The sequence below is a fragment of the Drosophila bipectinata genome, chromosome 2R (genome assembly GCF_030179905.1).
Source record: "Drosophila bipectinata strain 14024-0381.07 chromosome 2R, DbipHiC1v2, whole genome shotgun sequence".
Classification (NCBI taxonomy): Eukaryota; Metazoa; Arthropoda; class Insecta; order Diptera; family Drosophilidae; genus Drosophila; species Drosophila bipectinata.
Genome location: NC_091737.1, coordinates 2,730,015 through 3,306,730, shown reverse-complemented (window position 1 = coordinate 3,306,730; position 576,716 = coordinate 2,730,015). Strand labels below are relative to the sequence as shown.

The following is a 576,716-nucleotide window of genomic DNA, read 5'->3' as shown; positions in this document are numbered from 1 at the left end:
TTTGCCGTATGGCTGCCTCCGCAGTTTCCACATTTCTTCACGGTACTGTCCTTGTTTGTAGTGCAGCAAGCGGACTTGTGGGCGTCCCCGCAGACTACACAGACAGCCCGAAGTGTGCAGTAAGACCTTGTGTGTCCATACTCTTGACAATTAGTGCATTGCACCGTTACGTTTATGTGGCTCTTCAACAGTGATTTTCCGATGCAAAAGATATTGCAGGTTGTAGATTGGGTGGACTTCGTTCTTCTTCAGCGACCTGCTTTCAGGCTCGAGCTCGACCTTGAAGAGGGGTTGTGGCTTTTTACCTTTATTTAGAATGTTAATAACATTCTTGGCGGCAAAGCCCTTTTCTTTATGGGCGGTTTTTATTTCCTCGGCGGTAACATCAGGTTCTATTCCCTTTACTACCACTTGTAGGCCCTTACTGCTTTTCAGCTGGTACGTGTAAAAGTTTTTCTGTACAGTGTCCAGATATTTTGACACTATTCGGAAGTGCTCTTCAGTCTTGGTTTGCACCTTTGTTTCATGGATGTTCCCTTTGATAAGCGGAACAACATGAAAGTTTTCACCGTTCTCGATCAACGACGCAATTTTGTTGACCAGGGCACTCGAGCTTTTTTCCCTAATATAGATTGGAGGGGGCTTGGGTTTTTTTGCGGTGTCTTGGTGTGAATCTGTTAGTAGTGGATCTGTCTGGTTCATTATCGTTATTCAGGACACGGTTAATTTTTGTTTTGTTGCCTGCCGGATTACTCTGCGGGCTAAGCTTGCGCTTAATTTGGATGTAGCGATCCATTCCAGTCTGTGTGGCCGTTACCGCTTTGGCACTTTCCGAGGTTGTTGTTTTTGTACTCGCTGTAGTCGTTGACGTCGTGGTACTTTGAGTTGCAGGGGTTTTCGCTGTTGTTGCAGAAGTTGTAGAGCTGCTTGTTGTTGGTGCGAAATTTGTTTCCGATATTGGAGGGGGGGGTTTTACACTGCGAACTCCATGACGCGGGAGTCGGAGTGAGCAGAGCGGGTGAGCAAGACCGTGCCCTTTGGGTTTCAGCGGTCAGTAAAGCCGGGTTGCTTTTAAGCGCCGATTTTTCCACTTCGGTATCGCGGGTTGAAAAGTAAGAGTAGAAGCCGTTTCTTTGGTTCACTGAACTTCTACGCTCGTTCTTTTGGTCGTTGCTCAATGAGCTCATTGCGTGGTACGTATTTTTTTTTTCAACAATGCACTAGTTTTGGTTTAGCACATTACAACTGTTATAAAAAAAAAGCTTGTCTGTCGCTTTTAATAAATTGTATTTCAGTGTCTTTTCGCTTATATTGGCGAAAATATAAGCGAAGTGAAGTTTTCCCGGAGCTCGGACAAAGCACGTCCGCTCAGTTCGGTAGTTCGATTACCGGGTACGATTTGAATTTGTAAAAAATTATGAAAATAATGTATATTAGTTTATTATATATTGTATAGTCGATAACAAACCCATTTAGAGCTGTTAAGAGCAAACTATCTGGCATCTCAGTCGCTTTTAAAATTAAGTATGACCTTATTCACTGTCAATTTAAGATGCGTTCGATCTAAATGTTATTTTGCTATAAAAGCAGCAAAATTTACTATGGCGCTGGAATAGGGCCCTGCCGACCACCGCTCTATTACAATCATCTATACATAAATAACGGATAAAAAATGGAGGGGAAGGCGGGAGCGAGCCTCTATTGCACCAGAAAAAAAAAGAGGAAGAAGACGAGTCGAGCTATGCTTGGATTCAAATGAAACAAATTATTAATTCGCCCCCAAATGTATCTCAGCACACGGGAAGCAATACGATACAAATTGAAATGCGTATTAAAATTTTTTGAAATTGAGTAATGTTTTTGGCATTGTTAATAGCGGCAACCACATGAGTTCACCTATGACCGTTTATATGTCTGTTCGTTGACTATTTCGCATCCCTCTTTTTCGCATGTGATTGGGAATCCTGGGTCCAGTGGAATCGCAGGCGCTCTAGAATCCTTAATGCCGTGCCGCTGAAGCAGATTCTCAATATATACAGTTAGACTTAAGATTATCTCACCCAATTCGACTTCTCGCTGTGCCGATTCGACACATTCGAAAGACTGAGATATATCTTGTTATGCTTATGAGATTATTTTTATCTTGACAAACTAGGATCAGATCGTCCACGCATACAAGAGTAAGTGTAAGATGCGGTCCACTTTAATTCATGTATAGACATGGCTCGTTCTTATATGGGCTAAAACCAATGCTACGGAGAACTTCATCCGGTTTAGAGTTTCACCCTCTGCCGTACTGTTCAAGGCCCTAAATTTCCTTCTTTAGCAAGGTTGTTTCATGTAAGCAGTGCCTATTAAATTGCTATTTACATAAGCCGTACATGCATCCATATGTTCCAAATATAAAGTGCAAGCAGGGCAAGTACGTAACGAAAACCACAGTATTCACAGTAAAATCCATTGGTAGCCTATATCGATTTCCGCCTTGGAAAGATTTACTGTCTGCCATGTACAAGTATGGTTGTTCATGAGACCCTCGCACTCTCGATTCATCGCATTGAATCTAAGACATTGAATTGCTTTTGCGGGCATGCTGGCTTTTTTTTTTTTTTAATCAGAATTTGGATCAGTAAGAGCATCAGCTAGCATTACTGTATTCATCATAAAGCTTAGAGGCCCAGACGACCGAGGGGCGCTCGAAAAACGATTTGTTAGTATAAATTAAAAGTTTTTGTAATTTGTTAAGCTAGGAGGAGTTAGTAAGGAAAATTAAAATTCTATATTTTAAAATTAAGGGTAGTTCGAACATAAGACCCTAAAAGGGTCATGCAGTGCATATGTTTAACTACAATGGCTAAGGAACAGAGAACTAAAGTTTCGAGTCCTTCTATTAGGAATGTTAAATTTTAAGCGTGTTAGTAAATGCTGGCTATCTACATCCCCGTAAATAAGATTATGCAGAAAGACTACACCGAGCATTGTCCTACGATTTGTTAAGCTACGTAAGTTTATAAGCAAAAGTCTGCTACTGTAGGTTGGAAGCTGAAGACTTGCATCCCAGTATAGATCTCGAAGCGCGAATATTAAAAAATTCTTATGTATGGATTCAATGCGGTCCTTATGTACTCCATATTGGGGACTCCAGACACATGAACCGTACTCTAGTATCGGACGGACCAAAGAAATAAATAGTGTTTTGGTTATGTATGGGTTATTTAATTCTTTTCACCACCTTTTAATAAAACCAAAATAAAAACTCCTTTAGCCTTATTAACCAATGGTTAATAACCATTATTTATTTATTTATTTATTATTGAAAATGATCTGTTATTCTAGAATCTAGATTATTATAACTAAAAGTAGGGATAAATTAAGTTAAAAGATATTCCATATTTTTTGGATTTAATTACATCTAGGGATAGTTCAGGGGATAATAAATGGGACAATGAGTTATAATTTTTACAAATAACGCAAAATGGATCGTGTTCAGCAAAATTAGACCTAGAAATCGGTAAACAAAGGGGTCGGAAGGATCTAGTTACGCTATTAGGAACAGAGAACATTAATTTTTCAAGAAGTACTTGTGAGTCAACCTGTCCAAGGTAGGTTTAGTAGTTTTAACCGGTAATTATACGACGGAAGGGAAGTGGCAGTATCCCAGTTTAAGCTTTTTAACGCAAATAGCAGAAACTGCTTTTGGACAGATTCAATCCTCCTTTGGTGAACAAAGTATTGCGGACTCCAAACGATACGTATAGAGTTTTAGATGTGAAAGGATCATCAAATTCTTTAGACCAACGTGTGATAAAAGATAAAAGCACACCTCTGGCTTTATTAACTGTTAGTGATATATGTTCGTTGAAGGACAACTTATTGTCAAAAATGACTGGGAAATGGGAAACACGATCTAAGACGTTATTCCCAAGAGAAAACGGAACGATGTGAGGCACACTGCGATTGAACGTCATAACCTTACACTTAGAGCAGTTAAGCAAAAGGAGATTGCTTGAGCACCACAAGAAGACTTCGTTAAGGTCTAGTTGCAGGTGTCTATGAAGGAAATGGTCTGAGAAAGAAATACATAACTTGACATCATCAGCATACATAAATGAAGTAGCATAGTTTACAACACTAGGTAAATCGTTGACAAAAAGAACAAACAGGGGAGGTCCTAAGTGACTACCTTGTGGGACACCAGATGAAACGTTTATAATCTATGAACTGTTTTTAAAAAAAAACACGCTGCATGTGGTTCGATAGATAAGAGGTCAACCACTGTACTATATGTGGAGAAAACCCCATAAGACACAGCTTACTAAGGAGGAGATGGTGGTTCACAGAATCAAACGCTTTGCTCAGTGTATACCACATAAGTTTGCATGCGGCTCAGAAAACCTCTGTGGATAAACGAAGTGAATTCAAAAAGGTTAGTTGTGGTCGAGCGATGCTTGACAAAACCATTCTGCGAAGTGGAAATAATGCTTTTACAAAAATGTTGCAGTTGGAAAGTAACCAGTTTCTCAAGCAGTTTGGGAATCGCAGATAGCTTAGCAATCCCCCGGTAGTTCTTAATAAATGCTTTAGATCCTTTCTTATGAAGCGGAATAATAAATGATTCATTCCAGCTCTTGGGAAGACATCCAAGGATAGGTTGAATAAGATAGTGAAAGGATAGCAAAAGATATCAGAACAGTACCTTAGAACACATCTACGTACATTGTCAGGACCAGCAGAGAATGTGATATCTACTGTTGAAAGAGCTTCGAATACATCCTGAATTCGAAATTTTGAAAAGTAATTGTTGTTTATATATTATAACCCCTCCACTTAAGGGTTTTGACCCTTAGAATATCAGATAATAAGTTGTTCTCAGAGAAAGAAGGACAGAAAATTAGATTTGCTCCTTGAATGTTATATGCATTAAGGAAATATGGTCGGAAAATTCAAGTTTAATGTCTAATAGGACGCCGAGATCATTAACCTTAATTTCTCTAAGGCAATCCCATTAATAGAATACGTAGCTTGCAGAGGGCAAGAACGACAAAAAAAAAATATGCTTGCATTTTGATCCATTAAGTATTAGATTATTAGTTAAACACCATTTTTGAAAGTTTACTCAACAAGAGTGAGTGATTTACTGAATCAAATGCTTTGCTGAAGTCTGTGTAAATTACATCGGCTTGATATCCCTTACAAAAGCCATCTATGACAAAGGATGTCAACTCCAATAAGTTTGTGGTGGTGGAGTGACGCTTAATAAAGCCATGCTGACAGGGAGAGATAATCGAAGAGCAAGAAGGTGTTGCAAATGAGGGGTAATTAATTTTTCAAATAACTTTGGAATTGCCGAGAACTTACAGATGCCTCTGTAGTTGGCAGCATCGGACTTTTTCCCTTTTTTATGTAGGGGAATTATGAATGATTCCTTTCACTTAAGGGGAAAAATCGAGGTTTCCAAAGATAAGTTGAAAAGTCTTAGAAGAGGTTTGCACAAAGCCCTGGCGCAGTATTTTAGCACACAGCCTGGTACTCCGTCGGGGCCTGGCGAATAAATGGGTTTCGACCTTAAAAGACCAGATAATAAGTTTTTCCCAGAAAAAAACGGACAGAAAATAAGATTTGCTGCTTGAATGTTATATGCGTAAGGCTCAAATTAGGCGGAGAATAAGTTGTTTGAAAAAATTCTGCGAGTAGATAGGCAATGGCCTGATCCGAAGTCGCAGAGGAATTTTCAAACGTAAGCAGGGGTGAAAAAGATACGTGTTTACGCTTAGTGTTTACAAAATTATAAAACTGCTTTGGATCTTGAGTAAATTGTATCCGGCAGCGGTCAATATAATTCCTATAATATTCAGCGTTATGCACGGTAAAATTCGACCGAGCTAGTAGGTATCTTGAGAAATCAACACTACTGCAAGTTTTTTTGTATTTAAGTAAAAGCTTATTTTTTTTATTTTTTAGGTTAGTGAGGCACCTTGTAAACCAAGGAGGATTTGTTAAAGCAGACGGATATTTCCAAGGCACACATGAGTCAAAAAATGTATTTAAACATTACATTAAATTTACATTAAGATCAGTGCACGCCAGAATATGAGACCAGTCAAATGTATCGATAAGGCTATTAAGTTTCTGAAAATCAGCTTTACGGAAACAGCGGAATATTTACCACCCGTGGAGAGATCAGATCGATACCAGGAATGGTTTCGATTGAGACCTCCAGCGTGGGGTGATATGGATCCTCTGGGGCTGAAAGGGGAAAAGCTCTGGAGAGATCGGTACCATCAGGGTAAGATACAATACATAAGTCCAAAAGCCGACCTAGCAAATTTCTAACATGGTTAATCTGACCTAGGGACATGTCAAACATGCCAGCGGTGAAGGCATGGTGAGTGATAAGTGACGAAGATGGTGAGTTATCGACGTTGGACCAATTTAATTCTGGTATATAATATTAAAGTCTCCACAGCGACGAGCTTGTCACGACCAGTTATAAGATTAAAAACGGATTGAATAGCGGTCAAACGCAGCCATTATGTGGGCGGTTCAGACGAAGGCGGTATATACGAACATCTAATTTATAAAGCAGTGGTGGGCAAACTCTCATTTTACATAGCACGCGAGTATAGGGTAGGAAATTCTACCGCAGCGCTGCCGGCACACTGACAGTGTAAGCACTCTCAATTTTTTTTAGAAGCTCTCTCATTTGCTCTCATTTTAATTCATTTGACAGCCCAAACTAAAATTCAAAATTTTTCCACTTAGAAAAATTTTCTCAGAAATTGGGTTGGAAAAAGTTTTCTCCATGGGGAATGTAGATAGGGAAGCGTAGTTTTTCATTTCTTTAAGAAATATTGCTAGCAAAGCTTTTTTTTAAATAAAATACTCAAGGCTGAGGCGGATCAGAAACAGCGGATTTCTTACGCTTAGGGGACTCATTTAGCAACTGAAGGCTACTAAACTGAGTGTCAAGCGCACAGAGCCGTCATTAATTTTACGAAAACCAGTGATCAGCTTTTTAAATCCACTCTTGGTCTGTCTCATGAACGATCTCATTTCGCTTTGGACAGCACGAGAATTTTCACAACAATAATGTATACCAGACCTACGGTAAATGGCATCCGAAACTGAGGCAGTAAACCTGCGACACTTGGTGCGTACGACGTTTTCACATAGCCAGCAATGGATGATAGGCTGGGATGAGGATATTGTCATGTTACAAGACTTCATAGGACAGACCAGTTTAAATTCCATAGAGAAAGAGTGATATTTAGAGCATCCATCGGCAACGCAGCAAAAGAAACAGCAGCGGCGACGGAGCAACAGGAACGGCCAACAGGAAGCGTCGACGTCGGAGTCGAGCGAAAACCAGAAGGAGCTGCAAGGATCCGGAGCGGAACCCATTTTGGAAACAAGAATAATTTTTTATTGTGCTTGTAAAGTCCTCTGAATAAAGGGTTTATAAAGCTTTATGCTATCTGTATTATTTTTAGCTCGGGCAATCACGTTGAACTAGTATAAATTCTTCGGAACAGACACACAAACTTTGTGAGCTAGCCGCGACAAATTGTTGCGGGCGGGAAGCAGAAAAACAGTTCGATACAATATATACGAACATTATGGGGTTGGCGATTCCTTCTGATTCCGGATGATTCCTTCTCTATGTTACATACATTAACACAAGTACCGGGTATAAAAATAGAATCGATAAATAGAAGTAGAAATAGTATTCTTGTGAATTCCTCCCACACCAACAAGCTCGATGAATTAAGTTGAGCGTTTAGGGCCTTGAAGTCTCATCTATTAACACAGGAGAATTGGAGAAATTTTTAAGAAACCTCGTAGAAATTTTTTGTTTGGTCAAATATAGTACAAGCCCGTGTTTGAAATTTTTGTAACACCCTAAAAATCTTGAATTATTTAGAAAAAACCGTTTTTTGGGACTTTTTTGCGCTTAAAAATTCTAAAACCCGTAATTTAAACCCGATTTTAAAATCTCCGACGTATTTAAATTGTTGAATGTTGTTGCTTTTGAAAAAAAAATCGATCTTAAATTTTAATTTAAAAAGTGTTTTTCGGACTTTGACGACATTTTTTTGGAACAACTTTCTAGGAATGTCAATATTGTCTCAATAAACCTTAATAAAACGAGACCAATTTCATTACAAAATTATGAATATTGTTGAAGTTATAACGCTTTTCCCAAAACAAGTCAGTGTAATTTAAAAAAAAAACAAAAAAGGAAAGCTAACTTCGGGCGGAACCGAAGTTGATATACCCTTGCAGTTAAAACCGGATACATATCGCAAACATCCGATATAGTTGGCCGATCCTTATGAGAATATGATAATAAAAACCAATTTATTATAATACAAAATCTAAAAAAAGTCCTAAACTTCTTTCTTCAAAAATACCAAAGTTAATATTTCTACCAAAAACCCCATTTATAGGGTCGGAGATGTCTCCTTCACTGCGTTGCACACTTTTGGACAAAATTATAATACCCTCTGCAAGGCTATAATTAGTAAAAGTGTGTAAAAGAAAGGAATAAGCAAAATGGAAGGGCACACTATTATGCTTGGTATGCTTGTCTCAAAGATTAAGCCATGCATTTACTAACACTAACATGTACTAACGCAGCCATGCTAAGTACACACGCATTAAAAATGAAACCGCAGAAAGCTCATTTTGTCAGTTATGGTTCCTTAGATCGTTAAACGTTACTTGGATAACTGAGGTGATTCTAGAGCTAATACAGGCAATTAAAACATGAACCTAATGGGACATGTGCTTTTATTAGGCTAAAACCAAGCGATCGCAAGACTGTTATATTGGTTGAACTTTAGATACTCTATTGGTTGAACTCTAGATCGTATGGTCTTGTACCGACGACAGATCTTTCATAAGTCTGCCCTATCAACTTTAGATGGTAGTATCTAGGACTACCACGGTTGCAACGGGTAAAGGGGAATCAAGGTTCGATTCCGGAGAGGGCAGCAGGTGCAAATTACCCACTCCCAGCTCGGGGAGGTAGTGGCGAAAAATAACAATACATGACTCATATCCGAGGCCCTGCTCCCACCCAACATTTTTATTAAGGGGGGACATCTGAGTAACAGGCCAAAAAAAAACGGATTTTTTCGAATTTTTTTTGGCCAAATCAAAACATCTAATCGAAAATTTGTAAATGAGGTTTTATTATATTATATTTAAAGTACAAAATAAAATTTTTTTTTAATAAATCGAAAACAAAATGGCGGCCCTGCAGCCCTTATTCGTAGGCCCTATTTTTTTAAAGGGGGTCCATGGCCGAACACCTAACGTCCTTAATTTTTGATCTAGAACAAAAAATCAAGTTTGGTTAGTTTTTGTATCTCAACGGCTATCGACACACACAATAGTGAGTGATTGAACAAAATTTTCAATTTTCACGAACAAAAAACGTCACAAAATTGTTGATAAAAAAAAGTAAGCAAAATAAAAAAAAAATCATACGTGTGTCGATAGACATAGGTATTTTGAATATACTGTCAAAATTTTAGATCGATAGGTTAAGAGTTGTTCGAGTTATGTGTTCGGCCAACTCGAAAAAAGTGGTTTCGAGAAAAACGCGTTTAAAGTTTTAAGTACTGTGGGATATACCTGTGAAGCATCGCCGCAGAATGGAAAATTTCGACACTTAGACACTTTTGCCGGACTCTATCTTTTGATATGTCATTTTTAAGACCCTAAAGAATTTTTGAAGCAAACAAAAAAAATTTAGATTTTTTCAAAATTCTACTCAGATGTCCCCTCTTAAATACAAAAAATTGATCCCACAAAAAGATAATGAAATTGAAGTATTGCCACCCCGGTGAATTTGATAGCTACATACATATGTAATGGTAAAGACGCGCTCTTAAAAAGACTTTGGGAAAAAAAATGGAAAAGGCACCAAGTTCTTCGCCAAGGGACAAGAGGATACAAGATCGCCAAGATCCTGTCGGAGGATGCGACAGCAATATGGAAGAAACAATAAAGAATCGGAAAAGCCTGCCGCAGAATTGCACCTATTTATTGATAAAACATGAAAGGAAAGCTAACTTCGGGCGGAAACCCCCTCCCTCTCCAACATCGGAAACAAACTTTGCACCAACAACTAGCAGTCCTACAATTTCTGCAATCACAGTGACAACCACTGCAATTGAAAGTACCGCGACGTCAACGACTACACCGAATAAAAAAACAAACTTCGGAAGTGCCAAAGTGGCCCCGGCCACACAGACTGAAATGGATCGCTACATCTTAATTAAGCGCAAGCTTAGCCCACTGAGTAAACCGGCGGGAAATAAAACTAACTAAGGAAAGCTAACTTCGGACGGTGCCGAAGTTGATATACCCTTTAAGTTAAAACGGGATATATATCGCTAAGATCGGATATAGTTGGCCGTTCCTTATAAGAATATCATAATAAACTCACTCACAAACAAATATTATAATATAATAAAATTATAATACCCTCTGCAAGGGTATAATTAAAGCACAAAAGAAATCTCTCTCATAGAAAATCATGCAAAAAATGACTGGAATGGCATATAGTTTGATAAGGATTTTGATAAGTATAAGCAAAAGGCAGATTCCTTGAATTCGGTTTCTAAAAAGACTAATATCCACAGAAAAGAAAATTCAAGTGTCTAATAAATCAACAGAATATGAACAGGCTATAACAAACCTATTTATTAAAGGATATGCAGTTAAGCTACTGGAAGAGGAAGCAAAGAAAGGCTCGAACCGAACTTGGTATCTTCCTTATTTTGGAGTTTACAACACAACGCCGCAGCAAAGTTTTATGGAGTTTTTCTTAATAGTTTCTTATTGAAAGGCCCACACGAGAATCCGCCACTTCTTCAAGTATTTCAGTTTCGTCTAGGTCCAGTATCAGTGTGTTAGTTAGTTAATAAATCTGACCAAGACGCTTTCAGATTCCTATGGAGAGATTCACATGGATAAATCCAAGTCTATAAAATGCAGGTATTGATCTTTGGGGAGCAAATCCAGAGCATGTCAAACGAGGTTCAGGGATTAGACACTGACCAAACGATTTGCTTTAGTTGCGGTTTAAGCGAAAATATATTGGGCATGTTTTGGAATAACCCTAAGGATATGTATTTATTTGAATTAAAAACTAACAGGGTTGATAAAGATATACTATCAGAACAAAAAGTTTCGACGAATAGGCAGTTGTTGAGCATCACAATGTCTATCTAATGATAATTCTAATGATAATTGGAAAGCTCCTAATGCAAGACATATGACGTTCCGGATTAAATTGGAATGATCTAATTGAAGAATCTTCCACTATACATTTTAGAGAATGGCCTAAGCAACTAGAGAAAGTAATACTTTTCAGATCGATCGCTGCTTACTTAACTTTTGTATCGAAAAATGTTAGACGAAAATTGCATGTATTTTTCGATGCCAGTGAAGAAGTCTTTGAGGCTGTGGCTTATTGGCGAATTATATCTCCTTACAACATAAGAGAAGCATTTTTAGTAGGCAAGACGAAATGCACCCCTCTGCAACTTCTTTCGATTCTAAGGTTCCTAAGCGAGTACGGCTACTTAAGCGAGGCTACTACTAACGCTCAAGCGAGGTTGCTTGGATGGGTTGGCAGCTTTGTGTAGTATTTTTCCATGCGCTATTACATCTTAGCTCTCTCTGCATATTTACACTCCGAACGTACCACAGAGCCTCGGTGATAGTTCTCGGGATAGCCATAAGTCCAGATTGGTTTTAAAACGGAGTTGTAGAGACCTTGTAGTCCAGACTGAGAGGAGAGCGGGAGTTTATAAGCCAATGCAGACTGTTTGTTTTCAGGCTTAGGTGAGTTCGTTTAGCTTCAATATGCGTGTGCCAGGTAAGTGGTCTGTCGAGATGTACGCCAAGATTTGTCACTTCACCTGACTGTGCAAATTAGGTGTTATTTAGAGTAAGGTTTTGGGCAATTTCGTATATTTAAGGTGAAGGTTACTTGTTAACATTTTTTATACCCTTGCAGAGGGTATTATAATTTTGTCCAAAAGTGTGCAACGCAGTGAAGGAGACATCTCCGACCCTATAAAGTATTTATATTCTTGATCAGAATAACCTCCTGAGTTGATATGAGCATGTCCGTCTGTCCGTCTGTCTGTTTCTACGCAAACTAGTCTCTCAGTTTTAAAGCTATCGACTTGGAACTTTGCACATACCCTTCTTTCCTTTGCACGCAGTATATAAGTCGGAACCGCCGGGATCGGCCGACTATATTCTATAGCTGCCATATAACTGATTGATCGGAAATGGTATAACTTTAGTGCTTTTAAAGTTAGTGTTGCGGGAATTCGAAGTTGTTTAGCGCCGCCCGAGTAAAGACGCCCGTGTAGATGCTGATGATTGTTTATTGTTTTCATTTATAACAGGGCAGCAAGGGCTAACAGTGGTACAGTCGGTAACCACTCTGCGATAGCAGCACTTTAAATTCCTAGTAAATTAGTAGTGTTACAATTCATAATCAAAACTTAAATATTAATATTTCCTCACTTTTCGTCCGCTTCCCTCGAGTGTTAAATAGAAAAGAAAGCTTAGGCACATGGTTACCGGCTGAGTTAACAGAGATTCAACACCCGCTTAAACTATCGATTCTGCAACTTCGGCGTTGCCGGATGCCGCGGGAGCAGTTTTGCTATCTATCGTAACACTCCCCACTTGTATATTCCGCCAGGGATCTACCAAACTTCTCTCGATAGATAGAACTGCCAGCTTTGTCGCGGGTCTTGTATAAACGCCAGATTGGGTCCTCACCGCGGCGCTCCTCACTTGACCGTCCGAGCTAAGGTTCACCTTCAGGATTCTTCCTTTCGGCCACTGGCTACGCGGCTGTCCGGGATCGCACACATACACGAAATCTCCTTCTACAAGAGGCTTAGCCTTTTCGCACCACTTGGTCCGCCTAGTGATCACTGGCAGGTATTCTTGAAGCCATCGCCTCCAGAATGAGTCCGCCAGTTGTTGTGATTCCCTCCAGCTTTTCTTGAGCTGCACTCCTTCGGGTATGGTCTCCATCGTCGGTCCTCTTCCAGTTGAGCTTCCAAGCAGGAAATGATTCGGCGTCAGTGATTCTTCGTTCTCATCTTCCAATGGGATGTATGTTAAGGGTCGCGAGTTGACGATCGCCTCCGCCTCCATTAGAGCGGCTCTCAGCAACTCATCCGATGGTCGTTTGTCAAGGAGGATTGATTCCAACGCCGTCTTCACGGAACGCACCAAGCGCTCCCATGCCCCACCCATGTGGGGAGATGCGGGTGGAATGAACTTCCATGGCATCTGTGGTCCACTGAACTCGCGAGAGAGTAGATCCTGGTCCACATCTTCAAACGCCCTACGCAACTCCGTGCAGGCTCCTTGAAAATTGGTGCCGTTGTCGCTCCAGAGTTCCACTGGGCACCCTCGTCGGGCCATAAAACTGCGCACCGCTAGAATACAAGAGTCAGTTGTTAATGAATACGCTACCTCTAGATGTATTGCCCTTGTAGAGAGGCAGGTGAAGAGCACGCCGTATCTTTTCTCCGAACTGCGTCTGACCTGAACCATCAAAGGCCCAAAGTAATCCACACCCGTGTAGCTGAAAGGTCTATGAAAGGCTGCTACTCTTGGATAGGGAAGTTCCGCCATGCGCGGTGGTTTGGGGCCGCCTGCCGGTTCTTGCATTGCTGGCAGGAGCGTCGTATCCGAGCAAGGGTGGATCTCAGCTTTGGTATCCAAAATCTTTGTCGTAGTTCGTTGACCACCGTCTCGTGGTTAGCGTGCCGAAATCTTCGGTGAAATTCCTTTATGATGAGCTGCGTAATGTGGCTGCTGCAGGGGAGTACGACGCGGTCGCTTCCCTTGATCATCTTGGCACGTTCATCCAGCTTTAATACGCCATCGGAATCCATATACGGTCCCAGCTTGTATAGTAGGTTATTCTTCTTCAATGGTTTTCCTTGTAAGATTAACCGTATCTCCGTCTGGTAGTACTCCGCCTGAGCGTACGACCACAGAAGACTCTCCGCGACCCTGGTATCTTCTTGTGATGGCTGATTTTCGATGTCCGATCGTTGTAGAGCCTTGGCCTTCCATCGCCTCATACACCATACCGTTCTTGCGGTACTCCATAGCAGACGGGTCCAGATTGAGAACCGCTCAGAGTCTATGAGGGTCGCGCGGCCTACGTCTGTGAATCCGTCACATACGCCGATGAATTGCGCCTTCAGTTCCATTCCTGACTCGTCTCCTTCTTCCGCCTCTGTCAGCGGCCAAAATTGCCTCTCTTGCCAAAGAAATCTCGGCCCGTTTAACCATCGACTTTCTCGGTTGAAATCCGGTCCTTTGTTCCACTTAGTGGCGTCGTCCGCCACGTTCTCGGAGGAAGGTACCCAGCGCCAGTCCTTGACGCTAGTACCGTCTAGAATCTCGATCACACGGAATGCTACAAATTGTTTGTACTTCCTCTGGTCCGATCGCAGCCAACTCAGCACGGTCCTCGAGTCGGTCCAGAAAGTCCGTGTGCTCAGCTTCGTGCCAAGTGAAAGCTCAAGAGTTTGAGCCAACCTCGCTCCAAGCACTGCTCCCATGAGTTCAAGCCTTGGTATGGATGTCGGTCTTAGAGGGGCTACCTTGGTTTTGCTGCCCAGTAGACTGCAGTGGATTCCTGCCTTATTTTGAAATCGTATATAACTCACGGCGGCAAATCCATTCTCGCTTGCGTCCACGAAGGTGTGCATATCCACTTCTGAATCCATCAGCGACTCCTTCATGTGGCATCTTGGGATGGTCATTTTCTCAACGTCCGGGATATACCGAAGCCATCGCTTCCATTTAATCCATTCTGCCTCAGGTATGGGGTCATCCCAGGTACATCCACTTCGCCATATTTCCTGAAATATTATTTTTGCATACATCACGTAGAAGGATATGAGCCCTAAAGGATGATATATATACATCAACACACTGAGAAACTCTCGTTTGGTGGGTAGTTGCCTTCCTTGGAGAAGTTCTTTATGGCGATATCGTGGGGATACACGGTAGCGGATGAGATCTTCTTTCGTGTCCCACCACATTCCCAGCACCTTTTCGGTCTGTCCATCCGTTGCTTCGTCTAGTCTCACTAGCGTGGGTGCTCCTTCGCCGAGTGCGCTTAATACTTCTCTGGAATTCGATACCCAGTTTCGAATGAGGAATCCGCCCTGAAGATGAATGTAGTGGACCTGACGCGCGAGGCTTATAGCTTCTTCCTCCGTGTCGACGCTGTCCAGCATGTCGTCTACATAGTAATTCTCCAATAAGCACTTCACCGCTCGTGGGTATTCCTTCTTGAACGACTCTGCATTTCTGTTCTTCACGTACTGGGCACAGCTGGGGGAGCAACTAGCCCCAAACGTCATTACCTGCATGGCGTAGTTCTCTCTCCGTTGTGTGTATGGGTCTATAATAACAAAGCGTTGGTATCTCTGATCTTCTGTGTGTATTCTGACCTGATGAAACATCTCGGCGATATCGCCGCCGATAGCAATACGTTTCTCTCTAAATCTGTGAAGTATTGGTACCAACTGCGCTAGTTGGTCAGGTCCCTTCAGCAGCATTGTGTTCAGCGAGATCCCTTCCGTCTTCGCAGCCGCATCCCAGACTATGCGAAGCTTTCCTGGCTTGTTGACGTTTAGCACGGGAAAGATAGGTAGATACCAATATGGCTTTTCCTCAGCTTCTTCCGACGTAATGGGCCGTGCATATCCTTTCTTTACGTACTCATCTAGCTGTCGGCGAATTCCCTTCGCAAGCTCCGGCTCGCGAGTCAGTTTCTGGTACAGGCATCGTGCACGCTTTAGGGCTGTAGGTAAACTATCCGGCAGCTTGTCATCTTTATACCTCCAAAGCAGACCTGTTTCAAATCGGCCATTTATACGCCTCGTGTTCTTCTCCAGCTGCTGTATAGCCAACTGGTCATCATTGGATACGCTCTTGCTATTCATCTCTGGTCTAGGGCCGCCGTCCGACCACATGCACTGCTCAAGCAGGCGCAAGATCTCCTTGTTCTCGTCAGCTTCACATGCACATATGTGAAACACGTGGTAGTTTGGGGTTATGTCATCACCCACACTGTTGGAGCTTCTTCCTTTAATCGTCCACCCCAGGCGGGTCTTCTCAGCGATCGGTTCTTCTGTTGTGCCTTCCTTGGTGCGAAGCACGCGCCCTAGTTTGCAATTATTGAGACCTATCAAGAGCCTGGGCTGTGCTGAGTCGTATCCGGACAGTGGTAGATGTCGAAGGTGTGTGTGTTGTGCTTTCAGGTGGGTTATATCCAACGACTGTGACGGGAGATCAAGAGACTGGAACGAGTGAACGTCGCGAAGATCATATTGCTTCGTTTGGCCAATGCCGGAGATCCTTAAGTCGAGTCTGACCGAGCTGTCCTCATACCGGTGCATGCCGGCAGTCCACTGCATACATAGAGGCTGCGGTTGTCCCTTCACTCCAAGGTCTTCTAGCAATGGGGCGTCGATCAAGGTTAGAGATGACCCATCGTCGATGAAGGCATACGTGTTGACTTGCCTACCATTTCCATACAAAGTCACTGGCAATACCCTGAATAGCATTTCCACACCTTCTTGTCGGTGTGCATGGCACCTGGCTTGGACGGGAGCCGTGCTGCCGCGATGCAACAGGGGATGTGGCGTTCTAGGCATCCATCTATTCCGCAAGGATTGGGGACGCCGCATCTTTCCACCTTGTGACTCTGGAAACATCTCCAGCACAAGCCACACCGTCGAGTAGCATTCCAGCGATCGCGGGTCGTCATTTCCAGGAATGCTGGACACTCCTGCAGGGTTCTGCAATTGCGGGTGCACAGCCGACAGCCTTGGCGCACAGTGTGTGTATGTACCGTGCCCCTTCTCTCCGTTCTTGACGACGAGCTTGGGACTATCACATGGCTCGCTCCTTCTGCCATCTGCGATAGTCACGTACTAAACTCTGCCAACGTACACACTGTTAGAGAGGCTTTGTGCATTTCCCAAAACGTCTGCAACATCGATGGCAACTTGCTCACTAGCTCCTGCGTGAGCGCTGGGTTGTTTAAGTACTGGTCCAACTTGGAGGATTTCATCGTAGCACAAACATTTTGCACCTCCACCGAGAAGTCAACCAGCATTTCAAGCTTATTCTCCCTCACTTGAGGAAATTGTCTAATCCTTGTCACTAACAAGTCAATGATAATTTCGGGTCGCCCAAATCGCATTCTTAGCGTGGCGATTATCTGCGGAACACAGTCCGCATGCAGCATTAGACTTTGTACTGCGTTCTTGGCTGGTCCTTCCAACGCATGCCGAAGCCGCATTAGGTTCTCGGCATCCGTGAATCCGCATAGCTCCGTCGTCTGTTCATACGTTGCGATGAATAAGGGCCAGTCCTCCGGCCTTCCGGAAAACTTCACCAACTCAGCCACGCTAGTCTTCCTCGCTGTCAATTGTTCGTACGATGGTCTGCCCACAGGTTTAGTGACCCTAGCAGCTGAGTTGTCCTCCCCACTGGTAGAAAAGAGCCATGGGGGCCCAGCGTGGGCTCTCTGCGTACTGCCGTTTCCTTCCACAACGGCAACTTCACCAATTGTGTCCGTACCAGCATTCTGGTACCGTGTACTAGATGCTCCAGGCATCTTTTCTGCGTGGCCAGTCTCCGATAGCCTCTCCCTTGGGAGCTTGCCCATGAGCGCCTTTCGCCTATGTAGAAGTTGTTGTCGCAACTGCAGCAACTGATCTTCTTCCTCCAACAACCTTAGCTCCGTCTGCAGGTCTTGCGCTTCCTTCGAGGCCTCGTCGACGTCATTAGTTCCGATCCTCATCTGGTCGCCACCTGAGTAACTTTGGTAGTTGTCCCCAGCCGTCAGGCTGGTCAGCTTTTCTGTCCTGATCAACGTCGAGTTCTGTGCATGGACGTCTACGTCACACTCTGCACAGATCCATCCTACGCCGCCATCCTCTAGAGCAGCACACTTAGGATGGCACATGCTCACGCAGCCGGCGCCAATGCAGCCAACTGTCACGTGCTCGTCCTCCACTTCACAGAGGAAGCATGTCGCCACCAATCTTGCTTCTCCACCGGATCCAGTAGGCATCTCCATGTTGATTTCGCTCTCTGACTCAAGTATTCTCCAAGAATACACCGGAAAAGAATTTAAAGAAATGTTGCGGGAATTCGAAGTTGTTTAGCGCCGCCCGAGTAAAGACGCGCGTGTAGATGCTGATGATTGTTTATTGTTTTCATTTATAACAGGGCAGCAAGGGCTAACAGTGATACAGTCGGTAACCACTCTGCGATAGCAGCACTTTAAATTCCTAGTAAATTAGTAGTGTTACAATTCATAATCAAAACTTAAATATTAATATGTCCTCACTTTTCGTCCGCTTCCCTCGAGTGTCAAATAGAAAAGAAAGCTTAGGCACATGGTTACCGGCTGAGTTAACAGAGATTCAACACCCGCTTAAACTATCGATTCTGCAACTTCGGCGTTGCCGGATGCCGCGGGAGCAGTTTTGCTATCTATCGTAACAGTTAGAGTTCAAGTTTTTAAAGTTCAAATTTGACATGAGAGCTATTTTTGGCAAAATAATACGACATGCCAAATTTCATAAGGATCGGCCGACTATATCTTATAGCTGCCATATAACTGAACGATCGGAAATGACCCAACTTTTGTGTTTTTGATGATAGAAAGCTGGCACTTGGTACACATTCTTTTTTGGTCAGTTAATCCGATCTACCAAATTTCATAATGATCGGTTGACTATATCTTATAGCTGACATATAACTGAATGATCGGAAATGGTTTTTGGTAGAAATATAAACTTTCGTATTTTTGAAGATAGAAGCTTGGGACTTTTTTTAGATTTTTTTATTGTAATTAATTGGTTTTATCGGCCAACTATATCCGATGTTTGCGATATATATCCGGTTTTAACTGCAAGGGTATATCAACTTCGGCTCCGCCCGAAGTTAGCTTTGCTTTCTTGTTTTCATTTACTTTTATACGCCAGTTCGAGACCCATTTTTCTACTACATCTAGATGGGTCGATAGCGCAAGTTGCGCTTAAGCTTGTTGTGGATCGGCTGAGGATCGCGGTGTGGTCGGCGAACGAAGTAAGTTGTCTACTCGTGGAGATATCAGAAGTATACAGTAGCTATAAAGTTGACCTGATAACGCTACCTTGAGGAACTCCGGCTTCAATGTTATGTTCAGCTGACATGGAAGTATTGCAATTCACAACAAAGATCCTTTTGTAAAAATATGTCTTCAAGAGTTTATGCGTGCTATTAGGGAGCACTATTTGTATTTTATGCATAGGGCCGTAGGCCATACCGCACTGCAGTATTCTTTAGTTTATAATGTACTTAGAATTTCCAAAGTTGTGCCCGTCACCTGTTCGATAGTTTCATGTTTTTCGCGAAAGCTGAAATTGATGTGCTGGGATACTGTTATGTCTTCTGAAGTATGGTATGATACGTGATAGAAGGCATTTTGATAGACACGAACTTATCGGTCTGCATGAGGAGGTGAGCGTGTGGTTTTGGTATCATTATGTTGCTTAACTTTTTCTATCTCTTTGGGAAGCTGCTCAGTCTTGTCATCGCGTTGAACAGCTGGCATAAGCATTTTTGGAGATCACAGCCTGGAGATTTTCTCGGTTGTAGCTGTCTTTTATTATTTTTATGACTTTGCATGGTCGAAATACAATTGATTATAGGAAATAGGAATAGTCGTCTTCTGTTTGTGATATTATATTACTCACTTTTGTGGCTGGAACACATTTTTAAGGTGGGCAGCGAATGTGTCGGCTCAGTCTTTGTCGCTTCGGGCCCAGCAGCCTGCAGGGGTTCTTATTGGCGTAACCGTTACTGTTGCAGCACTCAGTGTTGACTGGGCGTTTCATATTGGAAATTTTGAGCTTGATGAAGATAGTTGTTCTATATAGCGTTGTTGGGATCTGTCTTCTTCTTGTAGTAACGCCTTGGTGAGTTGACGTGAAGCTTCTTTTAACTTTTCCTTTGCAGATGGCGATCGAAGTAATTTCCAATCGCGCCGGGAACGACGCTTTGTCAGGACTTGCTGGTCTTTTTCTGCAATTTTGTTCTTTGTGTTATGTGTTATGTTTTGTCTTCTTCGTGTTGCAAACGAGCCGCTAAAGCGAAAACTGACGAGAGCCGAGAGAGAACTGCCGCTAATCAGATTTCGTGGGATGCTATTTTTAACTGCGAAGTCAATCAAGTCTGGTAGTTATCTAGGGTCACTAGGCCAGGGTGTACGTGAACCAGGGAAAACGCAGTCAAGTTTATTGGTAGGTTTTGTAATTGCGTAATACATTTGTCTATCTGTCGGCGTCACGAAACGAGGTCCCCTGCGCATATGCATGGCGTTAAGTCTCCTGCTGCTGCTAAAGTATTTGCCTAGTGAGTTGAAGTAGTCGATAAATTAGGCTTCGGATATCGGAACTAGGGGACGACAATTGTGTATTGATAGATGTGGCTTGCAGGTAGTTAACAGCAAACGAGTTGTGGAAGTGGTGCCAGTGCGTCCATGGGGCTGTCATTCAGGATAATTGGTATTGTAAAAAATATATCCTCGGATTTGGAAATTGTATTTGTTGGTAAGGTGGGTTTCTGGAAGTAACATTACGTCGATTTCATTGTCATTCATAAATTTTGCTAGCTCAAGTTTGTGCCGCAAAACGTTGGCAGTCCACAGTGCAAAGCGCAGGAAGCTATGATAATTTTGATAAGGTGTTTGAAGCATCTGAATCGATATACTTTGATTTGTCAATATACTCGTTCGCATAAAAGAAATGAATTCATCTACACTTTGTTGCAATCTGAGTATCATCAGATTTTATAACGCTTGCAAAGCTTACGTTTTTAGTTATAGTGGAACTGCCGAGTGAAGATCGGTGTGGATTTCAGAAAACTTCAGGTGTGGATTTGGAGGGTGCCAATGGTGTGTGGGGAGAACATGCTGTTGACATTCTTTGATTAATGTGGGGAGATCGTGCTGTTGACATTCTTTGATTAATCCGACGTTTTAACTTCTTGTATACTGGAAAGCCTTTGTAGTTTGCTGTGTAGTGTCCTTCGCAGTTACTAAACTTTTTGCTATTGGGCTCATTTTATAATTTAAACTTTGCATGAAACCCTCCGCAAGCGATGCGGACAGAGCGGAGTGTGCAGTAAGATTTTGGGTATCCTTATTCCTGGCAATTTAGGCACTGGACTGGAGTTCAGCAGATACTGGCGATTGTAGGTGGGATGGACTTCGTTTTTCTTGAGCGCCTTAGAGTCAGTTAGGTTAGGTTAGGTTGAGCCGGCGATGCGGGGCCAGTGACTGACACTCCCATCCACTTGAGCCACTGGGGCTCCTTGTTATACCGCACAGGCAGAGGTTCTACAAAAGGACCTCTCCCTTCCTATCTACTGATGTGCCCAAGAGTGTGCTATCATGCGGCGGCTCGCGGTCCCATCCAGATTTACGGATGAAAGCTACGAGTCTTCATGGAGCGATCTCCGCGAGGTCTGTTAGGTCCGTGAGTGTTGCTGCGCCCCAGCGCAGGGCATTGACACAGGAGGTGTGTGACTGTCTCTTCCTCTTCTACATCCCCACAGCTCCTGCAGTAGACATAAAGTGTCACCGCTAGTCTAGCCGCGTGTGCTCCTATTAAGCATCATTATTGTGCTCGTCGGCGGCGCAATTACCCTCGTGGTCCCGGGCACCCATATGAGGTGGATGTCATACTGCTCTGCCATCTCGTTAAGAGATCTGCGACAGTCATTTACTGTCCTGGAGTTGGATGAGAATCCGTCAAGGGCTTTGAGTGCCGCTTCTATTATTACTATTACTTCTGCTTGGGACACACTACAGTGGTCGGTGAGTCTGAAGGACTCATTTAGACACAGCCGTTCGCAATGGAAACCGCCTCCCACCTGGCCATTCAATTTTGAACCGTCTGTGTAAATATGGAGGGAACTGGCTGGTCCCGGAATTTGTGTGGCCCATTCCTCCTCCCTTGTTGAAATGGAAACCTAGTATTTTAAGGTGGGATTATCAACAGGTACGCAGTAGTCTGTAGCCAACAGTGTAGGTCCAACTGGGTATGTCTATAGTCGGTCCTTTTCCATATGCCCGTCTCGCGTAGCCTAATTGCCGATAGCGTGACTATTAGAGGTGAGCGCGGGCCTGTATTTTGATGCCCGGGCCCGCACGAAAACAAAATCTTTTTTGAGAGGCCCGGCCCGGCCGAACACGAAACTTTTTCATCAAGGCCCGGGCCCGGCCCTTCCCGTCACGAAACTTATTTAAACATATTTCAAAATTTAAAAGACATGTTATTTATGTATACATATATATAAGTTCATATTTATTAATCCTAATTCATGTTTTTATTTTTATTTTATTTTTCAAAGTTTATGAATTTCACAATAGGACGCCAAATTTTTAATAGTGGTGTGCAAACAAGTAAAATATTGTTTAAGCAAATCGATAGTAACATCGATAAGCAATTAAAATACGATAAATGGCGGTTGTAATTCGAAAATAAAAAAAAAATAGCGCGGTCAAATCAAAATTGTTTTAAGGCGTATTTCGGGTTTTCACGGGCCGGGCCGTTTTGCAAAGGCCCGGGCCCGCACGAAGCCCGCACGAATCTTAATTTTTGGGCCCGGGCTCACTCCGGGCCTGTGTAAGCCCGCGGGCCACGAAAAAAAAGCCCGGCCCGTGCCCACCTCTAGTGGCTATCTTGGCCCCCATTATCTCTACAGGTAATAGGTCGAGTATGAAGTCTAGGGCATCAGTCGGTGTAGTACGTAGGCTGCCTGTGATACAGACCTCCGCCATCCTTTGCGTTTTCCTAAGATTCTCTCTAATTGTGGAGTTTGTGAGAGCAGGCCACCAGAACACCACCCCGTAGAAAAGGATGGGTCTTATGACCGCTGTGTAAAGCCATCTTACTATTTTTGGGGACATTCCCCATTTAAGGCCAATGGCTTTTCGGCATGTATAAAGCGCGATTGTTGCCTTGTTAGCTCGATCTATAGTGTTTGACTTCCAGTCCAGTTTCCTGTCTAGCGTAATCCCTAGGTACTTGGCGCTACCGCTAAGGGAGAGTGTTTCTCCTGATAGTTTTGGAAGCCTTAAGTTTGGTATTTTGTAGTTCCTGATGAAGAGGACAAGCTCTGTTTTGGACGGGATTACACCTAGTCCATTCCTAACTGCCCATGTTGAGAGGACCCTAAGTTTGTCCATCATGCGGTCCCATAGAGTCTGGGGAAATTTCCCAGAGAAGGCAATTGCGACATCATCCGCGTAAGCGATAACTTTGCAACCACCACCTTCTAGGGATCGCAGTAGGCTATTAACCGCCACGTTCCACAGTAGGGGTGAGAGTATACCTCCTTGAGGAGTGCCTCTTCTGACGTATTTATGAATACATTCTCCTTCTAGTGACGCCTCAACAGTCCTGTATGCGTATTCCTCAACAGAGTGCGTATTCCTTGTCACTTAGTGCCTTTTCGACGAAAGTAGTGATCTCGTGGAGTCCCGTCTCCGTGGATCGGCTCTTCCTATACGCATGCTGTGATCCCGAGATATCATCTGGGTTGATAGTAAGATTAATATGGAGGCTTTTTAATCTCTCCATTGTCTTAAGAAGGAAGGACGACAGGCTTATTGGTCTGAAGTCCTCAGGGGATGGTTTTCCCGCCTTGGGTATAAATACGACTTTCGTCCGCAGCCACATTGCGGGTACGATGCCTATTCTGAAAATTGCTGAGAAAGCTTTCTTGACCCAAGACCTCAGATTGGGTCCGGCTTTAATTAGTTGATCCGGGACAATGCCAATGGAGGCCTCTGATGTTTACTGAATGTTCGTGCAGAACTTGGTCCAGGCATTCCTTTTTGCCTTACGAAGTTTACGTCTCCCAGGCTGTCTCCGAGTTTGTCTTGCTGGCAAAATTAAAGGCCTTGCGGGCCTTGGTCTTAAAGGGCGCAAGTGTTTGCGACCACCATGGTGGTTTCTTTTGACTGGCTATTGCCCGATCTGCTTTTGGGACAAGCTTTATTGAATGCCCTGGCGCACTTAAAGTCAGAATGCCCTTAGAGTCAGTTACAAGTTGCACTTGAAAGAGAGGTTGCGGTTGTTTGTCTCGGTTACGTATATTTGAAAAGGTTTTTAGGTTAAAACCTCTATCTTTCAGTACCTGTTCGACTTCAGCAATGCTTACTTGTTGACCTTTGCTACTTTTTATCTGGTAGGCATAGTAGTTATTTTTCTCGGCGTCTGGGAGCTCCTTCAATTTTCTAAAGCTTTTTTCGAATTTGACTTGGATCTTTGTTTCATGTGTTGTGAAAAGATTTAGTCACCCCAAGACAGGTGGCATGGTGACAGCGAAAGCGGTCAAGCGCTGGGACTATTTTACACATGCAGTACGGGGAATGGGAAGAATGTAAAGATTCCACGACGTGGAACGTAACGGTTCTCGGGGCGGCCGGGCAGCAGTGTTTAGAAAGTGCGGCGGGGTTCGCGTCAGCAAAGGAGCAACGAGTGGATTGGGCAACGTAAATTGAAGCGGTCTTTCGAAGTCCGCATAGGAACAGCAGAGGTCCGTGGCTGGGAGAGGCGAGAGAGCACGGACGGCGACCCGCCAACGGGAAAGTGGCGTGACCTTGGAAGCAGGATGAAAGGGCCCTAGCGAAAGGGCCGAGTTGCCCGGGTGTAGCGGAGCGGAAGCGCTTCTTTGACCAGTCGCAGTCGACCCAAGGGGGTGTTCTGAAAGGTAGGAAGGCCTGCTTGTGGCCAACGAAAGGGCGAGTGTTAGGGGAACCTACGGCAACCCAAGGGAATAGACATCCGAAAATATGTCAGGTGGTGCGAGACGTGCCAGTTGCAAGCGGCAGGATGCTGACACAGGTCTCGGAAGAGCCTTAGGCAACGGTATGCGCGGACTTTGTAGGCCGGAAACGGTGCCACTTCGAAATGCAACGACCGAAGCGCTACAGAGAGCGATTCGGGAAAGAGCCAAGGATGCCGCGAGGCCTGTTCGACGAAAACGCCTTAGGCACTGGAGCTGGATAAGGCACGCCATCTAAGAACGCAACGAAGCTGAAGGAAGTCTTTGAGATAGGACCAGGCGCGGCACTATAATTTATGAAGGGGAAAATGGTCGGTGAAGCAGTGTGGGCGAAGAAGTACCACTTATCAAAGGCGGCCGAAGTCTCACTCGCACAACATTTGGGGGATAAAAACCAAATTGAATGAACTAGAGCTATAGATCGCATTCGAATTGTTTCATAAGCATTTTTTCCTGTATTTTTAGACGCTGATAATAAAATAATTCAAAAGTAGATGCAAGTCATTGTTTTTTAGAAATATTCATTATTATTTTGTATAATTTATTTTACGTATTTTACTTATAAGAATAAACAAATATTTTCAATATTTATTCATTAAAAATCCGTTAAAAAAATGTTGTGAAATAATTTAATTTGAAAAAACTCACAAAAAAACAAAACAAAAAACACTAAAAAAAATAATAATAACGGTTAAAACCATAAGTATAGAAGAATTATTCATACATTCGCGAAAAAAAAACACTTTCATTATAAATTACTTTTTCGTCAACTCCCTCACCATTAAAGAAATATTTAAAGAAGCGTTTTCGCCATTCGAGCCATTCGGGTGCATTCCTCATTCCTTCTTATTTCCCACCCTAACACACTCGGTTTCAAAGCTCATGCCCATGAGTTAGAATGCTCTCTTAGTCTATCACACCCTCTCATTTAATTCTTTGTGTCTCTTGCACTCATTCATTCTATTTCATTCGGATGTATTCTATGGCTGAGGCAATAAGAATGCATTCCTGCAGACTCTAGTCCGTACACAGTCGTGGATTTCGTGCCGTAAAATTGCAATTCGCCGGTGATTGCCATTTTACGGCTATAATAGCTGCCTATTACGGCAGCTATAAGATATAGTCGGCCGATTCCGGTCGTTCCGACTTATAAACTACGTGCAAAAAAAAGAAGGGTGTGTTCAAAGTTTTAGGTCGATAGCTTTAAAACTAAGAGACTAGTTTGCGTAGAAACAGACAGACGGACAGACGGACATGCTCATATCAACTCAGGAGGTGATCCTGATCAAGAATATACATACTTTATAGGGTCGGTAATGTCTCCTTCACTGCGTTGCACACTTATGACCAAAATTATAATACCCTCTGCAAGGGTATAACAAACAAATGAAAATGAAAAATTTTGTATGGGGCCAAGGGGAACGCTCAGTCGTTTTTTCGAAGGAGGGGGGAAGTGGAAAGGGCTATCCACGCCACAACAAAGTAGGTAAACATGAGATCATCAAAAAGGAGTCATAACAGCGAGCATCCAAATTTTTTAGAGACGCATCTACAATGCGGTTACGGTGAGTGCTATGGAACATTACCCAACAACCATTTCTGTCGTATGGCTCGCAAGCGCGTATGAGCGGTGCTCCCAGGTTTAGTGGGGGCGAAAACCACAGGCATGTCCTGTTCCTGGTTCGCTAGTTCGTATGCGCGTGGTTTCCAGGTGTAACGGAGGGGCATTCAAAAGCTTACCAAGCTCCAATCCAGACTCGCTAGCGCGTATGCGCGAAGTTTTCCTGGAGTAGCGGAGAGGAAGAGCTTATTTGACCAGTCGCAGACGACCCAAGGGGGTGTTCTGAAAGGTAGGAAGGTTAGGGGAACCTACGCAACGCAGAGGCAGCGACCGTAACAACTGAAACGGCCAAGAGGAAGCTTTGACAACAGGTGTTCGCATTTACAGTTGTTAATGTCGTCACTGAGGTTACCTTTTTTTAATGACGATACCAATTTTCTTGTCCTGCGGACTTAGTTTTCTTTTAATGTTTGTGTAGGCATCTATGGCAGTCTGTATGGTCGAACCTTGTTTTTTTTTTTGAAGCTACTGTCGGTTCTGGCACAGTAGGCAAAACGATCAACGACAAAACGGGCTTACAGACGAAACCATTGTTGTTGTTGTTGGCATTGCATTTGAAGTTGTTAATGACGTCAGGGGTCTGGTAAACATGGCCAGGCATGGGTAGTTGGGGTGAGGCAAGGCCAGGAAGAGGGGAAATGCATTTATCGCTCACCCCGCTTTGCACAGTCGCTGAAATAAACGGAAAGAGAGTGCGCACCCTTTCTTTGTGAACAGGATTGAATTCGTTGGAAGGTGTTGGGGCTAACGATCGCGGTAGATCGACTACTTAAGAAGCTTTTGTTGTTGTTGCATCAGCTGTTAATACGAAAAAGAATTATGCATTGCGCTTTTGCTGCGAGAGCCGAAGCACGTCTTGCTTACGTTGGCGCTACACCCGAACTTCGTTTGGGTTCACCTTATTTTTTCGTTTTTTTTTTGGTTTTATTTGTATTTTATCTACAAGGATCTTTTCGGCGTTTATTTTTATTTTATATGGAGTTTTTTTCAACGATTGTCTTCCGGGGCACAAGATAATCTGAGATAAGGGACAAAGGGACAAGTCAATCAAAGCTCTAAGACAAAAAGGAGAGTTATCCCTTTAGGAGCTAAAAAGGGCGGAACTAGTACGACACTGTGTAAAATAAAGCAATCGGTAATATTAGCTGACGAGATCAAATCATTGAAAATGAACACTTAAATATACAAAAATATTTCGATTTAGTCTTTGACACCTGCTTTAAACGAAAATGGCCTCAATCCCGTACAGAGTTTACGTAGCCTGCAGAGAGCAAGAACGATAAAAAGCCGTAAGCTTGCATTTTGAACCATTAAGTATTAAATCTCCAGCTTATTATTACAGGATCTCCAGCTACTTAGATGGAAGAAAACAAATAGTCTACATTCGCGTTTGGTCCGTGCTAAATCTGGCGTCCCTCAAGGAAGTCATCTTGGCCCGTTACTATTTACTCTTTTGATTAATGACTTGTCCCCTGCTTTAACGAACTCTCTAGTTCTTATGTATGCGGATGATGTTAAGCTTTGTCATCATTAAAAATCCATCTCTGCCCAATGCAGTCTTCAGTCTGACCTTGATAACTTTCAAAAATGGTGTTAAGCTAATGATTTAATACTTAATGGATTAAAATGCAAGCTTACGTCTGTTTAGCATCTTACCCTCTGCAGGCTACGTATAAGATAAGGTTTGCTTTAGTTGTGGCAGCGTGTTTGCCTGCAACATTCTCCACCTGCACAGCTCTTGCCGGAGGGTTCCACCGTGGCACGTGCTGCTCACGGAATTGTGGGTTCTGACGAAACCTATGTGGCAAGTTGCTGCCCACAACGGTCGGTCACTTTGTAGATGTCTCTCCACTCCTGTAATGATGCAGGGCATCGATCAAGACTAGGTGGTGGCCACGAATGTCTCCCAATCCAAAAAATCAATTTGATGGCGAGTCTTAGTACCAAACAGAATAAATAGTCGCTTATTTGCGTGGACGCCACCTCCAATATGATTTGGTTTTGAAAACAGTTAACTGGCTTTTCCGTGGCCTCAATAACAAGTGTTGATGACTCTTCATTGTGAATAGTGGCTCGATCCGACTCCGCTAAACTTTGCAAAATGCGAGCACGTTGTCGCCAGCGTTTGCATTTGCTGCTACATAGCAGCAATTTAAGTAAAAATATTGCTCTGCTCCAGCTACTGCTCTGTTTTCCATCGGCTCTGTGCATAGCAGAGAGCACAAAATCAAAACGGCTGCTCTTTGCTCTGCTCTGTAGCACTGAACGTCGGAGCACGGAGCAATAGCAATAGCAAGAAAATGCGCGACACGCTATTTGTAGTTGTAGCAATAGCACAAGCATCGACAGTGAGATGAGAGCAGAGCCAAAGAAAATAATATTGTGCTCTCGTAGCAACTGCATAGTCGCTCTCGTAGCAACTACGTAGTCACTCTGGTAGCATTTTTGTAGTTGCTCTCGATTCGCCAAATTTTGCCGCATATCATTCTTTATGCCGCATACCAGATACTGCATTAAAAGACGTTAATTTCAAATTAGAGGAATATTTTTTTTTTCATATAACAAAAATAAAAAATTAAATTTCCATACAATAACAATAATTTCAATTAATATTTTCTTCCTCTTCAAATAAAGGGAAATTGTCAATGGCACTGTCCAAATGGAATGAGTATAGTTTGACCAGTAAAATATTTTCTAATGTGTTATGGTTTAACCTATTCCGATTGTCGGCCAATATAAGTTTTAACGATAAAAATGCGCGTTCTATTGTGACCTAAATAAAATTAAAAGGTTTTAGCATATATCTTGCAGCATAAACAATAATGCTTACTTTTGTTGGCGGAATGGCAAAGAAAACTTTGCTTAGTACATTTAGTTCAGGATCAATCGCCTTTCTTTCTCTCCAAAAGTTCAACACATTACCATTTGCTTTCATATAAGGGAGTTTTAGTGTTTCGATTTTTGCAAAAACATCCATGCATTCATCTGATGGCGATACCGTAGCTCCCAAATAGCTGTCTAACAAGTCGAACTAATTATTTTCAAACCCTTCTTCAATACTCATAGAATTAGCTGAAGTCGTTGATGTATTAAGTTTTGGGTTAATTGCTTTAATTTTTTCCGACAAAACTTTTAAAAATTGTATAGCATTTTTCTTCTGAGTCGAGGAGAGAATTTGTTGAAATCTCGGGTCTAGGTATAAGCATGCATCAAAACCCACATTCGATACAAGTTTTTCCGTTCGCGTTTCTATGATTTTGATGAGAGTTTGGCCAATTTCAAAACTAATCGAACCATCGCTATCTGACCGGGATTATAAAATTTGGTTTATAGTCAATTTACATGTGAGCCATAAAGCATAGAAATTTCCGTAGTGCAACTGCTCTTCTTGAAACTTTACAATGGTTTTTTGCAGTGAATTCATAATGCAAGTGTAGCTTTCTACAAACTCCCACAACTCGAAATTTTCATCATCCGTTTTATTTTCGATTGCTTCAATGTCACTCAATACGTCCTTTGATTTGTTCAATCGGTCGATCATTTCATATGTTGATCCCCACCTTGTGGGACAATCCAATTGAGGCAATTTCAGTTTACGAAACTCAAATGCCTCACGATAACCATTTGATGGCTTACGAATGTTGCGACATTGAAGTAAATAGCTTTTAATGTATGCCTTTTTAGAAACATTAAGTGCGCAAAGTTGTGCAGTATGTGCTGCACACCGGCATATTTGTATAATACCCACATGCAATTCATCTGAGGCCTCAAAATTCTCAATTTTTGTAGTGTAGTCAATGTTTTTATCTACTTCCTCTGTGCCTTCAAAATCAATATCAGAAATATAACTTTGTGATAATATTTTTGTCGTTTTAATCATGTTAGCTCCATTGTCTGATGTAATTTAAATAATTTGATTCAATCGGATGTTGTACTTCTCCAAAATAGGTATAATTTCCTTGGCCAGATTTTTAGATGTGCTTCCACCTGCGCCTTTAAGTTCCGACATGCCCAAAATCCGGGATATAATTTTATCTTCATTAATAAATTTCGCACTAATTCCAAAAATGTTGCGGTTAAGCCGAGTTGCGCTATCTATTTTCAAAGACAGTAATGTTGTAGTAGATGTTGACAGACGCCACATGTTGTAGCATGTGTTTGCATTTACTGCTATTTAGCTTAAAGCTTTTTCCGCTCTTTTCTGCAAGACCGTGACAAATCGGATCTATTATATTTCGCATGTTTTCCGAATTCAAAACATTGAAAGGTACGCTTTCTTCTGTTACCAGTCCTATGTACGAACGAATTAATTGTATTTTGTTAATTTTAACTTTAATTATTTATTTTCTGGATTGTGATATGTTTTCTGAACACATGGACTCCTCGTCTTGATCATCGATTTTTATTTTGTGCACTCCCACAATATGTTTCTTTAAATTAAATGTGCGATCTTTCTTTAAAGACCGATTGCATGATTTGCACTGCGTTGTTGACCCATTGTCTTCAAAATATTTTAAAATATTAATTGTGTTCTTTCGGCAAGCCATGTTTACTTTACTGCGCTCTTAATACAATTAAATCAGTACATGACCATGCCTACGAAAACAAAGTGTAGCGGTAACATTGATATGCGGCAAAATTCGGCGAAATAAGAGCAACTACAAAAATTCTACCAGAGCGACTACGTAATTGCTACGAGAGCGACTATGCAGTTGCTACGAGATCACAATATTATTTTCTTTGGCTCTGCTCTCATTTCACTATCGATGCTTGTGCTATTGCTACAACTACAGCGTGTCGCGCATTTTCTTGCTATTGCTATTGCTCCGTGCTCCGACGTTCAGTGCTACAGAGCAGAGCAGAGAGCAGCCGTTTTGATTTTGTGCTCTCTGCTATGCTACATAGCCGATCGAAAACAGAGCAATAGCGGGAGCAAAAAAAAAAATACTCTGATGTAGCATAGCATTTTCAATCACTGGTTGTCGTGACAAAGCGTCCGCCACACAGTTTTCCTTTCCTGGCTTATACATGAGCTTTGCACCGCTTTCTTCAATGCGGGCCTTCCAGCGCTTGAGTTTTGAATTAGTATTCTTATCAGAAACCGCAAATATAAGGGGCTGATGGTCCGTAAATATGTTTATGTCACTTTTTCCATAGAGATAGTGACGAAGACTTTCCGAAGACTATTGTTAGTAATTCCCTTTCATTCGTGGCATAATTTAATTCCCTATCCTTCAACGTTTTGGATATCATCGTTATAGGCCTATTGCCCTGAGGCAACACTGCACCTATGCCAAAGAATGAAGCATCAGTTTTCAGATCAAATGATCGCGTAAAAGCCGGGTAATGGAGGATAACGTCCTCTGAAGCAAGAATATTTCTAAGCTTGTCAAAAGCGCTTAACTGGGACTCATCAAAGCTCATAGAAATGCCTTTAGAGCGGTATGCCACCTTCACCCTTCAGTAACTCTGTCAAAGGTCTCGCTATTGATGCGAAATCTTTGATGAAGCATCGATAGTAACTCGCTAAGCCCAATAACGATATCAGCTCGAACAAATTACATGGCTGTTTAAAATCCTTGATGGCGTTTACCTTGTTCTGGCTTGTCCTAGTACCCTCCTTTGTCACAACAAAACCGAGGAAGTCAACACTTTCTTTAAAAAAGTGTGACTTTTGCCTGGACACTCGCTTGTTGGCGTCCTGCAGGCACTTTAAAACATCCGCAATATGGTCAATATGAGATTCTTCAGTTTCTGAAAAGACAATAACGTCATCCACCTAGACGTAACAGATCCTTCCTATTTCCTCCCGGAGGACATCGTCTATTGCCCTTTAAAAAATGCTTGAGGCATTCTTTAGTCCGAAGGGTAGCCGGCAGAACTCGTACTTGCCTCCATTGACCGAAAAATAAGTTTTCTCTCTGTCCAATTCCGCAAGCTCTATCTGGTGGTATCCAGACTTAAGGTCGAAAAGGGTAGGGTAGTGAAGGGGTCGTGAAAAATTTGACCCTTCCCAGATTCGACAGTATCATATTTATACTCGGCATGGGGTATCTATCGGCCATAGTTTTCAAATTTAATTTTCTAAAATCGACTTCTAAGCGTTTTTCAGACGATTCCGAAGCGTCGGAGCCCTTTTTATCTACAACCCATATGGGGTTATTGTAGAGAGACCGAAATGGTCGAATAATGTCATATTTTAGTAAGTCCTTGATCTCCTGATTGACAAAATCGGCAGCACCCATCGGAAACGGATACAGTTTTGAATAAACTGGCTCATTATCCTCTGTCCGAATAGTCGCTACAACATTTGTGTTGAACGGCAATTTCTTATTTGGGTCAGTATTTAGACATCATCTGCTGAAAACTTCCTTGCACTGTTGGGGGCACGACAATATACTCAATATTCGTAAAGTTAACCTGAGCGCATTTTTGAAAGTGCAGATCCTCACGTCCCCCATTAAATCTAATAGAATTGCTTTTAAGATCAATGGTCCCACCTACTTGCGCTAACAGGTCAAGGCCAATTATGCCGTCAAAAGTTGTAAGTCCTGGTAATAAGAAGAAAGGGCTTTCCACATCAAAAAGATAAAACTGGCATTTGTGTTCTATTTTTTCGACCCCATGAAGCGATTTGACAGTAAATGGAGAATCAACGGGAATTGAAGTCGGCCACCCAATCTCTTTCTTAATGTAGCTTTTAGAGGCCCCCGTGTCAACTAGAAACTTTCGTGGTTCCCCCGCTACTGTTCGTTGGACGAACGGAAGCAGGGACGATCCCCCTAAAAAATGTACGGCATCACTTTCATAGCCCGTTTTTCCTTCATCGTCTTTGTCATCTACCGCATCACTGGCAATCTGATTATAATAATCCTCGGTTTGACCACCCTTATCTTCTTCAAACAGATTATTAACCCTTTGACGCCTAAAGTCAGACAATCTTTGACAGTTCATCGGGCTCTTTTGTAAATTCTGTGGCTGTGCATTCAGTGCCTGCATTGCGGAAGAACCCTGAGAGCGCTGAAAGTTTGTCGCTTGACGGAATTTAGACGATGTTGGATCTACGTCCATCTTCTCTAATGGTGTATTATCAACAACGGTTCGTTGACCTTGATCCCTGGTAAAATATGGATTTTTCCACGTTTTTCTATGGGTGCGGTTCGTAACCTACATATATGGTCGGCCATCTACAGGTTAATTGCACTAAACTCTTCTGACAATTCTGCTAATTTTCAGCCATTTTTTAAGCCAATTAGAAGATTTATTAAGTTAAATACTAAGTTGTTGGTATTTATGAAAAATAGGATATTATATGTATGTAACAGCAGAAGAGAAAAATTAATTTTTTATACCGGGTACTCGTACAGTCTTTATGGCTCTACGATCCCATAAAGTATATATATTTTTGAAGTATATACGTATGCATATATTAACAACCTAATTAATATAGCCATTTCAGTCTGTCCGTATGAACGCGTCGATCTCAGAGACTGTTAAATGCAGAGCTTTAATAATTAGAATGAAGTCTCCTATGATTGCAGCACATGTCAAGTTTATTTCCAATTTTTGACACGCTCCCTCCTGCGTATTCTAAAAAAGTTTTGAATCCAAACTATTTCTATAGTAATGAATACAATAAAACAAATACTGAAAAACAATATTCAGCCAAATCAGCAAAACAGATTTTTGGAGGAGGTATCCACGTAGATCAAACATGTGTTCAAATTTTGCAACGCTTATTTCCTCCCTTATAACTGAAATCCTCAAAATTGAATCCTGAAAACTCAAGCCCCCAAAACGGCAGTTCAAAAAAGTGTTTTAAAAAATGTTTTCATGTCAAACTATTTATATGGCAAATATATACATGCATACCTACAAATCTAAACTCAGCCGAATCGGACGAGTTTTACAGAGTTACAGACTTTTTACTCTGCTTCCCTCCTTTTAGTTATTATTACCCCAAGCGAAAGAAATGTTGTAAAAAGCCTTTCTTTTGTAACCCTTTCTAAAAGCGTATATTCTTTTTTATTTTTTTTTTTTTAAGTTAAACAAGAATCCTGAATATCAAGATTACATAATTAAAATATTAAGGGTATTTAAATGTCATTATTTTTTATGAAACTGAAAACTAATGCGCCTTTTTTCAGAATATGTTGGTCGTGATGCTTCTGCGTATTTAGTTTCAGTAGAGTGTCAAGCTTCGCATGAACGTTTTGCAAACTTCACAAATGTTTAAGATACCCTACTCTATGGGTTTAACCTACGGTGCCTTTATATTCAAAAAACTTTAATTTTATTAAAATATTTTTCTTTTCTTTTCTTTGAAAAAAAAAGTTCAAAAAAAATTGAATAAAAACTGGTACGTTTAAAGGTTTAAGAATATGATTTATTTTTTTTTAATGTGTGATGTTTATAATTTCTGATAAACTTGTGTTTTAGATTTTCATTGTTACTCATGTACATAAGTACATATGTATATTTAAACAAAAAAATCTTATTTTGCACATTAAATACATATGTGTGTATGTTAACATACTTATATCTACTTATATGTATGTATATAAATACAAAATATGGAAAGTGGTTCTTTATAATTAGCACTATTCTACATGCATACATACATACGTATGTATTTATGTAAATATGTATGCTTGATGCCGTTCAAATAAATTCAAAACATTACAAAGGTCCGTTTCAAATTGTCTAATTTTATTATTATTTTATTTTTTAAATCCGATTTTTAAATTTCAAACTGACATTTTTTGTGCTACATATAATTTTTAAATGTATGTATATGTTACAAATAATTTATTCTCAAAAATTTAAAAAATTTTTTGTCTTAGGAAGATAAGTAGAGCACACTTTGTTGGATTTTGGAACTAAGGTAAAGCTCGCACCAGTTTTCATTTGTTTTTCCAGTTTAGAAGCCCAAGCCTCTAAGCTTTTGGGATTCTGTATACAGATTCTTTGTAAACAACTTGGGCTGTTCCAGTACTAACGTTTTAATACTGGCTACTGATCTATATCTGATCTATATATCAAATAAAAAAAATTCCATGCCAATTTTTGAGGAAAAAAATGCAATATAGGTACATACATATATAAAACTATACAACAAAAAGAAAGGAAAGCTAACCTTGGGCGGATCCGAATTTGATTAACCCCTGCTGATAAAACCGGATATATGTACATCGCAAACCTCGGATATAGTTGGTCGACTGTCATGAGAATAGCGTTATGAGAATATCATACCAAAGTTGGTATTTTTACCAAATATCATTTCCGCGGAACATGCTTCGTTCACTTCCAATAAGACGAGGTTTGTTCCACGCCTGGAATTGCCTTATCCCAATCTAGCTTAATACGATCCAGTGTTCTACCAAAAAGCAGGAACCGAAATTTTAAATGGCAGTCTGACTTCAAATCGACCTGAACGCAGTACAACAGTATTCTTCTGATAATATTCCTCACATATCTCTTGTTCAGGCAGCAACAGCTTTTCTTCTTCCAACGTCTAGAATTTTTTTTTAACTGATATCTATCGAGAGTAATTTTTCTTAGCAATTCAGGCTAGGGACAAGCTGTTGAGAAGTTAAGGAATATTCCATATATTTTCCGGAAACTATCCATCCAGGGAAAGTGTTTTGCAACAGTTTGATAAATGACAATTTATACACAGTGAGGCTGACTTTACAAGTTCAAGTCGTTGCAAGCTTGTTTGTTGTTGGCAGCGGAGCAAGCCAACGAACTTCAATTAGGTTGCTTGCTCACCCCAATTTTATCCTGTTTTGGTTTTACAGTTTCTTCAGCGGACAGGTGCTACGATTGAATATTTTTTCGAAATCGGTTCACAGCGGCAATTCCACATAATCCAGTGATTCTTCCCATTTTTGTCTGGATTGTCTAGATTGTCTTTTGTCTAGTCACTGAATCCACTCTACTCGAAATTGAATAAATAATCAGCGAGCTCGCAATTTTAGTGTCCTTCCTATGGATAACAATGATCATAAATCAATGACACCGTGTTGATGAGACCTCTCAGCGACGACGCATAGGGCTTTCGGAAAGCTAAAAAAATTTGATAATGTGGTTCACAAAGATAAGAAATTCGTTATAATAAATTTTTATAGACTAGCGACAGCTTTGTCATAATTACTCTCGGTGACTTGGAATGCTTTGATGGTTCCTAAGGATTCATCAGAACTCGGAATGGAGATGTTCTCTAATTGCGACAAGCTATTCTGTATTTTATTCCACGTTGTTTCCAAGTGTAGTGGTATTGACTCCAATCTAGCTTAATTAACCAAAGTTCCTGTAATAGGATCTTTCCTTAGATGAGTATGGGGCTCAATAACCCGTTGCATTACAGCACGACGAGCGAACGGACTACACTGCGCTACAATAATTGCAAGGTTGTTTATTGTTGGCAGCGGAGCAAGCCAACGAACTTCTATTATGTTGCTTGCTAAGCCCAGTTTTATCCTATTTTGGCTTAACAGTTTCAATCAGCGAACAGATCGATACACAATTGTACTAAACGATGTACTATTTGGTCCTATGATAAAGGGAAACTTCTAGTCCGAAAGCAAAAAGGCAATTTTTTTAAAGGCAATTTTGGTGCACTTTGTGTGAGTTTATTCCATTCCCTTCCATTGAGTTTATTTTTTTCTTTTGCACACTGTTTTGTAAGTTGTGCTGAAAAAAATGTTAAAATCCACAAAAACACGAATAAAAGGCGAAAATTTCAGCTTATGTAAGTTTTTTATATTTTGTCCAAAAATGTGCAATTTTTGATCAGGATCACCTCCTGAGTTGATATGAGCATGTTCGTCTGTCTGTCCGTCTGTCTGTTTCTACGCAAACTAGTATCTAAGTTTTAAAGCTTTCGACTATGAGCTATGAAAGTTTGCACACACCCTTCTTTCCTTTGCACGCAGTATATAAGTCGGAACGGCCAGGATCGACCGACTATATCCTATAGCTGCCATATAACTGATTGATCGAAAATGGTATTCCTTTGGTGTTTTTTTAGTTAGAGAGTTCAAATTTTACATGATAGCTATTTTTGGCAAAATAATGCGACGCACCATAACTAAACGATGGGAATGGTATTTGGTAGAAATACCAACTCTCGTATTTTTGCAGACAGAAGTTTGAGACTTTGTTTTAGATTTTTTATTTTAATTAATTGGTTTTATTATGATATTCTTATATGGATCGACCAACTACATCCGTTGTTTTCGATATATATCCGGTTTTATCTACGAGGGTATATCATCTTCGGCTCCGCCCGAAGTTAGCTTTCCTTTCTTGTTTATTCTCAAGTTCTCGCGAGGAATATAGTTCGTGGAATTTAAAGAGCTCGCACAGTTCGTGGAATAAGAGAGCTCGCAGGGGCAAACTTGAAGCTTCTGAAGTGTACATTTTGCGGTCTTTCAGAATTTTAGAAATGGCTTGTGCATCAAATAGTGGATCATATAGCATTCCTGCATTCATCATTAAGCTTAGAGGCCCAGACCGAAGGGCGCTCGATAAACGATTTATTAATATTTATTAAGCTATTTGTTATTTATAAAGCTAAGAGGAGTTAATTAGAAAATTTAAAATACTTGAGTCCATTGTAGTTCGAACAAAAGACCTTAAGAGGGTCGTGCTGTGCATATGTCAAACTACAATGGCTAAGGAATAGAGGACTAAAATTTCTAGTCCTTCTAGAAATTTAAGCGTGTTAGTAAATGCTGGCTATCTACATACCCATTGATGAGGTTATGTAGAAAAAAAAACACCCAGCATTGTCCTACGATTAGTAAAGGTTGGTAAGCTTATTAGAAGGAGTCTACTACTATAAGATGCTAGGTTCATGTCGTTTCACCTATTACAAGGCTGTGATGTTTCAAACGACAAACTGGAGAATGAGCGGATAACAACTGCAGCAACGGGTAACCGTGCTTTGTATTTGCTGCACTTGCCCGTTGAAATCCCCGATTCGCACAGATACTACAGTTTGGACGACGAAAGATTATAAAAAAGATTATTATTGTAAAACTTTTTTTGAGGTTAGGAAGAAACGTACACGTGCAGGACCAAAAGGGACTTCAGATTCGTGTTCAGCGGTCCAAAATACATGGGGATAGGGTACTCTGATTTCCCAACCCGGACACTTTTTTTTTTTGTGTGGCTGTGCTATTGATGATAAGTTTCTCATTCAGAATATGGATCAAATATTAGACGAACTAGGGAAATGTCAACCTTCTACAACTTTAGATCTGGAAAAAGGCTTTCATCAAATTCAGATGGACCCAGATCATTATAAAAAAACTACTTTTCTACAAAGGAAGGTCATCATGAGTATACTAGAATGCCTTTTGAGCTAACAAATTCAACCGCTACATTTTAGCGGCTTATAAGTAACATTCTTCATGATATAATAGGAACTTATTGCTTAGTGTATATACATAGATGATACATATTATAATTTTTTTAAACTCCTTAAAAGAACACATTCAATGCCTTAAAAAAGGTATTTGTCCGTTTAAGAAAATCAAATCAAATCAAATTAGATAAATTCGAGTTCACAAAAAAAGAGAAAAATAATATGTAGGCCATATAATAACTACTAAAGGAATAAAAGCAGACCAAAATAAAATTTAAGCTATTCATGACTTCCAAATTCCAAGTACTCCTAAACAAGTAAAATTATTTAGAGGTCTTTGCGTATTTTACTGCAAGTTTATTAGAGAATTTGCAAAAATTGCTAAGACAATGACCCAGTGCCTTAAAAAGGGTGCTAAAATAAATACTAAAGATGCCAGTTATGTTGAAACATTTAAAAAATTAAAAACTTTAATAACTAATGATGCAATATTAAGATATTCAGACTTCGAAAAAAAGTTTTAGTTATCAGATAATGCTAGTAATTATGCTTAAGAACCGTTTGTTAAATAAATTACTCAACTATCAAAAAAGAATTATTAGCTAAAGTATTTCCGTCCTATTCGAAAGAAAATTTAAAATAGCGTTCGATCATTAACCACTAATTTGGTTACAAAATATCGAAGAACCTAATATTAAATTGATTAGGGTGTAAATTTCTTTAAAGAAAAAGAAAATAATGTAGCAGACGCCCTATCAAGGTTAACTTAAAATAAAGCACAACGAACAAACAATTAGAAAAAACATATTAAAATATGGGTCATTTCCGATCGTTCAGTTATATGGCAGCTATAGGATATAGTTGGACGATCCTTATGAAATTTGGCCTCTTTAACTCTAAAAACACCAATGTTATACCATTTCCGATCAATCAATTATATGGCAGCTATAGGATATAGTCGGCCGATCTCGGTTGTTCCGACTTATATACTGGGTACAAAGGAAAGAAGGGTGTGTGAAAAGTTTCAAGTCGATAGCTTCAAAACTGAGAGACTAGTCTCAGTCTAGTCTAGACAGCAAAAGCCATTATTCTTAAATTTGTATGCGGATACAATTTTGTAATGTACATAAATGGGTTTTACAGAATAATTAAACCAAATTAATTAAAACTTTAGTTATACTTCCTAATTTACATAACTTCGCAGATGACAGTTTATTTTTTTTATAAAAATAAAAAAAAATACAATGTATTAAAAATATTATAGGAAAATCCAAAATAATAAAAAGGATCAAGATCCTGGAATAAAATGCAAAGCATTGCAAAATTGTTTAGAAAAAAAATTAATTTAGATAAAAACAACTACCAGAAGAACGGCATAGTTGATGTAGAAAGAGTCCATTAAACAATTCATAAAAAATTACGTGTCTTTTTTACGCTTAATGATGCCGAAAAAAAACTAATGAACATTGAGAAAGCCACTTATGTATGTTTACAATCACAAATTAACACATGATACTACAGCAGAGGTCGGCACGGCCCTATCTCGGGGGCATAGGAAATTTCTCTGCCCGAGCTCTGCCACACACACACAGTATACGTGTGTGAAACGTCATGCTCACAGCCTACTTTCTGCTATTCGTTACTAACACTAATGCGGTAAAATCATATCAATGTGTTGGGGTGCCGACCACTGTACTACAGGTATAATTCCTGCTGAAAGATTTATTTTTGGTTTGGATCCTATTAAAAATGTACCTGTTTTAATATTTACATTTTTAAAATACCCAGTAATTATGAACACTATTTGGTAGAAATAAAACAACCTAAAATATTAAATACATATGTACCATTTATAAAATACTTGCTGTCCATCCCGGCTTCGCGCTGGTACTGTTTCGTTTTAGGGTCGGTAATATGTATATAGGATATAGGATATAGTATAGGATATTGTAAGGCAGAGATGGGCACGCCGTGGCTCAATTTACTCACACTGCTTAAACCGTTATCTTTTTTCGGAGGCGCCAGCAAGTCGTGCCAGATGTTCGGTGAAGATTTACAAAAACAACGACACTGACTTTTGGCGCAGGTAGCAAGCACATCGCCGCGATCTCGAATTTGCAACAACACAATCCAAGGTACCAAACTCGCAAATCGTACCAAAAACAACAACAATTTTAAAGGGAACTGCGCGGCTGGCGTAGACTTCTGCACTAAAGAAAAAACGTTTGGGTTTCTTTTGCAGTCGTATTTCTTAGGCGGACAAAAATGGATGAACATATTGAAAGCTCCCAACTTCAGATGAGATATTTCTTTACGAAAATTACTAATTACAATCGATTTTGACGAATTAATAAAGAAATATATATTTTTGACCAATTAATTAACAAATAAATTTATTCTACTCAAAAAGTTTTTGTCAGTGTTTTTTCTCTGCTCTGATGGCATGCGGTCTAATGCAGTTGTGAATAATGCAACTAACTTATTGTGTTGATGGAAAAATGTTTGAAGTTGTTCCACAATGGATCTTTTCACTGAGTTGTTGAGTGCACAACGCTGATCGACTTCTCTTTTTGAATTGCCCATAAAATATTGTACACCCAGTCGTTTTTTTACACAATCTTTTTTTACGCGGATTTTTCACTTTAACGCGATTGCGATTGCGATTACTCTATGTGTATCAATTATTGCAAATCTAGTCATTAGTCATTTAGTTAGCGGTTACCATTTTTACGCGATATTTTTTTACGCGATTAGTTTTTTTTTTACGCAGAACCAACAATCGCGTTAAAAAAGGACTGGGTGTACATATTTGCAAAAATGTATAGTCTTCATCAGGCACTGGCAATAAGGAACCTGTTCTATGATATATTTGACCCGGAATCTGCAAGAATATTAATTTGTATTTAGGTAATTATGGAGCAAATTGTTTACCATTATACTTACTTACCTTGAAAGTAGGTAAACAATTTTCTCGAATAACTTTAGTTGCGCCAAATGACGTCATTTTAAAGCAATTATTGTGTTGCTGGATATGAGTCAAAAAATGATTAGAATCTGGCCCATTTCCTGAAACCAATGAATGTAGTGGCTCTGGTGGTGGTACCAATGCAACATAATCCAGGGGCTTCTTTTTTGAATTTCAATTCATTGCAATGTGGACACACAATAATCATTAGTCCAATAGCAACAATTTGCTCTGAACTATAATCAATTGCCACATTATAACTGAATGCAGCTCTATGGGGATTAAACATAACATTTCTATGTAGATTTCGATTCCTTTGAAGTTAATTTCGCGGTTCGAATTGCTCATAAGTTAGATTTGCTCTTATATATCTTTAACATGCCATATTTCGAGTTCTGCGGTTTATGTTTGTATGTACGTCTGGTTTTTGGCATTGTTGGTTTCTTGTATTGGTTTCTGTGAAGTCACCAAAAGTTACCAAAAAATGATATGAAGTGAAGTGAACTTACCGTAACTAACAAACACTTATTAGCAAACAAAAAACTTCTTAGTCTTTAAAACAAACGAATTTAATGTGTTGTCTAAATATCAACCAATTTCTAAACGCAACTATAATATTTGACAACCAACCCCCAGACCACTTTGATTTGTTTGTGTATAGGAAATAGAAAAGGGCTGTTTTTATTGTTTTCGCGGCAACTTGAGAACGCTTTGCTTAATATTTTTTTCCGTAAGTACCTTGTACAGAGTATTAGAAAACTAGAAGCCAATTCGGTCAAGCCGTTTAGATGTTAAGTTCTGACAACGGAAAACGGGTTTAATTTTTAAATATGTACATAAAAGTATTTTATGTTTGGCTGCATGTCAAAGCTGAAGTCTTTATTGATAGAAGTTTCTCTTAGTTTATTTCATTAAATTATTTATTGTCTATTATGTTTTCTTTCGGGTATCTAAATCTTTTTTGGCTTTTTCTATATTTGTGAGCTCATCTCGTTTTTATCTATTTAACGGAATACTTCCTTTTATATATTTTTTTTATTTCATGTTTTAATTGTTTAAGTGTCAATGCTATATCTGGTTCAGACCTATAAAAATGTTCATCTATATATGTTAGTCCATAACCAACATCATTCAAAGAAGTTTAAAAATACAGAATAATTAAATAACCTGATAACGCCAAATTGACATAAACGACAAATTCGAATATTTTATGAATAATAATAATTATTATATTGTCAATAGCTCAATGAATTTTAAAGATTTAAACAAACAACAGCTATTTTCCAACACACCTTTATATCAAAAAAAGAATTTACACATTAATTTTATTTAACCAAATTTTGTAACAAAAATTAATAAAAATTGTGAATTATTAATAAAACGATTGAAGGAAAAAATATTATACAATTAAGCAAATGTACACTCAAAATAAAAAGCATAAAATTCACTACTTCAAAAGCTATAAATGAATAAAAATTTATTTTATAAAGCTCCTATCACGCATATTATCAAGAATCTATAGTTAGTCAACAAAAATAAGATATAGTCTATAAATGTATTGTATTATTATAGTTATAAGCATAACAATTTTTGTAATATTCATCTATAGCCGCCTAGCCAACCACAAGGAAGTTGTAGTTAAATTCAACAAGGATGATAAAAATTCTAAAGGAGGGGCGGGTGGGACATCTGCCAATAAGCAAGATAACGAAACCCCAATACAACCGGTATACCCTTTCATACCCATAACGAAACCACTTTACAACAGGTATACCCAAAGATTTATAAACAACATTTCAGAGCCTACTGTGGGAATAATATAAATCAGTTAGACACAAATCCATTATTGTCATTATTATCGGCATCCAGACATAAACCATTCACACGCCTCTATCGACGATAGTACACATAAACATCGAACTCCTTTTCAAATTCATAAACAAGTTTCCATCTTGGGATAAATCGGCTCATTTAAAAGATAATTGGCCATACTTGATGCGAAAGGGGGCAAATATACGAAGATCCCTTTAAGGAACATTAAATTTAATGAGTAACAGATAGCAATTGATGCGACTATACTATTGGCAAAAGTCAAAGCTGTCATTATACGTCGATCCTCCAACGTGCAAACATTGTGGAGAAGGTAGCGGGATAGAGGGTCACAAAATCCAATTTTAAGAACTTGGCCGGGTCAGGCAGCAGCACGGCGTTTAAATGATGTTAAATAATGTTTATGTAATGTTTAGTGTAATTTTTATTTATTAGGCTTAAGTTTGTACAAAAGCGTAGTTGATCGCAAGCCGACTCTCTCTCGGCCGCTCGATTCAACGGGCTTTCTATAGAAAGTTTCAGCTCGGCAATGTCTTTTCGGGCCGCCTTCTTTGTGAATTTACTTGAGTCCCTGCATGCACCATAAGCTGGTTTATCGTTTGATCATCCGGCTTCATCTGCATGCAGGAATAAACATTTATAACGTTTTAAATTATTTAAATTTTGCGCTTTATTTTACTGGCATTGAAAACCCTCAATGACCAAACAAACTTTTTCTGGAGCCGCTCTATTCTGTTGGAGAAAACTTATAAAGGCAGTATAAAGTCTAAGTGACCAGAACCAGAAATTTGTATTTGGTGTCGAGTAAGACAGCTCTTTAGCTGCAACACTATAATTTTCGATGGAATAAGCCGCAGACATCAAGAGTCCGCTTACTGTAGCGTGAAAACAGAAATTTAGAAAAACCTAAATGTAAAAATCTTTAATTTAATTTATTAGGAGAAGATTAGGGGTGCACCATTAAAAAAACTCATTCTCCTGTAAAAAGTAACTGTCACTAATACAACTAATGGCCTTATAATGGATTCTAAGCTGATCCGCGTACATCAGGAAGAATGAATGCACTTAACGAAACCAGGAAGAGATGTCATTAATGAAGATAATAAATAGGAGCGGCCCAAAGGAGAGTCCTTCCATCAATGATATCACACAATTTCCTGTGCCTTCAATTAGGCCACAGTCCAATATATCCACATTAATCACATTGAGAAAAGGCTCAATATTAAGAAGAGTTTCATGATGATTCCAAGAACCTTCGGCTCCATGTTAGAGGCATAGTATTTTGTAAAAAGTTCAGAAACGACCTGATTCGTATCGGCTACTAAATAAGCATAACAATTAGCCATCCGATGTTGAATTTTACTATTAACAAACCGCCAAAAAGTTTTAGAATTGGATCGGAGGCTAGCTTAGACATCGGATATATTCTGGGTGTTAAGAAACTTATTAAGGAATATAAAGTCCCGTTTAAATTGCTGGTACTGGTCTCATGCTCAAAGCTCCCATTCTTCTTTGCAGGCTTTCTATGCAGAAACCAACTGACTTTTACCAACATAGGCCAAAAGCCATTGTTGAAGACTCAAGGAAAAAGTTGCTCCGGAACTCCCAGCTTAAAGTTAACGAAATTTAGGGCGTTGATGTCCGCATCTTTTTTAACCATCATAGCACAGGCTAAATCACTCGGCTCCATGCCGAGTAGAAAAAACTTGAAGCTGGTCGCAGCTCAATGTTTATCCCACAATGTGCCTATTAGTGTTGATCCGCTTCTTCTTTCTGATGAGAAATGTAATGCGTAGTTTATTTTCCCAAAATAGTTTATTAAAGTGGACTGTATAGAAGCTGCGTGTTCTCGAATTCACTGCTAAAGAATAACTGACTTAAAAACTAAATGCGACGCAGCGCCGTAATGCGTATAAAGAAAAGAAAGAAAAAAACGAAGACTAAGAAATGACGACGCGTCGATCTGCATTGCCATGGTAACTTGGTATTCATATGTTAAGTGGAAGATGCATGTTGCTCAGCTTTTCAGCAACATGAATATAAGTCACCTTGAATATTGGCAACGTCGCCAGAAAAGATTCCGTTTCTCAACATCCCGGCCCGCCCTAAAATATCGTTTCTGAACGAGGTAGTATAGCAATCTTGGTTATGGGTCGAGTTGCTTCTGCTTCAATTTGACAGCCCGAACCATTCCGTCAGCTCCAGGGTACGTTGCGATTACCTTTGCAAGTGGCCAGGAAGCTAGTGGAGTATTCGAATCCTTGATGAGGACGACGGTTCCCAATTCCACATTCGGCTGCGGTGCTTTCCATTTGGGACGTTGTTGTAGCGTAGTGAGGTATTCCTGGTGCCAGCGCTTCCAGAATCCTTGGGAGAGTGCTTGAACGCCTTGGCCGTAGTCCAGTCGATTTTCAGGATGTGGCTCAGGTCCCCTTCAGGAATGGTTGTAAATGATCTGCCTATCAACAGGTGTGCTGGAGATAGATATGTGACATCGGTGTCCGGTGTATGGTACAATGGTCTCGAGTTTACCACTGCACTAATTTGAGCTAGTAAGGTGTGCATCTGCTCGAACGTCAGGATAGTGTTGCCAATGATGCGGCGCAGGTGAAGCTTGACTGATCGAACGGAGGATTTTTTCCTCCCCAGTGAGGTACATATGGTGAAATGAAAACCCAGTTAATGCCTTCGTCTGCCAGAGTCTGTGAGACCAGGTCTCTGTGCGTTGTAGATGCCAGAAGTTGTTGCATCTCATCCATTGCTCGCTTTGCTCCGACAAAGTTTCTACCGTTGCCACTGTAGATCTGTGCGCATTTCCTCGTAGTGACATGAATCTTCTGAGGGCTGCTAGAAATGCCTCTGTGCTAAGCTCAGTAGCGAGTTCCAAATGTAGTGCCGAAGTGACGAGGCACACAAAAAGGCATATGTATCAAAAAGCATCTGATACAGTTGTGAGTGACCTTCCTTATCAGATTTCGTGCACCAATAATCCAATAACGTTGACGAGTTATTACAAATAGTGCCGATGTACCTGGGTGCATGTTTACCCAGTGCTCGTGTTCCAGGAGCAGCTTCGTAATGCGCTGAGCCTTTAGCAGCAGTATCGGGTGTTTGACTTCTTCCGGTAGTTTAGATTGTCTCAAGCGCGCGCCAACTCGTAGTAGGTCATCCGAACCAATAAACGGTGCAAGCTTTGATAACTGCGACCTGTTTCGCAGTGGTTTATTCGTCTGGAGAAGCATTCGGTCTTCTCCAAAGCACGCCTGTGCGTTTAGCAGGCATACAAGTCGTGCTGCCTTGATCCTCAAAAGACAGTGTGGTTCATTCTGCTCGGTTTCGTGTCTTCTTTAGTCGTCGGATAAAGCGTAGAACATAGCCCACGGTATGTACCAGCTTCTGCCAGGATTCTGCCTTAACAAGGTCGTCAAACGTTGATAATGAATTGTCCATCTTCTCGCGAGTGAACATGGCTGTGGTCCTCAATTCGCCTTGTGCATGATGGTCTGAAAAATTGAAACAAGTTTCAGAGTTTTGTATCTATGCGGTGTACAGCCATGGTGGCCCGTTCCACCACAGGTGAAATTCTAGTAGTTGGGAAGTCGTCATTCCCCTTGATGCGCAGTCGGCGGGGTTCTCCTTTGAGCTTACGCGATGCCAAGTATGTCGTGGCAACGTTTCCAGAATTTCCGAAGTGCGATTTGCGACGAAGGTTTTCATCTTCGATGGTGGATATGATAGCCAGGATAAAACAATAGTTGAATCGCACCATGCAATAACCTAAAATTCCTTGTGTCGTAGTCCTTCCTTGAGTGATCGTACCAGGCGACTTAACAGCAGCGCTCCACACAGCTCTAGTCGAGGTAAAGATTGTTGTTTCAGTGGTGCTACCCTGGTTTTGGCAGCCATCAACGAAACCGAATATGTTTCGTCCTTGTTTCGACACCTGCAGTAAACAGCAGCAGCATATGCCTTGGTCGATGCATCGAAGAAGGCGTGTAATTCAATCGTGTCCTCCTTGCTAAGGACAAATCGTGGTATTTGCAACTTTCGAGATCTGCTCTGCACTTGACCCAAGGCTCGGCAATGTTCGGTGGAAGCTCCGAATCCCAATCGAGACCCAATAACCATAGCCTTTGGAACATGATTTTGAATTGTACCACAATTGGCGATAGTAGTCCAAGTGGGTCAAAGATACGTGCAACATCTGAGAGGATTTGCCTTTTAGTGCAGTTCGGATTTGATGTCAAGCCGGTTTGGTACATCAGCGTGTCGTCAACTGGATTCCAGTAAATTCCAAGAACCTTTATTGAATCTTGTACTCGTTCGTTTCCCGTGCTGATACTGTCTCTGGAACCGGGCTCACATATTAGTGATGAAATGGATACCCACTTGTCAAGGTCCAATTTGGCGTGTGACATCAGTTGTAATAGCTCATTCTTATTTGCTAGAAGCTTATTTGATGAGCTACTACATCTTAGCGGTTCGCTCCAGTGAGTACATCGTCGACGTAGAAGTGCTCTAGAAGAATTCTCGATGCAGTTGGATATTCGTCTCTGTGATCCTGTGCCAGTTGCTCCAATACTCTTACAGCCAGATAGGGTGCACAGGCCGTTCCATAAGTTACAGTGCGTAGCTGGTAGTGATTCAAAGGTGCAGTTGGATGCTCTCTCCATAGGATTTTGTGGTAGTTTTGGTGATCGGTACTTACCCAAACTTGGCGAAACATTTTGACAATGTCTGCGGAGAATACACATCTATACATTCTGAAGCGGAGACAAACAGCAAAAAGGTTGCGCTGAATGCTCGTCCCAACGTGTAGTGTGTCATTCAGAGAATGCGTCCTTGAATGACCCGTCGAATACGTATAAGTTTTCGTTCAACTATAGGGTGATAGGGCACATAGAAGAGGTTACCTGAATCGTTGCTCAATGCCTTAACTTCGGTCATATGACCAGAACTTAGGTATTCCTGCATGAATTTAACGTACTTCTCTCGTAGATCCGGATTGCGATGTAGCCGTTTTTCTACAGCCATGAAGCGAGAATGTGCTCCTTGGAGTGTGTCTGCAAACTTCGGATTTGCCGTCTTGAATGGTAGCTCGACGATATACTTTCCATCGTTGTCCCTTTTGTGCGTCTCGAGAAAATGTTTCTCGAACGTGCCTTCGTGTGGATCCTTGTGAGCGTAGCTGCCGATCTCTTCTATCTCCCAAAATCGTTGTAGTGTACTATCAATGTTGCATGTGGAGAATAGCGTTGTAGTTGTTGGAGACGGATTAACTCCAACCGATGTGATGACCCATCCAAATATAGAGGATATGGCAATAAGATTGCCCATGTTGTCATGCATCTTTTTGCCCGTTAGCGTGGTCCAAACGTAGTCGCTCCCCAATAGAATGTCTATCGGAGCCACCGAAACGAAGTCGGTATCCGTCATCAGGAATCCATCGAACACCTTGAGTGATGATGGTTCGATGTTGTTTCTCTGCAAAGACGATGTGATCTTACTGAGAACGTGTGCAGTAATCTTCAGTGAGCTGTCTGTGAATCGTGATTTGAGATTCAGCTGTGTGGACCCTTTGGTTGCCTCAGCCTTGATGGAAGAAATTCCCGATACCAATATCCGAGATGATGAACGTGCAAGTCCAAGTGCGTTAATGCAACGTTCCGAAATTCTGACAACTCAGAACCACTGTCACATAGTAGCCGGCAGCTTGGATATGTTCCATTTGCGTTCTGAACAAATACCAATGCAGTCGGTAGCGTGCTTTGGCGACGCCCATGTTCATGTGTAATTTATGCAAGGCCTTGTGCGTATGCAGCCGATTGTGACCCATGTGCTCGTGCTATGTGACTCACTGTCACCGATGGAGTTTGAGATGCGTCCTGATTACGCTGATCCTCCCTTCCAGTTGGTACGTCCTGTACCGTAGCCTGCGAAGTGTTCGTAGTTGCTGCAAAGCCTTGCGCGGATGCAGCTGGTTGTACATGTAGTAGTGTATGATGTCGTCCGTGGCATGTTCTACAGTTGAATTTGGATTCACACTGCCTTGTAAAATGTCACGATCGCAAACAGTTGAAACATACCGATTTTTCCTTTGCCATTGATTGCCATTGCAAACGTAAGTGCCCCTCTCGACAGCCAACATGGCATGCATAGGTCTTTTTGCCTTTTCCTGCTGCTTAGTTTTGCCATCCCAATTGCTTTGGCGTTGACTGAGTTAAAATTCCTCACAGCGAGTATCCAGGAACTTGAACAAATCGTTGGTTGTTGGTGACTTCAGATCGCGGCTGTCCTCGATCCATTTACGGCGTATTTCGGCATCCATTTTTTGCAAAATCAATAGGATGATCCAGCAATCTCGTGTGTTTTCTCCGATCACGTCCAACGCTCGAACTATCTCGTTTGCTCCATCAGTTACTTTACGTAGGACTGATACATCAATCTTTGTAGTCTCCGGTAGCTTCGGAAATTTCTCCAAAAGGGAATAAACAATGTGGCGTGGAATTTTCGGTAATTCATTGTGCATTGGTTCTGCGTCCATGACGCCATTGCTTGAAATAGGTTTACTTGCTGTATCGGAAACAGCCATATGTTCCAGCATCTGTTGTTGTTGTTGTAGCAACTGGAGAAGTGCGCCTCCATTGCCCATTGAGTCATTGCATTGACTTGTGGATGGTGTTTGTGGCTCCAATGAGCGCTTTGCTGAGACAAGGAACTCTCTTGCCCTCAGGTACCTTCCTTTGTATTCTGCGTTGTCCTCGTCTGGATCTACATACCCATCGACCTGATCATGAACGGATAATGCATCTATAAGCTTTTCGAATTCGCTCCATGCAAAATCTAATCGTTCCAGCAAAACTTCGATTTCATCCTTTGATTGTGTTGCAGGTAAACGCTCAGCTAAGGACACGATCCTCGTGATCATACCCTTGAGTCTGCGGCGGCCCGCCCAGTAACTTGTATTCCTCCATTTAAGGCAATACCTAGCGAATTATTCTTCCAGTCAATCCGGGTCTGAAGGACCAAACTTTTCTATGATGAGAAATGTAATGCGTAGTTTATTTTCCCAAAATAGTTTATTAAAGTGGACTGTATAGAAGCTGCGTGTTCTCGGATTCACTGCTAAAGAATAACTGACTTAAAAACTAAATGCGACGCACTGCCGTAAAGCGTATAAAGAAAAGAAAGAAAAAAACTAATACTAAGAAATGACGACGCGTTGATCTGCATTGTCATGGTAACTTGGTATTCATATGTTAAGTCGAAGATGCATGTTGCTCAGCTTTTCAGCAACATGAATATAAGTCACCTTGAATATTGGCAACGTCGCCAGAATAGATTCCGTTTCTCAACACTTCCAATATCGACTTTTTGCTCCCAGTCCTGGTAGGAATAAAAGGGGGAACTAAAATTTGCGCCTCAACCGAAGAGACCTTGGGGCCCCATGGGTTCAGACGAATTTACCAGGGCATGATCTACTTTCGCTTTAAATTTCTGTAAAAAGGATTTTAGATCCTGAATCTTGTGATTTAGATTATCTATTTTGGAATGCAAATAATTTCCAATGACGCAGCTATCACATTGACGCTTTTAGTTCCAAATGTTTATGTGCAATTTAATAACCTCAGAGGCAAATCCACACAGGAGTTGTGGTAGCGCACCGAATATCCCCACACACACAAATTTGGATAGAAGTAACTTCTACACTCTGCACTCTGAGCAAATGAGAGGCGACATGATCGACATAGTAAAACATCTTAACGCAAAGAAAGCTAGATGCAGAATAGATGCAAAATGGCCGTATTCTCTTTCTTCAGAAACAAAAATCTAAATAGAAAGGAAAAAAGTATACTGAAAGGAAAATTTTTTTTTATACTTTAGCAAATAATTTTTTTTTTCATTGGGTTTTATATAAATAATTTTACTTTTCGAGATTTTTGATAAATGCTATTTTTGGCAACTGCCATGTTTTTAAAGAGCAAGCTCCAATTTTATTTCGTGGTATGTATAGAAAATGCTAACGGTTTCTCTCTCTTAAAACAGAAGTATGCGCATTATTTGCAAAATGCTTTCCATAATATTTGTATGCCCCTCTCATCCGACGGCGAGCAAATTTTTACCAAACTAAAACTAATTAAGAACTTTTTGCGATCTTCTATGAGCGAGGAACGCTTATTCAGTCTAGCATTTTTAACGATGGAAAATCGAATTGCACAGGAGATAAATTATGACCAAGCCATCGATGTTTTGAGTGAACAAAAAGACTGAGCGAAAAGCTTGAGAAGTAAAATTATGATTTCCATTCAAATTAAAACATATTAAATGAAATATTGCATTTTTGAACCCGGTTCTCGTAAAGTACAAGAGTATATTGTAGTCGTGTGAATGTATGTAACATAGAGAAAACCATATATTATTGATTAGCATCAACAGCCGAGTCGATATAGCCGTATCCGTCATTCCGCCCGTCCGTCTGTCCGTATGAACAGATCTCAGAGACTGACAGAGATAGAGCTATAGGATTTGGTAGAGAGGGTCTTTAATGCCCACGTAGTTAAAGCTTGTTCCAAATTGTTGCTTAGCCCCCATCAATTGCAAATCTTTGTAGCGACAATTTCTGCCAAACTATTTCTAAAGTTTATTGTAATCTAAAAAACAAATTTCATCCAAATGTCCTTTTTTTTTAACAAGTATATCGAGCTCTATTTGCAAAAATAACGTAAGCGCCAAAAATCAATTTTACGGGAGAGGGCTTTTTCGCATTATTTTCCCGGCCACTAAGATAGACGTTTGTTGCTTGTTAGGCCGATGTCTTAGTAAATAGATGCAATAAATTTTAAATATTTTGGGAGCAAATGCTGTTGGTAATTATGTACCTATTTGCATAAAAAAAATTTGGCCATAAGTGTCCAAGGCCGTGAAGGAGATATCTCCGACCCCATAAAGTATATATATTCTTGACTAGGACTACCTCCTAAGTTGATATAAGCACGTGCGTCTGTCTGTTTCAACGCTAACTACTCTCAGTTTTGAAGCTCTCGACTTGAAACTTTGCCCACACCCTTCTTTCCTTTGAAAGCACTACGATCGATCGATATTTGGTAAAAATATCAAAATTGGTATTTTTGATGATAGGAGCTTGAGACTTTTTTTTAAAATTATTTATTTTAATTAATTGGTTTTGTTATGACATTCTTTTAAGGATCGGCCAACTATATGCGATGTTTGCGATATATATTCGGTTTTAACTGCAAGGGTATATCAACTTCGGCTACGCCCGAAGTTAGTTTTCCCTTCTTGTTTTTTATTAAAACAAAAAATGTAATTTCAGACGAATGTTTTTGACCACCATGCCTAAATTTCTAAGGATAAGTTTGCTTTTGCAAATTTTTTTCTCCATTTTGTTATTTTGTTACTTTGTATATGGATTTGAATCAGTTTGTACGCAAAATAGAGGTAAGTTCTATCTTTGTCTTTAAAAAAAATTAAATTTTTTTAGATGTGATATAAACAAATTATCGTGGTTACTAATCCTGTTTTTATTCGAAATCCATTTATTCCTAAATGGGACTAGAGAATTTTTAATTTCATTTAATTTGTTACTTTCTAGTAACAACTTATGGCTGGTCTTATAACAAGAATATCCTCTAAAACAGTGGTCGGCACGGCCCTATACCGAGGGCATAGGAAATTTCTCTGCCCGAGCTCTGCCACACACACACAGTATAAATGTGTAAAGCGTCATGCTCACAGCCTACTTTCTGCTATTCGTTACTAATACTGATGCTTTAAAATCATATCAATGTATTGGGGTGCCTACCACTGATCTAAAATATAAACCTATTACACACAGTAATATCAAAAACTGTCTTGTTTTTCAATCGTCTTAAATTTTTTTCTAAACAGGCAAGTTAAATCTAACATCTGAAGCCAAGGAGCAGTAGTCCAAGCAAACTAAACAAGTGCTGCCACTCGCACTGCCCTGCACTGACTTTCTTAAACCGCACAGCTGGACTTATTTCATTGTTGCAAATTAGTTTTTCCGCCACTTCGCCGTTCTGTCATTTTTCTTGTCCTGCTGGCACTTGCACAACCCTTAAGCCGGTGTCTCACATCAATTTACAACCTTTTTATACCCTTGCTAAGGTTTTATAATTTTGGTCAAAAGTGTGCAACGCAGTGACCCCATACATCTCCGACCCCTCAAAGTAGTATATAAGTCCGAACGGCCGGGATCGTCCGACTGTATACTTGCCATCTAACTGATTGATTGGAAATGCCGTAACTTAGGTGTTCTGATAATTTTTTTTTTTTTAAGAGACATTTCTAAATTGTCAGCCATTCCAAGTCTTTTTGAAAAATTAATTACTCTACATTTTCAACACCTTTGTAGTTAAATAATTTCTTTTTGCCACAATGGTTTCATGAAGCGTTGCTTTCCTACCTTGTTGAAGCTAACTTTTTTTTGTCATGATCGGATTCCGAAGGATTACAAACACTGACTTTAGTAACGCAGTTGACTCTGTTAACCACTTCCTCCTTTTAGGTAAACTCAGTCGTTTGGGTTTCCCCACTGATCTCCTCAATTGGATGATGAGCTACTTAGCTGGAAGAACCCAAAGTGCTTTTTGAAACACGTTTATTTGAGCATAGTTGTTGTTACATCTGTTGTTCCTCAAGTAAGCCATCTTGGACCCTTGCTTTTCGCACTGTTCATCAACGACTTACCCCTAAATTAACTAACATACTGGTTCTTATGTATATGTATAGGTCTTTCCAAGATAGCTGGTTTTCTAAATTATGGATATTATATATTATATGAAATTGTATATATTTAGTTGAGTTAAACAAAAATGTAATTCTTGGGAGCGAAGCCAAACTTTATTGATTTAAATTCGATTAGGAACTTATTTAAGTTTAGGTACAATTTATACTGAAAAGACCTTGGCTTGTGGCTCTACAAGCAGCGCTGCTCCGTCGTTCCCATCGCTACTTTTGTTGTTGTTTCCGTTTCCGTTGCACTTGGTGTGTTGTGCAAGTGGCGTTGTTGATTTATTATTAATGTCGTTGTTTTACCTTTGCCTTTACCTTTACCTTTGATGGGTATGTAATTGGTTATTTTGCTGATTTTGTTGTTATAATCATTTTTGTCATATTTTCCGGGATCGTGTTACCGTATGTGTAATGTTATCTGTTTTAAAAATCTGACAAGTTTTATTTTTTTTTTTTTAAATTGGTTTTTCAGATATAAATAGAAATAGTGTGGCATCAAAAAAAAAGTTTTTAAAAAATCCTATACTTCTATCAAAGATTATAAAGTACATAGATGGGACATCAGGGCCAAAAACGGTCAACTTTTTGCGTCGAGCTTGTTGGTGAGGGGGGAACACACATGCATACGATTCTATTTTTAGAACTCTTTCATGTATCCGTCAACAAAAATGTGAACCTATGTGTGTATGTGTGACTGCTCGCACGACGAAGTAAAAATGTTTTGGCTTCCAAATTTCAATTTCAATTTCTCGTTTCTGTTTTCGATGCGCCGATGTGGTAGTTGGTAGAAAAAATAGTATTTTTGAACGCCGCAGATTGAGACAGAATGGTAGCGTAATGCATAGAGTAGTTACTCTATGTGAAATTTTTCTGTGTTCAAATCCTCGTAAGGACTTTGAACTTTTTCGTTCTTTTATATTTATTTTTTTTTATTTTTCCCTTATTATAATATTTTTTTTTAATTTTACAATTGTAAAAATGTTTTAATCTTCATTATGACCCGCTAATAACATGCTAATAAAATTTCAAGGGAGTCCTTCCGGCATTTTGTTATCCCACACGTCCGTCACTTATTTTTACAACAATTGTAATAGAATGCAATTAAAAATAATAAAAATAACGTAAAAATTAAAAGTAAAAAAAAAATAAATAAAAAAATAAAAGTAAATATAAAAAGAATCATAAAACTATATCAAAATCGAAACAACCGCCCGCTAATGAAGTCGAACCCAGTACCCCATGAATAAGGACCACGCACTATCCATCTAGGCTACCCCCGAAGTAGATTTTATGATACTTAAAATTGGTGTTAAAGGAGGCGCTAGAATCTATACCAAAAACAGAGTTGACGAGTAAGGATAGTAAAAGATATTTCTGATCTCTTTACTCTTACATTGGTTCGATTACAACGTTTCAAACTTTCATCGTTCCAAAGATGTTACGATCTAAAAATAGAATTCTCTCTTTCCCTCTCTCATCTGCCAGCCGTTTGTCGTGGAACCCTCTCTCAAATGTTTTCATTATTACAGCGGGTTCCACGACGGAAAAAATGAAAACCCGCACTTATAGACATTTTTACAGCGGGTTCCACTACGAACTGAGACGATGTTAAGGTGATTTTACAATTTTGTATTTTTTTTTATTGGATTATAAATTTAGGAAAAAACATTAAAAGAATAAAAATATAATATAAATAGATTTAAAATTAAAAAAAACGGATGTCCCGAGAATGGTTTGAACTCATTTTACTTTGCACACCAGCCAAGCACTCTACCACTCGGCTATTCCTTATTCGTTGTCTCGCGAAAAATTTCTCAAATTTAACTTGTCGAGCAATGGAACCCGCCATAGAAAATTTTTCTTTGTATGAGATGTCCCATCTATGTACTTTATAATCTTTGCTTCTATACTGGCACTATAGAATTTGGCAATTTATGGGACGGAAGGGGGCGTGGCAAAAATTTGAATCGAACTTAAACTGCATGGGCATTATAGAGTCTTCATGCCAAATCCTATAGCTCTATCTTATAAAGACTCCCAGATCCACGCGTGCATACGGACAGACGGGAATAGCTATATCGAATTGGCTGTTGATGCTGATCAAGAATATAACGTAAAAATTAAAAGTAAAAAAAAAATAAATAAAAAAATAAAAGTAAATATAAAAAGAATCATAAAACTATATCAAAATCGAAACAACCGCCCGCTAATGAAGTCGAACCCAGTACCCCATGAATAAGGACCACGCACTATCCATCTAGGCTACCCCCGAAGTAGATTTTATAGTATATATACTATATATACATATAGTATATATATACTATATGGAATTTGTCAGGGTCTGGGGTCTGCCGTGAAACTTAGACCAAGCTTGGCAAGCTTGCCCTTTCAATCGATCGGCCACCTACACTTGCCGTCTTTTTCGACTCCAACTCTCCTTCCTTCAATATTTTCCTTCAATATTTTGGTTCTTTAAGGGGTTATATACAGTTGTGATATATGAAATCGATTTTTTTTATTGTATATTCTTTAAGTATTGTGAGGGTGATTTTCACGAGCAAATTTTAAGACAAACAATTTCAGATGTGTCCCATTGTGCAGATTGCAGTAGTCTCCAAAAGTGCACACTTGCCGTCCCCTTCTTTCCTATGCTTTTTTTTTTAGAACCGTTAAAGCTCCCTGGCATGTGCAAGTAGGTTCGTTTTCGTTGCAAAGATAAGCCCAGTTTCACTTTCAAATCGTTCTTTGACTCAAGCGGATTGACCTAAGATTTCACCTTTTTAAGAGTAAAACACGTGGAAATATCTAATTACACGTGTTCCGCAATCTTTATATTTGAATTAAAGTGAATTTATGAAACTAGTTGCAACCAAACAAGTGCGAGTTTCAAGTGCAACTGAGAGTTTCTGTTTAATTTTCCCTGTGGGTCGGCCAATATCAGGTGAGAAAAAGGAACTGCAATAGAAATAATATTTTTTGTAGACGCTTTTCAAAAATAAAAAAAGGCTAAGCCGATCTGGGTTATCCTATATATTTTTCGTGTTAACACATTAGAGGCAGCTGAAAAGACTCGTTTAGAGGGGACCGTTGATCCCACTACTGGTAGGAATTGTAAAGCAACAGTATGCAAATTCGAATATGTATTTTTCATACCCTCCCATACTTCCAATGGATTGCTATGAAATGGTGCCAATGGCATTCGCACATAGGACATTATTTTAATTTCAATATCGCCATTGCGGCTGTGCGACTCTGCTAAATGGTGTTCAAAACGAACTAGGATTGTTGTTTGGTCATTGAGAGTTTTCAATGACAGAAAAATAAAACGAATTTATATTTAATTTAAAATGTTAAAAATCTTCATTCCTGCATGCAGATAAAGCCGGATGATCAGACGATAGACCAGCTTGTGGTGCATGCAGGGACGACTAGTCACTGCTAAGCTGAAGCTCTCGATAATGGAGAGGGCGGCCCGACCCAGACATTGCGGAGCTAAAACTCTCAAAAGAAAGCTAGTAAATCGAGCGGCCGAGAGAGAGTCGGCTTGCGATCAACTAAGCTACTTGTACATACTTAAGCCTAATAAATAAACATTACATTAACATTATTTAAACATCAACATTACACGCCGTGCTGCCGCCTGACCCGACAATTGTTATTTCAGGTTTTCCTTGACGTTTTCGTTGGCCATTGGTTTGGCGATTGATTTTATTTTTTGAATTGAGGTTGCGCATGCCTGCGCGTCCTTGAAGTGGAATTAAGAACGCGGATTAAGAACCGTTGCTATTGATAGAATTGAGACCTAAAAAAAACATTGAAAATATATATTAACACTAAAATGTATAAGATTTCAATCATTCCTGCTCGATTGCGCCCATACGCTTATTAATTTCATGTAGCAGGAAGTCCTTTACAACGATTTCATCTGCCATGTTCCACATTAGCCAATTTTTCTTTCAACATGTTTACCATTGGAATCATTGTGCTAGCTGTGCAATTCCGCTAAATATTTTTGTTGCTTCTTCAATCGGGCTAAGCAGTGGGAAGATTTCATTGAGTAATAGCAACTCATTGCCGTTCATCATAGTTAATTCGTTGCACACATTCAAAAGAATATTGTTAACATCGTTTTTGAGCTCTAAATAACGTTCGATCATACGTTCGTATAAAACGTGCTGTTCCATCTCGTACCAACGTCTTGTATTAACATTTTCTCTTTATGTTTTTTTTAGTTTTTCGATTGCCACGCTGCTTTTCTTGAAAAAAGTGACGATTTCTTTCGTGGCAGCTCGTGCAATAAGACTAAGAGTACGGGCAAAACATGGTATGTGCTTTTTTGCCCAAAAGCTAGGTCCACAGCTTTAATCTCATTGGCTCCGTTGTCGGTTACAACGGCCGTCACTTAATGTTTCTGGATGTTTCAATCTGTGCAGCAACACATCACAGAGGTACACTGAAGTGTGCTTCTCTGTTAGTTCTTTCCTGGGTGGAGTGAGCGGCCCGCCGTCGTGCACTACCTGCGATCTCCCGCACTCCGGGCACCCTCCTCCGCGTGGACAAAACGCTTCAGGTATTGTCGGAAGCAGCCATGACCACTCAAGACCTGCGTCAGGTAAACATCAACCTGCCCGTGGCTTTGGAGCACCCACCTTCAAAGGTTGGGGATGAGAGTGTGCGTCCATCGCGATGCATCGTCCCTTCGTCGATGAGTCCCAGCAAACCTGCCAGGCTGTGAGCGACCTCTCCTTGGCCTCCTCTCTTGTAATTATATCGAGGGCGCCGCCAGCACCCTCATATCGAGCGCAAGCTTCCATTAGCTCCTTGAGCTCTCGAGCGCGCTCTTTCAGCGGGACCATCCCCGCAATGACCAGGATGGCGATGACCCTTATGGCTCCCAGCCTGAACGCTGCGTCTACTCCTCTCTCTGTTAGTTCTTAAACACAATTGTTTGTCAATGACATCATTTCATTTTGCAGTTAAAAATGCACAGTAATGCCTAGATAACTTCGCATGGACTTGCAGCAATGTCTTGCTGCTTTGCTTTAACTCGACGATAAGCACGTCCAACCCTTTGCTTATAGTAGCACGCAAAGGTATTTTGTACCTTGGTGCAATCGTTTTTATTAAATGGATGAATCCCTCGTTGTCTACCATGGAAAACGGTTGCATGCCTTTTGCAATCATATAACCAACGGCATCGTTAATTTGTTTAGTTTTTGGCCATCACTGCCGAATTCTGATGCATTTTCGAAACATTTCGTTATTGACATTTGGAATGCCATCCGTTTTGTTTCATTCTGGTCGATTTCCACGTCATCTTTACTTACTTTGTGATCTTTCATGTTAATTGTATTTCCGGAAGTTTTTAACTCCTTTGCACATATGTTACATTTAACATTAGTTGTGTTAATTTTTTTTAAATACCTCCTACAAAAGCTGGTCTTTGACTTTACTCTGGAATTTGTAATTGTTATATATATCCATTTCAAACTAATGACTATACTTACTTTGGCATTTCTAATATATTTTTTAAGTTTTTAACCAAACATCAAGCCAAATCGACACAATATACGCAATGTTGTGTGTCGGGTCAAGCAGCTAGTTGTTAGTTTAAATAATTAATTAATAAGTTAGGCATTGTTGGTCGAAAGCCGACTCCCGTTCGGCCGCTCCGTCTCAACTGATTCGGCATCTAAACCAGGAATCATCCGCTCAGCCTAGTATTGAAGGTTGGCGCCACTCTCGCTTTTGATCTTATTGCGCTCGCATCCTAAATTGGTCTATCATATACATAAATAAGAACCCAATTACATTAAATTCAATTTGGCATTAAGAGCTCCCAATGACCAAACATTGTGAAATGAAAGACCGATGTTTCGAGAAACATCACAGTAGCGTGTTGAATTTCCAGTTCTTTTAAATATAATGAAAATTAAAGGAAAATGTTAATTTGGTATCAATAAACTGGCCTACTTTTTTATATAAAAGTTCCGTCATAAGATACAATTTTGGAAAAAAGAGCTGTAGTCTTGAATAATGTAGTCTTTGAAAGACCAAATTGAATTGAAAACAAAATAAAAGTTTTTGCTTTGAGCTATTATTCTTTTTTTTGTTCCAAATGTTGGAATTAATTTTCCGTTGCAGCCGGATTAAAAGCAATTTTTCCAGCATTGCCATTTAAGAAGGTTACTTTTTGTAATCTCAGATTACACAAAGCTAGTTTTTTTTACCCTGGTGACAGCTTCTTTGCTTTAGCTCGAGCCAATTATAGAGATTCTTCTCTACTTAATGCTAGCCCTCTATTCACAAGGCTTCAAGTAATGTAAACAATGCAAACGTACCACCTGATGTTACCATATGCTGACCAAACACAAATAATAGGGTCTTGAAAAACAATGAGAGCAGGGCATTTAATATAATGGGTTGTATAATGGTTTAAATGTTATTTGATCATTTTTTGTAATAACAACTTAAGTAGGCGGACCTTCCGCTCAACCAATCGAAGGAATGATGCCGCGTAACATTTGGCTCGAATCAAGATAGGAGCTAATAAATGGATCAATTAATCAATTGATTGATATTAGAAAAATTACGAGTAAGAATTGCCGTGAGAATTTTATTTTCTTTTGTATATGTTTTTTTATTATGTACCAAACATAAAATACTAAGAGGATCATGCTGTCCTTAATTCGAACTTCAATGGCTTAGGATTTAAGATTTTAGTCCTTCTTTTTGGAACATCACCATTGATAAGGTTGTATAGGAGACCGGCACCTAGCAGCAATCTACGTACAGGAGGAGGAGCAATTTTTAAAGGACGGTAAGTAAGAGTCTGGTAGGTGTAGGTGAAAATTACATGCCAGTTAACCGCATATGTGGGACTTGAAATCCTTACTGCAGTATCGGACGAACGACTCTTTTGACTAATATAATATTTTTCCACTTGCGGTATCTAAAAGACATTAGTTGATAGGAGGCCACCTCCCCATAATAAAGGGCCCAGCACACTGCCTTGGGGAACTTCGGCGCGGACCTCCCTGAGTCCGAAAGTGGCCTCTCCTCGTCTGACCGCAAATTTGCGGTTCTTCGGAAACGACTCCAGGGAGAGGTAATAAGGTCTGGGCGGGTTAGTCTTCAATTTAAGCAGGAGACCGGAGTGCCAGTTTTGCTTCCTTCCTTAAGTTCGCCAAAAGTTCAGAGAGCCACTTGGAGACTCTATTCAGGTTGGTCTTGTCGCTCGGGTTTTTGGACAGCATCCAGACCCGCCTGAGTCGCCGCTTTTGTAGCTTGAATCCAAAAATGGATATCCCTGTCAGTGGTTCTTGGGCGTTTGGAATGTGTGGTCAGTTCCTCGACGGCCGCCTCAATCTGGTCGGGGGATTCCAGACTTCCAGAAGATCCACGGCAGAGCACATACAGGACTGGAATTTCCCGATGTCCGTCAACTTACAAATAAGCTTCTTCCGGGCCGACCTTAGGATGGCTGGCGTGTATAGAGAGACGGCAAGAGCGCTGTGCTCAGAAATAAGGTCGGCGACTTTTCATACCTGGATTCCGGGCGAGTTCAGTTCTCCTGTGATGGCGAAGTCCATGACATCTGGGATCCTCGATGGATCTGTTGGCCAGTAGGTCGGAGCGCCTGTAGCATGGCAGCCGAGATTACGAGCCCAGATTTGCCTAAGTAGAGCCATGCCTTTTGGGTTATTGACTCTGGAGCCCCACAAAGGGTGTTTGGCATTAAAGTCCCCGTCAATGAGGAACTTGGCCCCGAGGGAGTCCCAAAGCATCCCGAAGGCAACGTTGCTGACATTGTGTCTGGGGGGGCAGTAGGCAGCAGCAATGGTAATGTCTCCATTGGTGGTAACGACTTGAATTTGAGCGCATTGCACCCAGTCCTCTCTAATGGCTTGCAGTCCTCTCTTCCGTTTTGGTGGTTGACAGCAATTAGGTCGTATCCTCTGAGGGTTAGGTAGGATCTGTTTGTAAAATGGGTCTCCGATATGAGGAGAATATCGAATTTTTCACTTTTGCAGTAGAGCCCCACTGCTGGCCTGCTTTTCTCCAGGCAGTTGGCGTTCCAAATTGTGACGTCTAGTCCCGTTTGCATAAGGACTTGCAGTCAGTGGCGATCATTTGGGTAATTTGACCCATAACTTTTTCCATCATTCTCTCGAACATGGCCTCCATTCTGGACATAACTGCGTCCAGTGGATTGCCTGGCGGGTTGGCGTTGGAGCTGGTCTCCGGTTGTGGGGCAGCATTCTTTGCTGCGTCAGCGTAGCTGACATTAGGGTCAACCCTGCTAGCGATCCTGTTGAAGTGCTGGTACCGTGGGGCAGCTGCCTGCTTGGGGCCAAAAACGCTCCCTTATAGGCTGCGCAGCCTTTGTAAGAGGCCGTATGAAGGCCATTGCAATGGAGACAGAGGGTCGGTTCGCTAGCGTTCTTTTTACATTCGGTCGTTAGGTGCTCACCTGCACACTTTACACAACGATGTTCACGCTGGCAGTATCTTTGGGTGTGCCCATAGGCCTGGCAGCGGTAGCATTGCGGGATATCGTTAAATTAAATTGGCGGCTGGACCGTCACTACTGAGCTGCATATCCGCTTGAATTGGAACGCCTCCTAATTGTTTTTGGCTGGCTTCAGGTTAACAAAAAAGATGTTTACACCTTTGTGTAGGGTTATGTACGCTCCTGACATTGTGCCTGAGCCGGCCGAGTCCCTCCTTGATATCATCCAGATAAGTCGAGTAATGGAGGCCCATGATGACCACCCGGTAGGCGCGTTAAATTTTCACTAAGGAACGTCTTAAGTTTGGTAAAGACGTCCTTTTTCGGGGTCTCCATGACTCGAATGGAGTTGTTCTGGTCGGCCTTATAAATGATCTAAACCTTGTCGCCTAGGACGCCAGAGATGGCTTTGGAGAGGGTCTTCATATTTGTAAAGTCCGGGATAAAAATCGGTGGTGGCTACATATTACCTTTTCATATTACTTCAATACATATTACTAAAGGCTGGTGGGGCGGTACACCACTGGTACTGGTAGGGCGATGAAACTGTCAACAGGTGCCCGGGAATATGCGCCTTACCTCTCTTTCCTCTCTACTTCCTCTCTTTCTCTTAAGCGAACGGTCGTGTTTTTTTTTGTGCGCACTTCGTTTTATTATAAATATTGGTAAACCGGTGTTTACTTACTTAATCAATTGCATATACTGTGAATCTTAAGCTTAAACCATATCGCTTCGCGAGTGCTGTGGTATATTCGAAGTCGAATTAATAAATTGAATAATTTCAATTCCAAGCATAGCTCAGCTCTGCTTCTTCCCCGGCTTATCTTTATTTCTGCATTTCTCTTTTGCACTCTCCAAAGCTCCCACTTCGGCTCCCTATTTGGCACAGAGGTTCAAGGTATTGTGTTCTTTAACTTTTTATATATTAATTTTTGTTTTATTAATTAAAACAAATGGAATTTAAACTTGTCTACGCTATGAAGTCTTGTAACAAGACAATTTCCACATCCCAGCCTGCCATCCATTGCTGGCTATGTGAAAACGTCGTGCACGCCAAGTGTGCCGGATACACTGCCTCAGTTTCGGATGCCATTTCCCGTAGGTCGGGTATACACTATTGTTGTGAAAATTGTCGTGCTGTCCAAGGCGAAATGAGGTCGTTCATGAGACAGACCAAAAATGGATTTAAAGAGTTGATCACTGGTTTTCGTAAAGTCAATGACCAACTCTGTGCGCTTGACACTCAGTTTAGAGGCCTTCAGCTACTAACGGAGTCTAATAAGCGTAAGAAATCCGCTGTTTGTGATCCGCCTCAGTCTACTCAGCCGTCAATAACGCAGCCGCTCATATCTCTGGCCACCACAAGGGCTAAAACTGAGAATAATTCGCCGTCCGAGTTTCTCAAGGAAAATGAGCAATTGTCTGAGCAAATGTCCTCTGTGGTATCCCTTCAAGTGATACCACAGGTCCTAGTAAATGAAACCCCCGTCAGAGTCACCCAAATGGGTATTCCAAAGTCCGGACCACCGGCACCGACTGATGCTGCAGTTCTCGTACCTGCGATACCAAAACCCTTAAAGGTGATTCCTCCATCGAAATACCAAAGCCAAAAACAAAAGCCGATATAAAGGTGGAGGACATAACTAAATTTTAATATAATTATACACGGCGCACGTCTTCTTTCAAGATTCGTGTGCCCGCACTGATGTTCAAGACGATTTGATCTTCCAGTTTTTGGCCAGAGAATCTTTTCGTCCAAGAACATCAGCCTGGTTCCGTAAAGAAAAAAGTTAAAAAAACAGTGGGAGTGAGACTTCCCAATATCGGAACCACTGACAAAGCCTCCACCTCTCCTTTGGCCACTAACCCAAAAAACTAGTTTCGTCACTAAAGGGGCCCATCCACAGGCGAGCAGGTTCGTCAACATGCTCGCCTACTTGAATTTCATTTTCCCCACTAACTAGAGCCAACATTCGTGCGAACATCATTTTTCGATAAATTTTCAAACTATCAATATGTCAACGGACAACTATAGCGGCACTCTAATTGCACTTATGGCAATAAGTATTTGCCATAAATAATATTGCAAAATAATATTGCACTTTTTATTCATTTTTCTCTACCAAAACGTTTTTTCAAACTGACGTTCGAGCCAACATTGCCATCCATTGGCGAGCATGTTGTTGCAAACGTTGTCAAAATAGAAATATTTCAATTCCATTCGAACATTTTGACGAACACAAAATTTGACAACGAACACTACCATCCACAGGAAAAATTTCGTCGAGCACAACATGTTCGTCGAACATGCTCGCCTGTGGATAGGCCCCTTAACTCTTACCTATCAGAACACTAGGGGGCTCCGTAGCAAACTTCCTAAACTATATTCTGATAATTCTTCCTTTGCATCCCATATAATAGCATTTACTGAAACTTGGTTAAACCCGGAGATCTTTAGCTCCGAAGTTTTTCCAAGTAAGTACACCACTTTTAGACGGGATCGATCTCAGCGAAGAGGAGGTGGAGTCCTCATTTCGGTAGACTCTACTCTTGCTTCTAAAGAGGTGAAATCCCATGAGTTTGGTGACATAGAATTTATTTGTGTTAAAATCACTATGTCCGTGAAATCTTTATACATTACATGTTCAAATATACCGCCTATGTCTGAACCGCCTACATATTGGTAGCATTTGTCCGCTATTCGACACGTCTTTAATCTTATGACGGATCGTGACCAACTTGTAGCGGTGGGCGACTTTAATATCCCAAAATTAAAGTGGTCCAATGTCGATAACTAACCATCTTTGTCACTTATCACTCACCATGACTTCACCGCGGGCATGTTTGACATGTCCCTAGGTCAGATTAACCATGTTAGAAATTCGCTAGGTCGGCTTTTAGACTTATGCTTTGTATCTGATCCTGATGGTACTGCTCTCTCCAGAGCTTTCTCCTTTCAACCCCAGAGGATCCATATCACCGCACGCTGGAGGTCTCTATCGAAACTTTTCCTGGTATCGATCAGATGTCTCTATGCGTATCAAATAAGATTCGCTGCTTCCGTAAAGCTGATTTTCAGAAACTTAATAGCCTTATTGATACATACGATTGGTCCGATATTCTGGCATGCACTGATCTTAACGTCACTTTAGAAAAATTTTACTTTACTTTACTCTTACTAAAATACAAAAAACCCTGTAGTAGTGTTGCTTTTTCAAAATACCTACTAGCTCGGTCGAATTTTACCGTGCATAACGCGGAATAGAATAGGAATTATATTGACCGCTGCCGGATACAACTTACTCAGGATCCAAAGCAGTTTTATAATTTTGTAAACACTAAGCGTAAACACGTATCTTTTTCACCCTGCTTACGTTTGAAAATTTCTCTGTGACCTCTGATCAGGCCATTGCCGATCTATTCGCAGAATTTTTTCAAACAACTTATTCTCCGCCTAATTTGACAGATCAGTCTTACGCATATAACATTCAAGCAGCAAATCTTATTTTCTGTCCGTTTTTTTCTAAGAACAACTTATTATCTGGTCTTTTAAGGGTAAAACCCATTTATTCGCCAGGCCCCGACGGAGTACCAGGCTGTGTGCTGAAATACTGCGCCAGGGCTCTGTGCAAACCTCTTCTAAGACTTTTCAACTTATCTTTAGAAACCTCGATTTTTCCCCTTAAGTGGAAGGAATCATTTATAATTCCCCTACATAAAAAGGGGAAAAAGTCCGAGGCTGCCAACTACAGAGGCATCTCTAAGTTGTCGGCAATTCCAAAGTTATTTGAAAAATTAATTACCCCTCATTTGCAACACCTTTGCTCTTCGATCATCACTCCTTGTCAGCATGGCTTTATTAAGCGTCGCTCCACCACCACAAACTTATTGGAGTTGACATCCTTTGTCATAGACGGCTTTTGTAAGGGATATCAAACCGATGTAATTTACACAGACTTCAGCAAAGCATTTGATTCAGTTAATCACTCACTCTTGTTGAGTAAGCTGAATATGCTGGGTTTTCCTAAAGACCTCTTAACGTGGATCTCCAGCTATCTAGATGGAAGGACACAAAGAGTCTTATTTAAAAACATACGGTCCCGTCTGGTCCGTGCTACATCTGGCGTCCCTCAAGGAAGTCATCTTGGCCCGCTATTATTTACGCTTTTTATAAATGACTTGCCCCCTGCTTTAACGAACTCTCTAGTTCTTATGTATGCAGATGATGTTAAGCTTTGTCTTCAGTACAAATCCATCTCTGCCCAATGCAGTCTTCAGTCTGACCTTGATAACTTTCAAAAATGGTGTTTAGCTAATGATCTAATACTTAATGGATCTAAATGCAAACATATGTCTTTTTATCGTTCTTGCCCTCTGCAAGCTACTTATTCTATTAATGGGATTGCCTTAGAAAAATTAACCCAGGTTAATGATATCGGCATCCTATTAGACATCAAACTTAAATTTAATAATTTAATGGTTAATAAGGCTAAAGGAGTCCTTGGTTTTATCAAAAGGTGGTCAAAAGAATTTAATGACCCCTATATAACCAAAAAATTGTTTATTTCTTTGATCCGTCCTATACTAGAGTACGGTTCATGTGTCTGGAGTCCCCAATATGGAGTACATAAGGACCGCATAGAATCCGTAAAAAAGAATTTTTTAATATTCGCACTTAGAGGTCTATACTGGGATGCAAATCTTCAGCTTCCATCCTAAGTAGCAGACTTTTACTTATAAACTTACTTAGCTTAACAAATTGTAGGACAATGCTCGGTGTAGTTTTTCTGCATAACCTTATTAACGGGGATGTAGATACCCAGCATTTACTAACATGCTTAAAATTTAACATTCCTAATAGAAGGACTCTAAACTTTAGTCCTCTGTTCCTTAGCCATTGTAGTTCGACATATGCACTGCATGACCCTTTTAGGGTATTATGTTCGAACTACAATGGTCTTTACTCTATTACATCTCTTTCCTGCCCCTCTAATTTAAAATATAGAATTTTAAATTTCCTTACTAACTCCGCTTAGCTTAACAAATTTCAAATAGCTTAATATGTACTAACAAATCGTTTCTCGAGCGCCCCTCGGTCGTCTGGGCCTCTAAGCTTTATGATGAATACAGGAATGCTAGCTGATGCTTTTATTGATGCACAAGCCCTTTCCAAATTCTGAAAGACCGCCGAAAAATACCGTCACTTGGATCCTGACTCAGAGCGCCCAGTGGTCGTGAGTTCAGGACGGTCTCGACTTCAACGAGTACGGTCTGCAGCTCCTCCAATTTTAGCTTCGCGTTGCCTACCAATAATAAAAGAAGGTGCTTGGCAGGATTTGCAACTGCCTCCCGAAATCCGCCCATGTGCGGAGACCGCGGCGGTAGGAATGCAAATATGCATCCTATTTTTGATGGGTATTGTGTTACCACGTCGACCTCGTCCTCTATTTTTCGACGGAGCTCCGACTAAGTTTATCGCGTTGTCGCAGTGTACCGTCTGCGGACATCCTCGGTGCCCAACAAACATTTAAAAAATCAATAAATGATTCTTTTGCAAATGCGCTTTTGCAAAAGAATCATGGAAATGAAAATTCAACTCGTGCAAAGAACGAGTTCGGCCGTTGCTCTAAAAAAATTGAACAAATTAACAATACTGGAAACTCGGCATCACACGATATAGGAGCATTAGCCAGTCGCCCCCCGAAACGCAACAATAAAAAGGTAAGCCCAGCCTCAGAGGATTCATGTAAAAACGGACATAGCTTTTGTCGACTAGGGCAAAAAACGTTTTCGGATATTTTAAATTTCTTCTTGATAGTCGTGCAATTCGACTATCTCGATGATTTTCTTAAAGGCATCATTGTATTCGACAGGCGAAGAAACCATAGCAGAATTCACTTCTAATTACTTAGATTTCCTTTTAAAGTGGAACATACAAACGAACACTCGCAGCAGTTTTATGTGATAGGAATATCACTTCTCGTAAATATGAGGTAGAGACTATTTCGTTCAATCTGACTGCATTCATTTTGCTTCCATTTATAGAAGTTCTGGTGGTAGATTGAGCCGGGGGCTTAGATCAATTCCACAATTCCTTTACGTCTCCCTAAAAGTAATTTATGAATCCGACCGAAATACACGTCGTTCGATCGGAAAACTGATTAAAAGCTTTATCTTGCGGCAGAAATCTGCGAGAAGGTGAGCGGCATATAACTCAAGATAAGGGAGCTTCTTTGACTTGAGCGGCGCTGCTTTAGACTTTTCAGTCAACAACGAAACTTTAAAACCTTCGGCAGATTCGATACAAATATAAACGCAGGCTTCATAGGCTCTCATCGATGCGTCAGAAAAGGCAAGAATTTTAATGGGTGACAATGGAATGGGCTCGGTTAACACAAATCTCGGAATTGAGATGTTCTCTAATTGCGACAAGGCAATTTCTATTTTGTTCCACGCTGTTTCTAAATGCAGTGGAATTGACTCATCCCAATGTAGCTTATTTAGTCAAAGTTCCTGCAATAGGATCTTTCCTTTTATAAATAAAGCCATATACTAGGGCCAAAGGGGTCAAAAAACTCCGATGTCACCGAAAGAATGTTCCGTTTAGTCGCCGCTTGACCATGACTGAATTATCAATTTAAAATTTAAATATATGATCTTTAGGAAGCGAAGAAATTTCTAATGCAATAGGCCATGCTTAAATCAGTTCTAGGTACGAAAGTTTTATTGGCTTAACCAATCTCTCGGATTCAGTTACTGCAGGCGAGTTTCAAAACCACTTGCTCGATTTAAACTCAGCGTTTTGAAGAACCTGGATTACTTCAGACATTATTATCTCTAGCTCCTCAATGCATCCAGCACCCGTTAACATGTCGTTGTCGTAAAGGGACGCAATAACTCCGGCAGCTCGAGGGAATGTATTTTTCAAGGATTTACTCAACCTCTTTAAACACCTTATGCCCAGGAATAGGGCTGGCGAAGTGCCATCTGTAAAGGTGTTGAGCTACCAATCATCAATAAGTCGTTTACGCACTTCTGTGTTGGTGCCTTACAAGTCATATCAAAACGACTCGTAGTTTGGTCGATGTGCTTTGAGGCCGTTAGACACACTGATGGGGTATGACTTAGTGTGGAGTAGCAAGAACATAATTTCTTGTGTATACATTTTTTTTTGTAAATTATGATCTCCAGATAATTTTTCCTTAGGCGACAAAAATGTTGTTTAGCTACCTCCGACGAGTTCCCACAAAGTTTAGATCCGATTTAAATGGAAGTTTGACTTCAAATCGACCTTAAGGCAGTACTAAAGTATTCTTCTTAAAATATTCCTCACATAACTCTTGTTCAGGTGGATAAAGCTTTTTGCTTCTTCCATTTTTTCAAATTGATATCCATCGATTCTTCTTAGTAATTCAGGCTAGAGACAATATTTTTAATATTGTTGAAAAAAAATATCGATTCAATATAGATAATATAAATATCGATTTAATATTTTTTCGAAATCGGATCACAGCGGTAACTCCACAAAATCCAGAGATTCTTCCCATTTTTATCTAGTCACTGGATCCACTCTACTCGAAATTGAATAAATAATCATCGAGCTTTCAATTTTAATGTCTCTCCAGATAACAATGAGCCATAAATCAACGACACTGTGTTGATGAGACCTCTCAGGGGGTCGACGCAGGGGGCGACGACGCAGGGGGCTTTCAGAAAGCTAAAAAATTGGATTATTTGGTTCACAAAAATAATAAATTTGTCATAATTACTCTTGGTGACTTGGAATGCCTTGATAGTTCCTAAGGCTTCACCAGAGAGGCAAGATATTAAATGATTAAATTTCTCGATTACAGGAATATTTGCATCGTTATACACTATTGTCTTGAGAGACTTATAAATTATTTAAACTCCAAATAGTTTCCACTGAATTTTGGCAATGCCAAACTGGGAAGTCGAGCTCGACTTGGGGCTGCAGACATTGGAGAGTACCTGAGAGTACCTGCAGTACCTGGAGAGGGAATCTTCAGCTACAGTAAAGGCATTTTATAATGACATCACCCTTGCCCTAGTCGTTATTTGTTATTCTCCTAACTCGGCTCCAAGCTTATACATATTTCTCATTTAATTGCTCAATCTGGTCTTGCAACTTATTTTCCTTAAAATGAAGGTCTCATTTAAGGGGTTATATACAGTTGCGATATATGAAAAAATCGATTTTTTTTTATTGCATATTCTTTAAGTATATTCTATTGGAAATACTCTCACAAAAATTCATAACGATCGGAGCATTAGAACCGAAGCTGTAGCTATTTATAGCGCACTATCTGCATATAAAACTTGAACAAACTTGAAACTTTAAACGCGATTATCTCAGAATCTTTTTTTTGGGAAATTACCTTTGCGGTCGACACGATTACTAAAGAATTACTCCGATCAACACCAAATTTTGACCACTTATTTATTATGATATTAGCTAGTCCGTGAACGAGGGATTTTTTTTTAAAACTCCTTTTTTAAATCACAAAAAACGAAAATCTTATACCTTGAAAATAGTACATTTTTGTTGAATTTTGGATTTCGGATGAACCGTTTTCGAGAAATCATGTCCACCGCAAGACACCATCGAAAAGAGACGATCCGGGAATTCGATTATAACATTTTTGTTATGTAATATTTTTTTATGAAAAAATTTAATTAAGTACCCAGAAACATGTACTAAACAACATCGGTAAAACTTTATATGTATTATAAAGTCATCTGGAGCACTGTGAACCATGAGGGAATATAAAAATAACAGAAGGCAAACGTTATTTTTAAGTTATTATTTGATCGTAATTCAGCAAGTCATTCTCTTAGTGCTATAGCGTGAAAAATATTTTTTGTTAGCCAGGCCACCTCTAATTATTAATCGGTACGCATAATAATCCTTTGAGCTTTAATTCTTGTTGGTTTCAGCTCCTGTATTATTTTTTCTTAAAAATTAATTTAAATTTATTACGTTAAATTTATTTATTAATTGTACGGGTGCAACAACGGGTGCATTGAATCTACGAATATGCTCTCCAGCTGGTGTTTTATCAGGATTAATGACCATAGCGTGATTATCGCTTTGTAATTAATGCATATGTGATTTGAATATTTTCAACAATTCATTGTGCTCCTTCAATAGAGATTCTAGCTCGCTGACGATACGTCTGGCATTAAATGAATCAAGGTTATTATAATCACAACGTGCATTCCCGCGATTAGAAAGTGCGCTTTCGGTATTCTCGCCTCCCATAAAGTAGATTTGTAAGAATTTTTGTGGTTCGTTGGGCATTGGAACCAGTGAGCCCATTTTATGATAAACTTGGCCTCTGATTTTAAATGTAAAATTGTAATGTTGACCATTTGCATTGAACGATGTCATTTGAAAGCATGAATAGAATGTTGGAATTGACTTCAGAATCACGTTAGAATCTGGATCCGTATCGATAAATAAGCCGTTCAATGGTTCAGGTGGTGTTTCAATTTCTGGTAGTTGCAATTTTCCTAACCCGGAACACATCCCAGCTGGCTCATTTTTGAATTTCAGAGCACGACAATGCGGACATTCTTTGTCCATAGCACCAATTACCACTTTTGAGTGAGCATAATACTCAATATCAGGCTCATACTGGAATGCTAGACGTAGAAATAAATAATAAATAATAAATAAACGCAGGATATATATGCTAGATGTACCTGTTGTCGTTGTTGGTCATTTGTTCTGCGTCTATGGACTGTGAAGCGGCGTGATTGTCGTTGTTCTAATATTCTGACTTCATTGCGTTCAGCTCGTGTATCTTCAGGCTCTTCTTGATGCAATTGCGCTATTCTAACACGTACATCAGTATTTTATTGCTGGATTTGTTCTTCGGTTCTTTCGGTTCACCCCCTTTGGGTTTTCTTGTCATTGCTCATTATACAAAACACTTATATATAGAATTAATGTATTTACTTAATTATGAAGGATTTTTGACCCAGTTTAAATTGTTTAAACTGAATCTCATTCATTTTGTCTGCTTACCATGGCATGCCCCATGCCATATTTCATCATCCAATTGACCATTCTCTTAAAAAAAACCAACACCCGACCGCGCCACACTCGGCTGAGACGACATCTATGTTGTTCTTAATCCTCGCTCTCTTCAATTGTGACAGTAAAAGGAACCACCAATAACTCTTTTCTTAGTTTCTTTTGTTCCATATTGTTTCTCTTTTTTAAAGATTTACAGCTTAATTTACATTTTGCTTAATCATATACTTCTACATCTCCGACATATACGTACATACATATATCTATATATAAATAAATGTTTGGCGGTACAAAATTTAACTATTTTACTTGCTTTGTAGGACTCTTTTTGCTTCTGGGTTTCGTCTTTTACTGAGAGGATGCCCAATACCAAGGTGCCCTAGTGATAGTTCTCTCAATTTTTGATTGTGCGCGCTGTATGATGTCTATGTTGCTGGTGCTTGCGTTCCCCAACAGCTGGGACCCATACGACCAGATTGGCTTTAGGACGTAATTGTAGAGTAGTAACTTGTAGTCCAGGCACAGTGGCGATCGTGAGTTTATGATCCAGTGGAGGCTGCTTTTAGTTTTTGGTGCATATTATTGCATTCCATGTGCTTACGCCAGGTTAGTCGTCTATCAAGGTCGACCCCAGAGTACGTTACTTTGTTAGCTTGAGGGATCTGCATACCGTCTAGTGAAAGCGGAGGGCATGTTTGTTTATTAAGAGTAAACGTTATATGTTTACACTTTTGTTTGTTTATTTTAATGCGCAAGTCGGACAGTCGGACCTTTCCTCAACTATTAGATTAGCCAGTTGAGTTGTGGCTTGTGTTGGGCACCTGGAGCGACTAAAGATAGCGGTATCGTCGACGAACGTTTTCGTTGTTAGTTGTGCGTTCGTAGGAATATCCGCAGTATACAAAACATATAGACACGGGCCGAGTGCGCTTCCTTGTGGAACTCCAGCTTCGATGATATAGTCGCCCGAAGTGGCTGCGTTGTTTTTATTTGCTGCAGTATTCTTGCTGTTCGAAGGCTGAGCGTATTTCGGATGTTAATCTTTTCACTTCCTCGATGGTTCCGTGGTTTCTTCGGAAGCCAGGCTCCGGTATCATTATGATGATGGATTTCTTCCACTTTTTTAGGAAATAGCCAAGATTAATGATCCCATTAAATAGTTTGCAGACGACCTCTATAGCGCATTTTGGAAGTTCGATCAGCATCTTTAGCGTCAGTAGATCACCACCGGGACCCTTTTTTGGTTTAAGCCCTTTTATGACTTTTTGCAGCTGGCTGAGGGGTAGCCTCTGGCTGAATTACTGGCCGGAGGGATGAACTGTAGGCAGGTTGGAAGACACTTTGGAGATGTGTAGTGAATGTTTCAGCTCTGTCTTCATCGCTGCAAGCCCAGCATCCCGAAGAGTTATCGGGGTGGTCGTTTCAATTGGGGCGCTATGATATGGGTGTGCCCTCCACAGAGGATACTTTGTGCTTGTTGGCGAAAGATTCTGGATGGATCTCACCTGTGTATTTTCTTCCTGTTAGTGAGACCCTGGTCGAGTGTTCCGGTTGCTTTCTTAAGGCGCTTCTTTGAAGCTGGTGATATGCTGTTTTAGGGCCGAGTACATATAGTATATGGTATGTATTACGCGGTAACCATACCAATAATAGAAACAATTGTTAATTATATTCAAATATATATGTACATATTTATGCGCGGTGGTCTGTTCACTCCGGCTGTAAGAATAAGATTAGATTACAAGAATTGACAAGAGTCAAAGTATGGCCTTATTGAGAGTCATAATGGGTCGCTCTCTCGCTCTCAGAGATCACCGGAGGTACAGACTCCCACATCCCTCCCTTATTGATGAGCTTCAGCTTCAATCCTTCTCCGGGTTCCGATGTCGTCTCAGACGTCGATTCCATCTGTTTTGATTCATCCAGTGTCCTGAAATTTAAAGGCTGCAGAACGTCACCTGTGCTTCGGGAGGGTGGAGAGTGATCTTCGGTCTCAGCTGGAGGTTGTGTTTGTGGAATCTTTTTCACATGGCTCACATTCCTTGTTAAAGTTTTTCCCCCGCCTGTTATTCTTATAATGTCTCCCTCTCTTCCTTTTACGACGTATTTGGTGGTGTCAAAATTTGGTGTAAGCTTGTGGGGAAAGATTACGTTTTTAAGAAAAACCTTGTTTCCCACTTCAACATTAATTTCTTTGGCTCCTCTCCTCTTGTCGGCATATTCTTTGCCTTTCTGTTTGTTTACTAAATCACGGTCTCTTTCTACTGAGTCACTGTATTCTCCCATTAAATCCTGCACCCCCGGAATCTTGTTCCTTATTACTCGATTGAACATTAATTCCGTTGGTGCAGACCCTGTGGTTCCATGGGGAGTCACATTATACATCATAACAAATGATTGTATTTCTTCCTTGAAATTTTTCTTGTTGGTGTATGCAATTTTTAGCCTTTTTACTAACGATCGATTCATATTCTCAACTTCCCCATTGGCTTGAGGCCAATAAGGTGGCGATGTTACTTGCTCGATTCCGCATTGCTTACAATATTCCTTAAATTCTGCACTCACATATTGTCTTCCGTTGTCAGTTTTCAGCTTTTTAGGGTAGCCTTATCTGGTGAAAATTTCTTTCATGGTACTGATCAATGACGTTGATGAGATCGATTTTAGAAATTTATATTCCATGTATCTTGAATAGTAGTCGATAAAAACTAGGATGTGCTCGTTGTTAGGTAACGGTCCCAAAAGGTCTGTAGTCACAAAAATCCACGGTCCTTCTGGAAATGTGGTTCGTTTCATAGCAGTGGGGTTTAATGATTGCGATACCATTATACAATCTCTGCATGATTTGACGAATTTCTCCGCGTCTCGATCTATTTGCGGCCACCATACCTTGGACCTTAATCGTCGCTTCATCGCTGACTCTCCCGGATGACCTTCGTGTGCCAACGTTAGAATCGCCTGTCTTAACGCTTTTGGAATAACTATGCGGGTTCCTCGCATCATAATGGATCCAATAAGTGAGAGTTCATGTCTGAACGGAAACAGACTGTTTGACGATGAAGCGTTCCACGATTCGTCCTGCAGGCACGACATTTCATCTAGAATCTCCTCGTCGTTAATCCTTTTCTCTGCAATTTCAGTGATCGTCATGGACGACGGAGCCGCGTTTTCGATTACGTGGAGAATGCTATGTTCGCCTTTCATGTCGTAACAATATCCTGGGTTTAATTTGCATAGACGAGAAAAAGTATCCGCAATATTCTCCTTTCCGGTTTTATATTTAACAATGAATTTGAAAGCTTGGAGGTGGAGGAGCCATCTTTCGATTCTCGCTGGAGGCTTCGAAGATGGTTTAAAAATGGTTTCTAGTGGTTTATGATCGGTTATTAGTTCGAACTCTAATCCAGCTAGATAATAGAAGAATTTTTCCACTGCCCAAACTAATGATAAGCTCTCCTTCTCGGTCTGCGAATAGCGCTTTTCGACATCTGTCAGGCTTCGACTAGCAAAAGATATTATTTTCGGTTCATCGTCTCCATGGAATTGCAGCAATACAGCTCCCAATGCAACCGGACTGGCGTCTGCAATTAACTGTTTTGTGCTTTGGATTGACATACTGCAAGTTAGGAATTTTCGCCAGACACGATTTCAGTTTATCAAACGCATCCTGTTCCGGAGCACCCCAGGTGAACTTCTCGTCCTTTTTGAGCAGTCGTCGCAATGGGTCAGTTTTATTTGCTAACTCTGGAATGAATTTTCCTACATATGTTACAAGGCCCAAAAAACTGCGAGTCTCCTCCTTGTTCTTTGGAGGTCGAAAAGATGTGATGGTGTTAATTTTTTCCGGATCGGCCTCGATGCCATGATTCGATAAAATGTGACCCAAAAAATGTAATTTAGAAGCTTTGTAGACACATTTCTTTTCATTTAATACTGCGTTGTTTTCTTTTAGAATGCCCCGAACTCTTTTCAATGCTTTATCGTGCTCGTCCTCAGTTTTTCCAAAAACAATGATGTCATCTATGTAATTTAGGACATTTGAGGAACCCGACAATAATTGCTCAAGCCTCCTTTGGAAAATCTCTGGTGCCGAGTTGACTCCAAACATTAATCGCTTGTAACGAAATAATCCTAACGGAGTTATAAACGTTGTTATTGCTCGGCTTTGTTCATGTAGCTCGAGTTGGTGGTATGCATCCTTGAGATCTAACCTGGAGAAGTATCTAGCATCCCTGAGTTGAGTCATGAACGCTTCAAACGTCGGTAAAGGATAGTTTTCCCTTAAAATGGCTTGATTTGCTCGCCGCATATCGAATCCAGGCATAGTCGAATGTCTCCATTTTCTTTGAAAACTAAAACCATTGGTGAGATCCAGGCACTTGGGCCATTTACAGGTTCAATAATATCACGCTTTAGAGCATCCTGAATCTTTTCGCGCACCTTTCCTTCTAATGCAGTTGGTATCCTTCGCATGGGCTGTTATACTGGTTTTATGTCCTGATTTATTGCCAACTTGACACTGTCGCCCTTCCACTTCGGAAAAACCGATACCTCCTCAATATGGTTTATCTGCAGACCCAGCCGTAGCACATCCAACTTAATTGCAGTTTCTCGTCCCAGCAATGACTGTTGTCCTTTTTCAATGACGAAAAAGGAGGCAATCATTTCAGCCTGTTTACCGACAGAAATTGGTGCCTCAAATACGCAAATTACATTTAAAATTTGGTCCGAAGCATATCCTTTGAACTGGTTCTGTGAGTTAGGACGAACATTGAACACTGTGGCTTTATTCCTTTTTAGAGTGGACCAGTCGTCTTGGCAGATGAGATTATAGCGAGACCCCGAATCAATGATCAGAGATATGTCTGCCCCCCCGACTTTGCATTTGAGGCATTCTTCTTGCTCATCACAATTTATTTTGAAACAATCCTCCGTTTTCGGCTTTTTAGTGTAGGAGCCCGTTTCACCTGGGTTAGTAGATCTCCATTGGGAGTTCTGTCTTTTTAAATTCGTCCTGCACTTCCGTCCAAAATGGCCCAGCCGACCGCACCGATTACATTTCGACTGTCGAGCTGGACAAGTAGGACAGTCATCTTTGTGGCCAGTACGGCCACATCTCTCGCATTCGAAGTTCCGTCTATTTCCTTTCGGTTTACTTGTCACGACTCTGTTTACCGGCTCCTCTGTACCCTTTGTCATCATTGCTGATTCTTTTCTTATTTCTTCGTCAACTTGGCATGCCTCGAGTATTTCATCCAGTGAATGTTCTTTTTCTAATAATTTCCTTTTTAAATCTCCTGATGCCCAAGCGTCGATTACCTTATCTTTAAGACAAATCTCTTCGATGTCAGCTTTCGTTGATCCAAAATCGCACCTCTTAATTTGTTGTCTTAGGCGCAAAACAAATTTGGCAAAACTTTCGTCGCCAGATGGAATCAAACTCCTGAACATGTGTCTTTCGAACGACGAGTTTTGTTTGGGTGAGAAGAACGCTGTCAATTTGTCCACCAACACCTGAAATACATCATTTTGTTCCTCTTCGTCGAAATCGATTACAGCATCTGGTAACGAAGCAGTGCTTTGTCAATGCTTTCGCACAAGAATGGTTTAATGGGTAATTCCGCGTTCATCTGTAAAAATTTGGATATCTCTATACACATACATATGTATATATATATATATAATTTATTTAATTTATTTAATGAAACTGAGTTTCGCTTCATTCTGTCACTGACTCCAGTTAGTTCGTATATAACTGCACCTACTTTACTAAACATATGTGTTTTTTTTTCCTTTTTTTTTTCTCTGACTTTTGTCAGTCTTACTGTCCCTGACCTTTGTCAGCTTAGTTCGGGCCTAACTGTCCCTGATCTTTGTCAGATAATCTCTCGCTTTCGCACATTTTCTTGTTTTATTTATTTCAATTTGCATGCACATGTACATACATGTATCGTGTGCAACATGCATACACGTATACAACAACATGTATGTATGTATGCCGGTGTGTCAACGCCAGTTCTATGTCTACATGACGAACGGCGTGCCAAAAGGATAGTGCAATTGAAAATTGCGAATCTTTTTTTTTCTGCGTTTATTTTTTTTTTCTATTTATATTTTATTTCTTTTTAGTTTCATTATTAAGTATTATTTACCTCGTCGCCAATGTATTACCCGGTAACCATACCAATAATAGAAACAATTGTTAATTATATTCAAATATATATGTACATATTTATGCGCGGTGGTCTGTTCACTCCGGCTGTAAGAATAAGATTAGATTACAAGAATTGACAAGAGTCAAAGTATGGCCTTATTGAGAGTCATAATGGGTCGCTCTCTCGCTCTCAGAGATCACCGGAGGTACAGACTCCCACATGGTACATATATTTTTATAATCTTAAGCCCAACTTATCTATTGCGGTGAAGAGGGGCGAATTCGCACAAAAGCGAATATAAGCTATCGCTCCCACTCCGCCCTAAGCTATCTTTTATTAAATTTTAATGTAACAATTCAAAATAAAAACAAATACAAAAACTTATTAATACAACGTATCCGTTGACATTGAGAATGATCAACTGGCTGCGAATATATTCAAAGTTTGACTGAGCTTAACTATAACAATGATACTGACTTAAAAAACTATTTGAGACTATTTGAGAATGAGACTTAAGAAAAAAAAACAAATCCAGAGCAGCTTCGATCTGCAAGATGAATATATCCATCCCATATAATATATAATATATAATATATAATATATAATATATAATATATAATATATAATATATAATATATAATATATAATATATAATATATAATATATAATATATAATATATAATATATATTATATGGGGTGGATATATTCATCTTGCAGACTTTTACCATACAAAGAACAAGAACAATACAAATACAAACGTTTTTTTTTTATTACTAATGGGACACCAAGATCATTTATCTGAATTAATTGTTCTAAGGCAATCCCATAGTGAAAATACGTAGCATTAAGAGGACAAGAACAATACAAATACAAACGTTTTTTTTATTAATTTATTCATTCGCCAAATACCTTTTTTGAAAATTTTTGAGATCGGACTAAAGTTTGAATTGGGGAGTAGTTGATTTGTATGAGGACAAGTTGAAGACAAAGCTTAACATCATTTGCATACATGAGTACTACAGAGTTTATTTATTTATTTATTTCCGCCAACGGACAAATCCTTACATGGCTACATAATAACAACTTACACCTAATAAATAAAACTACAAAATTAGCAAAAACTTAATAAATGCCGTATTACCTTGCGTTTTAACACACCCTTATCAGAGCCCCACTCAATTCGGAGGCTAGGCGGCAAAGAATTAAAATAAGAAAGAGCCCGCTCTATCGGCTCATTTAAAAGATAATTGGCCCTATGACACTTCACCCGAAAGGGGGCAAAGGTACGAAGTTCCCTTTGAGGAACATTAAATTTAACGAGTCCCAACAAAAAAGGACAATCAATGTTATCAACAATTAAATTATTTAAAAAAGTTAACGCTGCCAGTTTACGCCGATCCTCCAACGTGCAAACGTTCAAAAGAAGGCAACGGCTATGGTATGAAGGAACAGGATCCTGAAACCTTAGAGGCAGAAGTGCAAATTTTAAAAATTTTTTCTGGAGTCGCTCAATTCGGTTGGAACGAACTTTACACTCCGGATTCCAAATGATTGAGGCGTATTCCAGCCTCGACCGAATGAATGCAGCATAGACGCTGAGGCTCGAGTATGGACTTTTAAACTGGTTCACGTGCCTCTTAACAAAGCCCAGCATAGCATACGCTTTAGGTAAAATATAGTCTAAGTGACCAGAAAATTTAAATTTGCTGTCGAATAAGACACCAAGGTCTAACACCTCTTCTTTAGCTGCCAAATTATAATTATTGATGGAATAACCCGTACAGATTTCAAGAGACCGCCTACTGTAACGGGTAAACATACACTTAGATAAGTTTAATGGAAGAAGATTGCGGGAGCACCATGAGTAGACTCTGGATATATCCTCCTGTAACAAGAAACTGTCACTAATGCAGCTAATCTCTTTATAGATTTTAAGGTCATCCGCATACATTAAAAAGTGCGAATGACGAAAGCATGACGAGATGTCATTAATGAAAATGATAAATAGAAGAGGTCCAAGAGAGCTGCCTTGTGGAAGACCAGAGGAGGTGACAAATGAACTTGAGATAGCATCTCCAACAGTAACGTGGCAAGGTCGGTCAGCCAGATAAGACTCGAACCAACTTAATAGGCAGGAATGAATACCTAATTTATATAATTTGGCCAGAAGGGCAGCATGACACACTTTGTCGAAGGCTTTGGAGAAGTCGGTGTAAATGGCATCAAACTGAAATCGGTTTTCAAAAGCTTCAAAGCAGTGCTTAGAAAAGACAGCTAAATTAGTGGTAGTGGACCTCCCAGGCAGAAAACCATGCTGATTGGGGGATATGAAATTGCGAGCCAGAAAAGTCAATTTTTTAGTTACTATCCGCTCCAGTATCTTAGCGACATTGCAAATTTTGGCAATAGGTCGATAATTGGTAACATCACACCTACTGCCACCTTTGTGAATAGGCGTTATAGAAGTCATCTTCCACCGGTGGGGGAATCTACCAGATGCGAGCGAAAAGGAGAACAGCAGCTGAAGGGGAGTAGAAAGAGAAGCGATACTCCTCTTAAGAAAGAATGGGGAGATACCGTCCACGTCAGGTGTGAGCGACTCGGTCAAATGTCCAGTGGCTTCAACTAGGTCACCGTCCAAAATGTCCATGTTACTCACATTAAGAAAAGGCTCAATGCTAAGAAGAGTTTCATGATCACTCCAAGGAACCTTCGGCTCCAAGTTAGAGGCAAAGTATTTTGCAAAAAGATCAGAAACGCCCTGATTCGAGTCGGCTGCTAAATTACCATAACATATGGATGAAGGTATGTCCGATTTTGACTTTTTGCTGTTAACAAACCGCCAAAAAGCTTTAGGATTGGATCGAAGGCTAGCTTCGACATCGGAAATATACTGATTGTAGAGGAACTTATTAAGGAAATCAAATTCCCGCTTAAATTGCCGGTACAGCTCTCCTGCTCGAGTCTCACCTGTCATTATAAATCGTTTATAGTGCTTATCCCTTCTATTCTTTAAATTTTTTAAGTCTTTTGTATACCAGGGAAGCCTATAGGATCTTCGTACCCTCACAGGGGCATAAGTATCAATAATATTAAAAAGGGCAACCAAGAACTTAGTATAACAATCATCGGCTGAAATAGAGGCGTTAATAAGTGACAAGTTAGTATCATTCAGATGATAATATGGAATTGGAGAAGCAGAAGGCAGAAAACTATAAAACTCAATATTAATTACCAACGGCTTGTGGTGCATATCACAAGGACTTAATGGTACATTGCATAATTCTACTTTACTATTAACCAAATTAATTAAAAATATAAGATCAAGAATTTTGGATAAATCATTAAAAATATTATTTACTTGGGAGAGGCCCAGACTAAAAATATCATCTAAAACTACAATTTCATGACTCTGGTGAACGTTGCTAGGTAGCATGCAAGGAGAATCCGGGTCCCAAGACCAGACAATGGAGCTCAGGTTGAAATCGCCAGCTACCATCAAAGCGGTAGGGTCATAAGTTCTAGCACAGACACTACTGATGTTTTCCATATGCGCATGATAGATACTAAATGCGCAGTTCGGAGGGATGTATGATGCAATGATGACGAACGGGCCATGGACGCCCTGGATTGAAACCGCAAGCTGATCCAGTAAAGGGTCGGCCACCGGAAGACGCAGTGGTGTAGCCTGAAGAGATCGACGGATAGCGATGATCACACCTCCACCTCGCTCACACTGGGTACTGAATGCATCTCGGTCCTTTCGAAATACATGGTACAAATTAGGCTCGAAGAACTCAGAAGAGCTGAATTTGTCATTGAGCCACGTTTCCACAAGGATGATTACATCAAAACCGCAGGCAGAAGAATTGAGGAATACCATCCGGGTCTTGGTTCTCATTCCCGATATATTTTGGAATAGAACTTTTAGGCTTTTATTAGGGTCCGAGGACGACGAGTAGCTACAGTCCAAACTGGGAATTGGACGGCAAGGCGGTGATGGTGAAAGTGCACTCCTGGTTCTGGTGCATGTGGAGGCATATCCAATACGCATAGCTTGCAAAATAGCCGACAAGGACACATAGACATTTCCATTAGACTCATCAGTAGACCTGCGAGAGTCCAGTAGCAAGGCAGATTCCGTGCCAGGTGAAAACATTAAGCCTTCATAGTCGGGCACATCCAAACGCAGCAAAGATCCACCCACACGTCCAAAACGTAAATAAACATCTTCCATCGGCGAAAAGAAAGCACCAGCGAGTGGCCCAGCGAAAAGAGATAAGATAAGCGATGCGCTGCCAACGTCTCGATTACCATCGTCTTGTTGTTGTTGGGCATCCACAAGTGAAGATAAGAAATAAACAACTCGCCTTGAAAAAAGTTGTTGTTGTTGAAGAATATCGATCAGCAAACGAAGCCAATTATTGGAGGAATTGAAGACAGCGTCAGCCATTACCATGAACGCCCACGCCGATTGTTGTTGGTAGCGCAGCAGAGAGCAATCGGGGTGACGAACTGCAGCTTGAGAAGAAAACGATGTAACGGCGCCAGCGGCGCCGCTTACTGGAGGTTTTTTGAAGATTGCGAATGCGGTAAAGGTAGAATCGCCGGGAGGTCAATAACCTTAGCCGGCTCTCTATGAACAAACCGGCTGACTTTTACCGACATAGGCCAAAAATCGTCATTGAAGACTGTTGGGAAATTTTGCTCCGGAACTCCCAATTTAAAATTGACGAACTTGAGGGCGTTGATGTCAGCATCCTTTTTGATCAGCCTAGCACAGACTAAATCATTGGGCTCCACGTTTAGCTTATTTGCACAGTGCATCCGGTTGAGTAGAAGTCGCGAATTTACCCACATGAAGGTATTTCAAGGTGGGAAGCACTTGAAGTTGAGCGCAACTGGGTGCTTGTCCCACAATGCGCCTATTAGGGTTGATCCGCTTCTTCTTCGGGACAGCCCCCTTAGATGCCGTTGTGGCCTGCCCCAGAGTAGCCTTTATGCTCCCAGTGCTGGTGGGCATTGCAGGGGGAGCAACAACATGCACCCCAGCCGAGGAGGCGCGTCCAGCGGGCACAGCCGCTCCATTTACCAGGGCTAGGTCAACTTTGGCATTAAGGCTTTCGAAGCGGGACTCCAGATCTAGAACTTTATGATTTAGCTCATCAATTTTGGAGTGCGAATCATTTCCAATGACGCAGCTATCACATTGCCACATTAAGTTCGGAATGTTAATAAGTAATTTTATAGCCTCCGAGGGCAAATCAACACAAGCGGTGTGATAGGCACGCCGGCAGATCGACGCGCACCGAACGGCCTCACACCCACGAAGTTGGGTAGCAGTAACTTCTGCACTGCACTCGGTGCAAACGAGAGGCGACATGAGCGAAAAAGTAGACGTCCGAACTCAAAGAAAGCTAGATGAAGACTGAAGGTCTTTTAGTTCGTAAAAGAAGGGGGCAAATAATGAATAAAAAGAGCAATAAAACAGTAACGGGCCAAGATGAGGGACTTCCTTGAGGGACCCCAGCTGTAGCACGGACCAGCAGGAATGTACATTTATTTAAATAAAACTCTTTGTGTTTTTTCTTCTAAGTAGCTGGAAATCCACAATAGGAGGTCTGTAGGAAATTCCAGAAGATTTAGTTTATCTAACACACAGTAGTTTAGCACACAGACACAGAATTTTAGCACACAGCCTGGTACTCCATCGGGGCCTGGCGAATAACGGGTTTGACCCTTGGAAGATCAGATAATAAGCTATTCTCGGTGAAAGACGGACTGAAAACAAGATTTTATTGAATTTTGTATGCGTAAGGCTGATTTGTCATTTTAGCTGGGCAATAATTCATCAGAGGTTGCAGATGAATTTTCAAACGTGAGCAGAGGTGGAAAAGATACATGTCAAACATGCTCGTGGTGAATTCATGGTGCGTGACAAGTGATAAGGCTGGTGAGTTATTGACAATAGACCATTTTAATTCTGGGTTATAAAAGTCGCGCTAGGCTATTAGCGAAGGAGTTATGTATAAAAAGACAATATACACAAAGATTTATCGGTCAAAATGATTCAAATTTAAATCAAAATTTTATACCACAAAACTCTTTATATTTTACATCTTCAGAAGCGAGATTGGAGTCCACGGAAACGAGGACTCCTCTCTCCTGTCGCATATGTCGATCATTTCTAAAAATACTGTAGTGAAGTTTGTAAAAACTTTGGAGCTTTAGATCTTCGGCATAACCAAGTTTACATAAACAATATTATGTTTACATAAACATAACATTTACATAATTTTAGGCAATAATGTGGGATACATAGAAAGAACTATCAGAATATAGTTAGGGTAGTTTTCTACTAATTATATATCGAATCACCAAATGAGCTAGATCTGTATTTGTAGAATATAATATGGATTCACCGAATCCTTAATAATTTATTTATTTAGCTTAGCTTGCGTTGGTAGCAAAAATGGGACTGCCATTAATTGCTTAGATTACATAATAACAGCTTAGAAAAACTAAACTTAGATTAAGCTAAAAAGCTAAACTTAGATTAAGTGGAGGGATTATGAACACAGTAACATTACTACGGAAACCCCAAATTTCATGCGGTTTTATGCAAGGTGTACGCAGATCTGCACATTGATAAGAGATGCGCTATGTATATGCCTAAGAAAGAGAATCCAAACAACCTGAGACTCAAAACAAACTGAGAATCAAAACAAAAAATATAATGGGAGTAGTTTTGGCTGAGTACGACGAGAGTGTCCACCTTCATGTTGCGGTACTGCAGTGATGATAAATACTCTATGTGCCATCTTTTCCAGAAGCTATGTACCGTGGATTGTAGTTGGTTCCGTCGTTCCAAACGATTTAATGAAACATCGAGCATACTCGGTTCAGGAAATGCAGTGTAGTGGATCCAAAGACTGATCCCCGGAGGATTTGTGAAATCGATTTCAATTTGCCTCAATTTTTAAAAGCAGATTTGTCAGCTCCTCGAATTCTAATGCTTTTCTCCCTATGATGGGGCGCATGTGGAGTTTAATCGATCGAACTCCAGTTTCCTATATTCCTTCAAAGTGCGGCACAGATGGAGGGATGTAATGCCAATGAATGGTTTCGGTGCTAAAGAAATTGAGCAAGTCCCGATCGTTGGCTTGGTCTCGCATTAGGCGTTGCATGTCATCCAGAATGCGTTTGCCTCCTTGAAATGTTCCATTGTCCGAACAAAAGTGGGTCGTCTTCGATCGTCTTAATATCAAACGTTTAAAGCAGTGGGAGAAAAAACGCACACATTTTAAAAATTTGAGTAAATGCGTAGCAGAGAAAACCAATGAGAGCAGAGCATTCACTGAACGAAAAAAACTTTTTACTTTATTTTAAACTTTTTATTTTATTTTTCGTTAATTCAAAAGTTGGAATGGGCTTTTTGCTTTGGTTTTAACAACATTTTGATTTTTAAGTTTGGCACTCTTCTTAGTTGATACTCCTTTGGGAATCCCTTTTGTTGGAAGTGTCGAATAAGGCGAAATCGTAAGGCGAATAAGGCGAATTAATGTAAAAAATGGTGTGGGTTGTTTTCGGCCCTGGATGCAATTAATAAATTGATTGCAGTAACTTGCTACTCGGATGAGGCGGGTTCATGATGAAATCTTCTTGATCAGCAACTCCCCTAAGCTTTCATTCGTAAAACTATTAGAGTATGTAGAGTCTATGTAACCTATTACTGTGTTAACCTATTAATGTGTGCATGAACGGCATTTCACGAATTCGGCAACAGACGAAAGTTGTATGAGTTAAGCCTCAAAGTAAGAATTGGTGGTACAAATAAGGTGGCAACGACGTGCATAAAAGACGTTGAAAAAAATTTCCACCTAGCGATCGTCCACAGCTCTTCTGAAATAGTTGCTTCAGCAAGAAAGCTGCTGGATCTTTTAGGCCGAGTGGATCGTAAATCCGTGATAAGTTTGACAGCCGTTCTTGTTTGACCACTTGTCAAACGGTTCATCGATGAAGGGGTTTTAATAAATCCCAAGTATTTTTCGGCCGATCGGCCGAGTTGTTGTTGAGTTGGCTCGGATCATAACATCGGTCGACTTCTGGCATGGCTTCTAAAAAGGACTTACAGTTTGAGCTCCACTTTCGTGGTTTAAAATGAGCCTTGTCTCTCAGTTGAATCAACCCTTCTTTAATGTCACCAACTTTTCAAAAAGTTTGGCTCCAGTCGGGATGACATATACAAAGGCATCGTTGCTGAGAGCGCGTGCTGCTGATGGATGCTCTTTGAAATAACCATCGGCCAATTGTTTTAAAACACGCACGGCGAGGAATGGCAAGTGTGCCAGACCATAAGTAACCGTTAGCAGTCTAAAGTGAAGGATCGGCTGCGTTTCGTCAGTTTGCCAAATGATGCGTGTAAAATTCTTCTGTTTCTTTGCAACTTCTTTCCATGGAATATTTTTTCAATATCCGCGCAAAAAACATATCAAAGCTGCCTCAATCGCAGAGAAACTCCAAAAAGCTTGCGCTAAATTGGTGGTCCAATGTGTAGACGATTGTTGAGTGAAGTTCCGAAGCTGTCCTTTCTAGAACCATCGAGCACAACTCAAATTTTGGTAGTAAGATTATCGAGTTTCAGGACCGCGTTTATCGAGTTTATATTATTCAAAATAAAATTAACCTTAAGATTTAGAAATTCGTCCTATTTTTGTGTTCAATGGCACCGCACCATAAAATTTATTGTACATTTTTTAAAATTAATGGCGTTCCCTTTTTTAAATCTAGGGCAAACTGCGCTAAAAATAAGAAAAAAATTTCTAAAAAATAGAAAAATATTTCTTAAATTTAGGGCAGTGGTCGGCACGGCCCTATCCTGCGGGCATAGGAAATTTCTCTGCCCGTGCTCTGCCACACACACAGTATAAATGTGTAAAACGTCATGCTCACAGCCTACATTCTGCTTTCTGCTCACAGCCATCAGTACTAATACTGATGTGTTAATATGGTTTTAACACATCAGTATCAGGTGCCGAACACTGATATAGATATAGAATATAAAAAAATTGTAGAAAGGAATTTCTATATTGTAGAAATTGTTTTCTATTTTTTAGGGCTAGTTTCTTTTTATGGTGATCCTTTCTATTATTAAGAAAGTAGTTCCTGAGAATAAGTCATAATTTTCCTTAATTATAGAAAAATGTTCTTGTTTTTAGGGCGATTTCAGTTTATGGCAACTAATTCTATATTTGAGAAAAACTTCTTTGATTTAAGAAAATTTTTCTTGTTTTCAGAAAATTTGTTCCAGAAACTAGAAATCTTTTCTTGTATTTAGAAAAAATAAAGTTTTATGGCAAATTTTTAATTTTAGGGTAAATTTTATTTTGACTGTATATACTGCTTCTTGAGGTTTGGAAGGTGACGAAATTTCCTTTATAAAAAGGCCAAACGGTTAAAAGCCTGGGGTTCCCCGATGGAGAGGGCAGAATCCTTAAATGGTTTTTCCACTATGTGTTTTCCCTCCTGGGAACGTGAGTGCGTAGCTCTGAAGTGAGCCTCTGTTGGCTTACTGGCGTCTATAAATTCCTGATTAGGGTTACCTATAGGCCATAAGTACCCTCGCAATTCCTCGACGTGGTCATTTTAAAACAATTGGCCGATGATTATATCGGATGATTATAATTATATGATTATATGATTATTATTATATCAGCAGCGCGAGTTCTCAGCCAAAACTATTAAGGAGTTTCTGACATTAAAGGAGGACTTGATTCAACTGTTAGACAAGGCTCACTTTTTCCTCACTTTTCCCTACTAGGAACGTGTGTGCGTAACTCTGAAGTGAGCCTATGTTGGCTTACTGGCATCTATAATTTCCTGATTAGGGTGAACCTGATCCATGAATGATTGAACCAGGTTGTCCAGGTCCGCGTGGTGCGTTCCGGCAATGGGGTTGTCATTGCAGGTATTGTTAGAACCTTTAATTATCCCACCAAAGATTGGTCGGCTCTATTAAGAACGTCGATTGGACTGGGCGTGCTTAACGAAGGATCGACCAACGGGAGTGCACAAATTTTTGTTCTATTGTAGAGAAGATTTCTCGATAGAGTGAGCCGGCACCGAGGTCGTCAATATTGATAATATATACGAATCAAAGTTTATGGTGTGTTTGGAATGCAGGGATTGAAGTTTAAGCTGAGCGCGAACACCAGCGCTGTTGGAGACAAGACCCAGGATAAATATTCAAGCATACATGCCGCGCACGCCGATTCGTTGAATGAATGCTTTCGATGCCAAAGTAAGTTCGGCATGGTCCTGCTCCCTAAGTCGACGACATTTGCTAAAATGGTGGGCTGAAGGGCCTTGAACCCTGGTGATAGATTATGGTCCAGAGTATGATGGGTGACGAGTGAGTCTCTGGCTGGCTGCGCCTGGCGCTGTGAGTGAGCGTTGTTGCGATGATTCAGAACCATTGTGTAGAGCCTTGGGTACATCGACAGAGGTACTGTCTGTTATTTAAATTGATCCATGAAGTAGCGAGTGATAAGGGATTCGAAACCATCGAAGTCCACAAATCACCTAGTCGGCCCTATCAGCTAGCTTGCGTAGAGTACTGCTGTACTAGAGTACCCTGTGGCGCTGGGAAGTGTCACGAAGTTGCTGATGAACGACCGCAGAGTGAGTGATGAGGGACCGACTTTCCAACCGGTTCCAGGCTTGACTGTAGTTTTCGTTAGTCACGGGAATATGTATTACTAAGGAAAGATAATCTTCACTCAAATATGATTTTGGATAATGAAATCGTTGACAGTCAGTAAGTTCATATTACTGCCGATAGATCCGATGAACATGTAAAAAAATTTTGCGGTTGCTCCAAGCGTTGCTTATGATAGGCGGGAGAAAAATGGTTGGCAGCCACCAATTTCAACTCCGTGATCAACTGAGCAACTTGAGCAACTTAATACAGCGTCGGGTGCTATAATGCTTCTCCTAATAGATGTTAAGGTCATAGCGTAGGTTATTGTCCTAAAATTGGGCTAGGCGTGTCTTTAGCATATCAATATATTCCATATCTTCCGCAAACTGGGTTACCCAGTTCAATGCTCGGGTAATAGATTTTATAGGCGATCAGGTTTTTATTGTTTCTTTTTTTATGAACTTTGCTTTTATTTATTGAATCTTCTTTAAATTTTGAGAACTGCAATTAGTTTACAAATCTTAACATTAAAATTCAACTAAAAGTATATTAAGACTGCATTCTCGGTGCGCTTCGAGAATGTATACCTAGATATGCGCACCGAGAATGTATTCCGTGATATGTCACTTCGTTTTCTTGCAGGCGTAGTCAAAAATTATAAAGTACATAGATAGGACATCTCATACAAATAAAAATTTTCAGCGCTGGAACGAGCGAGTTCCACAGCGCGACAAGTTAAGTTTAAGAAATTTTTCGTGCTACAACAAGTGAGGTATAGCCGTGTGGTAGAGTGCTTGACTGATGTCGCAACACATAGTGGAAAAACCAGTGAAACGAGTTCAAATCAGGCTCGAGACATCCACTTTTTGTTTATTTTAAATCTATTTATATTATGTTTTAATTATTTTTAGGTGTTTTAAAAAAGTTGTAATCAAATCAAGAAACATACAACATTTTAAGTTCGTAGTGATCCCGGTGTAAAAATCTCTATTAGTGCGAGTTCTAAGGCATTTTGGCATGCCGCGTCGTGGAACCCTCTGTAAAAACGAGAACACTTGGGAGCGAGATCCACGACAAACGGATGGCAGATGAGAAAGGGAAAGAGAGAACTCAATTTTTAGAACGTAACATCTTTGGAACGATGAAATTTTGAAACGTTCACTTCAAACCAGGGTGAGAGCAAAGAGATTAGAAATATCTTTTACTATCTTTACTCTTCATCTCTGTTTTTTCTGTGGATTCTAGCGCTTACTTCAATACCAATTTTATGTAACATTAGATCAACATTGAGGGTAGCCTAGATGGAAAGTGAGCGCTCCTAATCCTTGGGGTCCTGGTTTCGATTTTATGAGATTATTTTTATAATATTATTTTATTATTACTTTTTAATATACCACTTTTAAACGACTTCCTTTTGTGTCGTGCGAGCAGCATTTCGCACGTCACCTTTCGTCGCTCTCGCTGCGCCTCGGTCAATTCATGCGGCACCCATTTACCCGACTTCTGGATCTTTCCCATCGCACGCATGCTGATGCTTTGTTAGGATGAATTAAGTTGCTCTGCCATCATTTTTTGTGTTTGCGTATCATCCTCGTCCAAAAGCGCTTGCAAGTCGGTGTCTTCAAACGTCTGCGGCCGCCCAGAGCGTTTTGCATCGTCAGTAGAGAAATCACCATTTTTGAAGCGACGATACCACGTTTCCACAGTGCGGATAGCTAGACCACAGTCACCGTATATCTCGTGAAGAATTCTGTGACATTCAGCCGCTTTTTTCTTTTGATGGAACATGAAAATCATCACTTCCCGTAAATGGCCATTTCCAGGCACGAAATTACTCATTTTCAAAGGCAAAAATTGGCAAGACCACGATACATTTTCGATTGTTGTTATGCACTGTTTTGACACTTATATCAGTGGCAAACAAAACGTCATAGAGGTTATAAGCAAAAACAACGCGTGTGGGCTAGCGACATCTATTGGGAAAACCGGCAAGGACTTTCCGGTACACCTGGTATTTTTTATATTTACTTTATTATTATTATTTTGAATTGCATTCTACTACAATTCTTGTAAAAATAAGTAAACACGATTTTAAATACAAATTCCAAAGATTGAGTTTCAAGGAATCGGGATAAGTTTATCCTTTCTGTTTATCTCAAAGGATAAACAGCATGGGTTAAAACCGATAAACCTGCAATCTCACACAAATACATAAGTGGTGCGATTATCGCACTTAAGAAAGGCTCGCATAGCAGATCAGCGTGCAGTGCGTTGTAAGAGAATTGTACAAAATAAAAACAGTTTCCAAAAGGAACTCATTGGAGTAAGACCTATTAGTATACTATTTGTTCTACTAGCACATCGGTGCATTGAAAACAGAAACAAGAAATTGAAATTGAAGTTTGGAAGCCAAAACATTTTTACACGTTCGTGTGAGCAGTGATACATACATAAAAGGGCACACTTTTTTGACGCTGAAAGAGGTGAAAAAGCCAACACCGTTTATTTTACCGTTTTGGGCTCTGATGTCCCATCTAGGTCCTTTTTTTCTTTGGTAGAGTGTTATAAAGGGCGGGCAGTTTTGCATGTTCAATGAGAATGTAACATGCTTGCATTTTTTTCCGTTCAATCTGATAGCCATTTTTCAACATCGACCAGATAAAGAGATAGCAGCGTAGTTGCTTGCGTCGGGCATTTTGAGGCTAAAAAAAACTGTATCATCAGCATACGTAGATGATGTTAGTTGTTTGCTTGTCGGGATGTTCGCTGTGTAGAGGACATATAATGTTGGCCCTTGCACGCTACCTTGCGGAACTCCAGCTCTAATAGTGTAATCATCGGTTTTATGCAGAGTTGGACCTCACAGAAAATTTTCTGTCGTAAAGGTAAGACACTAAGAAGCTTGTGGGTGCACATTGTACATGAGAATTCTAGCCAGACTATATCAAATGCTTGAGAGATATCTAAAAATACTGCAGTGCAGTACTTGTACATTAGAATTCTAGCCAGACTATATCAAATGCTTGAGAGATATCTAAAAATACTGCAGTGCAGTACTCTCGTTTTTCGAACGCGTTCCTAATTTCTGATGTTATCCGGTTGACATGCTTAATTGATCCGTGCTTTGCTGGATTCTTAGGTATGAGTTTTGCCGAGTCAATACGTATTTTTCAAAGAGTTTAAATAAGCATTAAAAAAAGGCTTATAGGTCTATATGACGTAGGGAGTGTGTGGACTTTTCCAGGTTTTGCTCTTAATATTATAATTGACCCTTTCCATCTCATTGGAAATACACTTTCCAACTTGGAATTGAAATTGGAAATTCCAATTGGATTGGCTGACTATATCCTATAGCTGCCATATAACTGAAACAATCAGAAATGACCAAAGTTTCGACCAACTATATCCGATTTTTGCGATGTATATCCGGTTTCAACTGTAACTGAGACGAATCTCGTTCAATAGCTTATTATTATTTCAAATTATTTCAAAAGCTTTATTTCAAAAGCTTTTGTTCGCAAACTAGTCTCTAAGTTTTAATGCTATCGTTTTTAAATGCTATTTTCTAAGCTCAGTTTTAAATGCTATTTTGTGCAAGATATTACGACACAACAAGTTTCGTAAAGATCGGCCGACTATAGCTGCCTTATAACTGAACAATCGGAATTTACCCAAGCTTCGTGTTTTTAAAGACAGTCTGTTGGAACTTCGTACAGATTATATTTTTGGTCAGTTGATCCGAACTACCAAGTTTTATAACGATCGGCCGAATATATCTTATAGCGGCCATATAACTGAACGATTGGAAATGGTATATTTCCAAACATTTGGTATTTGGTGAAAATACCAACCTTGGTATTTTTGAAGATTAAATCCAATGTTTGCGATTTATGGTTGCGATGTTTGCCGATGTTAGCTGCAAGGGCATATGAACTTCGGCTTTTCCCGAAGTTAGTTTTCCTTTCTTGTTTCAAATCCAGTTGTCTCTTAATGATTTTAACGGTTTCGATTGGGCGAAACTCAATTAGCTCATGTTAAAGCTGAGGCTCATATGGTAAAGTCGGCAAAGTAAACGCACTAGTGGCATGAGGAAGACTGTTTTAAGGTGGTCGGCAAACGTAATGGGTCTGTTTGCATCGCTGAGCGCGAGTTAAGTAGTAGGGCTGGAGTTCCCGTTTATAGAATTAAAATACGACTTGTGGTTTGTTTTACGATTATTCTTGAACTAATTCTTTATTTCTAACTTTCGTCTTTGAATACCCAAATGTCTACATGCACTTATGCTGAACTAGCGTAATAAATTTGAAATTGGAGTGGATGTATAAGGGGACTTAAATCTGGAGTGGTTCTGATGTTTATGTTTGGTTGGCAACTTTATTGCCAACAAAGTATTTAGTTACTAATCATTTGGTTATCGTGGTTTTGGTGGGGTGCCGCCAAGAGTATATATTACATATATACATATATTTCTTCGACGAAATCGTTCGATTTGTAGGTTTGTCTTCTTTTGGTTGCATAGTTTATTATTTATAGTCTGAGATGTTGAAGCTCGATCTGCAGAAACGCTGCAGAAAGCTCGATCTTGACTTCATTGTTAAAAAGGGGACTTTTTTCAATGTATGAGCTAATATACTTTCTGTACATAACTCAATTGGTTTTCTGTGAGGTCAATCTTGATGATTGTTCCAATGTTCCTGGATGTCGGCGCAGATTTAACAGGACTGGTGAGGGATCAGGTGAAAGATCGGAAAGATCGGAAAGGAGCTTATTAGATTTTTGGGAAAGTTTTTGGTAATCTGAAAGTCCTAAATCGGTTAGTTTCTTTGGGTCGGCCGACCAATATGGTGGTGTGCTAAAAGAAACATAGTCGGGCTTTTTCTTGGCTTTGATAATTGCATTATAGAGCTTCTTTCCCCTTAAAATCAGGAGACGAGATCCCCAGTGTGTTTGGTCTCTTAGTGAGTTTAAAAACAGCATACACTCATCTCCAGTTATAATGAAGCAAGGGGGCAGTATACGGCGGCCAGTCTAAGTTGGTTGCTAGTGTTTACTTGTATATTTATAGATGTGGCCTGAAGGTAGTTTTTAGCAAATTTGTTGTTCCGGTGATGTTTAATACGGCTTCTGATTGGAATTCGAGTCCCACCATGTGCTTTACCGTCTGCATAATTTGTTCCGTAGAATGAATATCTTCTTAGTTGAAAATTGGATTTGTTTGTAAGGTGTGTTTCTGAAAGTAGCAATACGTCGAGATAGGTCAAGTTCAAGTTACGTCAAGTTTATGCTGTAAAACGCCGTTAGCGTTGCACGTAAATATCCAAAGGGAAGCCATAATTTGCATTGTTGTAAAACCAGCATTTGAAAAAATAGATTTTGGTTTCGTATTAAATCTTGCAATCTTAAAGTCCCGATGCAGTCATATTTGCTCCCCGTTTGATATCGACACCACTGTAGAAGAGTTAACCGCCCATATCCAGGCGGCAGCTTCTGAAGGCCCTCCAACCGCATAAGAGACACTGACAGGGACATCCACTTTTGGAGCCCAGAAGTCGAAGAACTCAAACTTGAAAAGCGACGACTCCGAAGAGTGTGGATGCTCTCGTGGAATCCTTTGGAAAAATCCGCCTTCAATAGAGCGACCAAATGTCTGACAGGAACGCTGGCAAGACTAAGAAAGCAGGCCTTTGACGGGTTCGTCGAACAACTTGAGCCTGGCGACCCTCAACATAACTTATGGCGAGTCACCAAATCTATTAGACAGCCGCTGAAAAGGATCCCACCTGTACGAAGGTGGGCAGCTGGTGCAGATCGAAGATGGACAGGTCCAACGCTTTCGCCGAACACCTCGAAGAAGTCTTTACGCCTTTCGATCGCTGCTCACTGGAGGATGCTGCTGAAACCCGACTGCTAGCCGAGCCTTCCAAGGACGCCGATCCAATACGACCAGTGACTGAGGAGGAAACAGCTGAGCTCATAACTATCATGAGCAACAACAAGGCCCCGGGCGATGATGGTATAAATGTGTTTTTAAGCAGAGCACTGCCAGTATTTGACGAGGCTGGACCCACCCCTGACCACCAGTTTGGCTTCAGGCGGCGACACGGTACCCCAGAACAGTGCCATCGGGTGGTGCAGTGCATCCTGGACGCATTTGAAACCAAGAAGAACTTTATGGCCGTCATGCTGGACGTGAAGCAGGCGTTCGACCGAGTCTGGCATCCCGGTCTACTATATAAATTAAAGACGGGCCTGCCCCGACCATACTTCCAGTTCCTAAAGTCGTTCTTGAAAGACCGTAATTTTGCGGTAAGATGAGGCGAGGCCATCTCCGATCTAAGAGAAGCTCACGCTGGTGTACCCCAAGGCAGCGTTCTTGGCCCGTTGATGTACAACGCTTACACGGCCGACCTCCCTGTTCTTCAGAGGAATGACCTGCTTGTCAAAAATACCAAAGTTGGTATTTCTACCAAAAACCATTTCCGATCGTTCGGTTATATGGCAGCTATAAGATATAGTTGGCCGATCGTTATGAAATCTGGTAGGTAGGATTAACTGACCAAAAATATAATCTGTACCAAGTTCCAGCTTCTATCTTCAAAAACACGAAAGTTGGGTCATTTCCGATCCATCAGTTATATGGCAGCTATAGGATATAGTCGGCCGATCCCTGTCGTTCCGACTTATATACTGCGTACAAAGAAAAGAAAGGTGTGTGCAAAGTTTCAAGTCGATGGCTTTAAAACTGAGAGACTAGTTTGCGTAGAAACAGACAGACGGACAGACAGACAGACGGACATGCTTATATTAGCTCAGGAGGTAGTCCTAGTCAAAAATGTATATACTTTATGGGGTCGGAGATATCTCCTTCACTGCGTTGCACACTTTTGAACAAAATTATAATACCCTCTGCAAGGGTATAATTATCTATAAGTGAAGTTCATGTGATCACATTTAATGGTTGTCCCTAAAGGACAGATTTAAATGAACGTTATCCTGCTATTACAAAAAAAAAAAAAAAAATATTTGCTCACTGGGGAGTTTGCGGAGTCATAAAGCTCTTCACAAACTACACGCACTGGGCGCAGTTTACAGTGTGACCTTGTTTGGCAATATTCTTGGAGGTTTTCACTTTGTTCCGAACCATTGCGTTTGTCCGATTAATCGCAAATGTAAATCTGCGATGCAGCAATAACTGAAGATTGTGAGCTTCGTATTTCTTTAGGGGCTTATTTTCTGGTTCTAGCACAACCTTAAAGAGTGGCTGCAACCTTCTATGCCTGTTAAGGATATTGAAGACTATCTTAGTTCAGGCGTTACCTCTGACTATATGCCCTAGAGTACGACTTGCAGTCTCTTGCTGATTTTTAGCTGGTACGTGTAAAAGTTATTTTTATTCTCGGTAAAATATTTCGATAATAATCTGTAGTTATCTTCTGACTACATTTAAGGGGGTATTATTATAGGGTATTAAAAGGGGTATTATGTGCAACCTTTCGTTGCCCAATAAGCTCAATAATTTTGTTGACAAGAAAATTGGAACTTTTTTCTTGTTTATAAATAGGCGGAGGCTTTAGATTCATTGTCCACACGTCTGCCAAGATTTTAAATCGGTTTGAGTTCATGGGGTTAGGCTAGCAGCAGCTTCCTTTTGATTTGGATGTAACGATCCATAACGGTCTGTACATCCGGCTTAATATAATATATTCATTGTTTTTGTTATGCTTTTCGGGAAGCGCAGCGGCGCTGATGATGTTGTTAAACGCGCTTTCGATACCGTTATTTTTGTTGTTGTTATGGTTGACGTCATTAAAGAAATGGCAGTGATAGTTACTGCGCTCTTTTGCTGACATCGATTAATTTTTTGACTTTGGTCAGTGGTTCAGACATGTCGAGTTTTGAAAATATTTTCCTATACGTTAGTGGATAGTTTGTTCCTTAGAATAAATATCTTCTTAGTTGAAAATTGTATTTGTTGGTAATGTGTGTATCTGAAAGCAGCATTACGTTGGGTTAAGTCAAGTTGAAGTTACGTCAAGTTTGGTTCTTGGACGATGTTCTTAGGTGAAAATATACTCTCACTGTTTACCCAAGCATTGGAAAAACAAATCGTTTTGAACATCATAGTGCGCCACAAATCATGAAAAAAGACTTGAAGTACAGTCACGGACGACATACCGCACAACTGTTCATTTGTACTGTGAAATTCCACGGCGAATTTTGGCCCGGTATCCGGGGTCTGGACGGTGTTTTACCCTGTTCGGTGACTCAAACGGATGTTTTGTTAAATTGGATCCGTGTTAAACGCACAGAGCTGGTCATAGAATGTGCGAAAATCAGTGATCAACTCTTTGAATCCGCTCTTAAGCTGTCTCATGAACAATCTTATTACATCCTCGACGGAACGAGAATTACCGCAACAATAATGAAGGGACCTTCGAAACGCAGACAGTGAGCCCAGCACACGAAGAAGGGATGAAGAAGTTGGCATATTAAAATCCCATCTGTCATCCTAGTAATGTAATTATGCAATGTGGAATTTCATGACTAATGCTGCTGGTGTTTTTTCAGACTGTTGCTCTAATCCAGGGTCATTTATATGCATCAATCGGGATCACATCTACTCTTGTAAAGTACACGTCGTTCATTTGGTAGTGTAGTGCCCGCTACGTTTCCAAAGCAGAAGCTACTTCTTCTGACCAGTAGGGGTCCACTACACCGTCTATACGTTATAGTCTTGGTCCTGTGAATTCCATGGAAGCATGGAAGATACAGTCAAAGAATCGACAAAGTGAAAAACAGATCATGTCTCCATATTTATTTGACCATGTAGGTCAAATGTTTCAACTGGGCGTAAACAATTTAATTTTTTAATGGTCGAAGATAACTTTAACCACGAAAGTGCCTACAGCAATGTTTATGAGCCCGTTGGCAGCAGAATGCGCTCATACGTCACTTAAGCCTACCCAGCGAATACCTCCAGATCTTCCACTCAAGCCAGTCAATCTTCTTAAATACAATAAATTATTGCACTTTTTTGGTGAACCTGACAATTGCTCAATCTGCAGATTGAGTGCGGCCAACAAAGTCCACATCGCCTACGTCAAAAAAAAAAACAACAGACCTCCCGGAAAAAACTAATGCATAAATTTAGCCGATAGTCATTTACAAAAGACTGACGAAATTAGACAGATTTTTGGCGTCGTACCAAAGTTACCCAATGTGGCGGCTTTTATTGTGCCAAAGCAAAAAATTTCCAATTATCTGATGATGAACACCAATTAAGCACTATTCTTTAAAATGCCTTCCCAGATATTAGAAGCGTCCCAGCCGATTAAGCAATTCAAATGAGAGCTTTTACCCAACATCATTTCCGAAATTAATAAGCGCTTAAATAAGACAAATTGCCCACGTACACTTACTCCAGAAATTTCTCGTATCCGTGTATTGATGTCGACGCCTTCAAAGATTTAAATTTTCAACCGGAGCTTGACTGGCTTAACCTAGACGTCGAGATCGTGTGCACTTAAGCCAAATAAGAGTTCAATGGTTAAAGACGTATTAAAGAATGAACAAAACCATTTCTCGAAGAATCCTGCCGACGAGTAAAACTTTGACAAATAGTTTCAATATGAGGATATGAGGCTAAAGGTTTCACCATCTCAATCACCGTCAAATTAAACTATTCGGATTGAACAGACTTTAATGCATTCAATGCATGCATTGTTTGTATAGGAGACAAATGTTTTTAACAACAAAAAATATTGTAGAACAAATTTACTTACATATATTTAAGTTACATATTTTATAAGTGGACCTAAAAAATTGTTCATAACTTTTCGCTGAAATCAGTCTTTAAACTGGTTTTAAGGTTAGGTTAGGTTGAGGCGGCGATGCGAGGCCAGTCACTGACATCCCCATCCACTTGAGCCGCTGGGGCTCCTTGTAATACCGCACAGGCAAGAGGTTCCACAAAGGGACCTCCCCCTTTTTAACTACTAATGTGCCCTAACTACTAAGTCTGCGTAGGGCGATCTCCGCGAGGTCTTTTAGGTCCGACACAGCGCAGCGCAATAACACAGGAGAAGCGCAACTGTCTCTTTCTCTTTTACATCCCCGCAGCTCCTGCAGTAATTATATTGTGGCACCGCTAATATATTGAGCGCCAGACTGCAGTCCTGCCTATTGAGGGTAATAAGCATCATTGATCTTATCCTAGTGGGGATTGGCCATATCATGCGTGAGTTTCTGCAGTTTTGGCTATTCCTCCATTTCCTCAGTGCTACGCGGTCAAAGTGATCCCTTCGTTTTAGCTAACTGTTTAGAACATGCTATTCCGCCATCTCGTTAAGAGATCTGTGACAGTCATTCACTGTGTTGGAGTTGAATGAGAATCCGTCAAGGGCTTTAAGTGCCGCTTGACTGTCTGAGAAGATAAAAATGGTTTCTTGATTTCCACTAAGTGCTGGAGATCTAAGTGGTTCCCCGATAGCTACTACTTCTGCTTGGAACACACTACAGTGGTTGGGGAGTCATTTAGGACTGAAGGACTCATTTAGACACACCAGCACGCAGTGAAAACCGACTCCCAACTGGCCATTCGTCTTTGAACCGTCTGTGTAGATATGAAGGGACCCGGCAGGTCCCGGGATTTGTGTGGCCCATTCCTCCCTCCTTAGATACCTTATATTTTAAGGTGGGATGATTGACAGGTATACATTATTCTGTAGCCCCCGTAGGCATGAAGTGGTGTAGGTGCAACTTGGTATGTCCATAATTGGTCCTTTTCCATAGACCCGTCTCGCGTAGCCTAATTGCCGATAGCATGGCTATCTTGACCCCCACTATCTCTGTAGGTAAAAGTTCGAGTTTAAAGTCTTGGGCATCTGTTGGTGTGGTACGTAGGCTGCCTGTAATGTAGAACTCCGCCATCCTTTGCGTTTTCCTAAGTTTCTCTCTACATGTGGAGTTCGTTAGAGCAGGCCACCAGACCACCACCCCGTAGAATAGGACGAGTCTTATGACCGCTGTGTAAAGCCATCTGACTATCTTTGGTGACATTCCCCAGCTGAGTCCAATGGCCTTGCGGCATGTATAGAGCGCGGTTGTTGCCTTGCTTGTTCTATCCGTGGTTTTTAATTTCCAGTCCAGTTTCTTGTCTAGCGTAATCACTTGGTACTTGGCGTTACCACTGAGGGAGAGTGTTTCCCCTGTGAGTTTTGGAAGCCTTAAATTCGGTATTTTGTACTTCCTAGTGAAGAGGACAAGCTCCGTCTTAGATGGGTTTACTCCTAGTCCATTCGTAAATGCCCATGTTGAGAAACCTTCAGTTTGTCTGTCATGCGGTCGCATGACCGCAATTTCTGGGGAAATTTTCCAGAGAAGGCTATTGCAACATCATCCGCATAAGCGATAACTTTGCAACCCCCACATTCTAGGGATCGTAGTAGGCTATTAACCGCCATGTTCACAGTAGAGGGAGAGTACACCTCCTCGCCGAGTGCCTCTTCTGACGTATCTTTGAATAGATCCTCCTAACGTTGCCTCAACAGTCCTGTTTACTAAGATCTGCTTTATAACGCGTACTGATTAATCGTCTATTCCTAGTCTCGTCAGCGCATTGATTATCAAACAGTATCGTGGCAGGATACTATTGAACTCACCTTCTATGTCAAGAAAAGCAATGAGTGCGTATTCCTTGTGACTAAGTGCCTTTCCGACGAAGCTAGGGATCTCGTGGATTGCAGTGTCCGTGGATCGGCCCTTTCTATACGCATGCTGTGATGCCGAGATATCGTCTGGGTTAATGATAAGATTAATGTGGAGGCTGATTAGTCTCTCCATTGTCTTGAGGAGGAAGGACGACATGCTTATAGCTTTGAAGTCCTTAGGGGTGCAGTGTGATGGTTTTCCCGCTTTGGGTATGAATACGATCTTCGTCCGCAACTACGTCCCGGGTACAAAGCCTATTCTGAAAATTGCTGAGAAAGCTTTTCGACCCAAAACCTCAGATTGGATCCAGCTTTGATTAGTTATACCGGGAAAATGCCATCTGGGCCTGGGGATTTGAAGGGCTTGAAGCTGTTTATCGCCCAGCTGATACCTATATAATAGATAATAATATTAAATAAAAATAGATATAATAAGATAATATTATATATAATATATAGATAATACATATTATATACTGAAATAGTTGAGTCAAATAAATGTCCCGTCGAAAGACTAAGGACAACGCTAAGATCCGTTTTTTAATAAATTCAAAACAAATGTTTAAAATGTTTTATTATTTATTATTTATTAAAATTGTACGCGACGAAAGAAAGGTTTCGTGTGTGTCAATTGGATTTCAGCTTAAGACTAATTTACAAAGAGAATGAAAATCTTGGTTTTGGCTATTGGCTATTGCTTACATTAAAATGAGTGCTTGATTCATTGGATGAGAGAGACTATTTGGTTTGTATAAGCGAAGACGCTTAAGGCGCGATCGCCGCTGAATATCGGTCATTTGTTTACATTAAATTCTCTGCACAGCAAAAATGATGCGCAGCTCTTGTTATTTGTTTACTTGACTTTAATGGATGGGTGTGAGAATGAATGTGTCACCAAAATATTGATGCTGCAGTAATTGGATATTAGTAGATGGATGTGAGATTGAATATGTCACTCCTCCCCCCTTTAAAAGGCAGCCTATACTTGGGCTGGCATTGATGGGTACAGTGTGGGTAATGAGTTTTTCAGATTTTTTTCAGTTTGTTTTCTTAATTTTGTATACAAAAATATAAATGGATTAAAGTTGATGTACTTAAGAATAAAAATCATTGCGACCAAAGCCAGAATAGCCAGTATAATAATTTTATAAAGTGTGGTTCACAAAACAATAGTGAAATCATTTTTATAATGTCATTGTGCTTTAAGATTTTGATTTTAGTTATGTTTAGCGGTGGATACAAAGGTGTTTGGTCAATTTCTGGGTGTAAATAATTTTCTTAAAATAATATTTTCAATTTTTACTTTACATTGTGTTATTCTTATAATTTTTTTTTCCCTTTATTTGTATGTTGCTGTTTGACAGTTTTGTGTAAGAGTTGTTTGGGTCAGATTCCATGATATTATTACACTTGGTTCAATATATCTAATTATTTCTTTTGTAAGGACTGGTAAAAAATTACATGTTGGGTTATGTTGTTGGGGTATGTTGGGTTTATTATGTTATTATATGCAATACATTCACTATTTACTTCTTTGTTGCCTTGATTGTTAATTTTATTATCGTTTTCAAAGTAAGAATCACTGCCTGAGTACTCCAATTGGTACCCATTTCTATCGGGTTAAGGGATTATTTTAATGGTGTTAATTAGTTTATGATTAATAAGAATATGTGAGATTATTAGAATTTCATTATTCTTATAGTTAATTCAAGTGGATGTTTTTGTTAATAATATGTTTTCGCTGTTAACGTTTTGGAGCTTGTCGTAATTAAGCAGTTTTGGGTTGAACAGTCCCAGTCGTGAGAGCTGAATTCCCATTTCAAGATCCTCAATGTACTCAATGAACTGCATTAGTTCATAAACCAAGGTGTCAATGCTATTTCTATTGTTTTCATACTGTTTGATTCTCTGCAATCCGTCAGTAACGAACTGCATTACTTCGTTAAATTCGTGCATTTTTATTAAATTTTTCTCCTCCGAATTCAGTTTCTCTTCGAATTGTATTTTGTCATTGTCGTCGAGTGTGCCGAAAAGGAATTTAAAAGCTGAGCCTACGAAATTGAAAAGACCGCGTTTTTGTCTACGTTCTTTGTGTAGAGTGATCCCGCTTAGTTCTTTAATCAGTTTGTTAAAAATTTGATCCGGGGTGTGTACTGTTTTGTATTTTGTTTCCAAAATATGTGGTGATAGTGTTTATTTCTGTGAGGTTGACTGTTAGGCAATGATGTTCGAATGCTGATGGTCTTTGAATTGGTTTACTTGAGAAAAGAAGATATCCATGGTTTGTATCGTAACCGCCTATCTAAATTTGTTGGGCATGGCTCATGGTAAGCAACAGGGACAGTATCATCACTGTGCGCCAGATACCTGTGGAATGGGGACCTCATTAATTTTCCTTCGTTTTTAAAACTGCGTTTTATAATAGTTAGTAGCTCTGTTCCGATTAGTGATTTTGTAATGGTCCGGGTCGGTTGGTTCGACATTTTTGTTTTCTTTAAATGGGTTTTCTAATTTTCCCTTCTGAAGGGGGCCCTTTCTGTATTTGGTGTCTATGTCGTATTCCTGACGATCATCGATCATTTAATTTAATTTGTTTATTTTTGTTCTTAATTTTTTGTTCGTCCAGGGTTGGTTGTCCGGCGTAAAGACATATTTATGCGGGTTTTAGTCCAGTGGTGTCATGCCTGGTTTTTTGATTGTAAATATAAAGAATCTTTTCCATTTTGCCCAGTTTGATTTCATCGTTTTTGGATGAATTGATTATGCGAATTTATGCATTTATTGTTTTATGTAATCTCTCAACATCCGCCACGCCCGTTTTAGCTGTGTTCAATAGTAATTCAACACCCTAACTCTCAAGCCATTGCTTAAGAGCTAGGCTGGAAAATGCACCGTCCCTGTCTGCCTTTAACATTGAAGGTTTTCCGAGTTGGTTAAAGATACGCATCAGGGCGTTTTTCCATTCTATCCAATCTTTTGTTTTTCTTTGTTCTAGAGTGGTGAACTTTGAGTAAATGTCAATGCAACTAAGATAATGCTTACCCTCTGATGAATAGATGTCTATTACAAATTTATCGCGGCAATGCCCAGGGCTAGGTGTGACTTTAAAAGGCATTTTTGTGTTTCTGTGTTCTGTCTTGGCTAGGTTACACACACGGCACTCATTTATGATGTTTTGAATCAGTAGTTGGCTATTTGGGAAATAATGATTTTCTTTGAATAATTTAGTCATTTTTTGGATACCTGGATGCAACAGTTTTTCATGGGCTTGAAGTATGATTTCTTTAAACTCAGCATATGAGCTCACGTTGTTCAATAGAATGAGGCTACGAGTCACTTTAGTACAGTGGGGGGCAAAACTAACACAAGTTTAAAATTTGAGTGGGTGCGTAGCAGAGAACGGATTCGGGTGAATGAAAAAAATTCATACGCGCTCAACAGCAGAATAATCGCACTGTTCGGATCAGCCAATCAATCTTGCATGCACTCACCTTTTGGTTATAGATTTTAAATCCACTCAGGTGCGAGCGATTTTTTGTGTCACTCCAAATTGTTCGGCTCGTGTTCAGCATAATGATTTCGGGCGCTACTCATTCGGTTCAACAATCATTTTTTTGAACAAGAATAGCACTCAACTCACAAAAATCAACTCGAATGATTTTACTCATGGAAATATGATTTTACTTATTCACGCAAACTGAACTTTTTTTGCACTGATGAAATGTGTGAAGAAGAAGGTGAAATGCAACTCAATGAAAATGATTTTACAACAAAGCGTTTATTTTCATGTTTTAATTTTGATTTTAAATTTATTATGAAATTATATTAAAAGATCAAAAAACAGAATCAATGGTCAAATGCCTTATAATACGAGTTTAAAAATATTATGCTGTCGACAGATTTTGGGCAAAGACGGTTTTTCTTTTCAGTAATGACATTTCCAGCCAAAGAAATTCTGCGCTCTGCAGCAGCACTACTTGCCGGCATTGAGTGGACTTTAAGTGCGAATTTCGAGAGTCTGGGATATGTCTGATCTTTATCCTTCCACCATTTTAAAACATCAAAGTCATCTCCTATATCAACTATTTCTTCACAATAGGTTTCCAGCTCATCTTCATCTTTTAATTAGGTTGGGGAAAAAAAAAGAAACATTCTGATCCTTGTCTGCTTGGGTACTTGTTGAAAAAGTTGAGCTTTCAAATGAAAATTCTGAGAAATCGCCGTTTGGTGTGCTTGGGCTAATTTGAGCAGAACTAGTTGATGAAACGTCCAAGTTCTTAATTTGTGAAATGCAAAATTTTCGTATAGCGTCTTGATCGTTAGGCTGCATTCGTAACGCAGGTGGAAACAAAAAACAAGCAGCTTTATGCCACACACAAATATTTGGAATCCAAATTTCATTAACGTTATTACATATCTTTTCTTTTAATGTTACCAGTGCCGGTACATCTTCCTCTTGTGGTGCGCAAATATGCCTCATATTTTCAATTGAAGGTATCACAAAACACAGGGATGGAGAACTGCAGAATTGAAGCTTCTTAAAAATTATTTCCAAATCGCTACATAAGTCTACCAATTGTTTTAGGGTTGATATGTTTATAAGCAACAATCGCTGACTTTCTTGTTTTTCTATTAGAATTTCATTAATGTTGAACCAATTGTCCACAATAGACTTAAACATTGTGAAATTCGAATTCCATCTTGTTGGGCATTGATTTTTTACAGATGTTTGTAGATGATGTTGTAAATTAGCTTTCTTAAAATAATTGACAATTTTTTTGCACATTCCTACTAATTCATCAACTTCTTTAGATTCCTTAAACGAATTCTCCAAAACGTTGGCAAGCAAATGGCTGCTGCAGTTTAACCTAATATTATTCTGCAAAGCTTTGACGATATTTGAGCCTCGATCGGTAACGAACTTCATTTGGTCCAAATTATATATGCCGAATTCAGCAAACAAAGTGTTCAACTTGTTTAAAACATTTGTGCTAGTTGAACGCTCGAAGTCCATTGACTTAACACCTAAGATGAGATCTACCAATTTTAAATCTTTTTGGTAGTGCAAGGTGACACCAAGAAAGTTGCGCTGAACGTAACTGTCCGTCCACAAGTCAACTGTGGCAGTTGCTCCACCACTATTAGCAACTTCGGATATCTCATCTTTAATCATTTTTTTTTTCTCATCGGCCAACTTTTGCGTAGCTCGAGACACCGTCGTTGCATCAGGCAGCAGGTCATCAAGATCAACTCCTTCCTTATACCTTCCACCAATATTGACTAGAAACTTTGCCATGTTCCTAAATCTATTGCCATTAATTGATGAAAAGGGTCGGCAGCCCTGTGTCACCCATTCCACACATGCGTCAATAGTATCTTTTTTGTCCTCTGGTTTCGCTGTAGTCAACGATTTTGACTCTTTAAGCAACTTGCAGCATTTGTGTCGGTAATGGGTAATTTGGTAATGGAGTGGGTAATTTGCACCTGCTGCCCTCTCCGGAATCGAACCTTGATTCCCCTTTACCCGTTGCCGCCGTGGTAGTCTTAGATACTACCATCTAAAGTTGATAGGGCAGACTTATGAAAGATCTGTCGTCGGTACAAGACCATACGATCTAGAGTTCAACCAATAGAGTATCTAGAGTTCAACCAATATAACAGTCTTGCGATCGCTTGGTTTTAGCCTAATAAAAGCACATGTCCCATTAGGTTCATGTTTTAATTGCCTGTATTAGCTCTAGAATCACCTCAGTTATCCAAGTAACGTTTAACGATCTAAGGAACCATAACTGACAAAATGAGCTTTCTGCGGTTTCATTTTTAATGCGTGTGTACTTAGCATGGCTGCGTTAGTACATGTTAGTGTTAGTAAATGCATGGCTTAATCTTTGAGACAAGCATACCAAGCATAATAGTGTGCCCTTCCATTTTGCTTATTCCTTTCTTTTACACACTTTTACTAATTATAGCCTTGCAGAGGGTATTATAATTTTGTCCAAAAGTGTGCAACGCAGTGAAGGAGACATCTCCGACCCTATAAATAGGGTTTTTCCTATATTTTCCTATACGTTAGTGGATAGTTTGTTCCTTAGAATAAATATCTTCTTAGTTGAAAATTGTATTTGTTGGTAATGTGTGTATCTGAAAGCAGCATTACGTTGGGTTAAGTCAAGTTGAAGTTACGTCAAGTTTGGTTCTTGGACGATGTTCTTAGGTGAAAATATACTCTCACTGTTTACCCAAGCATTGGAAAAACAAATCGTTTTGAACATCATAGTGCGCCACAAATCATGAAAAAAGACTTGAAGTACAGTCACGGACGACATACCGCACAACTGTTCATTTGTACTGTGAAATTCCACGGCGAATTTTGGCCCGGTATCCGGGGTCTGGACGGTGGTTTACCCTGTTCGGTGACTCAAACGGATGTTTTGTTAAATTGGATCCGTGTTAAACGCACAGAGCTGGTCATAGAATGTGCGAAAATCAGTGATCAACTCTTTGAATCCGCTCTTAAGCTGTCTCATGAACAATCTTATTACATCCTCGACGGAACGAGAATTACCGCAACAATAATGAAGGGACCTTCGAAACGCAGACAGTGAGCCCAGCACACGAAGAAGGGATGAAGAAGTTGGCATATTAAAATCCCATCTGTCATCCTAGTAATGTAATTATGCAATGTGGAATTTCATGACTAATGCTGCTGGTGTTTTTTCAGACTGTTGCTCTAATCCAGGGTCATTTATATGCATCAATCGGGATCACATCTACTCTTGTAAAGTACACGTCGTTCATTTGGTAGTGTAGTGCCCGCTACGTTTCCAAAGCAGAAGCTACTTCTTCTGACCAGTAGGGGTCCACTACACCGTCTATACGTTATAGTCTTGGTCCTGTGAATTCCATGGAAGCATGGAAGATACAGTCAAAGAATCGACAAAGTGAAAAACAGATCATGTCTCCATATTTATTTGACCATGTAGGTCAAATGTTTCAACTGGGCGTAAACAATTTAATTTTTTAATGGTCGAAGATAACTTTAACCACGAAAGTGCCTACAGCAATGTTTATGAGCCCGTTGGCAGCAGAATGCGCTCATACGTCACTTAAGCCTACCCAGCGAATACCTCCAGATCTTCCACTCAAGCCAGTCAATCTTCTTAAATACAATAAATTATTGCACTTTTTTGGTGAACCTGACAATTGCTCAATCTGCAGATTGAGTGCGGCCAACAAAGTCCACATCGCCTACGTCAAAAAAAAAAACAACAGACCTCCCGGAAAAAACTAATGCATAAATTTAGCCGATAGTCATTTACAAAAGACTGACGAAATTAGACAGATTTTTGGCGTCGTACCAAAGTTACCCAATGTGGCGGCTTTTATTGTGCCAAAGCAAAAAATTTCCAATTATCTGATGATGAACACCAATTAAGCACTATTCTTTAAAATGCCTTCCCAGATATTAGAAGCGTCCCAGCCGATTAAGCAATTCAAATGAGAGCTTTTACCCAACATCATTTCCGAAATTAATAAGCGCTTAAATAAGACAAATTGCCCACGTACACTTACTCCAGAAATTTCTCGTATCCGTGTATTGATGTCGACGCCTTCAAAGATTTAAATTTTCAACCGGAGCTTGACTGGCTTAACCTAGACGTCGAGATCGTGTGCACTTAAGCCAAATAAGAGTTCAATGGTTAAAGACGTATTAAAGAATGAACAAAACCATTTCTCGAAGAATCCTGCCGACGAGTAAAACTTTGACAAATAGTTTCAATATGAGGATATGAGGCTAAAGGTTTCACCATCTCAATCACCGTCAAATTAAACTATTCGGATTGAACAGACTTTAATGCATTCAATGCATGCATTGTTTGTATAGGAGACAAATGTTTTTAACAACAAAAAATATTGTAGAACAAATTTACTTACATATATTTAAGTTACATATTTTATAAGTGGACCTAAAAAATTGTTCATAACTTTTCGCTGAAATCAGTCTTTAAACTGGTTTTAAGGTTAGGTTAGGTTGAGGCGGCGATGCGAGGCCAGTCACTGACATCCCCATCCACTTGAGCCGCTGGGGCTCCTTGTAATACCGCACAGGCAAGAGGTTCCACAAAGGGACCTCCCCCTTTTTAACTACTAATGTGCCCTAACTACTAAGTCTGCGTAGGGCGATCTCCGCGAGGTCTTTTAGGTCCGACACAGCGCAGCGCAATAACACAGGAGAAGCGCAACTGTCTCTTTCTCTTTTACATCCCCGCAGCTCCTGCAGTAATTATATTGTGGCACCGCTAATATATTGAGCGCCAGACTGCAGTCCTGCCTATTGAGGGTAATAAGCATCATTGATCTTATCCTAGTGGGGATTGGCCATATCATGCGTGAGTTTCTGCAGTTTTGGCTATTCCTCCATTTCCTCAGTGCTACGCGGTCAAAGTGATCCCTTCGTTTTAGCTAACTGTTTAGAACATGCTATTCCGCCATCTCGTTAAGAGATCTGTGACAGTCATTCACTGTGTTGGAGTTGAATGAGAATCCGTCAAGGGCTTTAAGTGCCGCTTGACTGTCTGAGAAGATAAAAATGGTTTCTTGATTTCCACTAAGTGCTGGAGATCTAAGTGGTTCCCCGATAGCTACTACTTCTGCTTGGAACACACTACAGTGGTTGGGGAGTCATTTAGGACTGAAGGACTCATTTAGACACACCAGCACGCAGTGAAAACCGACTCCCAACTGGCCATTCGTCTTTGAACCGTCTGTGTAGATATGAAGGGACCCGGCAGGTCCCGGGATTTGTGTGGCCCATTCCTCCCTCCTTAGATACCTTATATTTTAAGGTGGGATGATTGACAGGTATACATTATTCTGTAGCCCCCGTAGGCATGAAGTGGTGTAGGTGCAACTTGGTATGTCCATAATTGGTCCTTTTCCATAGACCCGTCTCGCGTAGCCTAATTGCCGATAGCATGGCTATCTTGACCCCCAATATCTCTGTAGGTAAAAGTTCGAGTTTAAAGTCTTGGGCATCTGTTGGTGTGGTACGTAGGCTGCCTGTAATGTAGAACTCCGCCATCCTTTGCGTTTTCCTAAGTTTCTCTCTACATGTGGAGTTCGTTAGAGCAGGCCACCAGACCACCACCCCGTAGAATAGGACGAGTCTTATGACCGCTGTGTAAAGCCATCTGACTATCTTTGGTGACATTCCCCAGCTGAGTCCAATGGCCTTGCGGCATGTATAGAGCGCGGTTGTTGCCTTGCTTGTTCTATCCGTGGTTTTTAATTTCCAGTCCAGTTTCTTGTCTAGCGTAATCACTTGGTACTTGGCGTTACCACTGAGGGAGAGTGTTTCCCCTGTGAGTTTTGGAAGCCTTAAATTCGGTATTTTGTACTTCCTAGTGAAGAGGACAAGCTCCGTCTTAGATGGGTTTACTCCTAGTCCATTCGTAAATGCCCATGTTGAGAAACCTTCAGTTTGTCTGTCATGCGGTCGCATGACCGCAATTTCTGGGGAAATTTTCCAGAGAAGGCTATTGCAACATCATCCGCATAAGCGATAACTTTGCAACCCCCACATTCTAGGGATCGTAGTAGGCTATTAACCGCCATGTTCACAGTAGAGGGAGAGTACACCTCCTCGCCGAGTGCCTCTTCTGACGTATCTTTGAATAGATCCTCCTAACGTTGCCTCAACAGTCCTGTTTACTAAGATCTGCTTTATAACGCGTACTGATTAATCGTCTATTCCTAGTCTCGTCAGCGCATTGATTATCAAACAGTATCGTGGCAGGATACTATTGAACTCACCTTCTATGTCAAGAAAAGCAATGAGTGCGTATTCCTTGTGACTAAGTGCCTTTCCGACGAAGCTAGGGATCTCGTGGATTGCAGTGTCCGTGGATCGGCCCTTTCTATACGCATGCTGTGATGCCGAGATATCGTCTGGGTTAATGATAAGATTAATGTGGAGGCTGATTAGTCTCTCCATTGTCTTGAGGAGGAAGGACGACATGCTTATAGCTTTGAAGTCCTTAGGGGTGCAGTGTGATGGTTTTCCCGCTTTGGGTATGAATACGATCTTCGTCCGCAACTACGTCCCGGGTACAAAGCCTATTCTGAAAATTGCTGAGAAAGCTTTTCGACCCAAAACCTCAGATTGGATCCAGCTTTGATTAGTTATACCGGGAAAATGCCATCTGGGCCTGGGGATTTGAAGGGCTTGAAGCTGTTTATCGCCCAGCTGATACCTATATAATAGATAATAATATTAAATAAAAATAGATATAATAAGATAATATTATATATAATATATAGATAATACATATTATATACTGAAATAGTTGAGTCAAATAAATGTCCCGTCGAAAGACTAAGGACAACGCTAAGATCCGTTTTTTAATAAATTCAAAACAAATGTTTAAAATGTTTTATTATTTATTATTTATTAAAATTGTACGCGACGAAAGAAAGGTTTCGTGTGTGTCAATTGGATTTCAGCTTAAGACTAATTTACAAAGAGAATGAAAATCTTGGTTTTGGCTATTGGCTATTGCTTACATTAAAATGAGTGCTTGATTCATTGGATGAGAGAGACTATTTGGTTTGTATAAGCGAAGACGCTTAAGGCGCGATCGCCGCTGAATATCGGTCATTTGTTTACATTAAATTCTCTGCACAGCAAAAATGATGCGCAGCTCTTGTTATTTGTTTACTTGACTTTAATGGATGGGTGTGAGAATGAATGTGTCACCAAAATATTGATGCTGCAGTAATTGGATATTAGTAGATGGATGTGAGATTGAATATGTCACTCCTCCCCCCTTTAAAAGGCAGCCTATACTTGGGCTGGCATTGATGGGTACAGTGTGGGTAATGAGTTTTTCAGATTTTTTTCAGTTTGTTTTCTTAATTTTGTATACAAAAATATAAATGGATTAAAGTTGATGTACTTAAGAATAAAAATCATTGCGACCAAAGCCAGAATAGCCAGTATAATAATTTTATAAAGTGTGGTTCACAAAACAATAGTGAAATCATTTTTATAATGTCATTGTGCTTTAAGATTTTGATTTTAGTTATGTTTAGCGGTGGATACAAAGGTGTTTGGTCAATTTCTGGGTGTAAATAATTTTCTTAAAATAATATTTTCAATTTTTACTTTACATTGTGTTATTCTTATAATTTTTTTTTCCCTTTATTTGTATGTCGCTGTTTGACAGTTTTGTGTAAGAGTTGTTTGGGTCAGATTCCATGATATTATTACACTTGGTTCAATATATCTAATTATTTCTTTTGTAAGGACTGGTAAAAAATTACATGTTGGGTTATGTTGTTGGGGTATGTTGGGTTTATTATGTTATTATATGCAATACATTCACTATTTACTTCTTTGTTGCCTTGATTGTTAATTTTATTATCGTTTTCAAAGTAAGAATCACTGCCTGAGTACTCCAATTGGTACCCATTTCTATCGGGTTAAGGGATTATTTTAATGGTGTTAATTAGTTTATGATTAATAAGAATATGTGAGATTATTAGAATTTCATTATTCTTATAGTTAATTCAAGTGGATGTTTTTGTTAATAATATGTTTTCGCTGTTAACGTTTTGGAGCTTGTCGTAATTAAGCAGTTTTGGGTTGAACAGTCCCAGTCGTGAGAGCTGAATTCCCATTTCAAGATCCTCAATGTACTCAATGAACTGCATTAGTTCATAAACCAAGGTGTCAATGCTATTTCTATTGTTTTCATACTGTTTGATTCTCTGCAATCCGTCAGTAACGAACTGCATTACTTCGTTAAATTCGTGCATTTTTATTAAATTTTTCTCCTCCGAATTCAGTTTCTCTTCGAATTGTATTTTGTCATTGTCGTCGAGTGTGCCGAAAAGGAATTTAAAAGCTGAGCCTACGAAATTGAAAAGACCGCGTTTTTGTCTACGTTCTTTGTGTAGAGTGATCCCGCTTAGTTCTTTAATCAGTTTGTTAAAAATTTGATCCGGGGTGTGTACTGTTTTGTATTTTGTTTCCAAAATATGTGGTGATAGTGTTTATTTCTGTGAGGTTGACTGTTAGGCAATGATGTTCGAATGCTGATGGTCTTTGAATTGGTTTACTTGAGAAAAGAAGATATCCATGGTTTGTATCGTAACCGCCTATCTAAATTTGTTGGGCATGGCTCATGGTAAGCAACAGGGACAGTATCATCACTGTGCGCCAGATACCTGTGGAATGGGGACCTCATTAATTTTCCTTCGTTTTTAAAACTGCGTTTTATAATAGTTAGTAGCTCTGTTCCGATTAGTGATTTTGTAATGGTCCGGGTCGGTTGGTTCGACATTTTTGTTTTCTTTAAATGGGTTTTCTAATTTTCCCTTCTGAAGGGGGCCCTTTCTGTATTTGGTGTCTATGTCGTATTCCTGACGATCATCGATCATTTAATTTAATTTGTTTATTTTTGTTCTTAATTTTTTGTTCGTCCAGGGTTGGTTGTCCGGCGTAAAGACATATTTATGCGGGTTTTAGTCCAGTGGTGTCATGCCTGGTTTTTTGATTGTAAATATAAAGAATCTTTTCCATTTTGCCCAGTTTGATTTCATCGTTTTTGGATGAATTGATTATGCGAATTTATGCATTTATTGTTTTATGTAATCTCTCAACATCCGCCACGCCCGTTTTAGCTGTGTTCAATAGTAATTCAACACCCTAACTCTCAAGCCATTGCTTAAGAGCTAGGCTGGAAAATGCACCGTCCCTGTCTGCCTTTAACATTGAAGGTTTTCCGAGTTGGTTAAAGATACGCATCAGGGCGTTTTTCCATTCTATCCAATCTTTTGTTTTTCTTTGTTCTAGAGTGGTGAACTTTGAGTAAATGTCAATGCAACTAAGATAATGCTTACCCTCTGATGAATAGATGTCTATTACAAATTTATCGCGGCAATGCCCAGGGCTAGGTGTGACTTTAAAAGGCATTTTTGTGTTTCTGTGTTCTGTCTTGGCTAGGTTACACACACGGCACTCATTTATGATGTTTTGAATCAGTAGTTGGCTATTTGGGAAATAATGATTTTCTTTGAATAATTTAGTCATTTTTTGGATACCTGGATGCAACAGTTTTTCATGGGCTTGAAGTATGATTTCTTTAAACTCAGCATATGAGCTCACGTTGTTCAATAGAATGAGGCTACGAGTCACTTTAGTACAGTGGGGGGCAAAACTAACACAAGTTTAAAATTTGAGTGGGTGCGTAGCAGAGAACGGATTCGGGTGAATGAAAAAAATTCATACGCGCTCAACAGCAGAATAATCGCACTGTTCGGATCAGCCAATCAATCTTGCATGCACTCACCTTTTGGTTATAGATTTTAAATCCACTCAGGTGCGAGCGATTTTTTGTGTCACTCCAAATTGTTCGGCTCGTGTTCAGCATAATGATTTCGGGCGCTACTCATTCGGTTCAACAATCATTTTTTTGAACAAGAATAGCACTCAACTCACAAAAATCAACTCGAATGATTTTACTCATGGAAATATGATTTTACTTATTCACGCAAACTGAACTTTTTTTGCACTGATGAAATGTGTGAAGAAGAAGGTGAAATGCAACTCAATGAAAATGATTTTACAACAAAGCGTTTATTTTCATGTTTTAATTTTGATTTTAAATTTATTATGAAATTATATTAAAAGATCAAAAAACAGAATCAATGGTCAAATGCCTTATAATACGAGTTTAAAAATATTATGCTGTCGACAGATTTTGGGCAAAGACGGTTTTTCTTTTCAGTAATGACATTTCCAGCCAAAGAAATTCTGCGCTCTGCAGCAGCACTACTTGCCGGCATTGAGTGGACTTTAAGTGCGAATTTCGAGAGTCTGGGATATGTCTGATCTTTATCCTTCCACCATTTTAAAACATCAAAGTCATCTCCTATATCAACTATTTCTTCACAATAGGTTTCCAGCTCATCTTCATCTTTTAATTAGGTTGGGGAAAAAAAAAGAAACATTCTGATCCTTGTCTGCTTGGGTACTTGTTGAAAAAGTTGAGCTTTCAAATGAAAATTCTGAGAAATCGCCGTTTGGTGTGCTTGGGCTAATTTGAGCAGAACTAGTTGATGAAACGTCCAAGTTCTTAATTTGTGAAATGCAAAATTTTCGTATAGCGTCTTGATCGTTAGGCTGCATTCGTAACGCAGGTGGAAACAAAAAACAAGCAGCTTTATGCCACACACAAATATTTGGAATCCAAATTTCATTAACGTTATTACATATCTTTTCTTTTAATGTTACCAGTGCCGGTACATCTTCCTCTTGTGGTGCGCAAATATGCCTCATATTTTCAATTGAAGGTATCACAAAACACAGGGATGGAGAACTGCAGAATTGAAGCTTCTTAAAAATTATTTCCAAATCGCTACATAAGTCTACCAATTGTTTTAGGGTTGATATGTTTATAAGCAACAATCGCTGACTTTCTTGTTTTTCTATTAGAATTTCATTAATGTTGAACCAATTGTCCACAATATACTTAAACATTGTGAAATTCGAATTCCATCTTGTTGGGCATTGATTTTTTACAGATGTTTGTAGATGATGTTGTAAATTAGCTTTCTTAAAATATTTGACAATTTTTTTGCACATTCCTACTAATTCATCAACTTCTTTAGATTCCTTAAACGAATTCTCCAAAACGTTGGCAAGCAAATGGCTGCTGCAGTTTAACCTAATATTATTCTGCAAAGCTTTGACGATATTTGAGCCTCGATCGGTAACGAACTTCATTTGGTCCAAATTATATATGCCGAATTCAGCAAACAAAGTGTTCAACTTGTTTAAAACATTTGTGCTAGTTGAACGCTCGAAGTCCATTGACTTAACACCTAAGATGAGATCTACCAATTTTAAATCTTTTTGGTAGTGCAAGGTGACACCAAGAAAGTTGCGCTGAACGTAACTGTCCGTCCACAAGTCAACTGTGGCAGTTGCTCCACCACTATTAGCAACTTCGGATATCTCATCTTTAATCATTTTTTTTTTCTCATCGGCCAACTTTTGCGTAGCTCGAGACACCGTCGTTGCATCAGGCAGCAGGTCATCAAGATCAACTCCTTCCTTATACCTTCCACCAATATTGACTAGAAACTTTGCCATGTTCCTAAATCTATTGCCATTAATTGATGAAAAGGGTCGGCAGCCCTGTGTCACCCATTCCACACATGCGTCAATAGTATCTTTTTTGTCCTCTGGTTTCGCTGTAGTCAACGATTTTGACTCTTTAAGCAACTTGCAGCATTTGTGTCGGTAATGGGTAATTTGGTAATGGAGTGGGTAATTTGCACCTGCTGCCCTCTCCGGAATCGAACCTTGATTCCCCTTTACCCGTTGCCGCCGTGGTAGTCTTAGATACTACCATCTAAAGTTGATAGGGCAGACTTATGAAAGATCTGTCGTCGGTACAAGACCATACGATCTAGAGTTCAACCAATAGAGTATCTAGAGTTCAACCAATATAACAGTCTTGCGATCGCTTGGTTTTAGCCTAATAAAAGCACATGTCCCATTAGGTTCATGTTTTAATTGCCTGTATTAGCTCTAGAATCACCTCAGTTATCCAAGTAACGTTTAACGATCTAAGGAACCATAACTGACAAAATGAGCTTTCTGCGGTTTCATTTTTAATGCGTGTGTACTTAGCATGGCTGCGTTAGTACATGTTAGTGTTAGTAAATGCATGGCTTAATCTTTGAGACAAGCATACCAAGCATAATAGTGTGCCCTTCCATTTTGCTTATTCCTTTCTTTTACACACTTTTACTAATTATAGCCTTGCAGAGGGTATTATAATTTTGTCCAAAAGTGTGCAACGCAGTGAAGGAGACATCTCCGACCCTATAAATAGGGTTTTTGGTAGAAATATTAACTTTGGTATTTTTGAAGAAAGAAGTTTAGCACTTTTTTTAGATTTTGTATTATAATAAATTGGTTTTTATTATCATATTCTCATAAGGATCGGCCAACTATATCGGATGTTTGCGATATATATCCGGTTTTAACTGCAAGGGTATATCAACTTCGGCTCCGCCCGAAGTTAGCTTTCCTTTTTTGTTTCTTTTTTAAAATTACACTACTTGTTTTGGGAAAAGCGTTATAACTTCAACAATACTCATAATTTTGTAATGAAATTGGTCTCGTTTTATTAAGGTTTAATGAGACAATATTGACATTCCTAGAAAGTTGTACCAAAAAAATGTCGTCAAAGTCCGAAAAACACGACAAAAATTAAGAAAATGTCAGTTTCTTGTGTAAAAAATTTATCCTTTTTGTTTAAATTTAAAATCTATTTTTTTTCAAAAGCAACAACATTCAACAATTTAAAAACGTCCGAAATTTTAAAATCGGGTTTAAATTACGGGTTTTAGAATTTTTAAGCGCAAAAAAGTCCCAAAAAACGGTTTTTTCTAAATAAATCAAGATTTTTAGGGTGTTACAAATATTTCAAACACGGGCTTGTACTATATTTGACCAAACAAAAAATTTCTACGAGGTTTCTTAAAAATTTCTCCAATTCTCCTGTGTTAATAGATGAGACTTCAAGGCCCTAAACGGTCAACTTAATTCGTCGAACTTCTATTTATCGATTCTATTTTTATACCCGGTACTTGTGTTAATGTATGTAACATAGAGAAGGAATCATCCGGAATCAGAAGGAATCGCCAACCCCATAATGTTCGTATATATTGTAACGAACTGTTTTTCTGCTTCCCGCCCGCAACAATTTGTCGCGGCTAGCTCACAAAGTTTGTGGGTCTGTTCCGAAGAATTTATACTAGTTCAACGTGATTGCCCGAGCTAGAAATAATACAGATAGCATAAAGCTTTATAAACCCTTTATTCAGAGGACTTTACAAGCACAATACAAAATTATTCTTGTTTCCAAAATGGGTTCCGCTCCGGATCCTTGCTGCTCCTTCTGGTTTTCGCTCGACTCCGACGTCGACGCTTCCTGTTGGCCGTTCCTGTTGCTCCGTCGCCGCTGCTGTTTCTTTTGCTGCGTTGCCGATGGATGCTCTAAATATCACTCTTTCTCTGACCGCAGGTAGTCCCTCCTACCTTTCGGAACACACCCTTGGGTCGCCTGCGACTGGTCTTCACCCACCTGATCGCATATATACGGGCGTCGCACCTCCGCTACACCAAGAAAAAACCGCGCATACGCGCTGGTGATTCCGGAACGGGAGTTTCTTGACTGGTGACCAGGGTGTTTCCAATCGGTTTCTTAACTAGGCGTGACTTCACGCGCCGGCCTAGCCTTGTCTCGCAGGATGCGTCTGTTCTGATCGCAGGATCAGAAGGCATACGCCAGACTTTTCTCTTACTCGCTCTTTAGCAAGGTTACCTGCCGTGGTAGGGAATGGTCCGGACAGAAAATGAGTAGTCTAGCTAAAGACAGATCGATACACAATTGTACTAAACGATGTACTATTTGGTCCTACGATGAAGGGAAACGAAAGCAAACCGTTTCTAAAGGCAAATTTGATGCACTTTGTGTGAGTTTTTTCCATTCCCTTCCATTGAGTTTATTCCTTTCGTTTGCAAACTGTTACTGTTTTGTAAGTTGTGCTGAAAAAAAATGGCGTTAAAATCCGAAAAAGACGAATAAAAGGCGAAAATTTCAGTTTGTGTAAATTTTTATATACGTAAAAATGTTGTTCTTTTTCTTTAAAAAAAATTGAAGATCTATTTTTATTCCCTTGCAGAGGGTATTATAATTTTGTCCAAATGTGTGCAATTCTTGATCAGGATCACCTCCGTCTGTCTGTTTCTACGCAATCTAGTCTCTCAGTTGTAACTTCACCAACATGAAACTTTGCACACACTTTTCTTTTCTTTGCACGCAGTATATAAGTCGGAACGGGATCGGGATCGACCGACTATATCCTATAGCTGCCATATAATTGATTGATTGATAATGCTATAGCTTCGGTGTTTTTAAATTTAGAGTTCGGATTTTGCATGAGTTCTACTTTTATCGACTATCGACTTGAAACTTTGCACGCTCCTTTCCTATACTTTTCTTTATGAAAAGTATATAAGTCGGAATGGCCGGGATCGGCCGACTATATCCTATAGCTGCCATTGATCTGATTGATCTGAAATGGTATAACTTTGCTGTCATCCATATCCTCATCCCAGCCTATCATCCATTGCTGGCTTTGTGAAAACGTCGTACGCACCAAGTGTCGCAGGTTTACTGCCTCAGTTTCGGATGCCATTTACCGTAGGTCTGGTATACATTATTGTTGTGAAAATTCTCGTGCTGTCCAAAGCGAAATGAGGTCGTTCATGAGACAGACCAAGAGTGGATTTAAAAAGCTGATCACTGGTTTTCGTAAAATTAATGACGGCTCTGTGCGCTTGACACTCAGTTTAGTAGCCTTCAGCTGCTAAATGAGTCCCCTAAGCGTAAGAAATCCGCTGTTTCTGATCCGCCTCAGCCTGCGCAGCCGTTCATATCTCTGGCCACCCCAAGGGCTAGAACTGAGAACAATTCGTCCGAATTTCTCAGGGAAAATGAGCAATTGTCCGACATGACATATCTTGTCCTGTGGCATCCCTTCAAGTGAAAATTTGAGTGTGTGCGTAGCAGAGAAAAACAATAAGAGCAGAAAATTCACTGAGCGAAAAAAACGTATTTTTTTATTTCATTTTTCTTTATTCAATAGTTTGAATGGGAACTAAAATAGTGTATTTTATTTAAAAGACATATTTTCTAGCAACATTTCTTAGACAAATGAAAAACTACGCTTCCCTATCTATATTCTCCATGAAGAAAACTTTATCCAACCCAATTTCTGAACGGTTTTTCTTTTTCCAACACAATTGTTCTCAGTGGAAACATTTTGATTTTTAAGTTTGGGCTGTCAAATGAGTCGAAATGTGACCAAATGAGAGAGCTTCTAAAAAAATTAAGAATGCTCGTACTGTCAGTGTGCCGGCAGCGCTGCGGCAGAATTTCCTACTCTATACTCGCGTGCTATGTAAAATGAGAGTTTGCCCACCACTGCTTTAGTATAAGAGGGGTTAATAATTTCCCTATCCTCCGGTGATCTCTGAGAGCGAGAGAGCGACCCATTATGACTCTCAATAAGCCATACTTTGACTCTTTTCAATTCTTGTAATCTAATCTTATTCTTACAGCCGGAGTGAACAGACCACCGCGCATAAATATTATATACATATGAATATAATTAAAAATTGTTTCTATTATTGGTATGGTTACCGGGTAATACAATCTCGAAATCGGCATCGCATGTCGGCATGTCGGCATGTACATGGCAATGCTTTTGGAAATGAAGCGGTCAAGTAAGAATTGTTTGGCGTTCTCAACAGTCATGTTGTTATAGTGAATTGTGGTTATTGAATTTCCCAAAACGGTTGTCTGCTTTACACTATTCTGATCTGATTTAATGAATATTATCTGTTTTTTGAATACATTTATTGGTTTTTCTGTTAACTGGATAAGATCATTACTGTCTTCTACTGCACTATGTTGGGTGGCTTCACTGAAATGATTCTCCTCAACCTTGATTCTGGACAGTGCGTCAGCAATTGAATTCTGTTTCCCTTTTATATCAAAGTCAAACTCAGCCAATCTAATTCTCCATCTCTGCAGTTTGACATTTGGCTCCTTTAAATTATGTAACCATCTGAGAGGCTGATGATCACTCGCTATTGGGAAATGTCTTCCCAACAAGTAGTAACGGAACGTTTTTGTGGCCCAAACTATGGCAAGTAATTCTTTTTCGATGGTGCTGTAATTTAATTCATGGTCATTCAATGTTCTGCTTATGAAAGACATGGGGTGATTGTTTTGAGAAAGGACGGCTCGAAGAGCCAGGTTACTAGCGTCTGTAGTCAATACAAATTTCTTTTCAAAATTGGGAAATTGTAGAATTGGTTCGCTTATTATTAGGGTTTTAAGTTTCTCGAATGCTTCCACATATTCGTGGTTGTTTATGTCTATTTTTGCTCCTTTTTTTTAAGTAGCGGGTCATGGGTTTTGCTATGTCAGCGTAGCTTGGGATAAACTTTCGGTAATAACCGGTCACTCCGAGGAATGTTCTGATTTCTTTTACTTTTGTTGGGATTGGGTATGATGCTATGGCTTCTACTTTAAGAGGGTTTGGTTTTATACCATCGGGTGTTACGATGTGTCCTTGGAAGGTTGCTTCCTTTTTCAGAAATTCGCATTTATCTAGTTGCAACTTTAGATATGCTTCGGACAGTTTCTCAAAAACCAATTGCAATGAGTTTAAGTGTTCGTCGAGAGATGTGGAAAAAATAATGATGTCATCCAAATAAACCAAACAGTGGTTTATTAATTAATTAATGGTCGGAGTATGTTATTCATGCACCTCTGGAATGTGGCGGGTGCATTGCTTAGGCCAAATGGTATGCGAACGTATTCATAATGACTGCGTTTGGTTGAAAATGCAGTTTTCTGTATGGATTTTGAATCCATTTCTATCTGATGAAAACCCCTAGCCAAATCAATTGTTGTGAAGTACTGGCATTTTCCCAGTTTTCCAAGTATTTCGTCCATGTTGGGAATAGGAAATCTATCGGGAATCTATCATTCAGTTTTCTGTAATCAATGACTACTCTGTATTTTGCTTTTCCCGAAGCGTCGGGTTTCTTTGGTACAACCCAAGTGGGACTATTGTAGGGTGAATTACTTTCTCAGATCAATCCCTGCTCAAGCATCTCTTGCACCTGGTTCTCGACCTCATTTTCGTGTGTTTGAGCAAGTGGGTATTGTTTTGAATAAATGGGAGAATTGTGTGTTGTGTTTAATACATGTTCCATTGTGTTTGTGAATGTCAAACGTTCTCCTTCAGAATATTGGAAATCTTTAAATTTGTTTAATAAATGTTTTAATTTAGAGGTTTCCTCCGGATTAAGGTAATCCAGACGGAATGGTGAAAAGTATATTTTTTTTATCTGATTTTGGGATTGGTTTCTCATATGAATCTTGTGTGTAGAAAAATTGACCTTTGTTTGAATCTGTGTCTATCAATGGGTAGGTTTTATCGAAAAGTGTAATAGTATGAGTTTTGTAATTTATTATACCATGTGCTTTATTGAGCAGTTTTCTGCCAATTAGCACATCGTAGTCGCCAGAAAAGTCGTGTAAGTAAAATTGTTCAGGTCTCCTAATTATGTTGTTGCTTGGCAGAGTTACTGATTCTTTTAATGTCATCGGGCCATTTGATGTAAAAACTTCACATTCAGTATTGTGTATTGGTAGAGAAAAAAAATTCTTTCGCATCATGTTGATTGCGGATCCTGTGTCAATCAAACATTTGTGAGCGTGGCCCTTGTGGGTAATTATTATGTATTGGTATTTTCCGTGGCTGGTGATTGAAAATATTTGTCAACATTGATTTCGGCTTGATCTTGATTGAATGGTGCCTGACACCGTAGTATTCTAGTCGTAGTATTCTTGTTCGTATGGTTGTTGATAATTTTGTGCTTCTTGTATTCTAAGTTCGTCAATGGACATTTTGGTTTGTTCGCTGTCCGATGGTCTTGGTCGTTTGGTTGTTTGTTGTAGTGGGAAGTTTGGGTAAGATGGCATGCGTGGTTGTTGTGTTTGGGGGGTTTGGTTAAAATTAGATTTGGGAAATTCTGTTTAAAATTGGTTGAGGATTCATGTACCTGTTGGGTCCGGGATAAGTTTGTAACATGGGTAACATGGGTTGGGTGTTATATAATTGTTGTGTATAAATGGGTCTGGGTGCATGCATGTATGGGTTGAAGCTGGGTTGTAATGGTTGAGGATATTAGGGATAACCGAGATACCGGTTGGTATTGGGATTGATTGATTGGATAATTTTTAAATGCTTTCGGATTTTGGTAAAAATTTTGAGTTTTATTTTTAATTTCAAAGTTTTTATTTGTTTCAAAATTAATATGTTCTTCATAAATGCCCTCATTTTGTGCAATGTTAATTAGACTTCTCAAGTCTGGAATGTCGTGATGGGCCAAAATTGTAAACAATTGAATTGGTAATTTTCGAATTAGTGTTTTCATGGAATGGGTCATGGGTCAAAGGACCGCTTGCAAATGAATAATAAGGTTTGATTGATTACCTTCAAGATGTAATTTGGAGATGAGTATTTGGCGTCGTCGCTCGGCCTCCTCGCAGAATGCTCGCAGATTTCGCCTGTAGGGAGTCTCGCGGAAGTTCTCCAGCAGCTTGTAGTTCGGCGCCTGTGGTTTATACTCGCTGATCATTCTGGACCTCAAGGTCGGCCAGTCTTCTATGGTTGGCAGACCCAATGTTCTAGTCACATAACCCTCTATGTTCCGCTCAATGGCTCCAAGCAGGATGCGTTGTTGTCGCACATCATTGGTATGGTAGAGGGGCAGTATGTAGTCCACTCTGCTCCCCTAAATGAAGGGACATCCTTAAGTTGTCCACGGGCCTCAGCAAGGTTGCTCTCGTTTGAGAGCATTCTCTGGTATTCTCTGGTTGCGCTGGTTGTGCCTTTTTTTTGTTTTTGTAGTTGTTTTTTTTTTTTTTTTTTTTTTTTTTTTTTGATGTTTTTACCTTGCCTTTGGACTTACAGGTTTTTGTGTTTTTGAATTTTTGTTTTGCTTCCACTTGTTTGGGATGACCGAATTGGATTTATTTTCCCAGTTGAAGCGCGTATTTTTGCGAATTGCGGATTATAAAATTTAACTTATTTTCCATTCGCGGTTCTTTTTTTGTTATACTTGTAGTATCCTACCGACTGCGCCACTGAAATAATTGAGTCAAAAAAATGTCCCGTCGAAAGACTAAGGACAACGCTAAGATCCGTTTTTTAATAAATTCAAAACAAATGTTTAAAATGTTTTATTATTTATTAAAATTGTACGCGACGAAAGAAAGGTTTCGTGTGTGTCAATTGGATTTCAGCTTAAGACTAATTTACAAAGAGAATGAAAATCTTGGTTTTGGCTATTGGCTATTGTTTACATTAAAATGAGTGTGCAGTTGGTCGCTTGATTCATTGGATGAAAGAGCTTGGTTGTATACTTGGAGAATGAAAATCTTGGTTTTGGCTATTGGCTATTATTTACATTAAAATGAGTGTGCAGTTGGTCGCTTGATTCATTGGATGAAAGATACTTGGTTTGTATAAGCGAAGACGCTTAGGGCGCGATCGCCGCTGAATATCGGTCATTTGTTTACATTAAATTCTCTGCACAGCAAAAATGATGCGTTATTTGATCTTGTTGATTCATTTCTTGTTGAAAGACCCGCCGTTAGCGGGTTCACCATGGCTTCCAGGTCTTCCCTACTGTCAACGTTCCTTGTTGGAGGTTTCCCCAAGGATCTTTCTAATTTTTTCTTGTTGAAATGATCTTGTTATTTGTTTACTTGACTTTAATGGATGGGTGTGAGAATGAATGTGTCACCAAAATATTGATGCTGCAGTAATTGGATATTAGTAGATGGATGTGAGAGTGAATATGTCATTATATATAATATATTTTATAATATATTATAGATAATATAATATATAATAATAGATATAAAATAATAGATACCTATTACTCAATAAGTGTTCGAGTTGGTTTAGAATGGATGGACTGTCACCGTATCTCTGCGTTTCCGGGGATGTTTCTTTTTGAGAGCACCCTGGAATATGTGCACTTGTAAGAGCTTTTAGGGTTTCTTTACTGGACGTGGTTCAGCTACCATCAGAGGCTCATCAGAGTTCATCCCCATTGCCCTATGCAGTTGTTTGTTGTACTGCTTGAGGTCCGCTTTGAACGCCTCCCAGGCTGCCTCTGTGTTTGCCTTACTGGCGAAATTAAAGGGCCTAGTGTTTGCGACCACCATGGTGGTTTCTCTGACTTGCTACTGCCCGTTCTATTTTTGGGGCAGGCTTTATTGAAAGTCCTGGCGCATGCCGCCGTTAGCGGGTTCACCATGGCTTCCAGGTCTTCCCTACTATCAATGTTCCTTGTTGGAGGTTTCCCCAAAGATCTTTCTAATTTTTTCTTGTATAGTTTCCAATTTAATTTTCTCGGATCGCGTACTGTGAGTCGATTGAAGTTCTCAAAACTGACCACTAATTCTTTGTATCGATGGTCCGAGAAAGAGTGTTTCTCAAGGACTCCTCCTCTAACAATCCTATCAGCTAGGGAGTCTGAGTAGAGAGTAATGTCATGTACTTCCCTTCTGTTCTTGACAATGAAGGTGGGTTCTATCCCCCTATTCCCCTAGCCTAGGATAAAATCGGAAATTGACTCACCCCTCTTGTTTGTGTCACAAGAACCTTAAAAAGAGGTTAAGGATCTTTTTGGGAGGATACAAGCTCGCCTTTTACCTGTTCTATCGGCTTTACGGAGCCTGTAATCCAACGCCCCTAACCCAAGAATCCTATCTCCAAGGATCCAGGATTCCTGGATAAGGGGAGGGCCACATCAGCACCACTCTCGTCGAGGTGGAGTAGGAGGGCAGCTGACGCCGCCTTACCTTGGACTGTGGTGGAGGTTTATCAGTAAGATTTTCAGAGACATTCTTAAGATTCTTCACCACAGTAACCGCTGCCTCTGTCTCGGAGCTCAACAGAGTCCTCCGCCATCCCGACGCCTCTAAGTGCCCTTGCCAAGTCCCTCTCCTCTGAGGTGTACCGTTCTAGAATGTCCTCCTCCCATCTGACATTCCTTCCAGGTGCCCCTCTTCGGTCGGCTCCTCCAAGTCTTGGCTTACTTAGGATCTCTTCCCAGTCAACCGCCACCAGCTTTGCCCCAGGGTAGATCTCTCCAAGCGATGCTACCATTCGCTGGTAGGTTTCTACAGATCGCGCGTTTTGCCTGGCAATTACCTTGACGCTACCTTGATACCATCTTGCGTCTTCGCATTCTGGTGGGGGTCCTCCGCTCCGTAGCATCTCCTCCACGAAGCTCCAATGCAACTCGTTTACCACTCGTCGCCAAAGGTCCTTGGGGATGAGCCCATCCTTGGATCCCTTGTCCATGACTCCAATAAAAGTTCTTCCCTTTGCAACTTCGGCGAACGAGCGGTTGGACGGCTGCGGCTGGGCCTTCCTCTTCTTGGCTTGGGGGGCTCCTCCCTCCGTTGAGATCTGCCGTTCCGCACTTTGCGCAATCAGGATCAGACCCAGCGAGTTTTTTCGGCTCTAGCCTCACACCCACCTTTTCCGGTTTGAAGTCGGGGAGTATCTCTTTTGCCCACTTTATAATGGCCTGCTTTGGGTTTGCTTCTGCCGATGGGTCCTCCCTTATTAGGATAAAGGCTGTTCTCCTCCTGTCCTTAAAGGACCCTTTCCGCTGCGCCGAGTGTGACGCTACCGGACCTGAGTTCACCTTAGGGGCCCCGCCGGTTGGTTTAGAGGTTAACCTTGGGGTTTTTCTCCCCACGGCGTTCGGTGGCCCCATGGCTAGCCCCGCTTTGGAAGAAGCTGCCTTGGCATCCTCCTGCGTATCGGCGCGTCGCATCAGATGTTGCCCCTCTGTAGGGAGCTTCTCCATCGCAGCAACTCCGTGGCTTTTAAGGGCCTTGGAGTTTGACGGGCCAGGACTTTTTTAGGGAGTTCCGTTCTCCACTTTGGTTTTTGTTAGGTAAGAATTCATGTTTGGACCCACGAGTAGCCGGAAAGGAGTTCGTTCATCATGACATAGGCCGCTTGTCATAGTAAACCTGGTTAAAACTGGGAGGTCGGCCGGTCCACCAGAGTCCTGAGCCTCTGCATTATCGCTGTAGCAAAAGATGCTACTGCGTACCAGAGCATCTGATTCTCCAGCATTACCTTAACGAGGTTTCCTGGATGGATTGAGCCGCCCGTTGTCGTCTCCAGTTGGTGGCGCTCACATGCAAGTGAGTGACTACGTGCTTGACGACCTCGACGACAGATCTTCCGCACTCCGGCCACCAGTCCTCCGTGTGGCCGAAACCGTTCAGGTATTGCGGGAAGCACCCATGTCCACTCAAGATCTGGGTCAGGTTAAAGTCAATCTGCCAAGGGATGGAAATGAGGGTGTACGTCCAGTGTGTACGCCCTTCGTCAATTTGTCCCAGCACCCCTGCCAGGCTGTGAGCGACCTCTCCTTGGCCTCTTCCCTTGTAGTTGTATCGAGGGCACCTGCCCGTCAAAAGTCAACCTGCCCGTGGCTTCGAAGCACCCACCTCCAAAGGTTGGGAATGAGGGTGTACGTCCAGCGTCCCTTCGTCAATTTGTCCCAGCACCCCTGCCAGGCTATGAGCGACCTCTCCTTGGCCTCTTCCCTTATAGTTGTATCGAGGGCACCGTATGTATGTAGTTGCACCCTCATAACGAGAGCGAGTTTTATTTAGCTCCTTGAGCTCTAGAGCGCGCTCTTTCAGTGGGTCCATCCTTGCCCGTTGTGTCTAGGGACAGCAAGAAAGTCGCTTTTGGCTTCGCTCATTACTAAACGATACTTTATTTCCTGATCTGATACAAATTGGCAGAGCTGTAGCCATTGGAAGGAGCAAAAGTGGTGAAATTGCGAAAACCCACAATTTTGTAGGGGTACCACTAGGAAAAAAATTTAAAAATTAAAAAACGATATTTAAGCAATGTTTTAGATGAGGAAAGTGGCTTTTAGGTTCGCTGGTTACAAAACCGTACTTTATTTCCTGATCTGAATTGGAAGAGCTGTGGCTCTGTGGTATTCTTCTCTACCGCTTCTGGGCCGCCTGTGTCTGCTGAGCTGCTGGCCTGGGGCGTAAATAGCGGCGAGCGTCTCATTTTATTGCTCTTTCTGAACGGGTCTCCCGTTTTGGCACTCTTTGCATCTTTTGGATAGAGTATGGATAGTGCATGCTGCGGATGGGGGTTTCTGCACTGCATTACATCGGTGCGCCTAGAATTTCCTCTTGGCGGGAGCGATAGGAGTTATATCGCTCCTGATCGGTCACTAGAGCCCTTTTGTGGGTGAACCGCAGTAGCGGAGGGGTTGGCAGTTGGTCAGCTCCATGAGCTTCATCACCACGTTTTTCAGCCCCTTCCGCACTAGGTTGGTCAAAGGACCTGGGGCAGCAGTCCTGAAAAGTATGAAGTCGCTCAAGCTTCACGTTGAAGTCGCTAGCTCCCCCTAGCTGCGTCCTGCAATCGCGTCATTGCGACGTTCCGCAGCCCTGGTGGCCTGTTAGGGCGTTCCCCAACACTGGTCGCCAGCTGATTGACGATCAGCTGCCGTGACCTGCGCAATTCTGGTGAAGGCAGCCACGTTTGTTTGGCTCATTCGAAACAGGAGGAAGATGTCGCAAAGAGAGTCTCTGGAAGAGAAAGCTCTCTTCGCGCCTCGTACCTCGGCGGTTTGCGACTCATCCGAATCTTCGCGGAGGCCTCCTAGTTTCCTATCCAGGTGGCATTATAGTTCGCTCGGCAGGTGAGTCCGTCCCCAGCTGGGTGGTCACCTTTTAACCACTCCTTTTCTAAATTTTGCATTATTTGGAAGCGGTACTCGAGAGCGCCCACGCGGCACGACCCATTTCTTTGACCCGCACTTCCAACTTCGGGCCCTGAATGAGAACCAGGCTGCCAGTGCTCTGTTAAAACCTACATAATCTTTTCAACCAATCTTTGGAAACCTCGAAAATTCTGCCAACAACAGAGGCATCTTTAAATTGTCGTCAATTAAAGAGGTGTTTGAAAAATAAATTATAAAATAAATTAATTATACTTATAAATAAGTTACTTTTTCAACACGTGTGCTCTTTAATTATTTCTTCATGTCAGCATGGCTGCAATAAGCCACGCTCTACCATCATTGGAGTTGACATCCTTTGGCATAGATGACTTCCGAAAGGGATTTTAAGCTGATGTTATTTATACAAACTTCAGCAAAGCATTTTATTCACACAATCACTTACTCCTATTGAGTAAACTGAATATGGATTTCCTACAGGCCACCTAACGTGGATCTTTAGCTACTTAAAAGAAAGAACACAAACAGTCTTATTCAAAAATGCACATTCCCGCTTGGTCGGTGAAATGTTTCGTCGTGCCAAAATTTCTTCTGCTGACAGCTGCCTCTAATGTATTCTCTTGCTAAAATCAACCTATGATGTGATTGCAGGTGAATGCAAGTCTACGGAAGAAGTTATTAACATGATTGAGCAAATTTATAAAATGCTATCTGTCGAGTCAGGCAGCAGCACAGCGGTTTAAAGTTTATGTTTAAATAATGTTAATGTAATGTAATGTATGTACAAAAAGCTTGATCGCAAGCCGACTCTTTCTCGGCCGCTCGACTCAACGGGCTCTCTTTAGAGAGTTTTAGCTCCGCAATGCCTAGGTCGGGCCGCCCTCTCTATTATCGAGAACTTAAGCTTTGCAGGGACTGGCTTCGGGCCACCCTCTCTTTATATTATTTGAGTTCCTGCATGCGCCATAAGCTGGTCTATCTGCTGATCATCCGGCTCCATCTGCATGCAGGAATAAACATTTATATCTTTTAAGTTACATGAATTCGTCTTTTTATTTTATTGGCATTGAAAACTTTCAATGACCAAACACTATCCAAGGGAAAGTTTAATTTGAGAAAGTGGTGCTGGCGGGAGTGCCTGCTCACGAGACCTTTTTGACCTTTGACCATGGCAGCAATTTCACCAAAACCGTAGGACTCGCGTGGGACCCTTCCACGGATAAGCTTCATTTTTCAGTCTCAGCACTCCAATCTCCATCAATAATTTTTGATATTTAAAAACAAAACAAAATTGAGTCAATCGATTAAATCGAAAAAAAAATTTGTTTAATATGTATTGAGACCAATCAATCTCATTTATTTAGAAAACAAAACAAAAATACTTTTCAGTTATATGGAAGCTATAGGATATAGTCAGCCGATCCTTATGATATTTGGTTACTTGGACTAATTGACCAAAAATAGAATCTGTAAAGTTCCAGCTTTCTAACTTCAAAAACACAAACTTTGGGTAATTTCCGATCGTTGAGTTATATAACAGCTATAGGATATCGTCGGCCGATCCTTATTAAATTTTGTACGTCGTAATATCCGAAAATCCGATTTCTAACTCTAAAAACACCAAGTTGGAAATATTAGAGTGTGCCGAGTAGCACTTCTAAGAGCTGTTGCAAGAGCTATAAGGCGCACTCTAAACAAAATTTGCCTTCTGTCCCTTGAGGATGCTTTTGAAAACTCAACTTTCAACGGGGGATTATTTCACGTCATGCAACTACCGGAAAATCTTGCTGCAAATAATTTGTAATTTGTAATTTGTAAATCTTGCTGTATTCCCTGTGACGTCGCAGCACTTACTACAACCATTTAAGGTTTTGTTTTCTCAGTTGCTCCGCTTTGTCAGCGTTGAGCCACGTTTTTATCTTCACTCTGGATAATCATCCCGCTCTAACGCATCATTATTATCATAAATATTATATGAACACAAAAATAAACTCCATTATTTTATTAATTGAATTTTAGTTGTAATAATTTATAATTGGACAAACTCTTTTGTATACCCTTGCAGAGGGTTTTATAATTTTGGTCAAAAGTATGCAACCCTATAAAGAATATACAAATTTTCATAACATTAAAATAATACTTTTAAATAAGCCAACTCTAGCAACCCTTTGCTCCTTTTAAGTAAACATAGTGTTTTGGGTTTCCGAACTAATCTTCTTAATTGGATTTTGAGCTACTAAACTCAAAGAACCCAACGTGTCTTAGACGTGTTTACAGACGTATAATCGCGTCATGATGTTATGTCACTTCTCTGGGTGTCCTGTTAGATTTAAAACTTACATTTTGCGACGATCTTTCTACCATGGTCAATAAAGCAAAGGGTGCGCTTGGTGTTACTAAACGGTAGTCTGAAGTATTCTAAAGGATGACTCATTAAACTGAAACTTTATACGTACCTTTGGTCCGTCCGATACTGTGGGTGAGTATATTTTTTGGGTCTGGAACCCTCAATATAGACTTCACCAAGATCACATCGAATCTACACAACAAATTTTTTTGATGCAAAAAATGCAAATTTTCACCTGCTTCTCTACCAATGTAGACTTTTTTTGTTTCTGGTTTCTCCTTTAATTTGAGGCTTAGTAATTGGGCAAATAATTAATCGAAAAGATCGACTTAAAATAAAATTAAATTTAAAATGTAAAAAAAATAAAAAGAAACCGACAACAATAAAAAAGAATGGGGTTTGGCAGAGGAGCATATCTGGTATAACGACATAACTAACGGAACTATCGAAAACTTGGTAGTTTATATGACACCAAGAATAAAGGCTCTACCCGAGGAGGGCCAACTAAAAACTGAAAAACAATAACAAAAATATTTTTTAAAAAATTTTACAACAATAAAAAAGAATGGGGTTTGGCAGAGGAGCATATCTGGTATAACGACATAACTAACGGAACTATCGAAAACTTGGTAGTTTATATGACACCAAGAATAAAGGCTCTACCCGAGGAGGGCCAACTAAAAACTGAAAAACAATAACAAAAATATTTTTTAATATTATGTGAATAGAAATAATTTGTTTGAAAAAACAAAAAAAAAATCTTGAACCCTTTATGTATACAAAAAAGTGGTTTTGGTTTTCTTAAAAAAAATAAAAATCTTTTTTGTTAACTTTTATATTAATTTCATCTATTTAAAAAAATGGAATCTATAAAATTAACGTTGGCTTAAAAAATAAACCAAAAACTATTAATTTATTGGAAATAAACATATAACATATAAAATAAAATATTTTAAATGTATATAAGTTATAACTATGTGTAACGCAATTAATAGTTTTAAATTGCGGCCAAATAAATAAAAAAAACGTTGCAGCTCAATTTTAAATATTTATTTGGTTCAAAAGTAGCCGAAAATTTGCAACCGCTCAGAACAATGCCGATTATTCGATTAGGTTTATTCGATTATTCGAATGCCGATTAGGTTTCTAGGCATTGCTACGTGGCGAGAGGCAAGGCGAGGAAGACACACACAAATACATGACAAAACACGTCAGCAGTTCGGCTGGTGGCAATAGTTCTATTTGGGTATGGATTCGGGTACTCTTTTGTGGGTACCCATATCGCTTACTGTTGGTATAGCGGCTTGGGTATTCTCTGCTTCATTTTTTTTTTCTATAACGCTACGAATATATACTTTGGTACTCCCTTTGGATACGACGGTCGGACCACCACAAAGCGCAAATGAAAATTTTCGCTGTTTTTTGGGGCTAGAAGCAGTTAAACAGTACCATGCAGATTGGGAAAAACTATTTTCGGTTATTTCGTTTCTTATTCTTCTCTTTTTTTGATTTTTGCTTCAGTATAACTTGAGCATATTTGGTGACGCGACGTGTAAGTGTGGTAAATAATAAATAAATAATAAAAACACTAAATAAATATTAACAAGAAAGGAATGCTAACTTCGGGCGGAGCCGAAGTTTATATACCCTTGCAGTTAAAACCGGATATATATCGCAAACATCGGATATAGTTGGCCGATCCTTATGGGAATAGGAATATATAATCCAATTTATTACAATACAAAATCTAAAAAAAGTCCCAAACTTCTATCTTCAAAAATACGAAAGTTGATATTTCTACCAAATACCATTTCCGATCGTTCAGTTATATGGCAGCTATAGGATATAGTCGACCGATCCTAATGAAATTTGGTAGGTCGGATCAACTGACCAAATTTATAATCTGTACCAAGTTCCAGCTTTCTATCTTCAAAAACACGAAAGTTGGGTCATTTCCGATCGTTCAGTTATATGGCAGCTATAGGATATAGTCGGCCGATCCTTACGAAATTTGGCATGTCGTATTATTTTGCCAAAAATAGCTCTCATGTCAAATTTGAACTCTCTAACTCTAAAAACACCAAAGTCATACCATTTCCGATCAATCAGTTATATGGCAGCTATATGATATAGTCGGCCGATCCGGGCCGTTCCGACTTATATACTGCGTGCAAAGGAAAGAAGGGTGTGTGCAAAGTTTCAAGTCGATAGCTTTAAAACTGAGAGACTAGTTTGCGTAGAAACAGACAGACGGACAGACAGACAGACGATCCTGATCAAGAATATATATACTTTATAGGGTCGGAGATGTCTCCTTCACTGCGTTGCACACTTTTGACCAAAATTATAATACCCTCTGCAAGGGTATAAAAACAGTGACAGTGAAACAGTGATAAAAAAAGTAATAATTATAATTATGGTTGGCAAAAGAGAAAATAATTTATTTTCAGGCGTCAATTATAAGGCATGTGTTGCATCCTGGTGAAGTTGCCAGAAATTTAAAAAATATACTAAGCGATTCCTTAAGGATGTAGTCTCATGTTCCGCCTACTTTTAGAGATTATTTAAAAAAAAAATGTTGTAATAAAAAATAATGCGATCGTTTAAATTTTCAATTATGTTTTTATAGGCATCATAAACTATTTGAAAATATTTTGTTTAATTTATTCTTGTGTAGTTTAATACACTTTATAGCATGCCAAAGTATGCATCTAAAAAAGTGGTAGGTTCCTGGCGCAGGGGATTTCGACTGCTAGAGTCATCCGAAACAAAAAATTAGAATAGATTATTGTTTTGTAAGCTTATGGCTCTGTCCCGTACTAAAATGAAATATTTTCATCTATAAACAACAAAATGGCAGATCACACAAAAAAAATTTTTTTTTAATTTATTTTAAATTAATGGTAAATAAAAAACTAATCATTTATAATAAATGATTCTAGTACGGGACAGAGGTGTTATTTTTTAGAATATCATATCCAAATTTCAGCTAGATCGGTACCATAGAATTTTGTGAATCACCTGCGCCGCACTCAAAATGACTACTTGGTAAGAATTAACATTAAATGACTAACACTAATTGGTAAGAATTTAAAAAAAAATATTGGTTTTAATTTTAAAATTGATTTTTGTATAATATTGATGCAATTACTGCTGATGGCGGCAATGGAACCGCAGACAGCCAACTCAATTACAGAAAAAAAGGCCATTCAAAGAAAAAATATGTCTCAAACAAGAACAACACATCATTTTTGCACACGTAACACATAAGTATTTGTAAGCCAAATGAAATGGTCTCATTTATTGAATTTATGTTATATTAAATAATTTTATAAATATTAAAAATGAATTAAATGTATTTCTATTATATTAAATATTTTATATGTATTAAAAACAAAAATTTATAAGAAAAAAAATCTTTTTCTGGGTATGTAAATCAATGTCCCTTGGTAGATACCCAAGTGGCCTGTATAGAGTACTGTATAGAGTACCCAATCCCGTACCTAAATCGATCTCCCTTAATACATACTAATTTGGGTACTCTTCTTGAGTACCCCAATCCGATACTCATTGGTATACGAAGAGGTGACGATTGTACACTGCCTATGACATACCTTAGTTAAATTCGCCTCTGAAATACATGTCTTAGGTATTGACTGGGGAGTACTCATCTAGCCTAGAGGCATAGTGAATTCGACACCCATGCACTAGTCCGGCGAACTGCTGGGTATGGCCATACGTGATATATTTATGAAATTAAAATTGATTAAGAAATAAAAAGTTTTAATCTATCTTTATGTACTAGTGGTTTTTTATTCTTTTTATTTGATATTGTTATGTTATCTCTATCTCCTATTTGTTCTACCTTATAAGGACCTGTATATTTAAAATCTAGTTTATTTCCTGTTTCATTTTTCAATAAAACCTGATCTCCTTTTTTTATACCCTTGCAGAGGGTATTATAATTTTGTCTAAATGTGTGCAACGCAGTGAAGGAGACATCTCAGAGCCTATAAAGTATATATATACTTGATCAGGATCACCTCCTGAGTTTATATGAGCATGTCCGTCTGTCCGTCTATCTGTCTGTCCGTTTCTACGCGAACTAGTCTCTCAGTTTTAAAGCTATCGTCTTGAAACTTTGCACACACAGTTATAGCTGCCATATATAGTATAACTTCGGAAATGGTATAACTTCGGTGTTTTTAGAGTTAGAGAGTTCAAATTGACATAATATGACATGCCAAATTTCATAATGTTCGGTCTACTATATCCCATAGCTGCCATATAACTGAACGATCGGAAATGACCCAACTTTCGTGTTTTCGTGAAAAAGCTGGAACTTGGTACAGATTATATTTTTGGTCAGTTAATCCGACCTTCCAAATTTTATAACGACCGCGGTCGACCGGCTGCCTATGTCTTATAGCTGCCATATAACTGAACGATCGGAAATGGTTTTTGGTAGATTTATTAACTTTGGTATTTTTGAAGAAAGAAGCTTAGGACTTTTTTTTAGATTTTTTATTATAATAAATTGGATTATAATATCATATTCTCATAAAGATCGGCCAACTATATCCGATGTTTGCGATATATATCCGGTTTTAACTGCAAGGGTATATCAACTTCGGCTCAGCCCGAAGTTAGCTTTCCTTTCTTGTCAAATCAAAATCTAAACTAGTTTTGTCGTAAATATTTTTTTGTTTTAGCTTATGAGCTTCTAGCATTATTCTAGCTCTCTTAAATGCTTGTTCTAATCTAAATTTTGATTCCTTACCATAATCTTCTATATTATAAAGAGGTTTTATTATATCTACGCTTTATATCTACGCTTGCAATATTATCCCGGCACACCAATTTGGCTTTCGAAGAAACCATGGAACCATCGAACAAGTGAACAGATTAACATCCGAAATACGCTCAGCCTTCGAACAGCGAGAATACTGCAGCGCTATTTTCCTCGACGTATCTCAAGCTTTCGACCGAGTTTGGCTCATCGGACTCATGCACAAAATTAAAACGTATTTGCCAACATACACCCACAAGCTACTGGAATCATACCTCTACAATAGGGTATTCTCAGTGAGATGCAACGCAGCTACTTCGGGCGACTACACCATCGAAGCTGGAGTTCCACAAGGAAGCGCACTCGGCCCGTGTCTATATATTTTGTATACTGCGGATATTCCTACGAGCGCACAACTAACAACCTCAACGTTCGCCGACGATACCGCTATCCTTAGTCGCTCCAGATGCCCAACGCAGGCAACAACCCAACTGGCTAATCATCTCACAATAGTGGAAAGGTGGCTGTCCGACTGGCGCATTAAAATAAACGAACAAAAGTGTAAACATATAACGTTTACTCTTAATAAACAAACATGCCATCCGCTTTTACTAAACGGTATGCAGATCCCTCAAGCTAACGACGTAACGTACCTTGGAGTTCACCTTGATAGACGACTTACCTGGCGCAAGCACATCGAATGCAAAAAGATGCACCTAAAACTGAAAGCCAGCAGCCTCCACTGGATCATAAACTCACGATCGCCACTGTGCCTGGAATACAAGTTACTACTGTACAATTCAGTCCTAAAGCCAATCTGGACGTATGGCTCCCAGCTGTGGGGGAACGCGAGCAGCAGCAACATAGACATCATACAGCGCGCACAATCAAAAATCTTGAGAACTATCACAGGGGCACCTTGGTATGTTCGCAACGAAAACATCCACCGGGATCTGGGCATCCTCGCAGTGAAAGACGAAATCCAGAAGCAAAAAGAGTCATACAAAGAAAAACTGTCTTCACACCCAAATTTATCCGCTCGGGGATAGACTCGGGTTTCTAGCGTATCCCGCCTTAGACGCAACGACCTCCCAACCCAGCAATCGATTTTTAGGGCCGTCTAACTCCGTGACTGTAACTCATCTAACAATATGACTGTTAGTTAAGTTAAAAATATAAGATTTGATACACCTCTTGTTAGTCTCGCAAAGAGAAGATTCAAGAAAAAAAAGCAACGTTAAAAAAAAAAAAAAAAAAAAAATATATCTACGCTATTAAAATGTTTTGGTAGATTTGACGTTTTACCAAAAACTAACTCATATGGAAAATAGTCATGTGCCATAGAGGGTGTTGTATTGAAACAATAGGCGAAGCCATACATCCCAATCCGTTTTGTCAACTGAGATGTATGAACGAATAAACTCATTGAGTGTTCTGTGGCTTCGCTCAACGGTACCTACAGTCTGGTGATGATGTGCAGTCGAAGTTACGTTTTCAATATTTAAATTTTTACATAAATTCTCAATAATTAAATTTTTGTATTGCGTACCTATGTCCGTAATGAACGTCTTCATTGGACCGTACTTTAAAATAAAATTTTCAAATATAGCTTTTGCTACTGTATTTGCACTTTTATCTGGTATTGGTATTGCTACTAAGTATTTAGTTAAATCGCAGATGAGTGTTACTGCGTATTCGTTTTCATTATCAGATTTGGGTAGTGGACCAATCGTATCCACAATTTTTCTATCGAAAGCCCTTTGCGGAGTTTCGCTTATGGTTAATGGGGTCTTAGTGTGTTTAGTCGTTTTAGACTTTTGGCATTTAGGACGTTTCTTTATGTACTCTTTTATGTCTTTTATGACATATTTTTCCAGTAATAGTGTCTCTGGACCTTGGCCAAGATTTTTGTAATGCCTGTATGACCACCTTGTATTGGAACATCATGGAATGTAGACAATATAGTTTCTTTATCTTTATTATTTTTTATTACGGTCATCGGGTTGAGTAGCGCTACTCCTAATGATTTCAATATATAAATGCCCATATTTTTAAAATTATCAATTGAAACATATTCAAAGATATTTTCCCACGGTGCCCACGGATTTTTGTCTACTTTGTTTTCTGGTAGTGACTTTCAGAATATTTAATTGTATGTTTTTTAAGTCTGTGATTGTTGTTCTAGAGAGCGCAACGGCTACATAATTATCTTTACCCTTTAGGGTAAAGATTACCTTTAATTATATTCCTCTAATTCAAGTCTCATTCTTGTTAGTTTGGAACTGGGATTTTCCATTGAAAATAAGTAAATAAGTGCTCTGTGGTCTGTGGTCTGTTTTGACAGTGAAATGTCTACCATAAATATATGGTCCGAAGTGTGTTATTGCCCAATGAATAGCTGCGAGTTCTTGTTCTGTAGTGCTCTTGTTGCGTTCACCTTTCGTAAAGGATCTTGATGCGTATGCCACCGGAAGCTGAAGTCCATTTTTGTTTTGAGTTAGGACTGCTCCAAAAGCGTATTTGCGAGCATCTGTGATTATACAAATTTCTTTGCTAAAATCTGGGTATTGCAACAGAGTTGGATTTATTAATGCCGATTTAAAATGTTCAAAGGCGTTTTGACATTCTGTTGTCCATTCGAATTTTACATTTTTCCTACATAATCTTGTTATGTGACGGGAGTATTCTGCAAAATTCTTTATGAAACGTCTGTAATAATTGCAAAGTGCAATGAATCTTCTAGCGCTGTCCGCATCATGTGGGACTGGGTAATTTAGAATGAACAACCTATGACTATTAAGTATAATATAAAGGAATGCTTGCGAAGGTTCTAATCCAGAGAAAGCTATAGTCATCATTCTCTGAAAGAAAACTCTGAAATCTAAAAACTCTTTCTCTGAAATCATTTCCGAGAAAGAAAAAAAAACCCAAAAACCTATGGTAAACATGATTTGAGCCTAGAACTCGGAAAAGAAAAATGTTATCAAGTTTTTGAGGTTATGTCGTAACCCTGACATTCTGGAGTTTTTTAGACTTCGGATTCGGATTCAGCGACGAGTGGCTGCGTTATTAGTCATATGTTTGTAAATTTACGTAACTTGATTCAACTTTATTTATAACGTTAGCAGTGAAATCCACTGACTTAAAGTCTACTAATCCCATTTTGGAATTCTGATTTGTTTCAATTAGAAAATCTTTCAAAGATTTACTTATTGCATTACTATTCATAAATTGAACAGTTTCCTTGACTGTTTAGGTGAGGGGCCTTTGTGTCGCTGTTCAGATGAACTTAAGAGCGCATCCGCGCTCGCCCCTCTATGCCCTCTCTCTCTCTCGTCGGCCGTCGTCGATCGTCCGCTCTGGCTGTAGCGTTTATTTTTTCTAAGTTAAGTTTTAGTCCCATGTAAGCAGCGAATAAAGCTGCATGCGAATATAACCTTACGACGCCACCGACTTCTTTCTTTTCGAGCCACTGGGATCTTTTTGCGGCAGCATCGCACCCCTACAACATTTTGGTCCTTCGAGCCGGATAATCTTGGATTTTTCTTTTCTACCAGCAGTTCCCGGCATTGTTCCGCCAAAAAATAAGTACGACATTTTTCCGTCTCCGTCTCTCTGCCGGTCTTCAGCAGTGGTCCGAACATTAAATTTCGTTCAAACTGCTGCAAGATTTTTTTTTCCTTCCGTGTCAACTCCAAGTCCGAGTTTTCCGACACAACGGCAGTTTGAGATTTTCTACTTTTCTTCGTCTTCAAATTCTGCAAATTTTTCCATCCGTCTCCGTTTTTGTGTGTTTTAGCATATTCCCCATCGATTTCAGGCCCATGACTTAATAATTGATTTCGGCCTCTCCATTATCCATTCGCTTGCCAACGGTCGAGGCATATGTGCATCCATAGACATACATACGCACATAAATTTTTTTTTTGATGCAATTAATCCGGGAAAATTCGCAAGTGAACAGTGAAATTGTGTGGTGACAAAAAAAAGGCATAATTAATATTGGCCAGCCGGTGTGAATTAGTTCCGGAAATTTCCAAATTCACCGAACAGTCCCCCGCTGTCGTAATATTTGTTTTTTTTTTCTTCCCCAATCAGTTTTCTTTTTATTACACCACATAACTTTCCTGTTCCCCCAGTTATACAGTCCACTTATCAACGCTCCACTGTGCCAACATATGCCCCACATGCCCTTACTTATATCCGTACTTGCATGCATGTCCATATATTTTCTGCCTCCAATTTCAGGAAATATATAACTGATAAAGTTTAAAAAAAAAAATTTTAAGTAGCCGTATTGTTCTTTTTTGGGCCTGTTTTTTTTTCCTTTGGGGTGAACTACGTACAGGGTGCCGACGGCATACCCGGCTGCGAAACAAATAAATTCAAAAAAAATCAATTAATTATAAATTTATATATTTATAATTATAGCTACTAAAATTTATTTAATTCTTATTTTCCGTTCAAGCGAAGGGCCAGTTTTTTTAATTCACTTTTCCGGCCACTCATTAATTAAAGTCGAAAATGATTAATATTTAAATTATAAACCTTCTGTCCGAATAGAGCCGCGGCCACCGCTTCGCGTTGACCAGCGAATTGGAATCTGGGAATGCCCACGGGAGACGAAAAAAAACCGCGTTCGATCCCAGCCATCCGTTTGGACAAATCTCAATCCGCATCTCCGCGGACGCCACTTTTGAAGTCTAAGGCGACGAGTGCCAGTCCAAGGGCAAAAAGTGAGGAATGCGTCAATACAATCTCCGGTTCTTCACCGAGGCAGACTCACTACGTTACGAAAATGGCTCGACCCTAAAGGGTCGTCATGTAATCACCCAGATCGCCCAGAAATGAGCCAATTATATTCGCACGTCTGTGCTCTTTGATTACTGTTTTATTTCTGACTTTAATTCAAAAGATAAAGAATTCTCTAAGTCTAAATACATAATTTTGGCGCGCGCTGCGCTGCCAGTTCAGCCGGTAGCGGAGCGGCTACATTACATATTTCTTATGGTATATACATATACTTATGTGGTATGTTGTTGGGCGAGCATGTCACATGAACATGCACGCTTAGTTTATGTTAATGTAAAGAAAGAGAGTCTTATGCACACATGTCTTTGGCACATGCGGTCAGCGTGGGAACGCTGACTTAGCCTAACTCATAAGTGGGCGGTCATATTTCGCGCACTTGAATTGGTTTTATTTGTTTGTTATATGCATGCAGGATACAGTGTTACCTCGCTACATGTTTCTACATATCTGCATATTACACTCAAAGTGCGGTCGAAGTGGCGCTGAAAAAATTCATCGCTACAACAGATCGAATTAGCCAATTTGAGGCTAACATAAATACTCCGGGCGCCCCAGAAACGGAAATAGGATCCCAATACATGTGCGAAGTCCATCGGGACCAAATTCGGGCACTGTGGGAGAAGGTGGAGAAGAGCTATGAGAGCAGGGTTTGCATTTACTACTCCGTAGCAGCGTGATGCATAGAAATATTGCTCTGCTATTGCTACCGCTGTCATTTTTTTCGAGAGTGGGAGCGGAGCCGTAGCAGAAAAAAGAAAAGTGTCTGCTCTGCTCTGCTCCGAGCTACGTAAAGTTCAAAGCTATAGCTATAGTAAAAGCAGAAACAAATATTCTGTGCTGCATGTGCTACTGCTCTAGCTTAGTTTTTTTTTTGTTTTTTTCTCCCCTGATTTTTATACACCGTCACTGTGTGACCACTTTCTTAACCTCCTTTTTTCCTTTACTCCCTCTACACACTTAGATAATGCGATCGACAACTTGAGTTTATTTGAAGACGGCGATTAATTATTTACTAAATAAATTTTTTACAAAAAACTAATAAAGTGGCAAATCTGTTTTCTTCTCAGCATTCTTACAGGGGTAAAGAAAGTGGGTAAGAAAAAAATGAGGTAAAGAAAGTGGTCACACAGCAGAAAAATCAGGGAAGAAAAAAACAAAAAAAAAACTAAGCTAGAGCAGTAGCACATGCCAAAATGTTTTTGGCTCTTCGCGGGTGATTATCTTCGGTGGCCCACCTTCAGAGACTTGTTTACGGCCATTTACATCCAAAACTCGTGGCTCACCCCTGTAGAGAAGTTGTTCCACTTACTGTCCAAAACAAGTGGTGACGCCCACGCCATTGTTTCTAAGGCTCCGCTTACCCATGAGGGGTTTGTCGCCGCGTGGCAAAGCCTCACAGACCGCTCACTTTGAGAACCGGCGGCTATTGGTCAACAGCCAGTTGAAGATCATTTTCAACATCCAGGATATTTCTCAAGAGTCCGGGGTCGCGCTAAAGGAGCTGCAAGCCACCATTCAGAGTTGTCTGACAGCCCAAGAAATGTCCTCCTATAATGTTGAGGCTTGGGACTGTCTCGTGGTATTTATGATTTCGTCAAAGCTCCCCAGAGTCACACTTTCTATGTGGGAGCAATCCGTACATAATAAGGCCGAGATTCCAACATGGAAGGAATTAGATAACTTCCTGACAAAGCGCCATCGCACTCTGGAGGCCATCGACGACGTCAGGCCTAGTGGCTCCGGGCAATTTCCGCCAGGGACGGGACTTCCTACTGCTCCTGCTCTGAGGCTCCATTCATACGAGACTCGAGTGGTTCCGGGCCAAAGGGGTTGCGATCTCTGTTTAAGGGAGAATCACCCCATTCGCTTATGTCCGCGTTTCCTAGTGTAAATGGGCGCCTTGACTACATTAAGAGGAAGCAGTTATGTTTTAACTGTTTTGCCCGAGGGCACCAGCAGCGAGACTGCACGAGCGCCCATACCTGCTTCACATGTCACAGCCGACACCACACCCTCCTGCACCACGGCAATCCGTTCGCCACCGCTCCAAGTCCGCCTACGCCAGCAAGGGCTCGACATGCACAGACTGCCAGAAGCACAAACAGCTCAGAGGATCAGTCGGATGTGAAGGTGTGTTTCGCTTCCGGGTCAGAAGCCGTCCTACTGGGCACGGCCCTTATCAACGTGTGCCATTTGGGGTGCAGCTTCCAGGCACGAGCACTGATAGACTCAGGGTCCGAAGCGACTTTCATAACGGAACGACTGTTCAACATTGTTCAACCTTCAAGACGATTCAAGCCCAAGCTTCCGGCCTTAATCAGACCATTTCCGCGCAGTCTACTAAATTTTGCCATTTCTCCATTCGGTCGCCGTCTAGACCCGGGCTACAATTGCGGCTTACGTTCTTCCGCGAGATCGTCTCAAGGGGCTGCCCGACATTCCCCTGGCGGGCCCCAACTTCTTTGAGAGCTTCCAAGTAGATGTGTTAATAGAAGCTGACATTCTTCCGTCCATTCTTCTCGGTAATTCCAAGGCTAACATCTGCGGGTCGCTTCACGGTCAGGAGATCATTTTCGGATGGGTGCTGACAGGCCCATTATCTCCAGCCAACCCCCGCAGCGTGTCCGTTTTTTTCACACGAGTTGCCCGCAGCCTCGGTGACTCACTGGATCAGCTTCTCACCAAATTCTGAGGTGGAAGATGTGCCCACACAGATTAATTTGGAATCGGATTCAATTTGCGAGCACAATTTTGTCCAGACGACGAGAAGAGACGCGTGTGGCAAGTACGTTGTGACGCTTACTTACGTGACCCCGAACAGAAGGGTTCCGAGCTAGCGGCTTCACGGTCCTTTGCTCTGACTCAGTTCCTGCGTAATGAGCAGCGCCTGAAGATGGATCCACCCCTTAAGGCCCGCTATGACTCGGTAATCCAGGAATACATCGACTTAGGCCACATGACCGAGGTCTCTCCCGTGAGCAGTTCCGCTAGCTACTATCTTCCACATCATGCCGTCTTCAAGCCCGAAAGCACGACCACCAAGGTGCGAGTGGTCTTTAATGCTTCGAGGCCGTCCGCAAACGGGACCAGTCTGAATGACATTCTTAACGCGGGGCCGGTCTTACAATCCGACCTGACGATTCAAATCCTAAAGTGGCGATACTTTAGGTTTGTCTTCAACGCCGACATCGAGAAGATGTATCGGCAAATTTGGGTAGATGCCAAGCATACTCCGCTCCAACATATTTTATATCCGCGACTACGAGTAAAAAACGGTCACTTTCGGTGTCAATTGTGCCCCGTTCCTAGCCATCTGTGTCCTGCAACATCTCGCTGATGACGAAGAGTCGACGTATCCGCAGGAAAGCCAAATTATCCGGCATTTTATGTACGTCGATGACGTTCTCGCGGGGGCAGACTCCAAATCCGAAGCCCAAGCTGCGATTCGGGAGCTGAAGGGGCCCAAGAGTCGGCAGGGTTCCCACTTAGGAAATGGACGTCGAATTGCAAGGCGGTCCTGGCCGACACTCCGAGCGATCACCTCCTTTGTGCTGATTTCCTCGACATCGATTCAGAGAGCACGGCCAAGACACTCGGCGTGCGGTGAAAACCGACGACTGATGAGTTATTTTTTGTTCCGCCAGAAATGCACGGTGGCAATCAGCTGATGATCCGTCTGATCCGGGCCAAATTCTGGATTCCAAGCCGGCCCTTTCGAGATAAAAAACTATACGGGGCGGGCCTGTCTCATCACAAAGGGTTATGTGTTGGTGTTTGTGTGCTTCTCCACTTAAAGGCCAGGCCATCCATTTAAAGCCTACGTCGGACCTTACGACCGCAAAATTTCTGGCGGCTTTCGCTCCGTTCGTGTCCCGGAGCGGATGCCGTGGACAACGGGAAGACCTTTGTAGGGGCAGATGCCCTACTATCTCGCGATTTTCTCCAGAGCCTAAACGCGTTGCTGTGACCGGTGCCTATAGACACCAGCAGCTTCTCTGGCATTTCATTCCTCCAAGAGCTCCCCACATGGGGGGCCTGTGGGAGGCGGGCTGGCTACTCTCCTGGCGAGGATCGAGGCGTGCCTGAATTCGCGGCCGCTGATCTGTTGGCTCTTACACCCGGGCATTTTCTTGTGGGTGGCCCACTTCTCGCCACGGTTGAACCCGAGATAAAAGGGAATACCACGTCCATTATTAACCCAATGGCAAAACCTGACGGCTCTTCAGCAGCAATTTCGACTGCGACGAAAGGAAGAGTACCTCAAGGAGCTCCATAAGAGGAATAAATGGCGAGCCCCTACGAGGGATCTCCGCGTTGGGGATATGGTGGTCATTTTGCTGTCTCGTAACTCTGCCCGTAGTTCCAAATCGTAATTCACACCAATTCTGATAACGTTGTTTTGTTCCTTCATCATATTTCTGCCAGTCATATTCAGCACGATGTCGCCATGTCCACGCAGCGCCCAGTCACTGGAGACACGGAGTGTCTCAGCTGGCGCTCGGCCGTCGTCCGCCAACTCCCGGCGCGGTTCGACGTCTTCGACACGGGGGCCCTCATCGACCCGTGTACGCCCTCGAGCTCCATTGACGCATCGCTAGCGGCGTGTTTCCGTCTGCCCACTACCAGCGTGGGGGACGACCAAGTTTGTTCGGCCACCGTGGGATCCAAAACCGATGATAGCGTTCGGCTGGAGGTCATCTTCAAGATCGAGCCTCACGTGCGCGTTCGTACGCCGATCCGAGAGCTGAGCGAGGCGGTGCGTGCCCACTTCCGAGGCGTGACATTGGCGGAGAGCGGTTCTATCTGCCAACGACGATCTCCGTTGTCCTGGGCGCGGATATGTACCCGCGTATCATGCAGTCATGCTTCTTAAAGATCCAGGACGGGCTTCCAGTGGTCCAGAGCACCGTTTTTGGATGGGTCGTGTCCGGAGCCTGTTACTAGCGCTAAGGACGAGGGATCTGTTGCAACCCGAGTAATTGCAAGGGGGGCGGGATGAGGTGAGGGGCCGTTGTGCCGCTGCTCAGCTAAACTTACGAGCGTATCCGCGCTGAAGAGCGCACCCGCGCTGAAAAGGTCATCCGCGCTGAAGGGCCCATCCACGCTCGCCTCTTTATGCACTCTCTCTCTCTCGTCGGCCGTCGTCGATCGTCCGCTCTGGCTGTAGCGTTTTTTTAGGTTAGGTTTAGTCCCATTTAAGCAGCGAATAAAGCTGCATGCAAATATAACCTCACGACGCCCCAACTTCTTTCTTTTCGAGCCACTGGAATCTTTTTGCGGCAGCATCGCCTCCTACAACATTGCCTTTGGGCTTTAATTTATTTAAATTTGTTGACTGAACTGAAAACTTTTTTTTTTTTTTCATATTAAAAATTAAGATTTCATTTTTTTTTTTTAATTTTCTACTGGGTGAATAAAAAAAAAATTTTTTAACAAGCAACCTGGGCAAAATGATTTTGCTCAATTTAAAAAAAAAGCAACAATGCAACGTAGTGCATTAAAAATGAAACGCAGTGCATCAAGTAAAATAATAAAAAAAAGTATTTATTGTTGTTGTGCGCTCTTTGTAGCTCTGATATTGTATATTGTATTGTCTAGTCCGTGAACGAGGGATTTTTAAAAATTTTGATTACAAAAAAAATGGCGACGTTTTTAACATAAAATGTACTTTTTCAAGGTATAAGATTTTCGTTTTTTGTGCTTTAAAAAAGGAGTTTTCAAAAAAATTGAAAATCCCTCGTTCACGGACTAGCTAATATCATAATAAATAAGTGGTCAAAATTTGGTGTTGATCGGATTAGTAGTTTCTTAGTAATCGTGTCCACCGCAAAGGTAATTTCCCAAAAAAAAGATTCTGAGATAATCGCGTTTAAAGTTTCAAGTTTGTTCAAGTTTTATATGCAGATAGAGCGCTATAAATAGCTACAGCTTCGGTTCCAATGCTCCGATCGTTGAATTTTTGTGAGAGTATTCCCAATAGAATATACTTAAAGAATATGCAATGAAAAAAAATCGATTTTTTCATATATCACAACTGTATATAACCCCTTAAAATAACCAACATCTTTAAAGTAATATAGCTTTTCTATTTGGGACCAAAACTCACAGAAATCTGCTGGACATTTAGTTAACATTTAGTTAACGTAACATTTACGTTAGATTAGGTTGCGACGGCTGTCGGTTTTCATAAGCATAAACAGACGCATTTAGACCTAGTCATTATGAGGTGAATTCATTCGCCAAGTATGTGTTCCCGCTCGCCAGTGCCCCGCGATGACTCTAATAGCCATTCTGATTCGGTTCCCATTTATCCTTAAATGGGATTAACAGATTTGCAGTGGAGTTAAATTTGTCTCTTATTGATTTCCCTAAGCTGGAGTTTGTAAAAGGCTATTGGTATGCCAGTACTCTCCATTTCAGACTGCAGTGGAACCTATGCAAGCCATTTCTTCCACTGTGCAGTTGCCTGTAACGTCCCTGTGGCCAGGGACTCAGATGAGGCTGATGTCATACTGAATACTGAATACTCGTGAAGAGATGATCTACAGCCTGAGACTATTTTTGAGTTGCTGCTGATGGAGTTGATCGATTTCGCTTAGCTGTTGTTGTATATGTTGACTTCGCTACGTGCGGGGTTGAAAGAATTTAGATCTTTATCTTATTGCTATCACTTCAGCCTCGAAGACGCTGCAGTGATTGGGTAGTCTAAAGAAGGCTCTGATGCCCAAATGTTCCGAGTCCTACCTCTTCCTACTTTTCTTTTCTAGTTTTAAGCCAACTGTGTAGAAGCATGTTGCATTCTTGGGACGGGGTTTCAGCACCCCATTCCTCCCTTTTGGAAATGACGATGCTTAAGGGAGTTTTTGTTTGATCCACAATAGTAGAAGGAGGAAAGGAGTTTTTTAAACTTTTTTAAGGTGGTTTTCTTTTTGACTATGGCCGTGAGGGGGACAATTTAGGGGGACATGTCCCATTTTAGGCCTTTTGCTTTTTTGCAGATAAAGAGAGCTATGGGGGTTTTTTTTACCTTTCTTTTATTTTAAGATTCCAGTTTAGCTTCCTATCTAGTACCCCCTAGGTACTTCGCGCTGCCGCCGAAGGTGAGGCTCTGGTTGTTTGATGTGGTTGGGATGAGTGGTGGGATTTTATGTATTCTACTGAAGAGGGCTAGCGCTGTTTTTGCACGTTTACTCCCGTTTCTGCGTGTTCAGTTGGCCAGGGTTTGTAGCTTTGCTTAGGCCGCAAAGGGAGTGAGGGTATTTTCGGGTGAAAATAATGGCAATTTTGTCTGCATACGCCACTACCCTGCATCCATGTTATCAATTGATTAATGAGTCTCACCAAGTGGTCATCTACGGCAAGAGACGTCAGGGCGTCAGTTATGACGCTTGGGAGAACGTTGTTGAAAGCCCCCTCTATGTCCAGGAAGGCCACTAGGGCAAATTCGTGGTAAAATATGGCACTCTATCCTAGAGATGACCGCGTGGAACACAGTTTCTGTGGAACTACCCTTTCTGTGTAGGTGTCCATGTGTTATCTTCTTTTTTGAGATAGCTTAGGGTTGTTACTTGGAATTGGATTCACCTAAGCCTCGCAGCTTCAGCAGATGCTTTCCTCGTTTTCGGCTTTCGCCCTGAACAAGGTTCCGCTTTTACGGTTTGTATAAGTCTGGTGGCTGAGGTGTGATTTTGCTTGAAAGGATTTGAGAATATTAAATATTCAATATTTAAACCAGTTAGTTTTCCTGGGGTTTTGGAAAATTTTTGATTTTAGTAGAGATGCCAAAGTGTAGTCTCAACTTCTATGCACATTGTGTCCACCTGATTTGCATAGCGTAAAGTTTTTTGCGGCTTTGAGGCTGAAATCATAATCAACTTTCGTGTGTTGCCGAATTCTCAAAATGGCGTTTATGCACATATGAATCGGTTAAATTTACGAAATGAAAGAGTGAATTTGGCAGCGCATAAACACAGTATATGTATCTGTGTTAAGAGAATGAGTGCTTATCTAACACTCTTCAATGAAATACGGGGCTGAGTATATTTTTGGATTCTAATGTATCGATTTACAGTTTTTAATAATAAAAGTAGTTTCATTTCCCCTATAACAGAAGAACCTGAGCGTAGAGTTTACAATAGACTCACCTCGGTCGTTTGTGTTTGTGCTCGTCCCCTGAGTGTGGTGAGAATTGGAGTCACACCCTAATAGGAGGCCAATATTCTGCCTTTCGCTATCTTACGCTAGCTTTGCCACTAGATCGTCTGAGGGTTCCGGCCTTGGCCGTAGGCCATGTACGACGACAGCACCCGGACTAGCAAGAGGACAGCCGACGCTGCCTCTGGGATCTTTCCTGTTTTTGCGTCGCCTCCTGAGTCGGACCTGTACACCCTTACGGTGGAAGAACTAAATCCAAAGTTTTCTCCTCGTGAGCGACCTCTATAGAAGCTAAGGATTCTTTTTTCTTATGAGGACCGCCTGGTTCGTCGGTCCCTTCAGTCCTTCGTAGGAAGGTGAGGGTTACATCGCTGAAGCATCGAAAGGATTTGACTTGGCTCCGTAATGGACGTCACGCCTGCTTAGCGCAACGAGCTTAGTGCCCTCATAGACCCCTCCGAGCATTGGTACCGCCGAATAGCTTCACCGACCGCTCATCGTCACAAGCCACAACCCTGACACTCCCTTGGAACCACCCCACGGTTCCCTGGCCAGGATTTCGAAATTTCGACTGCGTGGCTATTTCGGCGAAGTTCCTTTTTTTGCTGCGTTCTTTTTATTTGGAGATCTTGGTCTTCTTATCACGCTCGTGGCTTCGAAGGAATTGCCTCCTCTCTTAATTAAACCTAAATTTTCTAGCGGCGTTGTAGCTAGTTACTAGAGGATTGCCTTTCTTAGTCGTACCCGAAGGTGCCATCATGACGGTTGCGCCAGGAGATGATACCATGGTGGCGGCTTTAAGAAGCTTTCCACCAGCCACCCCCGATTTGCAAGCCGGGCATTGCCGGACCCAGCATACCGATTTGCCATGTTGCCTGTTCTTTGACCGAACTCACTCGTCGATTTCGATTTTAGTTTCAGTTCCAGCTGGACCTCCAGCCCCCGCTGCTTAGCCCTCGGATCAGAGTGATTCAATATTTTAATTGATTTTTATTTTAATTGCTTTGCAATTATCCAGTATATACCCAACGACTGGGAGTGAACTGGAAGGTCGAACGAGAGAGACGTGTATCATGCCGCGCCCGTTTCCACGCTGTTCCACGGTCCCGTGGTGGAACAAAACGTTGTTGGATACTTCCGAACATGAACTATGGCCTATGGAATATTAGCCTGGGATGTTATTTTAGCCCACCTGGGATATTAGCTGAAATACTCGGAAACATTTCGGACTGAAATATTTCGGTCAGGAGCAGCATTGATCGTTTCAGGCGAAACGGCGAAGGCGGAAGATAAAACGAACTTCAATGGATGAATTTAATTTGTTTCCTTTTTTTTCTATGCTTCGAAATTAGTATGTTTTTTTCTCGTGTTTTTTTTAAGAACTCTCCTTCCACGTTGTGTTAGTTTGTAACTTACCTCGTCTAGGGGTTTACTAGGTCGGAAGGTTTAGGTTTAATTTCTAGGTTTAATTTCGGAAAAAAAGCAATATGCAACACATAGCAATTTAATAAATATGATACTGTTTCTTCATTTTAATTTAAAAAATAACAAGCTGCAATATATTTAAAAATTTGATAAGATAATTCCTTTAAAAAGAACTTATGTGGCTTTTTTCTTGAGGCGAATTGGGCCTTTTAGTACTATGACTTAGTATATTCTGTACTATGATTTTGGATGAGCAAGTACTTGTGTGACAGGATAAGGTAACACAAGGTAACTTGTAAACATGTAAAATAGTTGAAGGTTGAGGTTGAGGCTCGTGCTTGCCCATCTGTGGTCCTTTTATGTGGAACTTTAATGGATTCCTTAGGGAGTTAGTTCTGTGCGTATGCTGAGGTCTTGCTCATCATATTTTAGGTCCAGTTGCTATTTGAGGAGATTAGGAAATTTCACCGACTTTTAGGAAGTGAGTGATAAGAGGAGCCTACACACTATATAAGGTGGTCTTTTTGTGTATTCTTCAGCAAGCAGGTTCCAGTGCGTGTATGAAAGTGTGCGCAATGCAGGTTTAGTTGCAACAGTTCAACTTGACTGGAGTTACGGTTTAGAGCCTTAAGCTACAAGCACATGTATGTCATTGCTGCAAATTGTATGATAGTTGTATGATCGAATGTATGGAGTGGGGGAATGTGTAGAGTTTAAGATATAATTTTAGGACTAGTTGTGTCCGGCCGAACTAGTTAATTTGGTAGGAAAGCAGTGTGCATGAGCCAGTCACTTTCCAAAAGTCGAATTTGTTGTCGACCGACCGGATTTTGGGTTGAACCTTAGTATGGCAATAGTGCCGAACGCATCAAAATCCAAATCACAAAGGGAGTCGTTAGATTAGGCCAACATAAGTTGGCCACAATATGGTCGAGTTTTACGGAAAACCATTATGACTATCACCCTTGTTCTCAACCAGAACTAGATATAAAAAATTTAATTGAATTCTGCAGGCTTATTATGAAATACAAAAAAGTTTAAATGGCATTAATGTTTTTTTTCAGATTCGACTTTACAAGATAACAATATAAATCAACTTCGAATTGGACTACAAGTGACTAATAATCCCATTCACCAAGTGATGACAAGGATATTATATTTTTTTTTGATTAATAATCTTAACTATAAAAATGTTTATATAATTCCAATAAAAAGTACGTTTAATGAATGGAAAATATTAGAAAGCATAAGGTATGTCAACAATACTTTGATTATATTTTTATAGTTCTTTTCAATTAATTATTCAAGTCAACATGCTACAAAACCAACAGTCAGTATAATTAATATGTATGTAAAGATGAATTATTCTGACAAATTACCCGAGAATGTATCCTATGCTGGACACTCAATTAGGCCTGGGCACTATGGCTGGATCGTTCCATTTCCGGATATACGGCTCTTCCATCAAACACAACAAAGCTTACGTTTTAATATTTTTAACAATATAAGTAATACCTATTATGATCAATACGTAATTGATGAACAACATATTAGAGAACTGACCAATATTACAAGGTAAATATTTATATAATTGTAAAATACCTTTTGAAAAATATTTTTATTTTTAATTTAGTGTTGTGCAATTTAAAAATCCGAAATGCGTCGAAAGCAAGTGTGTCACAATTTTAGCAGAATTTGAAAATGACACAAGCTTTATAAAAAATGAATTAATAGAAATGGGACTTTATGTAAATGTTATATGGTTAGGAAATAACTTTAAAAAAAAAGTAAGAAGTTTGATCAAAGAGTACGCAAAAAAATACCCACTTGGCCACAAAAGAATTATTATTTTACACTGGCTCCCATCCGAAATGTTCCATGACGCAACAAATTTCGCAGAAATAATAATACCCAAATGCAAATTTATACAGTCATTAAATAAATCAGGTTGTAAATATGAGTATACTTCTTTTTTAAAATATTATTCAAAGAATTTGGAATCAGACCTTCAAATAAAACACGCACTAAATCATTTTTATTTGCGCGATGAAGACATCGAAAACATCTGGAAAGACCTTGAAAGCCATAAACAGAACTTAACTTATGATTTGTTCAACATTGTGGCTTGCCATTGGCTTTTAAATAATACTTATTATTTAAAAAAATGGGAAAAGAGTGAACCGCCTATTAAAAATATTTTTATTGGTGGTATATTTCCATTAAATGTATCAAAAAGTGGATACGAAAACCTTTTTAACGTTTCAAGACTTGCAGCAATGGCTATTAATAACAATCAATCAATACTACCAGGATACAATTTGAAAATCTTAGCTAGCAATGGTCAATGCCAAGCGAATATGGTTCTTAAGTCATTCATTCACTATTATACAAGACCAAATTTGTTGGGTATTTTAGGGCCAGCGTGTAGTGAAACAGTAGAACCCATAGTTGGCATTGGAAAGCATATGAACATGATTGTTATGTCCTATTCCGCTGAAAGTGTGGATTTGGTTAATAGTAAAACTTATCCATACTTCTTTCGTACAATAGGATCCCATTTGATTTTCATAGGTGCATATCTTGATATCATGAAAGTCTTGGATTGGAGTAAAGTAAGTTTTTTATATGAAACAGAATCAGTTGAATATATATCGACATTAGAAGAAAATTTAAAGCAACGAAATTTTACTTTGACTATAAATATTAAAATTGACACCAATTGCAACCCCACCCATATTAAAGAGGTATGAGTCACTTTTTAAAACCGGAATGCGCTAAGAATTAATCATTAAAATTTTTTTAGAACCTTCAAAGATTAAATCAAGCTCGATCTAAGATTATAATTGCAAACTTATATTATCCAACTGCTGCCAAAACAATATGTGAAGCATTAAAATTAAAAGCAAGTATTATATCAAAAAAGTGTTCTTATATATATATACATTTATATATTAAAATCATAACATATTTTAGATGACTCAACAGTACGGTTATATTTGGTTTCTTCCCCATGAACTCTTAAAAGACTTTTATGGTTGGCAAATAACTGTTAACGATAGCTGTAGTGCGCAAGATTTCCACGAGGTACGTCTTTTAAGTTTATCTTTGCTGCTTAAGCGTAACCCTTTGTTTTCTTTTTTAGGCAGTAAATGGTCATTTTAGTATAATGCACACACCATTTTTTAATTATTCGGCACGTATGCAAGAAGGCCGGACAATAAAAGATTGGAAAGAATCATATAGAACTCAATATGGATCCGAACCGTCTTCTTATTCTGGCTTTACATATGATGCAGTTTGGACATACGCCTTAGCCGCTCATAAGTTACTGCTTGAAGACAAAAATGCTTTTAACAATTTAAGAACAGCAAAAGTTATAAATAAGTTTAGTGAAATTATTTGGGAAACAAGATTTAATGGCTTATCTGGGAACGTATATTTTACACGGGGGGTACCTGGTGGGTCACGTGCTCTTAGCTTGGATTTATTGCAGTGGCGAAATACTAGTTTCCACCGAATTGGAACATATGAGTCTCCTACGAAACTTGTTAAGCCTGGGATTCGTATTAGTGAAGGAAATTTATTCTTGAATATGACATCTATATATTGGCCAACAGGTCGAGTTCCCGAAGATGGTAGATTTGACTGCCGATTTTCAATACTGGCTAGATTATTTAATTCTAGTTGTGATACGTCCCTAATAATTGTCACAATTTCATTTTGTATATTTTCTGTATCATCTATATCGTTTATTTTTTTTTTCTTTTTTAAACACTTTTATAAACGTAAACTAAAGCGTTCGGCTCAGATAATGAAATTGTTTGGTATCGACATTCTTTCTCCGACATTGAGTGAAAAAAATACCTTAGATAAATGGGAAATAGCCAAAGAGAATGTGGTAATAAACCGACGATTAGGAGAAGGAGCATTTGGTATGGTGTACGGAGGGGAAGCAAAATTTTCTGAAAATAAGTGGATCGCTGTGGCAGTAAAGACATTAAAATCTGGGCAATCTACCGAAGATCGCATCGACTTTTTGACAGAAGCGGAAGCTATGAAAAAATTTGATCATAATAATATAATAAAATTATTAGGGGTTTGTTTGCAAAGTGAACCAATATATACAGTGATGGAGTTTATGTTACATGGTGATTTAAAAACATTTCTTTTGGCTCGAAGAAACTTGGTTAGAGAAAATATTTCTGATGAAAGTGATATTTCACCCAAGCGCCTTACACTTTACGCAATTGATATTGCCAACGGTTTGGCATATTTAGCTAAGAGAAAGTACGTTCATAGAGACATCGCATGTCGAAACTGTTTGGTAAATTTTGATAGGGTCGTAAAAATTTCAGATTTTGGCATGGCTCGACCAACTTTTGAAAGTGATTATTATAGATATAACCGCAAGGGTATGAGAAAACTTTTCCCAGTTCGCTGGATGCCACCAGAAACATTATCTTTGGGTTTATTCACTACAGCTTCGGATATTTGGTCGTACGGAGTAGTTCTATATGAATTAATATCTTTTGGGGCTTACCCCTACCAAGGACTGACAAATAATCAGGTTCTTGATTATGTTAAAAGTGGAAATACAATAAATATACCTTCTAAAGCTAAGCCCCAGCTGGAAAGACTTATTCAGGCATGTTGGAGTCAAGATGCGGCTTATCGACCTTCTGCTTTAGAAATCATTGAATATATTTCAAAGTATCCTCGACTTTTAAATGCTTGCCTTGATATTCCACCAAAGTCAATTAATATGAAAGGCAACAAGACGTACGATTTAAAAGTCTTAGATAAAATTATCCAGTCTTCGGAAGATATGGAGGTTCTTTCGAATAGTTCTTTACCATTTAGATCCATACAAACTACTCTAGATGGTTATAGTATAATGACTCCACTCCTAACACATCAATAAATGAACAAAATAACTGTAGGGTCATAATTAAATTTTAAAACATTTAAAAAACATAAAAATTTTATACTCTTGTACTTGTGTAAGTATAATATACATTGTTGTAAAATCACTCATTATTAAAAGAAAATTGTATTCATTCATAATTTTTTCCTTCCAAATTTATTAATTTTCAATAATTTTTATGTTTAAAGTTTAAGATTATATTTTAAATATACAGGTCAAAAGGCCGCTCGAATCTTTGACTCTTCCATTTATTTTAATCTTTTTTTAATATCGTTATATCTATATAACTCAATCCAGAGTTAGATGTGAGTTGACTTCGAGTCAGCTCAGAATACGGAGTGAACACTTCTAGTTGCCGATTTTTAATATTGGCGAGATTATTTAATTCTAGTTGTGATACGTCGATAATAATTACTTACTTATACTTTTTGCATCATCTATATCGTTTATTTTTTTTTTTTAATTTTATAAAAACTCTTTTTCAAACGTAAATTAAAGCGTACGGCTCAGATAATGAAAATGTTTGGTATCGACATTCTTTCTCCGACATTGAGTGAAAAAAATACCTTAGATAAATGGGAAATAGCCAAAGAGAATGTGGTAATAAACCGACGATTAGGAGAAGGAGCATTTGGTATAGTGTACGGAGGCAATCTACCGAAGATCGTATCGACTTTTTGACAGAAGCGGAAGCTATAAAAAAATTGGTTCATAATAATATAATAAAATTTTTAGGGGTTTGTTTGCAACGTGAACTTATATATACAGTGTTGGAGTTTATGTTACATGGTGATTTAAAAACATTTCTTTTGGCTCGAAGAAACTTGGTTAGAGAATATATTTCTGATGAAAGTGATATTTCATCCAAGCGCCTTACACTTTACGCAATTGATATTGCCAACGGTTTGGCATATTTAGCTAAGAGAAAGTACGTTCATAGAGACATCGCATGTCGAAACTGTTTGGTAAATTTTGATAGGGTCGTAAAAATTTCAGATTTTAACATGGCTCTACCAACTTTTGAAAGTGATTATTATAGATATAACCGCAAGGGTATGAGAAAACTTTTCCCAGTTCGCTGGATGCCACCAGAAACATTATCTTTGGGCTTATTCACTACAGCTTCGGATATTTGGTCGAACGGAGTAGCTTTTCGCCCGTCTGCTATAGAAATCATTGAATATATTTCAAAGTATCCTCGACTTTTAAATGCTTGCCTTGATATTCTACCAAAGTCAATTGATATGAAAGGCAACAAGACATACGATTTAAAAGTCTTAGATAAAATTATCCAATCTTTAGAAGATACGGAAGCTTTTTCGAATAGTTCTTTACTATTTAGATCCATAAAAACTACCCTAGATGGTTATAGTAAAATAACTCCACACCCAACACATCAATAAATGTACAAAATAATTGTAAGGTTATAATTAAATTTTAAACCATTTTAAAAACATTAAATTATTATAATCTTGTATTTGTGTAAGTTTAATATACATTTTTGTGAAATCACTCATTATTAAAAGAAAATTGTATTCATTCACAATGTTTTCCTTTCAGTTTTAATCATTTTTAATCATTTTTATGTTCAACGTTTAAGATTATATTATATTTTACAGGTCAACAGGTCGCTCGAATCTTTGACTCTTCCGTTTATTTTAATTTTTTTTTTTAATATCAATATCTATATTCTGGATTGAGTAAGATGTGGGTTGACCTCGAGTCAGCGTAGAATCAGAGTGAACACTTCGTGGAAATCATGACAATATTATCGTATCAAATAAATACGGACTTAAATATTCATCCGAATTCTGTAAAGTAGCATGTAGAATATGGCAGCTGAGTTTGTTCGTTATACTGGGGCTGTAGTTGAAATATATAAGAATAAGAATTATTACAGGCTCTAAAATAGTAGAAATGAATGCGCAATCAACCGGACCAGAGAAAATAAAATAATACTAGTCAAGTTTCTAGATAATAAGAACGAACGAATAAGAATTTGAAAAGAACGAGTATCGTTAATTTCTGGAATGAAGAACCATTTGCATTGAAAGTATAAAGAGTTTACTCGCGATCAACTGACGATTCAAAAATTTTTCCGCATGTAAGTACCGGTATTCATCTATCCCCCACAGTTTAATTTACCTTTCACCACTAAACATCTATACATATAGATTCTGTGAGGAGATCAAAAAAATTCGTCTCTTCCTCTAAAGCGAACGGTCGTGTTTTTTTTGTGCGCACTGCGTTAATGATAAATATTGGTAAACCGGTGTTTACTCACTTATGAATCCTTTTACTTATAAAGGTATAAAAGGAGGCCCATTGGAGCGAGTCGAGACAGTCTTTTTAGGAGCTTCCTAAACACAGCTTCCTACAAGCTGTAGCATTGAGTTGGACGACCGCTTTTGGAGAGTCCGACATTCTAGTGTTAGAGCGTTTCTAAAAAGGACTCGGAGGGTATCGGAGTTGAGTTGGGCCATTCCCGACCACGGCAGGTTGCCTTGCAAGTAAGTGAGGAAAGGACAAGTCTGGTGTACGCCTTATCGACTCCTGATCGCAACAAAAAGACGTTGGACGACCTGAAAATAAAAACAAGGAGAGACTTACTCGCACGACAACCACTGGCTACTCCCAATCCTGGTTCGCTAGCGCGTATGCACGGTGATCCAAGGTGTAGTGGGGGCGACAACTACAGGCAACTGCCAATCCTGGCGCTAGCGCGTATGCGCGGTGTCCAGATGTAGCGGAGGTGGAAGTCAGCATGGAACTCCCAATTCTGGCGCTAGCGCGTATGCGCGGTGTCCGGTGTAGCGGGGGCGACGACGGACCCGGGCGGAACCAGGAGGAGCAGCCAGAATACGGAGCGGAACCCAGTATTCAGATCAAGATATTGTATTTTGGGAAAAGCCTCTTAATAAAGAGGTGGCAAAGTTTTATGCTATTTGTATTATTTCTGGGCTCGGGCAATCACGTCGAACTATAAATTCGGTCGAACAGGCCCACAAACTCTGTGAGCTAGCCGCGGTTAATTGTTGCGAGCGAGGTTGCTTGTCGAGGTGCAGCGTCAGCCACTGCGGAATAGATACCCGAAACGGAATTATCCACTGGTACATCGTGGCACCACGGAACCCTTCCAAACCCTGGCAATGGGTACTGGGTACTGCCAGTGACTTTGTATGGGAAAAGTAGACAAGTCAACACGTATGCATTCATCGACGACGGAATCTCTTTAAAAAAAATCGATGGCTCATTGTTATGGATTCTCCGAGTATGAATAATGCTCTTGAAATCTTATTTGTAGAAAACGGAAAAATATGGCATATAAATATTTAATAAGATGTGACTGCACTCTCGAGTACTTGCCGATCGATTATTCCCCACTTTTTCTGCCGATGTTGCGTCGCTGGCTTGATCCGGTTTGTTGCCTTCCCACTTCTCTCCTTTATTAACGACTTTTCACATCAACGGTGGTTTCTGGCTTCGCAGGTTACGAGATTGCCTGGGAAGCCGAATCTGCTGGAAATGGTATTGGACGGGTGCCTTCTTCAGGCTTAGCTTTCTACAATCACACTCATTTTCATCTATGTTTCTTAGCCTCCTCATTACGGCGACTTCAGTATTATCGAAGATCAACTTGTTTGGGAACGCCACGTTCTTCTGGGACAGTGTTACCCACCTTGTGTAATGTTTCTCGTCGTCCAAGGATCCCATCCAGTTGGTTATAAGTCGATTTGTTTTAATATTTCTTTGGGTTCTTTATTTTTTTGTCTTGATTTTCTGGAGCAGCCGTTGTTGCCGCCCCGAGCTCCCAAAATGTTCTTCTTCTTTACAATATTTTCTAGGAGTTGGGAAGTCTAGGTTTTGAAGCTGCGCCGCCAACAGCGGCAGCAGAGAGATGGTTATATATTCTTAAATATATAGCTAATCGCTTAAACGGAGGTTTTTTATGCACATATAAGTGGTTTGCTCATATTACATTTATGCTGCATATGCAGTTTCGGCGTGCGGCTAAGGCACAGCGAGCATTTGGAAATTCGGCCACTTAAGGTTTATGACCCAGGTTTCAAATAACATAAACAAACATAAATACTACAGTGTGCGCCCTTGAAGTACTCTTGGTACAGTGGGTGGTCAACATATGTGTTCCTATGTATGTGCATATTACACCTCCTTTTGAAAATAACGTAAAATTTTTTTTGGTTTTTTTTTTTTTTAACGTTGCTTTTATTTCTTGAATCTTTTCTTTGCGAGACTAACAAGAGGTGCATCAAATCTTATATTTTTAACTTAACAGTCATATTGACTGATACGGAGTTAGACGGCCCTAAAAATCGATTGCTGGGTTGGGAGGTCGTTGCGTCTAAGGCGGGATACGCTAGAAACCCGAGTCAATCCCCGAGCGAGAAAATTTGGGTGCGAAGACAGTTTTTCTTTGTATGACTTGTAACGAACTGTTATTCTGCTTCCGCTCGCCACAATTTGCCGCGGCTAGCTCACAGAGTTTCGCGGATCCGTTCCACCGAATTTATAGATTCGACGTGATTGCCCAAGCCCAGAAAATAATACAAGTAGCTTTACGTTGCGTAGTCTCTTTATTTTCTGCTCTCTCTGTTTACAACTGTGATTCATGCGGGTTCCCGGGAATGACCCTTGGTGTGTCCTTGGTGACCCTTGGTGTGTCCTTGGTGACCCTTGGTGTGTCCGTCCTGGATATCTCCTCCGTTGCTGGTGTTTCCGCTGCTGCTCTTGTTGCCGGGGCTCCTCCTCGTTGATCCGTCGTCACCTTCCACCTCTTCGGTTCGGTCTGGCCTTCGGCTATGAACTGAAAAGCCTCCACTACGCCGTCGGGGATACGCGCATACGCGCCGTACCGCCGGGGCTCGGGAGTTGGCGGGCTGTAGCCTCCGCTACACCAGGATGAAACGCCGTGCTCTGCGCACCGGCGACGCTGGTTCGGGAGATAGCTACTGGCTGTCGCCTCTGCACCACCAGGGAGATGCGCCGTGCATGCGCACCGGCGGACCTGGTTCGGGGTGTGCGGCCTGTAGGCTCCGCTACGCCAGGAGCACGCCGTGCTTTTCGCACCGGCGAGTCTGGTTTGGGAGATGGCTACTGGTGGTCGTCCCCGCAACCCGCTGTGCATGCGCACCAGCGGCCCTGGTTCAGAGATTGCTGTCTACAGCCGGCTCCGCTACGCCAGGAGACGCCGTGCCTTTCCGCACCGGCGGGCCTGGATGGGGAGTTGCCGAAGTCTTGTCAGTCGCCTGTCCAGGACCGTACGTCACTCTTTCGGCCGGGTGACCACCGCGCGTACGCGCCAATGGGCCCGGGTCAAGAGCTGCTTGGTGGGTGATCGGGGCCTCCCCGATCGCGTTCCAAAGCGGGCGTGAGTTCCCGAGTTGGCTTATCCGCGTCCTGCAGGACCACGCCTGTTGGTTGCGAGTCAAGAACCCGCGTGGCGTACGCCAGACTTGTTCTTTCCTCACTTCCTTGCAAGGCTACCTGCTTTGACTTGGAATAGCCCACGCTCGACTCTGTTGCCCTGTAGCTTTCGAGGAAACCAACCGACGCCGATCCTCTCTCGTCTTGTCCTTCTCGTCCTCCGGAGCGAAACCGGGCTCGGGATCTTGAGTCGGCCTGTCCTTTCCGGTGCAGGACCACGCCTGTTGGTTGTGAGTCAGGAGTCCGAATGGCGTACGCCAGACTTATCCTTTCTGCACTTCCTAGCAAGGCTACCTGCCGTGGCCAGGAACTGGTCCAACTCGTCTCCTGTCGCCTAGGTCGTTCCCCGTAAATGTCCTCGTACCGTTCTTTCCTTGTCTCGTTCGTTCTCCTTACGTTTGGCTGTCGGACTCTCCAAAGGCGGTCTTTCAACTCAAACAACCGAATCCTTTTTAGCAACGCTCTAACACTTGATTGGCGGACTCTCCAAAGGCGGTCCCCAACTCAACGCTACAAGCTTCCTAAAAAGACTCGTCCCGAGCCGCTCCAGTGGGCCTCCTTTTATACTGACTGGAGCGCCCGTTAATCCTCCTGGACTCTGCTCCTGCCGTTAATCCTGCTTCCAGAATCACGCCACTTTCCCGTTGGCGGGGTGCCGTTACTCCTGTTTCCAAGATCACGCCACTTTCCCGTTGGCGGGCTGCCGTTACTCCTTTTTCCTGCTGGCAGGTGGCCATCCGTGCGGCCGTTGCCCTTTTCCGTTCGGCCACTGACCCCTGCTGTTGCTATGCGACGTGACGCTGGCCTCCTCCGCCTCCCCTGTTGCTCCTTGCTCCTTTGCTGCTCCCAGTCATGTCGCCCATCCTGAACTCCGCTGCGCGGCGGGCTCATGTGCCCGCCGTCGCCTCGGGAGCCGTTACGTTCCACGTTGACCCGTCTTCCACTCGATGATGGAGCTCTGCCTCTCACTGCCCTCACTGCCTTCCCATTCGTCCACTGGTGCTCCGGGGACCGTTACGTTCCACGTTGATTCCGTCTTCCCACTGGGCGATGTAACCTTGCATTTCCATTTGTCTGCTGGGGCTCCGGGAACCGTTACGTTCCACGTTGATTCCGTCTTCCCACTGGACGATGTAACCTTGCATTTCCACTTGTCTGCTGGTGCTCCGGGAACCGTTACGTTCCACGTTGATTCCGTCTTCCCACTGGACGATGTAACCTTGCATTTCCATTTGTCTGCTGGTGCTCCGGGAACCGTTACGTTCCACGTTGATTCCGTCTTCCCACTGGGCGCTGTAACCCTGTCCTTCCATTCGTCTACTGCTGCTCCAGGAACCGTTACGTTCCACCTCGATTCTGTCTTCGCCCTTGATGGTGAACCCTACCCCTCCCCGTTCGTATTGGTCATCAGCCTATCTCCCGCGGCCCCCTAAACTGATTGGCTATTGCTGTCTTAGCGTGTGAGGAGGCGAATTCTCCTCACACTTCCCCCCTTCTTCGGGAACGACAGAGACACTTGCCAATGTAACGAAAACTTCGCCACTCTCAGCTCACCGAAAAAAACTGTGCCTGATCGCTCTTCTCTTTGGTGCGGATGCCCATCCACTTGTGTGGTGTGGATGCCCATCCACTTCCCCCTTCCTTCGGAAGACGGCCGATGGCTTCCCCCTCTCGCTGGCGTTGTTCGGTCGTTCTTGGTTTTTTTTTTTCCCTTTTTCCCCCTTTTTTTCCCTCTCTTTGTTTTTGTTTAGATTTTTACAACTAACCCTATATTTATATATACTTTAATTAATTTTTTTTTTTTTTTTTTTTTTTTTTTTTTTTTTAATAATTATGCTAAACCTATTATTCATTTTTTTTTCCAAATACTAACTATGCTAACCCTATTATTACTCTTTTTTTTTCTTAAAACCCTTTATTCCTCCCCTATATTTTTTTTTTACTTTTTTTTTTTTTTTTTTTTTTTTTTTGAATTTTTTTTTTTTTTCCTATTTTTGTTTAATTAATTTTTTTTTTTTTTTTTTTTTTTTTTTTTATTTCTATTATTTTATTTTTTTTCCTTTTAAAACCCTTTATTCCTACCCTATATTTATTATTATAATTATTATTATTTTTTTTTTTTTTTTTTTTTTTTTTTAATACTAACTTTTGTCCCCCCCCCCCCTTTTTTTTTAAATCCGATTTATTTCATGCCTTTTTTCCTTTTTTTTTTTTTTATATATTTTTTTTTTTTTATTTGTTTATTATTTAATTATTTTTCCTTTCATCATTTTTTTTTGTTTGTTTTTTTTTTTTTTCCATTCAACTTCTCCTCACCACCCTTACTCCTCTACCGCCTCCTCGCACCCGGAAGCACGTGGCACCAACTTGTACCAAGATGCACCATCTTCCTGGTTTTCCTCTCCGCTTGGTCATCTCCGCCTTCACCCTTGCGGCAAGCTCCGGCGGCCAATTGTCTTCCGGCACATCTCGCCCGCCTCCGACCGATGCCTGCCGCTCCAGCACCGGTCTTGCCGGCCGCTTCTCTGGGCAAGACGTCTGCCGGCCCAGCGCAGGCCTCCGCGGCTCCGGCCACACCCACGGCCCCTTCTCCAACGGCTGCTCCTCCTTTTTCTCCCGTGGACACGGTGTCGGGGGCACCGCGGGCCACGGCGTCGGCGCCCGGGCCCTCCTCCAGCTCGAGGTCGCCCTGCACGGCTTCTCCTCCGGCCTCTCCGGTCTGGGGCGTGGCGTCGGCGGTATCTTCCTCTTCCACTTTCTGGCCTGTCGCACCCTTCCGGCGGCGGCCCTTCTCTTCGCCGTCTCCACTATCTTCCGGATCCGCCGCTGCCGTGCCGTCTTCGCCCTCGCCCTGACCATGGCCCTCTGGCGTCCGTCGATGCGCCGCTGCCTGGCCTCCTTCGCGTTCCTCCTCCGCATTTGGGCAATCCTTGACGCGGGCTCTCGCCATGTTCTCCGTCACCTTCATCAGGGCCAGCCGCCGACTGTCCCACTCCGCTCGCAGGCGCAGGACCAGCTCCTCGCTCCTGCGCCGCCGCTCCACCTCGAAAGACCCGACCGGGATGCATCCTCCTCTTCCTGCTGCCCGCCGGACCATCCACTCCGATCTAGCCTTCTTGGCGTTCCACGAAGGATCGCCGACTATTTCAATATCGCTGTCGTCGGACGAAACAACTATTGATGCGCTGGATGACATGCTTGATGATGCTTTCGGCTGCGTGTTGATTTTGAATAGGCCGACCATCTCCCACGTCTCCACTTATATAGCGCATTCATTTCCCGTTGCTGGAAATGTCCCGCTAATGCTCCCGTTGCTTGCTCTCCTCCTCTTTGCGGGGTTTTTGTTGTTGTTGTTTTCCTTTCTTTTTTGGTGTGCCCGTTATGCGGACACAATGTATTTGTCCGCTTTCGTTATCCCTTTGCTGTTTCTTCCGTGTCTTGAGCCTTTAGCTCGCTCACATGAGCTCTCTTCTCCCTCCTTGTTCTGCCGTGTCGTAACGTGACAATTACTGGAGAAACGAAATCCACCACCGTATATGGCCCGTCGTACCGAGGGGCCAGTTTCGCCGCGAATCCTTCAGCCCCCTTTGATAGGTGGTGCTCCTTTGCCCACACTGTTTCACCGACCTTTGGGCTCCACTTCCGCCTTCTCAAGTTGTAATGTCGCGCCTGGTCCTGGGCAGCTCGCTCCATATTCCTTCTTACTATCTCGAATGTCTCCTTGAGTCTCGCCGCGTTTTCCATGGGTGTTCCTTGCTCGGCTCCCGTGCCCAACACATTCTCGTCGAACAGGGCTCGCGGCATCCTTGGCTCCCTGCCCTGCGTTATAAAACACGGCGAGTACCCCGTGGACTCCGAGATTGCGGAATTTACCGCCAACATTAGCTCTGGCCAGTGTTCGTCCCACTTCCTTTGCTCTTTCCCAGCGAACTGGGCGATCATTGTTTTTACCGTCCTGTTCGCTCTTTCCGTGGGGTTCTCCTGCGGCGTATATGGCGCGGTGAACTGATGGCGTACGCCGAGTTCTCCGAGGAATTTCTTGAAGCTGCGACTGGTGAACTGCACCCCGTTGTCCGTTATTATTATTTTTGGCACTCCATATCGAGCGATGATTCTCTCCCTGAATGCCTTCTGCAGCGCCTCTGTTGTTGCTTTCCGAAGAGGCACTATCTCCGTCCATTTTGAAAACCGATCGATTATCACCAGGATCATCGTATTGCCGTGTTTCGACCTGGGCAGTGGGCCTACGAAATCTGCACATACCGTCGCCCATGGCTCCTCCGGAACCTGTGTCAGCATTTGCCCGGCCATCTGCATCTGATTCGGCTTGTACTTCAGGCACGTCTCGCACTTCCTGACGTATTTCCGGATGTCCCTCTGCATCCCTGGCCAGAAATACCGGGCGGCCACTCTGGCTATGGTTTTCCTTACGCCCAAATGTCCCGCCGTTGGTGCGTCATGATTTTCATTGAGGACCTGCTGCCTCATCTCCAGCGGCACGCACAGCTTCCATGACGCCACTTCCTCGCTTCCGGCTCTATGCGGGACGTGGCGGTAGATCAACCCGCCCTCTTCCACGTAATCCGGGAATTTTTGTGGGCTTGTTGTCATCTTTTTCCTCAATGCGCTTATCCACCCGCCTTGTTCGGCGACCACCTCCATGGCTTTCCTAAATTTTTCCATTACCGGCTGGCGGGACAGAGCGTCGGCCACCACATTGAGCTTTCCTTTCCGGTAACTGATGACGTAGTCATACTGCTGTAGTTCGAATACCCACCTCGCTATTCTGCCGAGTGGGCTCTCGATGTTATTCAGCCACTTCAACGCCATGTGGTCCGTGATCACGTCGAACTGGTACCCCTCCAGGTAGGGCCTCATTTGCCTTATCGCCCATACTATGGCCAGGCACTCCTTTTCCGTTGCGGAGTAATTTTTCTCGGCCCCAATCAACGTTCGACTGGCGTACGCGATCACGCGTTCGCCCTCCTCGGTGTCCTGGGTCAGGACCGCCCCGACGCCGTAGTCGCTGGCGTCCGTTTGCAGCACGAATTTTTTTTCGAAGTCTGGGCATGCTAGCACTGGATCCTCTGCCAGCCGTGACTTTAAAGTCTCAAAGGCCTCTTGGTGTTTGGTTGTCCACTCCCATTTTGTTCCTTTCCGCAGAAGATCGTTCAAAGGCTTCGCTATCCCCGCGAAGTCTGGGACGAAACGCCGATACCACGATGCCATCCCTATGAACTGGCGCACTCCCTTGACGTTCGTCGGGGGTTGTAGCTCTGTAATCGCGGCCACCTTTCCCGGATCCATTCCGATCCCTTGGCTTGTTATCCGGTGGCCCAGGTAGAGCAGCTCCTGCCTGAAGAAATGGCACTTTTCCGTATTTATCCGCAGGTTTGCCGCTCTCAACCTTCTGAACACCTCTTGTAGATTCCGCATATGCTCCTCCTTGGTGCGTCCGATTACTATAATGTCATCCTGATACGCGAATGCGTGTGGAGCCATATCCGGGCCTATGACCTGGTCCAGGGCCCTTTGAAACGTTGCCGAGGCTGAGTGCAGCCCAAAAGGCATGACTTTCCATTGGTATAGACCCTTCCCTGGAACGGTGAAAGCGGTGAATTTCCTGCTGCTTTCCTCTAGGGGGATCTGCCAGTACCCATCCTTCAAATCGAGACTGCTGAAGAACCTTGCTTCTCTCAGCTGCTCCAAAATGAAATTTATGCGAGGCATCGGGTACGCATCTTTTATTGATTTCGCATTAATTTGTCGGAAATCCACGCACATCCTCCATTGCCCCGTTTTCTTCTTCACCATTACGATGGGTGAACTGTACGCGCTATTTGAGGGCTCGATGCATCCCTTCTCCAGCAATTCCTCCACCTTAGAGTTTATCTCCCCCTGAATTTTTGGATTTTTGGGGTAATACCGTTGTTTTATGGGAATGTCGTCCTTCATCGTGATCCTGTGCTGTGTTATGTTCGAACAACCCTTCTGGCCTGCGAACGCCTCCAGTTCTCTATCGATGAATCTTCTGACCCGTTCCTCTTCCCACTTTTCCGGGCATCCGGCTACCGCTACGGACAGTCTATCCTCCAGGCAGCCGGCCCATCTTTTCCTTTTGGGTATTGAAATTCGGTGGCCTGCGCACGTCAAGGTTGTGCCGAACTCGCTGAGGAAATCCCATCCTAGCACCAGATCGTCCTCCATGCCTGGCATCACCAGCAAGTTTAGTGTTTTTGTGCGATCGCCGAAACTTATCCTGGCTTGGAGCACGACGCGTGTCTCCGTATGGCTTCCGTTAGCCAGCTTCACCAGTTTCCTTGTTGCGATTCGTTGCCCGGTGACCTCCGGCCTTTCCGCTAGCTCTTCGGAGATGAAACTCGCCGTTGCTCCTGTGTCCAGCATGGCCTTTATTTCTGTGCCCTCGACCTCGATGGTTGCCGTCAGCTGCTGCTCCTCCTCGGATAATCCTCCTATTAATTTTGAGAGGCAGCACCGTGCGATCCCGGCTCTCCTCCCTGTTGCTGAGACCGCTGCGCGTTTCCCGCCCTCTGGCAGCATTCCGTGCTCCTTACCCCTATTGCGCCGCACATCTTGCAAAACAAAATTCGTGGGTTCCTGCACCCGCTGGCCCAATGGCCCATGCCACCGCACCTGTTGCATGCTTGAGCCGGGTTCTCCACAGAACCCTGCCTTGGCCCTGCTGCCCACTGCTGACTAGGCTGTTGCGGAGCCGGCCTATGCTGGGTCTCAGGCTGCCATCTTGGCATCCAACTCTGGTTCATGCTGTTCTGTCGCTCCGGTGGGCCTTGGCGTGGTTCCTCTCTTTGCCACCTTGGTGCCCATTGTGTGTTTTGGACGGCCTGGTGGTGGAACTCGTCCCGTTGTCCTTTCTGGGTCCATTGGTCCCTCTGGTACCTTGCCGCTTCACTATGCTGCGGTTCTTCTCTCTGCCACCTCTCGTTTACGGCCGGCTGACTGTGGCTCCACCTTTGTTCTGTGGCCACTTGCCTGTTAAAGGCCTCTTCCTCCTGCGCTAATTCTTCAAACTCCTCTGCTAGGCCCATCACCTCCTCTAAAGACGCGCAGGCGTATGGCCTTATGAATATCTTCATCCTTGGCATGCAGCTTTCGACGAGCCTCTCTATCACTTCTTTCGTTGTTTTGCCCAATGGTTTCATTAGTGACTGGAGGTCCACCATGTATTCTTTGAACGGCTCTCCACGACGCTGCTTCCGGTGGCGAACTTGGTCCGCCAACTTCTCGAAGTATCCTTTCGGCAGGAAGAAATTCTCAAAGCTTGCCTTGAACCTCGCCCATGTTGGCCATTCTTCGTCGTTCATGATGAACCATCTTTGGGCCCTGCCCTGCAGTAGTTCTGGCATGGCTCTGGGGATCGTGTTTATGTCCAATCCGTATGTCTTTGCGGACCACGTTACTCGGTCCAGGAACTCCAACGGGTCCCCTGTACCGTCGAAACGAAACGACCAGTCCCGCACTTGTCTGGCTACTTTGGCGTAATCCACCGGGGCCGGAACATACTTCCTTGACTGCGGCTCCATGCTCCTTCCCATTCTTGGGTCTGGTACCGCCAGGCTCTCTATGAACTTCTCGGTTTCGCTGGCTGCTCTCTGCCTGGGGGTTGATCTCTGTCCAAATCTTTCCTCTAGGCCGTGTGTTAGCGCCAGTACCTCCTCTTCCTTGGACTCGTCGACCCACCTTGCCACTGAGGATCTCATTGCTTCCACAGTCCCGTCTGCTGGTAGACCGAGCTCTCTACACACCTCGCTCAGCTCCTCCTTTCTTAATGTGTATATCCAGTTCTTTCTTCCCATCTTTCTGCTACGTTATTTTCTAGGCTAAATGCAATCACGAAGTTTGGGCGCCAGGTGTAACGAACTGTTATTCTGCTTCCGCTCGCCACAATTTGCCGCGGCTAGCTCACAGAGTTTCGCGGATCCGTTCCACCGAATTTATAGATTCGACGTGATTGCCCAAGCCCAGAAAATAATACAAGTAGCTTTACGTTGCGTAGTCTCTTTATTTTCTGCTCTCTCTGTTTACAACTGTGATTCATGCGGGTTCCCGGGAATGACCCTTGGTGTGTCCTTGGTGACCCTTGGTGTGTCCTTGGTGACCCTTGGTGTGTCCGTCCTGGATATCTCCTCCGTTGCTGGTGTTTCCGCTGCTGCTCTTGTTGCCGGGGCTCCTCCTCGTTGATCCGTCGTCACCTTCCACCTCTTCGGTTCGGTCTGGCCTTCGGCTATGAACTGAAAAGCCTCCACTACGCCGTCGGGGATACGCGCATACGCGCCGTACCGCCGGGGCTCGGGAGTTGGCGGGCTGTAGCCTCCGCTACACCAGGATGAAACGCCGTGCTCTGCGCACCGGCGACGCTGGTTCGGGAGATAGCTACTGGCTGTCGCCTCTGCACCACCAGGGAGATGCGCCGTGCATGCGCACCGGCGGACCTGGTTCGGGGTGTGCGGCCTGTAGGCTCCGCTACGCCAGGAGCACGCCGTGCTTTTCGCACCGGCGAGTCTGGTTTGGGAGATGGCTACTGGTGGTCGTCCCCGCAACCCGCTGTGCATGCGCACCAGCGGCCCTGGTTCAGAGATTGCTGTCTACAGCCGGCTCCGCTACGCCAGGAGACGCCGTGCCTTTCCGCACCGGCGGGCCTGGATGGGGAGTTGCCGAAGTCTTGTCAGTCGCCTGTCCAGGACCGTACGTCACTCTTTCGGCCGGGTGACCACCGCGCGTACGCGCCAATGGGCCCGGGTCAAGAGCTGCTTGGTGGGTGATCGGGGCCTCCCCGATCGCGTTCCAAAGCGGGCGTGAGTTCCCGAGTTGGCTTATCCGCGTCCTGCAGGACCACGCCTGTTGGTTGCGAGTCAAGAACCCGCGTGGCGTACGCCAGACTTGTTCTTTCCTCACTTCCTTGCAAGGCTACCTGCTTTGACTTGGAATAGCCCACGCTCGACTCTGTTGCCCTGTAGCTTTCGAGGAAACCAACCGACGCCGATCCTCTCTCGTCTTGTCCTTCTCGTCCTCCGGAGCGAAACCGGGCTCGGGATCTTGAGTCGGCCTGTCCTTTCCGGTGCAGGACCACGCCTGTTGGTTGTGAGTCAGGAGTCCGAATGGCGTACGCCAGACTTATCCTTTCTGCACTTCCTAGCAAGGCTACCTGCCGTGGCCAGGAACTGGTCCAACTCGTCTCCTGTCGCCTAGGTCGTTCCCCGTAAATGTCCTCGTACCGTTCTTTCCTTGTCTCGTTCGTTCTCCTTACGTTTGGCTGTCGGACTCTCCAAAGGCGGTCTTTCAACTCAAACAACCGAATCCTTTTTAGCAACGCTCTAACACTTGATTGGCGGACTCTCCAAAGGCGGTCCCCAACTCAACGCTACAAGCTTCCTAAAAAGACTCGTCCCGAGCCGCTCCAGTGGGCCTCCTTTTATACTGACTGGAGCGCCCGTTAATCCTCCTGGACTCTGCTCCTGCCGTTAATCCTGCTTCCAGAATCACGCCACTTTCCCGTTGGCGGGGTGCCGTTACTCCTGTTTCCAAGATCACGCCACTTTCCCGTTGGCGGGCTGCCGTTACTCCTTTTTCCTGCTGGCAGGTGGCCATCCGTGCGGCCGTTGCCCTTTTCCGTTCGGCCACTGACCCCTGCTGTTGCTATGCGACGTGACGCTGGCCTCCTCCGCCTCCCCTGTTGCTCCTTGCTCCTTTGCTGCTCCCAGTCATGTCGCCCATCCTGAACTCCGCTGCGCGGCGGGCTCATGTGCCCGCCGTCGCCTCGGGAGCCGTTACGTTCCACGTTGACCCGTCTTCCACTCGATGATGGAGCTCTGCCTCTCACTGCCCTCACTGCCTTCCCATTCGTCCACTGGTGCTCCGGGGACCGTTACGTTCCACGTTGATTCCGTCTTCCCACTGGGCGATGTAACCTTGCATTTCCATTTGTCTGCTGGGGCTCCGGGAACCGTTACGTTCCACGTTGATTCCGTCTTCCCACTGGACGATGTAACCTTGCATTTCCACTTGTCTGCTGGTGCTCCGGGAACCGTTACGTTCCACGTTGATTCCGTCTTCCCACTGGACGATGTAACCTTGCATTTCCATTTGTCTGCTGGTGCTCCGGGAACCGTTACGTTCCACGTTGATTCCGTCTTCCCACTGGGCGCTGTAACCCTGTCCTTCCATTCGTCTACTGCTGCTCCAGGAACCGTTACGTTCCACCTCGATTCTGTCTTCGCCCTTGATGGTGAACCCTACCCCTCCCCGTTCGTATTGGTCATCAGCCTATCTCCCGCGGCCCCCTAAACTGATTGGCTATTGCTGTCTTAGCGTGTGAGGAGGCGAATTCTCCTCACAGACTCTTTTTGCTTCTGGATTTCGTCTTTCACTGCGAGGATGCACAGATCCCGGTGGATGTTTTCGTTGTGAACATACCAAGGTGCCCCTGTGATAGTTCTCAAGATTTTTGATTGTGCGCGCTGTATGATGTCTATGTTGCTGCTGCTCGCGTTCCCCCACAGCTGGGAGCCATACGTCCAGATTGGCTTTAGGACTGAATTGTACAGTAGTAACTTGTAGTCCAGGCACAGTGGCGATCGTGAGTTTATGATCCAGTGGTGGCGGCTGGCTTTCAGTTTTAGGTGCATATTTTTGCATTCGATGTGCTTACGCCAGGTAAGTCGTCTAACAAGGTGGACGCCAAGGTACGTTACTTCGTTAGCTTGAGGGATCTGCATACCGTCTAGTGAAAGCGGAGGGCATGTTTGTTTATTAAGAGTAAACGTTATATTTTTACACTTTTGTTCGTTTATTTTAATGCGCAAGTCGGACAGTCGGACCATTCCTAAACTATTAGATTAGCCAGTTGAGTTGTGGCTTGTGTTGGGCATCTGGAGCGACTAAAGATAGCGGTATCGTCGACGAACGTTGACGTTGTTAGTTGTGCGTTCGTAGGAATATCCGCAGTATACAAAACATATAGACACGGGCCAAGAGCCCTTGTGGAACTCCAGCTTCGATGGTGTAGTTGCCCGAAGTAGCTGCATTGTATCTCACTGAGAATACCCAATTGTAGAGGTATGCTGGTGTATGTTGGCAAATACGTTTTAATTTTGTGCATGAGTCAAACTCGGTCGAAAGCTTGAGATACGTCGAGGAAAATAGCGCTGCAGTATTCTCGCTGTTCGAAGGCTGAGCGTATTTTGGATGTTAATCTGTTCACTTGCTCGATGTTTCCGTGGTTTCTTCGTAAGCCAAATTGGTGTGCCGGGACAATATTGCAAGCTTCCAGATGTGGTATTATGCGAGTTAGCAAGCATTTTTCAAACAATTTAGACAAACAAGATAGAAGGCTTATTGGTCTGAATGATGACGGAATTGTGTGGTCTTTTCCAGGCTTCGGTATCATTATAATGATGGATTTCTTCAACTTTTTTGGGAAGAAGCCAAAATTAATGATTCCATTAAATATTTTGCAGATGACCTCTATAGCATATTTTGGAAGTTTCATCAGCACCTTTGGCATCAAAAGGTCACTACCGGTGACGGAATGAAGGTGCAGCTAGCTGAGGGGAGGACTCTGGCTGAATTACTGGCACGAGAAATGAATTTGAGGCTGGGTTTGGCTGGAAGACACTTTGAAGATGTGTGGCGAATGTAGTATGTTGAAAGTTGTATTTGCTTGTAAGATGTGTTTCCACGAGTAGCATAACGTCAATATAGTTTTCGGTCAAGAATTGTGACAATTCTAGTTTATGCCGTGAGACACCATTGTCGTTCCACATTGATATACGTTGAGCCTGCATAGATTATTTAGACTGTTGTGCTACGAGCAGCTTTATCACCATGTTCTGGTTTTGAACAAGCGTTTGCATGGTCGTTTTCATGAATGACATAAGCTCCATTAAACTTTGTTGGATGGTAAGCATCATATTTTCCATTTTGCTGTGTGGCTGTTCTGGGGCGTGTTGAGCGCTTTGAGAGTTCGGCTGAATTGGAATTTCCCTTCCAGATCGTAGACCGTCAGCATAAGAGAAGCCGTTGTTGGTGTTTAGTGGACTCGCAGCTTTGGCAAAGAAGACGTCTGGCGTAGTTTTTGACGCAATGTACGCATTTTGTGGATTTTGGTTGCGCGCTGCGGTCGCTTGACGCATGCGACTCTTTAACTCCTTGTACACCATGCACCCTCTATAGTTTGCCGTATGGTTGCCTCCGCAGTTTCCACATTTCTTCACGGAACTGTCCTTGTTTGTAGTGCAGTAAGCGGAGTTGTGGGTGTCCCCGCAGACTACACAGATAGCCCGAAGTGTGCAGTATGACCTGGTGTCTCCATACTCTTGACAATTGGTGCATTGCACTGGACCGTTGCGTTTATGAGGCTCCTCAACAGTGATTTTCAGATGCAAAACATATTGCAGCTTGTAGATTGGGTGGACTTCGTTCTTCTTCAACTACCTGCTTTCTGGCTCGAGCTCGACCTTGAAGAGGGGTTGTGGCTTTTTATCTTTATTTAGAATGTTAATAACATTCTTGGCGGCGAAGCCCTTTTCTTTAAGGGCGGTTTTTATTTCCGCGGCGATAATAAGGTTCTCATCAGGTTCTATTCCCTTTACTACCTTTTGTAGGCTCTTACTGCTTTTCAGCGGGTACGTGTAATAGTTTTTCTGTACAGTGTCCAGATATTTGGACACGAGTCGGAAGTGCTCTTCAGTCTTGGTTTGCACCTCTGTTTCATGGATGCTCCCTTTGATAAGCGGTACAACATGAAAGTTGTCACCGTTCCCGATCAACGATATTGGAGGGGGGGTTTTACACTGAAAACTCCATGACGCGGGAGACTCCATGGGTTAGTCAGTAAAGCGGTCAGAAAAGCCGGGTTGCTCTTAATCGCCGATTTTTCCACTTCGGTATCGCGGGTTTAAAAGTAAGAGTGGAAGCCGTTTGCACTAGTTTGGTTTAGCACATCACAACTGTTATAAAAAGCTTGTCTATTGCTTTAAATAAATTGTAGTTCAGCGTCTTTTCGCTTATATTGGGTTACCCCAGTTTTTTGATAAGCTGTATTATGGTGCAGTTTTCCCGGAGCTCGGACAAAGCACGTCCGCTCAGTTCGGAAGTTCGCTGATTACCCGCTGTATACATTAGTAGTTTTTAGTATACATTTTACAACTTTAAGACATGATATTATTTATAGCAATAAGATTACATTTTTTTTGTGTATTTTTTTGTTTTAGTTTTACTATTTTTTTTGTGTTGTCTTAGATATGTATGTTTATTTTTGTATCATTATTTTTTATTTGTTTCCTTATTTTTATATGTATAGCTATTTTTATATCTTTATATGTATGTATGTATCTTTATGTACCAGCAGTTCGGCTGGTGGCAATAGTTCTAATTGGGTATGGATTCGGGTACTCTTTTGTGGGTACCCATATCGCTTACTGTTGGTATAGCGGCTTGGGTATTCTCTGCTTCATTTTTTTTTTCTATAACGCTACGAATATATACTTTGGTACTCCCTTTGGATACGACGGTCGGACCACCACAAAGCGCAAATGAAAATTTTCGCTGTTTTTTGGGGCTAGAAGCAGTTAAACAGTACCATGCAGATTGGGAAAAACTATTTTTGGGTTATTTCGTTTCTTATTCTTCTCTTTTTTTGATTTTTGCTTCAGTATAACTTGAGCATATTTGGTGACGCGACGTGTAAGTGTGGTAAATAATAAATAAATAATAAAAACACTAAATAAATATTAAAAACAGTGACAGTGAAACAGTGATAAAAAAAGTAATAATTATAATTATGGTTGGCAAAAGAGAAAATAATTTATTTTCAGGCGTCAATTATAAGGCATTTGTTGCATCCTGGTGAAGTTGCCAGAAATTTAAAAAATATACTAAGCGATTCCTTAAGGATGTAGTCTCATGTTCCGCCTACTTTTAGAGATTATTTAAAAAAAAAATGTTGTAATAAAAAATAATGCGATCGTTTAAATTTTCAATTATGTTTTTATAGGCATCATAAACTATTTGAAAATATTTTGTTTAATTTATTCTTGTGTAGTTTAATACACTTTATAGCATGCCAAAGTATGCATCTAAAAAAGTGGTAGGTTCCTGGCGCAGGGGATTTCGACTGCTAGAGTCATCCGAAACAAAAAATTAGAATAGATTATTGTTTTGTAAGCTTATGGCTCTGTCCCGTACTAAAATGAAATATTTTCATCTATAAACAACAAAATGGCAAACTCACACAAAAAAAAATTTTATTTAATTTATTTTAAATTAATGGTAAATAAAAAACTAATCATTTATAATAAATGATTCTAGTACGGGACAGAGGTGTTATTTTTTAGAAAATCATATCCAAATTTCAGCTAGATCGGTACCATAGAATTTTGTGAATCACCTGCGCCGCACACAAAATGACTACTTGGTAAGAATTAACATTAAATGACTAACACTACTTGGTAAGAATTTAAAAAAAAATATTGGTTTTAATTTTAAAATTGATTTTTTTTATAATATTGATGCAATTACTGCTGATGGCGGCAATGAAACCGCAGTATTTGTAAGCCAAATAAAATGGTCTCATTTATTGAATTTATATTATATTAAATAATTTTATAAATATTAAAAATGTATTAAATGTATTTCTTTTATATTAAATATTTTTATATGTATTAAAAAACAAAAATTTATAAGAAAAAAAATCTTTTTCTGGGTATGTAAATAAATGTCCCTTGGTAGATACCCAAGTGGCCTGTATAGAGTACTGTATAGAGTACCCAATTCCGTACCTAAATCGATCTCCCTTAATACATACTAATTTGGGTACTCTTCTTGAGTACCCCAATCCGATACTCATTGGTATACGAAGAGGTGACGATTGTACACTGCCTATGACATACCTTAGTTAAATTCGCCTCTGAAATACATGTCTTAGGTATTGACTGGGGAGTACTCATCTAGCCTAGAGGCATAGTGAATTCGACACCCATGCACTAGTCCGGCGAACTGCTGGGTATGGCCATACGTGATATATTTATGAAATTAAAATTGATTACGAAATAAAAAGTTTTAATCTATCTTTATGTACTAGTGGTTTTTTATTCTTTTTATTTGATATTGTTATGTTATCTCTATATCCTATTTGTTCTACCTTATAAGAACCTGTATATTTAAAATCTAGTTTATTTCCTGTTTCATTTTTCAATAAAACTTGATATATTTTTAAATCAAAATCTAAACTAGTTTTGTCGTAAATAATTTTTTGTTTTAGCTTATGAGCTTCTAGCATTAGTCTAGCTCTCTAAAATCCAGTGGCGGATTTAACAGGTGGGCAAAGGCGCGCTTGCCCACTGGGCCCCCCCGACGAAAGGCTTTCAGGGCCCCTCTTGCTGAAAGTTGTGGGGGTCGCTCGTTGGACCGAGGAATTGCATTAAATTAAATAAAAGATCATTTAAAATTTTTTTTAAATAGTAAACAAAAACAAAAACATATGGTCTTGTTTACCTATTAGACCCCAATGCAGCTGATAATAGATATCGATAGGCTCAGCTGACCCCAACTGACATTCCCCCCCCCCCCCCCCCCTCAGCTGCTCCCCTTCTTGGAATTCACCCACCCGCGTATGCACCTGTCAAAAGGTGACAACCATAAAGTGGCATTTCCTGTCTGACACCTGAGTTCACTTTTCCTCTAAATCTCGCTGCGGGCAGATCACTAAATTCGTGAAGAAAAATAATAAGACCAGTGACCCAACCTCGTGGAAAAAAAAATATTTATTAGTGTGTGTTTTTTTTTAAATAGAGGTGAGAAAATATTAAGCTCCACGCCATTCCCTGCATTGGCTTAGTGTTTATTTTCCCGTTTAGCGGATTTTTTGCTGTTGGATGACCATCGATGCCAGTGGATTTGGAGGTACCACCTGACCTAACCCCGGCATCCATCCAACGTGAGCACCACAGTGCCACGGTAGGCTTTTCTACAGGAGATCTCCCCAAGCATCAGGGATCATATTTTTACGACCCGTCGCTAAAATCCCGCCGGTAGCATCAACCCCCTCCCCCCTGCTTGTGGAGTCTTGGATTTTTTTATCCTTCTCCCAGTCCCTTTTGCTTCGATTCGATCTACGACGAATCGCGTGACGACCATGTCCCTACTGAAGGTACAAGAACCACTCCACAAAACCACGTAAATACATTCTTAACTATTCCCAGCGAAGGGACAAAAAACCATGAAATTCAAATACCCTAACGTAAAGTTTACCAAATGAAAAAGAAAAAAAAAAAAACCTAAAAATCCATAATTATCAATTTTTAAACCGTTTTTGAATACGCCATGAATTATTATTTCTAAGCCATTCAATTAAAATTATAATTATTACTTTTTGAATCATTTAATACTGTCATTTAATATCATTTAATTATTTAATTTTAATACTTCCTTAATTATTATTCTTAAGCGATTATTATTCTTATTCTTAAGCACCAAATTTGAATTATTATCTTTAAGCATCATCCTTGAATTATTATAATTTCGATATCTTTTTCTTATTCTTATGGTTAATGAAAACCACCTTCTTGTAAAATATGAATACTTAATTATGTTAATTATTTTTATAAGAAATTTTCCTGAATTATAACGTTAACTAAAATGAATTTGTAATAGATCTTTTGTTTGGGCACCGGAAGAATCTCGCCACCTATGTAGCCACAACATTTAGCCACCTCGAACAAATCTTTCAGCCAAGGAACCTTTTTTTTGTTATCCCCCCCCTCACAATGCTATTTGGGTATCCTTCTCCCAGTCCCTTTTGCTTCGATTCGATCTACGACGAATCGCGTGACAACCATGTCCCTACTGAAGGTACAAGAACCACTCCCACTTTCCCTGAGCACGGCTGGAGCCTGTTAGTAGATCGAAGTACCTTCAGGACATGTGCCAAACCGTTACAGAACTATGGCGCCCAACGTGGGGCTTGACGCGGCTTTAATTATCCTTTAAGGATATTCGAAAAAAAATATAAAGTTGCAATGCACAATTTCCTTTAACCTTTTCTTACCCCAAATAGTATTTTCTTTTCTTTCATTCAAAGTCAATTTTTTATAATTTTTTTTGATTAGTTTTTTTTGAATTGAGATTGTTCATGCTCCTAAGCTGGGAGTGTGTCCCTCTTCAAGGAAGGTCATTAAAAAAACTTCTATAGTATTTGTTTTTTTGGTATTTTGTTTTTTTTTGAATTGAGATTGCCCAGGCTTCGCAAGTATGGAGTCTGTTCCTCTTCAAAAACAAGCGAAACTCCATAAGTAGTTTTTCATTCCGGTTTTAAATTTATAATTCTACTTGAATTGAGATTTGTTTTTGTTTTCGTAAGTTGGAAGCGGAGAACTCTTCAAGGAAGAACTTTATTTAAATTTTATTAGAATCTTTTGGTCATTTTTGGATTGAGATGGTACAGTTTTGGGCGAACGGAGCTTTGCCCTCTCCAAATAAGACATTTGAAATTAAATAAATAATTTTAGTTCCTTGGCTAGGAAAAATAAAATATTATAAATAGGCTTTTAACTAATGGCGAGAGTTCTGAAGGATAAGTCCCAATAAAAATTTATAAATAATAATTTGATAACGAAAATTGATAATTGACCTTTACCGATCAACAATACCGATACATATATATAATTTAATTACGTAACAAAACATCCATTACCCCACTAAAATTATCAGGCAAACTTAAAGTAACAATTATAATATTCATTCATTATAATGGCGGTTAGACGAAGTCTTGAAAATATCCCTGCATTGTCACAGCCCAGGGAATCTCTTACTTGCACCATTTGCAATGAAGCTAATGAGGAAGCAGAATGGACTATAACCACATGTAGGCATCAATTCCATTTGAGGTGTCTCACAACTTGGCTTGAAACTAACGCCACTTGTCCACTCTGCAGAAGAGCATGTAGTAGAAGCGAATTAGGGAATGAGGTGAGGCCCGACAGTTGATCGATGTAGTGCCATCGACTGGCAATAGTCCGCGTACGGGCACCGTTCCGCGTACACGTCCTCAGACCAGGCAGGGCACTCGTAATAATCGAGTTGCCACCACTATTCCCAGGGTAAATCGGAATACCATGCAGAATCCCGAAAGGGCTAACCATACGCGAAGTTCTTCGGCTGGCAACGGCGTCTCAGAAGAGCAGGTACACCAAATAATAGCAGGGGCCTTAGAAAATCAGATGTCGAGCTTGGCAGCGTCGATATCTAATCAAATTAGTGCCACAATGGCAAATTTAAATTTGGGTCCAAGTCGTAGAGGATCACGGGGTGAAATTCCACTCGAATGGGATAATGAAGTACCCAGTTTTGTGTCTAGGAGTAACCCACCTCGCGATAATTTCCGAGAAAACGTTCCGTCAAGAAATCGTTTAAGCAATCACTCAGCTGACAGACCAGATAGGGTATCTAGCGTAATTTCAAACTGGAACCTCAAATTTAGCGGTTCAAATGGGGAAATCCCTATCGAGGATTTTATATATCGAGTGAATATTTTAACCAATCAGTGTCTAGATGGAAATTATGATTTGTTGTTTCAATTTGCAAACTTATTATTTACGGGTCCGGCATTGAAGTTTTATTGGCGAGTACATCGGTCTCCCGATCTCACCAACTGGTTTTGTTTGTGTGACCGACTAAAGGAAAGATATCAAGATCAACGATCAGACCGCGATATCAAAGAATCTCTACGACGTCGGAAGCAGGGAAATACAGAAACCTTTGTTGACTTCCTAGATTCGATGTTAGGGATTGCGGACGCGTTAAGGGATCCGTTGTCTGACTCCGAAATAACGGAAGAGGTCCGACATAATCTTAGGGCGGAATTAAAACACGAGTTGTTGCATGTTCCAACACCAACCTTGGCTGCGTTACGCACTGAATGCCGCAGGCATGAAGAGTTTTTCAAAGGATTTCGTAATAGAGCCGTCCCACGAACAAATACTCGACCTTCTCTTAACGAAATTCAATTCATTAACCAGACGGAGGAGGATTTTGAAGGCGACCCGGAATCAAATGAAGTTTGTGCCATTCGTTCGATGGACAAAATCAAATGTTGGAACTGTGACGAATTAGGACATCGCTATCAAGATTGTCTTAAAACACGTCGCATATTTTGTTATGGGTGTGGGTCGATTAACACTTATAAGCCCAATTGTTCGAAATGCCATCCCGAGTCGGAAAACCGATCTCGGGATATTCGCCAAAACAGTTAAGCGAATATCCTCTTCAAGTCTCGGAACCAATCAAATCAGAACTTGATGAAGACGAACTTAGCGTAAACCCTATCATATTTACTCCCTATCATACGTTTAGACAAGCTGCTAACTGACGGCGAAAGTAAGGACAGTTTAACAGCCTCAAGAGTTAAAAGTCGTAGCGCTGAGCGCATTCAAAATTATTTTGGAAGCATTCGGGAGCTAAAGAAAGTCGTAATTTCATCACTCTTACACAAGCATAACGACATTCTTCCCTTTTCACAAATACAGATATTAGGTCAACCATATTTAGCTCTGCTGGATAGCGGAGCCAACAAAAGTGTAATAGGTGGTGCTTTAGCAAAACGCATACTGGCGGAGAAAAATAATTTTAAGTCCCGAAAGGGGATGGTTAAAACCGCCGATGGGCAAATGCAGAATATCGCTGGAGTGATCACCGTATCATTGACGTTTAACACCAGGCATGACAACATAGAGTTTCTAATAGTACCGTCAATAAATCAGGATGTTATTTGCGGAATGGATTTCTGAAAGAAATTCGGAATTTCATTATCTTTAGTGGGAAATATAAGTGAGATAAACCAAACGGAAGGGGAAACAGAAAAAGACAAAATTCACCTCTCTCTTTCGGAGAAACGTCGTTTAGAATCGGTAATAAACGGATGACGGATTTCTATAAACGGTAGACGGATTAGGGAAAACTTCTCTAGTAGAACATTCTATCGATATAGGGGAGGCCAAACCTATTAAACAGAGATTTTATCCGTTATCTCCTGCCAGGGAAAAACTTTTATGTGAAGAAATTGGTAGAATGATCGCACAAGATGTAATTGAAGAAGCACCTTCATCAGCGTGGTCATCACCAGTAACGCTGCTAGTAAAACCAAACAAGGTTCGATTCTGTCTAGACGCAAGGAAACTAAATTCAGTCACCATTAAAGATGCATATCCGATGCCTATATTAGAAGGTTTGTTGAGTCGATTGCCACCCGTGCACTGTATTTCGAAAATTGATCTCAAAGATGCCTTTTGGCAAATCGAGTTAGATCCTCAGTCAAGGGCGAAAACAGCGTTCACAGTCCCCAATCGACCGTTGTATCAATTCAAACGTATGCCATTTGGATTGTCCAATGCACCACAGACTCTTTGTCGACTAATGGATATGGTGATTCCATATACTATGAAATCTCATGTTCTAGTTTACCTTGATGACTTGTTAGTTCTATCTTCAACATTTGAGGATCATCTGAAACACTTGGCCGAAGTAGCTGTCCAACTTCGAAAGGCGGGTTTGACTATAAATGTCACGAAAAGTCAATTTGGCTTGAAACAAGTACAGTACTTGGGTTTTATAGTAGGAGAAGGAACGTTGCAAACCAACTCTGAGAACGTTAGAGCAGTAGCCGAATTTCCCGTTCCCAGTACTCAGAAACAGCTAAGGCGGTTTTTGGGAATGACTGGTTGGTACCAGCGGTTCTTATCCCAATACTCCACCGTAATATTTCCACTAACGGAGCTCTTAGGAAAGAAGGCTTTCAAATGGAATGAGCAAGCTCAAACCGCATTTGAAGAAATAAAAAAGAGACTATGTTCAGCACCTCTATTAATGCACCCCAATTATGAAAAGCCTTTCATTGTCCAATGTGACGCATCTTTTCATGGAGTGGGAGCTGTACTCGCTCAGACAGATGAGAATAACATAGAAAGACCAATTGCCTATATGTCGAAGAAATTAAACAAGGCTCAGCGTAATTATACCGTAACCGAAATAGAGTGTTTGGCTGTTGTTTTGGCAGTGTTGAAGTTTCGAATGTACATCGAAGGGCATCCTTTCAAAATTGTTACGGATCATGCCAGTTTACGGTGGTTAATGAACCAGACCGATCTTAGTGGTAGATTGGCCCGATGGGCAATCAAATTACAACGATACACCTTTCAAATTGAACATCGAAAGGGATCGCAGAATATAGTTCCCGATGCACTTTCTCGTTCTTTCGAAGAAGAGGATGTGGTAAATGCAATTGAGTTAGAGCTTTCACCAACAATTGATTTAACGTCAAGTGCCTTTCAATCCGAAGAATACACGGCACTAAAAGAAAAGTTTATCGAAGCCGGATTACCCGATTTCCAGGTTATCTACAATTTCCTTTACCATCGAAATTGCTTTTCCACAACTGGAAATAAAGATGAGGTTTGGAAATTGTACGTTCCAACCGCCCTGCGAGAGGATGTTATCCGCTCTAGTCATGATCAGCCTTCTTCGGCACATGGGGGCGTAGCCAAATGTTTGGAACGTATCCGACGAAATTTCTTTTGGCCAGGAATGGCTTCAGACGTTAGGCAATATATTGCAAAATGTGAATTGTGTAGGACGTCAAAGTATCCAAATCATAGCCAAAGACCACCTTTTTATCCAAATCAAGACAGGAAGTCAAATCATTAGTGAAAGACCCTTTTCAAAGATTGTATATAGATTTTATAGGGCCTTTTCCACGATCGAAAAAAGGCAATATAGGTATTTTCATCATTCTTGATCACTTCTCCAAGTTTACTTTTCTCAAGCCAGTTAGGAAGTTTTCGTCCCAGATTATTATCGACTTCTTAAGGGATGACATCTTTGCGTGTTTTGGAGTTCCCGAATCCATTGTAAGTGATAATGGATCGCAATTTAAAAGTCATGAGTTCGCAGCATTTCGTACTAAGTATGGTATTAAGCATATCTGCCCTGCGGCGTACGCCCCTCAAGCTAATGCCGCCGAACGGGTTAATCGCTCCATTAACGCAGCGCTCCGAACCTATGTACGTCATAATCAAAGAGAGTGGGATATCATCCTGCCCAGTATAAACTGCGCGTTGAGAAACTCCATACATCAATCAGTCGGAGCTGATCCTTATCGTATTGTATTTGGTCAGTTCATGATAACGCATGGAAAGGATTACATGTTGCTTAGGAAGTTAGATTTATTAAATAGTGGAGCAGAACATATAGATAGAGAAGACGAGTTTACAAACATTCGTGCTGATATCGGGAAATACTTAGAAAGGGCATTCTCGAAAAATAGAAGGACTTACGATCTGAGAGCAAGACCAAAATCGTTTGAAATAGGGGAAGAGGTTATTAAACGAAATTTTCAGCTTAGTAATTTGGCATCGAATTTTAATGCTAAATTAGGGCCAATCGGCATCAAAGCTAGGATAAAACAAAAAGTTGGCTCTGCCATTTATAGATTGGAAGATCTTAAAGGGAAGGATCTAGGCAATTTCCATAATTATCAATTTTTAAACCGTTTTTGAATACGCCATGAATTATTATTTCTAAGCCATTCAATTAAAATTATAATTATTACTTTTTGAATCATTTAATACTGTCATTTAATATCATTTAATTATTTAATTTTAATACTTCCTTAATTATTATTCATAAGCGATTATTATTCTTATTCTTAAGCACCAAATTTGAATTATTATCTTTAAGCATCATCCTTGAATTATTATAATTTCGATATCTTTTTCTTATTCTTATGGTTAATGAAAACCACCTTCTTGTAAAATATGAATACTTAATTATGTTAATTATTTTTATAAGAAATTTTCCTGAATTATAACGTTAACTAAAATGAATTTGTAATAGATCTTTTGTTTGGGCACCGGAAGAATCTCGCCACCTATGTAGCCTCAACATTTAGCCACCTCGAACAAATCTTTCAGCCAAGGAACCCTTTTTTTTGTTATCCCCCCCTCACAATGCTATTTGGGTATCCTTCTCCCAGTCCCTTTTGCTTCGATTCGATCTACGACGATTCGCGTGACGACCATGTCCCTACTGAAGGTACAAGGACCACTCCCACTTTCCCTGAGCACGGCTGGAGCCTGTTAGTAGATCGAAGTTCCTTCAGGACATGTGCCAAACCGTTACAAAGTTACACCTTCGATTTCTTTCTTGTATGGGGTGACAGGGGGGCCCTGGAAAAATTTTGCCCACTGGGCCTTTTTCCTTAAATCCGCCACTGCTAAAATCTAATCTGAATTTTGATTCCTTACCATAATCTTCTATATTACAAAGAGGTTTTATTATATCTACTCTATTAAAATGTTTTGGTAGATTTGACGTTTTACCAAAAACTAACTCATATGGAAAATAGTCATGTGCCATAGAGGGTGTTGTATTGAAACAATAGGCGAAGCCAAACATCCCAATCCGTTTTGTCAACTGAGATGTATGAACGAATAAACTCATTGAGTGTTCTGTGGCTTCGCTCAACGGTACCTACAGTCTGGTGATAATGTGCAGTCGAAGTTACGTTTTCAATGTTTAAATTTTTACATAAATTCTCAATAATTAAATTTTTGTATTGCGTACCTATGTCCGTAATGAACGTCTTCATTGGACCGTACTTTAAAATAAAATTTTCAAATATAGCTTTTGCTACTGTATTTGCACTTTTATCTGGTATTGGTATTGCTACTAAGTATTTAGTTAAATCGCAGATGAGTGTTACTGCGTATTCGTTTCCATTATCAGATTTGGATAGTCAGATTACGCTTTAGGGTAAAGATTTCCCTTTATTATATTTCTCTAATTCAAGTCTCATTCTTGTTAGTTTGGAACTGGGATTTACCATTGAAAATAAGTAAATAAGTGCTCTGTGGTCTGTTTTGACAGTGAAATGTCTACCATAAATATATGGTCTGAAGTGTGTTATTGCCCAATGAATAGCTGCGAGTTCTTGTTCTGTAGTGCTCTTGTTGCGTTCACCTTTCGTAAAGGATCTTGATGCGTATGCCACCGGAAGCTGAATTCCATTTTTTTTTTGAGTTAGGACTGCTTCTCAAGCGTATTTGCTAGCATCTGTGATTATACAAAATTCTTTGTTAAAATCTGGGTATTGCAACAGAGTTGGATTTATTAATGCCGATTTAAAATGTTCAAAGGCGTTTTGACATTCTGTTTTCCATTCGAATTTTACATTTTTCCTACATAATCTTGTTATGTGACGGGAGTATTCTGCAAAATTCTTTATGAAACGTCTGTCATAATTGCAAAATGCAATGAATCTTCTAGCGCTGTCCGCATCATGTGGGACTGGGTAATTTAGAATGACGTCGTATTTTTTGTCGTCGGGCAAAATTCTTTTTTCTGTGCATTTATTCCTAGGAAAGAGACTTCATGCATGAAAAATGAACATTTTTCTGGATGTATCTTTAGGTTGTGCTGCCTACATTTCTCGAAAACATCAGTTAAGTTTTTTTTTTCGTCAGCAGTTTTGATTTTGGAGGTCATTAACTTGTATTTAAGGTTTTCCTGAAGTAGATCGTTTGCAAGTCTACCACCTATGCAACTTACAGAAGCATCAGTGTCCATTAACCCATTACAGACTTTCCACAAAGCATCACTTGAGCGTGAGGACGTAAGTCAAGAAGATTATCTAATTTTGATGAAAGGATTAATTTCTTTTCTATTTAACATTGTTTTTTTAAAAGCTTCTCGACGACCAGTAGACCGTTTTCTCTTAACGTCCATCTTATCTATAGGAATGGTATACATTTAGGTTGCGGTAGTGAGCCTTCGGACGTGAAGTCGTCGGAAAGTGTTATTCTGTATTGGTCGCTATTCTGATTAACTGTTTGCGTGCACTTTTCTGTGGTGCACGCCCTTGGTAGTTTTTTCAGCGTTTGGGTTACAAGTCCGACATGTAGGTTTACATGTATACGTATCGGCCTTCCCACAACCATAGCAACATTTTTTCGATCGGCCATACATTCTTGATATCTGTGACCTTTAGCGGCACAGTTCCAGCAAGAAAGATCAAGCGCACACAGCTCATATTCATCCTGACCTGAGTCCTCATCTGTGCCACCTCTGGGTTTTGAAGAGAATTGAATTGTCGCCTAAGATTGGGTCGAGAAGTCGATAGTGAATTCCGTTTTGAGAAATATTTACGCACAATATTTCATGTTGAATTTCCGGAAATAAATTATATCTTAATGTGTCCACTAAGGAAGCTTCAGATCGTGGGATTGAAAGTTTATCGGCTAGGGCCGCTATGACAACATAGATTTTCAATTGCTTGCGGTGTTTAATTTCCGACTTAATAATCCTATCGGTCCTACCATTGTCCACGAAGGGCCTGACATGTACCTGGTCACTGGCCAGTTTTTTTGATATCGCCAGAGCCATTCGATAGCACTGCTCTCTAACAAATTACTGGCATATATGGTGGTTACATTAAAATCTCCTTCTAAAGTTTGAATAGTTTGAATTATTTGGCTTACCAGATCGGGTAGTACTTCATAAGGATTTTGATGAGGCAACTGAGTTGGTAATCCTATGAAAGGTTCTGGTCTTGTTCCCTGTGGATTCTGTAATGGCAAACCCGATTGTGCCACCGTTGGCCAACTAGATGGAGATTCAAAAAAAAAAACTACTATCACGAAAGCAACCTGAGAGTTCTTGGATTATGTTGTTAGTCAGATCGGTCTAGATCTAGAAGCTATCATCTGACTTTGTTCTATCACGTCTGCTTTTATTTCTTCGGCAAGAGTTTAAGGTACGGTTGAGGTTATTGCGGTTGGTGGTGATGGTCTGAGCCATATTGTTCGAGTCTAAATTAGGAACCTCTGACTGTTGTACGGCAGCCACACTTTTTGTTTGGAGTCGAGTCTGTAGGGAATTGAGATGTTGAAGCCAGGTTTTCAACAGACGCTGAGTTAGATTGGGTTAGTTCCTGTTTACAGACGGGACACTTTTTTGACTTTTCTACTTTGGAATAGTAACACGCACGGTGAAAGATATTTCCACAATATGTAGTTAATAATTGCGGTTGGTAAACTATTATTTCGGAGCAAATAAAACAATGTTTTCCTGTATCAGTCGTATGAGATAAATTCCCAAATACAATATGGGATAACACCATTTCGGGGTTTCCTAAATGTAATTTGGTTACCTAATAATTTTAGAATTTAAGTTTACTTCTAGCCTCCTATGTGGAATATACTGTCATCAACATCGCAAGAAAATATTTATAAAAACAAGAAAGCAAAACTAACTTCGGGCGGAGCCGAAGTTGATATACCCTTGCAGTTAAAACCGGATATATATCGCAAACATCGGATATAGTTGGCCGATCCTTATGAAATTTGGTAGGTTGGATGAACTGACCAAAAATCTGTATATAGAATAGAATCTGTACCAAGTTCCAGCTTTCTATCTTCAAAAACACGAAAGTTGGGTCATTTCCGATCGTTCAGTTATATGGCAGCTATAGGATATAGTCGGCCGATCCCAGTCGTTCCGACTTATATACTGCGTGCAAGAGAAAGAATAGTGTGTGCAAAGTTTCAAGTCGATAGCTTTAAAACTGAGAGACTAGTTCGCGTAGAAACAGACAGACAGACAGACGGACAGACGGACATGCTCATATCAACTCAGGAGGTGATCCTGATCAAGAATATATCTACTTTATAGGGTCGGAGATGTCTCCTTCACTGCGTTGCACACTTTTGGACAAAATTATAATACCCTCTGCAAGGGTATAAAAATATATATAAGAATATATAAATTAAAGAGATAAAATTTTCAAAAAATATCTGGGAGTCATACGTTCTGTTTCTGGCTGGTAGGAAGTAATTTGTATTTTTTTCTTTATATGAACAATTGTTGCAAGATCTTAATTATTTTTATAATCGTTAACCTCGTAAAACTTTGGCGGTCCATCTTTCGAATTATTGGACATCTTCCAGAAGAATTTTCAAGGCTTTGAATATAAGGATTTGGCCATGGCCATGAAGTATTCAGTTGGAAAAGTGTCCGCATCAGACAATAGGTATATTTCAAGTCCGTATACTCTTCGAGCCACAACAGGGAGCCACAAAAGGGAGAATAAGTTAGAGAGTAGACTTCTGCATGAATGTACTCATTTGTGACATAACAGATCTGTACAGTAGTGTAGTGTTTTTAAAAACACTGCACTCATTCTATACTGTACAGCAGTGGTCGGCACCCCAATACATTGATATGATTTTAACTCATTAGTGTTAGTAACGAATAGCAGAACGTAGGCTGTGAGCATGACGTTTCACACATTTATACTGTATGTGTGTGGCAGAGCTCGGGCAGAGAAATTTCCAATGCCCTCGGGACAGGGCCGTGCCGACCACTGCTGTACAGTAACTCTATAGGTCGAAACAAAGTAGCACTACATTTTCAGTGTACTCACTTCGAGTGAGTACAGTATATCGTTGTACTTTTTGTTAGTGAGTACTAGATTTATGCGTTTTTAAACACGCTGTACAGTTTGTGTGTTGACGTGTACAACTATTTGACGTGTACAAGTTAAATTTTAGGTAACACATTTTGTTATCTGTCTAGGGTTTTTAAAAATTAAAAATAAAAAGCAGCGTTTTCCGCTGCTTTATCAAATTAAATGCAAGATAGTAGTAGCTCCCGCGAGCAGTGCAGCATTGGAAAGGGAATTTTCTGTTGACAAAAATTTAATTTGCGAATAACGGTCGAAGATTGCCTTATTAGACTTATTATTAATAATTTAAATATAGATTCTTTAAAAACAGAAATATTATTATTATTAGTTTTAATTTTAATATAATTCATGTATAAATTCTTTATTTTATAATAAATACATTTGAAACGAAAATACAAATCAATTTATTAATCGGACATACATACATACACACGAAAACTATACATGTGTGTGAAGGTAGAACGAGACAGACGTGGTTGTGCCGCGTCCTGTTGATGGGCCTGTTTCACGGCCTCGTGGGGCGTAAAAAATAAGTCGGTGAACTACTAAGCACGTTGCACGGCTCACCTGGGATGCGGGAACGAAGGGCTCTCCGTAGCTCCGGTTTTCTCGGCTTGCTGGCTCCGGAACCCCCATCGGACGTCGCTGGACAGGGGGCGCAGGGGTAAGCTTTCTCCCTCTCTCTCGGCGGCAACGCTTTCCCGCATTGCAAATTCGCCCAATTTGGGGTTGTGCTGGTCAGTGATGCAGGTCGCAGAACCAGCTGATCGCAGCTGAGCGGCAGTGGGACCAGCCCCGCCAAAATTGGTATTACCCGAATAGGGCGCCACTTGGCGCCCGATCGTTGCTGCTAACGCCACCTGCAGAGGGCGGCACTAGGGGAAATTTCCATAGCGCTCTTATGGGAGCGGGCGGAATCCTAGGAGCACTGCACAAGGTCATGGATCCGACCATTGTCCAACCCCTCCGCCGCGGCGGTGCACCATGGTAACGGGGCTCTGGCGACCGAGAAGGGCGGTATATCCCCCATCGTAGCCCCGATGGACGACGCCCACCCTCCCCTCCTTCCTACCCCAAATCCTCGTAGCGTCTGTCCCATAATGGGCGGCTACGGGGTCTGCGTCTGAGCCACAGTGGCCGTCAGCAAACCCCTACCTGGCAGAAGGTATAAAATGCAAACCTGGCAGTAGGTATAAAAAGCACAACCTGAAGGATGATGTTTAACAACGTAAATACTCCAGGTGGCAACCACTCAGGTGGAAATCCACCCGTGGGTGGAAACAACATTCAACCCACGACTGACCAGGCGGTGGCTAGCTTGGCCACCCGGCAGTAAAAGCGGCAAGACAACAAAATGCGGAGCAATCCTCAGCTTTCCTGAGCAGCTCCAAGATTCTGCGGTCACCCAATCTGCAGGCAACACGCCAACACCCATGCCAACAGGCGGTTTTCCCTCGGGTGAAGATAAGGAAACCCCAAACAGGACGAGGGAACAAACCAGTCCATCGGAACCCCAGAGATCCACTCCAGCCAAGAGGACGAGAGCGACAACAGAGCAGCCTTGCTCCAGCATGCTGGCGGAGTTAGAGGCGATACTGGAGGACATTATCCAGCAAACTCACGAAAAACAAGTGAGGAGCATAAATCTCAAAATGAAGAGAATGTTCTGCAGGATGAAGGAACTGCAGGAAGGCCTTAGCGGGATCCTTTCCAGCCCCAGCGATGCAGGGACGACGGCGGCAGCGGCGGAGGTCGTCTGTTCGAGGTGCGGTCAGGCAGATACTGCGAAGACGGACCAAAGAACACACATAAGATCGCCAATTGCCCCAACGAGAGCACCTGCTACGTTTGCGCATCAAAAGGCGAGAAGGAGGTGTCCGCATTCCAATGGAGCAGTAAAAGATAGAGCAGGATGCAAGTGATCCAGCTCAATCTGAATCACTGCAGAGCGACGCAGGACCTTCTGCGACACACCGTAGGCGAGGTGAATGCTGAAATAGCTTTCCTCAGCGAGCCGTACAGCGTCGGTCCAGGCGAGAAGTGGGCGACCAACAACCAGGGAAAGGCGGCCATCTGGATCTGCAAAAGTATAAGTTCCGTGTATAGCTGCTACCTAGCCCCAAGCCTCTCCCTGGATGCTTACTGCAAGGCTCTAGAGGAGCTAGCGGTAGATGCCAGAGGCAAACACCCAGTCCTTATAGCGGGTGATTTTAACGCGTGGGCACAGGAGTGGTGGAGTACCACCACGAATGCTAGAGGCAGAGCCTTGCTGGAGATTCCAGCACTCCTGGACCTGGCCCTTCTCAACGAGAGCAACCAGGAAACCTACAATAGAGCAGACACCGGTTCCATTATTGACCTGACCTTCGTCAGCAGTAGTTTGGCACGGACCTCAAAGTGGAGATTCGCCGACATCTACACGGTCAGTGACCACGAGGTCATACTCTGCTCGCTCGGAACCAGCCGGGCGACCTCGAGAACTCCTCCCTGCGGCAAGGCGTATCGTTAAGACACGCTAGACGTCCAACAACTGGCAAACCACGTGCGGAGGGAGCAGCTCGATCTCCACACCAGTGACCTGCATTGAGTATGATAGAGTCGGGTTCGATCAGCCTCGCTCAAACCCGTCACAACTCAAAAAAATGTTCGCTACAAACTTGTTCGATCGATCTTCGTGCACAAAAAAAACAGTTCATACAATTGGTATGATTGCCTCTGCTTACTGATTCAAGCTGATTGTAGCATTCCGGTTTGATGATCGGAAATGATTGTACAGAAAAAGACGATCAAGTCCAACGATGCAAACGAAAGCTCAGACATCGATCAAGTTGCGTTTGATTTGATTGTGAGTGTAGCAATCAGATCGAGAATTTCACAAAAAATCCGAGTCAATGATCGGGTATGATTAAAAAAATTGTGATCGTGCAGCTCTCTGCTCCACACTATAGCAAACCACTCGGCCTGTGAGTCAGGCATGAAGGCGCGCACGACCTTTACTCGGCATCACAAACCAGCTCAAACCAATTCAAGGCAGCGAGGAAAACGCTGAAAACGGCCTAAGCGCGAGCTGTTCCTCAAGCTATGCGACGAAGCGGAACACGACCCATGGGGACAGGCGTATAAAATCGTATAAAAAAGGTCAGGGCGGGGAGCCAGCCCCCGTCCTGCGCCTTTAGGACGGTGTCGGACGACGCGGCTCTCGTGATCACAGGGCTGATACCCATCCAAGAGCTGGTCCGAGAAAGGAAGGAGCTGGCCAACATGGCTCAGGACAGCCTTTCTACGGTGTCGGTCAGGAAGAGGGAAGTGAGAGCCACAAGTTTGACAAACTGGCAACGGCGATGGGAGGAATCATCCAAGGGACGCTGGACGTTTCGGCTAATTTCAGTCGTGGGGGAGTGGACCGGAAGGAAGCATTGTCAGGTAGACTTCTACCTCACGCAGGCCCTTAGCGGCCATGGGTGCTTCCGAAGCTACCTAAAGCGCTTTGGTCACGAAAGCGAGGACTGCTGCCCGTCGTGTGGCAGTGGATTCACAGAGGACCCTCTCCACGTCCTGTTCGAATGCAGGAGATTTGTGGAGGATCGCCTAACCCTGGAGGAGATTCTGAAAGCCCTTCACACCCAGCAGTATGGTGCCTCAAATGCTCCAGACGCCGGGGAAATGGGAAGAAATAGCAGTATTTGTGGCCAAGACTATGATGGAGCTGAGAGCTCTGGAGAGGGCACGTAACGGGCGGGAGGGAGTAGGGCGCCAGAGTTGTGCAAAGCATTGCTTCACCGCCGTACCGCACAACTGAGGTCCAAGCTCTTGCAGACCGGTCAGGGCTGAAATATAAAAATGTAAATACATGTCCGTCTGTCCGTCTGTCTGTCTGTCTGTTTCTACGCGAACTAGTCTCTCAGTTTTAAAGCTATCGACTTGAAACTTTGCACACACTATTCTTTCTCTTGCACGCAGTATATAAGTCGGAACGACCGGGATCGGTCGACTTTAAAACTGAGAGACTAGTTCGCGTAGAAACGGACAGACAGACAGACGGACAGACAGATGGACAGACGGACATGCTCATATCAACTCAGGAGGTGATCCTGATCAAGAATATATATACTTTACAGGGTCGGAGATGTCTCCTTCACTGCGTTGCACACTTTTGGACAAAATTATAATACCCTCTGCAAGGGTATAAAAAAAAATACTAGAAATTAAAAAATCTAATTATCGTTTAAACAAACCCTTAAACCTTAAAAAAAAAAAAATAAATATCCCTTTTTTTGTACGATGGCAAGGACCCGAGTCGTTCTGAGAGATTATGTTTGGGGCATGAGAAAGATGCTCCTCCATTGAGGGTAGAAGGTGACGATTCAGAATAACTTGGTACTTTTTGACATTTACAATTCCATCAATTAATACCAGATCACCAACGCCATAGCATAAAAAGCATTCCCAGACCATTCGTCATACTCCTTGCCTGACCGTTCGCCGTAAGCAATAATTTTTGAAACGTTTGTCGCATTTGGAGCGCACGTAGCTCATAGTGTTGTAAGAAAAAAGGTTTATTTTGATGTCGTTAGAAAAAATGACATTCCGCCAATCATGTACATTCCAGTCTGTGCATTTTGGCCCACCTTAGCCTTTTCTGGAGCATTTTTACTGCCAAGACTGGATTTTTCGCTGTTCGCCGGCCATGAAGTCCTGCCTTCTCAATATTCCTTCGAACGGTTCGAGTGCTTATTTCGACTTCTTTCGACTTTTAAAACTCCCTTCTTACATCTGCCGCAGATTTGATAACACTCCATTTAATAACACGCGCTCCTACCACACTAATGCAAAGTTCACACTTAGTGAAAGTACCTAGGTGTCCGGATTTCATTGTCTGCTACTGTATATTGTTCGAAGAAAGGGGCCGAACTAATTATGTTATAAAAAATTTATTTTTGATAGGTAGAAAAAGAAACATAAAAAAATATAAGAAAAAACACCATTTGCAAAATGAAAAGGCATAGATGTTGAGTGACACGAAAAAGATTGTGAACCTGCTTGTTTTACCAGGCGTGGAAGACAGATTGGTGCTAGCTTGCCAAAAAAACAATTTTTCAGGACTTTTTTGTGCTAAAGAATTCCTAAACGGTTATTTTTTTTTAAATGAAGATTTTTTGGGTGTTACAAGTATTTCAAACACAGTTTTTGTGTTAAATTCGACCTAATACACGATTAAAACTATGTCGTTTTTTTCTTTCACTTCACTTTCAAAGTTCTTTCACTTTTTTTGTAGCACTGGGTATGGAGCTAGAGGAGTTTGTCGGCCAAAAAGGCTGCTGAAATATAACACAGCACAATTGCCTTCATTACATCCCATTAAAGTAAAGGTATTATCGTGACGTACCTTTATATTATTATAAAGGTATTTTCGTGAAGTCCACGACTGAAAAGACGGGTATTGGCAGATTCCACTAGAGGAGGGAAGTACACCGGCTTCACTGTAGCAGTGGAAAGTGATGGCGTTCGGGTTGCACCCAGCCTCGGAAACTTTCCAGAGGTCACTGAAACAAGTCATAGGCCCCGAATGACTTGTTTCGCATACCCAGACGGTATCATCGTGATCAGGCGCACAATGAAGGAACACTTAAAAAAAAATTTAAAGGAGTTCAAGAGACTTTAAGTTTCTTCCCTAAGAATAAATGCGCACAAGTGCCATTTCTTCAGGCAGGAGCCGCTGTACATGGGGCATCGAATAACGAGCCAGAGATCGGTATGGATCCAGGGAATGTCACCGCGATTACGCAGCTTTAATCCCAAACCAACGTAAAGTGAGTGGGCCAGTTAATCGGGATGGCGTCATGGTATTGGCGTTTAGCACCTAACTTCGCAGAAATTGCGAAGCTACTCAACGAAATTGCGAAGCTACTGAACGAGATTGCGAAGCTACTCAACGATCTACTACAGAAAAGAACGAAATGAGAATGGATAACAAGACTCCTGAAGCCACAGGATGACATGACCAGATTTTGAAAAAAGATTGGTGTTGCAAACGGCCGCCAGCGACTACCTAATTACCTAATCACCTAATCACCTAAGCCAGTAGAATTTGGCTAGCGGCGAAAAAGAACTAATGTGCGCACTAGGTTTTTATAAAAATGTTGCTGAAAATCAACCAACTTAACATTTTAATTTAAGGAAACTTCTCACAACTACAACAAACCGCGCTTTTGTAATATACAGTGATATATTTGGAGGCGAATTGATAAATTGTTTAATTTTAATCCATGCATACCTCGCCTCTGGTTCTTCCTCTTTTTTGAGTTGCAATTCTTCTTTCTTGTGCAATAAAGGTTATTATGTATATTCCTAACCATACTTCCTTACTACGTAAGCCGCACTTCTTTTTTCAAGATTCGTGTGCCCGTGGTGATGTTCAAGACCTTTTGTTTATCCAGTTTTGGCCAGAGAACATTTCGTCCACCAACATCAACCTAGTATGCAAGGAAAAAAATTATGGGAGTGGAAGTAAACTTAAAAATGTTAGAACCAACTTATTCACCTCTTATTTGCCCACAACTTCAAAAAACTAATCTCGTTACTAACATTTACCTATAAGAATACTAGGGGCTACGTAAAAAACTCCCTAATCTATATTCTGATAGTTCTATCATTAGCTTTTACAGAAATTTGGTTAGAGCCGGAGATCTTTAGCTCCGAAGTTTTTCCAATTAAGTACACCACTTTTTGACGTGATCGACCTCTACAAAGGGGGGGCTTAAACTTCTTTTCGGTAGACCCCCAGCTTGCTTCTAAAGAGGTACAATCACAAGAATTGTGACTTTGAATTTATTTTCGTAAAAATCATTTTGTCCGCTAAATCTTTATACAATAGCTGTTCATATCTCGTTCCTTCTGCTGAACCGCCCACATACTAACATCATCTGTCCGCTATTTAATCCGTTTTTAATCTTTTGTCCGATCGTGACCAGCTTGTCACGGTAAGTTGGTAAATTATCGGAAGATGGTAAGTTATCGACATAAGACCACTTATGTCGATAACTTACCATCTTTATCACTTATCACGCTCTTTGACTTTACCGCGGGCATGTTTGACATGTCCCTAGATCAATTTAACCATATTAGAAATTCGGTAATTAGGTCGGCTTTAAGACTTATGTTTTGTATCTGATCCTGATGGTACCGCTCTCTCCAGAGCTTTCCTCCACACCACCCTGAAAGTCACAATCGAAGCCATTCCTGGTATCGATCAAATGTGTTTATGCGTGGCAAATAAGATTCGCTGATTTCGTTAAGCTGATTTTCACAAACTTAATAGCCCTATCAACACATTTGATTGGTACGATATTCCGGCATGCACCGATATAAATGTTACCTTAGGAAAATTTTACCATTTTTATAAATTTGTAAGCACTAAGAGTAAACATGAAAATTATATTTGTTAACATGTGAAAAAAAATTTAATTTTTTTTTATATTGTATAACTTTTGTGTTAAACCTTTATTCATTAAAAACTGTTAACGGATTCGTCGTTTGTATTAGAGTGTTATTCATTTGAAATTGTTGTTAAATTGAATTGTATTTTTAAGTTGAATTGTTAGTTATATAAATCTGATATTAGATAGCTTAGGACGAAGTGGGAGCGAAAGATCATATTCGCTCTTGTGCGAATTCGCCCCGCTTCGCCGCAACAGTTAAGTTAGGCTTAAGTCTATAGAGAAATATAGACCGAATTATAACGTTGAAGAGGCCACGTCTTAGCTTTCGTTTTCGTCATTTGTATACACTTGCAGAGGGTATTATAATTTTGTCAAAAAGTATGCAACGCAGTGAAGGAGACATCTCCGACCCTATAAAGTATATATATTCTTGATCAGGATCACCTCCTGAGTTGATATGAGCATGTCCGTCTGTCTGTCTGTTTCTACGCGAACTAGTCTCTCAGTTTTTGAGCTATCGACTTAAAACTTTGCACACCCTTCTTTTCTTTGCACGCAGTATATAAGTCGGATCGACCGGGATCGGTCGACTATATCCTATAGCTTCCATATAACTGATTGATCGGAAATGACCCAACTTTCGTGTTTTTGAAGATAAAAAGCTGGAACTTAGTACAGATTCTATTTTTGGTTAGTTAACCCGACCTACTAAATTTCATAACGAGCGGCCGGCTATATCTTATATCTGCCATATAACTGAATGATCGGAAATGGTTTTTGGTAAAAATACCAACTTTGGTATTTTCGAAGATAGAAGTTTGGGACTTTTTTTTAGATTTTATATCATATTAAATTGGGTTATATTATATATAAACTATATCCGATGTTTGCGATATATATCCTCTTTTAACTGCAAGGGTATATAAGCTTCGGCTCCGCCCGAAGTTAGCTTTCCTTTCTTGTTTTTATATATAGCAGCCACCTTTATTTTTTATTTTTTATCGTTTTCGTGTTAGAGATAAACAATCTAATTCAACATTTCGGAGCTCCGGGTGGACACTAGTGCTAAATATTTAATAAAAATTTGTCGGTAAAAACAAAAAGTGACAGTGAAACGGTGTGTTTACAAGAAATACAAACATTGTACATACATCTAAACATTTAAAAAAACAAAAAATGTTGCTCGCGACGTGGGTTGTTGTCTGTTTATTAAAAAAAAGATAAAATCAGAAAATTGATAATAATAAACAGAACTTAAAATCCACGACTTTTGATGGCTTAAGAAGATGGCTTCTTCTTAAGAAGAAGATTAAATGTCAGAGTGAAAAGCTTTCGCTGGTTAGAGAAACGATTGGAAGCTGGGTGAGTTCCTTTAGTGAAGACCTAGAGTGCAGGCTTCAGGTTTTAAATGAGACAATATTTAAGGCAAATGAGTTGCAAGACCAGATCGAGCAATTAGATGAGGAAGATGAATTTGAACCCGAGTTGGAAGAATTAGAGATAACAACTAAGGCAAGGGTGATGTCATTATAAAATGCCTTTACTGTAGCTGAAGATTCCCTCTCCAGGTACTGCAATGTCTGCAGCCCAAACTCGAGCTCGACTTCCCAGTTTGGCATTGCCAAAATTCAGTGGAAACTATTCGGAGTTTACAAATTTCATGAGTTCGAAGAGACAAGAGACATTAGTAGACAAGGATGTGAACATTCCTGTTATCGAGAAATTTAACCATTTAATTTCTTTCCTCTCTGGTAAAGCCTTAGGAACTATCAAGGCATTCCAAGTCACCGAGAGTAATTATGACAAAGCTATTGCTAGTCTAAAAAGAGTTTGCGATAACGAATGTCTCATCTTTGCGAACGAAATAAGCAAATTATTCAGCCTTCCGAAAGTTTCCCAGCCGTCTGCGTCGTCGGTCTCATCGACACAGTGTCATTGATCTATGGGTCACTATTATCCATAGAAAATGACACTTAAATTGCAAACTCAATGATCATTCACTTAGTTTTGAGTAGAGTAGATCCAGTGACCAGAGAAAAGTGGGAAGAGTCACTGGATTATGAGGAATTGCCGCTGTGGTCCGATTTCGAAAAAATATTAAATCGTAGGTACCAGCACCTGTCCGCTGAAGAGACTGGCAAGCCAAACCAGAAGAAAATTGGGTTCGGGAAGCAGCACAATAGGAGTTTGTTGGCTTGCTCCGCTTCCAATAAACAAGCTTGCAGTTATTGCAACGCACAAGACCATAGTCTTGCCCAGTGTAGTCCGTTCGCTCACCTTGCTGTAATGCAACGGTTTGAGTTTGTCAAGTCAGCCTTATTATGTTTAAATTGTCTGCGAAAAGGTCACACGGTTGCAAAGTGTATGTCAAATTTGTGCAAGATCGCACCACAAACTTCTGCACCGATTTACTGTGACCGAAAATAACTTGGCGTCACCACCACCAAATGAACATCCTCCTCCAGCGCTACATCTTGATGGCCCTTCTACGTCACATGCTTTGCATGCGTCATCTCTAGAAAGGGTTTTGTTAGTGACGTCGATCGTAAGCGTTAGAACTAAAAATGGCGAGCATATATTGGCCCGAGCACTACTTGACTCTGGGTCACAAATGAACTTCATTACTAAAGAACTTGCTCAACGCTTACAGATCCGTAGGCAGGAATCGTGTATCAACTTGCTTGGAATTGGTCAAGCTAATTCCCAGGTTAAGAAAAAGATACACACTGTGGTGAAGTCAACGATTAATGGTAGTGAGTTTCCGTTTGACTTTTGGATTTTGAGAACTATATCGGGTTATCACCCTGAACAGTCAGTGAACGTGAAAGATTGGGACCTACCAAAGAACTTGCCATTAGCAGACCCATATTTCTACAAACCTCAGCGGATAGACATGTTAATTGGAGCTGAGTCATTTTTCGAACAGGAGCTGAGTCATTTTTCGAACTGTTGTCCGTTGGCCAAATAAAACAAGGGCCAAACCATCCCATCCTCCAAAAAACTCTCCTTGGATGGATAGTATCGGGAAAATATAAGGCAAATACCTCAACTCCTCAACAGCCTGTCTCTAGCCTGAATTGCCAAGAAGAATTACTCGAGTCGATAGATGGCAATTTGAAAAAATTCTGGTCGTTGGAAGAGGTACCAACGTCCAAAAAGCTTTTGTCACCTGAACAAGTGTTCAGGTTAATGAAGGTTAATGAAGCCGATAGGCGATACCAGTTGATAGTGTGGAGGAAAGACCCATCAGAGTCCTTGAAACTGTGCAAGCTCAAAACCGTTACATATGGCACTGCGCCAGCCCCATTCCTGGCCATAAGGTGTTTGAAGAGGTTGAGTGAATCTGTGAAAAATACCTTCCCTCGAGCTGCCGAAGTTATTGGTTCTGACTTTTACGTCGACGACATGTTAACGGGTGCTGGTTGCATTGAGGAGCTAAAGACAATTAAGTCTGAAATAACTCAGGTTCTTCAAAACGCTGGGTTTAAATTGGGCAAGTGGTTTTCAAACTCGCCTGAAGTTACTGCAGCCGAGAGCACGGTTAAGCCAATAATACTTTCGGACTCAGAACTGACTAAAGCATTGGGAATCGCTTGGGTTCTTTAAGAAGATGTGTTTTAATTTGAAATTGATGCTTCAGTCATGGGTTAAAGGGCGACCAAGCGGATCATCCTTTCGGTGACATCAAAGCTGTTTAACCCCCTTGGCGTATTAAGACCTATACTTATAAAAGTAAAGATCCTATTGCAGGAACTTTGGCTAAATAAGCTAGATTGGGACGAGTCAATACCACTGCACTTAGAAACAGAGTGGAACAAAATAAAAATTGCCTTGTCGCAATTAGAGGACATCTCAATTCCGAGATTCGTGTTTACCGAGCCGATGTCACCGATTCAACTTCATGCCTTTCTGACGCATCGATGAGAGGCTATGGAGCCTGCGTCTATATTCGTTGCGAATCTGCAGAAGGTATTAAAGTTTCATTGTTGACGGCAAAGTCCAAAGTAGCGCCGCTCAAGACAAAGACGCTCCCCCGTTGGTAAGTCTTGAGTTATGTGCCGCTAAACCTTCTCGCAGATCTCTGCCGCAAGATAAAGCTTCTAATAAAAGTTCCGATCGAACGAAGTGTATTTTGGTCGGATTCAGAAGTAACTCTTCATTGGATTCGATCGTCGTTGTCAACGTTCGTGTCGAATAGAGTAGCTGAAATTCATGAGTGGTCAGATGATAGCATGTACCAACTAAACAGAACCTGGCAGATATAGTGTCCAGAGGTGGAGACGTAAAGGAGACTGTAGAATCGATCTGGTTTACAGGTCCATCGTTTTTAAAGGAACCGGAAGATAAGTGGATGACGAGCCCCCGGTTTGATCCGTCACCAGAACTTCTACAGATGGAAGCGAAAAAGAATGCGGTCGGATTAACCGCAATCGTATCTACCTCAGATTTACTGGAAGTGATAGAAGGTTATTCCGCTCACCTAAAACTGCTGCGAGTGTTCGTTTATATGTTCCGCTTTATAAAGAAATCGAAGAAATTAGTAGTGAATTCTGATATTGTTCCCTCACCTGTCGAATATAATGAAGCCTTTAAGAAAATAGTCGAAATAGTCCAAGATGTCCAAGAATAGTCCACGAGTATCAAGATGAAATAAGAAGATCCGGAAAAGTGTTAGCCCCAGTCTACAAAAACTAAATCCCTTTCTTCACGAATCATCAGAGGCTGGGCTTACCTTTTCGTTGTTGCGGGTTGGGGGGCGACTAGCTAATGCTCCTATATCGTACGATGCCAAGTTTCCAGTATTGTTGACAAAACGCTCTCAATTTGTTCAGAGCTACGTCCGATACTTTCACGAGTCGAATTTTCATGTGGGTCCACGAGCTCTTGTGAGTCTATTGCGACAGCGCATATGGATCGTAAATGCGCAGGAAGTCTGCAGTCAGACAGTACGGTCATGCATACGCTGCTTTAAATGCAAGCCTCGTCTGATGACTCAAATCATGGGGGATTTACCCTTAGATAGTGTGGAGATCCGTATCGGCAGCGAAGAGCGACGGCAGAGATGGGATTGACGCGCTCTCTCAAAAGAAGTAAGAAGAAGAAAAGAGTTAATGTTCACCATTCGATCGGAGGCAGTTGACCGGTAACGCTCGTTGTGCCGGGACTAATAAAAGGAATTGAAATACCGAATTGAAACTGTTATTTAAATTGGGGATTTGGAGTCTTTACACTGGCGACGAGGAGAAAAACTGGAGTATAAATACTACCGGCCAAGTTAAAGAAAAAACTAAATAAAGAAGTAACGGGAGAAAAATGGCGCGTGCCTCGCCGGTACATATATATATGTAGGAGGCAGAAAAAGGAAAACGGCAAGAAAAGAAAAGGTGGACAGCACAAGCCGATTAAATTCCGGCGGCTGCACTAAAAGAGTCTGTTCCTAAGAGAACGAGAGCCAAATAAGAGCGAACGCTATTTGTAATTTTCGCATTAGGAGAATCTTTTTTCCAAATGGAACGAGATTAAGCAGCGTTAGCCGATTAAATTCCGGCTGCTGCATTAAAGGAGTCGGTTCCAAAGGGAATGCGATCCAGAGAAAAAAAAGAGCAGTGCTAGCGGATTAAATTCTTGCTGTTGCATTAAGAGAGCCGGTTCCAAAGGGAATGCGGAGGAAAAAAAATAAGAAGAGCGAAACATAATTTGAGATGTTCGCATAAAGAGTCTATTCAAAAGGGAATGAAACCAATAACACAAAAAAATAAGGGATTGCTAATGGCCATCTAACTCTAATTACCTTTCAGGTTATATTAAACATGACGGAGTTAAAACCATTCCTGTGCCAGGGAATGGATAAAGCGCTATGGAGGACAGAGTGGGAGGCGTGGTTGCGCGCGTTTAATATATATATTGACACGGAGGAGATCACATCTGTATGTAAAAAGAGAAACAAGCTTCTTCACCTGGGTGAACCGCAGCTCCAGGCAGTAGTCTATAGCATTCCGGGAGCATTAATTTCTTTTGTCGAAGAGGAGCAAAATGATGTCTTAACACCTCTTATTACCAAATTGAACGAGTATTTTTCACCGCAACGCAACTCGGCTTTTGAGAGACATTTGTTTCGATCGATGACCCCAATAGAGGGAGAATGTTTCACAGAGTTTTTGATGAGGCTTCGCCGCCAAATAGTTAAATGTTCATTTGGAGAGACCAAAGAACAGATAGAGGATATCTGTCTAAAAGATAGGATCATAGATGTCTGGGCTTCGTTCGAGCTAAAAAAAAAAGCTATTGGAAAATGAATTTACTTTGGAGGAGGTCATAAAAACATGTAATATCGACGAACAAGTTAATAAACAAACGCAATCTATGATCCCGCAATCGAATGCAAATAGCATCAACAAAATAGTTCAGCGAAGCGCGATTTCCGAATGTGGCAGATGTGGCCAAAAAGAGCACCAAGAAAATAGTTTGGACTGCCCAGCCAGAAACGCGAAATGCAGGAAATGCGAAAGGATTGGACATTTTTATCGGAAATGCCGTACAAGGAAAAGCAAGCCATACGACAAATGGGAAGGACCAGATAGAAAACGACGACAACGTGATCATTCTATAATTAAGTCCATATCTAGTGGCTCTAAAAGTTACTCGGATGGTCCAAACGCCGCGGAATTATTCAGAGTGGAACATGGATCGTCACGAGAAGAAGAAATTCCATGTAAAATAGGGGGCGATACAGTCACTATTATAATTGATTCGGGCTCGAAGTACAATCTAATAAGTCAGTCGGATTGGCGACAATTGTGCGAGAAAAGGGCAGTAAAGTTTAACTCGCGCCCGGAATCAGCCAACCAGTTTCGCGCATATGCTTCTGATCATCTGCTTAAAGTGCTCTAAGTTTTTGAAGCCCCGATTTCGGTGCTAAGCGATCCTGAACTGATTGCTATTTTTTACGTCATTGAAAATAGTAGACAATCGCTGTTGGGACGTGACACAGCAATGAAACTCAAGGTTCTAAAACTGGGTTTAGATGTACATCGAGTTGAAAAGGCCGAGCCTTTCCCCAAATGGCGTGATGTGTCGGTCAAGCTGTTCATTGATAAGTCAATAGTCCCAGTGAAGCAACCAATGAGGCGAGTGCCAACAGCGTTGGAAAGTAAAGTCACCGATAAATTGGAGGAAGCATTAAATTTGGACATCATCGAACCATTATTGGGCCCGAGCGCTTGGATTTCGCCAGTCGTGATTGCGTTTAAGGACGACTAGGATATCCGGGTATGCTTGGACATGAGACGCGCAAACAAGGCAATACAACGAGAAAACTACCCGTTGCCAACGTTTGAAACGTTTATGACTAAGCTGAAAGGTGCTAAGTATTTTTCGCGACTCGATTTAAAGAGCGCTTACCATCAGCTGGAGCTAACCGAGTCCAGCCGAGAAATTACTACCTTCATAACGCACCTCGGGTTATTTCGATATAAGTGGCTGATGTTTGGCGTGAATTCAGCCCCAGAAATATTTCAACGGTTAATGGAGCAAATGTTGGCCCCTTGTCAGAATGCTTTGAACTACATTGATGACGTGATCATATTTGGCAAAAATATTGAGGAGCACGACAAATCACTCGCAAAGGTCAAGGAAATATTTCGAGCTAATAACGTAGCACTAAATGAGAAGAAATGCGTATTTCGAGTACAGAAATTGAAATTTCTAGGTCATATCCTCTCGGACAAGGGGATCGAAGTTGACCCCGAGAAAGTAAAGGTGATAACAACGTTTAGAGCGCCCAAAAATAAAGAAGAGGTACTCAGTTTCCTCGGTTTAGTCACATACATTGGGAAATTTGTATCTGATCTGGCGGATAATACAGAGCCTTTGAGGAAATTACTGAAAAGCCATGAAACGTTCTGTTGGGGCAAACCACAGGAAAAAGCATTCCAAAATCTCAAAGCTAAGATTTTCACAGTTCCAATGCTGTCATATTTTATCCTGCAGGATAAAACGTGTTTGATCGCAGATGCCAGCCCAATGGCCTTGGGAGCAGTGTTAGTGCAATTTGATAAATCGAATACTGCACGCATAATATCGTTTGCTAGTAAGATTTTGTCGTCGGTGAAAAAAAGATATTCACAAACAGAAAAAGAAAGCCTGGCATTGGTGTGGGCAGTGGAAAAATTTTATTATTTTTTAGCGGGATTAAAGTTTGATCTGATAACTGACCACAAGCCACTTGAATCAATCTTTAAACCAACTTCGCGACCCCCGGCCAGGATTGAAAGGTGGTTGCTCCGATTACAATCTTACCGATTCCGTGTGGTATATAAGGCAGGAAAGGAGAATATTGCCGACTCACTATCAAGACTTTGCGAAGTAACCGATGCAGACCCTTATGACTGGGCTGGTGAGGAACACATATTTCGCGTGGTGTCGACCTCAATTCCTAGATCGCTCTCCATATCGAAGGTCACAGAGATGAGCACTCAGGATAAGGAAATAATAGACGTGATGACATGCCTTGGTCAGGATTCATCGAACTCAAATATGTCTAGCTCGTACTATCCATTTCGTTTAGAACTCTCGATTGTGGGTAATATTCTTTTGCGGGGCACAAGACTAGTAATTCCGCGGAAGTTACGTGGACCGGTACTTGAACTCGCTCATGAAGGGCATCGCGGGATAAGCGCTATGAAACGGAGGCTTCGCTCCAAAGTTTGGTGGCCGTGTATGGACAAGGACACAGAACAGTATGTTAAGGAGTGCCGCGATTGCCTGTTAGTATCAATGCCATCAAATCCGGCCCCCATGAAAAGACATCCGTTTCCGAATGGACCTTGGAGATGCGTAGCGACCGATCTTTTGGGCCCATTACCAAATGGTGAGAATGTACTCGTATTAATAGACTATTACTCGCGGTATATGGAATTCAAACTTATCAAGTCGATATCATCGAAAACCATTATTGAGGAAATGGAAGAAATCTTTTCCAGATTGGGATTCCCGGAAACATTAACAACTGATAATGGAAGGCAATTTGTCAGCGTCGAATTCAAAAATTTTTGTGAAAGCAGCGGCATTCGGCTAATGCCAACTCCCCCATACTGGCCCCAGGCCAACGGCGAAGTAGAAAACATGAACAGATCTCTGGTGAAACGCCTAAAGATAGCTCATGCCAATAACGACAATTACAAAAAAGAAATTCAAAAATTTGTATTAATGTATAACGTCACTCCACACGGGACCACGGGCGCACCACCAACAGAGCTAATGTTTAACAGAGTGATAAGGGACAAAATTCCTAGCATACAGGACCTCGTGGGCGAAACGGTTGATTCAGAAAAGAGAGACAGGGACGTCTGGAAGAAAGAGAAAGGGAAAGAGTTAGCCGACAACGCTAGGAAAGCGGGAGTGATCGATATAAAAGTAGGTGACAAGGTTCTCCTAAAAAACGTAATATTCCCGCATAAGCTGACGCCAACATTCGATACGACCACATATGAAGTAACTAACCGAGAGGGAAATGTTGTCCAAATTTCTGGTGGCGGTAAGTCATATACTAGGAATGTAAGCCACTTGAAAAAGATCAACGGCGCAGACTCATCGAAATCGTCTAACTCGGTGAGCCCCGATGTTGAGATATCTCCCTCAGCTATTCCTTTACAGCCGGTTGCCGAAACTCTGACGCCACAGGAAACTCCGGCATCAAAGGACCTCCCTGACCCGAACGAGAACCTGAAGCTCCGTCTGGAGAAAAAAGAAGGGGTGTGGAGATGCGTATCGGCAGCGAAGAGCGACGGCAGAGATGGGATTGACGCGCTCTCTCAAAAGAAGTAAGAAGAAGAAAAGAATTAATGTTCACCATTCGATCGGAGGCAGTTGACCGGTAACGCTCGTTGCGCCGGGACTAATAAAAGGAATTGAAATACCGAATTGAAACTGTTATTTAAATTGGGGATTTGGAGTCTTTACAGATAGAATTCGTGCTCTCCGCCCATTCTCCATATGTGGTGTTGATTTTTGTGGACCTATTGATACGACATTGAAAATTCGTGGTAGGCCACCCTATAAGTCCTACATTGCCTTATTTGTTTATTTTGCGTCCAAGGCAGTTCATTTAGAAGTAGTTTCCGACCTTTCAACTGATTCCTTTTTATTGGCTTTTCAAAGGTTCGTTGGGCGCCGAGGATGTCCGCAGATCGTGCACTGCGACAACGCGACGAACTTCGTCGGAGCGATTCGCCACTTCGCAGACCTTCGTCGGAGAATCGAGGACGAGGTCGACGCGGTCACGCAATACGCACCAAAAAGCGGATGCCTATTTGCGTTCATACCGCCGCGGGCTCCGCACATGGGCGGACTATGGGAAGCAGGTGTGAAGTCTGCAAAACACCTACTCCTACTAGCGGTAGGGAACGCCAGACTGACAGCGGAGGAGCTGCAGACCGTCCTCGTTGGAGTCAAGGCGCGGTCTGAAGGGTCAGGGTCGCCGTCGGCCGAACTAGCTCTGGAGCGGAATACAGGAGAGCGGTCCACAAGCTGGCGCGGCTGCCAGTTGGACGAAGCCTGATGGAGGCCTTCAACGGGGCCGGTGTTAATTGATTTGTTATTTTATTGAAGTTGTCGAAAATTGTGAATTATTATATAAATTGTGAATATATAAAAAGAATTATAGTTTATAGCAGAATTGTATTTTGCAGTTGTTAGTCTCTAAATTTACTCTAAGATAGCTTAGGGCGGAGCGGGAGCGAAAGCTCATACTCGCTCTTGTGCGAATTCGCCCCGCTTCGCCGCAATAGATAAGTTAGGCTTAAGATTAGAGAAAATACATTCGAATTTGTAACGTTGATGAGGCACGACCATTTCTTTTGTTTTCGTTTTTCGCACATTTTTAAATATTTAGCAGCCACCCTTTTTTTTTTTTTTATTATTTTGCAAGTCAATCTCGTTGTACAATCAGCATACATAAATGTAGTAGCATAGCTTACAACCGTAGGTAAATCGTTGACAAAAAGAACAAACAGAAGAGGTCCCTTGTGGGACACCAGATGAAACGTTTATAATCTGTGATGAACTGTTTTTAAACAAAACAAGCTGCGTGCGGTTCGATAGATAGGATAGATAGGATAGGTCATAGATAGATAGGATCAACCACTGTACTTTATATACAGAAAACCCCATAAGACACAGCTTATGAAGGAGGAGGTGTATACCACATCAGTTTACATTCGGCTCAGAAAACCTCTGCGGATAAACGAAGTGAATTCAAGAAGGTTAGTTGTGGTAGAGCGATGCTTGACAAAACCATGCTGTGAAGTGGAAATAATGCTTTTACATAAATGTAGCAGTTGGAACGTAACCAGTTTCTCAAGCAGTTTGGGAATCGCAGATAGCTTAGCAATCCCCCGGTAGTTCTTAATAAATGCTTTAGATCCTTTCTTATGAAGCGGAATAATAAATGATTCATTCCAGCTCTTGGGAAGACATCCAAGGATAGGTTGAATAAGATAGTGAAAGGATAGCAAAAGATATCAGAACAGTACCTTAGAACACATCTACGTACATTGTCAGGACCAGCAGAGAATGTGATATCTACTGTTGAAAGAGCTTCGAACACATCCTGAATTCGAAATTTTGAAAAGTAATTGTTGTTTATATATTATAACCCCTCCACTTAAGGGGTTTGACCCTTAGAATATCAGATAATAAGTTGTTCTCAGAGAAAGAAGGACAGAAAATTAGATTTGCTCCTTGAATGTTATATGCATTAAGGAAATATGGTCGGAAAATTCAAGTTTAATGTCTAATAGGACGCCGAGATCATTAACCTTAATTTCTCTAAGGCAATCCCATTAATAGAATACGTAGCTTGCAGAGGGCAAGAACGACAAAAAAAAAAAATATGCTTGCATTTTGATCCATTAAGTATTAGATTATTAGTTAAACACCATTTTTGAAAGTTTACTCAACAAGAGTGAGTGATTTACTGAATCAAATGCTTTGCTGAAGTCTGTGTAAATTACATCGGCTTGATATCCCTTACAAAAGCCATCTATGACAAAGGATGTCAACTCCAATAAGTTTGTGGTGGTGGAGTGACGCTTAATAAAGCCATGCTGACAGGGAGAGATAATCGAAGAGCAAGAAGGTGTTGCAAATGAGGGGTAATTAATTTTTCAAATAACTTTGGAATTGCCGAGAACTTACAGATGCCTCTGTAGTTGGCAGCATCGGACTTTTTCCCTTTTTTATGTAGGGGAATTATGAATGATTCCTTTCACTTAAGGGGAAAAATCGAGGTTTCCAAAGATAAGTTGAAAAGTCTTAGAAGAGGTTTGCACAGAGCCCTGGCGCAGTATTTTAGCACACAGCCTGGTACTCCGTCGGGGCCTGGCGAATAAATGGGTTTCGACCTTAAAAGACCAGATAATAAGTTTTTCCCAGAAAAAAACGGACAGAAAATAAGATTTGCTGCTTGAATGTTATATGCGTAAGGCTCAAATTAGGCGGAGAATAAGTTGTTTGAAAAAATTCTGCGAGTAGATAGGCAATGGCCTGATCCGAAGTCGCAGAGGAATTTTCAAACGTAAGCAGGGGTGAAAAAGATACGTGTTTACGCTTAGTGTTTACAAAATTATAAAACTGGTTTGGATCTTGAGTAAATTGTATCCGGCAGCGGTCAATATAATTCCTATAACATTCAGCGTTATGCACGGTAAAATTCGACCGAGCTAGTAGGTATCTTGAGAAATCAACACTACTGCAGGTTTTTTTAAATTTAAGTAAAAGCTTATTTTTTTTATTTTTTAAGTTAGTAAGGCACCTTGTAAACCAAGGAGGATTTGTTGAAGCGGACGGATATTTCCAAGGCACACATGAGTCAAAAAATTTATTTATAGTAAAATAAAATTTTTCTAAACTCGCTGCGTGTGGTTCGATAGATAGGAGGTCAACCACTGTATGATTTGTGGAGAAAACCCCATATGATACAGCTTATGAAGAAGAAGGAGAAAGGAGTAATAATTCACAGAATCGAATGCTTTGCTTAAATCAGTGTATACCACATCAGTTTGCATGCAGTTCAGAAAACCTCTGTGAATGATCGAAGTGAATTCAAATAGGTTAGTTGTGGTAGAGCGATGCTTGACCAAACCATGCTGTGAAGTGGAAATAATGCTTTTACATAAATGTAGCAGTTGGAACGTAACCAGTTTCTCAAGCAGTTTGGGAATCGCAGATAGCTTAGCTATTCCCCGTTAGTTCTCAATAAGTGCTATAGAGCCTTTCTTATGAAGCGGAATAATAAACGATTCATTCCATCTCTTAAATAAGATAGTGAGAGGATAGCAAAGGATATCAGAAGGCATTATGAATTATTTCGTAAAACGAATCCGTAGCTGCTTCAATTGTGTTTATAGACGAAAGAACATTCCAATCGATTTGCAAAAATGTTGCAGTTGGAACGTAACCAGTTTCTCAAGCAGTTTGGGAATCGCAGATAGCTTAGCAATCCCCCGGTAGTTCTCAATGAGTTCCTCAGAGCCTTTCTTATGAAGCGGAATAATAAACGATGCATTCCATCTCTTGGGAAGGCATGCCAGCTCCAAGGATAAGTTTAATAAGATAGTGAGAGGATAGCGAAAGATATCAGAAGGCATTATGAATTATTTTGTAAAACGAATCCGTAGCTGCTTCAATTGTGTTTATAGACGAAAGAACATTCCAATCGATTTCAGCCAAATGATTCCGAAGGGCTATAAAATCAGTCTTTCTGAAGCATTTGAAACGAGGTTGAATATTAAAGCAAGCTTCATTCTGAGGCACATCAATTAACACCGATGCTAATAGTGTAGGATGGTAAAAGTCTTCAGGAAGAGGATGACGCGTTGGAAAAACACTATGAATTGGGAAACAAGAATTTCATAATCAGAGGAGTTAAACCAAGTTTCAGTAAGCACGATAGCATCAAAATTAAAAGAAGCACTCTTTGTATAGAGTTCAGAATACTTCTAACGTTTTGATAGCAACAGGAAAATACTATGTTATTCAGTTTTTTGAAGCAGTTTCTGCAGGGCTGGGATTCTGAGCATCTTTTGCTAGGAATCCATTAATGATACTGTGCTCAGGCCAAGGAAGGAATCAGGTAGGTCTATTTTAAAAGAAGAAATAGAACACTTATGCTTAAAGTTAAATTTAAAAACATTTCATTAGCTATTTCATTAGGAGCTACCTTAACATGGTTTAACAGGTGACTCCTGGCGTCATCAACAGTAGCATCCGGCATAAGCCGAGAGACAAATATGGCCTTACGAGGAGCAACCTGAAGTTAGCAACCTAACTTCAGGCGCCACACCAATCAGAGGCGTTGGAGACATCACAGCATAAGCAGAGGGTAGGAGGGTACGCTCCAAGATGATAGGAGGCTCGAGATTTTTACTCAGTACGCTGATCGCTTCTTGCAAGGGATAAATATTAGAGTGCCCTGAAGGAAGGCTCAGGTAGACAAGTAGGCGATGGTAAAATGTTTGGCGTTGAAAATTCATCGACTTGTACAGCATGGGATTTAGGGGTATTCAATAATTAAGCAGTCAGCAGGATGTTGTTCGGAATTTTTCGTCTGGGGGATTCGCGTTACAACTTTAACCCATGGAATTGAGTTTCAAATGCGAGGAATTGCTCATTAAGGGCCGAGAATTGCTTGCGAACATCTAGAAAACCATTTCTCGTTTGTCTCATAAAAGTCCGCATCTCTGACTCAATTTCTCTACAAGCGATTCAAGACCAAGTCAGGCCAATTTTCTTGTTGATAAGGTCACTTATCCGTCCATTGTGTCCTCCTCCAGCACATTTAATATGTGAGAAGTTGTTTCAGAGCCAACAAGACAGGTATGAGTCTCCCGTGATGGATCCACCAAATTCACATTTTTTTGATGTGCAAATAAGACTCATTTTTGACGGATTGCAGGCCACTGTCTGCAATTTAGGCTCTCTGAAGCACTCTGTAGCCGAAAGTGGACGATCAGATCGGATGTAAGAGACGACGTTACAAAAGAGATGTGCAACGGCTTGGCGTTGAACAACAAACTCCACAGTAACTATGATGTTACGGGTTACGTCCAGAGAGTACAGCTCGGATAGAATTATGTTGAAGACTATAGTTAAAGCGCAACTGAGATAACTTTAAATGATTAAATGTATAAATAGGAAATAAATAGTTCAATGAACTTATTAAGTCGAATTTATTTTTAGAGATTAATCGTTATATTTCCACTTGTCGCGGAAGGAGAAAGCTTGAGTTCAAGATCAAAAATAATTGCAAACTGAAAAGAGCGATCGAAGAAACACGTCAAGGTACGGCAAGTGAATATTCAGAAGAGTATGTGTATAATGGTATGAACTAACTTTAATATTTTGAAAGATAGAAGCTTGGGACTTTTTTTTAGATTGGTTATAATAAAGTATAAACCAACCATATTCGATGTTTTCGGGTTTTTTGGACCTATGGTTTTGCTTTAAGGCGTTTGTAAATTATTTTTAACCCTAACTTGCAGCTTCCACGGTTCACATTTCTTGGTTGCCAAATTTTTGTTTATTATGCGTAATTACCTAAAACTAAAAAAAAAACAAGAAAGGAAAGCTAACTTCGGGCGGAGCCGAAGTTGATATACCCTTGCAGTTAAAACCGGAATATAGAATAGAATCTGTACCAAGTTCCAGCTTTCTATCTTCAAAAACACGAAAGTTGGGTCATTTCCGATCGTTCAGTTCTATGGCAGCTATAGGATATAGTCGGCCGATCCTTATGAAATTTGACATGTCACAATAATTTGCCAAAAATAGCTGTCATGTCAAATTTAAACTCTCTAACTCTAAAAACACCAAAGTTATACCATTTCCGATCAATCAGTTATATGGCAGCTATAGGATATAGTCGGCCGATCCGGGCCGTTCCGACTTATATACTGCGTGCAAAGAAAAGAAGGGTGTGTGCAAAGTTTCAAGACGATAGCTTCAAAACTGAGAGACTAGTTCGCGTAGAAACGGACAGACAGACAGACAGACAGACGGACAGACGGACAGACGGACAGACGGACATGCTCATATCAACTCAGGAGGTGATCCTGATCAAGAATATATATACTTTATAGGGTCGGAGATGTCTCCTTCACTGCGTTGCACACTTTTGGACAAAATTATAATACCCTCTGCAAGGGTATAATAAATACGATACTAAAATTGAATAAAATAAAATAAAATAAATCAACAGATGTAACAAAAAAACAAGAAAGGAAAGCTAACTTATGGCAGCTATAAAATATAGTCGGCTGATCCTTATAAAATTTGGCATGTCGTATTATTTTCCCAAAAATAGCTCTAATGTAAAATTTGAGCTCCCTAACTCAAAAAAGTTATACCAAAAGTTATACCATTTCCGATCAATCAGTTATATGTCGCTATAAGATATAGTTGGCCGATCCCGACCGTTCCGACTTAAATACTGCGTGCAAAGGAAAGAAGGGTGTGTGCAAAGTTTCAAGTCGATGCTTCAAAACTGAGAGACTAATTTGCGTAGAACAGACAGACTGACAGGCAGACAGACGGACATGCTCATATCAACTCAGGAGGTGATCCTGATCAAGAATATATATACTTTATAAAGTCGTAAATGTCTCCTTCACTGCGTTGCACACTTTTGACCAAAATTATAATAGGATGCAAGGATGCAAAAAAGACAACAAACAACTAAACATTTAATTGTTTAGCAAATATATAGGAGTGGATCCTTCCGTCAGCTCGTTGGTATGCTTCATTTCCGCTGTCCTTCCTAATCCACTTCCCTTGAAATTCAGGAAAGATTTTTGCACTTCCTTCATGTGCTTCTTCTCCGAGTCACCCAATTCATGCTGCTCATGGCTATCTTTCTATCTTTCTTCTATCTACAGCCGCTGTTCTGCTCGCTTCCTCCCTTTGGCGATTTCTAACTCCTGTCAGACATTCACCCCCACCCCTAGATTTTTTTGTTCCACCCCAACCATAACCTTGCCTGCAGATTTCTTGCGACGTTCCACCCATTCTCTGCAGCCTCTTCCGATCAAACTGACTGAAGTTCCGAAATCCATCAGCCCTTTTATCGCCATTTCCGACACCTTGACCATAGCGTTAGGTCGGGGGTCTGTGCTGGTTACCCCACGCGTCATCGACATTACCGAGCTGCTTACTTCCCGGCGTTTTTTTTTCTTCTTTTGAAGCGCTCCACCCTTCTCGTGACCATCGACATCCCCGCTAATTAGTTCTCCAGGAAGGTTCTTTCTCTCGCCTCTTTCTACCGACACACCCTCTCCTCCAAGCTTTAAATTACATTACGATTTTTTAGCTTCATCATCCCTTCATGCCTGTCAGGTACGGACACCCTTGTTGCTATCCTTACCTGTTTAACTGTCTCCTCTGGTCCTCAGGATCCTTCACCGAACGTTCGTTGCCCTCTACCGAAACGTTCCTGTTAGCTTTTCCCGGCCTGCAGTTGGGATATTTTGGCGTTACGGTATTCTCCTACCCACTCTTCAGCATGTGATCGTAGCCACCGTTTCCTCCGACATTTCCCTTCCGTTTCCTTCGGCTGATCCGCCTGCTCAATATGGATGTAACTCCTTCAGTCATGCGTTGCCTATACCGTGCTCCTTGCTCTGGATTAAGGACTCGTTCTACGTCCTTGCACTCATCGTTTAAGTGTTCCAGTGTGTACACTCGGATTGGGTAGATCCACTGACTCATCGGATCCAGGAGACTCCGTTTTATCATCTTGAAAATCCAGTCTTCTTCTTCCAGGGCTTCTTTTAATTTTCTTCAGTCGTGTGGCCATACCATTTGGTTGCTTCCTCTGTCAGCGATCGGTGGAAGTCCCGAAGTAGCTCGATCTTGGAATCTTCTGTTTCGGCTTGAACTTCAGTGACTCTAATTATTTGGTAAGTGACTGAATAGGGTAGGAAATTTTAATTTAAATGTTGTGGGAGTTTTAGTACTGTCCTACAGATATTATTGTGTGTTGGACAAAATTATTGTTGGTGGCCTAGTGGATAGAGTCAGGAAACCATTACAGCTAATATGTTTATCATATGATATGAAACCGCACTGAACACCTAAGGTCCGCATCGCTCATTCAAAGGACCCATTGACTACAGGATCGAAAGCACAGAACATCAGGGCGAAACTAGAATGACCCACACCCACACCTAGAAAACATTTTGACATCGCCACACGTACCAAAGAGAGCCACGCAACAACGCAAAACGTTTTTTGAGACACACCCCAGAAGAAGGAGTATACATAAGACCTGCAACGATTAACAGACGCCACCACAGCACGGCAGCACGGAATCATTTTCGACGTCATTCGACACCAGAAGAAAGTAGAAGTGCCCTGCACCAGGAACGAATCGAAACACCACGAGACGGTAGGATCGAACCGTATCAATATTCCCATAGTGCACCACTGGTACGCATTCGGAAGAAGAAAGGGTAGATGCTGAGTGCGTGGACTATAGAGAACTAAGCCCAACGCCGTCCCGGAAGCTTACCCGCTTTCACGCATCAACCAAATCCTGAAGTACTTTCGAAACGCGAGGTACATATATTACCTGGATCTGAAAAATGAATACTGGCAGATACCGTTGGTCCGAGATAGCTGGGAGTGTACCGCCTTTACGGTACCATGACGAGGTCATTTCCACTGGAAAGTCATGCCATTTGGACTCCACTCAGCCCTTTCAACGTTTCACCAAGCCTCATCGGACGGGAAATAAACCCTTACGCCTTTGCTTATTTGGACGACATCATCGTCATCGGAGCAAAATGGGCAGAACTTAGGATGTCCGAAACAACCAGAAAATCTTTACGACTTCAACCCACAAAAATTGCGACTCGATCGAAAGAAGTGCTAGTTCTTTCAGTGCAGTTCAAAATACTTGGGCTACCTGATCGGCGCCGACGGAATAAGAGCCGACAAAGTATCCGCAATAAAAAAAGGTACGATCCCCGACCAGCGTCCGAGAACTACGACGCCACTTGGAAATCATTTCATCGTATCGACGAATTCGCCACCAAGTCTCGCTTACGGAAAGAAGTAAAATAAACTTCGCAGTAGCCGCAGACATAGACATTTGAAGCACTATCCACTCGAGGGATACAAATTTAACTTGTAATTATTTACGTTGCCAACTGCTTGACCTGCCAACCATGTAAGGTTAATCAACGCGAGTCAGGTGGACAGATGTTGACCCGCCAAACCATTCGCTCTAGTTGGGGAGGACTTTGTTGGTCCCCTTCCAAGGACCAAACGGGGGCACACCATGCTCCTCGTCTTTTTTGACATCTTTTCAAAGTTGGTGGAGATCATTGGAATACCCAAGAAGCCCACTGACGTCCAACTTGAGCTGGAATTTCGCGAAAGAATCATATGCTGGTTAATGCCCAGGTCGCCGATTTGAGGTAACGAATCACAGTTCACAAGCCTAAATTTTTAAAATTCCTGCAAGCGGAATGGCATATATCTAGAGTTTACTGCTAACAGCGACTGCAATACAGCGAAGGACCCCGCAAAACGAGCAAAGCGCCTTCAGGACGTATTTCACACAACCCTGGAAGTCAATCAGATTGCAATTTAAGAGAAATGGCGACATTATTATCTAAGCCGGTGGAAGTGGCGACCCCAGTAGGGAACTCTGGCAATGGTCAAGCTGCATCAAAGGCCAGCAAAGGGTTCAGCGCAAATGTACCACCCACAACGGCAACAACGATTAACCCAAAGCCATGGATCAAGAGCACAGAGCCCTTTGGTTTTAAACACTTATACACACAGACACTTTACACACTTGGTTATTGAAGACGAAGCTCAGAGTCATTAGCGTACTTAGAAACCTGTGAACAAGTTAAGGTAAGAGGCAAGTCGTTAACCTTGTACAACGCTGGTAGAGAGATTGAAACAGATCCCAGTAAGGTCATGTCTCTGGCACGGATGCTGGCTATAATTACCAAAATCCAAAGTAGAACAGCATACGCTTCCCACCTCCCCGACCACCCAGTTTTTCTCCAGGCTTACCATGAGCTCTTCGTAGGACCAAAATGACTTTTATTAACTTGATAAAAAAATCAAACAGAGAGCTTTGCAGATGGTAAGAAGAGAAGTTTACCAAAGCGGGGCTACACCCACTAAGGCACACCGAAAGGTAGCGCTGGCGCAGGAGAAGATCTCTGGCGAAGAATTCTGGAGGGGGTAAACAGGGAAGAAAAGGGTCAGGAGCTGGGTTCTGACCAGAAGAAAGGGTCATATCAAAAGACCAGTTTGTAGAACTGGATACTTGGTTTGAGGCTTTCAGAGCTATGTGCCCACAATACCACACATAAATGCCGGGCCTGCATTTTTTCCAGGAAAAACTCAAATATTTTATTGTCCCACAATTAAGGCTACCTAACTGAAACAAGAAAAGAAATCGGGATACACCCTTACCAACCAAAGTTGGTATTTATACCAAATACCATTTCCGATCGTTAAGTTATATGGCAGCTATAAAATATATTTAGACGATCGGTATGAAATTTGGTAGGTCGGATCAACTGACCAAAAAAAAAAATCTGTCCGAAGATCCAACATTCTGTCTTCAAAAAAACGAAACGTTGGCCAAAAATAGCATTTATACATACATACTTATTAACATACTTATATATTGCTGAAAAAGGAAAGGAGGGTGTGTGCAAAGTTTCAAGTCGATAGCCTTAAAGCTGAGAGACTAGTTTGCGTAGAAACAGACAGACGGTAATGCATATATTAACTCAGGAGGTGAACCTGATCATTAATATATATACTTTATAGAGTCGGAGATGTCTCCTTTTCTGCCTTGCACACTTTTGACTAAAATTATATTACCCTTGCAAGGATATAAAAACCGAACATGTCTGTAAATTTGTCTGTTTCTACCCAAACTAGTCTCTTAGTTTTAAAGCTATCGACTTGAAACTTTGCACACACTCTTTTTTACTTTCCACGCAGTATATAAGCCAGAACAGACGGGATCGGCAGACTAAATCACATAGGTGCCATATAACTGATTGTTCGGATATATATTTTTGTTTTTCGCGGTCTTTCAGAATTTTTGAAATGGCTTGTGCTTAGAGGCCCAGACGAACGAGGGGCGCTCGAGACACGAATTATTAGTATATATTAGGCTAGTTGTAATTTATTAAGCTAGGAGGAGTTAGTAAGGAAATTTCAAACTCTATACTTTAAATTTGAAGGACAGGAGATGTTCAAGGAAATTTGAAGGATGGAGAGATTTTGTAGAGCATGATAAAATTATACAATTATAATTGTACCATGTTATAGAGTAGAGACCATTGTAGTTCGAACATAAGACCCTAAAAGGGTCATGCAGTGCATATGTCGAACTACAATGGCTAAGGAACAGAGGACTAAAGTTTAGAGTCCTTCTATTAGGAATGTTAAAATTTAAGCGTGTTAGTAAATGCTGGCTATCTACATTCCCATTAATTAGGTTATGCAGAAAAACTACACCGAGCATTGTTCTACGATTTGTTAAGCTAGGTAAGTTGATAAGTAAGAGTCTACTATTATAAGATGGAAGGTGAAGATTTGCATCCCAGTTTAGACCTCTAAGTGAAAAAGTTAGGAAATTCTTTTGTACGGATTCTATGCGGTCCTGATGTACTCCATATTGGGGACTCCAGACACATGCACCGTACTCCAGTATCAGACGGACCAAAGAAATGAATAATGTTTTTGTTATGTACGGGTCATTAAATTCTTTTGACCACCTTTTAATAAAACAAAGGACTCATTTAGCCTTTTTAACCATTAAGGAAATATAGTCGCCAAATTAAGTTTTATGTCGAATAGGACGCTGAGATCATTAACCTGGGTTAATTTTTCTAAAGCAATCAGATAGAAAAAAGACTAAGCCTGCGGAGGGCTGGAACGATAAAAAGACATAAGCTTGCATTTTGATCCATTAAGAATTAAATCGTTTGCTAAACAACATTTTTAAAAGTTATCAAGGTCAGACTGAAGACTGCATTGGGCAGAGATGGATTTTTACTGATGACAAAGCTTTACATCATCTGCATATCTGGATATGCCATAACTTTGGTGTTTTTAAATAAAGGAGTTAAAGTTTCAAATGGCAAAATATTTTTGGCCAAATAAAACGCCATACTAAATTTACAATCGTACTGATAGGCTTAATATGCCCTATACCTGCATTGTAAATGAAATATCGAAAATGACCCAACTTTCGTTTTTCTGAAAATAGAACGTTCGAAATTTTTCTATATATTGATTCTATAACTGGCCAATTGATAAGACCCACCGAATTTCCGAAAGACAACTGTAGCTTACAGAATCTGTATAACTGTATAACAGAAGCTTGGAACTTTTTTTAAATTTTATATTCTAATAAATTTGGTTTATAATAAAATTCTCATAACGATAGAGGAACCACATCCGATATTTGTGATTTATTTTAAATCTTAACTGCAAGGGTGTTTTAACATCGGCTTCGCTCGAAGCTAGCTTTCCTTTTTTGTTTTTATTAACTACTTTCCTTTCGACTGGAATATTTCACTGGCACTTTTCTACGCTTAATAGATCGAAACATAAGCTCTTGTTAGATTCGCAACTAAATGTTTCGGACCATATTGTCATGGACCATGGCTAATAAATCATAGGGTGAGCTTTTTCTGACCAAGAAAAACAGTTCATTACAGTATATAAGCTGGAGTGGCTGTAGCCAAACGTTTTGTTCTTTACTAAATTCCATAGCCAATGTCGCGTTTTCGTTTTTAATTTCACAATAAAAATTATAAAATACAAAGTCCCTAATATAGGATGCTTTCACCTTATTAGCCATTTGCTTTACGTTTATAACGTGACATTAGTTGATTAGGAATGAATGAATACCTTTATGATAAATACATACCCAAACGTTGCCTTGCTTAATAAATTCCATAGTCATTGTCGCGCTTTTATTTGAAATTTATAGGTTAAATTGTTGAAGATAATTGTTTCTAATTCAAAATTACCCGCCAAGTCAGAGGGCCCTTTAAATATCATATCGATAGTATCGAATCATAAACACATAACTAATTATAACCTAAAAAGCTGTTGAAGAGAGTGAATAAACACGTGTTTGAGTTTTCAATAAATATTGTTTATTTACTGGCCTAAATAACTAATAAGTAAAAGTTATAATAGGTTATGGGCCCAGGAACGTTTTGTTCAGTTTAAAGTAAAAAAAAATAAAAAGGGACATTTTGCTCGATTACGATGGATTTGGCGAAGCACGTCACGAAGCTCTCAGGTGCGACCGATTGGCCGATTTGGAAAAGAAAAATTAGGGACCTGATAGATTATCACGACGCTGCTCTCGACGCGTTGGACGGAAAGATCGTCAAACCGGATCCATTGCCAGAAGGTGCCTCAACAGAAGATGCAAAGAAGCACAAGGAGAAGAGCGACTTTTTTCGTAAGGCCAACAGCTATGCAAAATCCATGATTTCCACTGCGGTCACGGACTCGGTGTACCAGAAGATCATGGACAAGGATACAGCACACGGTACGTGGGAAGCTCTGAAAAATCATTTTGAAGCAACAGCGAAGGATCAAGCTTTGAAGGCTAAAAATGAAACTGAGGTGCCAGATTTAATACTTGTTTGTAAAACGCTACATACTTTGCCAAAAACCTTTGAAACGTTCCGTCAAAGTTGGATGCTCTTGACAAAAGAAGAAGAAAAGACTTTCGACGAGTTAACTAATCAAATTGTCATGTTTGAGAGAAATTTTAGAACAAAAGAAAATGACGAAAAGGAAAGCCAGGAGGCTTTTTCTAACATACCAAAAAAGGAGCATCGCCAGGATTCAGGAGCATCTAGTCCGAGATTCGATACCTGCCGCTATTGCAAGAAAAAGGGACACTGGATCAGGATCTGCATAAAATGAAAGAAGGATGGACGTCCGAAGCCGAGATTCCAGAATGCTGAACAAGGAAATTGTGCAGAACCAACGTTAACTCTCGTCTCAGTCCACAATAGCGTGTTTGCAGCAGAGGCAAACTAGTGGATAGACAACGGTGCAACAAAACACGTTGTGAAGACTGCGAAGTATTTCGAGCATTTTGAGAAGTTTGAGAATCCGCGTTGGATCAGGGCAGCTGGAAATGAAACCTTGTCAGCTTTGGGCCAGGGCACAATCAAAATCAAAACGATTGTCAATGGAAAAATTATTTTTCTTTCTTTGAAAAATGTATGGCTTGTTCCCAATATAATGAAGAACCTGTTTTCAGTTTTAGCTGCCCAAGACAATAATCCAAGTAGTCGTTTTGAGTCGTCAGCAACCGAGTGCACCCTAAAAATAAACGACAAGATTTTCCTCGTTGGAGCCAGAGAAGTTGGAGGAACAGAGCAGCGATCGAGCCCATACTTCCAGAACGAAACGTCGATGTCAACGTTGCAACTTCAGGAACTTCAATTCTCCAACTCTACCACGAGAGGTGGGGACATCAGGACAAGAATCACATCAAGGACATGCTCAAAGGAGAAATGGGCATTCAAATCAAGATTGAGAGTAGCTTTTGCGAGCCTTGCATCCTTCGCACATCGATTGCCATTTGGAACGAGAAAACCAGCGATGAAGCCAGGGGAACTGATGTCAGGCGATGTTTGCGGCCCATTTGAGGATTCTTTCCAGAAGAAGAGGTATCTGGTAGTTTTTAAGGACCATTTCACCAGGTTTCGATACGGGTACATCGTCAAGCAGAAATCAGAGGTCAAGGACGTGCTGCGACACATGGTTTCTCACGCCAAGCAACAAGGGCACACAATTCGGGAATTCCTGAGCGACAATGGAGGAGAATTCGACTTTGCAGGAGTAAGAGAAACTCTTCAGAAAGCTGGTATAACTTTTCGACTCACCGCTCCCTATACTCTAGAACAAAACGGTGGTGTCGAGAGAGAGAATCGAACGATAGTCGAAATGGCGAGAACTTTCAAGTATTCTAAATAAAATTTCCAGAAGCCATTTGGGCCGAGTTGGTCAGCACAGCAGTCTACGTTTTCAATAGGACGGGCAAATCTTCATTGAAGGGTTTGAGCCCTTACCAACTTTGGCTGGGCAAGAAACCAAGAATCAAACACCTTCGAATCGTGCTATGTTCACATTCTATGCCAAAAAAGGAAGAAGATGGATGAAAAAGCTGAAAAGGGGTACCTGGTGGGTTACGACGGCGATGAGAGATATCGTATTTACTTACCAGAGAAGCACAAAGTAGTCGTGTCGAGGGACGTAAAATTTCAAGAGAAATTCAGCAATTGTGAACCAGGCGTCGACCTTTTCAAGATTTCGAATTCAAGGACGGCGTAGAAAATAAGAAAGAAGAAGACGTGAGCTTGCACCAGAGCGAGGATGAAGGCAAGGAAGAAGAAGACGCGGACTTGCACAAGAGCGCGGACGAAGACACACTTCAGGAGCAAGACTTGAAAGAAGACACAGCCGAAAAAGGAAGCGAAAACAGTTACGAAACCGGAGTAGAAACAAGCTTTGACGAAGAAAACAACAAAAGAAAAATGCAATCAATGCGGTTGAGGGAAGTTCGAAGTTGAAGAGACCGGAGCATCTGGATGACTACGTAGCAGCAGCCGAGAATTTTGTGCTGGAGAGTCCAGATTCCTTCCATGAAGCCATCAACAGCAACGTTGAGTGGAAAAAGGCACAGGGAAATTGATTCCTTACATCACAATGAAACTTGGGACTTGACTCCCCAGGGGATCGAAAGCCCTTCCGTGAAAGTGGGTCTATCGAGTCAAAACCCACCCCGACGGAAGTATTGACAAATGCAAAGCTCGCTTGGTCATCAAAGGATTCGCCCAGAGACGAGGGATTGATTACGACCAAACTTTTAGCTCTGTCGCAAGAATGGAAACAATCCGCTCAGTGTTGAGCGTTGCAGCCAAAAATAATATGTTTTTGGTCCAGTTTGACGTCTCGACAGCTTTTCTATATGGTGAATTAGACGACAAGGAGATTTACATGCAACAACCTGAGGGATACGAGCAAGGACAGGGGCTTGTTTGCAGATTGAAGAAGAGTCTCTACCGGCTTAAGCAAGGGCCGAAATGTTGGCAAGAACGCTTCGGAGGTTTCCTGCGGAAACACAATTTCAAAGTCAGCGAGGCAGATCCATGTCTCTACATCAGGGAAAGAAATGGCAAAAAGATTCTACTCGTTGCTTACGTAGATGACGGACTCTCCGCAGTAACAGATACGCAAGATTTGGAAGAATTTTTGGACGAGCTAAAATCAGAGTTCAAAATTGTCTCAAGCAATGCTGAGTGCTTCTTGGGACTTGAAATCAAGATTCAAGAAAATGGACTAAAAATTAGTCAACAAGGGTATGCCACAAGGATTTTGGAGCGATTCAGATTCACGGATTGCAAAGCTGTTTCAACCCCACTTCTCAAGAATTTGGAAATTACGACATCAGGGAAAGAATCGGAGACGACTGCGTTCCCTTATCGCCAAGCCATCGGAGCTCTCATGTCATGCTTGGAACTAGGCCAGACTTGGCTTTCAGCATCGGATTTCTTTCAAGAACGCTTGAAAATCCTGCAGAAGAAAACAGTGTTCAAGTAAAGAGGGTTTTCCGTTACATTTCCGGAACAATCAACGTTGGTAGCTGCACTAAGACAGGAAGATCTACATCAGGGATCATCATCATGTTTGCCTCAGGAGCCATTTCATGGAAAAGTCAAAGGCAGGCTATGGTGGCCATTTCTACTACTGAGGCTGACATCGTAGCAGCCAATAAAGCTGCAAAAGAAATAATTTGGCTTAAAAGATTGTTTCAGGAAATCGACAGATTGGACCGAGCCCCGATTCTCCGGGTCGATAATGCTGCTTCCATGAGACTGGCCCAAAACCCCGAATTCCATCGCAGGACCAAGCACATAGCCAACAAGCATTTCTTTTTCAGGGAAAGAATTGCTGAGGGAGAATTTGGGATCGAAAAAATCCCGACTGAGGAACAACTCGCTGATATGATGACGAAGCCGATCCTCAATACTCGTCTCCGGATTCTTTGCAACAAGATTGGACTCTTCTGAAGGAGAAAAAACACCATTTATTTTTGCTTTATATAGAGTCATAATTTTAGAATTTTGAATTCTCACAAGGGAATGTGTTGAAAATAAATGTTTTTAATTCAAAATTACCCGCCAAGTCAGAGGGCCCTTTAAATATCATATCGATCGATATGAGTATCGACCAAACTTTTAGCTCTGTCGCAAGAATGGAAACAATCCGCTCAGTGTTGAGCGTTGCAGCCAAAAATAATATGTTTTTGGTCCAGTTTGACGTCTCGACAGCTTTTCTATATGGTGAATTAGACGACAAGGAGATTTACATGCAACAACCTGAGGGATACGAGTAAGGACAGGGGCTTGTTTGCAGATTGAAGAAGAGTCTCTACCGGCTTAAGCAAGGGCCGAAATGTTGGCAAGAACGCTTCGGAGGTTTCCTGCGGAAACACAATTTCAAAGTCAGCGAGGCAGATCCATGTCTCTACATCAGGGAAAGAAATGGCAAAAAGATTCTACTCGTTGCTTACGTAGATGACGGACTCTCCGCAGTAACAGATACGCAAGATTTGGAAGAATTTTTGGACGAGCTAAAATCAGAGTTCAAAATTGTCTCAAGCAATGCTGAGTGCTTCTTGGGACTTGAAATCAAGATACAAGAAAATGGACTAAAAATTAGTCAACAAGGGTATGTCACAAGGATTTTGGAGCGATTCAGATTCACGGATTGCAAAGCTGTTTCAACCCCACTTCTCAAGAATTTGGAAATTACGACATCAGGGAAAGAATCGGAGACGACTGCGTTCCCTTATCGCCAAGCCATCGGAGCTCTCATGTCATGCTTGGAACTAGGCCAGACTTGGCTTTCAGCATCGGATTTCTTTCAAGAACGCTTGAAAATCCTGCAGAAGAAAACAGTGTTCAAGTAAAGAGGGTTTTCCGTTACATTTCCGGAACAATCAACGTTGGTAGCTGCACTAAGACAGGAAGATCTACATCAGGGATCATCATCATGTTTGCCTCAGGAGCCATTTCATGGAAAAGTCAAAGGCAGGCTATGGTGGCCATTTCTACTACTGAGGCTGACATCGTAGCAGCCAATAAAGCTGCAAAAGAAATAATTTGGCTTAAAAGATTGTTTCAGGAAATCGACAGATTGGACCGAGCCCCGATTCTCCGGGTCGATAATGCTGCTTCCATGAGACTGGCCCAAAACCCCGAATTCCATCGCAGGACCAAGCACATAGCCAACAAGCATTTCTTTTTCAGGGAAAGAATTGCTGAGGGAGAATTTGGGATCGAAAAAATCCCGACTGAGGAACAACTCGCTGATATGATGACGAAGCCGATCCTCAATACTCGTCTCCGGATTCTTTGCAACAAGATTGGACTCTTCTGAAGGAGAAAAAACACCATTTATTTTTGCTTTATATAGAGTCATAATTTTAGAATTTTGAATTCTCACAAGGGAATGTGTTGAAAATAAATGTTTTTAATTCAAAATTACCCGCCAAGTCAGAGGGCCCTTTAAATATCATATCGATCGATATGAGTATCGAATCAAAAACACATAACTAATCATATCCTAAAAAGCTGTTGAAGAGAGTGAATAAACACGTGTTTGAGTTTTCAATAAATATTGTTTATTTACTGGCCTAAATAACTAATAAGTAAAAGTTATAATATAAATTATATAGGTATAAGTATTATAGGTATCCGTTTAGTCCTTTTTAAACGATGCTCCCACTTTACCAGACATTAATTTACTTTGAGAATCTGCTATGGGTTGATAAGTAACTAATGGACTAACAGGGATCGTAATCATTATGAGTTTTATTTGAAAAATTATAAAATAATCATTATTCTCTGAGCGAAAAAATAAAAATCAGAAATAATCATTATTATATGATCGTAAAATAAATAATTTAATTTTAATAATTTTAAATTAAAAAATCTAATAAAAAGGTATGAGTTTTATACCTTTATTCTTGCCCCCATACTTCCAATCTCAACGAATAACAATACATATTGAATTCCAACCAAAAATAACACATTTATATTAAAACTTTTTGTATTTTTTCAATATTTATGACATATACATATAATTTTTTATAATTGGAAAAGTAAATAGGCGATAAATAAGGTTATTACATATATTTTGTATATGCATTTGTATGGGTATTTGTATATGAATATATAAATTTATTGTCCTTCTTGCATTTCAGAGAATTTGACTTATTTTTTTTTAATACGTTCATAAATTACATGTTTAATAAGGTTTATGTATGCATGTTTGATATCTTATTAATAAAGTTATTTGTTTACATCATTAAGACCTAGACCCCGATATTAAATTGATTTTCGGCATTTTATATCGTACGGAGCATTCAAGTGCATAATGATCCTAGATTAGGATTGTAAAGATATCCAGACTTACAGCTGCTCCTATGCAGCTATGGTTATGTCAATTAATAAAAAATAGGTTACCATAATTTTAAGGTAATTTGGCAACATAGCTGTTTTACAGGACCCTAACTATTGGTTTATACCTTGTTCATGATATCTCCTTGTAACTATACATCGAAGACCCGAGAAACGAGACCCATATTATAGACGCCCCTCGGCCCTGGTGTCTTTGAATGACCTATAGGAAAGTACTTGAACTATACTTTAAAATAATCTCACTCAAATAGTCTCCTTTTTTTTAGGCAAAAAATGTTCTTATTTTCTTTGGCAAAGCTTAGGCTCAGGTTTTAACCTGTTTTGTTCTTTAATACAAATTCAAATTCAAAAGACACCATTCCATTAATCCATTACAATTCCATTAACTTTCAAAAAGCCCCCATGTTCAATCTATTTTAAACTATCATAATAGGCGTATTTTGCTTAAATAGTGCTTATAATGGGAACAATAGTAAAATCACCCAAACATGGTTTTCTAGAAAAAAATGGTAGAAGCCGTTACATTTTTATTGGAACCCATAACTCACATAAGTACTAGATTTACCGAGTATTTTAATATCAAAAGTAAAATTATTGAAGCAAACATTTTATATTAGTTTTTCGCCGTAGTTTTCGAGATAAACAGAGTCAAAAATTTATATGAAACGGTAGATATTTTTCAAACTGACTCAATGTGAATGAAGATGATTCTGACAAAAAAGTTTTACTTCAGTTTTTTAAAGACTTAAGTTTTTTAAATATTTATTTGGATCATGAATATGGACGACAAATGCTCCTATAACAAATCTCGCCTACCGCCGAATGAATGTTTTTCTGAAGATTTTACTTTCATGCTTGAATTTTATAAAAATTTTTTTTTTTTTCATTTATAACCTTTACATCGTTTTATACCAAAACTAGAAAAGACGGATAAAGTCAAGTTTTTCATCTATTATACCCGGTACTCATCTCTTTCACCCACACTTTGACTAAAAATTAAAGAGCTCTCAGCTTATTTTTGTTGCATACTTTAGTGCATGGGGAAAAAAACACTGTCCGAATAAAATTATCGGAATGGGCGGAATCGAATAGTTGTTAAAACTGGAGATTACCGTTTTGGATGCGGGAGTGTGCGGTGCAAAATTTGGCTACATCGACCCGGCTGTTGATGCTGATCAAGTGCTGACCTTCTATATACTTTATGGGTTCAGATATGATTTAGTACAGTGCACTATGGAGAATTTGACCAGTTTTTGTGACAAAAACCCATTTTCTGAAAGTCGGAAAATAAAAGTATGTTTCAGTGTAACCAGTGCTGCCAACTCAGCTTTTTTCACGTCAAATCTGGCTTTTTTCAAAGTCTAAATGCGGGAAAAATTTGGGAATTGCGGGAAGCGGGAATTCTGGATTTTTTTTAAAACGCAGTTGGCTTTTTTCCGCTTTTTCTAAATTTAAGAAAAAAAATAAATACAAAAAATAACAATAGCGCGGTAACACCTACCAGTGGTGTATATATGTAAGTGGCAACATATCATATGTTCTTGTCGATTTTTGCCAATACTACCATTTACACAAATTTACACAATGCCAAAAGACTATAAGCAAAAGTGCAAATGCTATCGTTGCCATGGTGTAATCCAATCTCCAACGCTGAGATTGAGCGCGTATTCAGCCAGCTTAGCCTGGTAAAATCCAAGCTAAGAAACTCAATAAGCGTAAGCACGACTAACAGCATTCTTAGCATAAGGTAATATTTTATTGTAAGTAAAAAGATAAATCCAATTTTTATATCTTTTATTTTAATATACAGATATGGTTTACGAAGACTGGGAAAATTCTGCTATGAGTACGAAATTCCATTAAATTATCTTCGCATGATCGGAACAAACTTATCTTATGATAGCGAAACTAATGATAGTCGCAATGAATTGGACGACTTGTTAAATATTTTATAAATTACACAATTAAAGAAGATGAAAAACAAAAAAAATTTTTTGCGATTTTTTTGCGCTTTTTTCTTAATATTTTTAGCTTTTTTTTTGTTTCTCTCTAGTTAAAAACAGCTTTTTTTTTTAATCAAAAGTTGGCAGCACTGAGTGTAACGCATTCCAAATTCACCAATCTTCAGTGGTGCATAACAGAAATGTTGATAGAGGGCGCCACAACAAAGGAATCAGCTACAAACACAGCTGTATATTAATATATTTATATCGCAATATTAATTGACGTGATTTTTCCACAGATAAAAAGGACGCACATGACTTACGCTATTCTAGGCCCCACCAAAAGAGGATACAATTCATGATTCGAGGGTCAATATAACAACATCAATAAAATATTGAGTTGGAAAACGAAGAGCTGGACTTTTTCTAAGAGGTGTGTAGGGAAAATATATGTCTTCTATACATTATTAATTATCTTTTTTTAGATGGATTCTATGGGGCCAACGACCACTTTGAAATGTTACATACTGTTAACTGTTACACTGTTAATGTATAAGCTGTTAAACTTTTAATAAGCTGCCACTTTTATAACCAGAAAATAACACATAGTTTGAAAAGAAAGTTGTTCGCTTTTTTTAATATATATTTAAATGTGAACTAAAAGGAAAATTTGAAATATTTTATATACAGTCGAATCCGTGGGACTTTTAGTAAGTTCTTGTGTATGTCTATTGAAGGAATTAATCGGGTTGTTTTTGTTACTGGGTGTTTTTGTTACGGGGATGGCCAGAAAAAAAATAAATGTCACAGTTTCAACTTATTCTGATTGTTATTTTTATACAATTTTTCTAAGGAGACCTCGAGTTTTACAGTACAGAAAAAGATTTGCTTTACTTGCCTCTGTAATCGCCCATATATTGTTCATATATGTATATATTTTTAAATATTTTATTTATCTGTCTGTAACGTTAACGCATATTGATGATTTTATTTCAAAGCTTTAAAAACGTCCGATATATTCTGTTTTTTTTTTGTGGGCGGTCAGGGCGGTCCTCTTTTCTATACTAGCTTTTTTGGTCCCTACGCTACAAAAAAATAATTTAACTCAGTGAAAAATATCTATCGATTTACTGCTATTATTAAGGGCCACAAAAAGTGGTCTTGGGCCCGGTTCAATTACCAAAAAAATTATCCTGTTAAAATTAATTAATGAACTTCCTATTTTCTACGAACACTAAAGTTGGGTCATTTCCGATAGGATATAGTAGGCCGATCCTTATGAAGTTTGGTACGACGTATTACTTTGTCAAAAATCCCATCTCTCTAACTCTAAAACAGAGGTCGGCACCCCAATACATTGATATGATTTTACCGCATTAGTGTTAGTAACGAATAGCAGAAAGTAGGCTGTGAGCATGACGTTTCACACATGTATACTGTGTGTGTGTGGCAGAGCTCGGGCAGAGAAATTTCCTATGCCCCCGAGATAGGGCCGTGCCGACCTCTGCTCTAAAAACACCAACGTTATAGCATTTTTGATCAATCAGTTATATGGCAGCTATAGCACATAGTCGACCAATCCCAACTTATCCGTGCAAATGAAAAAGGAGTGTGTGCAAAGTTTCGAGTCGCTAGCTTTAAAACTAAGAGACTAGTTCGCGTAAAAACAGACAGATAGAAAAACAGACGAACATGCTTATATCAACTTTGGAGGTGATTCTGATTAAAAATATATATACTTTATGGGGTCGAAGATGTGTCCATTACTGCACTTTTGACTAAATTTGTAATGCCCTCCTTCTCTTAATATAGCATTTCCAAAACTTTAGTTGGAAGTATATTTTTTTTTTTGCTCATGAATGTCTCTATATATGCGTCGTTAACCTTTATACAACTTTAGGAACAGGGCCAATCGAAATATCTGCTTTAAAATACCTTTCCAATCTTTCTGCAATTCTTCCATTTTGCCGCTTAAGGGGAGGGTAAGGTATTAAATTTTTTTTTTATCATTTTTTTTTTATTTTTTAAATTGAATGCATAATATCTGAAGAATATTGTGTCAAAATTTCAAGTCAATTAAAATTTTAAAATTGACGAAGTTATTAGTTATTGACGAAGTTGCTTGCAAACGTTTTACACTGGATTTTTTTTTGTTTAAAACTTTAAAGCGTTATTCCCACAACTCACGTTTTCAAAGTCGGTGCCCCTCATAACTTCAAAACTACTGCACCGATCCTTTTGAAATTTTAAACACTATTTCTGTACATATTTTACGAGGTAACGCTGTCGAGTTTTTTTTTTTTTTGTTCATAATTTTGATTTGGCAATGACAAAATTACCGATTTTTTCCCAAAAAATTGAGTTTTTCACTTCAAAGTCTTCGAAAAAATTAAAAAATTTCAATTTTCAAAAAACCTTCACAGCGTTACCTGGGGCGAACTATTATCTAACGAATGAATTTTCATTTTTTGATTACAAATGATCCAGCACCGAGTTATGAGGGGCACCGCAATTCAACTTTTTTTGGCGACACGTCCGGACAATTGCTACCATTGCCATATTTTTAAATATTTTTTTGTAAAAATTTGATAGAACATTCTTCAAATGTCATACTTTAATATACCGTTGGTTGAATACATAAATTTTAACTGTGTCGTCAGGAAAAAAATCACAAAAACATGGCTTTTTTCGCATGATTTGACCTTACTCTCCCCTTAATAACAAAAAAATCACCTTGGGTAATTGAGTTTTAACTTAATTTGAAGTTATAAGCTATAAAACCAAATTTAAAAAAAAGTGTTTGATAGTGGTACTTCTTACTATAAACAACCGAAAAAGAATTAATAACTCTACGACGTACAATAGGTTTTAGGGTTGTACTAGGCTGGACTCACATTCTACACCTTTCTAAAATAGAGATTTCTAAGCAAACTTTTACTGTTGAAAGGACAAATACAATTATTTTTCACTTTTCCTCTTCACAGGGGTTTGAGTATATTCAGGTGAGTTTAGTCTCGGATTTCGCAAATGTGGCAAAATCGATGCAATTTTTTAATAAAATTAATGGTCTGTCAGATGGTCATTAATTAAATTTTGGCCAACCAATCAAGTTGTTTGGACTATAGTATACAGTTTTAAGCATAGTACTGGGACGACGAAAATCAGTTGTCGAAAATCCGCTAGCGAAATCGCACTTTATTCAGCTACCGAGCTAGTGTGACCAAAAAAATGAAGAAAAAGGGTAATACTGAACAGCTGTTGTTTGTAAACAAAAAACAAATAAGCAAAAATGAATTCAAACCGCTTGGATTTTGGTGTTTTCTTTATGTATTTCCCCGCTAAGGAGCTGATTAGGAAAAGAAAACTAGGTCAAAATCGAAATCAATCACAAATCATTTCTATGCCATTTTATGGAATTAAAATGCCCCTTGTAGGTCAAATCCCATATAATGGGCCTTGACCGCACTAATAAGCTTGACTTTATCCTCGCGGGCCGAAATTTTTTCGGTCCGACAATTTTTTCTTTCAAATTTTCGCTCCATGTTTTAGCTATCGAAATAAATAAAATTAATTCTTCCAACACCCCAAAATCAGCTGTTTATTTTTTTTGATCCGGCAACGCCATTCAATTCGATTTCGTCGTCAGAGTACCGGAAAATCTAGGAGACAAAAATTTCTTCTTCTTCCTTTTTTTACACCGTTTTTTTTATATGGAGTTTGACAGTTGTCACTCGTGCGACAGCGGATTTTCATCGTCACAGTACTAGGCTTTAAACTCGAAAAGGTCATACATGTCATACAATGAAATATTAGCAATAAACAAACACAAATAGGTTTTACCTCTTTCTTTCCAGAAAAGATCCTTTTCGGATGTTTTTACTATTTTTACTGGAATCAGAACATAAGAATGGCTGTACCCTGTACGTTTTAAGCCCAATTAGGCGTGGGTGCGTTTCGGAAGTTCACCCATACATACCCATACATAACCCAGTATATATTATTCACTCACTTCACTGTTTTGCATACTTTGCACACACCAAATTTATTATACCTTCACCGGTGGTAAACTTGTATCAAAGATTATAAAGTATATAGATGGGTCATCAGGGCCCCAAACAGTCAACATTTTTCGTCAAGCTTGTTGGTAAGGGGAGAACGCACAAACGTACGATTCAATTTTTAGAACTCTTTACAGCAGTGGTCGGCACCCCAATACATTAATATGATTTAAACGCATTAGTGTTAGTAACGAATAGCAGAAAGTAGGCTGTGAGCATGACGTTTGACACATTTATACTGTGTGTGTGTGGTAGAGCTCGGGCAGAGAAATTTCCTATACCCTCGGGATAGGGCCGTGCCGACATGTGCTTTACAGGCATGCGTCAAAAAAATATGTGCCTTTGTATGACTGTCAATGCAACTCGTCGTGACTGCTCCCACGACGGCGTATAAATGTTTTGGCTCCCAAATTTTAATTAGCCAACTTTTCTGTTTACAATGCGCCGATGTGGTAGTAGAACAAATAGTGTGTTCGAAGTTTTAAGTCGATAGCTTTAAAACTTAAAGAAACAGAGAGACAGGAAGACGGACAGACGGACATGCTCATATCAACTCAGTGATCCTGATCAAGAATATATATATACTTTACAGGGTCGGAGATGTCTCCTATAGATTTTTACAGCGGGTTAACATCGTCTCAGTTCGTAGTGTAACCCGTGGTAAAAATCTCTATAAGTGCGGGTTCTAAGGAGTATTGGCAGGCCGCGTCGTGGAACCCGCTGTAAAAATTAAAACATTTGAGAGCGTGTTCCACGTCAAACGGCTGGCTGATGAAGGAGGGAAAGAGAGAATTCTATTGTTAAGGTTAAGTTTGAAGCCTAGTACTCTGACGACAAAAATCCGCTGTAAAACGTGTTACAGCGGCCGAACTCCATATAAAAAAAGCGGTGTGAAAAAAGGAAGGAGAAGAAATTTGTGCCTCCTAGATTTTGCCGGTACTCTAACGACGAAAATGATGGCTGTCAAATTGAATGGCTTTGCCAGATCAAAATAGTAAACAGCTGATCTCGGGGTGCAACAATAATTCATTTGATTTATTTTTACACCCCAAACTAGAGCGAAAATTGAAAGAGAAATATAATTGTCGGACAGAAAAATTTTCGGCACGCGAGGACAAAGTTAAGTTAATAAGTGCGGTCAGGGCGAAGCCCATAATATGAGATTTGACCCACAAGGGGCATTTTAATGCCATAAGCCTAAATAATGCCTGGGAGGGCAATCCTTAATCTCTTTCTTTATCAGCTCCTTAGCGGCGAAATACATAAAGAAAACACCAAAATCCAATCGGTTTGAATTCATTCTTGCTTATTTGTTTTTTGTTAACAAGCAACAGCTGTTCAGTATTACCCTTTTCCTTAATTTTTTTGGTCACACTAGCTCGGTAGCCAAATAAAGAGCGATTTCGCTATCACACGTGTTACAGCGGATTTTCGTCGTCAGAGTACTAGGCTTAAGGTGATTTTAAAATGTTGTATTTTTCTTGATTGGATTATAAATTTTGGAAAACACTAAAAAACAAAACAAAATCTATTAAAAATAGATTTTAAATAAACAAAAAGTGGATGTCTCGAGGATAATCTCGACCACTCGGCTATCCCTCATTCGTTTTCGCGCAAAAATTCCTTAACTTGTTGCGCTGTGGAACCTGCTCGTTCCAGCGGGTATTTGGAGTTTGCCAAAGTATTAGCTCATCTCCCAGAAAATTAAAAGCTCATACATTTTTCAGAAATGTAAAATAGCAATTGACAACTGACGATTTAAAAGATCTATTTAGGGCCTTATCCGTCCTTAACCGTATTTTCGATATTTTTTCTTCTGATTGTCGCTTGTACCAAATTTTACACGCCCATGCATGTGATACTGGGCGTGTACTGACTTATTATTCCCATTATTATAATAAACTTAAATGTTTCACAAAAAATTCCCATTATTATAATAAACTTAAATGTTTCACAAAAAAAAACTTAAACATATAAATGTACATATTTTATATCCTTGCAGAGGGTATCATTATTATGGATACATCTTTGACCCTAAAAATTATAAATATATCTTCTTTACCTGAATCACCTCCATACACCATAAAAGCATATCCGTTTATACGTTATAAAATTAAAACTTTCAACTTTTTCACACTTTATTTTTTTTTACACCAACCTATCCTGAACCAACCTATCAAATTTTAGTAACCATAAGAGGACTATGTCCTACACATGTTTTAAATTTGACTGTGTCCGTAGCAGAGAAAAACAATGAGAGCAGAGCATTCACTGAGCGAAAAAACGTAGTTTTTATACCCTTGCACAGGGTATTATAACTTTGTCCAAAAGTGTGCAACGCAGTGAAGGACACATCTCCGACCCTATACAGTATGTATATTCTTGATCAGGATCACCTCCTTAGTTGATATGAGCATGTCTGTCTGTCCGTCTGTCTGTTTTTACGAAAACTAGTCTCTCAGTTTTAAAGCTATCGACTTGAAACTTGGCACACACCCATCTTTCCTTTGGAAATCGGAAAATGGTATTTGGTAGAAATACCAACTTTGGTATTTTTAAAGATAGAAGCTTGGGACTTTTTTTTATATATTTTGTTGTAATTAATTGGATTTACTATAATATTCTCATAAGGATCGGCCATTTTTATCCGATGTTTCCGATATATATCCAGTTTTAAATGCAAGGGTATATCAACTTCGGCTCCGCCCGAAGTTAGCTTTCCTTTCTTGTTTATTTCATTTTTCGTTAATTCAAAAGTTGGAATGGCCACTAAAATAGTTTATTTTATTTTAAAGAGAGCTTTGCTAGCAAGAGTTCTTAAACAAATAAAAAACTACTGTTCCCCCTCTATATTTTCTATGGAGAAAACTTGTTCCAACCCAATTAGGAGAACATTTTTCTCAGTGTAAACATTTGGATTTTTAAGTTTGGGCTGTCAAATTAGTCAAAATGAGAGCAAATGAGAGAGCTATTAAAAAAATATGAGAGTGCTCGCACTGTCAGTGTGTCGGCAGCGCTGCGATTTCTCACTTTATGCACGCGGAATGGAAAATTAGAGTTTTCCTCCCACTGGTCTAATCATTAAACACGTTTAGATAAAATTATGGTTATAATAGAATTCTAAAGATTGAGTAAAGATTGGACCTACGGAAAGAAGAACGGAAGTTTATGACCGATCCATTGCAGGCTTACATAATGGTACATAGTGGATGCATAATGGTACATTTCGCGCAATGTGCTGCTAAGTATTTGTAAATATATTTTAAATTCTCATGCAAGCTTCTTGTAACATCTTGCTCCTTCTCGATAAGAAGCCGTTTGGAAAATAATGAATAATAGAAGTTTGGAAATTGAACAATTGAAGCAACCATCTAGTATTGTCGTGTTTGTGGTAAATTAAATTGAATCATTAGAAAAAAATTGCATTGGAAAATAATTTTTCTCACTCGTTCTTAATTATTTCTCATTTTTAGGTTTTTTGCTGTTGAGTGAAGTTGTTCTAGTTTATTAAAGAAGTGCCAGAATGTTTTAAATGTAGTACAATTACAACTGCCATTCATAAGTAAACCAGTTCCGAGTTTTTAATATAGTATTATAGTAGATTGTAGATACAAGCATTGTATATTTAGTATTGCACACTAAGAAAACGAAAAATAAGATATTTTAAATAAATTAAAATTTTAGCCGATAATAAATATTCTATTGTGAGTAGTTTTTTAAAAAAATGGATATGTGTGCCACATCAGCAAAAATGTGTTTCGAGCATTTAACTGGAATTCAAGCATTAGGTGCCAATCAGTAGAATTTATTTGTATTCTTATTAAGTATTAATTAATAGTGGTTTGTAGAGTAAGTATATGTCTACATTCGCGCATTAAAAAAATAAACTGAAAACAACTTGAGAAAATATTTTCTGTTTGCAGTGAAGAAAATAGACAATGAGCCACTATTTGAAGGTAACCAAGGGGAATGAGGTGATGGTACCGAGTCCGAAGTCCTATAAATGTTTTCAGATCCAGGATGTGTTGGTCGTTGCGTGTGAACTAAAATAAACAGAAATAAAATATTTGATATTTAGTTAGCATTGGTATATATTATTTAATATAATATGAATATAAACATTAAAATAATTTAAGAATATGGTCTAAGCATTAAAATGTTAACTTCAGTTATTAAATAAACCAAGCTAAAATAACCAAAAAATATTTATGTGTAACATGCATACATCTATATGTAATACCTATATAAAAATGAAACCAGTTTTTCGTTGTCACGACATCACATGAAAACGGCATGACCGATTAAAACGGTTTTTCATTCGTTGGAAAGGTCTCAGGCTGGTTAACTATTACATGCTGTATGGCTAGTGGTTAAACATACTATTCGATAAACCAATATTTTAAGTAGAGGGCGCAGGCGCGTAAAACATTGTTTGACAGCTACTCATTGTTCTCCGCTGATTTCATGGGAAAAACCGGCAATGTGTTTTCTGTCAAATTGTGAAAAAATTTGAAAGAAAAAATAAGTTATTCGTTTTGTTTTGTGGTAAGATGAACTTCGTAAATTATGCCAACACCAGATGCACTGCATCAATTTCTGCAAATATATTTCATTTCGTCGATAGTGGACCAGCTAAATGTGCGGTGCAATATACAGGGATCGCAACATTTAAAGAGACGAGTTATTGAACAGTTGCAAGCATTTTTTCACGCTAATAAGGCTGTGGTTAATATGTTCAAAACAGCATTGGAACGAATGCCATCAAATACGTACAAATTTGACATAAGAGCGGATTGTACCCCAACAGGTGAACATGTCCGAAGATTCAATGCATCCACTGTTAATGATGTTGCTGCAATTATTGTTGGAGATCCAACTAAATCGCGAGACATTGTCGTTGTCAGCGGAGAAGCAATATCATGCATCGTTTGTACGATGCGTTACAATATTTAATCATTTATTGGCAAGGGCAAGACGGATACGACATCACGTTGAAGATGGTCGATCCAATTACAGGTACAATATTCACACACTAATTATTGCTATTATTGGTTTCCATTAACAATTCATTTAATTTTGCATCAACGAATCAACGAATAAAAATCTAAGCGCAATGAATTATTATGCGTATCGTATGATGATTGAAGAGAGTTTACACATGAAGAGAATGTCATTCTAAAGTGCCGTCGGCTATTCCAACAATTTTCTGTCGACATGTATGTCTATACATGTAAGGACTTTATGCTATAAGGAGTGATTCTATTCATTCAGATGATGATGTTCAGAATATTGGACGTCTGACGATTATCCCATCATCTTATATCGGATGCCCACGCCACATGCAAGTTATCCAACCCGTAAATACAGGCCACTTATGGCTTTTATAAACAATATTTTCAATCTCTGCGTTTGCCTTTGGCTTTGTCTTTGGCTCAATTATCCAACCCATAAATCCAGGCCACTTATGGCTTTCCACTTATGAATTTTATAAACAATACTTTCAAACTCTGCATTTGCTTTCGGCTTTGTCTTTGGCTCTGAGGTCCGATCTCGGTTCCCCATAAATAAATCAAAATCAAAAGTAAACATCAGCTTCCCTCCGAAGCCCAATCAATTACGCCTTTTGCGTTTCAAGTACCCACCAAATTGCATCGATCAGCTTAATTGAATTTCACAATAAGATGCGACATTTTCATCTTAAGTCTCTAATCTAAACACAACTGATGACCGAGGTTCTTTGGATCAGATTTAGAATTAAGAAGGCAGTCCCTTTTTGACCAAGACCGCGAACGGTTGACAAAAAATATTTAAGGGAAATCAAAGTGTCTTGTAATAATTACGTTTAATAAATAAAGGTTTAACACCAAGTTGTATAATTAAAAAATAAAATTTACATTTTTATAATTCACCGAACTACAAATAATTTAACTTGCAAGAATACGCTCAAGACGCTATGACATACGTGCGAAATTGTGTAACTCCGGATTTATTTATTACGTTTCCATGCAATCCGAAGTGGACCGAAATTGAACGAGAGTTGGAATTGGGCCAAAAACCATGGCCATGATATAATCGCCAGGGTATTTTAGCAAAAACTCAAGGTTTTGATGGATGTGCTTACTAAGTATCGAGTTTTTGGTGACACACGTTGTTATATGAACTCGGTGGAATGACAGAAGCATGGACTACCGCATTGTCATATCCCTATTTGTTTGCTGAACAAATTACATTTAAATGAAGTATATGACATGATATCAGCTGAAATTCCTGATCCAGTCACTGAACCCCATCTACACGACATTGTAACGACTCAGATGGTGCATAGACTATGCATTCCATGATGAAAAGTGCACAAAACAAAGTGATACAAAAGTGATATCCGCGACCGTTACTTGCTGAAACAGTCACAGGGAATGATGGATATCCAGTTTATCGTCGGCGTTCAAAAGAAAATAATGGCCGAACTATCAAAGTTAAAATTAAAAATCAAGAGATTGAGATCGGAAATTAATACATTGTAGCATATTGTAAGCTGCTATCACGAACTTTCGAAACACATGCAAACGTTGATTTGGCCAAATCAATCAAATATTTGTGCAAGTACGTCACAAAAGGCAGCGACATGGCTGTGTTTGGTGTTGCGTCGGAAAATACGAATGACGAAATAAGCAACTTCCATATGGGCAGATACGTCATACTAATGAAGCACTGTGGAGATTATTTTCATTTCAAATTCATAAGAGACAAGGCCAATCGGTTAACGTTTGCTGCATAAATTTCGAAAATCATTGATTTTAACATGGGCAGTTATACGTTGCGTGCTCACGAGTTGGAAAACCATCTGCTTTGTTTTTGATAACGTCAGACCAAAAAAATGAAAATGTGGTTTATTAAAAAGCGTCTGACATCTCCCATCATCTTATATTGGAGACCCACGCATTTTCAAATATAAATAAAAAAAAAAGGTCTTAATCTTTTAATAACAAAAAATAAAAAAAAAGGTCTTAATCTTTTAATAACAAAACGAAATGTTACATAAAACGAATCCATCTGGCGGCAAAACGGAGTTTGCCGGGCTTGGTAGTATGTATATATTATGATTATGGCCGGGTCTTGCAGCTGCCGGAAAATCTGGCCTTTAGAAACACCCGTGACGTGACTCGGTTCCACGGCCTTTTTGTCACCGTTGTTATCGCTCTTCATATATGTGAGGAAAGTTGTAAACTCCACTCAGTTTAATTATAGATCAGTGGTCGGCACGGCCCTATCCCGAGGGCATAGGAAATTTCTCTGCCCGAGCTCTGCCACACACATACAGTATAAATGTGTGAAACGTCATGCTCACAGCCTACTTTTTGCTATTCGTTACTAACACTAATGCGGTAAAATCATATCAATGTATTGGCGTGCCGACCACTGTTATAGATAGTTATGTAGCATTTGTTATGTGTATTGAATATTAAAAGTTCTGGTTTCTTATATTTTTAAAATTAGGTTCTTCTTGTCTGCTGCTTTTTTTGTCGTTCTTTTCTGCTGCCCCCTTCTACTGCCACTGCTTATTCGATACTGCCCTACCGCCACTCTTTTAAGTTGCCATACTGCTGACCTTCATACTGCTGCCATACCAACTTTTTAATTGAATTCTGGCTTAGGTTATAGTGCTTCTTGTAGGAATCCTGAGCGCGTTCAATTTCGACCTTTGCATCTTTTCTAAGCTGCTGCCGTTGCTCGTCGAAGTTTGAATACATAGAAGCTGTAAAATACGATTGGCTGGTTTATTGTTCATCTTCACACCAAACATTAGCTCAAATGGTGACTTCTTAGTAGACGCATGTACGTGGGAATTAACAGCTCTCTGCACCTTAGGTACTACCTTAAACCACTTGGATGGATCATTTGCCGAAATCTTAGAAGTAATCGACAAGATCGTGCGATTCACCCTTTCGATCTGACCATTTCCGCGGGAAACTCCAGTTGTGCTCAAAACGTGTTCAATACCGTTTTCCTTCATGTGATCCGCAGCTTGCAGTCTTCGTAGGAAAAAGCCATATGAACTTTGTGAATGAGTCCACCATCGCAAATATGTATTTAAATTGTTTTCCAGTAGCATCCATGGGACCCAGATGATCAACATGCAGCGTGTGAAGGGGTTGATCACCTTTATCGATGCAGTTTAAGAACCCTTCTTTCTTGCCAAGTTTCTTGTTGAAAATTATGCATCTTATACAATTGTTCACAACCTGCTGAACTTTTTGCTCCAAATGTGTAATCCAATAGGGTTGTTGAATAGTATGTAGAGTTTTTTGTAGTGCAAAGTGGCCTGCATTCTGGGCGTCAACAATCACTTCTTTTTCCATCGCTTTCGGGACTACGAGGAAATCGTTACCGTTCATCTCCTTATGGACAAGTGAAGCTTTCATCTTATACCCGTCATATGGACGGCTTTCGAGAATTTCCACAATTGCCTTCAGCATCTTATCTTTTCTTTAAGCGTTTTTGATGCGTGTTGTGATCTCTGAGGAGACAAGCATAACACGATCGGGATAGCGAATTAGGCAGTCAACATGCTTTAATCGTTCTTCAGGACGATGTTCCACTGTGAAATCGAAATCCTGTAGATAAACAATCCACTGCGTGACTGCTCTTGGTACATCCGCCTTCTGAAGAGTTTGTTTAAAAGCGGAACAATCCGTTATCAGCTTAAACGACGATCCTAGCAGATAATTTCTGAATGTCTGGCTTCCAGGATATAACTGTGCTGGCGACTCAGCTTCTGTTGTCTTCTTGTTCCAATACTGGATAGGGTGGAGTTTGTCATCGAACCACTGCATTAATACCGCTGCAAATCCGTCTTTTGATACGTCTGTGTGTAACTCAGCTCAAGACAGGTTCCTTTGTCAACGCATCCTTCAAACTCTGGAACGCGTTCATCTGAGGCTCAGCCATTTGAAAACGAATATCTTCGCGCAGCAGGTCACTTAACGGGCGTGCAATCTGCGAATAATTCGGAACGAATTTTCTGAAAAATCCCGTCAGCCCCAGAAAAGCTTGGACTGCTCTGACGTCTTTCGGCACCGAAAATTTGCTGCTCGCTGCAGTCTTATCTTGTCCAGGCCACAGGTTTCCGTCTTCAATGTTGTGGCCCAAGAAGTAAATTCTTCTCAGCAAGAAGTGACATTTTCGCCACTTGATCTTCAAGCCAAACGCCCCAGCTCTTTTAAAGACGAGTGCCATCTTTTGCAAACATTGCTCTGCAGTCTCGTCGTGAATTATTATATCATCCATATATAAATCGAGTATGTCCTTGTTCATCAGCTCCTGAAATACGTAATTAACGTAGCGAATGAATTCAGCTGGCGAGATCCGAAATCCAAACGGTGTTTTATTGAATTCGTACAATCCGGATTAGGTTATGAACGCTGTAAATTTCTTGCTCTCTTCCTCAATGGCAACGTGGAACAAACCATTCTCCAAGTCCATCACGGTAACAGGGAGGGGAAACAGGGAATTAACATAGCGAATGAATTCAGCTGGCGAGATCCGAAATCTAAACGGTGTTCTATTGAATTCGTACAATCCGGATTTGGTTATGAACGCTGTAAATTTCTTGCTCTCTTCCTCAATGGCAACATGGAAGAAACCATTCTCCAAGTCCATCACGGTAACAGAGATGGGAAAGCCATCTCCCATCACGGTAACAGGGACGGGAAAGCCATCTCTCAACACCATCGAGTTCAGTCCCCATGCAGGAAAGAAAACTTGTATCCTTCTGGCGACAATGAAAGATTGAACTTTGAAACAAAGTCGAATCCAAGCAATGCGTCATACTCCATATTTTTATCCTGTACGACAACGAATTTGTTTTGGGTTATCTCGTGATCTACTGCAACCTCAGCTAAAAAGCATCCCACTGGGTACGTGATCTTTTTTTCTAGTCCACGGAGCGTCGATGTACACCTCTCCAAAAGGACATTCGGAATTTTGTTAAAGATTAACTTTCTGAATATAGATACATCGGTTCCAGTAAATTTCTAGGCACTTCACTTCGACGTCGTTGATGATGACCTTCTTCATCCGTCTTCCGCTGCGCACAACTTGAACACCAGCAGCTGACTCAGGGCAATCTCTAGACATGTGTCACAATCTCTAGACGAAGATGATCAGCTGATCCACAATTAACACAGTAGCTCTTTCGGTCGTTGAACTCGTGCTGTTTCTTCTGATTCGGCGATCATTTTCCATCGTTCGGCTGGAACGACTTGAAGTTATTTTCGTTGACGCGTTCGAATACGTCATATTGCTCCTACAGCTCTTTGAAAGACTTGCAATTGAAGAGGGTGTATTTGAAAGTCCTCAAGTTCAGGCCGTCTACTATGTAGCGGATTACAGAACTTACATCGATGCTCGCAAGTGCTGCAATCTTCCTCTTCTGTAGAATACATTCGTGAAACGATTCCTGCTTGCCTTTCTTGCGATCACGAAGCTGCTCATGAAGATCCGCACTGCACACGTATTGACGACTTAACTCCGCCTGCAGCAACATCCGCGTCTCTGTGTATTGGTGTACATAAGTGGAATCCAACAACAATTTAGCTGTTTTTGTCATATAGGCACGTGCCTGTACATACATCTTTTTTAAGTTCAAATCGTAAGCTTCAGAATTCAGCTCGAAATTGTCAACGGAATTATTTTCAAGAAACTTTCCGCTGTAACTGAGCAACGGCTATTTTGTTTATCTGCTCCCATTTCTAATGCCATAAGCTGAAAAAGATCCTGCAGCGTTTTTGTATTCTCGGCGATCGAACAGCTTGCAATTGCTGCGACATTTGTTCCTCCACTCGGTTCGACGCGATTCTGTACGTCGCTTTGTGTTTTAGTCACATTTTTTCCTCCACTTGCTTCGACAAGACTCTGCACGTAGCTCTTTGTCTCACTCATTTTTTTTTTTCTCTACTTGCTTCGACGTTTCTTTCCGGCTCACTCATTTTCCAATTTTTCTCTGCTGCGGCAACTGACCTCGTGTAGTACGGCTGCTTTCCTTTCGTAATCGGTATTCTAGAAGCCTGCTGTCTGGCCTTTTTCCTCATTTGCTCTCATTCCCTTTTGTGATCCAACTTCTTAACTTTTTAAGACTTTTCGGAACGGCGTCACTTTGTTATTCTTCGGGACGGCGTGACTTTGTAATTTTCTGGTTAAGACCTCCTGGGGGCTCGTCTGTTAACTCTGTTGTTAACTCCACTCATTATTTATAGATATAGTTTATAGTTTTTTTATAGATAGTTAAGTAGTATTTATTATGTGTATTGAATATTACAAGTTCTGGTTTCTTATATTTTTAAAATTAGGTTCTTCTTGTCTGCTGCTTTTTTTGTCGTTCTTTTCTGCTGCTCCCTTCTACTGCCACTGCTTATTCGATACTGCCCTACCGCCACTCTTTTAAGTTGCCATACTGCTGACCTTCATACTGCTGCCATACCAACTTTTTAATTGAATTCTGGCTTAGGTTATAGTGCTTCTTGTAGGAATCCTGAGCGCGTTCAATTTCGACCTTTGCATCTTTTCTAAGTTGCTGCCGTTGCTCGTCGAAGTTTGAATACATAGAAGCTGTAAAATACGATTGGCTGGTTTATTGTTCATCTTCACACCAAACATTAGCTCAAATGGTGACTTCTTAGTAGACGCATGTACGTGGGAATTAACAGCTCTCTGCACCTTAGGTACTACCTTAAACCACTTGGATGGATCATTTGCCGAAATCTTAGAAGTAATCGACAAGATCGTGCGATTCACCCTTTCGATCTGACCATTTCCGCGGGAAACTCCAGTTGTGCTCAAAACGTGTTCAATACCGTTTTCCTTCATGTGATCCGCAGCTTGCAGTCTTCGTAGGAAAAAGCCATATGAACTTTGTGAATGAGTCCACCATCGCAAATATGTATTTAAATTGTTTTCCAGTAGCATCCATGGGACCCAGATGATCAACATGCAGCGTGTGAAGGGGTTGATCACCTTTATCGATGCAGTTTAAGAACCCTTCTTTCTTGCCAAGTTTCTTGTTGAAAATTATGCATCTTATACAATTGTTCACAACCTGCTGAACTTTTTGCTCCAAATGTGTAATCCAATAGGGTTGTTGAATAGTATGTAGAGTTTTTTGTAGTGCAAAGTGGCCTGCATTCTGGGCGTCAACAATCACTTCTTTTTCCATCGCTTTCGGGACTACGAGGAAATCATTACCGTTCATCTCCTTATGGACAAGTGAAGCTTTCATCTTATACCCGTCATATGGACGGCTTTCGAGAATTTCCACAATTGCCTTCAGCATCTTATCTTTTCTTTAAGCGTTTTTGATGCGTGTTGTGATCTCTGAGGAGACAAGCATAACACGATCGGGATAGCGAATTAGGCAGTCAACATGCTTTAATCGTTCTTCAGGACGATGTTCCACTGTGAAATCGAAATCCTGTAGATAAACAATCCACTGCGTGACTGCTCTTGGTACATCCGCCTTCTGAAGAGTTTGTTTAAAAGCGGAACAATCCGTTATCAGCTTAAACGACGATCCCAGCAGATAATTTCTGAATGTCTGGCTTCCAGGATATAACTGTGCTGGCGACTCAGCTTCTGTTGTCTTCTTGTTCCAATACTGGATAGGGTGGAGTTTGTCATCGAACCACTGCATTAATACCGCTGCAAATCCGTCTTTTGATACGTCTGTGTGTAACTCAGCTCAAGACAGGTTCCTTTGTCAACGCATCCTTCAAACTCTGGAACGCGTTCATCTGAGGCTCAGCCATTTGAAAACGAATATCTTCGCGCAGCAGGTCACTTAACGGGCGTGCAATCTGCGAATAATTCGGAACGAATTTTCTGAAAAATCCCGTCAGCCCCAGAAAAGCTTGGACTGCTCTGACGTCTTTCGGCACCGAAAATTTGCTGCTCGCTGCAGTCTTATCTTGTCCAGGCCACAGGTTTCCGTCTTCAATGTTGTGGCCCAAGAAGTAAATTCTTCTCAGCAAGAAGTGACATTTTCGCCACTTGATCTTCAAGCCAAACGCCCCAGCTCTTTTAAAGACGAGTGCCATCTTTTGCAAACATTGCTCTGCAGTCTCGTCGTGAATTATTATATCATCCATATATAAATCGAGTATGTCCTTGTTCATCAGCTCCTGAAATACGTAATTAACGTAGCGAATGAATTCAGCTGGCGAGATCCGAAATCCAAACGGTGTTTTATTGAATTCGTACAATCCGGATTAGGTTATGAACGCTGTAAATTTCTTGCTCTCTTCCTCAATGGCAACGTGGAACAAACCATTCTCCAAGTCCATCACGGTAACAGGGAGGGGAAACAGGGAATTAACATAGCGAATGAATTCAGCTGGCGAGATCCGAAATCTAAACGGTGTTCTATTGAATTCGTACAATCCGGATTTGGTTATGAACGCTGTAAATTTCTTGCTCTCTTCCTCAATGGCAACATGGAAGAAACCATTCTCCAAGTCCATCACGGTAACAGAGATGGGAAAGCCATCTCCCATCACGGTAACAGGGACGGGAAAGCCATCTCTCAACACCATCGAGTTCAGTCCCCATGCAGGAAAGAAAACTTGTATCCTTCTGGCGACAATGAAAGATTGAACTTTGAAACAAAGTCGAATCCAAGCAATGCGTCATACTCCATATTTTTATCCTGTACGACAACGAATTTGTTTTGGGTTATCTCGTGATCTACTGCAACCTCAGCTAAAAAGCATCCCACTGGGTACGTGATCTTTTTTTCTAGTCCACGGAGCGTCGATGTACACCTCTCCAAAAGGACATTCGGAATTTTGTTAAAGATTAACTTTCTGAATATAGATACATCGGTTCCAGTAAATTTCTAGGCACTTCACTTCGACGTCGTTGATGATGACCTTCTTCATCCGTCTTCCGCTGCGCACAACTTGAACACCAGCAGCTGACTCAGGGCAATCTCTAGACATGTGTCACAATCTCTAGACGAAGATGATCAGCTGATCCACAATTAACACAGTAGCTCTTTCGGTCGTTGAACTCGTGCTGTTTCTTCTGATTCGGCGATCATTTTCCATCGTTCGGCTGGAACGACTTGAAGTTATTTTCGTTGACGCGTTCGAATACGTCATATTGCTCCTACAGCTCTTTGAAAGACTTGCAATTGAAGAGGGTGTATTTGAAAGTCCTCAAGTTCAGGCCGTCTACTATGTAGCGGATTACAGAACTTACATCGATGCTCGCAAGTGCTGCAATCTTCCTCTTCTGTAGAATACATTCGTGAAACGATTCCTGCTTGCCTTTCTTGCGATCACGAAGCTGCTCATGAAGATCCGCACTGCACACGTATTGACGACTTAACTCCGCCTGCAGCAACATCCGCGTCTCTGTGTATTGGTGTACATAAGTGGAATCCAACAACAATTTAGCTGTTTTTGTCATATAGGCACGTGCCTGTACATACATCTTTTTTAAGTTCAAATCGTAAGCTTCAGAATTCAGCTCGAAATTGTCAACGGAATTATTTTCAAGAAACTTTCCGCTGTAACTGAGCAACGGCTATTTTGTTTATCTGCTCCCATTTCTAATGCCATAAGCTGAAAAAGATCCTGCAGCGTTTTTGTATTCTCGGCGATCGAACAGCTTGCAATTGCTGCGACATTTGTTCCTCCACTCGGTTCGACGCGATTCTGTACGTCGCTTTGTGTTTTAGTCACATTTTTTCCTCCACTTGCTTCGACAAGACTCTGCACGTAGCTCTTTGTCTCACTCATTTTTTTTTTCTCTACTTGCTTCGACGTTTCTTTCCGGCTCACTCATTTTCCAATTTTTCTCTGCTGCGGCAACTGACCTCGTGTAGTACGGCTGCTTTCCTTTCGTAATCGGTATTCTAGAAGCCTGCTGTCTGGCCTTTTTCCTCATTTGCTCTCATTCCCTTTTGTGATCCAACTTCTTAACTTTTTAAGACTTTTCGGAACGGCGTCACTTTGTTATTCTTCGGGACGGCGTGACTTTGTAATTTTCTGGTTAAGACCTCCTGGGGGCTCGTCTGTTAACTCTGTTGTTAACTCCACTCATTATTTATAGATATAGTTTATAGTTTTTTTATAGATAGTTAAGTAGTATTTATTATGTGTATTGAATATTACAAGTTCTGGTTTCTTATATTTTTAAAATTAGGTTCTTCTTGTCTGCTGCTTTTTTTGTCGTTCTTTTCTGCTGCTCCCTTCTACTGCCACTGCTTATTCGATACTGCCCTACCGCCACTCTTTTAAGTTGCCATACTGCTGACCTTCATACTGCTGCCATACCAACTTTTTAATTGAATTCTGGCTTAGGTTATAGTGCTTCTTGTAGGAATCCTGAGCGCGTTCAATTTCGACCTTTGCATCTTTTCTAAGCTGCTGCCGTTGCTCGTCGAATTTTGAATACATAGAAGCTGTAAAATACGATTGGCTGGTTTATTGTTCATCTTCACACCAAACATTAGCTCAAATGGTGACTTCTTAGTAGACGCATGTACGTGGGAATTAACAGCTCTCTGCACCTTAGGTACTACCTTAAACCACTTGGATGGATCATTTGCCGAAATCTTAGAAGTAATCGACAAGATCGTGCGATTCACCCTTTCGATCTGACCATTTCCGGGGGAAACTCCAGTTGTGCTCAAAACGTGTTCAATACCGTTTTCCTTCATGTGATCCGCAGCTTGCAGTCTTCGTAGAAAAAAGCCATATGAACTTTGTGAATGAGTCCACCATCGCAAATATGTATTTAAATTGTTTTCCAGTAGCATCCATGGGACCCAGATGATCAACATGCAGCGTGTGAAGGGGTTGATCACCTTTATCGATGCAGTTTAAGAACCCTTCTTTCTTGCCAAGTTTCTTGTTGAAAATTATGCATCTTATACAATTGTTCACAACCTGCTGAACTTTTTGTTCCAAATGTGTAATCCAATAGGGTTGTTGAATAGTATGTAGAGTTTTTCGTAGTGCAAAGTGGCCTGCATTCTGGGCGTCAACAATCACTTCTTTTTCCATCGCTTTCGGGACTACGAGGAAATCGTTACCGTTCATCTCCTTATGGACAAGTGAAGCTTTCATCTTATACCCGTCATATGGACGGCTTTCGAGAATTTCCACAATTGCCTTCAGCATCTTATCTTTTCTTTAAGCGTTTTTGATGCGTGTTGTGATCTCTGAGGAGACAAGCATAACACGATCGGGATAGCGAATTAGGCAGTCAACATGCTTTAATCGTTCTTCAGGACGATGTTCCACTGTGAAATCGAAATCCTGTAGATAAACAATCCACTGCGTGACTGCTCTTGGTACATCCGCCTTCTGAAGAGTTTGTTTAAAAGCGGAACAATCCGTTATCAGCTTAAACGACGATCCCAGCAGATAATTTCTGAATGTCTGGCTTCCAGGATATAACTGTGCTGGCGACTCAGCTTCTGTTGTCTTCTTGTTCCAATACTGGATAGGGTGGAGTTTGTCATCGAACCACTGCATTAATACCGCTGCAAATCCGTCTTTTGATACGTCTGTGTGTAACTCAGCTCAAGACAGGTTCCTTTGTCAACGCATCCTTCAAACTCTGGAACGCGTTCATCTGAGGCTCAGCCATTTGAAAACGAATATCTTCGCGCAGCAGGTCACTTAACGGGCGTGCAATCTGCGAATAATTCGGAACGAATTTTCTGAAAAATCCCGTCAGCCCCAGAAAAGCTTGGACTGCTCTGACGTCTTTCGGCACCGAAAATTTGCTGCTCGCTGCAGTCTTATCTTGTCCAGGCCACAGGTTTCCGTCTTCAATGTTGTGGCCCAAGAAGTAAATTCTTCTCAGCAAGAAGTGACATTTTCGCCACTTGATCTTCAAGCCAAACGCCCCAGCTCTTTTAAAGACGAGTGCCATCTTTTGCAAACATTGCTCTGCAGTCTCGTCGTGAATTATTATATCATCCATATATAAATCGAGTATGTCCTTGTTCATCAGCTCCTGAAATACGTAATTAACGTAGCGAATGAATTCAGCTGGCGAGATCCGAAATCCAAACGGTGTTCTATTGAATTCGTACAATCCGGATTAGGTTATGAACGCTGTAAATTTCTTGCTCTCTTCCTCAATGGCAACGTGGAACAAACCATTCTCCAAGTCCATCACGGTAACAGGGAGGGGAAACAGGGAATTAACATAGCGAATGAATTCAGCTGGCGAGATCCGAAATCTAAACGGTGTTCTATTGAATTCGTACAATCCGGATTTGGTTATGAACGCTGTAAATTTCTTGCTCTCTTCCTCAATGGCAACATGGAAGAAACCATTCTCCAAGTCCATCACGGTAACAGGGATGGGAAACAGGGAATTAACATAGCGAATGAATTCAGCTGGCGAGATCCGAAATCTAAACGGTGTTCTATTGAATTCGTACAATCCGGATTTGGTTATGAACGCTGTAAATTTCTTGCTCTCTTCCTCAATGGCAACATGGAAGAAACCATTCTCCAAGTCCATCACGGTAACAGAGATGGGAAAGCCATCTCCCATCACGGTAACAGGGACGGGAAAGCCATCTCTCAACACCATCGAGTTCAGTCCCCATGCAGGAAAGAAAACTTGTATCCTTCTGGCGACAATGAAAGATTGAACTTTGAAACAAAGTCGAATCCAAGCAATGCGTCATACTCCATATTTTTATCCTGTACGACAACGAATTTGTTTTGGGTTATCTCGTGATCTACTGCAACCTCAGCTAAAAAGCATCCCACTGGGTACGTGATCTTTTTTTCTAGTCCACGGAGCGTCGATGTACACCTCTCCAAAAGGACATTCGGAATTTTGTTAAAGATTAACTTTCTGAATATAGATACATCGGTTCCAGTAAATTTCTAGGCACTTCACTTCGACGTCGTTGATGATGACCTTCTTCATCCGTCTTCCGCTGCGCACAACTTGAACACCAGCAGCTGACTCAGGGCAATCTCTAGACATGTGTCACAATCTCTAGACGAAGATGATCAGCTGATCCACAATTAACACAGTAGCTCTTTCGGTCGTTGAACTCGTGCTGTTTCTTCTGATTCGGCGATCATTTTCCATCGTTCGGCTGGAACGACTTGAAGTTATTTTCGTTGACGCGTTCGAATACGTCATATTGCTCCTACAGCTCTTTGAAAGACTTGCAATTGAAGAGGGTGTATTTGAAAGTCCTCAAGTTCAGGCCGTCTACTATGTAGCGGATTACAGAACTTACATCGATGCTCGCAAGTGCTGCAATCTTCCTCTTCTGTAGAATACATTCGTGAAACGATTCCTGCTTGCCTTTCTTGCGATCACGAAGCTGCTCATGAAGATCCGCACTGCACACGTATTGACGACTTAACTCCGCCTGCAGCAACATCCGCGTCTCTGTGTATTGGTGTACATAAGTGGAATCCAACAACAATTTAGCTGTTTTTGTCATATAGGCACGTGCCTGTACATACATCTTTTTTAAGTTCAAATCGTAAGCTTCAGAATTCAGCTCGAAATTGTCAACGGAATTATTTTCAAGAAACTTTCCGCTGTAACTGAGCAACGGCTATTTTGTTTATCTGCTCCCATTTCTAATGCCATAAGCTGAAAAAGATCCTGCAGCGTTTTTGTATTCTCGGCGATCGAACAGCTTGCAATTGCTGCGACATTTGTTCCTCCACTCGGTTCGACGCGATTCTGTACGTCGCTTTGTGTTTTAGTCACATTTTTTCCTCCACTTGCTTCGACAAGACTCTGCACGTAGCTTTTTGTCTCACTCATTTTTTTTTTCTCTACTTGCTTCGACGTTTCTTTCCGGCTCACTCATTTTCCAATTTTTCTCTGCTGCGGCAACTGACCTCGTGTAGTACGGCTGCTTTCCTTTCGTAATCGGTATTCTAGAAGCCTGCTGTCTGGCCTTTTTCCTCATTTGCTCTCATTCCCTTTTGTGATCCAACTTCTTAACTTTTTAAGACTTTTCGGAACGGCGTCACTTTGTTATTCTTCGGGACGGCGTGACTTTGTAATTTTCTGGTTAAGACCTCCTGGGGGCTCGTCTGTTAACTCTGTTGTTAACTCCACTCATTATTTATAGATATAGTTTATAGTTTTTTTATAGATAGTTATGTAGTATTTATTATGTGTATTGAATATTACAAGTTCTGGTTTCTTATATTTTTAAAATTAGGTTCTTCTTGTCTGCTGCTTTTTTTGTCGTTCTTTTCTGCTGCTCCCTTCTACTGCCACTGCTTATTCGATACTGCCCTATCGGCACTCTTTTAAGTTGCCATACTGCTGACCTTGATACTGCTGTCATACCTGCTGCCATACTGTTGATTTGTATACTGCTGCTATACTGCTGATGCACTGCTGCTGTTGTACACATCTTCCACTGTCGTACATATATTATTATTAAAGGCAAAGATTGCAAAAAACTATTTACAGATTTGTTCAATTCTGTCTTTACTATGTTTATGCGAGCCCAAGTTTAGGCTTTCATTTCACAAATTCAACCAATTTCAACCGTGTGTGTATAAACGCCACGAAACACCCGAAAGATGACTATGATTTCAGTCTCAAAGAATTAATTGGTGATGCGCAGCCAAAATAACGCTATACAAATCCGGTGGCCGTGCATAAAAGTTGAAATTAAAAAAAAAAGAAAGCTGGCACCACTCAGCGACTTTGGAAATTAATTTTCCGGCTTTTATTTGCGAAGAATTCGCAACGAAGAATTTAGGTTTATTAATCGCGTTGCTTGGTCTGTTTACTTTTTGTTAAAGTTTGACCAGACTAAAATACTTAATTTTACACTGCTGGCATCTTTACTAAAATCAATCAAAGTATGTTGGAACAAAATACATAAAATGTTATGTTAAGAGGATCCCCAAAAAAATCCTGGTGTTACTCCAACTCATTGTCCATTGAGTCCATTTCAAAAATACATGAAAATTTTAAAATCAATTTAAACTACTTATTAACGGGGTGTACACTGACATGCTATGTGACCCTTTCTTAAGTGCGACATTCGCACCACTCATTGCCGCTAACCACCCGAACGGTAGAGGTCGCGGGGGCGCGGCCATCCTAATTCGCAGCTACATCAAGTATGAGGCACTTCCAGTCATAGGCAAATACTGGGTGCAATGTGCCCAAATTAAAAATCTTTCGAATCTGGATTGCCTCGGCCCCAAGTTCATAATCGGAGGGAACTTTAATGCTTAACACCCCTGGTGGGGCTCCAGAATTAGGAAACCAAAGGACTTGACCCCATACAGGCAGATTCAGTTTGGAAACTAGAGCTATCACCGCGACCGGTGCACCCACATACTGGCCTACAGATCCTCACAAAATCCCAGATGTCCTAGACTTCGCCATCTCCGGAGGACTGGATTCTGCCGAAATTCAGGCGAGAGAAGTATAAGACCTCTTCTCGGACCACAGAGCCTTCGCGGTGTCACTTTTTCGAATCTCCCGACACTTGACTCCCCTATTGACATCGACAGATAGGTTAACAGCCCATATCCAGACGGCAGCTTCTGAAGCAGCACCAAGGCCCGAACCACCCAAGAGCCCCTGACAGGGACATACACTTTTGGAGCCCAGAAGTCGAAGAACTCAAACATGAAAAGCGCCGACTCCGGAGAGTGTGGAAGCTCTCGAGGAATCCGCTGGACAAAAACGCCTTCAATAGAACGTCCAAATGTATGTCAGACACGCTGGCAAGACTAAGAAAGCAGGCTTTTGACGGGTTCGTCGAACAACTCGAACCAGGCTACCCTCAAAATAACTTATGGCGAGTCACCACATTTATCATACGGCCACTGAAAAGGATCCAACCTGTACAAAGAACCGACGGCAGCTGGTGCAGATCGGAGATGGACAAGGCCAACGCTTTCGCCGAACACCTTGAAGGTGTCTTTACGCCTTTCGATCGCTGCTCACCGGAGGATGCTGCTGAAACTGCCCGACTGCTAGCCGAGCCTTCCAGGGACGCCGATCCAATACGACCAGTGACTGAGGAGAAAACAGTTGAGCTCATAACCATCATGAGCAACAATAAGGCCCCGGGTCTGCAATAAGACCAAAGTTTTTAGAGACTTTGCCTTGAGATACATTTCTTGTTATCATGGGTATGTTTGACACGCTCTAGCTCAAGATATACGCGTCGTATCGAAATATCCCGTGGCACGTATATTCTACACATATGTAACTTTCATTTTATTAAAAAAAAAAATCGATTTTTTCAAAAAAATCCAAAAGAAGCTTCCCTTATGCTTGGCTAACTTTTGGTATTATAATTGGATCTGTTTTTGACACCTCCTAGATGTCGGCTAAGAATCGGCGTGGATGTGATAGTCGGATTGACTACATGGCAGGGCAGTGTTAAAGAAGATGATTCATACAGCTCTGAAGTCATTCTCAACTCAGTATATGCCTCCGCCTACGCTATTATTTAGCTTGGAGCCATAAGTGTAGATGACTTCCTCTTATTTTGGAATAAAGTTTCTTAAAAATTGTCGTGTTGTGCGTTGTTTTGTGAATATTGTGAGGTCGTTAAATACAGCGGTCGTTAGCGGACTTCGGTATTATTGGGGGGGGTTCAATAATGTTTTATTGGAGGGTCTTAGTGTGGTTGCCGCTATCTTTGCCTGATTAATACCACCTAGACCTGGAAGGCTGACTCCGCCATTTTGGGCTTGGTTTGGAGTGGATCGGAAAGCACCAATTATGTATAGTTCTGGTGCCTGCTGGATTTATCCTAAGTTTTTAAGGATTCTTTCCTTTTTGAGAACCATTGGTCTGCCTATGGCTGTTTAGATTTATCTTACCATGTACGACCATGGGACCTGTCGCTTTTTTGAAAGAGAAGAAGGCTACAACAGCCTCATTCGACCTTTATTCTATGCTTAGTTTTGGTAGGGTAAGGGGGGACAAATTATTTCTTCAACTGAAGAGAACTAACTTGGTTTTTTACGCGTTCACCCCTAGAACTTGTGTTTTTGTGCTCATGAGGTCACTAAAAGATAAGGGTATGTTCTAATGAAAAAAATTTGCAACTTCATCCGCATGCGTCACTAACCCACCTCGGCCATCCTGGAGTGGCAAGCGAAAGCTCAACGCCATCGAAGAGCGGGAGGAGAGCTCGCCGGTGACTGTTTTTCCTGTAAATTCCAACCAATTCTTTCCACCCCCTCTTCCGCCCCCACAAATCGCAAATTTCTATAGCGCCAGAAATTTCTTTAACGGTTAAAGTCAAGTTTCCCAACTATATTGTACCCTGTGTTTATCGATATTTTCTCTCACACTAAAAAAAAATTAAAAACAAGAAAGGAAATCTAACTCTGGGTGGGCCGACCATTATGAGAACATCATAATAAAACTAATTTATTACAATAAAATATCTAAAAAGAAAAGTCATAAGCTTCTATCTTTAAAGATACTTAAGTTGGTATTTTTACCAAATATCTTTTCCGATCGTTTAGTTTTATTGCAGCTATAAAATATAGTCGCCCGATAACCAAAAAAATAACCTGTACGAAGTTCCAACTTTCTATCTTCTAAAACACGAAATTTAGGTCGTTTCCGATTGTTCAGTTATATGGAAACTATAGGATATAGTCGGTAGCGATTTATATACTGCGTGCAAAAGAAAGAAGGTTGTGTGCAAAGTTTCAGGTGGATAGTTTTAGGGCTATCCCTGAAGTCATTTAAATATGCTATCAAAAGGGAACAGACGCATCGAAATTTGTGGAATAATCTGTGAAAATTTTAAAGTAACAGCGTGCCGACATTGTTGGCGTATTAGTCCATAGTTATTGAACCAAGACAAGAAGTAGTAAACGAGGGGAAGTAGGGGATAGATAGTAAACAGTTCGGTGCGACATATTTGTATTACTGTGGGGACCCGTAGCGTGATCAGCCGGTTAGCCTCGCGCAAGTTGCGTGGCGCGCTTGGACTTTTCCCATATTTGCAACAAGGATGGAAGAAGGAGAAGAGCCGAGCACACGTGCAAAACTAACCCCAATCGGATGACGCAATTGGCACTAAGTGAAGTCAACCAAGCCTGCAAGGAAACAGGGCAGCAAAATTTAAACTGGCTCATCCGTGTATCCACGCCGTGTTAATGTTGCTCCGATCTCGTACCACCATTCCAAATTTTCCACAATGGCTCACATCCAGCACTGATCCCAGCGCTGACCAAGCGAATTACCACTAGGGTAAGAGAAGTTTAATACGTTTGATGAATTAGAATTTAGAATAAAGAATTCAGAAGAGACTCAGAGAATTCAGATTTTTATTTAGTATGTAAATGTAATTGCACATGCAACCCTCAGCCACCGGAATCGCCGGAAACGAGCGTAAGTCCTTAAAAACGAAAGTAAATGTTTACCTCTATATATGTATAAGTGAATGCGGTGACTACCAGTGTGGCAGATAGGCTAAGATAACGTAAAACGTAGCGTAAAAACTGTCAAATAAGTATCCGGAAATTTGAAATAAAACACAAACAAGTTAACAATCATCCAAATTTAATATATCCCCTTCAAAAAAGGCCCCTTCTAAGGCAACACCCTTGATTGTTCCAACGAACAATCTAATCCTCGAAACAATTTTTAAAGCTATATTCTGGGATGGGCTTCAGTTCTCGTTGCGAATTAGTTTTGATGTCTTCAAGGCTCTCAAAACGGTTTCCACGAAGTGGTAATTTGAGTTTTGGAAACAGGAAAAAGTCACACGGGGCCATATCTAGAGAGTACGGTGGTTGTTCGATGTTATTTGTTGAATTTTTGTTCAAAAACTCGTTCACAATAATCGCTTTGATCGCTCCCCTTTTCCCATATTAGCAACATTGTGGCAAGTGGCAAAATACAACGAAAACCGGTCGGAAGGAGGAAGCGGCGTAAGGTGGAATAGAAGAAGGATAGAAAAGATCTCGTGGAAGAGGAGCCGAGCACACGTGAAAAACTTACCCCAATCGGATGACGTAATTGGCGTAAAATAGTTTCCGATAGGTCCCATTTCAACTATTTCCTCGATCATTAACGAACAGTGAAGTGCACGTAAATAATTATTAGAGTATAATTATTTCAACTTGAATGGCCCTGATGGAAAAATGATGTCCTAGAGATATATCCGTCGTGAACGCAAGTCCTGCTATACTCGCAATATCGGAGGTGGGTCACTGATGGTATGGGCCGCATTTGGATACGCCGGAAGATCCTCTATATATTTTTTATTAACACGAATGAATTCTCAGATGGTCATAAGACTAATTGCCGACGTTTTGATACCGTTTGGCGAAACATATTTTGGGAAAAAGTTAATTTTTCAACAGGATAACGCCGCCATCCACGTATCCAAAGTGTCAAAGCAGTTTTTTGAGGATTAAAAAATTGAACTTTTGGGGTGGCCAGCTTGTAGTCCCGACCTAAACCCGATTTAGAATGTGTGGGGTATACTCTCAAATAAAGTTTACAGCAATGGACGACAGTTTGAAAATTTGGCACAGCTCAAGAAGGATTTTGTTGAAGAATAGGCCAAAATCGAAGAAAAACATTGCAGGATTTGGCTAATTTAATGTCTAAACGCTTGGCTGAAGTCATTTCAAAGCACGCAGGCAATACCCACTATTAGGTGAGAAAATACATTTTTTTTCTACAATTATGAATTTTTTAAAAATTATTTTCTATACAGTGTCCCAATAATTATTTCTAAGGGAGCTAACATAACAATACAAATTTTCGTGAAAAGGATCAGTAAAATAAAAAAGTTTTATCTGTTTTCAATGCATTTCTTCTCTATATTTACAAATAAAATAAAAACAAAAAAAATTAAAAATCATTTACAATTTTATTTTAAAAAAATAAAGTGTCCCAATATTTATTTCGACCAGGTATATTCTTGATCAGGATCACCTCCTGAGTTGATATGAGCATGTCCGTCTGTCCGTCTGTCTGTCTGTCTGTTTCTACGCGAACTAGTCTCTCAGTTTTAAAGCTATCGACTTGAAACTTTGCACACATCCTTCTTTTCTTTGCACGCAGTATATAAGTCAGAACGGCCGGGATCGGCCGACTATATCCTATAGCTGCCATATAATTGATTGATCGAAAATGGTATAACTTTGTTGTTTTTAAAGTTAGAGAGTTCAAATACATGAGAGCTACTTTTCATAAAATAACAGGACATGCCAAAGTTCATAATGATCGGTTGACTATATCCTATAGCTGCCATATAACTGATCGATCGGAAATGACCCAACTTTCGTGTTTTTGAAGATAGAAAGCTGGCACTTAGTACAGATTATATTTTTGGTCAGTTAATCCGACTTATCAAATTTTATATCGATCGACTATATCTTATAGCTGCCATATAACTGAACGATCGGAAATGGTTTTTGGTAGAAATACCAACTTTGGTATTTTTGAAGATAGAAACTTGGGAATTTTTTTGTAGATATTTTATTTTAATTTAATGGTTTTATTATGATATTCTCATAAGGATCGGCCAAATATATCCGATGTTTGCGATATATATCCGGTTTTAATTGGAAGGGTATATAAACTTCGGTTCCGCCCGAAGTTAGCTTTTCTTTCTTGTTTATATATATTTTTATTTTTTTTTATATATTTTTTAAATTATTTTTATCGCCAACGGTTAAATCCTTACATGACTACAAAATGAAAACTTACAAATTAATAAATAATAGTACAATACTAATACAAATTTAATAAGTGCCTGATTAACATAGTAATAGGCAACCTTATCAGAGCCCCACTTAATTCTGAGGCTAGGCGGCTAAGAGTTAAAATAAGAAAGAGCCCGCTCAATCAGCTTATTTAAAAGGTAAATGGAGCTGTGACACTTGATCCGAATGGGGGCACAGGTACGAAGATCCCTTTGAGGATCATTAAAATTAATGAGTCCCAGTAAAAAGGGCAATCAATGTTATCAGCGACTACATTGTTAAAAAAAAAGTCAAAGCTGTCAGTGTACGCCGATCCTCCAACGTGCAAACATTGAGAAGAAGGTAGAAGAAACCTTCGAGGCAGAAGAGAAAATTTTAAAAACTTTTTCTGGAGTCGTTCTGTTGGAACGAATTTTACAAGCCGGATTCCAAATGATTGAAGCATATTCCAGCCTCCACCGAATCAATGCATCGCACAGTGGTCGATTTAGCCAATCTGCCAGTCAATAATTAATATCAAGCTAAATAAACAAGTTATGTTTTTAAAATTATTTTTATAATTTAGTATGTAAATTAACAAATATTTAACAATACTTAAAAAAAAAAAAATTTTTTTAAATTAAAAAAAAAATGTTTTAATTTTGATTTTTTTTAGAAAAATTTTCAGCTCTGTATTTTATTATAACAAAATTGGAAAATTACATTTCATTGTTGCTAATTTTGGGGATGCTTTCCAAAAGCTGAATCACCTCGTCATCCAAAGCAATATACTTTTTTGAGAACTTTTTTGAGCTATAGGGTAGCAGCTAGTAGCACCTCATTTTGACACTGGACGATTCACAAAAGCTAATTCTATAAACACAGAAAGATTGGTGGCAGGAGATCGTAGGGGTCACAAGTTCTATTCCACGAAAGTCTGAGGTATGTAAGTAATGCTACTGTAAATGAAATGTTAACTTATACATCGATTTACCACGAATACAAACAAACACAGGACACACATATGTTTTTTTTATTAAATACATACCAACTTTGACTTAGGATAACACTTCTTTCAGAAAAAATCGCAAAACTTTAACTTTTACAAAGCAGAAGAAAACACTTAAAAAGTGCGGGAAAATATATTTAGGTGTGGACAGAAAAATTTAGTGAGCTTCACTAGCTCACGACTGCGTGACTATCGATTAGAAAAATGTAGTAGCATAAACATAAATATTGGCGGGATTTTAGTTTTCAAAATAAATAAAAATATGAATTAAATTTCAACCTTTAATTTTATATTTATTGCCTGCCAGATTGGCTCAATCGACCTCTGTGCATCGTAGACGCTGAGGCTCGAGTGTGGAATATTGAATTGGTTCTCGTACCTCTTCACAAGTCGCAGCGTAGCATACGCTTTAGGCAGAATGTAGTCTAAGCCCAGTCTATCATCTAACATCCACCGTACTCTCCAGATATGGCCCCGTGTGACTTTTTCCTGTTTCCAAAACTCAAATTACCACTTCGTGGAAACCGTTTTGAGAGCATTGAAGACATCAAAACTAATTCGCAACGCACACAAAAGGTTGTCTTGTTCCTAATGACGCGTGAGCAACATAAATAATTGGGCTACAATAATAAAGGGGTTTCTAAAAAAAGTATGAATAAAACAAAATAAAATTAATTAAAAAAAAGAAGAACCAGCATGGCTAAAAAAAAACTCATAAAGAAATTCCCGGAAAATCGCGCTTAAAAGGCAGAATTAATAAAAAAAATTAGTGTTTAAAAATAACAATAGAAATAAAACAGTGGTCACTGGGAAACAAAAAAATAAAGGATAATTTAATAAAATTATTTATAGTTATAATAAATAATATATAATTTAAAATAGTACAGTTTATTATTTTAAAAAAGGAAAGAAAACAAAAATAAACAAAAAGTGTAATTACAAAAAATAAAATTAAAAGTAAATAAATAAAAAACTAAAATAAAAACTAATAAAACAAAAAATCCGAAAAACATCAGATATAGTTCGCCGATCCTAGAGAATATCATAATAAAACCAATTAATAACAATAAAATATCTAAAGAAAAGTCCCAAGCTTCTTCTTCGAAAATACCAAAGTTGGTATTTCTACCGAAAACCATTTCCGATCATTCAGTTATATGGCAGATATAAGATATAGCCGGCCGCTCGTTATGAAATTTAGTAGGTCGGGTTAACTAACCAAAAATAGAATCTGTACTAAGTTCCAGCTTTCTATCTTCAAAAACACGAAAGTTGGGTCATTTCCGATCGTTCAGTTATAGGGCAGCTATAGGATATAGTCGGCCGATTCTTACAAAATAGTATGTCGTATTGTTTTGCCAAAAATAGCTCTCGTGTAAAACTTGAACTGTCTAACTCTAAAAACACTAAAGTTATTCCATTTCCGATCAATCAGTTATATGGCAGCTATAGGATATAGTCGGCCGATCCCGGTCGCTCCGACTTATATACTGCGTGCAAAGGAAAGAAGGGTGTGAATAGAATAGCCCTAATAAGAATAATAATAAGAAGAATAACCCTTTTTTTTTGTTTATATTTTTTTTTTGCGGTCTTTCAAAATTTTTGAAATAAAAGAGAAAAAAGAGGAAAAAATTAAGAAATATTTTTGTTTGGATTCTCAAATGCGGTCCTGATGAACTCCATATTGGGGACTCCAGACACATTTACCGTGCTCCAGTATCGGACGGACCAAAGAGATGAATAATGTTTTGGGTTTATACGGTTCATTAAATTCTTTTGACCACCTTTTAATAAAACCAACGACTCATTTAGCCTTATTAACCATTAAGGAAATATCTCGGCAGTCGGCAAATTAAAGTTTAATGTCTAATTGGACGCCGAGATCTTTAACCTGAGCTAATTTCTCTAAGGCAATCCCATAAAGAGTATACGTAGCCTGTAGAGGGCAAGAACGATAAAAGACATAAGCTTGAACACCATTTTTTAAAGTCATCAAGGTCAGACGGAAGACTGGATTGGGCAGAGATGGATTTATACTGAAGACAAAGCTTTACATCGTCTGCAAATATAAGAACTAGAGAGTTCGTTAAAGCAGGGGGCTAGTCATTTATAAAAAGAGTAAAAAAAAACGGACCCGGATGAAAAAAATTTAAAAATAAGTTTTAATTTCTTAAGAAATTAAAAATTAAACGATTAAACAATCTGGAAGATATAATAAATAATTTTCAAAAATTAAACATGGCATCACTGAGCAAAAAAACTTAGTTTGTCATTTCGTTTTTCGTTCATTCAAAAGTTTGCTTGGGCATTTAATAAGTTCAATATCAATAGTTCTTACAAAAATGAAAAACTATGCCTCTCTATCTATAGTTTCCATCTTCCTGCTTTTTTTCTAGCGCTGTCGCAGAATTTCCGACCCTATGCACGAATGCTATGAGTGTTTGCCCACTGATTTATAATAATATGAATCCAATCCACGTATTTCTACCAAATACCATTTCCGATTGAGTTATATGGCAGCTATAAGATATAGTCGACCGATCGTTATAAAATTTAGTAGGTCGGATTAACTGACCAAAAATAGAATCTGTACTAAGTTCCAGCTTTCTATCTTAAAACAAGAAAGGAAAGGGCGGAGCCGAAGTTTATATACCCTTGCAGTTAAAACCGGATACATATCGCAAACATCGGATATAGTTGGCCGATCCTTATGAGAATATTATAATAAAACCAATTAATTACAATACAATGTCTAAAAAAAAGTCCCAAGCTTCTATCTTTAAAAACACGAAAGTTGCTCTCATGTAAAATTTGAACGAAGTTATACCATTTCCGATAAATCAGTTATATGGCAGCTGTAGGATATAGTCGGCCGATCCCGGTCGTTCCGACTGCGGGCAAAGGAAAGAAGGGTGTGTGCAAAGTTTCAAGTCGATAGCTTTAAAACTCAGAGACTAGTTTGCGTAGAAACAGAAAGACAGACGGACATTCTCATATCAACTATCTTCCTGATGAAGAATATATATACTTTATAGGATCGGAGATGTCTCCTTCACTGCGTTGCACACTTTTGGACAAAATTATAATACCCTCTGCAAGGGTATAAAAATCAATTGGGAAACGAACAAACCCAAAATTGGCACCAACAGAGCAATTTCGAACCTAACAATTGCGACCTGTACGTTCTTTCGTCCTTCCCTTAGCTTGATGTCCTTCCTCCCTTCTTGGATCTCAAAGACTATAAGATATAGAGCTATGGGATTTGACATGGAGATTTTTAATCGCCACACCCCCTTCCGCCTTCAAAATCACAAATTTCTGTAATGCCAAAACAACAAGTTTTTTTGAAATACTTTTGATGCCAAACTATTTCTATAGTTTATTTAAATCTGAAATCCCAATTTCTTCCAAATCGGTCAATTTTTGGAGGATATATACCCACAAACATACCTTTTCCCATGCAAGCGGGCCAAAATTTTGAACGCGTGGATCTCTCGTGGATTTATAAAAGATAAATAAGAGGGAGAACAAATCTTCATCAGATTTGGAACTTGTTTTTTTTCTACCCGTGCTCCAACAAATTTGCATGGGTAAGGATGGGGTGTCAAAAAGTGCCACCCGAGTCGTTCTCTGATCTACACATATAAACTAAATCAGATAATTTTTGGAGTTATAGATTTTCTAGTCTGCTTCATTACTCAATCGGTAGTATGGCCGTAGGGTGACTAAAGTTGTTATTTCGCAAAGGTGTGCAAAAATTTGTTGCTGAGAATCCATACCTTTAAACTGTAAAGTTTAAACCCTAAAGGTTAGTTGATTACCGGGTATAATATAGTCGGGAAACTAGACTATAGCCGTCCTTTCTTGTTTATAGTAAAGTTTACCAAAAATATATGCCACAATGAGGAAAAATGCAGTTACCATCTAAACGATTTTTCAATAAACAAATATTTAACTAGTTTAAAGAAGTAAAAGCCTCCTCAATAACCTCACCAACTTTTGACAGCAAATAAAAAAAAAATAGGCTGGAGGACAAAAGGCTGTATTAGGCCAGGTTCCAATTCCATAAAATTTTAAAATTTCAAAAGTTTTCCAATTTATACAAATTTATTGTCAATGAATTATGAAATGAAATGCAAATGAAATTCGTTTTTTTTGAAGAATTTATTCAGCAAAAGAGGAAAGCCAACTTTAACAGGAGCCGAAAATGATATACCCTTGCAGTAAAAATCGTATATATATAGGGGAAATCCGATGTAGTCGGATTATAGGGACCGATCCCTATAAGAAATTTATTATATAACCAATTTCTTGTCATACAAAATTTATAAAATGTCCCTAGCTTCTATCTTAAAAAATACTAAAGTTTTGTCATTTCTAACCATTCAGTTATGTGGCAACTAATGGATATAGTCGGCCGATCCTTAAATCAGTATATTGAATTAAATGACTTTTATAGAAAAATAGAAATGGAAAATCCCAACTCTTTAACTCTAAAAACACCAAAGTTACGGCATTTCGATCAATCTGTTATATGACAGCTTTAGAATATACAGTAGGGTGTGTGCTTCAAATGTTTAAAGTTGAAAGTTGATTACACTGATAGACTAGCTTGGGTAGAAACAGACAGTCGGACATGCTTATATTAACTCAGGAGGTGATCCTGATCAAGAGTAGATATACCTATAGTCTGAGATGTCTTGCCCGCTTTTGAGCAATATGATAATACCCTGTGCCAGGGTATAAAAATAGGCCGATCAAAGGCCTGCCTAAATTGAGCTTTTTTGGATAGTTAACGGGAAAGGAATTTTGGGAAAAAAGGACCAGTTTACTCCGACATTCCGCCTCTCTTGCAACCTCTGCTAGAGCACCTTGGGGAGACATCAGCTCCAAGGAAAATCTTGGATTCACATCGAAGAGCTACTCCATCTGGATTTGTGGTTCCACTCCGTACTTGACCGTCGCAGTACATACACTTTCGTTGTCGAAGTTGGTTCGGCGCCAGCGACGGATTGATGCAACTCACTGTTGCATGGATGCGGATAAACACCTTCATGGCCGCTTGCTTGATTATGGTGGTGGCAAGTAGACTCACAACGTGCCGCTGCAGCAAGAACGAAATCGTGGGACTCGGCTCTGCTAACTCTGGACGACGCTACAATGGCGGCGTGCTACGATTTGGCGGAGCTTGCAGTCGTATTTGCATATTTATTGCATTTGCATTGACAGGCTTATTGCATGGACAGTTTAGGCAGAGGGTTCGGGCACCCATTACACGTCTTGCACCTTTAGAGAGCTTATGAACTTAACGATTGGATCAATACTTAATTATAGTGGGTGGATTCGGTATCAGCACCCGGACTCAGTATCTGTATAATTTGATGCATCGGGTTTATGTGCACTCCCATGCAGGCGCGTTTGTGGAGTTATTTTAAAATACTCCTCCTTTAATCGCCCCAAAACAGCTGACGCTCTTCCGTTGTAATTTTTTATGTCGAATGGGCTGGCTGAGTCCATTCCAGTACATGTAAAACGATGTGGAAAACGATTCCGTTTCTCTTGGCAATTACCCCTCCTAGGGATAAATCTTATAAAAATACCCCTCTGCTGGCTAAATCACCTGGATTAGGTTCGGATTGAAGCTGATAATAGTTCGGTCTTCGTGGAATGTGCCCCTATTGTGTCTCCTTTAATCACTTTGAGATAAATCGCAGCCTCTGACGCAGTTTGAGAGGCATCTCAGAACCCATGATATTCAACGGATACGTGTAAAATTCAGAATCATATAACTCTCGAGAAACGAGAGGTAATATATCCTGCGTAGTTCATCGGGTATATTATCGTCCCACATTAGGTGGCAGAACTTTCTCTTGCATGATCATTTTTTCCAGGTTAACAAAGGGTGCGAGTCCGTTCCGGATAGCGCTTATCACGAAATAGTATTCGCAAAAAGGGCGTGTGCGTTGAATTTAATTGATCTTCCGATACATTTTTTCCATACTAGCGCTGAACATATAAATTTTCAGCCAGAGGGTATGCTAGTGTGGGCTTTGTGTCTGCAACCTGTGGCTCTGTGGCCTTATTGTGTTTTGCACGTTTTATACACTGCATAGCATTAATGATACTTTCCCTGAAGAATTGGCATGTAGGTCGCCATCTGCTTCTAATCACTCTTAGCAAGAATCGTACAAGGCGAGACATCGAGACGATGATGAATTGATTAATGGCTATCTTGGATGCCAACATTTTAAAAGAGGTGCTCCGTTTGCCTCCAAGTTAAGGAAGTGTCGGCGTCAGGAATTGGGAAAACTGTTCTTAGCGAAACTCTCAGAACCTTTCTCGGAAGCTGGGATGAGCGTGTGGCGCTTAATTTTTTTAATAGTATTGCATTGCAGTTGAGACAAGTGAAGTAGAGATAGAACAATTAAAAAAAAGTGAGTGACCTAAATTTGAAAAACATAAAAACATGAATAAGCTAATATTTTTTTAAACCGAAATCGTGTGAGAAGTGGTCTGCTGGTAGCCGCCTATTTTGCCATTAATGTATGTATGCGTCGGCGAAAGAGGGTTCGATTCATCCGCTATTTATTGTTTCTTAGCGCGCAGTGAGTTGAAATTATCTTTTTCAGGTTCTTTCACTTTAGAGGGCTTTTCTTTGCTGACTCCCTTCTCCTCTTCATCTCTTTTCTATCATTGTGCCACGCTCAGTAGGGATTTTGCTCTCCTTCCCTACCATGCTCTCATCAGAAGCTTTACTTTCTTCTTCCTTTCGCTATGTCATGCTTTTTTTTCTTTTTTTCGTGTTCCTTCGCACAAACCAAGATTCGTCGTGAAGCTTCGTTACTGATTTTCTAATATTACTGAACTCTTACTGAAATGCGTATCGGTTCCTGCGGGAGTCCGCCGGAGCCCCATAAGCATAACAGGCGCAGGCAGTATATTTGGAGGCACATTGGATCGAATCGGGATGAGTCTTATTGAAAGCTTGTAGCCTTAAGTTTAAGGACCGCACTGACACAGGTAAGTGCAACGCAATAGTGTGCAATCAATACCATAACTCATTTTACTATTAACACTCACAAAATGAAAAGTGTCCCTCATTAAAATAAAAGATACTTTCACATTGGTGGTTTATTTCATGTATTTATACATTTTATATTATTTTGAGTCCGACGTTTCGGTTACTTTTATGCTTTACAGTAGAGGTCGGCACCCCAATACATTGATATGATTTTACCGCATTAGTGTTAGTAACGAATAGCAGGAAGTAGGCTGTGAGCATGACGTTTCACACATGTATACTGTGTGTGTGTGGCAGAGCTCGGGCAGAGAAATTTCCTATGCCCCCGAGATAGGGCCGTGCCGACCTCTGCTTTACAGCTTCTGTGGTCGAAGTTAATTTCCCGAAAATATTAAATCCAAAAAATGGTGAATTATATAAATAGATTTCCGTTTGTATTATACTTAACGTACTTTAATGACTTTGGCCAACCAAACCAAAGAAATATATACCATATGTAGGTAGGTCAGGAAATTTAAGACTTCGACTGACTTGGATGGAAGTTCTAGGCGCTGGTACTAAAATAGTACGGCTAGTTTTTAGGTATATTAATGTGGAGCTTTTTATAGCGTAAAAAAATAAGTATTAGAGCGTAAAATAAGTAATACAATTATTTTCTTATCTTACTATAAAATAATATATAAATTCGAAAGTTTTTTATGTTTGTTACTTAATCTTGAAAAAAGTACTCAATGGATTTTGAATAAACTTTTCAGTAATGTAGCTTGGACATCAAACAAACACATAGATCCCGGGAACAGGTTAAAATTTCACCCAGACGAAGTTACAGTAATAAATTAAAGACCGCTAGTAACTTTAATTTTTAAATTATATTAGAGGTCTCACATATTAATGACATTATATGATAGAGATTTTTCACACATTGCAATAAAACCCAGCCAACTTAGTATAAATGTAAATCTGAATTTTTTTACATGTTTAATAAACTTTTACGCACGCTGAAACGAACATTATCAAATTTATGTAGACGATTGTATTTTTTTATAGATTGATTAATAAAACAATGCGACAGTGATTTGGAACTTTTGAGGAGACCTAGTAGGAATTGTTCATTAGGTCGATTATAGTGTAAAACCATGTTTGAAATTTTTCAAACACCCTCAAAATCTTGATTTATTTGGAAAAAACGGTTTTTCGGGACTTTTTTGCTCTTAAAAATTCCTAAACGCGTAATTTTAAACCGATTTTATTTTTTCGTTACGATTTTCGTTTTTCAATAGTTAAATGTTGGAGCTTTTGAAAAAAAATAGATCTTTAATTTATTTCAACAAAAAGGATAAAATTTTTACGCAAGAAACTGACATTTTGAAAAACGAAAAAAATTTTAAAATCGGTTTAAAATTACGCGTTTAGGAATTTGTAAGAGCAAAAAAGTCCCGAAAAACAGTTTTTTCCAAATAAATTAAGATTTTGAGAGTGTTTGAAAAATTTCAAACATGGTTTTATACTATAATCGACCTAATGAACAATTCCTACTAGGCCTCTTCAAAAGTTCCTCCAATTTTTCTTTTTTTGTCGCACTGTGTAATTAATACAGTGTACTCATACTGACAAAATGAGCGATGGAAGGAAGAAACTTAGTGGCGCTGAATACCGGAAAAGGCAAAAATAAGAAAAGATGAACAAGAACTAGCCCTTCAGATGACCAGAAAAATACAAAAATTTTTCAAAAGTGCAAACAGCAGCGAGGATTTACTTATTGGACAAGAGAACTCGGGGACTAGTCGTAATATGAAAAATAAATATGAACAAGGTTCTATTCCGATTGAGGCTAAGAGCGACCATCGCAATCAGCCAGATCAGTTGCATTCAGAAAACCTGCTCATCCTCCTGAATCTGACTTCCAAAAACCTTCAACAAGTGGCAGTAATATACAGTCAGACAGCGAAGAAATGGCTACAATTCCGACGTTTTTTGAAATTGAATCAAGCATAAAACCAAAGATTATAAAGTACATAGATGGGACATCAGGGCCCAAAACGGTCAACTTTTTGCGTCGAGCTTGTTGGTGAGGGGGGAACGCACATGCATACGATTCTATTTTTAGAACTCTTTACATGTATCCGTCAACAAAAATCTGAACCTAAATGTGTGTATGTGTGACTGCTCGCACGACGGAGTAAAAATGTTTTGGCTTCCAAATTTCAATTTCAATTTCTCGTTTCTGTTTTCGATGCGCCGATGTGGTAGTTGGTAGAAAAAATAGTATTTTTGAACGCCGCAGATCGAGACAGAATGGTAGCATAATGCATAGAGTAGTTACTCTATGTGAAATTTTTCTGTGTTCAAAACCTCGTAAGGACATTGAAAATGTTCTTTCTTTTATAATTATTATTATTTTTTTTCTTTAATTGTAATATTTTCTTTAATTTTACAATTGTAAAAATGTTTTAATCTTCATTATGTCCCGCTAATAAAATGCTAATAAAATTTCAAGGGAGTCCTTCCGGTATTTTGTCATCCGACACGTCCGTCACTTATTTTTACAACAACTGTAATAGAATGCTATTAAAAATAATAAAAATAACGTAAAAATTAAAAGTAAAAAAAAAAACAAAAATATAAAAATAAAAGTAAATATTAAAATAATCATAAAACTAAAAATTTATCAAAATCGAAACAACCGCCCGCTAATGAAATCGAACCCAGGACCCCATGAATAAGGACCGCGCACCATACATCTAGGCTACCCTCGAAGTTGATTTTATGATACATAAAATTAATGTTAGAGGAGGCGCTAGAATCCATACCAAAAACAGAGCTGACGAGTAAGGATAGTAAAAGATATTTCTGATCTCTTTACTCTTACATTGGTTCGATTACATCGTTTCAAAGTTTCATCGTTCCAAAGATGTTACGATCTAAAAATAGAATTCTCTCTCTCCCTATCTCATCTGCCAGGCGTTTGTCGTGGAACCCGCTCTCAAATGTTTTCATTATACAGCGGGTTCCACGACGGAAAAAATGAAAACATTTGAGAGCGGGTTCCACGACGCGGCCTGCCAAAATGCCGTAGAACCCGCACTTATAGACATTTTTACAGCGGGTTCCACTACGAACTGAGACGATGTTAAGGTGATTTTACAATTTTGTATTTTTTTTTATTGGATTATAAATTTAGGAAAACACATTAAAATAATAAAACAATAATATAAATAGATTTAAAATTAAAAAAAATGGATGTCCCGAGCCTGGTTTGAACTCATTTTACTTTGCACACCAGCCAAGCACTCTACCACTCGGCTATTCCTCATTCGTTGTCTCGCGAAAAATTTCTCAAACTTAACTTGTCGCGCAATGGAACCCGCTCGTTCCAGCGGGTTCCACTGCTGGAACCCGCCATAGAAAATTTTTCTTTGTATGAGATGTCCCATCTATGTACTGTATAATCTTTGATAAAACTAAACAAAGATCCAGCCTTCTTGGGGATAAACGATGTAACTAGAGATATTATTGCAAGAAATGGTTTCGAACAAAACAAAACCTGCGATTTCACAAAAAGTGCAAAATTGTATTCCGATCATAGCCGTTATTTACCATAAAATATATTTTACAGAAAAATTAAGAATAACGAAATTAAAGAAAGGAATTGGCTCGTCTATTCGGAAACCAAGAGCTAGGAAGAGCTAGGCGTATGATTCACGGCAATATCCAATCTTTCTTAACTACCCAACTTATCGAGGAAATTTCTTACTGGAAGAACATTTTAAAAAGGATTGTAGCTTTAATAAAAGAATTAGCTTCTATAGCTCTCGCTTTATGAGGAAGTAATGAAAAAGTTGGTGACCTACAGGAAATTACATTATGTTTCTAGAATTAATAATAGAGTTTGACTCATTTCTAACTAAACACATTATGAGATATGCAAACCTGGGATCTCAAACAACTAGCTACCTTTCGAAAACTGTCTGCGACAAAATCATTTATTTAATGGCTGAAAAAGTACCTTTATACATCAATGATGAGATAAAAAAAGCGAAGTATTTTTCTTTGATCGTGGATTCTGCTCCAGATTTAGCTGATTTAGATCAGCTAACACTTGTGATTCGATAAGCTTTAGATAATGGAGCACCATGTGATAGATTTATTAAATTCTTTCCTTCTGTAGGACACAAGGCTCAATATATGTTTAATGCCATTACTATAAAGCTAGAAAAGTTAAACATTAACCTCGATGATTGCCGCGGTTAGTCTTATGATAATGCCTCTAACATGTAAGGGATTTACAATGGTTTACAAGCCAAAATTCAAGAACCATCTAAATTTGCTATGTTTGTTCCTTGTGCAGCTCATTCATTGAATTTGGTAGGAAACTCGGCCGCTAAGTTTTGTACAGAGGCCTGCCACTTTTTTATGTTGCTAGAGGAGGTATATACTTTCTTCGTGAAGTCAACTGAACTTTCAAAAAAATTAATGAATGAGATAGGAAGAGAAAAAACACTCAAGAGAGTGAACCTTACTCAATGGTCGGCTAGAGCAGATGCCTGTAAAAGTCTAAAACATTCCTGGGATGATGTAATTACAGTTTTAAAAATTGAATCAAAATTGTTGAAAATGACAGTACAGAGAAACCAGTCCCGCGAATTGAGGCAAAGGGAATTCGCATCAAATTAGAAAAAATAGAAACTGTGTTCATGGTCTTATTTTGGAATGTTATTTTGGAATGGTTAAATAAAGTGATCATTCAGATTCAGAGCTCATGTGTAGATGTATTTGACGGTATCTGATCTCTATGGATCTCTAGTAGAGTTTATAATAGCAGAATGAGAAAGCTTTTACTATTTTGAAGAAAAACCAATGGAAATGAGCAAACTTAAGGAATGTCAAGGTAAATTAAAAAGACAACCTAAAAGAGAAAAGATGACGGATGAACCAACAAATGAAGAACCTGAAATACGCACCAGCTCTAGAGATTATTTCAGAGTAAATATCTTTTTTGTCATCCTTGATAGACTGAGAGTTGATATACAGAGAAGGCATAATGCTTACATAAACTTTAAAGCAGAGGTCGGCACGGCCCTATCTCGGGGGCATAGGAAATTTCTCTGCCCGAGCTCTGCCACACACACACAGTATAAATGTGTGAAACGTCATGCTCAAAGCCTACTTTCTGCTATACGTTACTAACACTAATGCGGTAAAATCATATCAATGTATTGGGGTGCCGACCTCTGCTTTGAAGACAAATTTTCATTTTTAACAAAAATGACTAAACTTTCAACACAAACAGTTACAGAAAAAGCTCAGTCTCTCGTTAAATATTATACCAATGCTTTAGTGGACGATTTGATTCAAAAGTGTGCATTTTCAAAGTCACATTTCCTCTGATAAAACTGCAGAGTGTGCAGTGAAGCCTGAATCAAACTCACTACTCAGTCTCTCAACTTTTTTGAAGAATCAAAGTCTGTCTAATGTATACACTAACTTGGATATAGCTCTTGGCATTGCACTTTCCACTCCTGCTACAAATTGTTCTGAGAAAAGGAGTTTTTCCTATTTAAAACGCGTAAAGAATTCTCTAGCTTTTGAGCACCATAAATTATGATGATATTATTAAAGATTTTGCTATTAAAAAAGCCCGCAAAAAATTTTATATCTTGATTTTTATTTCGTTACGCTCCGGACTTGCTAACGAAAATGCTCGGTATTTTCCTGGTGTAGCGGAGACGCGGCACCTGTTCTATTGCTCGCGGTACGGATCCGGTACGGGTGTGGCAGTGGCAGACCAACCGAGTGTGTGTCCCGAAAGGTAGGAAGGCTTTCGTCTTTCTAAGGTCCTTCCCGGTGTATGTCTGGTGGGCGCTGGGCGATCAAACGCCGACGGCGGAGCCTAGCAGAAACCCAGGAAGAGCAGCGAGGATCTGGTGCGGAGCCTGCCCAGAACAAAGAGTGATTTGTAGTTGACCAAGTGGCCTTCTAATAAAGGTTATTATTTCTGTGTGTATGTATTATTTCTGGGCTCGCAATATACGTCGAACAATAAATAAATCCCATTTAATAATTAAGTAAATGGAAGAAACCTAAAACTCAGTGAGTTAGCCGCGGCAAATAGTTGCGAGCAAAGATGGCTTGCACTTCTCTTATCGCTGTCTTATCTGTCCGGTGCATTATCGCAGTATGTATTTGTCCCCTATTGTGCGCCCGTCCTTGAACTCGCCCAAGCGTGCGTCTCATATGCGTACATAAGTTCCCTGTGCCTATCTCTCTTTCGCCCATGATATGCGACCCCTTTATACTGTGCAACCCTTTATACTGTTTTCAGTTCTCGTTCTCGACCAAACTCGATAACTCACGCAAGTATCGATATTACGGGAGTACATCTCCAACAGACACTCTCGTCTAACAACTTCGTCAGCTTCGTCCGCCGCCACTGCAGAGGCTTTGCCGCATTCATCTCTCGCTCATCTTTTTAGTTTTAAATATACGTATATAGTGAAACAATAAATATAAGAACAGCAAATTGGTGACCCCTACGTGATCACTATATACACGCGAATACTGGTGCTTACAATGGCAAACAACGACGCCCCACAAGACGACGCCGAGGTTTTTCACGATACCGTTACTCTCGGTTTTGACGCAGTTATCATACCCACCGTTTTGAAAATACCACCGTTTTGGCCCGAACACCCAGAATTATGGCTATCGAAGCCCAATTCCTTCTGGCGGGAATAACCTCGGACGAAACAAAATTCAACTCAATCCTAGCGTCAATCGAAGCACCGGTGTTGGCCCGAATTGCCGACGCCATCGTCAACCAACCACGCACAGGCTTCTGCGAAAGCGAACAAAAGAAAATCGAAAGTTAATATCGATTAATATATAATATAATATCGATAATATCATATCGAGTTAAAGTTAAAAAAGTTAATATCGAAGACCGACCTTGGTGACAAACGCCCCACACAACTGCTCAACAAATTTAACGCACTCGCCGCAAACAAAGTTCAAGAATCTTTCTTGAAAGCACTGTGGCTGCAGCGCTTACCAACACAAGTGCAACCGATCTTGCAAGCATCGGACGCCAGCCTAGCAAACTTAGCTAAGTTGGCAGATAAAAAGATGGAAGTCGTTGATTTTCATCAGGTACGCACCGTCGACGCCAAGTCGGCGCCAACTAGCAACGCCGTTTTCGACGATCATCTAGACCGCACCGAACCACAAATCAACGAGCTGTTCAAAAACCGTTCTCGGAAGAACAGCTTGCGAACGGATCGCAACAGCGTCATAGCTGGTGACATGTGTTGGTACCAAAGCAAATTTGGCAACCCCGCCAAGAAATGTCGCCAACCATGCTCTTTTTCATCCGAACCAAAAAACTAAAACAATCTTCGGATTCGGCGGACAAATTCGAAGAAGACCACAACACAATTGCCCGCCTCGCCATTAACGACAATTTCTCCAAAACATTTCAGTGATGCCACCCTGCAAAAACTATGCTCACTCCAAAGCTTCTTTTTGCCGCCAATGGCACGAAAATACAAACCTATGGAGAAAAACGCATAGCATGTTCACTGGGATTGCGACGAGGCCCTTCGTGTGGGCCTTCGTGATAGCTGACGTCAACTGTGCTATCATCGGATCCGACTTTCTTCAACATTTCGACTTACTCGTCTTACTATATGAAACGACGCAAACTCATCGATCGGGCTACGCTGCTGGAATCAAAATGGCACGCGCCTCAACGTAAAATCAACGCGATATTATCCGATGACACGAATAACCAATACGCTACATTGCTTCACGAATATCGCGATCTCGCAACGATCAACTCGAACCGGCTGCCAGCAACGTCCGAAGTAACGCACTTCATCTCGACCAACGGCCCGCCTACTCACGCCCGCGCTTGACGACTAGCGCCCGACAAACTAAACCTCATCGAGAAAGGAATATGCCGTCCCTCAAATAGCAACTGGTTCAGCCCATTGTACCTGGTAAAGAAAGCAAAGGGAGAGTGGCCGTGCGGCGACTTCCGAGCACTGAACAACGTAACAGTGCCGGATCGATATCCTATTCCGTACATACTGGATGTAATGAGCATCTTATACGGTAAGAAGATATTTTCGAAAATCGACCTGCAAAAAACAAACCAACAGATTCCTGTCGAACCACAAGATATTCCCAAAACAGCAATTATCACGCCTTTTGGGCTATTCGAACTTTTGTTTATGACGTTCGGTCTGCGCAACGCACCGTCCTCGACCGCCTTCGAAAGGCACATCTTACCATAAACTTTAAGAAGTGCCAATTCGGTAAAACACAACTTACATTCCTGGGACACGACATTAGCCAGCACGGCTTAAAACCATCCGAAGCCAAAGTGGAAGCCATTCGGCACTTTAACAAAACGCTTATCGCTAAAAACCTAAAAAAGTTTCTGGATATGATTAATTTCTATAAGCAGTTTATCCCACGAGCAGCCGAGAACCAGCACATACTCCAGACGCTGATCCAAGGCAATAAAAAGAACGACAAAGCCCCGATACTTTGGTCCACAGAAGCCTACTACGCATTTACCGCCTGCAAGAACGAGTTTGCAAACGCTTCGTTGTTGAACTACATGGCACCAAACTCACAATTAACGCTTACCACCGATGCATCCGACGACGCTATGGGAGCCGTGGTACATCAGATAGTACATCAGATTCTTCTCCAGGAAATTCACATCGACGCAAAAAAAGTACAGCACCTACAATAGAGAACTGACCGCCATCTATCAGGCCATTTTGCACTTCAAGACGCACTGGAGGGCAGAAATTTCGTTATTTTCACCAACCACAAGCCGCTTATGTGCGCCTTCAGTCAAAACAGCGATAAAGCATCACCTCGACGCGCTCGGCATCTGGATTTCATCAGCCAATTCAGCACCGATATCCGGCACATCTCTGGAGAAGAAAACAACGTGGCTAATCTTCTCTCACGCATCGATGCCATCAAACACATAAACTTCGACGAGATGGCACTGGAACAGGAAAACGATGCGGAACTACAATCGCTACTCAATTTTGACGCCGAAAAACACATCTCCCTAACAAAATTGTTCTTTTCAGGCTCAAACAAACAATTGTACTATCCCGTCGCCAATAACCCCACACGTCCGTCTGTGCCCAGATGCCTACGTCAAACCGTGGTTGAAGCCCTACATTCACTGAGCCATCCGGGAGTTAGGGCAACGAACAAGTTGATAAATATCGACATAGTCGGCCCACTCCCTTTATCGAACGGATACCGATGCTGCCTCACGTGTACCGATCGTTTCTCAAGATGGCCCGCAGCAATTCCTTTAGTAGACATCACTGCACAATCTGTAGCCAACGCACTGATATCGGGCTGGTTCGCTCAGTACGGTAATCCTCTCCACATCACAACCGATCTAGGTCGACAATATGAGTACATTATTCCAAGAGCTTTCCAAAATTTGTGGTTTTAAGCACCTGCGGACGACGGCGTACCACCCGCAAGCCAATGGTATGATTAAACGCTGGCACAGACCATTAAAAGCTGCTTTAAAATGCGTCGATCCAATCAACTGGAGCAGTTCCCTGCATCTAATCCTATTCGGCCTATGCACAACAATCAAAAGCGACATCGGGCTGAGCCCAGCTGAAATGGTTTATGGCACCACACTACGGGTGCCAGGCGGATTTTTTGCACCGAGCACAAAAAAACACACTGAGTCCGAGTTCACCGAGGCTCTTAAAAAAACCATGTCTCAACTGCCAACCACTAAGCCAGTGCACCATCATACACCGCAAGAATTTGTGCACCCGGACCTAAACCATTGTACCCACGTCTTCGTCCGAGTGGATCGAATGAAAACCCCGTTGGCAGAAACTACGAGGGTCCTTTCGAAGTGGTAACAAATCACGACAAATATTTTACACTCAAGGGCCACACAAAGGACAACAAAGTTTCCATCGATCGACTTAACTCAGCTTACATCTTTAAAGACGAACCGCCTCTAACACAGGAGCAGACGACAGCGCTAACTGCTTAGACACCTGAGAAAGTGTCAAGATCAGGACGACGAATCAGATTCCCAGGAAAAGAATCTTTCCCAACTGGAACTCTAGTAGGGGGGTACTGTGGCAACTCTTTTCAGTTCTCGTTCTCGACCAAACTCGATAACTCACGCGAGTATCGATATTACGGCAGAACATCTCCAACAAACACTCTCGTCTAACAACTTCGTCAGCTTCGTCCGCCGCCACTACAGAGTCTTTGCCGCATTCATCTCTCGATCATCTTTTTAGTTTTAAATATACGTATATAGTAAACAATAAATATAAAAACAGCAAAATACAAATGCATTTGCCGCCAAGCACCAAGAGTCTGCGCTTCCTCCAAGCGCATCGATACATTCAGACCACCGCCGTTGACACCCGCTCCGCTCTTTGTATATAACCGGAATAAAGGGCATGCAACTGAACGTGTTGATTATTTATTGGGAACTGGGAAAACTGCTGGGACTGAAAACGCTTCAAGAGACACCAGAGATCGATATTGCAGACTTTACTCTACTGACTGTATGCAGTTCACCGTTTCAAAATTCCAGGTGTGGTATAGATAGACAAATTTGGTTATGGCATCAATTTGAACAGGAATATATCCTTCTAGCCCTTTTTACCGCTCAATTTCCCACTAATGCCTATGTGTACCATTTGTTACAGTATCTCTACCAAGGGTATAAGGCTCTAGGGTATTTAGCTCTGATTGTATTTTACCTGACCCTGATTTCGACAATTTGCATGTCACAGAGTTTTCCACAAATGTTCGTACATATTTTGACATTCCATCAAACTATTACTGCTCATAAACCTTATCTAGGGTCTTTTTTTCTTTTTCCCTTTGCATTATAGCCTCGTGAACATGCTTAATAACCGATTACCTAAATGCCCTTGGTACGAATTATCAGCACCGTGTCTTCTTATTTATTTGAACAAGAAAGAATGGCTATAGTCGATTAAATATATTTAATTTTATTAAATATTATACAATGTTATACACGGTACTCATCCCTTCCACCTACAATTCAAGAAGGCTTAACCTCGGGGTGGCAAAACTTTGACACAAACTTGATCTGCGCTGATATCATACGATCCCCAGTTCCAATGTTCTTATGTTCTTCGAAATCCACGCGTTCAAATTGTAAGCCGGTTTGTGGGTATATCTTCTTCAACAACGGCCGATTCTCCAAAAAATCAAATGTATTTCAAAAAACCGTCCTGTTCTTGCGCTACCACGCCAAATCCTATAGTTTTTTCTTTTATAGTCTCTGGATGCACGCGTTCATACGGATGGACGCACAGACGGATAGACTATATCGACTTTGTGTCGGTGTCCGCACTCCAATGGAGCAGTAAAAGATAGGGCAGAATGCAAGTGATCCAGCTCAATCTGAATCACTGCAGAGCGGTGAAAGCCGACATATCCTCAGCGAGCCGCACAGCGTCAGTCCAAGCGAGGAGTGGGCGACCAACAACCAGGGAAAGGCGGCCATCTGGATCTGCAAAAGTTCCGGGGAAGGGCCAAGGCAAGTGAGGAGAGGTTAAGGGTCCCTAAGAATCCAATGGGGAGGTACATGGGTGTATAGATGCTACCTAGCCCTAAGCCTCTCCCTCGATGCTTACTGCAAGGCTCTAGAGGAGCAAGCGGTAGATGCCAGAGGCAAACACCCAGTCCTTATAGCGGGTGATTTTAACGCGTGGGCACAGAAGTGGTGGAGTACCACCACGAATGCTAGAGGCAGAGCCTTGCTGGAGATTCTAGCACCCCTGGACCTGGCCCTTCTCAACGAGGGCAACCAGGAAACCTACAATAGAGCAGGCGCCGGTTCCATTATTGACCTGACCTTCGTCAGCAGTAGCTTGGCACGGACCTGAAAGTGGAGAATCGCCGACATCTACACGGCCAGTGACCACGAGATAATACTCTGCTCGCTCGGAACCAGCCGGGCGACCTCGAGAACTTCTCCCTGCGGCAAGGCGTATCGTTAAGACACGCTAGACGTCCAAAAACTGGCAAACCACGTGCGGAGGGCGCAGCTCGGTCTCCACACTATAGCAAACGAGTCGGCCTGTAAGTCAGGCATGAAGGTGCGCACGACCTTTACTCGGCATCACAAACCAGCTCCGTGGTGGACAAGCCATATCTCGGCTCTTCGTAAGGGCTAGAAGATGCCTGCAGCGAGCTCGAGGCACTGACGCGCAGGATCAAAGATGACCCATGGGGACAGGCGTATAACATCGTATCAAAAAAGGTCAGGGCGGGGAGCCAGCTCCCCTCCGACCCGGTTTCACTGAGCGCCATAATAGACGTCCTGTTCCCAAGCTGTCAAGGAGAAGGAACACGCCCGGCTATTGAGGACTTCGAAGAAGAGTCAGTGGAAGCGGTCACAGCAGAGGAGGTGATAGCGGCCGCACGAAATCTAGCCCCAAACAAAGCTCCCGGCCCGGACGCGGTGCCAAACCGAGCGCTCGAGGTCGCTCTGGCCCAAATACCAGAAAAGGTTGCAGCAGTCTATAATCAATGCTTGCTGGAAGGATCCTTCCCGAAGGTGTGGAAGAAGCAGAGGCTCCTTCTGCTAACAAAGACCGGTAAGCCACCCGGTGAGGCCGCGTCTTACCGACCCATCTGCCTCCTAGACACCGTAGGCAAGGTATTGGAGAAAATCCTGGCCACGAGACACCAGGCGGCGATAAGCCGCTGTCTGGTTACCACCCTGGACGTGAAAAATGCCTTCAACACGGCGAACTAGTCGCGGACTCTCGAAGCCCTGAAGGAGCTAAGGATCCAGGAGTACCTGTTGAAGATGGTGGACAGCTACCTGAGTGACAAAATACTCCTGTACGACACGCGGGAAGGTCAGAAAGAGCGAGTGGTCTCCGCCGGAGTGCCGCAGGGCTCTGTGCTAGGCCCGCTCTTGTGAAACACTATGTACGATGGAGTCCTCCGATTACCTATGGAGGAGGGTACTACCATCTTGACGGAGCTGAGAGCCCTGAAGAGGGCCCGCAACGGGCGGGAGGAGTAGGGCGCCAGAGGTGTGCGAAGCATTGCTTCACGGCCGTACCGCACAACTTAGGTCCATGCTCCTACAGCCCAGTCGGGGAACAAAAATGTACAGTAGACAAATAAGATAGTTTTAATAAATAAACACGAATATAAAAAAAAAAAAAAACTATATCGACTCGGCTGTTGATGCTGATCAAGAATATATACAGTAGCGAGCAAAATTGAGTTTATGTTCACGACTCAGACTTTCGTCACCCATAAATTCATATTCACACAACCAAATCCAAAATTTTTTTTTGTTTTCTATTTATTATTTTTTTCCATTAATTTTTAAGGTTGCCTTCCAAACCATTCCTTAACAATTTTCGAAGAGTACTTCGGATCCCCATCTTGTTGAAAATCCATTTCTTTTTTGGAATAAGCACATTTTTCAATAAAAAAAAGGCTGAAATAAGAAGGAACAAGCTCCTAACACTGAAGGATGCTTCTTTGGGTCGAAAATGCTACATACATTCACACGACTACAATATACCCTTGTACTTTTCGAGTACTGGGTATAATTTACGAACACGTATTTTCACTACCTAACTTGAACTTTCCTACGCTACTTCAGTGACAGTATTTCTGAATCACCAAAGAACATGATCCATTTGGCTGATCCAAATGTTGTATAAATGTGTAGAAATGTTGTATACCGCTAATGTCTCGACAGTTTCTGAAATCTTATCCGTATATTGTGGTGCATTTGCTACTCCGGTATTTTTCTAGGATTGGGTTTCAGCTTGTCATCTTTTATTAGAAAACCTAAGTACTATATCCGTTCGCAGAAATTGGCACTTTTTAAATTTGAAGGAAAAACCTGACTTTCACAATACGCTTAATACTGTCTCCGTTCTGTCAAATGCTTTTCTCTATAGTATTGGAAATAATTAATAGTACTGCATATCTATTAACTTAATCTTCTAAAGCTCGGAATATGGCACGTTAAAAGACGGATGAAGAGTTTTTGAGACCGAAGGGAATGGGAAAAATCATATTGATCATCTGGGGTCACAAATGCAGGCGATCTATTTTTTCAGATATTAAGGGTATAGGGTATTTATCTGACACGATATTTGCGTTGAGTTCTCTATAATCTATAGAGTATTTTCTTTTAGTAGTAACATTGGGCTAGAGAAGGGGGAATCAATTGGTCTAATTAAGTTAGCTTCTAGCATTCGCTGAATACCAGTTCTTTCTCGCTCTCGCTAAGACGATATGGTCGCTTCTGAACGGTCTTGTTTACGTTTATCAAACGGATTTCCAAAGAACCTAAAGTGACACGTCTGCTTGGAATACCATTAATGAAAAATTTGTCCAATTTGTCATTAATGATGTATGACATATCACTATCAATAACATCTATATTTACATTGCTTTTATAATATATCTTATTTTAATTTTTATCGTCATTTACCAATAACACAGTTTGAGTTCTCTAGATATTGAATCTATCTGTTTCTAACATTACTCTAAAGCAGTGGTGGGCAAAACTAACACATGTTTAAAATTTGAGTGTGTGCGTAGCAGAGAAAAACAATGAGAGCAGAGAATTCACTGAGCGAAAAAAACGTATTTTTTTATTATTTTTCGTTAATTCAAAAGTTGGAATGGGCACTAAAATTGAGTATTTTATTTTAAAAAAAGCTTTGCTAGCAACAGTTCTTAAACAAATGAAAAACTACGCTTTCCTATCTGCATTCTCCATGAAGAAAACTTTTTCCAACCCAATTTCTGAGAAAATTTTTCTAAGTGGAAAAATTTTGATTTTTAGTTTGGGCTGTCAAATGAATCAAATTGAGAGAGCTTCAAAAAAAATTGAGAGTGCTCACACTGTCAGTGTGCCGGCAGCGCTGCGGCAGAATTTCCTACCCTATACTCGCGTGCTATGTAAAATGAGAGTTTGCCCACCACTGCTCTAAAGCCAAGTTCAAATATGTCTTGTCCAATTATCATATCATATTTAATTCTCCCCATCATATTTAAGACAATTATTATCTAATACGTAAAATGACAATAAAAAAATAAATTTTTATGGTGGAAAGAATTTGCATATTGCTTTTGAGAATGTTTTCTCCTACGCCTCTCAAAATTACTAAGCTATACAATCTTATTGCGGATAGCTTTACGACGAGTGTCTTAATCTCTCTCGACCCATCGTCGTTCTCCTGTTGCTATGGTCTACTCTCGTTTCGCTTTTCTGTTCTTCTGCTGCGAGACTCCACTGCCTAATATACTAGTTTTCACACCTATAGCGCCTAATCGGCATTAGCATTTTCAACCTCTTCTTTTCGAGGCCCTAAATTCTAAAAGGAAGAAGCGGATCAACCCTAATAGACGCATTGTGGGACAAGCACCCAGTTGCACACAGCTTCAAGTTTTTCCAACCATAAAATACCTTCATATTGGTAAATTCGCGACGTCTACCCAACCGGAGCACTGTGCAAGCTGAACGTGGAGCCAAGTGATTTAGCCTGTGCTAGGCTGGTCAAAAAAGATGCTGACATTAAGGCCCTCAAGTTTGTTAACTTTAAATTAGTAGTTCCGGAGGAACATTTCCCTACAGTCTTCAATGATGATTTTTGGCCTATGTCGGTAAAAGTTAGCCGGTTTGTCCATAGAGAGCCTGCTAAAGCTATGGACCTCCCGGCGATTCCAACTTTACCGCAATCGCAATTTTCAAAAAACTCCCAGTAAGAGACGCCGCTGGCGCCGTTACTTCTTATTCTTCTCAAGCTTCTGTTCGTCACCCCGATTGCTCTCTGCTGCGCTACCAACAAAAAACGGCGTGGGCGTTAATGGTAACGGTTGACGCTGTCTTCAATTCCTCCAATAATTTGCTTCGTTGCTGATCGATATTCTTCAACAACAACAACTTTTTTCAAGGCGAGTTGTTTACTTCTTATCTTCACTTGTGGATGTCTAGCAACAACAAGACGATGGTAATCGAGACGTTGGCAGCGCATCGCTGCTCATCTTATTTCTTTTCGCTGGACCACTCGCTGGTGCTTTCTTTTCGCCGATGGAAGATTTTTATTTACGTTTTGGACGTGTGAGTGGATCTTTTGATGTGCCTGACTATGATGTTTTCACCTGGCACTGGATTTTCCTTGCAACTGGACTCTCGCAGGTCTACTGATGAATCTAATGAAAATTTCTATGTGTTCTCGTTGGCTATCTTGCAAGCTATGCGCATTGGATATGCCTCCACATGCACCAGTACCAGAAGTGCACTTTCATCATTACCGCCTTGCCGTCCAATTCCCAGTTTGGACTGTAGCTACTCGTCCTCGGACCCCAATAAAAGCCTATAAGTTCTATTCCAAAATATATCGGGAATCAGAACCAAGTCCTTGATGGTATTCCTCAATTCTTCTGCCTGCGGTTTTGATGTAATCATCCTTGTGGAAACGTGGCTCAATGACAAATTTAGCTCCTTTGGGTTTTTCGAGACTAACTTGTACCATGTGTTTCGAAAAGACCGAGATGCATTCAGTACCCAGTGTGGGCGAGGCTACACCACTGCGCCTTCCGGTGTCCGACCCTCTACTGCATCAGCTGGCCGTTTCAATCCAGGGCGTCCATGGCACTTTCGTCATCATTGCATCGTACATCTCTCCGAATAGCGCATTTAGTAAATGCGCATATGGAAAACATCACTAGTGTCTGTGCTAGATCGTCGGACCCTACCGCTTTGATATTATCTGGCGATTTTAACCTAAGCTCCATTGTCTGGTCTTGGGACTCCCTGCATGCTACCTAGCAACGTTCACCAGAGTCATGAAATTGTAGTTTTAGATGATTTTTTTAGTCTGGGCCTCTCCCAAGTAATTTATATTTTTAATGATTTGTCCAAAATTCTTGATCTTATATTTTTAAATAATTTGGTTAATAGTAAAGTATAATTGTGCAATGTACTATTAAGTGCATGTGACATGCACCACAAGGCGTTTATAATTCATATTGGGTTTTATAGTTCTTTGCCTTCTGCTTGACCCATTCCATATTATCATCTGAATGATACTAACTTGTCACTTATTAATGTCTCTATTTTAGGTTTTGTTTGGGTTTCCCTTTTTTCGGATGGCTCAATCGATGATTGTTATACTAAGTTCTTGGTTGCCCTTTTTCATATTATTGATACTTATGCCCCTGTGAGGGTACAAAAATCCTATAGGCTTCCCTGGTATACAAAAAACTTAAAAAACTTAAAGAATAGAAGGGATAAGCATTACAAATGATTTATAATGACAGGGGAGTCTCGAGAGTTTTACCGGAAATTTAAGCGGGAATTTGATTTACTTTATAAGTTCCTCTACAATTAGTATATATCCGATGTCGAAGCTAGCCTTCGATCCAATTCTAAAGCTTTTTGGCGGTTTGTTAACAGCAAAAAATCAAAATCGGAAATACCTTCATCCATATGTTATGGTAATTTAGCAGCCGACTCGGATCAGGGCGTTTTTGCAAAATACTTTACCTCTAATTTGGAGCCGAAGATTCCTTGGAGTGATAATGAAACTCTTCGCCTTTTCTCAATGTGAGTAACCTGGACGTATTGGACTGTGACCTAGTTGAAGCCACAGGATATTTTAACCAGTCGCTCACACCTGACTTGGATGGTATCTCCCCATTCTTTCTTAAGAGGAGTATCGCTTCCCTTTCTACACCCCTTCAACTGCTGTTCTCCTTGTCGCTCTTCTCTGGTAGATTCGCCTATCGGTGGAAGATTACTTCTGTAACGCCTATTCACAAAGGTGGCAGTAGGTCTGATGTTAACAACTATCGACCTATTGCCAAAATTTGCAACGTCGCTAAGATACTGGAGCGGATAGTAACTAAAAAGTTGACTTTTCTGACTCGTAATTTTATATCCCCCAACCAGCATGGTTTTTTGCCTGGTAGGTCCACTACAACTAATTTAGCGGTCCTCCCTAAGCACTGCTTTGAAGCTTTTGAAAACCGATTTCAGGTTTTTGTGCCATTTACACTGACTTCTCCAAAGCCTTCGACAAAGTGTGTCATGCTGCCCTTCTAGCCAAATTATATAAATTAGGTATTTATTCCTGCCTATTAAGTTGGTTCGAGTCTTTTCTGGCTGACCGACCCTGCCAGTTTCTATTGGAGTCCATTTGTCACCCTCTCTGGTCTTCCCCAAGGCAGCTCTCTTGGACCTCTTCTATTTATTATTTTCATTAATGACATCTCGTCATGCTTTCGTCTATCCTAATTCTTAAGGTATGCGGATGACCTTAAAATCTATAAGGACATTAGCTGCATTAGTGACAGTTACTTGTTACAGGAGGATATATCCAGAGTTTACTCGTGGTGCTCCCGTGATCTTCTTCAATTAAACTTATCTAAGTGTATGTTTACCCGTTATAGTAAGCGGTCTCTTGAAATCTGCACGGGTTATTCCATCAGTAATTATAATTTGGATTCTAATAGCATGCGCCAGCTAAAGAGGAGGTGTTAGACCTTGGTGTCTTATTTGACACCAAATTTAAAGATTTCGGTCACTTAGACTATATTCTGCCTAAAGCGTATGCTATGCTGGGCTTTGTTAAGAGGCACGTGAACCAATTCAAAAGCCCATACTCGAGCCTCAGCGTCTACGCTGCATTTATTCGGTCGAGGCTGGAATATGCCTTAATCATTTGGAATCCGGATTGTAAAGTTCGTTCCAACAGAATTGAGCGACTCTAGACAATTTTTTTTAAATTTGCTCTTCTGCTTCTAAGGTTTCTTCTGCCTTCTTTTCAATGTTTGCACGTTGGAGGATCGGCGTACACTAATAGCTTTGACTTTTTTGAACAATGTGGTCGCTGATAACATTGATTGCTCTTTTTTACAGGGACTCATTAATTTTAATGTTCCTCAAAGGGATCTTCGTACCTGTTCCCCAATTACCTTTTAAATTAGCCGATTGAGCGGGCTCTTTCTTGTTTTAACTCTTTGACGCCTAGGCTCTGAATTAAGTGGGGCTCTGATAATGTTTCCTTTAACTTTGTTAATCAGGCACTTATTACGTTTGTAGCCATGTAAGGATTTATCCGTTGGCGAAATAATTAAATAAATAATTAAATAAAAATTTCTAAATTTCTTCTGAACGTGTGCGCCTTGGGTTGTTGTAGGAGCTCGGACCACGTTTTCTATTTTTTTAGTAAGCGCTACGCTTTGCGATTTGTGATGCATAATCCAAGATTGGCGATACGTCGATCTCCTCATGGCTCATTGATTTCTACTTGGTCAACAAAAATGTAATGAATCGGCTAAAATACACTGAGAGGCCTTCGTTTGCATTGGGACGTCCCTTGAGCATGTTGAGAAACACTGCCGCTGGCGTCTTGTTGCCTTCGTAGAGCTCCATGAACAACTGTCGGAATTGCGACCAGCTTATTCCAAGAAACAAAATTTGCGATACCCACTGCGATGAACTATTGACCAGCGATTTGGTGAGCGTCATAACCATGGATGTACCTACAAGCGGATAATCACTGAAAATCATCTTTGCCGTTTCGCACCATGCTAATGCGTGGAATGCTTCAGCAGCTGCAGAGTGGAATGTCGGTGACATTGCGGGAACAGTGCGCGTAACAGGATGCGGCGTGGATTGTGCCACCTTAAGTAGTTCGGTTGTCACTCTATTTTGCGATTCTAATAGCATGCGCCAGTTATTTTCCGAGTTATCCTGTAGGGATGGTGATACCACTTCTAAGGTCGGCAAAAGAGGGTTCGTTTCATACGCCATTTTATATTTCATAACCTACGCGAGTTTTAATTATTTTTTTCACGTCCGTTCACTCTATAGGGCTTTTCTTAACTGACTCTCCCTTCCTCTTCATTTATTTTCTATGATTACGCCACGCTCAGCAGGAATTTTGCTCTTTGCTTGTGGCCCTGCTGGCTGCGCTACTCCGTCGTTCGCACTTGCTGTGTTGTGCAACTGGAGTTGCTTGAAAATGAACGAACGTGTGCGGGGGTGTTGTTTGTACGAAAGCGATAGCAAGACACGCGTGAATCGTGCATGCTATTGCTACGGGCCAATAGTATTAAAAATAGGTTTTTACCTTAATGGGGCAATCAGAAAAAAAATCACATAAGGACGGCTGTACTCGATTTTCCCAACATTATTATACCCGGTACTCATTTCTTCAACCCACAATTTACCTTACCTTTAAGCAACACATTTTTGTTGTACACTTTTGCGATTGTGCTAAACAAAAACTGCAGCCCCACTACGGCCATTCTATGGATTCCGTAAGAAAGCAGACTAAAAATTCTGTAACTCCTCTAAAATTTATCCGATTTGGATGTCTGATTTGGATCCGATTTGAATAAACTTAAACTGCGTGGGCTTTGTATGAGTCTCCATGCCAAGTCCTATAGCTCTATCTCCGGTATTCTCTGAGATCCACGCGTTCATACGGACGGACAGACAGACATGGCTATATTGAGTCAGCTGTTGATGCTGATCAAGAATATATATACTTTATGGGGCCAGCGACGATTTCTTCTCTATGTTACATACATTCACACGACTACAATAAACACTTTTACTTTACGAGTGCCGGGTATAAAAAAAGACCTGCTACAACCACACTCTCTCAAGGCAACCATATACAGTCGCATATACAGTCGCATATACGGTCATCACACATAGCAACTTCTTGGTATAATTGTTGTAAATTGTCTCGCACAAGTGATCCCGGTGCCTTATCAGCGGTTGATGTACACATATACAGTCACTTGCGTGGCAATTAGAACTTTATTTTGATTGTTTCGTTTGTTTTATTTGCACATTTTTATGTGCCACCTCCTTTTGCGAACCTCAAACCACGCCACGCTTGTTGTGCCTTCGCTTTTTTTAACTCCTATTTGCTCTTGCACGTCATTATGTTTTTTTTTATGCAATTGTTCTCTCTTTGAGTATGTATTATTATTATTTCACCATTCTCTACTAAAACTTCCACAAACACCTCCGTCACCTGTTCACTCACTTAAGCCTACAAGGAATTAAGAACTGTAAGTGTAGTGGGCATGGTCAATACCATGTTCGACTTCGGCTGCTCCTGTTGCAGTCCAGTGACCGAGGGAATAGAAGAGGTCTCATATGCGAGTAAGATTCTAGAAGGTGCTAGAAGGAAGCTTACGAACAAAACGACTATGTTGTGTGGTGAATAGAAAAAGGCTGAATATATATTAAAAAAGTATGTATTTATTTGCCTATTACAGGCTATTTCATAGGCCTACTGTACATTTTTTATCCCTGACTGGGCTGCAAGAGCTTGGACCTAAGTTGTGCGGTACGGCCGTGAAACAATGCTTCGCATAACTCTGGCGCCACACTCCTCCCGCCCGTTACATGCCCTCTCCAGGGCTCCCAGCTCCATCACAGTCTTGGCCACAAATACGGCTATGGCTTCCCAATTCCCCGGCGTCTGGAGCATTTGAGGCACCATCTTGCAGGGTGTAAAGGACTCTTCCAAGATCTCCTCCAGGGTTAGGCGATCCTCCACAAATCGCCTGCATTCGAAGAGAACGTGGAGAGGGTCCTCTGTCACTCCACTGCCGCACGACGGGCAGCAGTCATCGCTTTCGTGACCAAAGCGCTTTAGATAGCTTCGGAAGCACCCATGGCCACTAAGGGCCTGCGTGAGGTAGAAGTCTACCTGACCATGCTTCCTTCCGGTCCACTCCCCCACGTCCGAAATGAGCCGAAACGTCCAGCGTCCCTTGGATGATTCCTCCCATCGCCGTTGCCAGTTTGTCAAACTTGTGGCTCTCACTTCCTTATTTCTGATCGACACCGTAGAAAGGCTGTCCTGAGCCATTTTGGCCAGCTCCTTTTTTCCTTCCACCATCATTAGCAGGTATACCGGGATCCTCAGCTCTTTCAGGGCTTGGAGAGTCCGCGATCAGTTCGCCGTGTTGAAGGCGTTCTTCACGTCCAGGGTGGTAACCAGCCAGTATTGCTTGGCTCCCGCATTCCATCTGGTGCCTTGAATGGCGCTTGCTGCCAGGTTCTTTACCCTCATGATGGCATCCACCGTTGACTTTCCTTTCAGGAAGTCGTACTGCGTAATGGGTTTTCTTTAAAATAATGTTTGTTTCATACTTTTGTGCTCGGGGTAAAACCATTGAAGCAATTCAGTAGGGAAGCAAAATAAAAAGTAGGTAAGGATTAGGGAGTGGAATATTTTGGCAATTAAAATATTTTAACACAAACTTGATTGGCTTAATCTAGATCTCAGAAGTCCAAGTTCCGAATTGGATAATTTTAACTCTTGTAGTCTCCGAGACTATCTATAACCCCTCTAAAAATATAAAGATATAAATTCTTCCTGTTCTGGCGCTACATAAATATACAATTTTTTTTTTTTTTTTTTTGAACGTTGCTTTTATTTCTTGAATCTTCTCTTTGCGAGACTAACAAGAGGTGTATCAAATCTTATATTTTTAACTTAACTAACAGTCATTTTGACTGATACGGAGTTAGACGGCCCTGAAAATCGATTGCTCGGTTGGGATGTCGTTGCGTCTAAGGCGGGATACGCTAGAAACCCGAGTCAATCCCCGAGCGAGGAAATTTTGGTGCGAGGACAGTTTTTCTTTTTTTTATGACTCGTCTTTCGTCTTTCACTGCGAGGATGCCCAGATCCCGGTGGATGTTTTCGTTGCAAACATACCAAGGTGCCCCTGTGATAGTTCTCAAGATTTTTGATTGTGCGCGCTGTATGATGTCTATGCTGCTGCTGCTCGCGTTCCCCCACAGCTGGGAGCCATACGTCCAGATTGGCTTTAGGACTGATTGTACAGTAGTAACTTGTAGTCCAGGCATAGTGGCGATCGTGAGTTTATGATCTAGTGGGGGCTGCTGGCTTTCAGTTTTAGGTGCACATATTTGCATTCGATGTGCTTACGCAAGGTAAGTCGTCTATCAAGGTGGACGCCAAGGTACGTTACTTCGTTAGCTTGAAGGATCTGCATACCGTTTAGTGAAATCGGAGGGCATGTTTGTCTATTAAGAGTAAACGGTCTATGTTTACACTTTTGTTCGTTAATTTTAATGCGCCAGTCGGACAGCCACCTTTCCACTATTATAAAATGATTAGCCAGTTGGGTTGTTCCTGCGTTGGGCATCTGGAGCGACTTAGGATAGGGGTATCGTCGGCGAACTTTGACGTTGTTAGTTGTGCGTTCGTAGGAATATCCGCAGTATATAAAACATTTAGACACGGGCCGAGTGCATTTCCTTGTGGAACTCCAGCTTCGATGGTGTAGTCGCCCGAAGTAGCTGCGTTGCATCTCACTGAAAATACCCTATTGTAGAGGTATGATTTCAGTAGCTTGTGGGTGTATGTTGGCAAATACGTTTTAATTTTGTGCATGAGTCGGATGTGCCAAACTCGGTCGAAAGCTTGAGATACGTCGAGGAAAATAGCGCTGCAGTATTCTCGCTGTTCGATGGCTAAGCGTATTTCGGATGTTAATCTGTTCACTGGTTCGATGGTTCCATGGTTTCTTCGGAAGCCAAATTGGTGTGCCGTGATAATATTGCAAGCATTCAGATAGAGTACTATGCGAGTTAACAAGCATTTTTCAAACAATTTAGACAAACAAGATGAATGGCTTATTGGTCTGTATGATGACGGAATTGTGTGTTTTTTTTCCAGGCTTCGGAATCATTATTATGATGGATTTCTTCCACTTTTTTGGGAAATAGCCAAGATTAATGCCGACGAGATTACAAGATTTTTAGTTTGCAGACAAAATTAGTTTGCAGACGAGTTCTATAGCGCATTTTGGAAGTTCGATCAGCATCTTTGGGGTCAATAGGTCACCACCGGAAGCCTTTCTTGGTTTTAGCCCTCTTATGACTTTTCGATTTTGTTCGGCCGGAATGAAGGTGCGGCTGGCTGAGGGGAGGACTCTGGCTGAATTGGGAGGAGGAATGAATTTGCGGCTGGGTTTGGCTGGAAGACACTTTGGCGAATGTTTCAGCTCGGTCTTCGTCGCTGCGAGCCCAGCATCCCGAAGAGTTTCTTATCGGGGTGGTCGTTTCAATTGGGGCGCTAAGATTTGGGTGGGTCCTCCACAGGGAGTACTTTTTGCTTGTTGGCGAGAGATTCTGGATGTACCTCAGCTGTGCATTTTCTTCCTGCTGGTGAAGAGCCTGGTCGATTGATCGGGTTGCTTCCTTAAGGCGTTGTTTTGAAGCTGGTGATCTGCTCTTTTGCCAATCACGTTCGACTTTGATTTGAAGTATTCGTTTCGGTCTACTTCTTTCCCGTGAGGAGTAGAGATTTTTAGCTACCGCAACGAGTACTTCTTCCAGGGCACTCGTAGTGTAGTCGAAGTCCGATTCCATGTTAAATTCCGGGGCGAGTTCTATGTGGGCACTCACGTACTTTTTGTATTTTAGCCAGTTCGTTTTTGCGTCTTCAGGCTGGAGAGGTGTTCGGTTATATCTGGGCTTTGAAGAAGCGTTAGAAGCACAGGCGAGTGGTCTGATGAAAAGTCCGAGACTGCTTTGGCACTTATTTGATTGCGAGGTATGTTTTTGTCACTGCAAAATCAATAAGGTCTGGGAGCTTTCGTGTGTCTGTTGGCCACTATGTGGGACTTCCCGGGAAAACGTAGTCCAGTTTATTTTTCACATTCATAATTGCGTTGTACAATTGTCTTCCTTTGGGAGTCACTAGACATGATCCCCAGTGCGTATGTTTGGCGTTGTAGACTCCTGCGGATATAAATCGATTCCCAAGGGAATTGTAGAAGTCCATAAATTGTCCTTCCGAGATTGAGAAAGGAGGAGGGTAGTAAACGGCAGCGATTGAAAGGATTCCGTTGCTTAACTGAATTTGTATCGATGTGGCCTGCAAGAAGTTTGTTGCAAACCTTTTGTGAAAATGGTGTTTAATGCGTTCTCTGATTAGAACTTCAGTCCCGCCGTGGGCTTTCCCATCTGAATGATCTGTGCGGTAGATTGTGTAGCCTCTTATATGAAAGTTGTATTTGCTTGTAAGGTGCGTTTCCACCAGTAGCATAACGTCAATATGGGTTTCGGTCAAGAATTGTGACAATTCTAGTTTATGCCGTGAGACACCATTGGCGTTCTACATTGACATTCGTAGCGGCTGCATAGATTATTTAGACTGTTGTGCTACGAGCAGCTGTAGCACCATGTTCTGGTTTTGAACAAGCGTTTGCATGGTCGTTTTCATGAATGACATAAGCTCCATCATACTTTGTTGGAGGGTAAGCATCATAGTTTCCGTTTTGCTGTGTGGCTGTTCTGGGGCCTGTTGGGCGCTTTGTGAGTAAGGCTGAATTGGAATTTCCTTTCCAAATCGTAGAGCATCGGCATAGGAGAAGCCGTTGGTGGTGTTTAGTGGACCGAATGAGGATCTCCCAGCTTTGGCGAAGAAGACGTCTGGCGTAGTTTTTGACGCAATGTACGCATTCTGTGGATTTTGTTTGCGCGTTGCGATCGCTTGACGCATGCGTCTCTTTAACTCCTTATACACCATACATCATGTATAGTTTGCCGCATGGTTACCTTTGTTGCTGTCCTTGTTTGTAGTGCAGTAAGCGGACTTGTCGGCGTCCCCGCAGACTACACAGACAGCCTGAAATGTGCAGTAAGACTTTGTGTGTCCATACTCTTGACAATTAGTCCATTAAACTGGACCGTTGCGTTTATGTGGCTCTTCAACAGTGATTTTCCGATGCAAAAGATATTGCAGGTTGTAGACTGGGTGAACTTCGTTCTCCTTCAGCGACCTGGTTTCTGGCTCGAGCTCGACCTTGAAGAGGGGTTGTGGCTTCTTATCTTTATTTAGAATGTTAATAACATTCTAAGCGGCGTAGCACTTTTTTTTAAGGGCGCTTTTTATTTCCGCGGCGGTAACATCGGGTTCTATTCCCTTTACTACCACTTTTAGGCCCTTACTGCTTTTAAGCTGGTACGTGTAATAGTTTTTCTGTACAGTGTCCAGATATTTGGACACGATTCGGAAGTGCTCTTCGGTCTTAGTTTGAACCTTTGTTTCATGGGAACATCCATAAGCGAAACAACATGAAAGTTGTCACCGTTCCCGATCAACGACGCAATTTTGTTGACCAGGGCACTCGAGCTTTTTTCCCTAATATAGATTGGAGGGGGCTTGGGTTTTTTTGTGGTGTCTTGGGCTGGTTTCGTTTTCCTCAACCTCCGCCAGTAGGGCAAATCTGTTAGTAGGGGATCTGTCTGGTTCTTTATCGATCTTCAGGACACGGTTAATTTTTGTTTTGCTGCCTGCCGGATTACTCTGCGGGCTAAGCTTGCGCTTAATTTGGATGTAGCGATCCATTCCAGTTTGTGTGGCCGTGGCTGCTTTGGCACTTTCCGAAGTTTTTGTTTTTGTACTCGCTGTAGTCTTTGACGTCGCGGTACTTTGAGTAGAAGTGGTTGTCGCTGTTATTGCAGAAATTGTCGCACTGCTAGTTGTTGGTGCGAAATTTGTTTCCGATAATGGAGGGGGGGCTTTACACTGCGAACTCCATGACGCGGGAGTCGGAGTGAGCAAGACCGTGCCCTTTGGGTTTCAGCAGTTAGTGAAGCCGGGTTTCTCTTAATCGCCGATTTTTCCACTTCGGTATCGCGGGTTGAAAAGTAAGAGTAGAAGCCGTTTCTTTGGTTCACTGAACTTTGACGCTCGTTCTTTTGATCGTTGCTCAATGAGCTCATTGCTTGGCACTTATTTTTTTTAAACAATGCATTAGTTTTGGTTTAGCAGGCGACTCTGCTGTTGATGCTGATCAATAATATATATACTTTTTTTTAGAGTATATATCGAAGATAATTCCTTCTCTACGTTACATACATTCGCACCCTTGTACTTTACGAGTATAAGGTATAAAGGATTGCGGCTTACCTCTTCACGAGGTAAGCCGCAAACCACGCCCAAAAGATCCGATATCCATTTTTGTGATGAAAAAATCAAATATGGGTACACAAAACTATGCAATAAATACAATTCTTACATGTGTATGTATACCTATTCAGGCTGTATATTGGTACACAGTATGGATATTATGTATTTTTGGTCATTTTGGTCATGTACTGTTTGGTCATTGAGCGTTTTCAATGCCGTAAATAAAAAATCAGAATTTAATAAGGTTCAACGTTATAACTTTATTCAGGCCGCATTTGAAATTAGGATTTATGAGGATTTATGGAAAATATGGGAAATCCAATTTAGGATGCGAGCGCAGTAAGGAGATGAACGAGAGTGGCGCCAACCTTCCAGAATAGGCTAAGCGGATGCTCGCTAGCTATAAACGCCGAAGTAGCAAAGCCGAGCGGCCGAAAGAGAGTCGGCTTGCGACCAGCAAAACATCAGTTACTAATTAATTGTTGTGTATAAATTAGTTGCTTGCTGCTTGACCCGACATTCTCCCCCCAGTTGGGGCTTCTACTCCAAGTTCATCCTTAAGGGGCAAAAGGCACAGCTTAGTCACTGCTCGCTTGGTAATTCCAGATGAGGTTTTTATCACCGCCACTCGAAAGATACCATCCCGACCGGGGATTAACTCCATTATTCTCGCAAGCGGTCATTTCATCGGAGGTAGGTTTTCGTTCTTTACTAGCAACGCATCGTTCAGGGCCAAGGCAGGACCGGAGGCACGCCATTTGGAGTGCTGCTGAAGAAGGTTTAAGTACTCCTCCTTCCATCGGGACCAGAAAGACTTCTGCAGGAAAGAAACGCGCTGCCAGCTGTCCAACCGGTTGGAGTTCAGCTTTGTGACATCGGGCTCTATAAAGCTGACTGACGGACCACCAGATAAAAAATGAGCCGGGGTTAGAACATAAAGATCTGCAGGATTCTCTGATAGAGACAATAAAGGTCGTGAGTTTATGACAGCCCTTATATGGCACAGCAGCGTTCGCAGCTCCTCGAATCCAAGAATTGCAGATCCAACAGCTCGGTAAAAATGGTGATTGGCGGTTTTAGCAGCCGCTTCCCATAAACCACCGAAATGCGAAGATCGAGGAGGAATAAAATTCCAATCGATCGACTCCATAGAGCAAAGCTCCAGCAGTACCCGTTGATGCTCATCGCTTAGATATAGTCGGAGCAGCTCTTTTAGCTCGTTTTTGGCTCCCACAAAGTTGGTTGTGTTGTCAGACCAAATGTGTTGAGGACATCGGCGGGTGCATATAAACCGCTTCAAAGCCTGTAAAAAAGACATTGAAGACAGATCCCTTACAAGCTCCAGGCTGACGTAACATTTTACTGGAGTCTTATTTCGCCCTTCCGGCTTATAAAAAAAAGGCCCACAAAAATCCACACCAGTGACTCCAAAGACCTGGGAGTCGCTGACTCTTTGCTCTTGACTCAGCCATAATGTGCTCCAACAACCGAGGCTTAGTCCGGAAGCATCGGATGAATTTGTGTATTGCCTTCGTCACGGTTTTTCTCACCCCAATTGGCCAATATTGGGACCGAATAATTGCCAACAGCTGCACTAGCCGCAATAACAGCTGTGTTCCAGATTTTATATCGCTAGCCGTAACACCGTTGTGGTGAATTCGTTGAGAAAACTTTTATACGTAAGCAAATACCCTCTGCAGTTCTGGAAACGAATTAGCGTACTTAGAAACCGCTGTTATATCCACGTACGGAGACTGAATGAGCAGGACCCTTGCACGTAACTCCAGGGTTGATCTCTCAGATGGGACCGCGGTTGGCCACGCCTCTTGGAATCCAATGAGAAACGAACGACCGTGACCCCACAGCTTATTCCCAACCAATTCATTGGGAAGAGCACCACGCGACAGGATATCTGCTGGGTTCAAAGAAGTGGAAACATGCCGCCACTCCATTTCTCTAGTTAGCTTCTGAATGGTCGAAACTCGATTGGCGACGAAAACATTAAACCGAGAGGGTTCTTCTCGAATCCAAGACAGAGCCACAGCAGAATCGCACCAGCAAAAATACTTTCCAACGTAGACCTTCAACTGCTCTACTTCCGACATAAGTCGAGCCAACAACTCGGCTCCCGATAACTTCAGCTTCGGCACCGTAACAGTCTTTAACGGCGCAACTCGGGACTTCAAACAGAGTAAATAGCTTGCAGATCCTGCGCCATTGGACACGACATAAACGCATGCCCCATACGCCTTAATGCTGGCGTCACAGAATTCATGGACCTCCACCTCGGATTTCGATGTTAGCACCTATCTAGGAAATTCGGCGCGCTGCGTATTAACAAAGCTGCTACAAATCATATTCCAGTCGCAGTGAAGGGCTTGAGGAAGACTTTCATCCCAGGACAACTTCTCACGGCACAGTTTCTGGAAAAAGATCTTTGCCTTTGAATTTACAGGACCAACAAGGCCTAAGGGGTCATAAAGCCGAGCGACTGAAGAAAGCACAATGCGCCTATTGGGCTTTGAGATTGACTGAATCCCATTAAAAGAAAATAGCAAGCGGTCAGTTGCAGGATCCCAAGCAAGACCCAGTGTCTTTGTGAAGTTACTGCCATCATCAAACTTTAGGAAAGACTCCCGATCTTCTTCAGGCACCTTATCCAGCACGTCAGCAACATTGGAGCACCACTTTCTTAACCGAAAGTGCCTTTGGCAAGGATCGCGGATGTTTGCTGCATTATGCTAATAGCTTCATCTATAGAGTCGCCTCCGGAAAGCAGATCATCCACATAAAAGTCGCGACACAGAATTTCGGCCCCCTTTGGAAACATTATTTGCTCATCATCTGCCAATTGATGCATTGTCCGAACTGCTAAAAATGAGGCAGGCTTCGTTCCATAGGTGACCGTTTCAAGCTTAAAAACCTGTAACTCATCCTGGGTGGAATCCCTCCAAAGAATACACTGCAGATAGCTGTCCTCAGGAAAAACCCTGACGCAACGATACATTTTACAAATATCTCCAGTAATGGCCACCCGATGGCATCGGAACCTTAACAGAATATGCACTATCTTTGGCTGAATAACTGAGTCTGGCCCAGTCAACACGTCATTCAATGAATATCCAGAAGTTGTGACAGCAGATCCATCAAAGACAACCCTGAGCTTGGTTATTGAACTGTCCTCCTTTAAAACACAATGGTGTGGAAGAAAGTATTGACCAGTGACGTTCGCATCAGCAGGGACTGGAGACATATGACCCAACTCCAAATACTCTTTTATGAATGCCGCATATTGCTCCTTTAATTGAGGACGGCGACAGAGCTTCCTTTCGAGGGAAAGAAATCGTCGAACGGCTTGGGGGTACGACTCTCCCAGTACCTCAGAACCGCATTTTAACGGAAGCTTCACAGCGTAAGCGCCGGAATCCAGCCGAGCAACATGTTGCACGAAATGCGTATCGCAATCTAGCTCTTCCTTCGTCCGCTTCACAATAGGCTCGGGGCAGTCATCGATTTCCCAATACCGGCAGAGCAGAGAATCCAGCTGATCATCCAGCATTGTTGCGCTCTCCGGAACATCCTTGTGGGTAGTGGAAACGAGTGCTCTTCTCTGGACATGTGAACCGCCTCCACACACGACCCATCCAAGTCGAGTTTTCTGCAGCAATGGCAGGCCGGTTGAGAGCTTAATTTGCCCAACACACAACAGCTCATAAAACAGACTGGCTCCGATAAGAAGGTCGATGCGCTGTGGGCGGAAAAATTCAGGATCAGCGAAAGAAAGATTGCCAGGAATATTCCAACTGGAGACATCCAAACTGAAGCTAGGCTGCAGGTCCGTGATATTGGCGGCGATGACGGCGTTAACCAGGTCCGAGTACTCGGAACAGTGGGAACGTAGGAGAACATCAACAGAGAATCCATCTGTCGCAAAGCCGGTATCTCTAATACCAGACACCGCCATGAATGATTTGTACCTCCGGAACTGCAGCTGACTTGCCAGCCGGGAAGTGATCACGTGCACCTGAGATCCAGAATCCAACAGAGCTCGGCATGGAACAAGGGATCCAGCGCGACTACGAACAAAAATGTTCGCTGTAGCAAGCAACGATATATCGCCGCTATGACCTTGAGCAACTAGTGCATTAGCAGTGGACGGCGAAGAGGCTACAGGCTCGGCGACCTCGGCTATGGCTGACGTGGGAGGACCAACCAACGGCTGGCCGCTAGATGCCGGCGGCTCCAGGAAATGCAGCAGGCTGTGATGCCTCCTTCCACAACTGCGACAATTAGCAGCGAGGCCCTCACGCATGTGATGACCCGTTTGCAGACCCGTTTGTAGAAATCGGGGGCATGCAGACATTATATGGGACCATCCCCCGCATAGCGCACAGGTAGCAGGAAGCGAATTAGTAACAATAAAGGATGATCTACTATTATTTGCACCTCGACGCCTTCCCACATGAGCGCCCGGGGCGTATGAAGCCACACCGCTGCTCCAAAAATTCGGCCATCGACTCCTAAGTAGGGATGGCGTCTGAACCTGAGGAGTTTTGACTCTCCTCCCACTTGGCCTGGGTAGCTGGGTCCAACCTTTGAAGCAGCACTTGGACGATGATGCAGCTGGCGATCTGAACTGAAATACCCAAATTCTGAAAGGCTCGCATATGGGCATTGAATTTGTCCGAAAGACCTCGAAGAGCTGCTATTGAGCCACTTTCCAACAGACTGAGGCCCAGAATCTCGTTCACGTGTGCCTGAAATATTAAGCGACGGTTAATAAATCGTTTCTCCAATAAATTCAGCGCAACATCATAGATCTCGTCGGAGACTTCCAAGGAACGAACTGCTTCGAAAGCGGACTCCCGAAGGCAAGATCGCAACCTTTGCAACTTTTCCACCTTACTAATACGAGGATTGCTGCCGACGATGGTAGAGAAGATCGAGTAAAATTCAACCCATTCCGAGTATCCACCGCTGAACGTAGGGAGCGGCAAAGGAGGCAGCACTTGAAAACTTTGACCTAACCCTGGGTCAGCCTGCATGGTGGACATTCTGTTGGTAAGGGTGGAGTGGGCAGCAATTCGAGATGAGCGAAGGGTCGTCTCGTGCTCAATTTCCGCCTGCATCGTCGCTACGAGCTCCGAAACAGTCCATCGAAGGTCACTGCTGATCTGCAAAATGTCCAAATGCTCAAGCTCCCCGTGGATGGCCTTGAAGTCGCTGAACATGGTGGCTATCTGACCATGTCGCACGTGTAAGGCCTTGCACTTTAAAATAGCACTCCGGGTTGGAGTGGGTGCTCCTATGACGGCACCGCTGGAGTTCAATATTTATTATATTGAATTCCGAACAACCCGAAATAAATTTTATTTGCTCGCGGCGAACACGATCTGTTGTTCGCCGCGAGGAAATAAAATTTATTTCGGGTGCGCTCAGAACCGTAGCGGAATTGTGTAATGTATATATATATGAAGCTATGTGCGAGCGAATGCACTTGCGTTGTGGATCGTATGTTTGTATGAAGTCTATGCGCGGGCGAATTCACTTGCGTTGTCGATCGTAAATATGTATGTGTGCTTGTGAACTAACGTTTATGTTTATGCCTGTATGTATGTTTAATATAATAATATATTATAATTTGTTTATTATTGTAAATAAACTTATTAGCCACGTATGATAATTTTTCACATAACACTGTTTACAAAATTGTTTTGTTTTTGTTTTAGTAATATGTTTATGTGTATATAAATATATTAACGATCACGTCGGGGTCACCAATGTTCATTGAGCGTTTTCAATGCCGTAAATAAAAAATCAGAATTTAATTATGTTCAACGTTATAACTTTATTCAGGCCGCATTTGAAATTAGGATTTATGAGGATTTATGGAAAATATGGGAAATCAAATTTAGGATGCGAGCGCAGTAAGGAGATGAACGAGAGTGGCGCCAACCTTCCAGAATAGGCTAAGCGGATGCTCGCTAACTATAAACGCCGAAGTAGCAAAGCCGAGCGGCCGAAAGAGAGTCAGCTTGCGACCAGCAAAACATCAGTTACTAGTTAATTGTTGTGTATAAATTAGTTGCTTGCTGCTTGACCCGACATATACGATATCAGGCTGTGTTATTTTACGTCTGTTTATAGTGAATGCGTTTTGTCTAATGTTGCATGTTTTAGCTTTTTATCATTTATCTTCGGTCAGATATCTTACTTCTTCCTTCACGAACGGTCATGAAGAATCATTGAAGAAGTAAAAGAATCTTTTCACTCAATTAAAAAAAAAAAAACGTATCGCTTCGCGTGTGCTGTGGTATATATGGAAGCAAATTAATACATTTTCTCTGCTCTGATTCTTCCGTTTTTTCCCGACCCCAGCTTTTATTTAAAGCTCCAATTTTGTCCTTATTTGATACAGTAGATCAAAGTACATTTGTTTTTGATATTTTTACATGGATTTTAATATAGGTTCGGTTTTGGATGCCATTTCTCGTAGGTCTGGCCTCCATTATTGTTGCGATAAATTTCGTGCTATCGAAACGAAAAAAGGTCGTTCATGAGACAGAACGGATTTAAGGAGTTGATCACTGGCTTACGCAAAATCAAAGACCAACTCTGCGAGCTCAGCTGCTAAATGAGTCACCAAAGCGTAAGAAGTCCGCTATTAGTGCTCCGCTTCAGCCTGCTTACCCATCCAAGGGCTGGAACTGAGAATAATTCGTCGTATAATGAGCAATTTTCCGATTTTTCCTACGCGATTTTTCCCAATTTTTGGCCAGAAAACATTTTTGTACATAAACATTAGCGTAGCATCGTGAAGAAAAAAAATTGTTAAACCAGTTGGAGTAAAACTTCCACATGATAAAACCACTTCCTAATCTTCCCTCTCCTCTTTTTCCACAACCCCAAAAAACTAATCTCGTCACTAACACTTCCCTATCAAAATTTAGGGGGCTACGTAGTAAACTCCCTAAAATTAGCTGTTACCTGTTTATAAATACCTCCCCCACATACTGGTATCATTTATCCACTATTCAATCCGTTTTTAATCTTATGTCCGATGGTGACCATTTGGTATCTAGGGGTAACTTTAATATCCCACAACTTAAATGTTCTAATGTTAATCATTTTTACACACTACAATTTCACCGCGGGCATATTCGACATGTCAAATAAACTATGTAAGAATTTCTTTAGGTTGGCTGCTGGACTTGTGTTTCGCATTGTCCCTCTTAAACACTAAGGATCCATATCATTCCACTCTTAGGGTTTCAATAAAAAATGTCTTCACTCAGAACTCGAAGAGTTTTCTATGGAGTTTTCTTTTCAAACTTCGTTTTTTTGAAATTTTTGGAAATTGATTGGTGCGATCTACTAACAAGTGAAGATATAAATAAGTGAAGAAAAAATGTATAGACTGTTAAGAGGAGCCCCAAATAAAGTGTCTTACTCCAATGAGTTCCTTTTGGAAACTGATTTAATTTTGTAAAATTATCTTATAAGAAAGATACATTAAAATCTTAAATCTATTTAAACCTACTGATCAACGCACTGCACGCTGACCTGCTATACGACCCTTTACTTATGTATGTGTGTATGTGTTACTTACTACTTATGTATGTGTTTGTGTTAGGCTGCAGGGGATCGGTTTTAGACCATGCTCTAAAGAATCATTGACCGGGGACTCGTATTTCTTGGGTCCTATCCCTTGTAACTCTAACTTAAGAATTTTTATGTACAAGGGCCACAAAAAAAGGTGTACATTTGATGTGTTTTTGATTTGAATTAATTGAGGTTACTTTAATCTTTCCTTCGATTAAAAGTTTTAGTGGACTGTATATATGTTTATTTTTATTCTTGTATTTTGCTTATACATTTTTTTCTTTTAATATTTTGTGAAGGAATTATTTAATTTTAATTTTAATATTTTAAACGTTTTAAAATTTTTAAAGTTTTTATTTGTCACGTTAAACCTATTTTTTGAACATCCTGCAAGGGGCACAAAAGTGCCTTAGTATATATTTCTCTTTTCATTTTAAACTTACTTTAAAAAATTAATATTTTGTTAAATTTTTGTTTAACTGGGGGCTTTTTTTTTATTTGAATTTTTTTTATAAAATTTAATTGATAATTATTACCCTTTTTATCGATTTTTTTTTAAATTATTTTTTTTAAACTTATTTTTCCCGATGTAAAGCCTCGGACACGCACAAATTTGATAATTTGTATATAATTTTTTATTGTATTTTTTTTTTCCTTGTTTGGAATGTTTTTGTATTAGCTTCCCCCTCCCATCCATTCCGTCTCTTTTTACGGGTCTGGGGAGGATGTAGGTGGTATTATTTGCAGAGGAGATTCAACAATCGGGCGTACAATATTTTTTATCGGTTGCACCGCTTTTGGGATTCGCGGCGCAGTTGCGCAGACATGGAGGCATTGCCAATGCCACATAAACTTTTTACATGGATATGCAAGGAAGGAGTAGTGAGTCGGCTAAGCTTTCTCCACCTTTTACTTGCCCCTTTTACGAGTAAACTGACCCCCTTTTTTGGGTAACTTTATATCCTTATGGAGGATTTAGCGTGTGATTTTTGTAGTATTCACATTAGTATTGGCTCGCCTCTGTTAAAGAATACCGATTTTCCACAATTAGTCGGGAACGTGGACAACCCTTGATAACTGTGAAGCTGTGATATAATTTTTAACTGTGATTTATATTTTTATTCTCATTATAATGAGTTCCTTTTGGAAACTGATTTTATTTTGTAACATTTTCTTATAAGAAAGATACATTAAAATTTAAATTTATTTACGCTGACCTGCTATGCGACCCTTTCTCAAGTGCGATAAGCGCACCACTTATGTATGTGTTTGTGTTAGGCTGCAGGGGATCGGTTTTAGACCATGCTGTTTGACTCGTATTTCATGTGTCCGATCCCTTGAAACTCTAACTTAAGAATTTGTACATACAATAGTGTTCAATGCTTGAACATAGACATTATTTATTTGTAAACTTAAATAGACATTAAAAAACAGGCTGTTACTTGAGATAGTTAGTGGCTCGGTCTAATTTAACCGTGCAAAACGCTGAATATTATACGACTTATATTCACCGCTGCCTGATTCATTTTACTTAGGATTCGAAGGAGTTCTATAAGCGTGTTATTGATTTTATTTTGTGAGGTGCGTTGTCACCAATCGGCTTCAATTCAGAGCAAAATATAAATTGAACACTGTTGCTGCTGGCGTCTCATTGCCTTCAAATTTTGTCAGGAAAATTGCTTGGAATTCTCCCTGCGAAGCAAATTTATGAGAGCCAGTTAGAAGCCCCACCCACCAATGATTTTTGTGTCGATTTTTTTGTGTTTTTTTTTTGTCTATTGACTATTTTATACGACTACTCGGCACGACTACTTGCTGCATTTCCGATCGTCAGGATTAACTTAGGGTTGAGATCACACCTCTGATGTCGGAGACCTATTCTTGAAATTCGTTGATGGCGCCTCTGTATTGTTGGCACGAGCCATTCATAGAAAGTTTTTGGCGAGTTAGCGGTAACGAAATTTGGGGCTCCATGTCCAGTTGAGGACATGTCCGAAAGTCCAGTTGAGATATAAGAAATAATTTAACCAAATAACTTTTTGGATAGGGCGTCAAACATGGATAAGGCGTAAGATTACCGAATTCAAAAAAAAAGAACGGCTGTAGTCACTAAAATAGGTACTCATCTCTTCACTCATCTCTCTCTTTTCATCTAGCCATCCTTTAAAAGTATACAGGGATGCCAATCAAAACACTAGTTATTTAGTGAAATGTCAAGCTTCAAATCATTGAAAGATTTTCGCCCACTTCGAAAAGTGGTCTACCACAACAAATATACAGGCGTGCCTTTCACGCGACCTCGGATACTTCCCTAGGAAGTCTATATAGAGTTTCTGGAATGGCCTATAGGTTATTGTCTCCGCTCCTATGCCTGGCCACTATTTGTAAGCTTCGTCTCCTTATACGTTCGACAGTCCCTTACAAAAGCCCGGACCTGAGCTACCATTCCCGGCCAGTAAAAACGCTGCCTCAAACGATGGAAAGTTTTACCCATTCCTCCGTGGGCCATATAAGGTGGGGAATGCGCCTGAACTATCATGGCCACACTCAGCGAGGCCGGTACTCACAATTTCCGGTACCGGACCGGTACTCACAATGAGTTCTCCTCCATCTCCGCTGCGGTTCTACACTCCGTTCGCTTGAACACGTAGCCGTCCCCAACCTTGATATCCGGGAACCTCTCTTTCTCCATTTCGAGAACCTGCCTCAACTCCACGTATTCTGGTGATTCAAATTCGGTTGTTAGGAATCCGCGCCTCCACTCTTCTTCAGGCTCCACTCTTCACATTCTCGGTCTCTTTGCAGTGCTCGATTTCCATCTAGTACGGTTGTAGCTTGAACCACCTAACCAACCTACCGGCCAGGTTCTTCATGGACATGATCCATTGCAGGCTCGAATGATCAGTAAGCAGCTTACATGGCATTAGCTCAGTGGTGGGCAAAACTAACACATGTTTAAAATTTGAGTGTGTGCGTAGCAGAGAAAAACAATGAGAGCAGAGAATTCACTGAGCGAAAAAACCGTTTTTTTTTATTTAATTTTTCGTTAATTCAAAAGTTTGAATGGGCACTAAAATTGAGTATTTTATTTTAAAAACAGCTTTGCTAGCAACATTTCTTAAACAAATGAAAAACTACGCTTCTCTATTTATATTCTCCATGAAGAAAACTTTTTCCAACCCAATTTCTGAGAAAATTTTTCTAAGTGGAAAAATTTTGATTTTTAGTTTGGGCTGTCAAATGAATCAAAATGAAAGCAAATGAGAGAGCTTCTAAAAAAAATTTGAGAGTGCTCACACTGTCAGTGTGCCGGCAGCGCTGCGGCAGAATTTCCTACCGTATACTCGCGTGCTATGTAAAATGAGAGTTTGCCCACCACTGCATTAGTTCGATATACGGCCGTAAACGTTCAACTGCTAATACAGCTGCCAAACACTCATTCTGCGATACGCTGTAGTTGCGCTGCGCTGGGCTTAGCTTCTGGGAAAAGAAGGATATGAGAGCTCGCCCTTCTTCCGCTTTCTGAAAGAGCATTGCTCCTACCCCTGTATCCAAAGCATCGCACTATACATAAAACATACTTTAAAAATAAGGATGCCTTAAGACTGGCGCTGTAGTCCTTTCCGCATCTTTACCGACCTTTCTGCCTTCTCCGTCATAACAAATTTTCCCTTTCTCAGAGTATCCGTCAGTGGTACCGCCAGCTCTGCGAAGTTCCGTATGAATCTTCGGTACCACCCTGCCATCCCAAGAAATCGCCGAACCTTCTTGGCTTTCTTGGGCACCGTCACCCAGTTGATCGCTTCCACTTTCTATGGATCGGTCCTCACCACTCCTCCGCCAATCACATAGCCCAAATAGTGCAGCTCCTTGAAGCAAAAGTGTGACTTCTTCAGGCCAATTGTCAGTCCTGCTGGCTTCAGGCTTCTGGATACCTCCTCCAGCATCCTCATGTGGTCCTTAAAGTTTTCCGATACCACCAACAGGTCGTCCAGGTACACAAAGACGCTTTCACTGAGCCCCTGCAGTATATCTTTATCCATGAGCCGACACAGCCTCTGGGCTGCATTCGTTAAACCGAATGGCATAACCACGAAATGATACAACGGACTTCCTGGTACCGTGAGAGCCGTATATCTTTTGCTGGCGTCATCCAACTCGCCAGAAACGCGTGCTTTACTTGAGATGTTACTTGTTGTCACAATACGACTTAAGATCCTCTCAATGTTTTGCTGCGAATATGCGTTCTTTATTGTAATTTTATTCAGCTTTCGGGCATCTAGGCAGAGGCGATTCTTTCCTGGCTTCCGGACTCACTCTCTTCTATAACTCCGAGTCGTAGCATCTCATCGAATTCCTAATATATCAGCGTCTAAACTGCTGGAGATACGGGATAGTATCGATCCTTGATAGGCGTTGCCCCTTCCATCAGCTCGATGGTGTGCTTCATGACCGCGGTCCTTCCTAATCCACTTCCCTCGAAATTCAGAAAGGATTTTTGGACTCTCTCCAGGTGCTTCCTCTCCACGTCACTCAATTCATGCTGTTCATTGTTATCTTGCTCGCCGCTGTCCTGCTCGTTTCCTCCTGGGCAATTTCCACTTCGTCTACTCCAAACAATTCTGTGGCGATCTCAAACTCCTGCCAGAAATTCACTTCCAGGTATGATTCTTGCTCCAAAGATGGACATAGGTAGAACAGGATTTCCCTTCTTTTATTTTTATACTCCACCTTAACCACTACCTTGCCCAAGATTTGCTGCGGTGCTCCGTTCGCTGTCCGGACCTTTGCATGCCACGGCTTCCATGGAAATTCCAGACGCTCCACCCATTCTCTGCAGCCTCTTCCGTCCAAACTGACCAAAGCTCCAGAATCCAACAGACCTTTCATCTCCATTCCTGCCACCTTGACCATAGCGTAGGGTCGGGGGTCAATTCTGGTTGCCCCTCGCGTCATTGTCATTACCGAGCTGCTTACTCCCTGGCGTTCCTTTTTTCTTCTTCTAAACCGCTCTCGGATCTTTTTGACCCTTCTCGTGACCATCGTCATCCCAGCCAGTTGGTTCTGCCGGAAGATTCTCTCTCTCGCCTCTTTGTATCGTCGCACACTCTCCTCCAAGCACTGTATAACCTTCTGTTTCGCTTTCTCCATCTTAATTGTCAGGTACGGATTCTCTTTTAGCTATATTAACCCGGCTCACTGCCTCCTCTGGACCTCGGGCTCCTTCGCTGAGAGTTGGTTGCCCACTACCCCAACGTTCCTGTTGGCGTTTCCCTGCCTGCAGTTCGGACATTTTGGCGTTACGGTGTTGGCCAACCCGCACTTGTAGCAGAAGATCCGTCGCTGCTCCATGTAAACGTGTCCCTCTTGCTGACAGTTCCAGCTCAAGTCACTTTCCGGGGTGCGCCGTTGGTTATTGCTGGACCGTTTCCTCCGACCTTTCCCTTGCGCCTCCTTCGGCTGAATCGTTGTCCAATAAGAATGCACCTCCTCCAGTCTTCCTACACGTGGATCATCCCGGGGCTTGTATCCAGTGCGCATATATTGCCTATACCCTGCTCCTTGCTCCGGAATTAGGACCTTACATTCGTCGTGCAGGTGTTCCAGTGTGTACACCCGGATCGGATACACCCACTGCCTCATCGGCTCAAGGAGATTCCGTTTTGCCGTCTTGATGATCCAGTTGTCCTACAGATGCCACCCGCCTACTGAGGGCCATGAAATATTCATCCTGCGACTATCCCTGCCGTTGTTTTCATTCCGCGATATCCTGTATTTAATCGTTATCGCTTCCATTGTCACAATATCTACGTTGCAGGGCTTCTTTTATTTCTCTCCAGTCTGTCTCCCTGCGTCGTCATTGAGGAGTCGGAGGATCTAGAGCAGTGGGGGGAAATCTAACACATGTTTAAAATTTGAGTGTGTGCGTAGCAGAAAAAACCATGAGAGCAGAGAATTCACTGAGCGAAAAAATTTAATTTTTCGTTAATTCAAAAGTTGGAATGGGCACTAAAATTAAGTATTTTAAATAAAAAAAAATTTTTGCTAGCAACATTTCCTAAACAAATGAAAAACTACGCTTCCCTATCTATATTCTCCATGAAGAAAACTTTTTCCAACCCAATTTCTGAGAAAATTTTTCTCAGTGGAAACATTTTGATTTTTAAGTTTGGGCTGTCAAATAAGTCAAAATGAGAGCAATTGAAAGAGCTTCTTAAAAAAATTTGAGAGTGCTCACACTGTCAGTGTGCCGGCAGCGCTGCGGCAGAATTTCCTACCCTATACTCGCGTGCTATGTAATATGAGAGTTTGCCCACCACTGATCTAGAGGAAGGTATCATTTCCCTGCTCTGCTATAGCTTCCTGTTCTCATGCACGCGTCGAGCTACCCCTAGCTGCTCTTGAGACGTATGTATGGGGGCTTGTATCTCCCGACGCCTCTGCGTTTCCATGCTGTACTGCTCCTGTATGGGATCTAATTGAACATGGGAATAGGTCCCATATGGAGTGGATGCTTGGTCAGGCTAAAGTTTCTCGGGATTGCCCATCTTTGTTGTGCGCTGAGCCGACCGGTCTCTGTATCTTCTTTTTCTTTCTTTTTTTCTTTTCTTATTTTGTTTTTTTGATCGTGACTTGTTTCTCATTCCTTCCAACGCAATGTGTTCTTATTTCTTTATTGTTCTAAACACAGCGGTCGGATTCCCCCCTTTACTAATACTTTAATATTTTGTCCCCAAGATAAATTCTATCTATTTATCACAGTAATAATCACAGTTAAATTGTTGATTCCTAGTGCGCAAATAGTGCGCAATTCTGGCGTCGCATTTGGAATTAATAATTAACCACGATCTTCCCTGTCATAAATAAAATTGAATACTTAAATTCTCTTTCTTCCATCTACCTTTGTAGTCCCGAGACATGCTATTTGGGTTCCTCTCGAGCGGTCACCTATATAGTTCTCTGGACTATAAAAGTAGATGTTCCTCTTGTGGAGACTATAGCGTTGATTTAAACATGGGCGCCATATTGTTATGACCAACTTCAGGTCCTACGGTCCGCCTATCGGCATGGGTCCGGCTCTGGCTAGCTCATTCAGGGCCGTGGATCCTATCCTAAAAAACACAAAGATCTCTCGGACATTATTCAATATTGAAACTCTCGCAACATTCAAATTCTAGATTTCTATTACTGACACATATGTAACACTTATCCTTACCCTATTGATCCAGTGCTCCGGCTGACTTAGAGCCTTGTGGCCTTCCCTCCCATCCTTAGCTGGCCTCTTCTCGCGTCCTCCCCTAATTTATACAATCGATCCCCCTCTACCTTTCCAGCCGTATACTTCTACTCACTATGCATTTTATTTTTTACTATGTTCCGGAGCTTTTGCTTCGCTTTCAGGCGTTTCCTTTCTTCTTTTTTAAAAATCGTTGGGAATTTGGTTTCAATTTTCCCTACCTAGGAGAGCTCTCTTCGGGACTTGGGACAACCATAAAATAAAGGGAAATTTCGGGCTATCTTTTAGCTTTCACGGCCGCTACCGAAACTCACAATTTGGTATAAATAATTAAAAAAATAAATATGACCTTGAAATTACATACAAGCAATACAAACAAAAAAATCAACAAACAAATACACAATAAAATAAATATAAATCTATAAAAACAAAACAAAATCCGGGATTCGATCCGATTTCTTCTTATACTTATAATCGGAGATATGATTGGATAAATATGGATAAGTAGTATTTTTTTCCGAAGGGATGTCCTCGTTCAGGAGTGCTGTCCTTTTTATTTTATCTTTAGATTTTTTTTTTATCTTTGGCTAATGGCGTGCCACGCATGAGCAGTTTATGGTCCCCAGAAAAAAAACCACATGGAAAAATCGTATTCTCCAAACGAAAATGCCGGCTTGCCTGGCCTGAGGTCGATCAAATCCGGAATAAGCGATAAGAAGAAGATCGCCAGGCCCAATTCTTTGCGTCAGGCCTGGCTTCCTTTACTCGGATAAACGGGTTTGGTCGGTCTGGAAATCTCTGAAACCATGAAATCTCTGAAACCTGAAATCTGTTAAACCAACACTTCTTCTCCAAAAATCTTCAATACTATTCCAAAAATCAGCCAAAAAATATAGCTGAACTTTCCGGGAATACTTATATCTATATAATTTCCGGAGTGTTATATAATGCGAATGAAAATTCTTTTTTGTAGACGGGGTGTCTGAGATTGCTACAGGCAGACAGACAGACTAGGCTGATGATGCTGATCAAGAAGGTGTACATCCCTGCCTTATTCTATTATTTCTATAAACACTTTCAAACCTTTTAAAAGTATAACTTACCTTCGGCTTCGTTTATCTTAGAGTCGATTTGTCCATTTTCAACATTGCCATCAGAAATTAAACGGTTGGAATTCTGTGACACACTAATTCCACCGGCGAAGAGGTTGTTCTCTTGGTTCATTTGATTTGAGAAATGAGTTTCTTTAGCACGCACCACTTCATTCAATCCTTTGTTGTATCCTGGTAGCTGTTTTCGACGTGGCTTTGTTGTTGTATAAAAATGAGGAGCTACGGTGGTTGTCGTCTTTGGCTGTAATCGTAATTCTGCAATAAATTGTACCAATACCGTAAAAAAGAGCGTTACTAAAGGGACAGTTACAAGGTGAATTTCAAACCTAAATTAACACAGTGTGTTATTAATATAATAACACAGTGCGAAAGTGATTTGGCATTTTTGAAGAGAAAAATGTGGAAATGACTTCTTTTGGGAAAATAGTTATAACTTTAACAATATTCATAATTTTGTAATGAAATTGGTCTTGTTTTATTCAGGATTTCGTCTCTGACTTACACTCCGAGTGTACGGTTGTCTTGCATACGTTGATCTCGTTTATTATCTTTCATTATTACGATCAGCACATCGTGCTATCTAAATAAAGAGCTAAAAGTTTTGTCGATTGAAAGTGCATATTATCATAAACATAAAACGTCAAAAGACAATTACTGGCGATGCTGTAGCATCAGCCGCTATTAACAAAATGCCACGTCAAAGGAAAAATATTACTGTGAACAAAGCTCTTCGTGACGAGTTCACAAATTACTATCGTCCGCTTCAAACTATTGAGGACAACAACAACATTGATGACGTCGTAGAGGAACCTGAAGTCGTCCCAAAAGAGGCTACTAAAATGCCACCTATTACTGTCCTTAAACAGACTGCCAAGTTCCTACATGATGTTCTCATCCGCATTAAAATAAGTGACTACTATATCAAAACCATATCTATTGGTATCAAAATTTTCACCACAGGTGAAGAAAACTACAATAAAATTTGCACTCAACTGCGTGATCTCAAATGCGAATTCTATTCGTACGACTGCAAAAAGACCAAACCTTACAAGGCGGTACTTTCTGGTCTTGACAAACTACCCAATGCTGACGTCAAAACTTTGCTTAATAACATGGGCCTGAAATGCATTGAGGTTAAAACAATTGAAAAAACAACAAAAAATGACAATAAGCTATTGCTCTATGTAGTCTATTTCGCTAATAAAAGCATCACTCTGCACCAGCTACGCAAAGACTACATATATATAAACCATACCAAAGTACAATGGGAGTACAAATCAAAACCAAGCAGCAAACTGACACAATGCTACAATTGCCAGCTTTATGGACATGGATCCATGCATTGCGCTGTAAAGACCTCTTGCGCCCACTGTGCCGGCCCACACAAGACCATTGAGTGTCCTGACAGCACCAAACTAAAATGCGCAAACTGCAAAGGGAATCACCCCTCCTCCGACCCTCAGTGCCCTTGCCGACTTTCTTATCAATCGCTCCTCCAACGACGATCGTCCAGCGGTAATCGTTTCATCAAACCGAGGTACGAGAACCAAACAGTTCGTGGAGCAAACCGAAATATGCTCGTATCAGCCGTACCAAGACAGCACTCAACTCCGATTCGGCCGCCCAATCTTCCTCAAGTTTCATACCAGAGCTACAGAGATGCAGTCGTAAACAACGACTCAAATCCACCGAGTTCTCCCGACCTTTTTACCATCGACGAAATCACAGCTATTACGACTGAGCTCATAAATAAACTGAGTGCCTGTACCTCAAAAAGCGAGCAGTTCAATATAATAACTCAACTTGCTATCAAATATGTGTACTCCAATAAGTAAATCACTCACTCATATTAATATCATGGCATGGAACGCTCGTGCCGTCAGTAGTAAACGTCTTGAGTTAGTTAACTTCCTCACTAAAAACCAAATCCATGTTTGTCTTGTTAGCGAAACATGGCTAACGGATAAAATTAAACTGTCTATACCAAATTATAAAGTTTACCGAAATGATCGTGGTACCACAAAAGGTGGAGGTGTTGCGATTATAGTAGAGAACAGTATTCAGCATGAACAAATCAATAGTATAAAGACCCATCTTATAGAAAACATTGCTATAAAGATAAACATTGACTCCAACAATTCTCTCAAAATATATTCAGCCTATTTTCCTGGTGCTTCAGCTAAATGCTTAAACAATCCATGCAACTTTCCTATAACAAATAATCACATAAAAACTATGTTCAGGGCCGACCTAGTAAAATTTTCACAAATTGATGGCCATTACATATTGGGTGGTGACTTGAACTGCAGAAATCGTTTATGGAATTGTGCCAGAGCTAACTCGTTTGGAAATTGCCTTCATGAGCTTTTGTCAACAGGAAAATTCTCGCTTTTATACTCCAAAGATCCAACCTATATACCAGCTAACTTTAGTAGCAAGCCTTCAACTCTTGACATTTTCCTTACAAATTCACCGATAAATTTCTCCGAGCCAATTGTACATACTGATCTCTCATCGGACCATTTACCAGTACTTTGTAAGTTTACTAAAGGAGTTCATTGCAAAAATGTTACACACTTGCAATACTCCAAAGCAAACTGGAAAAAATTTAAGCATATCCTCAATGTTGCTACCTTAGCCAATCTCGAAGCTCTTTCGGATTTTGAAGCGGAGCAAGAAGTAATAGATTTAATGGTCAATATTCTTCAAGCTGACATACATAATGCAATAAAGCAGTGTGTACCGGAAGCGCCTATTAGGCCCATAGTTCTGAAAATTCCACGATGGATAAAAAATATAATCAGTGATAGAAACACAAATCAAAGAAAATGGATTAGAACCAGACAACCCATCTTTAAGGCTAGGGTAAACTATTTGAACCACATGATTAGCCAGAAACTATTTGAGCTTAACAATGAAAAATGGAATCTTAAACTGTCTAAATTGGACAAGAATTCCAGACCATTTTGGAAGCTTACTAAAATTATTAAGAACAAAAAACAGTTTATCCCAAGTTTCCTTCACAATAATATAGTGTTTACTACAAGAGCAGAAAAAGCAGATATCTTAGCAGAAGTTTTTGAATCAAAACATCACATTACTGACAGTTTCTCTGACTATAATACCTCAACTGAAGTCCAAAACACTTTAAGCGAATTTAACAATTTGAATGACCTAACATTCACACCTGAAATCACTTCTAAGGATATTGTCGTCATAATAAAGTCACTAAAAAATAACAAATCACCTGGCATTGATGAAATTCCAAACATTTGTCTAAAAAACTTACCAAAAAACGCGATAGACTTTCTTGCTCTAATCATGAATAAATGTCTTCAAATTGGTTATATCCCCAAAAATTGGAAAATTGCTAGAATTATTCCAATTCCTAAGCCAGGGAAGCCCCCGGATTGTCCAAACAATTACCGTCCGATAAGTTTGCTATGGTTTTTCAAAAATTTTTGAAAGATTAATTAAATCTAGGCTCAATCTGCATGTGGAAGAAAATAACATTTTACCCCCAGTCCAATATGGCTTTCGTGCTTTTCTGAACTGTATTCACCCACTTGATCAAATCACTAACTATATAAAGGAAAGTTTTGCACGAAAAGAGTCAGTTGGCATGGTAACGCTTGACATAGAAGCTGCTTTTGATACTGTTTGGCACAATGGTCTAATCCATAAGCTTATCACTTGTAACAGCCCAATATATTTAACAAAGATCATCCAAAGTTTTCTCTCAGATAGGTACTTTTACGTCAGTCTTGATGGTACTAATTCGAATAAAAAACTAATCAAAGCAGGTGTCCCACAGGGCTCTGTGCTCGGAACAGTTCTTTATAACATTTACACCTATGACATCCCCCTATTTCAAAGATGTCATACACTTATATTTGCCGACGACACAGCCCTGTTTAGCTCTGGCACTACTTATAATTCGATAGAAAATGAGCTCCAAATGTCCTTAGATGCAATATCTTCTTATTTTTATAAATGAAAAATTAAAATAAATGCCTCAAAAACAAAATCCATTTTCTTCACCAAAAAACGGAAACTGTGTTTTCTGCCAAATAGTGAACTTAAACTAAATAACACTGACATTAAATGGGAAAACTCCATAAAGTATCTTGGCATTAATTTTGACAAAAAACTTATTTTCAATGGCCACATAAGTCATACCATTGACAAAATAAATAGGACCATCCGAATATTGTACCCTTTTATAAACCGCAGATCAAATCTGTCAATTCACAATAAGCTGACAATATACAAACAAATATTTTTACCCATAATGCTTTATGGATCTGAAATCTGGGGCTGTAGTGCCAAGACCCATATAAATAAATTACAACTTGCTCAAAATAAAATCTTAAAAATGATCTATAATTTACCTTTTTTCTATGCGACCAACCGTCTACACTTAAAAGCAGATATTAAAATGATCGATGCATTCATCTCTCATTCAACAAACAAATTCAACATTCGCAAATCCTATATCGCACATCCGCGTGCTGACAGGTCCTTCCCTTACTAGTATTACGCTAGTAACCACGAAGCAACTGTCTTAGTTTTATCTTTATTCTTTAAGCCCATTGAGCCAAGTTTTACCATTTTCTTGGGTTATTAAATGTAAATAAAAATGAACAAATAAATATTAAATAAACAAAATATAGAATATTATAGTTGTAAAGATAGTTAATAGTTCTAAACTCTAAGTAAAAATTTGTTAGCTTTAAACAAAATTGAAAATGATATTGGAAAATAAAGCAAAATTATTGAATTGAATTGAATTGAATATTCAGGATTAAAATCCGCTTAAAATTACGCGTTAAGGAATTTTTAAGCACAAAAAAGCCCCGAAAAACCGTTTTTTTCTAAATAAATCAAGATTTTGAGGGAATTAAACTTCCCTCAAACTACTACACTTAGGGTGTTAAACTACTTCACTTCCCTCTCTTTCTCTTAAGCGAACGGTCGTGTTTTTTTGTGCGCACTGCGTTTTGTTATAAATATTGGTAAACCGGTGTTTACATACTTGTGAATTAAATCTTGTGAATCTTAACAATATTAAAGCCTAAACCGTATCGCTTCGCGAGTGCTGTGGTATATTTGGAGTGCTGTGGTAAATTAATAATTTGTCTAAATTCTATTCCAAGCATAGCTCAGCTCTGCTTCTTCCCCGGCTTATCTATATTTCTGCATTTCTCTTTTGCACTCTTTCAAAGCTCCCGCTTCGACTTCTTGTTTGGCACAGTGGTTCAAGGTATTGTGTTTTTTAACTTTTTAAATATTAATTTTTGTTTAATTAAATAAAAAAAAAAAAAAATAAATAAAATGGAATTTAAACTTGTCTGTGCCATTAAGTCTTGTAACAAGACAATTTCCTCATCCCAGCCTGCCATCCATTGCTGGCTATGTGAAAACGTCGTACATGCCAAGTGTGCCGGATTCACTGCCTCAGTTTCGGATGCCATTTCCCGTAGGTCTGGGATACATTATTGTTGTGAAAATTGTCGTGCTGTGCAAGGCGAAATGAGGTCGTTCATGAGACAGACCAAAAATGGATTTAAAGAGCTGATCACTGGTTTTCGTAAAATCAATGAACAGCTCTGTGCGCTTTACACTCAGTTTAGTGGCCTTCAGCTGCTAAATGAGTCCCCTAAGCGTAAGAAATCCGCTGTTTCTGATCCGCCTCAGCCTGCTCAGCCGACATTAATGCAACCGCTTATATCTCTGGCCACTCCATTTACAGAAACTTGGTTAAACCCGGAGATCTTTAGCTCCGAAGTTTTTCCAAGTAAGTACACCACTTTTAGACGGGATCGATCTCAGCGAAGAGGAGGTGGAGTCCTCATTTCGGTAGACTCTACTCTTGCTTCTAAAGAGGTGAAATCCCATGAGTTTGGTGACATAGAATTTATTTGTGTTAAAATCACTATGTCCGTGAAATCTTTATACATTACATGTTCAAATATACCGCCTATGTCTGAACCGCCTACATATTGGTAGCATTTGTCCGCTATTCGACACGTCTTTAATCTTATGACGGATCGTGACCAACTTGTAGCGGTGGGCGACTTTAATATCCCAAAATTAAAGTGGTCCAATGTCGATAACTAACCATCTTTGTCACTTATCACTCACCATGACTTCACCGCGGGCATGTTTGACATGTCCCTAGGTCAGATTAACCATGTTAGAAATTCGCTAGGTCGGCTTTTAGACTTATGCTTTGTATCTGATCCTGATGGTACTGCTCTCTCCAGAGCTTCTCCCCTTTCATCCCCAGAGGATCCATATCACCCCACGCTGGAGGTCTCAATCGAAACCACTCCTGGTATCGATCAGATGTCTCCGAGCGTGGTAAATAAGATTCGCTGTTTCCGTAAAGCTGATTTTCAGAAACTTAATAGCCTTATTAATACATTTGACTGGTCTGATATTCTGGCGTGCACTGATCTTAATGTCACTTTAGAAAAATTTTATTTTACTTTAAATAAATTTTTTGACTCATGTGTGCCTTGGAAATATCCGTCCGCTTCAACAAATCCTCCTTGGTTTACAATGTGCCTTACTAACTTAAAAAATAAAAAAAATAAGCTTTAACTTAAATATAAAAAAACCTGCAGTAGTGTTGATTTCTCAAGATACCTACTAGCTCGGTCGAATTTTACCGTGCATAACGCTGAATGTTATAGGAATTATATTGACCGCTGCCGGATTCAATTTACTCAGGATCCAAAGCAGTTTTATAATTTTGTAAACACTAAGCGTAAACACGTATCTTTTTCACCTCTGCTTACGTTTGAAAATTCCTCTGCGACTTCGGATCAGGCCATTGCCGATCTATTCGCAGAATTTTTTCAAACAACTTATTCTCCTCCTAAATTGACTGATCAGCCTTACGCATATAACATTCAAGCAGCAAATCTTATTTTCTGTCCGTTTTTTTCCGAGAACAACTTATTATCTGGTCTTTTAAGGGTCAAACCCATTTGCCAGGCCCCGATGGAGTACCAGGCTGTGTGCTAAAATACTGTGCCAGGGCTCTGTGCAAACCTCTACTTAGACTTTTCAACTTATCTTTGGAAACCTCGATTTTTCCCCTTAAGTGGAAGGAATCATTTATAATTCCCCCACAAAAAAAAAAGGGAAAAAGTCTGAGGCTGCCAACTACAGAGGCATCTCTAAGTTGTCGGCAGTTCCAAAGTTATTTGAAAAATTAATTACCCTTCATTTTCAACACCTTTGCTCTTCGATTATCACTCCTTGTCAGCATGGCTTTATTAAGCGTCGCTCCACCACCACAAACTTATTGGAGTTGACATCCTTTGTCATAGATGGCTTTTGTAAGGGATATCAAACCGATGTAATATACACAGACTTCAGCAAAGCATTTGATTCAGTTAATCACTCACTCTTGTTGAGTAAGCTGAATATGCTGGGTTTTCCTAAAGACCTCTTAACGTGGATTTCCAGCTACCTAAATGGAAGGACACAAAGAGTCTTATTTAAAAACATACAGTCCCGTCTGGTCCGTGCTACATCCGGCGTCCCTCAAGGAAGTCATCTTGGCCCGTTATTATTTACGCTTTTTATAAATGACTTGCCCCCTGCTTTAACGAACTCTCTAGTTCTTATGTATGCAGATGATGTAAAGCTTTGTCTTCAGTACAAATCCATCTCTGCCCAATGCAGTCTTCAGTCTGACCTTGATAACTTTCAAAAATGGTGTTTGGCTAATGATCTAATACTTAATGGATCTAAATGCAAACATATGTCTTCTTGCCCTCTGCAAGCTACTTATTCTATTAATGGGATTGACTTAGAAAAATTAACCCAGGTTAATGATCTCGGCATCCTATTAGACATCAAACTTAAATTTGCCGACCATATTTCCTTAATGGTTAATAAGGCTAAAGGAGTCCTTGGTTTTATCAAAAGGTGGTCAAAAGAATTTAATGACCCCTATATAAACAAAACACTATTCATTTCTTTGGTCCGTCCTATACTGGAGTACGGTTCATGTGTCTGGAGTCCCCAATATGGAGTACATCAGGACCGCATAGAATCCGTACAAAAGAATTTCCTAACTTTTTCACTTAGAGGTCTAAACTGGGATGCAAATCTTCACCTTCCATCTTATAATAGTAGACTCTTACTCATAAACTTACCTAGCTTAACAAATCGTAGGACAATGCTCGGTGTAGTTTTTCTGCATAACCTTATTAACGGGGATGTAGATAGCCAGCATTTACTAACACGCTTAAATTTTAACATTCCTAATAGAAGGACTCGAAACTTTAGTCCTCTGTTCCTTAGCCGTTGTAGTTCGACATATGCACTGCATGACCCTTTTAGGGTATTATGTTCGAACTACAATGGTCTCTACTCTATTACATCTCTTTCCTGTCCCTCTAATTTAAAATATAGAATTTTAAATTTCCTTACTAACTCCTCTTAGCTTAATAATTAACAAATAACTTAATATATTCTAACAAATCGTTTCTTTAGCGCCCCCGGTCGTCTGGGCCTCTAAGCTTTATGATGAATACAGGAATGCTAGCTGATGCTCTTATTGATGCACAAGCCGTTTCCAAATTCTGAACAACCGGTAAAAAAAAAAAAAAAAAAAAAATATATATATCAAACACGGTTTTGTGTTTGTACTATATTCGACCTAATAAACAATTCCTACTAGGTCTCTTCATATGTTCCTTCAATTTTTTTTTTTCCACTGTGTAATCGTTCTAAATTCCACTTCATTTAAAAAAAAAAAAGGAGTGCCACACAAAACACTATTGATTTGGTGAAATGACAAGCTCCAAATCAGTGAAACATTTTTGCCCTGACACAATTCTGAGTAGTTTATTAAGCCAAGTACTCTGACGACGAAAATCCGCTGTAACACGTTTGCTAGCGAAATTGCTCTATATTTGGCTACCGAGCTAGTGTGACCAAAAAAATTAAGGAAAAGAGTAATACTGAACAGCTGTTTTCTTTCTCTCTCTCTCTAATATTTCTCTTTTCGCTCCATGTTTGGGGTGTCAAAATAAATCAAATGAGTTATTTTTACACCCCGAGACCAGCTGTTTACTTTTTTTGATCCGACAACGCCATTCAATTTGATAGCCATCATTTTCGTAGTCAGAGTACCGGCAAAATCTATGAGGCAAAAATTTCTTCTTCTTTCTTTTTTTACACCGTTTTTTTTTTTTATATGGAGTTTGGCCGCTGTAACACGTGTGACAGCGGATTTTCGTCGTCAGAGTATTAGGCTATAAACAAAAACCATTGGGGCCATAAATCCATATCATTTGTAAAAGTTGCCAAATGGAATAATTAAAAACATGTTTTTTTCTTGTTATTAATTTGTAGTAATTAATTGTAAAAAACATTGATTATATAAAAAAAAAATATTCATTTTACCATTCTAGTCACAAGTTCAACGCTCATTTTGGATCAATCGAACATAAAAATGAAGATTCCTTACTCATTTTAGCTAAAACACAAGCAAGACTGTTTGTGTTTTTAAAATCTTTTTTTTTAAAAGATTTTGCTTAGGTACCCCAGTAAACAAAATTTCATATAATTTTATGGTGTCTTACAAATCATGTAATCTTTAAGACATACGTACATAAACGGGGAACATAGGCAATGGTGTAGACTGGGAAATCTGTCCGGAACATACAGGAACATTCTTTTCTTCGAGGTGTCGGCACAAAAGACACGTGGGCCTAGTCTCATGCTTGTATATGCCTTATGGTCTTATGCTTATATACATTCGCTAATCTACTAAAAATTTGCACCACCCAACGAAGTAACAGGATCCACGATTGTCTACGCTCTAGATCAGTGAACTATGGTGTAAATGACCATTTTTTCTGGCATTAAGTAACAAAATTTAACCAATAGATGTTTTTAAATAAAGGTTTTTGTAATATCTTGGTTAAGGATATAGAAAACTTCCTTAAAAAAGTGGACTTGTCAGACACCCGCCGCCTACAAAAATAGAAAAAACTTTTACTGGCTGTTAATCCGAAAGGAATAGTTTTACCAAAGGGTACATAAACCGATTGCTGTGTTGTTGCCGAAACTTGCACTTCAACAAGTTTGACGTGGTAAAAGAAATGAGTTCAGAATAGGTTTGTCTGAGACAGATTTTATTAATATAAAACTGCAATATTGACATTTTTTAGCTAAGTTACTACATGAATATTGCTTAACATAAAAATGATAAATTAACAATTTAAAATTTTGGATTGTGTACAATATTTTGCCGATTTCATGCATTCATCATAAAGCTTAGAGGCCCAGACGACCGAGGGGAAACGATTTATTAGTATTTATTATTTGTTAAGCTAGCTAGGAAATTTAAAATATAACATTTTAAATTTGAAGGACAGGAAGGAGATGTTATAGAGTTGAGACCATTGTAGTTCGAGCATAAGACCCTAAAAGGGTCGTGCTGTGCATATGTCGAACTACAACGGCTAAGGAATAGAGGACTGAAGTTTTTAGTCCTTCTATTAGGAATGCTAAAATTTAATCATGTAAGTAAATACTGGCTATCTACATCCTAATTAATTAGGTTATATAGAAAAAAAAAACCCAGCATTGTCCTACGATTTGTTAAGCTAGGTAAGTTTATTAGTACAAGCCTCCTACTAAAAAATGGAAGATGAAGATTTGCATCCCGTTTAGACCTCTAAGTGAAAAAGTTAAGAAATTCTTTTGTACGGCTGATGAACTCCATTTTTGAAAGTTTTCAAGATCAGAAAGAAGAACTACATGCAAGTTATCCAACCCCTAAATACAGGCCACTTATGGCTTTTATAAACAATATTTTCAATCTCTGCATTTGCCTTTGGCTTCTAAGTGAAAAAGTTAAGAAATTCTTTTGTACGGCTGATGAACTCCATTTTTGAAAGTTTTCAAGATCAGAAAGAAGAACTACATGCAAGTTATCCAACCCCTAAATACAGGCCACTTATGGCTTTTATAAACAATATTTTCAATCTCTGCATTTGCCTTTGGCTTGATCTTTGGCTCAATTATCCAACCCATAAATCCAGGCCACTTATGGCTTTCCACTTATGAATTTTATAAACAATATTTTCAAACTCTGCATTTGCCTTCGGCTTTGTCTTTGGCTCTGAGGTCCGATCTCGGTTCCCCATAAACAAATCAAAATCAAAAGTAAACATCAGCTTCCCTCCGAAGCGCAATCAATTACGCCTTTTGCGTTTCAAGTACCCACCAAATTGCATCGATCAGCGTAATCGAATTTCACAATAAGATGCGACAGTTTCATCTTAAGCCTCTAATCTAAACACAACTGATGGCCGAGGTTCTTTGGATCAGATTTAGAATTAAGAAGTCAGTCCTATTTTGACTGAGACCGCGAACGGTTGACAAAAATATTTAAGAGAAATCAAAAGTGTCTTGTAATTTTTGCGTTTAATAAATAAAGGTTTACCACCAAGTTGTGAAATTAAAAAATAAAATTTACATTTTTTTAATTCACCGAACTACAAACAATTTAACTGGCGCCCAACTCAAGGGGCCGCGTCACATAAAGCTCCAAAAAATAGTTTAATGAAAAATAAGTTAACATAAACGGAAATCGCGCGGTCAACAACTCAACATTTTTAGTGGAAAAATTAAAACATCCACCAAACTACACTACCAAGTGACAGTGATCGTTAACAATAAAGTAAATGGAAATTAATTAATGAAATAATCCATAAAGAGTGAATTAAAACAAAGGTGGACCGACATTTTAAACCAAACAATTACAAGAACACAAAAACTAAAAAAAATCAACGCACAAAAAAAACAAACAAGAACAACAAAAACAAATAAAACGACAACTCCAACAAGAAAAACCAGGGAACGAAGGCAGGACATTCTCAAATAAAAACGACAACTCGCTCCAACAAAAAAAAACTAAGGAAGGAAGACAGGACATTCTCTATCCATTTATCAACTATCAACCACCAACCACACAGAAGGAAGACCCCAACATCATCGTGAGGAATTAATTTAAAATAATAAAAAAAATTATAGACTATAATTTAAGATCTGCAAATTTGAGAAAAATAATATAAGATTTATATATTGCAAAAAGTAAGATTCGCGATTTAACAAAAAAATATAAAGAATAATTCTGGAAGATTTGATAAAAAGCTTTTGTGAACTAAATCTAACAAGGGCAACCGGAGGTTCAGCAGCAAATTTTTCTGCAGGCAGTGTAGCCACAGCCGGCAGTTTAACAGTAGAATTGATAAACAGGTTAATAAACGCTCAATTGAATGAAGTTAGCAGGAAAGTAGAATATTTAGAAGGAAGGCTAGCCACAGATGCAAACACTGTGGAAGATTATAAAGTACAAACAATTGACCCAGCTATAAAATGCGATACAACACTTGAAGTGGTAAAATCCTCACCAAATTTCACAGGGGAAACAACACAATATGTAGGTTGGAGGGAAGCTGCAGAAACTGCAATGAGTCTCTATAAAATTGAAAGTGAACAATATTTTATCGCCCTAACAATTTTACGAAATAAAATTATGGGAGCTGCCCATGATGCTCTTACCAATCATGGCACAGTTTTAAACTTTAAAGCAATCTTATCCCGATTGGACTTTATATATAGTGACAAACGACCAATACATGTTCTCGAGTCAGAACTAAGTATCCTCAGGCAAGGACGAATGACAGTTACTGAGTACTATAACGAAGTCAATAAAAAAATGACCTTACTAATAAACAAAACCATAATGACATACGGAAAGGACAGTGTAATTACCAAAGAAACAAACAATTCAATAAGGAGAAATGCTCTACGAGTATTTATATCCGGACTTAATGGATCTATTTTAGAAACTCTTTTCTCATTAAATCCACCAGATTTGCCCAATGCGTTGGCAAAGGTCCAAGAATAAGAATCAAACAACTTCCGTGCTAAATTCGCAAATAGGTTTAATGGATTTAAAAATGAAAGTAAATATCGGGGAAATAACTTACGATTTGATCAAATACGGCAAAATAATAATACCACTAAAATGGGAAATAATTTTAATCATAACCAAAATTACAATTGGCCACAAAAGGGAAATTTTTGGCAAAATAATAATCAAAATAATAATCATAAGCAACAAGCTATCGAGCCAATGGATGTTGATCCACCGATTCAACTCCAGAATAAATCTAATAACAATCGGCAGCCGAGCCAAAATTGGCAGTCAAATAGTAACCAAGGAAGATATAATAATTGGCAGGCAAACGATAATCAAGGTAGATATAATAATAATTATCATCAAAACAAAAATCGTTCAAATTTTTATAACACAAATCAAAATAGAGAGCAAACCCAAGCTCAAAAAGGGAATCAGATGGAACAGAAAGTCAGCCAGCTAATAAAGTAACCAGATTAAATAATATTAATAAAGACCATTTTTTAGACCAGACCCCTACAGAGGAATGCCTTATTTAAATAGGATAGATCGAAAAACCAAGAAGCAGCTAAAAGTTTTAATAGATTCAGGAGCCACTGCTTGTTACATAAAAAGGGAAATTTTTGAAAATAAAAACGAGCTACCAATATACAAAAAGGTAACAACAGTTCATGGCTACTCAATTATTAGGTATTACCATATTATAAATATATTTGAAACAAAACAATTATTTTATGAAATCGAAGGTTTAGAATCTGATATTCTAATTGGATTCAATTTATTAAGAAAAATTGGAGCTATAATAAATATAGATAAGGGAATCTTGGAATACAATGGAAAACAGGAGAAGTTAAAATATTATGATAATGAGGAGAAAAACGAAATACGTTTAATTGAAGAAAATAATATTCTTCCGTTAAAAGAATTTATTATAAAAAAGTATTTTGATGATAATGGTAGCAAAAACACAGATTCATTATTTGTTAAAAATAGTGAGAAAAGCTTGGGAGTTAAAAATCCCGAGAACGCCGATGTAGAAATATCCGTCAACAAAAATACAAATATCTTGGGAACAAAAAATCCCGAGAACGCCGACGTAGAAATATCCGTCAACAAAAATACAAATGTCTTGGGAACAAAAAATCCTGAAAACGCCGACGTAGAAATATCCGTCAATAAAAATAAAAATATCTTGGGAATTAAAAATCCTGAGAACGCCGACGTAGAAATATACGTCAATAAAAATAAAAATATCTTGGGAATTAAAAATCCTGAGAGTGCCGACGATGTAAATACCGTCAAAAATCAAATAAATAATATAGGTACCGACCAATTAGGCGGACTGAGGGAAAAGATAGTTCACTATATTGAAAAGGAGCATTCAAAGATAAATATGCAAATTCCTTTTAGAACAGACATAAAGGGGGAAATAAATCTTATCCACGATAGGCCAATATACGGGAAGCAATATCCGTATGCTCTATCTGTCAACGACTTCGTGAATAGCGAAATCAAAAGAATGTTATCAGAAAAAATAATAAGGCCTAGCAGAAGCCCTTACAATTCACCACTTCTGGTAGTCCCAAAGAAAGGAGAGAATCAAGACGGAAGCCGTAAATTAAGACTCGTCATTGATTACAAAAAATTGAATGAAAATACTATACCTGACAGGTACCCAATGCAAGACCCATCAGTAATTCTATCAAATTTGGGAAAAGCAAGATATTTTTCAACAATAGATTTAGAGTCAGGCTTTCATCAGATACTAATGAAAGAATCTGATGTCGAAAAAACACCCTTTTCAATAAATAATGGAAAATACGAATTTTTAAGAATGCCATTCGGATTAACAAATGCACCAAGAATCTTTCAGAGAGCAATGGACGATATTCTAAGAGAACAAATAGGGAAAACGTGTCATGTCTATATGGACGACATTATAATATTCTCAAACTCAATTGAACAACACTATCGGATTTAAACAAAATTATAAATATATTATTGAGGGCAAACATGAAAATCTCTTTAGAAAAATCTAAGTTTTTCAAAGGCGAAACCCGTTTTCTAGGATACATGGTATCCTATAACGTCATCAAGACAGACCCAGAGAAAATTGAAACCATTAGAAAATATCCGCTTCCAGAAAATATTCGGGAACTAAGAAGTTTCCTAGGTTTTCCGGGCTATTATAGAAAATTTGTTTCAAACTACGCCTACGTAGCCAAACCTCTAACAAAATATCTTGGAGGTCATAATGGCAAAATCTCAAAAAGAATGTCATCAAAAATATTGATTCAGCTGGATGAACCAGCAATTAAAGCTTTTAACGAGCTGAAAGAAAATCTCATTGCTCAAGTAGAACTAGTTCAACCGGACTATAATAAAAAATTTACCTTGACCACCGATGCTTCAGACGTCGCAAATGGTGCAGTTTTATCTCAAGAAGGAAAACCAATTACTTTTATTTCAAAAACCTTGTCTAAAACAGAACAAGCTTATGCGACTAATAAGAAGGAACTTTTAGCGATAGTATGGGCTCTTAAAAATCTAAGAAATTACTTATACGGAGTTATTGGAATTGAAATTCAAACCGACTATCAAACTTTATCTTACACAATTTCGGATAAAAATCCCAATGTAGATATGAAAGGATGGTATTCTTTCATACAAAGTTTTACTCCGAAAATAACATTAAAGCCCGGTACAACAAATGTAGTTGCAGACGCATTATCTCGAATTCAGATAAATAATATTACTGACAGCGATATAGAACAAACAGACCAGTCAGACTCAGATCAGAACACACTGCATTCAGCTGAAAGTAGTTTTGAAAATGTAATACAAGAGACCCGTAAACCGTTAAATCAATTTAAACAACAACTGTTATTAACAACGGGGAGGTATACAATACATGAGTCACTGAAAATTTTTGACAGGACACGACATTTAATTGAATATGACACACCAGAAAATTTAATAACTATATTAAGAGAGTATCTTCCACCTAACATTACGGTAGGAATTCATTGTACCTTAGAGGACTTATTTCAAATTCAATTACCTTTAAAAAATAATTTCACAAACACATTCCCTTTTACAAGAATCTTTCTACAAGACGTGGAAAACGAGGAAGATAAAGCTATAATAATAGAAGAAACGCACAGCCGTGCTCATAGGGGGCTAGAAGAGAATTAAAAACAGATCAGTAAATTATATTATTGGCCAAACTGTTTTAAAAAATTAAAAGAATATATTAAAAATTGCGTGATTTGTAACGAAAATAAATATAACAGGCACCCAATAAAAATTCCAATTGGGGAAGCCCCAATTCCAAGTAAAGAAGGAGAAAATTTACACATTGATATATATTACGCGCAAGGTCTTACTTTCATAACTTGTATTGACGCTTACTCAAAATTTCTAGTAGTAAAAGAAATCCAAAATAAATTAAATATCGAAAATAAAGTAATGGAACTTCTGCAGCATTTTCCACAAGCAAAAGTAATAATGACCGATAATGAACCGAGCTTTACCTCGGCCCAATTTAAATCTTTCGCACAAAGGTGCAATTTAACTTTACATTACGCAGACCCGAGGCACAGCACGTCAAACGGACAGGTTGAAGGGGCATATTCTACATTAACAGAATTAGCTCGATGCATTAAAGAAGAATTTAATTTAACTGACTTTTCCGAAATAATAATAAGAGCCGCTCAAGAATATAATCAGAGCATTCATTCTACAACGAACCAAAAACCTTTTGACGTATTATATAATATAATAAAATAGAGCATGATAACATTCCTGAACTTTTGAAAAATACTCAAGAGAAAATGTTGGAAACACATAATGAAAACAGAAAAGAAAAAGAATATCATGTAGGACAGGTAGTCTATGAAAAGAAACACGGGGAAAGAAATAAACTTAAAACCAGATGTAAAAAACAAATAGTTAAGGAAAATTTACCCAACAAAATAATAATCAACAATAGAAATAGAATTATTCACAAAGATAATATAAAATTCTAAGTATTTATATATTATATTATCCTTTTTTTCTTTCCTTTCCCAGAAAATGTTTTATCAGGTGCTCATACTACACCTTATTTTATTAACAAAATCAGAAATAATTGACTATACAAGTCACGAATATCTTCTATTTAAGGACAATAAAGACGTATTGACGTACGATTCATACGCAGATTTATTCCATAACTTAAGCTTTTATAAAGAAATAATTAATTTGGAATCAGATAATATTAAAAGGGATACTAATAAAACGTCACAATGGGAAATTAAATATGACATAAAAGTAATTGAACTAATTTTATCGCAATTAATATCAACTAGATCAAAAAGAGGGATAAATGAGTTAGGCACCGTGTGGAAATGGTTAGCTGGAACTCCGGACCATGATGATTTTATTACAGTTCAGAATAAAATTAATGAATTAATTGAAAACAATAATAAGCAGTCTATTATCAATTCCCGATTATTCAAAGAAATAGAATCTCTTTCCGATGATTTTAAAAAAGTATTTATTGATCAAGATCTACCACTTCGGAAACATCGCTTGCGATTATTCACATTTGATCTGCAAAATTTAATTGACACAACCACTCTAGCAAAAATAGACGTTTTTAATACCAAAATTTTAAACAATGATGACATCTTGGAAATATTAAAACATGAACAAAAACCAGTAATTATAGCTGATTTAATGGACATCTCTTCTTTTAAAATCGCATTGCATAAAGAACTTTTAACAATTTATATAAAATACCCAATAATAAAAAACAGATGTGAAATATATCACGCTAGAGCGATTTCCCAAATCGATGGAAAACTAGTATTAAGCAATCAAGTCGCAAAATGCGAAAATATTTTTTACGAAATGTCTAATTTTAAGAACGAACTTTTTAATAATTATTGCACTCTAAGTAACAAAAAAACGTGTTTTACCAGATTATTAAATGGTGAGAAATCAACCTGTAAAAAAATAAGAGAAAAATATAGACATCATACAAGATGGTGCCATTCTTATAAATGGGAACAATATTGTTAACAACTCCCATTTAAACGGTTCGTTTTTAATAACATTTAATGGTACAACTAAAATTAATAATATCTCATATACCAATTTGGAAAATAAAATTCTTGAATACGTAACTACGAACCACTTTATAAATTATGAAATATCCGATTACATATTATCAAATAACTCTGATCTTTCTTTAGATAATATAAACATTTTAAACCCATTCGTTACCACATTTTAAACCCATTTTAAACCCATATTTGTAACCAAAAAACATCGGCCTGAACCAGAAAAATCTATTAACCAAGAAATTTTTTTAACAGAATTAAGAGATCATTTAAACGAATTTCATATTGAATCGGGACGATCCATTTTAGAAGGGGGAGAGTTATCCAACCCCTAAATACAGGTCACTTATGGCTTTTATAAACAATATTTTCAATCTCTGCATTTGCCTTTGGCTTGATCTTTGGCTCAATTATCCAACCCATAAATCCAGGCCACTTATGGCTTTCCACTTATGAATTTTATAAACAATATTTTCAAACTCTGCATTTGCCTTCGGCTTTGTCTTTGGCTCTGAGGTCCGATCTTGGTTCCCCATAAACAAATCAAAATCAAAAGTAAACATTAGCTTCCCTCCGAAGCCCAAACAATTACGCCTTTTGCGTTTCAAGTACCCACCAAATTGCATCGATCAGCGTAATCGAATTTCACAATAAGATGCGACAGTTTCATCTTAAGCCTCTAATCTAAACACAACTGATGGCCGAGGTTCTTTGGATCAGATTTAGAATTAAGAAGTCAGTCCTATTTTGACCGAGACCGCGAACGGTTGACAAAAATATTTAAGAGAAATCAAAAGTGTCTTGTAATTTTTGCGTTTAATAAATAAAGGTTTAACACCAAGTTGTGAAATTAAAAAATAAAATTTACATTTTTTTAGTTCACCGAACTACAAACAATTTAACTTGCATACATAAGAACTAGAGAGCTCGTTTAAGCAGGGGGCAAGTCATTTGCCCGGGAATGTATGATTGTAAATATGACTCTTTGTGTTCTTCCATCTAAGTAGCTGGAGTAGGAGGTCTGTAGGAAATCCCATCATATTTAGTTTACTCAATAAGAGTGAGTGATTGACTGAATCAAATGCTTTGCTAAAGTCTGTGTAAATAATATCTGTTTGACATCCCTTTTGAAAGCCATCTATGGTATGACAAAGGATGTCAACTCCAATAAGTTCGTAGCGGTGGAGCGACGCTTAATAAAGCCATGGAGAGATGATCGAAGAGCAATGGTGTTGCAAGTGAGGAGTAATTAATTTTTCAAATAGATCGTCAATGGCCTGATCATAGTTCGCAGAGGAATTTTCAAGACTTTTCAACGTTAGGAGGGGTGAATAAGATTCGTGCTTACGCTTAGTGTTTACAAGAGTATCCGGAAGCGGCGAATATAATTCCTGTAACATTCAGCGTTATGTACGGTAAAATTTGACCGAGCTAGTAGATATCTTGAAAAATCTATACTACTGCAGGTTATTTTTATATCTATGTAAGAGCCAGTTTTAAGTAATTTTTAGGTTAGTGAGGCATCTTGTAAACCTAGGAGGATTTGTTGAAACGGATATTTCCATGGCACACATGAGTCAAAAAATTTATTTAAAGTGCAGTAAAATTTTTCTAAGGTGACATTAAGATCGGTGCATGCCAGAATATCGGACCAATCTTATGTATCGATAAAGCTATTAAGTTTGTAAAAGCCTTACGCCTAAATGAGCCTTACGGAAACAGCGAATTTTATTTGCCATGCAAGTTATCCAACCCGTAAGTACAGGCCACTTATGGCTTATATAAACAATATTTTCAATCTCTGCATTTGCCTTTGGCTTTGTCGTTGGCTCAATTATCCAACCCATAAATCCAGGCCACTTATGGCTTTCCACTTATGGATTTCCACCACAATCTTCAACATCATCTACACCTCAACCATAAACCTCAACTTCTAAATCAACGTCTTCATCCTCATTAACACCAACAACTCCAGCCCACTCTAGGAGACAATGCACCACCTACGACGACCTACTCGATGAACCCATGGACATGACCTCTTCAAAATACACAACGCGATCTGAACTCTCCGATGACCTTAAACTTAAAATATTATCAGTTAAACCAAATAAAATAGGTACCCCTTTAAAATCCAAAGAGAATCTCAACACCAACACTAAGCCCGACAAGAAAACTAAGAAAAAAAATACAGATAACACCAGCACAGGCGAGAACTATAAATTTCACCCACTTCATATTCAAAAAACACCATGCTCAAAATAATTCAATGGAACATGGACGGATACATAAACAATTATAGCCAATTACAAATCCTCATAAAAAAACACTGTCCCAAGATAATTTCTATTCAAGAAACACACCTAAACTGCACTCAAAATATACCTATACCGATTAACTATACGATATATCACGAAAACACTTCCACTAACAGTTTTGGGGGTGTCGCTCTCCTCATCCACAACTCACTGCAACAACAAAATGAGCCAATTAACTCCTTTTACTTAGAATCAATAGCAGTTTCAATTCAGTCCAAAACAAAATTCACGGTAGTATCTTCATACATACCACCCAACAAAAACTACACAATACAAAACCTAAGAAACATATACGACAATTTAAGACCTTCCCTACTTATTACTGGCGACTTTAATAGCTGGCACAGAAGCTGAGGCTCACCAACCAACAATAAAAGAGGTAAAACCTTATTTGAATACATCAATCAATCTTCGCTCACTACTCTAAACAATGGCTCAGCCACCCACTTCACCACCCACCACACATTCACGCACATAGATCTCTCAATTGCATCTCCACCTCTTAATCTGAGCTCCAAAAGGTATATCGATACCTCCCTATCAGGCAGCGACCATTATCCAATCCATATCGAAATATTTGACGAACATAGAGTAAACAACCCCACTGAAAGACCAAGATTTAATCTAAAAAAGGCAAACTGGCCATTCTTCCAGGAAATCGCATATAAACTATCCGCCAAAAAACCCCCCAGCGCTAATATAAGAAATCGCCAATATAACCAAGATAATAATCCAATCTGCCAACGAATCCATTCCCCAATTACACCCTTCTAACAAAAAGGAACGTACTATGGTGGAACCAAACTCTCCAAAAACTACAAAATGAAAAACAAATTGCTTGGACAAATCTAAACAGATACATTGATACCACAAAAATACTAATTTACAAAAAAAGCCAACGCTAAACTCAAACGGGAAATAAAAATTAGAAAAAAAAAAAATCCATGGAAAACTTCACTGCGCAAATCAACCCAAATTCTCCAATCGGAGAAATATGGTCCAATATCAACCGTTTCTGCGGCCTGAAAACCAGACACAACATCCACTGCCTTACCAATCCCATTGACACAAAAAGCATTCTAGACAATAACGAAATAGTCAATACCCTCTGCACACACTGGTCAAATGCATCACTCGACAGCAACTTCCACGAAAATTTCATTCAACAAAAAACTAACCCAACCCCTAACGCACACATTCCGTCACCCACAGCACTTGAGATCGAAAAAGAAATAACGCTTATAGAACTACATGCTGCACTCAACCAACTCAAGGGAAAAACTCCTGGCAGAGACCGTTTAAGCTATCCAATGCTGAAGTACTTACCCACTTATCTAAAAATAAGACTTCTTAATCTCTTCAACAACATCCTCCGATCAAATGTCCCCCATCAATTTAAAGTAAGCAGTGTAATTCCCATACTCAAACCAAATAATGACAAAACCAACATTAACTCATACCGACCCATTTCGCTTAACCCCTGCATGTCGAAGGTTCTCGATAAGATAATAGCAAAACGGCTATGGTGGCTAGCTACAAATGGCAAGCTTCTTGATAACCGTCAAATGGGATTTAGAAAGGAAAAATCTGTTTCTGACCCTCTAGCTCTGCTAGATTATCAGATAACTACGGGCCTTTCCAGAAAAAACCACATTTCCATTATCTGATTATATTTCGCCAAAGCTTTTGACAGAATAGGCATCCACAGCATCGTCGACGAACTTCACACCTGGAAAATACGACCAACTATCCTAAACTACATAATAAACTTCCTCACCAACAGAAAAACCACAGTCGTAACAAACAAATCGTACTCCAATCCGAAACCACTACACAACGGAATGCCGCAAGGATCTCCCTTATCTGTGATACTCTTTGCAATCGCATTTAACCAACTAAATAAAATAATAGCTAAACATAAAAAAATATAAAACAGCATCAACTTGGACCCACTTCTAAATGACATAAAACAATGGTGCAACTACTCTAGCGCATCGCTCTCAATCAGCAAGTGCAAACACTTGCATATCTGCAGAAAGTAAAACTACTGCCTCACACTGCAATCCAATAGCTCACCCCTACAGAATGTCACTTCCCTCAAAATACTTGGAATCACAGTAAACAAAAACTACAAATGGAACAAACATTTAGAAAACCTCACACTAGAACTAGCCAAAAGACTCGACGTAATTAAATGTCTTTCTAGCAAAAAATTCTGCTGCAACACAACCACAATTTTATACGTGGTCAAGTCCATCATTATGTCAAAAATCGACTACGGATTACACATAAATGGGCATGCTCCCAAAACCACACTAAGAAAGCTTAAAACAATACACCAATCAGCAATAAGAATCGCTTTCAACGTATTCCGTACAACCCCAATCAACCATCTCCTCCACGAAGCCAATATATTACCAATAGAACATAGAACAACATTTGCAATGCAAAAAATTTCAAAACTATAATCCACTCCAAACACTCTTCAATAGAAAAAATATACTACAAAATTAAAAACTCAAAAAATACTCCAAAACTCCCGTTGGCACTACACAACACAATAGAACAATTTAAAAATCTTAATATTCACATATCACCGGTAACATGCAAAAAGGAAAAGACCCCTCACTGGATAAGCAGCAACGCAAACATAAACACTTCATTACACGCACTACACAAAGAAAACACACCACCCAACATCTACCAGCTAAAATTCAATGAACTATAAAACACTCTACCAAATAGACAATTCCTCTACACAGTCGGATCTAAATCTGAGGACGGCGTTTCATTCAGCGTCACAAGAGAAAACGAAGTACTACCTCAGTACTCCTTCGTATAGACTGCTGAAATATCGGCAATACTAACAGCATGCAACTACGCCAGTAAACTTCGAGGGTAATTTGCAATATGCACGGATTCCCTCTCAGCCTTACAGGAGATCGGGATCACCAAAAAAACAAAATTTTTACACCACCTCCATTAGGGAAATATTAAACAAATTTGAAAAAAATAAAATCCTGCTATTATGGGTCCCTGGGCACTGCGGGATCATAGGAAATGAATTCACAGATACAACGGCAAAAAAAGCACACAATTTCCCACTAATCATTCTAAACAACCACAACCAATCCGACATCCTTAAATACATTAAAAGAAATACCCAAACAATTAAAAACTCAATTCTCAATAACTCCTCAACACACTACAAACAAATAAACCACGACAGCGAACCTACTAAAAACATCTCTCGAGCAGACTCAATTAAATTCGCAAGATTAAGACTAGGTCAAGACTAGGCTGTAAAATATACTTTTTCGCGCAATTTAAATTGCGCGTAAAATTCTCAAATAAATAAATAAATAAAAAATTTACCCTGACCACCGACGCTTCAGACGTCGAAATTGGTGCAGTTTTATCTCAAGAAGGAAAACCAATAACTTTTATTTTAAAAACCTTGTCTAAAACAGAACAAGCTTATGCGACTAATAAGAAGGAACTTTTAGCGATAGTATGGGCTCTTAAAAATCTAAGAAATTACTTATACGGAGTTATTGGAATTGAAATTCAAACCGACTATCAAACTTTATCTTACACAATTTCGGATAAAAATCCCAATGTAGATATGAAAGGATGGTATTCTTTCATACAAAGTTTTAATCCGAAAATAACATTAAAGCCCGGTACAACAAATGTAGTTGCAGACGCATTATCTCGAATTCAGATAAATAATATTACTGACAGCGATATAGAACAAACAGACCAGTCAGACTCAGATCAGAACACACTGCATTCAGCTGAAAGTAGTTTTGAAAATGTAATACAAGAGACCCGTAAACCGTTAAATCAATTTAAACAACAACTGTTATTAACAACGGGGAGGTATACAATACATGAGTCACTGAAAATTTTTGACAGGACACGACATTTAATTGAATATGACACACCAGAAAATTTAATAACTATATTAAGAGAGTATCTTCCACCTAACATTACGGTAGGAATTCATTGTACCTTAGAGGACTTATTTCAAATTCAATTACCTTTAAAAAATAATTTCACAAACACATTCCCTTTTACAAGAATCTTTCTACAAGACGTGGAAAACGAGGAAGATAAAGCTATAATAATAGAAGAAACGCACAGCCGTGCTCATAGGGGGCTAGAAGAGAATTAAAAACAGATCAGTAAATTATATTATTGGCCAAACTGTTTTAAAAAATTAAAAGAATATATTAAAAATTGTGTGATTTGTAACGAAAATAAATATAACAGGCACCCAATAAAAACTCTAATTGGAGAAACCCCAATTCCAAGTAAAGAAGGAGAAAATTTACACATTGACAAATACTACGCACAAGGTCTTACTTTGATTACTTGTATTGGCGCTTTTTTTTTTTTTTTTTTTTTTAAGCTTAGTTTGTTTTTATTGGATCACTCATTATGAATCTAACAATAAGGTTGCAAATCTTAAAATAATACAATATCTAACAGTTTGTTTTGAACTGAATAGAGACTACGTGGTCCTAATAATTAGCGCTGGATTGGGAGGTCGTTGCGAGATGATTTGGATGTACTGATAGCCTGTTGTAGTACTTTGTTTTGATTTGTGCTATCTCTTCTCTGACGAGTGGTATGTGAAGGTCCCTGTGAATGTTTTCATTCGGAACGTACCACGGGGCCCCGGTGATGGTTCTGAGAATTTTTGATTGAGTTCGTTGCATTATATCCACACTGCTGTTACTGGCATTCCCCCACAACTGGGAGCCGTACATCCAGATTGGTTCCAAGACGGTGTTATATAGGAGTACCTTGTAGTCCAAGCTAAGGGGCGAGCGGCTATTGATAATCCAGTGGAGTCCGTTCGCTTTGAGCTTTAAATGCGTTCTTTTGGCTTCAATGTGGCTGCGCCAGGTAAGCCGTCTATCGAGGTGAACGCCAAGATATGTTACTACATTTGCTATCGGAACCACTGTGTTTTTAAGAATAAGTGGAGGGCAGTCTTGCCTGTTAAGAGTGAACGTTACGTGTTTGCATTTTTGTTCGTTAACTTTGATTCGCCAGTCGGATAGCCATTTCTCCACTGCCACCAGGTGTATAGCAAGTTGCGCCGTTGCTTGCTTGGGGCATCTCGCGCGGCTTATGATCGCTGTGTCATCTGCAAAAGTGGATGTGGTTAGATTCCTGCTCGTTGGGATGTCCGCAGTGTAGATAAGGTAGAGTGTTGGTCCAAGTACGCTGCCTTGAGAAACTCCGGCTCTAATGATGTAGTCATCGGACATGGCTGAATTACATCTTACTGAGAATTTCCTGTTGTATAGGTATGACTTCAGAAGTTTGTGAGTGTTGGTTGGGAGCATTTCTATAATTTTGTGCATTAGACCTTCTAACCATACTCTGTCGAAAGCTTGTGATACGTCCAGAAATATGGCAGTGCAGTACTCCCTTTGTTCGAATGTTTTTCGGATTTCTGAGGTTATGCGCTTGACTTGCTCAATGGTTCCGTGTTTTTCTCGAAAGCCGAATCGATGAATCGGGATTTTGTTGTGTGTTCTGAGATATGGAGTAATGTGTGCCAAGAAGCATTTTTCAAAGAGTTTTGATAGACACGTTGTTAAACTAATTGGTCTATATGATGAAGCGATTGTGCGGTCTTTGCCAGGTTTTGGTATCATTATAATGATCGACTTTTTCCATCTCTCTGTGTCCGTGTCTCTGTGTCTCTGTTTCCGTGTCTCGTTATAAAAAAAAAAAAATATTAGGTCGCATTCTGGAGATTTTTTTGGGTTGAGTTCGTTTATGGTTTTGCGTAACTCATGTGGCCTAAATACAATAGGTTCATACGTTGATGTGTCGATATCTGATGTTGCTGGCAGTGAGATCCCGTTTGATGATGTGTTGGGCTGAAATACATTCTGAAGATGCTCTGCAAATTTGACGGCTCTATCTTCGTCGCTTCTAGCCCATTTGCCTGTGGATGTCCTTATTGGCATTACAGATTCGATTGGTGCGCAGAGAGATGAGTGTGCTCTCCAAAGTGGGAACTTGGAGCTCATTGGGGATAACTGTTCTATGTAATGTTTTTGGGACCTTTCTTCTTCATGACGAAGTGCAGCTGAGAGCCTCTCTGTAGCGTCTTTTAACCTTTGTTTTGCGGATGGTGATCTGTTGGATTGCCATTCTCGCCGTGAGCGTCGCTTTGCTAGAACGAGCTGCTCTATTTCAAAGTTCGTGCATCTATTATTGTATTGTACGATGTTTTTTGCGTTTGTGGAGTTGATACGCGAGCTGCTGCGACCAAGACGGATTCAAGAGTGTTTGTGGATAAGTTGATATCAGCTTCGTCATTCAAACGTGGATTCAACTCAATGTGCGAACTTATCTATTTTTTTTACTTAAGCCAATTGGTTTTATTCGTTGTTAGTCTGAATGGTTTATCTACCGCAACTGGATGTTGATTTAGATGAAGAAGTACAGGCGAGTGATCAGACGATAGATCTGGTAAGGAGTTGGCACTTATCAGGTTGCGAGGAATGTTTTTTGTGACTGCAAAATCTATCAAGTCTGGCAGTTTTCTAGGATCTGTTGGCCAATATGTAGGTGTCCCAGGTGACACACAGTCTAGCTTGTTGTTTGCTTTTATTATTGCATTATACAACTGCCTTCCCTTAGGAGTCACAAGTCGAGATACCCAGTGCGTGTGCTTGGCATTGAAGTCTCCTTCTGCTATAAATTGTTCGCTCAGAGAGTTGAAATATTCCATGAATTGGGATTCTGATATTGTAAACCGAGGAGGACAGTATACGGCGGCAAGCTTTAAAGATCGGGAATCTATTTGCACATCTATTGATGTAGCTTGCATGAAGTTAGTGGCGAAGCTATTGTGGAAGCAGTGCTTGATGCGATTTCTAATCAGAATCCCAGTGCCTCCTTTCCCGTCTGGGTGATTCGTGTTGTAAAATAGATAGCCTCGAATTTTAAAATTATATTTATTTGTGAGATGAGTTTCTGCGAGTAGCATTACATCGATATCGTAATTAATAAGGAACTGAGTTGACTCGAGTTTGCGCTGTGAGACGCCGTTGGCGTTCCACAGTGATACACGGAGTGGAGCCATTGATTATTTAGTCTGTTTTTGAGCAACAAGCAGCTCAATCAAAACGTTCTGGTTTCGCAAAAGATCTTGCATAGTTGTCTGCATGAATGACATGAACCAAGTCCAAGTACCAAGTACGCTGCCTTGAGAAACTCCGGCTCTAATGATGTAGTCATCGGACATGGCTGAATTACATCTTACTGAGAATTTCCTGTTGTATAGGTATGACTTCAGAAGTTTGTGAGTGTTGGTTGGGAGCATTTCTATAATTTTGTGCATTAGACCTTCTAACCATACTCTGTCGAAAGCTTGTGATACGTCCAGAAATATGGCAGTGCAGTACTCCCTTTGTTCGAATGTTTTTCGGATTTCTGAGGTTATGCGCTTGACTTGCTCAATGGTTCCGTGTTTTTCTCGAAAGCCGAATCGATGAATCGGGATTTTGTTGTGTGTTCTGAGATATGGAGTAATGTGTGCCAAGAAGCATTTTTCAAAGAGTTTTGATAGACACGTTGTTAAACTAATTGGTCTATATGATGAAGCGATTGTGCGGTCTTTGCCAGGTTTTGGTATCATTATAATGATCGACTTTTTCCATCTCTCTGTGTCCGTGTCTCTGTGTCTCTGTTTCCGTGTCTCGTTATAAAAAAAAAAAAATATTAGGTTGCATTCAGGAGATTTTTTTGGGTTGAGTTCGTTTATGGTTTTGCGTAACTCATGTGGCCTAAATACAATAGGTTCATACGTTGATGTGTCGATATCTGATGTTGCTGGCAGTGAGATCCCGTTTGATGATGTGTTGGGCTGAAATACATTCTGAAGATGCTCTGCAAATTTGACGGCTCTATCTTCGTCGCTTCTAGCCCATTTGCCTGTGGATGTCCTTATTGGCATTACAGATTCGATTGGTGCGCAGAGAGATGAGTGTGCTCTCCAAAGTGGGAACTTGGAGCTCATTGGGGATAACTGTTCTATGTAATGTTTTTGGGACCTTTCTTCTTCATGACGAAGTGCAGCTGAGAGCCTCTCTGTAGCGTCTTTTAACCTTTGTTTTGCGGATGGTGATCTGTTGGATTGCCATTCTCGCCGTGAGCGTCGCTTTGCTAGAACGAGCTGCTCTATTTCAAAGTTCGTGCATCTATTATTGTATTGTACGATGTTTTTTGCGTTTGTGGAGTTGATACGCGAGCTGCTGCGACCAAGACGGATTCAAGAGTGTTTGTGGATAAGTTGATATCAGCTTCGTCATTCAAACGTGGATTCAACTCAATGTGCGAACTTATCTATTTTTTTTACTTAAGCCAATTGGTTTTATTCGTTGTTAGTCTGAATGGTTTATCTACCGCAACTGGATGTTGATTTAGATGAAGAAGTACAGGCGAGTGATCAGACGATAGATCTGGTAAGGAGTTGGCACTTATCAGGTTGCGAGGAATGTTTTTTGTGACTGCAAAATCTATCAAGTCTGGCAGTTTTCTAGGATCTGTTGGCCAATATGTAGGTGTCCCAGGTGACACACAGTCTAGCTTGTTGTTTGCTTTTATTATTGCATTATACAACTGCCTTCCCTTAGGAGTCACAAGTCGAGATACCCAGTGCGTGTGCTTGGCATTGAAGTCTCCTTCTGCTATAAATTGTTCGCTCAGAGAGTTGAAATATTCCATGAATTGGGATTCTGATATTGTAAACCGAGGAGGACAGTATACGGCGGCAAGCTTTAAAGATCGGGAATCTATTTGCACATCTATTGATGTAGCTTGCATGAAGTTAGTGGCGAAGCTATTGTGGAAGCAGTGCTTGATGCGATTTCTAATCAGAATCCCAGTGCCTCCTTTCCCGTCTGGGTGATTCGTGTTGTAAAATAGATAGCCTCGAATTTTAAAATTATATTTATTTGTGAGATGAGTTTCTGCGAGTAGCATTACATCGATATCGTAATTAATAAGGAACTGAGTTGACTCGAGTTTGCGCTGTGAGACGCCGTTGGCGTTCCACAGTGATACACGGAGTGGAGCCATTGATTATTTAGTCTGTTTTTGAGCAACAAGCAGCTCAATCAAAACGTTCTGGTTTCGCAAAAGATCTTGCATAGTTGTCTGCATGAATGACATGAACTCCATCATACTTTATTGAAGATTACAAATCATTGTTTCAAATTTGTTCGTAAATCGAGAGGTAGGCTTTGAACCGAAAGCATCGTTTTATTGTTTGTTAAAAAATAAAAAGAAAAATTTAAATTTTTTTTCCAACCACCAAAAAAATATAAAACCACTCTTATTTACTTAATCTTGCGGCCATTCTCGGGCAAAACCAACTTAATGGGCTGGCAAAACCCTCCCAGTTCCATCAAAATCAAGCCGCCTTCGAAAAAGAAAGCCTATTCTAATTTTCAAGATGACGATTCCAGCGACTCCGAGCATGGAGAAATGAAGCGGAAGTCTGCTAAAAAACCCATTATGGAAGACGAACCTACCACCAGCGAGCAGCCAGAGCTGCACTTAAAGCTAATATTGAAAAAAATTATTATGCAGTTCTATCTGATTTAGACGATGAAGATCGTGTCAGCGCAATGGAAGTTGACGTTATGAAGAAAAAAGATGATAAGAACACCAAGCAATCTGCGGTAAAAACGGCGAAAATCATCAAACCGCCCTCAATTTTTATCCCGGACGTATCCAGCATCAAGGGCCTTTCCAAAGACATTTCCCACCTCTTAGGCGGGGATGTTGAAGTGACCTACAAAGCAAGCACTAACAACACAATTCGCGTCATGACTCCAGACAAGGATACTTACTCAACTCTGAAAAAGTTCCTGAGCGAAAATAACCATCGATACCACACATTCCAGCCCCGAGACGAGCGCGCTTATCGGATCGTCGTTAAAGGCCTCCACTTCTCCACCGACCCGGAGGATATTAAGGTGGGTTTCAGCAGCCATGGACACAAAGTCAGAGATATACACAATCCTATGCAAAAAGGTACAAAGAAGCCACTAAACATTTTCTTTATTAACCTCGAGCCAGCCAAAAACAACAAGGAGGCCTTTCAAGTCAAGCGGCTATGCAGCACGGTCATGCCATCGCTGCCAGGGCTTCGGTCACACGAAACGGTACTGCCATCTGGAGTACAGATGCGTAAAGTGTGGAGATAGTCCGAATGCACCCATCGTCCGAATGCACCAAAATTGCCAGTGAACCAGCAGTCTGCCTCCACTGCGACGGATCACACGCGGCCTCTTACAAGGGCTGTCCAGCCTACAAAAAGGCAAAGAGCACGTTCGCCCCCAAGCAGACTGCCCCAAGACGCCAGCAACCTCAATTCAGCAAAATTAACCCTAACATCAGCTATGCTAGCGCAGTCAAAAACGGAGCACCACAGTTTGACTCCAACCCTAATCCCGATCCCAGTCTTTCAAGTAATCCAATGGACGCCCTAACGGCTAGGATGGAATCTATGTTTGAGCGCATGATGGAGAAGGTCTTGAGCCAAATAGCCCAAATGATGGCCACCGTTTGCAAATCCTTATGCATACGCAATTAAATATAACCATATGGAATGCTAACGGCCTGGTAAAAAGAAGGCCAGAGGTCGAGCTATATTGCAAGACCCTCCAAGTAGAAACGCATTTTACCAACAGATCATACTTGACTATTAGAGGATACGACCTCATTGCCGCTAACCACCCGAACGGTAGAGGTCGCGGGGGCGCGGCCATCCTTATTCGCAGCTGCATCAAGTATGAGGCACTTCCAGCCATGTGCGAAGACTGGGTGCAATGTGCCCAAATTAAAATCTCCACCATTAACGGTGACATAACAATCGCTGCAGCATATTGCCCCCCCAGGCACAACATCCACGAACAGGAATTCGGCTTGCTACTGGATTGCCTCGGCCCCAAGTTCATAATCGGAGGGGACTTTAATGCTAAACACCCCTGGTGGGGCTCCAGGATTACGAACCCAAAGGGCTCGGCCCTATACAGGCAGATTCAGTCCCGAATCTTGAGCTGTCACGCAACCGGTGCACCCACATACTGGCCTACGGATTCCCACAAAATCCCTGATGTGCTAGACTTCGCCATCTCCGGAGGACTGGATTCTGCCGGAATTCAAGCGAGAGAAGTAGAAGACCTCTTCTCGGACCACAGCGCCTTTGCCGTGTCACTTTTCACCCCAGCCTTGCTCAGGTCAGCCCGCAAAAAGCTGATCTACAAGACAACAGACGTTGACAAGTACCAATCCTACCTGAACAACGTTACCGACCCCAGCCCGACACTTGACTCCCCGGTTGACATCGACACCGTTGTAGAAGAGTTAACAGCCCATATTCAGGCGGCAGCTTCTGAAGCAGCACCAAGGCCCTCCAACCGCCCAAGAGCCACTGACAGGGACATCCACTTTTGGAACCCAGAAGTCGAAGAACTTAAACTTGAAAAGCGACGACTCGGAAGAGTGTGGATGCTCTCGAGGAATCCTTTGGACAAAACCGTCTTCAATAGAGCGACCAAATGTCTGACAGAAACTCTGGCAAGACTAAGGAAGCAGGCCTTTGACGGGTTCGTCGAACAACTTGAGCCAGGCGACCCTCAACATAACTTATGGCGAGTCACCAAATCTATCAGACAGCCGCTGAAAAGGATCCCACCTGTACAAAGAACCGACGGCAGCTGGTGCAGATCGGAGATGGACAGGGCCAACGCTTTCGCCGAACACCTCGAAGGTGTCTTTACGCCTTTCGATCGCTGCTCACCGGAGGATGCTGCTGAAACTGCCCGTCTGCTAGCCGAGCCTTCTAGGGACGCCGATCCAATACCACCAGTGACTGAGGAGGAAACAGCTGAGCTTATAACCATCATGAGCAACAACAAGGCCCCGGGCGATGATGGTATCAATGCAATTGCATTAAAAATGTTACCACCTCCAAGCATTCTGCTAATTACGAGGATCTATAATAGATGCTTGGAGATAGGGTACTTCCCGTCCACATGGAAACGTGCCCAGGTAACTATGATACCTAAGCCCGGGAAACCCGAAGCAAACCTTTCGTCCTACCGACCAATAAGTTTGTTACCAACGCTCTCCAAAATACTTGAACGAGTGTTTTTAAGCAGAGCACTGCCAGTATTTGACGAGGCTGGACTGATCCCTGACCACCAGTTTGGCTTCAGGCGGCGACACGGTACGCCAGAGCAGTGCCATCGGGTAGTGCAGTGCATCCTGGACGCGTTTGAAACCAAGAAGTACTGCATGGCCGTCATGCTGGACGTGAAGCAGGCGTTTGACCGAGTCTGGCATCCCGGTCTTCTATATAAATTAAAGACTGGCCTACCCCGACCATACTTCCAGTTCCTAAAGTCGTTCTTGGAAGACCGTAAATTTGCTGTTAGATGTGGCGAGGCCATCTCCGGTCTTCTCTATTAGAGAAGCTCACGCTGGTGTACCCCAAGGCAGCGTTCTTGGCCCGTTGATGTACAATGCTTACACGGCCGACCTCCCTGTTCTTCAGAGGCCTGACCTGCTCGCAGCAACCTATGCAGACGACACCGCCTTCCTTACCACCGCCGATAGCGCATTGGGGGCAGCCGATACGATGCAATTGCAGCTTGACTTGCTCAGCGACTGGCAAAAGCGATGGAACATTGCCGTCAATAATGAGAAGTCCACTGCCTCCACATTTTCTCTCTGCAAAGGCAACTGCCCTCCAGTTAACCTTAACGGCTCTCCAATCCCACAGGTAGACAATCCCAGGTACCTGGGATTCACCCTAGACAGGAGGCTCACCTGGAAGCCCCATCTGATTAAGAAGAGGAAACAGGCTATTCAAAGACTTCGATCCTTCTACTGGCTTATGGGTAGGAGATCGAAGCTGAGAACTTCCACTAAACTCCTCATTTACAAGGCAATAATACGCCCTATCTGGACGTACGGCATACAGCTCTGGGGAACTGCGAGCAAGACGAATGTCCGAACTATGCAAGCTTTCGAAAATAGAGCCCTTCGAATCGCCACTGGGGCCCACGTCTATCATGAAAATCGCACCATCCACGAGGTTCTCAATTTCCGTTGGGTCAAGGACGAGATACAAAGAAGCAGCGCACGTTACATGCAGAGGCTTCATAATCACCCGAACCGGTTGGCCAGCTCCCTGCTGGACAACAGCGAGCAACCCAGAAGACTTAAAAGGACACACCCGCTGGACCTCCCCTTACTACTCTAATTTTTTTTTCTACCATATTAATATTTAAAATTATCTATACGTGAAGTTTACGTGATAAAATTTAATGGTTGTCCCTAATGGACAGTTTTAAATAAACATTACCCTGCTATTACAAAAAAAAAAAAAAAAAAAAGTTTGTTCGTAGACGGTTCTTCTGGTTGATGAGGGGAAACTGATGATCTTGGATTGGTGGGAGCGGTACTTTTAAGACCCAATTTTAGAGCCGTTGCATAGCTTGCGGATTTGTCGGTGACCTCATTATTGTCTAAAGATTTAACAGCTGAAGGGGGGAAGACATTACGTGTAGATTTCATAGGTGGTGTATGTGAGTGAGCAGTGGTCACTCTTTGGTGTGTACGACTTTTCAGTTTCTTGTAGACTGGACAGCCCCTGTAGTTAGCCGTATGGTTGCCTCCACAGTTTCCGCACTTTTTGCTGCTGGGATCCTCCTTATTTTTTGGTCATTTGTGAGATTCATGAAGGTCTCCACAAGCAACGCATACTGGACGAAGCGTGCAATAAGACCTTGTGTGGCCTTATTCCTGATAATTATTACACTGCACCGGTGCATTTCTTTTATGCGGCTCCTCTACCGTAATTCTGCGGTGTAGTAGGAACTGGAGAGTAAAGATTGGATGCGCTTCACTTTTTTTCAGAGGCTTGGATTTGGTTTCGGGTTCAAGTTCTACCTTGAAAAGAGGTTGAGGCTTTCTTTCTCTATTTAAAATGTTAATAACATTTTTAACATTAAAACCTTTCTCCATCAGTGCTCTTGTAACTTCATTTGGTGTTATTTCCGGCTCGATACCTTTTAGTACTACTTGCTGGCCCTTACTGCTTTTTAATTGGTGCGTGTAGAAGTTTTTATTATTGTCTTTTAAATACTTCGACAAAATTCTTTAGTTTGCTTCCGTATTAGTCTGGACTTTAGTTTCATGAATATTTCCCTTTGTTAATGAATTATGTGGAAATAGTCCGATTAGATTCAGTATCGAGTTTACGAGAGCATTCGAACTTTTCTCTCGGATGTAAATCGGCGGCGGCTTAGGCTTTTTGTTGTCCCCTACGATGACTTCAGGAGGTGTATCATCGGATTTATCTGCCAAAATAGCAAATCTGCAAAATAGCAATTGGCGCTTAACATTAGCACAATTAGCTCGATGCATTAAAGAAAAATTTAATTCAACTGACTTTTCCGAAATACTAATAAGAGCCGCTCAAGAATATAATCAGAGCATTCATTCTACATCGAACCAAAAACCTTTTGACGTACTATATAATAAAATAGAGCACGATAACATTCCTCAAATTTTAAAAAATACTCAAGAGAAAATGTTGTAACCACATAACGAAAACAGAAAAGAAAAAGAATATCATGTATGACAGAAAGAAATAAACTTAAAACTAGATAAAAAAAAATTGTTAAAGAAAATTTACCTAACAAAATAATAATCAAAAATAGAAATAGAATTATTCAAAAGGATAATATAAATTTCTTAATATTTATATATCATCCTTTTTTTCTTTCCTTACCCAGAAAATGTTTTATCAGGTGCTCATACAGTCTATTATCAATTCCCGATTATTCAAAGAAATATAATCTCTTTCCGATGATTTTAAAAATGTATTTATTGATTAAGATCTACCACTTCGAAACATTAACATTTGATCGGCAAAATTTAATTGACACAATCACTCTAGCAAAAATTGACGTTTTTAATACCAAAATTTTAAACAATGATGACATCTTGGAAATATTAAAACATGAATAAAAACCAGTAATTATCGCTGACTTAATGGACATCTCTGTTTTTAAAATCGCATTGCATAAATAACTTTAAATCATTTATATAAAATACCCAATAATAAAAAAACATATCGACGCATTTCCGCGAAAGTATCGTAGGTTAAAAAATCCAATTTTACAGGAGAAGCTTTTTTTTTATTTAATCTCTTACAAACAATAAAAAAATCATAAGATGTTTAATCGATTAGAAACATTTGTTATTGTATTTCTTTATTTTTGTGCGTTTGAAGTATTTCCATGCAAAAAATTTGTATGGACATACGATAATTTCGCGCGCAAATTGAAAAGCACTGTAACATACGATAAAATTGAAACTTAATTTTTATCGAAACTATAGGATTTTCAGTTATAATATTTCACAGGGTAGTGAGACATTAGGTACCTAACAATTTTGCATTAAAATCTCAATTTCGAAAAAAGCGACTTACGATACTTTCGCGGAAATGCGTCGATATGTGAAATATATCACGCTAGAGCGATTTCTCTAATCGACGCGAAACTAGTATTAAGCAATCAAGTCCCCAAATGCAAATATATGTTTTATGAAATGTTTTACCCTTGTTTTACCCGATTATTAAATATATATGAATATACATGAATGAATATATAATCCAATTTATTCCAATACAAAATCTAAAAAAGTCCCAAACTTCTATCTTCAAACATACCAAAGTTGGTATTTCTACCAAAAACCAAAGATACCAAAGATTTCTACCAAAAATATAGTCGGTCGATCGTTATGAAATTTGGTAGGTAGGATTACCTGACCAAAATCTGTACCAAGTTCCAGCTTTCTGTCTTCAAAAACACGAAAGTTGGGTCATTTGCGATCGTTCAGTTATATGGCAGCTATAGGATATAGTTGGCCGATCCTTACGAAATTTGGCATGTCGTATTATTTTGCCAATAGCGCTCATGTAAAATTTGAGCTCTCTAACACAAAAAACACCGAAGTTATACCATTTCCGATCAATCAGTTATATGGCAGCTATAGGATATAGTCGGCCGATCCCGGCCGTTCCGACTTATATACTGCGTGCAAAGGAAAGAGGGGTGTGTGCAAAGTTTCAAGTCGATAGCTTTAAAACTGAGAGACTAGTTTGCGTAGAAACAGACAGACGGACAGACAGACCGACGGACAGACGGACATGCTCATATCAACTCAGGAGGTGATTCTGATCAAGAATATATATACTTTATAGGGTCGGAGATGTCTCCTTCACTGCGTTGCACACTTTTGACCAAAATTATAATACGCTCTGCAAGGGTATAAAAATAGACATCATACAAGATGGTGCCATTCTTATAAATGGGAACAATATTGTTAACGACTCCCATTTAAACGGTTCGTTTTTAGTAACATTTAATGGTACAACTAAAATTAATAATATCTCATATACCAATTTGGAAAATAAAATTCTTGAATACGTAACTACGAACTACTTTATAAATTATGAAATATCCGATTACATATTATCAAATATCTCTGATCTTTCTTTAGATAATATAAACATTTTAAACCCTTTCGTTAAAATTAAGAGTACTAAAATATCACTTACCTTTATATTATTAATTTTAATCATTATATATTTGATTTTTTCACTTATTATAAAATACAAAAATGCTATATTATTTGTAACCAAAAAACAACAGCCTAAACCAGAAAAATCTATTAACCAAGAAAATTTTTAAACAGAATTAAGAGATCATTTAAACGAATTTCATATTGAATCGGGACGATCCATTTTAGAAGGGGAGAGTTATCCAACCCGTAAATACAGGCCACTTATGGCTTTTATAAACAATATTTTCAATCTCTGCATTTGTGTGCTCAACCCATAAATCCAGGCCAATTATGGCTTTGCTCTTATGGAATTTATAAACAGTATTTTCAAACTCTGCATTTGTCTTCGGCTTTGTCTTTGGCTCTGAGGTACCGATATCAGTTCCCCATAAACAAATATAATTAAATGTAAACATCAGTTTCCCTCCGAAGCCCAATCAGTTGCGCCTTTTGCGTTTCAAGATGTTTGATGTTGAAGTTGCAACGAAAGCACACGCGTTTGTGATGAAAAGAAAAGTTTAAGTGACCAAAAAACTAATTCTGGTGAGTACAAGTACTATAAAAAGTAATGTGCATATAATTAAGTTATTTATTAAATACCGAGCGGCCGTTTAATATATGTACATATTTACATATATTTATTAAACGGCATTGGCCGCTCGGAAAAGTGTTTCATATTTATATATGTACATACATAGGTATGTACATGTATTTATTAAACGGCATTTGCCGCTTGTACATATTAATTATTAATAATTACATATTATTATATAATATTAGCAATGCGGAAAAAATGGTTGGCTTAAGACAAATTAGGTAATTAACATCTAAAGCTAGGGAAAAAATTTTTTAGGGTGCTCATGGAAGGCCCCTAGATTTAGAAGCTGGGCCTAGCACAAGGGAGAATAGGGAATAGGGCCCATTCTTATTAGAATTAATAATCTCCCTGGCCGCCCTGTTTTGTCAATAGCAGTTTTTCTGGGCCATAATAAGCCTTCCAATTGCAATAAGTTTTTGTCAAAATTTTCGTCCGAAACGTCTGAACTTTTAAATTGGTTTGGAAATTAGGGTAATCGTATCTGATGCACCTGCTTGTACATTTATTACAGGCACGCCTGGACATACGTCCGGACATGACTGTAATAAATGTACTCAAGTAGCGAAAAAAGTAGAGTCTGTATTGACATTCAGCACTGAACGTGCTAAATTGATATCAGATGAAAACTTTAGCATCAGAACATACCCAGAACAACTTAAGGTAGAATAAATACTTGGGAGGAACGAGGGATCAAAATGGTGACCCAAGTCCCTCTTGATTGTATGCACCTAATAAAATTAGGTGTCATGCAAAAATTTGTACTTAGAATAGTAGGTAATAAAGTTAATAAAGAGTTTAGGGTTTCCAAACCAAGCAAAAATTTAGTATCGAAATGCTTAAAATTACTGAGAAGTAATGTCCCGACAGAGTTTGCAAGAAAGCTAAGGTCATTGGATGATTTATCACATTAAAAATCAACGGAATTTTGGAAATTCCTTTTATATACTGGCGTTGTAGCTCTCAAAGATGCCATTCATACATACCAGTATTACGAATTCCTCTTGCTACACTGCGCTTTCAAGATGTTGTCCTCTCATTCACAACGAGAGTCGAACATCAATATTGCCCAAAATATGTTGGACTTATTCGTTTCGAATTTCCCCACCATTTTTGGACAGAGCAGTGTTTTATACAATGACCATGGCTTACTTCATGTAAGAGAGACCATTCAGCAAATCGGTGATCCGGTTTCAGGGTTCTCTTATTCATTTGAAAACTATCTGCAAACTCTCAAGAGATTTGTCCGAAAGCCCACCCAAATTCTAGAGCAAATAAATAGGAAGATATTAGAGGATGGGGATATTTGGGTGGAGTTAAATAATGTAAAATTAATAGCTAGTTTTAAAGTTCAAGGGATTTACCCTAAAAAATAAAAGACCAGATAGTTTTTCTTATGTTGCAGAACAAATCCCAATGGAAGTAGATAGTTTTGAAGAGGATGCAGAAGATATTTGTATTTTGGGTAGGAGATTTGTAGATATTAGTAGTTTTTTTGATATACCTGTGTCCTCATTAGCTTTAGGTATTTGTTTATGTAGCTTAAACATGGCATCAGATATAGAGAGATTTAGGGTATCCGATAAGGTTAGAAAAGCTGTAGCGATGCTTTACATAGGGGGGTTAGTGTTAGTTTCACTTTTTCTTAGGGTTTTTCCCTTTATTAGTTTTATTTTGATTTTTTTTCGGTTGTTTAGTCCTTAGGCGTATTTTTAAATATGAATCGGGCATGCCTCAAGCGACGGCGCTTAAGGCATTTTTAGAAAAATCGTTTTCCATTGTCCGTTGACAAAAAAAAAGAAGCGTATTTTATTAAAATAAACGAAATAAACTTACATAAACTTGTATAAAATGTACAAAACATTTATGTATTCTTTTTATTTTCTAGATCAAAGATGGAGCCTAAAAACAAAGTATACAAGATAGCTTTAAATGTCGATGGTAAGTAAATTAAATAAAATCTAATATATTAATTTTTTATTAATTTATTTTTTCAGACGATGACCTAACTGCGGAGACGCAAATAAACGAGGTCGAGGTAGTCGAGGTGGGCGAGGTCGGCGATTTGGGCGACTCAATAGGTTTCCTACACACCAAAATTGATCGCCTGGAGCGAAAAATAGATGAGCAGGCGAGTGAAAACGCCGCATGCACTAATCAAGTGGCAAAGTTGACAGCATTGCTGGAGGTTTTGGTTAAGGAAAAGGCCACCAGCAATACTGTCAACATGTATTATTGTTGAGGAGCTGATCGTCCAATATAATATAGACGGAGTTAGTGGAATGACTAATTTATTCATTTAATTCTTTTTTATTGAAAGGAAAGGTGGGGGTGGACATCCTTACAGTTCCTTGCTGATTCCTCAGTGAATTCCCCTACAAATCTCCGTTATTTCCTCTTAGATTCCTCAGTAAATTCCCCTACAAATCCCTTCTATTTTCTCTCAGATTCTTCTGTGAATTCCCCTACATATCCCAGTTATTTCCTCTGTGATATGCCCTGCAAATCCCTGCTATTTGCTGTCAGATTCCACAGTGAATTCCCCTACAAATCCCTGCTACTTTCTCTCAGAATTCCCATACGAATCACGTCTTATTCCTGTAAATTCCCCAGGGATTTCAAGGGGTATTTAGTTCGAAATTCACGTCGAATTGCTGCAGGGGGAGGAACTTTGCGAGCAACTCTTCTATGGAAATTCCTTGATGGTTTGTGTGAAATATACCCCGAAGATTCCCTGGGTGACAATTCCTTTTCCTTATGGTTTTCTTGAGAAATATTTGAGGAATGGTACTGAAGGAAAAGAGCTGCTCAGAATCAAGAGAGCAACACATTCACCGCGTCTTGTAATCAGGACAAGCCCAAGAAATCCAAGAATCATCACCACCAGGATCACCAGAAAGCTCCATGTCCTGCGCCTGCATCGACTGCACGAGGAAAGTGGCAGCGGGATTGAAGGATCCTAAGGTAGAACCGCAGGTATTTTTGCAAAAAATTGAAAGTTGAGAAAAGACGTCTTGTGCTGAAATATTGCTCCCTCCTTTCAATTCTTGGCGCATACGTACTCGAAATTTGTAGAGCTAACAATTTGAATAGCTTGATTAAAATAATTGACAAACTGCCTGTGTGTAAAATTGATAAACAACATACATATGTACATATCCACATTACTGTCGCCCACCCCCTTTACTCCTCATTCGTTTTTCGCCAAACAAAATAGTTAAATTTAGTGCAGCCAAACATTTATTTATATACAAATATATGTCCATATATTATAGATATTTACGTGCATAAATAATTTGGCGTACATAAAAATATAGTCAGCGGTAAAATTCTCGTTTTCGCTTCAACCGTTGTCCGCTGCTATATATGTATGTACATATATGCATTAGCTTGGCGACGCCAAGTGACGCGCTACCATACAATTGATTGGGTATACACCTTTCTCGGTGTCATTGGCAACCAGCTATTTTTTTTGGATACTTAGTGCCTCGACTATCAACTTAGTGCCTCGACTATCAACATTATTCGACTATCAATTAATTAAATAGTTATTTCATCTTTTTTTATTTCATCATATATTAATTAGTTATTTTTTCGTTTTCGCCAGATATAAAATTAAATATCTTTTTGTTTTTGCCGTAATATTATTTTAATAAATTAATAGTTAAAAACTAGATAAAATAAAATATATTTTTTTATTATAACAAATTTTATTATAATTTAACAATTTAATTATTAAATAAAACAGAATAAAAAATTTTTTATTAAAAAAATAAAAATAAAACATTTTAAATTTTTATCTTTGTTGTCTGTTTATTAAAAAAATAAAAATAAAATCAGAAAATGGATCATAAAAAACAGAACTTAAGATCCACGACTCTTGATGACTTAAGACGAAGTTTAAATGTCAGAGTAAAAAGCATTCGCCGGTTAGAGGAACGTTTGGAAGCTGGGTCAGTTCCTTTAGTAAAGACCGAGCTAGAGTTCAGGCTTCAGGTTTTATATAAGACAATTTTTAAGGCAAATGAGTTGCAAGACAAGATCGAGCAATTAGATGGGGAAGATGAATTTGGGGCTGAGTTAGAAGAAGAGTCCCCACTAGCTACTGCAATTTCTGAAGCCCCAAAGTGCCTTGTCGCAATTAGAGGACATCGCAATTCCGAGATTCGTGTTTACCGAGCCGATGTCACCGATTCAAATGCATGCCTTTGCTGACGCATCGATGAGAGCCTATGGAGCCTGTGTCTATATTCGTTGCAAATCTGCAGAAGCTATTAAAATTTCGTTATTGACTGCAAAGTCTAAATTGACGCTCCCTCGTCTTGAGCTATGTGGCGCTCACCTACTCGCAGATCTCTTTCGCCAGATAAAGCCTTAGACAAAGGCCTTAGACAAAGGGCGAGACAAAGGTTGGAGGTCGAAGCGGACAGACGCGTAGTGTGGCGCTCCCCGAACCGCAAGCCGCATATAGTGCCTGCGCGAAACATAGTGTTACATAAAGGTGCTCATCAGGTGCGCAAGGGTCTTACCTGAAAGGGAACATCGAGGCAAGCCTCGAAACGCCCTAATCCAGGGTTCATCCGACGCGTCCGGATTGATGGCGCCAACGCTAAGGTAAGAGACGGGGAGATCACTTTCTCTTCCGGTCACTCTCTTTGCAGCTCTTCCGGCTTCCGTGAGATTTTTCTCCGGAAAGAACACGAGCGTAGCCACCCACCAAAAAAGAGCAATGCACTGTCAGCTGTTTACTAATGCAGCCCTGACAGTGTGGGGCAACGAAGACGGATGGGCGGTAGACGCCGATAGATGGCGCTATCAAAAAGCTCCCCCAAATGGAGCATAACCGTCGGCGCGGGCTATACCCTAGCCTAGCGTTAGGGTTATATTATATATGTATATTTATATTTATATTTATATTTATATTTATATATTCATAATCTTTTTTGAAACCCCCAAACCTTTAACCCCCCTCCCGCCCGGCAGCGGGAGCAAAGAATACTATCGGAACAAGCTCTGGTTTGTCGTAAGAGGCGACTGACAGGGCAGAGGGATATCCCTGCAGGTAAGCAGGGAAAGAGCTACTCGCAACCTTTCTCCATAACCCGAAAGGCATCCCCTCCAAAATAGCGAGATAGCGACCAGGGTTGAGTCCAGTAAAGCCCTGGGATAGGTAACTGGAAAAAGGATTTTGAGACGACGAACCCTGGGCTGACGGACAGCTGTATTCTGGCACCTGAGTACGCGGAGTGAACTCCCGCCGAAATGGCTGCCAGGCTAATGCAGCTTCTGCCCCCGTCCCGCTTAAATTTGGCAAGTCTCCAGGAAACGCTCCTTAGGTGTCGCCACTAAGCTGGCCGTGCAGGCTCAGATGAACCATACCTGACCAACGCGGATCTGGCTCTGAACTCTACACCTCGTAAGGGCTAGAGTCAACCCTAGCATGGACCTCACTGCGCGCAAAGGCAACCATGGGATCAAGGACGCGACTGCATAACACCTAAGGACAACGGCTCAGGAGTTGGGACCCAATAAAATGAGTATTACGACAAACCAGAATACAGTTGGAGAGACGGCTTTCGCAAAAAGCTGCAAAATTGCAAGATCTCCCAGCAGCAAGCTGGGGGGTACCCCTCCTATTTCAGGAATCCGAGTAGACCAAAACAGGAGTAAAAACCAGAAGGCTGGAGACGCAACAACACTGCAGGACCTCGGGAAGGAGATCGCGCAGCTAGTGGAGATGCTGGAGGACGGCAAAAGGAGGTCCATCCACCAGCCAATGAGGGACACCATAGTGAGCATCCAAGCTCTCTATGAGCGGCTAGCCTCTCAGACGGGCAAGCAGGGACGTAAGGAGGCACCTAAATCACACCAGGCGTCACAAACATCGCCCCTTTTTCGACCGTTAGCGGAACCCAGGAGGAAGGGAACAGGCCCAGACCCCCCCAACAACAAGAGGAGCAAGAGGGAGACTGCGCAGGCGGCGACTCGAACGAGGGCGGAAGCCAGGACACTAGGGCAGACGGTAAAACCTGAAACTCAGGCGAGCAAGGATGCCCAAGAATGGTTGGCCCCAAAAAGAAACTGCCGAAGAAGGAGCGGGCAACTAGCTCAATGCCCAAGGAGAAGCCAAGGCCGGACGCACTGGTCATCACAGCTAAGGGCGAATCAAGTTACGCCGACATCCTGCGACGTGTGAAGCAGGACAAGAAGCTGCAAGGACTAGGCGAAGCGGTATCGAGGATTAGGAGGACCCAGAAAGGAGAGCTATTGCTCCAACTGAAGAGGTCAGGGGAGGAAACAGCAGCTTTCAAAGCCCTGGTCTCGGAATCGGTAGGTGATCAGGTGGAAGTGCGCTCCTTGTCGCACAAGCTCGAAATCGAGTGCAGGGATCTGGACGAGATCACTTCAAAGGAGGAGGTTTCTGAAGCCATTGGGAAGCTGGTGGAATCTCCAGGAGTGCCGGTAAGCGACATCCTTTTAAGGAAGGCTTTTGGCCAGACGCAGACGGCCATAATTAGACTGCCTGCAGCGTGTGCTCGGAAAGCAATGAAGGTAGGCTGGTTGAAGGTAGGCTGGGTGCGGTGCAGACTCAGGGAAAGGACCAGAGTCATTAAGTGCTTCAGATGTCTCGAGTTTGGGCACATGGCGAAACAATGTCAGAGCGCCATCGACCGCTCACGAATGTGCAGGAGATGTGGCAAGGACGGCCATATGGCAAAAGACTGCGCGGAAGAGCCAAGGTGTGCGTTCTGCAGCAACGCCGGGAAGGAAGCAGGACATATAGCAGGAAGTGGGAAATGTCCGATGTTTAGGAGCGCCCTATCACAAAGGAAAAGCTAATGAAGTGCACCCAGCTCAACCTTAACCATTGCGAGGCGGCTCAGTCGCTGCTTAGGCAGGCGGTCAGAGACGAAAGGACACAGGTAGTCCTCATCTCGGAACCATATAGGAGCATCCCAGGAAACGGATGGCTGACAAGCAGCTGCAAGGGTGCGGCTCTGTGGTCAACGGAGACCGCTCCACAGGACATTAGGACATCCAGCGAAGGTTTTGTCCGGGCCAAAATAAATGGGGTTACATTTTACAGTTGCTACGCCCCGCCAAGATGGGAAATCTCGCGCTACCAAAGAATGCTACGAAGCCTGGTAGCGGATGCAAGAGGCAGATCGCCGGTGGCCATTGGAGGGGACTTCAACGCCTGGTCCCCGGAGTGGGGAAGCCGAGCACCGAACGAGAGGGGTACCAGTCTACTGGAACACTTTGCGGCACTAGACGTGGTCTTGGCCAATAGAGGCCAAAAGCTGACGTACATCAAGGCAGGGCGTGGATCTATTATCGACATCACCTTCGTTAGCAGCGCACTAATAAGGAGGTGCAACTGGGAGGTCAGTGATGCTTTTACTTTCAGCGACCACCAGGCCATACACTTTACCCTTGGAGGGGTAAGTAGGAAACGGATTCCCAAGGTGACAGGACCGAAATGGAAGGACTCGCGTTTGGATCGAGAAGCACTCTCGGTAACCCTGCAGACGCTAGACCGGACTTCATCATCCTCCCCGGAGGGAGCAGCGGAAGAACTCTCAGGATCACTATCAGATGCTTGCGACAGTGCCATGCCTAGGAGGAAACCCAGCAGAAGAGGAGCATCAGTATACTGGTGGAACCAGGACATCCAGCAACTAAGGACCGCCTGCCTGCGGGCAAGAAGACGCTTCCAAAGGGCAAGAGGCTCAGAGGACCTAACCACAAGAACGGAGGAGTTCAAGGCAGCTAAGAGGGCCTTGAAACTGGCTATAAAAGCCAGCAAACGGGAATGCTTTCAAAAAATCTGCGACGAGGCGGAGGTGGACCCATGGGGCACAGCCTACAAGGTCGTCATGAAAAGGCTTAAAGGGCAAGAGCACCTAAGACCAACTTGCCCTACATTAAGGAAAATAGTGGAGGCTCTGTTCCCGAAGCACCCGCCAAAAAGGGAGACTATACCAGCCGATGATGGGGAGCCGTTTACGCCAGTTACGGAGGAGGAGATCCGGAACTACGCAAAAAGGATTAAGGCTAGAAAGACTCCAGGACCAGACGGAGTGCCGAATTCCGTCCTGAGGCAGGCCATGCAGGAGAAACCGGAGGTCTTCGCTGAGACCTTCAACAAGTGTCTTCAGCACGGCACTTTTCCAAAAAAGTGGAAGAGGCAGAACCTCATTCTGCTGCCGAAAGGGAACAAGGCGACAGACGACCCATCAGGATTCAGGCCCATATGTCTCCTAGACACGGTAGGGAAAGTCCTCGAGATGGCCATAGCTACTCGCGTCTCGAAATTCGCTGAGGCAAAAGGAACGCTCTCGGTCAGCCAGTACGGTTTCCGGAAGGCGCGCTCCACGGTGGACGCCATCAAAGCCGTGACCGACAAGGCGGAAGCGGCCATCGCGGGAACCCGGTGGAAATGGGGAGATAAGGAGTATTGCGCGATGGTAACACTGGACATCCGCAACGCCTTCAACTCGGCTAATTGGACACGTATCCAACGAGCCTTGTTCTTGGCAGGAACTCCTTGATACCTACAACTAATATTATCCAGCTACCTTTCAGATAGGACACTGCTGTACGACACGGACGAAGGACCAAAATCCTATGAGGTGACTGCGGGGGTGCCGCAGGGATCGGTCCTCGGGCCACTTCTTTGGAACATCATGTACGACGAAGTACTCAGGATCGAACTACCGACAGGATGCAAACTCATCGGCTTCGCGGACGACCTGGCGCTGCTCGTGGTGGCGAAGGAAATCAAGGACGTGGAAACCAATGCGAGTGAAGCAATACGAAGGATATCAACCTGGATGACTGACTCTGGATTGGACCTAGCAGCACATAAAACGGAGGCAGTTCTCTTCACGAGCAGGAAGAAGGTGGAGTACATTACCATCCAGGTGGGCAACTGCTGCATCACCTCAAAGGAGGCAATTAAATACCTAGGGGTAATGCTGGACAACAGGTTGTCCTACGGAGCGCACGTGGAGTACTCCACCATAAAAGCTGCAAGGATCCAAGGCGCACTCTCAAGGATGCTGCCAAACGTGGGAGGCCCAAAGGAAAGCAGGAGACGCCTTTTAGCCAGTGTCGTCACGTCGGTCTTGCTGTACGCTGCGCCGATATGGGCTGCGTCAGTCAGAAGACATCAGGGGCTTAAGAAAAAGCTAGGGGCATCGTACCGACTAGCGGCCCTACGAGTCATATCCGGATTTAGAACCATATCCGAGGAAGCCGCCCTCGTTCTAGCCGGAATGATTCCCATCGATATTCTGGCTAATGAAGCGGAGGAAATTTACGCAGCCAATCGGCAACGGGGAAGGAACTCATCCCGAGAGGCCATTAAGACGTCAGCCCGACAAGCGGCATTATCCTCATGGCAGGAGAGGTGGGACGCAGCGACCAAAGGTAGATGGACGCACAGGCTAATACCAAACATCCAGGAGTGGATCGGAAGGAATAACGGTCAGGTTAGTTACCAGCTTACCCAGTTTCTTACAGGTCACGGGGGGTACAGAAAATACCTCTATAGATTCGGACACGACGAGAGTCCAATGTGCCCCAACTGCCCAGGAGCAGACGAGGACCCAGAGCACATATTATACAGTTGTAGGAGATATCGTGCCACCGTCGGATCGCTACCAGATCCAGAGCAGCTCGTGGAATTCATGTGTAGCTCACAGGAGCAATGGAACTGGGTAAGCCAGTTGATAGCTTATACACAGGGCGACTTAAGAAGACTCGAAAATGAACGTCGCTTAAGGGAGAATGCCTAGATTAGGCAACCCTTCCCCGCGAAGTAATACTTAGCAGTGGTACCGCGGGGTCTGTGGTGTGTGCGGGGGTGTCTTTAGTACGTAGGCGCCGGCTAGACATGCCGGTGAATCGTGCATGCTATTGGTACGGGCCAATAGTATCTAGGATAGATTTTCACCTCAATGGCGCAATCCAAAAAAAAAAAAAAAAAAAGATAAAGCCTATATTAAATGTTCCGATCGAACGATCTGTCTTTTGGTCGGTTTCAAAAGTAACTCGTTATTGGATTCGTTCGCATCTATCGTCGTTGTTAACGTTCGTATCAAAAAAAAAAAAATGCTGAAATTTAAGAGTGGTCAGATGATAGCACGTGTCCGCATGTACCAACCAAACAGAACACGGCAGATGTAGTGTCCAGAGGTGGAGACGTAAAGGAGACTGTAGACTGTCAATCGTTTTTAAAGAAACCGGAAGATAAGTGGCCGACAAGCCCCCTGTTTGATCTGTCACCAGAACTTCTACAGATGGAAGAAAAAAAAAATGCGATCGGATTACCCGCAATCGTCTCTACCTCACATTTATTGGAAGTGGCAGAAGGATATTCCTCTCACATAAAACTACTCCGAGTGTTCGCTTAAATCTTCCGCTTCATAAGGAAATCGAAGAAATGAGGAGTGAATTCTGATATTGTTCCCTCACCTGTCGAATATAATGAAGCCTTTAATAAAATAGTCGAAATAGTCCAAGAGCACGAGTTTCAAGATAAAATTGAAAAGATCCGAAAAAAAGTAACTGTTAGCCCTAGTCTACAAAAGCTAAATCTCTTTTTACACGAATCATCAGAGGCTGGGCTTACCTTTTCGTTGTTGCGGGTTGGGGGCCGACTAGCTAATGCTTCTACATCGTACGATGCTAAGTTTTCAGTATTGTTGACAAAACGCTCTCAATTTGTTCAGAGCTACGTCCGATACTGGCACGAGTCGAATTTTCATATGGGTCCACGAGCACTTGTGAGTCTTTTGCGACAGGAAGCCTGCAGTCAGACAGTACGGTCGTGCATACGCTGCTTTAAATGCAATCCTCGTCTTTTGACTCAATTCATGGGAGATTTACCCTTAGATAGAATTCGTGCTCTCCGCCCATATGTGGTGTTGATTTTTGTGGCCCTATTAATACGACATTGAAAATTCGTGGTAGGCCACCCTATAAGTCCTACATTGCCTTATTTGTTTGTTTTGCGTCCAAGGCAGTTCATTTAGAAGTAGTTTCCGGTCTTTCAACTGATTCATTTTTGTTGGCTTTTCAAAGGTTTGTTGGGACTCGAGGATATCCGCAGATCGTGCATTGCGACAACGCTGCGAACTTCGTCGGAGCGAATCGCCACTTCCCGGAGCTTTGTCGGAGAATGGAGGACAAGGCCGACGCGGTCTATTAAGAAATGGATGGGTATTTGCGTTCATGCCGCCGCGGGATCTGCACATGGGCGGTCTATGGGACACAGGTGTAAAGTCTGCAAAGCACCTACTCCTACGACCGGTAGTAAATGCCAGGCTGACGGCGGAGGAGCTTCTTGTTGGAGTTGAGGCCGTCCTGAACTCACGACCCCTGGGGGCTCTGAGTCAGGACCAAAGCGACGGCGAGTTGCTTACTCCCCGGCACCTGTTGAAAAGTGGACCGCTCATCGCCCCACCAGCACCGCGGACCCCGCACTAGCAGGATCTATCGTGCTTGCGGCTATGGCGACTTGTCTCGTCAATGAAGCAAACGTTTTGGCAGGGATAGTCCCAGGTGTACGTCTTGGGCCTACAGGCGCGGTCGAAGTGGCAGCATTAGGAGGACGACATCCAAACGGGCGAGCTGATCCTGATCGCAGAGGATCACCAGCCGCCACAACAGTGGCTCACAGGAAGGGTAAGAGCAACGCACGCCGGCGCGGACGGAAGGGTCAGTTTCGCCGTCGTCAGGACTAGCTCTGGAGCGCAATATAGGAGGGCAGCCCACAAGCTGGCGTGGCTGCCAGTAAGTTGAAGCCGGATGGAGACCTTCAGCGGGGCCGGTGTTAACGGATTCGTCGTATTTGATTGACTTTAATATTAATTAAGTCTAAGTCTAGCCTAGTCTAGTCCAAGATAGCTAAGGGCGGAGCGGGAGCGAAAGCTCATATTCGCTCTTGTGCGAATTCGCTCCGCTTCACCGCAATAGATAAGTAAGGTTTAAGATTAGAGAAATATAGATCGAATTATAATGTTGACGAGGCCACATTTTTTTCGGTTTGCTTTCGCTATTTTTTATATAGTTAGCAGCCACTCTTATTTTTTATTTTTTATATTTTATCGTGAGAGAAAAACTAATCTCATTCAACATAATGTATACAGATTTCGCGGACAAAATTATTTTAATTCAAATAAATTCTATGTCACCAAACTCTTGTGATTTCACCTCTTCAAAAGCAAGTTGGGAGTCTACCGAAATGAGGACTCCACCCACCCTCCTCCCACAATTTAAAATTTAGTTATGTCCTCCACCTTTATATCGGCTTTTGTTTTGGCTTTGATTTAAGCCGAGATATCAATCTCTGAAGTATTGGGGCAAACCGAGAAACAAATATATGTTTCGATGGAGGAATCACCTGTAAGGGTTTTGGTGTCGCAGGTACGAGAACTGCAGCATCAGTCGGTGCCGGGGGTCCGGACTTTGGAATACCTGTTTAGGTGACTCTAACTGGGTTTTCACTATGAACTGTGGTATCACTTGAAGGGATACCACAGAGGACATTTGCTCAGACAATTGCTCATTTTCCTTGAGAAACTCGGACGGTGAATTGTTCTCAGTTCTAGCCCTTGGGGTGGCCAAAAATATGAGCGGCTGTGTTATTGACGGCTGAGTAGACTGAGGCGGATCACAAACAGCGGATTTCTTACGCTTATTAGACTATGTTAGTAGCTGAAGGCCGCTAAAGTAAGTGTCAAGCGCACAGAGTTGGTAATTGACTTTACGAAAACCAGTGATCAACTCTTTAAATCCAGTTTTGGTCTGTCTCATGAACGACCTCATTTCGTCTTGGACAGCACGACAATTTTCACAACAATAGTGTATACCAGACCTACGGGAAATGGCATCCGAAACTGAGGCAGTGAACCCGGCACACTTGGCGTGTACGACGTTTTCACATAGCCAGCAATGGATGGTAGGCTGGGATGAGGAAATTGTCTTGTTACAAGACTTCATAGCGCAGACAAGTTTAAATTCCATATTTTTTAATAAATAAAACAAAATTATTATATAAAAAGTTAAAAAAACACTATATCTTGAACCACTGTGCCAAATAGGAAGGCGAAGCGGGAGCTTTTGAGGAAGCAAAAGAAAAATGCAGAAATAGAGATAAGACGGGGAAGAAGCAGAGCTGAGCTATGCTTGGAATTGAAATTATACAAATTATTAATTCGACTCCAAATATACCACAGCACTCGCGAAGCGATACGGTTTAAGCTTAAGATTCTTAAGATTCTCAATATATTCAATTTACAAGTAAGTAAACACCGGTTTACCAATATTTATCATAAACGCAGTGCGCACAAAAAAAACACGACCGTTTGCTTAAGAGAAAGAGAGGGAAGTGATGAAGGCTAAGATATATCTACAAAAGCTGTGCAGGCTTCCTTGGGACGAAAGACTTCCTTAGGAGTTTAACTCAGAATGGATAGAAATCTGCCAAAGTTTTGGGTGAATGCAATTGTTGGGATTTCCTTATTTGTGTCTTTCTTCTGAAGTTGCTGTGAAAGTTCATGAATGTTGCGATCCCTGTTTGGAGGCTTATGGGGCTGGTATCTACGTGGTGACGCCGGCGCTGTAGGGCGACTTCTGTGCTTAAGTTATGGGCTGTTCCTTGTACCCTGCGATTCGGTCATCCTGCGTGAGTCAGAGATGACCTCATATAGACAAGGCAATGTTGACTGGCAAATCGGTTCCACAAATGAAGACATCGCTGGAATTCCTGGATAATTTGAATATAGAACTGGATATCTTTGCGGAGGGTTTTTTTTGAGGCTCCTCTCAAGACATTAACTGTACCCAAACTGGAACTTGCTGGGGCTCAAGATAAGCCGTCCAGGTTCAACGTCTTTTTCGCTTACCGTGTTCACAATTCAGAGCCTATCGGGCTCCATGAAATGGCACGAATGCACGATCTAAACGCTGGAACCCAAATGTTGTTGTGGGTAGTGCAACGGGCAAATATATGGGAAGAAGTGAAGTCTTTGCAATCCAAAGGTATCGTAGCTTCTTCCAGCTCACTGATTTCCGTGTCGCCGTTCTTGGACTAGTTTAGGCTGTTTCACTGGATTTCAATACACTGAACTTTCACTGCATTGCAGTCAGACCTAGAGGTCGATGGCACTATCGAAATTATCGATGGGTAGGCGCTATCGATCCACCATCGATAGCAGCAGACACTTTCAATAGTGGCCAAACCACTATCTTTGCATCCACAATATCTTTGCATTCCCACTACGTCCGTTGAATCCAAAAGAGGCGGGTCAAATTACTTCAGAGAGGCGAGCTCAGCTCAAGGAAAAATTTTAAATCTCTTTATCTCATTATCTCTTAAATCTCAAGGAAAACCCAAAACTTTAAGATAAAATAAAAAAATTTTTTCTGGTATACCTTAAAAAAGAATTTTTTTATATGTCGTGCAATAGTATCAACGACTATCGTACCATCGATATTTGACACTATCGATGGTTCAAAATTCACCATCGTCGAATATCGATGGCGGCTACCATTGATACCACCAGAGGTCAAGGCCATCAAGTTTGTGAGATGTTTTCAAGATAAGCCTCGGATGTTAGGTGATCTGCCGAAGAAGAGAGTGGAGGGGCATCAGGTTTTTGCTGCTCTTTATGCCCTCAGAAGATTTATATTATTCGGAGAAAACCTCGGCAGATCTGGTCAAACAAAGATCTGCCACAAACTTCGTTGGAGCAAAAAGTCAGTTGCGGGAAACGAAACGACTTTTCCCCACCGATGAGCATGAGAAAGCAGTGCTGGATTTCTGCCTTCTCATTTATTATTTAGAAATTTATTCCTCCCCGTTCACCTCACTTTGTAAGGTTATAGGCTGAAATATATTAATGCAACAGGACCTTTGCAATAACAGGACCGACAAGGCCTAATGGGTCATACAGCCGGGCGACTGAATACAGAACGATGCGCCTAGTAGGCTTTGAGGTTGACTGATCCCAAGCGAGACACAGAACTTTGGGAAAGACTCACGATCTTCTTTAAGCACCTTATCCAGCACGTCAGCAAAATTGGAGCAATACTTCCTTAACCGATATTGTCATAACGCAGATGCGTCCCATTTTGGAAACATTATTTGCTCATCCTCTGCCAACTGATGCATTACCCGAACTGATAAAAATGAGGCAGGCTTCGTCCCATAGGTGACAGTATCCAGCTAAAAAACCTGCAACTCATCCTGGGTGGAATCCCGCTAAATGCAGATAGATGACCTCGGGAAAACCCCAACGCGTTGATACTTTTCGCAAATATCTCCAGTGATGACATCGGAATATGGAACCTTAACAGAATATGGAGAAATTTGGTTGACTAACTGGGCCAGACATCGACACGTCATTCAATGAATATCCAGAATGATGACAGAAGATCTATCAAAAACAACCCCGAGTTTTGTTGTTGAACCTTTATCCTTTAAGACACAATGGTGTGACCAAAAGTACTGACCAGTGACGCTCGATTTTGCAGGGACTGGACACATATGACCCAACTCCAAATACTCCTTTATAAAGGCAGCATATTGCTCCTTTAATTGACGACGGCGACAGAGCTTCCTTTTGAGAGAAAGAAATCGTCGAACGGCTTGGGAGTAAGATTCTCCCAGCAACTTAGATCCGCATTTGAACGGAAGCCTCACAGCGTATGCGCCGGAATATAGCCAGCAACATGTTGCACAAAATACGCATCGCAATCTAACTTCTCCTTTGTCCGCTTCACAATAGGCTCGGAGCAGTATTCGATCGACCACACGACTCCTTCAAGTCGAGTTTTCTGCAACAATGGCAGGCCAGCTGAGAGCTGGATATGACCAACACACAGCAGCTCATAAATAATACATAAAAAATAAAAAGAAGATCGATACGCCGTGGCCGGAAAAACTCTGGATCAGCCAAAGAAAGATTTCCCGGAATATTCTAACTGGAGACATCCAAAAGAAACTGGGCTGGCGGTTCGTAAGATTAGCGGCGATGACAGCGTTAACCAGAGTATTTGGATTCGTGAGACCGGAGGAGAACAGTATGTATGTTAAAACCCTCCGCAAGGTTACAAAAGCGGTTTTTTTTTAATTTCCAAATCGACCCTTAGCTAAAATATAAGAAATGTTACGCATATGAGTGATGGCATTAGTGTAAAAGGAATATACTGCATTATTAAAATATTAAGATTATACATTATTTATTTTTACCTTGTAATCTAATGCGGGTTTCACTTTTTCCTAAGGCATTGACACTTGAACAGCTGTAACTTCCAAAGTCGGCTTTTGTTAGATACCTTATGGTTAGATTAAGATGCCATGTGTACAAGTTAATCATTTCTTCCGAAAGATTATATTTATTGCTGTTGTGAAGCTTAATGTTGCCTAGTATAAAAATGTTCAAATTTTTTAAAATCATTGTGATAAGAAGAACTCTTACCTTCATTGCGGTACCATCCGTTAAGGGGCTTTGGATTTACCTCTACGAAGCATTCTAAAGTTACCTCCCTTTCTATTGGTGCTCCTACTAATTGGTTGACTGCTTTAATCGATGGAGGAACTTAAATTAATTCAAATATAATCAAGAATTAGTGGTGACGAAAAAAAACTTTACATGTAAGTATGCAAAATTATTAAAATTAAAAAAATTTCACATTTAAAATTAAAAGAAAGTTAGTGTTTGCTCTTTGAGGTTTTTCAATGGCGTAAATCCGCTCCAAAATAAAAGACAAAATTAATAATTGCGAAATTAATAATTGCGTCTTTTATTTTGAAGCGGATTTACGTCATAATTAATAATCCGAAAATAGACTAGTTTAAGGTCTTAAGCAGTGATTTAATGTGTGTACAGTGCAGTCCGACTAGACATTGCGAAGCTAAACCTCTCAAAACATTAGCTTCAGTTTCCACATTAGAAGCTGGACCCTCTTACTTAAGTTTCAACGCAATTTTTTTTGGAGCAGAAGTCGTGTACCCAGGTGGAAGTTCAAAGGCCTAAGGTAATCAGTTCAAGGTAATCATGCATAGTATTTATTTGCTGTTAGCTGTATGTATGGTAATTCGTGGGACTTAAAGTTAACTCAGATCATTGGAACAACAGATGATCATTATGAATCAGCAACGAGTAAAGTTTCAGGGTGCGCAGCTGAAGCAATCATTTGTGATCCTCACAGTTCAAATAAGTCTACTTGCAAATGGACTACAGTGGATGCAGAGTGAGATAGCCAAAGTGCTAACTGATGCTCGACATAAAAGCATGAGTCTGCTTTATAGGGCTTGATGAAAACGAATTTAATCAATGCATAACTGTTAAAGTGAAACAGCACATCTGTTTTAACCATCAAATGGCTTACAATGTTGATAGTCGATGCGAACTCCGACTATTCAATAACAAAAGTGGAACAATATGATACGGTGATACGGTCCAGCATGATACGGTTGAAAGCCCACCAGACATATAATTTGGAAACATAACTGTGCCAATATATCGGTCATAGACAGAACATCAGAATCATAGGGACTCCCACGACCCCCCAGAACTCGATGTTCAGCAACATTGACTCGCCGTGATGAGAGGAAAAACTTCACCGTATCAACTGGATCACCGTACGATCATTTCGTACGAAGCATTGACCATTGCAATCATTATACTGGATCTGATATGTGTCTACATCTTGCGATATAAACGATCGTTGTGGACTCCGAAACCTACAAGAATTTCGCCATAGAGCTGGGAGTCGGGAGAATGTTAAGTCATAGGACATTATATTAAACTACCTAATGTTATAAACAATAAACAAAATATTATGTCATGAAGTACACAACATCATACTGACGTGACGTGATCCTGTCAGCCTAGGACACGCAATCGAACACAGAGAAGGAAGTCCCAAATAGCGGCATTTTTACATTTTTTTTGTTCTGTATTATTAAATTGACTTTATTTTCTGAATTAGAATACTTCAAAAATACAAAAACATATTTTTAAAAAAATTGTAGACTTTGTTGGTATTTTGTTATTTGTCCATATTTAAAGACTGTCGATGATCATTAAAAAAAGATATTTTGGAGCGAAAGTTTTTCTGTGAGTTTTATCTTCAAATTGTAAATTAAAAAAAAAAAAAGCTTAAATATGCAATTTAAACGTCAACGTATGTACAATTAATTACACAGTGCGACAGTGGTTTGGAATTTTTGAAGAGACCTAGTAGGAATTGTTCATTAGGTCGAGTATAGTATAAAACCGTGTTTGAAATTTTTCTAACACACTCAAAATCTTGATTTATTTAGAAAAAACGGTTTTTCGGGACTTTTTTGCTCTTAAAAATTCCTAAGCGCGTAATTTTAAACCTATTTTAAAATTTAATATTTAATAGTTTTTTAATAGTTAAATGTTGTAGCTTTTGAAAAAAAATAGATCTTTAATTTATTTCAACAATAAGGATTCAATTTTTACGCAAGAAACTGATATTTTAGAATTTTTGTCGTGTTAAAAATAGGAAATTATGAAAATTGTTGAAGGTATAACGCTTTTCCCAAAACAAGTAGGTCCAATCTTGCTAGCGTTCCGGAGTAATAGTGTGCCCTTCCATTTCGCTTATTCCTTTCTTTTACACACTTTTACTCCGGAGCGCTAGTAAAATTGCACAGACCGTAATTCTGCAATAAATTGTACCAATACCGTAAAAAAGAGCGTTACCTAAGGGGACAGTTACAAGGTGAATTTCAAGCCTAAATTAACACAGTGTTTTATTAATATAATAACACAGTGCGACAGTGATTTGGCACTTTTGAAGAGAAAAATGTGGAAATGACTTCTTTTGGGAAAAGAGTTATAACTTTAAAGCCTAGTACTCTGACGACGAAAATCCGCTGTCACACTTGTGACAGCTGTCAAACTCCATATAAAAAAACGGTGTGAAAAAAGGAAGAAGAAGAAATTTTTTCCTCCTAGATTTCGCCAAAACAGAGATATGAGCGGCTGCGTTATTGACGGCTGAGTATACTGGCTATCTACATCCCCATTAATTAGGTTGTGTAGAAAAAATAAACCCAGCATTGTCCTACGATTTGTTAAGCTAGGTAAGTTTATTAGTACAAGCCTCCTACTAAAAGATGGAAGATGAAGATTTGCATCCCAGTTTAGACCTTTAAGTGAAAAAGTTTAGAAATTCTTTTGTACGGCTTCTATGCGGTTCTGATAAACTCCATATTGGGGACTCCAGACACATGAACCGTTATCCAGTTCTTTGGTCGGATGGACCAAAGAAATAAATAAGGTTTTAGTTATGTAGGTGTTGTTAAATTCGTTTGACCTTCTTTTAATAAAACCAAGGCCTCCTTTGGCCATATAAACCATTGAGGAAATATGGTCGCCAAATTTAACTTCTAATAGGACGCCGAGATCAAAAACCTGAGATAATTTCTCTAAAGCAATCCCATAAAGAGTATACGTATTCTGCAGATGGCAAGAACGATAAATAGACATTAGCTTGCATTTTGATTTATTAAGTATTAAATCATAAGCTAAACTCAATTTTTGAATGTTTTCAAGATCAGACTGAAGAATTACATGCATACATAAGAACTAGAGAGTTCGTTTAAGCAGGGGGCAAGTCATTTATAAAAAGAGTAGCACGGACTAAACGGGAATGTATGATTTTAAATAAGACTCTTTGTGTTCTTCCATCTAAGTAGCTGGAGATCCGCGTTAGGAGGTCTGTAGGAAATCCCATCATATTTAGTTTACTCAATAAGAGTGAGTGATTGACTGAATCAAATGCTTTGCTAAAGTCAGTGTAAATAATATCTGTTTGACATCCCTTTTGAAAGCCATCTATGGTATGACAAAGGATGTCAACTCCAATAAGTTCGTAGCGGTGGAGCGACGCTTAATAAAGCCATGGAGATGATCGAAGAGCAATGGTGTTGCAAGTGAGGAGTAATTAATTTTTCAAATAGATCGTCAATGGCCTGATCATAGTTCGCAGAGGAATTTTCAAGACTTTTCAACGTTAGGAGGGGTGAATAAGATTCGTGCTTACGCTTAGTGTTTACAAGAGTATCCGGAAGCGGCGAATATAATTCCTGCAACATTCAGCGTTATGTACGGTAAAATTTGACCGAGCTAGTAGATATCTTCAAAAATCTATACTACTGCAGGTTATTTTTATATCTATGTAAGAGCCAGTTTTAAGTAATTTTTAGGTTAGTGAGGCATCTTGTAAACCTAGGAGGATTTGTTGAAACTGACGGATATTTCCATGGCACACATGAGTCAAAAAATTTATTTAAAGTGCAGTAAAATTTTTCTAAGGTGACATTAAGATCGGTGCATGCCAGAATATCGGACCAATCTTATGTATCGATAAAGCTATTAATTTTGTAAAAGCCTTACGCCTAAATGAGCCTTACGGAAACAGCGAATTTTATTTGCCATGCAAGTTATCCAACCCGTAAATATAGGCCACTTATGGCTTATATAAACAATATTTTCAATCTCTGCATTTGCCTTTGGCTTTGTCGTTGGCTCAATTATCCAACCCATAAATCCAGGCCACTAATGGCTTTCCACTTATGGATTTAAACAGTAATTTAAAACTCTGCATTTGCCTTTGGCTTTGTCTTTGGCTATGAGGTCCGATCTCGGTTCCCCAACAACAAATCAAAATTAAAAGTAAACATCAGCTTCTCTCCGAAGCCCAATCAATCAATCCTATTTTGACCAAGACCACGAACGCTTGAAAAAAAAAATATTTAAGAAAATCAAAAGTGTCTTGTAATAATTCAGTTTAATAAATAAGAGTTAAACACAAAGTTGAAATGATTTAAAATAAAAATTATATTTTTTCAATTCATCATCTAACAACAAATTTACCTGACGCCCGGCACGTGGGGCCGCGTCACATAAAGTTCCAACAAAATTTTTTAATAAAAAATAAGTTAAACATAAGCGGAACTCGCGCGGTCAACAACTCAACATTTTTAGTGGAAAAATTAAAACATCCACCAAAAGACAATAGCAAGTGACACTGATCGTTAACAACAAAGTGAATAGAAATTAATTAATGAAATAATCCATAAAGAGTTAATTAAAACAGAGGTGGACCGAAATTTTAAACCAAACATTTACAAGAACACAAAATTATTAAATCAACGCACAAAAAAAACAAACAAGAACAACAAGAGGTGGACCGAAATTTTAAACCAAACATTTACAAGAACACAAAATTATTAAATCAACGCACAAAAAAAACAAACAAGAACAACAAAAAAAAAAATAAAACGACAACTCGCTCCAACAAGAAAAACCAAGGAAAGAAGACAGGACATTCTCTATCCATTTATCCACTGCATCTCGTAAGGAAGATCAACCACCAACCACACAGAAGGAAGACCCCAGTATAGGGACAGTATCGTGAGGAATTAATTTACAATAATAAAAAATTAAAGATTATAAATTAAGATCAGGGAATTTAATAAAAATAATATAAGCTTATATATTGCAAAAAGAAAAATTCGCGATTTAATAAATAATATAAAGAATAAATCTGGAAGATTTGATAAATAGCTTTGGTGAATTAAATTTAGCAATGGCAACCGGTTCAGCACCAAATTTTTCTGCAGGCAGTGTAGCCCCAGCCAGCGGTTTAATAGTGGAATTGATAAACAGATTATAAACGCTCAATTGAATGAAATTAGCAGGAAAGTAGAATGTTTAGAAGGAAGGCTAGCCACAGATGCAAAAACTGTGGACGATTATAAAGTACAAACAATTGACCCAGCTATAAAATGCGATACAACACTTGAAGTGGTAAAATCCTTACCAAATTTCACAGGGGAAACAACACAATATGTAGGTTGGAGGGAAGCTGCAGAAACTGCAATGAGTCTCTATAAAATTGAAAGTGAACAATATTTTATCGCCCTAACAATTTTACGAAATAAAATTATGGGAGCTGCCCATGATGCTCTTACCAATCACCAATCTTCTCCCGATCGGACTTTAAATATAGTGATAAACGACCAATACATATTCTCGAGTCAGAACTAAGTATCCTCAGGCATGGAAGAATGATAATTACTGAGTACTATAACGAAGTCAACAAAAACAAGAAAGAAAAGCTAACTTCGGGCGGAGCCGAAGTTTATATACCCTTGCAGTTAAAACCGGATATATATCGCGAACATTGGATATAGTTGGCCGATCCTTATAAGAATATGATAATATAACCCAATTTATTATAATACAAAACCTAAAAATGTCCCAAACTTCTATCTTCAAAAACACAAAAGTTGGGTCATTTCCGATCGTTCAGTTATATGGCAGCTATAAGATATAGTCGGCCGATCCTAATGAAATTTGGTAGGTTGGATCAACTAACCAAAAATAGAATCTGTACTAAATTCCACCTTTCTATCTTCAAAAACACGAAAGTTGGGTCATTTCCGATCGTTTAGTTATATGGCAGCTATAAGATATAGTCGGCCGATCCTTATGAAATTTGGCATGTCGTAATGTTTTGCCAAAAAATGCTCTCATGTCGAATTTGAACTCTCTAACTTTAAAAACGTCAATTCAATTTTTACGCAAGAAACTGATATTTTAGAATTTTTGTCGTGTTAAAAATAGGAAATTATGAAAATTGTTGAAGGTATAACGCTTTTCCCAAAACAAGTAGGTCCAATCTTGCTAGCGTTCCGGAGTAATAGTGTGCCCTTCCATTTCGCTTATTCCTTTCTTTTACACACTTTTACTCCGGAGCGCTAGTAAAATTGCACAGACCGTAATTCTGCAATAAATTGTACCAATACCGTAAAAAAGAGCGTTACCTAAGGGGACAGTTACAAGGTGAATTTCAAGCCTAAATTAACACAGTGTTTTATTAATATAATAACACAGTGCGACAGTGATTTGGCACTTTTGAAGAGAAAAATGTGGAAATGACTTCTTTTGGGAAAAGAGTTATAACTTTAAAGCCTAGTACTCTGACGACGAAAATCCGCTGTCACACTTGTGACAGCTGTCAAACTCCATATAAAAAAACGGTGTGAAAAAAGGAAGAAGAAGAAATTTTTTCCTCCTAGATTTCGCCAAAACAGAGATATGAGCGGCTGCGTTATTGACGGCTGAGTATACTGGCTATCTACATCCCCATTAATTAGGTTGTGTAGAAAAAATAAACCCAGCATTGTCCTACGATTTGTTAAGCTAGGTAAGTTTATTAGTACAAGCCTCCTACTAAAAGATGGAAGATGAAGATTTGCATCCCAGTTTAGACCTTTAAGTGAAAAAGTTTAGAAATTCTTTTGTACGGCTTCTATGCGGTTCTGATAAACTCCATATTGGGGACTCCAGACACATGAACCGTTATCCAGTTCTTTGGTCGGATGGACCAAAGAAATAAATAAGGTTTTAGTTATGTAGGTGTTGTTAAATTCGTTTGACCTTCTTTTAATAAAACCAAGGCCTCCTTTGGCCATATAAACCATTGAGGAAATATGGTCGCCAAATTTAACTTTAGAGTCTAATAGGACGCCGAGATCAAAAACCTGAGATAATTTCTCTAAAGCAATCCCATAAAGAGTATACGTATTCTGCAGATGGCAAGAACGATAAATAGACATTAGCTTGCATTTTGATTTATTAAGTATTAAATCATAAGCTAAACTCAATTTTTGAATGTTTTCAAGATCAGACTGAAGAATTACATGCATACATAAGAACTAGAGAGTTCGTTTAAGCAGGGGGCAAGTCATTTATAAAAAGAGTAGCACGGACTAAACGGGAATGTATGATTTTAAATAAGACTCTTTGTGTTCTTCCATCTAAGTAGCTGGAGATCCGCGTTAGGAGGTCTGTAGGAAATCCCATCATATTTAGTTTACTCAATAAGAGTGAGTGATTGACTGAATCAAATGCTTTGCTAAAGTCAGTGTAAATAATATCTGTTTGACATCCCTTTTGAAAGCCATCTATGGTATGACAAAGGATGTCAACTCCAATAAGTTCGTAGCGGTGGAGCGACGCTTAATAAAGCCATGGAGATGATCGAAGAGCAATGGTGTTGCAAGTGAGGAGTAATTAATTTTTCAAATAGATCGTCAATGGCCTGATCATAGTTCGCTGAGGAATTTTCAAGACTTTTCAACGTTAGGAGGGGTGAATAAGATTCGTGCTTACGCTTAGTGTTTACAAGAGTATCCGGAAGCGGCGAATATAATTCCTGTAACATTCAGCGTATGTACGGTAAAATTTGACCGAGCTAGTAGATATCTTCAAAAATCTATACTACTGCAGGTTATTTTTATATCTATGTAAGAGCCAGTTTTAAGTAATTTTTAGGTTAGTGAGGCATCTTGTAAACCTAGGAGGATTTGTTGAAACTGACGGATATTTCCATGGCACACATGAGTCAAAAAATTTATTTAAAGTGCAGTAAAATTTTTCTAAGGTGACATTAAGATCGGTGCATGCCAGAATATCGGACCAATCTTATGTATCGATAAAGCTATTAATTTTGTAAAAGCCTTACGCCTAAATGAGCCTTACGGAAACAGCGAATTTTATTTGCCATGCAAGTTATCCAACCCGTAAATATAGGCCACTTATGGCTTATATAAACAATATTTTCAATCTCTGCATTTGCCTTTGGCTTTGTCGTTGGCTCAATTATCCAACCCATAAATCCAGGCCACTAATGGCTTTCCACTTATGGATTTAAACAGTAATTTAAAACTCTGCATTTGCCTTTGGCTTTGTCTTTGGCTATGAGGTCCGATCTCGGTTCCCCAACAACAAATCAAAATTAAAAGTAAACATCAGCTTCTCTCCGAAGCCCAATCAATCAATCCTATTTTGACCAAGACCACGAACGCTTGAAAAAAAAAATATTTAAGAAAATCAAAAGTGTCTTGTAATAATTCAGTTTAATAAATAAGAGTTAAACACAAAGTTGAAATGATTTAAAATAAAAATTATATTTTTTCAATTCATCATCTAACAACAAATTTACCTGGCGCCCAGCACGTGGGGCCGCGTCACATAAAGTTCCAACAAAATTTTTTAATAAAAAATAAGTTAAACATAAGCGGAACTCGCGCGGTCAACAACTCAACATTTTTAGTGGAAAAATTAAAACATCCACCAAAAGACAATAGCAAGTGACACTGATCGTTAACAACAAAGTGAATAGAAATTAATTAATGAAATAATCCATAAAGAGTTAATTAAAACAGAGGTGGACCGAAATTTTAAACCAAACATTTACAAGAACACAAAATTATTAAATCAACGCACAAAAAAAACAAACAAGAACAACAAGAGGTGGACCGAAATTTTAAACCAAACATTTACAAGAACACAAAATTATTAAATCAACGCACAAAAAAAACAAACAAGAACAACAAAAAAAAAATAAAACGACAACTCGCTCCAACAAGAAAAACCAAGGAAAGAAGACAGGACATTCTCTATCCATTTATCCACTGCATCTCGTAAGGAAGATCAACCACCAACCACACAGAAGGAAGACCCCAGTATAGGGACAGTATCGTGAGGAATTAATTTACAATAATAAAAAATTAAAGATTATAAATTAAGATCAGGGAATTTAATAAAAATAATATAAGCTTATATATTGCAAAAAGAAAAATTCGCGATTTAATAAATAATATAAAGAATAAATCTGGAAGATTTGATAAATAGCTTTGGTGAATTAAATTTAGCAATGGCAACCGGTTCAGCACCAAATTTTTCTGCAGGCAGTGTAGCCCCAGCCAGCGGTTTAATAGTGGAATTGATAAACAGATTATAAACGCTCAATTGAATGAAATTAGCAGGAAAGTAGAATGTTTAGAAGGAAGGCTAGCCACAGATGCAAAAACTGTGGACGATTATAAAGTACAAACAATTGACCCAGCTATAAAATGCGATACAACACTTGAAGTGGTAAAATCCTTACCAAATTTCACAGGGGAAACAACACAATATGTAGGTTGGAGGGAAGCTGCAGAAACTGCAATGAGTCTCTATAAAATTGAAAGTGAACAATATTTTATCGCCCTAACAATTTTACGAAATAAAATTATGGGAGCTGCCCATGATGCTCTTACCAATCACCAATCTTCTCCCGATCGGACTTTAAATATAGTGATAAACGACCAATACATATTCTCGAGTCAGAACTAAGTATCCTCAGGCATGGAAGAATGATAATTACTGAGTACTATAACGAAGTCAACAAAAACAAGAAAGAAAAGCTAACTTCGGGCGGAGCCGAAGTTTATATACCCTTGCAGTTAAAACCGGATATATATCGCGAACATTGGATATAGTTGGCCGATCCTTATAAGAATATGATAATATAACCCAATTTATTATAATACAAAACCTAAAAATGTCCCAAACTTCTATCTTCAAAAACACAAAAGTTGGGTCATTTCCGATCGTTCAGTTATATGGCAGCTATAAGATATAGTCGGCCGATCCTAATGAAATTTATTAGGTTGGATCAACTAACCAAAAATAGAATCTGTACTAAATTCCACCTTTCTATCTTCAAAAACACGAAAGTTGGGTCATTTCCGATCGTTTAGTTATATGGCAGCTATAAGATATAGTCGGCCGATCCTTATGAAATTTGGCATGTCGTAATGTTTTGCCAAAAAATGCTCTCATGTCGAATTTGAACTCTCTAACTTTAAAAACGTCAAAGTTATACCATTTCCGATCAATCAGTTATATGGCAGCTATAGGATATAGTCAGCCGATCCCGGTCGTTCCGACTTATATACTGCGTGCAAAGGAAAGAAGGGTGTGTGCAAAGTTTCAAGACGATAGCTTTAAAACTGAGAGACAACTTCGCGTAGAAACAGACAGACAGACGGACAGACAGACCGACGGACAGACGGACACGCTCATATCAACTCAGGAGGTGATCCTGATCAAGAATATATATACTTTATAGGGTCGGAGATGTCTCCTTCACTGCGTTGCACACTTTTGACCAAAATTATAATACCCTCTGCAAGGGTATAAAAATGACCTTAATAATAAACAAAACCATAATGACATACGGAAAGAACAGTGTAATTACCAAGGAAACAAACAAATCAATAAGGAGCAATGCTGTCGAGTATTTATATCCGGACTTATTTGTTCTATTTTAGAAACTTTTTTCTCATTAAATTCACCAGATTTGCCCAATGTTTTGGCAAAGGTCCAAGAATTAGAATCAAAAAATTTCCGTGCTAACAGGTTCCGTCCGAAATACGCTCAGCCTTCGAACAACGAGAATACTGCAGCGCTATTTTCCTCGACGTATCTCAAGCTTTCGACCGAGTTTGGCTCATCGGACTCATGCACAAAATTAAAACGTATTTGCCAACATACACCCACAAGCTACTGGAATCATACCTCTTCAATAGGGTATTCTCAGTGAGATGCAACGCAGCTACTTCGGGCGACTACACCATCGAAGCTGGAGTTCCACAGGGAAGCGCACTCGGCCCGTGTCTATATGTTTTGTATACTGCGGATATTCCTACGAGCGCACAACTAACAACGTCAACGTTCGCCGATGATACCGCTATCCTTAGTCGCTCCAGATGCCCAACGCAGGCAACAACCCAACTGGCTAATCATCTCACAATAGTGGAAAGGTGGCTGTCCGACTGGCGCATTAAAATAAACGAACAAAAGTGTAAACATATAACGTTTACTCTTAATAGACAAACATGCCCTCCGCTTTTACTAAACGGTTTGCAGATCCCTCAAGCTAACGACGTAACGTACCTTGGCGTTCACCTTGATAGACGACTTACCTGGCGTAAGCACATCGAATGCAAAAAGATGCATCTAAAACTGAAAGCCAGCAGCCTCCACTGGATCATAAACTCACGATCGCCACTGTGCCTAGACTACAAGTTACTACTGTACAATTCAGTCCTAAAGCCAATCTGGACGTATGGCTCCCAGCTGTGGGGGAACGCGAGCAGCAGCAACATAGACATCATACAGCGCGCACAATCAAAAATCCTGAGAACTATCACAGGGGCACCTTGGTATGTTCGCAACGAAAACATCCACCGGGATCTGGGCATCCTCGCAGTGAAAGACGAAATCCAGAAGCAAAAAGAGTCATACAAAGAAAAACTGTCTTCGCACCCAAATTTTCTCGCTCGTGGATTGACTCGGGTTTCTAGCGTATCCCGCCTTAGACGCAACGACCTCCCAACCCAGCAATCGATTTTTAGGGCCGTCTAACTCCGTATCAGTCAATATGACTGTTAGTTAAGTTAAAAATATAAGATTTGATACACCTCTTGTTAGTCTCGCAAAGAGAAGATTCAAGAAATAAAAGCAACGTTAAAATAATAAAAAAAAAAAAAAAAAAACAGGTTCCGTTCTTATTTGCAAACAGGTTGAATGCATTTAAAAATGAAAGTAAATATCGGGGAAACAATCTACGATTTAATCAAATACGACAAAATAATAGAACCACTAAAATAGGAAATAATTTGAACCATAACCAAAATTATAATTGGCCACAAAAGGGAAATTTTTGGCAAAATAATAATCAAAATAACAAGCGTAACAAATAGCAAGCGTTATAACTTTAACAATTTAAATAATTTCCTAATGAAATTGGTCTCGTTTTATTCAGGATTAACGAGACAATATTGATATGTGTCAACCATTTCTTGGAAGTTGTACCGAAAAATGGCGTCAAAGTCCGAAAAACACGACAAAAATTCAAAAATGTCAGTTTCTCGAGTAAAAATTTTATCCTTTTTGTTGAAATAAATTAAAGATCTATTTTTTTTAAAAGGTATTGATGAGGCTGAACAAGGTGATGTCCGGCAAACCCTAATAATAGATAAACTCAGGGTTTTCTTTGGAATCATCATTAATTTTCCAAAATGCATCATTAAACTTCCATGCACCATCATTCAATTTTCCAAAGTTTTCCGAAGGCTCGACCGATACGGAAAACAAGTATTCAACGTAGATTATGGGATAAAATGGGTCTTAACGTGAACAGCCCTAAGCAAAATAGAAGTGGCAATAGTAATGATGGAAATACCGCCAGAAGAGCTTTTGCAGATGTCGAAACGTTATCAGCAAATATATTAAATATTAACGAGAACATTTTGAATAATTTTTATATATATTTTTAATTGCTGCATCGTGTGAAAATAAAGTATAAAGAAAAATTTAATGATTTATGTACGAAAACGATCAACTTATAAGTTGAAACTTATGATTGATATCCAATGTCTCCAACTGTGCCTAAAGTATTGGTACATGGGCACCAAATTATGGAAAGTTTCGTGTTTATACCTTCAAAATGGTTAAAATGCCCAATTTGGGACTTTTTGCCCATAGTGCAATTTGCATGGGCTTACTTGCCCGGGAGTGAGCACCTTGCCGTCAATTGGATCCTGACTCGGGCGGGTCCGTAGTGCCCGGGGGTTTCGAGTTAAAGACTGCCTCTTCTCCAAAGTGAATGGGAAATCTGCAGCTCCTTCCCGGCCAGCTTCGCGCTGCCTATTTCTCGTAGGAGTAGGTGCTTGGCAGTCTTCACCACACCCCACCCAAAAAACGGAATGAGTTGAAAGGTCGGAAACTACTGCTATCTGAACTTCCTTCAACGCAAAACAAACAAATATGGCAATGTAGTACTTGTAGCACATCTGGAAAATTTTCTTAAAAGCTTCATTATATTCGACAAGTAAATAACCTTTTAGATTTTCTTATAAAAAGGAACATATATACGACAAACACACGAAGAATTTTAAGGTGAAAGGAAAATCCATCTATCAATTACAATAAATACGAGGTAAAGACCATTGTGGTTAGTCTAACCGCATTCTTTTTGGCGTTGCTGCTGCAAAAGATTCCAGGAAATGAGAAGCGCGTTCAGCTTTATTTGGCTGCTTACAGAAGATTTACTTAACTGGTACAACAAAATGACGATCAACGACAACCAACGAGCGAGAGAGAGTGCACAGAGGGGCTAGTGCGGATGCGCTCTTCAGCGCGGATGCGCTCTTATCCACAGCTGAGCGGCACCAAGGCCCCTCACCTTTACATTTTGCCCCTCTTGCAATCGCTCGGGTTGCAATAGCTTCCTCGTTGTTATGGTTGGTGACAGGCTCCGGACACGACCCATCCAAAAACTGTGCTCTGGGCCACTGGCAGCCCGTCCTGGATCTTCACGAAGCCCGGCTACATAATCCGCGGGTACATATCCGCTCCCGTCGTACATAGGACGACGGAGATTGTAGCTGGCAGATGGAATCGTTCATCCGCCAATGTCACGTCTCGGAAGTGGGCACGCACCGCCTCTCTCAGCTCTCGGGACGGCGTACGAACGCGCACGTGAGGCTCAATCTTAAAGATGACATCCAGCCGAACGCTATCATCGGTCTTTGACCGATGTGGCTGAGCACACTTGTTCGTCCCCCACGCTGGTAGAGGGCAGCGTGCCCTGCCGCGAGCGAGGCGTCGATGCAGTTCAAGGGCGTGCATGAGTCGATGAGGGCCCCCGTGTCGAAGCTCCGGGTGCCGGTGTCTATGCGCACTAAAGCAGTCGGCAGCACGTTGACGCTGTTCCACTGCAGCAGCGACGAGATGGTGGGCGCAGCGACCGCGTCCTGCGGGGGCCCTCGACGAGAGGCGGAGCATTGCCTAGGTGCGGATGACGAGGGCGGATGAGCGGTGGACGGCAACCGATGAGTGGCGGAAGAAAGCCGTGGAGCGCTTGTCGGCTGCCGGCCAGTGGCGGAAGAATGCCGAGGAGCTATCGACGAATGCCGGAAAGTCGGTGGCCGTGGATCGGTTTGGGAATGCCGAAGTGGCGGACGAAGGCCGAGAAGCAGGATCTGTCGGTGTGCTCGTGGGCCAGGCAGCTCGAGCAATACCGGTTCACGACAACCGCTCGGAACCGCTTCTCGGCACTAAGGCGTAGGAAGCGCCAACACTTCTTCAAGGCGTGGATTCCATTGCAGACTCGGCAACGGTAGAATTGAATACCTCGAGTACATCTGCTCTCCAGCGATTGGGCGTTGCGTGGGCGTGGCGACATCGTGTTGACTATAGCTGGCGGAAATATGGTGAAGGAACAAATAACATTATCAGAATCGGTGTGAATGATTCTTCGGAACTACGGGCAGAGCTACGAGACAGCACAATGGACAGGAACATTGGAGCGGATGAAATGTTAATTATTGTGGGTAGGCGGAAGCTTCCAACGGAAGAAGCACGACCTTAGCAACGGGCCGCTTGACGAGCCCTCGCGCGGTGCGGATGTCGACCATGCGGACATGACCATCGGATCCTGGATACACCGCGTCAACCCTGCCTAAACGCCACTCATTGGACGGAAGGTTGTCCTCTTTGATGACGACCATATCCCCAATGGGGAAGTCCCTCGTAGGGGCTCGCCACTTGTTCCTCTTATGGAGCTCCTTGAAGTACTCTTCCTTTCATCGCAGCCGAAATTGCTGCTGAAGAGCCTTCAGGTGTTGCCAGCGATTAATGATGGAAGTGGGTATCCCCCTTTATCTCGGGCTCGACCGTGGCGAGAAGTGGGCCTCCCACAAGAAAGTGCCCGGGTGTAAGAGCCAACAGATCAGCAGGGTCTTCGGACATTGGCGCGAATGGCAGCGAATTCAGGCACGCCTCGATCTTCGCCAGGAGAGTAGCCAGCTCCTCAAAGGTGTATTTGCGCGTGGCGGTGGACTTGTAGAACAAGGTTCTCTTGGAGCTCTTGACGCTTGCTTCCCACAGGCCCCCCATGTGGGGTGCTCCCGTAGGAAGGAAATGCCAGAGAAGCTGCTGGTGACTATAGGCACAAGTCACAGCCCCCTTCAGGCTCTGGAGAAAATTGCTGGATAGTAGAGCAGCTGCCCCCACAAAGGTTTTCCCGTTGTCGGACTGCTTTTTCCGGGACACGAACCGTGCAAAAGCCGCCAGAAATTTCTCGGTCGTAAGGTCCGACGTAGGCTCTAAATGGATGGCCTTAGTGGAGAAGCACACAAACACCAACACCAACACAAACCAACACCAACAATCCACACCGGTGTACGTGAATGGGCGCCAGAAGGACGTCCGTTCCTTGGGTAGCTCTCCCATAAGTTGCGTCTGCAACTTCTTCTTGTGGATGACCTACCTACCATACCTACGATCATCAGCTGATTGCCACCGTGCAGCGTGATGCGATGTGTAAATTGAACCAGGAGTCGAGACAGATGGCAGTCGTACGAAAGGATACTAGGGTGCCGTTCGTCATATTGGAGAAGTTCAGAGGACGTGACCCGGCCGCAGGCTCTCATAAGGCCTTGCGAATCCACGAAGGGGTTCAGATTTTGAATCGGACTGGATGCCGATATTGGACGCTTTTCGCTTAAGTAGCCCATCTTAGAGACGAAGTGTCTGCGCTGAGTGACGGAAACTAGAAGACGTTCAGCCGTCGTAACCTCATTAGCGGTCAGGTGCTCTTCGAACGAGGATCGAATTTTCCACGCGCGCTGGATGAAGCCATTAACATAGGACTCGTAATGCCTTGTCGAGTGTGAAAAACCGTTCAAGAAGATCTTCGGGGGGCGCCTTTGCGACATGGACCTTGACTGCTCGCTTCTCGAGTTCAGTCACTGGGGCATCATTGCCTTGAGTGGGCCAGTCGCTGCAAGGCCTTTGCAGCCAGTCACGGCCATGCCACCACAACTGGTTATCCGCAAGATCTTGGAAAGCTTCGCCCCGGCTAGCGAGATCCGCAGGGTTCGGCTCGGAGCGGACATGTGCCCATTTCTGCACGTCGGTGAACGGGGTGATCTTGGTCACCCGGTTGGCCACGAACGTTGTCCACTGACACGCTGGCTTCTGCAGCCACGCGAGGACAATAGTTGAGTCGGTCCAACAATATAGGGCAGACGCGGCCCCTGCCATCTTTGGCAGAACCCTGCTGACTCTAGGGCCCCTTTCAGCTCCCGAATCGCAGCTTCGGCTTCAGTTTTTGAGTCTGCCCCCGCGAGAATGTCATCAACGTACATAAAATGCCGGATAACTTGGCTTGTCTGCGGATACTTTGACTCTTCGTCGTCAGCGAGCTGTTACAGCACATTGATCGCCAGGAACGGGGCACAATTGACACCGAAGGTGACCGTTTTTAACTCGTAGTCGCGGATATCCCCATCGGGATTGTGAAACAAAATACGTTGGAGCGGAGTATTTTTGGGGTCTACCCAAATTTGCCGATATATCTTCTCGATGTCGGCGTTGAAGACAAACCTAAAGTATCGCCACTTTGGGATTTGAATCGTCAGGTCGGATTGTAAGACCGGGCCCGCGTTAAGAATGTCATTCAGACTGGTCCCGTTTGCGGACGGCCTCGAAGCATTAAAGACCACTCGCATCTTGGTGGTCGTGCTTTCGGGCTTGAAGACGGCATGATGTGGAAGATAGTAGGTAGCGGAATTACTCGCGGGAGAGACCTCGGCCATGTGGCCTAAGTCGATGTACTCCTGGATTACCGTGTCATAGCGGGCCTTAAGGGGCGGGTCCCTCTTCAGGCGCTGCTCATTACGCAGGAACTGAGCAAGGGCACCGTGAAGCCGCTAGCTCGGAAACCTTCTGCCCGGGGTCGCGTAAGGGGAGCGTCACAACGTACTTGCCACACTCGTCTCTTCTCGTCGTCGGGACAAAATTGTGCTCGCAAACTGAATCCGATTCAGAACTTATCTGTGTGGGCACATCTTCCACCTCCCAGAATTTGGTGAGGAGCTGATCCAGTGAGTCACCGAGGCTGGGGGCCACTCGTGTGGAAAAAACGGACACGCTGCGGGGGTTGGCTGGAGATAATGGGCCTGTCAGCACCCATTCAAAAATGGTCTTCTCACCGAGAAGCAACCCGCAGATGTTAGCCTTAGCATTACCGAGGAGAATGGACGGAAGAATGTCAGCTCCTATTAACACATCAACACATCGCGGAATCGGATATGATGGCAGATTTCCTGCCAACTGCGGAAGAACGTAAGCCGCAGTCTCTAATTGTAGCCCGGGTCTAGACGGCGACCGAATGGAGAAATGGCACAATTTAGTAGACTGCGCGGAAATGGTCTGATTAAGGCCGGAAACTTGGGATTGAATCGTCTTGAAGGGAGGCTTGACGAGGTTGAACAGTCGTTCCGATATGAAAGTCACTTCGGAGCCTGAGTCTATCACTGCTCGTGCCTGAAAGCTGTACCGTAAATGGCACACGTTGATAAGGGCCGTGCCCAGTAGGACGGCTCCTGACCCGGAAGCGAAGCACACCTGCACACCCGACTGATCCTTTGAGCCATTTGTGCTTCTTGCAGTCTGTGCGGGTCGAGCCCTTGCTGTCGTAAGCGGACTTGGAGCGGTGTCGAACGGATTGCCGCGGTGCAGGAGGGTGTGGTGTCGGCTGTGGCATGTGAAGCAGGTATGGGCGCTCGTGCAGTCTCGTTGCTGGTGCCCTCGGGCAAAACAGTTTAAACATAACTGCTTCCTTTTAATGGAGTCCGAGCGCCCATTTACGTCCATTTCTAGGAACCGCGGACATAAGCGAATGGAGTGGTTCTCCCTCGAACAGAAATCGCAACCTTTGGGGCCCGGAACTACTCGAGTCTCGTATGAATTGAGCCTCCGAGCAGGGCCAGTAGAAATTCCCGACCTTGGCGGAAGTTGCCCGGAGCCACTAGGCCTGAGTGCGATTGCGCTCTGTCAGGAAGTTGTCTAATTCCTTCCATGTTGGAATTTCGGCCTTATTATGTACGGATTGCTCCCGCATAGAAAGTGTGACTTTGGGGAGCTTTGACGAAATCATAAATACCACGAGACAGTACCAAGCCTCAACATTGATGGAGGACATTGCTAGGGCTGTCAGACAACTATGAATGGTGGCTTGCAGCTCCTTCAGCGCGACCCCGGACTCTTGAGAAATAGCCTGGATGTTGAAAAGGATTTTCAACTGGCTGTTGACCAATAGCCGCCGGTTCTCAACAGCGGTCTGTGAGGCTTTGCCACGCGGCGACAAGCCCCTCTTGGGTAAGCGGAGCTTTACAACAATGGCGTGGGCGTCACCACTTGTTTTGGACAGTAAGTGGAACAACTTCTCTACTGGGATGAGCCGCGAGTTTTGGATGTAAATGGCCGTAAAAAAGTCTCTGAAGGTGGACCACCGAAGATAATCACCCACAAGACCTCGGTATCCACTGGAGGTAACCGGCAGCCTGTAGACGCGGGCGTGTGTACACTGACGGAAGCCTGAGTGGATTGGGAAGCAATTTTCTCCCGAAGCTGGGCAATACATCTCGAATAAACGGAGTAACAGTAGCTGTACTTCGATTCCAGCGTCTAACACGGCTAGTAAATCGGAGCAGCTTTCATAGCTTTTCTCCACCTTCTCCCACAGTGCCCGAATTTGGTCCCGATGGACTTCGCACATGTATTGGGAGCCTACTTCCGTTTTTCTGGCGTTTTCTGGATCTGTTGTGGCGATGAACTTTTTCAGCGCCACGTCGACCGCCATTTGAGCAATTTTTGCAACGGAACGAGTCTGCGTCTGTGAAGGACCGGGGATTGTATTGACGGATTCGTCACTCTTTGCCCTTGGAATGGCACTGTACGCCTTAGGTTTTAAAAGAGGCATCCGCGGAGAAGTGGATTGGGATCTGTCCAAAAGGATGGTTGGGATCGGACGTGGAATTTGGTCGTCTCCCGTGGGCATTCTCAGACACCAATTCGCTGAGAACGCGGATGAAATGCGATTAAAAGGCACAAGTGGGAATTAGTGCGCCGATGTCGAAAGGAACCTCGGACCCGGCACAATTCGAATGTGGAAGAAAACTTCAGGAAACCAAAAAAAAAAAAAACCAGATGGGACGAGATTTGTTGTGATTCTAGGCGGATGTTGCCTAATGCGGAGTAGAAGCTGCGTTAAAGGGACGGAAAATGGACAAGTATCGGAAAATTCGTGCTCTTTCGGAAAAAAATTAATGACTGTCTATATATATATATTTCGACCAGTATGGTTCGTAAGTAAATATTGACTTACTATTTTTTTTCGAATTTGCGGAGCCGGAAAGGTGGACTTGACTTTGGCTAGGATTTAACACAAACAAAAAAAATAATTAATTTTTGGCTAATTGACGGATTTTATTATTATGTAGCCAGAAGGGTGTAGTTGAAAATCTTAATTTTTAATCAATTGAGGTTAATTATCCCGAAGCTGGAACGGTGGTATTAAAACCACGGCCTCTATTCAGACAGAAGGCTGACAATTACTATAAATAATTTTTGAAGTATTGAGTGGCCGGGAAGGTGAATAAAAAACCGGCCCTTCGGTCGAAAGGAGAATAATAATTAAATAAATTGTTGCGGATATAATTATAAATATATACATTTATAATTAATTGATTTCCTTTTTTTGAAGTTAGTTGTTACGCAGCCGGTTATGCCGTCGGTACCCTGTACGTACTCCAAAGAAAAAAACAAAAAACCGTTCGCGAACGTCGGCGAGTGCAGACGTGCTTTTTTTTTGTCTTCTTATCGTGCAACGAAAATTAAACAAAAACTACGCATAGTGCAGTGCAAGCTCTAAACAAAAATACACAGTGGGCGAAAAGACGCTTAGCGCGATGAACTTCGTACTTTTTGTGTAAATAAAAAATAAGAAAATCAAAAACATTAAGCTATGAGTGAATTCGACACTTATACGGTGCTCCAACGTCAGCAAGACGAGCGTCGACTCTCTTTGCTACGTAACAACGCATACCACTCATTTGTGTCAACGCAAGACAACGCGACCGCAAACCCAACAAAAAATAAACAACCGCGATCAATAACCCCAACCCCGAGTAATGAACTCTATCCAACATCGCAAGGTAGGGCGCGTTCTTGCTCTCCTGCGCTCTCGTTGGATAAAACCCCATACCTTTCCCTCATGCCTGCCTGCATAGCCACGGTCACCAGTACAGTGACGTCATAAGCAACTGCAACGGCAACTATTACAACAACTACAATGGTATCGACTGCTCGCGCAATACCATCTACCGTAATATCGGAAACTGCTGTGCAAGCAAGTAATGCAGCACCTTACACCAGCGTGCCCCCTTCAAAACAACGTTCGGCCGTACAGACTGGTATGGATCGCTACATACAAATAAAACGAAAGCTTAGCCCGCAGAACTCTAGACTTGGTAACTCTGCTAAAATAACTCGAGGCACCTCAAAACAATCTACAATAGAGAAGCCCATAGAAGCAAACAGATTTGCTATTTTGGCAGATAAATCCGATTTACATCCGAGAGAAAAGTTCGAATGCTCTCGTAAACTCGATACTGAATCTAATAGGACCAGAAAATTTCCACATAATTCCATTAACAAAGGGAAATATTCATGAAACTAAAGTTCAGACTAATACGGAAGCAAGCTACAGAATTGTGTCGAAGTATTTAAACGACAATAATAAAATCTTATACACGAACCAATTAAAAAGCAGTAAGGGCCAGCAAGTAGTAATAAAAGGTATCGAGCCGGAAGTAACACCAGATGAAGTTACAAGAGCACTGATAGAGAAACGTTTTAATGTAAAAAATGTTATTAACTTTTTAAATAGAGAACGAAAGCCTCAACCTCTTTTCAAGGTAGAACTTGAACCCGAAACCAAATCCAAGCCTCTGAAAAAAAATGAAGTGCATCCAATCTTTACTCTCCAGTTCCTACGGTGAGGAGCCGCATAAAAGTAATGGACCGGTGCAGTGTAATAATTGTCAGGAATATGGCCACACAAGGTCTTATTGCACGCTTCGTCCAGTATGCGTTGCTTGCGGAGACCTTCATGAATCTCACAAATGCCCAAAAAATAAAGAGGATCCCAGCAGCAAAAAGTGCGGAAACTGTGGAGGCAACCATACGGCTAACTACAGGGGCTGTCCAGTCTACAAGGAACTGAAAAGTCGTACACACCAAAGAGTGACCACTGCTCACTCACATACACCACCTATGAAATCTACACGTAATGTCTTCCCCCCTTCAGCTGTTAAATCTTTAGCCAATTATGAGGTCACCGACAAATCCGCAAGCTATGCAACTGCTCTAGAATTGGGTCTTAAAAGTACCGCTCCCACCAATCCAAGATCATCAGTCTCCCCTCACCAACCAGAAGAACAGTCTACGAACAAACTTGAAACAATGATATGTAATCTTCAACAAAGTATGATGGAGTTCATGTCATTCATGCAGACAACTATGCAAGATCTTTTGCGAAACCAGAACGTTTTGATTGAGCTGCTTGTTGCTCAAAAACAGACTAAATAATCAATGGCTCCACTCCGTGTATCACTGTGGAACGCCAACGGCGTCTCACAGCGCAAACTCGAGTTAACTCAGTTCCTTATTAATTACCATATCGATGTAATGCTACTCGCAGAAACTCATCTCACAAATAAATATAATTTTAAAATTCGAGGCTATCTATTTTACAACACGAATCACCCAGACGGGAAAGCTCATGGAGGCACTGGGATTCTGATTAGAAATCGCATCAAGCACTGCTTCCACAATAGCTTCGCCACTAACTTCATGCAAGCTACATCAATAGATGTGCAAATGGATTCCCGATCTTTAAAGCTTGCCGCCGTATACTGTCCTCTGTATACTGTTTTGCAGTCACAAAAAACATTCCTCGCAACCTGATAAGTGCCAACTCCTTACCAGATCTATCGTCTGATCACTCGCCTGTACTTCTTCATCTAAATCAACATCCAGTTGCGGTAGATAAACCATTCAGACTAACAACGAATAAAACCAATTGGCTTAAGTAAAAAAATAGATAAGTTCGCACATTGAGTTGAATCCACGTTTGAATGACGAAGCTGATATCAACTTATCCACAAATACTCTTGAATCCGTCTTGGTCGCAGCAGCTCGCTGCGAGCGTCAACTCCACAAACGCAAAAAACATCGTACAATAATAGTTACACGAACGTTGAAATAGAGCAGCTCGTTCTAGCAAAGCGACGCTCACGGCGAGAATGGCAATCCAACAGATCACCATCCGCAAAACAAAGGTTAAAAGACGCTACAGAGAGGCTCTCAGCTGCACTTCGTCATGAAGAAGAAAGGTCCCAAAAACATTACATAGAACAATTATCCCCAATGAGCTCCAAGTTCCCACTTTGGAGAGCACACTCATCTCTCTGCGCATCAATCGAATCTGTAATGCCAATAAGGACATCCACAGGCAAATGGGCTAGAAGCGACGAAGAAAGAGCCGTCAAATTTGCAGAGCATCTTCAGAATGTATTTCAGCCCAACACATCATCGAACGGGATCTCACTGCCAGCAACATCAGATATCGACACATCAACGTATGAACCTATTGTATTTAGGCCACATGAGTTACTCAAAATCATAAACGAACTCAACCCAAAAAAATCTCCAGGATGCGACCTAATATCACCAAAAAGTATTATTGAACTTTCTTTCTGTGCTGTTCGAGCTATTTGCCAGCTCTTCAATGCAATAACGAGACACGGACACTTTCCAGAGAGATGGAAAAAGTCGATCATTATAATGATACCAAAACCTGGCAAAGACCGCACAATCGCTTCATCATATAGACCAATTAGTTTAACAACGTGTTTATCAAAACTCTTTGAAAAATGCTTCTTGGCACACATTACCCCATATCTCAGAACACACAACAAAATCCCGATTCATCAATTCGGTTTTCGAGAAAAACACGGAACCATTGAGCAAGTCAACCGCATAACCTCAGAAATCCGAAAAACATTCGAACAAAGGGAGTACTGCACTGCCATATTTCTGGACGTATCACAAGCTTTCGACAGAGTATGGTTAGAAGGTCTAATGCACAAAATTATAGAAATGCTCCCAACCAACACTCACAAACTTCTGAAGTCATACCTATACAACAGGAAATTCTCAGTAAGATGTAATTCAGCCATGTCCGATGACTACATCATTAGAGCCGGAGGTCCTCAAGGCAGCGTGGTTGGACCAACACTCTACCTTATCTACACTGCGGACATCCCAACGAGCAGGAATCAAACCACATCCACTTTTGCAGATGACACAGCGATCCTAAGCCGCGCGAGATGCCCCAAGCAAGCAACGGCGCAACTTGCTATACACCTGGTGGCAGTGGAGAAATGGCTATCCGACTGGCGAATCAAAGTTAACGAACAAAAATGCAAACACGTAACGTTCACTCTTAACAGGCAAGACTGCCCTCCACTTATTCTTAAAAACACAGTGGTTCCGATAGCAAATGTAGTAACATATCTTGGCGTTCACCTCGATAGACGGCTTACCTGGCGCAGCCACATTGAAGCCAAAAGAACGCATTTAAAGCTCAAAGCCAACAGCCTCCACTGGCTTATCAATAGCCGCTCGCCCCTTAGCTTGGACTACAAGGTACTCCTATATAATACCGTCTTGAAACCAATCTGGATGTACGGTTCCCAGTTGTGGGGGAATGCCGCAGTAACAGTAACAGCAGTGCGGATATAATGCAACGAACTCAATAAAAAAATCTCAGAACCATCACCGGGGCCCCGTGGTACGTTCGGAATGAAAACATTCACAGGGACCTTCACATACCACTCGTCAGAGAAGAGATATCACAAATCAAAACAAAGTACTACAACAGGATATCAGTACATCCAAATCATCTCGCGAGAGCCCTCACGCGAGTTTCCAGCAGTTCTCGTCTTCGCCGCAACGACCTCCCAATCCAGCGCTAATTATTAGAACCACGTAGTCTCTATTCAGTTCAAAACAAACTGTTAGATATTGTGTTATTTAAAGATTTGCAACCTTATTGTTAGACTTATAAAGAATGATCCAATAAAAACAAACTAAGCTTTAAAAAAAAAAAAAACAAAAAGTTGTTACGCAGCCGGTTATGCCGTCGGCACCCTGTACGTACTCCAAAGTAAAAAAAAAAATACCAGCACCAAAAATAAACACAACACGGCTTCTAAGGCGGCTAGTTCGAGTTTTTAGTTTCGGCAATTGGAGGCAGAAAATATTTGGAAATATATGGTCATGCATGCAAGTAGGGCAAGGGCATGTAAGGCATATGTTGGCACAGTGGAGCGCCGATAATATGTAACTGGGGGAACGGAAAAGTTATGTGGTGTAAAAAAATTGGGGAAGAAAAACATATATTATGACAGCGGCGGACTGTTCGGTGAATTTGGAAATTACTGGAACCACTTCACACCGGCTGACCAATATTAATTATGCCCCTTTTTTTCACCACACACTTTCACTGTTCACTTGCGGATTTTTTTTTTTTTTTGCGGATTAATTGCACCAAAAACAATGAATGTGTGTATGCATGCACATATGCCTCGACCGTTGGCGAGCGAATGGATAACGGAGAGGCCAAAAACGGCGAGGAATATGGCGAGGCACACAAAACGGAGACGGATGGAAAACTTCGTAGGGTTTTTAGAAAATCTCAAGCTGCCGTGGTGTCGGAAAACTCGGACTTGGAGTTGACACGGTAGGAAAAAAAACAAATCTTGCAGCAGTGTGAAAGAAATTTAATGTTCGGACCACTGCTGAAGACCGGCAGAGAGACGGAGACGGAAAAATGTCGTACTTATCTAAAAGATTCCAGGAGTAGATTAAATGAGAAGTCTTCAGTAAATTCAAAAGAAGCGCATTCAGCTTTTTTGGCTGCTTACAGAAGATTAACTTAACTAGTACAAAAAAATAACGATCGACGACAACCAACGAGCGAGAGAGAGTGCACAAAGGGGCGAGTGCGGATGCGCTCTTCAGCGCGGGTGCGCTCTTCAGCGAGGATGCGCTCTTATCCACAGCTGAGGGTCAGCTGTCAGCCTCACCTAAACAAGAAGAAATAGATAGTTTGCAATGCATCTAAGCGTATGTTAATGGGTTTTTAATACTGAGCAAAAGGCTGTTATTCTTATTGTGCACTTTTCCCCATTATGTATTGGTGCAGTGGGGATAATGCAATTTTGAAACAAAAAAGCCACCAATTTGTAATGGAATTAATGGAAAATACGGTGCTTCCAGTCGGCTTTTATGGAAAAGCATCTGAGTCCGAACGATTTTCATACTATATGTGCCTAGGATCAAATAATATCGATTGGTAAAGTTACATGTCGATATCTATAAAACGGACCGAGTTATTAATTAATGCCACAAAAACCCCATGAAGGATGTACGCTGCCAAGCATCAAGAAGATCGCAAGTTTGGGTCGGCTCAATGAACGTTGGCGCAGCGCCACCCTGCAGGAAATGGGCAGGACGCAGCACATCAAGAGCCCTTTAGTTAATTATGGCGGCAATCTGACATAGTAATGTCCGGAGCTTATTAATGCTAAGAATTAAAGTTACTGTACAGGTGGCGCTTGGTGGTTTTCACTGCCGATTCCCAAAGAATATAAACACGCTATTTTATGTACTATTCTACGTATGTAACCGTACTATTTTATGGGACTCTATGGAAGTCACAGAAGTAACGCTGGTCACATCGAATACTTAGAAGCCTTCAACACGTTCCCTTGACAGATCCGCCATGATATTACACCAACAATAATATACTCCATTAATAATATTAATATTTTTATTTTATTTTTTCGCGGTATTTCAGGAGTTTGGAAATGGCTTGTGCATCAAGTTAAAATTTAAGTGTGTTAGTACTATTATAAGATGGAACAGTACCACTTAAACCTCTGAACCAAAATGTATTACAAAGTAAACACCTGCGTGAACAAACCCCATAAAGCTTATCAGCAAAAATTAAACAAAAAAATATTGATCACAAGGAAAAATTAAAAAACCCAACAACAAAAAACACGCGTATATTGCTCAAGGGTCCAAGGCCCTTGCAACTAACCATGCACGAACCACCCGATATTGGACGATACACCCCAAAAACATACCAACATAAAGACCCGAAATTCGTGGTAGTAAAAAGAAAGGTCAATGAATCATTTAGGACAGTTTCCCCATTCATAATCCAAAAATCCATAGTCTTTGCCTGCGGAGGAGAAGGTGATTCCGTAAAAAAACACGAGACGGAACCCTACTAATAAAAACAAAAACTCACCCTCAAGCCACAAAACTGCTTAAACTAAACCAAATCGCAGACATGGAAATACTGGTTACGGAACATAAAATACTAAACTCTTCGAAAGGAGTTATCTTCAGAAACGACCTCAGATATATTGATGAAGAGACCATCCTTCAAGAGCTTAAACCCCAAAAAGTCATAGAAGTAAAAAAAATAATGAAGAAACAAACTACAAGCAACAACACCAACACCAATACCACCGACTCACTAACAGAAACTGGCCTAATAACTCTAACATTTGAATCCCACATACTCATACTCTTTCAATCCCGAAATACTTCGAATTGGATACAAAACTGTTCGCGTGCGTGACTACATACCACTCCCGCTACGGTGCAAAAAATGCCTTCGACTTGGACACCGAACTCCCATATGCAAACGCACAGACAAATGTTCAAATTGCTCGGAAGAAAAACACACCACTGAAGGCTTACACTGCCAAAAAGATAAAAAATGCTTCAACTGCGAGAACAATCCGGAAATTTACTCCCAACACAGCTCGCTTGACCGTAAATGTCCAACATTCCTTAAGCAACAGGAACTTACAGCTATACCAAAAACTAAAACCAAAAACTAAACCCGCAACCAAAAATGAAACCATACCAATAACAGCGACAGCAAATCTATCTAAAATCCACCAACCTTATCCTAACCTAACCCGATCTTCACCGCAAAAATGTCCCTTAATATAATGGAATGGAATATAAAAGGTTAATCTTATAATTATAACCAACTTCTAATATTGATAAAGAACCACTCCCCTCACATCATAGCTCTCCAAGAATCACACATACAATACACCTATAACATACCCACCCCCGTAAACTACATTCTACTAACTAACATAGCCACGAACAGATTTGGCGGCGTAGCACTACTAGTATATAAATCGATCGAACATTCAATAATCAACACCACAAACGATCTCGAAACACTAGAAATAGTTGTAAAATCCCAGCAAAACCTACATATACAGACAGTTTACATCTCTCCGAAAAAAACTATCTCAAGCCAAATACTAGAAAACACATTGCATAGACATCAAGTACCCTCATTAATAGTGGGAGACTTTAATGGTTGGCACCCAGCCTGGGGCTCCCCTACCTCTAACCCAAGAGGTAAACTTATACAAAAATTTATCGACACATCCCAACTTATCCTCTTAATTGACAAATCACCAACACATTTCTCAACACACAACACATACACACACATTGACCTTTCTCTTTGCTCGGGAAAAAGCCCCACACACCAAGTGGAAAATACTCGATGACCTACATGGGAGCGACCCCTTCCCAGTAGGTAAATAAATTCAACAAACCCTTTTTTAAATTAAAAAACGCCAATCGGGACCAGTACTTTGCCCTCACACACCAATATGACTCCAAATTTGCCGCCTCTGAAAATCAACACAAAGAGGCTGCCCAAATCAACAGAATCATTTTGCATAGTGCAAACAGCTCTATTCCACAAACCTCACCAAATTCTAAACCATACAAGGTTCCCTGGTGGAATAAATACTTAGCTCACTTACAAAAAGAAACACAATTAGCTTGGAACACCTTTAATCGCAACATAAACCTTCAAAACATAACAGATTACAGACGCAAGAATGCAAAATATAGATTTGAAATAAAAAAAGTTAAAATGAAGAATCCAACTCCTTTACATCCACCATAGATCCGTCATCCGTCCAAGATATGGCACAATATAAGACGCTTTTGTGGACTTAACCCTGTCAAACAAATCCATGCAATACAAAACCCCGAAAATAACACCCCTACAACTTCTACCAACGACATTGCTAATATATTATAATATAAAATATAATTCCTGTAGCATTCAGCGTTATGTACGGTAAAATTTGACCGAGCTAGTAGATATCTTGAAAAATCTATACTACTGCAGGTTTTTTTTATATCTATGTAAGAGCCAGTTTTTAGTATTTTTAAGGTTAGTGAGGCACTTTGTAAGCCAAGGAGGATTTGTTGAAACGGACGGATATTTCCATGGCACACATGAGTCAAAAAATATATTTAAAGTACAGTAAAATTTTTCTAAGGTGACATTAAGATCGGTGCATGCCAGAATATCGGACCAATCATATGTATCGATAAGGCTATTAAGTTTATAAAAATCAGCTTTACGGAATAGCGAATCTTGTTTGTCATGCATGGAGACATCTGATCGATACCAGGAATGGTTTCGATTGAGACCTCCAGCGAAGGGTGATATGAATCCTCTGAGGTTGAAAGGGGGAAAGTTCTGGAAAGAGTGGTACCATCAGGATCAGATACAAAATCAGTGATCAGTTGCATCAGGAACAGATACAAAACATGAACAAAGTCCAAAGCCGACCTGACGAAATTCTAACATGGTTAATTTGACCTAGGGTCATGTCAAATATCCCCGCGGCATGGTCATGGTGCGTCATAAGTGATAAGGATGGTGAGTTATTGACATTAGACCACTTTAATTCTGGGATATTAAAGTCATCCAGAGCTACAAGCTGGCACGATCGGTCATAAGATTAAAAACGGTTTGAATAGCGCACAAATGATGACAATATGTGGGCGGTTTGGACAAAGGCGGTATATTTGAGCATACAAGGTATAAAGATTTACCGGACAAAAAGATTTTAATGCAAATAAATTCTATGCAACCAAACTCTTGTGATTTAATCTCTTCAAAAGCAAGTTGGGAGTATACCGAAATGAGGACGAAATTTTTTTGGGTTAGTGGACAAGGAAGAGGTGGAAGGGTTAATCAGTGGCTCTGATATGGGGAAGTTTCACTCCCACTGGTTTTAAAACTTTTTTCTTTACAGTACTAGGCTGATGTTCTTGGACGAAAATGTGAACTGGGCGAACAAATCGGCTTGAACATCAGCACAGGCACACAAATCTTGAAAGAAGACGTGCACCTTACATAATTATATTTAAATTTAGCTATGTCTTCCACCTTTATATCGGCTTTTGTTTTGACTTTGATTCAAGCCGAGATATCCATCTCTGAAGTAAAAGGGGCAAGCCGAGAAACAAATATATGTTTTGATGAAGGAATCACCTGTAAGGGTTTATTTTTTTATCAGTCGGTGCCCGTGGTCCGGACTGTGGAATACCTTGTTGGGTGACTCCAACGGGGGTGAAACCAGTGATCCACTCTTTAAATCCATTCTTAGTCTGTCTCATGAACGATTTCATTTCGCCTTGGACAGCACGACAATTATCACAACAATAAGGAAAACCAGACCTACGGAAAATGGCATCTGAAACTGAGGCAGTGAACCCGCCGCACTAGGCGTCTACGACGTTTTCACATAGCCAGCAATGGATGGTAGGCTGAGATGAGGAGATTGGCTTGTTACAAGACTTCATCGAACAGACCAGTTTTAATACCATATTAATAATTAACAATAAAAAAATAATGTATAAAAAGTTGAAAAACACTATATCTTGAACCACTGTGCCAAATAGAAAGTCGAAGCGGGAGCTTTGGAGAGTGCGAAAAAATTGAAGAAATAGAGATAAAATAGAGAAGAATAGAGCTATATTCCACACGAAAGAAAAAAACAAAAGAAAAGGAAGAATTGGAGCTGAGCTATGCTTGGATTTGAAATTAAATAAATTCTTGATTCGCCTCCAAATATACCACAGCACACGCGAAGCGATACAGTTAAGGACAAACTAAAATTTCTCAAAGTTATATTCTCAAGTTAGTAGACACCGGCTTACGGCAATATTTATAATAAACGCAGTGCGCAGTGGAAGAGAGAGAAGTGTGAGCCACTAAGCTAGCCATATATGTATGTTATTACTCTGGCCAACAGCTCGGCACCCGAAAGCTCCAGCTTCGTGATGTTCAAAGTCTTATGGGGGCGACGCGAGACGCTGAAAAAAATAATAAGCTCTGCTTCTTTGTAGCTCCATAGATGCTTGCATCACAGTACCCGTGAACTGTCATATCCCCTTAAGTACAAACGGACAACCGAGGAAATCGCAGATTTTCAACCAGTAAAACAGAAAGGGTTGAGGTAGGCTTTCTTTTATGACAACCTTTGCAACGTTTCTCATAATCTTTGCAAATGTATTTTTGCCCTTGTGAGGGCAGAACCGACCAGTCTCATTGGGCCATAGAAACGCGCTACAGAAGACAAAATTGAGCGTCTAGTTGGGCTCGCTCTGGTCTGAAGAGATTAAAAAAAACAGAAGATAATCCGTGGTAGGATTAGAATCCTAAGCGAGTCCGAAAATTTTGATTAAATGACTTTCATTATCAAATTACAAATAGGACAGGACTACTGTCCCCATCAGGTATACCCTCCAGAACAGCAGGAAAATTCGAACACCATTTCCTCAAGAGAAAATGACCCTTATTTCTGAGGTCCGTCGTTGGCTTCATTATTTCGACGGCTTCTTCCACAGAGCTGACGCCGGATATCATCCACATAGAAATCCCGCCGGAGTATTTGAGAACCTAATGAAGCAGGTTCCTACTGCACCTACTGTCTGGCATCGACTCTATCCACTCTGGTATTATATGATGACCACCACTTCCAAGAATTTACGAAGAAAATCATCAAATTGTACATCAAGTGCCTTCCTTCCTGACAAGAAACGGTTAAGGTGACTTCTCCAGATCGGCGACGCCGCCAGAAACATTCCATCCAAAATGCATTTTTTGTAAACTTGGAAGGCCCGGTCGCAGCTGGACTTGTCCAACCGACAATAGATTGAAGAAGAGACTAGCATCAATGAAAAAATCGACTCGATGAGGTTTGACACGACGGTAATCTTGGGAGCGATGATTGCCGTGACATGGGCAGAGCTATTGGAATTCCAGGACTAATTGAAGACTCCAACTAAATTTTCCGTCCGTTGAAAACTCCATATCGCCGAGCCCGAAAACCGATCCCCTTCAGCCTAACACAAATACATACATAAGTGGTGCGCTTATCGCACTTAAGAAAGGGTCAAAACAGCACACATCGGCCCGAATATTGCTACAGCAAACCACCGAGTGGCGAAGGTGAAGCTGACTGGCTAGCCTGGTAGTAATAAAATATATCTGAGAACCAGGATCAAAAAGAGAACGGCAGCACAGCCATGATTAGAAAGTACGGTGGGGTTAGCATCAGCGGAGGAGCGAGGAGTGGGGGCGAGCGACTCAAAATGTAGCGTGCCCTGGAAGTCTGCCGGTGCCCCGTATAGCAACAGCAGTCCGCGGTCCGCGGCCGGGAGAGGCGAGGAGGCACGGAAGGCGACCCTCCAACGGGAACGTGGTGTAAAGCAGGATGAACAGCAGAAGCACAATCCAGCAGGATCTAGGAACAAGAGCTTGTAGCGTTGAGTTGAACTGGTAGTTTGAGCTGAAGAACCGCCTCTGGAGAGACCCACAGCCCATGAAGAGTAAAGTGTAAAGGACGAGGATCCGTTCCAGGATGGTTCCACTAAAGCCCAGGGTCTAAGAATCGAGGTGAGCCATTCCCGACCACGGCAGATAACCTTGCCACGAAGTGAGTAAGGGCAAGTCTCATGCGACGAACAGGCGTGATCCTGCGATACAGGGGTAGGCCGGCTCGCGTAACTCAAGATCAGTGAAGAAACCGAGCGGCGATCCAATATCCCTCTATTTGGGAAAGAGGAATAATTTGTATTTTGATTCAAAAGCCCTCTAAGTAAGGGTTTTCGAACGTTTGTAGATAGCATACAAACGTTATAAAACCTTTACTTAGAGGCTTAGTATTATTATTAGTTTTATTAGACTTAGTATAATTTCTGGGCTTGGGAAATCACGGCGAACAATTAATTCGGTGCAACGAACCTACAAACTCTGTGAGCTAGCCGCGGAGATTTGCTGCGAGTGAAGGTAAGCATAACAAATCGTTACAAAGTGCATTGGCGAAAAGAGTGGCTTGGTGTGAGTCAGCATTCTGATCAGGCGGGGAGAATACTTTGGGAATCGAAGACGAGGATGCCACGTTATTAGGTAGTCATGCAATCCAGGTCATGTAGAGAGATGTGTTGCCTGCGACAACAAATTCCGCAGTGGGATTACTTGCATCCATAAGCAAAGTGATTGGCTCTTAAGGATGTAGTCTCATGTTCCGGCCTACTTTTTAGAGGTTATTTCAAAAAATTTATTTTGTAATAAAAAATAATGCGATCGTTTCAATTTTCACATATGTTTTTATAGGCATCATAAACTATTTGAAAATATTTTGTTAAATTTATTCTTGTGTAGTTTAATACACTTTATAGCATGCCAAAGTATGCATATAAAAAAAAAGGTAGGTCCCTGGCGCAGGTGATTTCGACTGCTAGAGTCATCCGAAACAAAAAATTAGAATAGATTATTGTTTTGCAAGCTTTTGGCTCTCACAAAACAAAAAATTTTAAAAAATTTATTTTAAATTAATGATAAAAAAAAAACTAATCATTTAAAATAAATGATTCTAGTACGGGACAGAGGTGTTACTTTTTAGAACAACATATCCAAATTTCAGCTAGATCGGTACCATAGAATTTTGTGAATCACCTGCGCCGCACACAAAAATGTCGTTCCGAGAAAAACGCGTTTCATGTTTAGACGCTACCGAGAAACTCATACTTTTCGGTGTAGGCGCGCTCTCGATTATGGGCTGAATCTCTGTCATTATTTGATATTTTTATTTGAAACTTTAACAGTACAAGTTAACAATGGTTATCTAAGATAAGGACACGAAGACGGACGACGCATATGGTCTTACGACGGGCGTTGGCCGACGGCTGTGGTCTGTGCGAGTTAGGGTTACGACTAAGCTCTCCTTATCTTAAGTTAGTTAGTTCTGATCTGACAGCCGAAGAATAAAGGCACCTCTTCCAAGTCTTATGTTTTATTCCTAATCACCGTTGGAGGAATAACTGTAGCCACGACCCGGCTACCTGTTTACAAGAAGAGGATCAGCAGCATCATTGTCACTGATCGTGGCCACCACCTGGTCTTGATCGATGCACTGCATCGTTACGGAAGTGCAGAGACATCTACAAAGTGTCCGACCGTTGTGGGCAGCAACTTGCCGCATCGGTTTCGTCAGAACCCACTATTCCGTGAGCAGCACGTGCCACGGTGGAGCTCTCCTGCAAGAGCTGTGCAGGTGGATATTGTTGTAGGCAAACACGCTGCCACAACTAAACCAAACCTTATCTGGCGCCCAACCAAGTCGAAGACCCCGACGAAATCTCCAAGCCTCGAAAACACGGGGAAACACAAAATCATCATTTCAAAACAGGTAACGTGGTCTGGACCACACAGAAGACTGCGAAAAGGAAGGAAAACTTTCATAGATTCATGTAAGTGAAACCCTTTTGTGAATTGCCAGGAAAAATTAAAAGAATCGCTAATAAAATAACATATTTAGATTTGTGTTATTTCTTATAAAACATTTCCTTTTGAAAACAGTGACGGCATTTAAGTCAAGAAATTATAGTATTTATTTCTCTCTGTGTTGCGGTTTTTTTCTTTACTCAAATCAGTAAATCAATTCGCGGAGAAGAGTACAGTAAATAGATAAGCGCTTAGTTTAGCGCCTAGCTTGGCGACGGTCCAATATTTTTTTGAGACGACTGTATGAGCGATTCAGAGTCTGAAAGCTTGATTGTTCGGCTAAATAACCTCGCGTTATCAGAAGAGGCCGCCGAACGTATAGTAGTACAGAAAAAACAAAGTATGGATCCACAACAGCTACAGGCAATAATAAATGCTGCGGTTTCGGCCGCATTACAGGTGCAGAAACAAGAGTTTGAAGAGAAATTACAGAAAGTCACTGATAGGTTTAGCGCTGCGACACTATCTGCTCCTGATATTGCGGTATACTCGCCAGTTGCTGTAACCGGTAATACGCCTTGTGACGAAGGCCTTGAGGCGGTAAAATCATTGCCAGAGTTTGATGGCTCACAGGGAATATATGTTTCTTGGCGACAGGCAGCACTAGCATCATATGAGTTGTTCAGACGTTTTGACGGAAGTTCTAAGCATTATCAGGCTGTTCTAATAATCCGTAACAAGATTAGGGGATCTGCTGATTCTATCCTTTCATCCTTTAATACTATTCTTAACTTTGAGGCTATTATAAGCCGCCTTGACTTTACCTATTCTGATAAGCGTCCATTATACTTGCTCGAGCAAGAGCTCACAATACTAAGGCAGGGGCAGATGTCTATTACACAGTTTTATGAGGAGGTTGAGAAGAAGCTGACACTCTACATATGAGACAACTATGACATATGAGACTGACCATGCTCGATATATGAATGAAAAGTATATGGCTGATGCCCTACGTGTGTTTGTTTCCGGTCTGAAGAGAAACTTAACAGACGTGCTCTTTGCTGCTCAACCTAGGGACTTGCCATCAGCCTTGGCAATGGCTCAGGAAATAGAGGCGAACCACGAGAGGCATGCCTTTGCCACACAGTATGCCAGGTCCATAGAGGAGAAACATCTTAGGCAGGCCCAGAGAAATCCGTTACAAGGGACACCCGATTCCACCTAGAAACAGATACTTAAAAAGGGGTGGAAAAATCCATATTTTACCAGGGATCAAGGTCAACGAACCGTTGGTGATAATACCCCATTAGAGAAGATGGACGTAGATCCAACATCGTCTAAATTCCGTCAAGCGACAAACTTTCAGCGCTCTCAGGGTTCTTCCGCAATGCAGGCACTGAATACACAGCCACAGAATTTACAAAAGAGCCCGATGAACTGTCAAAGATTGTCTGACTTTAGGCGTCAAAGGGTTAATAATCTGTTTGAAGAAGATAAGGGTGGTCAAACCGAGGATTATTATAATCAGATTGCCAGTGATGCGGTAGATGACAAAGACGATGAAGGAAAAACGGGCTATGAAAGTGATGCCGTGCATTTTTCAGGGGGATCGTCCCTACTTCCGTTCGTCCAACGAACAGTAGCGGGGGAACCACGAAAGTTTCTAGTTGACACTGGGGCCTCTAAGAGCTACATAAAGAGAGAGATTGGGTGGCCGACTTCAATTCCCGTTGATTCTCCATTTACTGTCAAGTCGCTCCATGGGGTCGAAAAAATAGAACACAAATGCCAGTTTTATCTTTTTGGTGTAGAAAGCCCTTTCTTCTTATTACCCGGGCTTAAAACTTTTGACGGCATAATTGGCCTTGACCTGTTAGCGCAAGTAGGTGGGACCATTGATCTTAAAAGCAATTCTATTAGATTTAATGGGGGACGTGAGGATCTGCACTTTCAAAAATGCGCTCAGGTTAACTTTACGAATATTGAGGATATTGTCGTGCCCCCAACAGTGCAAGAAACTTTTCAGCAGATGATGTCTAAATACTCAGGGGCCTTTGCTGACCCAAATAAGAAGTTGCCGTTCAACACAAATGTTGTAGCGACTATTCGGACAGAGGATAATGAGCCGGTTTATTCAAAACTGTACCCGTTTCCGATGGGTGCTGCCGATTTTGTCAATCAAGAGATTAAGGACTTACTAAAAAATGACATTATTCGACCATCTCGGTCTCCCTACAATAACCCCATATGGGTTGTCGATAAAAAGGGCTCCGACGCTTCGGGATCGCCCAATAAACGCTTAGTAGTCGATTTCAGAAAGTTAAATTTGAAAACTATTGCCGATAAATACCCCATGCCGAGTGTAAATATGATACTGTCGAATCTGGGAAGGGCCAAATTTTTCACTACCCTCGACCTTAAGTCCGGATACCACCAGATAGAGCTTGCGGAATTGGACAGGGAGAAAACTTCTTTTTCGGTCAATGGAGGCAAGTACGAATTCTGCCGGCTACCCTTCGGACTAAAGAATGCCTCAAGCATTTTTCAAAGGGCAATAGACGATGTCCTCCGGGAGAAAATAGGAAGGATCTGTTACGTCTATGTAGATGACGTTATTGTCTTTTCAGAAACTGAAGAATCTCATGTTGACCATATTGCGGATGTTTTAAAATGCCTGCAGGACGCCAACATGCGAGTGTCCAAGCAAAAGTCACACTTTTTTAAAGAAAGTGTCGACTTCCTCGGTTTTGTTGTGACAAAGGAGGGTACTAGGACAAGCCAGGACAAGGTAAAAGCCATCAAGGATTTTAAACAGCCAAGTAATTTGTTCGAGCTGAGATCGTTCTTGGGCTTAGCGAGTTACTATCGATGCTTCATCAAAGATTTCGCATCAATAGCGAGACCTTTGACAGAGTTACTGAAGGGTGAAGGTGGCAGGGTCAGCAAATACCGTTCAAAAGGCATTTCGGTGAGCTTCGATGAGTCCCAGTTAAGCGCATTTGACAAGCTTAGAAATATTCTTGCTTCAGAGGACGTTATCCTCCATTACCCAGATTTTACGCGACCATTTGATTTGACAACTGATGCTTCATCCTTTGGCATAGTTGCAGTTTTGTCTCAGGGAAATAGGCCTATAACGATGATATCCAGAACGTTGAAGGATAGGGAACTAAATTATGCCACGAATGAAAGGGAACTACTAGCAATTGTATGGGCCCTGGATAGTCTTCGTCACTATCTCTATGGAAAAAGCGACATAAACATATTTACGGACCATCAGCCACTTATATTTGCGGTTTCTGATAAGAATACTAATTCAAAACTCAAGCGCTGGAAGGCCCGCATTGAAGAAAGTGGTGCAAAGCTCATGTATAAGCCAGGAAAGGAAAACTGTGTGGCGGACGCTTTGTCGCGGCAACGTATTCACACTCTGCAAAGTTCAGCGGAGTCGGATCGAGCCACTATTCACAGTGAAGAGTCATCAACACTTGTTATTGAGGCCACGGAAAAGCCAGTTAACTGTTTTCAAAACCAAATCATATTGCAGGAGGCGTCCACGTCAAATAAGCGACTATTTATTGTGTTTGGTACTAAGACTCGACATCAAATTGATTTTTCTGATTGGGAGACATTGGTGGACTTAGTGAAAGACGTAGTAAAGCCCAACGTCGTGAACGCCATACATTGTAAGCTTCCAATTTTGGCCCGCATTCAAGATAGCCTGGTTCGGCTCTTCCCGGCCACTAGATTTTGGTATTGTAAGTATTGGGTGTCGGACGTTATCAGACCGGACGAGCAAAGAGAAATACTAGTTGTGGAGCATAACAGGGCTCACAGAGCTGCCCAGGAAAATATTAAACAAGTGCTGCTTGACTATTATTTTCCAAAAATGGGCAAAATAGCAACTGAAATCGTTCTAAACTGCAGGATTTGTCAGAAAGCAAAATATAATAGGCACCCATTGAAGCAGGAATTAGGAATTTCGCCAATACCATCGCGGGTGGGAGAGATGTTACACATGGACATCTTCTCAACAGGAGGAAAGTACTTTCTCACTTTCTCGCGCCATTTTAGATGTGAAAATTCCAATCCTTCAACTGGTGAATCTCTTCTCTAATGTCCGATCGATTTATTGCGATAATGAGGCATCGTTTAACTCCGAAACTATACGGTCCATGCTGAAAAATCATTACGATATCGATATAGCAACTGCCCCACCTTTACACAGCACATCAAATGGACAGGTGGAAAGATTCCACAGTACTCTTATAGAAATTGCCAGGTGTCTAAAATTGGAGAGGAAAATAGACGATGTCACGCAACTATTCCTTCAGGCGACAATAGAGTACAATAGGTCATTTCACTCTGTCATTAATAGAAAACCTATTGAGATCATCCATGCTAGTGCTGACTCTGCCCCGGACATAATTATGAACCTTAAAAAGGCACAGCAGGAGCAGTTAAATCGTGACAATCCAGCTCGACAGAATAGGGTATTTAACGTAGGTGAGAGAGTTTTAGTAAAAACCAACAAGAGACTGGGAGATAAGCTTACTCCTTTGTATGTCGAGAACAGGGTCGAAGCTGATACTGGGACAACGGTCCTAATTAATGGTAGGGTGGTCCATAAGGACAATATTCGATAAGGGCCACCAAAACAAAAGAAAAAAAAAAAAATATTGTTTCCCAGGCTTAATGTACCAAATTGTGTTAGGTACCCCAAACTCTGAAAACTTGCAGAGGTAGAGTCTTACCATGGATGTCGAATTTCTGGCTCAGAAGAACGCTCACACAACCGTAGTCAATAGCTTAAATTGAAAATAACGTATCTGCTTTCACTCTTTCAAAAGTAAATGTTGTAATTCACTTAATATTAACACTTATCCTAAAGGCGATTTTGAAAGAGGGTTTCACAAAGGCTAACTTGCTGCTTAAGGTGGCTAAGATGAAAATAAGAAATTGTTGAATTTTGTAAAATTAATATTTAGTTTGTATGAAAATACTAGCTAGTAAGAAATTGTTGAATTTTGTAGAAATAATATTTAGTTTGTATTAATATTTAGATGAAAATACTAGCTAATAAGAAATTGTTGAATTTTGTAAAATCATTATTTAGTTTGTATGGTGTATCTTATACATCTTATGATATGTATCTTCTCCGATCGCACTCATACCATACGCCAGATATCACACGCTTTCACGTCCTAGGCTACGACTTACCATTCGCAGCGATTCAAGGATAACCCATGCGCCTCTCCACCGCAACGAAGTGCTCTCAGACTCCACTCCACTTTAAGCCTGTCCTTTTTTCACTAAACGAAAAAAGCCCGCAGCATATAACGGAGCTGCAATTACCTACAACAAAATGCCAGCTGCAGCAGCGCTTAACTGCTTCGCGTTCTGCGTATCGATAAAGATAAAGATTTATCAGACGGCGAAGCAGAGCCTCGATAGTGGTGACTCAAATCCTCGCTAACATGGATATGGCCGAGGACGTCCATGTTTTGAAAAAGGAGAGTAGTTAACAATGGTTATCTAAGATAAGGACACGAAGACGGACGACGCATATGGTCTTACGACGGGCGTTGGCCGACGGCTGTGGTCTGTGCGAGTTAGGGTTACGACTAAGCTCTCCTTATCTTAAGTTAGTTAGTTCTGATCTGACAGCCGAAGAATAAAGGCACCTCTTTCAAGTCTTATGTTTTATTCCTAATCACCGTTGGAGGAATAACTGTAGCCACGACCCGGCTACCTGTTTACAAGAAGAGGATCAGCAGCATCATTGTCACTGATCGTGGCCACCACCTGGTCTTGATCGATGCACTGCATCGTTACGGAAGTGCAGAGACATCTACAAAGTGTCCGACCGTTGTGGGCAGCAACTTGCCGCATCGGTTTCGTCAGAACCCACTATTCCGTGAGCAGCACGTGCCACGGTGGAACCCTCCTGCAAGAGCTGTGCAGGTGGATATTGTTGTAGGCAAACACGCTGCCACAACTAAACCAAACCTTATCTTACATTCTTAATAAACAGTACTTTCGAAATATGTGAGAAAAAAAAAATCGATTTTTTCAACCTCACACATGAGACTACATCCTTAAGTGATTGGCACACAAAACAAAGATACAGTCTTGTTGCTTCACTGTATCGTTCATTAATCGATAGGGCATTAAAACGCGAACAAGCGGATATGCCATGGACTTTCGCCCCACGCAGAGGGCACGCCTCGATATGGGTGTGTAGGATGGTAACTAAGCATACACGATATATTGTTAGTTAGTCTACATCTTCCCACCTGGTAGGTTGGCGCATGGGAGGCCAATTCAATATCCACAGTCTCGAGAATTCGGCAGCTCTGCTCCAAAAACCGGACCATAGAATCCCACGCCCACGTTTGATTCCACTTGGCCTGGGTTGAAGAATAAAGTTCTGGAATACGGTTTTTACAAGGAGACAGCTTTGTATTTCCTTTAGCGATCCAGAACTGAAGTAAATTATATTTCTGATTATTTATCCCAAATTCTTGATCTTACATTTTCAAATAATGTGGTTAACAGTAACGAAGAATTATGCAATGTACCATTTAGTGCATGTGATATGCACTACAAGCCGTTAGTAATTCATATTGAGTTTTATAGTTTTTTGCCTTCTGCTTCACCCATTCCATATTATCATCTGAATGATACTAACGTGTCACTTGTTAATGCGTCTATTTCAGCCTTTGTTTGGGTTTCCCTTTTTTTCGGATGGCTCAATCTATGATCGTTCTAATTTTAATATTATTGATAGTTATGTTCCTGTGAGGGTACAAGGGGCCGTCCATATATTGCGTGACGCGCCCGGGGGGGTGAGGGGGTTCGGGTTAACGTCACCGCATGTGGTCACGGGGGTCTAACCTCACGTCATGGTTTGTCACGCAGGGGGGTGAGGGGGTCAAAAAAGTCTGAAATTCGCGTCACGCAATATATAGACGGCCCCCAAAGATCCTATAGGCTTCCCTGGTATACAAAAGGCTTAAAACACTTAAAGAATAGAAGGGATACGCCTTTCAAACAATTTATAAAGACAAGGGAACCTCGAGCAGGAGAGTTGTACTGGCAATTTAAGCGGGAGTTTGATTTCCTTAATAAGTTCTCTACAATCAGTATATATCCGATATCGAAGCTAGCCTTTAATCCTTTTTTGAAAAATATAGTCGCTGATAACATTGATTGCCCTTTTTTTACTGGGACTCCTTAATTTTAATGTTCCTCAAAGGGATCTTCTTCGTGTGTTCCCTTTCGAATCAAGTGTCACAGAGCCAATTACATTTCAAACGAGCCGATTGAGGGGGCTCTTTCTTATTTTAAATCTTTGCCGCGTATCCTCCGAATTAAGTGGTGCTCTCATAAGGTTTTGTTTAAACGCTTGTTAATTAGGCACTTATTAGGTTTTTATTAGTATTGTACTATTATTTATTAGTTTGTAAGCTGTTATTTTGTAACCATATAAAGATTTATCCGTTGGCGAAATAAATAAATAAATAAATTATTAAGCATGGTGCATAATAGCGGGAAAAGGTTGGCGTACACAATCGAGAAACGAGAAATACTGCTCCCTCTTGGAAGCGTCCGGGGCGCTAACCTGAGCTCCATAATCACAGAAACACACGTGTGGCTTGTTTAAATGAAAATGCTTGCAACTGCAACAACCAGTATCGCGGAGACCGGACTAGGCCGTGGGGCTTCGAAAGCTATAGAAATAGTTTTGCATCAAAAGGTTTAAAAAAAACTTTCCTGTACTAAGGCTACAGAAATTTGCTATTCGTAGCGGCGGAAGAGGGCGTGGCAAAATTCAAAAAACCACTTGAACAGCGTAGGTATTATAGGAGTCTCAATGCCAAATTCTAAGCTATATCTCTTATAATCTCTAAGATCCACGTGTTCATACAGACGGACGTATATTCGACCATGGCACCCGAGTACTGGGTATGAACATTACACATTACATTTTTAGTTATTTTAAAAATTGTAATTATTACGGTCCCTGAATGCACGTTAAAAATAACAAAATGTAACCTCAGATTTTCAAAGCAGTTTAAGCTCTTGTAAACATTTAAATGGTGTTTTCGTATAGGTATAGAACTTCACATTCGCATTCCTGTTCAAAATGGCGACCGATTTAACAGCTGTTAAGTTATTTATTCTCAGTTTGGTTTGGCAATCAAACAAGGCGTAAATTCGTCGAATGGGCTAAAACGAGATTGTCATTGTTTCCGATTTTCATAAGCAAAATTTCGTTTAGATATGAAGCGCACTTCTGTTTGAATGGCTTTGTCAACAAACAAAACTGCCGCATTTGGAGTGAAGCTAACCCTCATGTGTATGTCAGAACACAGTTAAATCTAGAAAAACGGACTGTTTGGTGCGCTTTATTGCCTGACGAACAGTCAATCTTATGAGGTGGCACCTTTGGACCATCGGGCGAGAATGCGGCGACGAATTAAGCGAGGCGAATTATTTTTCTTTTACTTCATTATAAAATCCAGGTTTATTAGGTTAAAGTATACATAAATGTCTACTGTATCCCCATCCCAACTTCCCCTTACTTTCGCTAACAAATCAGTTTTCTCTCTTGACTTATACATATGTCTACCAATTAGTTCCTAGGTTCAACAAATAAAAATGAGAAACTTAAGACAATGGTGCGGGTGTGCTAAACTCCAATGGAATAATTCTTAAAGCTATATTAACTTATGAAATTGCCGAATACTACTTCATTTCTTTATTGCTTATTCATTTATCTTTTTCTTTTCGCTATGAATGAAAATTACACCCTAAGCTCCTTTACACCGCTCCTTGGTGAAAGGCTATCTGCGGCTAGCGAATGCGGAATCGATAGAATCGGCTGACATTATCCACGGGCTAATATTGCATAACCCCGGTTTGGCGACGCTCTTTTTTCACTTCAGGATCGGGCTTTTGCTCTAACGGCTCAAGGTGAGGGCAATCGTTCACTTGGTGGACCCCCTTCGGCTCGGAATCGGACGACGCGGTAGATTAATGACCGGAATATTCCGTGTCGCTTCAATTGGCTTCGTACAACAAAAATTAGGATTTACTCACCCCTTTCATCCGCGACAAGCTGGTTGAAGCGCTTCCACTTTCTCGAGGCTGGAAAGGAATATTATTCCGGAAAAGATTTCGCCAACCCGTTCTCAAAATAAACTATTTATTCAGCCGGCCAATAGAAGCCATTGTCTAGAACGGAACCCTCCACTCATCAACTCATCAGATAGACCGACTTTGCTCCCTTCTCTGCGGCGGAGCGTCCCTTAGAAGCGCCACGAACGCTCCGAGTCTAGCTCCCGAGTTTGGCTGCATCGGACCACAACTAGCGGCTTCTCCAACGAAACCTTTCCCGTCTTTTCAACTCTCGCGTCTCCACATGTTCCTACGGGGTACCATGAGGCCACCAGATAGACCGACTTTGCTTCCTTCTATGCTGTTGTCACATGTTTTTAAAACCTGTTGAACTCCGATTGGGCTCAATCTCCAACTTGCTCTCGCGCTTTTTGCGTAAAATTTTTCTCCTTTACTGGGTGAACCTTTTGGAACCGCGCCAGAAATGCAAAGAAAATGCTGTTCCCACGCGGATTCCTACGTCTAGCTTTCAGCTTCCAATAACCGCTTCAATCCGATTGCCAGACCCCCAGATATCGGCAATGCCTATCGGCCTGCTACTACTGCGTCAGAAAGGCTTCAACCTAGGTTGCCATTTCCCCTCCCAAGGGTTGCCACCTACGCCGATCTAACGCCGACGTTACATATACCAGTAGGCTACTTTCTTTGGGGCTTTGTAAAGGCATTGGTCTATTCGGATAATCCATAAACGCTTGACCATTTGGAAGACAACAATTGGTTTCATTTTATTTAGGATTAATGAGACAATATTGATATGAGTTATAAATGATACATTTTTTTGAAAATTGTACCAAATAAATGGGTTCAAGGTCCGAAAAACACGATGTGTAAAAATTGTTTCCTCTTTGCTTAAACAAATTGAAGATCTACTTTTTTCAAAAGCTACAACATTAAATTCTTTAAAAAAGTTGGAAGTCTCAAAAACGGTTTTTTTTTAATAAATCAAGATTTTAAGGATGTAACAATTATTTCAAACACGGTTTTGTGCTATATGCGACCTGATTAACAATTCCTACTATGTTCCTTTAAAAGTTCCAAATCACTGTTGCACTGTGTCATTGATGACAATAATGATGCCTTAAGGAGGGCTTGGCGGAGTGGAACTACTGAGAAAACGAAACCGCGAGATCGCAAACAAGCGATAGATAATGCAGGCGGTATTATCTTCTTTAGAAAAATAATCAAGACTAGGTTAAAAGGTCAAATATTTTTATATAAAAATAGGCTAAGATAATCTTATAATTTTAATTCAATTTAACTCACAATTAAAACTTACAATTTATTTGGACATCGAAGCGTTTACTGACTGATGGAGGTACACCATTAGATGCAATGCAATTATAGGCTCCCATATCTGTTCGATGAACATTTGTCAAAATTAGTTTTTTACCTTCCACTATTTTAAAAGCTGAAATGTTGAAAAAAAGATAAATTTTCTTTAACCTATACGTAAAGTATTGAAAAACAGTATTGCAATTTTCTTAAAATTATATGTGGTATATGTAATAATTTGAATTTACTTGTAATAAGTAGTTATAACTAATCTGTATTAGTCCCAGCAAATGTGCCAGTGTGTAAGGCGCCCACAATCCTGACCTAGGGTATTTCTTGTAAGCCAACAACAGCTCCATTTAGAAGGTTGCAAGTACCTCGGGGTTAATTTAGACCGAACACACATAGTGTCCATTACAAAGGCCATTAATACAAAGCTAAAGAAACTAAGATGGTTTCTAAATGGTCGGAAGAAGTTATCCCTAAGAAACAAGATATTTATATACAAAGCGGTAATTGCTCCCTCATGGCGTTATGGCTTGCAAGCATACGTCATAGCATCAAAATATAATTTGGGTAAGATTAGATTTATTCAAGACCAAACGTTACGCATTCCCCATGGAATATGTGCACAGCGAACTTTAAAAAGGGCCTGATGGTGCCTAAAGTAGGATTTGTTTAAAAAGTTGAGGTACTAGTCAGGCACCTATTAAGAGATCGCAGATTTATAGGTAGAAGGGTACCCAGACGACTCACTATGGGGCCAACGACCACTTTTTGTGACCGAAATTTGAGAAAATGGGCGTAGCGACGTATTTCACCATAAAATTCCGTAAAAAAATCTTAAAAATATATGTTTATTTGTCTATATTTATTTATAGAAAAATGAAAAAGGCAAAGTATTCTTTAAAATATCTATTTTCATTAATCACAGCCTTGATTAGCTCTAAATAGTTGTTTTTTAAATGCATGAAGAAAAATTAAAATATTATATTATGTTTGAGTACCTCATTTCGATTGTCATTGTATTTGTTCTTCGGTTTGTAGTTCCATATCAAATTAAAATTCAAATTGATCATTTGAAATGTCCTTTAAATGTGTAGCCGAAGTACAACTTAAGCCATTAAGCAATTCAGATACTTTCAATGGTAGGCTGAATTGGTTGTGAGTCCGAAATTCGGACTCAAAATTCCTGTATTTTGAGGCCCGGGTCCGCACGAAAACAAAATCTTTTTTGAGAGGCCCGGCCAACCCGCACACGAAACCGGCCCGGCACGAAACTTATTTACACATATGAGGAAATTTTAAAGACATGTTATTTTTATGTACACATTTATTAGGTTCATATTTATTAAACCTAACTAAAGGGGCCCATCCACAGGCGAGCATGTTGGGCGAACATGTTGTGCTTGATTAAATTTTTCCTGTGGATGGTAGTGTTCGTTGTCAAATTTTGTGTTCGTCAAAATGTTCGAATGATATTGAAATCGTTCAATTTTGACAAAGTTGGAAACAAAATGCTCGCCAATGGATGGCAATGTTGGCACGAACGTCAATTGGAAAAAGATTCAGGTAGAGAAAAATTAATAAAAAGTTCTTGCTAGATTTTATTTAATGCCTAAAAAATGAGCCTGCTCTATGGCACGCCAAAAGCGATGCATAAAAAAACAAACATTTGCGTAATAATGCATGGGAAGTGCTACTCGAAAAATATAAAGAATTTGATGAGCACGCCACACTAGACACCGTGAAGAAAAAAGTTAATTCGTTGCCTGCGTCATATAGACGAGAACTACAAAAGGTACATAGAAGTGAAAAATCAGGCGCTGGAGCGGACGATGTATACCAGCCGAGCTTGTGGTACTTCAGCAGGGCCGTAGCTAGCATGGGGCAGGTGGGGCGGTGCCCCAGGGCCCCGCCGGGACAAAAGACTTCCGTATAGGGGGCCCCAAATTTACTTGTTGCCCCAGGGCCCCCGAGGCTCTAGCTACGGCCCTGTACTTCAGTGACCTGTCTAAAAAAAAAACAAACTATGTCATGTTTTTATTTAAAAATAAAATTTTTTCAAAATTTTGTCTTTTTAGCCTAGTGAGTTTTTCATTTAACACATGGCACATGGCATTACACACACGTAGAAAAAAGCCTTTCGCTTGTAGACGAACTGGCTGGAATAGCCAGAGTGGTTCGAGCTAATTTGGGAAGGTATTTTAAGTCCAGGAGTACCAGGAGCTACTGAATAGGCCAAATATTTTTCAACCTCTATATCGATATCGTTTTACTCAACTTTTCTTTTTTATATAACGTAAGTCTGAAAATTCAGCAAACATTCCATTTTTGGAATTATTTGGGCTAATGTTATTAGTTACGTCATCAAAGTACTTTTTTCATGATCTCCTATAAATTCGGAGAGCATTGCTTCTACCGTAGCTATCACATTTTCCGTTTTTTCCTCTGAGAGGAAATTCATTTCTCTATAAGGAGGGCTCAGGAAAAGTTCTACCAAATGAGCGATTGCCGGAAAAAACCTGACTGATTGTAATTGGAGAATAAAAAAAAAATAGCGCGATCGAATCAAAATTGTTATCAGGCCTATTTCGGGCCTATTTCGGATTTTACGGGCAGGGCCTTTTTGCTACGAATCTTAATTTTTAGGCCCGGGCTCGCTCCGGGCCTGTGTATGTAAGCTCTGTGTATGAGGGAAGTGCCAGCTCCCTTATGGAACAAAATTTTATTAAGCTCTCATTCAAAAGAACTACAGCTACAGCTTCATCGGTTGATACTTTCTTGGGCTTTGAATTTTTTCTGTCCTAGTAAATTTCGAATAACTTTTTCCTTTTCCGGACTTTATGATTTGTATTATTGTATTAAAAGATGATTGTCTTAAAAGACCCATAAATCCTGTCATGCGAGTAGCAAGACCTGATGCTGCCCTTTTTATCGTTCTGTTACTTTTAAACGCGAATGATAATGAAGGTCTACCCACGGTTCTTCGGATCATCTTCGAACAGTCTGCGAAGAAATCCAATCAGCACACCTTCTTCTAAACACCGATATACCGATGCAACGGTAAAATTTTCAAAATTGGAAAATTTTTTGCTTTGAACTATTAATTTTTAATTTGGATCTTCTTGCAGCTTTTCGTTGTAGCTGATTTCCATTTATCGAACAATTTATCGTTGCCGACCCCCAGCCTCTAACCTAAAAATACAAATATTAAAAACACGTGCAATAAATCCACTTTTAGACTAAAATTATTTAAAAGAGGACGAGGCACACTACAACACAGTACAAATATGAAGGTGAAAGTATTTTTATTACTCCATTTAAAAATTGTACTTCAATTTAACTTAAACCTTATCAGGGGGTACACAAATATACACATTACAAAAACAACACGATCAATTCCTATAATTGACACCCACAAACACTTAATAAAATCCCATCTGGTCCGACTGCCTATCAAACATTTCAGTTTTAAATCCTTTTAGTCCACTAAAAATACTTTTAAAAAAAATGAAAATATTTCACCTATTGGACCGTTTTTTTATAGGCAATAACAGTGGACTTTAACAGCTGATAACTTAACAGTGAAGTTCTCTGTTAACGTTAAGAGACTGTTAAAGATCACTGAAGCTTTAAGGTCATTAGATCCTTATTTTAAGGACTTTTAAAAAACTACTTATCGCCACAAAAAGTAGTAACGGCCCTATAGGTTACAGTCTTAAAAAAATTAAAAACTTCCCCATCTATATTTTCTGTGGAAAAAACTTGTTCGAACCAAATTTTTTAAAACATTTTTCTCAGTAAAAAATGTTATTATACCTTTGCAGAGGGTATTATAATTTTGTCCAAAAGTGTGCAACGCAGTGAAGGAGACATCTCCGACCCTATAAAATATATATATTCTTGATCAGGATCACCTCCTGAGTTGATATGAGCATGTCCGTCTGTCCGTCTGTCCGTCTGTCTGTTTCTACGCGAACTAGTCTCTCAGTTTTAAAGCTATCGACTTGAAACTTTGCACATACCTTTCTTTTGCACACAGTTTATAAGTATGAACGACAGGGATAAGCCGATTATATCCTATAGCTGCCATATAACTGAACAATCGGAAATGACCTAACTTTCGTGTTTTTGTCGATAGAAAGCTGGAACTTAGTAGAGAGTATATTTTTGATCAGTTAATCCGACCTACCGAATTACGATCGGTCGACTATATCTTATAGCTGCCATATAACTGAACGATCGGAAATTGTTTTTGGTTTCTACCACAATAAAACATATACAAAAAAGTTCGTATTTCTATACCAACCTTGGTATTTTTGAAGATAGAAGATTGGGACTTTTTTTTATATGTTTTATTGTAATTAATTGGTTTTATTATGATATTCTCATAAGGATCGGACAATTATATACTGCAAAGGTATATCAACTTCGGCTCCGCCCTAAGTTAGCTTTCCTTTCTTGTTTTAAAGTTCAAGTAAGGCAAAATTAGAGCGAATTCGAGAGATTCTAAAATAATTTGGCATTGTCAACTGTTATTGTAAAATAACGAGGTTTTGTCAATTAAGTGTGTTAGTATGCCGGCAGCGCTGCGAAAAAATTTGACAATCTCTTTTTGCTCTAAGCAGAAAACTTTTAACAAAAAAACAATTTTAAGCTTTTTTTCAGACCCGATTCTGAAGTATTCCATCATGACATTTTAAAATGACATATTCAAATGGTGCGTCCTATGGACACAGTACGAGATCTTTTAGACTAAAAGGTTAACACAGGGACCGAGTTCAAAGTCGATCCAATTGACTATAATATAACATACGGCAAAATATTTTAAGGGATCAAACTTATGTCCCAATTCTCTGGAAATAAAATGACGTATCCTGGCTAGAACCAGCCGAAAGGGTAATGCGACTTTATACTCCATAACTTTGACTTATCGACTTTGAATAATGCGACTTTATACCCACCGTCGATACATCGTCGCCATAATCGTTTTAAGAATAGATGCAATTTTCAGACACAGGAATGCAATCCTTTCTGGCATGCGATGATTGCTAAATTCTCTATACTTGAAAAATTCTTTAGCTAGAGTGCAAGAAATGGAAAGCAACGAGAAGAAAACAGTGCACCTTTTATTTTGGCGCTACTTACCGCCAATTCAATAATAACCCATAAAAAACCGACTAATCAACAGCGCCTTTTAAGACCAAGACCATTTCCAAAATTATAATGAACAAGACCAAACTATTAAAAATTGCTCTCAAAACAATAATAGTCTCTGTTGGGTCTTGCCATCCTTAATAATTCGTCCAGCTCTATCCAACCTTAATTTATCTAAGAGCATCATTTAAGAGCATTTCTGCCCTTTTGATCTTCGCTACTCCCTCCCTCTCCTTTAAGCTGATGGGCATCCGGCATCCGCTGTCTTGTATGGGACCGCTTCTCGCTTTTTAACTCCCTCAATCTTTCCCTCTCTTCGCTAATCTCGACTTGCAATTTACCCGTGCTGTCTCGAGTTATATAGCAGTTACAATACGGAAAATAAAAATACCATTTGAAATTTAGTCCCGCTGAACATCGACATTTACAATATGAATCCGTTCTGGGACTCTGGAATCTGTGATCCCGAGCAAGATGATGTTTTTACGCCAAAGAGCTGACTTCATGTTTGAAGATTTGAAGAGGATGCGTCTGAAGAAACTGAAAATCGGCTGAAAATGCAAGTCCACGTATAGGGAACTGGTCGAATTTGACCTAGCGGAGTTAAGCAGAGCGTCATACGATACGATAACGATAACGTAATAAGCTGACGTAAATTATGTATACCATTTGTGGCGTCTTGGCCGATCACGGGGAATGCCTTTAAACCAGAGGTTGGCACAGCCCTATCTCGGGGGCATAGGAAATTTCTCTGCCCGAGCTCTGCCACACACACGCAGTATAAATGTGTGAAACGTCATGCTCACAGCCTACTTTCTGCTATTCGTTACTAACACTAATGCGGTAAAATCATATCAATGCCGACCACTGCTTTAAACAAACGCTGAATAGTTGGAATTCGGTTCGTATGTATGTTAGCGTGTGTGCGTTGTTGTTACATACTGAAAGAATAACATACATACGAACATACATACATACTTATTCTGAAAGAATTACAATAGGTACTTAACTCTTACATTAACTTATTTAGGCAACCGCAGTTTCTCTTCCCTCTCTTTTTGATGGCACAAAGCGGTCTAATTGATCCGCCAAAACATCGTTTTCTTTTTACCCCATTTTAGTGAAGCTTAATAACATAAACTAAAAATACCAGACTTCATATAATACTGTATTCAACGATCGGTGCTAAGTTTGAACTCCATCTCCATAAGTACTCCATCTCTCCCGATGAACACCTTTTCCACGCAACTTGTTTTCACTCCCTTCGTGGTATGGCTGGATCACAGATGAACACCAAGTCTCCTCGACGAATGGGCTTGACGTGCCTGTCCGTCATCCTTGGGAAGACCTGGGACTTCGGGTGCTCCCTTTTAGGAAATCGTTGGGTGTCAGTGGAGCCTCCTGGTCTACCGTCACTGGTAGATGAGTGAGCGGACGAGAGTTTACTATGCTCTCTGCTTCAATCAGAAGGTTCTCCAGTACGTGCTCCTTGGGCGCGCATTCCTAATCGTGAGCCATCTCCAAGTGGATAGCTCTTGTGGTCAGACACGTAAACAGTGCCATCCACCTCTTCTTCATGCGACGTCCAACCGTCACAAATGGCGGTCCAAAATAGTCCAATCCGGTAAACTTAAAAGGCCATCCGTTGGCTGAGTTGGTTGTGCTCTTCGAAGCTAACAAACGTTGCACTTGCTCACCACCCTTCGTAGAAGCCTCCGTAAGTTCGTAATCCAGAACTTCTGCCGGATCGCTCCGATGGTTGCCTCCGTGTTTTGGTGGCACATCCTTTCGTGGTGATGCTGCACGATAATCTCCGCCAATGCCTCCTCGTGAGACATTATGATCGACCGACGTGCGCTGTATGGCACACACGTCGCGTCGTCGATCCTTCCGCTGGCTCGCATTACTCCGTCCTTGTCGAAGTATGGGGACAGTCCATGCAGTCGGTTGCCCTTGGCGGCTTTTCCTTGGGTGTCCTCAGCAAACGCTTCTCGCTGCGATTGCCGTACCAATGTGCACTCAGCTTTAGCGGACTCCATCGACGTCAGTCCGTGATCCTCTCCACCGTATCGCAGTCCACGACACCGTCAAATGAATCTGAGCACCCATGCGGTGCTCCTCACCAGTCGATTGTAGCTGGAGAATCACTGCAAGAATATGAAGTTTACCATAACCAAGGCAAACTCACATTTTAATTCCTCTTCGTCGGTCGTCGGTGGAGTCCATCCTTCGCTCGATCTTGGCCAGATCGCCTCCGGCCCTCGTAGAAATGGTGGACCGTTTAGCCATCAGGTCCACGGCCTTGCGCGGCCTCGTCGCGTCATCTGCCACGTTTTTGGCAGACGGAATCCGTCTCCACTGAACGCGTCCGTGGACTCCAAGATCTCTGCCACCCGGTTATCTCCGGTGGGTGCTGCTTATCCTGTGCAACACAGTTTTAGGTCCATCCATAATACGAAGTTGCTGATCGCCACACCGTACTCCTGCTTGACGGTGTCCATCAGTCTCGCGCCCAATATAACTGCTTGTAGTTCCAATCGGGGAATCGACATAATCCTCATCGGAGCGCATTTCGTCTTGGAGCTTATGAAATGCGCCTGCACGTCTCCGTTCTCGTAAGTGGCCCGCCCAGAGGCCGTTGCTGGAAACGCCGACTGACTGGAGTCCACGAAGATGTGCAGCTGTAGCATCCTCACGCGTCCACCGCCGAAGTAGTAGCGTGGACATCTTCCATTCTCTTCCGTGGAACTCTTCCATTTTGCTCATTGTTTGCCGCCATTCCTCAAGGGCTGCGGCCAAATTATCTGGTAACGGCTCGTCCCAATTGACTCTTCTCCGCCAAATCTCTCGTATTAACAATTTTGGCAGTCACCATGTAGCAGCTCAGGAATCCGATCGGGTCAAACGTGGACATGACCAGGCTTAGGAACTCCCTCTTGGTAGGGAGGGACGTTCCCCTGTCATCACGCTTCTCCGGACTCAATGATATTTGACGCCGAACTTGATATCGTCCGGCTGCCTGTACATTCCTAGTACCTACTGATCAGCTTCGGTCCATTTGACGCTAGTGATGGATTCAAGTGGGTTCAACGCTCTGACCACAACTGGAAGCTGAACTGGAAGTGAATCGACACCAGTCAAACCCTGCATCTGCATGAATTTCTCTTACCCGTATCGAAATGGCGATAGCTTTTTCTTCACTGGTGAAACTGTCGACGTAGTCGTCCACGTAGTGGTATTCCTTAATAGCCAGGGCTGCTCGCGGATCTGTTTACTGTGAGGCATTCAAGGTCTTCACATAGTCCGTCGAACATGGTGAGCAAGCTGCTCCGAATGTCAACACTTGCATCTCGTATACGTCCGGCTCTCGCTGGTCATCTTCGTTTCTTCACAGGAACTTCTGGGCACATCTGTCTTGTGGCTGCATCAGTACCTGATGAAAAATCTCCTTGATGTCTGCACAAACCCCAACTGCTCCTTCCCGAAAATGGAAGAACACTGCTGGGGGGGGCTTGTGGCGCTGTGGTTAGCGCTGAATTAAGGGAAACGCCGTTCACCTTGGCAGCCGCGTCGAAGACCAGCCGGACTCTTCCAGGTTTGTTCGGGTTTTCCACCCCGAAGTGGGGCAGGTACCATAACTTCCCTTCCTGGAACCTATGGACTTCCTGAGGCTCCAGTCATCGTACATACCTCTTCTGGACGTAATCGTCCATTATGCCCTTACAGGCCCGCGCGAAGTCCACATCGCGCCTTCTTTTCCCTCGATGTTGACGAAACTCTTGAGCGCCATATTGTAGCTCTCCGGAAGTCTCACCTCGTCGTCTATCCATAGCAGCCCGGTCTCATATCGTCGGCCTACTCGCTTGTCGTCTCTTCAAGAATACTCAGGGCCCTTGCGTCACCGCCATCTGTGACTGAGGGCGCCAGCTCCACTCCACCAGCTGCTACTGGCTGTGCCGGCTTTACTCCGAAATTCTCTATCTTGAAATAGTCGTATCTCGAATAGTCCAGAAGATTATCATGGGGCACGGCTAGGAGGCACGGAGCGGTGAGCTCGCCTTTCCGTTCACTGGCTATACACATCCCCATCCAAGTGCGGGGACTGCTGCAAATAGTCCTCCAGATCCATAGCTTTTTGTTCTGAGGGGTGTGCACGTTCAGTTGACGATTCTCGCCTTTCATGTTGAGGCTGCGGGTGAGTTCGTCGTCGATGAGCGTGACAGACGACCCTTCATCCAGCAGTGCATAGGTGTCGAACTGCGGGTTCTCCCCGTACAGCGTCACGGGCAGAATCGAATCAACGCAGCTCAGGTTTCCCTGGCGGCATCTGCTTGTTCTACATTTGCCCTTGCCTTTTCCAGCTCTGACTCGACATTACGGCAGCCACTTGTACAAACGTGGAGTCCGTAATCTGCACCGTTGCTTCGGGCCGCAGGTTACTTGCCGCTTGTCCGTCGATAAGCCAACTTCAAAACCTTCTTCTGTGGGCAACTTCTGTGGGTTATTTTGCGTCACAAAAATCAGCTACTCGGCATGCACTAATTCACAAAAATGTAGCTGTAACCTTCGATAAAAAATCAAAGAAACCCTTTTACCTTGTGGCTGGACGGCAAAAGGGAGAATGCCTAGTAGTTCAGTCATACGAAATAAACATGAGATAAACAGATTTTGACAAGCCAACTTCCAGTAATAAACAATATTAAGGATTGGGTGGAATCTCCTTTTGAAAATATAGATTAAAAGAACAAATTTGTATATTCGCAGAAAACGTGATAACGTAATATATAGACAGCCCCTAAGCTTTCCTTTCTTGTTTTTTGATTAACATATTTTTGTTTAATTTAATATTAATATTGGGTTACGTCGTCTTTAATCTCTATAACACATTTACAACGCATTTTCATAGATTTCAATAAACTTTGACATTTTTCTGTTGAAATAGAGTCCCATATCTATTGAATTCATCTTTAAAAGTCTCATTGGGCTTTTTAAGGCCAATTTTTAAGGTTTTTTTCATTATATCGTCATTTTTCATATTCTTGATATGGCTAAGGTCAAACACCTCAAATTTTGAACTCTGCAGCCAAGATTTGGTTCGTTTGGCTGTTGAAGATAATACTCCATCCTGCTGGAATAGGTATTTGCCATGTTCAGCTAGCTTTTATTTGGATGGTGGCAACTTTATATTTTAACGTATTTCCCAGCGTTGACCATACCAATGATCAATGAAGTACAACTGTCCACCTCTTTTGACAGACACGCAACAACTCACCATTATACTTGGAGCTTAATTTTTATACCCTTGCAGAGGGTATTATAATTTTGTCCAAAAACGTGCAACGCAGTGAAGGAGACACTCCGACACTATAAAGTATATATATTCTTGATCAGGATCATCTCCTGAGTTGGTATGAGCATGTCCGTCTGTCCGTCGGTCCGTCTGTCCGTCTGTCGGTCTGTTTGTTTCTACGCAAACTAGTCTCTCAGTTTTAAAGCTATCGACTTCTTTCCTTTGCACGCAGTATATAAGTCGGAACTAAAGCTGCCTTATAACTGATTGATCGGAAGTGGTATAACTTTGATGTTTTTAAAGTTAGAGAGTTAAAATTTTACACGAGATTTTTAAATTTTTTTTTTTGGCAGAATAATACTACATGCTACATTTCATAACGATCGGTCGACTATATCTTATAGCTGCCATATAACTAAACGATCGGAAATGATATTTGGTAGAAATACCAACCTTGGTATTTTTGAAGATGGAAGCTTAGGACTTTATTTTAGATATTTTATTGTAATCAATTAGTTTTATTACTAATATTCTCATAAGGAGCGGCCAACTCCGATGTTTGCGATATATATCCGGTTTTAACTGCAAGGGTATATAAACTTCGGCTCCGCGCGAAGTTAGCTTTTCTTTTTTGTTATTGTAAATATTATTATACTTATTTTACATACCTTATGTAAAATAGATATACAACTCACGTTCAACACATTTTTTCAATTTAATTGGAAAACGGTTTTTAAAATACAAATAGAAAGTAAATATATTTTACTTACTTTAATAATAACTTAATAATAACTTTCGTTCTTCTCTCAGTTCAAAGCTAAGCTGACACACTGCTTATCAGTAAAGCACAGCATCTAAGAAAGTTTTTTTTTCGCTTATTTTGTTAGAGTGAAGAAAAGTTTATTTCTTCTAAAATTAAGAAATTAAAATCATTATTCATTGTGCGTATGTTGGGTGCATTATTATTGACAAAATCGTTTCCTTTTTTCCTTTACACGCAGTATATAAGTCAGAACGACCGGGATCGGCCGACTATATCCTATAACTGCCATATAACTGATTGGTCGGAAATGGTATAACTTCGGTTTTTTAGAGTAAGAGAGTTCAAATTTTACATGAGAGCTATTTAGCAAAATAATACGACATGCCAAATTTCATAAGGATAAGGACTGTATTCTATAGCTGCCATGTAACTGAACGATCGGAAATGACCCAACTTGAAGTGTTTTTGAAGATAGAAAGCTGGAACTTAGTACAGATTCTATTTTTGGTCAGTTGATCCGACCTACGAAATTTCATAACGATCGGCCGACTATATCTTATAGATGCCATATAACTGAACGGTCGGAAATAGTTTTTGATAGAAATACCAACTTTGGTATTTTTGAAGATAGAATCTTGGAACTTTTTCTTTAGATATTTTATTGTAATTAATTGATTTTATTATGATATTCTCATAAGGATTGGCCAACTATATCCGTTATTGGCGATACATATCTGGTTTGAACTGCAAGGGTATATCAACTTCGGCTCCGCCCGAAGTTAGTTTTCTTTTCTTGTTAGAAAAGAGCTTGGATGAGGGTAAAGAAGGATCAAGCGGTCGGTGCTAATCTTTAAAGCTTTTGCCTTAACAAAATATTGCAGGCAACAAGAAAAAACAAAGACCCATTTTGAGGTTTATTTACATAATTTGGTTAGTTACAGAGTCTTATCAGACCCAAAGTGTTTTTTTTTTTAATTTTTTCGGACTTGTTCTCAATAAGACGGTTTGATCGCTTTTAACGAGTCCTTCTTAAAATTCAATTTTTTGAGGATAATTATTTAAACACCATTAATAGAAGCAAGGCTTACTTATCTAGTTTGGAATTTATTTACTATTTATATTTAAAACAAGAAAGGAAAGTTAGCTTTGGGTGGAGACTTAGTTTATTTAGTTGAAGACTAAGACTAGAAGAGAAACGGAGACTAAGTTATACCATTGTAGCTTAAATCGGATACTAATCCAACACTTTCTGTCCGAAAAGTTGGTAAGATGAATCCGAGAATGCTTAGCTTAAGGCTATCGCTTGGGTCGCAAGTTTCGGATAGAGAACGGCCTTCCTCAGCTGGTAAGGTCAGCTGTGAACAAAGCGAAGGGTCTATAGTAGGACTCTTCTTGAGGAGCACTTCTCGTAACACACCAAGACAGCTAGCAGGTATCCGCGTCATAAACGGTATCGACAAGGCGCTTGTGTTGCCGCCTTACACACATCCACATCCACACAACCTACCCACTTTATATCCCAAAGCATCTCACCCGACTCGTCATCTCACATCTCACAACCCATGTCGAGAGTCAGCTTGGCTGAGGTGCGGGATAGGAGTTCTATCGGACTCTTCATTGGGGTAATCCACACAGGCAAGCGCAAAGAAAGGATAATCCCACACAGGCTGCGCACGGAGAGCTAAGCTTTAGTTTTAGTAAGTAGTTTAGTAGTTTCAGTAAGCTTTAGTTTAGTACTATCAAAGTAAAAGCAAAGATCCCAGAAGAAGTGGCCTCCGATATCGTAGCCACCGACGCCGAGGATGGCAGTAAGTCGGATATATGACGAAGGCATATCCGATTACGAAGAAGCGAAAGTTACAGCGGTGCAGGCGAATTTTACAGATGACCTTGCGGATTCTGCAATAAACCTCCACCTCGGTGACACTCCTGCCAACAACGTCTTAGTCCAGGAACCCTGGTTGGTAGAAGGAAGGCCTTCTGGACAAGGAATACAAGCGACTACTACTAAAATCTGCATTGTACTTAAAATCATCTAAGTTTGTCAAAAAAGTCTTGCGGCATTTTTATGAAATTTTTAATTGTTTATAAAATTAATTTTAATCATGCGATTCATATATTCGCCGTTATGTTCGATGGCTAGTTTCTAACAAGATGCCAACTTCATAACCCCTGTAATAGAAGGTCGCATCCCTATTGGTAAAAAAGGCAATCGGAAAGGCAATTTTTGCCGGCCTCTTTTGTAGCCAATGACCGACTTCCAAGCTCGTTTGCTATAGTCAGAAAAAGTTTATAATCGATTGGTGCAAGGTCCGTACTATATGGTGGGTGCAAAAGAACCTCCCATTCGAGCTCCCATCCGATATAAGCATATGTTTGCATAACTAATCATAATACATAATTTTATATATAATTACAGTGACTCATAAGCGGGCCAGCAACTTTTATTTGAACCATAAGGCTTCATAAAACTCCAACCGATGTATGTAAATGGCATACATGGCCTTCTAGCCGGAACGACCAAGTGAGCTAGTAGCAAAGCTAGTGGAGGCTCACTACTCTCAGCGGGCGAGCTCGGACGCAAATGACTATGGATAGTATTTTTCTAATTTTCTACTTAAGTCAAACATGTTTCTCTGCAATGCATGCCCCAAAAACAAAACCAAAACCCCAAAAACAAAAGCGAATCAAGCCCTCCTGTTGATCGTTAGAGCTAGCTACCCTCCAAACGGCATGCCCTGCCTGCAAAACCCTCGTTCAACAGAATCTTTTTCAACAAGGCAAAGGCCACCTTATAGTCAAGTTCGCCTATTAAAAAATCCTTTGGAAAAGGTTTTCTTTTCTGCTCGGACATACAAAACAAATCCTAACCCAATCAGCTACAACCCAGGCTGTTTAAAAAATAAAGATGACCCTTGGACTAGTAAGAGTGAGGAATCTCTAGCCATGCTGCTACACACCTACTTTCCTGGATGCTATCCAGAAACAGGCCTGTTGGGTCAAGCAACAGCACGGCGTTTAATGTTTATGTTTAAATAATGTTTAAATAATGTTTATGTATGTTTAGTGTAATAATTAGTTATAGTATATTTATTAAGCTAAAATATGGATATATCGCCTTAGTTGGTCGCAAGCCGACTCTTTCTCGGCCGCTCGACTTCAACGGGCCTATTTTAAGAGAGCTTTAGCTTCGCAATCACTATGTCGGGCCGCCCTCTCCACTATCGAGAGCTTTAGCTTCGCGTATGTCTAGTCGAGCCGCACTCTCTGTCCATATTATTAGTCACTGCTTAGCACCATAAACTGGATGATCACAATAGTTGATCCCAGTTTCATCTACCTGCAGCATAAATAAAATATAACGTACTGTAATTAAATTCGTCTTTCATTTCCCGGCATTGAAAACTCTCAATGACCAAACAAGGCCTTTTGATTTTAACTTATGATAGTCTCTTTGCAATACACAAATTTAAGCCTTCGACAACTTTCATAGACGTGGATCAGATCACGCATTGTGTTCATATCACCCTTTTTGCTTACAACTCTTAAAAGGGTCCATGACCTTCACCTAAAAGTTACTCTTAACCCAATGCGTACGAAAAAGGTAAATCCACAGAAACTGCGCACCACCCGCATATCTCTAGGACAGAGAGAGATAAATCTCCCAGAATGAATTTAATCTCGTGAGCTTTTTGGACATAGAAGGGGCTTTCAATAACGTTCTCCAAAACCATAACTGATGCCCTGACGTGCCTTTGGGACTCATTGATTAGTTGCTAATTTACAGTGAAGTAACGTCCTCCCCTTCTATCTTCAAAAATACCAAAGTTGGTATTTCTACCAAATACCATTTTCGATCGTTCAGTTATATGCCAGCTATAAGATATAGTTGGCCGATCGTTATGTAATTTGGTAGGTGGGATTAACTGACAAAAAAAAGAACCTGTACTAAGTCCCAGCTTTTCATCTTCAAAAGCACGAAAGTTGGGTAATTTTCGATCGTTCAGTTGTATGGCAGCTGTTTAATCATTGAGAATTTTCAATGACTTTAAAATAAATACCAAATTGGATTAAATACCAAATTGGATTAAATTAAAACGTTATAAATCTTTAATTTTCTGTATATGAAACTGGGTTCTTATTTATATGATAGACCAATTTAGGATGCGAGCGCAATAAGATCAAAAGCGAGAGTGGCGCCAGCCTTCAATATTAGGCTGGGCGGATGATCGCTGGCTTTAGATGCCGAAACAGTTGAAGCCGAGCGGTCCTACAGGAGTCGGCTTGCGACCAACAATGCCTAACTTAATAATTATTTATTTAAACAAGCAACTAGCTGCTTGACCCGACATTCTCCCCCCAGTTGAGGTCTGCACTCCAACTTCATCTTTAAGGGGCAACAGGCACAGCTTAGACACTGCTCGCTTGGTAACTCCAGATGAAGTTTTAATCCCCGCCACTCGAAAGACTCCATCTCGACCAGGGATTAACTCCATTATTCTCGCAAGCGGTCATTTCATCGGAGGTAGGTTTTCGTTCTTTACTAGCAACGCATCGTTCAGGGCCAAGGCAAGACCGGAGGCACGCCATTTGGAGTGCTGCTGAAGAAGGTTTAAGTACTCCTCCTTCCATCGGGACCAGAAAGACTTCTGCAGGAAAGAAACGCGCTGCCAGCTGTCCAACCGGTTGGAGTTCAGCTTTGTGACATCGGGCTCTATAAAGCTGACTGACGGACCACCAGATAAAAAATGAGCCGGGGTTAGAACATAAATTTCTGCAGGTAAAAATGGTGATTGGCGGTTTTAGCAGCCGCTTCCCATAAACCACATTAAAAAAAAAGTAATTGTAAAAAAGACATTGAGGACAGATCCCTTACAAGCTCCAGGCTGACGTAACATTTTACTGGAGTCTTATTTCGCCCTTCCGGCTTATAAAAAAAGGCCCACAAAAATCCACACCAGTGACTCCAAAGACCTGGGAGTCGCTGACTCTTTGCTCTTGACTCAGCCATAATGTGCTCCAACAACCGAGGCTTAGTCCGGAAGCATCGAATGAATTTTTGTATTGCCTTCGTCACGGTTTTTCTCACCCCAATTGGCCAATATTGGGACTGAATAATTGCCAACAGTGCGCAAGGTCCGGTATGTAAATTTCGCTCATGGAAGTCAACAATTATAGCCTGCGTAACTGGATGGCTTCTTGGAAGTATAATTGGATGCTGACTATCAAAATCCAACGACGAATTTTTTAGCCGACCGTCTACGCGCAACAGTCCAAATTTGTCCAAGAAGGGAGAGGATGAGGCAAGGGCACTGGATACCGCTATCTCTGTTCCATTTGAGGCGCCTTTATGTCCTCCCAACAATGCACACGCTGCACTAGTCGCAATAACAGCTGTGTTCCAGATTTTATATCGCTAGCCGTGACACCGTTGTGGCGAATTTTTTGAGAAAACTTTTATACAATAATATAGGCGAATACCCTATACAGTGTTTGAATCGAATTAGCGTACTTAGAAACCGCTGTTATATCAACGTACGAAAACTGAATGAGCAGGACCCTTACGCGTAACTCCAGGGTCGATCTCTCACTCCTCTTGGGATCCAACGAGAAACGGAGGACCGTGAGACCACAACTAATTCTCAACCAATTAATTGGGAAGAGCACCACGCGTCAGGATATCTACAGGATATTTTGCACGAAATGCGCATCGCAATCTAGCTCCTCCTTCGTCCGCTTCACAATAGGCTCAAAACAGTCTTCGATTTCCCAAAACCGGCGGAGCACAGAATCCAACTGATCATCCAGCATTGTTGCGCTCTTTGGAACATCCTTGTGGGCAGTGGAAACGAGTGATCTTTTCTGGACATGTGAACCGCCTCCACACACGACCCATCCAGGTCGGGTTTTCTGCAGCAATGGCAGGCCGGCTGAGAGCTTAATTTGCCCAACACACAGCAGCTCATAAAACAGACTGGCTCCGATAAGAAGATCAATGCGCTGTGGACGGTAAAATTCAGGATCAGCCAAAAAAAGATTGCAAGGAATATTCCAACTGGAGACCTCCAAACTGAAGCTAGGCTGCAGGTCCGTGATATTGGCGGCGACGACGGCGTTAACCAGGGACGAGTATTCGGAGCAGCGGGACCGCAGGAGAACATCAACAGAGAATCCATCTGTTGCCAAACCGGTATCGCTAATACCAGACACCGCCATGAAAGATTTGCACCTCTGGAGCTGCAGCTGACTTACCTGCCGGGAAGTGATCACGTGCACCTGCGATCCAGAATCCAACAGAGCTCGGCATGGAACAAGGGATCCGGCGCGACTACGAACAAAAATTGTTCGCTTTAGCAAGCAACGATATATTGCTGCTGCGACCTTGCGCAACTAGTGCATTAGCAGTGGACGGCGAAAAGGCTGCAGGCTCGGCGCCTTCGGCTATGGCTGACGTGAGAGGACCAACCAAAGGCTGGCAGCTAGATGCCTGCGGCTCCAGAAAATGGAGCAGGCTGTGATGACTTCTTCCATAACTGCGACAATAAGCAGGGAGGCACTCACGCATGCATAAAGGGTGATCTACTGTTATTTGCACCTCGACGCGTGAGCGCCCGCGCCCATGGCTACGTCCATAGAATCCCGCGTCCTACATCGATGCTCCGAAAATTCGACAATCGACTCCCAAGTAGGGATGGCATCTGAACCCGAGGAGTTTTGACTCTTCTCCCATTTAGCCTGGAGAGCTGTTATTGAGCCACTTTCCAACAGACTGAGGCCCAGGCCCTCGTTCACGTGTGCCTGAAATATTAAGCGACGGTTATTAAATCGTTTCTCCAATAAATTCAACGCGACATTATAGTTCTCGTCGGAGACTTCCAAGGAACGAACTGCTTTGAACGCGGACTCCCGAAGGCAAGATCGCAACCTTTGCAGCTTTTCCACCTTACTAATACGAGGGTTGCTGCCGACGATTTTAGAGAAGATGGAGTTAAATGCAGCCCATTCCAAGTATCTACCGCTGAAGGTGGGGAGAGGCAAAGGAGGCTTGAAAACTTTGACCTTACCCTATTCAGACTATATGGTGGACATTCCGTTGGCAAGGGTGGAGTGGGCAGCAATTCAAGAAGAGCGAAGGGTCGTCTCGTTTTCAATTTTGGCCTTCATCGTCGCTACGAGCTCCGAAACAGTCCATCGGAGGTCACTACTGATCTGCGAAATGTCCAAATCCTCAATCCTGGATGGTCTTGAAGTCGCTAAACATGGTGGCTATCTGGCCATGTCGCACGTATAGCATGGCATCATCCACTTTGGAAATGGGCTGAAGAGCTCTTTGGATCCTCTGTAAGTCCTGGAGAATATCCAGGGCCTTGCACTTTTAAAAAGCACTACGGGTTGGAGTGGGTGCTCCAGTGACGGTGCGGCTGGAGTTCATGATTGATTATATTAAGTTCCGAACAACCCGAAGTAAATAATTCCGGCGCCAAAACTTTATCTCTTAATTTTAATTTGCTCGCAGCAAAAACAATATGTCCCACCGTAGCGGAATCGTGGAACGTCTATATGTATTAAGTTATGCGAGCGAATGCACTTGCGTCGTGGAACGTATGTTTGTAAGTATGTAATATGTTTAAGTAAGTATGTATATGCACTTGCGAAATGACGTTTTATGTTTATGTCTGTATGTATGTATGGTATAATATATTATATATTATAATTTGGTTTTTATTAAAAACAAACTGCTTCCTTATTAGCCACGTATGAAAATTGTTCACAAAATACCGTTTACAAATTTGTTTGGTTTTTGTTTTAGTAATTTGTTTATATATATTACCGACGATCACGTCGGGGCTGACCAATGTTTGGTCATTGATAATTTTTAATGCCAGTAAAATAAAAAGCAACTTGTATTAAATTAAACGTTATAAAATCATTTTTTGGCCGCATATGAAATAGGGATCTTATATATGTATGTGTGAAATCCAATTTAGGGTACGAGCGCAATAAGACAACGAACGAGGAAGACGCCATCCTTCGATAATATGCGGATGCTCGCTAGCTTTAGATGCCGAATCAATTAAAACCGAGCGACCGAACGGGAGTCGGCTTGCGACCAACAATGCCTAATTTAATAGTTAATTATTTGAACTAGCAACTAGCTGCTGGAAAGAAAGGAAAGAAAGGTGTGTCGAAAGTTTCGAGTCGATAGCTTTAAAACTGAGAGACTAGCTTGCGTAGAAACAGACAGGACAGACAGACGTTCAGACAGACGGACAGACAGACGGGCAGACGGACATGCTTATATTGACTCAGCAAGTGATACTGATCAAGAATATATAGCCAACGACTTTCTTAAAAAGGAAAAGGAAAGTAGATCCATATATGGTAACAAAAAAGTTAAGAACCGTCTAAACCTAAACCTAAACGTCTAAACCTAACTTGGGTCGATGCTTATGAGAAATTTATTTTATAATTTATTAAAAAAAAAACAAGAAAGGAAAGCTAACTTCGGGCGGAGCCGAAGTTGATATACCCTTGCAGTTCAAACCGGATATATATCGCAAACATCGGATATAGTTGGCCGATCCTTTTGAGAATATGATAATATAACCCAATTTATTACAATATAAAATCTAAACAAGAAAGGAAAGCTAACTTCGGGCGGAGCCGAAGTGTATATACCCTTGCAGTTAAAACCGGATATATATCGCAAACATCGGATATAGTTGGCCGCTCCTTATGGGAATATGAATATATAATCCAATTTATTACAATACAAAATCTAAAAAAAGTCCCAAACTTCTATCTTCAAACATACCAAAGTTGGTATTTCTACCAAAAACCATTTCCGATCGTTAAGTTATATGGCAGCTATAAGATATAGTCAGACGATCGTTATGAAATTTGGTAGGTCGGATTAACTGACCAAAAATATAATCTGTATTAAGTTCCAGCTTTCTTTCTTCAAAAACACGAAAGTTGGGTCATTTTCGATCGTTGAGTTATATGGCAGCTATAGGATATAGTCGGCCGATCCTTATGAAATTTGGCATGTAATGTTTTGCCAAAAATAGCTCTCGTGTCAAATTTGAACTCTCTAACTCTAAAAAAACCAAAGTTATATCATTTCCGGTTAATTAGTTATATGGCAGCTATAAGATATAGTCGGCCGATCCGGGCCGTACCGACTTATATACTGCGCGCAAAGAAAAGAAGGGTGTGTGCAAAGTTTCCAGACGATAGCCTTTAAACTGAGAGACTATTTGGCGTAGAAACGGAGGTTTAGAAATGAACTCAGGAGGTGATCCTGATCAAGAATATATATATATATATATATATATATTTATAGGGTCGGAGATGTCTCCTTCACTGCGTTGCACACTTTTGGAAAAAATTATAATACCCTCTGCAAGGGTATAAAAAAAATTTTGAGGATAGTCCCAATTAAAGCATATTACTGAGTTGACGAAAATCCGCTGTTGAAATTCTGATAGCGATTTTGCACTTTATCCAACTACCGAGGTAGTGTGACCAAAAAAATAAAGAAATAAGGTAATACTGAACAGTTGTTGTTTGTAAACAAAAAACCAATAATCAAAATGAATTCAAATCAATTGGATGTTGGTGTTTTGTTTATGTATTTCGCCGCTAAGGAGCTGATTAAGAAATAGAAAACTGGGTCAAAATCAAAATCAAAATCAATCACAAATCATTTCAATGCCATTTTATGGAATTAAAATGCCCCTTGTGGGTCAAATCCCATATTATGGGCTTCGTCTTGACCGCAGAAATTAATTTTAATTTGTCCTGGCGCGTCGAATTCTGAATAACCGTTTCAGAACAGATGTGCTTGACGGGTAAATTTACTAGAAGATACGGCGTAGAGCTGTAAGCTTCAAGAGAATAAGCTAAAGAAGGGTCAATCATCACTGGAAAAAAAGTTGTTTTTTGACCGAAAATCCTCGCGAACTTGGAGAGTTTATGACCAAGTGAATGAAACGTCCTGTTTTATGAATGTGAATGTTTTGTTGTTAACCGACCCGACTCTTTTACCCTGGGGTTAAACCCCAGTGTCAGATTTCTATTGACTGGCCATGGATCACTGAATGCATATTCGGCACCTAAAAAACACTCCGGAATGCCAATTTGGCTGCGAAGACAATCATGTTCTTTGGAAGTATCCGCTGCATTATTACATTGAAGATCTAGGACTGGGAACCACTTTGACTTCCGTTAATTTCTCTTAATGACCAAAAAAGTCAATGAGATGAGTGTTTTTTCGATGGGCGTATTTTGTAGACAACGTATGCGATGTTTTTTTGGATGCCAGGATGTGTTAGAAGGGGACGATACGAACATGACGGGTGAAAAGATGCCTAATTAGGTTCTACCAATTTTCGCCCGACTCTGGGTGTCTAGTCCCCGAGTCTCTGATAGTTATCCTCATGTATTTCTTTCTACCTTTTGCCTGTTTCTTTTCAAAAAGTATGGGGCGGTAGTATGAATCAATATTTTAAATTGATCTTCAAAGAGGAATTGAAGAAGAGCTGAATTTAATGTGCGTTTATATGCATAGCTATTAACTTGGGCGTGCCAAAAGTGGTTTTGGTTCAAAAACGGCCCCGGCCTAACTCTACCTAACTTGCTTGGAGCTTCTGCCAAGCTTGTCTTCCTGTATTCGACTTTGACTTAATCTTCTGTAGATTTAAGGGTTTAATTAAACCCTGACGCTAACTATGATATGGCTACTGACGCTTACTATGATATGGTTTCTTATCTCTTGCCCAACCATTTTAGTAATAGACGATAAATATTCCAGACTCACATTAACGAGATTCTGTAGCTGTGGTAGAGCCAGTATTCGTTACAACTATTCGGCAGTTATCCGACCAATACAACAATCAAATGCGGACTCTCATGAGTCTTGGTTCGTTGTCGGCTCACAAGTTTACTTCATTTTATCGCGGCTGGGCAGACAACTTTAGCTTCGTCGGTCCAAATGGTCTGTAGCGGTGCCACTGGAGACGACTTGGAGACGCAGAATTCTTTACAAATGGGTATGTTTGCCTACCTTGCCTAGTCTCGTCTCTACACAGGGGCCAACAACTTCGTTATTTTTTTCCTTCACGCATAATTTAAACTGCTTCATAACGTTTAGGCTCCACTGAACCAAAGTCCAGAACAAAAGTAGGTATAATCACCCACATGAAACCTGTTGCGTTGTCCGTTTTTGTTTTTACTACAAATCACTTTTTTTAAAGGAAGGTATACCAACTCAAATGGCAGTTAGCAGTTACCACATCTTCGGGATATGCATCCAAAGTTAAAATCACCGATTTTATACAACCTTTCTTTGTGCTTCTATGATATCTCCCCAAACATTTTCCTGTGGAAGAACCACCCAAAGTAGGCGGGTATCGTGTTGTGGGTATTAAAAAATTTATTACAGCGTAGAGGGTTCTTAGGCTCTATCCATTCCCCTGGGTCGTGGGCGACTTAAATATTGAACGTTGGGAAAGACTCCTATTCAGACCTCTAATAAAAGTTTATAATGCTTTTTCTCTACCTAGCTCTTAGAACTTGAGTGGTTTGCTGAGTAGAAGACTCCCATTCAGACCTCTAACAAATGTATATGAGGTGTGTTCAAAAAGTAAGGTGACTTTGTATTTTCAAGAAAAACTATTAATTTATTTATCAATATTTATGTTGTCCCCTTCAAAGTAATCTCCCTCAGATACAATACACTTATTCCAACGGTTTTTCCAATCCTCAAAGCACTTCCCTTCGCTCTTCCAGCGATGCAGTCTTTATCTGTTTAATCGTTGCAAATCTCCATCCTTTCATAAGTCTTTTTAGTTTTGGGAACAAGAAAAAGTCACATGGGGCCAAATCCGGTCAAAAAATCTTTCACAAGCAAAGCATGAGTGAGCAGGGAACATTATCGTGATGCAAGGGCCATGAATTCTTTTTCCACAATTCTGGACGTAAAGCTAGTAAAATCGATTGGGGGCCGTCCATATATGGCGTGACGCGAATTTCAGACATTTTTGACCCCCTCCCCCCCCTGCGTGACAAACCATGACACGAGGTTAGACCCCCGTGACCACAAACCGTGACGTTAACCCGGACCCCCTCCCCCCCAGGCGCGTCACGCAATATATGGACGGCCCCTTGCTGGGAAGTAGTTGAGTCGCAGGCGGGATCCGCTAAAAACCCGAGTCAATCCCCGAGCGAGGAAATTTGATTGAGAAGCCATTTTTTTTTTGTAGGACTCTTTTTTCTTAAGGAGCAATGAAATTTGGGGGCGAAGACCGCTTTTCTTTGTATGATTTTTTTTCATTTCGTCTTTCACTGTGAGGTTGCCCAGATCCCGGTGGATGTTTTCGATGCGAGCAATTTGATTGTGCGCGCTGTATGATGTCTATGTTGCTGCTGCTCGAGTTCCGCCACAGCTGGGAGCCATACGTTCAGATTGGCTTTAGGACTGAGTTTTAGAGTAGTAACGTGTAGTGAGTGGCGATCGTGAGTTTATGATCCAGTGGAGGCTGCTGGCTTTTAGTTTAGGGTGCATCTTCAAGCATTCGATGTGCTTACGCAGGTTAGTCGTTTATCAAGGTGGACGCCTTAAGAGTAAACGTTACATCTTTACACTTTTGTTCGTTTATTTTAATGCGCCAATCGGACAGCCACCATTCCACTATTATTAGATGATTAGCCAGTTGGGTTGTTGCTTGCGTTGGGCATCTGGAGCGACTAAGGATAGCGGTATTATCGGCGAACGTTGACGTTCTTAGTTGTACGTTCGTAGTAATATCCCCAGTATGCAAAACATATAGACACGGGCCGAATGCGCTTACTTGTAGAACTCCAGCTTCAATGATGTAGTCGCCCGAAAGAGCTGGGTTGCATCTCAATGAGAATATCCTATTGTAGAGGTATGATTCCAGTAGCTTGTGGGTGTAAGTTGGCAAATACGTTTTAATTTTTTGCATGAGTCCATTAAGCCCAACTCTGTTAAAAGCTTGAGATGCGTAGAGAGGCGCTACAGTATTCTCGCTGTTTGAAGCCTAACCATATTTCGGAAAATAATCTGTTCACTTGCTCGATGATTCCGTGGTTTCTTCGGAAGACAAATTAGTGTGGCGGGATAATGTTGCAAGCTTCCAAATGTAGTATTATGCGAGTAAACAAGCATTTTTCAAACAATTTAGACAAACAAGATAGTAGGATTATTGGTATCATTATAATAATGGATTTCTTCCACTTTTTTGGGAAATAGCCATTTTTTGGGAATTAATGATTCCATTAAATAGTTTGCGGACGACCTCTATAGCGCATTTTGGAAGTTCGATCAGCATCTTTGGCGTCAGTAGGTCACCACCGGGAGCCTTTTTTGGTTTTAGCCCTCTTATGATTTTTTCGATTTTGTTCGCCCGGTGCTGAGGGGTAGCCTCTGGCTGTATTACTTGCAGGTAGAATGAATTTGAGGCAGGGTTTGGCTAGAAGACACTTTGGAGATGTGTAGCGAATGTTTCAGCTCTATCTTCGTCGCTACGAGCCCAGCATCCCGAAGAATTTCTTATAGGGGTTATCGTTTTAATTAGGGCACTAATATTTGGGTGGACCCTCCACAGTGGATACTTTGTACTTGTTGGCGAAAGATTAAGCTTTGCATTTTTTTCTTGTTGGTGAAGAGCTTGGTCGAGTGATCGGGTTGCTTTCTTAAGGCGTTGCTTTGAAGCTGGTGATCTGCTGCCAATCACGCCTCTTTACTCGCACGAGCTGTTCGTTTTTCTGATTGAATCGGTCCACTTCCTTCCCTTAAGGGGTTATATACAGTTGAAAAAATATATGAAAAAATTGATTTTTTTTTATTGCATATTCTTTAAGTATATTTTATTGGGAATACTCTCACAAAAATTCATAACGATCGGAGCATTAGAACCGAAGCTGTAGCTATTTATAGCGCACTACCTGCATATAAAACTTGAACAAACTTGAAACTTTAAACGCGATTATCTCAGAAATTTTTTTTTGGGAAATTACCTTTGCGGTGGACACGATTACTAAAAAACTACTAATCCGATCACCAAATTTTGACCACTTATTTATTATGATATTAGCTAGTCCGTGAACGAGGGATTTTCAATTTTTTTGAAAAATCATTTTTTAAAGCACAAAAACCGAAAATCTTATACGTTGAAAAAGTACATTTTTTGTTAAAAACGTCGCCACGGTTTTTTTTTAATCAAAATTTTAAAAAATCCTTCGTTCACGGACTAGACAATACGATATACTAACTAAACTTTTTTGAATTTTGGATTTCGGATGAACCGTTTTCGAGAAATCATGTCCACCGCAAGACACCATCGAAAAAAGACGATCCGGGAATTCGGCTATAACATTTTTATTATGTAGTATTTTTTTATGAAAAAATTTATTTTGGTACCCAGAAACATGTACTAAACAACGTCGGTAAAACATTTTTCATAAATATTTTCTATGGTGTCAAAAAAAAATCGATAAAAATCCATATTTTTGCGCGGTACAACTGTATATAACCCCTTAAGGAGTAGGGATCTTCGCTGCCGCAACAAGTACGGCTTCCAGTGTAATCGATGTCCGATTCAATATTAAGTTCCGGGACGACGACGTCAGACTGGGTTGTTCAGTTATTTCTGGGCTTTGAAGAAGCGTTAAGAGCACAGGCGAGTGGTCTGATGAAAAGTCCGAGACTCCTTTGGCACTTATCAGATTGCGAGGTATGTTTTTTGTCACAGCAAAGTCAATAAGGTCTGGGAGCTTGCGTGGGTCTGTTGGCCAGTATGTGGGACTTCCAGTGAAAACATAGTCCAGTTTATTTCTCACATTCGCATGACATTTGAAAAATTGCTTTGTACAATTGCCTTCCCTTGGGAGTCACTAAACGTGATCCCCAGTGCGTATGTTTGGCATTGTAGTCTCCTGCGGCTATAAAACGACCCCCAAATGAATTGTAGAAGTCAATAAATTTTCCTTTCGGGAAGAGACGTGAGAAGGGCAGTAAACGGCAGCGAATGGAAAAGGTTCCATTGCTTAACTGAATTTTTATCAATGTGGCCTACTAGAAGTTTGTTGCAAAACTTTTGTGAAAATGGTGATTGATGCGTTCTCTTATTAGAACTGCGTTTCCGTCGTGGCCTTTCGCATCCGGACCATCTGTACGGTGGATTGCATAGCCTCTTATTTGAATTATAAGATCTAAGTTTAGTTGGGTCATATATGGTAATTTCTCACGATAATACATAATTTTATTAATAGCACTTTCGCGAACTTTTTTCTTTCATCGAAAGCATTGTTAACAAAGTATTTTTTTGTATGGGCGAAGAATGCATTGTTTTGGATTGCTTTGTTTACAATTTCTCTCAGATTCGGATCTCTCAGATCAAAAAAAAAATTAAATTCCGCCTTTTATCATGCCACGCCTACTTTTATTTAGTTGCTTAAAATGCCTTTGAATATATATTTCAACTTTCAGACCTACCTTACTTTGTTAAAAAGTTAAAGACGCATTGCTCCTACTTTCTTATGTGAAGCTCAGTACATCGCTGGTTTGCCTCATTTTGTCTAATTTAAAAAAAATTTAAAAAAAAATAAGGGTTTATATACCCTTGCAGTTAAAACCGTATATATATCGGATATAGTTGGCTTATGAGAATATGATAATATAACCCAATTTATTATAATAAAAAATCTAAAAAAAGGCCCAAAAATCTATCTTTGAAAATACCAAAGTTGGTATTTCTACCAAAAACCATTTTTGATCCTTAAAATTTGAACTCTCTAACTCTAAAAACACCGAAGTTATACCATTTGCGATCAAACAGTTATATGGCAGCTATAGGGTATAGTCGGCCGATTTCGGTCGTTCCGACTTATATACTGCTTGCAAAGGAAAAGAGGGTGTGTGCAAAGTTTCAAGTCAATAGCTTTAAAACTAACAGATTAGTTTGCGTAGAAACAGACAGAAAGAGGGACAGACAGACGGACATGATTATATCAACTCAGGAGATGATCCTGATCAAGAATATATGTACTTTATAGGGTCGGAGATGTCTCCTTCACTACGTTGCACACTTTTGACCAAAATTATAATACCCTCTGCAAGGGTATAATTATAAAATTTGTTGTAAAAAGATGAGTCAGAATTGACTCCAACATAATTGGAAAATGCGAATGTTTTTTTTTAAATACATTAAAATGCCTTAAATACCTCGAAATACCTTATGTACCTCATAATGAAATTTTTAAGCTTCACGGCGCGAGCTGGGAATTCATTTTATACACATGGTTTCATGGGGAAATTTTCTTAGAATTCTTCGTAGATTCCGATTATGGGGAACGATTTTTGAGAAAAAAATTGACCCACCCTAGTGTCCATACTCTTGGCAATTAGTGCATTGCACTGGACCGTTGCGTTTATGTGGCTCTTCAACAGTGATTCTCCGATGTTAAAAATATTGCAGCTTGTAAATTGGGTGGACATCGTTCTTCTTCAGCGACTTGCTGTCTAGCTCGTGCTCGACCTTGAATAGGGGCTGTGGCTTTTTGTTTTTTTTTATTGTAGAATGTTTATAACATTCTTGGCGGCAATGGCCTTTTCCTTAATAGCGGTTTTTATTTTAGCGCGGTAACTTCCGGTTCGTTTCCCTTTACTACCACTTGTAGGCCCATGCTGTTTTTCAGCTGGTAAGTGTAGTAGTTTTTTTTGGCATTTTCCATATATTTAGACACCCCTCGGAAGTACTTTTCAGTCTTTGTTTGCACATTAATGTCATGAAGATTCCCTTTTTTAAGCGGTACAAAATGAATGTTGTCACCGTTCCCGATCAATGCCACCATTCGGTTAACCAGGGCACTCGAGCTTTTCTCCCTGATATAAATTGGAGGGGGCTTGGGTACTCCGCTAGTAGGGCAAACCTGTTGCTACTGGATCTGTCTGGTTCTTCGTCGATCTTCTGAACGCGGTTAATTTTTGTTTTATTGCTGGCCGGGTTTTTCTGCGGGCTAAGCTTGCGCTTTATTTGGATGTAGCGATCTATTCCAGTCTGTGTGGCCGGGGCAGCTTTGGCCCTTTCCGAAGTTGTTGTATTTGTACTCGCTGTAGTCGTTGACGTCGCGGTATTTTGAATTGCAGTGGTTGTCGCTGCGGTTGCAGAAATTGAAGGAGATTGTTTTTGGTACGAAATTTGTTTTCGCCATTGTATGGAAGATTTTACACTGCGAACTCCATGACCATGAGCAAGACTCCATGAGCAAGACTGCGTCCTTTAGCTTTCTGCGATCAGTAGAGCCGGGTTGCTCTTCATCGCCGATTTTTCCTTTTCGGTATTGCAGGTTGAAAAGTAAGTGTACAAGACGTTTTTTTGGTTCACTGAACTTCTACGCTTGTTCTTTTGATCATTGCTCAATAAGCTCATTGCATGGAATTTATTTATTTAAAATAATGAACTAGTTTTTGTTTATTACATCACAACTGTTAAAAAAAGATTATCCATTTCTTTTAAAAAATTGTGGTTTGCACGTCCGCTCAGTTCGGTGTTTTATTCAATGAATGATTTTAATGCAAAAAAATTCTAAATCACCAACCCCCAAAGTCCAAATGAGGACTTAGCAGAGCTCGTTTAAATGTGGTATATAGTTCTTAATTGGAAAAACTTCGGAGCTGAAGATCTCCGGCTTTAACCAAGTTTCTGTAAGAGCTATGATATGGAATGCAAAGATAGAACTATTGGAATATAATTAAGGCAGTTTGCCACGTAGCAAGTTAGTATTCTGATAGGTAAGTGTTAAAGACGATTCTAGTTTTTTGAATTTGTGGACAAAGAAGAGGTTGGTGAGTCGTTCTAACTTCTGAAAGTTTCACACCCACTGGTTTTAAAACTTTTGAAGTAAAACTTCTTATGGGAGGGTTTTGAAATCTCGATCGGCAACCTTCTTGGTGACGCTCGCTCTATCGTAGTAAGTAAGAGTGAGAGGCCTCCGGGAATCGAGCGAGAGTGAGACAGACTACCTTACGTCGCGTCTATCGGGCGAGAGTGAGAGCCCTTCGTGTATGGTGCGAGAATGAGACTGAAGACTTTCTGTCTATTATGTCATTCTCTGCGTTCAGGCGGCGTCGCGATCGCGGAAAACAGCTGTTGGTTTCTAACACATAAGCAACGTATTTTGTTTTTTTGCGTGTCTTTATTACTTAAATCGAGAGTTTTGTGCATATATGCCGAAGTCTGGTGCAGAACGGACAAAAACGGACAAAATTCAGAGAATGAAATATTAGCAACGACTTCGACTTATCCTCCTCCTGATTGTGATGTACATAGTGGTGATCGATTACAATATTCGGACTTTAATAAGTTTAAAAGTGCACATAAGAACTTTTACCGTGATTTTATAAATAATCCATTCGGTTTTACGTGTTGTGTATGTGATAGATCATGGTTTAAAAATTACATTAGGATCTTTCCTTAAAAATGAAAAAAAGGATTCCAAGCCATTAATTCAGTTCTTGCAACAGAAATTGTCATTGGAAATGAAAAAATTTACCATGGTACCACGATCGATGCAGTTTCCTCACGTTACATCGAAAGTTTGGAGTCAAGAGTCTTCATTACCTATTTTAGTTACCACAAACCTATCATTTCGTTCATGAAGAGTCTACCAAGAAAGAATACTACAAAGAATGAAGGTGAAGCTGATTGAGATTTAATTCATCATATTCATATTCATTGAAAAGGTATAATTATTATGATGAATAAATTAATATTTACTATCAAGAAGTGTTTGACACGTGATTAAAATTATTTCTCTCCCTCTAACAGAAAATTAAATAATCCTTGCCGATCCAATCATTCAGTTTCACTTCTATCGCGGGTCTTCATGACACACCATTTTTTTTTTTTCCTTACAGTACTAGGCTGATGTTCTTAGACGAAAGTATTCTCTGGCCACAAACTGGGTAAACAAATCATCTTTAACATCAGCGCGAGCAAATGTGCAGAAGACGTGCGCCTTATGTATTTTAATTTAGTTATTTCCTCCACCTTTATATCGGTTTATCGAGATATCAATCTTTGAAGTGTCCGAGAAACAAATATATGTTTCGGCGGCGGAATAACCTTTAAGGGTTTTGGTGTCGCAGGTACGGAAATTGCAGTTTCAGTTGGTACCGGTGGTCCGGACTGTTGTTAACCCAGTTGGGTGATCCTAAGAGGGATTTCATTTGCACTGAGAAATTCAAATATGAGCGGCTGCGTTAATGTCGGCTGAGCAGGCTGAGGCGGCTTACTAGCACCGGACTTTTTACGCTTATGGGACTCATTTAGCAGCTGAAAGCCGCTAAAATAAGTGTCAAGCAAAGAGCTAGTCGTTTTCAAACAGGCTTTAGACACAACCCACACTGCAGAAAGTTGTTGGTTAAAATATGCCCTAATGCCCTATTGGTTAAAATATGGATTCTAGAGCTGAAGCTAGTGCTGCGGACGCTTTTGAGAGTATCGGCCAACTTTATTCGATATTTGCGATGTTGTTTTAACTGCAAGGGTATATCAACTTCGGCTCCGGCCAAATTTAGCTTACTTTTCTTGTTTTTTAGGGATAAGATAAACTAAACTTTTTGGAGATAAACTAATCTCATTTAACATTTTGGTGCCCAAGCCAAGGATCATCACCGCAAGGATCACCAGCGAGCTCCATGTCCTGTACCTGCATCGACTGCACGAGGAAAGTGGCAGCGGGATTAAAGGAACCTAAGGCAGAACCAGAGGTATTTATGCAAAAGATTGAAATTCGAGAGAAAACATTAAATCCTCGTCTTGTGCTGAAATATTGCACCCTCCTTTCAATTCTTGGCGCGTATGTACTTGAAAATTAGTAGAGTTAACAATTTAAATAGTTTAAAAATAACTAACAAACTGCCTGTGGATAAAATTAATAAACATTAAAATACACATATCCACATCACGGTTTCCCCCTTTTTATCCCTCGTTCGTTTTTCGCCAAACAAAATAGTTAAATTAAGTGCAGACAAACATTTATATATATACAAACCTATGTACATATAGAATACATATTTACGTGCTGAAATAATTTAGCGTACATACAAATACGAGGTGTGTTCAAAAAGTAAGGTGACTTTTCAAATTTCACAGGCAACATATTTTTGATTATCGATTTTTTGTTTCGTTATGTTGGTACACTCTTCCCTAACATCTGTACCAAGTTTCAATTAAATTCCCTTTTTTTTTAATCGAAAAATATAATTTAATATATTTTATAATTTTTTAATAATCGAAAATATTTTGCCCGCAAAATTTAAAAAGTTACCTTACTTTTTGAACACACCTCGTATATTCAGCGGTAAGCTTCTTCACTCCTACCGTTGACAGCTGCTGTATGTACGTACATGCACATGTATGTATGCATATATTATTTTGGCGCATTGTATTTTAACGGAACGCCAAGTGACGCGCTACCCTACAAATTGGTTGAGTATACTTCTTTTTCGGTGTTGTTGGCAACCAACTATTTATTTGGATTCTCAGTGCCTCGACTATCATCAATGTTCTATCACTAATTAATTAATTATTTATTTTCTTTTTTATACCCTTGCAGAGGGTGTTATAATTTTGTCCAAAAGTGTGCAACGCAGTGAAGGAGACATCTCCGACCCTATAAAGTATATATATTCTTGATCAGGATCACCTCCTGAGTTAAAATGAGCATGTCCGTCTGTCTGTTTCTACGCAAACTAGTCTTTCAGTTTTAAAGCTATCGTCTTGAAACTTTGCACACACCCTTCTATCCTTTGCACGCAGTATGTAAGTCGGAACGGATCGGCCGAATATATCCTACAGCTGCCACATAACTGATTAATCGGAAATGGTATAACTTTGGTGTTTTTAGAGTAAGAGAGTTTAAATTTGTCACGAGATCTATTTTTGGCAAAACATTACGACATGCCAAATTTCATTAGGATCGGTCGACTATACCTTATAGCTGCCATATGACTGAACGATCGAAAATGGTATTTGGTAGAAATATCAACTTTGGTATTTTTGAAGATAGAAGTTTGGAACTTTTTTTTAGATTTTATATTGTAATAAATTGGGTTATATTATCATATTCTCAAAAGGATCGGCCAACTATATCCGATGTTTGCGATATATATCCGGTTTGAACTGCAAGGGTATATCAACTTCGGCTCCGCCCGAAGTTAGCTTTCCTTTTTTGTTTTTGCTAGATATTAATTAATTTTTATTTTTCGTTTTTCGCCAGATATTAAAATTAATATCATTTTTCGTTTTTTTGCATTGCTTTTTAATTTAATTAATTTTATAATGAAAATTAAAAATGTTTTATATCATTATTTTTTTTTTTTTTTAATTTTGTTTTGTATCAATTAACAAAATAAAATAAACATTTTTATTTAAAAAAAAAATTATACATTTTTAAATTTTTATCGTTGTTTTTATAAAATCAGAAAATGGATAATAATAAACAGAACTTGAAATCCACGACTCTTGATGACTTAAGACGAAGATCAAATGTCAGAGTAAAAAGCATTCGCCGGTGAGAGGAACGTTTGGAAGCTGGGTCAGTTCCTTTAGTAAAGACCGAGCTAGAGTTCAGGCTTCAGGTTTTATATAAGACAATTTTTAAGGCAAATGAGTTGCAAGACAAGATCGAGCAATTAGATGAGGAAGATGAATTTGGGGCTGAGTTAGAAGAATTAGAAATAATGACAAATACAAGGGTGATATCTTTATTAAATCGCACTGTAGCTGAAGAGTCCCCACCAGCTACAGCAATTTATGAAGCCCCAAAGTGCCTTGTCGCAATTAGAGGACATCGCAATTCCGAGATTCGTGTTTACGGAGCCAATGTCACCGATTCAAATTTTTTTTTTTTTTTGGGCTTTAATGTGGCTGCGCCAGGTATGCCGTCTATGGAGGTGTACGCCAAGATATGTTACTACATTTGCTATCGGAACCACTGTGTTTTTAAGAATAAGTGGAGGGCAGTCTTGCCTGTTAAGAGTGAACGTTACGTGTTTGCATTTTTGTTCGTTAACTTTGATTCGCCAGTCGGATAGCCATTTCTCCACTGCCACCAGGTGTATAGCAAGTTGCGCCGTTGCTTGCTTGAGGCATCTCGCGCGGCTTAGGATCGCTGTGTCATCTGAAAAAGTGGATGTGGTTAGATTCCTGCTCGTTGGGATGTCCGCAGTGTAGATAAGGTAGAGTGTTGGTCGAAGCACGCTGCCTTGAGGAACTCCAGCTCTAATGATGTAGTCATCGGACATGGCTGAATTACATCTTACTGAGAATTTCCTGTTGTATAGGTATGACTTCAGAAGTTTGTGAGTGTTGGTTGGGAGCATTTCTATAATTTTGTGCATTAGACCTTCTAACCATACTCTGTCGAAAGCTTGTGATACGACCAGAAATATGGCAGTGCAGTACTCCCTTTGTTCGAATGTATTTCGGATTTCTGAGTTGCTCAATGGTTCCGTGTTTTTCTCGAAAGCCGAATTGATGAATCGGGATTTTGTTGTGTGTTCTGAGATATGGGGTAATGTGTGCCAAGAAGCATTTTTCAAAGAGTTTTGATAGACACGTTGTTAGACTAATTGGTCTATATGATGAAGCGATTGTGCGATCTTTGCCAGGTTTTGGTATCATTATAATGATCGACTTTTTCCATCTCTCTGGAAAAATCTCTCGTTATTGCATTGAAGAGCTGGCAAATAGCTCGAACAGCACAGAAAGAAAGTTCAATAATACTTTTTGGTGATATTAGGTCGCATCCTGGAGATTTTTTTGGGTTGAGTTCGTTTATGGTTTTGCGTAACTCATGTGGCCTAAATACAATAGGTTCATACGTTGATGTGTCGATATCTGATGTTGCTGGCAGTGAGATCCCGTTTGATGATGTGTTGGGCTGAAATACATTCTGAAGATGCTCTGCAAATTTGACGGCTCTATCTTCGTCGCTTCTAGCCCATTTGCCTGTGGATGTCCTTATTGGCATTACAGATTCGATTGGTGCGCAGAGAGATGAGTGTGCTCTCCAAAGTGGGAACTTGGAGCTCATTGGGGATAACTGTTCTATGTAATGTTTTTGGGACCTTTCTTCTTCATGACGAAGTGCAGCTGAGAGCCTCTCTGTAGCGTCTTTTAACCTTTGTTTTGCGGATGGTGATCTGTTGGATTGCCATTCTCGCCGTGAGCGTCGCTTTGCTAGAACGAGCTGCTCTATTTCAAAGTTCGTGCATCTATTATTGTATTGTACGATGTTTTTTGCGTTTGTGGAGTTGATACGCGAGCTGCTGCGACCAAGACGGATTCAAGAGTGTTTGTGGATAAGTTGATATCAGCTTCGTCATTCAAACGTGGATTCAACTCAATGTGCGAACTTATCTATTTTTTTTACTTAAGCCAATTGGTTTTATTCGTTGTTAGTCTGAATGGTTTATCTACCGCAACTGGATGTTGATTTAGATGAAGAAGTACAGGCGAGTGATCAGACGATAGATCTGGTAAGGAGTTGGCACTTATCAGGTTGCGAGGAATGTTTTTTGTGACTGCATAATCTATCAAGTCTGGCAGTTTTCTAGGATCTGTTGGCCAATATGTAGGTGTCCCAGGTGACACACAGTCTAGCTTGTTGCTTGCTTTTATTATTTCATAATACAACTCCCTTCCCTTAGGAGTCACAAGTCGAGATCCCCAGAAGTTTCCTGCTGCTATAAATTGTTCGCTCAGAGAGTTGAAATATTCCATGAATTGGGATTCTGATATTGTAAACCGAGGAGGACAGTATACGGCGGCAAGCTTTAAAGATCGGGAATCCATTTTCACATCTATTGTTGTAGCTTGCATGAAGTTTGTGGCGAAACTATTGTGGAAGCAGTGCTTGATGCGATTTCTAATCAGAATCCCTGTGCCTCCATGAGCTTTCCCGTCTGGGTGATTCGTGTTGTAGCATTACATCGATATGGTTATTATTAAGGAACTGAGTTAACTCGAGTTTGCGCTGTGAGACGCCGTTGGCCACACGGAGTGGAGCCATTGATTATTAAGTCTGTTTTTGAGCAACAAGCAGCTCAATCAAAACGTTCTGGTTTCGCATAAGATCTTGCATAGTTGTCTGCATGAATGACATGAACTCCATCATACTTTGTTGAAGATTACATATCATTGTTTCAAGTTTGTTCGTAGACTGTTCTTCTGGTTGGTGAGGGGAGACTGATGATCTCGGATTGGTGGGAGCGGTACTTTTAAGACCCAATTCTAGAGCAGTTGCAAAGCTTGCGGATTTGTCGGTGACCTCATAATTGGCTAAAGATTTAACAGCTGAAGGGGGGAAGACATTACGTGTAGATTTCATAGGTGGTGTATGTGAGTGAGCAGTGGTCACTCTTTGGTGTGTACGACTTTTCAGTTCCTTGTAGACTGGACCGCCCCTGTGGTTAGCCGTATGGTTGCCTCCACAGTTTCCGCACTTTTTGCTGCTAGGATCCTCTTTATTTTTTGGGCATTTGTGAGATTCATGAAGGTCTCCACAAGCAACGCATACTGGACGAAGCGTGCAATAAGACCTTGTGTGGCCATATTCCTGACAATTATTACACTGCACCGGTCCATTACTTTTATGCGGCTGCTCTACCGTAATTCTGCGGTGTAGTAGGAACTGGAGAGTAAAGATTGGATGCACTTCATTTTTTTTCAGAGGCTTGGATTTGGTTTCGGGTTCAAGTTCTACCTTGAAAAGAGGTTGAGGCTTTCGTTCTCTATTTAAAATGTTAATAACATTTTTAACATTAAAACCTTTCTCCATCAGTGCTCATAAAACTCCATTTGGTGTTACTTCCGGCTCGATACCTTTTAGTACTACTTGCTGGCCCTTACTGCTTTTTAATTGGTGCGTGTAGAAGTTTTGCCTGCCAGAAATAGCAAATCTGTTTGCTTCTATGGGCTTCTCTATTGTAGATTGTTTTGAGGTGCCTCGAGTTATTTTAGCAGAGTTACCAAGTCTAGAGTTCTGCGGGCTAAGCTTTCGTTTTATTTGTATGTAGCGATCCATACCAGTCTGTACGGCCGAACGTTGTTTTGAAGGGGGCACGCTGGTGTAAGGTGCTGCATTACTTGCTTGCACAGCAGTTTCCGATATTACGGTAGATGGTATTGCGCGAGCAGTCGATACCATTGTAGTTGTTGTAATAGTTGCCGTTGCAGTTCCTAATAACGTCACTGTACTGGTGACCGTGGCTGTGCAGGCAGGAATGAGGGAAGGGTTTGGGGTTTTATCCAACGAGAGCGCAGGAGAGCAAGAACGCGCCCTACCTTGCGATGTTGGATAGAGTTCATTACTCGGGGTTGGGGTTATTGATCGCGGTTGTTTATTTTTTGTTGGGTTTGCGGTCGCGTTGTCTTGCGTTGACAAAAATGAGTGGTATGCGTTGTTACGTAGCAAAGAGAGTCGACGCTCGTCTTGCTGACGTTGGAGCACCGTATAAGTGTCGAATTCACTCATAGCTTAATGTTTTTGATTTTCTTATTTTTTATTTACACAAAAAGTACGAAGTTCATCGCGCTAAGCGTCTTTTCGCCCACTGTGTATTTTTGTTTAGAGCTTGCACTGCACTAGTTTTTGTTTAATTTTCGTTCCACGATAAGAAGACAAAAAGAAAGCACGTCTGCACTCGCCGACGTTCGCGAACGATCCGATTCAAATTCATGCCTTTTCTGACGCATCGATGAGAGCCTATGGAGCCTGCGTCTATATTCGTTGCGAATCTGCAGAAGCTATTAAAGTTTCGTTATTGACTGCATAGTCTAAAGTAGCGCCGCTCAAGAGAAAGAAGCTCCCTCGTCTTGAGCTATGTGGCGCTCACCTTCTCGCAGATTTCTTCCGCCAGATAAAGCCTCTGTTAAATGTTCCGATCGAACGAACTGTCTTTTGGTCGGTTTCAAAATAAACTCGTCATTGGATTCGTTCCCATCCATCGTCGTAGTAAACGTTTGTATAGAAAAAAAATACTGAAATTTAAGAGTGGTCAGATGATAGCACGGGGCCGCATGTACCAACTAAACAGAATTTCGGATTAGCCGCAATAGTCTCTACCTCACATTTATTGGAAGTGACAGAAGGATATTTCTCTCACAAAAAACTACTCCAAGGGTTCGCTTATATCTTTTGCTTTATAAGCAAATCGAAGAAATGAGGAGTGAATTCTGATATTGTTCCCTCACCTGTCGAATATAATGAAGCCTTTAATAAAATAGTCGAAATAGTCCAAGAGCACGAGTTTCAAAATAAAATTGAAAAGATCCGAAAAATATTAACTGTTAGCCCTAGTCTACAAAAGCTAAATCCCTTTTTACATGAATCATCAGAGGCTGGGCTTACCTTTTCGTTGTTGCGGGTTGGGGGCCGACTAGCTAATGCTCCTACATCGTACGATGCCAAGTATCCAGTATTGTTGACAAAACGCGCTCAATTTGTTCAGAGCTACGTCCAATGTTGGCACGAGTCGAATTTTCATATGGGTCCACGAGCACTTGTGGGTCTTTTGCGACAGGAAGCCTGCAGTCACACAGTACGGTCGTGCATACGCTGCTTTAAATTCAATCCTCGTCTTATGACTCAAATCATCGGAGATTGATTCTACCCTTAGATAGAATTCGTGCTCTCCGCCCATCGTGTACTGCTATAACGCTACGAACTTCGTCGGAGCGAGTCGCCACTTCCCGGAGCTTTATCGGAGAATCGAGGACAAGGCCGACGTGGTCCATTAAGAAATGGATGCTTATTTGCGTTCATACCGCCGCGGGCTCTGCTTATGGGCGGACTATGGGAGACAGGTGTAAAGTCTTCAAAGCACCTACTCCTACGAGCGGTAGTGAATGCCAGACTGACGGAGCTCCTCGTTGGAGTCGAGGCCGTTCTGAACTCACGACCCCTCGGGGCTCTGGATCACTGTCGCCGTCGTCAGGACTAGCTCTGAACCGGAGTATAGCATTTCAGCATTTCACAAGCTGTCGCGGCTGCCAGTGCGTTGAAGCCGGGTGGAGGCCTTTAACGGGGCCGGTGTTCACCGATTAGCCGTGGTTTATTAGATTGAATATAAATTTGAATTTGTTGTTAAATTGAATTGTATTGTTTAGATGAATTATTAATTTACTAAATCTAGTATAAGATAGCTTAGGGCGTTGCGAGGCCGAATGCTTATACTCGCTCTGGTGCGCCCCCCCGTTTTGCCGCAATCGATAAGTTATGCTTAAGATTAAAGCAATTATAGACTGAATTATAACGTTAAAAAGGCCACATCTTTTGGTTTCACTTTCGCTATTTTTTATATAGTTAGCAGCCACTCTTATTTTTTATTTTTTATCGTTTTCGTGTTAGAGATAAACAATCTTGTGGGTAATAAACGTTATATGTAGGCGAGAAATTCGTAATTGGGTTCTGAGTAAACTAAATCCGTCAGCGGCGAATATAACCTTACAATATTCCGCGAGACTGTTAGAAAGTTAGATGTTTAATTTATGCTCTTTAATTAGGTAGTTTATTATCAAGTCGGATTTATTGGTGTTTGGTGTTTTTGAAGATAGGCGTTTCGGACTTTTTTAAAAACACGCGTTACAAGAAATTCGTTCTATAATTAGCTCCAGAAAAACTGCAAAATAATCGCAGTAAGCCAAACCAAAAATCTGGGGTAACCCAATATAAGCGAAAAGACGATGAACCATAAACTATTAATATCAATAGACAAGATTAATAAAACAGTATATATGTGTTAAAATAAAAATAGTGGATTGTTGTTTTAAATAAACTTGTTTATTTAGTAAAAATAAGTTGTTTTAATAAATAACAAACAAGCTCAATGAGCAACGATCAAAAGAACAAGCGTAGAAGCTCAGGGAACGAAAGAAACGGCTTCTACGCTTAATTTTCAACCCGCGATACCGAAATGGAAAAATCGGCGATTAAGAGCCACTCGGAACCACTGGTTGAAAGCGAAAGGACACATGTGCAGTCGTGCTCACCCGCCCTGCTTACTCCGACTCCCTGGTCATGGAGTTCGTAATGTAAAATCCCCCCTCCAAAAGCGGAAACAAATTTCGCCCCAACAACAAGGCAGACAATAGAACAAAAATGAACCGCGTCCAAAAGATCGACGACGAACCAGGCAGATCCAGTAGCAACATATGCCCTACTGACGGAGGTTGAGAAAAACCAACCAGCCCAAGACAAACCAGCCCAAACCAGCTCCCTCTGATCTATATCAAAGAGAAAAGCTCGAACGCCACGGTCAACCAAATTATGGCGTTGATTGGGAACGGCAAACACTTTCATGTTGTCCAGCTCGTCAAAGGGAACATTCATGAAACAAAGGTGCAAACCAAGACTTCCGAATCGTGATCAAATATCTGGAAGATGCCAAAAAAAACTACTACACTTACTAGCTGAAAAACAGCAAGGGCCTACAAGTGGTAGCAAAGGGAATCGAACCCGATGTTACCGCCGCGGAAAAGAAAACCGCTCTTACAAAAAAGGCCTTTGCCGCCAAGAATTTTATAAACATTCTAAACGAAGACAAAAATCTAAAACCCTTCTTTTAGGTCGAGCTCGAACCAGAAAGAAGGTCGTTGAGTAACAAAGTCCACCCAATTTGCAAGCCGTAATTTTTATACCCTTGCAGAGGGTATTATAATTTTGTCCAAAAGTGTGCAACGCAGTGAAGGAGACATCTCCGACCCTATAAAGTATATATATTCTTGATCAGGATCACCTCCTGAGTTAAAATGAGCATGTCCGTCTGTCCGTCTGTCCGTCTGTCTGTCTGTCTGTCTGTCCGTTTCTACGCGAACTAGTCTCTCAGTTTTAAAGCTATCGTCTTGAAACTTTGCACACACCCTTCTTTCCTTTGCACGCAGTATATAAGTCGGAACGGCCCGGATCGGCCGACTATATCTTATAGCTGCCATATAACTGATTGATCGGAAATGGTATAACTTTGACGTTTTTAAAGTTAGAGAGTTCAAATTTGACGTGAGAGCATTTTTTGGCAAAACATTACGACATGCCAAATTTCATAAGGATCGGCCGACTATATCTTATAGCTGCCATATAACTGAACGATCGGAAATGACCCAACTTTCGTGTTTTTGAAGATAGAATGGTGAAATTTAGTACAGATTATATTTTTGGTCAGTTAATCCAACCTACTAAATTTCATAAGGATCGGCCGACTATATCCTATAGCTGCCATATAACTGAACGATCGGAAATTACCCAACTTTTGTGTTTTTGAATATAGAAGTTTGGGATATTTTTAGGTTTGGTTTTTGTATTATATTAAATTGGGTTATATTATCATATTTTTATAAGGATCGGCCAACTATATTCCATGTTTGCGATATATATCCGGTTTTAACTGCAAGGGTATATAAACGTCGTCTCCGCCCGAAGTTAGCTTTCCTTTCTTGTTTTTGTATCGGAGAAACACACAGAAACACATCGAAGAAAAGCCACATAACCGCAACGCAATGGCCAAGAGTATAGACATACTACGTCATACGCCCATACGCGGGGACGCCCATAACTCCGCTCACTGCACTACCAACAAGGGCAGTACCGTGAAAAATGTGGAAACTGCGGAGGCAACCATACGGCAATATATAGAGGATGTGTGGCATACAAGAAGTTAAAGAATCGCATGCGACAAGCGACCGAAACGCACAATCAAATACCACAGAAAATGTAAAAAGGATCAAAAACTTCTCTTATACTCTACGATCTGTGATGGAAATTTTTAAGGGGAGGTTCTTTTGGATTTTTTTTTTTTAAATTGATTTTTTTTTTAAATAAAATAAAAGCTGCATATGTGTAGAATATATTTTGCCAAGGTGCCAAGGGATATTTCGATACGACGCGTATTTCTTGAGCTAGATCGTTTTAAACATACCCATGATAACAAGAAAGCTATCTAAAGGCAAAGTTTCTAAAAACTTTAAACGCGTTTTTCTCGGAACCATGTTTTGAAACTTCTTGTCGCGCACAGGGCTCGTTCTATTGATCCGATTTCCTTCATTCAAAAAATGTTTAAGAGAACATACTTTTTTGTGTGCCTTATACCTAAAATTGGCATAAAAAATTTTTTATTTATAATTTTTAAACGAGATCAAAGTAAAAAAAAAGAGAAAAAATGTCAATTTTTTTTTTAAACATCCATGAAATTGGTTAATTTTTACCAAAATTAATTGTCATTAGGTATAAGACATAGAAAATTCCATCAATTTTAATAAATTATATACATTTCTAATTTCCGTTCACTACCAGCGGCCCTACACTAGACAAAGCAGAAAAATAGAGGTCAACGAGATCCGCCATTTTGAAGCCGCCATTTTGAATTACCTTAATTTTTTTTTTAATCGTTAATAAACAACGAATCGAAGGTTCAAAAGCATAAGTTCGAATGTTTCATTTTCCGGCAATCCATTCTCAAAGTTTGCTTAATTTGCGGAAAAATCCAAAAGAACCTCCCCTTAAACGAAAACCATATTGACGCTATACTACTGGTAGAAACGCATCTTATAAGCATATAAAACTTTCAATTAAGAGGCTATGCAATCCACCGCACAGATCATCCAGATGCGAAAGTTCACGACGGAAACAGAGTTCTAATCAGAGAACGCATCATTTTCACAAAAGTTTTACAACAAACTTCTAGCAAGCCACATCAATAAAAATTCAGTAAAGCAATGGAAGCTTTTTAATCGCTGCCGTTTACTGCCCTCCTCGCGTCTCTACCCGAAAGGAAAATTAATAGACTTCTACAATTCACTTTGGGGTCGTTTTATAGCCACAGGAGACTACAAATCCAAATATACGCAGTTTGGGATCACTTCTAGTGACTCCCAAACGAAGGCAATTGTACAATGCTGGACTATGTACAATGAGAAATAAACTGGACTATGTTTTCACTGGAAGTCCCACATACTGCCCAAAAGACCCACGCAGGCTCCCAGACCTTATTGACTTTGCTGTGACAAAAAACATACCTCGCAATCTAATATGTGCCAAAGTAGTCTCGGATTTATCGTCAGGCCACCCCATTGTGCTCTTAACGTTTCTTCAAAGCCCAGAAATAACCGAACACCTCTTCAGCATGACGTCGCCAAAAACGAACTGGCTTAAATACAAAAAGTACTTGAGTGCCCACATCGACTACACTAGGAACACCCTGGAAGAAGTTCTCGTTGCGGCCGACAAAAAATACTAAAAATCCAATCAGCAAATCAAACAGCTCGTGCCAGATAAGAGGCGCACGCGACAAAGATTGAGCTGAAACATTCGATACACATCCAGCCAAACCCTGGCTTAATGGTCTTATGGCCTCATGCACAAAATTAAAGCGTGTTTGCCAACATACACCCACAAGCCACTGGTATCATACCTCTATAATAGGGTATTTTCAGTGAGATGCAACGCAGCTATTTCGGGCGACTACATCATCGAAGCTGGAGCTCATCAAGGAAGAGCGCTTGGCCCTGTCTATATGTATTGTATACTGCGGATATTCCAACGAACGGATATTTCAACGATCCTTAGTCGCTCCAGATGCCCAACCCAAGCAATAAACCAACTCGCTAATCATTTTAGAGTAGTGAAAGGGTGGCTGTCCGACTGGCGCATTAAAATAAACGAACGAAAGAGTAAACACTTAATAAACAGACGAATTAATTTACTCTTAATAAACAGACATGCCCTCCGCTTTTACTAAAAGGATAAACTGAAAGCCTGAACTGTAACCCAATATAAGCGAAAAGACGATGAACCATAAACTATTAATATCAATAGACAAGATTAATAAAACAGTATATATGTGTTAAAATAAAAATAGTGGATTGTTGTTTTAAATAAACTTGTTTATTTAGTAAAAATAAGTTGTTTTAATAAATAACAAACAAGCTCAATGAGCAACGATCAAAAGAACAAGCGTAGAAGCTCAGGGAACGAAAGAAACGGCTTCTACGCTTAATTTTCAACCCGCGATACCGAAATGGAAAAATCGGCGATTAAGAGCCACTCGGAACCACTGGTTGAAAGCGAAAGGACACATGTGCAGTCGTGCTCACCCGCCCTGCTTACTCCGACTCCCTGGTCATGGAGTTCGTAATGTAAAATCCCCCCTCCAAAAGCGGAAACAAATTTCGCCCCAACAACAAGGCAGACAATAGAACAAAAATGAACCGCGTCCAAAAGATCGACGACGAACCAGGCAGATCCAGTAGCAACATATGCCCTACTGACGGAGGTTGAGAAAAACCAACCAGCCCAAGACAAACCAGCCCAAACCAGCTCCCTCTGATCTATATCAAAGAGAAAAGCTCGAACGCCACGGTCAACCAAATTATGGCGTTGATTGGGAACGGCAAACACTTTCATGTTGTCCAGCTCGTCAAAGGGAACATTCATGAAACAAAGGTGCAAACCAAGACTTCCGAATCGTGATCAAATATCTGGAAGATGCCAAAAAAAACTACTACACTTACTAGCTGAAAAACAGCAAGGGCCTACAAGTGGTAGCAAAGGGAATCGAACCCGATGTTACCGCCGCGGAAAAGAAAACCGCTCTTACAAAAAAGGCCTTTGCCGCCAAGAATTTTATAAACATTCTAAACGAAGACAAAAATCTAAAACCCTTCTTTTAGGTCGAGCTCGAACCAGAAAGTAGGTCGTTGAGTAACAAAGTCCACCCAATTTGCAAGCCGTAATTTTTATACCCTTGCAGAGGGTATTATAATTTTGTCCAAAAGTGTGCAACGCAGTGAAGGAGACATCTCCGACCCTATAAAGTATATATATTCTTGATCAGGATCACCTCCTGAGTTAAAATGAGCATGTCCGTCTGTCCGTCTGTCCGTCTGTCCGTCTGTCTGTCTGTCTGTCTGTCCGTTTCTACGCGAACTAGTCTCTCAGTTTTAAAGCTATCGTCTTGAAACTTTGCACACACCCTTCTTTCCTTTGCACGCAGTATATAAGTCGGAACGGCCCGGATCGGCCGACTATATCTTATAGCTGCCATATAACTGATTGATCGGAAATGGTATAACTTTGACGTTTTTAAAGTTAGAGAGTTCAAATTTGACGTGAGAGCATTTTTTGGCAAAACATTACGACATGCCAAATTTCATAAGGATCGGCCGACTATATCTTATAGCTGCCATATAACTGAAAGATCGGAAATGACCCAACTTTCGTGTTTTTGAAGATAGAATGGTGAAATTTAGTACAGATTATATTTTTGGTCAGTTAATCCAACCTACTAAATTTCATAAGGATCGGCCGACTATATCCTATAGCTGCCATATAACTGAACGATCGGAAATTACCCAACTTTTGTGTTTTTGAATATAGAAGTTTGGGATATTTTTAGGTTTGGTTTTTGTATTATATTAAATTGGGTTATATTATCATATTTTTATAAGGATCGGCCAACTATATTCCATGTTTGCGATATATATCCGGTTTTAACTGCAAGGGTATATAAACGTCGGCTCCGCCCGAAGTTAGCTTTCCTTTCTTGTTTTTGTATCGGAGAAACACACAGAAACACATCGAAGAAAAGCCACATAACCGCAACGCAATGGCCAAGAGTATAGACATACTACGTCATACGCCCATACGCGGGGACGCCCATAACTCCGCTCACTGCACTACCAACAAGGGCAGTACCGTGAAAAATGTGGAAACTGCGGAGGCAACCATACGGCAATATATAGAGGATGTGTGGCATACAAGAAGTTAAAGAATCGCATGCGACAAGCGACCGAAACGCACAATCAAATACCACAGAAAATGTAAAAAGGATCAAAAACTTCTCTTATACTCTACGATCTGTGATGGAAATTTTTAAAGGGAGGTTCTTTTGGATTTTTTTTTTTTAAATTGATTTTTTTTTTAAATAAAATAAAAGCTGCATATGTGTAGAATATATTTTGCCAAGGTGCCAAGGGATATTTCGATACGACGCGTATTTCTTGAGCTAGATCGTTTTAAACATACCCATGATAACAAGAAAGCTATCTAAAGGCAAAGTTTCTAAAAACTTTAAACGCGTTTTTCTCGGAACCATGTTTTGAAACTTCTTGTCGCGCACAGGGCTCGTTCTATTGATCCGATTTCCTTCATTCAAAAAATGTTTAAGAGAACATACTTTTTTGTGTGCCTTATACCTAAAATTGGCATAAAAAATTTTTTATTTATAATTTTTAAACGAGATCAAAGTAAAAAAAAAGAGAAAAAATGTCAATTTTTTTTTTAAACATCCATGAAATTGGTTAATTTTTACCAAAATTAATTGTCATTAGGTATAAGACATAGAAAATTCCATCAATTTTAATAAATTATATACATTTCTAATTTCCGTTCACTACCAGCGGCCCTACACTAGACAAAGCAGAAAAATAGAGGTCAACGAGATCCGCCATTTTGAAGCCGCCATTTTGAATTACCTTAATTTTTTTTTTAATCGTTAATAAACAACGAATCGAAGGTTCAAAAGCATAAGTTCGAATGTTTCATTTTCCGGCAATCCATTCTCAAAGTTTGCTTAATTTGCGGAAAAATCCAAAAGAACCTCCCCTTAAACGAAAACCATATTGACGCTATACTACTGGTAGAAACGCATCTTATAAGCATATAAAACTTTCAATTAAGAGGCTATGCAATCCACCGCACAGATCATCCAGATGCGAAAGTTCACGACGGAAACAGAGTTCTAATCAGAGAACGCATCATTTTCACAAAAGTTTTACAACAAACTTCTAGCAAGCCACATCAATAAAAATTCAGTAAAGCAATGGAAGCTTTTTAATCGCTGCCGTTTACTGCCCTCCTCGCGTCTCTACCCGAAAGGAAAATTAATAGACTTCTACAATTCACTTTGGGGTCGTTTTATAGCCACAGGAGACTACAAATCCAAATATACGCAGTTTGGGATCACTTCTAGTGACTCCCAAACGAAGGCAATTGTACAATGCTGGACTATGTACAATGAGAAATAAACTGGACTATGTTTTCACTGGAAGTCCCACATACTGCCCAAAAGACCCACGCAGGCTCCCAGACCTTATTGACTTTGCTGTGACAAAAAACATACCTCGCAATCTAATATGTGCCAAAGTAGTCTCGGATTTATCGTCAGGCCACCCCATTGTGCTCTTAACGTTTCTTCAAAGCCCAGAAATAACCGAACACCTCTTCAGCATGACGTCGCCAAAAACGAACTGGCTTAAATACAAAAAGTACTTGAGTGCCCACATCGACTACACTAGGAACACCCTGGAAGAAGTTCTCGTTGCGGCCGACAAAAAATACTAAAAATCCAATCAGCAAATCAAACAGCTCGTGCCAGATAAGAGGCGCACGCGACAAAGATTGAGCTGAAACATTCGATACACATCCAGCCAAACCCTGGCTTAATGGTCTTATGGCCTCATGCACAAAATTAAAGCGTGTTTGCCAACATACACCCACAAGCCACTGGTATCATACCTCTATAATAGGGTATTTTCAGTGAGATGCAACGCAGCTATTTCGGGCGACTACATCATCGAAGCTGGAGCTCATCAAGGAAGAGCGCTTGGCCCTGTCTATATGTATTGTATACTGCGGATATTCCAACGAACGGATATTTCAACGATCCTTAGTCGCTCCAGATGCCCAACCCAAGCAATAAACCAACTCGCTAATCATTTTAGAGTAGTGAAAGGGTGGCTGTCCGACTGGCGCATTAAAATAAACGAACGAAAGAGTAAACACTTAATAAACAGACGAATTAATTTACTCTTAATAAACAGACATGCCCTCCGCTTTTACTAAAAGGATAAACTGAAAGCCTGAACTGTAACCCAATATAAGCGAAAAGACGATGAACCATAAACTATTAATATCAATAGACAAGATTAATAAAACAGTATATATGTGTTAAAATAAAAATAGTGGATTGTTGTTTTAAATAAACTTGTTTATTTAGTAAAAATAAGTTGTTTTAATAAATAACAAACAAGCTCAATGAGCAACGATCAAAAGAACAAGCGTAGAAGCTCAGGGAACGAAAGAAACGGCTTCTACGCTTAATTTTCAACCCGCGATACCGAAATGGAAAAATCGGCGATTAAGAGCCACTCGGAACCACTGGTTGAAAGCGAAAGGACACATGTGCAGTCGTGCTCACCCGCCCTGCTTACTCCGACTCCCTGGTCATGGAGTTCGTAATGTAAAATCCCCCCTCCAAAAGCGGAAACAAATTTCGCCCCAACAACAAGGCAGACAATAGAACAAAAATGAACCGCGTCCAAAAGATCGACGACGAACCAGGCAGATCCAGTAGCAACATATGCCCTACTGACGGAGGTTGAGAAAAACCAACCAGCCCAAGACAAACCAGCCCAAACCAGCTCCCTCTGATCTATATCAAAGAGAAAAGCTCGAACGCCACGGTCAACCAAATTATGGCGTTGATTGGGAACGGCAAACACTTTCATGTTGTCCAGCTCGTCAAAGGGAACATTCATGAAACAAAGGTGCAAACCAAGACTTCCGAATCGTGATCAAATATCTGGAAGATGCCAAAAAAAACTACTACACTTACTAGCTGAAAAACAGCAAGGGCCTACAAGTGGTAGCAAAGGGAATCGAACCCGATGTTACCGCCGCGGAAAAGAAAACCGCTCTTACAAAAAAGGCCTTTGCCGCCAAGAATTTTATAAACATTCTAAACGAAGACAAAAATCTAAAACCCTTCTTTTAGGTCGAGCTCGAACCAGAAAGTAGGTCGTTGAGTAACAAAGTCCACCCAATTTGCAAGCCGTAATTTTTATACCCTTGCAGAGGGTATTATAATTTTGTCCAAAAGTGTGCAACGCAGTGAAGGAGACATCTCCGACCCTATAAAGTATATATATTCTTGATCAGGATCACCTCCTGAGTTAAAATGAGCATGTCCGTCTGTCCGTCTGTCCGTCTGTCTGTCTGTCTGTCTGTCCGTTTCTACGCGAACTAGTCTCTCAGTTTTAAAGCTATCGTCTTGAAACTTTGCACACACCCTTCTTTCCTTTGCACGCAGTATATAAGTCGGAACGGCCCGGATCGGCCGACTATATCTTATAGCTGCCATATAACTGATTGATCGGAAATGGTATAACTTTGACGTTTTTAAAGTTAGAGAGTTCAAATTTGACGTGAGAGCATTTTTTGGCAAAACATTACGACATGCCAAATTTCATAAGGATCGGCCGACTATATCTTATAGCTGCCATATAACTGAACGATCGGAAATGACCCAACTTTCGTGTTTTTGAAGATAGAATGGTGAAATTTAGTACAGATTATATTTTTGGTCAGTTAATCCAACCTACTAAATTTCATAAGGATCGGCCGACTATATCCTATAGCTGCCATATAACTGAACGATCGGAAATTACCCAACTTTTGTGTTTTTGAATATAGAAGTTTGGGATATTTTTAGGTTTGGTTTTTGTATTATATTAAATTGGGTTATATTATCATATTTTTATAAGGATCGGCCAACTATATTCCATGTTTGCGATATATATCCGGTTTTAACTGCAAGGGTATATAAACGTCGGCTCCGCCCGAAGTTAGCTTTCCTTTCTTGTTTTTGTATCGGAGAAACACACAGAAACACATCGAAGAAAAGCCACATAACCGCAACGCAATGGCCAAGAGTATAGACATACTACGTCATACGCCCATACGCGGGGACGCCCATAACTCCGCTCACTGCACTACCAACAAGGGCAGTACCGTGAAAAATGTGGAAACTGCGGAGGCAACCATACGGCAATATATAGAGGATGTGTGGCATACAAGAAGTTAAAGAATCGCATGCGACAAGCGACCGAAACGCACAATCAAATACCACAGAAAATGTAAAAAGGATCAAAAACTTCTCTTATACTCTACGATCTGTGATGGAAATTTTTAAGGGGAGGTTCTTTTGGATTTTTTTTTTTTAAATTGATTTTTTTTTTAAATAAAATAAAAGCTGCATATGTGTAGAATATATTTTGCCAAGGTGCCAAGGGATATTTCGATACGACGCGTATTTCTTGAGCTAGATCGTTTTAAACATACCCATGATAACAAGAAAGCTATCTAAAGGCAAAGTTTCTAAAAACTTTAAACGCGTTTTTCTCGGAACCATGTTTTGAAACTTCTTGTCGCGCACAGGGCTCGTTCTATTGATCCGATTTCCTTCATTCAAAAAATGTTTAAGAGAACATACTTTTTTGTGTGCCTTATACCTAAAATTGGCATAAAAAATTTTTTATTTATAATTTTTAAACGAGATCAAAGTAAAAAAAAAGAGAAAAAATGTCAATTTTTTTTTTAAACGTCCATGAAATTGGTTAATTTTTACCAAAATTAATTGTCATTAGGTATAAGACATAGAAAATTCCACCAATTTTAATAAATTATATACATTTCTAATTTCCGTTCACTACCAGCGGCCCTACACTAGACAAAGCAGAAAAATAGAGGTCAACGAGATCCGCCATTTTGAAGCCGCCATTTTGAATTACCTTAATTTTTTTTTTAATCGTTAATAAACAACGAATCGAAAGTTCAAAAGCATAAGTTCGAATGTTTCATTTTCCGGCAATCCATTCTCAAAGTTTGCTTAATTTGCGGAAAAATCCAAAAGAACCTCCCCTTAAACGAAAACCATATTGACGCTATACTACTGGTAGAAACGCATCTTATAAGCATATAAAACTTTCAATTAAGAGGCTATGCAATCCACCGCACAGATCATCCAGATGCGAAAGTTCACGACGGAAACAGAGTTCTAATCAGAGAACGCATCATTTTCACAAAAGTTTTACAACAAACTTCTAGCAAGCCACATCAATAAAAATTCAGTAAAGCAATGGAAGCTTTTTAATCGCTGCCGTTTACTGCCCTCCTCGCGTCTCTACCCGAAAGGAAAATTAATAGACTTCTACAATTCACTTTGGGGTCGTTTTATAGCCACAGGAGACTACAAATCCAAATATACGCAGTTTGGGATCACTTCTAGTGACTCCCAAACGAAGGCAATTGTACAATGCTGGACTATGTACAATGAGAAATAAACTGGACTATGTTTTCACTGGAAGTCCCACATACTGCCCAAAAGACCCACGCAGGCTCCCAGACCTTATTGACTTTGCTGTGACAAAAAACATACCTCGCAATCTAATATGTGCCAAAGTAGTCTCGGATTTATCGCCAGGCCACCCCATTGTGCTCTTAACGTTTCTTCAAAGCCCAGAAATAACCGAACACCTCTTCAGCATGACGTCGCCAAAAACGAACTGGCTTAAATACAAAAAGTACTTGAGTGCCCACATCGACTACACTAGGAACACCCTGGAAGAAGTTCTCGTTGCGGCCGACAAAAAATACTAAAAATCCAATCAGCAAATCAAACAGCTCGTGCCAGATAAGAGGCGCACGCGACAAAGATTGAGCTGAAACATTCGATACACATCCAGCCAAACCCTGGCTTAATGGTCTTATGGCCTCATGCACAAAATTAAAGCGTGTTTGCCAACATACACCCACAAGCCACTGGTATCATACCTCTATAATAGGGTATTTTCAGTGAGATGCAACGCAGCTATTTCGGGCGACTACATCATCGAAGCTGGAGCTCATCAAGGAAGAGCGCTTGGCCCTGTCTATATGTATTGTATACTGCGGATATTCCAACGAACGGATATTTCAACGATCCTTAGTCGCTCCAGATGCCCAACCCAAGCAATAAACCAACTCGCTAATCATTTTAGAGTAGTGAAAGGGTGGCTGTCCGACTGGCGCATTAAAATAAACGAACGAAAGAGTAAACACTTAATAAACAGACGAATTAATTTACTCTTAATAAACAGACATGCCCTCCGCTTTTACTAAAAGGATAAACTGAAAGTCAGCAGCCTCCACTGGATTACAAACTCACGATCACCACTACGCCTGGACTTACTTTACTTTACACTACTTTTGGTGTATTAGTCTATAGACCGTTAGTGAACTTAAAAAAACAAAATTTAATTTATATATATATTTTATAGGCTCACAAAGCCTAAAAAGAAATAAAATCAAGGTTAATAAAAACAAGAAAAAAATAATTATACAATGATGAAATGTCGGCAATTACAATAAGAATATTTCGTGTTTTCCGTATTCTCCTCAATAGTCCAAATCCGAATGCATGTTGTTGTTGGATTGCCGAAAACTTTTCAGTGCAAGAAATATCTAAAGTTAGAAGCTTTGCATTATTTCAAATAGAATAATTATAGGCTGTTTTAAAAAGCGGAAAGCGTTTTTTTATTGGCTAAATATTTAAAATTAATTTTTATTATTATGATAATTTTTTAAGTCTCTTGTGAATGTGAAAATTTTCGCACCAATTTGTGATTTTTTGCATTTGCTCCGCCGTATGCAGAGCTTGGGCACCCCTGCTTAAAGGGGTTAAATACAGTTGTGATAGATCGAAAAATCGATATTTTTTTATTGCATATTCTTTAAGTATACCTCGCTTAATACGTACTCTTTTAGCACGAACTCGGTCTTACACGGTTTCAAATTTGCTCCCATCCCGCATTTTAACACGCTAAAAACCTCTATCTTACACGATTAAACGATCATAAATGTCTGATTATTTTTTGTAAAAAGCCCCTAAAAAAGAAAACATATTGAAAAAAACTGGCTTAAACTGTAAATAAGCAAATGCATTTCAAATTTAATATGGATAGAAACATATGATCTCCTTACTTTATTACAATTTTTAGTTTCTATAAAGTTTAACCTATTAATTAATTATAAGAAAAAACTTTTTTAATTAAATAACAACTTTTATGTTTGAAAATATGAATGGAATGCTTTTATTAAAGGCATATACATAATAACTTTTGGTTAATTTTGAACAAATGTATGAAACTTTAATAAAAACATACCAAATTTGAACAATAAACAATTTTTTTTTGCTGCCAATTTCGAATTTTTAGAACGTAACCCCTTATTTTTTACTGAATCCATGTTTCGCTTAACACCATTTCGCTTAACACGAGGTTTTCTATGAACGTAACCCCTGTGTTAAGCGAGGGTCAGGTGTATACTGTTAAAATACTCTCACAAAAATTCATAACGATCGGACCGTTAAAACCAAAGTTGTAGCTAATTATAGCGCACATCAAACTTGAAATTTTAAACGCGATTATCTCAGAATCTGTTTTATTATGATAATAGATAGTCCGTGAACGAAGGAAATTGAATTTTTTTGAAAACTCCTTTTTTAGAGCATAAAAATCGAAAATCTTATACCTTGAAAAAGTGCCTTTTTTTGTAAAAACCGTCGCCATTTTCTTTTTAATCAAAATTTTTACAAATCCTTCGTTCACGGACTAGGCAATACAATATACTAACGAAATTTTTTTCGGATTGAATTTTTGATTTCGGATCAACCGTTCTTGGGATATGATGTCCACCGCAAGACACCATCGAAAAAAGACGATCTTGGAATTCGGCTATAACATTTTTATTATTTAATATTTTTTTATGAAAACATTTAAATAAGTACCCAGAAACATGTACTAAACAACGTCGGTATAACATTTTTAATAAATATTTTCTATGGTGTCAAAAAAAATCGATAAAATTTAATTTTTTTGTGCGGTACAATTGTATATAGCCCCTTAAAGAGAGCGATTAGTAAGTGTGGTTGAAAAATGTGAAAAATAAAGATAATGATCTCTATTGGTTAAAAATATATGCAACACAAAAAAGTAAAAGTAAAGTCTTACTGTAAACTGCGCCCGGTGTGTGTAGTTTGTGGTGAGCTTCATGACTCCGCACACTGCCCAGCGAGCAGAGATGACCACAACTTGAAAAAGTGCGGCAGCTGAGGTGGAAATCACACTGCTATCTTTAGAGGTTGCCCAGTTTATAAGGAGTTGAAAAGTCGCATCTATCAGAAGGGAATTACTGCCCGCACCCAAAATAAACAGTTGATAGCCTCCAGGTCATACCCTGAAGTCTTCTTCTTGACTGCAGCCAGATCCTCACTAGGACCCATAAACTCTTCCAAAAATGTCACAAGCGCGAGTGCTTTAAAATCAGGACTGGCTACGCCAGCCTCAAAATTTCCAACTACAAGGATATTAATTCTATGGAATAAATCACTGGGACTGAATTTTAATCAGAAGCTGTATTAAGCACCATTATCATACGAAATTTGCTAAAAACTACCTACAGGCCACATCCATAAATATACACCTAAATACTGGCAAGGAATTAACTCTAGCTGCCGTATACTGCCCCCCACGCTTCACCATAGCCAAAGATGAGTTTATGCAGTTTTTCAACTCACTCGGAGACCACTTCATAGCAGCAGGAGACTACAACATTCCTAAAAAAATAAGATGCCTTTCGGATCTTTCATCTGATCACTCTCCTGTCCTTTTTACTTTACTCCGACACCCAGGAACATGGGATCAATCACCAAATCTGACCTCACATAAAACCAATTGGGTTAAGTACAGGAAGTATATTTGCTCACACATTGAGCTTAGTTCTCACCTCAGCGACAAAGCCAACGAAGACAGTTTTGTTAATTCACTGGAGTCTGTACTCGTCTCTGCAGCTCGAGTTTCAACACCTCAAACTATAAACACACAATGCATTCAAAAGAAGACAAATCTACAAATCGAACAGCTCGTCCTCGAAAAGCGACGCTTACGTCGAGAATGGCAATTTCACAGATCGCCATCTGCTAAGCAAAGCATAAAACATGCCTCACGTCAACTTGATCAAGCTCTACAGCAAGAAGAAACTTATGTCCACCGCCGCTACATAGAGCAATTGTCAACTAATCGTACAAAACACTCACTATGGAGAGCTCACCCAACTCTAAGCTTACCGAAAGATGCACCGTAATACCTATTAGAAATTCCACAGGCGGGTGGGCGCGCAACGACGCAGACAGAGCCAGCACGTTTGCCAAACACCTTAAAAATGTCTTCCAACCAAATTCTGCCACCAATGCGTTTACTTTGCCGACTATGAGTCCCAGTCTTAACATGAGCCAAATGAGTTTCGCCCAAACGAAATCGTTAACATCATCAAAAGACAACTGAATCCGAAAAAATTCCCGGGCTGCGACCTCATAACTCCCAAAATGATCATTGAGCTCCCACACTGCGTCGTTTGCACTCTCACCCAGCTCCTTAATGCCATCGCAAAGCTTGGCCACTTTCCAGTGAGATGAAAAAAGTCAATTATAATAATGATAGCAAAGCCGGAGAAAGACCACACTACACTTTTATTTTTACTTGTACTCCGAATTCGGACCAAATAAGGGTCATTACCGTTAATCTAATTCACCTTAAAAAATATGACATTATGGACCTACAGTATAAAAAGCTAGTTATTTTATCAAAAGCACTAGCAAGATTGTCGGTCTTTTAAAATCATGCAACACAGACATACATACATATGCTGCTGCCTAATGTGAAATTAAACGGTATTTAAGTGAAAGTGTTTTGTGTAGCCCCCCTTATATTGTCATTTATGACTCCTTTTACTCCTTTTAACGACTTTTACCTTGTTTTTCCCGACTATCTGCTCGAAGTATAATATCTTTTCCTGCTTCACGCCGCCATTGAACTTTTGGCTCGGGAACGCCGGTTGCGCTGCACTCAAGAGCAATGCTGCCACCTTCTGTGCTAACACCTTCCTCAAGATTTTGTGTTGGGTGGTTAAGAATATCTGGTGGAACAACCACATCCAAATATCCTGACTGAAAAAAAGACATTTTTTGTTTAAGGGAAAATTCATTTTTCTTTAAAAGATATACTTGCAAAAAATAAATACAAAAAAGTTTATAAAATCGTCCTTAAATTTGATGCACATGCCAGCGTAACCCTGGCGGATATAGAAAGTACCTTTATACTTACCGAAGCCTTTGGGGAATAAAAGACTTACTTGGCTTTTCATTGGGTCTGTATTCACTTGACACATGTAGCTACCAGAATCGTTTATTTGCACGCGGGATATGTGAAGCTTCCAGGTGTTGTGGCCGTTGTGAGTTACTGCTAATCTGGGATTTAGAGATACCATGTGAGTATGTATTCCAAGTATTGCTTTGGAATCAGATTTAATCCAGGCCACCTGTATGGAAAATAACATATAGTTCAACTTTGAAAATATCACTATGAACGGCATTTTAAGTAGTTAACGAACCACCTGCAGTAGAGGGCACGATGAGATACTATAAATAGTCGAACAAGAAAAAATGTTAAGTGGGTGTTCGATCTGAGTGATACAAAAATTATAATACCCTCTACAAGGGTATAACAATACCTCGAAACGTTTTTTATACCCTTGCAGAGGGTATTATAATTTTGGTCAAAAGTGTGCAACGCAGTGAAGGAGACATCTCCGACCCTATAAAGTATATATATTCTTGATCAGGATCACCTCCTGAGTTGATATGAGCATGTCCGTCTGTCCGTCTGTCCGTCTGTCTGTCCGTCTGTCTGTTTCTACGCGAACTAGTCTCTCAGTTTTAAAGCTATCGACTTGAAACTTTGCACACACCCTTCTTTCCTTTGCATTTGCATATAAGTCGGAACGGCCCGGATCGGCCGACTATATCCTATAGCTGCCATATAACTGATTGATCGGAAATGGTATAACTTTGGTGTTTTTAGAGTTAGAGAGTTCAAATTTGACATGAGAGCTATTTTTGGCAAAATAATACGACATGCCAAATTTCGTAAGGATCGGCCGACTATATCCTATAGCTGTCATATAACTGAACGATCGGAAATGACCCAACTTTCGTGTTTTTAAAGATAGAAAGCTGGAACTTGGTACAGATTATATTCTTGGTCAGTTAATCCGATCTACCAAATTTCATAACGATCGGCCGACTATATCTTATAGCTGCCATATAACTGAACGATCGGAAATGGTTTTTGGTAGAAATACCAACTTTGGTATTTTTGAAGATAGAAGCTTGAGACTTTTTTTAGATTTTGTATTGTAATAAATTGGATTATATATTCATATTCCCATAAGGATCGGCCAACTATATCCGATGTTTGCGATATATATCCGGTTTAAACTGCAAGGGTATATAAACTTCGGCTCCGACCGAAGTTAGCTTTCCTTTCTTGTTTTTTCGTAAATTAAATAACAAAAAAAAACAAGAAAGGAAAGCTAACTTCGGGCGGAGCCGAAGTTTATATACCCTTGCAGCTAAAACCGGATATATATCGCAAACATCGGATATAGTTGGCCGATCCTTATGAAATTTTGAAGGTTGAATCAACTGACTAAAAATATAATCTGTACCAAGTTCCAGCTTTCTATCTTCAAAAACACAAAAGTTGGGTCATTTCCGATCGTTCAGTTATTTGGCAGCTATAGGATATAGTCGGCCGATCCTTATGAAATTTGGCATGTCGTATTATTTTGCCAAAAATAGCTCTTGTGTCAAATTCGAACTCTCTAACTCTAAAAACATCAAAGTTATACCATTTCCGATCGTTCAGTTATATGGCAGCTATAGGATATAGTTGGCCGATCCGGGCCGTTCCGACTTATATACTGCGTGCAAAGGAAAGAAGTGTGTGTGCAAAGTTTCAAGACGATAGCTTCAAAACTGAGAGACTAGTTCGCGTAGAAACGGACAGACAGACGGATAGACGGACAGACGGACATGCTCATATCAACTCAGGAGGTGATCCTGATCAAGAATATATATACTTTATAGGGTCGGAGATGTCTCCTTCACTGCGTTGCACACTTTTGGACAAAATTATAATACCCTCTGCAAGGGTATAACAACTTGACGGGGTAAAATTCCTTGCAAGTTTTTGTATTAACAGAAATATGACGCGATTATTATCTTTTGATTCTCGCCCATAGACCCAAGAGCTCAGCATCAGTTAAGAAGAAGATTAGCTGAGCTTTTTTATTCTATGCAACGGTCAAGGCTTTAGACAAGTTTTATGGAAAATTTTGATGAGGTCTTCCTTTTTGGTTTCGAGTGGGACCCTGTTATAATATAAGGAAAAAATGACACAATGTACACTGAATTATTTCCAAAAGCTATTATTTGTTTGCTATGAAGAGCAAATACAATTGACCTTAATACAAAGACCTTAAATTTGTTAAAAAATATCATTGTTTTCGTTAAGTTACCGCGCGATTTCGGGTAGCTTCAATTAAAGTTAAGAATCTCCCTTTTTAGATGGGCTTTTATTTAATAGATTTGAATTGGTACAAAATGATTTGGGAGATATATTGAAAATGTTAGTCTGAGGGGTTGAAGACCGCTTGATTGTGCGGAGAGACACCGCGAGGAGGCAAGCGCATGACGGCAGATGCTGGTGATCGATCTAATGCACGGCAGCGGGTGAAGTAAAAAAGATACATGAAGTGCGAGGGCGAGCGCGAGCGAACGGAGCGATAACATGGCTGAGGTCAATAAAATATTGCCGGCCAGATTTTCTGGTCATTGAGATGTTTCAACGACAATAATTCGCTCCAAAAAAAAAAGGACGAAATTCGTAAATTATAAATTTTAAGAATATTTATTTTTTGCGCATGAGCGCAAAGAAACTAGGAACAAGAGGGCGCCCGCCTTAGATATTATGCAGAGCGAAATCTTGCTAAATCATCCAGTTGAAGCCGAGCGGCCGAGAAAGCGAAAGAGTTGCGACCAACAATGGTCGCAACGAACAACAATAATTACCAAAAAATTTAGACATTATTTAAAAGCTAGGAGTCGTCTGCAGCCTGACCCGACATTCTTCACCAAGTTGGGGCACTTCATCCTTAAGGGGCGAGAGGCACAGCTTAGACACTGCGCGATTGGTGGTTCCAGATACGGTTCAAATCACCGCCACTTGAAACACTCACATCTCGTCCAGGAATTAGCTCAGTAATTCTCGCAAGTGGCCAATTTATCGAGGTTAGGTTCTCGTCTTTGACAAACACCACATTGTTAAGGACCAAGACAGGCCCAGGGTAATCCATTATAAGCACTGCTCAAAGAGGAATAAAATGCCATTCGATAGATTCCAAAGTGCAAAACTCAAGCAGCGCCAGTCGAGGCTTATCGTTTATGATGGGAGCAGCTCCCCGAATTCTTTTTGACTTTTTTGCATATAAGCCACTTAAATACATGCAGAAAAAAAGTTGTGGAAAGATACCTTACAAGCTCCAGGTTGGCAGCTTTGGTGGCAAAAAAAATAAAAAAGATGACGTAACATTTTACATTTTCACAAACTTCCAGCTTATAATAAAAGGACCCACAAAAATCCACCCCAGTGACTCCCAAGACCTAGCAGCCATTAAAACTTTTCTCTGGGAAATCAGACTTAATGTTGTCCTGCAACAGAGGCTTACTGGCGTCGGATACATTTGCGCAGTTTAATGCTGCCTAAGAAGAGAGAGTGTGTACTTAAAGTACTCAGAACCCGCTGTTATACTCCACGATCCACTACGTAGCTCCACGATCTCTCAGGTGGGACCGCGGTTGGCCACTCATCTTGAGCTCCAAGGAGAAACGGAAGACAGTGAGACGAAATTCTTAATCAATTTATTGGGAGAGCAGGGTTTAGGGAAATGGGAACATACCGCTCCTCCTCGGCTCTAGTTAGGTCCTAAATATTCAAAGCTTGATTGGTGACTACAATATTAAAACGAGAGGGTTCTTCTCGAATCCAGGGCGGAGCCACAGTCCTTCAACTGCGCTACTTCCGACACAAGCTTTGGCAGTAACGTGAACATCAACAGGGACAGGGTACATATGACCCAACTCCAAATACTCCTTTAGGAAAGCAGAAGATTGCTCCTTCACTTGAGGAAGGCGACAGAGTATATTTTTTAGGGAAAGAAATCGTCGAACGCTTGGGAGTAAGATTCTCCAAGCAATTTAGAAATGTATTTCAACGAAATTCTCACAGAGTAAGAGCCTGAATCAAACCGAGCATCATTTTTACGGAATGCGCATCGCAATCTAACTCATCTTCGTCCGTTTTCAACAATAGGATCGGAGCGGTCTTCAATTTCCCAAAACCGGCAGAGCAGACAGTCTAAACGTTCATCCAGCAGGCTTGAGCCTTTTGCCTCATCCTTGTGGGCAGTGGAAGCAAGTGAACTACTCTCCACATGTGAACCGCCTCGACACGACCCATCCAAGTTGGATTTTTGCAGCAACGGTAAGACAGCTAAGTGCTGAATTTGCCCAACATGCCAAGGAAAGATCCAAGCTGAAACTACGATGGAGGTCCGTGATGTTGGCTAACAAGGTCAGAGTATTTGGATCAGTGGGAACGCAGGAGAATATCAACAGAAAATACCAGAAGCCCCCATGGACAATTCATAGCCGCCAATACCAGAAACTTCGACCCTGGAGCTGCAGCTGACTTGCCAGTCGTAAGCAAGGCTATCACCGCTACCATTTTGGGAAATTGATGCGTTAGCGATTGACTATTGGATCAGTGCACTCGTTTGTGGCTGACGTGGGCCAATAAAAGACTGCGAGTCAAGAAAATGAAGCAGGGTGAGATGCCTCTTCCTCTCCTCCCGCCAGGTTTAAGGTCTCCAATTTTTGGTCATTGAAAATTTTCAATTATAATCCTACTTCATAAGTGTGAGAGGAAATCTCTCTCACACAATCGTTATAGTGACGCTGTGCCGGAAAAAAGCCAAGCAGAAAAATGTTTTGCCCAGTGTGAAAGGGTTTTTGGTTTAGTGTAAGCTACTTGTAGAGTAAACTACATTATTGGTTCTTCTTTCCGCAGGTTTAATCTATACTCAATCTTTGGGATTTTATTATAACCGTAATTTTATCTAAACGTGTTTAATGCTTAAACCAGTGGGGGGCAAACCATCTTTTTTTAAAGCACGCGTGCATAGGGTAGGAAATTCTGCCGCAGCGCTGCCGGCACACTGACAGTGTGAGCGCTTTCAAATTTTTTTATGTTTCCACTGAGAAAAATTTTCTGAGAAATTGCGTTGGAAAAAGTTTTTTCCATTGAAAATATAGAAAAATAAGCGTAGTTTTTCATTTGTTTAAGAACTGTTACTAGCAAAGCTTTCTTTAAAATAAAATACACTATTTTAGTGCCCATTCCAACTTTTGGCCTAACGAAAAATGAAATAAAAAACTACGTGTTTTTCGCTCAGTGAATTCTCATTTTTTTGTCTCTGCTACGCATACATTCCAATTTTAAACATGTGTGCGGTTTGCCCCCCACTGGTTTAGTCACAAAACAAATGTTGTATGGATTGGTAAATAACATAGGATAGGATACTCATATCGGATGGTTTTGGACTTTTTTATTCAATATTTTTGTGACCACTGCGGGACCCGGAGAAATGGCCCGGTCAAACCGGAGACCCGGAGAAATAGCACCAAATTTATAGAAAGATAAGGAGGTGGACAAAATGGACGAATAAGCGATGTTGTGGGGCTTGTATCGATTGCAGAGAAAATGAGTCTGAGATGCGGACTTTTATGAAGCAGATTAGAAATGGATTCTTGATGTTGGCAGGCAGTTCTCGGTCCTTAATGAGCAATGCCTTGGACTTGAAACCCAATTCCTTGGACTTTAGCCTACTAACAATAACCTACTAACAGTCAATTGGGTGCTACCATGTTACTACTACCCCCCAGTAGTAAGCTTCTTTTGATTTTCTGTCTCTGATTATGAAATTTTTTTCCCAAGTTCTAATATCTAAGCCCATGTATACTGTATTGTGATAGAATTGTCCATATTTTTCTGATTGTGTCCTTAATGCTGAACTTATTCCTTTCCCGAATAATTTTGGAAGAGAGATTATTTTTGGGACATAGGTTAGGACCTGTTTCTACATTCCTCCTATAGTAGAATATATCGTATATTTTCACCGCCTTGAAGCCATTAAATCTGATTTTTCGTTGGTAATTATGGGCAATTTCAACTTTTTCCCTATTTCCTGGATCCCAACCGAGGGTGACAATTCCCTGCTTTCCAGTTGTCATAATGACTTTATCGATATTACACTATTCCAACTCAACCGCATCCATAACACCCATAACACTTTTTCTGGACCTTATATTCTCCAATGTGACATTCTCTGTGACAATAAATCATAATAAAATTAAAAATAAATCAGTCGTCGCCGCTATCCCTTCCTGAAGAGTTTCACCATTCTATAATATTTGCTTTTACGTTAATCTATGTGTCTTATAATCATGAGTGCTTTACGGTTCAACCACTCTCCAAGTGGTTCGGTTTACGAAATTATTCATAATGCGTTGTGTTTGGTCATTGAGGTTTTGACAATCCGCTTGAAAATAAATGTCGAAATAAATAATTACAAACTTTTTAAGTTATTTATTCTGCAGGCAGATGAAACTGGATAATCCTAAGATAGTTTATGGTGCTAAGCAATGAGTTTAAGTTATGTATATACAGAGAGTGCGGCTCGACTAGACATTGCGAAGCTAAAGCTTTCGATAACGGAGAGGGCGTCCCGACCTAGACATTGCGGAGCTAAAACTCCCCAAAGATAGGCCCGTTGAAGCCAAGCGGCAAAGAAAGAGTCGGCTCGCGACCAAGCGAGGCGATTTTTACGTACTTAAGCCTAATAAAAAAAACTTAAAACTAAAACAGCGGAAGCTGTCTGACCCGACACGTTGAATAAATTTGTTCCTGAAGTATCATCGTCAGTGACAACAAAACCACCTTGGTTTTTTCGTCTTAAAAAAGGAACTCGAGACCACTTTTCCGTAGAGACTACTTTTCCGTAGTCTGGATTATTGTTTCATTGGTCAAAAATTGTACATATTCGTAACCAGTTTATCTGATAAGATATTAATATTATATTATAAATTGTAACGAAAACTTTTGTAATGTTCCTTTTATTATTTTTTTATATTTTTTTTTTCGGTCTTTCCGATTGTTAAAACTGTTTGTGCATCCATTAGAGCATCAGCTAGCATTCCTGCATTCATCATAAAGCTTAGAGGCCCAGAAGACCGGGGGGCTCGAGAAACGATTTATAAATATTTTTATTAAGCTATTTGTTATTTGTTAAGCTAAAAGGAGTTAGTAGGGAAATTAATACTACATATATAATAATACTACAAAAAATACTACATTTTAAATTTGAAGGACAGGAAAGAGATGTTATAGAGTAGATACCATTGTAGTTCGAGCATAAGATCCTAAAAGAGTCGTGCTGTGCATATGTCAAACTACAATTCCTAAGAAATAACATTTATAGTCCTTCTATTAGGAATGTTAAAATTGTATCTGGTTAGTCTGCTTCTTTAAGATGGAAGATGAAGATTTGCATCCCTCTATGTGAAAAAGTTTAGAAATTCGTTTGTACGGATTCTATGCGGTCCTTATGTACTCCATATTGGGGACTCCGCACATATGAGCCGTATGAAACGGAATGTGAAAATATGGTCCGAAAATTTAAATTTAGTGTCTAAAAGGACGCTGAGATCAATAACCTGAGCTAATTTCTCCAGAGCAATCTCATAAAAAGGATACGTAGACTGCAGAAGGCAAGAACGATAAAAAGACATAAGCTAATAAGACACATTATATTATTTGCTAAAAACCATTTTTGAAAGTTTTCAAGAGCAGACTGAAGACTGCATTGGGCCGAGATGGATTTATATTGAAGATAAAGCTTAACATCATCTGTATACATAAGAACTAGACAGTTCGTTAAAGGGGCCATCCACAGGCGAGCATGTTGGGCGAACATGTAGTGCTCGACGAAATATTTCCTGTGGATGGTAGTGTTCGTTGTCAAATTTTGTGTTCGTCAAAATGTTCGAATGAAATTGAAATAGTTCTATTTTGACAACGTTTGCAAAAACATGCTCGCCAATGGATGGCAATGTTGGCACGAACGTCATTTTGAAAAACGTTTTGGTAGAGAAAAATGAATAAAAAGTTCCTGCTAGATTTTATTTATTGCCTAAAAAATGAGCCTGCATTATGGCACGCCAAAGCGATTAATATAAAAACAAGCATTTGCGTAATAACGCATAAGAAGTTCTACTCAAAAAATATAAAGAGTTCGATGAGCACTGTGCTTCCTTTTTGCCTTTTTGCCATAAGTGCAATTACAGTGCCGCAGTCGTTGTCCGTTGACATGTTGATAGTTTGAAAATTTATCGAAAAATGATGTTCGCACGAATGTTGGTTCTAGTTAGTGGGGAAAATGAAATTCAAGTAGGCGAGCAGGTTGACGAACATGCTCGCCTGTGGATGGGCCCCTTAAAGCAGGGGCAAGTCATTTATAAAAAGGGTAAGTATTAACGGGCCAAGATAACTTCCTTGAGGGATGCCAGATGTAGCAAGGACCAAGCAGGAATGTATGTTTTTAAATAAGACTCTTTGTGTTCTTCTATCTAAGCAGCTGGAAATCCACGTTAAGAGGTCTGTAGGAAATCCCAGCACATTCAGTTTACTCAACGAGAGTGAGTGATTAACTGAATCAAATGCTTTGTAAATAACATCGGCTTAAAATTCCTTTGGAAGCCATCTATGACAAAGGATAATGAAGAAATTCTGACATGGAGAGATAATCGAAAGAGCAAAGGTTTTTCAGATGAGGAGTAATTAATTTTTCAAATAACTTTGGGATTGCCGACCGTTTAGAGAATCATCTGTAGTTGGTAGCATCGGACTTTTTCCCTTTTTTAAGTAGGGGAATTATGAAAGTTTCCTTCCAATTTCCACAGGGGAAAATTCGAGGTTTCCAAAGATAAGTTTAAAAGTCTAGGAATAGGTTTGCACAGAGCCCTGGCACAGTATTTTAGCACACAGCCTGGTACTACATCGGAGCCTGGCGAATAAAAGGGTTATGACCCTTGGAAGATCAGATAATAAACTATTCTCGGTGAAAATCGGACAGAAAATAAGATTTGCTAATTGAATATTGTATGCGTAAGGCTGATATGTCATTTTAGGCGGGAATAAGTTATTTATAAAAATTTTGCGAATAGATCGGCAATGGCCTGATCAGAGGTCGCAGATGAATTTTCAAACGTTAGCAGAGGTGGAAAAGATACGTGTTTACGCTTAGTGTACAAAGTTATAAAACTTCTTTGGACCCTGAGTAAATTGTATCCGGCAGTGCCGACTATAACTCCTGTAATATTCAGAGTTATTCACGGTAAAATTTGACCAAGCTAGAAGATATCTTGAAAAATCTATCCCTTGCAGGTTTTTTTATATATCAGTAGTCTGACAGCAACCGTTTGGTTTGTTCGTATAAAAATTTTGTTCTCGCTCAACTAACAAAAAATATTTTCTTATCCCTTTGGCTCTGTTCTTTCCAGGGCCGTTTGACTTTGTGAGACTATTAAAAAAGTCTTTTTTGTACGTATGTCTGTATGTGAAAGTTTGTGGGTTTTGTTTAATTTGCCTTTGTGACAATTGGGTGTGAAGAAAAAATAATTAACGAACAATTAGAAAGAAAATGGGACATGAAATCAACAAAAAAGTTCATCAATTTTTTATATTTCAATCATTTGAAAATAAATCTTTGTGCAAGGAGTGTGCTAGAAAACTAAGTGAAAATCATTCTACAAATTTAAAAAGACATTTAGTCTTGTATAAAAAGACACTAAGTGGAAATCATAATTTGAAAAAGATTCAAGCAAATACAGAAGGATCAGATATTGTTGTGAAGAACTTGGGCATGATCCAGCTCACCTCTGCACACACTGGGGAATATACAAAATAAAAAAGTATTGGAAATACTAGAAGATTATGGTATAAGTTTAGATCAAATTTTCAGGTAAAAATAACTGTTTTGTAAATTTTTTATATCTTTGCTATTAAAAAAATCTTTATACAAACATGAAGACACAGAGGAGTCCCTTTTTGAAGATGATACCGAAGGAGAAAACCTGATGGGAAAGTACATGTAGTACGTAAGTGCCGCAAATTATTGCGCACTGAAACTTATAGGTAAGTTAAGTAAAAATTATGGATTATTGTATATAGCCGTTTGGAGGATATTATTACATTCGTGAAAAGTGTGAAACGCAGGGAGAGAGACATGTCTGACTGTATGAATGATAATTGAATATGTACATATAAGCATCCCTTATGTCCGTCTGTCTGTTTGTTTCTACGTGAACAAGTCACTCAGTTTTCAAGCTATGGCCGGAATGGCCGGGATAAGACTGAAATATAACTACTGTCTGCATCCTATAGGTGCTATATAATTGATTGATCGAAATGTTATTTTGGGAGCGTTTAAAGACAGAAGATATAATAATATTAATTAATATAATATAATTAATAATTATAATAATAAATTAATAATTATATAATTTAATATTAGATAATATGTATATATATATTATGCAGCCGTTTCGGAAGAGTATGGTAACAAAAACTGTAACACGAAAATTTTATATATTACATATAGTGATAAGTCTAAAACAGAGTAAAATTTGCACTGTTAAGAGGAGCACCCAATAGATATGTGTTACTTCAATGAGTTCCATTTGAAAACTGTGTAAGGGTCTGCCTATTTCTTTTTTTTTTATTGGGATTTTTCCACTTTGCCTTACACAAAGCACGCGTAAACCTCTACATGGATGGAAACACCCGGAAAAACCCAAAAGACAGCCTCACAAAAAAAAATTAATAAAGTGAATAAATAATAATTGTTTGGTCATGGAGGGTTTTCAATGCCATTAAATAAAATGAATTTATATTTAATTTAAAACGTTACAAATGTTTATTCCTGCATGCAGATGAAGCCGGATGATCCGCAGATAGACCAGCTTATGGTGCATGTAGGCTCAAGTAATATACACAGAGAGGGCGGCCCGAGAAGTCACCTCGAGCTAAAGCTCTCGAAAGTGGAGAGGGCGGCCCGACCTAGACATTGCCGAGCTAAAACTCTCTATAGAAAGCCCGTTGAGTCGAGCGGCCGAGAGAGAGTCGGCTTGCGATCAACTAAGCTTTTGTATAAACTTAAGCCTAATAAATAAACATTACACTAATTATTACCCTAAGCATTACATAAACATTATCTAAACATAAACATTAAACGCCGTGCTGCTGCCTGACCCGACAATAATAATAAACTAATTAAAAAAAAAAAATAAATAGGTTCCAAACAAGCACAAGTAAAAACGACTACGTTACACAATTTATCAAATCACAAAAAAAAAACACAGCGGATAAGAGAGCACTATGGTATTGGGTCATTTCCGATCGAAGGCTTCCCTTCCTTGGTCAAAATCCTGGATCCTTGGGAACACCACCGGCCTTCCCTAAACTCCCCTTTACCGATCTGCACTCTCACATTTTGAATTACACGTTTTCACTTCCCCCCCTTGTGTATTTTCTCACTCACATTTCATTTGAATTGATAATTTAATTTAATATTTATTGTTTCATCTTTTATGTTTTTAGTTAATATTACTCTTAAATATTAAACATGGATTAACCTAACACCTAACCAAGGAACCTTGGGACCAATACAGATAATGGATTAATTACAAAAAAAATAAATAACAAATAAATAATTTAAATAAATAAATATGTAATCTAAGTATGTATCTAAGTAAAAGTATGTACTTTTCAAATTTAAATTCTCAAAAAAAAACTTGTAGGCCACCCAAGAAGAGTGACCAATTTCCTTCTGTGAAGAAATTTTCGCCTTCGGGTGGCTCCACTTGGTTGACGAGCTCCAAGTCTTCTTTCTTTGAAATGTACTGAAGATCAATGAATCGTATTAATTTAATGTTTCTGATTTCATTTTTTCTTCGTACTTACGTTAGAACTTCATATGGATCCCGCCCGGTTTGTCCTGACTTTTTCCTGAGTGAGTTGCCCAGAACTTTGCAAATCCTACATTTCACATATTTTTTGCAGAATTTGGCGTTGATGTTCTTGCGGAGGTTGCGGAGTACAAAGTTCCGCTTAAAAACTTCTTGTCCCGGTAAGTACTTGTCTTCCTTGGTTTTTAAATTGTACCTCCGCGCCGCCTCTTCGTAGGCCTGGTGAATACGTTTTTTTATCCCGGAACGCTGGACTTGCTGTTTCTCCTACCTTCGTAGCTGCTGAATCTCCGACTCGTTCAACGCCTTTAGCTTTCGGGTCAGCTGGTAATCTCCACCGTTCGAAAACATGTGTTGTCCGAACATTGCGAAATATGGGGACACCCCTGTCGAGCAATGTGACGCTGCCCTCAGTGCCGCCTGCACCTCCGGTAACCGTTCATCCCATCGGGCATGATCCTCGCCAATATTCACCTAATGACCGCGAGTACCGACTGGTTGACGCACTCGAATGCGTTTGCTTGTGGTGCGTATCTGCCTGTTTTCATGTGCGTTATCCCATACAGCTGCATCATATACTCAAATTCCTTAGAAATAAGTTGCCTGCCATTGTCTGTGTGTATGATCTCCGGCACTCCAAAATGCGTGAAAATATGTTCTCTAAGGAATCCGACCACCGCCACGTTGCTTTGGGCATAGCTTTCAAACAGACAAACTTTGTAAAGTGGTCTACCACTATAAACAGCATGGAAACAGCATGGAGTATTTTCCGAGGAAATCCAAGTATAACTTCTGCAATGGTCTGTCGGTTTCTACTTCTTTTCCCATCGGCGGTCTTGTAATTTGCGTAGTGTGCTTGTTTTCTTTAAAGCTGATGCAGGAAGTTACCCATTCTTTTACCTGTAACATCATCTTCGGTTAATAGTACATTCGCTGTAGCCTCGCTAATGTCTTCCGGATACCCCCATGCAAAGCCATCTCCCCTTCATGTGCTTGTTGTACTAATGTACTTGTTAGTTCCTCGGGGCTCCACAATTTCCAGTCGAACTCCTCGCTGTCCTCCCGCCAAAAACGAGTCTTCTTGAAAAGTAAGCCTTCTTCAACCCGAAGTCTGGGAACGATCTCCTTGCTCTTTTATTACTTTCATTCTTTCCAGGTACTCCTCACTTGCGAACGCCGTCGTCTCCATGTTCAACAGGCTCAGCTCTTCTACATCGTTGGGGCGCAAAAGAGTATCAGCCACCACATTGTCCTTTCCTTTCCGATGCTCGATGTTAAACTGGTAAGGCTGTAGCGCTAGAAACCATTTGGCCAGTCTCCCTTCCTGATTTTTAAAACACATCAGCCACTTTAGGCTCGCGTGATCCGTCAAGATAGTGAACGGCATCATCTCTATGTAGGGACGGAACCTCTCAACAGCTTTGACTGCAGCCAGACAGTCCTCCGAAAAGAAGGCGATCGGACGTTCCGCTTTATTGTCGTTTTTCTGGAACAACACTGCGCCAATAACTACATGACTGGCATCACCCTGAATCCAGAAGTGTTTCCGGAAGTCAGGGTGGGTTAAAACCGGCGCACAGGTCAGTGCTTGCTTTAGCTTCTGGAACGCTACTTCCGCTTCAGGTGTCCACAGTAGCCCTTTCCCTCTTTTCAGGAAATCGGTTAAGGGAGCGCTTATTTCGGAAACATTTTGTATGAACCTTCTATACCGATTCGCTGTGCCAAGGAAACTGCGCAACTGTCGGACGTTTTTCGGGGCCTCAATTTCTTGAATGGCTGCGAACTAATGGCTGGCCATCTCCATCGCCATCTCCTGAAACATACCCTAAATACCGCAAGTATTTAAATCAGAACTTTGACTTCTGCAACCCGATGGTCAAATTCGCCCTCCGTAAGCATCTTCCCACTTCTGCTGGCAACTCAAAATGCTCCTCAAAGGTGTTCGAGATCATTAACAGGTCCTCTAGATATACAAACACTCGGTCTCTCAGTCTCTGTGGGATGACTCTATCCATTAACCTGCTTAGTCTTTGCGCCGTATTGCATAACCCAAAAGGCATCCTCCGGAACTGATACAGCGGGCTACCAGGTATAGTGAAAGCCGTATACGGACGACTCTTTTCATCCAGATCCACTTGCCAAAACGCATGTTTCACGTCGATGCTGCTGATGAAAATCGTGTCATCGACCCGGCTGAGGATGGACTCTATATTCTGCAAAGGGTAGGCGTCCTTCACCGTCAATGCACAGCCTGTTCTTGCCGGGTTTTTGCACCAACGTCGTCCGGTTATTCCACGGACTCTCACTCAGCTCGATGACTCCGAGTCTCAACATTTCGTCCACTTCGGCGAACAAGAGTTGCAGCTTGGCCGAGGACACTGGAAAAAACCTTTCCTTGACGGGCACTGCCCCTTCTACTAGCTGTATGGTGTGCTACGCCATTGTGGTGAGACCTAACCCTTAATTCTCATATGACAAGAAGACTTTCTTAACCTTATCCAGCCGTTCCTGTTGTTCGTTAGTTAGAGAGTGAGACTCTACTGGTTTCCCTTTGCTGTGGAACTCGGTTTCCACGTTTTCCAACGACTTGACCCCCACGACCTCGGGCGCGATGTGGAACTTTCTCCAAAAATCTACGCCCAGATACAGTTTCTGCTTCAAGGAGGGGCAAAGCAGGATCGGGATACGGTAAGTTTTATTTTTATCTCCGGATAAACCTTGCCAAGCACCTGGTGTTTTGCACCGCTCGCGAATTGGATGATCGCTCGCGTCTTTTCCCGTCTCAATCCTAATTTCTCTATCAACTCCAGACATCCTTCACCGAGGAGACTGACGGATGCACGAGGCCTAACAGGCCTTCAATGCTGTTTCCCTCCACTTCAACGATTGCAAATGGCCTATTGTCGCAGCTCACCGCGGCTCGAATCGCCGCACATATCCTTTGTCTCTTGGTTCTCCGCTGCCGGTTTCTACGCCGGGCACGTTCGATTCTTGGAGTTACTCGGTCTCCTTGGAAACACCGCGGCTTACGCTGCTTGTAATCCGCTCCTCGTACTGAAATTGGAATTTTCATCCGACCTTTTTACCGTTAGACTCTGCTTATTTATATTAACTAATATTTAAATAATATGCTTAACACTTCTTATTTCCTTCTTTCCTAGAGTCTGCGGATCGGCCTCTATCTTGATGAAAATGGGTTGGAACGTGGCTCCTCGGCCCGGGACATGCTCCTTCCCCCGTTCCCCGACTGACTCTTCAAACATTTCGGCAACACGACTCCGGGAGTGCCACATTTGTAGCAAAATATGTTGGGCACCGTCGATTTACACTCCCAAAATGTGTGCCCCCGCTCGATGCAGTTCCAGCAACTTAGGGTCGACTTATCCCTTAACTTCGACTTCACCCTCCTCGGGCCAGCCGTCCTCGTCCTCCTGCTGATCTTCCAGCTCTCCCACCCTCGGACGATAGGAGAATCCTCTTTGCGGCTCACCTTTGCTGCTCACCTTTGCTGCTCACCTGCCTGCCTAAGCCATCGAGTGGGTAGCATCCTCTCCGCATCGTGACACTGATGGCGTAGCTGCTCCAGGTTTGTGACATGAATGGGATACACGATCTTGAATATCCTCTCTCTAAGGTTCATTTTAATTATTTTAATTTGATTAAAATCGGATACCGGTGTCTCCAATCTTGCCCTAAACGTCAACATTAACTGGATATAATCCTCCACACTCTCTCCAGATCTTTGTTTCCTTTCTCGCAGCTCATACTCCCTTTCAAAGCTCGACCGGGGGCTTTAGAATTGTTGTTGGAGTGCGTACCGCAGGTATGGCCAGTCCGTCCTCTCGTTGGTACGTATGTACATCCAATACCATTCTCTGGCTGGACCTTCCAGTAACCATGGAACTTTCTTAGCACCTCGCTCCACGGAATCCGATACGACCTCTGCAGGTGCTCCAGTCAGAACACAAACTCCGAGACAATCATGCTTCTGGGACTGCCACAAAACAACAAGCCCCATTTGTGGAGATGTCCCACCTCCATTCGGGCCTGGCTTGACCCTCGACTCTGTCCAACCGACTCGGCTTGATTCCTGGCCGCGGGTACGTCCAGTGACAACGCTTTCCCGGGGTGTTGATAACCCCGTGCTCCCTAGCCGTTGGTGGACGCGACTCGTTCCAGCGGCCCCGACTGATCCTGCTTGGCGTAGATACTCAGTGGTGGCTTTGAATAGTCTCCCGGCAACGGGACCACCTGTCTCACCACCTTTTGTCCGGTTGTTGGTGCGGATGATGGCCCTTGCCATCGTCGGTCTGAACCCTCTGCCGCCGGCTGACTGTTGGAATTGGCTGTTGGAATTGCCATTCAGGAGGCTTCATCGGATGAGACTCTGCCGGCTGCTGCTGCTGTTGCCTCATCCACTGGCTCTCGAAGTTCTTTCTCCAAGACGACATACAATCGTTTACGAATTGACTTTTTCGGTTTTAAAAGCTTAAGAACTACGAGCTTTTTTTTGAACCATCGAACTACGAACTTAGCGGACGTGCTTTGCCCAAGCTCCACAAAAACTGCAACACAAAACAGCTAATCAACCAAAAAAATAAAAAAAAAAAAGGGAAACCCAATATAAGCAACCACAATTTATAAAGAGCAATAGACAAGCATTTTATAACAGTTGTGATGTGCTAAACCAAAACTAGTGCATTTTTTAAATAAATAAGTGCCACGAAATGAGCTCATTGAGCAACGATCAAGCGTAGAAGTTCAGTGAACCAAAAAAACGGCTTCTACTATTACTTTTAAACCCGCGATACCGTGGATAAATCCGCGATTAAGAGCAATCCGGCTCTACTGACCGCTGAAACCCAAAGGGCACGGTCTTACTCACCACCTTTGCTCACTTCGACTCCCGTGTTATGGACTTCGCAGTGTAAAACCCCCCCTCTAATATCGGAAACAAATTTCGCACCAATAACAAGCAGTGCTACAATTTCTGCAACCACAGCGACAACCACAGCGACAACCACTGCAATTGAAAATAAGGCAATAAAACAAAAATTAGCCGCGTCCAGAATGTCGAACGGTGACCGGTGAACGGTCCAGAACGGTGACAACTTTTATGTTGTCCCGCCTATCAAAAGGAACATCCATGAAACAAAGGTGCAAACACAGACTGAAGAGCACTTCCGAATCGTGTCCCAATATCTGGACACTGTACAGAAAAACTATTACACGTACCAGCTGAAAAGCAGTAAAGGCCTACAAGTGGTAGTAAAGGGAATCGAACCCGATGTTACCGTCGCGGAAATAAAAACCGCCCTTAAAGAAAAGGGCGTCGCTGCTATGAATGTTATATAAAGAATGTGTTGTCTACAAGGATTTAAAGAGTCGCATGCGACAATCGGCCCAATCACGCACAATCAAAATCCACAGTTCTTATTTGGTCTCCTTAACACCACCAATGGCTTCTTCTATGCCGATGCTATACGATCTGGAATGGATAATCCAATTCAGCCTAACTCACAATGCGCTCAAAAGGCCCCAGTCACATAGCAAAACGGGAATTTTTTTGCTTACCCCCCAACTAATTATGATTGAGCTTATGTCATTCATGAAAACGACCATGCAAACATTTGTTCAAAACCAAAACATGGTGATACAGCCGTTTTTGCAAAACAGTCTAAATAATCTATGCAGACTCTTCAAATACCAATGTAGAATACCAATTGTGTCTCACACAATAACTAAAATTGTCACAATTTCTGAACGATAACCATATTGACGTTACTGTCGAAAACGGATCTTACACGCAAATAAAACTTTTAAATAAGAAATATATTGTCTATACAATATACCGCACAGATCATGCGGATGAGAAAGCCCACGGCGGAACCAGACTTCTAATCAGAGATCGCATCAAACACCATTTTTACAAAAGGTTTGCAACAAACTTCTTGCAGGACACATCGATACAAATTCAATCGAGTAACGGAAGCCTTTCAATCATTGTTAACGGATTTGTCGCATATAATAAGATTTGAAATCATTTGAAGTTGTTTTAATTTGAATTGTATTTTGTAGTTGTTAATCTCTAAATTTACTCTAAGATAGCTTAGGGCGGAGCGGGAGCAAAAGCTCATATTCGCTCTTGTGCAAACTCGCCCCACTTCGCCGCAAAAGATAAGGCTTAAGATTAGAGAAAAATATAATCGGAATTATATCGTTGAAAATGACAGATCGTTTTTCGACCTTTTTAAATATTCGGCAGCCTCCCTTATTTGTTATTTTTTTTTTTAAGTGTGAGATAAACTAATCTCATTAAACATTTTGGCGCCCCCGGGTGGACTCTAGTGCTAAATATTTTAAAATAAAGTTGGTTGGATCGTCTTTTTTCGATGGTGTCTTGCGGTGGACATGATATCCCGAAAACGGTTCATCCAAAATCAAAAATTCAAAAAAATTTAGTTAGTATATTGTATTGTCTTATTATATTATTATTATGTTATTATATTGTATAGTCCGTGAACGAGGGATTTTCAAGGTTTAAGATTTTCGATTTTTATGCTTTAAAAAATGGAAAATCCCTCGGACTAGCTAATATCATAATAAATAAGTGGTCAAAATTTGGTGTTGATCGGATTAGTAGTTTTTTAGTAATCGTGTCCACCGCAAAGGTAATTTCGAAAAATCAAGATTCTAAGAAAATCGCGTTTAAAGTTTCCAGTTTGTTCAAGTTTGTTGTTCAAGTTTGATGTGCAGGTAGTGCGCTATAAATAGCTATAACTTCGGTTCTAATGCTCCGATCGTTATGAATTTTTGTGAGAGTATTTTCAACAGTATATACTTTAAGAATATGCAATAAAATTCATCTATCATCATCGATTTTTTCATCTATCACAACTGTATATAACCCCTTAAGCAATTTGAAAAAATTCTTGGCAGCCCGCAGGAACCATCGCCACCAGGAACACCAACTACCTCCTCCTGCCGTGCACCTGCATTGACTGCACAAGGAAAGTGGCAGCGGGATTTAAAGATCCCAAGGCAGAACCGCAGGTATTTAAGCAAAAAAGTTGAAAGTTGAGAAAAGACGACTTAAATCGACGTCTTGTGCTGGAATATGGCACCCTCCTTTCAATTCAAGAGTTTGGTGAAATAGAATTTATTTGCATTAAAATCATTTTGTCCGCGAAAACTTTATACATTACATGTTCGTATATACCACCTTCGTATGAACCGCCCACATATTGGCAGCATTTGTCCCTAGGTCAAATTAACCATGTTAGAAATTCGTTAGGTCGGCTTTTAGACTTATATTTTGTATCTGATCCTGATGGAACCGCTCTCTCCAGAGCTTCATGCTCGGCATGCACCGATCTTAATGTCACCTTAAAAAAAATTTTCTGTACTTTAAATACATTTTTTATTTCCTGTGTGCCATGGAAGTACCCGTCTGCTTCAACAAATCCTCCTTGGTTAACAAGGTGCCTCACTAACCTAAAAAATACTAAAAATAGGCTCTTACTAAAATTTAAAAAAACCTGCAGTAGTATGGATTTCTCAAGATATCTACTAGCTCGGTCAAATTTTACCGTGCATAACGCTGAATATTACAGGAATTATATTCGTTGCCGGATACAATTTACTCAGGATGCAAAGGAGTTTTATAATTTTGTAAACACAAAGCGTAAACATGTATCTTTCCCACAACTGCTTACTTTTGAAAATTCATCTGCGACCTCTGATCAGGCCATTACCGATCTATTCGCAGAATTTTTTCAAACAACTTATTCCCCGCCTAAATTGACAGATCAGCCTTACAACATACATACAACATTCAATTAGCTAATCTTATTTTCTGTCCGTTTTTCTCCGAGAAGCTATTCTCTGATCTTCTAAAGGTCAACCCCATTTAATCTTCAGGCCCTGATGAAGTACCAGGCTGTGTGCTAAAATACTGTGCCAGGGCTCTGTGCAAACCCCTTCTAAGACTGTTCCACGTATCTTTGGAAACCTCGATTTTTCCCCTTAAGTGGAAGGAATCATTCATAATTCCCTTACATAAAAAAGGGGAAAAGTCCGATGCCGCCAATTACAGAGGCATCTCTAAATTGTCGGCAATTCCAAAGTTATTTAAAAAATTAGTTACTCCCCATCTGCAAGACCTTTGCTCTTCGATTATCTCTCCTTGTCAGCATGGCTTTATTAAGCTCCACCACTAGAACTTATTGGAGTTGAAATTCTTTGTCTTAGATGGCTTTCGTAAGGGATATCAAACCAATGTAATTTACACAGACTTTAATAAAGCATTTGATTTAGTGAATCACTCACTCTTGTTGAGTAAACTGAATATGTTGGGGTTTCCTAAAGACCTCTTAACGTGGATCTCCAGCTATTTAAATGGAAGGACACAAAGTGTCTTATTTAAAAACACACATTCCCGTCTGGTCCGTGCTACATCTGGCGTCCCTCATCTTGGTCCGTTATTGTTTACTCTTTTTATAATTGACTTGCCCCCTGCTTTAACGAACTCTCTAGTTCTTATGTACGCAGGTGATGTAAAGCTTTGTCTTCAATACGAATCCATCTCTGCCCAATGCAGTCTTCAGTCTGACCTTGATAACTTTCAAAAATGGTGTTCAGCTAATGATTTAATACTTAATGGATCAAAATGCAAGATAATTTCTTTTTATCATTCTTGCCCTCTGCAGGTGTCGTGTATTCTTTATGGGATTGCCTTAGAGAAATCAGCTCAGGTTAATGATCTCGGCGCCCTATTATACATAAAACTTAAATTTGCCGACCATATTTTCTTAATGGTTACTTATTAAGGCTAAAGAAGTCCTTGGTTTGGTTAAAAGGTGGTCAAAAAAATTTAATGACCCCTATGTAACCAAAACATTATTCATTTCTTTGGTCCGTCCTATACTGGAGTACGAAGAGCGCCACTCGGTCGTCTGGGCCTCTAAGCTTTATGATGAAAACAGAATTGCTAGCTGATGCTTTAATTGATGCACAAGCCATGAAAGACCGCTAACAAAAAAAAAAAATAATAAACTGGATTATGTTTCCCCTGGAAGTCCCACATACTGGCCAACAAACTCACGCAAGCTCCCAGACCTTATTGTCTTTGCAGTGTCAAAAAACATGGAGTTTAACATGGAATCGGACATCGACTACACTACGAGCGCCCTGGAAGAAGTACTCGTTGCGGCACCTAAACGTTCTACTCCTAATGAGAAGGAAGTAGACCAAAACAAATACCACAAATCTATTCAGCAAATCGAACAGCAAATGCGGGAAAAGAGGCGCACGCGTCGTGATTGGCAAAACAGCAGATCACCAGCTTTAAAACAGCGCCCTGAAAGAAGTACTCGTTGCGGCAGCTAAAAGTTCTACTCCTAATGAGAAGGAAGTAGACCAAAACAAATACTACAAATCTATTCAGCAAATCGAACAGCAAATACGGGAAAAGAGGCGCACGCGTCGTGATTGGCAAAACAGCAGATCACCAGCTTTAAAACAATGCCCTAAGGAAGCAACCCGATCACTCGAGCAGCTGGTAGAGTCTTTCGCCAAAAAGCGCAAAGTACCCCTGTGGAGGGCCCACCCAAATCTTAGTGCCCCAATTGAAACGACCACCCCGATTAGAAACTCTTTGGAATGCTGGGCTCGCAGCGATGAAGACCGAGCTGAAACATTCCCCACACACCTTGAAGGTATCTTCCAGCCAAACCCAGCCTTAAATTCATTCCTCCTGCCAAAAATGCAGTCAGAGGCCTCCCCTAATTCCGACCGAACGAAATCAAAAATTTCATAAGAGGGCTAAAACCAAAAAAGGCTCCCGATGGTGACCTACTGACGCCAAAGATGCTGATCGAATTTCCGAAATTCGCTTTAGAGAATATCTGCAATCTATTTAATGGGATCATTAATCATGGCTATTTCCCAAAAAAGTGGAAGAAATCCATCATTATAATGATACCGAAGTCTGGAAAAGACCGCACAATTCCGTCATCATACAGACTAATAAGCCTTCTATCTTGTTTGTCTGAATTGTTTGAAAAATGCTTGTTAACTCGCATTATACCACATCTGGAAGCTTGCAACATTATCCCGCCACACAAATTTGTCTTCCGAAGAAACCACGCTATGCTTTCAAACAGCGAGAATACTGTAGCGCTATATTTCTAGACGCATCTCAAGCTTTTGACCGAGTTTTGCTTAATGGATTCATGATCAAAATTAAAACGTATTTGCCAACTGGAATCAATCCTCTACAATAGGGTATTCTCATTGAGATGCAACGCAGCTTCTTCGGGCGACTAAGTCATCAAAGCTGGAGTTCCACAAGGAAGCGCACTCGGCCCTTGTCTATATGTTTTGTATACTGCGGATATTCCTACGAACGCGCAACTAACAACGTCAACGTTCGCCGACGATCGCTCCAGATGCCCAACACAAGTAATAAGCCAACAGGCTAATCATCTAATAGTAGTGAAAAGCTGGCTGTCCGACTGGCGCAGATAAGCGAAAAAAGTATAAACATGTAACGTTTACACTTAACAGACAAACATGCCCTCCGCTTTCACTAAAAGGTATACAGATCCCTTAAGCTAACGAAGTAACGTACTTTGGCGTCCACCTTGATAGACGACTTACTTGGCGTAACAACATCGAATGCAAGAAGATGCACCTAAAAGCTAAACTAAAGGCTAGCATCCTCCACTAGATCGTAAACTCACGATCGCCACTGTGCCTGGATAACAAGTTACTACTCTACAATTCAGTCCTAAAGCCAGTCTGGACGCATGGCACCCAGCGCGCACAATAAAAAATACTGAGAACTATCACTAGGGCACCTTGTTATGTTCGCAACGAAAATATCCACCGGGATCTTGGCATCCTCGCAGTAAAAGACGAAATCCAGAAGCAAAAAGAGTCCCACAAAGAAAAACTGTCTTCGCACCGAAATTTTATCGCTCGTGTATCTCGGGTTTCTAGCGTATCCGTCTGCGACGCAACGACCTCCCAGCCCAGCAATCGATTTTTAGGGCCGTCTAACTCTGTATCAGTCAATATGACTGTAAGTTAAGTTCATAATATAAGATTTCACCCGCTGGACCTCCCCTTACTACTCTAATTTATTTCTATCATATTAATATGTAAAATTATCCATAAGTGAAGTTTATGTGATAATATTTAATGGTTGTCCCTAAAGGACAGTTTTAAATATACGTTATCCTGCTATTACAAAAAAAAAATAATATAAGATTTGACCCACCTCTTGTTAGTCTCGCAAAGAAATAAAAGAAGATTCAAGAAATAAAAGCAACGTTTCAAAAAAAAAAAAAAAATTCTTTGTGCGAACGTCAATAATATCTCTCTGTGAGCGATGTTCAGTACGTGTCAACGTAAAACACTCAACCGAAAACGAAAATCAAAAGAAAGTATGTCTCCTGCTCTGAGAGAGAGTGATTGTCAAAATTTTTTGGCAAAAGGGATACCACGGAGGACATATCAGAGAATTGCTCATTTTCCCTAAGAAATTCGGAGGCTAATTTTTTCTCAGTTTTAGCCTTTGGGGTGGCCAGAGAAATTTGCGGCTGCGTTAAAATCGGCTGAGCAGGCTGTGGCGGTTCACAAACAGCAGATTTCTTACGCTTAGGGCACTCATTTTGTAGCTGAAGGCCGCTAAACTGAGTGTCAAGCGCACAGAGCTGGTCATTGTTTTACGAAAACCAGTGATCAACTCTTTAAATCCGTTCTTAGTCTGTCTTATGAACTACCTCATTTCGTCTTTAAAATCACGAAAATTATCACAACAATAATTTTAACAAGAAAGGAAAGCTTACTTCGGGCGGAGCCGAAGTTGATATACCCTTGCAGTTAAAACCGGAATATAGAACAGAATCTGTACCAAGTTCCAGCTTTCTATCTTCAAAAACACGAAAGTTGGGTCATTTCCGATCGTTCAGTTATATGGCAGCTATAGGATATAGTCGGCCGATCCTTATGAAATTTAGTAGGTTGGATCAACTGACCAAAAATAGAATCTGTATTAAATTTCAGCTTTCTATCTTCAAAAACATGAAAGTTGGGTCATTTCCGATCGTTCAGTTATATGGCAGCTATAGGATATAGTCGGCCGATCCTTATGAAATTTGGTACGTTGGATCAACTTACCAAAAATAGAATCTGTACTAAATTCCAGCTTTCTATCTTCAAAAACACGAAAGTTGGGTCATTTCCGATCGTTCAGTTATATGGCAGCTATAGGATATAGTCGGCCGATCCTTATGAAATTTGGCATGTCGTATTATTTTGCCAAAACTAGCTCTCATGTCAAATTTGAACTCTCTAACTCTAAAAACACCAAAGTTATACCATTTCCGATCAATCAGTTATATGGCAGCTATAGGATATAGTCGGCCGATCCCGGCCGTTCCGACTTATATACTGCGTGCAAAGGAAAGAAGGGTGTGTGCAAAGTTTCAAGACGATAGCTTTAAAACTGAGAGACTAGTTTGCGTAGAAACAGACAGACGGACAGAAGGACAGACGGACAGACGGACAGACGGACAGACGGACATGCTCATATCAACTCAGGAGGTGATCCTGATCAAGAATATATATACTTTATAGGGTCGGAGATGTCTCCTTCACTGCGTTGCACACTTTTGGACAAAATTATAATACCCTCTGCAAGGGTATAACTAGACTTACGGGAAAAGGCATCCGAAACTGAGGTAGTGAATCCGGCACACTCTGCATGTACGACGTTTTCACATAGCCAGCAGTGGATGGTACGATGGGATGAGGAGATTGTCTTGTTACAAGACTTCATTGAACAAACGAGCTTAAATTCCATTAAAAAAAAATGAAGAATATAAAAAAAAATATATATAAAAAGTTAAAAAGGAGTATATCTTGAACCCCTACAGTGCATTGTGCCAAATAGAAGCCAAAGCGGGAGCTTTGGAGAGAGCAAAGCAAAATTTCCGAAATAGAGAAAAGACCTCTATTTCACACGAAAACAAAAGAAGGGGAAGAAGTTAAAATCTCTATGAGTTTTGGTTCTACAGCATATTGTCAGAGATCAGAAATATGTTCTATTATCTTTACTCTTTAGCTCTGTTTTAGCCATTGGTTCTCGCTTTTACTTCAATACCAACTTTAACGATAAATAAACTACTAAACTAATAAAATAAATTTTTTTTTTTTTACTTTATTTGTTTTATTCTAAATTTCCTTCTTTTACAATATTTGTAAAAATAATTATGTTGTTAATAAGTAATTACAGTAATTACCTTTTACCAGTAATTTATTACCTGTACATTTTATTTACAGAACATAATTATAATTTTTTTTTCTTTTATACTATATTTTTCTTATCACCACGTGCAATGTTTTCGTATTTAAACTAATAATATTTTAACTTTTTGGTCCTTACAACCTCCGTCAAAGTATACCGGTGTCGATTTCTTTAAGCGTCTATAATTTTTGCTCTTAAACCAATAGTCTTTGGATGATCTTTAAAAATCTTATCAAATCCTATATGATGCGTTCATAAAATATTGAGTTGGGGCAATTTGACTCCCGAAACTACAAAATGAAATTTCAAATTTAATTCAGCCAGTGAAGGATTGTGATTATTGCCACCTTTCTATCATAGCACAGAAAAAGTATTTTCTAGACAGTTCTGGTTAAAGGATTTAGTCACAATATAATATTTTGTTTCGTTGTGAAATAGGTCCGAAAATAGGATGACTATAGCATTTAAGGCAGTGGTCGGCACCCCAATACATTGATATGATTTTAACGCATTAGTGTTAGTTCCGAATAGCAGAAAGTAGGCAGTGACCATGACGTTTCACACATTTACACCGTGTGTGTGTGGCAGAGCTCGGGCAGAGAAATTTCCTATGCTCTCGGGATAGGGCCGTACCGACCTCTGATTTAAGGACATCCCAATTCCATCCAAAAAGAAACTTTTTTTTTATTTACGAAATGAACGTTCTTTATGTAATTCTGAAAATATTTTATATATTCTAATGGCTTGCTATTTTTTTGCATTGCTGGTTTATATTTATTTTGTCCATATAAAGTACCACTATTCATGCAGTCAAAAATTTTATCCACCTTTTCTATAAATACTTCAGTAAATATAGCTACTTCATTAGAGACCTTCATTAGGATATTTCACACGCAATTTTTCAAAGGTGTTTGAATATATATGCTTTTTGTTTTTTTTTTTTTTTTAAGTTAAGCACATTTTTGTTTTTGGGTCTTCCTTCTTCTGCCAAAATTCTTCTTCCTTCTGCCACTCCTTTAAGACCTGGTACCTGACCTGCCCATCTGGTGTTTTTATGTCGCAGCTCTGGAGACCATTTAAAATGCGTTTCTTTTGAAATAAAAAAAAAGGGTTTTCCTTAGTTGCCCCGAGGCTTGGTAGAGGTTTGGTCACATATAATGGCCTTTATCTCTATCTCTATAAAAATTTCAATTTTTTTTATCCTCACTTAGGATATTCGCTGAAAGGCCTTTTTACCATTTGAAAGGAAACGAAATAATTTAAAATCATACTCCAATTCGAGAAGATTGATTTTATTAAAAATACGCAAGTATCGTTAGCAACTTTGTTATTTCTTTGTCGTCCTATGCACTCAAAACCATATAAATTAAATATAAATTAACATTATACCTCAACTCTTTTCTATTAGCCATTATGTCCATCACAAGAACGACTTGAGAATCATTATTTTATTATGTAGTTTTTTTAAATTTTTCAAAGGAATTATTTGGAAAACCAGGTTGTAGTTGTTTCATAGGAGCCCATCGGTAAAGGGTTTTTACGTGGGGCATCATTCCTCTGGGGAGTACTCCTTGGGTTGTCTAATTTAAAGTAATTTGGAAAACGTTTTTGCTCCTGGACTAACGTTCTAAATGGAATCAATTGTATACTTTTTGAGTATCAATTAGTATCAGTATCGGTATCAATTATATAATATAATTGACAGTATCAATTATATACAGTTTTTGAAGTGTTCTTTTTTTTGAAGCCGAATCGATTGATATCTTTGTAATCATTTTTTCCCAAGATATATACTTTTTTTTATTGTGTTTGACGCCGCATCCGAATTTAATTTTTGAATAGCTTCCTTTTTCAAGTACTTATCGGAGGAAAATTCAAGAACGGAAATTTTAAACATTTTTGGAAAGGAAAATGACTTCTAGATTTCATGCAGGATTAAACACAGCTTTTCATTCCAAAACAAGAAAGGAAAGCTAGCTTCGGGCGGAGCCGAAGTTGATATACCCTTGCAGTTAGAACTGGATATACATCGCAATCATCGGATTTAATATAACTAATTGATTACAATAAAAAATCTAAAAAAAAAGTCCCAAGCTTCTATCTTCAAAAATACCAAAGTTGGTATTTTTACCAAATACCATTTCCGATCGTTCAGTTATATGGCAGCTATAGGATATAGTTGGCCGATCCCGGTAGTTCTGACTTATATACTGCGTGCAAAGGAAAGAAGGGTGGAAGCAATGTTTCAAGTCGATAGCTTTAAAACTGAGAGACTATTTTGCGTAGAAGCAGACAGACGGACAGACGCACATGCTTATTTCAACTCAGGAGGTGATCCTGATCAAGAATATATATATTTTATAGGGTCGGAGATGCCTTCTTCTCGCATCTAATACCATAGACAAATTAAAATTTTTTAGGAGTTTTTCTTAAATATAATTAATTTAGTAATATGTACCAGTTTCCAACTATGTCTAAACTTACAATATTATTTATTAACCTGGTCCTTAATACTTTTTTTAATAGATTTAATATTTTTTTTTAAGTTAAAATTTTTTTTTTGACACCCCAGGTAATTTTTATTAAATTCAATTTGACGAAAGAGCTGAAAGAAAAAAGTGGACCGTTATGGGCCATTATGTCCCATCTAGTAGTATGTATTGTATAATCTTTGGTTCAAACTACAATAGACTTTACCCTATCATCCTTCTTTTGGTCCGTCAAATATAAAAACACTTATTTTAAATTTTCACCTAATTCCTCTTAGTTATCTTTCTGTCTTTTTTATTTAATTTGATAAATCGTTTCTTGAGCGCCCCTCGGCCGTCTGGGTCTTGAAGTTTTGTGATAAATGCTGGAATGCTAGCCTGCCCACAATTTTGAAAGACCGCGAAAAAACCTTATCTTAACCTTGGTTGATATGCGTTGAGGCGGTAAGATACACCGATGGGGTATGACATAGTGTGGGGTAGCAAGAACATTATTGCTTGTAGGAGGCATATGAACTAAGGGGTCGTTATCTGCCATAAATTTTAAATCGATTTTTTTTTTTAATTTAGATCTCAAGATAATCTTCCCTCAAGTGACAAAAAACGGCGTTTAGATACCTTGAATGAGTTTCCAAAAACGCTTGCATCCGATTTAAATGTCTAAATTTAAATGTGAAATGACTGCACATCAACCTGAACGCAGTACTACAGTATTCTTCTTAAAAAGTTATTCACAATACTCTTGTTCAGGTGAGAAAAGCTATTTAGAAGTTGGTGCTTCTTCCAACCACCAGAATTTTTAATTTGCTATCTATCGATTTGGGCAATTTTTGGTTTTTGTCAATTCAGGCTAGGAGTTTTGGAATTAGCCATATATTTTTCCGATACTATTCATACAAGGAAAGTTTTTTGCCGAATGGGATGGTTCGGGCGCTATCTAATTTGGCCGACGGACCAAATCCGCTGAAGTTTCTAAAAATATGGGTCTGCTTAAACAAGCAATAACGTTAAGCTAGATCTTCAGTAATGAGGTTCAGTTGTGACCTAGGGCCAAGTAAATCTCGGTCCAATATGTGTTCGCCATTTTTTAATTCGAACGCTTACGATCGACGTCGGTAACGAAACCCTTTCTAGGAATGACGCATACAAAGCATGAGATGCAGAAAAGCCATCAGGATTGAGCGCTGAAGGAGGATTTTCATTCGGTGATAGTAACGCTAAATTCGCTTTCGGTCACTTGCTGGTACCTAAGATTTAATATTTTTTCAAAGCGTCAGCGTTGGCAATTTGTACAGGACGCGGGTGCGCAGTTTCCCGTCAAGCATTGTCAGGACTTGGTGGACTCCATGCCACGTAGGTGTGAAGCTGTTGTAGCCAGTAAAGGCGTTACGACATAATATTAGTTTATTTTCATAATTTTTATACCCTTGCTTATAATTTTGGTCAAAAGTGTGCAACGCAGTGAAGGAGACATCTCCAACCCTATAAAGTATTTATATTCTTTATCAGGATCACCTCGTGAGTTGATATAAGCCTGTCCTTTTGTCCGTCTGTCTGTCCGTCTGTCTGCTTCTTCGCAAACTAGTCTCTCAGTTTTAAACCTATCGACTTGAAATTTGCACACACCCTTTTTTCCTTTGCACGCAGTATATAAGTCGGAACGACCGGGATCGGCCGACTATATCCTATAGCTGCCATATAACTGATTGATGGAAATGGTATTACTTCGGTGTTTTTAGAGTAAGAGAACTATTTTTGGCAAAATAATACGACATGCAAAATTTCGTAAGGATCGGCCGACTATATTCCACAGCATAGATGGGCAAGCCCATGGCTCCTCGGGCTCTCGCGGCTCCCCCCGTTATTCGTAATTTTTGCGCCAGCAAATCGGGGCAGACGATCAAGTCGCGCGGTCAGTGAGGCGGGAAGATTAACAAAAAAAAATGCTACAAAAATTCCGAGGCAGGTAGCGGGCCCGACACCGTGGTCCCGAGTTTGCAACAACAAGTATTAAGGGTGCGTTTGCGCACAACGCGACGACAACCATCGCGACGGTGGTGGTTTTTGTAATTTGTTATCTGGCCGAGCTGCGGCTCCGACCGTTAGATTTCGTGCCCATCTATGTTCTATAGCTGCCACATAACTGAACGATGGGAAATGACCCAACTTTCGTGTTTTTGAAGATAGAAAGCTGGAACTTAGTACAGATTATATTTTCGGTCAGTTAATCCGCCGGTTTTTGGTAGAAATACCAACTTTGGTATTTTTGAAGATAGAAGTTTGGGATTTTTTTAGATTCTGTATTATAATAAATTGGGTTATGTTATCATATTCTCATAAGGATCGGCCAACTATATCCGATGTTTGCGATATATATCCGGTTTTAACTGCAAGGCTATATGAACTGCGGCTCTGCCCGAAGTTAGCTTTCCTTTCTTGTTGTTATTTGTATTGAGTAGTTTTTAAGATTTGTTGAATTTTTAAATTTTTTGATTTAATAATTAATTTTTTTTATTTAACACTGCTATTATCATGAACATCACATTTTGTCGATATTATTTTGTTATTATCTATATTTTCGAAAAAAATGAAGTAATTAGACTGAAACAAATGTTAACATAATTAATAATAAATATATTTTGTATTTGGTCATTGAGGGTTTTCAATACCATAAATCCGCTCCAAAAAAAAAGGCCGAATTTAAGTATTGTGTATTATCCAGTTTATGGTTCTAAGCAGTGACTAATAATATGGACAGAGAGCACGGCCCGATTAGACATACGCGAAGCTAAAGCTCTCGATAGCGGAGAGGGCGGCCCGACATAGTGATTGCGAAGTTGAAGCTCTCTTAAAATAACCCCGTTGAAGTCGAGCGGCCGAGAAAAAGTCGGCTTGCGACCAACTAAGGCGATATGTCCATACTTTAGCTTTATATTAGTGATTTTTCGATCTTAAACATTTATGTCATAAGCACTGCCATTTTTACGAACACAGCTGTACAAACGGCAGCAGACAGCAGTAAATCTTGTTTAAAATTCTGCACTAACAGCTCTACTAGTTCTTATGCGCCAAGAATTGACAGGAGGGTGCAATATTTCAGATGGATTTAATTTGTCTTTCCTCAAATTTTATTGCACAAATAGCTGCGGTTCTTTCTTATGATAAATCCTTTTGACACTTTTCCCTTTTAGTCGATGCCGGTGCAAGACATGTAGCTTTCGATGAAGGTAATGGAACGGACCTGCCAGGGACCTGCGGTGAATTGATTTAACACTTAACACTCACACGTCACGAGCTACTTCTTTGTTTTGTTTTTTGTCACTGTCACCTTATTTATTAAAAATTTGTAATAATTGACAGATCCTTATAAAATTTGGACGATAGGATAATTTGACTAAACACACACAAATTTTTGTAGACCCTGACATGAGGTATTATCATTTTGGTCAAAAGTGAGCAACACAGTGAACGAGACATATCTGACCCTATTAAGCAGTGGTCGGCACGGCCGTATCCCGAGGGCATAGGAAATTTCTCTGCCCGAGCTCTGCCACACACACAGTATTAATGTGTGAAACGTCATGTATACAGCATACTTTCTGCTTTTCGTTACTAATACTAAAGCGTTTAAATCATATCAATGTATTGGGGTGCCGACCACTGCACTATAGCCCAGCAAGCAAAATTAGGAAGGCTCAAAATTATGTACCCGAAAAAAGCCGATTTTGAGAGTGTTTCCTGAGTAGGCACATAAATAAGAGCCTTTTCTGAGCAAATTTGAGTTCTCTCCGGATATTCGGAGAAACGGTAAAAAAAGTACAAAATAAAAAGCTCGCTTAAAGTTACGGTGCTTTTCTGCTTTGCTTTACTTTTCTTTTCGGTGAAATTTTCTCAAATTCATTTTTTTCGGACATTGGGAGCAGTATGTTGTAACAACTGGTTAGGATAACTTAAATTTGCTTAAAACTTAAAAATGCTCTGTAATTTTCCATAAGGTGCAGTCGTTTTTTTTTATGTTTCCATTTCTGTTATAGGAATCAGAAATGAAAAATTATAATATTTCTGATCCTGCCAAATTTTTGCGCATGATGTTTCAGAAAATACTTTTGGATGAGGTTGCACTGATGTATTCGTGGAAATGTGTATTCGTGGAATACTCACGCTAAGAAATGTGTCATGAGCATGACGATAACGGCAGCCATGAGAAGTAAGAATTGTTACACTTAAAATATTTTACTTTTATCAATTTTTCAATCCTTTAAAATAACGTTTTTTTACTCTTTTAAGGTGCTTTTAATCAAAAATTTGCCGTTGATGACAAGCAATTTTCCATAATAACAAGCAAATGGTTTCAAACCGCTAAAGACAGTGTTTGCTCCAAATGGCAAACTGCGAAAATGCCTGTTTCAGGCCAGCAACTATGGTCCCAGTAGAAACGCATCAACCGAATTCAATGGAAGTTCATTTATTACTGGTTTCTATCTGCTCCTTCTATTCTTTCCTTCGAAACTGCGACGCAGCGAGTAACAAGAACGAGTACTTAGTTGGGGGTTATTTTATTTGCTCGTAGCTTGCTATGCCCCGTCACATAGCTAAGTAGCCCAAGTTGCGAGTTCTACGTATTTCCCTCACATATTATTTTTTAAACAAATTACGACTAAACATCGGCCGCGTTGAATGGCCGAAGGACTTCAATTGATAGGTAATGGTTCTAGTCTATGGATAGCACGTTTGTAGATTCCATTTTTAGTTTTTACGATGGCCACTCGGACCCTTCCATCAGCACCTGTAATCGTTTCAGTGATGATGCCCAAAAGCCATGTCTGAGGTGGCAGATTGTCCTCCTGAATTGCGACAACGGTTCCAGCAGTTACATTTGGCGACTCCTTATTCCATTTCACGCGTTGTTGTAAGCTTAACAAGTAGTCTCGAGACCAATCCTGCCAAAAGCGTTGTTTTATCGCAGACACCAGATGCCAGCGCTGAAGAAACGATAACTTCGGTTCCACATTTTCCTGAGCGGATGCTGGAGGCAAGGTCGCCAAGCTGGTCCCGACGAGGAGGTGCCCAGGGGTTATAGCTTCACCATCGTTTGGGCTTGAGCCGTCAGCGATAATCGCCCGCGAATTCAGCACTGCTTCAACTTCTACGATCACCTTCTGGAGCTCGTCTTCTTTTAGTAACACGTTACCCACAGCTCGGAGAAACAAGTGTTTAGCCGATTTAACGGCCGCCTCCCAAAGCCCTCCAAAATGTGGGGCTCTGGGAGGGATGAAGATAAATTGGAATCGACGAGGTGCTCCAAAGGCTGTCATTGCGTCCTTATGGGTTTCCAATTTTCTCATTAGGTCATGTATGATGCGAGACGAGCATGAGAAATTCGTGGCGTTATCGCAATACAATTTCTCGATGGGTCCACGTCTTCCGACAAATATCTTGATTGGAGGCTTGCCACGAATTCCTAGCGATAGGAATCGGCCCAAATAAGTCAACTCCACTAATTGCAAACGGCCTTGTTCCTAACAACGGTCGGCTGGTAAGTTACCCATTATTTGTGAAGCTAATTTTGGCTTGTATCGATAGCAATGTACACATTGTCGTACGACCGCGCTACAATCGCGCCTAACATTTATGTGCCATATTGCTTGGCGAATAAGACCAACCAATGCTCTGGGTCCTGCATGACAGTGTGTTCTATGCAGATGTTGAATGTATAAACTCACGAATCTGTTGCCCTTTGGCATAAACTTTACGCTGTAGCTTAACTGTGCATTGAACAATCGACCTCCTAATCGCAACAAAGACACCTCAAGCTTTCCGATTGATTCAGTCACAACAAATGGACTTAATTTTTGAAGTGAGTCTGGCAATTTAACTGATTTTTGTAATTTTATGAGTTCACTTTTATATGCATTTTGCTGGATGACGCTTACAACAAGTAAGAAGGCCGAGCCGAGCTCAACCGGGGTAGGATTTAGCGAAGACCACGAGCGAGATTTTGTTGCGTTAACGAATCGTAGGAATTTTCTCTATCGGATTCGGCTCGAGTTGTGTTGTAACGTGGCTAGTAGTAATATTCTAAATCTCTAACTCTTCGTCAGTGTTGATTTGCTGAATTTTTGTATTTTGATGCCAACGCCTTTGATCTTGAGTCAAAAAGTGGGGACCATCAAACCAAAATGAATTTTTAAATTCATTAACTGTACAACCCCGAGATGGAAAGTCTGCTGGATTGCTGTCAGTGGGTACATGGCGCCAACTAGCCGATGAGGTTATCTCTTGAATCTCACTGACGCGGTTGGCAACAAAGGTTTTTAGTTTTGAAGGATGTGTTTGCAGCCAATACAAGACGATTTCTGAATCGGATGACATTACAACTCGTTTAACTGGAGAGTCGATCAATGGACGAACTTCTTCCCACAAGTTGGCTAGCAAGTGCGCCGCGCAAAGCTCCAGTCGTGGTACGGACTTTGATTTCAGAGGGGCCACTCTTAATTTTGCAGTAAGCAATTTAACTTCCACACCATGTGGATGTTCGACACGGATGTACAGGCAACATCCGTATGCCTCAGTTGAGGCATCCGCAAAGCCATGTATTTGACATACGGTATTTTTTGTCGTACCTACATGCCTTGGAATTGTCAATATATCCAACTCTTCCAAACCAATTGTGATCAATTGCCATTTCTGCTGAAGGCTTTCAGGAATTGGATCATCCCACTCTATCTTAAGCAGCCATTCTGTTGTATAAGAATTTTGGCCTTTGTGACAACAGGACAAATAAGCCCGAGAGGATCATATAGGCGAGCAGTAATGGACAACGTAGATATTTTTGTTGGAGCATGGCTTGTACACATCTCTCGCGAAGAAAACTTAAAGATGTCATGTTTTGGGTTCCAAACGAGGCCTAACGCCTTTGTATCTTCGTGCTCCCCGACAGATACATCTGTAGACTGATTAAGATCTATTAACTGCTCACAGTTGGTTGCCCACTTCGAAAGAACAAGCCCGGCCGAGCCTAAGATTTCAACTACTTCGTTTCGCATCGACGTAAGTTCTTCGATTGTATCCGCGCCTGACAAAAGATCGTCAACATAGAAGCTATTCGATAAGACTAAGAATCCTAGAGGGTGGGAAACTGAATATATCTCACTGAGGTACTTGAGGCAGCGGATAGCTAAGAACGGCGTGCAGGCCGTGCCGTATGTAGTGGCATTCAAGCGATAGACTTGTAATTTTTCATCCTTATACTGTCTCCATACTATTAGTTGAAAATTACGATGGGATTCAGTTATTTCGACTTGTCTATACATTTTGACGATATCTGCTGTAATAGCGTATTTGCAAAAACGAAACCTTAGCAATGTCGCGTATAGACACGGCTGTATAGTTGGTCCGATCATCAGCAATTCGTTCAATGACACTGTAGAGCTTGTCTTACTCGATGCATCGAAAACCACTCTAAGTTTAGTGCTTGAACTTTGCGGTCTGAGCACACATTGATAAGGAATGAAGAAATGATGCTCAGTAGGAATTTCATCATTGACCGACGTCATGTGCCCTAAGGAAATGTACTCCTTTATAAAGCCAACGTACATGGAATTTATTTCTGGGTTATTGGAAATCCTCCTTTCTAGTGCTAAGAATCGCCTTTTTGCGATTTCAAACGACGAGCCGAGACAAATAGGGCTGGACTTAAATGGCAATGAAACTTGAAGTCGGCCGGAGGGTAACCGAACAATACTCTCGATGAATGCCTTTTCGCACGTAATTTGCTCCGGAGTGTAAAGTTTATTCTGTGCAATGCTCGGGAGACTTTCTATTTCCCAGAATTTTCGAATCAACATGTCTACACTGCAATGATCTTGAACCGCGCTCAACATTGAGGTAGCCTGTTTGAAATTTGTTTTTGATGACTTGCACCGACCTGATACGATCCATCCAAAAACGGAATTTTGTAGGACTGGACCATATGTTTACTGCTTGAATTTCCCTTCCTTTAACAACTCGAAAAATGCGTCAGCACCAAGCAATATGTCAATTCTCTGAGGTTTGTGGAACAGTGGATCAGCTAACTTTATGTTGTCAGGAAGGTTCCAGTCTAACACTTGAACTGCCTTTTCTGGTTGGGACGATTATATTGACTTTAGAACAATAAGTTCAGCTTCCAATTGAAATGCCTGTGTTCGGGAGTGTATAGTTGCTTCAACTACATGGCGAGCTAATACAGCTGATTGACCTATTCCAAGAAGGTTTGTGTCATTTCGATCGCGCTTAAGTTTTAGAATTTTGGATAACTCCTCTGTTATAAAGTTTACCTGTGACCCGGAATCTAAAAGCACACGAGCAATGTCCATTTGACCATTGCTACCTGTAATGTTAACAAGGGCTGTAGCTAATACAATTTGATTTGAGTCGGCTGTCATCGCGTGGTGGACGGCAGAGGTGGTCAAAGGTTGTGTCACAATCGGCTTTTAAGTGGAAGCTAACTCTGACGGTGAAGAGTCGGAGCTGTATCTATGAAGCAGTGAATGATGTGGCTTCGAACACGCGCGGCACTTAGAGGATTGACACGAAAGAACGGAATGCCCTTTCCTTGAAAGTCTAAACTTTCTTCCCATTTAGACTTAGTTTTTGCATCCACTTTGGTCATGATGATGTGTATGAGCATTGCATTTGCTATTACTTTGTCACTGCGTAGTGAAAGCAAGGATTCGTAGATAGCTGTGACAGTATCTATCATGTGACGCAGTGACAAGGCGGACGGACCATGCATTGAGGGAATGTCGAAGAGGCGTGAAATACAATGAAAAAAAATTAAACACTGATTGTCGTACACCCGATTTAAGGCGGCTAGTGCCTTTGGGTAATTGGTCTCAGTTATTTGGTATGCTTTCACGGTCCCCAACGCTTCTTTCTCCAGACATGACAACAGGTGATTAAATTTTTCGACGTCGCTAAGAGTTGGATCGCTATCTATGAGACTAGTGAATAAACCAATAAAGTTCTTATACTCTGATTAGCATCCGGAAAACTTGGGTAAATTCATTCGAGGTAAAGTTTGATTGTGGAAGCTTGTGGTATTAAGGGTCGAGTTAAGTAACGGTGGTCTTTGATTCTGTGCACTAGCTGACATATAAAGAGATTTTGTGGCAACACACTTATCCTCAAGCTCAGCTCGCGAGGACAATACCGGATTAATGGACTCAATTTCCTCTTGAAGGTTAAATGCACGATTTATGTAATTGTTTAAAATCTCATAAACTCTCCCATGCGGTCTATGTCACCCTTTACACTTTCAAGAGTAATGAATTAGCACGATCGTTGCCATCATTGACATCATGTACACTTGAACTTTGCTGACGACTTAAACGTCGCTTCGGAGCCATGATGCAATTTTACGCTAAAATGTCAATATAAGTGAATCTTTGCCACCCACTGATTTAATTGAAATTGAATTCTCAAGTAGAAAGCACAGTTATCTAGTGTTACGATAGGTTATTGATTGAACTTATTTTAACTTTGGAACTTTGTTATAACTGTAGCCGAATTGTATGGGAGCTGAAGTGCAAGCGTGAGCCGTTACTCTACAGCAGAGAGACAAATTGAACAACTCGAATCCACAAAACTCGGGCTAAGCGCAATTAAGGTGCTGCAACGATTTTCAAAGCTCCCTCTGATCGATGAACTGTATTTTTGCTGTATGTATGTGTGTGTGATGTGTGCGATGGTATGTGCATGTGAAGAGAGAAAGAACGGCACCAAGCAACTAAAGAACCAACCTGTAATCTTGGCACGTGTTTGCCTCAAAACTTACGCCTTGGCTGATATTTGCAGGCTTATGTATGTAGTTCATTTACCAAAATGCTATCAATTTGTTACTTAGCGATTAGCGAAATCCAGCGGCGTGTCCAGTACAAGCCCAAACTGAGATTCCACGGTGAATGTATATATGTAAAGCTGATCTGCTATATGAACGATGAATTCAAGCGGTCGAGTACAAGCCCAAACTGAGATTGCGGATGGACGTATAGCTGATCTGCTATATATATATGATGATACGTCCTTCTGAGTCCACCCGGGGGCGCCAAAAATTGTTTGCTCCAAATGGCAAACTGCGAAAATGCCTGTTTCAGGCCAGCAACTATGGTCCCAGTAGAAACGCATCAACCGAATTCAATGGAAGTTCATTTATTACTGGTTTCTATCTGCTCCTTCTATTCTTTCCTTCGAAACTGCGTCGCAGCGACTAACAAGAACGAGTACTTAACAGAGCGATAATATTTTTAAGCGGTACAATTCAAATATTTCTCATAAGTATGGGAGTAAGGAACACACGTAGATATCTTGCAGCTCGGGCTCGTTGGGGGTTATTTTATTTGCTCGTAGCTTGCGTAGAGTTCTACGTATTTCCCTCACATATTATTTTTTTAAAACAAGTTACGACTAAACAGACAGAGTAAAATATTATACAAATAAGCAGAATGTAAATAAGGAAAACTAAAAAATTAATATAATTAGGATTTACTTTAAAACAAATAAAAAAAAACTGAATTTAATTACTTAAAATATTCCAAAAAAATGTTTCAATTAAGTGTCTGAAATGATCCTTTTTAGTGGCGATTAGATGCCTAAAAATTATACTTTTATCATATGAGCATTTTCTGTGCTTAATTAGGAGGGTGAAAGCACTTATTTCTGTGTCAAAAAAGAGTCATATTAGACTCGAAAATTTACCCTCTTAAAGAGCGACCGTTTTCAAGACCGTTTTCTTTTTTGGGCACTTTATTATACAAGGCTCATAAAAAACTATCTATGGGGAAGTGGGAGGAAATATGACCACTTTTTCTGGCAAAAAATAATATCTCAAGAACGAAACAAGATATTTAAGTTCTAATTTTTGATTTGAGTTCACATGGTCAATAGATTTAAGATTTTTTAACTTTCTAGCACATTCTAACTCAAAAACTAAGCAAGATATTTAGATTTTGATTTTTGATTTGAGTTTATATGGTCAAAAGACCTCATATTTGAAAAAATTGTGGGCGTGGCACCGCGCCCTATTTAAAAATAACTTGCTAACTAAAGAACTAAGCAAGATATTTCAATTTGGTTCTATTTTAGTGTTTTATAAAGCCATTGTCTTCTTTTGGAAAAATAGGTGTGATTTTTTTTTTTAAATTAAAAATTTTTAATTTTTTTTTAATTCAAATCGGCTTTGCACTAGTCTCACAGCTAACAGATTCACATTAAAGGTTTTGAGGTTGCCTCATTAAATTATGAATTTCTCCAAAAGCGCATAGAAATGCATCATATTTCATATTCATATTTCACTCATATGAAAAAAATTAAACAATCTACAACATGGACTAAATTACAATGTTCGACTCGTTTTGACTTGGCTTAAATCTCTTTTTAAAAATGTGATTTAGTTCTAAAAATTTCTTTTGCTAGACTACTTACATTTTCTCTTTATTAAAAAGAAAACACAAGTTTTTTGGACACTTCACATACACAAACACATAATACAAACCACATTGAAAAGTATTCATTTCAATACTTTTGATTTTGTCCATAAAATTTTCAGTATTCGCGTTTTTAAAATCGCACCAAAAAATCGTAAATTCTAAGCTCATGCAAATGTTAATATCAACAGCAGTTTTTAACAGATTTTTTCGCAGTATCGCCATCTATGAAAATTTTTGGTACGCAACATTAAAAATTAATCTATTGTGCATGATATGCAGTTAAAATTATTTATATTCTTTGGTGCACGGGTATAACTACTTACCATTCAAAAAAGTGCGGGTGTCTGCAAACACCCATGATTTCGGGTGTATGCCTGTTTTATATACCCTTGCAGAGGGTATTATAATTTTGTCCAAAAGTGTGCAACGCAGTGAAGGAGACATCTCCGACCCTATAAAGTATATATATTCTTGATCAGGATCACCTCCTGAGTTGATATGAGCATGTCCGTCTGTCTGTCTGTCCGTTTCTACGCGAACTAGTCTCTCAGTTTTAAAGCTATCGTCTTGAAACTTGGCACACACCCTTTTTTTTCTTTGCCGCAGTATATAAGTCGAAACGGATTCTCCTACGATTATACGATTCAAAAACGTAACTTATGTCCGAAAAAACATTGTGTATCTTCTTGATCAGGATCACCTAGTGAGTCGAAGCCTGTCCGTCGCTTTGACTATCTGTTTTTACGCGAACTTGTCTCTCAATTTTAAAGCTATTAATTTAACACATACCCCTCTTTCCTTTGCACGCAGTACACATGTCAGTACGGCCTGGATCAGAAGACTATTATTATAGATTAAATTGTTCAATAAAAGATTGCACATTTACTCAGCTACATTCTTGTTCGAAAGAAAGTATTTTAAATCTCCAATTAGAATCTAAATTCTAAATTTTAGATCCAAAAACAAAATCCATCATTATGCGATGTATCGATAATCGTTTTACAACATGACCAAGCATTTACATGTGGTCAGTTTGAATAATAACGACCGAATCCCATTATTGCTAAAAAGATGGTTAAACTAATATAAAATGATTTTCAAGTTATTTGTACTGTAAATATGAACAAAAGTAGTAATATCCTGGGTGAATCCGATACTTTGCGTATCGGGTTTTTGCAGGTGATTTCTTGTAACAAGCCCCTTTAATAACGCCTATTTTGAACATTGGAAACAGATCGGGCGTGGTAGCTAGAGTACTTACCCTATATGGTCCTAAGTTGTCCACAACGCAAGTAAATGATATGTCTCGTCCTTGGGGTACTGTAAAATTAGTCAATTGAGCTAAAAATTCGGGACCAAGGTCATTGGTTTCGCTTTGTCCTAAAAAAAATAACATTATTTAAAAGTATCTGCAGGAAAATAATGACTTTTGTACCTAATTAAAAAACGTACATGTCGACAATTTAAAAAAAATTACATTTTCTATTTCAAGGAAATAATTTTTTGATTTATGTATAAATTTATGTGGTTTATATGAAAATTACAAATTTGTGGAAATGTGGCACATACTAAATATGCAAGCCTCACTGCTTCGGTATCGGATGGACCCAATTTAGTAGAAGTCCCACACGTGCCAGATCTTCTTCGACCTCCGTGTCTTTTGGGACCAGAAGCTATTATAGCCCGGTCCGAAGTCGATTATAAATGAGTTGATGTTTAGAAGGCTCAATTTCTAGTTGAGTTTCACGTGTTAGACAAAGAGAAGGTTGCTAGACTCTCAGTATGAACAAAGATTATAAAGTACATAGATGGGACATCTCATACAAAGAAAAATGTTCTATGGCGGGTTCCAGCAGTGGAATTTTAAATCTATTTATATTATATTTGTATTCTTTTAATGTGTTTTCCTAAATTTATAATCCAATAAAAAAAAATACAAAATTGTAAAATCACCTTAACATCGTCTCAGTTCGTAGTGGAACCCGCTGTAAAAATGTCTATAAGTGCGGGTTCTACGGCATTTTGGCAGGCCGCGTCGTGGAACCCGCTCTCAAATGTTTTCATTTTTTCCGTCGTGGAACCCGCTGTATAATGAAAACATTTGAGAGCGGGTTCCACGACAAACGCCTGGCAGATGAGATAGGGAGAGAGAGAATTCTATTTTTAGATCGTAACATCTTTGGAACGATGAAAGTTTGAAACGATGTAATCGAACCAATGTAAGAGTAAAGAGATCAGAAATATCTTTTACTATCCTTACTCGTCAACTCTGTTTTTGGTATAGATTCTAGCGCCTCCTTTAACACCAATTTTAAGTATCATAAAATCAACTTCGAGGGTAGCCTAGATGGATAGTGCGCGATCCTTATTCATGGGGTCCTGGGTTCGACTTCATTAGCGGGCGGTTGTTTCAATTTTGACAAAGTTTTAGTTTTATGATTCTTTTTAAATTTACTTATATTTAAATAATTATTTAATTAATTTAAAGAATTATAATAAATAAAAATAAAATAATATTTGAAGAATAAAACAATTTTACAATTGTAAAATTAAAGAAAAATATTACAATTAAAGAAAAATAACAAAAAAAAAAATTATAAAAGAAAGTAAAAGTTCAAAGTCCTTACGAGGATTTGAACACAAAAAAATTAAACACAGATTATCTACTCTATGCATTAAGCTACCACCCTGTCTTGATCTGCCACGATTTAAGATACTATTTGTTCTTCTATTTGTTGTAACTACCACATCGGCGCATTGAAAACAGAAACGAGAAATTGAAATTGAAATTTGGAAGCCAAAACCTTTCTACGCCGTCGTGGGACCAGTCACACATACATACAAAGATTCATATTTTTGTTAACGGATACATGTAAAGAGTTCTAAAAGTAGAATCGTATGCATGTGCGTTCCGCCGTCACCAACAAGCTCGACAAAAAAAGGTAACCGTTTTGGGCCCTGATGTCCCATCTATGTACCTGATAATCTTTGGTTATAGTTATAGTTATATGTGACTATATATATCCCAAACATCGGATTTAGTTGGTCGACTCTTATAAGAATATCATAATATAACTGATTGTATAATAATTAACATAATATAACTCATAATATAATTGATTACAATAAAAAATGTAAAAAAAAGCCCCAAGCTTCAAAAGTACCAAAGTTTGTATTTCTACCAAATACCATTTCCGATCGTTCAGGTATATGGCAGCTATAGGACTTAGTCGGCCAATTGTTCTAAAATTTTGTATGTTGAATAAACTGACCAAAATAGAATCTGTAAGTTAAATTGTTTGTAGTTCGGTGAATTAAAAAAATGTAAATTTTATTTTTTAATTACACAACTTGGTGTTAAGCCTTTATTTATTAAACGTAACAATTACAAGACACTTTTGATTTCTCTTAAATATTTTTTTCAACCGTTCGCGGTCTCGATCAAAATAGGACTGACTTCTTAATACTAAATCTGATCCAAAGAACCTCGGCCATCAGTTGTGTTTAGATTAGAGGCTTAAGATGAAACTGTCGCATCTTATTGTGAAATTCGATTAAGCTGATCGATGCAATTTGGTGGGTACTTGAAACGCAAAAGGCGTAATTGATTGGGCTTCGGAGGGAAGCTGATGTTTACTTTTGATTTTGATTTTTTTATGGGGAACCGAGATCGGACCTCAGAGCCAAAGACAAAGCCGAAGGCAAATGCAGAGTTTGAAAGTATTGTTTATAAAATTCATAAGTGGAAAGCCATAAGTGGCCTGGATTTATGGGTTGGATAATTGAGCCAAAGACAAAGCCAAAGGCAAATGCAGAGATTGGATCGTCCCGATTCAATATGAAATTCGTTTAAATGATCTCTTAATTCTGATAAAAAATTTTCTTGGTTAATAGATTTTTCAGGTTCATCAGGCCGATGTTTTTTGGTTGCAAATAATATAGCATTTTTTTGTTTTATAATAAGTGAAAGAATCAAATATGTAATGATTAAAATTAATAATATAAATTTAAGTGATATTTAAGTATTCTTAATTTTAACGAAAGGGTTTAAAATGTTTATATTATCTAAAGAAAGATCAGAGTTATTTGATTATATGTAATCGGATATTTCATAATTTTTGAAGTGGTTCGTTGTTACGTATTCAAGAATTTTATTTTCCAAATTGGTATATGAGATATTATTAATTTTAGTTGTACCATTAAATATTATTAAAAACGAACCGTTTAAATGGGAGTTGTTAACAATATTGTTCCCATTTATAAGAATGGCACCATCTTGTATGACGTCAATTTTTTTATTTTTTTCTTTTATTTTTTTACAGGTTGATTTCTCACCATTTAATAATCGGGTAAAACAAGTTTTTTTGTTACTTAGAGTGCAATAATTATTAAAAAGTTCGTTCTTAAAATTAGACATTTCGTAAAAAATATTTTCGCATTTTGCGACTTGATTGCTTAATACTAGTTTTCCATCGATTTGGAAATTTTTTATTGGGTATTTTATATAAATTATTAAAAGTTCTTTATGCAATGCGATTTTAAAAGAAGAGATGTCCATTAAATCAGCTATAATTACTGGTTTTTGTTCATTTTTTAATATTTCCAAGATGTCATCATTGTTTAAAATTTTGGTATTAAAAACGTCTATTTTTGCTAGAGTGGTTGTGTCAATTAAATTTTGCAGATCAAATGTTAATAATCGCAAGCGATGTTTTCGAAGTAGTAGATCTTGATCAATAAATACTTTTTTAAAATCATCGGAAAGAGATTCTATTTCTTTGAATAATCGGGAATTGATAATAGACTGCTTATTATTGTTTTCAATTAATTCATTAATTTTATTCTGAATTGTAATAAAATCATCATGGTCCGGAGTTCCAGCTAACCATTTGCAGACGGTGCCTAACTCATTTATCCCTCTTTTTGATCTAGTTGATATTAATTGCGATAAAATTAGTTCAATTACTTTTATGTCATATTTAATTTCCCATTGTGACCTTTTATTAGTATCCCTTTTAATATTATCTGATTCCAAATTTATTATTTCTTTATAAAAGCTTAAGTTAGTTACATGGAATAAATCTGCGTATGAGTCGTACGTCAATACGTATTTATTGTCCTTAAATAGAAGATATTCGTGACTTGTATAGTCAATTATTTCTGATTTTGTTAATAAAATAAGGTGTAGTATGAGCACCTGATAAAACATTTTCTGGGAAAGGAAAGAAAAAAAGGATAATATATAAATACTTAGAATTTTATATTATCTTTGTGAATAATTCTATTTCTATTGTTGATTATTATTTTGTTGGGTAAATTTTCCTTAACTATTTGTTTTTTATATCTGGTTTTAAGTTTATTTCTTTCCCCGTGATTCTTTTCATAGACTACCTGTCCTACATGATATTCTTTTTCTTTTCTGTTTTCGTTATGTGTTTCCAACATTTTCTCTTGAGTATTTTTCAAAAGTTCAGGAATGTTATCGTGCTCTATTTTATTATATAATACGTCAAAAGGTTTTTGGTTCGTTGTAGAATGAATGCTCTGATTATATTCTTGAGCGGCTCTTATTATTATTTCGGAATAGTCAGTTAAATTAAATTCTTCTTTAATGCATCGAGCTAATTCTGTTAATGTAGAATGTGCCCTTTCAACCTGTCCGTTTGACGTGCTGTGCCTCGGGTCTGCGTAATGTAAAGTTAAATTGCACCTTTGTGCGAAAGATTTAAATTGGGCCGAGGTAAAGCTCGGTTCATTATCGGTCATTATTACTTTTGCTTGTGGAAATGTTGAAGAAGTTCCATTACTTTATTTTCGATATTTAAATTATTTTGGATTTCTTTTACTACTAGAAATTTTGAGTAAGCGTCAATACAAGTTATGAAATTAAGATCTTGCGCGAAATGTATGTCAATGTGTAAATTTTCTCCTTCTTTACTTGGAATTGGAGTTTCCCCAATTGGAATTTTTATTGGGTGCCTGTTATATTTATTTTCGTTACAAATCACACAATATACAATTTTTAATATACTCTTTTAATTTTTTAAAACAGTTTGGCCAATAATATAATTTATTGATCTGTTTGTAATTCTCTTCTAGCCCCTTATGAGCACGGCTTTGTGTTTCTTCTATTATTATAGCTTTATCTTCCTCGTTTTCCGCGTCTTGTAGAAAGATTCTTGTAAAAAGGAATGTGTTTGTGAAATTATTTTTTAATGGTAATTGAATTTGAAATAAGTCCTCTAAGGTACAATGAATTCCTAATATAACAGTTGTTAATAACAGTTGTTGTTTAAATTGATTTAACGGTTTACGGGTCTCTTATATTACATTTTCAAAACTAGTTTCAGCTGAATGCTGTGTGTTCTGATCTGAGTCTGACTGGTCTGTTTGTTCTATGTCGCTGTTAGTAATATTATTTATCTGAATTCGAGATAATGCGTCTGCAACTACATTTGTTGTACCGGGCTTAAATGTTATTTTCGGTGTAAAACTTTGTATGAAAGAATACCATCCTTTCATATCTACATTGGGATTTTTATCCGAAATTGTGTAAGATAAAGTTTGATGGTCGGTTTGAATTTCAATTCCAATAACTCCGAATAAGTAATTTCTTAGATTTTTAAGAGCCCATACTATCGCTAAAAGTTCCTTCTTATTAGTCGCATAAGCTTGTTCTGTTTTAGACAAGGTTTTTGAAATAAAAGTAATTGGTTTTCCTTCTTGAGATAAAACTGCACCATTTGCGACGTCTGAAGCGTCGGTGGTCAAGGTAAATTTTTTATTATAGTCCGGTTGAACTAGTTCTACTTGAGCAATGAGATTTTCTTTCAGCTCGTTAAAAGCTTTAATTGCTGGTTCATCCAGCTGAATTAACATTTTTGTTGACATTCTTTTTGAGATTTTGCCATTATGACCTCCAAGATATTTTGTTAGAGGTTTGGCAATGTAGGCGTAGTTTAAAACAAATTTTCTATAATAGCCCGTAAAACCTAGGAAACTTCTTAGTTCCCGAATATTTTCTGGAAGCGGATATTTTCTAATGGTTTCAATTTTCTCTGGGTCTGTCTTAATGACGTTATAGGATACCATGTATCCTAGAAAACGGGTTTCGCGTTTGAAAAACTTAGATTTTTCTAAAGAGATTTTCATGTTTGCCCTCAATAATATATTTATAATTTTGTTTAGATCTGTATAGTGTTGTTCAATAGAGTTTGAGAATATTATAATGTTTTAATGTATTATAATGTTTTCCCTATTTGTTCTCTTAGAATATCGTCTATTGCTTTCTGAAAGATTCTTGGTGCATTTGTTAATCCGAATGGCATTCTTAAAAATTCGTATTTTCCATTATTTATTGAAAAGGCTGTTTTTTCGACATCAGATTCTTTCATTAGTATCTGATGAAATCCTGACTCTAAATCTATTGTTGAAAAATACCTTGCTTTTCCCAAATTTGATAGAATTACTGATGGGTCTTGTATTGGGTACCTGTCAGGTATAGTACTTTCATTCAATTTTTTGTAATCAATGACGAGTCTTAATTTACGGCTTCCGTCTTGATTCTCTCCTTTCTTTGGGACTACCAGAAGTGGTGAATTGTAAGGGCTTCTGCTAGGCCTTATTATTTTTTCTGATAACATTCTTTTGATTTCGCTATTCACGAAGTCGTTGACAGATAGAGCATACGGATATTGCTTCCCGTATATTGGCCTATCGTGGATAAGATTTATTTCCCCCTTTATGTCTGTTCTAAAAGGAATTTGCATATTTATCTTTGAATGCTCCTTTTCAATATAGTGAACTATCTTTTCCCTCAGTCCGCCTAATTGGTCGGTACCTATATTATTTATTTGATTTTTGACGGTATTTACATCGTCGGCACTCTCAGGATTTTTAATTCCCAAGATATTTTTATTTTTATTGACGTATATTTCTACGTCGGCGTTCTCAGGATTTTTAATTCCCAAGATATTTTTATTTTTATTGACGGATATTTCTACGTCGGCGTTTTCAGGATTTTTTGTTCCCAAGACATTTGTATTTTTGTTGACGGATATTTCTACGTCGGCGTTCTCGGGATTTTTTGTTCCCAAGATATTTGTATTTTTGTTGACGGATATTTCTACATCGGCGTTCTCGGGATTTTTAACTCCCAAGCTTTTCTCACTATTTTCAACAAATAATGAATCTGTGTTTTTGCTACCATTATCATCAAAATACTTTTTTATAATAAATTCTTTTAACGGAAGAATATTATTTTCTTCAATTAAACGTATTTCGTTTTTCTCCTCATTATCATAATATTTTAACTTCTCCTGTTTTCCATTGTATTCCAAGATTCCCTTATCTATATTTATTATAGCTCCAATTTTTCTTAATAAATTGAATCCAATTAGAATATCAGATTCTAAACCTTCGATTTCATAAAATAATGTTTTGTTTCAAATATATTTATAATATGGTAATACCTAATAATTGAGTAGCCATGAACTGTTGTTACCTTTTTGTATATTGGTAGCTCGTTTTTATTTTCAAAAATTCCCCTTTTTATGCAACAAGCAGTGGCTCCTGAATCTATTAAAACTTTTAGCTGCTTCTTGGTTTTTCGATCTATCCTATTTAAATAAGGCATTCCTCTGTAGGGGTCTGGTCTAAAAAATGGTCTTCATTAATATTATTTAATCTGGTTACTTTATTAGCTGGCTGACTTTCTGTTCCATCTGATTCCCTTTTTTGAGCTTGAGTTTGTTCTCTATTTTGATTAGTGTTATAAAAATTTGAACGATTTTTATTTTGATGATAATTATTATTATATCTACCTTGATTATCGTTTGCCTGCCATTTAATATATCTTCTGGTTACTATTTCTGGTTACCCTGGTTACTATTTGACTGCCAATTTTGGCTCGGCTGTCGATTGTTATTAGATTTATTCTGGAGTTGAATCGCTGGATCAACATCCATTGGCTCGATAGCTTGTTGCTTATGATTATTATTTTGATTATTATTTTGCCAAAATTGAGCGTTTATTAATCTGTTTATCAATTCTACTGTTAAACTGCCGGCTGTGGCTACACTGCTGCAGAAAAATTTGCTGCTGAACCTCCGGTTGCCATTGTAAGATTTAATTCACAAAAGCTATTTATCAAATCTTCCAGATTTATTCTTTATATTATTTGTTAAATCGCGAATCTTACTTTTTGCTATATATAAATCTTATATTATTTTTCTCAAATTCACAGATCTTAACTTATAGTCTTTAATTTTTTTTATTTTTTTAAATTAATTCCTCACGATATTGTCCCGTTGGGGTCTTCCTTCTTCCTTGGTAGTCGATAGTTGATAAATGGATAGAGAATGTCCTGTCTTCCTTCCTTGGTTTTTTTTGTTGGAGCGAGTTGTCGTTTTTATTTGAGAATGTCCTGCCTTCCTTCCCTGGTTTTTCTTGTTGGAGTTGTCGCTTTATTTGTTTTTGTTGTTCTTGTTTGTTTTTTTTTTGTGCTTTGATTTTTTTAGTTTTTGTGTTCTTGTAATTGTTTGGTTTAAGATGTCGGTCCACCTTTGTTTTAATTCACTCTTTATGGATTATTTCATTAATTAATTTCCATTTACTTTATTGTTAACGATCACTGTCACTTGGTAGTGTCGTTTGGTGGATGTTTTAATTTTTCCACTAAAAATGTTGAGTTGTTGACCGCGCGAGTTCCGTTTATGTTTAACTTATTTTTCATTAAACTATTTTTCGGAGCTTTATGTGACGCGGCCCCACGTTGTGCGCCAGTTAAATTGTTTGTAGTTCGGTGAATTAAAAAAATGTAAATTTTATTTTTTAATTACACAACTTTATTTATTAAACGTAACAATTACAAGACACTTTTGATTTCTCTTAAATATTTTTGTCAACCTTTCGCGGTCTCGATCAAAATAGGACTGACTTCTTAATACTAAATCTGATCCAAAGAACCTCGGCCATCAGTTGTGTTTAGATTAGAGGCTTAACCCTCTAATGCCACTTTCCACAATATCGCAAGAAATTAAATGAAATAATTTTTTCTAAATTGATTTGTGCCTTCTTAACTCAAAAATGCTATTAAAAAGAACGTAGAACCTTTTTTTTACCTGTAAGGTGAGAAAAACTGAATAGGTGCCTCAAGGCACCCTTAGGCACTTGAGAGTAAAAAGAATCAATTTTGTTTTGCCATGTCAAATTTTATTTTTTGGTATGATACTCTAAGAAACAGTTTTTATTAGATGTGCAACATATGGTAAATGTAAGTTGCATTTAGGGCAAATGCATTGTGTTTGTGATGTTTTGCATAATTTGCAACGACGTTTTCCACTCTCTCGCTCCAACCAATGAGGAAAATGGTTTACCTGATCAAAATGCAAGCTTGATATAGGGTGCTTTGATTTTTTTCCTTGTTTAAGGCCAAGCTGTGGTGATCGGTGAGACAGTGGAGACTGTGCTGTTTGATCTATCCGAGAGGATAATGAGTTTATAGCTCGCACTAGCTGAGAGCACGGCGATCTATATGTAGATGGACGACCTGGTAAATTTTTGCATTTGTATGTTACCATACCTGCGGCCACCGCTTCTCTAAAATCTGGGAGCTTCAACATTTTTTCCTATTTCGCCTCGTTCGCCATTTGTATACGACTGTATAATATATAAGAGTTCGTTACTGCCATATCAATTAAATGATAAAAAATTCGAGTTGCGGCATCCCGAGTTTTGGCTCTAATATGGTAACGGCCCATTAAACCATCCATAAGGTCTACGCCGCCCATGTGAGCATTATACTCCTTAACAATTTGGGGGCAATCAATTTCAACGTATTTTTTAGATTTTCTGTCGAAGCGTGGAATTTTTGATGTTCCTTGACGCGGATCCTTCCTTGCAAATGGTTTAACACCCACATATGATGACAAGAAACGAACGGCTTTGCTGTCTTTCCACAGAACATTTGTTAGTTCAATTCCATATGAGCAACCTACGTACTCAATCATAGAACCTCTTGGCAATTTGTTGATGGTCCCTTCGTTCGGTAACTTACAATTGGGGATACGATTTGCTCGAATCGTGCCAAGACTGTAAATACCTTTCGCACGTAGATACACCATCAGAGGCAGTGAGGTATAAAAATTGTCAAAGTAAATAATATGATTTTTAAAACTTTGAACGCTTTGTGTCAGACGGACAATAATGTTAGCCGAAGCACCAAGATCTGGGTGACCAGGCAAGATCACATTATCTCCTGCACCGCTGTATACTTCAAAGCGGTATGCGTAGCCAAACGAATCGCATAGTACAAATAGTTTGATACCCCACTTGTGTGGCTTATTTGGCATGTATTGGCGCAAGTGGTGCTTCATTTTTGTGCTGCACATTTGTTCATCAACACAAAGGCGGGCTTGTTTGGGCACCGAGTCGAACCGTTGATTCAAGTAATCAACTAGTTTTCGCGTACGAAACAATGGATCGTAGCCTGGTTGACCCTTTTTAATGAGCTGGCTCTCATCACACAGAGAGAAATACTTTTTAATTGTTTCAAATCTGTTTCGGGTCATGCAATTTTGAATGGGTCCGAACGCATTTTGTCCCCAATAACTCCTCAAATTCGGATAGCGGTAAATCGACATGTAAATTAGAATGCCGATGTAATGATGAATGTCATCGATGGCAATTTTGAAATTATTTGAAATGTTGTCAGTTAAAGCTGCGCGCATTGTTTCCTCGACAATCATTTTCATAATTTCTCCACCAAAAAAGTAGCAAAATATCTCAAATGGAGTTTCCAGCCCCTTAATTTCTTCTGTAAGCGAGGAATCTCCTCGAAAGGCTATACAGTTTACATGCAACTGCATCGATTGCTCCCTCCAGAGAATCTTAGTGGGTTCCTTTGTAATCGATTCAAGACCTACCCATATATAAATTATTAATCACTTATATAAAAAATCTCAGTTATATTTGTTTACCAGCAGCATTAAATCCTCCAGTATTTGGTAAATATTCGCATCCCGAATCTTCTATAGTTGGCAATGGCGATCGAGGACGTTTTGTAGCCTTTCCAGTAGACTTAGGATCCTGGGCACTATTTAAAACATTTTCCTTATTGCCAACTATAAAAGAGACAGAATCGGCTTCCTCTAATGCAGCGTTTAGAGCTTCCACCACATTTAAATCATTATCCTCGTCGTGACTAGAAATATTTGAGACCTCCTCATCTGACGGGACTGACTCAAATAATTTCATTAACTGATCATCTGTCAAGTCGGATAACTTGAAGCGCTTTCGATTTGCCATATTTTCTAATTTAAAAATTTTTATTAAGAAAAACCTCTTTAAACCACTGCAGATTGCAAATAATTATGAAATAGCTACTTGGAACAAAAATTTGCTTACTGACCCAAAGATGCCTCAAGGCACTTATCACTATTTCACTGATACAATGCATACCAATTACATATTTGCATATCTGTAATATTATTTTAATACTAAATTAACTTACCTCTCAGTAAAAAATGAATGGTTTGGTTTAGTTTTATATTTTAACTTTTATATTCAAAAGAAACCCCACTTCGCTGCAGCTAAAATTTCACACGCGGCGAAAAACATGTTCTGTGCAAGTATAAACAAAAAGTACCGTTAAAATCTTCTGAGCGCTTTCAAAGCTTCTATACATAATTGAGCAACTATTCTTAACGGCTTAAAAATATTTAAACGTAGAAATAGCGTTTATTATTTTTGAAATTGAAAATAATGTAATGAGTGCCTCAAGGCACTCTTGGGTCTTAGAGGGTTAAGATGAAACTGTCGCATCTTATTGTGAAATTCGATTAAGCTGATCGATGCAATTTGGTGGGTACTTGAAACGCAAAAGGCGTAATTGATTGGGCTTCGGAGGGAAGCTGATGTTTACTTTTGATTTTGATTTGTTTATGGGGAACCGAGATCGGACCTCAGAGCCAAAGACAAATCCGAAGGCAAATGCAGAGTTTGAAAATATTGTTTATAAAATTCATAAGTGGAAAGCCATAAGTGGCCTGGATTTATGGGTTGGATAATTGATCCAAAGATCAGATCAAGCCAAAGGCAACTGCAGAGATTGAAAATGTTGTTTATAAAAGCCATAAGTGGCCTGTATTTAGGGGTTGGATAACTTGTACGAATTTTCAACTTTCTATCTTCAAATATGGCAACTATAGAATATAGTCGGCCGATCCGTATAAAATTTGGTATGTCGTATTGCCTTGCCAAAAATAGCATCGGAACTTTCCAACTCTAAAAACACCAAAGTTATACCATTTCCGATTAATCAGTTATATGCCAGCTAGAGAATATAGTCGGCGTGAAAAGGAAAGAAGCTATAGGATAAATGTTTCAAGTGGATAGATTAAAAACTTAGAGACTAGTTCGCGTAGAAACAACGGACATTCTCATATCAACTCAGGAGGTGATCCTGATCAAGAATATATATACTTTATAGTGTCGGAGATGTCTCCTTCACTGCGTTGGACACTTTTGGACAAAATTATAATACCCTCTGTAAAGGTATAATGATAAGGGCAGAAATGACTTGTGAAAGCTGTTCGATTGCATTAATTATATTGGCAATAATGTCGATTTTGTGTGCTGCCAGAGCTGTATGCATGTGCTAGTGTATAATTCAAAACAAGACCGGGCACCCTTAACCGCCATAAGTGCATGCCACAACAAGACACTCTTAAGTCACAGCCCATCTGGGACACGTTCGTCAAAAACTTTGTTTCGACGCGATTTCAGGATTCGTTATCTTGAAAGCAGCTAGCCTAAATCGCAAAAACCTTTGCAGACTTGCACGTGTTTATTGATTGACTCTTTTTTTATTTGAATTGATAGGTAGCAAATTACGTGAATATAGCCAAGCGCTTTTCGACATAGGAGCAGAATTTTGAAGTCATTCTTTTGATGATTTGGTTATATCCCGTAAAATGCTAAGCACTACCACCATGGAGAACGAATAGGAAAAGTTTAAGACTCAACTTATCATAAGTTTGAAACCCCCGAAACTAGCATATACGACCGACATGTGTAGTGACGACTACACGCAGCGAAATTTTTCATCGCTGACTGTTCCTATGTGGATGATAGCTTTCGACTGAGCGTCGCTCTTTTAGTTACTAATATACTATAAATAAATTTTTAGAATATATATGTGTGTACGAGTACATACAATATATATGTTCATACATACATACCATATTTATTTACATATTTATTTATTAATGTTTCTTCTGGCAATCGCTCATTGGGTTGTGCTTTTTTTGAACCCTCCTTATAGAGAGATGAACATCCTCTCAAAGAACAACAGAGATAATATGTTAACATTGATGATATAACTAGCCGAAATAATTCCGAAAATGGAATGTTTACTAAATTTTTAGATTTACGTCATATAAAAAACGGAAAGGTGGGAAAAGCCCTATCGACATTGACCTTGACAAATATTCATCCTAGCCAGCATCTCCTGGCACATATAATTTGGAATTCTGGTAAAATGCAAGGGGCTTAAAATACCTTCCCAAATTAGCTCGAACCATTCTGGCTATTTCTGCCAGTTTGTCTACGAGCGAAAGGCTTTTTTGAACTTCGGGCCATGTTTTAAATGAAAAACGCCCTAGGCTAAAAAGCACAAATTTTCTTTCTTTTTTCTTTTTCTTTCATTTCCTTTTTTTTTAATGCAAAACAATATTCATGTATGTATGTAAATATGTACTTATATATATTCCTTATATATATTTCCTTATATGTGTAAATAATTTTCGTGCCGGGCCGGGCCTCTCAAAGAAGAGTTCGTGTCCGTGCGGGCCCGGGCACTTTCTGGACCTTATATTCTCCAATGTGACATCCTCTATATCAGTCGTCGCCGCTATCGCTTTCTGAAAACTTTCACCACCCTACCATATTTGCATCTATGTTAACCGATGTGCCTTAGGCATGCTTTAAGGTTCAAGCACCCTCCAAATGTTTTAGAAAAACGGATTTTATCGTTTTTCATTTGACTTCAATCATTTGGCTGAACTCGATTGGCAATTTGTGTCATCTTAAAATTCTATTGAAGCTGCTAAAGTTTTGTTTTACCAAATAACCCAAAATGTGTTGTATTTGGTCATTAAGGTTTTTTTATGACAATCCGCTCCAAAATAAATGTCGAAATAAATAATTAGAAGCTTTATAAAATATTTCTTCTGCAGGCAGATGAAACTGGATAGACCAAGATAGACCAGTTTACGGTGATAAGCAGTGCCTTAAAGTTATATAAAGAGAGTGCGGCCTGACTAGACATTGCGAAGCTAAAGCTCTCGGAGTGGGCGGCCCAACCTAAGCATTGTGGAGCTAAAACTCTCTATAGATAGGCCCGTTGAAGTCAAGTGGCCGAGAAAGAGTCGGCTTACGACCAACTAGGTGATTTGTACATACTTCAGCATAATAAAATTCGAGACTTGGCGAGACTAAATCTAATATAAAATCTTATATTCTTAACTTAACTAACAGTCATATGGACTGATACAGAGTTAGTCAATCTCCGAGCGTGGAGGGATTTGGATGCGAAGACAGCTTTTATTTGTAGGACACTTTTTGCGTCTGGATTTTGTCTTTCACTGCGAGGATGCCCAGATCTCGATGGATGTTTTCGTTGCTTTTAATTTTTTGGTGCATCTTTTTGCATTCGATGTGCTTACGTCAGGTTAGTCTTCTATCAAGGTGGAAGCCAATACGTGTTACTTCGTTAGCTTGAAGGATCTGCATACCGTTTAGTGAAAGCGGAGGGCAGACGAACTTTAGTTCGTTTATTTTAATGCGCCAGTCGGACAGCCACCTTTCCACTACTCTAAGATGATTAGAGAGCAGGATTGTTGCTTGGGTTGGGCATCTGGAGCGACTAAGGATAGCGTTATCATCGGCGAACGTTGTTAGTTTTTCGTTCGTAGGAGTATCCGCAGTATACAAAACATACAGACAAGGGCCGAGTGCGCTTCCTTGTGGAACTCCAGCTTCGATGATGTAGTCGCCCGAAGTAGCTGCGTTGCATCTCACTGAGAATACCCTATTATAGAGGTATGGTTTCAGTAGCTTGTGGGTGTATGTTTCAATTTTGTATATGTTTTAAATACGTTTAATTTGTGCATGAGGCCATTAAGCCAGGGTTTGGCTGGAAGACACATTGATGATGTGTAGCGAATGTTTTAGCTGTTCTCGTCGCTGCGAGCCCAGCATTTCGAAGAGTTTTTTTTGGGGTGGTCGTTTCAATTGGGGCACTTAGACTTGGGTTGGCCCTTCACAGGGGATACTTTGTGCTTGTTGCCGAAAGATTCTGGATGGACATCAGCTATACATTTTCTTCCTGTTGGTCAAGAGCTTGGTCAAGTGATCGGGTTGCTTCCTTAAGGCGTTGCTTTAAAGCTGGTGATCTGCCGTTTTGCCAATCATGACGCGTGCGCCTCTTTTCTCGCTCAAGCTGTTCGATTTTCTGATTGAATTTGTAGTATTTGTTTTGGTCTACTTCCTTCCCTTAAGGAGTAGAGATCTTAGCTGCCGCAACGAGTACTTCTTTCATGGCGCTCGTAGGATAGTCGATGTCCGATTCAATGTTAAGTTCCAAGACGACGACGTCAGGCTGAAGGAGTGTTCATCAGTGGTCTGATGATAAGTCCGAGACTCCTTTGGCACTTATTAGATTGCGAAGCATGTTTTTTGACACTGCAAAGTCGATAAGCTTGCGCAAAGTCGCAAAGTCGATCTGGGAGCTTGCGTGAGTCTGTTGGCCAGTATGTGGCACTTTCAGGGGAAACATAGTCCAGTTTATTTCTCATATTTGCATCACATTTGAAAAATTGCATGCCTTCCTTTGGGAGTCACTAGACGTGATCGCCAGTGCGTATGTTTGGCATTGTAGTCTCCTGCGGCTATAAAACGATCCCCAAGTGAATTTAAAGGTCCATAAACTTTTCTTTCGGGATTGAGATGCTAAGAGGGCACAAAACGGCAGCGATTGAAAAGCCTTCGTTGCTTGACTGAATTTTTATCAATGTGTCCTGCAAGAAGTTTGTTGCAAAACTTTTATAAAAATGGTGTTTGATGCGTTCTGTGATTAGAATTGTGTTTCCGTCGTGGATTTTCGCATCCGAATGATCTTTGCGTTGGAATGATTGTACAGCCTCTTATTTGAAAAATGTATTTGCTTGTAAGATGCGTTTCCACCAGTAGCGTCAATATGATCTTCGTCTATTCTAGTTTATGCCGTAAGACATTAAGGCTATATTAGATTTTCCATCACAGATCGTAGAGCATCGATATAAGAGAAGTTTTTGATCCTATTTACATATTCTGTGAATTTTTATTGCCGGTTTCGGTCGCTTGTCGCATGCGATTCTTCAACTCCTTGTGCACCACACATTCTCCGCAGTTTCCACATTTTTCACGGTACTTTCCTTGTTTGTAGAGCTGTATGCGGAGTTATGGGTGTCCCCGCAGACAACACAGACAACCTGAAGTGTTATAGTGTGTCCATACTCTTGGCAATTAGTGCATTGCACTGGACAGCGACCTGCTGTCTGGCTCGTGCTCGACCTTAAAGAGGGGTTGTGGCTTTTTGTTTTTTTTTTTTTATTGTAGAATGTTAATAACATTCTTGGCGGCGAAGGCCTTTTTATTAAGAGCGGTTTTAATTTCCGCAGCTGTAATATCGGGTTAAATTTCGATGTAAATTTAGTAGTTTTTCTTAGCATTCTCCATATATTTAGACACCACTCGAAAGTAGTTTGCAGTCTTTGTTTGCATCTTTATTTCCTGAAGATTCACTTTAATAAGCGGTACAACATTAATATTGTCACCCGTCACCCGATTCCCAATTAACGCCACAATTCGGTTAAACAGGGCACTCGAGCTTTTCTCCCTGAAATAGATGGGAGAGAGCTTGGGTACTCCGCCAGTAGATCGGATATGGCTATATCGACTCGGCTGTTGATGCTGATCAAAAATATATATATTTATTTTGGGAAGAGAAGAAAAATCAAGTTTTCTTGAACAACTTCTTAACCAAAAAATTAGGATGGTTGAGGTGTCAATCCAAAAATTCAAAATTATAATTTTATTGGAGAAAAATATTTTCTCTCCAAACTTAAATGTTTTTGACTCAATTAAGTCAATCAAAATCATTTCAATAGGTAATAGGTAAGAAAATTTTGTTTTTTTTTTTTTTTGCGGTTTTTTAGAATTTGGAAATAGCTTGTGCATCAATAAGAGCATCAGCTAGCATTCCTGTATTCATCATAAAGCTTAGAGGTCCAGACGACCGAGGGGCGCTCGAGAAACGATTTGTTAGTACATATTAAGCTATTTGAAATTTGTTAAGCTAAGAGGAGTTAGTAAGGAAATTTAAAATTCTTTTAAATTAGATTAAATAAGATTAATTATATTTTAAATTAGAGGGACAGGAAAGAGATGTAATAGAGTAGAGACCATTGTAGTTCGAACATAATGCCCTGACAGGGTCATGCAGTGCATATGTCGAACTACAATGGCTAAGGAATAGAGGACTAAAGTTTCGAGTCCTTCTATTAGGAATGTTAAATTATAAACGTGTTGGTAAATGCTGGCTATCTTCACCTTATAAGGTTATGCAGAAAGACTACACCAAGCATTGTCCTACGATTTGTTAGCTAGGTAAGTTTATAAGTAAAAGTCTGCTACTGTAGGATGGAAGCTGAAGATTTGCATCCCAGTATAGACCTCTAAGTGCAAATATTAAAAAGTTCTTTTGTACGGATTCTATGCGGTCCTTATGTACTCCATATTGGGGACTCCAGACACATGAACCACCTTTTAATAAAACCAAGGACTCCTTTAGCCTTATTAGCCATTAAGGAAATATGGTCGGCAAATTTAAGTTTGATGTCTCATGGGATACCAAGATCATTAACCTGGGATAATTTTTCTAAGGCAATCCCATTAATAGAATAAGTAGCTTGCAGAGGGAAAGATCGATAAAAAGACATATGCTTGCATTTTTATCCATTAAGTATTAGATCATTAGCTAAGTATTAGATCATTCTTCCAAACAGATATACTTTTTTCAAATGTTTTTCTTTGCAAACATGGTTTTGATTCATTCATTCAGATGAGGCAGAACATTTTTAATTCATCGGCTATATAAAGTTTTTTCATGCGCACGCATACGGTTACCAACCATGTGTACTGCCGTCCACAGTGATATATTATCGAGCCACAGAATTTTTATTATTAGTCAAAACAAGAAAATAAAGTTAACTTCGGGCGGAGCCGAACCAATGTTGGTAGTTTTATAAAATACCAAATTCCATTTCCGATCTTTCAGTTATATGGCAGCTATAGGATATAGTATTATATATATATATATAGGCATTGGAATAAGTTTTTGCATCAGAACATAGTTTGGCATCAAAACATTTGTAGAAAATAAAGTACCCTTTATACTCGTATTTCTGTCTGTTTCAATGCACGCTTATAGGTATTGGAAAGTCATCTTGAAGTATCTATTATTGTCTCGCTCTAAGAAATAGAGAATAAGAAAATATGTATACCAACTTTTTGTTTCTTTTTATTCTTCAAATTTAGTCTCAAATTAAAATCCCCCAAAAAATTTGCTTTGAATTCTGCCGCTCTATAACATTTTACAAAAACGTGTTTAAACTGGCAATACAACAATATTTGCGTTTCGGGAAACAAACATATATATATATTTACGAATCTCAAATAAAAGTTATTAAAAAAATATTTATATTGTATGAAATTCCAATTTTACTTAAGTTTACAAAGTTTATAAGTTTAAGTTTAAGTTACACAGACCTTAATGTTAGATAAGTCTCAAACTGTAGCTTGGGTATTTGTTAGGGAGTAGGGTTTATAAAGCTATAAGATACGTTCCACATACGCTTCCTCATTACCGATCCAATAGTCTCTTTATTTTGTTAATATTAAAGACAAGTGTATTCGTTCTCGTGAATATACTTGTTTTTTATTATTTTTAAAATATGATTTTATGTCTAGGTATCCGAAATTTGTTATTGGGATTTAACGAGGGAACATGTCTATATCCGGGGGTTGGTGTCCACTTGTTTAGTCTAGCAGTCTGGAGATTCATGTTTCGTTTTTTGTGATTTATTTTAGACTTTGACTTGGGTGTCTAATTTCTAAACCGGCTTGTTTCTAAAGGTGTCTTGGGTATGAGTAAGATCAAATGATCTTCGAATGTTTATGGGAGACTGGTTACTAGTAATTGTGCATGTTGTGGTAAATTTCAAATTTTTCAAAAGCTACAACCCAAAACAATTTAAAAACTCCCGGAATTTTAAAATAGGTTTTATCAATGTTATCAATCAATTTTGATTCTCAACTTAAGCTTTCAAAGAAACCTAAAAAAATTAAATTAGAAGAGAGGGATCATGCAATACTGCTTCTCATTAGACTTTTAATGTAAATTCAATTGTTACATTGATTCATGACGTAATAAAAAATTATCTGTTGGTAAAAATATTTAGGTATAACATTATATTTACCAGTGTGGGGCAATATATGACTTCCGTCGGCGGTTAAAATACTATGAAGTAAGAAAACAATGCCATAAGCTATGGCTTTTAGGCCCAATTTTATAAAAATCATCGTTCCAGTCTTATTATTTTATTAATCGATCGATGGATCTTCAGGTACACATTATTCTTTATTTCATTACATAAAATGATCTCGATTTACGAGGTGATCCCTTGATTATTTTTTTTCCAGCTTTTGCGCTCGCTCATATTGCCATATTTGTGCCATTATGTAATTTCTCTAAAAATAAATAAAAAATACTGTGTGAATTTCAAACATTGCCGTTTATATATATGTATTTAAATCAGGGATCGGCACCCCAATACATTGATATGATTTTACCGCATTAGTGTTAGTAACGAATAGCAGAAAGTAGGCTGTGTGCATGACGTTTCACACATTTATACTGTGTGTGTGTGGCAGAGCTCGGGCAGAGAAATTTCCTATGCCCCCGAGATAGGGCCGTGCCGACCTCTGATTTAAATGTAAGTACTATTTTTAGTTAGTATTAATATCGGACAAATTTTGGATTACCATGCAAGAATGAATGGGATCGCAGGGAAAAGTTTTTAGGTATCCGTTGCCTTTCTGGGCACTTGACCAAGTATATATGGGTATATCTCCTCCAAAAATCCAGCGATTCAGATGCAGTTTGTTTTTCTGATATATATTAACTATAGAAATAATTTGGCATCAAGAGTTTTTCATAAACTCATCCAGTACTTGAGCTACGGAATTGCGCTACAATTTAGAATGTCGCGCGGGGGTGTGGAAAAAATTTACGACAAAATTGAACTGCGTGGGCGTGGGAAGTCTTCAAGTCACATTCTCTATAGCTCTAAATCTTATAGAGTCTGAGATTCACGCGTTCATACGGATATTGCTATATCGACTTGACTCTTCAAGAATCGGCTGATCAAGAATATATAATATAATTTATGGGTCGGAGATGATTTCTTTTCTATGTTACCTACATTAGCACGACTAAAATATACCCTTGTACTACCCTTGTATTAAATAAGTACGTACATATTACACTTAGTTATAATAAAACAAGAAAGAAAAGCTAACTTCGGGCGAAGCCGAAGTTGATATACCCTTGCAGTTAAAACCGGATATATATCGCAAACATCGGATATAGTTGGCCGATCCTTATGATTACATCATAATAAAACCAATAAATTAAAATAAAAAATCTAAAAAAAAGTCCCAAGCTTCTATCTTAAAAAATACGAATGTTGGTATTTCTACCAAATACCATTTCCGATCGTTCAGTTATATGGCAGCTATAGGATATAGTCGGCCGATTCTAATGAAATTTGGTAGGTTGAATTAACTGACCAAAAATAGAATATGTACTAAGTTTCAGCTTTCTATCAAAAACACGAAAGTTGGGTCATTTCCGATCGTTCAGTTATATGGCATCTATAAGATATAGTCGGCCGATCCTTATGAAATTTGGCATGTCGTATTATTTTGCCAAAAGTAGCACTCATGTAAAATTTAAACTCTCTTACTCTTAAAACACCAAAGTTATACCATATCCGATCAATCAGTTATATGGCAGCTATAGGATAGAGTTGGCCGATCCGAGCCGTTCCGACTTATATACTGCGTGCAAAGGAAAGAAGGGTGTGTGCAAAGTTTCAAGACGATAGCTTTAAAACTGAGAGACTAGTTCGCGTAGAAACGGCTAGACAGACAGACAGACGGACAGACAGACGGACAGACGGACAGACGGACAGGGGAACATGCTCATATCAACTCAGGAGGTGATCCTGATCAAGAATATATATACTTTATAGGGTCGGAGATGTCTCCTTCACTGCGTTGCACACTTTTGGACAAAATTATAATACCCTCTGCAAGGTTATAAAAAGTAAAATTCTTATTTAAAAATGTTTTTGTTTCTTTTTGATGTTGTTTTTATTAGAATTAAATAAAATTTAACTTTCAAACAAAAAAACTTAAAATTCAAGTTAAAATTAAAAAATTTAAATAATATTTAAATTATTTATAAACTTATGTACTATCTCCATAGCGAGAATAGACAAACATCTATTCTTCGGGTCAAAAATATCGGTTACAGATATTCCGGGCCTACCATTTACAAATAATTATATGTGCTTTTATTTCTTTTCCTTATTTTTCATATTCAGAGTTAATTTTTTATGTTTTGATGAATGTAGAATGTTTTCATCATATGTTTCCGTTGCTATGTGACATAAATGGCTTCATTCTAATCTCTTTCGTAGTACCTTTATTTAAAAAAGATGTTGGTGCCTCGGGTATTGCGTAGTAAAAAAAATTACAAATACAAAAAAAATTTGTTTTCAATTATTTGAGAATTTAGCTAACAATGCGTTAGAGGCGATTTGTTTACTTTTCGTACATTTTTGTACGTTATCAATTTTTTTAATTTTGGCCTATGGGAGCAACCACTGTGCGATGTGGTCTCGTGGTTTTAAAAAAGCGTTTATATTTTTTTAAAAGTCGATAACAGATGTTTTGGTTATATTGATCGAAGCTTTTTAAAAGCTCTACGATCAGCTGATCATCAGCTGTGAAAAGACAAACACACCATATGATTTTGCAAAGAAATTTACAAAATTCTTTCTTTTTGCCCGCTTTGATTTCGAGGTCCTCGAAAGCCAAAAGAGCAGTGCGAGATTGGCAAAAAGTTGCGAAATTTTACTAGTACGCTTATAGTAAAGTGACTCAAGACTTTTGAAGAAAAAGGGATTTTTTCAAAAACAAAAACCAGGAATGGCTACAGTTATTGAATTATTATTAATAATTATTGAACTATTTATTGAAATATCAGCTTCCGAAAATATTTGGGGTACAAAAAGATATTTTAGATTTTTCCAAAAAAAACCCGAAGTCAAAAAATGGTCAGGCCTTACTAAAATTGTCCCATCAGATGCATTTTTTGGTAGCTGCAAGCTGCATTTTGTATAAAGGTGGAAAACGCAGTGCTTCACAGTTGGTGTCAATGTTGAACGCCGGCAAAGAGTTTAGGCAAAGAGTTTATAAAACTATGACTGCCCCACAGCGTCTACCGGCAAGATTATCTTATGAAAAAGCTTTGGCCCCATTCGTAGATGTTGGATATACCAAGTACACATGGAATTTGGCAAAGAGAGCCGCCAAAGGACAAAACGTCGATATATATTTATGGTACGATATACTGCGTTTTGCGGCCAACAATTTATGACTCCGATGAAAACATAATAGAACAATACTTATTTTCAATTTGTATGGTACAATTTACAGTGCAGAATGGCGGCCCATTACGGAAAAACAGTTTTATGGAAAAACAATCGACTTTCTTCTACTCGGTATTGTCGATCCATTAAGATACTTTGCGGGAAAGAATCGGTAGACTTCGCAGTGAACGTGAAAATTTTAAAAGCCAAATATCAAATATTTTTCCAACATAAGTGGGTAGCTTTAGAATTAATCACCAATTTCATATGACCATGCTTGATGGCCTACCGTTCAGTGTCATATCGGAATCCTTTTTGCAAACATGTGGAATCTTTAGCGTAACTCCAAGGAATGTGAACGATCTGAATTTGGTGAAGAGCTTGTTTATGAAAGAAAACCTCTTTGAATATGGCTTATAAAGTCTTCGCGCCTGGATTATGTTTTTCGAGTGTGTTTTGCACATTGCATATAGAATTCCCATCAATATCGGATAATTACTAATTATCAATAAAATAATAAAAAAAAAAATAATAAAAAAAAAAATGGTAAAAAATATTTCCCAATCCTTGTAACAGAAAGATGTGTTATAATAAAAATTCACCTGTTTAACAAAATTCAAAGTAACCCATTTGACATGGCGCGATCCTGATGCAATTGATAAGGAAAACGTCATCAACCAACGCTTTCTGCTTAGTGCAAATACAGTTTCTTCTAATTAAAGCATTACAATTAGTAAATGACTTCTTTGGATTTGTTTACTCCAGTACAAACGAAAAATTATGAAAAATTTGACTTTTAATAATTAGGGAATTGTTGGTTATAAGAAAGAGTATTCTATTGCTTTGTTTTATGGACCACTTCCAAACATCTTTGACTGAAACATCGCAGAGACTTTCTTAGTTGATCATATAAGATTATATATATGCTATAATACTTTATATTTAATAAGAAAAATCTTAAAAAGTTGGGTCCGAAAATATCTTACATCTGCCATTCAACTGAACGATCGGTAGTACCATAACTTTCATGAAATTTTTATAAGAATCGACCAATTATTAAATACTAGTAGTGTAGTGTAAATACTACAGTATAATTATCGAGCTAAATAAGGTTTTATTTTAATTCCACAAGGTTAAGGTTTCATTTTTGGATAAAGAGAACAAATAGACATGGAAAAAGTCGGACTCTGGATTTCTTTAATATAATTAATAATTTTTTTATTTATTATTACAAATTTTATTAAATAAAACCAACTTATTTTACTTACTTATATATTTAATTTCATAAATATTTATTGTGTTCGCTATGTATCGGTAAACATTTTTTTAAGGTTTTATTATCAGTTTGAATGGGTAGATATAATTTTATTAAACCTAAACAATATCGCAGTTTTTTTGTTTCTTTATAGGTTAACTTTAATTTTTTTTATAATATGCTTAATATAGCAGGAAGACGATATTGTATTATTTTTGTCCGGAATTTTTTTCAAAAATTTTACATTTTTATGTTGAAGTTAAACAAACAAATTCCGGATATTCAAGTGGATAGGTGGCGGTAAGTCCCGATATATTTACAAGTTTTTTACGGTTCTCAATAAAAAATAGAATATTATATTAATTTTCTTCAACCGTCACGTTACAAAGTCAGTTTGAGACTAAAACATATTCCCGAAGTAGAATACAGCAAGCTTGAGGATTTTATTAGAAGCTAACTTTTAAGCTCGTAGCTCGGTACTTGCGAGCACGAAGTTTCGCCGCACTTCACCGGTAACTGGGGATAATAAATACTGCTTACCGATTGGTCGCAGCTACACCGAGGGTTGCAGTTATTATACAGTAATGATTTTGCTTTGTCTAGTTACAAACGGCTACCACCATGTGCTTGTGGAATCTAAATGAAGGTTTTTGTAAATTTATTTTGATGAAATATAATTTTTATTAAGTATGAAAAAAAGATGCAAAACTATTTGTAAATAAGTACTTGCATAAAAATTTTACAACATGTGACAATTTGCGCCAAAGGATACTATCCAATGGCGATATCTCAATACGCCAAAGACCTCTTGATCATTTTGAAAAGCTTTTTAGTGACTACTTCTAAAAAATATAATAATAATTATATAAAAAGGTTTTCAGTCTTCTTTTCCGGTTCTTTGTTTTGACAACCAAAAAAATTAAAGAATATTGGAAATTGTATTCAAAGTCAACTTATTTTTTTTAATTAGAAAAATTCATATTCTGGTTTCCAAAAAAATTGATTATTTTTTAAATTTAAAATTGTTACGACTTTTTCAAAATATTAAATTAATAACGTAATAGAAGAACATTATTGGCAGTATACAGAAAAACTGTATACACAACCTAATAAACCCTTAATGCACGAAATATGTATATTTTTGGTCAAAAATGTGCAACGCAAAGATGCGACTCACTCCTAAATCACTGACTCTATAAAGTAAGTCCCTAATCAATTTCTGTGTCTAACCGTCTGTCGATTTTTACGCAAATTAGTCTCTCACTTTTTGAGCTATTGACATAAAACTTTTCATGTACGCTTCACGTGTGAAGCATGCTGATACATAGTTAAGTAGGAATCGATCAACTATATCAGGCATTTGCAATTTGCTTCTTTATTGCTAATATTTACTTAATGCAAACAATAAAATAATGTATAAAAACAAGAAAGGAAAGCTAGGAAAGCCACCCCAGGCCGAAGTTGATATACCCTTGAAATCGAATATACATATATCGCAAACATCGGATACAGTTGGCCGACGCTTATACATTGTATAATATACAAGTTGCAATATTAAAGCAGATTCTTATAAGAAACAAGAAAGGGCGCTATAGTCGGGTTTTGCGACTATATTATACCCGGTTCTCGCCGTTTCCACACACACTTTAACTAGCTTTTAATTTTTTATTAAATTTAAGTCTTTACAGCAAAATCAAACCGAAAACCGATGACATGAAAGGAAACAAGAAAGGAAAGCTAACTTCGGGCGGAGCCGAAGTTTATATACCCTTGCAGTTAAAACCGGATATATATCGCAAACATCGGATATAGTTGGCCGATCCTTATGGGAATAGGAATATATAATCCAATTTATTACAATACAAAATCTAAAAAAAGTCCCAAACTTCTATCTTCAAAAATACGAAAGTTGATATTTCTACCAAATACCATTTCCGATCGTTCAGTTATATGGCAGCTATGGGATATAGTCGGCCGATCCTAATGAAATTCGGTAGGTTGGATCAACTGACTAAAAATATTATCTGTATTAAATTCCAGCTTTCTATCTTCAAAAACACGAAAGTTGGGTCATTTCCGATCAATCAGTTATATGGCAGCTATAGGATATAGTCGGCCGATCCGAGCCGTTCCGACTTATATACTGCGTGCAAAGGAAAGAAGGGTGTGTGCAAAGTTTCAAGACGATAGCTTTAAAACTGAGAGACTAGTTCGCGTAGAAACGGCTAGACAGACAGACAGACGGACAGACAGACGGACAGACGGACAGACGGACATGCTCATATCAACTCAGGAGGTGATCCTGATCAAGAATATATATACTTTATAGGGTCGGAGATGTCTCCTTCACTGCGTTGCACACTTTTGGACAAAATTATAATACCCTCTGCAAGGGTATAAAAATGTAAAAATAAGCTCCTTATAAGAGTATTACGTATAATATATAAGCTTATATTCTATTTAATGGTGTCGAATAGTTCTAACAAAATCTATTCGGTTAAGACGCCTCAATGGATTAGCTGGAAGTAATTTTCTAGCAGGTAGGCGGCGAGATCTCATAAGTTTGTCTCTATATCGGCTTCATATCTCTATGAAAAGTGGAACCCCGCAAGTACCACGGAGAGAATGTTGTGGTTCTGATTATGCGATTCTGCAATACCAGGTATCAATACCTAAGGTATGCGTTTAAATTTAATGTGACTACGACCCCCCCAAATTTTTATTTCATAAAGCCAAATTCCCAGGATGCAATGCGCATAGCCCTCTTGAATCTAGGCGGCAAAATACTTCTTCTATTTACTAGCCAGTGCATCTGCTGGATTCCTATTACATGTTATACCCGCGGACTTGAGGTGTGGCCCAAAAGTAAATCGATTTTGCAAAGTAATGTTAAGATATTTTGTTCCTTTGGCCGCTCTAGAATAACTACCTCCAGCTGAATTTAAATATAAAAAAACCTGCAGCAGTATAGATTTTTCAAGATATCTACTAGCTTGGTCAAAATTTACCGTTTGTAACGTTGAATGTTACAGGAATTATATTGGCTGCTGCCGTATTCAATTTACTCAGGATCCGAAGCAGTTTTATAACTTTGTAAACAATAGGCGTAAACATGTATCCGAAGCAGTTTTATAACTTTGTAAACAATAGGCGTAAACATGTATCTTTGCCACCTCTGCTTACGTTTGAAAATTCTTCTGCGATCTTCAAATAAGACCTTCAAATTGTTTCCAACAACTTACTCTACGCCTAAAATGACAGACCAGCCTTATACAAATAACTTTGAAAAAGAAAATCTTTCTTTCAGTCTGTTTTCCTCAGAGAATAGCTTTTTATTAGATCTTCTAAGGGTCAAACCCGTTTATTCACCAAGCCGCGGTACAGTACCAGGTTGTATGCTAAAATACTGTGCCAGTGCTCTGTGCAAACATTTACATAGACAAGGACAGGTATGTCGTATTAATTTTCCGAAAATAGCATTCGTACGAAACCTGAGCTAACTTTAAAAACACCAAGACGGAGAGTTGGACATGCTCATATCAACTCAGGAGGTGATCCTGATCAAGAATATATATACTTTATAGGGTCGGAGATGTCCCCTTCACTGCGTTTTTAACTTCTAACTTAACTATCAGTCATGTTGACTGATACAGAGTAAGACGGCCCTTAAAATCGATTGCTGGGTTGGGAGGTCGTTGCGTCGCAGGCGGGATCCGCTGGAATCTTTATACCGTTTAGTAAAAGCGGAGGGCTTGTTTGTCTATTAAATGTAATAGGCACATGCTTACACTTTTGTCCGATTATTTTAATCCGCCAGTCGGACAGCCACCTTTTCACTACTCTTAGATGTTTAGCGAGTTGGATTGTTGCTTGGGTTGGGCATCTGGAGTGACTAAGAAAAGCGGTATCGTCGGCGAACGTTGACGTTGTTAGTTGTTAGTTGTGCGTTCGAAGGAATATCCCCAGTATACAAAACATATAGACACGGGCCAAGTGCGCTTCCTTGTGGAACTCCAGCTTCGATGATGCAGTCGCCCGAAGAAGCTGCGTTGCATCTCACTGAGAATACCCTATTGTAGAAGTATGATTCCAGTAGCTTGTAGGTGTATGTTGGCAAATACGTTTTAATTTTGAGCTTGAGTCCATTAAGCCAAACTCGGTTAAAAGCTTGAGATCCTCGCTGTTTGAAGGGTGAGCGTATTTCGGATGTTAATCTGAAAAATATCCAAGATTATAGGAAGTTTTTGGAAGTTCGATCAGCATCTTTGGCGTCAGTAGATCACCACCGGGAGCCTTTTTTGGTTTTAGGCCTCTTATGACTTTTTTGATTTCGTTCGGCCGGAATGGCTGAGGGGCTAAGGGGTAGCCTCTGGCTGAATTACTGGCAGGAGGAATGAATTTGAGACTGGGTTTGGCTGGAAGATACTTTTGAGATGTGTAGCGAATGTTTCAGCTAGGTCTTCGTCACTGCAAACTCAGCGGCCCGATGAGTTTATTGTCGGGGTGGTAGTTTCAATTGGGGCCATAAGATTTGGGTAGGCCCGCATGGGGTACCTTGTGCTTGTTGGCGAAAGATTCTGGATGTACCTCAGCTGTACCATGTTAAGTTCCGGGGTAAGTTCTATGTCGGCATAGAACTCACGTAATTTTTTTATTTAAGCCAGTTCGTTTTTGCCAAAGTCAGGCTGAAAAGGTATTCGATTTTTGACAATTGTTTATTGAGATTAGTTTATCTCACACTTTAAAAAAAAAAACAAATAATGGTGGCTGCCGAATATTTTAAAGGTCGAAAAACGAAAAAACTATCTGTCCTCGTAACGTTATAATTCCGATTATATTTTTCTCTTATCTTAAGCCTAACTTATCTATTGCGGCGAAGCGGGGCGAATTTGCACAAGAGCGAATATGAGCTTTCGCTCCCGCTTCGCGCTAAGCTATCTTAGAGTAAATTTAGAGACTAACAACTACAAAATACAATTCAAATTAAAAACAACTTCAAATAATTTTAAATCTAATTAAATGCGACGAATCCGTTAACACCGGCCCCGTTGAAGGCCTTCATCTGGCTTCAACCCACTGGCAGCCGCGCCAGCTTGTGGGCTGCACTCCTAAACTTTTCTCCAGAGCTAGTCCTGACGACCGCGACCCTGACCCTTCCGTCCGCGCCGGCGTGCGTTGCGTGCGTTGTGAGCCACTGTTGTGGCGGCTGGTGATACTCTGCGATCAGGACCAGATCGCCCGTCCGGATGTCGTCCTCCTGGTTCTGCCACTTCGACCGCGCCTGTAGGCCCAAGACGTACTCCCGGGACCATCGCTGCCAAAACATTTGCTTGATTGACGAGACAAGCCGCCATCGCCGCAAGGGTACGAGGTAGACCCTGCTGGTCCGGGATCCGCGGTGCTGGTGGGGGATGGACGGCCCGCCTGTCTACAGGTGCCCGGGAGTAAGCGCCTCGCTGTCGCGAAGGGCTCAAGGAGTAGGTCCTTGGCAGACTTCACACCTGCCTCCCATAGTCCGCCCATGTGCGGTGTCCGCGGTGGTATGAACGCAAATACGCATCCTTTTCTTGATGCGTATTGCGTGACTGCGTCGACCTTGGCCTCGATTCTTCGAAGAAGATCCGCGAAGTGGCGACTCGCTCCGACGAAGTTCGTCGCGTTGTAGCAGTGCACGATCTGCGGATATCCTCGGCGCCCAACGAACCTTTGAAAAGCCAACAAAAAGGAATCTGTTGAAAGGTCGGAAACTACTTCTAAATGACCTGCCTTGGACGAAAAACAAACAAATAAGGCAATGTAGGACTTATAGGGTGGCCTACCACGGATTTTCAATGTCGTATCAATAGGGCCACAAAAATCAACACCACATATGAAGAATGGGCGGAGAGCACGAATTCTGTCTAAGGGTAAATCTCCCATGATTTGAGTCATGAGACGAGGCATTTAAAGCAGCGTATGCATGACCGTACTGTCTGACTGCAGACTTCCTGCGCATTTACGATTCATATGCGCTGTCGCAAAAGATTTCTTCGATTTCTTTATAAAGCGGAACATATAAACGAACACTCGCAGCAGTTTTAGGTGAGAGGAATATCTCTCTATCACTTCCAATAAATCTGAGGTAGATACGATTGTGGTTAATCCGACCGCATTCTTTTTCGCCTCCATCTGTAGAAGTTCTGGTGACAGATCAAACCGGGGGCTCGTCCGCCACTTGTCTTCCGGTTCCTTTAAAAACGATGGACGTGTAAACCAGATTGATTCTACAGTCTCCTTTACGTCTCCACCTCTGAACACTATATCTCCCGGTTCTGTTTAGTTGGTACATGCCGCCACGTGCTATCATCTGACCACTCTTGAATTTCAGCTACTCTATTCGATACGAACGTTGACAACGACGATGGATGGGAACGAATCCAATGAAGAGTTACTTCTGAATTCGACCAAAATACACTTCGTTCGATCGGAACTTTTATTAGAAGCTTTATCTTGCGGCAGAGATCTGCGAGAAGGTTTAGCGGCACATAACTCAAGACTTACCAACGGGGGAGCGTCTTTGTCTTGAGCGGCGCTACTTTGGACTTTGCCGTCAACAATGAAACTTTAATACCTTTTGCAGATTCGCAACGAATATAGACGCAGGCTCCATAGCCTCTCATCGATGCGTCAGAAAGGCATGAAGTTGAATCGGTGACATCGGCTCGGTAAACACGAATCTCGGAATTAAGATGTCCTCTAATTGCGACAAGGCAATTTTTATTTTGTTCCACTCTGTTTCTATGTGCAGTGGTATTGACTCGTCCCAATCTAGCTTATTTAGCCAAAGTTCCTGCAATAGGATCTTTACTTTTATAAGTATAGGTCTTAATACGCCAAGGGGGTTAAACAGCTTTGATGTCACCGAAAGGATGATCCGCTTGGTCGCCCTTTAACCCATGACTGAAGCATCAATTTCAAATTAAAACACATCTTCTTAAAGAACCCAAGCGATTCCCAATGCTTTAGTCAGTTCTGAGTCCGAAAGTATTATTGGCTTAACCGTGCTCTCGGCTGCAGTAACTTCAGGCGAGTTTGAAAACCACTTGCCCAATTTAAACCCAGCGTTTTGAAGAACCTGAGTTATTTCAGACTTAATTGTCTTTAGCTCCTCAATGCAATCAGCACCCGTTAACATGTCGTCGACGTAAAAGTCGGACCCAATAACTTCGGGAGCTCGAGGGAATGTATTTTTCACAGATTCCTTCAACCTCTTCAAACACCTTATGGCCAGGAATGGGGCTGGCGCAGTGCCATATGTAACGGTGTTGAGCTTGCACAGTTTCATGGACTTTGATGGGTCTTTCCTCTACACTATCAACTGGTATCGCCTATCGGCTTCATTTACCATTACTTGGCGATAAATCTTTTTTGTGTCGGCTATCAATCCGAATCTGTTCAGCCGGAACCTAAGAAGAATTGAATACAACTCTTCCTGGATGGACCAACCATCAACAGTTCGTAAGGCACTTATGTGTTGATGTCTTACAAGATTCGTCAAACACGGCTCGCAATTTGGTCGATGTGCTTTGAGGCCGTAAGACACACTGATGGCGTATGACGTAGTGTGGAGTAAGATTCGTATTCTTCCATAAATTCATCATAAATTTTCTTTAAATTCGGATTTCGAGATAATCTTCTCTCGAGCGACAAAAAAACGGCGTTGGGCTACCTCGAACGAGTTTCCCAAATCGCTTGGATCCGATTTAATTGGAAGCCTGACTTCAAATCGACCTGAAGGCAGTACAACTGTATTTTTTTTATAATGTTCCTCACATAACTCTTGTTTAGGTGACAAAAGCTTTTTAGAAGTTGGTACTTCTTCCAACGACCAGAATTTTTTCAAATTGCCATCTGTTGACTCAAGTAATTCTTCTTGGCAATTCAGACTAGAGACAGGCTGTTGAGGAGTTGAGGTATTTGCCTTATATTTTCCCGATACTATCGGGGATGGGATGGTTCGGGCCAACGGACAACAGTTCGAAAAAATACATGTCCAATCAACATGTCTATCCGCTGAGGTTTATAAAAATATGGGTCTGCTAACGGCAAGTTCTTTGGTAGGTTCCAATCTTTCACGTTCACTAACTGGTCAGGGTGATAAACCGAGATAGTTCTCAAAATCCAAAAGTCGAACGGAAACTCACTACCATTAATTGTTGACTTCACCGCAGTGTGTACCTATTTCTTAACCTGGGAATTAGCTTGACCAATTCCAAGCAAGTTGATTCACGATTCCTCCGGAAGGATCTGTAAGCGTTGAGCAAGTTCTTCAGTAATGAAGTTCATTTGTGACCCAGAGTCAAGTAATGCTCGGGCCAATATGTGCTCGCAATTTTTAGTTCTAACGCTTACGATCGACGTCGCTAACAAAACCCTTTCTAGGGAAGACGCATGTAAAGCATGTGACGTAGAAGGGCCATCAAGATGTAGCGCTGGAGGAGGATGTTCATTTGGTGGTAATAACGCCAAGTTATTTTCGGTCACAGTAAATCGGTGCAGAATTTTTTGGTGCGATTTGGCACAAATTTGACACCTAGTCGATTTACACTTCGCAACCGTGTGTCCTTTTCGCTGACAATTTAAGCATGATGAGACTGACTTGACAAACTCAAATCATTGCATTACAGCAAGCTGGCGAAAACGAAAAAATAATTAATGAATATGGCGATATATTTGTATGTACGCCCAATTATTTATGCACGTAAATATTTATTATATATGGACATATATTTAAGGGCGGGAAAAAAGGAGGGAAAAAAGGAGGGCGGGGGGGTGGGCGACAGTAATATGGATATGTACATATGTATGTTGTTTACCAATTTTACACACAGGCAGTTTGTTAATTATTTTAATCAAACTATTCGAATTATTAGCTCTACTAATTTCAAGATCGTATGCGCCAAGAATTGAAAGGAGAGTGCAATATTCCAGCATAAGACGTAGAGATCCATTTTTTTTTTCAAAAGCTACAACATTTAATCATTGAAAAACTTAAAAAAATTTTAAATCGGTTTAAAATTATGCGCTTAGGAATTTTTAGGAGCAGAAAAGTCCCGAAAAACCGTTTTTTCTAAATAAATCAGGTTTTTGAGGGTGTTAGACAAATTTCAAATACGGTTTTATACTATATTCGACCTAATAAACAATTTCTACTAGGTCTCTTCAAAAGTTCCTCCAAATTTTTTTTTGTCGCACTGTGTAATTCATATTAAAGAAAAAACACGTTAATTATTCAACAAAACATTTCTCGCCACCCCTTCTGAATACTAGACCTAGCAAACAAGTTGACGTGCAAAAGGCAAGGTTAACTAAGAAAAATGTAAATTGCTCTGTTAGTGCGGAAGAATTGAACAAGCTACAACATACTTACATCTCGACTTAAGCAGCCTATCCACAGGCGAGCATGGTGTGCTTTCCCGTTGATGGTAGTGTTTGTCGTTAAATTGTTCTCCAAAATGCTCGCATAAAATGAATCTATTTTGCCTATGTTGGCACAGGATGTTGGCACATGTTGGCACATCGACATAATACTAGCTTTATTACAAAATCCGTCTCAAAGTCTAAATTAAAAATCTAAAAAACCTAAAAAGGCTTTTTATACCCTTGCAGAGGGTATTATAATTTTGTCCAAAAGTGTGCAACGCAGTGAAGGAGGAATCTCCGACCCTATAAAGTATATATATTCTTGATCAGGATCACCTCCTGAGTTGATATGAGCATGTCCGTCAGTCCGTCTGTCCGTCTGACTGTTTCTACGCAAACTAGTCTCTCAGTTTTAAAGCTATCGACTTGAAACTTTGCACACACCCTTCTTTCCTTTGCACGCAATATATAAGTCGGAACGGACGGGATCGGCCGACTATATTCTATAGCTGCCATATAACTGATTCATCGGAAATGGTATAACTTTGGTGTTTTTAGAGTTAGAGAGTTCAAATTTAACATAAGAGCTACTTTTGGCAACACTTTACGACATGCCAAATTTAATAAGGATCGGCCGACTATATCCTATAGCTGCCATATAACTGAACGGACGGAAATGACCCAACTTTCGTGTTTTTGAAGATAGAAAGCTGGAACTTGGTACAGATTATATTTTTGGTCAGTTAATCCGACCTACGAAATTTCATTAGAATCGGTCGACTATATCCTATAGCTGCCATGTAATTGAAGGATCGGAAATGGTATTTGGTAGAAATACCAACATTCGTATTTTTTAAGATAGAAGCTTGGGACTTTTTTTTAGATTTTTTATTGTAATTAATTGGTTTTATTATGATGTAATCATAAGGATCGGCCAACTACATCCGATATTTGCGATATATATCCGGTTTTAACTGCAAGGGTATATCAACTTCGGCTCCGCCCGAAGTTAGCTTTGCTTTCTTGTTTAAAATGATAATGTCAAAAAATGTCTAAAATAAAGTGGCCGAATTCCCTATTGTGGTGTGTACACCTGTGAAGCTCGACATGAACATAAAGCAGTGGTTGACAGGGCCCTATTCAAGGGGTATAGGAAGTTTCACAGCCCGAGCTCTGTCGGTCATACACAGTATAAAACGTATAAAACGTCATGCTTACAGCCTACTTTCTTCTATTCGTTACTAGTACTAATGCATTAAAATGATATCAATGTATTGGGTGCCGACCACTGACATAAACACATAAGTACGAAAGAATGGTAGTTTTGCACGGTAAAATGTGGTTTTTAATCAATTTTTTAGACTCTTAAATATGATTTTCTTTACAGTGTGTCAAAATGGTGTTCTTTACAGGGTTGTAGCTCAACAGTGGTGCCCTCTATACAAATTTCTGTTAAATACGAAGATTTCCTAATATGTCATATGTCATAGCCATCAAATTTGTTTCAAATTTTCAAACTTAAAAAAAATGAATTTTTGACACAAAAAAGGGGTCGTTGGAACCCTAGTGGCATTGGGTGTTTGAAGATTTCTGTCATAAAAATTGGTTTAATAATAAGATTCTCACAGGAATTCGATATTTGATATTTACAGTCCCGATCCGATCGTTCAAAAATAATAACACAGCTCCACAAAAAAAAAAAAAAAAAAAAATTCAGAGATCAGACCATACCTCCTATATGGATTTGGGGTCGCTGAATCCGAATCCGTGGTCTCGGCTATTTATTATTATACATTATTTTCTCGGCTACTAACATAGGCTCATTATAACACTCATTATACCCTTGCAGAGGGTATTATAATTTTGGTCAAAAGTGTGCAACGCAGTGAAGGAGACATCTCCGACCCTATAAAGTATATATATTCTTGATCAGGATCACCTCCTGAGTTGATATGAGCATGTCCGTCTGTCCGTCTGTCCGTCTGTCCGTCTGTCTGTCCGTCTGTCTGTTTCTACGCAAACTAGTCTCTCAGTTTTAAAGCTATCGTCTTGAAACTTTGCACACACCCTTCTTTCCTTTGCACGCAGTATATAAGTCGGAACGGCCCGGATCGGCCGACTATATCCTATAGCTGCCATATAACTGATTGATCGGAAATGGTATAACTTTGGTGTTTTTAAAGTTAGAGAGTTCAAATTTTAGGTGAGAGCTATTTTTGGCAAAATAATACGACATGCTAAATTTCGTAAGGATCGGCCGACTATATCCTATAGCTGCCATACAACTGAACGATCGGAAATGACCCAACTTTAACCCAACTCGTGTTTTTGAAGATAGAAAGCTGGAACTTGGTACAGATTATATATTTGGTCAGTTGATCCGACCTACCAAATTTCATTAGGATCGGCCGACTATATCCTATAGCTGCCATATAACTGAACGATCGGAAATGGTATTTGGTAGAAATATCAACTTTCGTATTTTTGAAGATAGAAGTTTGGCACTTTTTTTAGATTTTGTATTGTAATAAATTGGATTACATATTCCTATTGCCATAAGGATCGGCCAACTATATCCGATGTTTGCGATATATATCCGGTTTTAACTGCAAGGGTATATAAACTTCGGCTCCGCCCGAAGTTAGCTTTCCTTTCTTGTTTTCTATAACACGCATAGGGACGGCTCTGCCGCAGAGCTGCCGGTACACTGACAGAGTGAGCACTCTCAAATTTTTTTAGAAGCTCTCTCATTTGCTCCCTTTTTGTCTCCTTTGACAGCCAAAACTTAAACAAAAAATTTATCCTTTGAGAATTTTCACAGATATTGGGTTGAAAAAAGTTTTCTTTATAGAAAATATAGATAGGGAATCGTAGTTTTTCCTTCCGTGAGAACTGTTGCTACTCTGTGAATACTCTGCTCTCATTGTTTTTTGCTTCTCCGCATAAACTCAGCATTTAAACATGTGTGCGTGTTAACCCCTACTGCAGTATATAGATGCAATTAGTTTTTAATATTTTTGGAGCAAATGCGGTTGGTAATTATGTTCCGTGTATACACTTGAAAAATAGATTTTTTTCTGTAGAATGGCGCTTACGTTATTTTCGCAAATAGAGCTACATATGTATTAAATGGATTGAACGTTTTGTGTTTTGGAGTGCTTATATTTGAAGTGTTATTGCTGACTGTGTTAATCACCAGGAGGAGGGTAATTGAAATCTATATTTTCATAGTTTGGTCATTACACAGATTGCCCGACTATATATATTAGTATAATAGAGCTGCTATATAACTAGTCGGAAATACTGTAACTTTGGTGTTTTTATTCTATTTTTTCTATTATTGGTGATTGTCCATGGAACGACTTACCAAATTTCATAAGGATCGGCCGACAATATTCATTTGCTTCTTAATTCATACTTAATTGATCGTAAATAACCCAGCTTAAAATAAAAGATAGAAAACTTCCTATAGATTATATTTATGGCCAATTGATCCGACCTACCAACTATTAAAGGGATCGGCCAACTATGTCTTATAGTTGTCATATAACTGAACAATCGAAACTGACCCAACTTTGGTATTTTTGAAGACAGAAACTTGGAACTTTCCTCAAATTTTTTTTATAAAAAATGGATTTTATAATAAATACTCATAGGCATAGACCAACTGTATCCGATATTTGCGAGTTACATCAAATCATAACTACAACAGTATATGAACGTACCAAAAAGGGGATCAGATATTTAGGGCGTAGCTTGTGGGTTCGTCACCGCTATTTTACCTCGTTAAGAGGTTTTTTATTTGATCGCATTTATCAAGATAATTTTTATGACACGTGTTTAAATTTTTGCTTAAATTAAGTAGAATTATTAAAAAAAAAAAAAACTTAATAATACAGTCAAATAAGTTGTCGGGTCAAGCAGCAAGCAACTAATTTAAACACAACAATTAATAAGTAACTGATGTTTTGCTGGTCGCAAGCCGACTCTCTTTCGGCCGCTCGGCTTTGCTACTTCGGCGCTTATGGTTAGCGAGCATCCGCTCAGCCTATTCTGCAAGGTTGGCGCCACTCTCGTTCGTACTTTTACTGCGCTCGCATCCTAAATTGGATTTCAAATATTGTACATAAATCCTAATTTCATATGCGGCCCGAATAAAGTTTATAACGTTCAATTTAAATACAAAATCATTTTTTATTTACGGCATCGAAAACTCTCGATGACCAAACATAAGTTATTTGAAATAATAGTTAATATTACCAAAGGACAATTTTAAATTTATTCCAGCGTCTAAAAATCACGAAAACATTATAGGCTTATTTATTAAGTTATCAACCGTTTTCGGGTAGCTGTAATTAACCCTGATTTCGAATACGATTCAGGAGTATTTAAACATTTGAATTTAATTTAAGAGATTTAATAAATAATATTCACCAAATATCTATAAGCAAAACATTGTACGAACAAAACTAAGAATTTCTGCACTGCAAAAAGTGGGTTTACAATTTTGTATACCCTTGCAGACGGTATTATAATTTTGGTCAAAAGTGTGCAACGCAGTGAAGGAGACATCTCCGACCCTATAAAGTATATATATTCTTGATCAGGATCATTTCCTGAGTTAATGTGAGTTAAAGCTATCGACTTGAAACTTTGCACACACCCTTTTTCCTTTGCACGCAGTATATAAGTCGGAACGACCGGGATCGGCCGACTATATCCTATAGCTGCCATATAACTGATTGATCGGAAATGGTATAACTTTGATGTTTTTAGAGTTAGAGAGTTCAAATTTTACTTGAGAGATATGTTAGGCAAAAGAATACGACATGCCAAATTTCATTGGCCGACTATGTTCTATAGCTGCTTTCATAACGATCGGCCGACTATACATATATACCAATTATATGGTGCAAATACCAACTTTGGTGTTCTTGAAGATAGAAATTTGGGACTTTTTTTTATTATTATTAATTGGTTTTATTATGATATTCTCATAAGGATCGGCCAACTATATTCGATTTTTGCGATATATATCCGGTTTTAACTGCAAGGGTATATCAACTTCGGCTCCGCCCGAAGTTAGCTTTTGTTTCTTGTTTTAAATTATTCTTGACTTTAATTTTATTTGACGATCGAAAATGACCCAACTTTCGTGTTTTTGAAGATAGAAAGCTAAAACTTAGTACAAATTCTATTTCAGTTGATCCAACCTACCAAATTTCATGAATATAACTAAACGATCGGAAATGGTATTTGGTAGAAATATCAACTCTCGTATTTTTGAAGATAGAAGCTTGGGACTTTTTTAGATTTTTTATTTTAATTAATTGGTTTTACAAATTGGTATGTTTGCGATATATATCCGGTTTTAGCTGCAAGGGTATATCAACTTCGGCTCCGCCCGAAGTTAGCTTTCCTTTTTTTTTTGTACTATTTTAGCTGGATACTTGCATTAATTATAAAATTTTTATAATAATAATTAGGAACAAGAATTAGGTTTCAATTTTTACAATAAAAATTAAAAATTAAAAATTATAAAAATTGAAAATTAAAATCCTGTAATATGTCCCTTAAGGACATTCGATACATCATTTTAAATGTATTGCGCCACATATCATAAATATGTTAACCGTTTTTTTATAGTCCACTTGGTTTAGAAGTTATTCGCATTCAATTTTTATTTTCAATTTTTATAATAAAAATTGAATCATAATTTTTATTTTTAATTTTTATTGTAAAAATGAAAAATAATTCCTATCCTTAATTATTATTATTATAAAAATTGAAAATAAGAGTTATATTTAAATTTTAACAATAGAAATCGAAATAAAAGTTTATTGTGTTTCTGGATTCACCGTTAAAAAATGGTATACATATGTGTCCTTTTCCCATTTCCCACAAAGGCCTTTTTGTGGTTCAATTTTTTTGAACTCATTAGTCATAATTGTATGAACACGCAAAACCAAACACCAAGCTTATCACTAAAATAACCAAATAATTAAAACACTAGTCGAAACCTCAGTAGCTCCCCCATTTGTTAGTCAAATAAAATAAATAAATATACGAATTTCTTTACATGTATTTTATTTTTTTTTTAACTTTTACAATGGATATTTAAAATTAAATTTTGATTTAATATGAATATTTAGTTAGAAGCCATTAGAAGTTTTGGTTGAACAATTTCCTCCAAGTATAAGCATAGATTTGTTGGCATCTCGTTCACTTCCATAAATTTGTCCAGCCTTTTTAGCCATGGATTCTATTGGATCTTCGGTATCATTATGATAATGGATTTCTTCCACTTTTTAGGGAAATAGCCAAGATTAATAGACTACAAAGACAGCCCGAAGTGTGCAGTATGACCTGGTGTGTCCATACTCTTCAACAGTGATTCTCCGATGCAAAAGATATTCCAGCTTGTAGATTGGGTGGAATTCGTTCTTCTTTAGCGACCTGCTTTCTGCCTCGACCTTGAAGACGGGTTGTGGCTTTTTATCTTTATTTAGAATAATAATATTCTAGGCGGCGAAGCCCTTTTTATTAAGGGCGGTTTTTATTTCCCCGGCGGTGATATCGGGTAATAATTTTTCTGAGCACTGTCCAGATATTTTGACACTATTCGGAAGTGCTCTTCAGACTGTGTTTGCACCTTTGTTTGATGGATGTTCCTATTGATAGGCGGGACACCGAAAGTTGTCACCGTTCTGGACCGTTCACCGGTTACCGTTCGATATTCTGGACGCGGCTAATTTTTGTTTTATTGCCTTATTTTCAATTGCAGTGGTTGTCGCTGTGGTCGCAAAAATTGCAGCACTGCTTGTTGTTGGTGCGAAATTTGTTTTCGCCATTGGTGGGGGGTTTTATACTGCGAACTCCATGACGTAGGAGTCGGAGTGAGCAGAGCGGGTGAGCAAGACCGTGCCTTTTGGCTTTCAGCGATCAGTAAAGCCGGGTGCTCTTGATCGCAGATTTTTCCTTTTCGGTATCTCGGATTGAAAAGTAAGAGTAGAAGCCGTTTCTTTGGTTCACTGAGCTTTTACGCTCCTCAATGAGCGCATTGCGTTGCACTTATTTATTTAAAACAACTATGCACTAGTTTTTGTTTTAACACATCATAGCTGTTATATAAAGCTTGTTTATTGCTTTTAATAGATTGTGGTTCAGGGTCTTTTCGCTTATATTGGGTTACACCAGACTTTTTGCGAAGACTGCGATTTTTTGCAGTTTTTCCGGAGCTCGAGCGAAGCACGTCCGCTCAGTTCGGTAGTTCGTCAAAATGACACTTTTGACCAACTTATGCACACTTTTGACCAAAATTATAATACCCTCTGCAAGGGTAAAATGACAATTTGATTTTCACTTTTTAACTTCACAAGCTTTTGAATATTACCAGCTGAGTTTATCCACGGATGTCGCGAATTAAGCCGAATCTATGATGCGACAATTTTGGTATGCGACATTAATGGTCAGTCTTTTCTTAATACAATGCGATTAAAATCACATCAATACCTTAACTTTTTAAAATTGAAATTTGGGCAACAAAAGGGGTTGTCTAAACCATAGTGCATTGTAAATATGTCAATATCAGAGTCAATAAAAATAAAAGCATAGACAGTGAGGCGACCAATGTCTGTTACATCGAAGTTATATTTTTTTTCATCAGCGAATATAACCTACAAAAATTTAGAATACTGTTGGTTGTCAACACCTAAAATTCTAATTGAATTACGGAGACACTTTTATTTTCTGAATTGGTTTTTTAATTTCCGTAACACCATATGATGGCGGCGTTCTTTAAGGTCGTTTTCAAACACTAGCAGAAAGTATTATAATGTTAATCAAAAGTGTGCCATGCAGTAAGGAGGCATCTCAGACCCTATAAAGTATTTATTTGATCAGGATCAAGATAAAGTATTTATTCTTGATCAGGATCACCTCCTGAGTTGATATGAGCATGTCCGTTTGTCTGTCCAACTTTCTTTTTCTACGCAAACTAGTCTGTCAGTTTTAAGGCTATCGACGCAGTATATAAGATCGTCTATTTCCTATAGCTCCGACATAACTGATTGATCGGAAAGGCTATAACTTTGGTATTTTTAGAATTAGAGATTTCGCACGAATGCTATATTTTTGGAAAAATAATACGACATACCGAATTTCATAAGGATTGGCCGACTATATCCTAAAGTAGCCATATAACTGAACAATCGGAAATGACCCAACTTTCGTGTTTTTAAAGACAGAACTTCGAGAACAGGAACTTCGTACAGGTTCTATTTTTGGTCAGTTACTAAATTTCTTACCAATCGGCCGACTATATCTTATAGCTGACATATAACTGAACGATCGGAAAAGGTATTTGGTAAAAATACCAACTTGGGTATTTTTGAAGAAAGAAGCTTTGGACGTGTTTTTTTAAATTTTTATTTGAACCAAATAACCAACCAAATAAATTGGTTTTATTTTAAGGATAGGATTTAGTCTCATAAGGATCGCGCAACTATCCGATTTTTCGAATTTTGGTTTTAACTGCAAGGGTATCCTTTCCTTATTTATCTACTCGCTCTCCTTGCGTTTGGCTGTCGGACTCTCCAAAGGCGGTCCTTCAACTCAAACAAAACCGAATCATTTTTAGAAACGCTCTAACACTTGAATGGCGGATTCTCCACAGGCGGTCCTCCAACTCAACGCTACCAGCTTCCTAAAAAGACTCCTGCTTCCAGAATCACGCCACTTTCCCGTTGGCGGGTCGCTGTCCGTGGCCCCTCGTTTCCCCCGGCCAAGGATCTCTGCTGCTGGTATGTGGTGCACCGGTGGGCTTCCAGGGCCCGCTGCACTCTGCGTTGCAACCCCCCTTTGCTCTTTGCCGCTCCTCTGCTGCTCACTCCCCCACTCTTTCTAAGGCACGCCTGCGCATCGTGCTGATTCCGCCATTGGAATACTTTTCCATCGTTGCTCCGGGAACCGTTACGTTCCAAGTCGATTCCGTCTTCCCCCGGATGGCGGGGTTAACCCCTTCACCGGACACCGTTACGTTCCACGTAGATTCCGTCCTCCCACTGGTAGCATTATTTCGCCCTTCGCCGGAACCCACGGTAACTGGCTTTTACATTCCCCCCAATCCCCCGTACTGATCCTGGCGACATTCCATTTGGCTTCAAGGTTGATGACCGGTGCTTGACCCCCTTTTTCCGCTTTCGCGCCTTTTTTGATAGCCACTTTGACCAATCGAATTATAAATATCTATAACTTCTCTGTTTGGTCATTGAGAGTTTTCAATGGGAAATGAAAAGCAGAATATAATTATTTTACGTTATATTTTATTGAAACTGGGATCAGATAAAACTGGGATTAACCGTTGTGATCATCCAGTTTATGGTGCTAAGCAGTGACTTTAAATATGGACAGAGAGTGCGGTTCGACTAGACATACGCGAAGCTAAAGCTCTCGATAAAGGAGAGGGCGGCCCGACCCTTTAAAATAGGCCCGTTGAATTTGAGCGGCCGAGAAAGAGTCGGCTTGCGACCAACTAAGCCAATATATTCATACGTTAACTATATTAACTTTAACTAATATTCAAACTATAACTAATTAAGCGGCTGCTGCCTGACCCGACATTCTCATTAATCTTCCTCGTTATAGAACACATATTTTCATGTTCTCTGTACCCGGTAAAAAAAAAAAAAATAAAATTTTTCCAATAAGAGATTATGGCTTTACAAAACACTTAAATTCAAATATCTTGCTCCGTTTCTGAGATATTATGTTTGGCCAGAAAACGTGGTCGAATTTCCCATTAGCACTGCTTTATAACTTGAGAAGAGTTCCGCCAGTACAACTCAGCTGTAAAACACGCATGAATAACCGGTGAGCCCGGTGATCAGGCCTGGTTACGAGCAAGCGGCCCTGAACTTATTAAGAAGAAGTTAAGAAGAATAATCGGTTACATTTTGAAAAAATTAGTAAATCATTTTTACGTCAGAAAGAATAATAATTTGATGAATTTGAGTCACACCATGTCAAGGGGGCCACTTTGAAAATTGTATTTTATTAATATTTACGTTTAAGTATGGGCCACTTTGAAAATTTTATTTTTTTAATATTTACGTTTAAACTTTTATTTTAGGTATTGTAGGAGATTTAGTCTCCCCACACGCTAAGATAGATTGCCGGAGCAAAGGGGGGGCCGAGGAGGCGGAAAAAGGGGGTCAACCACCGGTCATCAACCTGGCAGCCCAATGGAATGTCGCCAGGATCAGTACGGGGGGTTGGGGGAAATGTGAAAGCTAGTTACCGTGGGTTCCGGCGAAGGGCTACCCGTGGGAGGACGGAATCCACGTGGAACGTAACGGTGGCCGGTGAAGCGGTAAACAACGGGCGCTCCAGTCAGTATAAAAGGAGGCCCATTGGAGCGGCTCGGGACGAGTCTTCTTAGGAAGCTTGTAGCGTTGAGTTGGGGGACCGCCTGTGGAGAATCCGCCATCCAAATGTTAGAGCGTTTTTAAAAAAGATTCGGTTTTGTTTGAGTTGAAGGACCGCCTTTGGAGAGTCCGACAGCAAAACGCAAGGAGAGCGAGTAGATAAATAAGGAAAGGATCCATTGCTGGACATTCCTCTGAAACCCAGGGTCGTGTAGTCGAGTTGGTTCATTCCCGAACACGGCAGGTAGCCTTGCAAGGAAGTGAGGAAAGGATACGTCTGGCGTACGCCTTACCGACTCCTGAAATCGCGACCAACAGGCATGGTCCTGCGAAACAAGGATAGAACGACTCGGGATCGAACGCCCGGTGTACACGAGACGTAAAAGACGAGACACACGACAAAACCAGGGTGGGAAGATCGAGTTGGGCCATTCCCGAACACGGCAGGTAGCCTTGCAAGAAAGTGAGGAAAGGATAAGTCTGGCGTATCCCTTACCGACTCCTGAAACACAACCAACAGGCGTGGTCCTGCGAAACAAGGAGGTCGACTTGGTATCACACGCCCGGTAGTCACGAGACGTACAGGACAAGGGAGACAAGGACCCGTTGCTGGACGATTTCCTCTACGAGCCCGGGGCGTCAGAGTCGAGTAGGGCCATTCCCGAACACGGCAGGTAGCCTTGCAAGGAAGTGAGGAAAGGATACGTCTGGCGTACGCCTTATCGACTCCTGAAATCGCGAACAACAGGAATGGTCCTGCGAAACAAGGATAGACCGACTCGGGATCGCACGCCCGGTGTACACGAGACGTAAAAGACGAGACACACGACAAAACCAGGGTGGGAAGATCGAGTTGGGCCATTCCCGAACACGGCAGGTAGCCTTGCAAGGAAGTGAGGAAAGGATAAGTCTGGCGTATCCCTTACCGACTCCTGAATCACAACCAACAGGCGTGGTCCTGCGAAACCAGGAGGCCGACTTGGTATCACACGCCCGGTAGTCACGAGACGTACAGGACAAGGGGGACAAGGACCTGTTGCTGGACGATTTCCTCTACGAGCCCGGGGCGTCAGAGTCGAGTAGGGCCATTCCCGAACACGGCAGGTAGCCTTGCAAGGAAGTGAGGAAAGGATACGTCTGGCGTACGCCTTATCGACTCCTGAAATCGCGACCAACAGGCATGGTCCTGCGACACAAGGATAGACCGACTCGGGATCGCACGCCCGGTGTACACGAGACGTAAAAGACGAGACACACGACAAAACCAGGGTGGGGAGATCGAGTTGGGCCATTCCCGAACACGGCAGGTAGCCTTGCAAGGAAGTAAGGAAAGGATAAGTCTGGCGTATCCCTTACCGACTCCTGAAATCACAACCAACAGGCGTGGTCCTGCGAAACATGGAGGCCGACTTGGTATCACACGCCCGGTAGTCACGAGACGTACAGGACAAGGGAGACAAGGACCCGTTGCTGGACGATTTCCTCTACGAGCCCGGGGCGTCAGAGTCGAGTAGGGCCATTCCCGAACACGGCAGGTAGCCTTGCAAGAAAGTGAGGAAAGGATACGTCTGGCGTACGCCTTATCGACTCCTGAAATCGCGACCAACAGGCATGGTCCTGCGAAACAAGGATAGACCGACTCGGGATCGCACGGCCGGTGTACACGAGACGTAAAAGACGAGACACACGACAAAACCAGGGTGGGGAGATCGAGTTGGGCCATTCCCGAACACGGCAGGTAGCCTTGCAAGGAAGTGAGGAAAGGATAAGTCTGGCGTATCCCTTACCGACTCCTGAAATCACAACAAACAGGCATGGTCCTGCGAAACAAAGATAGACCGACTCGGGATCGCACGCCCAGTGTACACGAGACGTAAAGGACGAGACACACGACAAAACCAGGGTGGGGAGATCGAGTTGGGCCATTCCCGAACACGGCAGGTAGCCTTGCAAGGAAGTGAGGAAAGGATAAGTCTGGCGTATCCCTTACCGACTCCTGAAATCACAACCAACAGGCGTGGTCCTGCGAAACATGGAGGCCGACTTGGTATCACACGCCCGGTAGTCACGAGACGTACAGGACAAGGGAGACAAGGACCCGTTGCTGGACGATTTCCTCTACGAGCCCGGGGCGTCAGAGTCGAGTAGGGCCATTCCCGAACACGGCAGGTAGCCTTGCAAGGAAGTGAGGAAAGGATACGTCTGGCGTACGCCTTATCGACTCCTGAAATAGCGACCAACAGGCATGGTCCTGCGAAACAAGGATAGACTGACTCGGGATCGCACGCCCGGTGTACACGAGACGTAAAAGACGAGACACACGACAAAACCAGGGTGGGGAGATCGAGTTGGGCCATTCCCGAACACGGCAGGTAGCCTTGCAAGGAAGTGAGGAAAGGATAAGTCTGGCGTATCCCTTACCGACTCCTGAAATCACAACCAACAGGCGTGGTCCTGCGAAACAAGGAGGCCGACTTGGTATCACACGCCCGGTAGTCTTGAGACGTACAGGACAAGGGAATCAAGGACCCGTTGCTGGACGATTTCCTCTACGAGCCCGGGGCGTCAGAGTCGAGTAGGGCCATTCCCGAACACGGCAGGTAGCCTTGCACGGAAGTGAGGAAAGGATACATCTGGCGTACGCCTTATCGACTCCTGAAGTCGCGACCAAGGCATGGTCCTGCGAAACAAGGATAGACCGACTCGGGATCGCACGCCCGGTGTACACGAGACGTAAAAGACGAGATACACGACAAAACCAGGGTGGGGAGATCGAGTTGGGCCATTCCCGAACACGGCAGGTAGCCTTGCAAGGAAGTGAGGAAAGGATACGTCTGGCGTTCGCCTTATCGACCTCTGAAATCGCGACCAACAGGCATGGTCCTGCGAAACAAGGATAGACCGACTCGGGATCGCACGCCCGGTGTACACGAGACGTAAAGGACGAGACACACGACAAAACCAGGGTGGGGAGATCGAGTTGGGCCATTCCCGAACACGGCAGGTAGCCTTGCAAGGAAGTGAGGAAAGGATAAGTCTGGCGTATCCCTTACCGACTCCTGAAATCACAACCAACAGGCGTGGTCCTGCGAAACAAGGATAGACCGACTCGGGATCGCACGCCCGGTGTACACGAGACGTAAAAGACGAGACACACGACAAAACCAGGGTGGGAAGATCGAGTTGGGCCATTCCCGAACACGGCAGGTAGCCTTGCAAGGAAGTGAGGAAAGGATAAGTCTGGCGTATCCCTTACCGACTCCTGAAATCACAACCAACAGGCGTGGTCCTGCGAAACAAGGAGGCCGACTTGGTATCACACTCCCGGTAGTCACGAGACGTACAGGACAAGGGAGACAAGGACCCGTTGCTGGACGATTTCCTCTACGAGCCCGGGGCGTCAGAGTCGAGTAGGGCCATTCCCGAACACGGCAGGTAGCCTTGCAAGGAAGTGAGGAAAGGATACGTCTGGCGTACGCCTTATCGACTCCTGAAATCGCGACCAACAGGCATGGTCCTGCGACACAAGGATAGACCGACTCGGGATCGCACGCCCGGTGTACACGAGACGTAAAAGACGAGACACACGACAAAACCAGGGTGGGGAGATCGAGTTGGGCCATTCCCGAACACGGCAGGTAGCCTTGCAAGGAAGTGAGGAAAGGATACGTCTGGCGTACGCCTTATCGACCTCTGAAATCGCGACCAACAGGCATGGTCCTGCGAAACAAGGATAGACCGACTCGGGATCGCACGCCCGTTGTACACGAGACGTAAAAGACGAGACACACGACAAAACCAGGGTGGGGAGATCGAGTTGGGCCATTCCCGAACACGGCAGGTAGCCTTGCAAGGAAGTGAGGAAAGGATAAGTCTGGCGTATCCTTTACTGACTCCTGAAATTACAACCAACAGGCGTGGTCCTGCGAAACAAGGAGGCCGACTTGGTATCACACGCCCGGTAGTCTTGAGACGTACAGGACAAGGGAATCAAGGACCCGTTGCTGGACGATTTCCTCTACGAGCCCGGGGCGTCAGAGTCGAGTAGGGCCATTCCCGAACACGGCAGGTAGCCTTGCAAGGAAGTGAGGAAAGGATACGTCTGGCGTACGCCTTATCGACTCCTGAAGTCGCGACCAACAGGCATGGTCCTGCGAAACAAGGATAGACCGACTCGGGATCGCACGCCCGGTGTACACGAGACGTAAAAGACGAGACACACGACAAAACCAGGGTGGGGAGATCGAGTTGGGCCATTCCCGAACACGGCAGGTAGCCTTGCAAGGAAGTGAGGAAAGGATACGTCTGGCGTACGCCTTATCGACTCCTGAAATCGCGACCAACAGGCATGGTCCTGCGAAACAAGGATAGACCGACTCGGGATCGCACGCCCGGTGTACACGAGACGTAAAGGACGAGACACACGACAAAACCAGGGTGGGGAGATCGAGTTGGGCCATTCCCGAACACGGCAGGTAGCCTTGCAAGGAAGTGAGGAAAGGATACGTCTGGCGTACGCCTTATCGACTCCTGAAATCGCGACCAACAGGCATGGTCCTGCGACACAAGGATAGACCGACTCGGGATCGCACGCCCGGTGTACACGAGACGTAAAAGACGAGACACACGACAAAACCAGGGTGGGGAGATCGAGTTGGGCCATTCCCGAACACGGCAGGTAGCCTTGCAAGGAAGTGAGGAAAGGATACGTCTGGCGTACGCCTTATCGACCTCTGAAATCGCGACCAACAGGCATGGTCCTGCGAAACAAGGATAGACCGACTCGGGATCGCACGCCCGTTGTACACGAGACGTAAAAGACGAGACACACGACAAAACCAGGGTGGGGAGATCGAGTTGGGCCATTCCCGAACACGGCAGGTAGCCTTGCAAGGAAGTGAGGAAAGGATAAGTCTGGCGTATCCTTTACTGACTCCTGAAATTACAACCAACAGGCGTGGTCCTGCGAAACAAGGAGGCCGACTTGGTATCACACGCCCGGTAGTCTTGAGACGTACAGGACAAGGGAATCAAGGACCCGTTGCTGGACGATTTCCTCTACGAGCCCGGGGCGTCAGAGTCGAGTAGGGCCATTCCCGAACACGGCAGGTAGCCTTGCAAGGAAGTGAGGAAAGGATACGTCTGGCGTACGCCTTATCGACTCCTGAAGTCGCGACCAACAGGCATGGTCCTGCGAAACAAGGATAGACCGACTCGGGATCGCACGCCCGGTGTACACGAGACGTAAAAGACGAGACACACGACAAAACCAGGGTGGGGAGATCGAGTTGGGCCATTCCCGAACACGGCAGGTAGCCTTGCAAGGAAGTGAGGAAAGGATACGTCTGGCGTACGCCTTATCGACCTCTGAAATCGCGACCAACAGGCATGGTCCTGCGAAACAAGGATAGACCGACTCGGGATCGCACGCCCGGTGTACACGAGACGTAAAGGACGAGACACACGACAAAACCAGGGTGGGGAGATCGAGTTGGGCCATTCCCGAACACGGCAGGTAGCCTTGCAAGGAAGTGAGGAAAGGATAAGTCTGGCGTATCTCTTACCGACTCCTGAAATCACAACCAACAGGCGTGGTCCTGCGAAACAAGGATCGGCCGACTCGAGAACTCGCGTCCAAGTCAAAGACCGAGTGGGAACACCCCGGTCACCAGCCCCGCCACTACAAACTCGGGTTCGCCGGCGCGTATGCACGGTTTCCCGGTGTAGCGGGAGCGTGACGTACGGTCAGTCACACGGCGACTTCCAAACCTGGCACCGGAGCGTATGCACGGTGTCCCGGTGTAGCGAAGGCGACACGCTTACGCAACTTCCAAGCCTGGCACCGGAGGCGGCAGTCAGCAAACAAAATCCCAAACCTGGCACCGGAGCGTATGCACGGTGTCCTGGTGTATTGGAGGCGACAGACCGCAGCCAACCTCTAATCCCGGCCCGTCGGCGCGTATGCACGGAGGTTCTTGGGAGTAGGGGGGCGAAAGATCACTGCCAATCGTCTGGCCAGTCGTAGTCGACCCAAGGGGGTGTTTCTCAAGGCAAAAGGGCGGAGGGCAGCGGAATCGCTAGCAGCGCGCCAACAGGAGTACGGCGACGGAGTAGCGGCGGCGTATTCTGAACAACCCGCAGAGGACGCCGACGACGGAGTCAGCAGAAACGGAAGGAGCAACGAGGAAAAGAGAAAGAAAGCCTTTTGTAGTGTAAAGAGGTCTCAAAATAAAGAGTGTGGAAACTTCAAGCTATTTGTATTATTTTCTGGGTTTGGGCAATCACGTCGAATCTATAAATTCGGTGGAACGGATCCGCGAAACTCTGTGAACTAGCCGCGGCAAATTGTGGCGAGCGGAAGCAGAAAAGACAGTTCGTTACACCTGGCGCCCAAACTTCGTGATTGCATTTAGCCTAGAAAATAAGATAGCAGGAAGATGGGAAAAAAGAATTGGATCTACACATTGAGAAAGGAGGAGCTGAGCGAAGTGTGTAGAGAGCTCGACCTACCAGCAGACGGGACTGTGGAAACGATGAGATCCTCAGTGGCGAGGTGGGTCGACGAATCCAAGAAAGAGGAAGTACTAGCGTTAACGCACGGCCTCGAGGAAAGGTTTGGACAAAAAGCAACCCCCAGGCAGAGAGAAACCAGCGAAACCGAGAAGTTTATAGAGAGCCTGACGGTACGAGATCCAAGAATGGGAAGGAGCATAGAGCCGCAATCAAGAAAGTATGTTTCGACCCCGGTGGATTACGCCAAATTGGCCAGACAGGTGCGAGACTGGTCGTTTCGTTTCGACGGCACAGGGGACCCGTTAGAGTTCCTCGACCGAGTGACGTGGTCCGCAAAGACATATGGATTGGACATAAACACGATCCCCATGTCAGAACTACTGCAGGGCAGGGCCCAAAGATCGTTCATCATGAACGACGAAGAATGGCCAACATGGGCAAGGTTCAAGGCAAGCTTCGAGAATTTTTTCCTGCCGAAAGGATACTTCGAAAAGTTGGCGGACCAAGTTCGTCAACGGAAGCAGAGTCGTGGAGAGCCCTTCAAAGAGTACATGGTGGACCTTCAGTCACTAATCCTGGCAGAGGAGTTTGAGGAATTAGCACAGGAGGAAGAGGCCTTTAACAGCCAAGTCGCCACGGAACAAAGGTGGAGCCACAGTCAGCCAGCCGTAAACGAGAGGTGGCAGAGAGAAGAACCGCAGCATAGTGAAGCGGCAAGGTACCAGAAGGACCAATGGACCCAGAAAGGGCAACGGGACGAGTTCCACCATCAGGCCGTCCAAAACACACAATGGGCACCAAGGTGGATAAGAGAGGAACCACGCCAAGGCCCACAGGAGTGGCAGAACATCACGAATCAAAGTTGGATGCCGAGATGGCAGCCTGAGACCCAGCATAGGTCGGCTCCGCAAAAACCTAATCAGCAGTGAACAGCAGGGCCAAGGCAGGGTCATGTCGAGAACCCAGCACAAGCATGCAACAGATGCGGTGGCATGGGCCATTGGGTCAGCGGATGCAGGAACCCAAGGTTGTTCTTCTGCAAAATGTGTGGCGCGACAGGAGTTAGAAGCACAGAATGCTGGCAGAGGTCGGGAAATGCGCAGCGGTCCCAGCAACAGGGAGGAGAGCAGAGATCGCACGGTGCTGCCTCTCAAAACTAATAGGAGGACTAGCCGGAGAAGAGCAGCAGTTGACGGCAACCGAGGGCACGGAGGTGAAAGCCATGTTGGATACAGGAGCTACGGCGAGTTTTATATCAGGGGATCTAGCAGAGAGCCAGGAAATAGCCGGGAAACGAGTCGCGATAAGGAGACGGGTGAAGTTAGCCAATGGAAGCCATACAGAAACACGCGCCTCATTACAGGCTCGAATAAGTTTCGGCAACAGGACAAAGACCCTGAACCTGCTGACGATGCCGGGCATGGAGGACAGTCTGGTGCTGGGATGGGATTTCCTCAGCGAGTTTGGCGCAACGGTGACATGCGCAGGCCACCGCGTTACCATACCCAAAAGGGAGAGATGGGGCGGCTGTCTGGAGGATAGACTGTCCGTAGCAGTGGCCGGATGTCCAGAGGTATGGGAAGACGAACGCAATAAGAGGTTTATCGATAGAGAGCTAGAAGCGTTCGCCGGCCAAAACTGAGGGAGGCCAGATTCTTTAGCAGCCTCGACTTGAAGGACGGATATTGGCAGATCCCTCTGGAGGAAGGAAGCAGAAAGTACACCGCCTTCACCGTTTCAGGGAAGGGTCTGTACCAATGGAAGGTGATGCCGTTCGGCCCTTGACCAGGACATAGGGCCGGACATGGCTCCACATGCCTTTGCATATCAGGACGATATCATCGTGATCGGACGCACCAAGGAAGAACACATGGAAGAACACAGAGGTGTTCAGAAGGTTGAAAGCAGCAAACCTGCGGATAAACACGGAAAAATGTAATTTTTTCATGCAGGATTTGCTATACTTGTAACATAAAATAACGAGCCAAGGGATCGGCATGGATCCGGGAAAGGTCGCTGCCATTACAGAGCTGCAACCCCCGACAAACGTCAAGGGAGTACGCCAGTTCATAGGAATGGTATCGCCGATTCGTCCTAGATTTCGCGGGAATCGCAAAGCCCTTAAACGATCTGCTACGGAAAGGAATAAAATGGGAGTGGACACCCAAGCACCAGGAGGCGTTCGAAACACTTAAATCACGGCTTGCCGAGGATCCAGTGCTGGCGTGTCCAGACTTTAACAAAAAATTTGTACTGCAAACGGACGCCAGCGACTACGGCGTCGCTCGAGAGCCCGCTTGGAAGAATAGCGAGGTGGACGTTCGAGTTGCAGCAGTATGACTACGTCATCAGCTACAGGAAGGGTAAGCTGAACGTGGTCGCCGACGCGCTATCTCGCCAGCCGGTGTTGGAGCAGTTAAGAAGAACCGTGGATCTGGAAGTCAAAGAGGGCGTGTGGATAAGCGCGTTAAAGGAAAAAATGAAGGCAAGCCCGCAAAAATTCCTGGACTACGTCGAAGAGGGCGGCTTGATGTACCGCCACGTTCCGCATAGAGCAGAAAGCGAGGAAGTGGCGTCATGGAAGTTGTGCGTGCTCACGGAGTCGAGGCAGCAGGTCCTCAAAGAGAACCATGACTCACCGGCGGCAGGACACCTAGGCGTGAGGAAGACGATAGCCAGAGTGGCCGCCGGTTACTTCTGGCCAGGGATGCAAAAGGACATCCGTAAGTATGTCAGGAAGTGCGAAACCTGTTTAAAGTATAAGCCGTGCCCGATGCAGGCAGCAGGACAAATGCTGACACAGGTCCCGGAAGAGCCATGGGCAACAGTGTGTGCGGAATTCGTGGGTCCATTGCCAATATCGAAACACGGGAATACAATGGTATTGGTAATGATGAACCGGTTTTCGAAGTGGACGGAGATAGTGCCGCTACGGAAAGCAACTACCGAGGCACTGCAAAAGGCAATCAGAGAAAGGATTGTCGCTCTGTATGGAGTTCCGAAGATAATGGTAACGGATAACGGCGTACAATTCACCAGCCGCAGCTTTAAGAAGTTCCTCGGGGAGCTCGGCGTGCGCCACCAGTTCACCGCACCATATACGCCGCCAGAAAATCGAACAGAGAGAGCGAATAGAACAATCAAAACGATGATCGCCCAGTTCGCTGGGGACGACCAGAAGACTTGGGACGAGCATTGGCCAGAGCTCATGCTGGCAGTGAACTTGGCAGTGTCAGAGTCGACAGGATATTCGCCATGCTTTGTAACGCAAGGCAGGGAGCCAAGGATGCCAAGAGCGTTGTTCAACGAAAACGCTTTAGGCACAGGAGTTGGGCAAGGAACTCCCACGGAGAACGCGACGAAGTTGAAGGAAGTCTTCGAAATAGCGCGGAGGAACCCATGTTCCATAGCGGCACACGTGAGTGAGCTGAAGTGTCAAGACATGGGATCACCGGCGAAAAAAGAATAAAACAGCAACACTAAGTGACTAAACTCGCACAAATGTACAAGAGGAATGCACAGTGAAAAACGGGGCATGTCCAGTAACGGGAGCCGTAACAGGTCCAGTGACGGTAACCGTAACGGGGCATAGCCAGTAACGGGAACTAGATGTGCTATAATAGGCGGCGGCTGGGAGGAGCACGGCCTATTCAAAAATTCTAATCAGCGGAGCAACATGTCCCACGAATCAGAAGCGACAATGACCGTCTCGTCAGACGAGAGCGACCTGGAGGTGGTCGGCGATCCGTCCTGGAACGGGAGAAGGATGAGAACGGAGTGGGCGATTGAACGGGCAGCAGGAGGACGGAGGCGCATACCCATCGTTCGCGCCACGGTGGAGGAGCGGCGCCGGAGCGAAGTGCTGGAGCTCCGGAGGAGAGCCGAAAGGTGCCGCCAGTGACAAGGGGCGATGGTCACCGTCGCGGACATGGCCAGGAAGAGGGCCCAACGCGCGGAGGAGATGTGCGAGGAGAACGCCCGGGAGTGGAAGCAAGTGCTGAGAAATGGACGGGAGAGGGCCATGAGGAGGGCAATGGCAAGGAGGATGCGTCTGCGACGGGCAAGGCGGCTGGTGGAGGCGGCGAAGAGGAAGGAGGCCGCAAGAAGGGGGGAAGTGCGAGGAGATGTAGTCTCCTTACACGATAAGACACTTAGCCGGGGGCAAAGGGGGGGGGGGGGGGGGGGGGGGGGGGGGGCCGAGGAGGCGGAAAAAGGGGGTCAACCACCGGTCATCAACCTGGCAGCCCAATGGAATGTCGCCAGGATCAGTACGGGGGGTTGGGGGAAATGTGAAAGCTAGTTACCGTGGGTTCCGGCGAAGGGCTACCCGTGGGAGGACGGAATCCACGTGGAACGTAACAGTGGCCGGTGAAGGGGTAAACGCCGCCACCCGGGGGAAGAAGGAATCGACGTAGAACATAACGGTTCCGGAGCAACGTTGGGAAAGTAGTCCAGTGGGGAAATCAGCACGATGCGCAGGCGTGCTTTAGAAAGTGCGGCGGGGTGAGCAGCAAAGGAGCGCCAAGGAGCAAAGGGGGGTTGCGACGCAGAGTGCAGCGGGCCCTGGAAGCCCACCGGTGCACCACATACCAGCAGCAGAGATCCTTGGCCGGGGGAAACGAGGGGCCACGGACAGCGACCCGCCAACGGGAAAGTGGCGTGATTCTGGAAGCAGGATTAACGGCAGGAGCAGAATCCAGGAGGATTAAGGGGCGCTACAGTCAGTATAAATGGAGAACCATTGGAGCGGCTCGGGACAAGTCTCCAGGGTCGTGTAGTCGAGTTGGTTCATTCCCGAACACAGCAGGTATCCTTTCAAGGAAGTGAGGAAAGGATACGTCTGGCGTACGCCTTATCGACTCCTGAAATCGCGACCAACAGGCATGGTCCTGCGAAACAAGGATAGACCGACTCGGGATCGCACGGCCGGTGTACACGAGACGTAAAAGACGAGACACACGACAAAACCAGGGTGGGGAGATCGAGTTGGGCCATTCCCGAACACGGCAGGTAGCCTTGCAAGGAAGTGAGGAAAGGATAAGTCTGGCGTACGCCTTACCGAGTCCATAAATCGCGACCAACAGGCGTGGCCCTGCGAAACAAGGAGGCCGACTTGGTATCACACGCCCGGTAGTCACGAGACGTACAGGACAAGGGAATCAAGGACCCGTTGCTGGACGATTTCCTCTACGAGCCCGGGGCGTCAGAGTCGAGTAGGGCCATTCCCGAACACGGCAGGTAGCCTTGCAAGGAAGTGAGGAAAGGATACGTCTGGCGTACGCCTTATCGACTCCTGAAATCGCGACCAACAGGCATGGTCCTGCGAAACAAAGATAGACCGACTCGGGATCGCACGCCCAGTGTACACGAGACGCAAAGGACGAGACACACGACAAAACCAGGGTGGGGAGATCGAGTTGGGCCATTCCCGAACACGGCAGGTAGCCTTGCAAGGAAGTGAGGAAAGGATAAGTCTGGCGTATGCCTTACCGACTCCTGAAATCACAACCAACAGGCGTGGTCCTGCGAAACAAGGAGGCCGACTTGGTATCACACGCCCGGTAGTCACGAGACGTACAGGACAAGGGAGACAAGGACCCGTTGCTGGACGATTTCCTCTACGAGCCCGGGGCGTCAGAGTCGAGTAGGGCCATTCCCGAACACGGCAGGTAGCCTTGCAAGGAAGTGAGGAAAGGATACGTCTGGCGTACGCCTTATCGACCCTTGAAATCGCGACCAACAGGCATGGTCCTGCGAAACAAGGATAGACCGACTCGGGATCGCACGGCCGGTGTACACGAGACGTAAAAGACGAGACACACGACAAAACCAGGGTGGGGAGATCGAGTTGGGCCATTCCCGAACACGGCAGGTAGCCTTGCAAGGAAGTGAGGAAAGGATAAGTCTGGCGTATCCCTTACCGACTCCTGAAATCACAACAAACAGGCATGGTCCTGCGAAACAAAGATAGACCGACTCGGGATCGCACGCCCAGTGTACACGAGACATAAAGGACGAGACACACGACAAAACCAGGGTGGGGAGATCGAGTTGGGCCATTCCCGAACACGGCAGGTAGCCTTGCAAGGAAGTGAGGAAAGGATACGTCTGGCGTACGCCTTACCGATTCCTGGAATTACAACCAACAGGCGTGGTCCTGCGAAACAAGGAGGCCGACTTGGTATCACACGCCCGGTAGTCACGAGACGTACAGGACAAGGGAGACAAGGACGCGTACTGGCGTACGCCTTACCGATTCCTGGAATCGCAACCAACAGGCATGGTCCTGCGAAACAAGGATAGACCGACTCGGGATCGCACGCCCGGTGTACACGAGACGTAAAGGACGAGACACACGACAAAACCAGGGTGGGGAGATCGAGTTGGGCCATTCCCGAACACGGCAGGTAGCCTTGCAAGGAAGTGAGGAAAGGATACGTCTGGCGTACGCCTTATCGACTCCTGAAATCGCGACCAACAGGCATGGTCCTGCGAAACAAGGATAGACCGACTCGGGATCGCACGCCCGGTGTACACGAGACGTAAAGGACGAGACACACGACGAAACCAGGGTGGGGAGATCGAGTTGGGCCATTCCCGAACACGGCAGGTAGCCTTGCAAGGAAGTGAGGAAAGGATACGTCTGGCGTACGCCTTATCGACCTCTGAAATCGCGACCAACAGGCATGGTCCTGCGAAACAAGGATAGACCGACTCGGGATCGCACGCCCGGTGTACACGAGACGTAAAGGACGAGACACACGACAAAACCAGGGTGTTGGAGATCGAGTTGGGCCATTCTCGAACACTGCAGGTAGCCTTGCAAGGAAGTGAGGAAAGGATAAGTCTGACAAGGACAAGGGAGACAAGGACCCGTTGCTGGACGATTTCCTCTACGAGCCCGGGGCGTCAGAGTCGAGTAGGGCCATTCCCGAACACGGCAGGTAGCCTTGCAAGGAAGTAAAGAAAGGATAAGTCTGGCGTACGCCTTACCGATTCCTGGAATCGCAATCAACAGGCGTGGTCCTGCGAAACAAGGATAGACCGACTCGAGAACTCGCGTCCAAGTCAAAGACCGAGTGAGAACACCTCGGTCACCAGCCCCGCCACTACAAACTCGGGTTCGCCGGCGCGTATGCACGGTGTCCCGGTGTAGAGGGAGCGTGACGTACGGTCACTCATACGACTTCCAAACCTGGAACCGGAGCGGATACACGGTGTCCCGGTGTAGCGGAGACGTCACACGGCAACTTCCAAACCTGGCACCGGAGCGTATGCACGGTGTCCCGGTGTTACGAAGGCGCAGGCGGCAGTCAGCAAACAAACTCCCAAACCTCGCACCGGAGCGTATGCACGGTGTCCCGGTGTAGTGGAGGCGACAGACCGCAGCCAACCTCTAATCCCGGCCCGTCGGCGCGTATGCACGGAGGTTCTTGGGAGTAGGGGGGCGAAAGAACACTGCCAATCGTTTGACCAGTCGTAGTCTACCCAAGGGGGTGTTTCTCAAGGCAAAGGTTTCTCAAGGTAGTGGAATAGCTAGCAGCGCTGCTAATAGCTAGCAGAGTACCATCGGCGACAGAGTAGCGGCGGCGTATCCTGAACAACCCTCAGAGGACGCCGACGACGGAGCCAGCAGAAACGGAAGGAGCAACGAGGAAAAGAGAAAGAAAGCATTTTGTAGTGTAAAGAGGTCTTAAAAAAAAAAAAGTGTGGAAACTTCAAGCTATTTGTATCATTTTCTGGGCTTGGGCACGTCGAATCTATAAATTCGGTGGAACGGATCCGCCAAACTTTGTGAGCTAGCCGCGGCAAATTGTGGCGAGTGGAAGCAGAAAAGACTGTTCGTTACAGTATTTTAATGGAAAACACGTACACAACTTTTGCAAATTGAATGATTGGGTTGAACGCACAATGGCTCATAATAGGTCACTGGAGTCACTGAGCAGAAAATTGAAAGATTTTTGTGACAAACTTAATTCTTCCAAAGTAAGCTTTCAGTTCTTTCATTCTTTAAAAAATACTTACTGAAACCTTCCGTATTGTGATGTTTTCGGTTTTTTCTGCGTATGTAACATTTCATACTTGATCGAATGAGTTCCGCTACATTACCATAAGACTACAATCATACGTCGAAGTTATATATCAGAGTTTAGTCACCGCTAAACGACAAAGTAAAGCTACAAAAAACATTGAACTTTCTGCGGAATCCTGTAACGTGTACAGGAAATCGTGGATAAGAAGTTTATCGTTAAACACCATGATATCCAGTGAATACAACCAAACCATATGCAGTGTATGTAAAAAGAGCAACATCGGCAAAGGCATAATATGGGTGCATTGCATGACGTGGTACCACTTTGGCTGCGTTCGTGACGAGAACAGCCAAAACGCCAAAGGATGGGAGTTCATCTTACAGCACCCTGACCCAACCACGCTTACCAACGCCGACACAGATGGCGCCGCTTTAGTAGCCGCTGCGCATGGCGCCGATCGGCTAGACGCAACCGTTCAGACTGTCGCTCAGTCAACCGGTGCCGTAAATAAACAAGTTAAACTACTGCAGATACCTTCTCATGCTGAATGTCCCAGTGAAAATATTTTAACACAAAATAATACTCAAATGCTACAAATGCTCGAGGAAAAGCGACAGGGCGATCAAAGCTACATCGAACAGAAATACAATTTACTAGCTCAACAAAGTGGAGCCGAACTCCTAACATCATCCTTTGGGCCTACGAACCTCTTGTTGTCAGCACGTCAAATACTGTCACCGGTTCTACCGACATTTAACGGCAATCCGGATGACTGGCCTGCGTTTCTCAGTGCCTAAGAAAACAGCACCACTGTCGCTGGGTTTTCTAATGACGAGCATATACGACCCCAAAAGTGCCTTAGAGGTAAGAGATAACTTGTGAGAGACACTCGAACTGGTGAGAGATAAGCTTTTGATTTCAGTCATGGTCCCCGACGTCATAAACATGCTGAAGACGTTCTTCGGATACTAGATACTTGAACGACTTGACACTCTCATCGACTACGCCCTGGCAGTACGAAAAATTTGTGCTACCATGCCCTCTGCATGCAAACTTAATGACCACCTAAATAACCCCCTACTGTTAAGAGAGCTGGTAGAAACTTTGCTCAGCCATTACAAACTGACTTGGGCTATGCACTTGAAAGACCCCAGCGCTGCATCGATCAAGGAATTTAGCGACTGGCTCCACAGTGACACCATCAATATCCTCCAGGTCCAGCAACGTACACACCCATGTCCAGTATAGCATGGACGCCACCATGAAGCTCGGAATACAATCCACCAACTTACAACGCTTCGCAAAGAGAAGTTACCCATTGCAACGTCTGCAACAGTGCACTCAATCCTATCACCGAATGCGAGCTATTCCAAAAGCTACCTTACGAAAAAAAATAGAAAATTTTTCGCAAATACAGGCTTTGCTTTAAGTGCTTAAAGATCCATGGTCGCAGATGCGTCTCAACTAAACTGTGGAAGATCGGGGGATGCGAATCATTAATACGGAGAGAGAACGAACCCGTTGGTTTCGACATAAAAATCTCCAGCATAGACAACAATAGAACTTACTGACTGAACAACACACACACAGTCAAGAATTTGGAATTACCAAGGCAAACGCTGGACATGAAGGAGTTAACCGACGATTACCGATTGTATGGTGCTGAACAAATAGTGCTGATTGGAACAGACAATTGGAAGGTAGCCGTTCCACGGAAAATAAGAGATGGAAGGTGGACAGACCTCATCGCATCCAAGTGCATGCTAGGTTGGGGAGTATAATTATCCGGAAAAGGCAATGAACCCTTTTCTATCCACCACTCCCAATGCAACTGGACAGAAATTGATAAGGCCGTTAAGGAAAGCTTCAATTTATAATCCGTCGTTCTAAATTGCTCTAACAACACATTTCGCTTTAACGATGATCAAAAGCTTTCGAAATCATGCAGGAAACGTGCGAAAATACGACGGAAGATACGAAATTGGCCTTCTTTGGCGACGTAAACCGTACTTCCTAAGAGCTACACAAAGGCGCTTAAGCGACTCAATTGTCTGAAAGCTTAAATTGAAAGAAAACCGGATCTACTTGCGCCTCTTGTATAGCTCACTTAGTTCTGGATAAAACTCCGGAGGACTACTAGATGCAGTACCCGAAAGTCTACGAAGCCATCAACCAAGCTCATTAAGTCGACGATTATATGGACATCCTGAACGACGAGGAGGAAGGCGGTCAAAGAAATATATTCAGCTGGCGACTTCAACATCCGAAACTGGAGTTCCATCTCACCCGAAGTCAGCCACAATACAGCCCACAAAGGATTTAGGAGAGGCTAACAAAGTCTTGGCTATGTTTTGGGATCCAACAAGCGATACATTTAAATATAATTTTTAGATTCGCAAAACTAAGGAGATACGTGCTCAGTGACACCGCACGCCGCACTAAAAGAGTAGCTCTGTAGGTTCTGATGTCAATTTATGACCCTCTAGGGTTTTTGTCTTGTTACACCATCGGACTTAAAATCCTTCTGCAAGAAACATGGCTTTAGGTGATCGGATGGGATGACGAATTACCAGAACCTTCACAGATTTGTTGGACCAAATGGCTGAAGATACTCTCGCAGGCTAATTCCGTGCATATTCCACGACATTACTCGCCACTGCTAAATAAAGCCGACAGCGTCGAATTACACACTTTTGTCGATGTGAGCGAATACGGATCTGCGGCTGCTTGCTACCTGCGGGTTTTAAAAGGATCTGACATCACGACAAATCTGGTCATCGCTAAGAGTAAAGTCACTTCTAAAGTCGCTTTCGATACCACGTATGGAACTGTTAGCTGCCGTCGTTGGCGACCGACTGGCTCATAAAACACAATTCATTCGAAACTTGAACATTGGCAAATGTAACTTTTGGACAGATTCCAAGACCGTCTTGTCATGGTTGACAATGGATCCTCGGAAGTTCCAAGCTTTTGTAATGCGCTTAAGCATTGTGTAATGTTTTGTAATTGGTGAGATTGTGAAAACAACGGGCGCTGGACAGTGGCGCTGGATTCCCACCAATGAGGTCGTCGCGGATATGGCTTCGAAAGTAATTGCCAAACCTAATCTGGAGCAGTGGTCATTCCTGAAAACATCCAAAGACCAGTGGCCAAATTATCAACCGAGTCTGCCTCTGGAAAACGATAATAACGAACTCAAAAAGATAGTTTTAGCTACCTGAGTATACTGCCCAGTTCATCTAAAACTAAATATTGAATTGTTCTGAAACTGGAAACGTCTTTGCCGTGCCACAGCGACCTTCATCATGTATGTCAAAGTCCTAAAGGCGAAATGCCGAGGAGAAATCATCCTGAATCTTGTCCGATGAAATAGTAATCCAAGGAAAGAATCTGCTGTACAAAGTAGCACTAAGAGATGCTTTTAAAGACGAATTAGGCTCTCTTAAAAAAAACAACAATATCCAAAGGACCAAAGGATTTGCTGCTGAAGGAACTATAAACATAATCCAGTTCTTTATACCCCAGTTAAGAGTGGTGTATAAGTCAGTAAGAAAACAGTGCCGACGCAGCATCCCCAATAGCACCGCAGCCAAAATCGCCAGCTTTCACTTATACTGGAGTGGACTTCTTTGGATCTATTGCCGTAAATGTATGCTGACACAAAGAAAAAAGATGGGGTGTGATATTCAAATGCCTTACTGTACGCGCCGTACATATAGAGATAGCGTATAACCTCGACACAAGCTCATACGTAATGTGCATCTCAAACTTTATGGCCCGACGAGGAACGCCCAGAGAGATATATTCGCATAATGGAAGCAATTTCAAAGCGACTGAAAAAGTAGTCAGAGGGGAGCTGAAGAATGTTAGCGTCTACACTACAACTATAACTAAAAATATTAGCGCCACAAAGAGATGACGAATGGTAGCAGTTCTCAATAATATCGATTTTTAGTTGAACAGATATCGAAACACAATATCATCTCTAATCGTCAGTTTCAGTAGAAGACAACAAGAACGAGAACAAGATTTTTTAAATCTCGACAATTTTGATTTCCTGGGCTGCAACACATACATTTAATTCATTTTTGTTTTGCCGTTGGGCTCTTATCTATTTTAAAGCATGAATTTCCTTATTTTTGAAAACTACTGTATTATTATGAAATACCTAATTTACATGCCGTTGGCAAGGCTCTTTTAAGTCCAGATACGGCTTAAGAAGGAAGCATGAGGTGTTCTGACGGGGCTAACTCAAATGCATTCTTGCATATTGCCGATAAATCCCTCGTGTATAGTGTTCCCAATTACAACGGCTACCTTCCGCTAGGTGGCGCTAGTACGCCCAGAATCTGTGGCTCTGAACTTTTTTTTTTATTTGGAAAGATCAAAATCATTTCACATTTACGCAAATTTCACCCAAACCAAAAGGCATTTAACAAATTTTTGGATACATTAAAACAAACAAACAATACCTTCTATTTTTAAAATTAGTCATTCAAAACAAATGATTTTTTTTATTCTACAGCAGGGGTGCTTAAGCTCCGCATATGTACGGCAGAGCCAACTCCAATACCAATGCAAAAAATCGCCAATACATTGGGGCATTGGGGAGAAATTTTTTTTGCAAGTCACTATACTGAAAAAAATTATGGAACCATTTTCAATGGAAAAAAATATTAATGAAATAAAAAATTAGAAACTTTAATAAAATTATAAATAAAAGAAATTCATAGTTCTGATGTAAACCATTCTGTTTGAGATCTCAACAAAAAGTGTTTTTTTGCAGTGAAAAGTTTTCGGACATACAAAAACTAAGTTCCTTCGTATTTTTTAATAAAAAGTACTTATTATTCAGTACTTATATTAATAATGTATAACAACGAAAGCAAATTTAAAGCTAACTATTATTTTCTTTGGATTCTCTGTTCTCAGTTGGCGCCTTGTTGCTCCTTGGATCCCAAGGTTTTAATTTCGTACTGCTGCAGAGTCCAAATACCAACAAGGCCATTATATTGAACGCTATCACAGTCAAGAGAACCTTATTCCATTCGGATTTACTACCAGTATGCACGAGAGAAGACACAAGAAGTGGCGCCAAAAACCCGGATAGATGTGCTAGTCCATTGGCCATTCCCGATATTAAGCCGCCAAGGGAGGGTCCAAAGTAAAGCAAGGTTGGCCAGTAGACGCTGAATCCCAAATCCGAGAAGCACATGAGTAGGGTTAACATAAACAGGACCAACATTTTGTAGCCACAATCAGACATAATAATACCGATTGTGCAGCATATTGCCACTATGCAACAGACAACATAAAAAAAGCCGACGCATCCAGTTTTGGTCAGATCCCATGCGCCGCTCTAGATAGCTTCCACCAAGGATGCACACGGCCTTCGAGCAGCATGCACCCAAGAAGGGAATAGATGAGAAAAGACCCACATGCCTTAAATCAAATTCCATTGCCTCCCGCATTAATCGTGGCATTAAAATTGCAAGCACCAAGAAGGTGTAATTATGAAACACATGGGTCATTATGAAGGAGTATACCGGAAGGGAGCTCAGCAACTTCTTCCAAGGGACCTTAACAGTCTGTGTTTTTTGTATTAAAACTCCTTGTTGCAGGTATTCCAATTCCTTTTAAGTAATACGCGGATGCTGATCCAAATTGTCGTATATAAGCCAAATGCAGAGAATTCCAAAAATCAAAGATGCGCAGCCTATCACATAGAAAGGGAGCTCCCAGGAAAATTCACTTAGAAAACCGGCCAGGGGATACACCGTCAGAGATCCTGTAAGAATCCCGCTGTAGGCAAATGCAATCAAAGACGTTCTCTCCGTGGGATGCGCCCAGATAACGAAAAGTTTATACAAAGCTGGATTTCCGCCGCCCGCCAGAAATCCGCAGATCACTAGGTTAACTGCTGCTGCTTCGAAGCTATAATGAGCCGCAAATGGTAGCAGGATATAGAAAAGGGCTGTCAGGATAATCGAAAGGATAAAAATCCTCTTGCTGCTGCATCGATCAGCTAAATAGCCGGAAAGAAAAATGGAAAAAACGAAAAGTATTATTTGTATTTGGGCTTTGCCCATATGAAAGAGCACTTCCAACAATAAAGGAAAAAGGAGAGCAATGGGGCTGGGCACCCCTGTTCTACAGTGTCACCTCGTGTAAGCTATGGTAGAGCTGGGATAAAATCTATGTCAACATCAATTACATCGATTCTTTCCTTTTGGGTCGATGCATCCATTCGGTTTAAAAATATTGACGCATCGAATCCATAAAAAAAAATCCCATCACTTTAAAAAAGAAAAAGAAATCATAAGGGTGCAAATAAGGGTTATTTAAAAAAATATATTTTATTGTTTATTTTCTTAAGATTTTGGTATGTTGTGAATCAATGAATTGTATCCCTAGTTTCCGATGGACTCTCAAACCTAAAACAGTAAACAAGCTTATTTTTGCCAGTAAGAACCTGTGGATTACAGAAATTTAATTTTTTTTATGCTATGATATGTATTGGTCATTTTTATTTTGTTGAAACTTGTATTTTTGATTTCATAGAAAAGTATTTTTTTTTTGTTTTCTAAATAAATAAAATTGACTGGTCTCAATAAAAATGAAAAAAATTTTTTTTTCTTTCGATTTTATCGATGTTTTGTTTTTAAACACCGAAAATAATCGATGCACTGAGAATCGATGTTTTCCCAGCTCCAAGCTAAGGTACTTGCTCGTCATCATGAAATCCAAGAAAAACTAATTATTCAAAAAAGAACGTTGGTCTTTATGGAATGAAAATGTTGGAAGACGCTGATTAAATTAACAAACAATTTAAATTTTACAAAATTGTGAAATTAAAATTTCATTGTCTTGACCTTCCAGCATGTCGCTCTTCTTGTTTACAAATGGCGTTTGAAAACTTTTTTTTAACCAGTTTGTTTATTTAGTTTTGGAAACTGCATTAGCTTAACATTTTTACTACTGGCTTAATATACAATTTACAAAATTCAAACAGGAATGTAATGTCGAATAAATGTTATACCGGCTTAATATACAATTGACGAATTTCAAAAAGGAATGTTATGTCGCGGACGCATCGTCCGCCTCTTAATATTTCCTTCCTCGTTATTCTTCTGAACGTCTTTGCCGAGAATTACCATCCCTCACGATGTCCAACTTAACGTGTTTTACCTCAGGGCGCGTAACAGAGAGTACATACTACAGCACTTTGTATTTGGCCATCTTTGGCACGAAAAACATCTACTCTTACTTCCCTTAGCCATGTTTTCCGCTTGCTCGTCTCACCTTCTGCAAGTGGATTGGGCCAAAAACCATTACATTCTTCTTGTAAGTAAGGGTAAATCTTCCCGAATCCATTCTTGCCAGAATCTGTCCGCCATTTGCTCAGCTGTTTTTTACTTCCAATTATGTTATAATTCGGCGTCAGGGCCTCGGAGTTTTAGTATTCCAAGGAAATGTATGTAAACGGTCTTTAATTCAACGTATTTAAGGCAAGAGCAATTGCCGCGCTTAGTACTTCCTCTTAATTTTTACACTTACCACATTCGATAGAAGGCACCATGCGTTTTCGGATACCTATTTTTTATCTCCGAAGTTGATATGCGCTGGATCTTTACACCGTCACGACATTTCGTTCCATTGCACTATGGTTCAGTCAAACCTCTTCATCTTCGTTCTCCGGTTCGAAATTCAATACTAATTCAAAACTATCATCGTAATCCTTTTCATTGTCTTTTATTGGCCCTCCTTCACTTAAAAGCATTTCCAAAACTTTATGTGAAAGTTTAATTTTATTTTGCCTTTGAATGCGTCTTTCTAGGTTGACTGACGAACTAATCAGATCAACTGACCAAGTTTGAGTTGATGAAAATTTTGATGAAAACTTTGAAGTTTCCGACCCAATCGGAACTTTGGTATACTTTGATATAGTCTCTTCTTTGATATACCTTTCAACGTGATCGTCTTCTCTTCCATTTTGCCGCTAAGCGATAGCATATTCGTCTACTTCTTTTATTTTATTCTCTGATATATTGGAAAAGCATTTAAATTGAAATAAGTCCATAATTTATTTCTCCTTGAATGCTGGAGACTTTACTGACTTACATACTGCAAACAATTCCGAGTCAAACTTACATTCCAAAATAAGTGGTTGAAAGTGGCAATTATGACTATATAAAATCGAAAAGAATTAATTACTTTACGACGTACAATAGGTTTCAAGATTGGACTAGGATGGACTCACTTTTTACACTTTTTTGGATTGGTTTGTTGGATTGCGATTTAATGCAATTTACTTTAGCAATTTACTTTAACGAAGACACTACAACAACTTTTAAGATTTCAATACAAAAACCCCACTGATTATTATTCATGGCAAAAGATTGATCAATTTATTTTTTTTTCCAGTAATATAAAGTTGAAAATGCCTATTCGATTTTCACTTAACGGATGTCAGCCAACGGGTATAACGCAAGCAATTGCGTGCCACAACCGTGTGCACCGCTGGTAGTGCAACTCTACCCTCCACGTGAGGAAAACGGTTCCGGTAAGGTCATGTCCCGGCTGAGGATGCTGGCTGATTGTAGTCTGGCGGGGAGAAGAACACTCCCTTCTTTAATTACCCCAAGCCAAGGTGGAACAGCATATGCCGAAGGATTCATGTGCGAGCCCCCGGACGCTTATATGCGAACCCTGGGTGACCACCCGACCTCCCAATTTTAACAAGCCCTATCGATCTATTCAACTAAGTCAAATAAAAACTAAAGTGTGTAACGTCCTGGTTCTGATCGGGAGCACGCACTGTCTGTTGCCGGCCTAGCTCAGGGCCAGAGGGAGGGTTCTTGTGCTTCCCCAAATCAGGGTTACCAAATAAAAGAAATCGACAGTGCTTAAGGGAAGGGAGTGGCCAAAGTGGTGGGGGAGAGAGAGAGAATGAGGATCTTAGCTTGGAGAACTCAGGTGTTATGGATCTCCTCTTTACCCGCCCTACCTTGTTGCACCATTATCATTGGGCAACCCATTTTACGTTAGCTTGTCTCTGGAAACCCCACGGAAATATTTAGACGCGATTCATTATAATTTCATTACTTCATTATATTCATTAGATATTTCAGTGTTTGGTACATTATTCCTACTATAACAGATTCTAGTCCTAATCCAATATCATTATTCAAAGGGATTAACCTAACCTTAACATAAAATGATTTAGTTTGATTTAAATTTTATGATTTACTTAATTTATATTGATTGGAATTTAGAAAATTAAGGAAATTACTCTATGTTGCTCTACTTCATGATTTTACTTCATCCAAAATATTCATATACATATTTAGATCTCGTTTATATGTTATTCTGACACATATTTGTAGGTTGTTGCGGCTATGCCGTACTTACAGCTCGTCCCTCGAGGTCAGCAGGCCTGTCGACTTTCGATGCAGCTATGTATTTATAGGTGTTTTCTAAAGCTTACTTCATAATAATGTAGATATATATATATATAGATATTAAAGGATGTAGTTCGTAATTAATTTAAAATAAGGCAAAATCTTTCAAAAAAAACTTATTCATTCTAGAAATTAACAAATATAATTCAAACTTCTTTACGGTTTTACATTCCCTACAGTGGCAGATCAGCTATGCATCTAAAACTGTGGAGGTTACATGGTATTCGTTTTTCTGTTAATTCTCTTGGGGAAACAACGGCTGCAGCGTGGTAGAAAGCAGAACACAAATCCGCGAGAGCTACTTTTATACTAGGCGAGAGGAGAGGGGGTTGATTCCACGCCTCATGGAAACCTCGTGGTCCTTATGTAATGTCAGGGAACAGCGAAGGGGGTTTCAGGAAGCTCCGTTACTTTTCCTCCAAAACGATCCTCGATAGCTCTAATTCCTCATCTCGGATTCCTGCGTTTCTGGCTTATATATATTTTATATAGGGGCTCGGTCGAAATACCAGGCCACCATGGCTCTGCGAAATACATGGCCATTAGAACTTCCACAAACATTTCAGTCTCTTTTCTCACCTGATATTGGCCGACCCACAGGGAAAATTAACCAGCAACTCTCAATTGCACTGGAAACTCGCACTTGTTTATTTGCAACTACTTTCATAAATTCACTTCAATTCAAATATATGGATTGCGGAACACGGGTAAATAGAGATTTACACGTGTTTTTTTTTTTTTTATTTTTAAAAATGTGAAATCTTAGGTCAGTCCGCTAGAGTTAAAGAACGACTTGAAAGTGAAACTGGGCTTAACGTTGCAGCGAAATCGAACCTACATGCACATGCCAGGGAGCTTTAACGGTTCTAAAGAAAAAAAAGCATAGGAAAGAAGGGGACGGCAAGTGTGCACTTTTGGAGACTACTGCAATCTGCACAATGGGACACATCTGAAATTGTTTGTCTTAAAATTTGCTCGTGAAAATCACCCTCACACCCACAGGTTGGAATGAAAAATTTATTTTTCGGCTCAAAGCTGAAAAAAGGGTGATCTTTACCAGATGTCTTTAGCATGAAAGGTCCCTAATTCTTTTCCTGATAAGTCTTCTAGTAAATACAGCGATTGTCCGCACTTTTTCTTTACTCGGACTTTTACTCCAACAGGCGCTAGCTTAGCGTTGAAATTCCCTGCGGCATTGCTTAGCTTAAAGTTTCTCTTCGTTACTATCTGGCCAATAGTAAATGTCCGGTGATGGCTTCGCAAATCATACGTACGTTTGTTGGTCTGATAGGCTTTCTGCATATGTTTTTGAATGTCCCCTCGAATATTGGAAAAGTTGTCTAATCGATTAAGGGTAGTGGATCCCTCATTAATTAATCCCAATTTTTCTAAAAGTTGGTAATCGTTACCATGAGTAATCATGTTTTGTCCAAAAACGGCTAAATATGGGGGCATTCCAATCGACTGATGTAGATTATTTCGCAAGGCGCTATTAATGCTACTCAAGTACTTGTCCCATTCCCTCTGATCTGACCGAATGTAAGATCTTAACGCCGCGTTAATAGATCTATTAACTCGTTCTGCAGCGTTGGACTGAGGAGCATATGCTGCTGTGCACCGGTGTTGGACTCCATACCGATTCAAAAACGCAGAGAAGTCATTTCCCTTAAACTGTCTACCGTTGTCAGTAACTACTACCTGTGGAACTCCAAAGCAATCGAAAATATCCTCTTTAAGGATTTTAACTACAATCTCCCCTGTAAATTTCTTTACAGCCTTCAAGAAGGTGAATTTTGAGAAGTGATCCAAAATTATGAATATTCCTATATTTCCTCGTTTGGTTCTAGGAAAAGGACCGATGAAATCGAGATATAGTCTCTGAAAAGGTCTCTCGCTTTTAGTTTGCTGTCCCATTGGAATTTTCATTTTCTGTGTGGGATGCTTGCAAGTTTGACATACCTCACATTGGCGGATGTAATCGCGGACATTGATAACCATTCCTGGCCATGAGAAAGTTCTGCGGATTCTCTCTAAGCACTTTGCCATGCCACAATGCGAAGCGGATGGTTGATCATGGGCTGCTCTAATAACTTCTGTTCTCAATTGACTTGGGACTACCAACTTCCAGCACTGATCGTCTTTATCCAGATCGCCTCTGGAAAAGTTACGACGGTAGTTGAAGCAAGTTGTCAACTACCTGATAGTCGGGCATGTTATTGGCAACTATTTTGTCGATCAGTTCTTTATATTCCGAGGACTGGAACGCATCGGAACTAAGATCTATTTCGGGCCATACTTCGATGTCTACATTGGCAACGTTCACATCTCCTTCGAAAGATCGAGAGATGGCATCGGGTACAACATTTTCACTTCCCTTTCGGTGTTCTATGGTCAACTGGTATCCTTGAAGTTTCATGGCCCATCTTTCTAGTCTACCTCTCAAGTCGTTCTTTTTCATTAACCAACTTAAACTAGCATGATCGGTGATTACTTTAAATGGGTGTCCTTCAATGTACATTCTAAATCTTTCAATGGCTAAAACTACCGCTAAACACTCTAATTCGGTTACCGAATAATTTCGCTGAGCCTTGTTAAGCTTTTTGGACATATAACTGATTGGCCGCTCGTATCCGTCTTCGTCACACTGCGCCAATAATCCTCCTACTCCATAGATGGATGCATCGCACTGAATGATGAAAGGTTTGTCGTAATTGGGACTAATTAATACTGGCGATGAGCATAATTTGTCTTTAACGGCTTGAAAAGATTTCTGTGCATCGTCATTCCATGTTAAGGATTTTCCTTTCAATAATTCGGTGAGTGGAAAAACTAGTGTCGAATACTGTGGTATGAATCTCTGATACCAACCGGTCATGCCTAAAAACCGTCGTAATTGTTTCTGCGTTGCAGGGACAGGATAGTCTGAAATGGCACGGACTTTGTCGTTGTTCGGTTGTAGAGTGCCCTCTCCTACTACATATCCTAAATATTCCACTTTAGATAAGCCGAATTGACTTTTGGCTATATTGATGGTCAACCCTGCCTTACGTAAATGGGATGCAACTATGGTTAAGTGAGTCAGGTGTTCATCCAAAGTAGAAGACAATACCAATAGGTCGTCTAGGTAAACCATCACGTTAGACTTTAATTGATATGGTATAACCTGATCCATTAATCTGCACATTGTTTGGGGTGCATTACACAAACCAAAAGGCATGCGCTTAAACTGGTATAGCGGTCGATTTGGGACACCAAATGCGGTTTTTGGTCGAGATTTCTCTTCTAAAGCAATTTGCCAAAACGCGTCTTTTAAATCGATCTTTGAAACGCATCGAACTGCAGGAAGTCTACTCAATAAACCTTCTAAGTGTGGCATAGGATATGTGTCCTTTGCGGTAACACTATTCAATTTTCTTGAATCCAGACAAAACCTTACCTTTCCTGGTTTTACTAATAGGACAATCGGTGAAGACCATTCCGATGGAGGTGCTTCTTCTATAATGTCTAACTCTAACATTCGGTCAATTTCGCTACACAAAAGTTTCTCTTTGGCTGGCGAAATAGGATAATAACGCTGTTTAACCGGACGCGTATCCTTTGTGTCGATTACGTGCTCTACCAACTTTGTTAAACCCAATCCGTCACATTCAGATGTAGGAAATAACTCAATCACGTTCTGTAACTTGCGGTTTTCTGTGGCTGATAATGCTAGTTTGTCGCTACTCGTTTCTATCGCATGTACTTCGGGAAGATTGGATTGATAGTTTATAGAAATTCCGAATTGATTCCAAAAGTCAACTCCACATATAATGTCTAATGATATGGACGGAACAATTAAAAACTCAAAATCGTTTTGAAGGTTGTTATATACCAATGATATTACTATTGCACCTGAAATTTCTTGACGTTTTCCGTCTGCTGTACAAACTCTTCCTTTTTGTTTTTGATATTGCTTTGAATCTACTATTGTTTTTGCTAATTCTCCACCTATGATGCTTTTGTTGGCACCACTATCTAATAATGCATAATAGGGTTGATCGAAAATGTGAAGCTTAACAAATGGACGATTATCTTGAGCATTTTGTGAAAGGCTCGATACTGTATACGTTGTAGACTTCTTCAAACTGTTCCAAAATTTTCGCATTCGCCTAGATGATCGTGAATTATGGTATTTAATTGAAAACAATTCAGATCTTCTTAACTCGTATTCTTTAAGTCTAATGTGATACGGCTTCCTGATTTTATGACTAACTTCTTCATCTAACAGTTCTGGTTTATTTGGATTTGAAAGTATAATTAAATTTTCGCTTGAATTTATTTGCGGACATCCCTCTTGTGTGAATTGCGGATGTCCTGTGGATCGTTTCCCGAATGCGGATTACATTTAACACATTTTGGTCGATAGGTATCTAAAGCTCCACATCCGTAACAAAACACGCGCCGAGGTTTAAGACAGTCCAAATACCTGTGCCCTGGATCATCACAATTCCAGCACTTCATGGAAGTCTTTATTGCAAACACCTTCTGGTTATCTGTCTCTAAGTCCGAAACTTCATCTTGTTGGTCCTCTAACGAGACGGCATTAACTGTGCGTCTAAAGTTGTTTTGTAAATTCCCTTGCTTATACTTATTGTTGCCAAAGAATGCCTCATGTTTGTGACACTCTCGTCTCAATGCTGACAATGATGGGGTATCTACATGCAAAAGTTCATGATATAACTCTGGTCTTAGATTGTTTCGAACTTCTGCTACGATTTCTTCATCAGACAATGGTTCTCGTAAGGCATCAGTAATAGCAACCATGGCATCTAAGAATTCATCGAAACTTTCGTTTCGACCCTGTTTTCGTCTACGTAAAGTATCTTTAATGTCCCTTTCTGTACGTTGATCATTGTACCTTTCTCTTAAACGAGTGCATAGATCGAACCAGGTGGTTTCCTCATTAGATCTGTGACAGCGCCAATAAAAATTCAAAGCTGGTCCAGCAAAAAGTAAATGTCCAAATTTGTAGAGCAATACAAAATTTCCATTTAAACTTTGAGATGTTAAGCAGTTAACTCTATAAATAAAGTCTTCTACCGAGATATCACTAAGCAACCCTGTAAATTTGATATGCCAATTCGAGATAACTCCAGCAGTTTTATCCGAGAAGTCTCGAAAAGGTTCCTGAACTACCGGCGAATTATTATTACGTCTGTTAAATTGATTGGATCGTGCTCCACTGTCTAAACTTATACGAGGATGGGCCAAGGGTGCAGGAAAATCCCATTCAAGTTGCGGTTCTTCTGGGTTTTCTCGTGGAATCCCGTTTAACGACAAGCTATTAAGGGTTGTACGAACTTCTTCGGACAAGGTTGCTGTCATGCTTATACGAAATGCCTCCATCGAACTTGCTATCAATTGTTGGATTCTTTCTTCACTAATACCATTGGAATCGGCAGTAGCCTGAGTATTTGTTATTTCCTGACGCGATGAAGCTCCTAGACTCGTTCGGGGGTTTACATTTGCATTCGGTCTTTGGTGTGATCGGGTATTAGGTCTATTTCTAGGAATAGTTCCGGTGGTCGAGCTATTGTTTCCACCAGCTCTGGTTGTCCTAGAGTGGGGAACGTTCGCTTCTGCATTAGTCAAAGTCTGGCTTTCAACCTGATCTCGCTGACAAACACTTCGACAAATCGGACAAGTTTCATTATTATCTAACCACGACAATATGCATTGGCGATGGAATTTGTGTTTACATGCTATCTCCACATATTCTCCTTGAATATTTGTATCATTGCATATAGTGCAGCTTATTGTGGTATCTCTCTCATTGGACATTCGTGCTACCAAGTTTTCTAGACTGCGTCTGACTGCCATTATTTATGTTTATATTTTGTTTTTGCTTTGTTTATCTTAAATATGTTTGGTTAGTGATTTATTTTTCATTGTTGTTGGGGTTTTACTCCGAGACAAGCTAACTTAACTATTCAGCTAAGGTATCCCACATTCTCTTACTTTGGGTCTATTGCACTATTGTGGAAACTGTCAATGAAAAGAGAGTCTTGCCAAGAATGCTCAGCAAAAATAATCTCCAATTTTAATTGATTTCCGAAATTAATATTAGGAATTACATTCAGTTGGTGACGAACCGATTTAGACTCAGGACGAAAAATCCAAGACTGATATTGTAAAGCCTGATGGAATACAAGAAATACGATATATGTATTTAATAAACGTGAGTCTTGGCCACTAGATTGGCTATAACCAAACTGTGTCATCCAAAGATCTCCTGATTTAAATTGTGAACTTTTAGCTATAATGGATTTTTGGGAACGGATGAAATTGTGAGGGAAAATATCTACATATCGTTCTTCACGTATGGTCATTCTGTACTATATACCTTGTAACCACGTTTACCACGATTGCCCACGTTGGCTTCACGGTTGACTCCAACGTCGGCTCCACGGTTGGGCGCCATTTTATCTGTAACGTCCT

At 40.6% G+C, this 576,716-nt stretch overlaps 6 protein-coding genes, 3 long non-coding RNA genes and 1 pseudogene across 12 annotated transcripts; 3 read left to right on the top strand and 7 right to left on the bottom strand.

The window, feature by feature from the left end:
* Positions 1 to 12,642: 12,642 nt before the first annotated feature.
* LOC138925982 (uncharacterized) lies at positions 12,643 to 13,605 on the bottom strand. Its single transcript, XM_070277927.1, has one exon. It carries the CDS (start codon positions 13,603 to 13,605, stop codon positions 12,643 to 12,645), a length of 963 nt encoding a protein of 320 aa, XP_070134028.1.
* A 53-nt stretch (positions 13,606 to 13,658) lies between these two features.
* On the bottom strand, positions 13,659 to 18,169 carry LOC138925981 (uncharacterized). The gene is made up of 2 exons (XM_070277926.1): positions 17,099 to 18,169; positions 13,659 to 16,880 (listed from the first exon to the last, which is right to left on the bottom strand). The coding sequence occupies exons 1-2, from the start codon at positions 18,167 to 18,169 to the stop codon at positions 13,659 to 13,661; spliced, it is 4,293 nt and encodes a 1,430-aa protein (XP_070134027.1).
* Positions 18,170 to 35,256: 17,087 nt separating this feature from the next.
* On the bottom strand, positions 35,257 to 36,244 carry LOC138926073 (uncharacterized). Its single transcript, XR_011442413.1, has 3 exons — positions 35,828 to 36,244; positions 35,694 to 35,775; positions 35,257 to 35,588 (listed from the first exon to the last, which is right to left on the bottom strand). It is a non-coding gene; the product is annotated as an uncharacterized lncRNA (long non-coding RNA).
* A 4,979-nt stretch (positions 36,245 to 41,223) lies between these two features.
* Positions 41,224 to 42,542, bottom strand: LOC108134362 (uncharacterized). 3 transcript variants are annotated; one of them, XR_011442404.1, is made up of 3 exons: positions 42,405 to 42,542; positions 41,874 to 42,351; positions 41,224 to 41,811 (listed from the first exon to the last, which is right to left on the bottom strand). It is a non-coding gene; the product is annotated as an uncharacterized lncRNA (long non-coding RNA). The 3 variants fall into 3 exon arrangements; XR_001773813.3 differs by having other exon boundaries at positions 41,878 to 42,351; XR_011442405.1 differs by having other exon boundaries at positions 41,878 to 42,338.
* Positions 42,543 to 151,940: 109,398 nt separating this feature from the next.
* Positions 151,941 to 155,714, top strand: LOC108128186 (putative molluscan insulin-related peptide(s) receptor). Of its 2 annotated transcripts, none has more exons than XM_043210556.2 (5): positions 151,941 to 152,213; positions 152,272 to 153,382; positions 153,442 to 153,540; positions 153,612 to 153,722; positions 153,781 to 155,714. In XM_043210556.2, the coding sequence occupies exons 1-5, from the start codon at positions 151,984 to 151,986 to the stop codon at positions 155,557 to 155,559; spliced, it is 3,330 nt and encodes a 1,109-aa protein (XP_043066491.2). In that variant the 5' UTR covers positions 151,941 to 151,983; the 3' UTR covers positions 155,560 to 155,714. The 2 variants fall into 2 exon arrangements, with proteins under 2 accessions (XP_043066491.2, XP_017101113.2); XM_017245624.3 differs by having other exon boundaries at positions 152,193 to 152,213; positions 153,189 to 153,382.
* A 7,622-nt stretch (positions 155,715 to 163,336) lies between these two features.
* LOC138925979 (circumsporozoite protein-like) lies at positions 163,337 to 164,251 on the bottom strand. Its single transcript, XM_070277920.1, has one exon. It carries the CDS (start codon positions 164,249 to 164,251, stop codon positions 163,337 to 163,339), a length of 915 nt encoding a protein of 304 aa, XP_070134021.1.
* A 26,215-nt stretch (positions 164,252 to 190,466) lies between these two features.
* LOC138925978 (uncharacterized) lies at positions 190,467 to 191,063 on the top strand. Its single transcript, XM_070277914.1, has one exon. It carries the CDS (start codon positions 190,467 to 190,469, stop codon positions 191,061 to 191,063), a length of 597 nt encoding a protein of 198 aa, XP_070134015.1.
* A 36,595-nt stretch (positions 191,064 to 227,658) lies between these two features.
* Positions 227,659 to 228,121, top strand: LOC138926072 (uncharacterized). Its single transcript, XR_011442412.1, has 2 exons — positions 227,659 to 227,933; positions 227,986 to 228,121. It is a non-coding gene; the product is annotated as an uncharacterized lncRNA (long non-coding RNA).
* Positions 228,122 to 234,709: 6,588 nt separating this feature from the next.
* DIP-lambda (Dpr-interacting protein lambda) lies at positions 234,710 to 526,943 on the bottom strand. Its single transcript, XM_043210436.2, has 10 exons — positions 526,420 to 526,943; positions 521,912 to 522,182; positions 502,594 to 502,712; positions 462,213 to 462,398; positions 461,832 to 462,027; positions 406,913 to 407,044; positions 362,427 to 362,546; positions 362,198 to 362,371; positions 308,269 to 308,532; positions 234,710 to 235,601 (listed from the first exon to the last, which is right to left on the bottom strand). The coding sequence occupies exons 2-10, from the start codon at positions 522,012 to 522,014 to the stop codon at positions 235,420 to 235,422; spliced, it is 1,476 nt and encodes a 491-aa protein (XP_043066371.1). The 5' UTR covers positions 522,015 to 522,182; positions 526,420 to 526,943; the 3' UTR covers positions 234,710 to 235,419.
* A 38,666-nt stretch (positions 526,944 to 565,609) lies between these two features.
* On the bottom strand, positions 565,610 to 566,867 carry LOC108133496 (sialin-like; annotated as a pseudogene).
* Between the last annotated feature and the right edge of the window lie 9,849 nt (positions 566,868 to 576,716).

Coding starts and splice junctions, on each gene's coding strand:
- DIP-lambda (XM_043210436.2), bottom strand. CDS start 522,014: ATGATTTTTATAAAATTGGGCCTAAAAGCCATAGCTTATGGCATTGTT. Junction 407,045..461,831: donor AGATAGTCGGGAAAAACAAG/GTAAAAGTCGTT, acceptor TCAACATTTCAG/CTTTTAAAATAGTGGAAGGT. Junction 362,372..362,426: donor CGGATGGTACCGCAATGAAG/GTAAGAGTTCTT, acceptor TTTTTATACTAG/GCAACATTAAGCTTCACAAC.
- LOC138925979 (XM_070277920.1), bottom strand. CDS start 164,251: ATGGTCGGCCTATTCAAAATCAACACGCAGCCGAAAGCATCATCAAGC.
- LOC108128186 (XM_043210556.2), top strand. CDS start 151,984: ATGTATGTAAAGATGAATTATTCTGACAAATTACCCGAGAATGTATCC. Junction 152,214..152,271: donor GAACTGACCAATATTACAAG/GTAAATATTTAT, acceptor TTTTTAATTTAG/TGTTGTGCAATTTAAAAATC. Junction 153,383..153,441: donor ACCCCACCCATATTAAAGAG/GTATGAGTCACT, acceptor AAATTTTTTTAG/AACCTTCAAAGATTAAATCA.
- LOC138925978 (XM_070277914.1), top strand. CDS start 190,467: ATGCAAGTGATCCAGCTCAATCTGAATCACTGCAGAGCGACGCAGGAC.
- LOC138925981 (XM_070277926.1), bottom strand. CDS start 18,169: ATGGAGATGCCTACTGGATCCGGTGGAGAAGCAAGATTGGTGGCGACA. Junction 16,881..17,098: donor CAGCGCTCACGCAGGAGCTA/GTGAGCAAGTTG, acceptor CCGCAATTGCAG/AACCCTGCAGGAGTGTCCAG.
- LOC138925982 (XM_070277927.1), bottom strand. CDS start 13,605: ATGGTTCAGGTCAGACGCAGTTCGGAGAAAAGATACGGCGTGCTCTTC.